This window comes from Homo sapiens, chromosome 12 (assembly GCF_000001405.40).
Source record: "Homo sapiens chromosome 12, GRCh38.p14 Primary Assembly".
NCBI classification, from domain to species: Eukaryota; Metazoa; Chordata; class Mammalia; order Primates; family Hominidae; genus Homo; species Homo sapiens.
In genome coordinates this window covers 94063549-94546909 of record NC_000012.12, presented here as the reverse complement: position 1 = coordinate 94546909, position 483361 = coordinate 94063549, and the positions used below count along the sequence as shown (strand labels likewise).

General features: G+C 41.5%; 2 protein-coding genes, 6 long non-coding RNA genes and 5 pseudogenes across 49 annotated transcripts, besides 36 other annotated features; 6 read left to right on the top strand and 7 right to left on the bottom strand.

Moving 5' to 3' along the window:
- Positions 1-7944: 7944 nt before the first annotated feature.
- LOC102724960 (uncharacterized) lies at positions 7945-74593 on the bottom strand. 2 transcript variants are annotated; one of them, XR_945224.3, is made up of 3 exons: positions 74475-74593; positions 73299-73393; positions 7945-8022 (listed from the first exon to the last, which is right to left on the bottom strand). It is a non-coding gene; the product is annotated as an uncharacterized LOC102724960 (long non-coding RNA). The 2 variants fall into 2 exon arrangements; XR_429176.3 differs by lacking the exon at positions 7945-8022 and adding an exon at positions 62682-62715.
- On the top strand, positions 24930-25572 carry NSA2P2 (NSA2 pseudogene 2; annotated as a pseudogene).
- Positions 24959-25542: an enhancer, noted in NCBI's record as "NANOG hESC enhancer chr12:94915144-94915727 (GRCh37/hg19 assembly coordinates)". NCBI's record gives its function as "activates a minimal SCP1, AML or CMV promoter by ChIP-STARR-seq in naive H9 embryonic stem cells {active_cell/tissue: H9 hESC(naive)}" and the evidence as "EXISTENCE:reporter gene assay evidence [ECO:0000049][PMID:30033119]".
- Positions 31150-31434, bottom strand: RN7SL483P (RNA, 7SL, cytoplasmic 483, pseudogene; annotated as a pseudogene).
- LNCHR1 (lncRNA induced by HCV, regulator of SREBF1) lies at positions 50468-55364 on the top strand. Its single transcript, NR_197582.1, has 2 exons — positions 50468-50505; positions 54983-55364. It is a non-coding gene; the product is annotated as a lncRNA induced by HCV, regulator of SREBF1 (long non-coding RNA).
- CEP83-DT (CEP83 divergent transcript) lies at positions 84340-86907 on the bottom strand. The gene has a single exon (NR_027035.1). It is a non-coding gene; the product is annotated as a CEP83 divergent transcript (long non-coding RNA).
- On the top strand, positions 86456-281248 carry CEP83 (centrosomal protein 83). Of its 36 annotated transcripts, none has more exons than XR_007063081.1 (20): positions 87043-87353; positions 134319-134592; positions 135063-135213; positions 143648-143740; positions 145929-146060; positions 167868-168119; positions 170893-171024; positions 176874-176988; positions 178709-178853; positions 178967-179116; positions 211246-211321; positions 213271-213428; positions 215081-215210; positions 233893-233996; positions 236803-236992; positions 237993-238127; positions 263945-264104; positions 264795-265075; positions 267011-267145; positions 268773-269153. XR_007063081.1 is itself a non-coding variant. In XM_047428926.1 (20 exons), the coding sequence occupies exons 7-19, from the start codon at positions 145703-145705 to the stop codon at positions 238095-238097; spliced, it is 1692 nt and encodes a 563-aa protein (XP_047284882.1). In that variant the 5' UTR covers positions 87043-87353; positions 111583-111635; positions 134319-134393; positions 135063-135213; positions 136231-136289; positions 143648-143740; positions 144576-145702; the 3' UTR covers positions 238098-238127; positions 240285-240517. The 36 variants fall into 36 exon arrangements, 28 of the variants coding, with proteins under 28 accessions (NP_001354968.1, NP_001354966.1, NP_001354969.1 ...); XR_007063083.1 differs by having other exon boundaries at positions 266961-267145; XR_007063080.1 differs by having other exon boundaries at positions 266707-267145.
- Positions 86577-86626: an enhancer, noted in NCBI's record as "active region_6785". NCBI's record gives its function as "activates an Ori minimal core promoter by ATAC-STARR-seq in GM12878 lymphoblastoid cells {active_cell/tissue: GM12878}" and the evidence as "EXISTENCE:reporter gene assay evidence [ECO:0000049][PMID:35858748]".
- Positions 90966-91115: a silencer, noted in NCBI's record as "fragment chr12:94849571-94849720 (GRCh37/hg19 assembly coordinates)". NCBI's record gives its function as "represses an EF-1alpha promoter that drives an FKBP-Casp9 reporter gene in an ReSE screen in K562 erythroleukemia cells {active_cell/tissue: K562}" and the evidence as "EXISTENCE:reporter gene assay evidence [ECO:0000049][PMID:32094911]".
- Positions 111357-111406: an enhancer, noted in NCBI's record as "active region_6784". NCBI's record gives its function as "activates an Ori minimal core promoter by ATAC-STARR-seq in GM12878 lymphoblastoid cells {active_cell/tissue: GM12878}" and the evidence as "EXISTENCE:reporter gene assay evidence [ECO:0000049][PMID:35858748]".
- Positions 117167-117216: an enhancer, noted in NCBI's record as "active region_6783". NCBI's record gives its function as "activates an Ori minimal core promoter by ATAC-STARR-seq in GM12878 lymphoblastoid cells {active_cell/tissue: GM12878}" and the evidence as "EXISTENCE:reporter gene assay evidence [ECO:0000049][PMID:35858748]".
- Positions 120349-120913: an enhancer, noted in NCBI's record as "NANOG-H3K27ac hESC enhancer chr12:94819773-94820337 (GRCh37/hg19 assembly coordinates)". NCBI's record gives its function as "activates a minimal SCP1, AML or CMV promoter by ChIP-STARR-seq in primed H9 embryonic stem cells {active_cell/tissue: H9 hESC(primed)}" and the evidence as "EXISTENCE:reporter gene assay evidence [ECO:0000049][PMID:30033119]".
- Positions 121760-123442, top strand: RBMS2P1 (RNA binding motif single stranded interacting protein 2 pseudogene 1; annotated as a pseudogene).
- On the bottom strand, positions 185384-185690 carry RN7SL330P (RNA, 7SL, cytoplasmic 330, pseudogene; annotated as a pseudogene).
- PLXNC1 (plexin C1) lies at positions 239235-398333 on the bottom strand. Of its 6 annotated transcripts, NM_005761.3 has the most exons (31): positions 396877-398333; positions 377617-377757; positions 365330-365464; positions 360437-360537; positions 337206-337320; positions 326747-326894; positions 322595-322682; positions 320203-320305; positions 319675-319761; positions 309107-309246; positions 306246-306425; positions 302885-302972; positions 298804-299007; positions 298498-298683; positions 295382-295484; positions 292022-292123; positions 291614-291717; positions 287535-287573; positions 287176-287300; positions 286070-286268; positions 281685-281831; positions 267261-267438; positions 264509-264612; positions 252370-252424; positions 249690-249721; positions 249487-249594; positions 248115-248278; positions 245853-246000; positions 243014-243154; positions 242859-242933; positions 239235-241729 (listed from the first exon to the last, which is right to left on the bottom strand). In NM_005761.3, exons 1-31 carry the CDS (start codon positions 397936-397938, stop codon positions 241625-241627), a joined length of 4707 nt encoding a protein of 1568 aa, NP_005752.1. In that variant the 5' UTR covers positions 397939-398333; the 3' UTR covers positions 239235-241624. The 6 variants fall into 6 exon arrangements, 5 of the variants coding, with proteins under 5 accessions (NP_005752.1, XP_006719249.1, XP_047284006.1 ...); XM_006719186.5 differs by lacking the exon at positions 287535-287573; XM_047428050.1 differs by lacking the exons at positions 239235-241729; positions 242859-242933; positions 243014-243154; positions 248115-248278 and having other exon boundaries at positions 245854-246000.
- Positions 240983-241082: a silencer, noted in NCBI's record as "silent region_4727". NCBI's record gives its function as "represses an Ori minimal core promoter by ATAC-STARR-seq in GM12878 lymphoblastoid cells {active_cell/tissue: GM12878}" and the evidence as "EXISTENCE:reporter gene assay evidence [ECO:0000049][PMID:35858748]".
- Positions 241697-242576: an enhancer, noted in NCBI's record as "OCT4-NANOG-H3K27ac-H3K4me1 hESC enhancer chr12:94698110-94698989 (GRCh37/hg19 assembly coordinates)". NCBI's record gives its function as "activates a minimal SCP1, AML or CMV promoter by ChIP-STARR-seq in naive H9 embryonic stem cells {active_cell/tissue: H9 hESC(naive)}" and the evidence as "EXISTENCE:reporter gene assay evidence [ECO:0000049][PMID:30033119]".
- Positions 281904-282667: an enhancer, noted in NCBI's record as "OCT4-NANOG-H3K27ac-H3K4me1 hESC enhancer chr12:94658019-94658782 (GRCh37/hg19 assembly coordinates)". NCBI's record gives its function as "activates a minimal SCP1, AML or CMV promoter by ChIP-STARR-seq in naive and primed H9 embryonic stem cells {active_cell/tissue: H9 hESC(naive and primed)}" and the evidence as "EXISTENCE:reporter gene assay evidence [ECO:0000049][PMID:30033119]".
- Positions 282668-283432: an enhancer, noted in NCBI's record as "OCT4-NANOG-H3K27ac-H3K4me1 hESC enhancer chr12:94657254-94658018 (GRCh37/hg19 assembly coordinates)". NCBI's record gives its function as "activates a minimal SCP1, AML or CMV promoter by ChIP-STARR-seq in primed H9 embryonic stem cells {active_cell/tissue: H9 hESC(primed)}" and the evidence as "EXISTENCE:reporter gene assay evidence [ECO:0000049][PMID:30033119]".
- Positions 283623-283702: a silencer, noted in NCBI's record as "silent region_4726". NCBI's record gives its function as "represses an Ori minimal core promoter by ATAC-STARR-seq in GM12878 lymphoblastoid cells {active_cell/tissue: GM12878}" and the evidence as "EXISTENCE:reporter gene assay evidence [ECO:0000049][PMID:35858748]".
- Positions 285223-285965: an enhancer, noted in NCBI's record as "OCT4-NANOG-H3K27ac hESC enhancer chr12:94654721-94655463 (GRCh37/hg19 assembly coordinates)". NCBI's record gives its function as "activates a minimal SCP1, AML or CMV promoter by ChIP-STARR-seq in naive and primed H9 embryonic stem cells {active_cell/tissue: H9 hESC(naive and primed)}" and the evidence as "EXISTENCE:reporter gene assay evidence [ECO:0000049][PMID:30033119]".
- Positions 298031-298231: a silencer, noted in NCBI's record as "peak1895 fragment used in MPRA reporter construct". NCBI's record gives its function as "represses an SCP1 promoter by STARR-seq MPRAs in K562 erythroleukemia cells {active_cell/tissue: K562}" and the evidence as "EXISTENCE:reporter gene assay evidence [ECO:0000049][PMID:32103011]".
- LOC124902987 (uncharacterized) lies at positions 309107-312435 on the top strand. Its single transcript, XR_007063410.1, has 2 exons — positions 309107-309826; positions 310124-312435. It is a non-coding gene; the product is annotated as an uncharacterized LOC124902987 (long non-coding RNA).
- Positions 316053-316332: an enhancer, noted in NCBI's record as "active region_6782". NCBI's record gives its function as "activates an Ori minimal core promoter by ATAC-STARR-seq in GM12878 lymphoblastoid cells {active_cell/tissue: GM12878}" and the evidence as "EXISTENCE:reporter gene assay evidence [ECO:0000049][PMID:35858748]".
- Positions 338202-338461: an enhancer, noted in NCBI's record as "active region_6781". NCBI's record gives its function as "activates an Ori minimal core promoter by ATAC-STARR-seq in GM12878 lymphoblastoid cells {active_cell/tissue: GM12878}" and the evidence as "EXISTENCE:reporter gene assay evidence [ECO:0000049][PMID:35858748]".
- Positions 339112-339181: an enhancer, noted in NCBI's record as "active region_6780". NCBI's record gives its function as "activates an Ori minimal core promoter by ATAC-STARR-seq in GM12878 lymphoblastoid cells {active_cell/tissue: GM12878}" and the evidence as "EXISTENCE:reporter gene assay evidence [ECO:0000049][PMID:35858748]".
- Positions 342132-342181: an enhancer, noted in NCBI's record as "active region_6779". NCBI's record gives its function as "activates an Ori minimal core promoter by ATAC-STARR-seq in GM12878 lymphoblastoid cells {active_cell/tissue: GM12878}" and the evidence as "EXISTENCE:reporter gene assay evidence [ECO:0000049][PMID:35858748]".
- Positions 359513-360013: an enhancer, noted in NCBI's record as "H3K4me1 hESC enhancer chr12:94580673-94581173 (GRCh37/hg19 assembly coordinates)". NCBI's record gives its function as "activates a minimal SCP1, AML or CMV promoter by ChIP-STARR-seq in naive H9 embryonic stem cells {active_cell/tissue: H9 hESC(naive)}" and the evidence as "EXISTENCE:reporter gene assay evidence [ECO:0000049][PMID:30033119]".
- Positions 361180-361681: an enhancer, noted in NCBI's record as "H3K4me1 hESC enhancer chr12:94579005-94579506 (GRCh37/hg19 assembly coordinates)". NCBI's record gives its function as "activates a minimal SCP1, AML or CMV promoter by ChIP-STARR-seq in naive and primed H9 embryonic stem cells {active_cell/tissue: H9 hESC(naive and primed)}" and the evidence as "EXISTENCE:reporter gene assay evidence [ECO:0000049][PMID:30033119]".
- Positions 370447-378905, top strand: PLXNC1-AS1 (PLXNC1 antisense RNA 1). Its single transcript, XR_007063411.1, has 2 exons — positions 370447-370529; positions 378559-378905. It is a non-coding gene; the product is annotated as a PLXNC1 antisense RNA 1 (long non-coding RNA).
- Positions 375190-375699: an enhancer, noted in NCBI's record as "H3K4me1 hESC enhancer chr12:94564987-94565496 (GRCh37/hg19 assembly coordinates)". NCBI's record gives its function as "activates a minimal SCP1, AML or CMV promoter by ChIP-STARR-seq in primed H9 embryonic stem cells {active_cell/tissue: H9 hESC(primed)}" and the evidence as "EXISTENCE:reporter gene assay evidence [ECO:0000049][PMID:30033119]".
- Positions 376827-377522: an enhancer, noted in NCBI's record as "OCT4-NANOG hESC enhancer chr12:94563164-94563859 (GRCh37/hg19 assembly coordinates)". NCBI's record gives its function as "activates a minimal SCP1, AML or CMV promoter by ChIP-STARR-seq in naive H9 embryonic stem cells {active_cell/tissue: H9 hESC(naive)}" and the evidence as "EXISTENCE:reporter gene assay evidence [ECO:0000049][PMID:30033119]".
- Positions 395807-395866: an enhancer, noted in NCBI's record as "active region_6778". NCBI's record gives its function as "activates an Ori minimal core promoter by ATAC-STARR-seq in GM12878 lymphoblastoid cells {active_cell/tissue: GM12878}" and the evidence as "EXISTENCE:reporter gene assay evidence [ECO:0000049][PMID:35858748]".
- Positions 396067-396226: a silencer, noted in NCBI's record as "silent region_4725". NCBI's record gives its function as "represses an Ori minimal core promoter by ATAC-STARR-seq in GM12878 lymphoblastoid cells {active_cell/tissue: GM12878}" and the evidence as "EXISTENCE:reporter gene assay evidence [ECO:0000049][PMID:35858748]".
- Positions 396707-396846: a silencer, noted in NCBI's record as "silent region_4724". NCBI's record gives its function as "represses an Ori minimal core promoter by ATAC-STARR-seq in GM12878 lymphoblastoid cells {active_cell/tissue: GM12878}" and the evidence as "EXISTENCE:reporter gene assay evidence [ECO:0000049][PMID:35858748]".
- Positions 397207-397306: an enhancer, noted in NCBI's record as "active region_6777". NCBI's record gives its function as "activates an Ori minimal core promoter by ATAC-STARR-seq in GM12878 lymphoblastoid cells {active_cell/tissue: GM12878}" and the evidence as "EXISTENCE:reporter gene assay evidence [ECO:0000049][PMID:35858748]".
- Positions 397507-397746: a silencer, noted in NCBI's record as "silent region_4723". NCBI's record gives its function as "represses an Ori minimal core promoter by ATAC-STARR-seq in GM12878 lymphoblastoid cells {active_cell/tissue: GM12878}" and the evidence as "EXISTENCE:reporter gene assay evidence [ECO:0000049][PMID:35858748]".
- Positions 397877-398106: a silencer, noted in NCBI's record as "silent region_4722". NCBI's record gives its function as "represses an Ori minimal core promoter by ATAC-STARR-seq in GM12878 lymphoblastoid cells {active_cell/tissue: GM12878}" and the evidence as "EXISTENCE:reporter gene assay evidence [ECO:0000049][PMID:35858748]".
- Positions 398177-398426: a silencer, noted in NCBI's record as "silent region_4721". NCBI's record gives its function as "represses an Ori minimal core promoter by ATAC-STARR-seq in GM12878 lymphoblastoid cells {active_cell/tissue: GM12878}" and the evidence as "EXISTENCE:reporter gene assay evidence [ECO:0000049][PMID:35858748]".
- Positions 398437-398566: a silencer, noted in NCBI's record as "silent region_4720". NCBI's record gives its function as "represses an Ori minimal core promoter by ATAC-STARR-seq in GM12878 lymphoblastoid cells {active_cell/tissue: GM12878}" and the evidence as "EXISTENCE:reporter gene assay evidence [ECO:0000049][PMID:35858748]".
- On the bottom strand, positions 404922-406974 carry RCOR2P1 (RCOR2 pseudogene 1; annotated as a pseudogene).
- Positions 412410-412459: a silencer, noted in NCBI's record as "silent region_4719". NCBI's record gives its function as "represses an Ori minimal core promoter by ATAC-STARR-seq in GM12878 lymphoblastoid cells {active_cell/tissue: GM12878}" and the evidence as "EXISTENCE:reporter gene assay evidence [ECO:0000049][PMID:35858748]".
- Positions 420440-445297, bottom strand: LOC124902986 (uncharacterized). The gene is made up of 2 exons (XR_007063409.1): positions 443294-445297; positions 420440-421046 (listed from the first exon to the last, which is right to left on the bottom strand). It is a non-coding gene; the product is annotated as an uncharacterized LOC124902986 (long non-coding RNA).
- Positions 437329-437608: an enhancer, noted in NCBI's record as "active region_6776". NCBI's record gives its function as "activates an Ori minimal core promoter by ATAC-STARR-seq in GM12878 lymphoblastoid cells {active_cell/tissue: GM12878}" and the evidence as "EXISTENCE:reporter gene assay evidence [ECO:0000049][PMID:35858748]".
- Positions 444575-444744: an enhancer, noted in NCBI's record as "active region_6775". NCBI's record gives its function as "activates an Ori minimal core promoter by ATAC-STARR-seq in GM12878 lymphoblastoid cells {active_cell/tissue: GM12878}" and the evidence as "EXISTENCE:reporter gene assay evidence [ECO:0000049][PMID:35858748]".
- Positions 445195-445254: an enhancer, noted in NCBI's record as "active region_6774". NCBI's record gives its function as "activates an Ori minimal core promoter by ATAC-STARR-seq in GM12878 lymphoblastoid cells {active_cell/tissue: GM12878}" and the evidence as "EXISTENCE:reporter gene assay evidence [ECO:0000049][PMID:35858748]".
- Positions 445311-445819: an enhancer, noted in NCBI's record as "H3K4me1 hESC enhancer chr12:94494867-94495375 (GRCh37/hg19 assembly coordinates)". NCBI's record gives its function as "activates a minimal SCP1, AML or CMV promoter by ChIP-STARR-seq in naive H9 embryonic stem cells {active_cell/tissue: H9 hESC(naive)}" and the evidence as "EXISTENCE:reporter gene assay evidence [ECO:0000049][PMID:30033119]".
- Positions 445820-446329: an enhancer, noted in NCBI's record as "H3K4me1 hESC enhancer chr12:94494357-94494866 (GRCh37/hg19 assembly coordinates)". NCBI's record gives its function as "activates a minimal SCP1, AML or CMV promoter by ChIP-STARR-seq in naive H9 embryonic stem cells {active_cell/tissue: H9 hESC(naive)}" and the evidence as "EXISTENCE:reporter gene assay evidence [ECO:0000049][PMID:30033119]".
- Positions 448103-448397: a silencer, noted in NCBI's record as "tiled region #9295; HepG2 Repressive non-DNase unmatched - State 23:Low". NCBI's record gives its function as "represses a minimal TATA promoter and a strong SV40 promoter by Sharpr-MPRA in HepG2 cells {active_cell/tissue: HepG2}" and the evidence as "EXISTENCE:reporter gene assay evidence [ECO:0000049][PMID:27701403]".

The window sequence follows — 483361 nt, the reverse complement described above, 5'->3', positions numbered from 1 at the left end:
TGGGAATGACGAATTCAGCCTCCACCACAAGTGCAAAGTCCCTGGGACCAGCTGTCCAGAGTCACCCAGTTCTTAATCACTAGACCTCTGGAGATAATGGTCCCCATCCTCACACTTCACCCTTCCCCAGACTGCCCCAAATGTAGCTCTTCTGATGACAGTATTCTCCAGGCTTTATGAAGTTTTACTAATTGTGGCTGGTTAGTTATTTCTGAAGAAATTGTTTCTAGTCCCGGTGTTGAAGGATAGCACTTGAGCAAACAGACAAAACACTTAATAAACATTCCAAGGCCATTGGCCTTTGGAGAAAGCTTGTCTTTTGGTCATATCACTTCTTCTAATGTGGCTTTTTTCCCCCTCAGAGAAGGGTGTTAGAGGACAGGGCATTTTCCCTCTAGACATTGTCAGCGGGACAGTTCCATGAGTGTATTGGCGGTTCCTGGTCATGTGCTGTGATCACCAAGGTTCAGCCATTTTTGTGTCTGGGGAACCGGCAGGTTCCTTCGGTATAACGCTCCCCATTGCTGAGGTTATAGCAACCTCTAGGGGTTGCCACGGGTTACTGTGCTGGCTACAGTGTCTTGGATCCCTTTAAAGTTGGAGTTCTCAGGGTTTCCTACAGGTGTTCCAGGGGAGCACGGAGGGTCTGATGGCTGGACTTTAGCGTCGCCTCCATCTGCTGCCCATGGTCTGCAACTTAGGGTGTCAGCTTGCCTAGACCCACCTAAGAATCACCCCCACTCTAACTGCACACACGCAACATACACACGTGCGCACACAGCCCCTGCTCTGAAGGGGGTGTGCATTTGCCTCACTCCTCTTGTTGAAGCCCCCCGAGTTCCCCTAGTTCTTCCCTATGTCCCCAACCTCCTCATTCGCTGAACACAAACAAGTGTGTTTGTGTTCACATGTGGCCCTGGAGAGCTGTTGCCAAGCGGCATTTACCATTTTCCTGAATCTCTTAGCAGGGGCGTTCCAGGCTCTAGTTTTTATGATTTATCTCAAAATCCAATCCAATCTCGTCACCCTCTGCTTACAGCCTGTGGCAATTTCCCATTTCCCCTTCTTGTGGCCTATAAGGCCCCTTTCCCGTCTCCCTGCCCTCTTCACCCTCGTCTCTCCTGACACACCATCCCCACCTGCTAGTCAGAATGAATTTCTTTTTGTACTTCAAAAGCTCTCTTCTTATTCTTGAAATGTTACAATTAATCCCATGTGGCCACAGCTCTGTGTACAGCATGGCAGTGTCTAATAATTAGTTATGAGTGTGTGGGTATCATCCAGTATTCAGCAGGGCAACTGTGATTTGCCCACTGCAAAGCTCCAAGTACCCACTTTGAAAGATACCAAAGAAGGTTAAGACACAGTTCCTACTTCCAGGGAATTTTACCTTCTAGTTGGGTAAGACATGAACACATGAAATGACTAGAAAACAAGGAAGTGTTAAAACAGAGGTTGCAAACTGGTGGACTATGAGCTGAAGCTAGGCCTTAAAAAATGTGTCTTGTTTCAAAATAACAATCTTAGCCAGCTCAGTTGTCATTTTCCAATTTTTAAAATTCTGGTAAAATACATATAACATTAAATTTACTATTTCAACCATTTTTAAGTGTGAAATTCAGTGGCACTAAGTACATTCATATTGGTGTGCAGCCATCCCCACCGTCTACCTCCAGAACTTTTTTCATAATTTTTTTTTTTTTTTAAGATGGAGTCTCACTCTGTCACCCAGGCTGGAGTGCAGTGGCGCGATCTCGGCTCACTGCAACCTCCGCCTCCCAGGTTCAAGCGATTCTCCTGTCTCAGCCTCCCAAGTAGCTGGGACTACAGGCACCTGCCACTGTGCCCAGATAATTTTTTGTATTTTTAGTGGACATGAGGTTTCACCATGTTGGCCAGGCTGGTCTCAAACTCCTGACCTCAGGTGATCTACCCACCTCGGCCTCCCAAAGTGCTGGGATTACAGGCGTGAGCCACTGCACCCAGCCTAGAACTTTTTTCATCTTGCGAATCTGAAACTTTGTACCCATTAATCACTAATTCCCCATTCTTGCCCCCCACCCACTTCCTGGCAACCACCATTTCACTGTCTCTGTGGTTTTGACTAAGTATTGCAGCTCATACGAATGGAATCGAACAGTAATTTATCCTTCTATTACTGACTTATTTCATTTAGCAGAATGTCCTGAGGATTCATCTGTGTTGCATATATCAGCATTTCCCTCCTCGTAAGGCTAAATAATATTCCATCATGTGATATATATATATGTGTGTCACATTTTGCTTATCTATTCATTTGTCAATGGACACTTGGGTTGCATCCGCATTTTAGCTCTCATGAATAATGCTGCTATGAATATGGGTGTACAAATATATCTTCAAGACTCTGCTTTCAGTTCTTTTGAGTATATACCCAGAAGTGGAATTGCTGGATCATATGCTAATTCTATTTTTAAATGTTTGAGGAACTGCCATACTGTTTTCTACAGCAGCTGCACCGTTTTCCATTCCCACCAACAGCGCTCCAATTTCTCTACATCCTCACCAACACTTATTTTCTATTTTGTTTTTGTTTGGTTTTGTTTTTTACTAGTAGCCGTTGTAATGGATGTGAGGTGGCCAACACAGTTAATTTTTAAAAAATTAGTTATCAATGTCTTAAAATCAAATTTCACTTTAAAAATGTATATTTTCAGTTTTTTTGAAAAATTGGAAAACTCTGGCTGGTCTGGCCTGTCCTTGTCCCTGGTAACAGTTGGCTAGAGCTAAGTAGCAACTGCCCCTTGGCACAGGGCAGGGCCTGCAATTTCCAGCTCAGCTCGCACCTCTCCTGTAGGTTCCTTAACACAAAAAATAAAAGCAGGTGCCTCTCACCCCAGCACTGCCACTTTTCCCCACTGAACGGTCAGGAAGAGAGGATTTTCCTTGTATTCATCCTTGATAAAATGTGGCAAAACTAAAAGCAGACAGGGAGATAGGGAGTGAATGTCATTTTTGTGATAGTGTATACTGATTATGTTTAATTGGTAGATTAGTCCATTCTCACACTGCTGTAAAGAAATACCTGAGACTGGGTAATTTATTTTTATTTTAAAAAGAGGTTTAACTGGATCATGGTTCTGCAGGCTGTACAGGAAGCATGACGGCATCAGCTCCTGGGAGGCCTCAGGGAACTTACAATCATGGCAGAAGATGAAGGGGGCGGAGTGAGGCATCTCATGGTGGGAGAAGGAGCAAGAGAGAGAGGTGGGTAAGTGCTAGCCAGTTCTCATGTAACTGGTTACACAACCAGTAAATAACCTGTTGAGAATAACCAATTCTCATGAGAACTCTATCACGAGAACAGCACCCAAGGGTTGGTACTAAACCCTTCGTGAAGGATCCACCCCTATAATCCAATCACCTCCCACCAGGCCCCACCTCCAACTCTGGGGATTACAATTGAACATGAGGTTTGGGTAGGGACACGGATCCAAACCATATCAATTGGCAAATACAGTTTCTTATAGTCAAGCACTTCACTCATGTTAGTTCTTCCTGGCCCCTATAGGCATTTGAGTTTGTGATCCTTGGGTTAAACTCTTGGCCACTAGGTATTCTGAGACAATGGCTGCTCTGGGAGCAGGCTGATCAAAGGCAGTTTGAGAAAGGAGGCAGATTTTCACCTCTGCCTTGAAGGATCATGTATTAGTTTGCTAGGGTTGCCATAAGGAACACCACAGACTAGCTGGCTTAAACAACAGAAATTGATTTTCTCACAATTCTGCAGGTTAGAAGTTTGAGATCAGTGTCGGCAGGTTGATTTCTTTGGAGGGCTCTCTCCTTGGCTTGTTGGGGGCCACCTTCTTGCTGTGGCCTCACATGGTCTTCGCCTGTACCTGTCTGCATCCTAATCTCCTGTTCTTACAAGGATACCAGTCATATTGAATTAGGGCTCACCTCTATGACCTCATTTTACCTTAATCACCTCTTTAAAGACTCTATCTCCAAACAGTATCATATTCCCAAGTACTGGAGGTTAGGACTTCAACATGTGAATTTTGGAAGGACACAATTCAGCCCATAACAGATAGATAGGACCAGGAAGGAGGAGAGAGAAGGTACAGTGGGCATGCATTTTGCTATCTTCTTAGCACCTGTATCCATTTCTTGTTGCTATTATAACAAATTGCCACAAATGTATTGGTTTTAACAACACAAATTCATTTTTTTCCAGTTCTGGAAGTTCTAAAATGAAGCACTGGCAGAGCTACAATCCTTCTGGAGGCTGCAGGAGGGATCTAGCGCTTTGCCTTTTCCAGTTTATAGAGGCTGCCCATGTTCCTTGGCTCATGGCCCCACATGATCTGACCTTCACATTCATCTTTATGTCTCCTCTGTCTCTGACTTTCTTCTGTCTTTTTGTTTTTTGAACAGAGACAGGGTCTCACCCTGTCATCCAGGCTGGAGTACAGTGGTGTGATTATAACCTACTGCAGCCTGGAACTGCTGGGCTCCAGCGATCCTCTTGCCTTGGCCTCCCAAAGCTCTGGGACTATAGGTGCACATCACCACGCCTGGCCTCCTGCCTCTTTTTTGTCAGGATCCTTGTGATTATATTAAGCCCACCCAGATAATCCAGGATCATCTGCCCATTTCAAGATTTTTTTTTTTTTTTTGAGACGGAGTTTCCCTCTTGTTACCCAGGCTGGAGTACAATGGCGTGATTTTGGCTCACTGTAACCTCCACTTCCTGGGTTCAAGTGATTCTCCTGCCTCAGCTTTCTGAGTAGCTGGGATTACAGGTGTGTAATTAGCCTGTAGGCACAAAATTACCCACCATGCCTGGCTAATTTTATATTTTTAGAAGAGATGGAGTTTCTCCACATTGGTCAGGTTGGTCTCAAGCTCCCAACCTCAGGTGATCTGCCTGCCTCAGCCTTCCAAAGTGCTGGGATTACAAGCATGAGCCAACACGCCCAGCCTCAAGATTCTTAATCAAGTTTGCAAAATCCCAGGGATTAGGACATGGACATCTTGGGCAGGGACAGGGAAGGGATTGTTCTTTTGACCACAGCACATCTTCCTTCTTCCCCACTCCAACCTTGAAGACCTAGTGGGCGCTGTCCCTCAGAGCCCCCCATGAGAGTGTTCACATGGCCCACACTGGCCAATGTGGCCCTTGGAGGGGTTTCCCTGGAGTGGCAAAGCAGTGCGATTTGAGTCAGGGACTGGCAGAGGTCCAGCCTCCTGTAAGGTTGAAGTTTTCATCTGCATTTGTGGAGATGGAAACTGAGGTGTAGCAAGAAGGAAATAGTTCTGGTGGCATTTTTATCATCGGTTCCAATTGTTCCCAAAGCCAGCAGTTTAGGGGTCAGTATATCCTCCAGTTGTTTTGGTTCAGTTGGGTTTCTGTCCCTGCAGATCAAAATCATCTTGACATATACAGCAGCTATTTTGAATGAAGCCTAGACAGTACGGGAGTGCGGAGACAGCAGAAGCAGAGATGAGTTATCTTGAACCTAATGAAGCTTGAGCTTCAGGGCTACTACCTTATGTGAGTCCCTCTAAGGCCCTAGATGGGAGTCGTGTTCATACACTTTGCAGAATTTTTAGAAGATATATTAGTTGCAATTATTAGGACCACAACTAGCCAGGTACAGTGGTGTGTACCTGTGGTCCCAGCTACTCAGGAGGCTGAGGTGGGAGGAATGCTTGAGCCCAGGAGTTTGAGAACAGCCTGGGCAACATAGTGATACCCCATTCCCCAAATATAAAATACAATAAAATAAAACAAAATATTAAGACCACATCAGCCTCCTTCCATTTCAATAGAGGGGACTCTATTAAATCTTCCCCATACCTAGCCCTGAAGTGAACATGTGCATTTAAAAAAACAGCTATGAAGAAATCAAGTCGAGGACATGTTTAATTTGTGTTAAATAGGATATATTTATAGTCATTTTGTTAAGTTTGCTAGTTGGTGGGGTATAGATATGGTTTTTAGAAAAGCTCTTTCTCGGCTGGACGCAGTGGCTCACGCCTGTAATCCCAGTGCTTTGGGAGGCCAAGACAGGTGGATTACCTGAGGTCAGGAGTTCGAGACCAGCCTGGCCAACATGGTGAAACCCCATCTCTACTAAAAATACAAAAAATGAGCCGGGTGTGGTGACAGGCACCTGTAATCCCAGGTACTCGGGAGGCTGAGGCAGGAGAATTGCTTGAACCCAGGAGGTGGAGGTTGTAGTGAAATGAGATTGTGCCACTGCACTCCAGCCTGGGCGACGGAGTGAAACTCCGTCTCAAAAAAAGAGAGAAAAGCTCTGCTCTTTCTGCACTGACCCATCCAGCCTCATAACAAGAAGGTGCAGGGCAAGAGGTCATATTGGAGTATGAATGTGCCCCACAGTGCTGGCCACCAGAAACACATGGGGAATGGATGAGAAACAAGTTGGAAATGAACGGGGCCAAAGGCCAGTCTGTTGAAAAATTCTTACAATCATCAAACTTGTAAAATGGACAGTTGGATTCTTTATTTCTGGTCAGAATTGAAATTCTTTCCTGTCTGGAATATACTAGATAAAGCTATCTAGACACATTATACATTTTTTTTTCATTTTTTGATGGAAATTGTACAAATTTAAATTTATTAGGATTTCTGTGGAACCTGATAATAAACCCACAGAATTAAAGCAAATAGTGAGTATGTTTTTGTGTAAAATTGCGTGATTCCTATATCCTAATGTATTGGACTATGTCTTAGCAAGACATTACCAATAACAGATTGTGAAGCTAAAATAAACTTTTCTAAACTATCAACCATGCTAGAAAACAGCCTGAAATCTCTTTCTATTCCCTTTATGGATAATGGTATTTCAAACTTCTTGTCACATGAAGAGACAGTCAAAGAGCATGCATCCAAAAAGGAATGAAAAAAGTCTGTAGAAGTGTGTCAGATAATTCATTAACACAAACTCATATTATTTTTCTATATTTTGTATTTTTCTGGTATTTGCGGGCTTTTAAGCTTTGTGATTTGTTTTAATTTTTTTTTTTTTTTTGAGACAGAGTCTTGCTCTGTCGCCCAGGCTGGAGTGCAGTGGTGCAATCTCGGCTCACTGCAAGCTCCGCCTCCCGGGTTCACGCCATTCTCCTGCTTCAGCCTCCCGAGTAGTTGGGACTACAGGTGCCCCCCACCATGCTCGGTTAATTTTTTTGTATTTTTAGTAGAGATGGGGTTTCACTGTGTTAGCCAGGATGGTCTCGATCTCCTGACCTCGTGATCCACCCGCCTCGGTCTCCCAAAGTGCTGGGATTACAGGCATGAGCCACCACGCCCGGCCTGTTATAATGTATTTTCTAATTCTATTCATTTTGATATTTAATTTTGTATTCATAATTTTTTTTTAAGAGTTGAGGTCTCACTGTGTCACACAGGCTACATGTAGTGGTACAATTATAGCTCACTGCAGCCTCAAGCTCCTGGGCTCAAATGACCCTCCCACCTCAGCCTCCCAAGTAGCTAGGACATGCTCCCACCTCAGCCTCCCAAGTAGCTAGGTGTGCACCACCATGCCTGCTTTATGTATTTATTTATTTTGTAGAGATGGTCTTGCTATGTTGCCCAGGCTGTTTTCCAACTCCTGATTCAAGGGATCCTCCCACCTAGGCCTCCCGAAGTGCTGAGATTACAAGCATGCGCCACTGGGCCTGGCCTGCAATTTTGCATTCATTGTCTTTAAAAGAGCACCCCATTATTCAGGCCCCACTAACTGGAATAGCTCCCATACGCAGGCTACAGTGAAGAGATGTAGGTGGCCAGCCTCCCTAGAACAGGGGCTGAGAGCCGAGGAATCATGGCAAGCAGGTAGAGAGGGAGACAGGTGGGGACACTGAGGATGGAGGATGTGAAAAGCTGAGTGTGGGAGGACAGGCTCGTTGAGGTTGATACTGCATGATGGGTTCCTGTCATGGAGAGTGACAGGAGAGAGGGGCTCCTTTTCTCTGGGAACAGATGTTTCCAGCTGCTTCAACCTTCTGCACCTGTAATGAGTGGAGAGATGATTAAAGACTAAAACAGGTGGTATGTTCCAGAATCCTGAAAAAGAGTCAAAAACATGTCACTCTCTGTAACTGAGATTTTTAAGAGCCAGCATCAAATGGATGAGGGTAATCACAGGTTGGGTGCCTCCCAGATCTCACAAGAGTCCTCAAGGAATAAGGTAGCCCCTCAATTCATCAAGAGTTGAGAGTGTATACTCAAACCCCATCCAGGAAGCACCAATTTAAATGTAACTAATAAAAAAATGCACTTTCCAATAATACAGCTAAAAGGATAATGACATATGATAAAGTATTTAAAAAGCAAATTTAAAAGTGGCAGTTCCACATGCATACATACATACACAGATGAATACATTAGACTAAAAAAACTATGAGGCAGAAAACATCTAATGATTTTTATGCAAGGACAAATGACACATAGGGAAAACATGTGTAACTCATAGCCAAAAAATAATTTTCCTAATGTATCAGCACTCCTATAAATTGATTTTTTAAACCCAAAATCTAATAGAAAATTAGGTAGTTCATAAGAAAGGAAATAGAAATGCCTCCTAGATATAGGTAAAAATATTAAATCTTTGAGTAAGAAAATGAAAAATAAAATTACTCTGCAATATCACTTTTTTTTTTTTTTTTTGAGACAAAGTCTTGCTGTGTCACCCAGGCTGGAGTACAGTGGCACAATCTCAGTTCACTACAACCTCTGCCTCCTGGGTTCAAGTAATTCTCCTGCCTCAGCCCCCTCAAGTACCTGGGATTACAGGTGCCTGTCACCACACCTGGCTCATTTTTTGTATTTTTAGTAGAGATGGAGTTTCACCATGTTGCCCAAGCTGGTCTCGAACTGCTGACCTCAGGTGATCCGCCCACCTCGGCCTCCCAAAGTGCTGGGATTACAGGCATGAGCCACCACGTCTGGCCGCAATATCACTTTTCAACTGGCAAAGATAAAAGAAAGTTTGATAAGGATGTATGGAAACAAAGTGTCTCATAAATTGTTGGTGGGGCTTGGCACGGTGGCTCAAGCCTGTAATCCAAAAGCTTTGAGAGGCTGAGGCAGGAGGATTGCCTGAGCCTAGGAGTTCAAGACCACCCTGGGCAACATAGTGAAACCCCCTCTCTACAAAAAATAAAAAATAAAAAAATAAAAATAATTAGCCAGGCATTGGGGTGCACAGCTGTAGTCCCAGCTACTCGGGAGGTTGAGGTAGGAGGATCCCTTGAGCCCAGGAGTTTGAGGCTGCAGTGAGCTATAATCACACTGCTGCACTCCAGCCTGGGTGACAGAGCGAGACCCTGCCTCAAAAATAAAAAATTTAAAAATCACTGGTAGTGGTAGAGATACAATTTCTGTGGAGAGCAATTTGTCAATTTCTATTCATATTATAAGTGCATATACCCTTTGATGCAGCAGTTTAACTTCTTAGAATGTATTTTATGGGTATGGTCACATATGAATGACATGACATGTATATACAAGATTGTTTCCAACACTCTGTAATAACAAAAGATGGGAGATAGCCTACATGTCCATCTAGAGTGGCCAAGTAAATAAATTACTAGATATCCATATATTGGAATATTACTCAGCCATAGAGAAGAATGGGGGAGCTTTGTTTAAATGGACATGAAATAATCTTCAAGATATACAAGTGAAAACAGCAATATATAGAAGATATATAAAGTACACTACGCTTTAAAAAGAACAGGTGGGGCTGGGCACGGTGGCTCATGCCTGTAATCCCAGCACTTTGGGAGGCCGAGGCAGGCAGATCACCTGAGGTCAGGAGTTCAAGACCAGCCTGGCCAACATGGCAAAATCCCCTGTGTACTAAAAATACAAAAATTAGCCAGGTGTGGTGGCGGGTGCCTATAATCCCAGCTGCTTGGGAGGCTGAGACAGGAGAATCACTTTAACCCAGGAGGCAGAGGCTGCAGTGAGCTGAGATTGTTGCACTGCCCTCCAGGCTGGGTGACAGAGCAAGACTCTGCCTCAAAAAAAAAAAAAAAAAAAAAAAAGATAGGAAGAATGTAGCTGTGTGTGTATCTTTCTGAATAAGCATGAAGTATCTGTAAGGATCTATCGGAAACTCATGACATCCACTGCCTCCAGAGAGAGGCTCTGGGTGTGAGGATGTAAGAAAGAGCCCAGTGTCTTCCTGGTACAGAGTGGATCACAGGAATCCTAATCAACTCAGCAAATGCTAGTTGAGGGCTGGCCTTGTGCCGAGCACAGTGGCAGGTGCCAGGGGTGCAGCAGTTAATAGAGCAGACAAGTGTCCTGCCCTCCTGGAACTTACACCCTAGAGAATGAAACAGGCAATAAACAAGTAAGATAGATGGACAAACAGTCCGCTACACAGAAAGAAAAAGAGGTGCAGTGCTTGAAGAAAGTTAAAAATGGCACATGGAAAGGGTAAATGGGGTTGGCGTATCTATTATTTACATGGGGTGGTGGCCAGGGAAAGTCTCGTGTCATCCAGATATCAGGGGTGCAAGTATCCAGGACACAGCAAGTGCAAAGAGCTGACATAGGTATGATTGAGGAAGAGTGAGGAAGCCAGTGCGGCTGAAGCAGGGAGAGGGAAAGGGACTGAGGCCGGCGCTGGAATGTGTCCCTGCATCAACTGTTCTCGGGCACAGTGCAGGCTGCCTGGGCCTGCTGGGGGTGGTGTGAACTGTAGAAGAGAAATGGGTTGGGACATCCAACATTCTCAGTGATGCCTGTCTCTTTTTAGCCAATGGGTGTAATGACTTCTCTCTGAAATAACTTTCTGGGACAAGGCAGCCCTTTGACAATTCTAGTACCACGTCCCAAACATAGCGCTTGTCCCCGTAGCACAAAAGCCATCCTCCTTTCTCTTAGAGAGCCTGTGTGTCTTGGAAGGAAACAGATGCAAACATCTCTTCTAATATTGGCTGTTCCTGAGCCTATATGTTCCAGAAGTGGTCACAGATCAAACAGCCTTCTGCCCTTCTGTTTGGAAAGACGGCTGGGCCCCCAGGGAACCCCGGCTTCCACCGGGGGTGCACTTTCTCTGTGTGACATGTGCTATGTCAACTTTCTAGTCACAGTGGGTCCTCGTTCTTTAAGACAACAAATCCCCAGGGGAAGCGGGTTGACTCCTGCATAATTGGACAGTTGGCTGTATCCAGAGAGGAGTGTTTACAGAGCACATCAAGAGCCAGCCTGGGGACCCACGTGTTTGCTCAGTATCCACACGGCAAACAGCAAGAGCCTCCCTTGAATGGAGGGGTCAGGAAGGGATTTTCCTCAAATCTAAGTAAGCCTCTGGGGTGACAGCTCATTCAAAAGGCCATGGTGTAGGAAAGAGTGTCCTGGAATATGGGTGCCAGACCTTTGTCGTCTGGAGTGGACACAAAGAGTCTTTGCTCTCCCAGTTTGCTTTCTAGCAACAGAATCGACCCGGGGATACTGAGGGGGACCTGGGCCTGTTTCAGGGTCTAAGTGTCTGGAACCAGAACCCAAGGCCAGCTGTCAAGCAGGGGGCGGAGAGAAGGAGGGTGGCCCACTAGCTGTGCTCATAACAGAGGCCCAAGGCTTTTACGCGCATGATTAGTGATGAGCCGGTTGCCTGGCAACCGCAGCCCCTTCCCCCTTCTATCCATACCCCTCAGGCGGCATGTAATGTCTGTGACATTTTTCTTTTCATAGCGGAGACAGGGAATCGCCCCCTTCATTAGCTGAAGATGGTGCCCACCCGCCCATCCCCCCTTAGTAGCTTATTGATCTGACTCCCGATTTGAAATCATCTCCTCAGAGCAGTTAATTATTCATCGCATAGAAGACTGATTGCTGTGCCAAGATGACCTCACAGACAGGAGTTCATGGAAGGGAAGGGTTTAGACCAAGACCTGGCACACAGGAAGAGAGGTATAAAAATGAGCTGTTAAAAGAATTACCAGTATCTCTTTCTTCTAGGAAATCCCAGTCCTAAGATCTACACTGGCCAGACTTCACTGTTTTCAAAGAGCTTCACTGTTTTCTCTCAGCTTCTCAGAATACTGCAGCCAGAGATCTCTTCCCCTCTGCCCCCTGTAGCCAACTGCCTCAGCTTACAGACAGTGAATCTGAGGCCCAGTGAATGAGGCAGTGACTTTGCCGAAGTCACATAGCTCATGACGCCAGGGCTAGAAATACAGACCTCCTGTTCCTCAGTCTCTTCCTACTACACCTCTAGCCCTCAAAATTTAGCATGCCTAACAATTCTACCAGGAGTCACTCAAAAATGCAGATCTAGGAGCCCCTCCATGGCGCCATATTGGCTTCCCAGAGCTGCTGAAACAAATAATTACAAACTTAGTGGCTTAAAACAACACGGATTAATCATCTACAGCTTTAGAGGTCAGAAGTCCTAAAGTGGGTCTTGCAGGGCTGGGAGTGAGGTGTTGGCAGCTCTGAGTTCCTCCTGGAGGCTCTGGGGGAGGATCTCTTCCTCGCCTTTTCCAGCGTTCAAGGCCACCTTCATCCTCAGTGCGTGGTGTTTCCCTCCAATCCCTTCTCCTCATCACATCTCCGCCTCTCCTGCCTCCCTCTTCCCTTTGTTAGGACCCCCATGATCCAGTGGGCCCACCGGGGTAATCGAGGATAATCCCCCCATCTTAAGATTCTTAATTTAGTCGCATCTGTTAGGCCCTTTTCCCATGCAAGGTCACATATTTGCAGGTTCTGGGAACCGGGACATGGACACCTTTGGGGGTTCATTATTTTGTTTCTCCTGCCACGCCTCTGAGGCAGGATTCTGACTCAACCTCCTGGGCTAAAACCTAGGAATATTCATCTGAAACAACTCTCCTTCCGATTGGGAGGCAGGGGCTCCTGGAGCCTGGAGGGAAAGGCTGCGCCACACCCGCTGCAGTTGGAGGTGTCTCTTCTCGAGAAAGTGACTAGCAGGGCAAGTCACTATCCCATTTTATAAGATAGGAAACTCAAGGGAATGGTGAATTTCTAGAGAACAGTGAGAACAGTGAATTTCTAGTCCAAGGTTCCACAGCTAGAGCTGAAATTAATTAATTAATTAATTTATTTATTGTACTTACTTATGTATTTATTTTGAGAGGGAGTCTGTCACCCAGGCTGGAGGGCAGTGGCACGATCATGGCTCACCACAACTTCTGCCTCCCAGGCTCAAGTGATCCTCCCACCTCAGCCTCCTGAGTCGCTGGGACTACAGGCAGGCACCACCACGCCCACCTAATTTTGTATTTTTTGTAGAGATGAGGTCTCACTGTGTTGTCCAGGCTGGTCTCAAACTCCTGGGCTCAAGCGATCCTCCTGCCTCAGCCTCCCAAAGTGCTGGGATTATAGTGTGAGCCACTGCATCTGGCCTGGAGCCAGAGTTTAGACCCAAATCCCCTATTTCCACACCCTCTGTTCTTTTTACTACAGCACAGTCACCACCTAAATTCTCCCTCTATTGTGTAAACACAGTATGGTGGGGACTGCCCCCCTCATCTCACAGACAAAGATACCGTGGCACAGAAGGGGTCCAGCCACCTGCCCAAGGCCTGCTGCCTGGCTTCTGGCCGAAGCGCCACTGACCCGGGAAGCCCTGGACAGATCAGGCATCTCCTTCACTTTCTCCCATGGAGATTTTATCCCTACTCATCTGCTGAGAAACACTTTTTAACACAGAATGAGATTGATGTGGTAGACTCATTTCAAATACACGGAGCAGAAACAAACTCGGAGCCTTTTGGTGGATTATCTGTGTGGAGCAGACTGATGGCAATTAGGGGTTTGGGGAGACGGCAGGTGGGGGTGACAGGCTCTTCTATCCCTGTCCCATGAGGAAACCTAACAAAGGAGACCCTCCTCGCCGGTGCGCAAGTGTGTGAGTCAGCGCCAGGGGGCAGAGTTTGTCCAGGAATGAGAATGCACACGCCACTGTGCTTTGGCTTAAGGGTGATGTTAAGAAGGACGAGATTCTGGTGTGCAGGGTCATTGCCTTTAGTACAACCTTAGCCAATAGGTTTCTAATTGGGCCATTTATCTGGAAATAAGTGTGACATAAGAGCCCTGGAGGGTGGGTTGAGAGCAGATGCAAAGTGACTAAAGAGCATGCCACGAATGCATTTTTATAGGGTCAATTGTCTCATAATCTTTGTGTTCTCTTTTGGTGTGAATTAAATTCTGACCACTACTTGGCAATTTGTCAGAAGGCAGTCAGCTTAAGTATTGAGAAACACTGAATAATATTTCAAGAGTTTTCTAGTACATGGCCTCTGCAGCTGGAAAACATTAAAAAAAAGTTCACTTGTTTTTTCTTTTTTTCTTTATTATTCTTATTTATTTATTTATTTATTTATTTATTTTTTTGAGGTGGAGTCTCGCTCTGTCGCCCAGGCTGGAGTGCAGTGGCACGATCTTGACTCACTGCAAGCTTCGCCTCCCGGGTTCACGCCATTCTCCTGCCTCAGCCTCCTGAGTAGCTGGGACTACAGGCGCCTGCCACCACGCCCAGCTAATTTTTTGTATTTTTAGTAGAACCGGGTTTCACCGTGTTAGCCAGGATGGTCTCGATCTCCTGACCTTGTGATCCACCTGCCTCGGCCTCCCAAAGTGCTGGGATTACAGGCGTGAGCCACTGCACCTGGCCTTATTTATTTATTTTTTTGAGAGGGAGTCTCACTCTGTTGCCCAGGCTGGGTGGAGTGCAGTGGCGCAAACTCGGCTCACTGCAACCTCTGCCTCCTGGGTTCAAACGATTCTCCTGCCTCAGCCTCCCCAGTAGCTGGGACTACAGGAGCACACCACCTCACCTTGCTCATTTTTGTATTTTTAGTAGAGACAGGGTTTTATCATGTTGGCCAGGCTTGTCTCCAACTCCTGACCTCAGGTGATCCACCCCCCTTGGCCTCCCAAAGTGCTGAGATTACAGGTGTGAGCCACTGTGCTCAGCCTTATTATTATTATTTTTGAGACAGGGTCTTGCTCTGTTGCCCAGGCAGGAGTGCAGTGGCACGATCATAACTCACTGCAGGCTCCCACCTCAGCCTCCCCAGTAACGAGGACTACAGGTGCACACCACCACACTTGGCTAATTTTTTTTCTTTTTTTTTTTTTTTTTGGTAGAGACAGGGTCTCACTATGTTTCCCAGGCTGGTCTTGAACTCCTTGGATCAAGCAACTTTCTGGCCCCAGCCTCCCAAGCATTGGGATTATAGGTGTGAGCCACTGCACCCAGCCAATTTATTTTCTATTTTATTTTTAATTTTTTGCAAATTAATGTGATTATGCACACACAGTAGCTGTAGAAGCTTCTCCTCACATCTGCCCCCATGCCGTCCCAGCCCCTGAGTGGGACAGTCCCCACAGAGGTGGAGGCAACAGAGCACACTGGGTACGTTGCTTGGGAATTAACCCCAACGACACACAATTCAACCATCTGCGAGGCAGCGACATTTGGACAGATTTGAATTATCAGTAGCCTGAGGATGCTCTCTTTTTTAGAACAATAACTACCATTCATGAGAACTCCTTAGGCACCAGACACTGGGGCTTCCCTTGTAGAATCTCATCTAGGCAATAAAACGATTCTGTAAAGTAGATGCTATTATTATTATCCATATTTTACAGTTGAGGAAACTGAAACTATGAGGGGCTAAGAAAGTTGTTCAAAATTACCCAGCTAGGTGAGCTGGGCATAGTGGCTCACACCTGTAATCCCAGCACTTTGAGAGGCTGAGGCAGGCAGATCACTTGAGGCCAGGAGTTCGAGATCAGCCTAGGCAACATGGTGAAACCCTGTCTCTACTAAAAATACAAAAATTAGCTGGGTATGGTGGTGCATACCTATAATCCCAGCTATTCGGGAGGCTGAGGCAGGAGAATCGCTTGAACCTGCGAGGCAGTGGTTGCAGTGAGCTGAGATCGAGCCACTACACTCCAGCCTGGGCAACAGAGTGAGACTCTCTCTCTCACACAACAACAACAGCAACAACAACATTTACCCAGCTAGGAAGTGGTTCAACCAGGCCTCAGACAGAGCCATCTGACCCCAAAGCCCAGGGACTTAGCTCCTGTTTTCCTAGAAGCCTAAGCAATCCTAGCCCAATGGAAAAAAACCTGCTCATAGATTCTGACACTTTACATTCTAATTTGAACATGGTGCTGATTTGGTGGGTGGCCTTAGAGAGGTGACTTCATATCTCGATTGAATCTTAAGATCTTAGGGTGAGACAAATGCTTCATAACTCAACTGGCCGGAGTACATATAATATGACTTCTATGTTGGGGACATTTGGATCATCAAGAGCCCACACTAGTATGTGGAGTCAGGGGCCATCGACAGCTCTGAGATCTATAGGAAGCTGGCACTGGGGTCAGAAGGAAGTTTCTATAAAATGGAAATGTAATGGGATGATGTGAGGTATGAGTAGAATTATTCTCTCAAGCTCCTGGTTGCTAAAAGGTACAAAGAATGTATCAGTCTGCCCACAGGCTCAGGTTTTGGAGCTGGGGACTTGGCAGAGGATGGTCACGTGTTGGGCAAAGAGAAGTAGGCATTGGAGAGATGTTGCACGAGGCCATCAGCTGGGGTCAGCTGGAAGAGGAAGGCCACATGTCCCAAGGGACCCCTGGGAGCTGCTTGGGCATTTAGTGCCAGGGCAAGTCTTGGGGACCACTTGCTAAGCCATGGAGACCAACAATTCTGCCATAGGCAATCACAAAAGAACATATTCAACTTTCTCTTTTCTTCCTTTTCCCCCAAAGCTACAGGGGAAAGCACAGGCAAGAATCGGGTGGGAGAGAAGTAGACCATGTCTCCACCCCGCCACTCCCAAATCTTTTAAAGCCATGAGTCTAGTCTGCACTAGAGGCGAGGAGGAAAGCTTTGAATCCAATATAAGAATGAAATTTTACATTGAACAGAGTTGAATCTTAATAACTGGAGAGAAACTGTTGTGATAACTAAAATGAAAAGTTGTAGAATCAGACTGGGATATATGTAGCTAATGGAGCCTGCTACCCAGTGGGAAAGAGAGGTTCCACAGAGCATAATTGATTGATTTTATTGGGGTAAAAAAATTACTTCATGTTTATCTTCCCAGAGAATTGACAATCTTTACTAAACCTGTTACTCAAAGGTGAATCAATAAATATATGTTCTGCCACGGGTGAAAGACTACAAGCCTGCCTTTTTACACTGCACAGTTAGTTCCTATGTGTGTGGGATGATCACATGGTTCTTTGGGACTTCAGTCTTGCAGAAGTGTCTTGGGTACCTCAGATAATGGTGGGGAAAGCCAAGAGTTTCTCTTTTCATCAAATTTGTAATTGTAGTTCGTTCTTCTGCTCCCACACAAGTATTGGGTTAGAATATTCATCTTAAGTGCCCTTCCTCTGCTCAGAGACTTCTGCCCCCTGAGACGTCTGGATCAATACCGACTCCCAACCTCTGACACCTCTCCTCACCCCCACTCTCCACCTCTACCTCGACCATGTCTGCCTGCCTGCCTGCCTGCCTTCCTTCCTTCCTTCCTTCCTTCCTTCCTTTTTTTTGAGATGAGGTCTCACTCTGTCACCCAGGCAGGAGTGCAGTGGTGTGATCTCAGCTCACTGCAACCTCTGCCTCCCAGGCTCAAGTGATCCTCCCACCTCAGCCTCCTGAGTAGCTGGGACCACAGGTGCATGCCACCACGCCCAGCCATGTTTTTGTATTTTTGGTGGAGATGGGGTTTCGTAGTGTTGCCCAGGCTAGTCTGGGACTCTTAGCTCAGGTGATCTGCCCGCCTCGGCCTCCCAAACTTCTGGGATTATAGGCGTGAGCCACCTCGCCTGGCCTCCCTCCTGAACTTTCAGCACTCAGCTTGAGCTCTGGGCTTCAGAAGGGCTATACAAACGAACTTAAATTGTAGTCATAATGGTGATAATCTCACCTCAACCCTGAGTTCCTGCCACTCCTTGACTATAGATTTAGGCAGTACAAGAACCCATAGATAGACACATCCATGGGACAAAGGCAGGAGTCCAGAACAGACCCAAGGATGAATCATAATTCACTCTGTGATGAAGATGATATCTCGAATTCATGAGAAAAGGCAAAGTATTCCATAAACAGTGCTTGAATAATTGGTTAACTACATGTGGAAAAACAGCCATTTAAATTCCCGTTTCTGATGAGGCTCAAAACACAATACCCCAAAATATGACACCTTGGCATACTGAGTATTTTTTAAGCTGAAGGAAATTGAAAAAAATCACAGTAGCAAGGTCTCTCTGACCTTCCCCCGCCCCCTCTCTCCTGAAGCAAGGCCACAGAAACTAGAACTCCCCTCAACCCTTTTTCCGTGAAGCAGGCCATAAAACCGAGAAAAGTCACTCTTTGACTTTCTCCCTCCCTTCTCCCCGAAGACCTTCATGTGGCAGGTGTCTTGCCCTATACCCAGAGGGAAGAAATGTCACAGTGGGGTGCCAAGAAGAATCTGAACAAATGGATCATGCTAAATTCTCCCCAGTTTTTTTGTGGGGAGCGGGGGAGCGGGTTATTTTGGATGGAGTTTCTCCTTGTTGCCCAGGCTGGAATGCAATGGCGCGATCTCGGCTCACTGCAACTGGGTGAACTCCGCCTCCTGGGTTCAAGCAATTCTCCTTCCTCAACCTCCCAAGTAGCTGGGATTACAGGCATGCACCACTATGCCTGGCTAATTTTTGTATTATTAGTAGAGACGGGGTTTCACCATGTTGACCAGGCTGGTCTTGAACACCTGACCTCAGGTAATCCACCCGCCTCGGCCTCCCAGAGTGCTGGGATTACAGGTGTGAGCCACTGTGCCTGGCCCTCCCCAGTTTTTTACCATTAGATTGTCCTCCAATCATACTTCTGCACGACTGTCCATACAAATACACAAATATTCCTAATTCTTCAGGTTTTTATTTCTGAAGGCTCCTGTGTTACATAACATTTATATTAAATAAATATGTTCTGCTGGCTGTGTATAGTGGCTCATGCCTGTAATCCCATCACTTTGGGAGGCTGAGATGGGAGGATCGCTTGAGCCCAGGAGTTCAAGACCATCCTGGATAAAATGGCAAAACTCTGTCTCTATAAAAAAAAAAAAAAATACAAAAATTTGGCCAAGCGTGGTGGCTCACGTGCTGTAATCCCAGCACTTTGAGAGGCCAAGGTGGGTGGATCACTTGAGGTCAGGAGTTTGAGACCAGCTTGGCCGGCATGTTGAAACTCTGTCTCTACTAAAAATACAAAAAAGGTAGCTGGGCGTGGTGGCTTGTGCCTATAATCCCAGCTACTTGGGAGGCTGAAGCAGGAAAATCACTTGAACCCAGGAGGTGGAGGTTGCAGTGAGCCAAGATTATACCACTGCACTTCAGCCTGGGCAACAGAGCAACACCTTGTCTCAAAAACAGAAACAAAAATTTGCTGGATGCGGTGGCACATACCTGTAGTCCCAGCTACTTGGGAGGCTGAGGTGGGAAGATTGCTTGAGCCCAGTAGGTGGAGGCTTCAGTGAGCCATGATCTCGTCACTGCACTTAAGCCTGGGTGACAGAGTGAGACCCTATCTCAAAAAAAAAAAAAAAAAAAAAAATTATGCTTCTCTCTTGTTAATGCATCTTTTGTTATGAGAGTGTCAGCCATGAACCTAGCAATGGGTGAGGAAAAGATACCACTTTTTCTCTCTTATGCTTCACATCCCTCAATTTCTGATGGATAAAAGAGAGGTATAAGAGATAAAAGAATGAAATATAAAAGAATGAAATCGTAAAAGAAAACTTAAGTACATATTTATCAGACCTTGGGGACTGGGAAAGAATTTTACAAATATAAAAACGATAAAGAAATCACATAGGAAAAAATGACAAATTTGAATATATCAAAATTTTAAATGTATACCAAAAACAACACAAATTCAATCAAAAGGTATGGTAGTAACAGGGTCCACTAATCCCCATTGCACCAGTGGACAGCAAGCCAACAGCCAGCGTGTGAGTGAGACCATCTTAGACCAACCTTTCCCCAGCCATGGCACTAGCTGACCCACGCACGTGAATGAGCCCAGCTGAGATCAGCCAAGCCTGATCCAAGTTATCAGATATGGCCTGCTGCTCCATTGACTTGTAAGCAATAGTAACTTTTTTGTTGTTGTTTAGAACACTAAGTTTTAAGGGGATTTGTTATGCAGAATTAGAAAAATGATACAAAAGAGAAATGACAAATTGGAGTAAATATGTGTAAGAAATAGGAACAATAAAGATGAAAATCTTTAATATGAAATGAAGTCTTGTAAATTAAAAGGAAAAACACCAACTGCCACAATGAAATGAATAAAAGACATAAGCAGTCAAGTCATTAAGGAAGAAAGACAAATAACTAATAAGTGAATGTAAAAGTATTAAAGCTCACACAAAAAAAAAGAGGTGCAATTTAAACATTAAATGACACTAAGATATTTTTTACTTATTAAATTAACAGTTTAAATTAGCAATTAAAAAATGTTCAGTAATGAAGGGCACTCTCTTATGTATGGGTGGAAGTCTAATTAACAAACCATTTCTGGAAAATAATTTAGCAAGACTTAGAAAATGGCTTTGGGGCAGATGCAGTTGGTTGGTGTGGAGTACTGAATCATTATTCTCAATTCCTTGTTGCTGCCTATATCCGTGCTGTTTTCATGATTTTGTAGTTCCTCCCACTAGAAGAAGAGTCTATTTTCTTGCATATTGATGTGGTGGTTGGCCTTGTGGCTGTTTTTGGCCAGTGGAAAGTTAACAAATGTGTGCTGCACACAGAGGTTTAAACATCCTCTGGTGTCAAGTTTGTTCTGTTGCATTTCTCCCTTTACCACAAAAAGAGCTTCCCCTATGTAGTCCTGCCCCTTCAACATGGGCTCTAGAGTGAAAACGTGGGTTTGGGAAGTTGGAATGGTGGTGGCAGAATTGCTCTTGAAACTTTCCTAATTCTCACATAAAAATAGCCGGAACAAGCTCATAGCAAAACCAAAAATCTGCAGACATTTCCAACCAAACCAAATGAGAAGGTATCCCTTTGAACCCTGAAAATAGAAGCAGGCAAGAATAAATAATTGATAGTCACAAGACCTGCATGGCATCCTCATCTGGGCAGGAGAAAGCAGAGGAGAGTAATGAGGCATTTAACAAACCTGAGAACAGGAAACCCCTAAAATATACTACAGGTATTCACTGGAAGGCTCAGCAGGCCAATTTTGGAAGAGTAGCTGAAACGGTTTTGCCTATTCCAATTTGCTGGTGAGAGCAGTGGGGAGCCCTTCAGTGAGGTCTGAAAGGTATGGAGAAGTCCGGCCCCTGTGAACTCTCAAAACCCACCAGGTAGGAATCTCTTTTAGGACAGGTTTGTTCCCTAAAGATACTACTGGGACTAGAATTAAAATTGAACAGAATAGGCATTACAGAGATGAAGGAAAGAAGGTAGACAAAAGTGATGAGAATCTCCAGGAAACCTTATAAAGCAAGCTGCTTTTTTTTTTTTTTTTGCACTACATGAAACACAGCAGAATAGGTAATTTTGTAAAGTTGTAACAGTTATTCTGAACAAAGCCTCAATCTAAAAGCTCAAGAAACCTAAATCCATATAAAAATAAGCAACAATAAAGTATTGCGGTCAAACCTCATGCAAAGTTATTGTAAGGAAAATGAGAATAGAGCAAAATAATATCCCTACAGGTAATGAAAGCAGATCAGAAAGATTTGCTTTAAAAAGAAAAATGCAACTATAATGCTCTATTTCAAAATAAGCTGGAAGACATTAAGAAAATGATACAAAACATGAAAGAACAACATAATCAGAATTAGGAAAACTCAGAAGTGAAGTGACAGAACTCAAGAAAAATATAAAAATAAAATAAATGAAGACTCAACTATAAGGGACCCAGTAAATAAACATAGGAGACAATGCCTTAAGAGAAACAGAAGGTAAAAGTAAGGAAAATATTTAAAAAATCAAAAAGAACCTAAGAGAGAGAGAAAGATTGAGGAACAATACAGCTATTGAATGAATATAGGCAAAGAACCAACATGTGGATAACAAAAGTGTCTGAATAAGAAAACCAAAGCAAGAAAATCAAATATTAAGTGTTATAATTCAAGAAAGAAATTTTAAATAAAATAGATTTGAAGGTACGTATTAAAAGAGACTATGGGCTGGGCGCGGTGGCTCACGCCTGGAATCCTAGCACTTTGGGAGGCCAAGGCAGGTGAATCTTCTGAGGTCAAGAGTTTGAGCCCACCTGGCCAACATGGTGAAACCCCATCTCTCCTAAAGATATGAAAATTAGCTGAGTGTGGTGGTGCATGCCTGTAATCTCAGCTACTTGGGAGGCTGAGGCAGGAGAATTGCTTGAACCTGGGAGGCAGAGGTTGCAGTGAGCCAAGATCATGCCACTGCACTCCAGCCTGGGCAACAGAGTGAGATTTTATCAAGAAAGAAAGAGAAAGAGAGAGAGAGAGAGAGAGAGAGAGAGAGAGGAAGGAAAGGAAGGAAGGAAGGAAGGAAGGAAAGAAGGAAAGAAAGAAAGAAGAAGGGAGGATGGAAGGGGACTTCCATATGAGAATAGTGAACCTGAATGACCAATACTAAGACATATTCTAGTAAAATTTCTGGATTTTAAAGAAAAAGGAAAAAAAATCTTTAAGTATCTAGGCAAAAACAACATGAGGTTATAAGGGAAGGAAGATTTTTATTAGACTTTTTGATTATTATTAGACTTTTGGTGTCAGAAGAAAATGGAATAGCACACTTAGGACTCTCAAGGAAAGACATATAACTCTTTAAGTATAAAGGGCACAGAGAAGCTGTTATGAACATGCAAAAACTCAGGGAATATTGTTCCTATGCGTACTTCCTGAGGAACCTGTTACAGAATAAGCTTTAGACAACCAAAGTGACTAGACAGTCTCTGGTATAAGGACTGATGGTAAGTATTAAATATATAGGTACTTGTAGATGAAGACTAAATGAGAGTAAAAAGGGAAAGAATAATATGTGATGATTATGTGCCTTGACAATGTAGATCGAGTATAACTTTAAAAAATGAGGCAAGAGTGGGAATAAGGTATGAAAAAGTTTAAAAAAATGTCAGTAGTCATAATTTGTAATGGTTATTGTAAGTATTGTTATTTTGAAACTCTTCTGTATATAATGTAGGATAAAGTAAATGAGCAGTTATGGAATATTCCATCACTTCTCCTGTTCTAAGAACCAGAACCAGGATTCTTGGTGTGGAAGAAGGAGTTGCAGAGACAATATAAAAGAAGTTAAGGGCCCAGGCATGGTGGCTCATGCCTGTAATTCTACCACTTTGGGAGGCTGAGGCGAGAGGATTATTTGAGCTCAGGAGTTCAAGACCAGCCAGGGCAACATAGCGAGACACTCTCTCTATAAGAAACACAAACAAAAAAAATGTTAAGGCATAGCACTGTAGACTTGAGTGTGAATTAGAAATATCGCTGTCAAGTCATGAAATGTTTTTTACCTTCAAAATATATTCTCTAGTTCTGTTTACTAAAATAGCCCCCATATATTGACAAGTCTACCAAGTAACATAGGGCATCCCTGGAGCCCAGCTTGTGATAAAGAAATTACACTTTTCACTAAAAGAAAACCAGAGCTTCTTGGATAAATGACTGATTCCAAACCTGTGGCAAAAAAAAGTACAAACTAGGCTGGGCATGGTGGCTCACGCTTGTAATCCCAGCACTTTGGGAGGCCAAGGCGGGAGGATCACTTAAGTCAGGAGTTCGAGACCCACCTTGCCAACATGGTGAAACCCTGTCTCTACTAAAAATATGAAAATTAGCTGGGCGTAGTGGTGCGCACCTGTAGTCCCAGCTACCCAGGAGGTTGAGGCAGGAGAATCGCTTGAACCCAGGAGGCAGAGGCTGCAGCGAGCTGAGATCATGCCATTACACTCCAGCTTGGGTGACAGAGTGAGACTCTGTCTCAAAAAAAAAAAAAAAAAGAAAAACCCAAAAAAACAAAAAACAAACCAAAAAAAGTACAAACTTAACCTAGAACATTTTGTAATACCAGATAGCAAGGACTCTATCAACTACTAGGGTCATTTCAAAATGACTCAGGCGTCAACTTGAAGAGATTCCTAGTGGCCACAAATCAGACAATTTTAGCTTCAATAAGGACAAGAATTGGAATGAACTGAAATACATCGAATATATTTACATTTCTGAATTCATAGTAATAAAAAATTGGTCTCCTTTGAAGGATAACAATTAATTCATTATTTCAAAAAATGGATAAATAAAGGAAAGGAATTGGGCGTTATCCTGACTTTCCTATATAAACTATACTACTGGGTAACCACTAGCAGATGACGGAGGCCAGGTGTGGTGGCTCACACCTGTAATCTTAATTATTTGGAAGGCTGAGGTGGGAGGATTGTTTGAGCTCAGAGTTCGAGACCAGCCTGAGCAGCATAGGGAGACCCCATCCCTATAAAAAAATAAAAATAACTGGATATAGTGGTGTGCACCTGTAGTCCCACCTACTTGGGAGGCCAAGAGGAGAGGATCACATGAGCCTATGAGTTTGAGGTTATAGTGAGCTATGATTGTGTTCCTGCACTCCAGCCTGGGCAACAGAGGGAGACACTGTCTCTCTCTCTCTCTTTTTTTTTTTTCTTTTTTCTTCTCTTTCTTTTTCTTTTTGAGACAGAGTCTTGTTCTGTCACCCAGGCTGGAGTGCAGTGTTGCTATCTGAGCTCACTGCAACCTCCACCTCTGGGGTTCAAGCGATTCTCCTGCCTCAGCCTCCCAAGTAGCTAGGATTACAGGTGTGAGCCACCATACCCAGCTGTTTTCTTTATTTATATTTTGTTTTAAAATAAAAAGTAAAAACAAAACCAATAATGCTTTCCTGTCCCGGCCTGTGCGGCGTGGGCTCGTGGGTCTCTGAGACCCAAAAATGGAGAGCGTTTTCGCACCCCAGGGACTGCTCCTGGCAGCTCTGTGGCTGTCACCATGCCACAGAACGAATATATTGAATTACACTGTAAACACTATGGATACCATTTGGATTACCATGAGAAAAAGGGAAAGAAGGAAAGTCGAGAGGCTCATGAATGTTCAAAGAAGGGAAAGAAAATGATTGGTCTGAAGGCTAAGCTTTACCATAAACAGCGCCATGCTGAGAAAATACAAATGAAAAGACTATCAAGATGCATGAAAAGAGAAACATCAAACAAAAGAATGATGAAAAGACTCCACAGGGAGCAGTACCTGCCTATCTGCTGGACAGAGAGGAACAATCTCGAGCTAAAGTACTTTCCAATAGGATTAAACAGAAACGAAAAGAGAAAGTGGGAAAATGGGAAGTCCCTCTGCCTAAAGTACGTGCCCAGGGAGAAACAGAAGTATTAAAAGTTATTCGAACAGGAAAGAGAAAGAAGAAGGCATGGAAGAGGATGGTTACTAAAGTCTGCTTTGTTGGAGATGGGTTTACAAGAAAACCACCTAAATATGAAAGATTCATCAGGCCAATGGGCTTGCATTTCAAGAAAGCCCATGTAACACATCCTGAAATGAAAGCCACCTTTTGCCTACGAATACTTGGTGTAAAGAAGAGCCCCTTGTCCCCACTGTATACAACTTTCGATGTTATTACCAAAGGTACTGTCATTGAAGTAAATATGAGCGAATTGGGCCTTGTGATGCAAGGAGGCAAAGTTATTTGGGGAAATTATGCCCAGGTTACTAACAATCCTGAAAATGATGCATGCATAAATGCAGTCTTACTGATTTGACAGCAATTTTATATATAATTATTGAGGACTACACACCAATTGGAAAAACTGCCATTGCTGTGATGTTTCTGAATACTACCAAACAGCCATACATGTCTGCAATGAAGAGATTTATTAAATTGTAAACATTTAAAAAGTAAATTAAAAAAAAAACCCAATAATGATCACACATAGAACAGACCTGAGCCCTCCCACAGACAAGGCTAGCCAAACCCAACATAGATCAGACAGGCTTCAATTAATCCAAACTGTGAACATGAAATAAATGCTTACTGTTTTTTACACCTAAGTTCTGGGATGGTTTGTTACACAGCACTGTTGTGGCTTTTGCTATCTAATACAGTTCCAATTCAACACCTATATCAAATCTTGTCTAATTTCACTATTGAATGTGGAAAAGACCAGATACTTGTTTACCTAGCCTACCCAACAGTTAATGATGACCACAAGACTCAGTACTTGGAAATAAGCCCTGAGGAGAATTCTCCTGTGGGGGGTTTCTGGTAAACATTTTCCTTCCTAAAGAGTGGTATGTAAAGAGCCTCTCTCACTGTCCTGGCTTCATATACCCCTGTCTTCCTGAATTTTGTGTGACAGTGTGATGCTGGGAGACATTTGCTGCCAAGAGGCAAATAAGTACCTGGATGAAAAGTCAACATTCTGAAGAAGTTGGAGCAAAAAAATAAAAAGTCTAATTTCTTGATTATATCTCCCTATCTTCCTTCATATTTCTTGGTTATGTAAGTAATAAATCCTAGTTGTTAGTTTTTCTATTACTTGCAGTTTACTTTTTTGTTGTTTTTTTGGTAGATCTCCTCTGTAATCAACCTAACTTTCTATTACTACCTAACTCAGACAGCTTAAAAATGTTCATAGTCTTTAATTCAGTAAGTAGTTCCATTGCTATCAATTTAGCACAAGAAAGTAATCCAAGATATGGTCAAAGAATATGTATCAAGGTATTATCTATAAGGAGAAAACTAGAAGATAATGTAAAAGTTCAATATAGAAGAATGATTAAATAAATATCGATAATATACATCCATTAACCTCTATCTTTTTGGAGAATACTTAAGGATATGGAAAATGCTCATGTGTAATAAAAAAATGCATAAAACTGTGTGAGTTATGTCAGAGAAAAATGGAAGAGTAAGGATCTCCAAAAATTCTCTCCACCATGAAAGCAACAAGAAGAAAGCTAGCACAATTGTCAGCATTGACCAGAGAATGTTGATTCAAGAAAAATAGCTGAATTTCAATAAAAGCAGTGAGTTTTGTGGCATTTTGATTTCCCTTATTCCCATCCTTTTCTTCCCAGTTCTGAAGTAGGGTTGAAAATCAACATCCCACAATCATGTTTGCATCTTTCCTTGTCTCGCCTGGCCTTTTCTCTTCTCCTTTCAACCCTGTGCTTGCACTTCCCAATTAAAGTATCAGTGCTGTAATCCTTGCCTCAGGCTCTGCTTTTATGAGCCCTCAGGCTAAGAAGAATGAATATACATTAAAAAACTTGAATAAAACCTTCTGATATCTACAGTAGTAATTGTGGAATTGAGTGTCCTTTATTTTTTTCTTTACTTTTTGGTATTAGCTGTGTTTTTGTCATGAACATGTTTTTCAGAATTAGTAAAAGAAACAAAACCCCAAAACAAAATACAAAAGCAACTGGGTTCAGCATGCCTCTTCCAAGAGAATTATTTTTACTTATCCAGAAATTAGGCAGTTACCTAAACAGTCTTTTGGGTTACTGATATGGCTTGGATGCTTGTCCCTTCCAGATCTTATGTTGAAATGTAATCCCCAGTGTTGAAAGTGGGGTCTGGTAGGAGGTATTGGATCATGGGGGCTGATCCCTCATGGATGGTTTGGTGCCATCCCCATGATAATGAGTGAGTTCTCTCTCTGGTAGTTGACATGAGAACTGATTGTTTAAAGAGCTTGGCATCTCCTATACCCCGCCACCGCTCTTGCTCCCTCTCTCACTATGTGATGTGCCTGCTCCTTCTTTGCCTTCTGCCATGAGTAAAAGCTCTTTGAGGCCTCACTGGAAGCTGAGCAGATGCTGGCACCATACTTCCTGTACATCCTGCAGAACTAAACCTCTTTTCTTCATAAATTGCCCAGCCTCAGGTATTTATAGTAACACAAGAACAGACTAATACAGATACTATCTTTTGGCACTTGCTAAGAATGTCATTCATTCATTTATTCATTCAAGAAAAATACTTATTGAGTGCCTACTGTATGCTAGGTATGGTTCTAGGAAACTAGGATCTATCAGTGGAACAAACAACATCCTTGTTCTCAGAGAGCTTACATTCTAATGGGGAGAATGTGACAATAACTGAGTGAATGGAAAAAAGAGTCAGTCTGTGATAAGTGCTTTAAAGCATAAATCTGGGTAAGGGATTGTGAACAATGGAGGGGTTATGAGGTGCTATGTTAGCTATGGAATGACTGCTCTAACAGTGACTTTTGAGTAGAGAACTAAATAAAGTAAAAGAGATAAGCATGCAAACTTCTAGGGGGAAAAATACTTCAGGCAGAAAGAACAGCCAATGAAAAGGCCTAAGGCAGGACAGTGCTAGGCATGTTTGAGCGGGAGTGTCCTTGACTTGTCTGGGGAATCGCAAGGTCAGTGTGGCTGCAGCAGAGTGGTATGGTAGGGGCAAAGAGTGGTGGAAGAGGAGGTTGAGGGGTGGCAGAGGTCCAAGGATGCAGGGCCTAAAAGGCCTTTGTGAGGACTTTGGATTTGACCCTGAGTGAGATGGAAAGCCATTACAGAATTTTTTGTTTTTAAATTTTGATAATATATATATAACTTTAAATTTACCTTTTTTTAAATTTTTTTTTTTGACAGAGTCTCACTCTGTCACCAGGCTGGAGTGCAGTGGCGCGATCTCGGCGGCTCACTGCAACCTCCGCCTCCCGGGTTCAAGCCATTCTCCTACCTCAACCTCTTGAGTAGCTGGGACTATAGGCATGTGCCACCACATCCAGCTAATTTTTGTATTTTTGGTAGAGACGGGGTTTCACCATGTTGGCCAGGATGCTCTCCATCTCTTGACCTTGTGATCCGCCCACCTCGGCCTCCCAAAGTGCTGGGATTACAGGCGTGAGCCACCGTGCCTGGCCAAATTTACCATTTTAATTATTTTAAGTATACGGTGTTCAGTTTAGTGCCATTAAGCACATTATTATGCAACTGTAACCACTATCCATCTCCAGAACTTTTTCGTCATCCCAAAATGAAGCTTTGTACCAATTCAACAGTAACTCCCATTCTCCCCTCCAGGCAGCCCCTGGTAAATACTATGTTACTTTCTGCCTCTATAAGTTTGACTATTCTAGGTATTTCATTTAAGTGGACTCATATACTATTTATCCTTTGATGTCTGGCTTATTTCACTTAGTTTTGAAGGTTAATGTCTTCAAGGTATCATCCATGAAGTAACATGTGTCAGACTTTTATCGGAGGACGTGAAGGTTAATTTAGAGTGTCGACTTGACTGGATTAAGGAATACCCAGAGAAGTGGCAAAACATTATTTTGGGGTGTGTCTTCGAGGATGTTTCTAGAGCAGATTGGCATGTGAGTCTCAGTGGACTAAGTCGGGAAGATCTGCCCTCCATGTGGGTGGGCACCATCCAACTGGCTGAGGGCCCAGATAGAACACGATCCTAGGAAAAGGGAATTTGTCTCTCATTCTCTCTCCTGGAGCTGGATACACTCTTCTCCTCCTGCCTTTGGACATCAGAATCCCAGACTCTCTGGTCTTAGGATATTCCAGCATGTATATCAGCAGCCATTCCAGGTTCACAGGGCTTCAGCCTTGGACTGACAATTACACCATTGTCTTCCCTAGTTCTAAGGCTTTCAGACTTGGACTGAGTCACACTGCTGGCATCCCAGGGCCTCCAGTTTGCAGACCGTCTATAGTGGAACTTAGCCTCTATAATAACATGAACCAATTCTCCTCGTAAGTCCCCTCTCATGTATCTACATCTATATATATCCCATTGCTCTGTCTCTCTGGAGAGCCCTAACTAATACAGAGGGTTTTGAGCTGATGAGTAATGAGACTTTACTCACACTTCAGAGGGATAACTCTGGCTGCTCTGTGGGAAGAGACTGGAGGCGACCACAAAGGTGAAAGCACAAAGACCAATTAAAAGTTCATGATTATAGTCCAGGTCAGAAATGAGAGTAGACTGGACTAGGGTGGTAATGGTGGCAGTGAAGAGACACATTTCAGAGTCAAGATATATTTTTAAGGCAACGCTGACCAAATTTGCTAATGGATTGGATGTCAGGTATGAGAAAGAGTACAGACGAGGTTGATTCAAAGAGTTTGGCCTGACAGCTGTTAGAGTGGCGTAGTAATTTACAGAAATGGCCAAGAATGGAAGCACAGTAGAGTTCAGTGGTGGGATGGGAGAGGGGTAAAAGCTCACTTCTGAACTGTCAAGCTTGGAATGATGATTAGTCATCCAGGTGGAGATATAGAATGGACAGTAGACCTGTGATTCTAGAATTTAAGGGAGAAGAGAGAGGTTATGGCTTGAGATACAAAACTGGATATCATCAACTCATAAAAGGTATTTCAAGCTCTGAATCTGGATGAGACTCCCCCCAGTACCTGACTGCAAATCTAGACAAAAAGAGCCTGAGAATGAAGCTCTAGGACCCTCTGGTGCTCAAAAGTCAGGAAGATAAAGAAGATCCAATAGAAGAGATTGAGGAGGAGGGAACAGTTCCTTAGGAGCAGAACTATGAAAGGGGGTGTCCCAGAGGCCCAGGACAGAGAATGTTTCAGGAAGAGAGATCACCAAGGAAGGTGAAGACTGGAGATGACCATGAGAATTGCAACGTGGGTGTCTCCTGGGACCTTGTCAACAGTGGTTTCTCATCACCATTCCACATCCCTGGGGAAGTCATTTCTGAGAGCTTATCTTCATTCTTTTTTTTTTTAAATAAATTAAAATTCGTTTCTTTTCTTTTCTTTTCTTTTCTTTTTTTTTTTTGTTTTGAGCTGGAGTCTTGCTCTGTCACCCAGGCTGGAATGCAGTGGTATGATCTCAGCTCACTGCAACCTCCGCCTCCTGGGTTCAAGCGATTCTTCTGCCTCAGCCTCCCGAGTAGCTGGGACTACAGGTGCACACCACCACACCTGGCTATTTTTTGTATTTTTAGTAGGGACAGAGTTTCACCATATTGGCCAGGCTGGTCTCAAACTCCTGACCTTGTGTTCCGCCCACCTCGGCCTCCCAAAGTGCTGGGATTACAGGCGTGAGCCACCGCGCCCGGCCAAAAAATTCTTTTCTTTTTTAGAGATGGGACGTGGCTATGTTACCCAGGCTATTCACAGGCGTGATCCCACTACTGATCAGTACAGGAGTTTTGATCTGCTCTGTTTCTGACTGGGGCTGGTTCACCCCTCCTTAGGCAACCTGCTGGTCTTCTGCTCCTGGGAGGTCACTATATCGATGCCAAAGTTAATGCAGACACCAGATCGGCACAGCGCACTACTGCCCAGAACTCCTGGGCTCAAGTGGTCCTCCTGCCTCAGCCTCCCAAGTAGCTGGGACAACAGGCACGCGCCACCACACCCAGCTTTTCTTCATTCTTCTAGAGGAGCTTTGGAGGGAGTTAAAGAGAGTGATAAAATGTAAGTACTATTTGTCCAATAAGTGCCATCTCCCAGGGTCCTCACAACCTCTTCCTGCTCTGAGTCATGTGAGTCCTTGCTGCTGAAGTCACTGGCTATGCTGATCCTTGAAGTCACTTAGCTTCTCTTTGCGCTTCTCACCACCCTTTGGATTACAGACACTCCAGCATTTTCAGAGCTTGTCCCTGTGGCCCCCATCCTGTTGTTTTGGGTTTATCTCCTTGCCTTGTCAAGTTTGACTTTGCACAAAAATTTTCCACTTACAATGCTCCTAGCTCTATCTTCTTGACCAGACTATTTGTATCCATTAAATTTTTTTTCCCTCTCTTCACTGCTGACCACATCTCTTCTCATCATATAAATGGTAGCTTTACATTAATCTCCATTTCTTGCCACCTGCTGCTGAACCGAAAATGTCTATTCATTATTCTGTGAAAATTTTGAGTGTTGGCTGTACAGAGCTCTGTTATCAATGCCTCACAGTATACCAATAATTATGACATGGCTATTGCCTTCATATTTCCTGCAAGGTAATTGGGAGAGAAAAAAACTAAAGATGTAAAATGAGAGGTAATAAAACTAGACAATAAATCATATTTTCCAAAAATTGCTGTCAAGTGATACTGGTACCAGATGGAGGAAGATGACGTTTGAGCTAGGACATTGAAAGATGAGATGGATTTAAATAGTAGAAAGGAAACGGGTAGGCAGTCCAGGAGTAGGAAAGATATGTAAAGCTTTGATGACAGGGAGGTACAAGGAAAGGTAGACTTGCTCCAGATAATGGAATATGAAGCACTAAGTGCCATGAATTTAATGGTGGGTGCTCAATAGTTTTTGAATAATGTAAAAGCAGTGTTGAAAAGAAGAGCTTGGAAGCTTTGGTTGATATGAAGAATTCGAAGACAAGGAGACTAGTAAAAGGACTGATGCAATAGTCCAGCTCTGACAAGGTGAGATCCTGAGCTTCAAACTGGTGTAGAACAAGAGCACCTGTTTCCTGAGAGTTCCAGCAATGGATTTCTCATTGGCCCAGTCTTGGTCATAATTCCACCCCTGAACAAATCTCCAATGGGCATGGATATGTGGTGATTTTGTTGGCTGGGCCCTGGATCTAGTGGTGGGGCCACCTCCACCTGAGCATGGTTAGAGAGGGAAAGGGGTGGCCCCAAAGGAAACTCAAGACAATGTTCCCAGAAGGAAGAATAGATGCTAGAAATGTTAAACCAGTCCTCCTCACTATCTTCCATTCATTCTTGGAGTGGCTAACCCGCCACTCCACTGAAACTGTTCTCACCAAGATCACCTCCTAGTTTACAAAACCACAAGACATTTTCAGGCCTTATCATAACCTGACTTCTCTGCCCATCTGACACTGTTCAACCCTGTAAATATTAGTATTTTTGCAAGATTCTATTTTCAGTTTTGTCTCTTCTTACTCTCCTCGTTTTCTCCTTTCCTGGCTTTCTCAAGAATTGAGGCACTTTCCCCTCTCATCTACCATGGACCTCTATTGTTGCACATCTTACTCTGTATTGTGATTATATATATGTGTATGTATCAGGGACCATTATGTATCTTTGTAGCTCCAGCTCCTGGCACTTATTGGGAGTAGACTTAATGACTAAATAGAAATGAGGTATGCTGGCAACAAGGGTGAATGAAGAGACAAAGATGATGTCATGATTTTGAACCTGGGATCCATGACCAGAAATAGAGAAGTCAGTTTCGGAGAAAAGAGAGTGAGTTTAACTTTAGATGTGTTATGTCAGGAATAGTTAGGACACCAAACAGAAAAGCCAAGTGGAGACAGTTATTGTGCTAGAAGCCTATTAGATTGTAAGTTTCATGGATGTAGAGACCTTGCCTATCTTGTCCTCGCTTTTAGAACATGGCATAAAGTAGGTGCTCAGTAAATGTTTGCTGAATTACTGAAATAAGCATACTCTGTTATCAACACATTTGCAGATCTGACACTATCTACCTGAGATGGCATCAGGTCCCAGGGATTGAGGGCTCAGTCCCGCAAGATCGCCCCCCACTTCAGATGCCAGTTGCAAGCCTCAGACTGTGACCTGTGCTTTAGACTGGGTGGCTATAAATTGGGGTTCCTACAGCCCCCTCCTAGGGTTCAATTGAATTGCTAGAGCTGCTCATAGAACTCAAGGAAATGCTTACTTACTAATATGGTTTGGCTGTGTCCCCCACCCAAATCTCATTTTGAATTGTCACTCCTATAATCCCCACGTGTGGTAGGAGGGACCTGGTACAAGGAAATTGAATCATGGGGGCAGGTCTTTCTCGTGCTGTTCTCATGATAGTGAATAAGTCTCATGAGATCTGATGGTTTGATAAAGGGGAGCTCTCCTGCACACACTCTCTTGCCTGCTGCCATGTAAGACGTGTCCTTGCTCCTCCTTCGTCTTCTGTCATGATTGTGAGGCCTCCCCAGCCATGTGGAACTCTGAGTCCATTAAACCTCTTTTTCTTTATAAATTACCCAGTCTTGGGTATGTCTTTATTAGCAGCGTGAGAACAGACAAATACACTTACATTTCTCAGTTTAGTATGAAGGATATTGCAAAGGGTACAGATGAACAGTCAAATGGAAGAGTTGCATAGGGGAAGTTATGGGGGAAGGGGCATGGAACTTCCATGCCCTCTCCAGGAACCTCCACATGCTTAACTATCTGGAAGCTCATCTGAAACCTGTCCTTTTGGGTTTTTATGGAGGCTTCATTACATAGGCATGATTGATTACATTATTGGCTATTGGTGATCAACCTCGACCTTCAGCCGCTTTCTGGAAGTCAGGATGTAAGGTTGAAAGTTCCAACCCTTTATTCATGTCTTGGTTTTTCTGGTGACCAGCCCTCATCCTGAAGCCATCTTCTTATGCAAAAGACACTGTTACCATTCTGGAGATTTCAAGGATTTTAGAAGCTGGATGAAGACCAAATAGATATTTCACAATATCACACAGATAAAGCCATGTGAGTGGCTGAGATTTCTAAGAGTGGGCACAGGGTCAGGTAGGCCTGACCCCAGAAGAAGTTTCCCACATTTAAGAGAAAGGATGGAGACAAGATGTGCCTGGGACGTTACAGGCAGCCACCTGTTCAACAAATAAGAAGGGAAGGCTTTCCATGGGCTTCTTATTTATTAGGAGAGAAACCTTCCTTAGAACCCCTGGTATCAGATTTCTCCAAATTCCATTGCCTGAAATTAGGTTACGTGCCCATGCTGGGCTGCAAGAGAGGTGGAGGAAGCAAATATATGGCATTTTCAAACTCTATAATGGGAGTTTGATTTTGACAGCAAGGAAGAAAAAAGAAGATACAGGATGGGTAAAAGATTTTTTCTGCCTCCCAGAGAGCAGTGAAATTTTAAATGAGGAGAAGGCCATACAGAGTTTTTAAAAATACCCACTTACTTTGGGGACATTCTTTCAGGTTCAAAAGGTTCTTCCAAATTATTTCTTCTGGCACATTAAACAATGTGCAAATGACCTGGGAGAAAATACATCTCCTCTCCCAGGCCCTCCTGTTTACATCATCTCATCCTCAGCATTGGGGTCTTAGTTTGAACCCATAAAGCAACACTCTGCTATTTATTTTTTCTCCTCCAGGTCAGGCAGAAGGTTGAATTTAAATAACTCCAGTTCAGAGTGCTGGCACACTATAGGGAAAGTTGACTTTGAGATTTGCCAGATGGGTCAAGCCTATTTGCAGCCTTAAAAAGGCCTGAAATCACAGCCCTGACACAGAGCTGCAGGAAGCAGAAAGTGACAAGCTTCCTCTCCAAAAACTGCATCAAGTAAAAGGTTATAACAAAAGAATTCATTTTCCTATTCCTTATCCTAGACTGCATTCGGGCCTAGACTCCAGTTCCTTGGGGGACACATCACAGTGGTGCCAGATGGGAGAGGAAAGGAGCCCATGATTTTTTTAATGCTATATTTATGAACTGAAGAAATATGTGATAATAGCTAGAAAAGGAAAAAGTACAGGCAGTAGGAAGTAACTGGGAAACTGCTGGCATGGCCAACAGGTATATGAAAAAATGCTCAGTATCACGAATCATCAGGCACATGCAGATTAAAACTATACTTTGCACCTGTTAGAATGGCTATTATCAAAAAAACAAAAGATAACAAGTGTTGGAGAAAGGGGAACCCTTGTACACTGTTGGTGGGAATGTAAATTAGTACAACCATTATGGAAAATAGTATGGAGATTCCTGAAAAAAATTAAAAATAGAACTACCATATGATTCCAGCAATCCCACTTTTGAGTACATATCCAAGGGAAGTGAAATCAATATGTCAAAGAGATATCTCCCATGTTCATTGAAGCACTATTCACGATAGTCACAATGTATGCAAACGACCTAAGTGTTCATCAGTGGATGAATGAATAAAGAGAAGGTGGCATGTATACACAGTGGAATAACATTCAGCTGTAAAGAAAAGAAGGAAATCTTGTCATTTGCAACAACATGAATAAACCTAGAGGACATTATGTTAAGTGAAATAAGCCAGGCATAGAAAGACAAATACTGCAAGATCTCAGTTATACGTAGAATCTGAAAAAAAGTTGAACTCATAGAAGCAGAGAGTAGAATGGTAGTTACAGGGGCTAGGGGATGGGGGGATTGGGTAGATGTTGGTCAAACAATAAAAACAAACAAAACAAACAACTGCTGCTATGGCTAAGGCTGTGGCGAAGCTACCGCAGACAGAACAGAAAAAGGCCTATGACAGAGACAGGGAAGGGAGAGGCCACAGCCAACAGGTGGCCTTTGCAATGTCAGGATGACAAGGGAGATGTTTGCAAAAAGCAGTGGCCTTATTGTGAAGCTCCTGTGGAGCTCTGACTCTGTGCCAAGTCCAAAATTCTTTAAGGGTATTAGTGTATTTGGTCGGTGGTCTTGCTGTTCTCACCTTACAGGTAAAGAGGCTAAAGCACAGGGAGGCAGAATCTTTTCCTTGGGTCTCTTAGTGACTGAATGGGGAAGCTGGGGTGTCACAAGGATTGACTGACTCTGCTTAGCACTCTTAGCTCTTAGCACTATTCTGCTCAGCCACTTCCAGCTCGGTGACTTATCACTTGGCAAAGACATCACTGGTCATGGGGCAGCTGACACTTCCATAGAGAAGTGAGCATCTCTTGGCCACTTTGTCTTCCCTGCTGATGGCTGTGGAAGGGCAGGAAACGCGAGCCCCTCCTTCTTCACGCCATGCACAGAGCAAGGGCTGGACATGGTCGATCTCAAATATGCATTGCTCACATCAGATTCATCCCTCATTTTTCTGTATTAGTTCGTTCTCATGTTGCTATAAAGAAATACCTGAAACTGGGTCATTTATAAAGAAAAGGGGTTTTATTGGCTCACGGTTCTGCAGGCTGTACAGGAAGGATAGCAGCTTCTGCTTTGGGGGAGGCCTCAGGAAGCTTTCAGTCATGGCAGAAGGCAAAGGAGCAGCAGGTGTCTTACATGGCAGGAGCACAGGCAAGAGAGAGAGAGGGGAGGTGCTACACACTTTTAAACAACCAGATTTCAGGCAAACTCACTCACTATCATGAGAACAGAATCAGCAGGGATGATGCTAATCTATTCATGAGAAACACAGCCCCATGATCCAATTCTCTCTCACCAGGCTCTACCTCCAACATTGGGGATTGCAATTTGATATGAGATTTGGGCGGGGACACAGATCCAAACTATATCACCTCATCAAGGAGTATTTGAGGCAGAAGTATTTCATTCACCTCTTACCTCAACCACATGAAAGTGACTTTATAAGGAGGAAACAGAAGCTCAGAAAGCCTAAGTCACTTGCCTAGATCTTGCAGCTAAGGGGCAGATCTGGAATTTGAACACGGAGCTGGCTGACTCCCAAGTTCGAGTTCTTTCTATTACATCACACTTCTTTTCAGTGATAACTTGGGGCTCTTTGAGACCATGTTGGGCCTGCTCCTTTCTGTACAGTTTTCTGCAACTGCAGGGACATCTAATGGACCCAAGGCAGAGTTTAATTTATGGGGGTGGAAGGGGAGGGAAACACTTTGCCTGTCATCATCAATGTCTCCAACAGGATTCTTAAAAAGGGGCCACTAAAAGTTTGGGGGGGGATATGGTTTGGATGTTTTGTCCCCTCCAAATCTCAAGTTGAAATGTGGGCCTCCAATGTTGGAGGTGGGCCTAGTGGGAGGTGTTTGGCTCACGGGGGCCGATCCCTCATGAGTGGCTTGGTGCTGTCCTTCAGTGAGTTCTCACTCTATGAGTTCATGCAAGATTCGGTTGTTTAAGGCCAGGCACGGTGGCTCACGCCTGTAATCCCAGCACTTTGGGAGGCCAAGGCGGATGGATCATGAGATCAGGAGTTCAAGACCAGCCTGGCCAACATGGTGAAACGCCATCTCTACTGAAAATACAAAAATTAGCTGGGCATGGTGGTGTGTGCCTGTAATCCCAGCTACCTGGGAGGCTGAGGTAGGAGAATTGCTTGAACCGGGACCCAGGAGGTGGAGGTTGTAGTGAGCCAAGATCATGCCACTGCACTCCAGCCTGGGCTACAGAGCGAGACTTCATCCCCCGCCCCAAAAAAAGAAAAGAAAATTAGCTGGGCGTGTTGGCGCATGCCTGTAATCCCAGCTACCTGTGAGGCTGAGGCAGGAGTATCACTGGAACCCGGTAGGCAAAGGCTGCAGTGAGCCAAGATCGCACTACTGCACTCCAGCCTGGGTGACAAAGCAAGACCCCATCCCAAAAAAAAAAAAAAAAAAAAAGATCTGATTGTTTAAAAAAGGCTGGCACCTGCTCCCTCACTCTCTTGCTCCCTCTCTTGCCATGTAATGCTCTGGTTTCCCTTCACCTTCCACCATGATTGTAAGCTTCCTGAGGCCCTCACCAGAAGCAGATGCTGGCACCATGCTCCTTATCCAGCCTGCAGAACTGTGAGCCAAATAAACCTCTTTCCTTTATAACTTACCCAGCCTCAGGAATTCCTTTATAGCAATGCAAACACACTAACACAGGGAGTAAATTAGGGCAGGGAATTTTTAAACTAATATATATATATTTTTTTAAATTGAGGTATAATGTATATATGCCAAAGAACATGAACTGTGCTAATTTTAAGTGTAGACCATGGTTAATTACCTGTGTGGACGCCTGTGTAGCCATCACTCACACTGAGATGGAGAACATTTCCTGCCTCTTCCCAGTCAAAACCCATTTCCTCCCCAGAGATAGCCACTATTCTGATTTTTATCATAATCAATTTGTTTGGCCTATTCTCGAATTTCATATAAATAGCTATGCTGCCTAATACTTCTTTTGCTCATTAGTGTTTAAACCAAATATACAGAATGGTGTAAAGTAAAAGATGAAACTCTTCGCCTAACCCTACCTTCCGAGTCTGTGTTCCTAGTGTCTAGCAATGGCATCCTTCTAGACTATTTCCTAATGTTCAGATACCATAGAAAACAGAAGGGGAGTCTTGCTTTGAGAGTCAACTTGTGGCTTTTTCCCTATGTTTTCTAGAGGAAGAGACTTACCAGCTACAATATGCATAGTTAGGAAATCATTAAGAGTTTCCCTCATAAAGGGTGGAGGAGGCAGCTTAGTTGTTCTGCAAGAAAAGGGGGATCATTCCCAGGGTGGTATGGGACACAGTGGTTCTTGGTCCATGAAGCAGAGATGAAGATTCCTGACACTCTCACTGCAGAGGACAGCTGATGCTGGAAACAGTAGCCCAGCTGGAGGCAGTATTTCTCAGCTCCTGCTTTGCACCTGAAAGGGGCTATGTTCTCAATAAATAGCCAAGGAGCTTAAGACAAGGGCATATCTTCTCCACTCTTTCTCCATCTGCAGGCTGAATGCAGAGGACTCAGAGGTCCTAGAGACCCTAAAGGAGGGCACAGTCACAGAATGGAAGCGTCCGGGCCCCTGGATCACCACGTAGAAGGTTGCATGCCAGGCAAATATCACCCTGAAAAACACAATCTATGAGGAAATGAACGCCCGAGAACCAGGTATGACACAGTCATATGCCCTCGAAGGTACCTAGGTGTGCACATGAGAAGATTGGAGAGCTAGACTGTCAGTACTTTGGGCTGTGGCCCAGATACGCATGAGGATCCTGTGTCTGAGCAAGACAAGTCTCTCCTATTTCTGGTGGCTGCTGGAGGCTTTGAGGGAGTGGCCTCCTGGGTCAGGCATGGCCTCTTCCTGCAGCCTCAATGTGCCACTGCAGACACTGCCGCTGTCTCCTACACACCTGAGCCACCAGGTGTCCAGTGAACAGTATCATGGTGCTCAGTGATACCGGTCCCCTGTCACCTATATTTCTACCATTCCTCCTTGTGAGAAGACAGGGAATGTAAAGCACTTTAGTTCAAAGGGCTGTAGGCATTTCAGCTGGAGCTTCCCCACCAGTTATAACGTGCACCTGGCGAGAGTGCAAAGAATCCACATTTTCTGTTTCAGAGAATGACTTTAGCTTTCTGGCCACTACTAAAGCCGGGGCTTAGCCTGACTCTCATTTTGAGCAGAATTACACCCAGCTTACTCCTCTGCAGTAGTCAATGGCCAAAGGTTGTGGGACTCTGCCCTCAAGACCCAAAAGCATTAGGGAGACTGCTGGATGTATCATGGGGGAGGACTGACGTTCTTGGAGAAGAGATAGCCTGGATTTCAGGCTTAGGACATCTTGAGCTTTTATCCTCTGAGGGTGGACCTGGAAAGTGCTTTAAACTTTTCAGATCTTGACACACAGTAATAAATACAACCTATATAGTGACTCAGTACATATATCTGGAATGTACTCTGATATTATCTATTCATCCCATTCCAAAATATATTTACTTATTTTCAATTCCACTTTCTAAAAGCTGGTCACAACCCATTCAGTTGATTCCATCACACTAGTGAATGGCAGTTTATACTTTGAGAGACTTGGACTAGGATATACTGGCCACCCAACCCCTACCCTAACTGTGCACGGAGCGGGACTAGACTGCAATGATTAGGAAGATGTCTCTGGAGCCAGAATGCTCAGATTTGAATTTTGCCTCTACCACTTACTAATTTTGTACCCTGAGCAAGTTCCTTAACCACTCTGTTCTTCAGGTTCCCATCTGTAAAATGGGGTTGTTTTCAAAACTACCTACCTCATGGAGTTGTTGTAAGAATTGATATATATATATATATGAAATTAAGGAACAGGGCCCGGCATCTAGTCAGTGCTACATAAGTGTTAGCTTTAATTATTAATGGATTATTTCCTCTTATTCTGAAAGGACAAATATTGTGGAGGAAGTTTTGAAGTCCCTGGTAGACCTAAGGATTCTGACTCTCTAAGCCCCTTGTTTTCTGGGCTTGGAGCTGTTTCTCAGGTGGAGGCAGTGTGACTCTCGCCCAAAGGTGTGCCATGACAGATGAGACTAAGTGGCTCTTAGATCTACTTGGTTTGTGGCTCAGTGGAAGGTGCTATGGCAAAAGTACAGAAATATGATTCTCTGATACTTTCTTCCATGAATTTGAAATTGGAAATTAGTTCTTCAAGATGGTCACTCCCCAGATATTATTCATGTATATTTGAGGCTCAACATGCATATGAACACTTCCGTGACAATTCTCTAATTCTCACTGGGAAATAAATTTTTCATAGTCTCCTTCCTCTTTACATCTCTCGTGGCACCTATTATTATTATTACTTAAAAGTAAGCTTTAAACATGTTTATATATCTGTCAGTTTTACTGAGGTACACTTTGTATATAATGAAACTCACCCTTTTTAGTGTATAGTTTAAGTTTTGACACATTCTGCTGTGTAATCACTACCACCACAGTCAAGTTACAAAATGTTATCATCACCCCCAAATAATTAATTCTCTTGTGCCCCTTTGTGGTCAATGCCTCCTATAACCCCCCACCCCAGGCAACCACCAGTCTCTTTTCTGTCTCTAAAGTTTTGCCTTTTCCAGAATGTCATATAAATTGAATCCTATAGTGTGCAGCCTTTTGGGTCTGACTTCTTTCACTTAATACACGAGATTCATCTGAGGGGTTGCATGTGTCAATAGTTCACTCCTTTTCGGTGCTGAGTAGTATAATAGTATTCCACTATGTGGACGCATCATAGTTTATGTATCCATTCATCTGTTGAAGGATATTTGGGTTCTTCGAGTTTTTTTTGAAGAGGATGAGTGGCCTATAGGTTTTTGCATAAATATAAAATTTCATTTCTCTTGGGTAACTCCTTGGGATAGAATTGCTGGGTCATATGGTAAGTGTATGTTTAACTTTATAAGGAACTATCAAACTATTCTCTAAAGTAGTGGTACCATTTTACATTCCCATTAGCAGTGTATGAGAGTTGCAGTTACTCTGCAACCTTGCCAGAATCCAATCCAGTTTCCTTCCCCCTCCCCTCTTCTCTCTCTCTCTCTCACTCTTTTTTTTTTTAACAATGATAATAGGTGTGTAGGAAGTAAACTTTCTGTTGAGGCATAATCTACACACAGAAAAGTGCACAGATTATAAGTATCAAGCTTGAGATTTTCAGCCAATACCCCATCTCAAAGGTAACCTTATTCTGGCTTCTCTCAACATAGACTAATTTTTGAACCTTACATAAATAAAATAATATACTGCATACTCCTTTCTGTGGCTTCTTTTGCTCAATATTATGGTTGAGTGATTCATCAATATTGTTGCATGTTGTTGCAGTTAGTTTTCTTGCTGTAGAATATTCCTTTATATGAATATACATCTATTCTATTCATGGTCATTTGGGTTGTTTCCAGGTTTTGTCTATTATGAATAATGCCTCTATGAACATTCTTGTTGCCATTTGGGAGATCCCCAAGGCTATCCTTAGGTTCAATAATTCACTAGAAGGACTCACAGAACTCAGAAAGAAAGCTGTTATATTCACGATGATGGTTTATTACAGTGAAAGAATACAGATTAAAATCAGCAGTGGGAAAAGGCACAGAGGACAGAGTCCAGGCAAGTTCCCAGGCATGAGCTTCCAGTCGTTCTCTTTCAGTGGAGTCCCGCAGACAGAGTTTACTTTTGTCGGCAATGATGAGTGGCAGATGCATGGAGTAACGCCAACCTAGCATGGAGGCTCCCCTAGCCTTGGTGTCCAGGGATTTTACTGGGGGTTGGTTACATGGAAATGGCAACAACCACGTGGCTGCTCTTAGTCTCTAGCTTCTCCAGAGGTTAAGCTGATGCCATGTGGCCCAATACTCTGGCTATAAGTGACATTGTTAACATAGGCTATTTGGTGTGACCCAAAGCCCCAGGTAAGGATGCTCTTATTCCAAGGGCTTAGAGGTTGCCTCCTAGAAACTGATCAAGGGCCAAACATTGCTTTGGACAAGATTAATCCTTTACTTGTATGTCTTTTGGTGAACATATGTAGCATTCCTGTTGGCAGCTCTACTCTTAGCATACCTAAGAGTGGAGTTACTGTGCCATAGGCTATGCATATGTTCAGATTTAGTAGTTAAGATCAGTTTTCCAAAGTGGCTCTATCAATTTACATTCTCAGCAGAGTGTCTGAGAGTTCCGGTTGCAACATATCTTCTCCAACCCTTGGTATTGTCAGATGTTTCATTTTGCTTATTTTATTCATTCTAGTGGGTGGGTAGTAAAATCTCACTGTGCTTTTAATTTGTATATCCCTCTTGAATAATGATGTTGAGCACATTTTCATGTGTTTATTAGTCACTTTGATGTCATCAACACTTATTATTATCAACTCCCTGTATTGTAATTTTATTCATTTCAACAGTCTTACTAAAGCCCTTGTAATGGTGAACACAGTGTAGTTCAGCACAACACACACACACACACACACACACACACACACACACACACACACAGAAGATATTATGTACATATTAATGTATTGATAGAGAAAGATCCTTAATGCAGAGAGAGTGTGTATAGTATGCTACCATTTATGTGAAATGTTTGTGGAAAAACTGAATGCACATACACACATATAGTCTTAAATATGCATAAACATTTTTCAGAAGGATCAACAGAACCTATAATCACTACTCACAGAGGAAGAAAACAAAGTGAATGGGGAATGGTGTGGGGAAGGAAAGAGTGATTTCTCACTGTACACCATTTAATATACTCTGATATGTGAGCAATGTAAATCTTTTTATCTAAAACTAAATCTTTTAGCCTTTTAAAACCATTCTGCAGAAATATTTAAGAAACAAACAAATATCACTTTGTCTACAAAATGATTTTATAGACCAGTTGGGAGGGATTGTTGAGGAGTTATGGACACAGACAAGAAAATAAGGAACTGCGGCCACCTGGATCACACCTGTAATCCCAGCAGTTTGGGAGGCCAAGGAGAGAAGATCGCTTGAGCCCAGCCTGAGCAAAATAAGGAAACCCTATCTCTACAAAAAAATACAAAAATTAGCTGGGCATGGTGGTGTGCACCTTCGGTCCCAGCTAGTTGGGAGGCTGAGGTGGGAGGATCATCTGAGCCCAGGAGGCTGAGGTTGCAGTGAGCTGAGATTATGCCACTGCACTCCAGCCTGGGCAACACAGTGAGACCCTGGAACTTTGAACTTGAGAGAGATTATTTAGGGTATCTGGCAGAAGAAATTTCTAAGCAGCAAAGCATTCAAGAGGTGACTTGGGTGCTGTTAAAGGCATTCAGTTTTATAAGGGAAGCAGAGCATAACAATTTGGAAAATTTGCAGCCTGACAATGGGATAGAAAAGAAAACCCCATTTTCTGAGAACTTCAAGCTGGCTGCAGAAATTTGCATAAGTAATGAGGAACTGAATATTAATCCCCAAGACAATGGGGAAAATGTCTCCAGGGCATGTCAGAGGTCTTCACGGCAGCCCCTCCCATCACAGGCCCAGAGGCCTAGGAGAAAATGGTTTCATGGACTGGCTCAGGCCCCATGCTGTGTGCAGTCTAGGGACTTGCTACCCTGCATCCCAGCCACTCCAGCCATGACCAAAAGGGGCCAAGGTACAGCTCAGGCTGTTGCTTCAGAGGGTGGAAGCCCCAAGCCTTGGCAGCTTCTACATGGTGTTGAACCTGCGGGTGCACACAAGAATTGAGGTTTGGGAACCTCCACCTAGATTTCAGAAGATGTATGGAAATGCCTAGATGCCCGTGCAAAAGTTTGCTGTGGGGTGGGGCCCTCATGGAGAACCTCTGCTAGGGCAGTACAGAAGGAAAATGTGGGGTCAGAGCCCCCACACAGAGTCCCTACTAGGGTACTACCTCATGGAGCTGTAAGAAGAGGGCCACCATCCTCCAGACCCCAGAATGGTAGATCCACTGACAGCTTGTACCATGTGCCTGGAAAAGCCACAGACACTCAATGACAGCCCATGGAAGCAGCCAGAAGAGGAGCTATAGCTTGCAAAGCCACAGGGGCAGAGCTGCCCACGACCATGGGAACCTACCTCTTGGATCAGCATGACCTGGATGTGAGACATGGAGTCAAAGGAGATCATTTTGGAGGTTTCAAATTTGACTGCCCTGCTGGATTTCAGACTTGCATGGGGACCGTAGCCCCTTTGTTTTGGCCAATTTCTCCCATTTGGAATGGTTGTATTTACCCAATGCCTGTACCCCCACTGTATCTAGGAAGTAACCAACTTGCTTTTGATTTTACAGGTTCATAGGCAGAAGGGACTTGCTTTGTCTCTTTTGCTTTGGACCATGGACTTTTGAGTTAATGCTGAAATGAGTTAAGACTTTGGAGGATGGTTGGGAAGGCATGATTGGTTTTGAAATGTGAGGACATGAGATTTGGCAAGGGCCAGGAATGGAATGATATGGTTTGGCTCTGTGTCCCCATCCAAATCTCATCTTGAATTGTACTCCCATAATTCCCACTTGTTGTGGGAGGGTCCTGGTGGAAGATAATTGAATCATAGGGGCAGTTTCTCCCATACTGTTCTTGTGGTAGTGAATAAGTCTCATGAGATCTGATGTTTGATAAGGGGAAACCCGTTTTGCTTGACTCTCATTCTCTCTCTTGCCTGCTGTGATGTAAGACATGTCTTTCGCCTTCAACCATGATTGTGAGATGTCCCCAGCCATGTGGAACTGTAAGTCCAATTAAACCTCTTTCTTTTGTAAATTGCCCAATCTTGGGTATGTCTTTATCAGCAGTGTGAAAATGGACTAATACAGTCATTCTTGCAAATTCCACTTCTAACACCAACTCCAAAGTTCAGGTGTCCCCAAGATCACCCTCACTCTGGCACCAAATGAAAGTGCAAGGATTCCCAAGAACACTCTCAGTTTCAATAATCACTAGAAAGACTCACAGAACTCACTGAAAGCTGCTACACTCACGGTTATGGGTTATTACAGTGATGTGTACAAATTAAAATAAACCAAAGGAAGAGGTGCAAGGGGCAGAGTTCAGGAGAGTTTCAAGCATGACACTTCTAAATGTCCTCTCCCATTGGAGTCAGAGCCAGCCATTGTGCCTCCCAGCAATAGTGTGTGGCAATACTCATGGAGTACTGCCAACCAGAGAAGTTTGGTGTCCAAAGTTTTTACTGGGGCATCACCACATAGACATAGTTGACTGCCCATGTGGATGACCTTAACCTCCAGCTTCTCTGGAGGTTGAGCTGATAGCATGTGCCCCAAAGCCCCTACCACAAATTATTGTAATCAGACTATCTGGCATGGCTCAAGGCCCCCAAGTAAACAAGGACACTTTCATCAGGCAAGACATCCCAAGGGCTTAGAGATTACCTCCTAGGGGCTGACAGCAAAGGCCATACCTTACTTTGAGTAAGGTTAATTCTTTCTTACACAATATGTTTATCTATCTATACATCTATCTAACTGTTGTGAACATCCTAATAGTTATATCTTTTTTTTTAAAGAAATAGTTCCTTTCCTTTCCTTCCTTTCCTTTCCTTTCCTTCCTTCTTTCTTTCCTCCCCTTTCCTTCCTTCTTTCTTTCCTCCCTCCCTCCCTTCCTTCCTTTCTTTTCTTTCTTTTTAAAATTTTTTCTTTTTTTTTTTTGCCAGGGTCTTGTTCTTTGCCCAGGCTGGAGTGCACTGGCCTGATCATGGCTCACTAAAGCCTCAACTCCCCAGACTCAATTGATCCTCTTGCCTCAGCCTCCTGAGTAGCTGGGACTACAGGGGTGCACCACCATACCCAACTAGCTTTTTGTATTTTTGTAAAGACAGGGTTTTGCCATGTTGCCCAGGCTGGTCTCAAACTCCTGGACTCAAGCAGCCCTCCTGCCTCAGCCTCCCAAAGTGCTGATTAAACAGGCATGTGTCATCATGCCAACCAGTTTTATTTTCTTTATAAGAAAATACATGTCCTTTATATGGACAAAATAAACAATATAGTAAAGTAAAACAAGGAGAGCAAAATCAGTCCAAATCCACTCACTAAGTGATACAATGATTAATACATTATTATATGTCCTTGTACACATCTTTCATTGCTGTTTATCCACATAATATATATAGAGTTTTATATAAATAAAATTGTTCTATTTATGTTGACGTATAACTGATTGTTGGACACTTAAGTTCTTTAAGTTGCTTTTATTAAACATTGACTAGACACAAAAATATTTATGAAGTAAAATGAAACACATTTACAACCAAAAACCTCTGAATTTATCACCAAATGTAAGGAAAAAAACCCAAAACATTATTAGTGCCAGGCGAGGTGTCAGAGCCCCGCCATTGGGAAGTAGTCAACTTACCGACAACAGTATAGGTTTGAAAAAGGAAAGTTTATTAGAAAGAAGGAATATTGCTAAAGGGTGCAGCGGGGCGCCTCAGTGGGAGGACTGGGTGTGAAATGGTGGATTTTCCTTAGGACCTTTTATGGACCTTAAGGTAAGAGCTTAAAGGTAATTTGGGCCATATTAGCTACATAGGTCATGATAAATTATTACATGTATAGACATTTGGGTGGCTTAACGTCAGCAAGGGTTGCACAATGAGTTTCGGCATGGAATTCCCAAGATGTATAAAAATTCTAGTTACTTAATAAAAGTTGAAAGAGGCCTGGAACCAGATGCCAACTTTAGATAGTAGGGAAGTTTTATTATTATTATTATTATTGTTATTGTTTGAGATGGAGTTTCCATCACCCAGGCTGGAGTGCAGTGGTACGATCTTGGCTCACTGCAACCTCCATCTCCCAGGTTGAAGCAATTCTCCCACCTCAGCCTCCTGAGAAGCTGGGATTACAGGTGCCCACCACTATGCCCAAATATAATTTTTGTATTTTTTGTAGGCGGGGGTTTTACCATGTTGGCCAGGCTGGTCTCGAACCCCTGACCTCAGGTGATCCGCATGCCTCGGCCTCCCAGAGTGCTGGGATTACAGGTGTGAACCATTGCACCCTGCTGGGAAGTTTAATTACTTTTAAATTTCCTAGATAACTTTTGCCTTTGGATGGCCTGTTTGATGGTCACCAGGTGTTCTTTGCTGCCTTCTAAATTCCTCAGATAAGGAGTTTTTGTCTCTGGGCCCTGTTCAATGGTCTCCAAGTCATTTTCACTTTCCTCACTCATTACCTTTAAAGTACCCTGTGTGCTTCTCTCCAACCCCATCCTCCTTTTCTTCTCTGAAAGGTAACAACTATCCTTAATTTAGGTTTATTGTTACTCTACTTTTAGCTTTATTGTGTTGGGGCTCAGAAAACAAAACATGTTGCATTAGACTTCAGACTGAGAGCACCTGGAGAGCAGTAATGCAGGGAAGGCCTTGCTCTGATCTTCCTTTATCCAAGGGAAGTTTCTCCAGAAGGAATGCAATCATTAACCAGAGAAGACTAGCTCACAGGAAAAGAGAAGAAAGTTCTGACACCATGCTGGAGAAACTCTTATCAGAGGCTACCACCTTCAGGGCTGCTACCTGAGAGACTTTATCTGCATAATAAGACAGTCTGGTTGGGCTCAGTGGCTCAGGCTGTAATCCCAGCACTTTGGGAAGCTGAGGCAGAAGGATCACTTGAGCCCAGGAGTTCGAGATCATCCTGGGTGTAAGGGAAATGGCTGCACTACAGTCAAGAGTGGGCCGAAGTAAACATCCAGTGCAGCATGGCACAGCCGGATTGGAGCGCAGGTGCACAATCCCGTGCATTATATAATCACAGTTATGTAACCATGTTATGGATGGACTCATCACCTGGTTCTGAGTCACTGTTATCTGTGACGTGCATAGATGTATCACTGACACTGTGAGAGCGTGCTTGATAAAGCTGGCTGCCTTGCAGGTGAACAGGAGGGAGCCAGGAAGTGGTGCCCACACTAGGGAGCATAGCTGCAGGCGTGGGGGCAGCAGGAGCCATGGAGCTGGCACTGAGAGGGACTGTGGCCAGAGCAGGCAGCTGAGACAAAGGCTGATGGAGAAGGCGAGAGAATAAAGCCATATTGCACTTGCCTACAGACCCCTGAGTGTTCTTTCAGCTACCTGCCACCTGTTCACTGACTCCCCTCAGACCCCAGCTTGAGCTGGAACCTGACACTGGGCAACATGAGGAGACTCCATCTCTAAAAAAAAATTTTAAATTAGTTGGGTGTTGAAAAATTAGCTGTAGTCCAAGGATCCCCTGAGCCTAGGAGTTCAAGGCTGCAGTGAGCTATGATCATGCCACTGTACTCCAGCCTGAAAATAGAGACACTGTCTCTAAAAAAACAAACAACAAAAAAGAATTTGTTGACAATGCATTTCCCCCTTACCCTCCCATAGCTTGTTATCACCATCCTTCAGGAGCTCCCAGCCCCCTATTCCTTTCCATATCATATAGAACTTTGGCCAGGTGTGGTGGCTCATACCTGTAATCCCAACACTTTGGGAGGCCAAGGCGGGCAGATCACAAAGTCAGGAGTTCGAGACCAGCCTGGCCAACATGGTGAAACCCCGTCTCTACTAAAAATACAAAAATTAGCCAGGCGTGGTGGCACACTCCTATAATCCCAGCTACTCGGGAGGCTAAGGCAGGAGAATTGCTTGAACCCAGAAGGTGGAGGTTGCAGTGAGCCAAGATCGTGCCATTGCACTCCAGCCTGGGCAACAGGGCAAGACTCCATCTCAAAAACAAACAAACAAAAATAAACTTTAGCCAGCTCAACTGGTCCTTCTCTAAGTTTCATATTTTGTGTGGCTCATGTGCATATAATAAATTTGTATGCCTTTTCTCCTGTTAATCTGTTTGTTGTCAGTTTATTCCAGAGACTCAAATTATCAAACCTTGGCCAGGCATGGTGGTTCATGCCTGTAATCCAAGCATTTTGTGGGGCTGAAATGGGCAGATCACTTGAGGTCAGGAGTTCAAGACCAGCCTGGCCAACATTGTGAAACCTCATATGTACAAAAAATACAAAAATTAGCCAGGCATGATGGTGCATGCCTGTAATCCCAGCAACTTGGGAGGCTGAGGTGGGAGGATCGCTTGAACCTGGGAAGCAGAGGTTGCAGTGAGCTATCGCACCCACTCCAGCCTGAGTGACAGAGCAAGACTCCATCTCAAAAATAAAAAATAAAAATTAATTATCAAATCTTTGGAGTGTGGAAGGAATGTTCCCTTTGCCCCTACCATCACATCTGTTTTCCCAAGCAATTAGTTTTATGTGCTTTTGGATTTTATACAAATGAAATTGTAGGGGAAGAGGAATCCTTTTTCCTCTACCCTCCTAACAGGCTGAGCCTGTGAATTAAAATAACGAAACACAGATTAGCAAGAGAAAAAAAGGTTTTGATTACACACTTAATGCACATTAGTTTAAATAAGAAATGAGACTCAAGGATGTGGTTAGATGATTGAGGCTTATTTATCATCTTAGGCTAAACAAAGGAAAAGGGGTTTGGGATTTCTGGGTCAGGGAGGCAAGCTTATGGGAAAGTGAGGGGATGAAATGTGTGATAAATAAAGGCTATCTTGTTTTGCAGATAAGAGTCATCCAGGTGATAAGGGTCATCTCTATGAATAGCTTTCTTCCTGGTAAGGAGACAAATTTTACAAATATAAATTTGCTTTATAAATATAAATTCCTTTCCAAAAGGGGAATTTTATACTGCATTTTTAGGTAGTAAGAGGGAGGTAAAGAGCTTTACTTGTATCTACTATTTCTCAGTTGTGTTTAGCTCAAGATAATCCAGTGGTAAAGAGGCGTATTTTGAGGTGGCATAGTCTGGCACCCTGCAGAACCATACTGTATATATTATTCTGCAACTTGCTTTTTCTCACAACACAATATTCCTGAGATCATCCATGTCATTGTGTGTAGCTATAATTTCTTCATTTTCACTGCTGTATTTATCTATTGTATTGTTGATGGACAATTAGGATTAGTTCTTCTTTCTTGGTCTTAACAAACAGTGTGGATATAAACACATGTACAAGAGTTTCTCTTGAGTCTATGCCCAGAAGTGGAACTGCTGAGTTATAAGACATTCACATCTTCAGCCTTAGTAGATAATGCCAAATTGTTTTCCCAAGTGATCCTTCCTGGCCGGGTGCAGTGGCTCATGCCTATAATTCTAGCTCTTTGGGAGGCCAAGGCAGGCAGATAGCTTGAGCTCAGGAGTTCAAGACCAGTCTTGGCAATGGTACCAGAAAGGGGTCCCGATCCAGACCCCAAGAGAGGGTTCTTGAATCTCACACAAGAAAGAATTTCAGGCAAGTCCATAGTACAAAGTGAAAGCGAGCTTATTAAGAAAGTAAAGGAATAAAAGAATGGCTATTGCATAGACACAGCAGCCCCAAGGGCTGCTGGTTGCTCAATTTTATGATTATTTCTTGATTATATGCTTAACAAGGGGTGGATTATTCATGAGTTTTCCCGGAAAGGGGTGGGCAATTCCTGGGACTGAGGGTTCCTCCACTCTTTAGACTATATAGGGTAACTTCCTGGCATTGCCATGGCATGTGTAAACTGTCATGGCACTGGTGGGAGTGTCTCTTAGCATGCTAATGCATTATAATTAGCATATAATGAGCAGTGAAGACGACCAGAGGTCACTCTCATTGCCATCTTGGTTTTGGTAGAATTTGGCCAGCTTCTTTATTGCAACCTGTTTTATCAGCAAGGTCTTTATGACCTGTATCTTGGGCTGACCTCCTATCTCATCCTGTGACTTAGAATTCCTAACCTTCTGGGAGTGCAGCCCAGTAGGTCTCAGCCTTATTTTACCCAGCCCCTATTCAAGATGGAGTTGCTGTGGTTTAAACGCCTCTGACAGCAAGATGGTGAAACCCTGTTTCTGCATAAAATACAAAAAATTAGTCAGGCATGGTGGTGTGCACCTGTAGTCTCAGCTACTTAGGGGGCTGAGGTGGGAGGGTTGCTTGAGCCCAGGAGGTGGAGGCTGCAGTGAGCCGAGATCATGCCACTATACTCCAGTCTGGGTGACAAAGTGAGAGCCTGTCTCAAAAAACCAAAAAACAGAAAAACGAAGTGGTCCTGCCAGTTTACAGTCCCACTAACAGTGTATGAGTGTTCCAATGACTACATTCCCACCAACACTTGATACTTTATATTTGTATCTTTGTGTACTACCAAGCTACTCAAAGTAAAATTTTAAACCTATAATAGGTTTTGCCAAATTGCTCCTCGTGTAACTGCCTGATGGGTTCTTCCTGCCTGCTGCAGGAACAAAATCGACCCCCTGAGACCATGGCATTGCAGTAAAGAAAGCGTTTGATTGATGTGAGGCTGGTTATGCTACATGGGAGATGGAGTTATAACTCAAATCAGTCTCCCTAAAGGTTCAGAGGTTAGGAGTCTTTCAAAGATAGTTTGGTGGGCACAGGGCTAGGGTAGGAGACATGCTGATTGGTTGGGGATGTCAACATGGGGTGTGGAAAATGGTCCTCATGCACTGATCTGCTTCTGGGTGGGGGCCACAGGACTGATTGAGTCACAAGTTCGGATGGGGCCATCCACTTGTCAGAAATGCAAAAAACTGAAAAGACATTTCAAAAGACCAATCTTAGGGTCTACAATAATGATGTTATCTGCAAGAGTAATTGGAAAAGTTGCAAATCGTATGACCTTCAGAGTAATGGCTAGTAATTATTTAGAATTCAGGCCCCTCTCGTCCTTCTAACTTGGTGACCTTTCATTAGTTTTACAAGGGCAGTTTAGTTTTGGGGAAGGGTTATTATTATTTAAACTGTAAACTAAATTTCTCCCAAAGAAAAATTTCCAGAAATGAGCAAAGACAGCCAGTCCGTGAGGCTAGAAGCAAGATGGAGTCAGCCATGTTAGATTTCTCTTATGTCATACTTTTGCAAAGGGGTTTTCACTCAAAAAGATCTTAACAATTTACACTCCCATCAGCCATATATGAAAAACTATGTCTTTACACCTTAGACAATACTGAAACTTTAATTTTTAAATATTTGCCAATTTTAATTTTAGTATTTGTCAAAAGATAAGGTGAAAAAGTTATCTAATTTTACTTTGCATTATTTGCCTACTACTAGAGAAATCGTATAGTTTTAATGTTTTCTTGGTGTTTGTATTTCTTCTTACGTAAAATGTCTTTTCATATAAAATGTCTTTTCACATAAAATTGTGGTACTTGTAGACCCAAGATTGGAGGCGTGAGAGTGGAGCATCAGGTAATGAAAGTTTTCATACAGAGTAAATAGGGATGGTTCTGTGCAGAAGAAGAAAAGAAAATTAACTCTGGAGATGTTATTTCAATTTTACTAAGTCTCTTTCACTCTAATTGAATGTGTCAGAGGTGTTTGAACCAGAGCAACTAACTCCATCTTGAATAGGGGCTGGGTAAAATGAGGATGAGACCTACTGGGCTGCATTCCCAGGAGGTTAGGCATTCTTTTTTTTTTTTTTTTTTTTGAGATGGAGTCTCGATCTGTCACCAGGTTGGAGTGCAGTGGCACGATCTTGGCTCACTGCAACCTCCACCTCCCAGGTTCAAGCGATTCTCCTGCCTTAGCCTCCCGGGTAGCTGGGATTACAGGCACATACCACTATGCCTGGCTAATTTTTGTATTTTTAGTAGAGATTGGTTTTCCACATGTTGGTCAGGCTGGTCTCGAACTCCTGACCTCATGGTCCACCTGCCTCGGCCTCCCAAAGTGTTAGGATTACAGGCATGAGACACTGCGCCCGGCCAAGGTTAGGCATTCTTAGTCACAGGATGAGATAGGGAGGTCAGCACAAGATATAGGTCATAAAGACCTTGCTGATAAAACAGGTTGTGGTAAAGAAGGCAGCCAAAACCCACCAAAACCAAGAGGATGACAAAAGTGACCTCTGGTCGTCTTCACTGCTCATTATATGCTAATTGTAATGCATTAGCATGCTAAAAGACACTCCTACCAGTGCCATGAGAGTTTACAGATGCCATGGCAATGTCAAGAAGTTACCCTACATAGTCTACAAAGGGGAGGAATCCTCAGTTCTGGGAATTGCCCATCCTTTTCCTGGAAAACTCATGAATAATCCACCCCTTGTTTAGTATATAATCAAGAAATAACTATAAGTATACTTAGTTAAGCAGCCCATGTTGCTGCTCTGCCTATGGAGTAGCCATTTTTTTAATTCCTTTACTTTCTTAATAGACTTGCTTTTGCTTTACTCTACGGACTCACCCTGAATTCTTTCTTGCATGAGGTCCAAGAACCCTCTCTTGGGGTCTGGGTTGGGACTCCTTTCTGGTAACAAAAGAAAACTATAGATATAATATTAGATTTTGACAGACTATCAAGTTAAATTTTGTTTTCACTGTATAAAACTTAGAAATCATATTGAACAGAATTAGAAAGTTGTTTAAAAACAGGATTTACATAATTGAATTTGATATAAGTACCTCTACAAATAACCATGCTGGGCTTGTCCATTTTCTCCAGTGATCTCAAAACAATATCCATATTATTTTTTATAGTTTATAATGAAAAAACTGAAACCACAGGAAGATAAATGATCTCAAAATAATATCCATATTATTTTTTATAGTTTATAATGAAAAAATTGAAAGCCCAGGAAGATAAATGATCTTTGTTAGATCACAACAAGTCAATATGAAGGTCAAGAGTAAAAGTAATTTTCAGTCTATCATTATGGCCCAAACTCTCCAAACCCCCTGCCAGGTTTTTACTTATTAGGAATTTAAGTGTTTCAAAAATGAAAGTCTTCAGCCAAAGAATTGTTAGTTAAAATACAAAACAAAAACATTAGCATTGGGAGTTTCTAAAGTGTTGAAAGCTAAGTGTTTTAACGCTAAAATCCTTGACATTTAAAAGGCTCAGGAGCCAAACCTACTGAAAGCCAACTAACATGTAAATTATAACAATTTATTTCTCTTAGGCCTTGGCATGCTTCCTTTTGGTGCCAGAAGTAGAGTGAGATATTTGAGATTCAAACTCTTTGTAAACTTTTATAAATTAGAACTATATTCTCTGTGGAAAAGTATCCTTGCATCATCTTTCCTCTTTCTTCCCCTAGGAACTGACTGGACTTCACAACCAATTTTGGGCTAGTGTGGAGAGATCAGCTGTGAGAAACATCCATTGATTTGCTCAGGCTGCCCTTTGTATCTTAATGCTTCAGGTTTTGTTATCCTGCGCCTTTCTTCTGTCTTCTTTCCTCATAAGTTTTTTAGATACAATTTTATTGCCAATAATTAAAGAGTGAGAATGAGCGGCAATGGGCTGGTATGGTTGCATTCAAACTCCAAAGTTCACATTTTGGAATATTGATTTTTGCTTGAGAACAACTTACCTAAAAACCATGGGAATTTGGCAGGGAGGGATGTGATGGGGCATATGTTGAGTTCTTTCAAGGAATTTAACTTTCATTTCTGAAGAAGTAAAAACTGTGGCATGGTGTTCTCTTTCTTTTGTCTTCCTTCCCCCAAAGTTAAAGAGTTTGCAGTTGTTTGAGAGCCCTTCCAATTGCATTCTTTCACAGCCGTCTCCTTTCATCCCCATCTCAAACTCAGTGTTTTGGGGGGATTCAGGCATCAGTCTACAGTTAGAACAAAACAACTAACATAGCTAGAAATCATCTTGAAAAGCTAAAAATAGTGTAGGAAAGAATAAATCTTTTCTCACCCATAGCTAGGTTCATAAATGAGGTCCCTATAACAAAACACAGATTGACAAGAGAGAAGCATACAAATTTACTTAATATAAGTTTTATGTGACACAGGAGCTTTCAGAAATGAAGACCCAAAGAAACAGGGATATGTGTGTATTTTTATGCTTAGGGTTGATGAAGAGCAGACAGTTCTGCAGAAGTATGATTGGACAAAAGGTTATGATAACTGCAGGAAACTTAGGAAGTCCTGTTTGTTCAGGTTCTTCTTTGTATCCTTGTGTCTTCAGAGATAAGGACATTCCTTTCTTCCAGGTTTGGGTGAGTGCCTCTGGAATGAAGGTCTTATAACCCGCTTCACGGAGGAAAGTTGAGGGGAAGGTAAAGTGACCTTCCTGCTTCTGAGATTTTCTGAAGGTACCATATGTTGGGGTGGTGTTTCCCGAACCCCATCGAAAGGAAGGTAGGTCAAAGCAATTTTGGAGTAAACCCACCCTGGAATGTAATTCCAGCACTGAATTTCTCACTTTTTCCCTTTTCCTTCATTCCTTCCTTCAAGGATTATTCATTGAGCACCTCCTATATACTCCTAAGTTTGGAAAATACAGCAATGAAAAAGACAAGTTTCCCTGACCCTGTGGAACTTACACTAGTAAAGATTTCTGATATTGATAAGTGCTATTAAGAAAATAAAAATGTGTAGTCCCAGTTACTTGGGAGGGTGAGGCGGGAGGATTGCTTGAGCCCAGGAGTTCAAGTCCAGCCTGGGCAATGCAGCGAAGCATTAAGACATGTCTCTAAGAAAAAAAAGAAAAGAAAAGAAAAATGATGTGATTAACTGAGAGCCCCAACAGGAGGCAACTTTAGATAAGGTAATCTCTAAGGAGATATTTGAGCTGAAACCTGAAGGAGGAAAAATAGCCGGCTAGGATAATAAGCTAAGAGAAGTTTAAGGTAGTTCATACTGCAAAATCTGAGTCAAAAAAAAAAAAAAAAAAAAAGCTTGACGTGTTTGAGGGAAAGAAAGGAGGACACTGTGGCTAATGCAGAATGATGGAGGGGGACAACTGTAGTATCCTGGAGCAAAAGGCATTAACTAGCTCATGCATAGCTTTTTACACTACAGTTAGAAGTTCAAATCATACTCTAAGAGCAATGGAAGCCATTGAAGCCTTTAACGCTAGCAAGATCTGATTTATGGTCTCAAAAGCTCATTCTGGCTGCTCTTTGGAGAATGGAAGCAGGAATATGGGTTAGAAAGTTCCTGGTTAGGAGTTGCTATGGTTTGAATGTGTCCTCCCAAAAACATGTGTTGAAAACTTAATCCCCAATGCAACAGTGTTAGGAGATGGGCCCAGTGAAATGTGATTAGGCCAGGAAGGTGGAGAGAATGGATTCATGCCATTTTCAAGGGAGAAGGTTCATTATAAAAGGGGGAACTTGACCCTCTTTTACTCTCTCTCTTGCCCTCTCTTTGCTCTTCTGTCATGGTATGACACAGCAAGAAGGCCCTTGCCAGATGTTTGCCTCTTGATCTTGGAATTCCCAGCCTCCAAAATTGTGAGCCAATACATTTCTGTTCATTATAAATTAACCAGTCTGTGGTATTCTGTTATAGCAGCACAAAATGGACTCAGACAGGAGTCCAGGAAAAGATGGTGGCCTTCATTAAAGTGGTGGCAATGGAGGTGAAATGAAGTAGACTTAAGATAGATTTTGTGGATAATTCTGAAATTACTTATTTATACATTAGCAGTCCTGGGACAGGGTAGTGGGGGTGTGAGGGGAAAATAAATCAAGGATGACTCTTAGGGATTTTGGCTTAAGCATCTGGGTTAGACAGTGCTGACATTTACTGAGATAGGTAAGATATACAGACAGGAACTGTTTTAGATTTATTACCTTTAAAATACCTATTAGATATCTAAGTGTCAGTGAACACTTGCATACCAGAATCTGAAATGCATGTGCAATATCTGGGAAGGAGATATCCATGTGGGGATTGTCAACATATAGAAAACATTTAAAGCCATAGGAAAGGAAGATATTAACTGGATAGAGAAGAGTGTAAGTTCTAGGCATTCTATCATTTACAGATCAGACAGAACCAAGAGAGTCAGAAAAGTGTTTGGCCAATAAAGCAGGAGAAAAATGCAGAAAAGTGGAGAATGTTTTAAGAAGTGATCAACTGTGTTGAAGGCTGAGAGGATGAGCACTTATCCTGTGACTTTGAGTAAACTGCTCCATCTATCTAAACTCAAGCTCCTCATCTGTAAAATGTGGATAAAAATAGTATAACACCGACAGTGTTGTTGGGTGTATTAAAAAACAATATATGTAATGTTCTATGCATCTGGCATGTAATAAGTGATAAATGGTAGCTATTAGTCTATTGCTGTTGAGTTCTGAATTCTATAAGAAGAAATATAAATATGTCAGGGGAAAAAGCACATACATATACTGGAAAAGTTCTGAATAACAGATATTCAATTTTATCACATCTTGCAAATCATTCTTTAATGTTCCTTTTAGTCTTTGTGTCTTTTTAGCTCTTCTGGAGTCAGGGCTTAAGATATGAGAATTCCTTCTTCTCTGGATAGTCAAAAGTTGCTATGACAACTGGCTGGAAATGAAAGTCCTCTGCTTTATTTATTTATCTGAGGGTGATGTGCTGCAGAAAGGGGGAAGTGAGACTGCCACAATGTGCCTCACAACCTTTAGAGAGAAGACATGTAAGGGCCACGTTTTCTCCCATCCTGTCAGAATCCTTAACTGTTTATATATAACTTACCCATTTCTTCTTTTTCTACAAAGTATTTGAGGTCATAAATATTAAGACACGTATAACTTGAGGCAGTTTAAAGAAAATAAATCAGATGATTAAATACTATTCGGAGAAGTAATGTATAACAGAAAAGTAATGTATAACAAAACAGAGTTATTAACACCATGTAAGAAATTTAACCCCAAGTATTTTGGAAGTAAAAAAACAAAAAACAAAAAACAAAGAAAAACATAATGGTTTCAGGAATTCTATGAAGTATGCTTAAAGGTCACAAACAGGTTAATTAGGAGAGAAACTTTTAAGCAGATATATATGTTGTTCCTGTGCAATAATAGCAGTGGTCAGCTGGGCGTGGTGGCTCACACCTGTAATCCCAGCACTTTTGGAGGCCAAAAGGAGGGCAGATCACCTGAGGTCGAGGGTTCGAGACCCGCCTGGCTAACATGGTGAAACCCTGTCTCTACTAAAAATACAAAAATTAGCTGGGCATGGTGGTAGGCACCTGTAATCCCAGCTACTTGGGAGGCTGAGGCAGGAGAATCACTTGAACCTGGGAGGTGGAGGTTGCGGTGAGCTGATATCGCACCTTGGCACTCCAGCCTGGGCAACAGAGTGAGACTCTGTCTCAAAATAAATAAATAAATAAGAAAAGAAAAGAAAAAAATAATAGTGGCCAACATTTGCATACCACTTTACAGTTTATGCTTTACAGAAGGTAGTATTACAACTATTTTTTTGGCCCCCAAACCGCACAGTAGGTTAACACAGAGAACTTGAATCATGAATCTTTTTTTTTCAAATACAGAAAACCTTTCTTTATTAGTAGCCAAAATATATAAGCATCTCTTGCATCTTTTATTTCCAAAACCCAATTCTTTCTGCTATACCAAGAGGCAACTTCCTTAATCGCAATTTTTGAAAAATCTTATGAAACATAACATTCACAAAAGTACATAAAATTTATATCTAAATTTTAAGGAATAACTGCAAAACTAACATCCACATAGCCACCACCAAAACCAAGAGATAGAACACTCCTAGAACTCTAGAAGGCTGGGCGTGGTGGCTCATGCCTGTAATCCCAGCAGTTTGTGAGGCTGAGGCGGGTGGATCAGGTAGGGCCAGGAGTTGGAGACCAGCCTGGTCAACATGGTGAAACCCTGTCTCTACTAAAAATACAGAAAGTAGCCAGGTGTGGTGGTGCACGCCTGCAATCCCAGCTACTTGGGAGGCTGTGGCACAAGAATCACATGAACCTGGGAGGCAGAGGTTGCAGAGAGCCAAGATCGTGCTGCTGCACTCCAGCCTGAGTGACAGAGCAAGACTCCGTCTCAAAAAAAAATAAAAAAATAAAAAACCACTCTGTCGCCCAGGCTGGAGTGCAGTGCTGCCATCTCTCGGCTCACTGCAAGCTCTGCCTCCTGGGTCCGGGTTCACGCTGTTCTCCTGTCTCAGCCTCCTAAGTAGCTGGGACTACAGGCGCCCGCCACCACGCCCGGCTAATTTTCTGTTTTTTTTAGTAGAGATGAGGCTTCACTGTGTTAGCCAGGATGGTCTTGATTTGCTGACCTCGTGATCCTCCCACCTCAGCCTCCCAAAGTGCTGGGATTACAGGTGTGAGCCACCGCACCCGGCCCCTTTTATGCTTTTAAAAATTATTGAGGACCCCAATGAAATTAGGTGTACATGGCCTATAACTAGCAGTATTTTCATTATTGGAAATTAAAACTGAGAATGAAAAAATATTAATTCACTTTAAAAATAACAATAATACATTTACTACATGTTAACCTAAATAATACTTTATGAATATTAACTATTTGCCAAAACAAACAAAAAAAATTATTGAGAGGAGTGATAGTCACTTTTTTTTCAAATTTCTTAAATGTCTGATTTAATAGAAGACAACTTGATTCTTACATCTGATTCTGCAGTCTGTTATGATGTTGTTTTGGCTTAATTATATGGAGAAAATCTGGCCCCACACAGATATGTAGTTGGAAAAGTGGGAGTATTTTAATAGCCTTTTCAGATAACTGTGGATATTCTTTGTACTATACCAGAATTCCACAAGTGCTAGTTTTTTTTTTTTTTTTTTGAGCTTCTTTTTTATTTATTATTATTATAGTTTAAGTTTTAGGGTACATGTGCACAATGTGCCGGTTAGTTACATATGTATATATGTGCCATGCTGGTGTGCTGCACCCATTAACTCGTCATTTAGCGTTAGGTATATCTCCTAATGCTATCCCTCCCCCCTCCCCCCACCCCACAACAGTCCCCAGAGTGTGATGTTCCCCTTCCTGTGTCCATGTGTTCTCATTGTTCAATTCCCATCCATAAGTGAGAACATGCGGTGTTCGGTTTTTTGTCCTTGTGATAGTTTACTAAGAATGATGATTTCCAATTTCATCCATGTCCCTACAAAGGACATGAACTCATCATTCTTTATGGCTGCATAGTATTCCATGGTGTATATGTGCCACATTTTCTTAATCCAGTCTATCATTGTTGGACATTTGGGTTGGTTCCAAGTCTTTGCTATTGTGAATAGTGCTGCAATAAACATACGTGTGCATGTGTCTTTATAGCAGCATGATTTATAGTCCTTTGGGTATATACCCAGTAATGGGATGGCTGGGTCAAATGGTATTTCTAGTTCTAGATCCCTGAGGAATCGCCACACTGACTTCCACAATGGTTGAACTAGTTTACAGTCCCACCAACAACGTAAAAGTGTTCCTATTTCTCCACATCCTCTCCAGCACCTGTTGTTTCCTGACTTTTTAATGATTGCCATTCTAACTGGTGTGAGATGGTATCTCACTGTGGTTTTGATTTGCATTTCTCTGATGGCCAGTGATGATGAGCATTTTTTTCATGTGTCTTTTGGCTGCATAAAGGTCTTCTTTTGAGAAGTGTCTGTTCATATTCTTTGCCCACTTTTTGATGGGGTTGTTTGTTTTTTTCTTGTAAATTTGTTTGAGTTCATTGTAGATTCTGGATATTAGCCCTTTGTCAGATAAGTAGGTTGCGAAAATTTTCTCCCATGTTGTAGGTTGCCTGTTCACTCTGATGGTAGTTTCTTTTGCTGTGCAGAAGCTCTTTAGTTTAATTAGATCCCATTTGTCAATTTTGGCTTTTGTTGCCATTGCTTTTGGTGTTTTAGACATGAAGTCCTTGCCCATGCCTATGTCCTGAATGGTAATGCCTAGGTTTTCTTCTAGGGTTTTTATGGTTTTAGGTCTAATATTTAAGTCTTTAATCCATCTTGAATTAATTTTTGTATAAGGTGTAAGGAAGGGATCCAGTTTCAGCTTTCTACATATGGCTAGCCAGTTTTACCAGCACCATTTATTAAATAGGGAATCCTTTCCCCATTGCTTGTTTTTCTCAGGTTTGTCAAAGATCAGATAGTCATAGATATGTGGCGTTATTTCTGAGGGCTCTGTTCTGTTCCATTGATCTATATGTCTGTTTTGGTACCAGTACCATGCTGTTTTGGTTACTGTAGCCTTGTAGTATAGTTTGAAGTCAGGTAGTGTGATGCCTCCAGCTTTGTTCTTTTGGCTTAGGATTGACTTGGCGATGCGGGCTCTTTTTTGGTTCCATATGAACTTTAAAGTAGTTTTTTCCAATTCTGTGAAGAAAGTCATTGGTAGCTTGATGGGGATGGCATTGAATCTATAAATTACCTTGGGCAGTATGGCCATTTTCACGATACTGATTCTTCCTACCCATGAGCATGGAATGTTCTTCCATTTGTTTGTATCCTCTTTTATTTCATTGAGCAGTGGTTTGTAGTTCTCCTTGAAGAGGTCCTTCACGTCCCTTGTAAGTTGGATTCCTAAGTATTTTATTCTCTTTGAAGCAATTGTGAATGAGAGTTCACTCATGATTTGGTTCTCTGTTTGTCTGTTATTGGTGTATAAGAATGCTTTGATTTTTGTACATTAGAAGAATCAAATAGATGCAATAAAAAATGATAAAGGGGATATCAACACCGATCCCACAGAAATACAAACTACCATCAGAGAATACTACAAACACCTCTACGCAAATAAATTAGAAAATCTAGAAGAAATGGATAAATTCCTCGACACATACACTCTCCCAAGACTAAACCAGGAAGAAGTTGAATCTCTGAATAGACCAATAACAGGAGCTGAAATTGTGGCAATAATCAATAGCTTACCAAGCAAAAAGAGTCCAGGACCAGATGGATTCACAGCCGAATTCTACCAGAGGTACATGGAGGAACTGGTACCATTCCTTCTGAAACTATTCCAATCAGTAGAAAAAGAGGGAATCTTCCCTAACTCATTTTATGAGGCCAGCATCATCCTGATACCAAAGCCTGGAAGAGACACAACCAAAAAAGAGAATTTTAGACCAATATCCTTGATGAACATCGATGCAAAAATCCTCAATAAAATACTGGCAAACCGAATCCAGCAGCACATCAAAAAGCTTATCCACCATGATCAAGTGGGCTTCATCCCTGGGATGCAAGGCTGGTTCAATATACACAAATCAATAAATGTAATCCAGCATATAAACAGAACCAAAAACAAAAACCACATGATTATCTCAATAGATGCAGAAAAGGCCTTTGACAAAATTCAACAACCTTCATGCTAAAAACTCTCAATAAATTAGGTATTGATGGGATGTATCTCAAAATAATAAGAGCTATCTATGACAAACCCACAGCCAATATCATACTGAATGGGCAAAAACTGGAAGCATTCCCTTTGAAAACTGGCACAAGACAGGGATGCCCTCTCTCACCACTCCTATTCAACATAGTGTTGGAAGTTCTGGCCAGGGCAATTAGGCAGGAGAAGGAAATAAAGAGTATTCAGTTAGGAAAAGAGGACGTCAAATTGTCCCTGTTTGTAGATGACATGATTGTATATCTAGAAAACCCCATTGTCTCAGCCCAAAATCTCCTTAAGCTGATAAGCAACTTCAGCAAAGTCTCAGGATACAAACAAGTGCTAGTTTTTAAAGGTTCGTTGCGGCCCATGACGCAGTTAGTGGTGGCTCATGCCAGTAATCTCAGCTACTTGGGAGGCTGAGGCAGGAGTTCGAGGCCAGCCTGGGCAACATAGCCAAGAAGCTGTCTCTACGAAAAAAATAATTTAAAAAATTAGCCTGGTCAGGTGGCATGTGCCTGTTAGTCCCAGTTACTCAGGAGGCTGAGGCAGGAGGATTGCTTGAGCCTAGGAATTTGAGGCTTCAGTGGGCCATGATCACGACGCCACTGCCCTCTAGCCTGGGTGACAGAATGATACCTTGTCTCAAAAATAAATAAAGCAATTTTAAAAAATTAAAAATAAAGGTTAGTTGTAATATGGAATCTGAAATGATAATACTATTACATTAAAATAAATTTGTCTAACTTGCCCTTTGAATGGCTTTGTCACTCATGTGTAATGTTATAACATGACATTCATTTGAAAAATACTGGTTCACTGAGTTATCCAGATACTCCAAATGTTGACACATTTCGTTACACTGTATCCAAAATCACATTCATTAATATCACTACCAATCTTAACACAAAAGTCTTTAAATGTTGAAAATTTCTAATTTTCATTTGAAAGCTTAGATTTTGTCACTGGCCAAAAAATTTTCTCAGTTGTTTTCCTTGCAGTGACTAGCTGACTTTATTTTTGAGAAAATGTCTTCCAAATACCCAAGTCTGAATAAACACTGTTTGCCAGCATTCTCTCAAATAAAGATGGTATTCAATAAAGTGACTAGTTCAACCACTGGCAATTACACAAGTGCTTTTCCTTGAGACAACCATTGTACTTAAGGTGTACAGCAGAAGCTTTATGTTCTTGAACTGTGGTCTCCAGACCAGCAGCATCAGCACCACCTAGGAACTTGTTAAGTATACAAATTGTTGGGTCCACTGTAGACCTACTAAATCAGAAACTGTAGGTGAGGCCAGTGGTCTGTGTTTTATGACCCTCCAGGTGGTTCTGATTCCATCTAAGTTTGAGAACCACCACTTCAAACTTAGAGCAATGGTTCTGTTTTGGTTGCAGATTAGAATCAGCTGGGAAGTTTATATTTTTTGTTTGTTTGTTTGTTTTGGAGACAGGGTCTCATTTTGTCACCGAGGCTGGAGTGCAGTGGCATGATCACAGCTCATTGCAGCCTCAACTTCCTAGGCTCAAATGATCCTCCCACCTCAGCCTCTGGGGTAGCTTGGACTATAGGTGTGTGCCACTATGCCTGGCTAATTTTTATTTTTATTTTTTTCTGTAGAGACACAGGTCTCACTGTGTTGTCCAGGCTGGTCTTGAACTCCTTGGTTCAAGTGATTCCACTACCCTGGCTTCCCAAAGTGCTGGGATTACAAGCATGAACCGCCCCCACCTGGCCACACCTGGGGAGTTTAGAATCTCTAATGCCTAATTATTCTTCACAATTAAGTCAGAATCTCTGAGGGTAGGATCCAGACATCAGGATTTTTAAAATTTCCCCTGATGATTCCAAAGTGCAGCCACTGCCTTAGGCTATCTTTCTGAAACAGTTCTCAACTATGTTTTTTTCTGGGACTGGACAGCTCTCTATTGAAAACGGAGCTCTCTGACAAGTTCCTGGAGTGCTAATAACTAGGCTGCTGCTGGGTAGAGACAGATGAATGTTTTCAGGATCATTTTCCCATCTTAAATAGTCAGAAAGTGCCAAATGGTGAACAAGAAGATGTCCTAGCAGAATTCAAGAATACTTCCCATTAGTTAACCCTCTTTTTTAGGAAAGTGGAAATCCTGGCAGGTCTGGTGAGGTCTTTCTGCTTTGATTACCACTGAAGCCTCCTTTTCAGCCAGCAGGGCTTGCTTTTCTACATAGCTTTTATTTCTCCAGATTGTCTTAAATTAGCAGTTCTCACCTTTACCAGACTCAACATTTCTATTTTAAAATAAATATTTTTATAACTCTTTATCATCCACAAATGAAATATACAGAGAGTGCAACCTGACTACATATATAAATTTAAAAAATCAATGTAATGCCCTGACTATATTATAAAGGATAAATGAGATTAATTTATAACAAAAATATATATGGTAGTATATAAATGCGTGGGAACGTTGACAGACATAATTGTCAGATATTGGAATATACATTTAATAATTTATTATAAAAATTTCAAACATATACTAGAGAGAGTAGTATAATGAACTACATGTTTCCACAATATCCAGCTTCAACGATTATCAATTATCAATAGCTAATCTTTTTCATTCTTACCAATGCTACCTAAAATGTGGTCCCTGGATCAGCAGCATTAGTGTTACCTGGAAGATGGTTAGAAATGCAAATTCATTGACCTTACTCCAGACCACTGAATCAGAATCTCTGAGGTAGGGTTCAGGAGTCTATGTTTTAACAATCTCTCCAGCTAATCTGTAGGTCCGCTAAGGTCTCAGAGCTACTGATCTAGATAACATTCCTACCTTCTCAGATTATTTGAAAGCAAATCCCAGATAGTACCCAGATATATTTTATCCATAAAGAATTACTTTAACTTTAAAAAATATAACCACATACTACTATGTCACCTAAGAAAAGCTTAAAACTATAATTATTTAATCTCATCAAATATATGGAATTTAAAATTTTTCTCAGATTTTCACAAATGTCTTTTTGCAGTTGATTTACTTGCATCAGTTCAAACAAGGTCTATATATTGCATTAGGTTGATATGCCTCTTAAATATCCCTCAATCTAGAATGATTCCTTTTTAAAAAAATTCCTGCCATTTATTTGTTGAAGAAGCATTTGTCACATTGTATCTCACATTCAGGATTTTGCTAATTGTGTCCCTGTGTGTCATTTTGTCATGTTCCTCTTTTTTCTGTATTTGCTGTAATCTGGTTGTTAGATCTAGAGGCTTGATCTATCAGGTTTGGCTTTTTTGGAAGGAATATTTCATAGATGAAGCTATGCCCATCCCATTATATCATAGCAGAAAGCATATCAATATCTGGGCTGTTTCTCTTTTTCAGTTAAGTTTAGTTAGTGGGTTTAAGTATTGAAAGCATAATCTAGCCTATATAAAAGTTTCCCATCAGCCCTTTATCTAATGGTCCTAGCAGCCACTGATGAGCATTGCCTAGGTCCATTTTTTTCATTAAGGGATGAAAAAATGATGATATTCTAATTTTTATCATTTCCTGATTTTATTACCTGAAATATAAAGAACTTTTTTTCATGTATTTGTATAGGAAATACAGTTTGTACAGAAAAGGCAGAGCAAATGCTCAATTTAATTCCTTTGTTAACTAGACTTCAAATAATGAATTTGAAACATCCTCTAAATGTTTACTTTTGAATGTCATGCACTATGGATTTTAATATATTTGATATTTTCAATTCACTTTAGTAATCATTATGATGCTTAAATTGTCTCACGTTTGACTAGATGGAGTTTCTTCAAGTTGGCTCCTGAGTTCTTCTGAAACAACCTTAACAGTGCGTGATGCCTTCTTACTTTTGGTTATGAAAGCTATTTCAAGCTCATCTTATACATTTCCCACACCAACCCTGGAGTCAACTATTTCTCAAAGGAGACTTGATTCCTTTTACTGGGAAATGGTTTTTAAGAGACCATAACCTGAGTGGTAGGGGAGATCATTGCTATAAGGCTATTATTCCTAGTCCTTTTCAGTGGAAAGAGCTATGAAATACATATTTTTTTTCTTTTTTCTTTTTCTGAGACAGAGTCTCACTCTGTTGCCCAGACTGGAGTGCAGTGGCGTGATCTCAGTTCACTGCAACCCCTGCCTTCCAGGTTCAAGCGATTCTCCTGACTCAGCCTCCTGAGTAGCTGGGATTACAGGTGCCTGCCACCACGCCCAGCTAATTTTTGTATTTTTAGTAGAGATGGGGTTTCACCATGTTGGCCAGGCTGGTCTCGAACTCCTGACCTCAAGTGATTCACCGGCCTTGGCCTCCTAGAGTGCTGGGATTATAGGCGTGAACCACCACACCTGACTGAAATAAATATTTTTAAAGAGAAAATTAAATCTTGAGAACATACTAATGCTTCCAATTTAAATATAAGACTATAGGAATTTTAGGTCTTTGATTTTATACTTGCATATCTTTCCTCTTACAGTAAAATTTTTGGTTCCTAATGATACTAACACAATCATTTATTTGCTTTACCCATATATACAATAAAAATATTTTCATAACAGTATCAGTATATTAATAAAAAGATAACTAAAATTCAAGATTTCTCTGTAGTTTTTTCCTTTTTTTTTTTTGAGACAGAGTCTCGCTCTGCCACCAGGCTGGAGTGCAGTGGAGCGATCTTGGCTCACCGCAACCTCCGCCTACCAGGTTCAAGCGATTCTTCTGCCTCAGCCTCCTGAGTAGCTGGGACTATGGGCGCACGCCACCATGCCCAGCTAATTTTTGTATTTTTAGTAGAGACAAGGTTTCACCATGTTGGCCAGGATGGTCTTGATCTCTTGACCTCATGATCCGCCCACCTCGGCCTTCCAAAGTGCTGGGATTACAGGCATGAGCCACCATGCCTGGCCTTCCCTTCCTTTCTTACATAAAAGTTACTGTATACCACTGTTCAGTACCTTGCTTTTAAAGTTTTTAACTTATGTCCTAGGATTGTTTAATAACAATATTTAGAGATATTACTCAGTCCTTCTTATAGTGGCATAGTACTCCACTGTGCAAATCTATTACAGTGTATTCAACCAAATTCTCTGCTGATAACATTTGGACTGAAAGATGTCTTATACTATTACAAATATTGCCATCATATCCTTGCATATTCATATTTTGTTATATTTTCTTTGGGTTAGATTCCTAGAAGATGCACTTTGGGTAAAAAGTAAATGAACTTTTTAATTTTGCTAGCTATTGCCAAATTCTTCCTATGGAAAATGTACAGTTTTGTATTTCTACCATCAATGTGTGAAAATTCTACATACTTGAAATTAGTAAGGCTGGATTTTAAAGAAGACAACATTCAAAGGAAAACTGTCATTTTTCTTTATATTTCCACTTTGAAATAGTTTAAGGAGGTATATTCATATACATACATGAGACAGGCACAAATATAGCTACAGGCATACTGTATTGGTGATTCAAATATCAGGACATTGTCATTGCCCGTGATTTAATTTTTCAAAATAGCAAAAACAATTGGTAAAGTTCAAATAACATGAACTTCATTTTACTCTTGATTTACATGGAATTTGCATTACTAAAAATTCGGTAGATATTAAAACTGTACAAAATCATTTTTGTTTATTTTTTTGAGACGGAGTGTCGCTCTGTCCGACAGGCTGGAGTGCAGTGGAGCGATCTCGGCTCACTGCAAGCTCCTCTTCCCAGGTTCCAGCAATTCTCTTGCCTCAGCCTCCCTAGTAGCTGGGACTACAGGCGTACACCACCACACCCAGCTAATTTTTGTATTTTTAGTAGAGATGGGGTTTCCCTACGTTGGCCAGGATGGTCTCAATCTCTTGACCTTGAGATCCGCCTGCCTTGGCCTCCCAAAGTGCGGCGATTACAGGTGTGAGCCACCACACCTGGCCTTTTGTTTGTATCTAAAATAGGTTTTAGACCTGGATAATTCCAGATAATGGTAAAAGTTTTTGTGTTTTGTTTTTAAAAAAACATATATGAGTATCTGCCTAGATATATGAAAATCATGAGGTATAGAGTACAATTCTTTGTTATGTGAGCGTTGCTGTGGCAGCTATAGGAGTGTACTGGTCAGCTCTTCGAGAACCTGCGGTAAACACTGTAGTTAGGGACAGCCACTTAACTGCCACACCTTGGAGTCATTGCAGGATTCATGCTGAGTACACGCTCTTCCTCTGGCTCTTCCTCCGCTGCTTTCAGCCAGTGACTGAGTCTGGTGAAGGCAGATCATTCCTGCCCAATGTGGGACTCCTCTAATGGGTTATCTTTGTTCTGATGACTCTCTGTAGGCTTGGTTATTTTCACAGAACTGCATTACAGCCTAAGGCTCTTCCTATTTTTTTTTTTTAACAGTCCAGAAGTCTTTTTTTAACACCTATTATGCCATGAATTTCTATTCTTCTTTTCTTCCTTTTCTCCATTCACAGGTGTCACTCTGGAGGCTCTTTCTGCCTACTCCCTCTTGCTTTTTATCCTTCACAGACATTTTCCCCAATAAATCTAATTCTGTCTTGGTGTCTGCTTCATGGAAGACTCAAACTGACAGCTACTACTGGGAGTGACCTCAGAAAGCAAATAGTAAGACAGGGTTTAGAGAGTCCATCACTTACCACCCAGCTGGTAAGGCCAACTCATTCTGAATGGAATTTGGGGCACAGATAGTACTTGACACAAGGTAGAAGTTCAATTGCTAAAGTTTTCACTGGTTGTGAGCTGGGAAAAAATCTCAGTGTAGGGAATATCCTTGCCTGTATAATGATTTGGGCATTTAAAAGATCTTAGTGAGCAGAGTGGTTATTACTAAGTTGTATTGATGCCCCACGGAGAGAGAATGAGAAACTTTGAAGGCTGTTTACAAACAGAGCCCAAGTGTGAGAATGAGAGGCCTCTCTTGGAGCTTATTCAAAACTGGACATAGTCATAGAGTTGATGGGTCCAGCGACAGATCATCATTACTTTAGGGGCAAAATAGGCAGATATTAAGAGATTAAGAGTGCTGCTTAACATGTACAAGCAGAAGGCAAGAATGGAGGGGCAGGAGGCTAAGGGAGGTCATTTCAATAAATGTCTTTGTTGTTCATCCTGAACTTAAGCAAATTTTCAGATCTAGAGCCCACTGACTGAGGAGGTAGCTAGGTCCCTAGGAGGACCCTGCAACATTGTGGCAAGTAGATATTTTAATGATTCCTCCTATCATTCTCCAAAAGGAGTTAGGGCATACACTTGGGTAGGGCATTTACACTGGGAAACGGGAGTGCCCAGTCATTTCAGAGGAGCTTTGGGCCTAGGGACTAAGTCGACTTTGGTAACTGGAGACCCAAAGTGTTATCATGGCTTCCCCTGTGTGTGGAAAATTATGAGAATAAGTAATAAAGTCTTAGCTAAAGTCTGCACACAGTGAATTCACTGGGTCTGAAGACCCATCTGCTAGGTATTTCTTTGTCCCTGAGTATATAATTACAACAGACATCATTGGCAGTGGAAGTACTGGGTCCTTGAGCTGTTAAAGAGCTATCATAATGAGAAGACCAACTGAAAGCCTTTGAAACTGTCCCCCACCCTAGCCAAGATAGAATATAAATGACATTGTGTCCCACAGGAGATTAGTACCACGTTTGTATCCTACAGAGTGAATGCAGGCTACCACAGCAAGTTTAAACAAGTAGTACTCTCAACTGAAACTATGCTGGACATGGTATAATTGCTAAGGCAGATTAATAAGGCCTCAGTCACATAGTTTGTAGACACTGATTTGATGGATGCATTATTTTATATTCCAATCAGAAATAAGGATAAGAAATAATTCACATTCATGTGGAGGAGACAATATTTATTTCCAGCTTTGTCCAAGGACCATGTTAACTCTTCTACTCTCTATTGTAATACAGTCAGAAGAGATCTGGACTGTCTGGACATCCAGTGTGTAACATCACATTGATATGTTATATCAACAATATTCAGACTGAGCATGATGAGCAAGATGTGGCTTGTATACTAGAGGTCTTGGTAAGACATGTATCCAGAGAGTGGGAGATACACTTTTAAGAAGATTCAAGAATTTGTGACTTCCGTAAAGTTTTTTCAAGGTCCAGTAGTCAGTGGCCTGTGGAGACATCCCCTCCAGGATAAAAGGCAAATTTCTGCATCTTGCATCTCCTACTATAATGAAGCCCAATGCCTGGTGGGCCTTTTTGGGTTCTGGAAGCAATGAATTCCATACCTAGGAATACTGCTTTGGTTCACATGTAGGCAACATGTAAGTCTGCCTACTGTGAGTGCAGAGATGAAGGCTACACATGAGCCCAAGAGCATGAATTCCTACTTACCAAGGCCAATATACCTACTTGTCTCTGAAGGTCTAATTTGCCAGCAACAGAGACCAACCCTGAGTCCCTGATATGGCATTATTACTTGAGAAGATAAACCAGCCACTTGGTGGCAAGTCAACAACACTGTGCCCTTTCCATTCTGGAGTGGCCAGCAGTTTATCCTTACAGGGATACATATTTATTCTGGGTATGGGTTTGCCTTTCTTGGCTTCAGAGCCACAGCCCATACCACTATCTAGAGGCTTAAAGAAGGCCTGATCCACAGGTATAGTATCCAACTCAACACAGGATCCAAACAGGGGATCCATTTCATAGTAAAGGTGGTATGAGTATGAACTAATGACTAAGGGATCTACTGGTTTTATCACATACTGCACCATCTGGAGCAGCCAGCCTGATAGAGCACTGGGCAACCTACTGAAGGTGCAGCTGGAGTGCCGATTTGGAGGCAATATTCTGCAAGAACAGAGTGCCACTTTTCAAGATCAGTATATATACTAAATCAGGGAGCTCTAAAGGCACTGTCCCTAATAGGAAGAATACATGGGTCCAGGAAAAAGGCAGAGGAAGAAGAAGTGGCCCTACTTACCATCCACCCAAACGACTCATCGGGGAACTTTGTGCTTTCTGTTCCTGCAACTCTGGGTTTTGAAGGTTTAGAAGTCCTGGTCCCCAAAGTGGGGTGAATTCTTGCCAGGAAATGCAAGGAAGGTCCCACTGAACTACAAGCTATGGCAACTGTTTGGGCATTTTGGACCCTTTGTGTCAAGGTGCCAGCAGGCAGGAAGAGGAATCCCCATCTTGGCAGGGGTAACTGACCTAGATCAACAGGAAGCAGAAGGGCTTCTTTTACACAATGGGCAGAGAAAAATATGTAGCCCCTAGGTGATCCACTTGGGAGTCTTTTGAGACTTACTTGTAACTGTGGAAGGACATGTACAACAATCACATGAGGTATGTGTAATTGCCAATAAATATATATTTCTCATCAGGAATGAGGATTTGGGTCACACCCAGGTTACACCACTAAGATCTGTGGAAGTGACTGCTGAAGGAGAGGAGAACTTGAAATTGGTATGGAAGAGGAAGATAAGTAGCAGTTGCAGCTTTGAAACCAACTGAGTGACAGGGATTATGGTTTGTCCCAATAACCCCCTTTGTCTAAGTTTTCCCTCAAGAAGTGAGGTCCAGAGGAATCAGAAAAGCTACTCCCAGAACATGAGAGGTTCAACAGAGAACCTGCTGGAAGGACTAGAAAGGAAAAATAGAGTTGAGGAAACCATGAAGAAGACAATATAGATGAAAATGCTTCTAAAGTTACAGAAATATCAGGAAATAATACTGATGAAGATGAAGCAGATGACAAAGATGAAGGAACCAAAAAGGAATCCTTTGACAAAATGCCTCCAGCATCCATTAAAAATGGCAGTGATTCACCTCCAAAACTCAAGATACAAAACAAAAATGCCAAGAAAATGCCTCCCAACCTGGCCTATTGAGAAGCAGCTAATGGCCAAGTAATCAAACTAGTACAGCATTTGCTAATGGCGATATGAAGATTTTCTAACAAAAAATACACAAGAGTTTGCCTGTAAGTCAGGTGAAGGGTTCCAGATCATCAACTAAAAATAAGGTTAGCTGTTATGCTAAACCTGTGACTGCAAATGAAATTGACAATGAAGTGGGACCCTCAGAGTCTAAACGAGAAAGAACAGGGGTGAATCTGTGATAAGATTATTGATGCTCTAGGCAAGGTGAAGCCACCTCTGTTAAGGTCTGGTGCTATCCCTCCTGACAACCATCAGCAAAATGGAAAAGATGCCATGAAGTTTCCCTAAGGTTTCCAAACGGTTTTTGAGGTCAAAAGAAGAAACAAATCTGCTATAATTCGATACAAAATGTGAACACTTACGCAGCCTGGGAAGTTAATTCATCTTGTTTTCCATGCAGGATCTCAACTCCCAAGCCTTATCTCCCCAAACTTCTCATTTTGTGTCCAACTTTAACCTGGATTAAAAAAAGATAAAAGAAAAAGATAAAGAAAACATCAAAATCATCACCTTGGCATGTCTTGACATGTTATGACTTATGTATATCATCTTGTTCTCCTGCTTTACAAGCAAAAGTATCTCAGTAAAGTATCATTTTTGTTTTGCTTTAAAGAGAAAGAGAGAGAGATGGAGAGAGAGAGAAAGAGAGAGAGAGAGAGAACCTGCTGTGAGGACTGTAGCTAGCTGACAGTCTTCTAGTATTATTCCTTGGAGATTCATCATGGCATTTATGATTTGGCCTTACCCTACCCAAACTTCCTCAATGGCTGAGCACAGCAGGGGTAATAGAGCCAGGCCACATCTGGTCAAATTGGAACCCCCTCAAATGGTCAGTCTTTGCTCTGTGGCTCCCTATTGGCCTGGCCAAGACATTCCTAGAGCTGTTATTATAATCTAAGGCTGTTCCTACTGAATCCACCTCCCTCTTCTCATGACATTGACATGGGTGTCAGATCTGCATCCCAGTCTCAAACTCTGCCTGCTAACTGCTTCCTCTTCCCTACAGCCATTTCCCCCAATCCATCTCTTCTATGTCTGTCTTGGTGTCTGCTTCTCTGTGGACCTGAACTGACCAAAGTCCCATTTACAGTAGGATGTCTAGCATCCCTGGCCTCTCCCACAAAGGCTGGCAGCACTGTCCTTCCAATCTTGAGGCAACTGATGACACCCTCCACTGATTTCTTTAATAAAATGTTTCTATTGAGAACCACTCACTCAGAGAATAAATCAAGATCACAAATTTTAGAGCTAGAAGAGGTCTTACAGATAAAGAAAAATTAAGGAACAGAGAAGTTTAATGACTTCCTCTATTTATTTTCTCCTTTCCTATAGTGCCGTCACCTTCTACTCATTCCCTAATCCAATTCTTGCACGTCAACTGGAACTGATAAGTTTTGAATAGTGAGTTGTAAGTATCAAAGAGGCTGCAAGCCTCAATTCAGAGAAAAATTTAGGAAATGATCACCTTCTGAAAGTGATGCTAGGAAAAAAAATCAGTATATGGTAGATAAAATTAGCCATCTGTATAAGTAACTCACCCTTGGACTTGGCTTTGAATTTATTACTTTTGTGATCAAGGTGCTTTCCAAGATTCCATCAAGTCACATGGATATAGTCTCAGGAAGACAATCTTCAAATGCGGAGGTACTGTGGAGTATAAGTAGTAGACAGTATTGTCTAAAAAAGATTCAAGAATTTTAGCTGTTTAGTTGTTTGATGAGTTTACAGCAGAGACCATTTTCACTTTAATTCAATAAATATTCATCTAATACATTTATTTACTGATTGCCTACTGTGTGCCAAGCATTATATTAAGCACAAGGCATACAATGGTAAACAGGACATGATCCTTCCCCTCAAAGAACTCATTAGTTGGAACATGTTATTTTTAATGGGGAGATATCACCCCTCAAGGGGGCAAAAAACCTTAGATATTACAATGGTCCTTGGCCCTCCAAAGAGCCACAGTACATAAACAGACATACAGTATATCTGTGATTTAAGATTTCATGGGGGTGGGAGGAGCAATGAGGAAAGTGGTGTCTAAAATGGCTGCTTAGGGGATCAATTATGAAAACAAGGCTAAGAAATACGGTCTAGAAGAAGAAAAAAGGAGAGAAAAAGAAAGAAGATGAAAGAGAAGGAAAGAAAATAAAAGTAGAATGATGAAAAAGAAAAAGGAAAGGAGGAAAGAAGAGATAATTAAAGGAGAAGGTATATGAAATTTTAAGACAAAAATAGGTTTGTCTACCACCAAGCCATATGACATATAGCTTTTTTTCCTTGACATTCTGAAATACAAGCTTATTCTTCTTACATTATTTCTGGCTCTGGCAACAAAGTATTAAAGGAAATGCAATACTGGAATGCCTACCGTTTATAAGAATTCCTTATCCTAAAGCATTCTGTTTCTTGCACAAATACTCCAAATGTCCGTACTTTTTTTCATTTAAAGCTTAAACTTACTTTGGGAGGCCGAGGCGGATGGATCATGAGGTCAAGTGATCGAGAGCAGCCTGGCCAACATGGTGAAACCTCATGTCTACTAAAAATACAAAAAAATTAGCTGGGTGTGGTGGTACGCACCTGTAATCCCAGCTACGGGGGGTGCTGAGGCAGGAGAATCGCTTGAACTCTGGAGGCAGAGGTTGTAGTGAGCCGAGATCACACCACTGCACTCCAGCCTGGGCAACAGAGCGAGACTCTGTCTCAAAAAAAAAACCAAAAAACCAAAAAACAAAAAAAAACACCCTGAAACTTGTTTGTATACATTGAAGTACAGTGAAATAAAAAATTAAAATTACACTTGTATGATAATTTCCTTATTGGGTTCCTAAAAACCCTATTATTCCATTTACCTGTAATACAAATTTTGTTAGCTTCACAATATTGAAGTCCTTAATTCATAGCAATTATTTATTTCATTTATCTGCCATAGTAGAGTAACCCATTTGTTATTGTTTGAGAGCTGATTAAATTTTTTTGCAGTTTGGATTTATCCCTAGGACCTTTCCCTTGCTCCGAGTATGAGTGCACCAACTTTCTGATTACTAGTCTGATTTCTTGGGTTATCTTGATATAAGGAAAAGAGTTCTCTTGCTAGCAAACATTAGTATTTCAGTGAATAGAAAAGTATTTCTATTAGCACTTTAAAATATGTTTTATGGTGGTATAATTAACAGAATAAAATACACATATCTTACTCAATTTGATGAATTTTGACAACTGTATATCCTGTGTAATTACCACTTGAAACAAAATATAATCTATCATCTTAGAAAGTTCCCTTGGACTCCTTTCAATCACTGTCCCCTATAACCACTTAGAAATTTCTAAAACTAGATGGTCTTTCTTGGATTTCATGCAAATAGAACAATACGGTTTGTATTCTGTTGTGCCTGGCTTCTTCTGTTTATCAAAATATTTGTGAGACTTACTCATGTTGTCAGGTATACCAGCAGTTTGTTCCTTTGTATTGCTGAGTTGTATTCCGTTGTAAGAATATATATCATTTTTAAATTGTATCTGTTTTCCTGTTGATATACATTTAGGTTATTAGTTTTTGGTTATTATGAATAAGGTTGCTCTAAACATTCTTTGTGTAAGTTTTCTTGTGAAGTTGCATTTTCGTGTCTCTTGGGTAACTAAGTGAAATTGATGAGCCATGAATAAGGTAGATGAAAGTACAATGAAAAGAAATTGCCAAGTACTTTTCCAAAGTATTTTACACTCACATCAGCAATGTGTAAGTTCCAGCTGTTTCACATCTTTGTTAATGTTTGGGCTACTACACTTTATTTCAGCACCTTGGAATGTCTGTGAAATGAAGTCCTCTGTAGATTTAATTTTCATTCCCTTGATGATCAAAGATATTAAGTACTTCCTCCATTTTTTTGTTGTGTTAAAATACACATAACATAAAAACCATTTTGTAGTGTACAGTTCCATCGTATTAAACACTGTACATTCATAAATGTGCAACCATCACCAGCATCTATCTCCAGAATTCTCTTTATCTTGTAAAACTGAAACTATACCCATTAAGCAGTAACTCCCCAGATCCCCCACCCCACCAGCCCCTGGCAAACACCATTCTACTGTCTCTGTACTTTTGACTCCTTTAAGTATCTCAGATAAGTGGAATAATATGGACCAGTACCATTCCATGGCCTGTTAGGAACTGGGCTGCAAAGCAGGGAGCAACAGGTGAGCAAGCAAAGCTTCATTTGTATTTACAGCCATTCCCCATCGCTCACATTACCGCCTGAGCGCTGCGTCCTGTCAGATCAGCGGCGGCATTAGATTCTCATAGGAGTGCGAACCCTGTTGTGAACTGTGCATGTGAGGGATCGAGGTTGTATGCTCCTTATGAGAATCATGATCTGTCACTGTCTTCCATCACCCCCAGATGGGACCATCTAGTTACAGGAAAACAAGCTCAGGGCTCCCACTGATTCTACATTATGGTGAGTTGTATAATTATTTCATATTACAGTGTCATAATAGAAATAAAATACACAAATGTAATGTGCCCGAATCATCCTGAAACCACCCCCCCACCCATCAATCTGTGGAAAAATTGTCTTCCACGAAACTGGTGCCAAAAAGGTTGGGGACCACTGTTCTATTGTATGTATATACTATATTGCTCATTCATTTATCTGTGGATGGAGACTTGTGATGTTTCCACATTTTAGCTATTGTGAATAATGCTGGTTGTGAACATGGGTGTGCAAATCTCTTTTTTTTCTAGCTCCATTTCTGAGTATGGAGAGACGTATTTTCAATTATTTTAGGTATATACCCATAAATGGAATTGCTAGATTATATAACTCTATTTTTAATTTTTTGAGGAGCCTCCATACTGTTTTCTGTAATGGCTCTACTATTTTAATTCCCATCAACAGTGCACAAGGATTCCAATTTTTCCACATCCTTGCTAATATTTTTTTTAAATAGTAGCCACCCTAATGAGTGTGAGGTGGTGTCTCATTATACTTTTGATTTGCATCCTAATGATTAGTTAAATTGGGCATTTTTTCATATGCTTATTGGCCATTTGTATATTTTCTTTGGAGAAATGTCTATTCGTGTCCCTTGCCATCTATTTACTTATTTAGAGATGGAGTCTTGCTCTGTCACCTAGGGTGGAGTGCAGTGGTGTGATCTTGGCTCACTGCAGCCTCTGCCTCCCAGGCTCAAGTGATCCTCCCATCTCAGCCTCCTGAGTAGCTGGGATTATAGGCAAGCACCACCATGCCTGGCTAATTTTTTGTATTTTTGGTAGAGATGGGGTTTTACCATATTGTCCAGGCTGGTCTTGAACTCTTGAGTTCAACTGATCTGCCCCCCTTGGTCTCCTAAAGTGCTGGGATTACAGGCATCAGCCACCATGCCCGGCCTCCTTTGCCCATTTTAAAATTGTATTCTTTGTTAGGAGTTCTCTATATATTCTGAATATCAATCACTTATCAGATATGACTTGAAAATATTTTCTCCTGTTCTGTGGCTTGCCTTTTTACTCTGTTGATAGTGTCATCTGATATACAAAATTTTAAAATTTTCATAAAGTGAAATTTGTCTATTTTTTCTTTTGTTGCCTAGGCCTTTGGTTTAATATCCAAGAAATCAATGTCAAATCCAATGCTATGAAGCTTTTGTTCTGTGTTTTCTTCTAAGAGTTTTATAGTTTTAAGTCTTATGTTTATGTCTTTTATCCATTTTGAGTTAATTTTTGTATATGGTGTTGGGTAAGGGTTCAACTTCATTCTGGGTCTGGTTTTCCCAGCACTATTTGTTGAAAAGACTGTCCTTTCCCCATTGAATGGTCTTGGCACCCTTATCAAAAACTATTTGATCATAAATGAGGGAGTTTATTTTTAGGCTCTCCATTCTATTTCATTGGTCTATGTCTGTCTTTACACCAATACTACACTGTTTTAATTACTATAGCTTTGTAGTAAGTTTTGAAATCAGTAAGTGTGAGTACTTGAGCCTTGTTCTTTTTTCAAGATTGTTTTGACTATTTCAGTTCCCTTGAGATTCCATATGAATTTTAGGATGATTTTTCCATTTCTGCAAAAATTGTCATTGGGATTTTAATAAGGATTGCATAATGTGTTGATTGTTTCATACAGTATTGACATTTTAATACTGCTCCAATCCATGAACATAGATGTGTTTCCATTTATTTATATCTTCTTTAATTTATTTTGCAATGTTTTGTAGCTTGCATGTGTAAGTCTTTCACCTCCTTGGTTAATTCCTAAGCATTTTATTCTTTTTGATGTTATCATACATCAAAATGATACTTTTGGAATTTTCTTTTCAGATTGTTGTTAGTGTATAAATAGTAAGAGCTGATTTTTGTGTGTTGACTTTGTATCCTGCTACTTTCTGAATTCATTCATTAGTTCTGTTTTGTGAAATCTTTAGGATTTTCTTCAAGATCTTATCATCTGTGACAGATATTCAGGAATTTTTAAATGTATTTATTAACCATTTGTATATCTTTCATGAAGGGAAAGTTCATGTCTTTGCTATTAGCTTAAATGAGTTATTGTTAATAACTATTTTTATTGTTAGCTTGTAGAAGTCCTTTGCCAGATACATATGTAGTGAATATTTCCCAGTCTGTAGCTTAATGGTAACTTTGAAGAGCAAGTATTTCAATAAACTCCAATCTTTCAATTTTTTTCTTTTTATGGTTAGTGTTTTTTATGTCTCATGCAATAAATATCTGCCTACTCCAAGGTTATTAAGAGATTCTTCTGTTTTCTTTTAGAAGTTTTATGGATCTTGGTTTTATGTTAGGCCTAGGAGGCATCTTGAATTTCTGGGTATGGAGATGAAAGGTTGAAGTTCTTTTTGTTTTCCCTAAATAGTTATACAGTTGTTTTAGTAATATTTATTAATCAATTTTTTTTCTTATTGAATTGCTTTGATGCCTTGGTCAAAAATGAAATGACTTTATATGTATAGATCTATTTTTAGACTTTAATCTGTTCTATTTAACTACTAGTTTATCCTTTGGAAATAACAGTCTTGATTACTATAACTTTATAAAAGGCTTGAAATCAGGTAGTATGTCTTCCAATTTTGTTCTTTTTAAAGATTATTTTGGCTATTCTAGATCCTTCATTTTTTCACATAAATTTTGGATTTTGTCCTAAAAAAAAAAGCCTGCTGGATTTTTTTTTGTGAGATAATTTTGTATTTTTATTTCAATAGTTTTTGGAAAAAGGTGGTTTTTGTTACATGGATAAGTTCTTTAGTGGTGATTTATTAGATTTTGGTGCAACCATCAACCTAGTAGTATACACTGTACTCAATGCATAGTTTTTTATTCCTTAACCTGCTGGAATTCTGATATGGAAAATCCACAAATCAATTTAGGAAGAATAGACAGGATAATATTACTGAGTGTTCCCATCCATGAATATAAAATATTTCTCTATTATTTAAGTCTTCTTTAATTATCTTCTATCCATGTTTTGTGTTTGCTCTTTTTTTTTTTTTGAGACAGGGTCTCACTCTGTCACCCAGGCTGGAGTGCAGTTGCACGATCTCAGCTCACTGCAGCCTTCACCTCCTGGGTTCAAGTGATTCTTGTGCCTCAGCCTCCAGAGTAGCTGGGATCACAGGTGCACACCACCACACTCGGTTAATTTTTGTATTTTTAGTAGAGACGGGGTTTTGCCATGTTGGCCAGGCTGTCTCAAACTCCTGACCTCAAGCAGTCCACCTGCCTCAGCCTCCCAAAGTGCTGGAATTATAGGCATGACCCACTGCACCCGGACTCATTTTATTGTTTTTCAATACAGAGATCTTGCACATCTTGTGTTAAGTTTATTCCAAGGTTTCAGATGTTTCTGGATACATTATAAATGGTATTGTTTACAATTCCACTTTCTATTGCTAGTATATAGAATTGATTTTTGCTATACTGAGCATGTATCTTATCACTTGTTAAATGAAGTTACTATTTCTTGTACTTTTTTTTTTTTTTTTTTAGACAGAGTTTTGCTCTTGCTGCCCAAGCTGTAGTGCAATGGCATGATCTCGGCTCACTGCAACCTCCACCTCCCGAGTTCAAGCGATTCTTTTGCCTCAGCCTCCCAAGTAGCTGGGATTACAGGCATGCACCACCACGCCCAGCTAATTTTCTGTAATTTTGGTAGAGACAGGGTTTCTCCATGTTGGTCAGGCTGGTCTCAAACTCCTGACCTCAGGTGATCTGCCCGCCTCGGCCTCCCAAAGTGCTGGGATTACAGGCGTGAGCCACCGCACCCCACACCTGGCCTCTCTTACCTTTTTTATATATTCCATAGGGTTTTGTATGCACACAATCATATTGTCTGTGAATATAATTTTACAATAGTCTCCCCTTACCTGCAGTTTCGGTTTCTGTGGTTTCAGTTACCTGTGGTCAACCTTGGTCCAAAAATACTAAATGGAAAATTCTAGAAATAATTCATGTTTTAAATTGCGGGCTGTCCTGAGTAGCATGATGAAATCTCATGCTACTCTGTTCCATCGTGCCTGGAATCATCTCTTTGTCTAGTATATCCATGCTGTATATGCTACCCACCTGTTAGTCACTTAGTAGCCAACTTGGTTATAAGATCATCATTATTATGATGCTGGTGTTCAAGGTCCATAGTAGCCTAAAACTATGTCACAATGCCTACCTCATTCACTTTACTTCCTCTTGTCATGTAGGTATTTTATCACCTCACATTATTGCAAGAATAGTACAGTATCTTGGGAGACCAGTCACATACCTTTTATTACAGCATATTGTTATAACTGTTCTATTTCATTATTGTTGTTAGTCTCTTACTGGGCCTAATTTATAAATTAAACTTTATCATAGGTATGTATACATAGAAAAAAAATAGAGTGTATATAGGGTTTGGCACAATCCATTGTTTCAGGTTTCCACTGGGGGTCTTGGAATGTATCCCCAGCAGATAAGGGGGAACAACTGTACTTATTCCTTCCCATTTTAAAAATTGAGATTTGATTCACATGCCATAAAATTCACTTTTAAGGCATATAATTTGGTGATTTTTAGCATATTCAGAAAGTTGTACAACCATCACCACTATTTTACTTCAGGATATCTTCATCATTCCAAATATAAACTCCATACTTACTAGCAGTCAATCTCCACTGTCCCAGTCCCCAGCCCCTATTAATCTATTTTCTTTCCCTATGGATTTGCCCATTATTGACATTTCATATAAATGGAATTATATAAAATGTGGCTTTCACTTAGCATATAATGTGTTTAAGGTTCATCAATTTGTAGCATGAATCAGTAGTTCATTCCTTTTAATGGCTGAATAGTATTCCATTGTATGGATACACCATAGTCTGTTCATTCATTCACCAGTTGATGGGCATTTGTGTTGTTTCTACTTTTGGTCATTATGAATAATGTTGCTATGAACGTTTGTGCACAAGTTTTTGAGTGAATGTATTTTCCAATTTACATAGGTATATATCTAAGAGTGAAATTGCTGGGTCATATGGTAAACTTATGTTTAACCTCTTGAGGAACTGCCAAACTATTCCCAAAGTAGTGGCAACATTTTTAATTCCCATCACCAGAGTATGAGGGTTCCAATTTCTCCATGTCCTAACACTTGTTCTTGTCCATTCGTTAAAAAAATTACAGCCATCCTAGTGAAGTGGTATCACCTGGTTTTGATGTGTATTTCCCTAATGACTAATTACATTGAGCATCTTTTCATGTGCTTATGGCCATTTGTATATCTTCTTTGATGTTTATTGAAATCCTTTGTCCATTTTTAAATTGGATTTTTATTGTTGAATTATGAGTTCTTTATATTCTGAACAGTGCACCCTTACCAGATATATGATTTTCAGAATATTTTCTCCCATTCTGTGGGTTGTCTGTTCACTTTCTTGATACTGTTCTTTGAAGCATTTTTTTTTTTTTTTGAGATGGAGTCTTGCTCTGTCACCCAGGCTGGAGGACAGTGGCACAATCTTGGCTCACTGCAACTTCTGCCTCCTGGGTTCAAGCAATTCTCCTGCCTCAGCCTCCCGAGTAGCTGGGATCACAGGTGCACGCCATTATACCTGGCTAATTTTTGTATTTTTAGTAGAGACGGGGTTTCGCCATGTTGACCAGGCTGGTCTTGAACTCCTGACTTCAGGTGATCCACCTGCCTTGACCTCCCAAAGTGCTGGGATTACAGGCATGAGCCATGGCGCCCAGCCTGAAGCATAAAGGTTTTGATTTTGATGTTTTAATTTTAATGCATTCATTTTTCCCTTGGTTGTGCTTTTTGTCACATCAAAGAAGCCACTGCCTAATTCAAGGTGATAAGGATTTAGTTATATTTTTTTCTAAGAGTTTTATAATTTTAGCTCTTGTGTTCGGATCTTTGGTTCATCTTAATAGTCATAAATGGTGTGAGGTAGAGTTCCAATTTAATTTTTTTCCTCATGTGGCTATCCAGTTTTACCAGTTCCATTTGTTGAAAAGACTACTCTTTCTCCAATTGAGTTGTATTGGTGTTTTGCTGAAAGTCATCTGACCATAAATATAAGGCTTTATTTCTGGACTCAATTATATTCCATTGATCTGTACTCCTATCTTTATAAGAGTATAGTACTATCTTGATTACTGTAGCTTCATAGCAAGTTCTGAAATCAGGATATCTGAGTCTTCCCAGTCTTTACGCTTTTTCTTATTGCTTTTTTGCATTGATTAGGGCCTCCAATTTCCTAAATAGAAGCGGTGAGAGCAGAAAATTCTTGTCTTACATTTGTTATTCCTGATCTTAGGAGAAAATGATTTAATATTTCACCATTAACTTTTTCAAATCATTGAGGAAATTCCCTTCTATTCCTAGGCTGCTTAGAGTTGGTTTTTTTTTTTTTTTCTAAAACATTAATGGGCTTTGAATTTTGTCAAATCCTTTTTCTGCATTTATTGAAACAATTTTTTTTCTCTTTTGTTCTGTTAATGTGATGAATTACACTGATTTTTCAATGTTAAGTTCACTCTCCTTGGTCATGGTATGTAATCCTCTATATTGCAAGTTCAATCTGCTAATACTTAAGAATTTATATATATATATATATTCATGAGGACTATCAGTCTATAATTTTCTTGCAAAATGTCAAATTTTGGTATCAGGAAAAATAATTTGGCATGATTATGCTTGCCTCATAAAATGAGTATAGAAGTATTTCTCCCTGCTCTGTTTCCTGAAATGGTGTAGGATTGGTACTTTGTCCCCCTTAAATGTCTGATAAAATTCACTGGTGCAGTCATCTGCCCGGAGTTTTCTTTGTGGCAAGTGTTTTGCTTATAAATTCAATTTTTTTAACAGACACTGAAACATTTAGATTTTCTTTTCCTTCTTTTGTGTCATTTTTGGTAATTTATTTATTTATTTTTTTAGGAATTTGTCCATTTTGCTTAAGTTACTGAATTTATTGGCATAAAGTTGTTCCAAGTATCCCTTTAATATCTATGTGATTTCATTAGCATTTTGGCTAATGAAAATTAAAACTTCTGTATACAAATGTAGATGACAAATAATAAATCAAAAGAAATGTGTAACATATAGCAGAAAAAGTATGTATGTGCATGTGTATATGTATGGCAGGAGCAAACAATCTACTGGCACAGAGGGAATTACAGTACAGTGTGACAAATACCATGACAGGCACACAGAGAACACATAGAATGGATACCCAGTCCAATTTGGGGAGTCAAAACTATGATGTCCAGGTGGTAGGTTAGCTTGTCCAACTATAGGTAAATGAATATAATCAAATTTATAGACACAAAAAAGCTGAGACTCAGATCCCCAGACATAGTTACTTCATCATGGTTACCTACTTGTGAAGGTCAAGAGTCAACTGGCTCCCTTTTCACTGGCACAGCTTTAATTAAAACATAAAACACAACTTTGTTTTTGTAAAATAATAAATTACAAAAAACACCAACCAGATAAAAAGTCCAAAAGACAAAATGTAAAACACTTGTATTTTGACTGACCTTCTTCCAGATATTTTTGTACACTTATATTAACATATGTACACACATATATTCACATTAGGACAGCACTGTACTTGCTAAACTACATTCTGCTTTTTTTTTCCTGAGGGGAAACTATATTTTTTGGACATACTTTAATGCAAATAAAGAACTTTCCATCAGTTTTTAATGGGTCAAGAGTATTCCATTGCATGTACCAATCATAATTTTCTTAACTAGTGTCCTAGTGATGGACACTTGTTTCTAGAAGCATTATTTTTAAAAAAGGTGGCAAATAGTATCCTTATGAATCCCTTATTTTCCTTAGGGTATATGCCTCGGAAATGAGACAGCTGTGGGGCAAAGGCTAATGCATATGTTAAATTTTGGTAAATAGGGTTGTACCAATTTCACCTTCACACCAAAAATGCCTGACAGTAATTGTATCCCACACCCCTATCAACAATGATAGACAAAAAACAACTGTTTGGAAGTGGGACAACTTTCCGTTTGTTAATTGAATATTTGTTTTTCTTGGCTTTTTGTATTTTTAATAGATGGGATTTCACCATGTTGGCCAGGGTCGTCTCGAACTCCTGACCTCAGGTGATCCACCTGCCTTGGCCTCCCAGCGTGCTGGGATTACAGGCGTGAGCCACCGCCATTTCCCGAATGATCTTTTTCCTACTGACCAATAATTTGTCATGTATAGTTTACTGGCTACCACAGAGATTTCTGGAGTTGTCTGGCTCCAGCGTTTAAAAGTAATGGTTTTGGGCAACTCTGTGAAATGGAGATAACAATTGCACCTACCTTACAGAAATGTTAGAGTTAAATAAGATAACCTGAAAAAGTACTCCAGTACTTGCCACACAAATGCTCAGCAAATGTGAGCTACTGTTATTATACTAAACACGCACACATACATGAGAATTTCTGGATTCTCTATTCTATCTCCCATGTCTCATCTATGTAATCCATCCAGCAACATTCCATTACCAACTCGCTGTCCTTTTTTTCCCTCCTCTTAAGAGACACGGTCCTTTCTAATGGCCCGTTTTCCCTCATTTCAACAACAACAAAATCACCTCTCAGTTGTCCAATAATAACTACAGCCTGAAAATCATAATCTTGGGGGTAAAAATAAGCTGTACTTCACAAAGCAGTGAGAATCAAAGCCCAACCAAGGCACTGAACAAACGCTGGGGATGGGAAGGTGTCTGTTTCTTCCAACACGTATTTTGAAAGGCTGACCGCCTACTTTGTTTCAGACTTTGGATGATCATGGAAGTTCTCAAAAGCTAGCAACTCCTCTTCCAACTATTGTTTACAGCCTTAAGACAAGTAGTTCCCCATGTGACCCCAGGTGGGCCCTGAACTTGGGATAACCAGGACAGGAGACTTGGAGCAGGAGGTGCGGGGGCGAGGAGGGCTCTCTCCCGGGCGATTGGTCCTAACCCGAGGTTCCCTCGTGGCAAGCTGAGCCGACTCCCCACTCGTGGGCTGATGCCCGAGGCAGACGCGGCAGGCAGGCGGCTTCGGGAGCGCATATCTGCACCCATGGGGACGATGGCAGGCTGGCGAAGGGAGAGAGGTGGCGGCAGGACTACCATTTGAGGCTCTCAAATGGTGTGGGGAAGAGGGAAGGAGAGGCGCGAAAAGGAGGAAAACCCCTGGAGACGCTGTGTCGGGCGGAGGCTAGGGAGACCGGCTTCGCGCTCCAACGACGCGCATCACTCAGACTCCAAGGCAAGTGCCCGGGGCTAGATTTTCCGTCCCCTGGGGCTCTGGGGATCTCTGAGTCCATCCCAGGGCCCTCCAGGAACGCCTTCGGGAGCGCAGCCCGGCCCCGCCGCTGCCGCTGTCACCCGTGGCCGCTCCCGCCTCGGTTCGTTTGTCTCCTCCCTCTAACGGCTCCGGCAGCAACCGGCGTCGGTGGCGTGGGTGACGTCGGCGTGGGGGGTGGGACTTCCTGCTTCGCGTGCCGCTGGGCCAAGGGACAGAGCCCGCTCCTCCAGGCTGGTGGGGCGGTGCGATGAGGCGGCTTCTGGGCCATACGTCAGCACGTGGGGTGGCGCCGCACCCCTGAGGATCCCGGTCCACGCGGAGGAGTGGGGCTTTTCACCGCCGCCGCCGCCGCCCTCGGACCTCTCCCGGGATACTTCACATTTCCCTAGGGACGGGAGCCCGAGGGGTCCGTTCGGCCCTCTTCCTCTCGCTGGGCCGACACCCCGCTGTAGGACCGTAACCCTTAGTCCCAATGCCTCCGTAAGCGGAGTTGAGTGGGTGCCTGTGGTTGGAGCTGTGGAGGTGTCCCCGGTGGCGAGCGCGGCCAGAACTGCGGTCACTTAAGTTTTCCGTGTGCGGGTTGCAAGGAGCGTGCGTGCGTCTGGTATGTAACCTCTCTTTCTGGGGACGGTGTCTTGTTTGTATTTTGGAATACTCATTTTGTCCCTCCACAAACTGCCCTTGAATCCTTTTTTTATTTTCCTGTTAAAGTAGTGGAAGCTCGTGCTAGAAAAGTAGGCAGAGAGACGCACGTGAAACTCTTCATGGAGCTTTTGGATGCACTCTGGCTTGGTGGTTGTGTAGCCAGTTTGGTAATTGGCCAGACGTTTAAGTACCTCCAGCTTAATTTACGATGAAAAAGCTATGCTACCATTTTCCTTGGCTTTGAAGACAATTTGAATGAACAGTGATGTCGACTGTCATTACTGAGATAAACACCTAAAATATGTTAGCATATGCTGGGTTTAAATACTTTGGTTAATCCTCAGTGTCCAACTTTTGACCATAATCAATGGGCATTTTGCTCTTAAGAATATCCACTGCTAAGTATTTGTAAAGCCTTTAGTTAGCTGAAATGAGGAAGCTCTTTCAAATCTTACAGATCTCTAGGATAAGGAAAGACTTGTCTGAATTTCGTGTATATGATATATACTTCATAATCTGTTCAGACTTTAAGCAGCTCTAAAACAGAGTGGGTTGTTAAAGCAGTGCTTCTGTTACCAAGCAACATGTCTGTAAACAAGTCTGACATTTAACTAAAACACAATTAAAGGTATCTATCCTACAGTTACCTGGATTTAGAATTTTCCATATTTATGAATTTAGCCTGTAAGTGGTTAGAATTAATACTCACCTTTTGTATTGAGGTTTGATTTCAAACTCAGTTTGTTCAGAATTGTTAGAATGCTTTATTTATTTATTTATGACTGAGTCTCACTCTGTCGCCCAGGCTGGAGTGCAGTAGCGCGATCTCGGCTCACTGCAACCTCCGCCTCCTGGGTTCAAGCGATTCTCCTGCCTCAGCCTCCCGAGTAGCTGGGATTACAGGTGCGTGCCACCATGCCCGGCTAATTTTTTTATTTTAGTAGAGATGGGGTTTCACCATGTTGGCCAGGCTGGTCTCAAACTCCCGACCTCAGGTGATCCGCCCACCTCGGCCTCCCAAAGTGCTGGGATTACAGGTGTGAGCCACCGCACCAGGCCAGAATGCTTTAAATTATAAGTGTCACACAGGACTCTCCTGAGAGTTGCAAATGGTTTTGAGTTGTCCTTTGGTTATTTAGGACAGAGTATGCTGGGTATTCCCCTTACTTTGAGTGTTTTCTTTCCAGATCAGATGAAGTGCGCGGACTGTATTTAGAACATTCTCAAATAATAGTGAAATACAATTTAGAATTCCATGCAGCACTGGGAGAATGAAACACTGATTATTCACAGGTAGTTTTTTTTTTTTTCTTTTTTTGAGACAGAGTTTCATTCTTGTCGCTCAGGCTGGAGTGCAGTGGTGGGATCTCAGCTCACTGCAACTTCCGCCTCCCAGTTTCAAGTGATTCTCTCCTCTCAGCCTCCCGAGTAGCTGGGGTTACAGGTGCATGCCACCATGCCCTGCTAATTTTTGTATTTTTAGTAGAGATGGGGTTTCACCATATTGCCCAGGCTGGTCACGAACTCCTGACTTCAGGCGATCTGCCCACCTTGACCTCCCAAAGTGCTGGGATTACAGGTGTGAGCCAGCGTGCCTGGCCTATTCACAGGTAGTTTTTAATCCTTGGTTTACCAGTCACCTCACTGTCTCCTCTTATTGAACCCTTAATGATAAAATTTTTATGGCAAGTTGTTAGTTTTTAGAGCACTTTTTGAATGATCTTTTCAATCAATAACCTTTCAAGTAAGCAAGTATGTGAGAAAATTTGAGACATGATGAGACTAAATGACTTCTTTGAAATCTATTAATAATGGGAATTGGAACTTGAAGTTTAATGTTCTTTATGTCAGATACCCTTATGTATTGCTAAAATCCATGGACTTAATTTTAGTTCTCTCCTCCTTTTTTCTATATGCTGATGTTGAAGTAATGAAATATTCAAAAGTTGGGCAAGATGGAGGAGACAAATCAAGAATGACTCGTATAATCCTTAGTAATCAGAAATCAGCATTATGTCATGGGATGTTCTAATTCAAGAAGCTTAGAGTGAAATCTTAACAGAAAGATTAGTGAATTTTAGTGAATTGTCAGAATTTCCCCACCCCCAGGTACTGTCTCTTTGCCTAAAAGTAGATGAGCTTGCTTTTAATTTTGTCATACATATTAGGTTCCATAAGTAAATTGCCCACATTGTTTAACCTATGTGCTTTTAGGGAATGTGTGTAAATCTGTGTAAAAAACTTCCTTTTAACCCAAGTTCATGTTTCTTGACTTAAGGTGAATTATTTGAAATCCTCTCACCTTGCCTTTTCAAGTGTATGTTCTTTATGGAAAAGGTGTCTCTGCCCAGATTGGTTTCTTCACTATCCCCTAAACCTGCTCTGTACTTTATCCTTTCCATATTAGTCTGCATATCTTTCTATCCCCCGTGACCTGATCTTATTCCCTTCTTTCTTAAAATCTAAATTGTACCTTTTCTATAAGGTTCAACTCCACCATGACCTCATACATACATACATAGGAATAGTATGTATTTGTGAGTTAAATTTATTTGATACTTATACTTTTTATTGTATTATTTTAGCTTTCTTGACTTCCTAACTAGATTGTAAGCTTATTAAGGGCAGGACTTCAGATCTCGATGAGCTGTATCCTTAGTCTTTTCCAAATACAAGTTGCTGAATAAATGTTTCTTAAAGATGACTGATATGATTAGGCTTTGTGTCCCCACCCAAATCTCACCTTGAATTATAATCCCCATAATCCCCATGTGTCAGGGAAGAGACCAGGTGGAGGGAATTGGATCATGGCGGCGGTTTCCCCCATACTGTTCCTCGTGACAGTGAGTTCTCATGAGATCTGGTGGTTTTATAAGTGTTTGGTAGTTCCTCCTGCATTCATTCTCCTTCCTGCTACCTTGTGAAGAAGGTGCCTTGCTTCCCCTTCACCTTCTGCCATGATTGTAAGTTTTCTGACGCCTCTCCAGCCATGTGGAACTGTGAATCAATTAAACCTCTTTCCTTTATAAATTACCCAATCTCAGGCAGTTCTTTATAGCAATATGAAAATGGACTAATACAATGACAGATAGGCATTTCTACTTTCCCCCACTTTTGTAAGTATCATGAAAGTAAGGTTGTTGAGAGAAGAGAGTAAGTGAAGGGGAAATGGCAACAGTAAACTATAAAAAAGATTGAAGAGTGGGAATTCACGGAATCAGAAATAAAGATTCTGTTCCTAGAAAGTGAGTATTTGAGAATTTCCCATGGCAATACCAGCAGTAAGGACTCTCAGGAATGCTGGCACTATTCTTCAGTGGGCTTGGGGAGTTTGGTCAATTTCCTGGTTCCTAGTAGAATATCAGTTTATTAATTATATTTTTTTCATCAGGACTGCCCTCTCTAGGTCATGGAGAGATCACTGACTGTCAAGTCTAGTACTATTTCTTTTTTCTTTTTTTTTTTTTTGAGATGGAGTTTTGCTCTGTCGCCCAGGCTGGAGCGTAGTGGTGCAATCTTTGTTCACTGCAACCTTGAACTCGTGGGTTCACGTGATTCTCCTGCCTCAGCCTCCCAAGTGGCTGGGGCTAACAGGTGCATGCCACCACACCTGGCTTTTTTTTTGTATTTTGAATAGAGACAGGGTTTCACCACATTGGCCAGGCTGGTCTCGGAACTCCTGGCCTCAAGTGATTCACCCACCTTGGCCTCCCAAAGTGCTGGGATTGTAGGTGTGAGCCAATGCGCCCGGCCTACTATTTCTTTTAACTGAGCTATAATCCAGGATGGAAGAAATTAAGGAAATGCCCAGTTATTTGCCTTCTGTATATTGTGACTTCAGATTGCTTTTGGATTAAAATTCAGAGTTAGTAGGAACCTAAACCTGGCCATTCCCTTTTGGAAAGCACCTATCTTCTGTCTCAAAATATGTCTATAAAATGTCCATGTAGTTTTTACAGTCTCACCAAAAATCCTGTATCTAATGCTTATAACAAAGAGTTACTTCAGTTGAAGATATAGAAAGTGAAGTTGAGTCTCAGAATGCTTTCATAAATATTCGTTTGATTCAGTTACTTCTTGAGTGAATTTGCCATTCTAGCTTCTGAGTTGTTGCCCAGTAACACAATTGCAGTATAATATAGCAACCCTTGAAAACAGTAGCATTGGACTATAGGGATTTTCCTGATGAAGTTGCATTGCCTATCTCTGATGTTCATATTCAGCCTCTCTCAAGTGTGATTGCATTTTGTTTTAAGGCAGCTATTTCAGATATTGTTAAACTTAAGGGGCATGCAATATATGCTCTTAAGGATATTTTTTAGAGTACTGATGAATTATAACTTCTTTCACATTGTTTTCCACATAGAGATGCATGATAATGTGTCCGGAATTGGTTCATTCTGGTGGGTTCTTGGTCTCGCTGACTTCAAGAATGAAGCTGCGGACCCTCGTGGTGAATGTTGCAGTTCTTAAAGATGGTGTGTCCGGAGTTTGTTCCTTCAGATGTTCAGATGTGTCCGGAGTTTCTTCCTTCTGGTGGGTTCATGGTCTTGCTGACTTCAGGAGTGAGGCTGCAGACTTTTGCAGTGAGTGCTACAGCTCTTAAAGGTGGCGCGTCCGGAGTTGTTCATTCCTCCCGGTGGGTTCGTGGTATTGCTGGCTTCAGGAGTGAAGCTGCAGACTTTCGCAGTGAGTGTTACAGCTCTTAAAGGTGGCGCGTCCGGCATTGTTCATTCCTCCCGGTGGGTTCGTGGTCTCGCTGGCTTCAGGAGTGAAGCTGCGGACCTTCGTGGTGAGTGTTACAGCTCATAAAGGCAGTGTGGACCCAAAGAGTGAGCAGCAGCAAGATTTATTGCGAAGAGCAAAAGAACAGAGCTTCCACGGCATGGAAGGGGACCCGTGTGGGTTGCTGCTGCTGGCTCAGGTGCCTAGCTCTTCTTCCCTTATTTGGCCCCACCCACATCCTGCTAATTGGTCCATTTTACAGAGAGCTGATTGGTCCATTTTACAGAGTGCTGATTGGTCCGTTTTTACAGAGTGCTGATTGGTGCGTTTACAAACCTTTAGTTAGACACAGAGCGCTGATTGGTGCATTTGCAATCCTTTAGCTAGACAGAAAAGTTCTCCAAGTCCACACCGGACCCAGAATCCCAGCTGGCTTCATGTCTCAATAAGTATGTATTGAATTATTTTTTGTGTGAAGGACACGTGAAAATACTGGTTCAATTAAAGATTATTCTGGGCAGAAAAAGTATTATGTAATAACAGACTTCTCTACAACTGATATAGCCAGCCAGAGCTGGAGTGGATGAAGTTGAAATGGTTCTTTATAACATTTTTGTATTACTTCTAGAGCTTCATAGAAAGCTGAGATCACTAAGCACAATTTAATAGGTACTCTAATTTTTTTTTTTTTTTTTGAGACATAGTCTTACTCTGTCAGCAGGCTAGAGTGCAGTGGTGTGATCTCAGCTCACTGCAACCTCTGCCTCCTGGGTTCAAGCGATTCTCCTGCCTTAGCCTCCCAAGTAGCTGGGACTACAGGCACATGCAACCATGCCCAGCTAATTTTTTGATTTTTAAGAGAGACGGAATTTCACTATGTTAGCCAGGATGGTCTTGATCTCCTGACCTTATGACCCACCTGCCTTGGCCTCCCAAAGTGCTGGGATTACAGGTGTGAGCCACTGCGCCCGGCCTAGGCACTGTAATTTTGTGGGAAGAGAATTGTGATTCAGGAGACCAAGGCTTGACTGGGTGAGTCACTTCACCTTTCATGGCCTATTTTCTCATTTGAAAACATAAATCTCTGAAAGTTTCCTTCAGAAATGGTATGCTTCCAATTTAAAGCAAATTTTATTTCTCTTATATATGGGTTTAATCAATATTTGAGTGCCTATTATGTGTCTCATGCTATGCTAGGCACTGGGGAGATTGTGAATAAGACATAGTGCTAAGTCTCAAGCACCTTATTCTCTGATGGGAGAAATGGACAAAGTAATTAGTAATTTGTAATAAAGCATGTTAAATGCTATAAGGATAGATAAGAATGTGTTTTGGGGCATGTAGGAAGAATACCTGGCCTAGAACTAGAAAGAATACACAAAAATTGAGGAATGTCTCTTTAGAATCTTGTAAGTGTAGTTGTAGGGTGTACAGAGCAGTATTCAACTTGGCCCGGAGGAAGTTAGTCAAAGAAAACTAGGAAAACAATTCTTGAAGTTGGAGAGAGAGAAGAGTCATCAACGTTAGTGGTAGTTGAAATACCAGGTATAGATGAGGTTCCTAGTGAGAGTTGTGTAGAATCAGAAGAGAGCTTGTGAACACCAGCATGTAATAGGAAGGGGGAGAAAGAAGGTAGGAAAACCAGAGTAGGGTAACGTTTTGGAAACCAAAGAAAGAATGCACATCACATTTAGTTTATTGATTAAATGGAAATTGTTGCTCAAGAAACATTGAGTGTGTAGTCCTATAAATGTAAACCTATCTAAATAAAGATGCCCTCTACAAAGATCTGAACTTGCAAATGGGGGTAGTTTAAGTCCTTGTTTAGCAGCGTAACAGAGGAAAGAGTATGTACTTTGGAGCCTGGATCCTGAGAGTGAAGGTTAGATTACTAGCTGCGTAACTTTTTGAACCAGTTACTTAATTTTTTGGTCCTTAATGTATGGATTAAAATAAGGTAAGCTGTAAACTTGACTTTTAGTGGGCATTGTTGATTTTTATCCTTGCCATTATTAATGACTCTTCTGAACTACATACCCTTCTTTTCCTTCCCCATCCCCCGTCATATTCTTTCATCCTTCAAGATCCACCAAAATTCCTGCCTTTTCTTTGATATCTTCCTCTATGGATGATATTACAAATTTTCTGTAATGGAATGAACATGTCCTGTGTCCCTTAGAATTAGCAACGTTATTCTTTTTTCTTTTTCTTTTTTAAAGCCTTAAGAAGGAAATTGTATTATCTCACATGTAAGAAGTCTGGAGATAGGTGGTTCTAAGATTGTCAATTAAGTGGCTTAGTGATAATCTTTAAGAACCTGGATTCTTTTTGCTTGGTCATCCTTTGAACTCAGCCTTGATTACTACAACTATCAACAAATTTTCCAAAGTTTGGAAGAGATAACTTCTTTCTTCTACCTAGCCCTTTTTAAACAGCTTTATTGAGATATATTTTACCTACCATAAAAACCACTCATTGTAAGTGTACAATTTAATGGTTTTTAGCAACTTTATAGAGTTGTGCGACTGTCATCACAAGGCAATTTCTGACATTTTATCAGTCTCCTAGATTCTCTCAAGCTTATTTGCATTTAAGGTAACTCCTTCCCACAGCCCCAGAGAACCACTGATCTACTTTCTATCACTATAAATTTGTCTTTTCTACATATTTCATATAAATGGAATCAATACAGTAGTCTTTTGCATCTGGCTTCTTTAACTTCATGCTTTTGAGGTTTATTTAATGTATGTATATCAATGTTTTGTTCTTTTTAATTGTTGCATAGTATTCGTGTGTATTTTCCATTCACCAGTTGAATAGTATTGGTGAATAGTATTTCCCATTTACTGGTAACCAGTGAATAGTATTTCCCATTCACTAGGTGATAGACATTGGATGGTTTCCAGTTTTTGGCTGTTATGAATAATGCTGCTATGAAGATTTGTCTGTAATTCCTTGTGTGAGCATATGTATTCATTTGTTTTGGGTAAATTCCTAGGAGTGGAATTGTTGAATTATATGGTAAGCTTATTTTTAACTTTTAAAGAAACTGTCAAAATGTTTTCCAAAGTAGCTGTACCAATTACATCCTACCAGCAATGTATGATGATTCCAGTTTCTCCACATCCTCACCAACAGTTGGTATTATCTTTTTAATTATAGCCATTCTAGTTAGTATCTAGTAGTATCCCATTGTAATTTTAATTTGCATTTCCCTGCACAGTAATGTTGGACACCTTTTTCTGTGGTTATTGGCCATTTGGTGGAATATCTGTTTAAGGCATTTGCCCATTTTTTAGCTGGGTTTTTTTTTTTTTTTTTTTGGTCTTACTGAGTTGTAAGAGTTCTTTATATATGCTGGATGAAAGTTTGTATTGTTTTTAATATCAGAGATAAGATTTGCAAATATTTCTCCCAGTTGGTGTCTTGGCTTTTCATATTTTTACTGTTGTCTTTTGAAGTGCAAAAGTTTTTAATGAAGTCATTTCTTTTGTGTGTGTGGCACGTACTTTCATGTTATGTATACGAACTTTTTGCCTAATCCAAGGTCCCAAAGATTTTTCTTTGAGCTCCCAAAGGTCTTCTTTGAGCTCTTTCCTTTAAATATAAGATTCATATTGAATTAACCGTGCATTTGATGTAAGAAGAGGATCTAAGTTCATTTTTTAAAAATGTGAATGCCAAATTATCCAGTACCATTTGTTAAAAAGACTGTTCTTTTCCCTTCAATTGTATTGGCATCTTTGTAAAATATCAGTTGACTATAATGTAAGAATTTATTCCAAGACTCATGTCTATAAACCTATCCTTACTCCAACACTATTCTGTCTTGATTACTGCAGTTTTATAGTAAGTTTCAAAATAAGTAGTGTAACATTTTCTTCTTTTTCAAAATTGGTTCTATGCTCTTTCCATTTCCATATACAATTTAGGATCAGCTTGTTAATTTCTACAAAAACACATCTGATGTTTGTAGGATTTGCATTGAATCTATCCATCAATATGGGAAGAATCACTAACTTAACCATCTTGAGTCTTCCAATCCATGAACATGTAATATCTCTCCATTTACTTAGATCTTTCATTTCTCTTAATAATGTTTTTTACTTTTCAGTGTACAAATCGTGCACTTATTTGGTTAAATTTATTCCTAAGACTGTTATAATTTTGATGCTCTTGGAAATGGAGTTTTCATGATTTGATTTCAAATTGTTCATTGTTAGCACAAAAAAATGCAATCGTCCAGGCTTGGTGGCTCACGCCTGTAATCCCAGCACTTTGGGATCCAAGGCAGGTGGATCACGAGGTCAGGAGATCGAGACCATCTTGGCTAACACGGTGAAACCCCGTCTCTACTAAAAATACAAAAAAGTTAGCTGGGAGTGGTGGCGGGCACCTGTAGTCCCAGCTACTCGGGAGGCTGAGGCAGGAGAATGGCGTGAACCCGGGAGGCGGAGCTTGCAGTGAGCTGAGATTGTGCCACTGCACTCCAGCCTAGAAGACAGAGCGAGAATCTGTCTAAAAAAAAATGCAACCAATTTTTGCATATTGTTTGTACATAGATGATCATGTCTCAAAACGATACTTTTTCTTTCCAATCTCAATGTTATTTATTTCTTCATTTTTGCTTTAATTCTTGGGTTAGACCCTCCAGTAAGATGTTGAAGAGAAGTGTTGAATGTGCATTGCATTACTCCCAGTCTTAGGGGGAAAACATGCAGATTTTTGCCATCAGGTATAATGTTAGCTGTAGATTTTCTATAGATGCCCTTTGAAGAAGGTTAAGGAAGCTCCCTTATGTTCCTAGTTTGTTGCAAGTTTTTAATCATGAGTGGGTGTTAGATTTTGTCATGTTTTTTCCTGCATCTGATGATATGGTTATATGATTTTTATTGTTAGTATGCTATATATTAATTGATTGTTGGAGATTAAACCCACCCTGTATTCCTGGGACAGATCACACTTGGTCATGCTGTAAAATCTTTTTTTTTTTTTTTTTTTTTTTTTTTTTATTGTTTGAGACAGACTCTTGCTCTGTGACCCAGGCTGAAGTGCAGTGGTGTGATTTTGGCTCACTGCAGCCTCAAACTCCTGGGCTCATGCGATTCTCCGGCTTCCGCCTCCCAAGTGGCTGGGGCTACAGGCTCATGCCACCACACCTGGCTATTTTTCTTTTTTTTTTTTTTTCGGTATTTTTTGTAGAGACAGGGTTTTGCCATGTTGCCTGGGCTGTTCTTGAACTCCTTGGCTCAAGCGATTTACCTGCGTGGCCTCCCAAAGTGCTGGGACTACAGGCTTAAGCCACCATGCCCAGTCCGTGCTGTATAATCTCTGTTATATGTTGTTGAATATGGTTTGTCTGATTATTATTAAGGAATTTTGGGTATATGTTCCTGAGGGATATTAGTCTGTTGGTTGCTCGTGATCTTGCTCTTACTGCTTTAAATGTTTGATAGCATTCATTAGTGCAGTTGTGGGGGCCTGGCCATTTCTTTGTGGGAATATTTAAAATTATTGGTTCAGTTTCTTCACTTCTTGTTATAGGTCTATTCAGATTTTCTCTTTCTTCTAGAGTTTTGGTAATTTGTATGTTCTAGGAAGTGTAGTCCATTTCATATAAATTATCTAATTTGTTGATACGAAGTTTGTATTAAGAAATCCTTTAATAATTTAAGGTTGGCAATAATTTTCCCTCTTTCATTCTTGATTTTGGTAATTTGTATCTCTTATTTTCTTGGTCAGTATAGTGAAGTTTTTTTTTTTTTTTCGATTTTGTTGATCTTTCCAAAGAACCAACCTTTTATTTCACTGATTATTTTTCATATCTATATTTTCTATTTCACTGATTTCCACACTACAAAATTATTATTTTTCTGCTTGTTTTGGGTTTAATATCCCCTCTGCTCCTTATTTTTCTAGTTTCCTAAGATGGAAGCTTAGATTATTGGTTTGAGACCTTTTTTCTTTTCTCATATAAATGTTTAAAACTATACATTTCCTTCTAAGCACTGCTTTAGTTGCATTCTGTACATTTTGGTTTGCTGTGTTTTGTTTTCATTCAATTCGAAATATATTTTAAAATTTTTCCTTGCAATTTCTTCTTTGATCAATGGGTTATTTAGAGGTATGTTTTAAAATTTACCAATAATTGAGGTGTTCCTAGATTTATTTTTGTTCGGATGACTAATTCCATTGTGATCAGATCACACATTTTTTATGAGTTCAATCTTTTAAATTTTATTGAGACTTGTCTTGTGCCCCAGTATGTGGTGTATCCTGGAAAATTTTCCTTGTGTTTGTAAAAAGGTTGTATATTCTGCAATCATTGGGTGGTATTTTCTGTCAGTTATGTCAAGTTTATTGATGAGGTTAGTCAAGACTTCTATATCCTTGCAGATTTTCTGTCTTTTTCTATCAGTCATTGCAGTCTTCAGCTGTTTCTGTTGAATTACCTATTTCTCTTTTTAATTATCTCTTTTTTTGCTTCATGTATTTTGGGGTTCTTTGGTTAGATGGACAGTTATTGTTATATCTTCCTGATATAGTGACCCTGTTTTCATTATGAAATGGCCTCCTTTGTCTGTAATATTTCTTATCTTAAAATCTATTTTTCTTGGTACTATAGCCACTCTAGTTTTTTTTGTGGTTACTGTTTCTATGGTGTATTTTTTTAAAAAAATCCTTTTAATTTTAACCTGTTTATGTCTTTGAATTGAAGATTTATCTCTTGTTGACAGCCTATAGTTAGGTTTTGTAATCCATTGTAATATAATCCCCCCTTTGAATAGAGTGTTTAGTTCATTCACATGTAATGTAATTGTTGATATTATTGGATTTACATCTGCATTTTTCATATTTGTTTTCTATTTGTCTCATTTGTTTTTTGCTTTTTCCTCTTTTCTTTACCATCTTTCTGTGTTAAATATTCTTTAGTGTATCTTTTTATTTCTGTTGATTTCTTTTGCTATATTGTTAGGGATTACAATATGCCTTTTAACTTAATTACAGTCTCCTTCAGAATAATACTAAATTCTGATAAATTATAGAAACTTTCCTCCAGTGTTATCTGTTTTTTCTCTTTTTGGTGCTATTATTATTATATATATTACAGCTGTATGTATTACAAACTCAGCGACACAGTACTATAATTATTCCTTTATGTAGTCTTATGTCTTTAAACGAGATGAAGTGAAAATAATTATATTTTTAGAGTCTTTAATATTTACTGATGTAATTACAGTTTCCAATGAGCTTCATTCTCCTGTAGAGTATTATTTTTCTTTTTTTTCCAGACAGGTTCTCCTGTTTTCCAGGCTGGAGTGCAATAGTGCGATCTTGGCTCACTGCAGCCACCGCTTACCCAGTTCAAGCAATCCTCCTGCCTCAGCCTCTCAAGTAGCTGGAACTACAGGCACGTGCCACCACACCTGGCTATTTTTTGTAGAGATGGGGTTTTGCCATGTTGCCCAGGCTGGTCTCGAACTTCTGGGCTCAAGTGAGCCACCCACCTTGGCCTCTCAAAGTGCTGGGATTACAGGCATGAGCCACTGTGCCCAGCCTAGATTAAACTTTATGGTGTGACTTCCTTTTATCCTGAGGGACTTCCATTGTTATTTCTCATAAGGCATGTCTCACAGCAGCGACTTGTCTTCGTCTTTGGTTATCTATCTGAAAATGTCTTTATTTCATCTTCATTTTTGAAGGGCAGTTTTGCTGAATATAGAATTTTTAGTGGTGAGTTTTTTGTGTTTCTTTAAAAAAATTTGTTTTTTCCATGTCATTTCTGATGAGAAATCAACGTTAATAATATTGTTGTTGCCCTGTATGTGAAGTCATTTTTCTCTCGCTCCTTTTTAAAGATTTCCTCTTTGTGTTTCAGCATTTGCAGGTTTCTTTGGATTTGTTGGGCTGTTTAGATGTGTCAATTAATGTTTTTCATTAAATTAGGGAAGTTTTTGGCGATTATTTCTTCAAAACTTCTTTTCTGCCTCTTTCTCTCTTTACTGACCTTCTAGAACTCCCACTGCATATTTCGTGTACAGTATGTCGTCACTTAACATTATTTTTTATTTTTCTTTTTCTTTGAGGTGGGGTCTTGCTCTCTTGCCAGGGTGGAGTGCAGTGGCATGATCTCAGCTTAGTGCAGCTTCCACCTCTCAGGTTCAAGCGATTCTCTTGCCTCAGCCTTCCAAGTAGCTGGGACTATAGGTGCGCACCACCACACCCGGCTAATTTTTGTAATTTTAGTAGAGATGGGGTTTCACCCTGTTGGCCAGGATGGTCTCGATCTCCTGACCTCATGATCTGCCTGCCTTGCCCTCCCAAAGTGCTGGGATTACAGGCATGAGCCACCACGCCCGGCCGTCACTTAACATTATTGATAGGTTCTTGGAAACTGACTTTAAGTGAAATGATGTATCATGAAACCAACTTTACCCTAGACTAATTGATAAAAACAATAGTTAAATTCCTATGGCATATCTCTGGTCAAAAAACATCATCAAACTTCTAAATAAAGACCCAAGACACTTCCAACATTAAACGTTGAAATAAATGTGAGCTATAATGTTTAAGAAAGATTAGTAAAAAAAACAAGTAAGATAGTTACTTACCTAATTTTTGGTGAACCAGTGAGTGACAATGGTCATAGTGGTGGTGGGTTAACCCAAGAAATAAATGTTTGCAAAGCAAAAAATATAAGGGACACCTCTTACTATCATGCAGTTCAAAAATAATCACAAATATGGCAGGCTTGATAAGAGTGCTTTTGTACTACATAGTATTGTCATGCATTTACATGATTATATACTTTATTTGAAATTTCATTTTACAATAATTTGTATTCATTCATTCATTCATTTTCCAGCCTGCTCTAGGGTTCAGGCTTTCTGGTGGCTAGAGCCTATCCTGGCACAGAACCAACCCTGGACAGGATGACATTCCATTGCGTGGTGCACTTAAATACACACCCATACTCATTCCTACTGGGACAATTTCAATCTCCCAGTGAATCTAATGTGCACATCTTTAGGATATGAGAAGAGGAAACTGGAGTACTTGGAAAATACAAACAAATGTTTACTTAATCTTTTTTGGTGAAGTGTCCATTTGAATGTTTTGCCCATTAAAAAAATTTTGATTGTTTATTTTCCTATCATTTAGTTTTGAGAGTTCTTTATTCTGGATGCAAGTGCTTTATAAGATTTATGATTTGCAGTTTTTCCCCTGAGTCTGGTATATCTTGTCATTTATGTAACAGTGGATTTTGAAGAGTAGTGGATTTTGAAGTTCTTCATTTTGATGAAATCCAGTTTGTCAGTTTTTTCTTTTATGGACTGTGCTTTTGGTGTTATATCTGAGAAGTCTTAACCCAAGATCAAAATGATTTTCTCCTGTATTTTTTTTTAGGAGGTTTATAGTTTAGGTTTTTAATTCAGGCCTCTGATTTATTTTGATCCTATTTTTGTATATGGCGTGGGGAGCAACTTGAAGTTCTTTGTGTGTGTGTGTGTGTGTGTATGGAAAAGGCAATTGTTCCAGGACCATTTGTTGAAAAGACTATCCTTTCTTCACTGAATTGACTGCATTTTTGTCAGAAATCAATTGACTGTTTCTATTTGACTCTATTTCTGGACAGTCTTTTTTGTTTAATGGATTTTTGTGACTGATTTAATACTACATAGTTTTCATTTCTATGGCACTTTAATAAGTGAAGTCAGGTAATGCAAGTCTTCTAACTTTGTTCTTTTTCAAAGTTTTTTTTTTGGCTCTTCTGGGTCCCTTGTGTTTCCATATGAATTTTAGAATCAGCTTGTTAATTTCTATGAAAACTTGGTATTTTGAATGACACTGCATTGAATTTGGGAGAAATTAACATCTTAACAATATTGAATTTTCTGATCCACAAATATGGCATTTCTTGCTATTGTAACCTGCTTTTTAAAAACAATTATAAAATAGATATAGAGTCTCACTATGTTGCCCAGGCTGATCTTGAACTCCTGGGGTGAAGTGAGCCTCCCACCTCGACCTCCCAAAATGCTGAGATTACGGGCATGAGCCACCACACCTGGCCATGACCTGCTTTTTTAATAGTCTCTTTTTCCATTGTAAACACCACTATTAAGTTAGTACCATGAGGATAAGAACTGATTCTATCCTCCATTCCTACCTGGAATTTAGGATGCACTCAGTAAACATTTACTGAATGACAAATAAAAGAAGATTCTTGAACATAAATGTTTGTGCATCTCTAATTAGTTTCTCAGGATTAATTCCTAAAATTAGAATTACTAAATGAAAAGATATATTCATTTTGAAAGCTTTTGCTTAGTAGACTGTCCTCCAGAATTTTTAACTTTTGAGGTAGAAATTTCTTTTCTTTTCTTTTCGGAGTTGGAGTTTTGTTCTTGTTGCCCAGGCTGGAGTACAATGGCCTGATCTCGGCTCACTGGAACCTCTGCATCCCACGTTCAAGTGATTATCCTCTCTCAGCCTCCTGAGTACTGGGATTACAGGTGCTTGCCACCATGCCTGGCTAATTTTTGTATCTTTAGTTGAGAAAGGGTTTCACCACGTTGGCCAGGCTGATCTTGAATTTCTGACCTCAGGTGATCTGCCCACCTCGGTCTCCCAAAGTACTGGAATTACGGGCGTGAGCCACCACGCCCGGCCTGAGGTAGAAATTTCTTGATAACTAACTATAACGCATGCATAATTGGTTAGCAAACAGTGTTCTTGGTGACATCCTTCCCCAAGGTTTCTCTGAAATTACATTACAAGCCTATGGGAGAGTAGGATTCACATCATAGAAATTTTGTGGATCACTTTACTGTCATTAACAGTTTACTGGAATTGGGAACTATGAAGATGAACAAAACAGTAGAAGATTATATGTAGTTTTTCCTTTGAGGAATTTATAGTTTCTTTGGAAAACGTAGTTTATATAGTTATAAAGCATCTGGAGGGGAAAAGTGCAGACATTATAGAATATAGAATAAATTAGGCCGGGCACAGTGGCTCATGCCTGTAATCCCAGCACTTTGCGAGGCCAAGGTGGGTGGATCACTTGAAGTCAGGAGTTCGAGACCAGCCTTGCCAACATGGTGAAACCCTATCTCTAAAAATACAAAAAATAGCCGGGCGTGGTGCATGCCTGTAATCCCAGCCACTCGGGAGGCTGAGGCAGGAGAATCACTTGAACCCGCGGGACGGAGGTTGCAGTGAGCTGAGATTGCGCCATTGTACTCTAGCCTGGGTGACAGGGTGAGGTTCTGTCTCAAAAAAATATATGTTTATATAGAATAAATATCCTGGGGCAAGCACAAGGAAGGCAGGAACCTATAAAGCACATGGACAAAAGCTACTCTTTCTGTTCACTTTTAGAGCAACTAAAACTCCGAAAATAGTTTTGTGATTTTGCAGACTGTAGGGTTTCAGGTTTGACTCTGTGATTTGTGGATTAATAGACAAGGTTTAAGAAGGTATTTTAATTTGGCATAACTGTATGAACAAAGTTGTGAAGGCAAAGAGAAATGTGTTTGAGGGTCTGTAAACTTAATTGACTCTAGCAAAGGGGTCCTGGGGGTCTGTAAACTTAATTGACTCTAGCAAAGGGGTCCTGTGGGGCAGCAAAATGTTTGAATTTGTATAGGGAGCTGGCTAATACGGGGCTGTGAGTTTAGCTGGGAAATTTAGATTTGAGTCAGGAAAGAATAAGGATTATCATAGGAGTTATAGTGACGAAGGCAATGTATGAGAAAGATTGTTTTGGTGATATTTGTAGGCTATGTAAGAATGAGAAAATACTAAAGTCTGGGACACTGTCTAGGAGGCTTCTGTTAAGTGTAAAATATTTAAGATTCGGCACTGGAGTGTGATGGCTCTAGAAATGGGGAAGAATGATTAAATTCAACAAACAGATGAAGAAGAATCAGTAGGATTAATTTGTTATAAATAGAGGATAGAGGATGGGTAGTGGTTAGGAAATGAGAGGAGGATAGTGGTAACTGACTTTTTTAAGGAGACAAGTAGAAAATTTGAACCTAATGAACTGAATTTTTGTTAAGTTGATGTAGCGGATAAAATGTGATAACTTTTCCTCACCTATTACTAGATTCATGACTGAGACCCCTATAACAAAAGACAGATTATCAAGAGGAAAGCATACACATTTATTTAATGAAACCTTTACTTTATATGAGTCTTCAGAAGTGAAGACTGAAAGAAACAGGGAAACCTTTCTTTCCGTGTTTTTTCTAAAAAAAAAATCATTATTTCAATAGTTTTGGGGGAACAGGTGGTGTTTGGTTACATGGATAACTTATTTAGTGGTGATTTCTGAGATTTTCCTGCACCCATCACTTGAGCAGTGTACACTGCACCCGGTGTGTAGTCTTTTAACCCTCACCCCCCTCCCTCCTTCCCCCCAGGTCCCCAGAGTCCATTATATCAGTCTTATGCCTTTGCATTCTCATAGCTTAGCTTCCACTTGTGAGAAGATACGGTGTTTGGTTTTCCATTCCTGAGTTACTTCAGTTAGAATAATGGCCTCCAATTCCATCTCGGTTGCTGTGAATAATGGCCTCCAATGCCATCTCAGTTGCTGTGAATGCCATTATTTCATTCCTTTTTATGGCTGAGTAGTATTGCATTATATATATATATACCTACCACATTTTCTTTATCTACTCATTGGTTGATGGGCATTTAGTCTGGTTCCATATTTTTGCAGTTGCAAATGTGCTGCTATAAACATGCATGTTCAAGTGTCTTTTTCATATAATGACTTCTTTTCCTCTGGGTAGATACCCAATAGTGAGATTGCTGGATCAAATGGTAGTTCTACTTTTAGTTTTTTTTTTTTTTTTTTTTTTTGAGACGGAGTCTCGCTCTGTCGCCCAGGCTGGAGTGCAGTGGTGCGATCTCGGCTCACTGCAAGCTCTGCCTCCTGGGTTCACACCATTCTCCTGCCTCAGCCTCCCGAGTAGCTGGGGCTACAGGTGCCCACCACCACACCCAGCTAATTTTTTGTATTTTTAGTAGAGACGGGGTTTTACCATGTTAGTCAAGATGGTCTTGATCTCCTGGCCTTGTGATCCACCCGCCTCGGCCTCCCAAAGTGCTGGGATTACAGGCGTGAGCCACAACGCCCAGCCTACTTTTCATTCGTTAAGGAATCTCCACACTGTTTTCTATAGTGGTTGTACTAGTTTACCTTCCCACCAGCAGTGTAAAAGTGTTCCCTTTTCACTACATCCTTGTCACCATCTATTATTTTTTGATTTTTAAATTATGGCCATTCTTGCAGGAGTAAGGTGGTAGTGCATTGTGGTTTTGATTTGCATTTCCCTGATAGTGATGTTGAACATTTTTTCATATGTCTGTTGGCCATTTGTATATCTTTTGAGAATTGTCTATTCATGTCCTTTCCCTAATTTTTGATGGGAATATTTGGTTTTTTTCTTGCAGATTTGTTTGAGTTCCTCGTAGATTCTGGATATTAGTCCTTTGTGGGATGCATAGTTTGTGAATATTTTCTCCCACTCTGTGGGTTGCCTGTTCACTCTGCTGATTATTTCTTTTGCTGTGCAGAAGCTTTTTAGTTTCATTAAGTCCCATCCATTTATTTCATTTTTGTTGCATTTGGTTCTTGGTCGTGAACTCTTTGCCTAAGCCAATGTCTAGAAGAGTTTTTCTGATATTATTTTCTAGAATTTTTATGGTTTCAGGTCTTAGATTTAAGTCTTTAATCCATCTTGAGTTGATTTTTGTGTAAGGTGAGAGTTGAGATTCCACTTTCATTCTTTTACATGTGGCTTGTCAATTGTCCCAGCACCATTTGTTGAATAGGTTGTCGTTTCTCTACTTTATGTTTTTGTTTGCTTTGTCAAATATCAGTTGGCTGTAAGTACTTGGCTTTGTTTCTGGGTTCTCTGTTCTGTTCCATTGATCTATGTGCCTGTTTTTATGCCAGTACCATGCTGTTTTGGTAACTATAGCCTTGGTATAGTTTGAAGTTGGGTAATGTGATACCTCCAGATCTGTTCTTTGTGCTTAGTATTGCTTTGCAGGCCCTTTTTTGGTTTCATATGAATTTTAGGATTTTTTTTCTAGATCTGTGAAGAACGATGGTGGTATTTTGATGGGAATTGCATTGAATTTGTAGATTGCTCTTGGCAGTATGGTCATTTTCACAATATTGATTCTACCCATCCATGCGCATGGGATATATTTCCATTTGTGTCATCTGTGATTTCTTTCAGCTTTTTTTTTTTGTAGTTTTCCTTGTAGAGGTCTTTTCGCCTCCTTGGTTAGGTATATTCCTAAGTATTTTATTTTATTTTTTGCAGCTATTGTAAAAGGGGTTGAGTTCTTGATTTGGTTCTCAGCTTGGTGGCTGTTGGTATACAGCAGAGCTACTCATCTGTGTACATCAATTTTGTATCCTAAAACTTTGCCGAATTCATTTACCAGTTATAGGAGCTTTTTGGATGAGTTTTTAGGGTTTTCTAGGTATATGATCATATCATCAGCAAACTGCAACACTTTGACTTCATCTTTACCACTTTGGATGCTCTTGATTTCTTTCTCTTGTCTGATTGTTCTGGCTAGGACTTCCAGTAGTGTGTTGAATAGAAGTGGTGAAAGTGGACATCCTTGTCTTGTTCTAGTTCTCAGGGGGAATGCTTTAAACTTTTCTCTGTTCAGTGTAATGTTGGCTGTGGGTTTGTCATAGAGGGCTTTTATTATCTTAAGGTATGTCCCTTCTATGCCGATGTTGCAGACGGTTTTAATCATAAAGGGATCTGAATTTTGTCATGCTTTTTCTGCGTCTGTTGAGATGATGTGGTTTTTGTTTTTAATTCTGTTTATATGGTGTATTACATTTATTGACTTCCATTTGTTAAGCCAACCCTGCATCCCTGGTATAAAACCCACTTGTTCATGGTGTATTTTCTTTTTGACATGCTGTTGGACTTGGTTAGCTAGTATTTTGTTGAGGATTTTTGCATCTATGTTCATCAGGGATATTGGTGTGTGGTTTTCTTTTTTTGTTATGTCCTTTCCTGGTTTTGCTATTAGGATAATACTGGCTTCATAGAATGATTTAGGGAGGATTCCCTCTTTTTCTGTGTTTTGGAATAGCTTCAGTAGGATTCATACCAATTCTTCTTTGAATGTCTGATAGAATTCAGCTGTGAATCCATCAGGTCCTGGACTTTTTTTTTTTTTGTTGGCATTTTTTTTGTTTATTACTGTTTCAATCTTGCTACTTGTTATTGACCTGTTCAGTTTGTTTCTATTTCTTCCTAGTTTAATCTAGGAGGGTTGTATCTTTTCAGGAATTTATCCATCTCCTCTAGGTTTTCTAGTTTGTGTGCATAAAGATGTTCATAGTAGCCATACAAAAGCACAATCTTTTGTATTTCTGTGGTATCACTTTTGATATCTCCTATTTTGTTTCTAATTGAGCTGTTTGGATCTACTCTCTTCTCTTGATAATCTCGCTAATGGTCTGTCGATTTTGTCTTTTCAAAGAGCCAGCTTTTTGTCTAATTTATCTTTTGTATTTTGTTGTTGTTCTTGTTGTTGTGTTTCAATTTCATTTAGTTCTGATCTTTGTTATTTCTTTTCTTCTGCTGGGTTTTGGTTTGGTCTGTTCTTGTTTCTCTAATTCTGTGAGTTGTGAGGTTAGATAATCTATTTGTGCTTTTTCAGAATTTTTGTTGTAGACAGTGATTGCTATGAACTTTCCTCTTAGCACCACTGTTTTTGCTGTATTGCAGAGGGTTGATAGGTTGTGTCACTGTTATCGTTCAGTTCAAAGAATTTTAAAATTTCCATCTTGATTTCATTGTTGACCCAGAGGTCATTCAGGAGCAGGTTTAAATTTCCATATATTTGTATAGTTTTGAAGCTTCCTTTGGAGTTAATTTCTAGTTTTATTCTGCTGTGATCTTAGAGAATATTTGATATAATTTTGATTTTCTTAAATTTATTGAGACTTGTTTTGTGGTCTATCTTGGAGAATGTTCCATGTGTTGATGAAAAGAATATATTCTGCAATTGTTGGGTAGAATGTTCTGTAAATATCTGTTAAGTCCATTTGTTTTAGGGTATAGTCTGTTGTTTCCTTGTTGACTTTCTGTCTTAATGACTTGTCTAGTGCTGTTAGTGGAGTATTGAAGTCTCTCACTGTTTTGTTGCCATGTATCTCATTTCTTAGGTCTAGTAGTAATTGTTTTATAAATTTCGGAGCTCCAGTGTTAGGTGCATATGTTTTTGGGATTGTGATATTTTCCTGTTGGACTAATCCTTTTATCATTATATAATGTCTATCTTTGCCTTTTTAAACTGATGTTGCTTTAAAGTTTGTTTTGTCTGATATAAGAATAGCTGTTCCTGCTCACGTTTGGTTTCCATTTGCGTGGAATATCTTTTTCCACCCCTTTACCTTATAAGTTTATATGAGTCCTTATGTATTAGGTGAGTCTCTTGAAGGCAGCAGATACTTGGTAGATTTTTATCCATTCTGCTGTTCTGCATCTTTTTTTTTTTTCTTTTTTTTAATTGGGACAGTCTCACTCAGTCACCCAGGCTAGAGTGCAATGACATGATCTCGGCTCACTGCAACCTCTGCTCCCTGGGTTCAAGCGATTCTCGTGCCTCTGCCTCCCGAGTAGCTGGGTTTACAGGCACCTGCCACCATGCCTGGGTAATTTTTTTGTATTTTTAGTAGAGATGGGCTTTTGCCGTGTTGGCCAGGCTGGTCTTGAACTCCTGACCTCAGGTGATCTGCCCACCTTGGCCTCCCAAAGTGCTGGGATTACAGGTGTGAGCCACTGTGCTGGCCTCTGTATCTTTTCAGTGGAACATTTAGGCAATTTACATTCAACATCAGTATTGAGATGTGAGATACTATTTTATTCATCATACTAGTTGCTGCCTAATTACCTTTTTTTGTTTGCATTGTGTTATTGTTCTGTAGGTCTTGTGAGATTTATGCTTTAAGAAAGGTTCTATTTTGATGTTTTGAGATTGTTTCAAGAGTCAGAACTCCTTTTAGCAGTTCTTGTAGTGCTGGCTTGGCAGTGGTGAATTCTCTGAGCATTCGTTTGTATGAAAAAGACTCTATTGCTCTTTCATTATAAAATTTAGTTTTGCTAGATATGGAATTATTGGCTGATAATTTTTTGTTTAAAGAGACTGAAGATAGGACCCAATTCCTTCTAGCTTGTAGGGTTTCTGCTGAGAAATCTGCTGTTAATCTGTTAGGTTTTCCTTTGTAGGTTACCTAATGCTTTTGCCTCACAGCTGTTAAGATTCTTTTCTTTGTCTTGACTTTAGATAACCTGATGACTGTGTGCCTAGGTGATCTTTTTGTGATGAATTTCCTGGGTGTTCTTTGAGCTTCTTGTATTTGTTTGTGTGTGTGTATGTGTTTTAGACCAAGTCTTGCCCTGTTGCCCAGGCTGGAGTGCAGTGGCACGATCTTGGCTCATTGCAGCCTCCACCTGCCAGGTTCAGGTGATTGTCCTGCCTCAGCCTCCTAGTAGCTGGGACTACAGGCCCACACCACCATGCCTAGGTAATTTTTTTTTTTTTTTAGTTTAGTTGGGGTTTCACCATTTTGGCCAGGCTGGTCTCAAACTCCTGACCTTGAGTGATCCTCCTGCCTTGGCCTCCCGAAGTGCTGGATTACAGGCATGAGCCACCACGCCTGGCCAAGCTGCTTGTATTTGGATGTCTAGATATCTATCAAAACCGGGGAAGTTTTCCTCAATTATTCCCTCAAATAGTTTCCTAAACTTTTGGATTTCTCTTCTTCCTTAGGGACAGCAATTATTCTTATGTTGGGTCTTTTAACGTCCCAAGTTTCTTGGAGGCTTTATTCATTTTCTAAAATAATTTTTTCTTCTCTTTTCTTTTCTTTTTCTTTCCTTCTTTCTTTTTTTTTTTTTTGAGATGGAGTCTCCCCCTGTTGCCCAGGCTGGAGTGCAATGGCGTGATCTTGGCTCACTGCAACCTCCTCCGGGTTCAAGTGATTCTCCTGCCTCAGCCTCCCGAGTAGCTGGGACTACAGGTGCACGCCACTGTGCCTGGCTAATTTTTGTATTTTTAGTGGAGATGGGATTTCACCATGTTAGCCAGGATGGTCTTGATCTCCTGACCTTGTGGTCCACCTGCCTCAGCCTCCTGAGGTGCTGGGATTATAAGCTGAGCCACTGCTCCCAGCCAAAATTATTTTTTCTTTGTCTTTGTCAGATTGGGTTAATTCGAGAGCCCTGTCTTTGGGCTCTAAAATTCTTCTACTTGTTCAGTTCTGTTGTTGGAACTTTTCAGTGCATTTTGCATTTCTCTAAGTGTGTATTTAATTTCCAGAAGTTGTGGTTGTCTTTTTTTTATGATGTATATTTCTCTGGAGACTTTTTCATCCATATCCTGTTTTTTATTTTTTTTTTTATTTGTTCAAGTTGTTTTTCACTTTTCTCTAGTGCCCCCTTGAGTAGCTTAATAATCAACCTTCCAAATTCTTTATCTGGCAATTCAGAGATTTGTTCTTGTTTTGGATCCATTGCTGGAGAGCTAGTGTGATCTTTTGGGGGTGTTATCAAACTTCGTTTTGCCATATTACCAGAATTACTTTCCTGGTTCCTTTTTATTTGTATGTTTCAGTGGAAAGATCTAGAACTGAAGGACTGCTGTTCAGATTTTTTTTTTTTGTCCCACAGGGTGATTCCTTGATGTGGAGTCACCCCCTTCCCCTAGGGATGGGGCTTCCTAGGAGCCAGACTGAGGTGATTGTTATTACCGTTCTGGGTCTAGCCACCCAGCAGGGTTACTGGGCTCCAGGCTGGTGCTGGCGAATGTCTGCAAGTTGTCTTGTGATATAATCTGTCTTCAGGTCTCCCAGCTGTGGATACCAGCACCTGCTGTAGTGGAGGTGGCAGGAGAGTGAATGCTGGTTAGGCTAGCGGTTGAAGTTGTCATGTGGACAGACTCAGGACCTCTGATTAGCCAGGGAGTTGCAGGCAGTTGAATTAGCTGCTGTTTTCTCCGTTGGAACAGAGTTGTTCTGTTAGGAGTTGCTGAAATGGCTTGAGTTGGTTGGCCTCCAGTCAGGAAGTGGCAATTTCAAGAGAGGAGCAGCTGCGGTAGTAGAAGGGGGATATAATCTTGCCCTGCATTGGCAGGATAAGTACTGGGGTTTCTCAGATGATGGACAGGCCCATAGAGCTCCCGAGAGTTCATGTCTTTTGTCTTTGGAGTTTTTTGGCTGTCTTGTGGCATTTGCAGCAGTAAACTGCTTTTTTCAAAGGGTCTGTCTCTCTGTTTTTTTGTGGACAGTCATGCAGAAGTATCGTTAGAGGACAAATGGGTATGCTCTAGCAGTAACAAACTGGGGGAAACTTAGTAAGTCCTGTTTGTTCAGATTCCTCTTTGTGTCTTCTCTCCTACAGGTATAGGGAGGACACCTCTGGATTGAGGATCTTATGACCTACTTTAGAGGAAGGTGAGATAAACCTTCTTGCTTCTGCTTTTTTCTCAAATGCCAAGGTGCCATATTTTGGGTAGTCTGTCTTAAATCCCATCTTTGAGCTTCTGTTATAGAGAGAACATGTAAGTAGAGGGGGATTCATAAGCAGAGAGAGGTTAGGAACTAGGGTGCAAATTTCAGTGTCATTCAGATAAAGTAATAGATGAAGCTTTGAGAGGTGCAGCTTGACTTTTCTTACAAGATGGGAATAAGGGACCAGAGAATAAGGAAGAGTATTTAATAATTTCAGTTCAAGTGAAGGGACTAGTATAATGCTTTATACAGGTTGAGGATCCCTAATCCCATAATCCAGAATGCTCTGAAATCTGAAACTTTTTGAACACCAACATGACACCGTGTGGAAAATTTCAAACCTGACCTCATGTGATGGGTTGCAGTCAAAATGCAGGCATACAACACGCAGTTTATTAAGCACCTTCAAGGGAAAAATAAAATTACCTTCAGGCTATGTGTATGTATAAGGTATATATGGAACATAAATGAATTTTATGTTTAGACTTGCGTCCCATCCCCAAGATACTCATTATGTACATGCAAATATTCTAAAATCTGAAAAAATTCAAAATCTGAAATCCTTCTGGTCCCAGGCATTTTACATAAGGGATATTCAACTTGTATTTACAGTTAGTAAAGTGCTTTTGCCTACCTAATATTGTGACATTTTTAAAAGTTTGATTTTTCAACCTTAACTTTTCAAATGTATTATTATACTTGTACACATTAACTCATTACTATGGTTTTGAGCTTTCCTATTTTCTAAACCGGTTTTCTTACGTCTCTGCTGTAAAAAATATTTTCTAAGATAATTTGTATAACTTGAAAAGTCTTACCACAAGGTGTCATTGTAACCTATAAAAAGAATTTCCATGTAAACATTTGCGTTATCATTTGTACAATTTTTACATTTTTTTGTGTATAAACATTTTTTTGTTTCATATCTCTTATTTTTTAGTTGTATCCTAATAGATTGTGTATCTCTTGTATTAAAGGAAAAAATAAAATAGCTCATGTTCTTGAGTTCTCATATTTTTGCACAAACATATGCTTTCCACCCACAAATTCTTTAAGAGTGTGTTGCTATAGAGATGATTTGTTTGAAGGAAAGAATGAGGAGGAGTAGCAGCAGGTGGACATTTAAGGAACAAAATCCTTATTTTATGTCTTTGTTCCCGACAGAGCCAGCTTTAGAGTTTGCCCCTCTGCTTATGAAATCCCTATGGAAAAAAGGTAGTTATTCTGAGTGTTTTACAGTGATGGTATTTGCAGTTTACTAAGATTCATTTGCCAAAGGTCAGTGTACAGGATTCCTCATTCTTATGTAGGATTAGTGCTTGAAGTAATTGTAATCTTTGAAACAACCTTTCTTTCACTTTAACTGGATTCCATTTTAGTGTTTATTCTTTGCTTTCCTATCTTGGTTTCCTGATAGGCCTTTTAACTAGTGACATTAAAATACTTTTTGCTGGGGGATGGGTATAGGTATCTAATTATTAACTCCTGCTCTTGCTGCCCCCAAATTAATTTTCTTTTCTTTTCTTTTTTTTTTTTGAGACAGGGTCTCACCTCGTCACCCAGGCTGGAGTGCAGTGGTGCGATCTTGGCTCACTGCAGCCTCGACCCTCCTGGGCTCAAGCGATCTTCCCACCTCAGCCACCTGAGTAGCTGGGACCATAGGCACATGCTACCACACCGGGCTAATTTTTGTATTTTTCTTAGAAACAGGCTTTCACCATGTTGCCCAGGCTGTTCTTGAACTCCTGAGCTCAAGGCATCTGCCTGCCTTGACCTCCTAAAGTGCTAGGATTATAGGTATGAGCCACTGCGCCTGGCTTCAAATTAATTTTCAAGATTATTGACTACCTGCTGCTACTGTCTTAGTTAAGGCCCTCATTATTACTTTCCTGGACCTTTGATCTCCTTTTCTTTTTCTCTTTCTTCTATTCTTCCTCCTCAAATCTATCCTCTGCAAATAAACGACTTATTTTTCTGAAATGTAAATGTGAGTCTACCCCGTAATGTCTTCTATCCATCTAAAAGTTTAAAATCTTTCACTGGCTCTCCAAGACCATGGAATAAATTCCAGTCTTCTGCATGTGGCCTTCTAGGCCCTACCTTACCTCCCCAGGGTGTTCTCCTCTCCTCTGCCCTCCACCACTAATGTTCTTCTCCTTAATCTCCATTATTTTGCACTTGATGTTTCTTCCTTGCATCCCTTTGTTAATTTTAGCTGCTGCTTTGTGAAGTTTTCCCTGGCAGCTTCACTAGCAGAATTAGGGTTCTCTCCCTTGTCCATTCATACTACTGGTAAATATGTTATAATATTTTATAATTTTTTTGAAGTTCCTCTCTTTTTAAATTGGCACATAGTTTACATATTTATGAGGTACATGTGTATTTGTTACATGCATAGAATGTGTAATGATCAAGTCAGGGTACTTGGGGTATTCATCACCTTGAGTATTTATCATTTATGTTGGGAACATTTAAAGTCCTCTCTTGTAGCTACTTTGAAATATATATGATTCAAATTAATTATTAACTGTACTCTGCTCTGCGACATTAGAACTTGTATTGTCTATCTAACTGGATATCTGTATTCATTAAGCAACCTCCCTTTATCCCACCTTCCCCCACACACATACTTCCTGGCCTTTGATATCATTTTATTCTCTACCTCCATGAGATCAACTTTTTTTAAGCTCCCACATGAGTACATGTGATATTTGTCTTTTTGTGCCTGGCTTATTTCACTTATTGTAATGATCTCCATCTTTATCCATATTGCTACAAATGACATGATTTCATTCTTTCTCATAGCTGAATAGTATTTCACCATGTATATATACCACATTTAAAAAAAACAGTTCAGGCCAGGGGTGGTGGCTGATGCCTGTAATCCCAGTACTTTGGGAGGCCGAGGTGGGCGGATCACGAGGCCAGGAGGTTGAGACTGTCCTGGCTAAAACGGTGAAACCCTGTCTCTACTAAAAATACAAAAAAAAAAAAAATTAGCTGGGCGTGGTGGTGGGTGCCTGTAGTCCCAGCTACTCAGGAGGCTGAGGCAGGAGAATGGTGTGAACCTGGGAGGCAGAGCTTGCAGTGAGCTGAGATCGCGCCACTGCACTCCAGCCTGGGCTACAGAGCGAGACTCCGTCTCAAAAAAAAAAAAAAGAAAAAGTTAATCCATTAATGGACACTTATGTCGATTCTGTATCTTTGCTATTGTGAATAGTGCTGCAATAACCTGAGTCCAGGTATCCCTTTGACATGCTGATATCTTTTCCTTTGAATAAATACCCCATTGTGGGATTACTAGATTGTATACTAGTTCTATTTTTAGTTTTTTGAGAAATCTTCGTGCTGTTTTTCATAGTAGCTGTACTAATTTACATTCCTACCAGCAGCATATAAGAGTTCCCTTTTTCTCCACATCCTTGCCAGCATCTGTTGTTATTTTTTTATAGTAGCCATTCTAATTGGGATAAGATGATATGTTGCTGTGGTTTTGATTTGCATTTCCCTGGTAATTAATGATGTTGAGAATTTTTTCATATACCCATTGGTCGTTTGTATGTATTCTTTTGAGAAATGTTTGTGGCCTTTACCCACTTTTTAATGAGGCTTTTTTTTTTTTACCGTTAAGTTTTGATTTTCTTGTATATTCTAGGTATTAGTCCCTTGTCAGGTGAATGGTTTGCAAATATTTTCTCCCATTCAGTGGGTTTTTTCTTCACTCTGTTGATTGTTTCCTTTGCTGTGTTGAAGCTTTTTAGTTTAATATAGTCCCACTTGTCTATTTTTGTTCTTGTTTTCTGTGCTTTTGAAGTGTTAGCCATACTATTTTTGCTGAGACCAATGTCCTGAAGTGTTTTCCCTATGTTTTCTTCTAGTAATTTTATAGTCTTGGGTCTTACGTTTGTATCTTTGATCCATCTTGAGTTGATTTTTGTATATGTGAGAGGTAGGGATCCAATTTAATTTTTCTGCATATGGATATTCAGTTTTCCCAGCACCATTTATTGAAGGGGACATTCTTTCCCAAATGTATGTCCTTAGTGCCTTTGTCAAAATTAGATGGCTATTTGTGGATTTCTTTCTGGGTGTAATAATGTTTCCTTTGTATATCTGGGTGCTCTTGTGTTGGGTGCATATATGTTTAGAATTGTTATCCTCTTGCTGAATTGATCCTCTTACTATTATATCATGACCTTTGTCTCTTTTTACTGTTTTTGACTTAAAGCCTGTTTTAACAGATATATGTATAGCTACTCCTACTCCTGCTCCCTTTTAGTTTCTGTTTGCATAGAATGTCTTTTTCCATCCCTTTACTTTCAGTCTATGTGTTGTTATAGGTGAAATGAATTTCGCTGTTTTTGGAATTCTCTTTTTGTCTTTGATTGTTGACAGTTTGACTATAACGTGCTTTGTGGAAGACCTTTCTGCACTGTATTTGGGAATCTCTGAGCCTCTTGTATCTGGATGTTTAAATCCCTTGCTAGACTTCGGAAGTTTTTATCTGTTATTTCATTAAGTAGGTTTTCTATGCATTTTATTTTCTCTTTGCCTTATGAGACTCTGAAAATGAGAATATTTAGTTGCCTTGTGGTGCCCATATGTCACAAAGGCTTTGCTCACTGTTTTTTATTCTTTACCTTTTGTCTGATTGGGTTATTTGAAAGACCTATCTTCAGGTTCTGAGATTCTTTCTTCTGCTTGATCTAGTCTGTTGTTGAAGCTTTCAAATGTATTTTGTATTTCACTCAGTGAAGTCTTCAGTTCCAGAATTTGATTCTTTTTTTTTAATGATACCTATCTTTTTCATAAATTTCTCATTCATATTCTAGGAATTGTTTTTCTGATTTCTTTATGTTATTTTTCAGTATTCTCTTGTATCTCACTGAGCTTCTTTAAAATCAATATTTTAAATTCTTTTTCCAGAATTTTGTGAATTTATTTTTGATTGGGATTTGTTGCTGGAGAATTATTATGTTCCTTTGGAGGTATGATATTTTCTTGCTGTGATGTTAGTAGCTGGGTGGGTGAGCCCAATCTCAGGTTCCTGGGAAGAGTCCTTAGTTGCCAATGGTGGCTGAGTTGTGTGATCTCCAGGCCTCTGGATTGTGTGCTCTGGCATGGGGGGTGGGTGAGGCCAGGTGGGCTTGTCTTTAGACTCCCCAGTGGTGCGTATAGGTGCTGGCTGTGTTAGGAAGGGGTGGGGTGATCCTTAGGCCCCCAGCACAATGTTCATGTTGTGAGAGGCAGTGTCTGTGCTGCAGCCCTACTGCTGGGGAGGGCAGAGTTGCTTTCAGTGATACCAGCTATATGCAGGCAAGTATTAGGAACATGCATTTCACTTGCATTTTAGCCCTGGTGGTGGCAGACCATACTTGGCTTGTGTTTCAGTCCTGGTGGTGCAGCCTGTGTTTCACTCACATTTTAGTCCTGGTGGTGGCAGCTCATGCTTGGCTTGTGCTTTAGCCTGGGCAGTGGAAGCTCATGCTTTGCTTATTCCTTAGTCCTGGTAGCACAGTGATGGCAGCTGTGGGTGAGGGACTCTGGGCACATGAAAATGAGTGGTGGCTCCACTGCTGGAAGCAGTGGCTGAGATTGGAGCCAGAGGCGTGCACTTTGGCCCCAGCATCAGGAACCAGGCATGGTGGTAGCTGTGGGCTGGGTATGTCAGTGGGACTCCAGGGATGTGAAGAGACAGGTGCTGTTAAGCCCAAGCACAAGGTGCAGTCTGTTGGGACTGAGTTCTCAAAATGGTGTCTTACTATAGCTGCAGGACTGGGATGGGGAGTGGAGAGGTTGGTGTGCCCCAGCGTGAGCTCCCTCTCTGGAGCAATGCTGTTGTGCACTCTTCATGCAGTTCCCTTTGTTAGTTTCAGGGCCTGTGAGGGTCCAGGGCCTCTACTGTGGCTAGGATTGCAAGTATCCATGGTGGGAATGTGGACCCCTGGGCATCTCTCATTTACCCTTTCCCCTGACTGGGAATTCTCTCCAGGCTCTTAGCTAATCTCGGATAAGCAGGCTGCCTCACTTCTCTCTCTTTCCTTGATTTAGGTGTTTCCTGTCACCTCTTTGTTGAATTCCTTAATGTTTTACAATTTAAAAACTTCCTGAATTTATGACTTTGTATAGGTAATATGTGCACATGGTAAAAAAATTTTAAGTCCAGAAAGTTTAAATAGTCCATTTTCTCTCATCCTTATTCAGTCAGCAATTGTTGGTTAACAAGTATATTCCACTGACCATCATAAACTCCTTGAGGACAAGGATTTTCTTTTATTTATTTCTGTATTCCTGTATCCAACAAAGTGTCTAGCATATTAAAGGTACTTAGAAAATATCCATGGAGTACTCTGAATATGGGCAGGCTCTTCTTTCCTCATGAGAAGTGTGCTTGACTTGATGGTCTGTATATTTTTTATATCTCTCAAAACCCTTTTACTGTAAGTAGACCATTCAGTAAATGTGGTATAGCAGTCACTTAATAAATATTGGTTGTTTAATCAGTTTTTTAAAGTATATGGTTTTAACATTAACCTGTGTGTCTTGAGGATGGCTTTTATTTATCTCCTTTTTCTGGCTGTGAAAAATTTTATACTTGCTTTGTGACAGATTCAAAATAATGAAGAGAATGTTTGTGTTAACTGCAGTAAAATATCAGTTAAACTCAGTTTTAAGTATCAATTTCTCTTTAACTTTTCAGATTACGGCATAAATCTCATAGAAGTAAAATTAAATCAGGATTTATTTAAAAAACAATTTTCAGGATATGCTGTTGCATCAGTAGATAATCTTTATTGTGTATTAGCAGCCATATTATGGGTAGCCTTTTCTATTTCAGAAGAAAGGTGGGACTGTGAGCAAAGAAGAATATACAACTCACACAGAGGTGCTAAGTGCTCATAAATCTTCTGGAAAGTCCCCATGTTATTGTAACAGACCTTACATTAAGAAATGTTAAAATGAATTTGGACAAGAATCATCTTTGCCTTTCAGATCACAACTTTCAGAGACTTTGGTAATTTACACTAAGCATTTGAGGTTGAGTCATTACTATGTCCTACTTTCTAGATTCTTTTGTGTGAATTAAGCTGTGCAGAGGCAGACAGTACAATCGTAAAAATAGAATAACATTTTAATTTAGAGTGCTTGGTGGTTGATTGCTAACCACTTGAATACATATCTTCTTCCTTTTCTCATTCCTTGCTCTCCCTTGTTTCTTTCTAAATCACAATTACAGAGCCTGGCACCTTACCAGGGCTTTGAAGGGTCTGCTCCCAGCTGCACTTCAGGTTCTGGCAGGGCGTCAAGTTGTGACTTTTTTTTTGTACGCAAGACATCCTGGATGGCTATCCAAAGGCTGTTTGGGTGACTAGTGCAGGATTATCTCTGGATTTTGAAGAAATTCATTTCTAATGTTTTGTTTATAAGTAAAGTAAATGCCTGGTGTAGGTCCTCCCTAGACTTTTAATGTTGTTTTTTAAAAAACATCATTCACTTTGAGGGCATGTAGTATTTAAAACATTGTTTTGAAATATTCAAAGGCATAGCATGTGCTTTTAATGGAATGTGTTTTGGAAGCTTTCCATGAGCATCAGCAGCTGTGCTTTTTTGAATATTTTGAATTACCATACTTTGGGGCAGACATTGTACTACTCACTGCTTAAAAAATACAGTGCCTATGCAAAATAAAATGTCATATGGAGGTCTGTAAAGCTGGGACTAGTCAAAAGAAGTGGTAGGAAGGACACGTGGATGTGATTATGTATTTGTAATGGTTGCAAAGAGAAGATGAAGAATTTGGAAAAAGGTTGTACTAGTCTTTTAAAAACTGCCTTTCACTGAGACTAGCCCAACAAGTGCTCACTGATTAACAGGCCAATCGAGATAATGTTTCACTTTTTTTCACTTATTGCTGTTTGAACTCTGTACTTTACTTTAAAAAATTTTCAATATGAATTTCTGTATTTAGTAAACTGCACAGTAGGAGACGTTTTATTGTGTATTTCAAGCATCTAATGTATGTGTAAGTGTCTTGCAGATAATTGATAGCTGTGTATTGACTGATTGAAATCAAAGAAGTCTAACCATGGTAGGAATTTAAAATTGTGTTAGAAATTTTGAGTTTGATAAACCTTTTTATAAGTAAATATAAATACAAGAGAAAGCCATTGTATTAGTTACTTGTGGCTGCTGTTACAAATTACCATATAATAGGTGTCTCAAAACAACAAAAAAATTATTCTTTCAACATTTTAGAGATTAGAAGTCAGAAATCAAGTTGTTGGCCAAGCCACGTTCCCTCTGAAGGCTCTGGGTTAGAATCTTTTCCTTGCCTTTTCCAGCTTTTTGTGGCTGTAGGTTTTCCTTGGCTTATGGCTACATCTTTCCAGTCTCTGTCTCCGTGGTCACATTGCCTCTTCCTCTTCAGTCTCAAACTCCCTCTCCTTCTCTCTTAGAAGGATACATGTGATTGTTTTGGATACATAATCCAGCATAAGCCTCTCCTCTTAAGATCCTTAATTTAATCACCCCACCCTTTTTTTAAAAGTATATAAGGTAATATTCATAGCATCCAGAGATTAGGAAATGACATATTTTGAGGGCTAGCATTCAGCCCACTATTGTTTGGAAGACTGTTTCTGAATTTGGAGGAGAAAAGTGAATCGAGGCTAAAGTAGCATTAGAATGGTGAGCACATTATTTGTTCATTTGTTATTTTTGAGCTCTTAATATGTGCCTGTGGTTTTTTAGGTGTTGGGATTATGAACATGAGTAAGACATGTTTCTTGTCATGGACAAAGTTACATTCCATGTGTTGTATATACTAAAATGCAAGATAAAACACAGAATAATGAACTATTTGGGAGGGTCTTTACTTCATGGAGGAAGTAATGCATTCCTGAGCTGGGTTTTGAAGGCTGAATAGGAATTCACTAGATCAGAATACAAAGAGATGGAAAAAGCCTTCTGAGCAAGGAAATTAGCATTTACAAAGCCATGGCGGTAGAAAACAGCAGTATGTGCTCAGGAAGCTAAATGGTAATTAGTGCAATGAGACAAATTTTAGATTTGTTTTCATTTCTTTTTTTTTTTTTTGAGACGGAGTTTCGCTCTGTCACCCAGGCTGGAGTGCAGTGGTGTGATCTTGGCTCACTGCAAGCTCCACCTCCCAGGTTCACACCATTCTCCTGCCTCAGCCTCCCGAGTAGCTGGGACTACAGGCGCCTGTCACCACGCCCAGCTAATTTTTTTTGTATTTTTAGTAGAGATGGGGTTTCACTGTGTTAGCCAGGATGGTCTCAAGCTCCTGACCTCGTGATCCGCCCACCTTGGCCTCCCAAAGTGCTGGGATTACAGGCGTGAGCCACCGCACTGGCCTGTTTTCATTTCTTATATACACATTAGCTATTAAAATCTCCCATTTTGCCAGCTACAGCATAAATATTCTTTGCTGTGATGGTTCTTAAAGCAAAAATCTTTTCATAGATTAAGACGGTCTGTGAACAGCCATTAAATACATGAAAAAGTGCTTCAGGAAAACGTAAATTAAAATCATAAGGAGATACCACTTTATGCCTCCTAGAAGGGCTACAATTAAAGGGACTCACAACATCACATTATTACCCACACGACAGATGGGTTTGGTTGCTTGGCAGGTATCATCAACTCAGTGCTCACAACCAAAGAGGATTTAGCATGAGGATTTTATTACTTGCAACAAGTAAGGAGAACATGGGGATAGTTCCTAAAGCAGGGGCCTGAGTCAGGTTTTATAAGTGTAGGATAACAAGGCATGATCTGATTGGATCTTGCAATGAGGTGGTACTGGAGGCATGATCTGACAGGATCCCTCCATGGGATGATGCCAGAGCTTGATCTGATTGGATCCTGGATCCTGCCATGCAATGTCTGCTTCTTAATTCAGTCCCCATTTCTTGGTCCAAGCACTTAGGTTCCTCCTGAGATTGCAGTCTTGGCTCATCTGAGCATGCTCAGGTTATGTGAGCTGAGGGTCCATGGCAGCTGAAAAATAACTCACAATTTATTACATAAAAGTTGAACCAGAGGCAGCCCCCCTTCATCTCTCTCCTCCTGCTCCTTTTCTCCTCCTTTCTCCTCCCCCTCCCTTTTTTCCTCCCTCCCTCTCCCCCTTTCCCTCGATCCCCTCCTCCCTCCCTCCCCGTCTTTCTTACCCCCTCCCTTTCTCTCTCTCTCTCTCTCTCACTCGTTCCCTAACATTAAAGAGAAAATGCTGCTATCCGTGACTTCCAGGCCCGGGATTTCTACTTTTGGCTACAATAGAAACAACAAGAAGCCATATGTGTCATTGGCTCAGCAGATGGCACCACCTAGCCCAAGCAACAGTACACCTAACAGCAGTAGTGGAAGCAATGGAAATGACCAGCTGAGCAAAACCAACCTATACATCCGAGGATTGCAACCAGGCACTACTGACCAAGATCTTGTCAAGCTGTGTCAGCCATATGGCAAGATTGTTTCCACTAAGGCCGTACTGGACAAGACCACAAACAAATGTAAAGGCTATGGCTTTGTAGATTTTGACAGCCCTTCAGCAGCACAGAAAGCTGTAACAGCACTGAAGGCCAGTGGTGTACAGGCACAGATGGTAAAGCAACAGGAACAGGACCCCACAAATTTATACATCTCAAACCTCCCACTGTCAATGGATGAGCAGGAACTGGAGGGGATGCTGAAGCCCTTTGGCCAGGTTATCTCCACCCGTATCCTTCGAGATACCAGTGGGACCAGCAGAGGTGTTGGCTTTGCAAGGATGGAGTCCACAGAGAAGTGTGAAGCCATCATCACCCACTTTAATGGAAAATATATTAAGACACCCCCTGGAGTACCAGCCCCATCCGATCCCTTGCTTTGCAAATTTGCTGATGGCGGGCCAAAGAAACGACAGAACCAAGGAATATTTGTGCAAAATGGACGGGCTTGGCCAAGGAATGGAGACATGGGCATCATGGCCTTGACCTATGACCCCACCACAGCTCTTCAGAATGGGTTTTACCCAGCCCCTTATAACATCACCCCCAACAGGATGCTTGCTCGGTCTGCACTCTCCCCATACCTTTCCTCTCCTGTGTCTTCGTATCAGAGAGTGACTCAGACATCTCCTCTACAAGTACCTAACCCATCCTGGATGCACCACCATTCATACCTCATGCAGCCTTCAGGTTCAGTTCTGACACCAGGGATGGACCATCCCATTTCTCTCCAGCCTGCCTCCATGATGGGACCCCTTACCCAGCAACTGGGCCATCTCTGCCTCAGCAGCACAGGCATGTATATGCTGACGGCTGCAGCTATGCAAGGAGCTTACATCTCCCAGTACACCCCTGTGCCTTCCTTCCAGTGTTTCAGTCGAGGAGAGCAGCGGCCAACAGAACCAAGTGGCAGTGGACACACCCTCAGAGCATGGGGTCTATTCTTTCCAGTTCAACAAGTAACAGTGGGATTCCCCTCCCCATCTTTACTGAGTAGAAATGAATTCTTGGAGATACTCATGCTCCCAAATTCCAGAGGGTTAACCAGGAATGGAGACCATCCGTCGGCCCTGCTAAGGACTAACACTTAGCCATCGTTTTTCACAGGCCTGGGCCTGGAAAAAGAAATCTCTATGTTCCTGCCCTTTACTGTTGCTGATGGAGCCTGGGGGAGCCATCACTTTTTTTGTGTGCTACATTCAAGGAGATCAAAAAAACTTTTTTTCTTTTGCAAAAAAAAAAAAAAAAAGTTGAACCAGATTGGTCTGGTGCAGCTACAAGGTATTGGGAAAAATGTGGCGCAAACAGAATTCTCAATATGTTGGCTGGACATGGTGGCTCACACCTGTAATCCCAGTACTTTGGGAGGCTGAGATGGGCGGATCACTTGATGTCGGGAATTCAAGACCAGCCTGACCAACATGGAGAAACCCCATCTCTACTAAAAATACAAAATCAGCCGGGTGTGCTGGCACATGCCTGTAATCCCAGCTACTTGGGAGGTGGAGGCAGGAGAATCACTTGAACCTAGGAGGCAGAGGCTGTGATGAACTGAGATTGCGCCATTGCACTCCAGCCTGGGCAACAAGAGTGAAACTCCATCTCAGAAAAAAAAAAAAATTCTCATATGTTTTTGGTTGGAATAGAAAATGGTACAACCACGTTGGAAAAAGATTTGGCAGTTTCTTACACAAAGTTAAATATAAACCTGCTCCATGACCCAGCAATTCCACTCTTAAATGTTTACCACCACCCACCCCCAAACTGAAAATGTGTCCACAGAAAGTCTTGTACAAGAATATTCATAGCAGCTATATTCATTGTAACCAGAAACAACCAAATGCGCATCAGCAGGAGAATGGATAAACAATATGTGTTATATTTAAATGATGAAATGCTATTTAGCCTTAAAAAGGAACAGACTACTGAGATACACAAAAACATAGGTGAATCTCACAGCTATTTGGGTGAAACAAGGCAAATACATGAGAGTACGTACTGTATGATTTCACTTTAATATGTTCTGGATCAGGTGGAGCTATGGTGAGAATAACCACAAAAGTGGTTGCCTCTTGTGGGTGGGGTGATGGGGAAGGAGTATGAAGGAACTTTCTGGAGTGATGGGACTGTTTTATATCTTGATGAAATTGAGGCTTTCTTGAATTCTTCCTTTTGTGAACTCATGAAATTGTGTGCATTCATGTGCTGCATATAACCACATACACAACAGTGGTACCATAAGATTATAATGGAGCTAAAAAATTTCTATTGCCTAGTGATTTGTGTTACAGTTGCTGTTGGAAATGGGTATTCAGTGTCGCGGAAATCAACACTATGATAAAGGATCTCCCAGCAAGGCTAATTTACTTTCTGCAGAAAGGGTGCCACTCACTAGCAGTCTTGCCATGAGAGCACATACAAACAAAGGAGACAGGGTCATTTATAATCTAATGCGTCCATGCTATGGCTGTGTCCAGTTTCCATTGGCTGGAACGGGACTTCACATTCTGTTCTTGTCCTGATTGGCTAGCAACTTAGAACCTCCCAAAAGAGGTAAAGGTAGGGGAGAACAAAGGAAAGGAGGAAGTAACTTGTGGAATGCTGAGAAAGGCCAAAACACCTCCAAATAAGGAAGAGAAACAGGCTATAACCTAATGCTTGCTTGGGCCTATATAGGCATGCCAGGGCAAATATCTAGGCCAAAAGGTGGGGGCTAAGCACACAAAGCATATTGGTTTCTTTATTATGGCTAGCAGATATTTAAGAATATTACCACAGGTCTTTGAGTAAATTTTGCTTCTAAGAGAGGCTACTATTTATTCTCAATTAGACTGGAAGGAAAGTCCCTTTGAAGAGGAACCTCTACTTCATTTTGTACAGTTGCCTCCAATATTTAGTACAGTAACATGTTGTACAGGTTTGTAGCCTACAAGCAATAGGCTATATACCATATATCTTAGGTGTATAATAGGCGATATCATCTAGGTTTGTGTAAGTACCGTACATTCTTTGATGTTCACACAACAATGAAATTACTTAACAATGAGTTTATCAGAGCATATCCTTGTTAAGTGATGCATGGAGATAATATTTGTGCATTTCATTATGTGTAAATTTTACTTAAAGGACTATAAACAAGCACATGAATAAAGGAGAAATAGTAGAATAAATTTTTAAAAAATGAATATTACATATCCATGTGGTAGCCTCACAACCATGAGGAGAATTAAGCCAACAGGATTTGTTGGAAGAAAAATGAAAAGGACTACAGTCCTTGACATGATGCTGAGCCCAATTTTTGAATTACTCTCCCTTCTAAGTCCCTTTTTAAAAAATTGTGAATTATAAGGTTGGTTGCAGTGGCTCATTCCTGTAATCCTAACATTTTAGCAGGTCAAGGTGGGAGGATGGCTTGAGTGTGGGAGTTCAAGCCAAGCCTGGGCAACATAGTGGGACCTTGTCTCTACAAAATAAAAATAAAAATTAAAATAAATAAAAAAAATTTAAAAAGCCAGGCCTAATGACATGTGCCTGTAGTACCAGCTACTTGGGAGACTGAGGTGACTTGAGCTTGGGAGATTGATGGTGCAGTAAGCTGTGATCATGCCATTGCACTCCAGCGTGGATGACAGAATGAGAATGTCTCAAAAAAAATTATGAATTATAATATACATATAGAAAAGTACACAACAATGTACAGCTGAGTGATTTACAAAGCAAGTTACAAAGCAAACCTCCATATATCCACAAAAATCAAGAAGTAGAACGTTACTAGCCTCATCAAGTAATATTTTCCTGACTTTAATGATAATATAGTTCCTTTCTTTATACATGCTTATACCTAAGCATGTATCCCCTATATACTATAGTGCTTGTATTTAATTTTTAAACTTTATATATTTGTAATAATCTATTTGTAATAATTTAGTGTATATTCTTTTATGTTTGGCTTCTTCTGGACAATATGTCTGTAATATTCACCCTATATATATAGAGTATCTATAGCAGGGGTGTCCAGTCTTTCGGCTTCCCTGGGCCACACTGGAAGAAGAATTATCTTGGGCCACACATAAAATACACTAACAGTAACGAAAGCTGATGAACTAAAAAACAAAACAAAACAAAAAAAACCATGCAAAACAAACTCTCATAAGGTTTTAAGAAAGTTTATGAATTTGTATTGGGCTGCGTTCAAAGCCATCATAGGCTGTATGTGGCCCATGGGCTACAGGTTGGACAAACTTGATCTATAGCTTATTTTTATTGCAGTATAGTGCTAGTTCCATTATACCACTATTCGTTTCTTCAACTGTTGATGGTCATTGGATTTGTTTCTAGGTTTCAGTTGTTAGGAATAATACTGCTATGAACAGTATCATATAAATCTTTTTGTGGACCTGTGTATACCACATTTCAAGTGGATATATGCCCAGGAGAGGAATTACTGAGTCATAGTATATGTATTTTTTTTTAACCTTAGTAGATAATGCTAGTTTTTTTCCCAAAGTGAATATGCCAGTTTACACTACAACCTTTGCTTCCTCTCCTCTCCAGACTTATCGTCAGTCTTTTTGGTTTTCTCATTGAGATTTAAATATTATGAATAATTTTTACAAATTAGTAATTGAAAAGACAATTCAATAGAAAAAATTGGGCAAAAGATGCAAATGGATATTTTATAAAAGAAGATATCTAAATGGCCAGTAAACAAAGAAAAGGTGCTCGGTCTCATTATTTATCTGGGAATCACCTTTTAGATTTTAGACGTGCTATTTTTCCTGCCTTGAGTTACTGAATATTTTTTCCTATATTGTGGCAACTTTGTGCTTCTGCTTTTCACATTTAGATCTTCAGTCCAACTAGAATTAATTTTAGTGTGTAATAAAAAGAAAGGCGCAAGTTTCTTTTTTTCTACAAGGTTATCTAGTTGTCCCAGTGGCCTTTATTGAAGACTCTCTTCTCCTTACGGTTCAGCAAAACCACCTTTGTTCTAAATTATCTTATATGGGTAGGTCAGTTTATGGGCTGTGTCCTGTTTTATTGGTCTCTTTGTCTATAATTAAGCCAATGGCATACTATACCATCTTAATTACTGTATATTTGTAGTAAGTACTGATATATAGTAAAGTCTTCTCATTTTTTTCTTTAAAATCATTTCCACTGTTGTTGGCCTGTCTTTTGTATTTCCACATAAATTTTTGAATCAGCATGTTAAGTTTCTCACACATAGAGACACACTCATTTGGATATTAATTGATATCACATCATCTGTAGATTGGGGAGAATTTGTCTCTTTAGAATGTTTTCTAATCCATACACCTAGTCCATATCTCTATTAGGTCTTTTTTAGTTTGTTTCAGTAGCTAGCCACAGTTTTCCTATAATAAATAGTTTGCACATCTTTTTACCTAGGTTTTTGATATTTTTTATATTATTAAGAATGTCTTTAAACATACATTGTTGTTAAAGAATATCACTATTGAAAAAAATAAAAAATATTTTGTTGCTGGCATATGGAATGCAATTAATTTTTGTATATTGCTCTATCTGCCAATCTTGCTAACTTGCTTTTTCTAATTATTTTTCTGTAAATTTGTTTAGATTTTCTACATACACAATCAGAACATGTGTATATAAAGATTTTTTTTTTTTAGTTTTTATACCTTCTATTCCTTTGTTTTGTTCTAGTTCTTCAATACAATATTGAATAAAAGTAGCAATAATGGACTTTCTTGTTTTGATCACACTCTCAGAAAAAGATGTTTTAAGATTTTAAAGTCAGGTGTGGTGTTTTAAAATACTCTTTTTATATACACCTTTGATGAGATTGATGCACTTTTAAGTTTCTAGTTTGCTAGGTTTATTTTTCTCTTTTTTTATTGAGGTGAAATTAATATAGCATAACATTAACTATTTTAAAGTATATAATTTAGTGGCATTTATTACATTCACAGCATTGCGTAACAACTACCATTATCTAGTTCCAAAACATTTTACCACATCAAAGAAAACCTTGTAACCATTAAGCAGTCAACTCCCATTTCCCCATTCCCTTAGTCCCTGGAAATCATCAGCCTACCTTCTATGTATTTATCTATTCTGGATATTTCATATAAATGGAATCATACACCAAGCACAGGAATGGTAGGTATTTTTTGTTAGTTCTGACAGTCCCTGAGCTGCTTATTTATTTTGTATGTCTATTTTCTGTCTATTGTTCAGCCGAGTAATTTCTGTAGTTGTATCTTCCCAGTGCATTAATTCTTTTCCTCTTCCTCTCTATTTCTGCTGATGAGCTCATCTAATATTTTTATTTTGGTCATTGTATTTTTTTCTTTTCTTTTTAAAGACAGAGTCTCAGTCTGTCACCCAGGCTGGAGTGCAGTGACACAATCTTGGCTCACTGCAGCCTCTGCCTCCCAGATTCAAGCAGTTCTCCTGCCTCAGCCTCCTGAGTAGCTGGACTACAGGCGCATGCCACATCACCTGGCTAATTTTTGTGTTTTTAGTAGAGACAGGGTTTCACCATGTTGGCCAGGCTGATCTCGAACTCCTGGCCTCAAGTAACCCACCTGCCTCAGCCTCCCAAAGTGCTAGGATTACAGGCATGAGCCACCAGGCTTAGCCGTATTTTTCAGTTTTAAAATTTCCACTTGGTTCTTCTTTTTACCTTCTTTTCTGAGACTTGTATTTCTTTGCTGTGACCCTCTTTTCATTTATTTCAAGCTTGTTTGTCATTGTTTGTTTAAGCATTTTTATCATCAGTGCTTTAAAGTCTTTGTCAGATAACCATAACATTCCTGTCATCATAGTGTTGGCTTGTTATCTTTTTTCATTCAGTTTGAAATCTTCATTCTTGATATGATCAGTGGATTTCTTTTTTTAATGTATGTATGTATGTATGTATGTATGTATTTTTGAGATGGAGTCTTCCTCTGTTGCCCAGGCGGGAGTGCTGTGGTGTGATCACAGCTCACTGCAACCCCTGCCTCCTGGGTTCAAGCGTTCTCCTGCCTCAGCCTCCTGAGTAGCTGAGATGACAGACGTGCACCACCACACCCTGCTAATTTTTGTATTTTTAGTAGAGATGGGGTTTTGCCATGTTGGCCAGGCTGGTCTCGAACTCCTGACCTCAGGTGATCCACCTGCCTCGGCCTCCCAAAGTGCTGGGATTACAGGTGTAAGCCACTGTGCCTGGCCGACCAGTGGTTCTCTATCGAAACTTGGACATTTGGGATATTATAATATTGTGGATTCTATCTAAACTTTTTGTTTTAGCTGGCTTTTTCTGACACTTTTCTGGTAGAGGAAAGAGGGCATACTACCTTGTTTTTGCCAGGTGGAGATGGAAGTACAAGGTTTTTTTGTTTGTGTTTTTGTTTTTTTTTAAGAGGTGGGAATCTTGCTTTGTTGCCTGGGCTAGAGTGTGGTGGCATAATCATAGCTCACTGCAGCCTTGAACTGGGCTTAAGCAATCCTCCTACCTTAGCCTCCCAAGTACCTGGGCATATAGGCACATGCCACCATGCCTAGCTAATGACTTTTTTTTGTTTGTTTTTGAGACAAGGTCTCACTGTGTTGCCCAGGCTGGTCTCGAACTCCTGGTCTCAACCAATCCTCCCACCTCACTTTCTGAGTGGCTGGGATTTGCAGTCACAAGCCATAGTGCCTAGCAAGTCGAGGTTTCTAAGATGGCCTCTGTTGACACCTTAGTTTTTTTTGGGAGGGGGGTTGCGGGAGGGGTCTTTGTTATTGCCAGGTAGCTGTAGTTCTGGCTCCCCATGTGATCTTCCCTGATACCCTGGAGAGGGTAGCCTCATTACTGTTGGTGGTTCTGCCTGTCATAAGTCTCCACTAGGCCTTCTGTGCCAGCATTTCAGTGGGGTGAGGGAGGTCCTCTTTGTTACTCTTGGTGGGGGGTGAAAGTTTAGGTTTTCCATGTGGTCTCCTCTGACATTGCAGGATCATTGAGCTTTATTACGGTTCAGGAAGCAATGGAAGTTTCTGTTTTCTGGTGAGCCTTCTTGTGCACCATCTTGGCCCAGTATTAGGGTATTTTATTACAGCCTAGCTTGGCTTCCACCTAATCTTTGCTTGTGTGGATGGGGGTGGAACTACAGTTTTTTTTTTTTTGTGTGTGTGTGTGTGTGTGTGTATGGTATTTGGATAGAGTAGATTGTAATTGTCTACATATTATCTTGCTAGGCTCCCTCTTTTTTGTTCCTTTGGCTAGAGAGTAGGCTTTTTTGTTCAAGACTTATTTGTCTGAATTAATTGGTGTTTCCTGGTTGCCAGTTTCTTCAGCTCTGTGTCTGAGATATATGAAAAAGAAAACCCAGGGAAATAAACTCACCACTGTATTTGTCCTTACATTCTCAGGTCCATAGCTAGTCAGCCTTCTAGTCTCCATTATTCAGAGTCTTACGTTTGTCATATACCTAAATCCAGGACTCTTAGTTATATTAATGAGTATAAAAGGAAAATGTATATCTGTTCCATCTTCCTCAAAGTAGAAACCTTTATTCCATAAGTTTTAAAATGGAGTATCAATTTTCATTTAGTACTACATATTTTCTAATTTCTATTTTGACCTTTTCTTTGATTCATAAGTTATTTAGAAATGTATTTCTTACTTTGTAAGCATATGTGGCTTTTCTGATTATTTTTTGTATTGAGTTTAGTTTAATAGCATTGTGGTCAGAGAAGGTATCTTGTATGATCTTGGTCTTTTAAAATGTTTGAAATTTTTTTTAAATACCTGGCATGTGGTCAACATTTATAAATGTTATGTGTATACTTGTGAGGAGTGTGTATTCTGTAGTTACAGGGTATAGTCTTCCATATGTCAGTTAGGTCAGCATGGTTAATTGTGTTGTTTAAATTATCTGTGTTCTTACTGATTATTTTTTTAAATCTTCTTGTCCCATTAGTTACCAAGAATAGTGGTGAAATTCTCCTCCTATCATTGTGAATTTGTCTATTTCTCCTTATAGTTTTGACAACTTCTGCCTTACTATTTAGTGGCCATAGTAAGTGCATGTAAATTTAAAATTGTCACATCTTTCTGGTGTATTTAACCTTTATCATTATTAATTTCTCTCTCCATTTTAAATAGTGGGGGTTTTTTGCCTTTTAAAATCTACTTTTATTATTTTTTCATTGAGAGCAATCAATAAGAAAATCTTGTTTTAAAAGAGAAGATCAAATTTTAGTGTTGTATCAGTGTACTTTTGATATGAGGACTCAATTTTAAGACAAACCTATAAACAATTTACTTTTCATTTTAGCCAATTTGTTCACAAATAAAATTTCTTTCATAAGATTCATCTCTCACAAACCTTTCATAATTTGCCCAGACCTTCTACAGCTTGCTCAGTCCTTTAGTTTTGTCTTATATTTCTCTTGTTTATACTGAAACAATCATTTTACCTTAGGACAAAAATTTACTTCCCTTTTTTTCTATCATTTCAACCACATAAGTTTTTTTATACAAAAATTACTGTCATTCTCTTTTCTTACCAAAAATACATTCTCATAGTTTTTTGTGTCTGTTTTTCACTTGTTCCTTTCTGCCTTGTTTTCATGTTTTTCCAAATTCATATTTTGAAATAATCTTTCAATAACTTCTGAATTAGACAAATTACTTTTTAAATAAAAACACATTTTTATGCCATTTAAAACACTTTTTTCACCAAAAACAAATTTTGTTTTTTTCTTGTACCCTTTGCATACAGAATTCTATGTATTAACTAGAATTTTAACTCTTAGCAATCTTAATTTTTAGTTAAATCTTAGTAATCTTAACTTTTAGTGAAAACCTAGGAAGTAAGCAATTTTGAGCTGTCACATATCAACATTTTATAAAGACACATTTTATAATCTTTAAAAATGTATTTTTTCCACAGAATAATTTTTAATGTGGAACCAAACATATTTATTAACCCCCAAATATTTTTTCTTCCTGTAAAGCTTTAGAAGTCAAGAGTAAATCTAAACTTACATTTAGGAATTAGTGTTTCCTTATTTTAACTTATTTGGATTGCTACTGCAATAAAACAAGTCACAAGAATTTTCTGGTTTCTCAGTGCATGGAAAAGTTATGTTTACAGTATACTGTAGTCTGTTAAGTTTACAATATAATTATGTCTTTAAAATGTAGATACCTTAATTGGAAAGTACTTTGTTGCTAAAAAATGCTATTGATCACCTGAGCCTTCAGTGAGTAATCATCTATTAGCAGGTGAAGGGTCTGGCCTTTCTGCTGATGGCTGCTAACTATTTAGATGGTTGCTGAAGGTTGGGATGGCTGTAGCAGTTTCTTAAAATGAGACAACAGTGAAGTTTGCCACATCAGTTGACTCTTCCTTTCATGAAAGATTTCTTTGGAGCATGAGATTCTATTTGATAGCATTTTACCCACAGTAGAGTAAAAATTGAATGCCAGTTTTATGATGCAATTCATTAATTCCTTGGCAAATGTGTACTTTTGGCAGGATAATTTTGTGGTAGCTGCTACAGATAGCGCATTCTGTATTTACAAAGATTGAATCCCAGTGCGTGTTAAATCTAAGAGTAAGGAGTATAGTGTTCTTGAGGGACTTTTCCCTCTGTATTAAAATATAATTTCAGAGGAAACCAAAACAACTGCAATTATAGTTTAAAGATTGTCTTAAGTAATACGTAGATATCACACTAATTTATCAGAGATGGTATAATTCAAGCAAGGCTGAATAATTTAATGGTCGGTTTGCATAGGACAAAGATTTTTTTTTGTTATAAGAAGTGATTTGTAATAACCCATGGCTAAGGAAGATTCTATCAGGAAAAAAATATGTATGTATGTGTGTGTGTGTGTGTGTGTGTGTGTGTGTGTGTGTGTGTATGTATTATGGGACTAGAGAAAGAAATTAAAGGAGACAACTATTTTAATTAAAATTTTTGTTCTTAGTTATAAGAACACTTTGAAACATCATTTTTTATTTCTAGATGAAATAAACAGTGACGTTTGTAATACTGAGTCAGTGCTTTTGGAGATAGGTGAGATTTAGTTTTCTTAACACAGTGTATAACACATAGGAGTTGATCAATATTTATGTGTTGACAAATTTCTCATGTGAATCTGTAGTCTGGGTGCAGCTTGCCTTGTGTCAAGTAAAAGACCCTTCAAAGCATTAATCATAGGCATAGTTACTTGCTGAAGGTCACCTTTTGAAGACCTTGATTCTCCCTAGCCAGTTACCAAGTTCCAAATAGCTTTTCCTCTGATTTGGGAGTATGGATTTTATACCAGGATCTATACTTGAAGCTTACTGTGGTAGCTTCAGGAAACATGACTCTGGTTTGTGAATTTAAGACTACCTAAACTGGGAAAGTCTGCTTCTAGTGGAGCTAGGTTAATACTTGAAGATGTGATTTTGATGGTCATAGAAGCATAGAAGCTGCATGGAGGTAAAGAAAATTGTTCAAGGTGTGATTCAGCTTTATATTTGCATTTTGTTTTATGAACAAATTAAAATCTGAGAATTGGGCTTTGTAATAAAAATGATAAGGAGAGGCTGAGCGTGGTGGCTCACGCCTGTAATCCCAGCACTTTGGGAGGCCGAGGCAGGCAGAATGCCTGATGTCAGGAGTTCGAGACCAGCTTAGCCAGCATGGTGAAACCCTGTCTCTACTAAAAATACAAAAAATTAGCCGAGCGTGGTGGCGGGCTCCTGTAGTCCCAGCTACTCGGGAGGCTGAGGCAGGAGAATGGCGTGAACCCGGGAGGCGGAGGTTGCAGTGAGTCGAGATAGCGCCACTGTACTCCAGCCTGGGCGAACGAGCGAGACTCCGTCTCAAAAAAAAAAAAAAATTAGCCGGGTATGGTGGCAGGCGCCTGTAATCCCAGCTATTCAGGAAGCTGAGGCAGGAGAATTGCTTGAACTTGGGAGTGGAGGTTGCAGTGAGCCGAGATCACACCATTGCACTCTAGCCTGGGCAACAGAGCAGACTCCTCTCAAAAAAAAAAAAAAAAGAAAAAAAAAAGAATAATAAAAGTGATAAAAATATGTAACATTAAAGGAGGCTTACGTTTACTGATCGCAAATTATGTAATTATGTTTATTTCTCTGTGCAGGTATAATTTGGCTTCCTGAGATTCTGCCTTAGCAAGAAAGGAGTGGGAAATACCCTTGGAAAGAAAACTAAAACAGTAAGAAAGCCAAAACTTATTTTTACATGGTTGTCAGCACATTTACCGATATGGACACTTTTCCCAATAATTTTCCTCCTGGTGGAGACAGTGGATTGACAGGTTCTCAGTCGGAGTTCCAGAAAATGTTAATTGATGAAAGGTTACGATGTGAGCATCATAAAGCTAATTATCAGACACTGAAGGCTGAACACACAAGGTAAATTACTTAAATCTAGAAGTGGGGTTTGGTTTTAAAAAGTTATTGGCATTATCTTGGCTGAATGTTTGCTATAGAATATAGTATAATTTTGTTATTTTGCAATGTATACATTTAAAACTTTTTTAATATAGTAAAATTTTTACTTTAAAATTACTTTGTTCCAAACTAAGTATGATATCAAGTGGGTTATGAATTTATAAGCCTTATTTTGAAAGTAGCAGGACGTATAAGATTAAATGTATCCAGATGGCTAAATGTGTTCCCCATCTCCCACCAAAGTAAAATTGCATTCCAAAACTACAGTGTTAATAATTAAATGAAACTCTGTAAATAAAAGATACTTGTGGGTTTAAAGGAATGTGTGATATTGGTCTTGTTTTTCTGTGGTGTTGATTGACTTTACATAAAGTAATGCAATTAGAAAGAAAGGATTTACTCAAAATTGAATTCTCTTTAAAAAAAACCAGGTTGCAGAATGAACATGTAAAGTTACAAAATGAACTCAAGCACCTGTTTAATGAAAAGCAAACTCAGCAGGAAAAACTTCAGCTCCTGCTTGAAGAACTAAGAGGAGAATTAGTAGAGAAAACTAAAGATTTAGAAGAAATGAAACTGCAGGTGAGAAAATATATTTGAGTTTTGAGTTAGTATAAAAGCAGTCAGATACGTAGTGGAAGTAAGTAGTTTTGGTGAATATGGCAATTTCTGTCTATATCCTTAATGATTACTTTGCTGTATCTCCAAGTGGTACAATTTAATCTTCTTTCATATATTTTAGAATGTTAGCTACCATGTAAGGGAGCCATGAAACTGTTATTTTATGTAAATTGGTATTATATTGCCTATTCTGATATAAATAATATTTAACCATTAAGAATAATTAGGGAAAAAGTGAGTTTGAATTGATAAAAATTCAGAATTAAAGAATTTTTTTAAAAGAGTTACTAGTATTTGTATATGCATTATAACTGAAAGCTAAAAAAGGACAGCTATTCTTAAAGAGCTTCTTAAAAGAGACTGTAAAAACAGTATGTGAACATAATTTATGTGTACATTGTAACACAAATGGGTTTGTAAAGCAAAAGATAGTTGTCTCCAAAGTGCTGAAGTACAGTTTCTTTAGATCATTTTCACGCTATTCATTTTTTCATTTGTCTGGAAAATTGAGCAAAGCCAGACTTTAAACTCCAGTCAAATTTCCTGTAAATTTCAGATTAGTAGGTTCTCACGAATAATATTTTCCCATATTTATTTAATCTCTGAAGAGCACCAGCTATTTATTTCTGCCTAACAATCTGATTGGTACAAATAATAAGGTATTATTAATATTAGAGTCAGAAGTTCATAGAGTAAGAAGGCATCTTTCAAGTCACCTAGTCTGGCATATCACCCAACTCTTAGATATCCTTTGACAGAAGCCTTGTAAGTTTGTCATTCAATAACTTTTTCAAATCTACCATTGCTGGGAACACCACTAAGCCTGGCTTGGAGCCTCCACTATGCTCACTGTTTCATTCCTAGGTATATTTAGGACATTTAAATATACAAATATAAACCTCAGAAATGTAAATCGAAGAGGGAAATGTAATTTAAGCCTGTAGAATCAATGCATTAATTTGTTTTGCAAAAATTTAGAGCCCTGTATGAGTGGAAGCTGTGAATGCTGAACCCAAGATATTTGAGAGATTCTTCAGGTATTGCAAATTTAATTATTCTGTTTCATGAGAGTGACATCTAAATGTGATTATTTGTACCAAGCACATCCAGAAAGTAAGTAAAGCACATCCAGAAGGCTGGAGTAGTTATATTAATTCAGATAAAAGAGACTTCCAGACAAAGAGTATCACTAAAGATAAAAAGGATGTTTATAATGAAAAAAAAGGGACAGTTCTTCCAGAAGATGATAACTTCAACAAGTAACTATGTCTCTATGCCTAGTTTTCTCATGTGGTAAAGCGGATAAAAGTTTCTGCTTAACAAGAGTTGTGAGGACTAATGAGATAACATCTACATTTTTACTGCCATACTTTCCACATAGTAAATATTCATAGATTATGACATGTTTATTTGAATTCAGGCTCCATGAAGGCAGGAACTTTTTTTCAGTGTGTCTTCAGTGTTTAGGATAATGCCTAGTAAACATCTATTTGTTGAATGAATGACGTGAAAAATTGAAATAAATGAATGAATTGGGATTGTTGTTCATATATTGCACTGTCTGTGTCAAACATACCTACAGCCTCAGCATCTTAGAGTTGGTAATCATCTAGTTTTTCTTTGAATCTATTATGGGTTGAGTTGTATCCCCAACCAGGATATGTTGAAGTCCTAACTCCTAGTACCTCAGAAGGTGACCTTATTTGGATGTAGGTTCATTACAGATGTAATTAGTTAAGCTGATGAGGTCATATTGGAGTATGATGAGCCTTTAACTCAATATTACTGGTGTCCTTAAAAAAAGAGGAGAAGAGAGATGGAGACAGATGGGGTAGAGAGGAGCACTATGTGATGGTGGAGGCAGAGATTTAAGTGCTCCAGAAGCTAGAAAGAGGCAAGGAAAGTTTCTTCCCTGCAGATTTTAGGGGGAGCAAGGCCTGTCAACACACCTTGATTTCAGACTAATAGCCTCCAAAACTGTGAAAGAACAAACTTCTGTTATTTAAAGCTGCGTCGTTTCTGGTATTTTATTATGGCAACCTAGGAAACGAATACACTGTCCAAAGCAGAATCCTTTTTAGAACATCTTTCAGACAGGACTCTCTTCATTTTCTGCTTCAGTGCTTTCAGTGCTAGAGAACCTGGTGAACTTTTTAAAGTGATCCAATTGTATTTATAGATTAAAGTATGTTAAACATTTTCTCTCTCCTATTAAAATGAAGTCATCTACCCTATAGCCTCCCTGTTGGTAACTTTGGATGTTCCTCCATGTGAAAACTTCCCAAATGTTTGCTCACAAATATAATTTATCTAGTAAGGCTTCTGTTTTTTAAGATAAACATATCTAGTAAGGCTTCTGTTTTTTAAGATAAACATATCTAGTTTCTGTGTGATATTTATTTGGCAAAAATAAGCTAAAGAAACATCATGTATACATATAAACACACATTTTGAAGCAATTTAGCTATTTGTTTAATGGATGCTTGCAATTTGCGCAAATTGTAAGTTTAGAAAAGTAAATTCAACAAAGATCAAGAAATATTTCAATGAAGGTTTATGAAAGATGATTATTTTTAAAATATACGTGCATTATCTAGTCTGCCTACAAAAATGCTTTTTCTAAGATTTAATGTCATCTCTTTGGCTTTTATAGGAAAAAGATATAAGAGATATTCATTTAAAGAACATTTCTGCATCAGTAGTGAATGGTAATGATAATAGTGCCTAGCTCATAGGATGACTGTAAGGATGAAATGAGACAGTGCATAGAAAGTGTTAGTTCAGGCTGAGCATGGTGGCTCCCACCTTGAGAACTTCAGGAGGCAGGAGGATCACTTGAGGCTAGGAGTTTGAAACCAGCCTGGGTAACGTAACTGGGTAACTCTGTCTCTAAAAAGTAAAGTAAAATAAGTTAGCCTGACATAGTGGCATGCACCTGTAGTCCCAGCTACTAGAGAGGCTGAGTCAGGAGACTTGTTTGAGCCTAGGAGTTTGAGGCTTCAGGGAGCCATGGTTACACCACCACACTTTACCCTGGGCAACAGCGCGAGACCCTGACTCAAAAAAAAGTATTAGTATGGTACTTTGATCTAGTAAGTGGTCAGTACATGTTGTTATTGTGTTACTATGTACCATGTTAGCAAAACCTTTTTAAATATGGGGATCATTTGATATATTCTAATAAAACGGAAATTACTTTACCAATGATTAATATACTCTTTTTGTGCTAATGAAAACTGTATAACCTAGTATACAGGTTCCCATTTTGTTTTGGCTGCTGGGAAGCTCAGATCAAAGTATAATACTCAGTTTCAGTCATTAATTTATTAAGAATTTTTGGCATAGCAGTATTTGCCGCCTTAAAGTATTCTTTGTAAAAGATTGGCCTATTTTAGATTATTAAATGGCAAGTACTGCAGTGTTAAAGATTTGTTTTTATAGATTTAAAATAGGTAATGACACCTAGACTGTTGTATGATAAAGCATTCTTATGTTTCTTTGGAGACAAGTAGTGGCAATATTCCATTAGAAGTCTAAGACACTGCTGGGTGCAGTGGCTCATGACTAATCCCAGATCTTTGGGAGGCCGAGTTGTGTGGATCACCTGAGGTCAGGAGTTCGAGACCAGCCTGGCCAACATGGTGAAACCCTGTCTCCATTGAAAATACAAATATTAGCTGGGTGTAGTGGTACATGCTTGTCTTCCCAGCTGCTCAGGAGGGTGAGGCATGAGAATTGTTTGAACCTGGAGGCGGAGGTTGCAGTGAGCCAAGATCGTGCCACTGCACCCCAGCCTGGGCGACAGAGCGAGACTCTTTCTCTCTCCAAAACAAACAAACAAACAAAAAGTAGCCTAAGAGAGAATATTTTTTCCTAAAATGGGATGGGAAAAATCCTCTAATTCAGTCGGTGTCTTGGTTTATGTGTGCTTTGGAGGTATAGGGGATAGGAGAGGGAGAGATGGGGAGAGACAGAGGAAGAGAGAATTTATTATGTGTGTATTTGTTTTTAATAAGATTCCTAGGAGGTAAGAAAAAGTTAGAGATGCTTTGTCAGAGACCTCAGATCAGAAGACCCCTAAACTGTTGTATGCTATTAGATTGCACAGGCCAGTGGTGAGGTGCACACCATTACAGGATTTAAAGCACTGTTGTTTCCAAGAGGCATCTGTGATGTAATTGAACATATAATGCTAGAAGCTGCATGGATATTGTGCAGCTACATCACTCTACAGGGTAGTGAGCACAGGTTATCTTTGTTCTTTGCAGTGCACTTTGTCTGGTTTTTTGGCTGCTGTTCTCTTTATTGCTGGTTTTAAGCAATTTGATTGACATACTTTGCAGTTTTTTTTATATCTGTAGTGCTTGGGGTTTATTGAGTTCCATAGGTCTATGGGTTTACAGTTTTTATCAAACTGAAAATTTTTGGAGATTACTTCTAAAAATATTTTCTTTCTCCTCTTTCACCTCCTTTGGAGACTCTTAATTACATTCTAATATTAGACCACTTAAAGTTCTGCCATAGCTTGCTGATGTTGTTTATTAATTTATTTTTAGTATTTTTTGTCTCTGTGCTTCATTTTGGTTAGTTTCTGTTGCCATGTTTTCAGATTGATTGATTTTTTCTTCTGCAGTATCTAACCTGCCATTAATTCCATGCAGTGTAATTTTCATCTCAGAAATTGTAGTTTTCGTCTCTGGAAGCTCAATTTTGTTTTTTTTTTTTTGTTTTGAGACAGAGTCTCTCTGTGTCGCCCAGGCTGGAGTGCAGTGGCGCGATCTTGGCTCACTGCAAGCTCCGCCTCCTGTGTTCATACCATTCTACTGCCTTAGCCTCCTGAGTAGCTGGGACTATAGGTGCCCGCCACCACGCCTGGTTAATTTTTAAATTTTTTATTGTTAGTAGACATGGGGTTTCACCATGTTAGCCAGGATGGTCTCAATCTCCTGAGCTCGTGATCTGCCTGCCTCGGCCTCCCAAAGTGCTGGGATTACAGGCGTGAGCCACCTTGCCCGGCCTTGGTCTTTTTATCTCTATCCAACATGTTCAGTCTTTTCTCTAGTTCTTTGAACATATGGAATTCAGTTACAATAACTGTACAATAAAGTTTTAATGACATCTGTGTCATTTCTGGGCCTGTTTTAAGTTTATCCCCCCTGCCCCCACCACACACACACACACTCACTCTCACTCTCTCTCTCTCTCTCATGCTTCTCTGCATGCCTGGTAAATTTTTATTGGATGTTAGATACTGTGAACTTTGTTTTTAAAATGCTGGATTTTTGTTGTTGTTGTTGTTGTTGTTGTTTTTGTTTTGTTTTGTTTTGTTTTTGAGACGGAGTTTTACTCTTGTTGCACAGGCTGGAGTGCAATGGAGTGATCTCAGCTCACTGCAATCTCCACCTCCCAATATTTTTATATTCTGATACATGTTCTTGAGCTTTATTTTGGGACACAGTTAAATTATTTGGAAACAGTTTTATCTTTCTGGGTCTTGCTTTTAAGATTTAAGTGGGAGCAGAGTAGTATTTAGTGTAGTGCTAATTATTTCCCACCACTGAGGCAAGACTCTTCTGAGTAGTATAACAATTTCTTTATGAAACAAAGGATTTTAATCTGTTTTTGGGGAACAGAAACTATTCTTAGGTCTTTGTGAGCTCTGCGTATTCATCCTTCTAATCCTTTCAGGTGTGTATTTGCCTAGCCTTAGGTAGTTTCCTTGCACACATGTGTTAATCAGTACTCTACTGAATGAGTCAAGACTTTTTGTAGGTCTTCATAGTTGTCTTTCTGTGCCCTCTTTTCTCTGCTACCCTGTCTTAGGACTCTAACCACCCCACTGTCCTTGGATGCTCAGTTTCATCTCCTCAACTCAGGGAGTCCCTCATGACTGCATAGGTATCCTTTCCGGTGCCAGGTCCTGAAAACTCTCAAAGCTTATCTTCTATGTTTTGTGTCTCTCAGGGATCTGCCTTTTGCTTTCTTATGTCTAGTGTCTTGCAAACTGTTTAATTTTTGTCTGTTCTTTTGTTTGTTTCAGGCAAGAGAGCGAATCTGGGCTCTTATTCTATCTTGGCTGAAAGTGGAAGGCTTTTTACTTTCAGTTTAACTTTTGGTTTTGGAAATCTCAAACATGTAATGCATTCCCATGTACCCATCATCCAGCATTAATAATTATTCATTCTGAGCCAGGCTTGTTTTATCTACTACTTTCTCCCACCCACTTCCACTTTTTTCCTCAATGTTTCTGGATTATTTTGAATCAAATAATATTCTTTCAACAAATAATTGAGTATATATCTCTATAACAAATCAGTGCAGTCTGTCTTAAAAGCATAATCACAATACCTTTGCCATATTTAAAATACTTATTCATTAATACCTTTTAATATCCCACCTTTGTTCAGATTTTCTTAATTTTCCCATGGTTTTGCTTGCCTAGTTTTGAAGTTAGATCATTTGAAACAGGAGCCATGTAAGCTTTACCTATTAATCTCTTCCTTTTAATTGCTACCTCATCTTAGTTTGGACTCTTGATGTTGTCACCCAGACTTGATACTTGATACCGTAAACCAGATTATGACATGAGCTTTCTGTCTGGTTTCTTTGGCTCCATTTACTGCCTCTTCTTCCCACAGCTACAGCTACTCTCCCACTAAAGCTTTTGATTCATCTTGCTTCTTCGTAAAATATAGATATGGTAGTGTCACTCTTAAGCTTAAAAACCTTCAATAAATAAGGTACAGAAAAATATATGTACAATATCCTTTTTGTATAGAAATCAAAAGTGATATACATGCTTGTGTATCTGTAGATTGTTTTAGGAAGGGTACATAAGTTATTGACAATGATTGCTTCAATAAAAGGAAATTGGATTACTGAAGTGAGAAGACTTTTTAGTCTTTTGTTTGAATTATTTTATTTATGTAATTGTATATATTCATTTTAAATAAAATAAATTTTTAAAGTAAATACTATTGAATACTGAATAAATAATAAGAGTCTAAACCTGGTATTCAGGAACCTTTCACTCTTTGGCTGCAACCTAATTTTCCTTTTGTTTCCAGCCAGAGTGCAGCCCTCCAAGGTGGCATTTGGAAATGTTACAGTGTTTAGATATTTCTACCAGTGTGCATATAGGGTCCCACAATTTTAAATTTTCTGTAGTACTTAATGTGGTCCCATTCAAAATGGCTTTAACTCACCTTTGAGAATCACTTTTCTCCCATACAGTCTCTGACACCCAGGCAAATTAAAATGTTACCTGGCTTGAGTTTGGGTTCTATAAGCTTTCTATATAAGGGTTCTATATAAGCTTTAGTTTTCCCATTCCTTTGACGTGTCATGCCTTCTATCCTAAATGTGTTTTCTCTTTTTTACCTGTCTGGTAAGCCTGTATTGCCTACTTTTATAGTTATTTGTGTGTATGAGTTATTTTTAACACCAGAGTTTGAAGTTTTTATGGGGAGATATGTGCTTCATGTGAGTTTTTGTGATCTTTATAAAGTTATTTAGATACCTTGTGTGCCTCAGCATAGCTATACTGTGGCATTGTTGTAGGAATTAAATAAAGTAATGCATATAATGTGCTTAGAACAGGATGGTATGTAGGTTACAGTGCATTGTACAATGCTTTATATATAGTAAGCTCTCCATTCAGTAAAATGTAATATTTTGAATACAATATTTGGACTCTTCATAAAAAAGGAAACTGAACATTATCATTTTTATAGAAATTAATATACATGCAAACTTTAGATTTTTTTTTTTTTTTTTTACAACTAGTATTTGTTCCTCCTTCATTCATGAAATAGTTGAGTGGTTCCTATGTGCCAGACATTGGTGGGAGGTATTGGGAATACAACGGTGAATAAAGACTGTGTTTTCCCACATGGGACTTACATAAATATTTAATTACTTATTAAAATACGAGTTCTATAAAAGAGTGTGACAAGGAGAAGCCTAAATTAGGTACAGTGTGAGAGTAAAAATGAGCCTTTTCTAATTGAAAATAAGTCTGAAAGGTTCTCTTTGGTATAACAAATTGTTACACCTTTATTTTGCCTGCTTTGGAAAATAACTAGACTATTAGCCATTGTATACAACATGATAGTCTTAGCTGCCAACATAGTTATTCCTAACAATAGCAATAATAATCAGTAATTGTCTTTACTTCATGTTAATGGAATTTTTGACATCTCCAAGAGCCTGAAATTGAGATTCTTAAAGTATTATTTCAAATGATGATTCTATTTGTATAGTGATCACTGTAAAAAAACTATATTGCAAAAACTTTCATGAATTCCATTGTCATAATTAGGAGAGAGGCTTTGAAATATGGAGAATTCTTGATTTTAATGTGATTTTATATTGTTTGCATTTCTCTACATATTAGATATTAACTCCACAAAAATTGGAATTGCTAAGAGCCCAAATACAACAAGAATTAGAAACTCCAATGAGAGAACGTTTTAGGAATCTAGATGAAGTAAGTAACTTATGTTGTTTACTATGCATTTATCCTCATGGGATCAAAGTCTTGATGAAAAGCATCATTCCCCTACCCCAAAACCCTGCAGTAGTTCCCCCTTTTACTCAGTCATTGCAGTGGCCTCTAAGGCTTCACAGGATTGAACTCCCATTACCTCTCTGATCTCCTTTCCTTTTTCCACATTGGCCTACTGATGTTTCTTTGGCATTCCAGAATTGGTGCGTTTCTTTATTTTTATTTTTAATTTTATTTCTTTTTTAATTTTTTTGCGACAGAGTCTGGCTCTGTTGCCCAGCCTGGAGTGCAGTGGCGTGATCTCGGCTCACTTCAACCTCCGCCTCTCGGGTTCAAGCGATTCTCTTGCTTCAGCCTCCCAAGTAGCTGGGATTACAGGCACGCACCACCGTACCTGGCTAATTTTTGTATTTTTAGTAGAAACGGGGTTTCACCATATTGGCCAGCTGGTTTTGAACTCCTGATCTCAAGTGATCTGCCCGCCTCGGCCTCCCAAAGTGTTGGGATTACAGGCCTGAGCCACCATGCCCAGCCTAATTGGCACATCTCTTTTGCCTTGAATACTCTCCCTCCAGATACGTCGTGGCAAACTTCATCTCTTGTAAGTCTGCTAAAATGTCACTTTCTCAATGGGGCCTACTTTGACTGCTCCCATCTACCTATTTAATACTGCAACCTGCCTTTCCCATTACTGCTTAGACCTTTAGACCCCCTTACCTTGCTCTGTTTTTTATTTTTTTTTCTGGTATACATACCTTCTACTGTGCTGTATAATTTGCTTATTTATTGTGTTTATTTTCTGTTTTACCACCTCTAGAATGGAAGTTGCATGAGAGGAGGAACCTTTACCTGTTTTGTTCATTGTTATATTCCAAGTTCCTAGAACAGATTTTGGTATACAGTAGGTGCTCAATTAATATTTGTTGAAAGAGAGAATGAGTTTCATGCCACTTCATAAAAGTAAAAATCTGTTACAGTTTTACTTCAGGTTGAGACTAGTCTCCTTTGGTGAAGTGTTGATATAATATGACTAAATGCTTAATAAAGGGGACAGGATAAGACTGCAGATAACAAGTATATTAGATACTTGGTAGACATTTTATATATGTTACCTTATTTAACAAATATACCTGGCCTTATACATACAAATGATTATTGTCCCCTTCAAAATGGGCCCCTTTGGAGAGCTGTAGTCTAGTGATGCGGTAATTGCCCAAAACAGTTGTAGAATCGTCTTTTATAATGGCTTACTGGCTTGATAATATGATCTTTCTAATACAGTCCTAATGGCAAGCCATTATGGTTTGGGAGTAGGTTTAATTTTTGTAAATAAACAAGATCAGACCCAAGATAAGTGACCAAGTTCAATAAAAACTTTTTTTTTTAAATCAAAGCAAAGTATATCTGCAGTAAAATAATGAAACCCATTTTCTTGGTTTACAAACTGGCTTAGAAATCTTTGAACTAAAGATTTATGGTGAGCTGGGTATTTTAGGAGACATGCTTTCCTTGTTATCGAATTTCCTGTTAGTGTCTCCTGTATCTTTCTGCTTTGTGGCCTGAGTTTCTTGTTGGGTATTCAGAATGCCAGCAGCTTTCATAGAGTACTGTTAGGAAGCAGGATGAGAACACTCCAGGGAATTGCATGTGTTCCTGGTTAGTCAGTAGAGATGATGCTGCACGTATTCTTCAGGTTGGTCTGTTGAGTTAAACTATCATTGTAATATTTAATTAGATGTTAAAATGCTGTACTAAATATTACAATAACCTTACATCTCTTTTGAATTTGTTTTACTTATACTAAATTATACATTTAAAAAATCTATATTTTGAAAGGTGTGCTACATTCTTACATGTTATTTTATTTAAGTCCAGAGATCAACACTTTCCTCATACTATACACTTTATCATAATGAGAACCAGTGAAGAAATAAGATTAATTGAATGGTAATTTACTTTTTGGATATCTTTTCAGGAATGTACTACTTCTGTATGTAGGATACTTGTTATGAAGACCTTTCCAAATTCATTTGTATTTCTGTTAAATTTATTTTTTACTTTTAGAGTGGCTATCATTATAATGTAATTTAAAATTATATTTGTAAAAGTGACTATTGGAGTGAGTACGAATTTTGTTTATAAATCTATGATAAATGCATTCTCCCTTTAGGAGGTAGAAAAGTATAGAGCTGTATATAATAAGCTTCGCTATGAACATACATTTCTCAAGTCAGAATTTGAACACCAGAAGGAAGAGTATGCACGTATTTTAGATGAAGGAAAAATAAAATATGAATCAGAGGTAAGTGATTGATTATACGAGTTTCTTTGTTATTGTTCTGGTCAACACAATTTTATAATTATATATTTTTAAAAATTTCAAATTAGAGTCGATTGTATAGTTTTATTCATTAATGGTGGAGTATTCATCATGATTTTCATCAGCTTCGTATCAACAGTTTTTTTGTGAAAGTTCTGTTTTGGGTGTAGATCTTTTAAATTCTATTTATCCTTTATTTTGTCCAGCCAATGGAGATAGACAACTTTGGGGAGTTTCATTGTACAAAGTCTTTTGTCTTATGTAGCCACAGAGATGGACTTCTCTCTGCAAATATAGTTAGTGTGATTCCTTACTTAGCATTGTTCTTTCTGCTTCTTGGAACCAAACCACATATGGGAAAGCACTAGCTGTCAGCCTGTGCACTTTGATATAAACAAGGGGTTTATACCTTAAAGTGTACCCATCAACTTCAAGAAATAGACTTTGTTTTTTTCTGCCATTTGCAACTGGAATGTTCTCTTTATGCTGCCTACAGCATACATTCCCACTTCATCTCCATTGCTTTTGGCAGCCTTTCTACTCGTTTTGTGGTTTGTCTCCTAGTTTTGCCCAAAATGGGGTTTCTGTTTTTCATTGGTCGTGTTGCTTTTGGAATATTTTTCAAATTGAAAGAGAGGAATACTAATTTTATCCTGCCATATTCATAAAAAATAGGTTGGTATCTATAGTTATGTGAAATATTCTGTTTACAAACATATCTACATTTTAAATTTATTGCATTGTCTTTATTTAGAATTAAGAGTTAAAATATACTTACCTTCCTTTACCAATTACTAAATATTTACAGTGTTCTAGGCATCTAATAAAAACTAAAACTGTTCTATTTGGATCGGACTGATTTATTCTTATTAGTGAGCAAAGTGCCATGAGTGTTTCATCTGTAAGAAGCTATATGAACCTTGGAACATTTGTGTCCATTGACAGTGTAGTACCAGAACACTATAAATATTTATAATAGTTTTTCACATTAAAAAAAACTCTTTATAGCTTTAAGGCTTTAAGTGCTTTATTCACATATTATCTCACTTCTATTACAATAGTCAGTGAGATGGGGCTAGACTGTCTTATTTTCTTTGATTGATTGATCAAGAGGAGGTCTTGCTCTGTGGCCCAGGCTGGAATGCAGTGGCGCAATAATAACTCACTATAACTTCAGCTCAAGTGATCCTCCTGCCTCAGGTACCCAAGTAGCTAGGACCACAGGCATGTACTACCTCACCTGGCTAATAAAACAAACAAATAAACAAAAAATACAAAAACTCTTGTAGAGATGGGGCCTTGCTATGTTGCCCCAGCTGATCTCGGACTACTGGCCTCAAGTGATCCTCCTGCCTCAGCCTCTCAAAGTGCTGGAATTAGAGGCATAGACTATCGTGCCCAGCCCTTATTTTCTTCATTTTAAATGAATAAACTAAGGCACAAGATAAGTGAATTTATTGGGGGAACCCACCCCCAATATTTCAATGTAGGTTCTTTCTATTTTCTGTAAGTGTTGGCCGGCTGAGAAATAAAGAGTACAAAGAGAGGAATTTTACAGCTCGGCCCCTGGGGGTGCCGTCACATATTGGTAGGACTGTGATGCCCACCTGAGCCTCAAAGCCAGCAAGATTTATTAAGGATTTCAAAAGGGGAGGGGGCATAAGAACAGGGAGTAGGTCACAAAAAGATCACATGCTTCAAAGGGCAAAAAGGAGAACAAAGATCAAAAGGCAAAGGGCAGAAACAAAGATCACAAGGCAAAGGGCAAAAGCAGAATTACTGATAAGGCTCTATGTTCAGTGGTGCATGTATTGTCTTGATAAACATCTTAAACAACAGAAAACAGAGTTCGAGAGCAGAGAACTGGTCTGACCCCAAATTTACCAGGGTGGGGTTTCCCAATCTTAATAAGCCTGAGGGTACTGCAGGAGACCAGGGTGTATTTCAGTCCTTATCTCAACCGCATAAGACAGACACTCCCAGAGCAGCCGTTTATAGACCTCCCCCCAGGAATGCATTCCTTCCCCAGGGTATTAATTATTAATATTCCTTGCCAGGAAAAGAATTTAGCGATATCTTCCTTATTGCATGTCTGTTTATAGGCTCTCTGCAAGAAGAAAAATATGGCTCTATTTTGTCTGACCCCGCAGGCAGTCAGACCTTATGGTTGTCTTCCCTTGTTCCCTGAAAATCGCTGTTATTCTATTCTTTTTCAAGGTGCACTGATTTCATATTGTTCAAACACACGTTTTACAATCAAATTTGTACAGTTAACACAGTTATAGTGGTCCTGAGGTGATGTACATCCTCAGCTTATGAAGATAACAGGATTAAGAGATTGAAGTAAGACAGGCATAAGAAATGATAAAAGTATTAATTTGGGAACTGATAAATGTCCATATTAAAATGAAATCTTCATAATTTATGTTCCTCTGCCATGACTCCAGCCGGTCCCTCCATTTGGGGTCCCTGACTTCCCACAACATGAATTGTTCAAAGTCTCAGAGAATGTCAGCAGCCAGGTTATAGTAGAACTCAGATATACCAACTCCCAGCCCACAGCCTGTTTTGTTTTAGTCAGTTCCCTTATTGTTTTTATTTAATGCCATTATATTATATTTGCATATGCCATAACATTTACAAAATGCCCATTCTCTCCAGCTTCGGCTTAAGAAGGAGTGGGGGAGACCATACATATGCTAAGTCCATGTTCAATGTTGTACTCCTACACTTTGCACAAAGAAGAATTTGTAATCTTCCACCCAGACCCTCAAACCCACAAACCAGTCCACCACTCGTATTCTATATGCCCTATACCTGAGTCTCGACAGTGTGTGGTCAACACAAAACCTGGACCTTACCCATTCGAAGGTGACCGGCAGTTTGAAGTTGCCACTCTGATTATGGGCCATCCAGCAACTGCAATTTTGTTAAATAGCTGGTAATATATACACTACATGTGGTATGAAGGGTTTTGAATCCATAATTATGATAGACTTAAAGGAATTGCATGTAAAAATTTGTGGAAAATAGGAATGATAAAGATTTCTAGCCTAAAACGAAGATTTAGTATATTGAAGAGAAAACCCTAAGGTTTCATATAGTGGTGCTTTATTTTGTACTTTCCTTTTAAAATCTAATGATGATACTTATCTGGTAAGGATTATTTGTATTCTCTAGTTTCTTAGTTTTGTTGTTTTTGAAATAGTGAAACCTGCATTCGAAATCTGATGACTAATCTATTTTTCACTTATGAAGGACTAAGTGATTCTCATTAAAATTTTTAAGGGGTTGGTATAGTCATTAATTTATCATTATTATTATTATTATTTTTGAGATGGAGTCTTGCTCTGTCGCCCAGGCTGGGGTGCAGTGATGCAATCTCGGCTTACTGCAGCCTCTGCCTCCCAGGTTCAAGTGATTCTCCTGCCTCAGTTTCCCGAGTAGCTGGGATTCAGGCAGGTGCCACCATGCCTGGCTAATTATTGTATTTTTAGTAGAGATGGGGTTTCACCATGTTGGCCAGGCTGGTCTCAAATTCCTGACCTCAAGTGATCCTCCCACCTCAACCTCTCAAAGTTCAGGGATTACAGGTGGTGAGCTACCACATCTGGCCATCATTAATTTTCATATGTGATGTTTTATGATAGTCTTAAGAATCTGAAGATAAACTGCAAGTTAAGAAGCCATAATTAGTAGAGGGTGGAAAAATAAGACTGAAGTTTCTTTCATTTTACTTCCCAATTGATTATGTAGGAGCAGTATTACTGAGTGTATAATTGTGGATTTACTTTTGTTCAATCACCTTCATACTTCATTTTCTATATACAAAAACAGTAAAACCTGGTGAGATGATTGTGGATCATGAAACAGCAAATAGTTTCAAATATACTTTATAGAAACAACAAATTTAGTTTGAAAACTTCAAAGTAGAGCTGAATCTTGTCATCTTCCAATTTTACAATTTAAACTAGTGTAAAAGGGATTCATGTAATAAAAATAATTGGATTTTCTTGTGTTAATTAGGACTTACACAGTACTTGCACATTTTTACTTACACAGATGAAAGTAACAATATTATTTAGTGTGTTGGTTCTTAGGGGAATACTTTAGGAAGATTTTTAAAGTTTTTCCTGAGAGGGACTCCAGGAATACACATGTCCCTGATGATATTATAAACTAAAAAGAATATATGAAATAATATGTGAAAGAACATATCTCATCTTACGAATAAATACAGTGTTGGCCAGGTGTGGTGCCTCATATTTGTAATCCCAGCACTTGGGGAGGCTGAGGCGGGTGGATCACGGGGTCAGGAGATCGAGACCATCCTGGCTAACACAGTGAAACCCCGTCTCTACTAAAAATACAAAAAATTAGCCTGGTGTGGTGGCACGCACCTGTAGTCCCAGCTACTCTGGAGGCTGAGGCAGGAGAATCGCTTGAACCCAGGAGGTGGAGGTTGCAGTGAGCCAAGATTGTGCCACCGCACTCCAGCCTGGGTGACAGAATGAGGCTCTGTCTCAAAAAAAAAAAAAAAAAAAAAAAAAAGTCATGCTTTTTCATGTGACTGTAAGAACATATTAAGTCTGGGACTTCATACAGGTGAAATGCTGAAGTTGCATATATAGTCATTATTCAAAAGTGGGACTATTTTGTTTTTATTATATTAGGACTCATATTTTCTGGAAATAGTAATGACAATACAGAGTTGTAGGCGCAGGTAATTATAATGGTAGACTGAGTGAAATAATCAATGGTAATTCAGTGGAGACAAAATACTAAGATCTCAGGAGAGAGGGAGGGACGAGGAGCACTACATCCTGTGAAAAACCATCAAAGTGACAGTCCATAATGACAGGTCACTGAGTTTCTTCCATCATGCTTCGCAAACTGGTTGTGCTCTTCCTTGGCTTTATGTGTCAGGTGAGGAGCCAAAGTTCCTATGGCAAAAAGAGAACTCCCCTGGTTCCCTGGAAATGCTGGGGTTTATTTCTTCTTTTTTTTTCTTGAGACAGAATCTCACTCTGTCCTCCAGGCTGGAGCGCAGCGGCGCCATCTTGGCTCACTGCAAGCTCTGCCTTCTGGGTTCATGCCATTCTCCTGCCTCAGCCTCCCGAGTAGCTGGGACTACAGGCACCCACCATGCCTGGCTAATTTTTTTGTGTTTTTAGTAGAGACGGGGTTTCACTGTGTTAGGCAGGATGGTCTTGATCTCCTGACCTCATGATCTGCCCACCTTGGCCTCCCACAGTGTTGGGATTACAGGCGTCCCGAGTCACCACACCCAGCCAAAATATGAACTTTAAGTATGTAAGTAATTTAAGTGATATTTTCTTCATGTAAGGAATGACAAAATATTTTTGTATAAAACATGCCATCATTAATTTAGGAAAAATAAATTATAGTACATAAAAGGGAAAAAGAGGAAACTCATCATAATAGTGATTATTTTTTTTTTTAATTTGTTACTTTTTCATATGTCTGATTTTTTTTTATTATACTTTAAGTTCTAGGGTACATGTGCACAACGTGTAGGTTTGATACATAGGTATACATGTGCCATGTCGGGTTGCTGCACCCATCAACTCATCATTTACATTAGGTATTTCTCCTAATGCTATCCCTCCCCCAGGCCCCCACCCCCTGACAGGCCCCAGTGTGTGATGTGTCTTTATAGTAGCATAATTTATAATCCTTTGGGTATGTACCCAATAATGGGATTGCTGGATCAAATGGTATTTCTAGTTCTAGATCCTTGAGGGATTGCCACACTGTCTTCCACAGTGGTTGAACTAATTTACACTCCCACCAACAGTGTAAAGCATTCCTATTTCTCTACATCCTCTCCAGCATCTGTTGTTTCCTGACTTTTTAATGATTGCTATTCTAACTGGCGTGAGATGGTATCTCATTGTGGTTTTGATTTGCATTTCTCTGATGACCAGTGATGATGAGCATTTTTACATGTGGCTGTTGTCTGCATAGATGTCTTCTTTTGAGAAGTGTCTGTTCATATCCTTTGCCCACTTTTTGATGGAGTTGTTTGTTTTTTTCTTGTAACTTTGAGTTCTTTGTAGATTCTGGATATTAGCCCTTTGTCAGATGAGTAGATTGTAAAAATTTTCTTCCATTCTGTAGGTTGCGTGTTCACTCTGATGGTAATTTCTTTTGCCATGCAGAAGCTCTTTAGTTAAATTAGATCCCATTTGTCAATTTTGGCTTTTGTTGCCATTGCTTTTGGTGTTTTAGTCATGAAGTCCTTGCCCATGCCTATGTCCTGAATGGTATTGCCTAGGTTTTCTTCTAGGGTTTTTATGGTTTTAGGTCTAACATTTAAGTCTTTAATCCATCTTGAATTAATTTTTTTACAAGGTGTAAGGAAGGGATCCAGTTTCAGCTTTCTACATATGGCTAGCCAGTTTTCCCAGCACCATTTATTAAATAGGGAATCCTTTCTCCATTGCTTGTTTTTATCAGGTGTATCAAATATCAGATGGTTGTAGATGTGTGGTATTATTTCTGAGGCCTCTGTTCTGTTCCATTGGTCTATATCTCTGTTTTGGTACCAGTACCAAAAGCTGTTTTAGTTGCTGTAGCCTTGTAGTATAGTTAGAAGTCAGGTAGCGTGATGCCTCCAGCTTTGTTCTTTTGGCTTAGGATTGTCTTGGCAATGCAGGCTCTTTTTTGGTTCCATATGAACTTTAAAGTAGTTTTTTCCAATTCTGTGAAGAAAGTCATTGGTAGCTTGATGGGGATGGCATTGAATCTAAATTACCTTGGGCAGTATGGCCATTTTCACGATATTGATTCTTCCTATCCATAAGCATGGAATGTTTTTCCATTTGTTTGTGTCCTCTTTTATTTCGTTGAGCAGTGGTTTGTAGTTCTCCTTGAAGAGGTCCTTCACATCCCTTGTAAGTTGGATTCCTAAGTATTTTATTCTCTTTGTAGCAATTGTGAATGGGAGTTCACTCATGATTTGGCTCTCTGTTTGTCCGTTAATGGTGTATAGGAATGCTTGTGATTTTTGCCCATTGATTTTGTATCCTGAGACTTTGCTGAAGTTGCTTATCAGCTTAAGGAGATTTGGGGCTGAGATGATGGAGTTTTCTAAATATACAATCATATCATCTGCAAACAGGGACAATTTGACTTCCTCATTTCCTAATTGAATACCCTTTATTTCTTTCTCTTGTCTGGTTGCCCTGGCCAGAACGTCCAACACTGTTGAATATGAGTGGTGAGAAAGGGCATCCTTGTCTTGTGCTGGTTTTTAAAGGAAATGCTTCCAGTTTTTGCCCATTCAGTATGATATTGGCTGTGGGTTTGTCATAAATAGCTTTTATTATTTTGAGATACGTTCCATCAATACCTAGTTTATTGAGAGCTTTTAGCATGAAGTTCTGTTGAATTTTGTCAAAGGTCTTTTCTGCATCTATTGAGATAATCATGTGGTTTTTGTCTTTGGTTCTGTTTATATGCTGGATTATGTTTATTGATTTGCATATGTTGAACCAGCCTTGCATCCCAGGGATGAAGCCCGCTTGATCATGGTGGATAAGCTTTTTGATGTGCTGCTGGATTTGGTTTGCCAGTATTTTATTGAGGATTTTCGCATCAATGTTCATCAGGGATATTGGTCTAAAATTCTCTTTTTTGTTGTGTCTCTTCCAGGCTTTGGTATCAGGATGATGCTGGCCTCATAAAATGAGTTAGGGAGGATTCCCTCTTTTTCTATTGATTGGAATAGTTTCAGAAGGAATGGTACCAGTTCCTCTTTGTACCTCTGGTAGAATTCAGCTGTGAATCCATCTGGTCCTGGACTTTTTTTGGTTGGTAGGCTATTAATTATTGCCTCAATTTCAGAACCTGTTATTGGTCTATTCAGAGATTCAACTTCTTCCTGGTTTAGTCTTGGGAGGGTGTATTTGTCCAGGAATTTATCCATTTCTCCTAGATTTTGCAGTTTATTTGCATAGAGCTGTCTATAGTATTCTCTGATGGTAGTTTGTATTTCTGTGGGATCGGTGGCGATATCCCCTTTATCATTTTTTATTGTATCTATTTGATTCTTTATTAGTCTTGCTAGCAGTTTATCAATTTTGTTGATCTTTTCAAAAAACCAGCTCCTGGATTCATTGATTTTTTTGAAGGGTTCTTTGTGTCTCTATCTCTTTCAATTCTGCTCTGATCTTAGTTATTTCTTGCCTTCTGCTAGCTTTTGAATGTGTTTGCTCTTGCTTCTCTAGTTCTTTTAATTGTGATGTTAGGGTGTCAATTTTAGATCTTTCCTGCTTTGTCTTGTGGGCATTTAGTGCTATAAATTTCCCTTTACACACTGCTGTAAATGTGTCCCAGAGATTCTGGTACATTGTGTCTTTCTTCTCATTGGTTTCAAAGAACATCTTTATTTCTGCCTTCATTTCGTTATTTACCCAGTAGTCATTCAGGAGCAAGTTGTTCAGTTTCCATGTAGTTGCGTGGTTTTGAGTGAGTTTGTTAATCATGAGGTCTAATTTTATTGCACTGTGGTCTGAGAGACAATTTGTTGTGATTTCTGTTCTTTTGCATTTGCTGAGGAGTGCTTTAGTTCAATTATATGGTCAATTTTAGAATAAGTGCAATGTGGTGCTGAGAAGAATGTATGTTCTGTTGATGTGGGGTGGACAGTTCTGTAGATGTCTATTAGGTCTGCTTGTTGCAGAGCTGAGTTCAAGTCCTGTATATCTTTGTTAACCTTCTGTCTCGTTGATCTGTCTAATATTGACAGTGGAGTGTTAAAGTCTCCCATCATTATTGTGTGGGAGTCTAAGTCTCTTTGTAGGTCTCTAAGGACTTACTTTATGAATCTGGGTGCTCCTATATTGGGTGCATATGTATTTAGGTTAGTTAGGTCTTCTTGTTGAATTGATCCCTTTGCCATTGATCCATTTACCATGGCCTTCTTTGTCTCCTTTGATCTTTGTTTTAAAGTTTGTTTTATCAGAGACTAGGATTTCAACCCCTGCTTTTTTTTTTTGCTTGATCTACCTTTGCTTGGTAGATCTTCCTCCTTCTGTTTATTTTGAGCCTATGTGCGTCTTTGCACGTGAGATGGGTCTCCTGAATACAGCACACTGATGGGTCTTGACTCTTTATCCAATTTGCCAGTCTGTGTCTTTTAATTGGTGCATTTAGCTCATTTACATTTAAGGTTAATATTGTTGTGTGTGAATTTGATCCTGTCATTACGATGTTCGCTGGTTATTTTGCCTGTTAATTGATGCAGTGTCTTCATAGCATCGATGGTCTTTACAATTTGGCCTGTTTTTGCAGTGGCTGATACCGGTTGTTTCTTTCCATGTTTAGTGCTTCCTTCAGGAGCTCTTGTAAGGGAGGCTTGGTGGTGACAAAAATCTCTGAGCATTTGCTTGTCTGTAAAGGATTTTATTTCTCCTTCACTTACGAAGCTTAGTTTGGCTGGATATGAAATTCTGGATGGAAAATTCTTTTCTATAAGAATGTTGAATATTGGCCCCCTCTCTCTTCTGGCTTGTAGGGTTTCTGCCGAGAGATCCGCTGTTAGTTTGATGGGCTTCCCTTTGTGGGTAACTCAACCTTTCTCTCTGCCTGCCCTTAACACTTTTTCCTTCATTTCAACCTTGGTGCATCTGAAAATTATGTGTCTTGGAGTTGCTCTTCTCGAGGAGTGTCTTTGTGGCATTCTCTGTATTTCCTGAATTTGAATGTTGGCCTGCCTTGCTAAGTTGGGGAAGTTCTTCTGGATAATATCCTGAAGAATGTTTTCCTGCTTGGTTCCATTCTCCCTGTCACTTTCAGATACACCAGTCAGACGTAGATTTGGTCTTTTCACATAGTCCCATATTTCTTAGAGGCTTTGTTCGTTTCTTTTTGCTCTTTTTTCTCTAACTTTGTCTTCTCGGTTTATTTCATTCATTTGATCTTCAATCACTGATGCCCTTTCTTCCACTTGATTGAATCAGCTATTGAAGCTTCTGCATGCATCACGAAGTTCTCGTGCCATGGTTTGCACTCCATCAGGTCATTGAAGGTCTTCTCTACACTGTTTATTCTAGTTAGCCATTCATCTAATCTTTTTTCAAGGTTCTTAGCTTCCTTGCGATGGGTTCGAACATCATCCCTTAGCTTGGAGAAGTTTGTTATTACTGACCTTCTGAAGCCTACTTCTGTCAACTTGTCAGAGTCATTCACTGTCCAGCTTTATTCCATTGCTGGCGAGGAGCTGCCATCCTTTGGAGGAGAAGAGGCGCTTTGATTTTTAGAGTTTTCAGCTTTTCTGCTCTGGTTTCTCCCCATCTTTTTGGTTTTATCTACCTTTGGTCTTTGATGTTGTTGACCTAAAGATGGGGTTTTGGTGTAGGTGACCTTTTTGTTGATCCTGCTGCTATTTCTTTCTGTTTGTTAGTTTTCCTCCTAACAGTCAGTTCCCTCAGCTGCAGGTCTGTTGGAGCTTGCGGGAGTTCCACTCCAGACCCTGTTTGCCTGGGTATCACCAGCAGACGTCACAGAACAGCAAATGTTGTTGCCTAATCCTTCCTCTGGAGGCTTCGTCCCAGAGGGTCAGCTTGCCTATGTGAGGTGTCTGTTGGCCCCTACTGAGAGGTGTCTCCCAGTTATGCTACACGGGTGCCAGGGACCCACTTGAGGAGGCAGTCTGTCCATTCTCAGAGCTCAAATGCTATGCTGGGAGAACCACTGCTCTCTTCAGAGCTGTCAGACAGGGATGTTTAAGTTTGCGGAAGTTGTCTGCTGCCTTTTGTTCAGCTATGCCCCACCCACAGAGGTGGTGTCTAGAGGCAGTAGGTCCTGTTGAGCTGCAGTGGGCTCCGCCCAGTTCGAGCTTCCTGGCCGTTTTGTTTACCTACTCAAGCCTCAGCAATGGGGGACACCCCTCCCCCTGCCAGGGTGCCGCCTCGCAGTTCGATCTCAGACTGCTGTGCTAGCAGTGAGCAAGGCTCCGTGGGCGTGGGACCCACCGAGCCAGGCATGGGAGAGAATCTCCTTGTTTGCTGGTTGCTAAGACCTTGGGAAAATGCAGTATTTGGGCAGGAGTGTCCTGTTTTTCCAGGTAGTCTGTTACAGCTTCCCTTGGCCAGGAAAGGGAAATACCCCGACCCCTTGCACTTCCCGGGTGAGGTGATGCCCCGCCCTGCTTCAGCTCACCCTCTGTGGGCTGCACTCACTGTCCACCAGTCCCAGTGAGATGAACCAGGTACCTCAGTTGGAAATGCAGAAATCACCCATCTTCTGCGTCCATCACACTGGGAGCTGCAGACCGGAGCTGTTCCTAGTTGGCCATCTTGGACCAACCGTCTCCTATTGTTTTCTTAAGTAATATAAAAAGTTAATGTAATAATTTAAAAACTAAGATCTGGGAACTTGAAACTTAATGTGCAAAATACTTACCATAATGCCTGACACATAGTAGATACTTAATTAATGGTATTAGTATCATTCATACCTCACAGTTATTATCATGGTACCAATTAACATAATAAATATACAGATACTTTTAAGTTGATTTCAGATTTGTAAATCAGAATTTACAGAAGTTGAAGAAGTGAAAGAAAGAAATAGAGACAGGAGACCCATTTACCTTTAATTTATTCAGTGAAACACTTTATATATAGTTTAAAGATTATTACATATTTATTTCATGGCATTTTCTTTCTTTCTTTTTTAAGACAAAGTCTTACTCTGTTCCCCAGGCTGGAGTGCAGTGGCGCGATCTTGGCTCACTGCAACCTCTGCCTCCTTGGTTTAAGCAATTCTCCTGCCTCAGCCTCCTGAATAGCTGGGAGTATAGGTGTGCATCACCACACCCAGCTAATTTTTCTATTTTTAGTAGAGGTGGGGTTTCGTCATGTGGGCTAGGCTGATCTTGAACTCCTGACCTCAAGTGATCTACCTACCTCAGACTCCCAAAGTACTGGGATTACAGGCATGAGCCACTGCACCCAGCCACATTTTTTTTCAATTTAGCAAAATCACTATACTCTTGTAAAGAAGCTTTTTACATGTTTGTTTTCCATTAATAATAACACACAGAATTAAAATGCAATTGTATTCAAAATGTAAAAAGTGAAATGTATTTTCATCAAAAGCACAAATTAAAGTCAGTGTAAAAAAAAGTTTCCAAATTATTTTCTCTTTTCACTACTTGTAATACTTTATTCTACTTAACTTTTCTTTTTTTAAAAAATAATTTCAAGTTTTATTTTAGATTCAGGGGTTACATGTGTAGATTTGTTACACAGGTGTATTGCATGATGCTGAGGCAGAACTTTGGGGTAATAAAGATTCCGTCACCTAGATACTGAGCATAGTGCCTAATAGGAAGTTTTTGAGCCCTTTCCCCCTCATCCTCTCCCCTCTCTGGTAGTCCCCAGTTCTATTGTTCCCATCTTTATGTCCATATGTAGTCAGTGTTTAGCTCCCACTTACAAGTGAGAACATGTGGTATTGGTATTTGGTTTTCTGTTCCTTTGTTAATTTGCTTTGGATGATAGTCTCCAGCTGTATCTGTGTTGCTGCAAAGGACAAGATTTCATTCATTTTTATGGCTGTATAGTATTCCGTGGTGTATATGTACCATATTTTCTTTATCCAGTTCACCATTGATGGGAACCCAGGTTGATTCCATGTTTTTGCTATTGTGAATAGTGCTGTGATGAACATATGAGTGTGTGTGTCAATTTAATAGAATGATTTACTCTCCTTTCAGTATATACCCAGTAATGGGATTGCTGGAATGGTAGTTCTATTTTTAGTTATTTGAGAAATCTCCAAACTGTTTTCCACAGTGGCTGAACTAATTTACGTAGCCATCAATAGTGTATAATGTTCCCTTTTTTCTGCAGCCTTGCTAGCATCTGTTATTTTTTTTTTCCTTTTAGTAATAGCTATTCTGACTGGTGTGAGATGGTATCTCATTGTGTTTTTTAATTTGCATTTCTCTGATGATTAGTGATGTTAAGCATTTTTTTCATGTTTGTTGGCTGCTTATATGTCTTCTTTTGAGAAGTGTCTGTTTATGTACTTTGCCTACTTTATTATGGGGTTGTTTTTTCCTTGTTGAGTTATGTAAATTCCTTATAGATTCTAGATATTAGAACTTTGTCAGATGCATAGTTTGCAGGTATTTTCTCCCATTCTGTGGGTTGTCTGTTTACTCTGTTGATAGTTTCTTTTGCCAAACCAAAGCTCATTAGTTTAATTAGGTCCCAGTTATCACTTTTTGTCTTTGTTGTAATTGCTTTAGAGCAGTGGTCCCCAAAGTCCCTGGTGCCATTTGACACTGGGGACTGGTTTCGTGGAAGACAATTACTCCATGAACCAAGGCTCTGGGAGGAATGGTTTCAGGATGAAATTGTTCCACCTTAGATCATCAGGCATTAGGGCATTAAATTCTCATAAGGAGCATGCAACCTAGATCCCTCAGATGTGCAGTTCGCAATAGGGTTCACACCACTATGAGAATCTAATGCTCCCACTGATCTGACAGGAGGTAGAGCTCAGGCAGTAATGGTCGCTCACCTGCTGCTCACTTCCTGCTGTGTGGCCCCATTCCTGACAGGCCATGGACTGGTAATGGTCCATGGCCTAGGGTTTGGGGACCCTTGCTTTAGAGGGTCATAAATTTAGTCATAAATTTTTTGCCAAGGCTAATGTCCAGAATGGTATTTCCTAATTTATCTTGAGTTATCTTTTGGGTGTGGTTAAAAGTAGAGATCCAGTTTCATTCCTTTGCATATGGCTAGCCAGTTTTCCCAACACCAGTTATTAAATAGGGAGTCCTTTCCCCATTGTTTGTTTTTGTCAACTTTGTTGAGCATCAGATTGTTGTAGATATGCAGCTTTATTTCTGGTTACTGTATTCTGTTCCATTTGGCTGTGTGTCTGTTTTTGTACCAGTATCTTTATATATACTTTTAAAAAATCATCTCAACAATGCTAGGAGTTAGATAATCATCTTCATTTTATAAATGAGAAGATAAAAACACTGAGAGACTGGCCCAAGGTTGCACAACTAGTATATGGTCAGGATTCAAATCTAAGTAGTCTGGGGATTTCTGCTTCTGGCTAGGATGGAATAGGGATGGAATTTACTTTAAGGCGTTTACTGAAAACTGGGACAAAAATAGGAAACCACAGTTTTCAGACATTGGAAAATAGGCAGCACAGGGCAGATCTGAGGGAAGGAAAACAAATGATAAGAGCTCTATGATTGCCCCATCTTAGGTTCTGGAGAGTTTCCAGGCCACTGTGCAGAGATAAAAAACCTAAATTGAGCTACATGATCTTTGAGCTGAGGAGTTGGAGTTCAGAATTTGAGAGGCCAAGGAAACTAGAATTTGAAAAGCAGAGTATTGCAGAGCTCCAGAGTTCTGCAGAGGGTAACTTTGCAGTATTGATTAGCGCATGTGTGGAGGAAACTATACAAGGCCAGAGAAAGAAAATTATTTAGGTGGGACAGTCTCTAGAGTTCACATGGGACTGGGAAAATTTATTTTTCCGTTAGACAGAGTGGAAAGATACTCTTAATGCATAGTACTTTGAGTAGAAATCTCAGAAGGATTTTGCCTCAGTAGCAGGGCCAAATTAGCCATAGACTAAAGGCTATTCTGGTTCTGGTTAACAAGAATAAAAGTAAGATTTGAAAAGATCAGACTGTTTCTAAGTACAGTAACGTGTAGCTTAATGACAGGGATATGTTCTGAGAAATGTGTCATTAGGCGATTTTGTCATGTGCAAACATCATGGACTATACATATATGCACCTAGATGGCACAGTATACTACATACCTATCCTATATGGTACAGCCTATTACTCCTAGGCTACAAACCTGTAAAGCATATCACTGTACTGAATACTGTAGGCATTGTAACATAATGGTTAATATTTGTGTACCTAAACATATCTAAACATAGAAAAGGTTTAAACAGTAAAAATACAATATTATACTCATGGGACCCCTGTCATATGTATGTGGACTGTTGTTGACTGAAACTTCATTATGTGGCTCATTACTATATCTTAGCTGCATTCCAGAATGAAGATTCAGAAATAAGTAAAGGAAAACAAAGAATCCAGCTCTGAAAAAAACATTAAATTCACAATGTCTGACATCCAATCAGAAATGACTGGGCAGCCCAGGTGGGTTCATTGGTGAACTCTATCAGCCATTTAAGGGAGAATTTATGTTAATTCTCTATAATCTCTTCCAGAAGACAGAATCAGAGGAAATGCCTCCTAACTCATTCTACAAGGCCAGCATTATCCTAATACCAAAACCAGACAAAGACATCTTCACCTGGGTAATAACAAGGGCTCCCATCCTCTGCCATGCTGTCACTAGAGACAGTATGAGGAGCTTGGACATCCACTCTCAACTGGCAGTAATGAGGTACCCTGCCCTCATCCTGCTCTGACATGACATCCTGGGTCATGTCAGAGGAGGCCTAGTACAGGGTCAGGACTTTAACCACTACCCAGCTGCGTGTTATCAATGGAGGCCACATCTGGCCCTGTGGTATCGATGGAGGTAACATGAGGAGCAATAATAAATTACTCCTACGCTTCCCATCCAGGGAGGTGTCAGTTGAGGCCTAATGGGGAACCAGAACTCCCACCCCTGTTCATTATGGGTATCATGAGAAGCCCTCCCACCTTGGGTATCAACAGAAGTAGAGTGGAGAATCGGGACTACTACCTCCTCGTGGTAGTAATGAGGTGGCAACACCACCCATCCCCTACCATAGCAATATCACAAAAAGCCAGCTAATACAAACTTTGTTTAAGATCTGGAGTCTCATAACTTAATTCCCCAAATGTCCAAGTTTCCATTGAAAATTGCTTGTCACACCACGAACTAGGAAGGTCTGAAACTGAATGTAAAACACACTAATAGATGCCAACACTGAGATGCAGAGGTGTTAGAATTATTTGACAAACATTTCAAAGCAGCCATGGTAAGAATGATTCAATGAGGAATTATAAACGTGGTTGAAACAAACAAACAAACAAAACCCAAAAGACTTAGCAAAGAAACAGAGAATAAAGAGAAGAAAATTGGAAATTTTAGAACTGAAAGAGTGACTAAGAAAGCCTGAGTTGCCAGGCTCAACTGCAGAATGGAAGGGATAGAGGAAAAAACTACTGAGCTTAAAGGTAGAACATTAGAAATTACCCAATCTGAACAGACTAGAGAAAATAGATTTAAAAAGCAAATAAACAGATTCTCAGTATCCTGTAGGACTATAACAAAAGATCTAAGATTTCTGTCCCTGAAAGGAGAAAAGAGGGCAGGGTGAGAAGGTAATGGAAGAAATAATGACTAAAAACTTTCCAAGTTTGGTAAAGGCACAAACATGTAGCTTCAAGAAGCTGAACACATTCACAGCAAGAGATACCATAGTCAGGTTTAAAAAAAAACTATAGGAAAATCTTGAAAGCAGCCCAAGAAATTATATCTTACCCATTGGGGAAAACAATTAGAAAACTAGCTCATTTCTCATCAGAAATCAGAGGCCAGAAGGAAGTGGCACATTATCAAGTGCTGAAAGATAAGGACTGTCAACTCATAATTCTATATCCAGCAAAAATATCCTTCAGGAATGTAGGGGAAATCAAGACATTCTCAAATGAAGGAAAATGAAGGAACTTTTTGCCAGTAGACCTATCCAAAAGAGAAGTTTGTCTAAATAGGAAGAAAACAGTAAAAAGAAGGAATCTCAAAGTATTAGGAAGGATAAATGTACATGGTAAACAGAACTGTGGGTATATGTAATAGACTTCCTTTTGCTTCATGAATTTTCTAAATTTTGTTTGGTGGTTGAAGTAAAAATTTTAACTCTGATGTGGTTCTAAATATATAGAGAAAATATTTTAGGTAATTATATTATAAATGAGCAAGGACAAAGGGATATAAAAGGAGGTGAAGTTTCTACATATCACTCAAACTGACAAAATGAATTCAGTAGACCATGATAAGTTACATAAATATAATAACTAGAACAACCACTAAGAAAGCTATACAAGGAGATACATTTAAAACATTATAGATAAAATGGAATCCTGAAATATGTTCATGTAACAGGCAAGAAAAAGAAAACAGAGAAACTAAGAGAAGAAACAGACCAAAATGGCTTAACGTATCAATCATAATAAATGTAAATGGTCTGAATACATGAATTAAAATACAGATATTTACAGTGTAGATTTTTAAAAATGACCTAACTGTACTGACAGTCCCCAGATTACAGTGTTTGAACTTGGATGATTTTTCAACTTAACAATGGGTTTATTGGGATGTAACTCCATTGTAAGTCAGGGTGCTCCTTATGACATATGGTTTCTACTGAATGCATGTCATTTTATACCATTGTAAAGTTGAAAAGTTGTAACTTGAACCATCATAAGTCAGGGTCCATATGCTGTGTTGCCGGCATAAACTGCATTTTTCACTTTTCATGAGTTTATTGGGATGTAATTGCATCATAAGTCAAGGGGTAACTGTATGATGTCTATAAGAAACTCCAAGTATAACAGTATAGGCAGTTTGTAAATAAAAGGATATACAAAGCTATATCATGGAATCATTAATTAAAAGCAGGAGCATCAGTATTAATATCAGATAGAGCAGACTTCAGGGCAAAGGAAAATAACAAAGAAAAATACCAGATTTATATAGAAAGAGATTATATAGTGACAAAAGAGGTCAACCCAGCAAGAAGACACAGGAATACTAAATGTATGTGCACCAGAGGTGCAAAATGTTTGAAGCAAAAATTGAAAGAACTAAAAGGTGAAATAGACAAATCTATAATTATAGTTGGTGACTTCATACCCCTCTCTCAACAAGTGATAGAACAATTAAAAATCAGCAAGGATAAATAAGAACGCAATAACACCATCAACCATCAGAACCTAAATAACATTTATAAAACATGCCACCCAAGGAGAACACCCAGACATGTTCTTTTGAAGTATTCGCTGAATGTATATAAATGCTCACTGAACATATACAAGATAGACCATATCCTGGGCTATGAAATAAACCTCAACAAACTTATACAACTTGAAATCATAATGAGTGAGTTTTCTGACCACAATAGAATCAAACTAGAAATTAATAACAGAAAATAACAGGGAAATCTTCAAACACTTGGAAATGAAATGACATACTTAAAAAAATTTATGGGTCAAGGTGGAAATTTCAAAGAAAAACATTTCAATGAGATTACATTTCAAAAAATACATTGGATGAAAATGAAAATGCAGCATATCAAAAATTTTAGGACACAGCTAAAGCAGTGCCAAGAAACATTTATAGCACTAAATACATGCATTAGAAATGAGGGAACAAGTCAGTAATGTAAGCTCCCACCTCAAGAACCTAGAAAAAGAGTATCAAAATAAAAGTAAAGCAAGCAGAAGGAGGGAAATAATAAACATAGCAGAAATTGAAAACAAAAATAATAGAGAAAATCAGTGAAACAAAGAGCTGGTTCTTTGAAAAGACAATAAAATTGACCAACTTTTAGCAAAACTAACAAAAAAGATGGAAGATAAAAATTTTACCTATCTCAGGAATGAAAGAGTATCACTCATGACCTTGCAGACATTAGAAGGGAAATCAGATAATCCTTTGAACAACTCTACTCTAATAAATTTGACAATGCAGATGAAATGAATCAATTTCTTAAAAGGCACAAACGACCACAACTCATTTAATGTGAAATTGGCAGTTTGTATAGACCTATTACTGTTAGGGAAATTCAATCTGTAATTTTAAAACTCCCAAAATGAATAGTTAACTAGAGAATTTTACCAGGTGTTTAAAGAAGTATCAGTACCAATTCTACATAATGTCTTCCCCAAAAAGGGAAGAGGAATGTTACCAATAGGGGAATCTTGGTTAAAGGATATACAGGATCCCGCTATATTAATCCTTATAATAATTCCTTGTGAACCTGCCATTATCTGAAAAAGTTTAATTTTAAAAGAAGTAACTGAAGAAAGAAAAGACATCTTATACAGAGGAACAGATAATGACGACAGACTTATTTTTACAAGTAATAAAAGCCAGAAGACAGTAAAGCAATATCTTTAAAATACCAAAAGAAAAAAGAAACCTAGGCAGTTTGATTCCAGAGCCTTTTCTCTTACCCATATCCCTATGTTATATCGTAAAGGTAATAACAACAAAGAAGGATGGAGTAATTAGGTAACACTACCTTTCCCTCTTGTGTGCCTTGGGGAATTGAAGTGCTATCATTTTTTGAAAAGGAAATCAGTCACTATTCCTAGTCCCTATTGTTTCTGTTTAGTTTCCTTTACTTCAATAACTTTTTAAAAAGTAATATTAGTTAACACATTGTCTTATCTGTCAAGTAAGTTTGTATTTAGAATAGAATAGAGTAAATGTAGAGGTAGCTGCAATACAGGCAGATTTAAATAAAGTTCATAAAAGAGAAATTTAAACAAAGCCCTTTGGAAATTTAGAGGAAAGATTGAGAGCACAAGAAATTGAGGACATCAAGGAAGATGACATGTAAGTCTGATTGAGAATGGCGGAAAAAGAAAGAGCTGAGGCTGTATCCAAGATCTGTGCCAAATGTCTGGGACACAAGTGGTGTTATGGCAGTGATTGAATGTAATAAGCTCTGCATCAGCAGAGGTTTTGTGTTTGCTTATCTGCTGGGTTGTATCCTTACTACCTAAAACAGTTTTGGGTACTTAGTAAGTACTCAGTAAATATTTGTTGCCTGAATAAATAAATGAATAGCAAAATTAGATGGCAGTTTTGTAAGAATGATTTGATATGTCTGGTTTAGGAGTTATAAACATGGAATCTAATTTTCAGTCATCAGCTAGCTGTCATCCAGTCTCATAGCTTCAACTATCACTTCAGCTATCACACAGATGCCTCCCAAAACGTGGAAAGAAAGCAATAATATGGGAAGTATGCAGGTCAAGAACATTGTGAACTGTGTGACCCTATGTGTAAAATGGGGACTACAAGAGAAATTATTGTTAATGTTGATTTTACATGTAGAGCACTTAGCTCAGTATTTGATCCATAGTAAGTACTCAGTAAAGGGCACCATTGTCTGAACTTGAGTTACACATTGACTCCTGACCTTAGATGAGCCATCACACCTCTAATATAGCACATTAAAACCATATCAGGTTACCTCATGTAAAAGGTAAACAGTATCTTAAAGATCAGCTAGCCCAAGTTCTTCATTTAAACTGAGGACAGAATACAGTGGATAAAAAAGTAATCCGGGACCAAACCAGGAAGTAATAGTTATTTGTAAAGCGTGGGAGGAAAAATAGGAGAGAAATACTAATTAGTTGGGCTTTTGAGGACTTAACTCTAAATGCCACAGCTGCCTTCAAGGATAAATTTTATTCTCTGCAAAATAATATTTGTCTGCTGGATAGCTCTACCTATATTTCTCATTGGCATTTAAATTCAGCATGTCCAAAAACAAACTGGAATCACTATGTGTTAAAACTAAAAAGGTTGTTAGAGTGCATGTAATTCAGTTTCCCATTTTACAGGTGTGGAGAACAGATCCTGCCCTGGGGTGGAGGTCTTAAACTTTTTAGATTCATTGATAGTGCTGTGATCAAACAGTTGTTTCTTGGACCACTTTTGCCTAAGGTTTTGGAGCATTTCTTTAGTTTTTTCTGTTTTTGTTTTTTGTTTTTTTTTTTTTTTTTTTGCAGGGCCGGGGAGCTTACAGTGAGTCTTTGATGTTCATCCTGGCTACAAACAACCTCTTGTCCTGTTTTGAGCAGTGGTTTTCAACTTCTTCTTAACAAACAAAAAACCCAGCTGAATCATTTACTTAAGTTGAATCATTTGAAGAAACCCCAGAAAGAGACTAAAAATAGAAGCGTATGGTTAATGCCAGAAATTTGGTGGGGGTGGTGGTAGGGGATAGATAGTTGGGGAGATCAGGAAAGGGAAAGAATGAGTTCTAGACCCTGATTGCTTGCCCCTGGTCTCCAGAGGTGAGGAGCTTCTGAAATGCCTCAGAGGTTAGGAAACAGTTTGAAACCCACTGATTTGGAGGCCCACGAAGTCCAGCAGTGATAATTGGCATGAATGACAAGACCACTGGTGTCTCTGCTCTGCAAGTTCCCCAGTGACTTTAACACCTGCCCTGGAGTAATGATTTTTCAATTCTTCTTGAATCTAAGAACTAAGAACTAGGCCATCATTACAATTAGGACTTTAATAAACTCTCAGCTATCATTTAAAAACTCTCATCAATCACATTTGCTTTTATGTACACAGACAGGCAGTTTTTGTGTGAATTAAGTTGCCCTGACATAGATAATTTTATTAGTATAGACTAGCTCAAGAATTACAGTCATGTGAGGAAAAGCTTTGGAGTAGTCAGAGTTTTGGTCATGAACCCCTATAATGTTATGATGAATTTTAAAATACTTGATGTATGTTTAGTACTTACAGTATTATAATTTTAAATTTTAGTCAGCAACTGATTAAGCCCTGTTCTAGACACCACGTGGAGATACAGGGAAAACAGGACACAGTCCTTGACCTCACATTTGAGTCCCACTAAGAACAAAAAGATAGTGATACTTAAAATTTTTTCCTTTGTACTTTGTTTCAGCACCTGAGCTTTGATTTTGTGCATTTTTTAATTTTACTGACTTGTAAAGCATGTTCATGACTGAAAATTTAATAATTTAACCTTGTATGCTTTCTTTAAAATTATTATTAGATTGCAAGACTGGAGGAAGATAAAGAAGAACTACGTAACCAGCTGCTTAATGTTGATCTCACAAAAGACAGCAAACGAGTGGAACAACTTGCTCGAGAAAAAGTCTATTTGTGTCAAAAATTAAAAGGTTTAGAGGCTGAAGTAGCGGAATTAAAGGCTGAAAAGGAGAATTCTGAGGCTCAGGTGGAAAATGCCCAAAGAATACAGGTGCGGCAGTTGGCTGAGATGCAGGCTACAGTCAGATCCCTGGAGGTAAGATTCTAATTACTTCCCAGTAGAGTATGGCATACTTTTTTAAAGTGCAGTTGACAAGCCTTTGATTTTTAGAGCATAAATGTATGCCCCCCAAGCTAATGCTGATGCATTTGTGTAATCCCAAGAGTATTTATTCTTTTAGTAAAGAAGAAAGCTATTGATTCATAAGCAATACGTATGCTACCACATTTACAAAGGGGTATTTATTCTTTGGGAGTCAAGTCACCTATCTGAAATGTCTTAACTCTTAAAATGCCACATAATAGAATATGCAAAATAAAAATATATGTATTTGAGTTTCTGAGCGTAAAGTCATCTCAAACCAGAAAGAATAATTTCTTTCAAGATAGTACATTCCTTACACTGGGATTTGAGGTCTTAAAGTCACAAATCCTGTTTGAACAGAAATACCATACTGATGTATCTTACGACAGCTTCTTGCCAGAGTAGTAAAATCCAACTGTAAAGGTATACATGCCTTTACAGAATTATTTCCCTGGGTTCATTAGAGAAAGATAAGTGTTGGCAGACCTGACTGGTACTCCTACGGGTATTGCCTTATGAAAATTCTTGGTTTCCATTTTATTCAGATACACTTATTCTTCTTAGTTCTTAGTGCCTAACTTGTAGCAAACATACCTGTTTAATTGTTTTTATTTATTTTGTATAGTTCAAAGTGTTTCTTTTTCCTTTGGAATAGTTATAAAATGATTTGGGTGGGGGGGACATTAGCGGGCATTTAATTTGTAGTTAAAATCAATATCCAAATCCAAGATGGTGATTTTTTTTTTCCCCAGCCAGTGGTACAGGAGTACAATGGTATGTTTTGAAGAGTAGAAGTTACTTTTTATTTTGTTACATGACGCTCTGTCAGTATTTACTGGTTTTCTGAATTAAAAGTTGTCAGTATCATTGTACCTTAAACATGAAGCAGTTCATTGTGAGACTATTTATGTTGCCATCCTTCCATCCTTAATGTATTTTACACAGTGACAGAATAAGTGAGATGATTGCAGTTGAATATAGCATACAGTCCTGATGTGAAACTTTCCATTGAGGTCCTTTAGAGTGATTATTTTCAGGGCAAGTTGAATGATGACAGAAGATTTATTTGTGACATTTTCAGAAGAGCCTATATTTAATTTTATTATTTGTCAGATGAAATGAAAATAAGCGTATGACAGCAAGCATTTCTTTCTTCTTTAACTTTCTTGGCTATCATTGTGCCCAGAGAGTATTATTTCATATATGAAGAAAATAGTTTTTTTCCCTAATTGTTTGTCGAATATAGTCCTTACCACATTTAAGCTAGATGTTCCCCAACTTAAGGTGGTTTGACTTACTATTTTTTGACTGTCCGATGGTGTGAAAGCCATATATGCATTTATGTACTTTGAATTTTGATCTTTTCCTGGGTTACTGATATGTGGTGTGATACTCTTAATGCTGGGTAGCTGCACTGAGCCACAGTTCCCAGTCAGTCATGTGGTCATGAGGGTAAATAACCTCTTTACAGAGTACTGTGTCGCCAAATGATTTTTTCCAACTGTAGGCTAATGCACGTGTGTTGAGGATGCTTAAGTTAGGCTAGTCTAAGTTATGGACTTAGGTATTTTCAATTTGTGATGGGTTTATCAGGATGTAACCCCATCATAAGTCGAACAGCATCTATATGTACGAAATGAGATGTTATAAAACTGAAATTTATCCTTTAAATGCCAAAATGTCTTCATTTTAATTATGTTGAGGTCAGGTGTGGTCGCTTATGCCTGTAATCCCAGCAGTTTGGGAGGCTGAGGTAGCTGGATCACCTGAGCTCAGGAGTTTGAGATGAGCCTGAACAACACGGGTGAAACCCTGTCTCTACAAAAAGTACAAAAATTAGCCAGGTGCCATGGTGTGCACCTGAAGTCCTAGCTACTCGGGAGGCTGAGGCAGGAGAATTGTTTGAGCTTGGGAGGCGGAGGTTGTGGTGAGCCAAGATCGTGCCATTGCACTGCAGCCTGGGAGACAGAGCAAGACCTTGTCTCAAAAAAAAAATATATATATATATATGTGTGTGTGTGTGTGTGTGTGTGTGTGTGTGTGTGTGTGTGTATATATGTATATATATTATGTTGAATAGACATGTTTTTTCAAAAAAGATTTTAGTTTCCCTCCCCTCATGAAAGAGTACTATCGATATTACCATCCAGAAACTTTTTTGACAACCTGCAGACTTCATTAACAATCTTAATTGTGTCATGAGATCAAGAGCCTCTTTGCTCGTACTTAAAAAGTCTGCAGATGAGCTGAGGATTTTGAAATCATATCTTTCCCTGTTTCTTTTTTTAAAATCATTGATTTTAGATTTTCAATTTTTACTTGTTACTATCAATGAGCCCTGTCTTCTAGTTTCTAATATGCTTTTTCTTATCTGTTATAGACTGGAAACTTCCAAAATGTTTGAAATAAGTCAGTGTTAAGAGTAAATAGACATCAAATGAATGCCTTAGGTACTTTCTGTCGTGAGAGAAGTGTATAAACTTTATTTTATTGATGGTCATTCATATGTTGTTTGTCTAGATGCCTTTGTTGCATATTTCCTGGAACACTATCTTTCGTTTGAATTCTGCCAATTAGTTTGAGAAAATTTTTGTTACATTGGTATATGTTAAGTTGAGGTTTTGAATAATTTTAGTATAATTATAAATGTATTTTAAATAGTGCTTATTTGATTTTGAAATACTTGAAAAATGATGAATTTTAAACTATTTTGTTTGTATGAAAGGCTGAAAAACAATCAGCTAATTTACGGGCAGAACGTTTGGAAAAAGAGCTACAATCAAGCAGTGAACAAAATACCTTTTTAATTAATAAATTGCATAAAGCTGAACGAGAAATAAATACATTGTCCAGTAAAGTAAGTTGTTTTATGTTTCTGTTTCATTCTTTAGAATGTTTGTTAGTATATAATGATAAATTTTATTTTTAATAATTGATTTCTTTATACTGAAATGTTTTATTATATCATTCTGCCTTCTAAGAAATAAATACATTGATCAGTAGAGTATGTTATCTTATGCCTCTATTTCATTCTTTAGAATGCTTGATACTGTACAGTGACAAATTTTGTGTTTAGTTCTCTGTATTGAAATATTTTTAATCCTTTATCATTCTACCTTCCAAATACATGCAGAATCTGATCAATTCTTATGACATCCACTGTGACTATTCCAGTCCAAGCCATGATTTTTCTAGGCTCCATTTCTGTGCTAGGTTGCTAACTGGTCTTTCTGCTTTCTACCCATTCAGAGCTCTGTATGATCTGGATCCTGCAGTCTTTTCACAGCCATGACCTGTATTTTTCCTCCTGTTCACTTTGCTCCCTTTGGCCTTCTCACTCTTTGAGCAAACTCACATCTTGCTCAGGGTTTCTGCACTTGTCTGAGTTTGGCTCAGTCTTCCCTCACGTATCCACATAACTTGCTTCTTCACCACCTAGATGTTGCCTAACCAGGGAGGCTTTCCTTGTCTTCACATTGTAAAACAGCATCTTCCTTCTTCCTCTGTCTTTCTCTCTGTCTTCCTTACCTGCTTCATAGCTCTTAATACTATCTGATATAGTTATTTGGTTTTTATTTTTTGGTCTCTCCTTTTCTTTCCCACCACCTTCCCCTCAACCCAATGTAAGCTCCAAGAGAGCAGGGACATTGTTTTCATCACTACTGCTTTTCCAGCTTCTAGAATGGTGCCGGCACATAGTAGGTACTCAAATATTTCTTCAATGAATAAATTAGTAGTAGCAGCATGATCTACATTTATATTCTCCTTAACAGACTGGATTCAAATTCTGATTTTTTCATTACTAAAAAAAGCTGTGTGACCTTGGGCAGTTCACTGTCTCTCTGAAACTTAAGTGCCTTTGTCTATGCAATGGGACTAATACCTACATTACAGAGTTGTGGCAAAAATTAAATGTAGCTGATGATGAAAATGATAATAGCAGTGATTATACACTGGTGATATCCTTAAATAAGAAAATATTGTAACATAAAGAATACAGAATTTTTAGTCCATTGACTAGTCTGTGTCTCACTGTCTCAATAACTATGTGTAACCTAAGGCAAGTTACCTAATATCATTAGGATCCAATTTCCTTATATCTGTAAGAACCCTTCCAGCCTACTAAGACTGTGTAAGAACTACTAGGAAATAATTTGATTGCCTCCTGATTAACTGTAAGTAGATTATATATTCAACAGATACACATTGAAAGCTTATAACTATAGAGTATACAAAAAAATAGATACAAAACACAAGTAAATTCAGGATATGGGGAGTTTCCATGCTTTTCTTCCAATTCCAGTATAAATTATTTTCAATTTTGTGAAATAATATTGAGTACGTAGTATTTGCAGCACATTGTTCTTGACCTGAGTAGCCAGACTACACTGCTGGAATAATTGGAACCACAGATGTCGCAATAGGACATGGGATGTGCTGGCTTCTGCTGTGGCTTCTCTCTTGGGGGGGCCACCAAGTATAATACTTTTCATGCAGTACATTTTACCTGAGCTCCCTAGCTCACCTGTGTGCTGACCCTGATTTTTCTTCTTTTTTTCCATATATATATACTCTTCCCTATTGCTCTTTCCTCTTAGAGTTAGAGCCTAGGTGATTTCTCCTACTCCGCTGAAGAAAGAACAGCAATCTAGTATAGTATTTATTTCTCTGTGCTTGTTTATTAATACACATTGCTAAGAGTTGCCTGTCTTTTTAAAGGCACACTTGCCTTATTTTGCATATAAATGGAGTATTAAATACCATCCTTCAACTTTAAACAAACCAAGTTTCATTTGAAGTCTTGTATGTAAAGATTCCATTGGAAGGGTAGATTTTAAAATAATATTTCAAACATGACTGCCACAGTTTTCTTTGCAACTTGAAGTTTTCATCAACATTTTGCAATTCTAGCAAATGGTTGTTTGCAGTGCAAAGGAACACCTGGGGTGTGTTTGTCTTAGTTACTCAAATTCATAAATGTTTGTCAGATTTTAGAACAAAGTTATGTCAGTGTGAGTATCAGTGTCTTGGATTAAAAGGTATTACCAAAGATGGCCTGAAAATGATGACCTTAAAGAGATTTCACATTCAGTGAGGTAAATTCTTCTAGTTCCCTCATAAGGTTTTTCATTTTCAGAATGCCAATAAAAGGTAGTTTTAAGAAAGCCACCCAACAGAGTTGTCCTTATTTACCTAAATTAATTGGGTAATTACATCTCAGAACTTTGAAAAAGATCAAGATTTAAGTACCATCTCTTTGGAATCTGTATCCAGAGCTTCTTAGGTAATACATATTGTCAATTATATTTCCATTTCTTGCTTATTTATGCTGTGCTCTTGTGTGTCTTTCTGTGAGTATGTGTACTTTAACAGATACTGACCCCCTGTAAAATGCCCAGTTTTGCCAGTTTTGACATTTATTAAAGTTTTGTTAGTAATATCTGAATACTTCCATTGTGTCAAAACATAAAGCAAATTCACAACATAAAGGCCAGAATCTATATGGCAAACATTCTGTGAAGAACAGGGTGACTTGGTCCAGTGGAGCTTTAGGAGACCATGAATTGCTTGAAATTTTATGCAACATTTTAACATGAGCATTTTATTTAAAAAAAAAATCCCTAATTTTCCTAGGATTTGGGACTTGATCACAAAGAAGATTAAGAACCAAGGATCTAGGGGCAGAAAGAAACTTTACTGTAACATTTGGAATTTGGTTCAGATTACTCATAGAAAAGTGCTATTATTTGTCATTACTGGGTAATACATTTTCATACGTTAAGTAAAATTCCTTTTAGTATATTTTTAGGAAATTAACAGTGTTCATATAAGTGATGCATCAGTGATGTTAGGATAATAGAAATAAGGCAATAAAGAAAAACTTTAGATCCATAAATGAGTACATTTGAATGCAGAGAGGACAGGTAAATTGCTTGAGCATATACCACTGGTTTAACAGCAAAAGTAGGCCTGAAGACAGACCTCACTTGTTGCTTGACTTCCTATTCGGTGTTCTTTCAGTTTCAATAATTGTAGTTTAGTTAAAAATGTCGTCTCATTTCAGTAAATTTCAGGGTGAAATGAATAAGAAATAAGTTTTTGTAGATCTTTTACCATGAGATGAATCAACTTCCTATGAAATAAGATGGCTCTAATTTTCCACCTCATGCAGCTATAGTATGTTTGTTAATGAAATGCTGTGTCATTCTTAACCTTTTACAGTTAGTATATAATAGCAGGTTATAATTACATTTGTCATAGTGATTGGATTTTCTTTGTAATCATATTTCTTCAAAATTTTAAAGTATTTATAATTTAAATTCTATCTGTCCATGAAATTATAATGTAGTAAAATCCAATCTACAGAAAGTTTAAGTATTAAAACAAATTATCAGCTGTTGTCATGTAAACATCATTTTATAAAACTTGCTTTTATAGAAAATAACTTCCAAAAGGAAATTAAAACCACAGGCCAGGTGTGGTGGCTTAACGCCTGTAATCCCAGCACTTTGGAAGGCCGAGGCGGATGGATCACGAGGTCAGGAGTTCAAGACCAGCCTGGCCAAGATGGTGAAACCCCATCTCTACTAAAAATACAAAATTTAGCCAGGTGTGGTGGTGCATGCCTGTAATCCTAGCTACTCAGGAGGCTGAGGCAGAGAATTTGCTTGAACCCAGGAGACAGAGGTTGCAGTAAGCTGAGATTAAGCCACTGTACTCCAGCCTGGGCGACAGAGCGAGACTCTGTCTCAGAAAATAAATAAATAAAAATGCAAAACTGATGTCAGCACAGGGTCACCATTTTATGTACGGTCATTTAAAAATCTACGAGTTAATTTGGAGGGATGTCTTATTGTAGTTACCAGTACATAAGGCAGTACTCACTTTTCTGTTTATTTCCTTTGGATGAGGATTTTGCATGAAACTATTCCTTGAAACGTTTTCAGGACCTTTTGTTGATGGAATATCTTCCAATAAGACACTTCTATTTCTTATCCTTGCCCTCTTTGGCTCTAGGACCTTTTTTTGATTTGTGTCTGACTCCCAACTCCAGTATTTATGGGGTTTTATTGGACTCTTAAGTAAATTGTCTTTTATTTTCCTGTTTCTGCCATCTCACATTTTCTGTATTTGATGTGTATGTATTTGTAGTTTCCTACTCTGATTCCATACTTTTATATATTTGGATAATATATCAGAAAATGGGTTAATCTAACCTTTGTGTTTGTATTGATTAAATCCTTATTATATGACTATATCTAATTTTAGAAGCTCCTTACCAAAGAGAAGGGCTATGGAAAATGAATTTATATGATTTATACTTGTTCCTGCCCCCAATCCCCTACCTAATACTTGTGCACATGCGCACACAGACACAGTCTATACACATTACACTATTTTGTCACCAGATTCAATTGATTCTTCCTTCCCCCCTCCGTTTATTCATTTCTTGCCTCTTAATTGATTTATTTACCTTCAGTTTCTTAAGCCAACAGATTCGCATTAGTTAATTGTGCCACCTTCAACAGCTAACCTGAAAAACAACCCTTTTGTATGGTATATAAAGTTTATTCCCTGCCATTCCTCCACAGATTTCACATCTTCCGGTGCTCTACATGTAATGCTTAGCTTGTTTTAAGAGCAGACCATGTGATGTTATACATATAATAACATTTTGTATGCTGTTCCTTCTACCTAGAATACCTTCTTTGTCCCCAGCACATTTTTTATTCTTAAATTTAATTTTAATTTTTTTTTAGAGACAAGGTCTCACTCTGTTGCCCAGGCTGGAATACATTGGCACAATCATAGCACTGCAGCCTCAAACCCCTAGACTCAAGTGATCCTCTTACCTCAGTCTCCCCAGTGGCTGGGACTAAGGGGCATGTCATGTCTGGCTAATTTTTAAATTTTTTTTTAGAGAAAGGATCTCACTATGTTGCCCAGGCTGGTCTCCAACACCAGGCCTCAAACACTTCCTTCTGCCACAGCCTCTTGAGTAGCTGGGATTTTAGGTGCAAGTTACTGTATCCAGCTGTGGACACTTTTTAAAAGGAAGGTTTCAGGCCAAGTGCAGTGGATTACAACTATAATCCTAGCACTTTAGGAGGCCAAAGCAGGTGGATTGCTTGAGGCCAGGAGTTTGAGACCAGCCTGGTCAACATAGCAAGACCCTATTGCTACAAAAAAATTGAAAAATTATCTGAGTGTGGTGGTGTGCACCTATAGTCCTGACAGCTACTTGGAATGCTGAGGAGAGAGGATCACTTGAGCCCAGGAGTTTGAAGTTGAAATGAGCTATGATCGTGCCACTGCACTCCAGCCTGGATGACATAGCAAGACCCTGTCTTTTAGAAATATTAACAAATTTTAAAAGTTTCAGGGTTTTTTCCCCTGCAGATTTTCCAATCATTGAGTAGTTGATTTTAGATACTTGTAATTAAGTCTTTAAGGCAAGATTAAGCCAAAGGACCATACACAGATATTCGTAAAGAAATGCCTCTGTTCTGTTAGGAAAGAACAGTATTTTCTTAATGTCTCCTTACTTGAAGTACTGTTGCAGGCACTGACACTTCTTTCTTCTTGGAAGATACTTAGACTCTACTTTACTACCAGAGCGTTTTCTTGTTTCCACTTATGTTTTGGGGTAAGTATTGAATGGCAAGAAAATGACCAATAGTAATTTCAGTTTTTAATTATCAACAGGTAAAAGAACTTAAACATTCAAACAAACTGGAAATAACAGACATCAAACTGGAGACAGCAAGAGCTAAGAGTGAGCTAGAAAGAGAAAGGAATAAGATTCAAAGTGAACTGGATGGTAATATGTGATTTCCCTTGCTGCTGCTGCTGCTGCTTATTTTCAGATATGAACTCAAATTATTAAAATAGTTGAATCTGAATTTTTATTTCCAAATTTTCAACTTAATTTAGTTTTAATTTTGGAGTACATATGAAATGTTTATTATATGTTGAGTGTTTTGTTCATTGTAAGATTTAATAACTTTAAAAAAATCAGTCTTATGTTTTTATCATAGTTATTGGATACATAAATGAATTTTGTAAATGGGATGCCATACTTCCTGATTTATAAATTTTAAATCTATTTATGGTGTAGTTATTAGTCCCAGGACATTTTAAGTCTGGAGAATGTGAGGAAGATAATTGGGTTCCAGGCTTAATTTTTTTCAATTAAAAAGATTTTTTTATGTAGACCTCAGGCCAGTTCATTGTAGCCTAGTGCAGAGTAGGCTTATTTATTTATTTTTTATTTTTATTTTTTATTTTTGAGATGGAGTCTCGCTCTGTCCCCCTGGCTGGAGTGCAGTGGCGTGATCTCGGCTCACTGGAAGCTCTGCCTCCCAGGTTCACGCCATTCTCCTGCCTCAGCCTCCCAAATAGCTGGGACTACAGGCGCCCACCACCAGGCTGGCTATTTTTTTGTATTTTTAAGTAGAGACAGCGTTTCACCGTGTTAGCCAGGATGGTCTTGATCTCCTGACCTCGTGATCTGCCTGCCTCGGCCTCCCAAAGTACTGGGATTACAGGCATGAGCCACGCCCAGCCGAGTAGGCTTATTTTTAAGTTCCAGTTTAATCTTGGAACATCTGTCTCATCAGATTTCCTCATTATTTATGTTGTTTCTAACTTGAAGTATTTAAATAAGCTTACCTTTGGCCTGTAGCTATGCTTGAGTTGATCTGTAGTTGAACTCATTTCAGACAGAGTTTATGATGAATGCCTTTCATGTTTTGAAATGGGGTCTCACCATGTTGCCCAGGCTAGCCTTGAACTCCTGGGCTCAAATGGTCCTCCTGCCTAAGCCTCCTCAGTAGCTGGGACTACAGGTGCTAACACCGTGTCTGGCTGCTATGAATGATTTTTTCCAATTGTTAATTTCTATTTATTGACTCATGGATTTCCATAGAGTTAAGAAGTAAATTTTTTTAGGAACTTAAAGAATGCTGCATTTTGTTTTCACTTTGAGTTAGATGTGAATTTGCTTTAGTTATTCCATCTGCAAAGTATTTGCCATTTCATTGCAAAGATTTCTGAATTCATTGTACAAACTTGAAAGTGTCCATGTTATTTATACTTCTGCTAGAGATCTAGCAATTCTGCTAGAATCAATAGGTTTTGAAGGGTTTTGTGATTTATTTCACTCTGCTATCAGCCAGCTTTTTCTATGAGGCTTAGGTCACAGAACCTCTTTAGAGGTGAAGTAAGTAAACCTCTGGTTATCATCCAGTTTGATCTCAACTCTCAATGTTCGAATGAGTAAATGTATACAGCTTTTATTAAAGTTTTTATATGTGTATGCACTAAATAAACAGTGACAGGAAAATTTGCTCTGAGTTTTAGCCTGTTTCATTCTTATTTTAAGAGTGTTTATTAATGATGTGAGTATTGTTGAGAATATATATTTGTAGAGACTTTCTACATTCATTTGTCTTACCAGCTTATGAATGCTTGCTGTTAAATGTGATTTTTCATCTTAATAACATTGAATATAGTACACTTTTCTCCTTGAAAAACACTAGGATTACAGTCAGACAATGAAATTCTCAAAGCAGCTGTTGAACATCACAAAGTGCTCTTAGTAGAAAAGGATCGTGAATTAATACGTAAAGTACAAGCTGCCAAAGAAGAAGGTTATCAAAAACTTGTGGTATTACAAGATGAAAAGTAAGTACTTAATTACCTTAGTTTGACTTAAATATCCTTGCAAATGAAAACATTTTGCTGTCATATCATCTTTATTATAGTTCTTGTAACATAATTATGATCTCTTGTTTTAGGTTAGAACTCGAGAACAGATTAGCAGATTTGGAGAAAATGAAAGTGGAACATGATGTCTGGAGGCAATCTGAAAAGGATCAGTATGAAGAGAAATTGCGGGCTTCACAGATGGCAGAAGAGATCACCAGGAAGGAGCTTCAGAGTGTTAGGTTATATATACATATATATTTAAAGTTTTTCATGTTGAAATAAGGTCAGAGTTAACAAAATGATGTACAACTAGTACAAAGAATTCCCATGTGCTCTTCACCCTGATCTCCCAAATACAAATACCTATGTAACCATATTATAATAATCAAGATTAAGAAATTAACATGAATATAATCAGGAAATCAGGCATTACTATTATAAAATCTATTAACTGTACTTAAATTTTACCAGTTGTCCCACTGATGTCTTTCTTCTGGTCTAAAACCCAATTCAGGATCACATGTTGCATTTAGTTACTTTTAATCTGGAACTTATGAACACTTTGACAAATACTTGTCAGTATTTTGTATATCCTCTCTCATTTTGGTTTTGTATTGCATTTTTCATGGTTAAATTCAGGTTAGGCATTTTTAGCAAAACATCAAAGTCATGTGTCCTCAGTGAATTTCCATGATTTGGCCCCTTAACTGGTGATTTTAACCTTGATCACTTGGTTAAGGTGGTATCTGCCACATTTTTCCCCTATAAAATTACTATTTTTTCCCTTTGTAATATATAATTATCTGTGGTTGCCCATATGATATTTCAAGTCTGTGTAAATATTCTCATATTTTGCCTTTATATAATCTTCCATTAATTTTAGTATCCATTGATAATTCTTATCTGAAACAGTTATAACTCTAGCATTTGCCAAATGGTGATCTTTCCATTTCTATGATCCTTCCTCATTTATTAGTTGGAATTCTCCTGAAAGTAAGTGCTTTCCCTTCTCCTCTAAATATATTTATATCATTATGGATTTATACATTCATATTTTTTCTATAGATTATAAGATTTTGTTATTTTTTTTGTTGCTTAACTTTTCTCAGATTTGGCTATTGGAAGATCTTTCAAGTTGAATCCCATGTCCTTTTGACATAATCCCACCATTTATTGTGACTTTTTTCTGTCATTACAGGATGTTCTGTGATTCTCTTTCACTTTCCCTGCCCCAGCCCTGGAATTAAACATTTATCTGAGGTGCTTTGATTCCTTTTTAATTGGAGAATGGCATTTAGAAACCAAAATCTCAACTCTAGGTATGCTTATTGGTACTAGAGAGTCATTGCTTCTAGGTCCTCCCAGTGAACTGAAAATTACACATTTACATCTATTTCTTTATTTTTTCTCTATATTAATAATCTTGAGTTTACATTGATATTTCCAGTTCTGTTCCAGCACCGTGGAGTTCATTCTGGTCTTCCTCTTTTCATACTTGCAATTCTTTTGACAGTGAGAAAACTGGCATTCATTATTCCTACCATATTTACTTATTTCCTCAGTCCTAAAATATAAAGTTGTTTTAGAATTGCTAACTCATCACTCAATGAAAAACAAACCTATTAACTTACATGTAATATTTGTGTATAGTTGTTTTTATCTTTAGCCTTAGAGTATATAGTCAAAATATTATTTTCCAAAGTTACTTAGGATTTTTCTCACCAAATTCTCCTTTAATGTGGTTTGTTATTCACTTATAAAGCAGGTTTATTCTTTCTATTCTATTCTGTTTTGAGTCCATACCTCATCCTTGTTTATTTATTTATTAATATGTTGGGCATTTGGAATGTCTACATGGTTCTAAAGGACAGAACTATAATACACCAAAAAAAAACAAAAACAAAAAAACAAAACCTTCAAAAAAATGCCACTTCCCACATCTCCTCTACCCTGTTCCCATTTCCCTCATCTTTTCTCATCTATCCTGCCCCATGTGAGATTAATCTCATTAGTTTCTGGTTTAGACTTCCTACATTTTTTGTTTGTTTGTTTTTGTTCCTCACAAATACCAGATGTCATTGTATTTTTCCTTCTTTCTTATCAGTGCACCCTGGAAACTGCTTCAGATTAGTTCATAGGGATTAGCCTCATTCTTTTTTATGGCTGCATAGCACTCCACTATGTGTATCTATCAGTGTTTAGTGAAATAGTCTCCTATGTTCATTTAATTTCCAATATTTTGTCTTTTTTTTTTTTTTTTTTTCAAACACAGTCTTGCTCTGTTGCCCAGGCTGGAGGGCAGTGGGGCGATCTTGGCTCACTGCAGCCTCCGCCTCTGCCTCTGGGATTCAAGTGATTCTCCTGCCTCCTGAGTAGCTGAGATTACAGGTGTATGTCACCACAACTGGCTAAATTTTGTATTTTTAGTAGGGGTGGGGTTTCACCATGTTGGCCAGGCTGCTGTCAAACTTCTGGCTTCGGGTGATCTGCCCACCTCGGCCTCCCAGAGTACTGGGATTATAGGTGTTGAGCCACTGCACCTGGCCTCCAGTATTTTGTGATTACAACTAATCAATAATGTTGTACATGTAAATATTTTCATTTTCTGGAGGTGTATCTTCAGGGTGAATTCCTGAAGTAAATAGGTGGGTCAAAAGGTAAATCATACGCAGTTTTGTTAGATATTGCCAAATTTCCATCCAAGAGAATTATATCACTTTGCATCTTAGTGTAGTTTAATTTGCATTTCTCATATTACAAATGAGATTGAACAATGTTCCATGTGTTTAAGGGCCATTTTTATATCATTTTTGTATGTATTGTTTGTTCTTGTCTTTCCCTATTATACTTGGTTTTTTTGGCCTTTTTTCCCTTGCTTAAAAATTTTTTTTAAATTACCTTACTTTTTAAGAGTTCTTTATATATTAGGATTATGCTGCAGATATTTTCTGCCAGTGTGTGTCAGCAGTCCTTTGATTTTGCTTCCGTTATTTTTTTGCCATGCAAAAATTTTTATTATGTAATCAAATTTAATCTGTTATTGCCTCTGGGTATTAAGTCAGAGTTAGTACTCTCTCCCTGAACTGAGGTTAAAGAGGAATTCACTTCTTTTTGCTTGTATGGTTTCATTTTTTACATTTAGTTCTCTGATCTATTTGAAGTGTATTCTTTTGTATGCTGTGAGGTATGGATTTGATCAGTTTTTTCTAAATGGCTAATTGATTGTCCCACACTTTTATTAAAAACCTGTCTTTGCCCCAGTGATTCATGATGATGCTTTTATTGTATTTTAAATTTCCATATATACTTGGGTATATTTCTGGACTTTCTATTCTGTTTCACTCATCTGGTTGTCTGTTCATGTGCCATTTTACATTAAAAAAATTTTTTTTGTTTTAATTTTTATTTAGAGACAGAGTCTTTCTTTGTTGCCCAGGCTGGAGTGAGCGATCATGGCTCACTGTAACACTGAACTCCTGAGCTCAAGCAATCCTCCTGCCTCAGCCTCCCAAGTAGTTGGAACTTTAGGCGCCTGTACCATTATTATGATACTTTAATTATAGAGGCTTTATAGTATGCTTTAATGTCTGGTTGTGGTACTCAGTCCTTATAGTTTTTCTCTCAGTATTTTCCTAGCTATAATTATATGTTTGTTTTTTCATATCAACTTGAATATTAATGTCTAGCTCCATTAAAAAGTTTGTTTGCAGTTTTATTGGGATTCCATTAATTTTTTTCCAATATTTGAAAATTGTTAAAATACATGTAAAAATAAAATCTACCATCTTAACTATTTTTAAGTGTACAATTCAGTGGTATTGAATACATTCATATTGTGGAACCATCATTACCATCTATCTCCAGAGTTCTTTTTAGCTTGTAAAACAAACTCTGTACCCATTAAACAATAACTCCCCTTTAGCCCATCCTCCCAAACCCTGGTAATCACCATTTCACTTTCTGTCTTTTAGGATTTTTGACTGCTCTACATACCTTTGTAAGTGGAATCAAACAGTATTTGTCTTTTTTTTTTGACTGGGTTATTTTACTTAGCATGATGTAATTACTTTTTTTTTTTTTTTTTTGAGACAGCGTCTCACTCTGTTGCCCAGGCTGGAGTGCAGTGGCATGATCTCAGCTCACTGCAACCTCTGTCTCCCAGGTTCAAGCCATTCTCCTGCCTTAGTCTCCCAAGTAGCTGGGATTAAAGGCGCCTGCTACCATACCTGGCTAATTTTTGTATTTTTGTAGAGATGCCGTTTCACCATGTTGGCCAGGCTGGTCTCGAACTCATGACCTCAGGTGATTTGCCCACCTCAGCCTCCCAAAGTGCTGAGATTACAAGCGTGAGCCACCGCACCTGCCCTAATGTTCATTACTTTCTAAGGCTTAATAATATTTCAGTTCTACATATATACTATATTTATCGATTTGTTTATGGACACCTGGATTTCTTCCACATTTTAGCTATTAATAATGCTGTTATGAACATGTGTGTACAAACATCTCCTTACGACCTTGGTTTCAGTTATTTTGGGTGTATATCCAGAAGAAGAATTACTGGCTTATATTGTAATTCTGTTTTTAATTTTTTGAGGAACTGCCATTCTATTTTCTTCAGTGGCTGCACCATTTTAAATTCCCACCAAAAATGCAAAAGACTTCTAATTTCTCCATATCTTCACCAGCACTTATTTCATGTTTTTAAAAAACTTAATTGACACACAATTGTACATGTTTACAGGGTACAGTGTGATATTTTGATTCACGTATACAATGTGTAATGATCAAATCAGGGTAATTAGCATATTCAATCACCTCAAACATTTCATATGTTCTTTGATTTGGGAACATTCAAAATCGTCTCTTCTAGCTCAAATATACAATAAATTAGTGCTAACTGTAGTCAGTCTGTAGTGCTGTAGAACACCAGAAATTATTCTTCCTATCCAATAGTAATTTTGTATTTGTTAACCAACCTCTGTCTTCCCTCCTCACTACCCTTCCAGCCTCTAGTAACCACTATTCTACTCTCTAGTTCTATGAAATAAACTTTTTAGCTTACACATGTGAGTGAGAACATGCAGTATATATCTTTGTGTGCCTGACTTATTTAATTAACAATTGTCCTCCATACTTGTCCATGTTGCCATGAATGACAGGATTTCATCCTTTTTTATGGCTGAATAGTATTCCATTGTTTATATATGCCACATTTTCTTTATCCATCCGTTGATGGGCACGTAGGTTGATTCCATATCTTGCTTACTGTGAATAGTTCTACAGTAAACATAGGAGTGCAGATATCACTTTGACATACTAATTTCCTTTGCTTTGGGTATATACCCAGTTGTGGAATTTCTGGGTCCTGTGGTAGTTCTGTTTCAGTTTTTTTTGAGACAGGGTCTCACTCTGTCACCTAGGCTGGAGTGCAGTGGTGTGATCTCGGCTCACTGTAACCTCTGCCTCCCAGGTTCAAGTGATTCTCTTGCCTCAGCCTCCTGAGCAGCTGGATTACAGGTGTGTGCCACCATGCCTGGCTAATTTATTGATTAATTGATTGACTGTTATTTTTAGTAGAGACGGGGTTTCACTGTGTTGGCCAGGCTGGTCTCCAACTCTTGACCTCAAGTGATCCACCTGCCTTGGCCTCCCAAAGTACTGAGATTATAAGCGTGAGCCACCGCACTTGGCCTGTTGTTAGTTTTTTTTGTAGAGCTTCCATACTATTTTTCTTAATGGCTATACTAATTTACATCCCCACTAACAGTGTATTAGAGTCCCTTTTCTCCTCATTCTTGACAACATTTGTTTTGTCTTTTTGACAGGCATTCTAGCTGGTGAGATGAAATCTCATTGTGGTTTGATTTGCATTTCCCTGATAAATAGTTATGTTGAACAATTTTTCATGAATGATCCATTCAGATCATTTGCCCATTTTTAAATGAAATTACTTGGGGCTTTTTGCAGTTGTTTGAGTTTCTTGTTTATTCTAAATTTTAATCCCTTGTCAGATAAATAGTTTGCAGGTGGGCCAGGTATGATGGTTCACACCTGTAATCCCAGCACTTTGAGAGGCCAAGGCGGGTGGATCACCTGAGGTCAGGAGTACAAGACCAGCCTGACCAACATGGTGAAACCCTGCCTCTACTAAAAATACAAAATTAGCTGGGCCTGGTAGTGTGCGCCAGTAATCCCAGCTACACTGGAGGCTGAGGCAGGAGAATTGCTTGAACTCAGGAGGCGGAGGTTGTGGTGAGCCGAGACCATGCCATTGCACCCCAGCCTGGGCAAAAAGAGCGAAACTCTGTCTCAAAAAAAAAAAAATTAGTTTGCAGGTATTAATATTTTCTCCCATTGTATAGGTTGTCTCTTCACTCTGTTGATTGTTTCCTTGTTGTGCAGAAACTTGGTTTGATACGATCTCATTTATCTATGTTTGCTTTTGTTGCCTGCGTTTTCTGTTGTTATAGTTGTTTCATTTATTTTGTTTTTGTATTTATATAAGGGATGGGATTTTGCTGTGTTGCCCAGGCTGGATTGCAGTGGGTATTCACAGGTGCAATGCTACTATTGTTCAGCGTAGAGTTTTGACCCACTCTATTTCTGACCTGGGTCAGGTCACCCCTCCTTAGGCATTCTGGTGGTCCTCTACTCTTGGGAGGTCATTATCCTGATGCGAAACTTAATGTGAATGCCCAATTGCAGTAGCGCACTACAGCATCTACAGCACAAAATTTCTGGACTCAGGTGATCCTCTTGCCTCAGCTTCCCAAGTAGCTGAGACTATAGGCACGTGCCACCATGCCCAACTTGTTGCCTGTGTTATTGAGGTCTCACCCGTAAAATCTTCCCCTAGGGCAATGTCCTGAAGTCTTTTCCTTGTGTTTTCCTGTAGTAGTTTCATAGTTTGGGGTCTCATACTTAAGTTTTTGATTTTTATATATGATGAGAGATGGATCTAGTTTTATTCTTCTGCATTTGGATATGCAGTTTTCCCATAATCATTTATTGAAGAGGCTGTCCTTTCCCCAATGTATTTTCTTGGTGCTTTTGTTGAAAATCAGTTATCTGTAAATATGTGGAATTATTTTTGACTTCTCTCTTCTGTTTCATTTGTGGGTGTATGTGTTTTTATGCCAGTACTATGGTGTTTTGGTTACTACAGCTTTGTAGCATATTTTGAAGTCAGATAGTGTGATAGATAGCTCCAACTTTGTTCTTTTTACACAGGATTGCTTTGACTCTTTGGAGTCTTGTGACTCCATGCAAATTTTAAGATTTTTTTTTTCAATTTCTGTGAAGAAATTCATTGGTAATATGGTAGAAATTGCATTGACTGTAGATCACTTTTGGTAGTATGGTCATGTTAACAATATTAATCTCCCAATCCATAAGCATGAGATTTCTTTTCATTTTTTGGTGTCTTCAATTTCTTTAATCAGTATTTTATAGTTTTCCTTTTAGAGATCTTTTACCTCCTTTGTTAAATTTATTCATAGGTATTTTAATTTTTATAATTATAATAAAGAAGATTTCTTTCTTTTCCAGTTAGTTTAAGTATGTAGAAATGCTACTGATTTTTGTATGTTGAGTTTTTTTATCCTGAAACTTTAATGAATTAAAAGTTCTAAGAGCTTTTTGGTGGGATCTTTAGGTTTTTCTATATATAAGATAATGTCATCTGCAAGTGGACAGTTTTGACTTTCTCCTTTTTTATTTTGAAGCCATTTATTTCTCTCTCATGCCTAATTGCTTTGGCTGAGATTTCCAGTGCTGTGTTGAATAAGATTGACAAGGGTGAACATCCTTGTATTGTTCTAGTTCTTAGGGGAAAAGCTTTCAATGTTTTTTTGTTCAGTATGATGTTAGTTGTGGTTTTGTCATATATGGTATTCATTGTATTGAGGTATGTTTCTTTTATACCTAATTTTTTTTAAAGTTTTTGTCATGAAGGAAAGCTGAATTTTTGTCAGACGCTTTTTCTGCATGTATTGAAATTATCGTTTTTTCTTCATTCAGTTGATACGATGTATCACATTTATTGATTTGCATATATTGAACCATCCTTGCATACCTGTGATAAATCTAACTTGATCATGGTGAATAATCTTTTTAACGTGTTGCTGGATTTGGTTTGCTGGTGTTTTTGTTGAGGGTTTTTGCATCTGTATTTATTAGGGATACTGGCCATAGTGCTCTTTTTTTTGTTGTGTCCCTGTCTGGTTTTGGTGTCAGGGTAATGCTGGCCTCGTAGAGTTTGGAAGAATCCTCTCCCTTTCAATTTTTTGGAATAGTTTGAGAAGAATTAGTATTAGTTCTTTTTTAAAAGTTTGGTAGAATTCAGCAGTGAAGCCATCTGGTCCTGGGCTTTTTTTCTTGGGAGACTTTTTATTGATGATGCAGTCTTGTTACTCATTATTGATCTGTTCAGGTTTTGTATTTCCTTCTGTTTGGTTCAGTCTTGATAGGTTTTGTGTGTTTAGCAATTTATCCATTTTCTCTAGGTTTTCCTATTTGTTGTCCTACAGTTGCTCATAATAGTCTCTAATGATCTTTAGTATTTCTGTGGCATCAGCTGTAATGTCTGCTTTTTCATTTTTGATTTTATTTATTTGGGTCTTCTCACTTTTAGTTAGTCTAGCTAATGTTTTGTCAATTTTGTTTTTTCAAAAAACCAACATTTTGTTTTGTTGATATTTTATAGTTTTTTAGTCTCCTTTTTGCCGAGACCAGCTCAGTTGGGGAGACCCTAACCCAGCGGCACTAGAGGGATTAGAGACACACACACAGAAATATAGAAGTGTGAAGTGGGAAATCCCCTGATTTCTCACAACCTTCAGAGCTGAGAGCCCTGAACAGAGATTTACCCACATATTTATTAACAGCAAACCAGTCATTAGCATTGTTTCTATAGATATTAAATTAACTAAAAGTATCCCTTAAGGGAAATGAAGGGATGGGCCAAATTAATTGCAGCAGGAACACACCCTTAAGACACAGATGCTCAGGCTTTTGTTTGTGGCTTAAGAATGCCTTTAAGCAGTTTTCTGCCCTGGGCGGGCCAGGTATTCCTTGTCCTCATTCCCATAAACTCACAACCTTCCAGCTTGGACTTTATGGCCATTATGGACATGTTACATTGCTGCAGAGATTTTATTTATGGCCAGTTTTGGGGCCAGTTTATGGCCAGACTTTGGGGGGTTGCTCCCAACATGTCTCCCTTCTTAGATTTGCAAAGAGATAAAAGCAAGGGCAGCTTTGTCATGGTGAGCTACTTCTTGCAGGAATCAGGCCAGTTTTTTGGAATTATAGCAGGAGAAGGCAATCCTGGCTGTAATGCTCCCATAGGTTGTATAACTGAATTGGTGGCTCTTAAGTCAGTGAACATTTTCCATTTTCCTGATTTTTTCTTAATTACGAAAATTGGAGAATTCCAAGAAGAAAATGTTGGAGCTATGTGCCCATTTTCTAATTGTTCAGCAACTAATTTCTCTAAAGCCTCCAGTTTCTCTTTACTTAGCAGCCATTGTTCTATCCAAATTGGGTATCTGTTAACCATTTGAAAGGTATAGGTTCTGGAGGCTTAACAATGGCTGCCATCAAAAATTTTTCCCTAATGTTTGGCGGGAACTTTGTTTTTTCCACTTGAAGTGGTTCTTTCAAACCTTGCAATTTTTTTTTCTAGTCCCGTACCAGGGACATACCTCATTTCATGCATTGTATATTGACTTTGAGGGCTATATAATTGTTCTGGAATTAGAACTTGTGCTCCCCATTGTTGTAATAAATCTCTTCCCCATCAGTTTATAGGTACAGAAGTTATAATTGCTTGAATAGTCCCAGGTTGTCCATCGGGCCCCTCACAATGCAAAATATAACTACTTTGATATACTTCAGTGACTTTACCAACTTCAACTATGTTAAATTGAGCAGGTTGAATTGGCCACGTGGATGGCCAGTACTGTAGAGAAATGATTGAAATGTCTGCTCCTGTATCTACCAAACCTTTACATTTCTTTCCTTCAATAGTTATTTCACAGGTAGGACATTTATCAGTAATTTGATTTACCCAGTAAGCTGCTTTGCCTTGTTTATTTGTGCTTCCAAATCCTCCTGTTCGTTTAATTTCACTTTTTCCCATTCCCACATACGGCACAATCAGGAGCTGTGCTATGTGCTTTCCTGGCTCTGCTTTCCAGGGAACAGAAGTAGATATAACAATTTGAATATACCCATTATAATCTGAATCAATGACTCCTGTATGTATTTGTACACCTTTTAAACTTACACTAGACCTTCCTAAAAGTAATCCTATAGTCCCTGCTGGCAAGGGTCCACAGACTCCTGTTGGGACCTTTTGCAGGGGTTCCCCAGGCAGAAGGCTCACAGCTTTTGTGCAGCATAAATCTACTGTGGAACTACTTGCTGTGGCAGGGGACAGACATTGTACAGGGGTGAGGGAATGGCCTGTGCTGGAAATGCCCCGGTTTAGAACAGGGCCCGAGACGGCTCCCTCATGGCATTTCCCGAAATCGGATTCCCTTCTTTATCAAACTTAGAGTGACACTGACTAGCCCAGTGTCTTCCTTTTTTACATTTTGGACATATTTCTGGCTCAACAGTTTTCTTTTTTCCCCTATCTGGTGGCCTGACTCGCTGATTTTTTCTACATTCTTTTTTAGTATGACCATGCTTCCCACAGTTAAAACAAGCTCCAGGAAATGGAGTATTTCCTTTATCCACTCTCAGTCCTGCCATTGCCTGTGCCAACAAGGTAGCTTTATGCAGATTACCTCCGATACCATCACAGGCCTTGATATAATCAACTAAATGTGTTTTCCCTCTGATAGGTCACAGAGCAGCCTGGCAATCGGGATTAGCATTGTGGAAAGCTAATAACTGCAACACTATATCCTGAGCAGCCAAATCTGCAATCATCTTTTTAAGAGACTCCTGTAACCGAGCTATAAAATCAACATATGGTTCCCTTGGTCCCTGTTTTATAGCACTAAAGGAAGGGTATTGTTCCCCACATTAAGTGATTTTTTTTCCCCAAGCTCTAATGTGCACACCTCTAAGTTGTTCTATGGCATCATCCTGCATGACCAGTTGTGCATCTAAACCAGCCCAGCCGCCAACCCCCAAAAGTTGGTCTGCAGTTATATTAATTTGAGGTTGGGCCTGGGCATTGCGAGCAGCCCAAATGGAAGCTTCATCTGCCCACCAAATTTTAAATTGTAAGAACTGAGCAGGAGTTAGACAAGCTCGAGTAAGAGCGTCCCAGTCAGTAGGAATCATCCGACTGGAAACAGTAACATTCCTTAACAGTCCCATTACAAAAGGAGAACCTGGTCCATATTGACTTATTGCTTGTTTTAGTTCTTTAAGTAATTTAAAAGGAAAAGGCTCAAATATAGCTGTAATATTTCCCTCTTGATCTGGGGGATGTATTCTAACAGGGAACTGCCAAGCCTCTAAATCACCCTCTTGTCTAGCTTGCCGAATTCCTGCCTAATAGAACTAAGAGCCATCGCTCGAGGCGCTGCTCGAACAGTCACTGGGGCAGCTATTTTTCACCCAGTGTCCTCTGGAAAAGAAAGATCTGGGGGGTCATTTTCCTCAAAAAATAATGAGGGGGTGCAGAAGGGTAGGGATGAACCTGTCCTTCCTTTGCCGCTTTAGCTTTAGCTGGCAAATAAACATGCTCTGTAACCTCTTCTGTTACTTCACTATACTCTTGTTCCTCCTTGTTATCAGTGTGAAAAAGTTCTAAGATGAAACGAACCAGACCCCATACCTATCCCATTGTTACCCTGATGCTTCAGAGCTCCCCTTCTTACTCACCACAGGGATTGCTTTAAGAGTACTCGGGTGTCCTCCAGCTAGTTTTCTGTTCCCAGCCGTCGCTCTGGCGACCCTTCGACCTGGATTCGAGCCCCCATGAATGGGCGCCACTTGCCGAGACAGGCTTGGTAGGGGAGACCCTAACCCAGCGGCACTAGAGGAATTAAAGACACACACGCAGAAATATAGAGGTGTGAAGTGGGAAATCAGGGGTCTCACAGCCTTCAGAGCTGAGAGCCCTGAACAGAGATTTACCCACATATTTATTAACAGCAAACCAGTCATTAGCATTGTTTCTATAGATATTAAATTAACTAAAAGTACCCCTTAAGGGAAACGAAAGGATGGGCCGAATTAATTGCAGCAGGAATACGCCCTTAAGACACAGATGCTCAGGCTTTTGTTTGTGGCTTAAGAATGCTTTTAAGCGGTTTTCCACCCTGGGCGGGCCAGGTGTTCCTTGCCCTCGTTCCTGTAAACCCACAACCTTCCAGCTTGGACATTATGGCCATTATGGACATGTTACATTGCTGCAGAGATTTTATTTATGGCCAGTTTTGGGGCCAGTTTATGGCCAGACTTTGGGGGGCTTGCTCCCAACATCTTTTTGTAAGTTTCTGTACTGATTTTTACGTTTTAGTTCTCTCTACTAACTTTGGGCTTTGTTTGTTCTTGTTTTTCTTTTCTTTTTTTTTGAGACGGAGTCTCGCTCTGTTGCCCAGGCTGGAGTGCAGTGGTGCGATCTGCTCACTGCAAGCTCTGCCTCCTGGGTTCACGCCATTCTCCCGCCTCAGCCTCCTGAGTAGCCAGGACTACAGGCACCTGCCACCATGCCTGGCTAATTTTTTGTATTTTTAGTAGAGATGGGGTTTCACGGTGTTAGCCAGGATAGTCTCGATCTCCTGACCTCGTGATCCACCCGCCTTGGCCTCCCAAAGTGCTGAGATTACAGGTGTGAGCCACTGTGCCCGGCCTGTTCTTGTTTTTCTAGTTCCCTGGGGAACATGATTATGTTGTTGATTTGAAGTTTCTGTACTTTTTTGATGTAGGCATTTATTGCTATAAACTTTCACTCTTAATTCTGCTTTTGTGGTATTCATTGCATAGGTTTTGGGTATGTTGCATTTTTATTTTTATTTATTTGTTTTTAAGAAATTTTTCTGTTTTTTTTTGTTTTGTGTTTTTGAGACGGAGTCTCACTCTGTAGCCAGGCTGGAGTGCAGTGGCACGATCTCAGCTAACTGCAACCTCCACCTCCCAGATTCAAGCAGTTCTCCTGCTTCAGCCTCCCGAGTAGCAAGGCGTGTGCCACCACGCCCATATAATTTTTATATTTTTAGTACAGACAGGGTTTCACCATGATGGCCAGGATGGTTTCGATCTCTTGACCTTGTGATCCTCCTGCCTCAGCCTGCTGAAGTGTTGGGATTACAGGTGTGAGCCACCACACCCGGCCTTCAGTTAATTTTTTAATTTCCTCCTTGACTCATTGGTCATTCAGGAGCATGTTATTTAATTTTCATGTATTTGTACACCTTTCAGAGTTCTTCTTGTTACTGATTTCTAGTTTTATACTGCTGTTGTCAGAAAATATACTTGATATATTGATTTTTAAAAATTTATTGAGACTTGTTTTGTGGCCTAACATATGGTCTGTCCTGTGGAATGCTCCATGTTCTGATAAAAAGAGTGAATATTCTGGCCAAGCATGGTGGCTCATACCTGTAATCCCAGCACTTTGGGAGACCAAGGTGGGCAGATCACTTGAGGTCAGGAGTTGGAGAGCAGCCTGGCCAAAATGGTGAAACCTTGTCCCTACTAAAAATACAGAAAAAAATTGATTGGGTTTGGTGGTGCGTGACAGTAATCCCCGCTACTCGAGAGGCTGAGGCACAAGAACCCAGGAGGCAGAGGTTACAGTGAGCCGAGATTGTGCCACTGCCCTCCAGCCTGGGTGCCAGAGCAAGACTCCATCTCAAAAAAAAAAAGAAGAAGAAGAATGAGTACTCTGCATTCTCCAGCTACTGGATGAAATGTTTTACAAGTGTCTGTGAAGTCCATTTGGTCTACAGTGTAGTTTAAATCTATGTTTCTTTCTAGGTGATCTCTCTAATGCAGAGAGTGGGGTATTGAAATCCTCTACTATTATTGCATTGGTGTCTATCTTTCCCCTTAGATAATAATTATATTTGCTTTAATATATCTTGGTTCTCTGGTGTTTGATGCATACATATTTACTATTGCTAATCCTCTTGCTGAATTGGGTTTTTTTTTCCATTATATAATGAACTTCCTTGTCTCTTTACAGCTTAAAAACTTTTTTTTTTTACAGTTCTTTTTACAGTGTGACAAACTTTTCACAGTTTTTGACTTAAAGTTTATTTTATCTGATATAAGTAAGTTGCTTCTGTTCATTTTTGGTTTCTCTTTGCATGGAGTGTTTTTTTTTTTTTCCCCCACTTCGTTTTCAGACTATGTATGTCTTTATGGGTGAAGTGAGTTGTGTTTAGGCAGCTTATATTTGGGCTTTGAGTTTTTATGCCTTTACCCAGTCTATATGTCTTAATTGGGGGATGTAATCTGTTTACATTCAAAGTTATTCTTGGTAGAGAAGGACTTAGTCCTGTCATTTTGTTAATTGTTTTCTGGTTGTACTGTAGATCTTCTGTTTCTTTCTTGCTCTCTTAATTGTTTATCTTTGTGGTTTGGTGGATTTCTGTAGTGACAAAGTTTGATTTCTTTCTCATTTGTATATCTATCTGCTCTACTAGTGAGTTTTATACTAGCATGTTTTCATGATGTTAGTCATTGTCTTTTCATTTTCAGTTGTAGGACTCCCTTAAGAATTTCTTGTTGAGTAGGTTTAGTGGTGATGAATTGTCTCAGTTTTTGCTTGTCTGAGAAAGACTTTGTTTCTTCTTCATTTCTGAAGATAGTTTTGCTGGGTATAGTATTTTGGAATGGAAGTTATTTTTCTTTCACTACTTTTGAGTATAACATTCTGTTCTCTTCTTGCCTGTAAGGTTTCTCTTGAGAAATCTGCTGTTTGTCTCACGGGGATTTTCTTATATATGACTTGATGCTTTTTTCTTGTTGTTTATAGAATTCTCTCTTTGATTTGATTTTTGATGTTTGAGTATAGTATGCCTTGGAGAGGACCTTTTTGGGTTGAATCAGTTTGGGGTCTTTGAGCTTTTTGGATTTGGATGTTCATCTCTCTCCTAAGACTTGGGAACTCTACAGTTATGATTTTGTTTACAACGTTTTTGATACCATTTCCCATCTCTTATTCTTCTGGAATTTTTATAATGTGAATATGTGTTCACTTAATGGTGTCACATAAGTCTCATAGGCTTTCTTCATCCCTTTTATTCTTTATTATTATTTGTCTGACTGGATTATTTTAAAAGACCTGTCTTAATGTTCAAAAATTCTTTTTCCTGCTTGATCTAGACTGTTCCTGAAATTCTTGATTGTATTTTTAATTTTGTTCATGGAATTCTTCAGCTCCAAGGATTCTGTTTGGTTCTTTTTTATGATATCTGTGTCTCTCAGATTTCTCATTCATATCATTTTTTCCTGATTTCGTTGAATTTTCTATCTGTATTCTCTTGTATCTTTCCAAGTTTCCTTAACATTGTTATTTTTAATTTCTTTTCAGGCATTTTTTAGATTTCTTTTTCGTTAGGGTCTATTACTGGAGTATTATTGGGTTCCATTTGAGGTGTCATGTTTTCTTTTTCATGTTTCTTTTTTTTTTTTTTTTGAGACAAAGTCTCACACTGTCACCCAGGTTGGAGTGCAGTGGCACAATCTTGGCTCACTGCAACCTCTGCCTCCCAGGTTTAAGCGATTTTCCTGCCACAGCCTCCCAAGTAGCTGGGATTGCAGGCACCCACCACCAAGCCCAGGTAATTTTTTGTATTTTTAGTAGAGACGGGGTTTCAGTATGTTGGCCAGGCTGTTCTCAAACTCCTGACCTCGTGATCTGCCTGCCTTGGCCTCCCAAAGTGCTGGAATTACAGGCGTGAACCACCACGCCCAACTTTTTTCATGTTTCTTGTGTCCCTATGTTATGGGTGCATCTGGTAGAATAGTTGTCTCTTTCTATTTTATGGAGTAGCTTTTGTAAAGAAGGACTTTTTCCTGTATATTTGTCCTGCAGTATTGTTTGGGTAGTTGCTTTGGCTTTGTTTCTATATTAGTACAGTAATGTAGTCTCCATATGATCTTTGGCTGTAATTCGTGTCAGCAGTGTCTGCAAGTACCTCAGTGGTCTCTGCTGTGAGTTTTTGTAGAATGAATCTCATGTCTTTGGTGTTGATAGGGGCCTCTAGGTGGAACAGTTCTCAGGCCTTGGGTGTTGGGTGCTCATTGGGTATGGTGGCTTTGCCAGTTGTGGGGTGGAATTGCCAGTGGTGGCTGTTGCCATATGGGCCCATCATTGGTCCCTACAGGTATGTGGGGTGCATTTCTGCTTCACCAGTTATGGGAATGGGATTGCTGGCAGTGGCTGGCAGCTAGTTCTTAAACCCTAGGGACTGCATGCACCAGTGCCCTTGGTCTTGGAGGTGGCCTCCCTGCTGTGCTAGATTGCTTGTTCCTTTAGGTCTACTATATCAGCTCAGGTTCTGGAGTTTTGGCTTTACTGCTCTGTGTAGCTGAGGTTGTGGTGTTGGACCCTTTTATTTGATTGTGGCATGATTACAGTGGGACCCTTCAGATATGGAAATACCAGGTCTGTTGAACCCCATGGCAGCATGTATTTCAGCATTGGCTCGGTTCTCAAAATGGTGCCATGCTGTAGCAGCTTGGGTCACAGGGAGTGGGGGGACCCAGTGTGTGTTCCTTCTCTGGAGCAATGTAACCATGTGGACTCCAAGCAGCTCCCTGTACCGGATTCAGGGCCTGTTAGGACTCTAGGGCTCTTCTGTAGCTAGGTTTACACATGTCCACAGTGGTATTAGGGATTGCTAAGGAACTCCTACCTACCATTTCTCACACAATGGGGAGTCTCTCTTGGTTCTGAGCCAATCCTGGCTGGGTGCTTTGCTTTCTTCTCTATGCTGCCATCTCAAGTCTCCATGATTAAGTGGATTTTTTTTTTCTCTTTCATGTGAATTCTGTTGTTCTCCCTTAGAAACTCTTACCTGAAGTGCAGTTATTTACTTGTTATTTTGGGCCTTTGTGGAAGAGTGTTGGTCCTCTAGTCAGTCATCTTAATGATGTCTTCCTCATGTTTTTTTGATAGTAACCATCCTGATAGGTGTGAGGTAGTAAGTATCTCATTGTAGTTTTGATTTGCATCTTTCTAATGATTAGTGATGTCGAGCATCTTTTAATATGCATCTTTTTTGAAAAACAGCTAGTCAAGTTTTTTGTCCATTTAAAAATTTTATTTTTTATTCTTGTTTAGTTTTTCTCTGTATATTCTGGATATTAATGCCTTATCAGATACATGATTTGCAAATATTTTCTCCTATTCTGTAGGGTTTTACTCTGTTGATAAGTATCTTTTGTTGCAGAAAAATTTATTTTCATGGAGTTCATTTTGTCTGTTTTTTTTTGTTGTTGTTGTTATTGCCCTATGCCTTTCGTGTCATATCCAAGAAATCATTATCAAATCAAATTCCATGAAGCCTTTCCCCCATCTTCTAAGAGTTTATAGTTTTAGGTTGCACATTTAGTCCTTTGATCTATTTTAAATTAATTTTCCTATATAAAGAGAGGTCCAAGTTCATTCTTTTATATGTATGTATCCAGTTTTCCCAACACTGTTTGTTGACAACATTGCCCTTTCTTCATTGAATGACCTTGGTACTCTTGTCAAAAATCATTTGACCGTATATGGGAGGGTTTATTTACTCATTCTGTATTCTATTCCAGTTGCTTATATGTTGGTCTTTATGTCAGTGTCACACTATTTTGATTATTATAACTTTGCAATAAATTTTGAAATAAGGAAGTATGAGTTCTCTAGTTTTGTTCTTCAGGATTATTTCATCTACTTGGGTTGCCTTGAGATTCCATACGAATTTTAGGATAGATTTTTCTATTTCTGTGCAAAATATTGGGATTTTGATAGCAATTGCATTGATTCTGTAGATTATTTTTGGTAGTATTGACATCTCAACAATATTGAATCTTTCAATTTATGAACATGGGATGTGTTTCCATTTATTTATATCTTCTTTAATTTCTGTTAGCAGCGTCTTTTAGTTTTCTAAGTATTTCACCTCCTTGGTTCAGTTAATTTTTATGTATTCTTTTTGATGCTATTGTAAATGGAATTATTTTCTTCATTTTCCTTTTCATAGTATTCATTGTTAGTGTATAGAGATGCAGCTAATTTTTGTTTGTTGGCTTTGTATTCAGCTACTTTGCTGAATTCATTGTCTTTCTCTTGCCTAATAGCTCTGGCTAGAACTTCCAGTTTCATGTCAAATGGAAGTGGCAAAAGTGGGAGTACTTGGTTTATTCCTGATCTTAAAGGAAAACATTTCAGTCTCTCACCATTGCTTATGATACTCACTGTGGCTTTTTCATATATGGCTTTATTATGTTGAGGTAGTGTCCTTCTATTCCGAGTTTGTTAGTTTGTTTTATCATGAAAGGGTGTTGAATTTTGTCAAATGCTTTTTCTGCATCAGTTGAGATGATCATGCATTTTTTTCTTCATTCTTTTAATATGGTGTATTATTAGGTTGGTGCAAAAGTAATTGTGGTTTTGGACCATGAATTTTAAATCAGTGTAACTAGGCTCAAACACATCTTTATTAATCAAAATAGGAACCATTACAGTCAACACATTTTTGCCAATGAGAAATAAGTTTATTCTTGTAGTATAAAAATCCATGCTTCGGGATTCTACAAACTTTTTTTCTTTTTTTTTTTTTTTTTGAGACAGAGTCTTGCTCTTGTCACCCAGGCTGGAGTGCAGTGGCGCAATCTTGGCTCACTGCAAGTTCCACCTCCTGGGTTCAGCGATTCTCCTGCCTCAGCCTCCCGAGTAGCTGGGATTATAGGCACCCACCACCACACCTAGCTAATTTTTGTATTTTTAGTAGAGACGGTGTTTCACTATGTTGGCCAGGCTGGTCTTGAACTCCTGATCTCAGGTGATCCACCCACCTCGGCCTCCCAAAGTGCTGGGATTACAAGTGTGAGCCACCACACCTGGTGGGATTAGACAAACACTTAGCATTTTCTGCATCCTGCTCGTTGTGGAAGCATTTTCCCTGCAAAAAGTTGTTGAGATGCTTAAAGAAGTCATAGTCAGTTGGCAAGAGGTCAGGTGACTATGGCAGATGAGGCAAAACTTTGTAGTGCAGTTCGTTCCACTTTTGACGCATTGGTTGTGTGGCATACAGTTGGACATTGTCGTAGAGAAGAATTGGACCCTTTCTGTTGATCAGTGCCGGCTGCGGGCATTGCAGTTTTCAATGCATCTCATCGATTTGCTGAGCATACTTATCAAATGTAATGGTTTCCCTGGGATTCAGAAAGCTGTAGTAGATCAGACCGGCAGCAGACCACCAAACAGTGACCATGAGCCTTTTTGGCACAAGTTTGGCTTCGGGAAGTGCTCTGGAGCTTCTTCTCCATCCAGCCACTGAGGTGGTCATTGCCGGTAGTCGTATGAAATCCACTTTTTGTCGCATGTCACAATCTGCTTGAGAAATAGTTTGTTGTTGCATAGAATAAGAGAAGACTACACTTCAAAATGACGATATTTTAAATTTTCACTCAGTTCATGAGACACCCACTTATCTAGCTTTTTCACCTTTCCGAATTGCTTCAAATGCCAAATGACCATAAAATGGTTGACATTGAGTTCTTTGGCAGCTTCTTGTGTAGTTGTAGAGGATCAGCTCCAATGATTGCTCTCAACTGGTCATTGTCAACTTCTGACGGCTGGCCACTATGCTCCTCCTTTTGAAAAGTAGACCTCTTTTTTTTAAATTTTTTTTCTGTTTCAATGCTTATTTCCCCTTTGTTATTTTTTGTTCTATACGTGTGCTTTCTTTCTTTCTTGGTCAAGTCAGCCACTGCTTTGTGTATATATATATATTTTTTTTGTGGTAAAATATACATAAAATTTACCATTTTAACTATTTTAAAACATACAGTTCAGTACATTCATTTAAATTAGGATTTTGGTTTATTTATTAGATCGACTGGTTTCCCATTTTCTAACTCATTAATTTCTGCTTTTATCTTCTGGTTCTTTGCCCTTAAAAAGTTTCTATAGTTTTATTGTTATCATTTAATGTACCTAAAATAAAATTCATCCATTTTGTATACAGTTGTACAATCCTCACCATAATAAAAATATGGAATAGTTTCATCACCCCAAAAGTTTCTTTATGTCTCTTTATAGTTGACCTCCTTTCCTGAGTCCCAACATTAGGCAACCCGTGACTTATCCATGCTCTGAGTGTATCAGTAGCCCATGTCTTTTTATTGCTGATTAGTATTCATTGTATAAACGTAATATGATTTATTTATTCTTTTGTTGGACAAATGTTGGGTTGTTTTTAGTTGGGGGCTATTATGAATAATGCTGCTGTGAACATTCATTTACAAGTCTTTGTGTGGAAATATGTTTTTATTTCTCCTTGTTAAATACCTAGAAATGGGATTACTAAGTCATATGTTAAGTATATATTTAATTTTATAACATACAGAAATACTGTTTTCCAATGTGGAAACACTTGAGAAGTTTTTTCATTCCAACTAGCAATATATGAGGATTTTGTTTGTTTTACATCCCTACTGACACTTGTTATTTTCAGTCTTAATAATAATTCTAATTGGATATGTTGTAACATGTCACCTGTGGTCTTAATTTTATTGTCTCTGTGACTAGTGGTGGTTAGCATCTTTTTGTGTGCTTATAAGCTACTTTTGTGAAGTTTCTGTTCAAATATTTTGGCCACTTTTTACATTCAGAAGTTATCTTATTGATTTATAATAGTTATTTATGTGTTACGCATAAAAGCTCTTTCTTAGATACATATTTTACAGATATTTTCTCCTTATCTATGACTTTCCTTTTCATTTACTTGTGTGTGTATGTGTGTGTGTGTGTATGTGTGTGTGTGTGTGTGTATGTGTATATATATATATATATATTTGTTTATTTTTTGATACAGGATCTTGCTCTGTTGCCCAGGCTGGAGTGCCGTGGTGCCATCTCAGCTCACTGCAACCTCTGCCTCTTGGGCTCAAGCGATCCTCCCACCTCAGCCTCCTGAGTAGCTGGGACTACAGGTGCATGGCACCGTGCCTGGCTAAGTTTTATATTTTTAGCAGAGACAAGGTTTCTCCATGTTTCCCAGACTGGTCTTGAACTCCTGAGTGGTGTTTTTTCCTGTGTTTTCACACCACAACACAGAAAACTTCTGTGACCAAATGTATGGATTTCTACCCATCAACAAGCAAGCATTCAGTTCTGCAGTGGACAGCAGTCTGACATCTTCTAATCTAATTTGATTCTACTGCTCTCTATATGGAGATAGCATCAGATCCTGCGGGTTGAAGGCTTGGTCCCACAAGATTGCCACCATTTCAGACACCAGTCTCACTTTCAGGACTCTGGAACTTCTGATCGACCAGGTTTTTAAGTTGGGGTTTCCATAACCTTCTCTTTCAGCTAAATTTACTAGAGTGGTTCACAAGCTTAAGGAAACACTTTATGTTTCCCAGGTTATTGAAGAGGATTTTTTTTTTTTTTTTGAGACGGCGTCTCGCTCTGTCACCCAGGCTGGAGTGCAATGGTGTGATCTCAGCTCACTGCGGATACAAATAAACAGCTAGATGAAGAAATAATAGGCCAGGTGCGGTGGCCCACGCCTATAATCCCAGCATTTTGGGAAGCTGAGGTGGGTGGATCACCTGAGGTCAGGAGTTTGAGACCAGCCTGACCAACATAGTGAAACCCCGTCTCTACTAAAAATACAAAAAAAATTAGTTGGGCGTGGTGGCAGGTGCCTGTAATCCCAGCTACTCGGGAGGCTGAGGCAGGAGACTTGCTTGAACCTGGGAGGCAGAGGTTGCAGTGAGCCGAGATTGGCCATTGCACTCCAGCCTGGGCAGCAGAGCAAGACCCCGTCTCAAAAAAACAATAAGAAAGAGAAATAATAGGGTGAGATCTCAAGGGTCCAGAGCTCAGGAGCTTCTGTTCCTGTGAAGTTGGAGTGTGCCATTCTCCTAGCACATGGGTGAGTTCTTGTTTACCTTCATGTAATCCTCCATGAGTTCAGCTGTCTGGAGGCTTGCGGTACCCTGTCCTCTTGAGTCTTTTTTGGAGACTTCATTGGATAAACATGATTGAAGAATGGACAATCGTATGGAAATCTTATTGGACAAAAAGGGCATGATCTAATACTAATAGACTGTGCAGAGAATTGTAACAAGTCCTGTGCATTTAGATTCTTCTTGGCCCCTCTGTGTAGCATTATTTCCTCCTGGATAAGGAAGGGGCAGGACCCCTTCAGAAATGCGGGTCTTATGACCTGCTGTCGGGTAAGGTAATTCAGAGGATTTTTTTATGACCAGTTCCAAGACAGAAAGATGGGGGAAGATTGGAGTATATTTTTAGTGTGTGTGGCCTGCCTTGGAGAGAAAAAGGCGCAGGTAAAAGGAGGACAGAAGGTCAGAGAGAGATTCTGTTTTCTGAGGCCCAGAGCACCCCAGTATTATAACCAAAGACTGTCTTTCGCCTTTATCACTCTGAAGCTGTTCTGAAGCTGCCTCCCGAGCCATAAACAAAGGGCCTAATACGGTAACAAAGATACATGTATTGTTTTAGTCACTTAGGAAATGTGGACAAGGGCTATGGAAGTTACGAGCCAGGAACCATGAATGTAAACCCATATGTATATGTAAACCAATATATATACATCATAATACTACACCACTTTATCAATTTTTTTCTTGTTTGTATTTTTTGTGTTCTCTTCAAGAAGTCTTTGCCTAATTCTGTGTTAAAAAGATATTTGTTTTCTTCTAAAAGATTAATATTTGGTTTTTACCTTTAGGTTTTAAGGTCTAATTCATCTTAACTTTTATGTGGTGTAAGGTAATGGCACACATATGCTTTTTATTTTCATGTAGGTATCCAGTTGTTCCAGCACCATTTTTTGAAGACTATCTTTTCCCTCACTGAATTACAGGTGTGAGTCTATTTCTGGACTCTATTCTATTTTACTGATCTTGTCTTTACACCAGTATCATACCATTTTGATTACTGTAGCTTTATAGTAAGTTTGGTTCAGGTAGTGCACGTCCTCTACCTGGTTCTTTTTTGTCTAAATTCTTTTGGCTTTTCTAGGTCCTTTGCCTTTCAAATATTAATTTTTTAATCAGTTTTTTATCTTTTTAAATTCTTGTTAAAATTTTAATTGGGATTGTATTGGATTTTTAGGTCAATTTGAGGAGAATTGTTACCTTAACAATATTGAGTCTTCCAATCCATGAATATCATACATCTCTCCATTTATTTAGGTTTCATTTCTTTCATCAGTGTGTTGCAGTTTTCATTGTATATATCATGTTCATCTTTGATTCAATTTTATTTCTAAATATGGTATAAATGGAGTTCATTTGACTTCTTAATTGTTCGTTGCATATAGAAATATAGTTTACTTTTATGTATTGATCTTGAATCCTGTGACTTTACTAAAGTCACATATTTTCTAATAGCTGCTTTGTTGATTTCTTAGAGTTTTCTAAGGTCATGTTGTATACCTTGGGCTTTCTTTTAGTTTACTTTGTTCATTTGGTTGTTTTTGAGTTGAGAATTTAATTTTACTACAGTTTATTCTTTCATTCTTATTGGTAAGAGTATTTAGTGCTAATAATTTTCTTCTCATCACTGCTTTACGTGTATCCCATAAATTATATAGTGTTTTAATTATTATTTTTAAAGAAATTCACTAATTTTAATTTGCATTTTTCTTTCTGCCAAAGAGTTGTTTAACAGAAGATGTAGTAGTTTGCTAAGTCTGCCATAATAAAATACCACAGACTGGGTGATCAAACAACAGGAATTAATTTTCTTACAGTTTTGGAGACTAGAAGTCATAGATTAAGGTATTGCCTGGCTTGGTTTCTCCTAAGACCTCTCTTCTTGACTTGCAGGTAGCCACCTTCTTCCCACTTTGTCCTCACATGGCCTTTTCTCTGTGCCTTTGCATCCCCTCTTGTCTATCCTTTTTGTAAGGACACTAGTCATATTGGATTAGGGCCCACCCATATGACTTTAACCTTAATTGTCTCTTTAAAGGCCCTATCTCGAAATGTAGTCATATCTTGAAGGAACATGTTTCAGTCTATAACAGAAGGTTTTTTAATTTCCAGGTAGGAGAACCTTTTTAAAAAGTTAATTTCGGCTGGGCGCGGTGGCTCACGCCTGTAATCCCAGCACTTTGGGAGGCCGAGGCGGGTGGATCATGAGGTCAGGAGATCGAGACCATCCTGGCTAACAAGGTGAAACCCCGTCTCTACTAAAAAAAAATACAAAAAATTAGCCGGGCGCGGTGGCGGGCGCCTGTAGTCCCAGCTACTCGGGAGGCTGAGGCAGGAGAATGGCGTGAACCCGGGAAGCGGAGCTTGCAGTGAGCCGAGATTGCGCCACTGCAGTCCGCAGTCCGGCCTGGGCGACAGAGCGAGACTCCGTCTCAAAAAAAAAAAAAAAAAAAAAAAAAAAAAAGTTAATTTCTAGCTTTATTGCATTGTGATCACAATATTGTTTGTACTCTTTCTGCTTTGTGGAACACTCTGATGTTTCTTTGTAACCTAATCTATCAAGGGTAGGACTAGGGTAAAGCAATTGAGGCACCCAGGGTGCAAAAAATTTAAGGCGACAGTCTCACGGTGCTGACCCTGCACTTGCAGGAGTCTTAGAATGGGTGTCTTCTTAAGTTCGCATTCTGGACATGTCACATGCCCAGCGACTATAGAACTATAGTCACTTAGTCCCATAGTATATGTCAGTTATTGTGTTACGTAAACACATGGAGTCTTATAAGAGTATGAAGTTCTATATATATATATATATATGAAGTTCTATATATATATACATACACACACAGACATACATACACACATATGTGTCTGTACACATAGGATCTGCCTTGTTAACTGCGATGTTTAGGTCTTCTGTATACTTGCTTATTTTTTGTCCACTTGATTTGTCTTGTACAAAGAATGATATATTAAAGTCTCCTATTATTACTGTGTTTCTGTATGTGACTCTTTGTATATCTTGTAGTTTTTGTTTCATAAAGGTGAGTTTCATGGTATTTGGTACAGAATATAAATATTCATAGCAGTTCTATTTTAAGTGTGAATTGTAGCGTTTAGCATTAAAAATTGCTTTTTTTGTCTTTTTTTTTTGCTTGACTTGTCTGATACCATCACCACTTCTGTTTTCATATAGTTTCCATTTGCCTGGTATACTTTTATCCTCTTATTTTTAAATTTTCTGAATCGTTTTGCTTTTTAAATGTGTGTTTTATATGTAGCGTTTAGTTGGGTCTTGTTTTGTGGGCCAAATTTTAATAAATTAAACATTTTATTTTAATGGGCGAATTAAGTACATTCACATGCAGTGAGCCCTTGCCTGCAAAGATGTGCAGGCGGGAATGGGAGAGATCACTTGCTGGGATTTGGTATTTTTTCCTTCATTTTACTTAGTTACTTTGAGGTTTTGGGCATTTTCTGTCTGCCAGTTATGCTAAGGGTATGGTTTTGTGTGGCTTTATTTGTTCTCTTTGCTTTTTCTGTATTGTTTTTGCAGAATATATGGATAACACAGAGCTAGACATCTGCTGTTATCCTCAACACTTGGAAATGCTTTATGTCTGCTTTTCAAATTCTAATATCTTAGTGACGTCTCTAATTATATAAAGTTTGAGTGGCTTTTAAAAATCATGTTCATTAAGTGGTAGGCTATGTTTTGAGACAGAGTTCTTGATCTGCATTACTTAGGAAAGAATTACTTCAGGCAGAGGTATACTTATTACTTACTTAGGTTTTATAACTTTATTTAAATTGTTAGTGGCTGTGATTCTAAAAGCATGAATCTGTAATAGATTTTAAGAACCAATCTTGTCTGTCCTTTTGCTTTTAGATGGGTACATTTTTTAGGACATATTCAAGACAGGTCGTTTTTAAATCTCTCTTTGACAGTCTCCAGAAAGTAGGGGTAGACCCTCCCCAGGCATCCTACTCTAATGTTTTATCCTATGATAATCCCACAGTTTGGCCAGTTAGAATCTTTTCTGTTAGAATTTAAGCCTGTTTCTCCTGCTTTGGGTTTCTGTTGCCATAGTGATAAAATGTTCAGCATTCTGTCATTACTTGAACACAATAATGAACTTGACCCTTAGGTTTTGTTTTGTTTTGTTTTTTAGTTTTTTGCTATATAAAACAGCTTTCATTCCTTTAGCTTTTCTTAAATGTGAATAATTTTCTATTCTGTTAGTCACATTGATAATTTTTCTTTGATTCCTCTGGAGTTTCACTTACAATGTGTAAATGACCTCAACTTATTTTAAAATAAAGACATAGTAACCAACATAAAATCTAGCAGGATTAAATTCACACGATTTGCATGGCTTTTTTTTTTTAATGTTCAACAATTGTGGTATTTTTTCCTTGACAGTTATGATTTACTGATTTATAAGTCCAGCTACATCAACCAGGTCTATTTTGATCATTCATTAAAATGGTCATAATTGCAGCACCTCCTATTTAGATAACCCGTGACAGATTGGAGACTTATCTGTGAAGCAAAAGGTCTTACTAAGGAAATGGAAAGTATAAATCATGCAAAGCAGAAATATCCATTTATTTACAAATAATATATATCTGTGATAAGTAGATATTAATCTATTACATATTAATCACTGCTTTGACAGATCCTTTATTAATTATATACCAGTCTTTTCTTTTGATGAAAGTGTTTTTTTTTTACCACTAGCTTATCATAGTGCCAAGAGTAATAAAAATTATTTTTATAAAAGTACTGTATTTCAAAAGGCTGCTCCGCTGCACATTTATTCAATTTGCAAATTAAAACCATGTAAAAATTAAAGGAGTTTAAATATAATAGAATATGTAGTCAACTTTTGGTTATGACAGCAACGCAACTCCAACTAATGCAAGCAAACAAAAGGGACTTTCTTGGTTTACACAATTGTGGGAAAGATAAGGGTTTTGCTGGTTTCAGGGACACCTGGATCTAGGAACTCAAATGCAATTAGATAATAGTGACTTTTCTCCTCCTTTTCTTTTATTCCTCCTCTCTTATTTTCTCTCTCCTCTCTTATTATCTCTCTCGTTTGTCTGCTGTCCTATCTCTGTGATGCTGGGAACATATGTTGAAGCCAAGAGGACAAAGTTCTTGTTAGCAAACTCAAGTTTAAAAAGTCTAGAGTCGAGGCTGGGCGTGGTGGCTCACGCCTGTGATCCCAGCACTTTGGGAGGCCGAGGCGGGTGGAACACCTGAGGTCAGGCATTTGAGACCAGCCTGGCCAACTTGGTTAAACCCCATCTCTACTGAAAATACAAAAATTAGTGGGGTGTGGTGGCAGCCACCTATAGTCCCAGCTACTCAGGAGGCTGAGGCAGGAGAATTGCGTGAACCTGGGAGGCGGAGGTTACAGTGAGCCAAGATTGTGCCACTGCACTCCAGCCTGGGTGACAGAGTGAGACTCTGTCTTAAAAAAAAAAAAAAAAAATCTAGAGACAAGTTTGGGTCTAGTTCACATGCTCATCCCTGGACCTACCACTGCGACCGTGGTATCAGGCACTCTGGCTCAGCCAAGGTTATATGCCCATGTCTCTGTGTGGAGTGGGTGAAGGAGGAGGAAGTAAATGATATGCAGTTTGATATAATAGCAAATAACCAAGGGGAATAGCAATAACCAAGGGAAAGGGAAGCTGAACATTTATGATATCCTGTAGTCAATACCCCCTTAATTTATTTTTTGCATGGCTTAAAGCCAGGGCTCTTATTTCCCATTTGGGGCTTTCTGTTTTTTTCTTGAGCTTTTAATGAACGTTTACATTTCATCAGTTTGGATTTCTTTGCTGCCAGTGTTGGATATTTGCTTTTTTAAAAACAAACCAAAAAACTATCATTTAATATATCCACCTTTCTACTTAGACTCCATCTTGAAAAGAATTATATTGGCCCATTGGACACATTTTCTCCCAAGAATTTAAACTGTGAAGTAAGGGATGAAAGGATATGTGTCAATGTTTGAAGGACCAGGCAGGGCTGTGGCATGTCTTTGCCTGTGATTCCTATCAATTATTGTATCCTGGTTTCAGTTTTCTAGTTCTCTTTTGAGTGGGTTCTTATATTCTTTCAGGAAAGTTTATTTTTGCTAATAATGGCCAGTGTCAATTTCCAGTGCTCACAAGCAAGAACCATGCTTTCAGAAGGTTGGTATAAGAAGGCTACTGCCATTCTCATGAGACTTGTAGGACTCTTTGACAGTAGAGAAATCACAGTAGAAAAATACAACTTCTATTGTTTGCCCTGTATGTTGCTTCCCTTTGATAGCAGGGACTCACATTAAATGAAGCCAAGAAGTTACATTAGAGCCTTTGCTGCCCAATATGATATTACTAGTCACAGATGACTGTTGAAACCTAAATTTAAATTAGAATTTTAAAAAATTAAAATTCAGTTTCTTCAGTCACATGAAGTACATTTCAAGTGTGCACTAGCAACATGTTGCTAGTGACTATCATATTGGAAGGCACAGATTGTAGAATATTTCCACCATCAAAGAAAGTTCTATCAGACAACACTGTTGGAGTATAAACTCAAGGGTAGGCATTCTGTCCTTGTTATTTTCTGATGTATCCACAACACTTAGAATGGGCTTAGCATGTATAGGTACTCAATAAATATTTGTTGAATGTCGAAATAGCATATATTGGGAGGCCAAGGCGGGCAGATTACCTGAGGTCGGGAGTTCAAGACCAGCCTGCCCAACATGGAGAAACTCCGTCTCTACTAAAAATACAAAAAATTAGCCGGGCGTGGTGGTGGATGCCTGTAATCCCAGCTACTTGAGAGGCTGAGGCAGGAGAATCACTTGAACCCAGGAGGCGGAGGTTGCGGTGAGCTGAGATCACACCATTGCACTCCAGCCTGGGCAACAAGAGTGAAACTCCATCTCTAAAAAAAGAAAAAAAAAAAAAGAAATAGTATATATCAGTATATCAGCTGCCTGCCACAGAAGACCTAGACCATGATCCTTACGGTTGACTTCCCTATACTTTGAAGGGAACTTGAAATAGTTCCATCTTAATGTTATTCCAAAGTTTCCATTTAAACTTATTTATAGCTACATTTTCTGTTGTAACTTGGCCCTCCAGTTCACCTACTATTTCTGCCTTCATAATTACTTCAAAAGTATAAAGTACTTGATCTCATAGTTAACTTTTCCCCCAACTTACTCATCCTTCACCCTCTGATTTCTCCCTATCACCTACTCATTAAAACTTTTAACAGTTTCCACTGTAGCCTCTGGAATCCCTATTCTGATACCAATAACTTTTTTTGCAATCTCAACATTTTTTTAATGCCTCTCCCCCTGCTGAAAACTGCTTTCTTCCTCTCATGGCATATAACCTGGAATGCCTTTTAAGTAGAAATTACTTTTCCTTCCTCTCTCCTGCAACAAGAGACCAAGAAGAGAAATGAGCATTTGTAAGCCCCGTTTGTGCTTCCAGTTCATTGTTTGAGTATGGTTAAAGTGATTTTTTTCTTTGATATTTGTGGCATCCAGTTTTATACCTGTCTTTTATCTCTTGCAGTTAATGACCTACAGTGTATTCCTTAACAGTCGCTGAGGACTTTGATATCTGGCTCAACTTTTTTCTGTTTTCTGTTTCTCTTACCATCATTCTTGGTGACTATGTATTCATATTGTTGAACTACCCAACACCTTAGCCTTACAGTTTATTCTATCTGCACTCTGGCATTCTTTTATCTTTATTCTACTTTAGCATCTTGTACACCTAGACGCTTCTTGGACCTTGTCGTCACCTAGAACTGATCACTTCAAAGACATAAATATCTTTTCTTTCTCTTATCCATGCTCCTGTCACTGAAGATACTGAAATTAGCAGTCTTTGGACTTCTCTTTTTCTTCCAGCCTATTAACCTGGCTCCCTTGCTTCCTTTTCAGCTTGGAAACTGTTCGATGTTCTTACTTGTACATAAGCTAAGGATATGAATTTTCTCAACTTCTTGCCATCTTATAATTCCGGTACCTTCATCCATTCTCTCCTCCCTTTCTATTTTGAAAATGTCCTTTTCCCCTTTACTTCTTAAGTGAACAGTGCTTTTAATCCCATCTCTCTACTTCCTCTATACTCTTCGTCACCTGTATCTTTAATTTCTCTATCTCGGACTCTTATTTTTCCTTCAAGATCTAGTTCAAATTGCATCTCTTTTATGTAGCCTTAACTTATCCTCTAATGAAAGTTAATTGCAGTTTTTTCTGTTCCTTGTACGTCTGTTATAAGGTATATTTTCTTTTGACTTACTGTGACACACCTTGAGTATTCAAAACCTAATAAAAAGAGATACTGTACTTTACTCCTAAATTTACAGCACTGTCTTTTGAAACTATCTGCCTTTTTGAACTTTAATACCATTAGTCTTATTCCTATCTTATTTATCTTAAGATTCATTATCCCATAGAATCCTAAATGTAATGATCTTAAATCATGGACTAATTTTCTCCAAAAAAAAATGAGTTTTAGATTCTAACCCAGTACTGCTTCAACAAAATGACCTGAAGGAAGGTCTTGTTGTATATCATCTTCTATAGTCTACCACAATGGTGCTCTTACTTAGTTCATATTTTCATTTAGTTGTTTTCCCCATCCTTTCATATTTTAATGAATTTTCAGATACTCTACCATTGGTTTCTTTGGCTTCAGCTTTTGTATGTAGGGCACTATTGTTTCTCTTCATGTCTGTGTAACCTATATAGAAAGCATTAGGCCATAACTTTCTTAACTGGGTCATGTTTCTTGTTAATTTACCAATTGTATCCAGATTCTCAACTGGAGCTAGGATATACTTAGGGCCTAAGTTTTCTAACTGTGGACCTGAGCTGGGACCCACAGTGTTCTCTGTTCCATTTTCATCTTCATGATTTTGTGGAAAGAAACCTTTATAAGTCAGTAACCTAAAAGCCCCAAGTTAGCCACCCTGCTACCTGAGAGGCTGAGGCAGGAGGATTGCTTAAGCCAAAGAGTTTGAGCCCAGCCTAGGCAATATAGTGAGACCACATCTCTTATTTAAAAAAAAAAAAAGAAGGCACCCAGTTGATAACATTCATAAACATTTAATGGAGGAAGTGCACAGAAAGTTTGAATGAGTAATCATGTAGCTAGAATTATGAAATAAGAATGTGACTGGTACTGACGGTGGAGCAAAAGGAAAAGGACTGGCCCTCTTTAGATTTATCGTTTCTGGCATTTGTATGTAAACGTCTCAGGAAGCAATGGGTCATATCTTCAGGTTTTTTATGTTATATTATCCAATCATCTCACACATTTAAACAGCTAATCCATGATTTGGGTTGGTTCGTTCAGTCTGCCAACAAATGTTTATTGAGTCCTTATTGTGTTTAAAGCACAGACCTAGGGTCTTGAGAGTGTTGTCTAGATAAACACATTCTACTTGGGCAGATAAGACATGCTAATAATACCAAGCTATAAATAGGTGCCAAGTGAATTATATTTGAGATAGGCGTTTGAAGAGTTTTGAAAGGGAGGAGGCTGAAGGGCCTATCCTGCCAAACCTAATTAGTGTAATGTCTTCCTCATGAGGTTACTCATTTGGTCACTAGAGCTGCTCTGCTTTTTAAGGCTCTGGCTGTAGATGTATTATTCCCTTTGAAGAGTCTGCAAATGTGTAAGTATTCATTCATCTCAGGGATGAAAAGCTCCATAAGATATTTTATAGAATACAGGATGGTGTGTTGTATTAGTTTTCTTTTAAATCTGTAGCCTTGTTAGAAGGAAAATGAAGTAGCGTGTGTCTGAAAGAATTTTGCAAATTGTAAAATACTATATGGATGTAAGTTGGCCTCTCCTAAACTAGACTACTTTCTGATACCTTAGCAACACATTCTATAATTTTCCATGAAAGGCCACTTTTTCAGGCTGTTGTTTATGTATATCAAAATCCTACCTGTCAGGTTTTTATCCATGTAGCGTTCCCCAGTACCCCTGGACAGACTTGATTTCTTATCCTCTCTATGCCCCTAGTTTGTAGATTTTCCTATCACAATAGCAGTAATTTGTTTTACATTTTTGTTATACGTGAACACAACCTAGTTTCTTGAAGTCTCAATCTTTGGTTGTGTTTGTGCTCTGGTGTCAAACAGGCATTCAATAAAATGACTCTTTAATTCAGTGAAATAAATGAATCATGGATTCTTAATAATGCCTTTTGTTGGGTTGTGATTTTTAGGTTAAAACTTCAGCAACAAATTGTGACTATTGAAAATGCAGAGAAGGAAAAAAATGAAAATTCTGACCTAAAACAGGTATGATTTTAGCGAAGATTTTCCTTTTATTTTTTCAAGTGCTTCTTTAAATTTATGTTTTGCAAATTTTAAAAAAATTTTGCCATCAGTATTTTTAGAATCTAACCACAATTGGTAACATATTGTTGGAGGTGATATGTAAAGATAAAATGTTTTAAAATGTTTAAACTTCTATACTTTAATAAGCTTCTTTGGCTAACTGCTATTATTCTTAAGATATATATATTTATTTATTAAATGCTGTGGCCCATGATAATTTTTAATTACAGTTATAAGGACAGTATTTTAATATTCAGAATTTTAAAAACTCAATAGAAATATCATCCAGGTTTTAAGTTACTTGTGTGATTGACTTGTAACTTTATATCATGAGGTATTTTTTGCTATATCCCTATGAAATCCAAGATTTGTATTTATGGAAGGAAATTTGTGTTTATAATTAAAGTTATTTGGGTTCAGGAAAGATTTGTATAAAGTTGGGTAAAACATGGAAGAGTGATCTTTTCTGAATTCTATTTTCTTTTTTGTTGTTGTTTTTTTCCCTATAAATTATGAAGTAGGATTCCATTTTTAGAATTCATGCTCATATGCGAGTTGGTACTGCTTTTCATGTGCAGTTATGGTTTCTAAGTCTTAACTAGATGGACATAACGTTTGATACTCAGAAGTTATTTAGTATCATTGGCATTTGGGCTTTCTGTCATGCTATGCATATGGAGAGGTATTAAGCTCTTTGAAGGTTGCTTATTCAAGCAGCTGTAATACAGATTTAATATTTGCCACTCCAGTTAAAAATAAAGAGTGAATAGTTCTACATGGATAAATTTATTCTAAAATAGAAATCTGAGACATACCGTTTAGTTTTATTCTGCTAAAAATTGCTCTGTGGACCTTCAGAATCCTATCTGAATTGTTTTGTTACCATTAGGAAGTAATGAGATTATTACCCATTTATTTTGTTTATTATATAAGAATCTTGTTTCTTTTTACCCTTGAATCTCATAATAGGTTCTTTTGATCCCTGTCTCTTGACTGTCTTTGCTTTGAAATGTCTTCAGAAAATGGCTAAGAGAGATAAAAGGAAGTGAAAGGAAAATAAGGACTTTTATTGTTTACTAATTGGTAAAATAGCTTGTGGGGGAGGTATGTGTAACTGTCCCAAATAAAGAGATTTGGATATAATTTAGAAGAGTGTGAATCTTTCTAGCCTGTTAATCTGTAACTAGACTTCTTATGAGAAAAAGTACTCCCAGATAAAGGTAAATTGGGATGGAAAAAAAAGCTGTGAGTGACATTATGTAGTTTGGTAAATGGCTGTAGAGGCCAAGGAATCTATAGCATTTATTAGATTTCCCAGAGCATCTTTCTTCTGCCCAGCACTGGACATACAGAAGGTTTGGAAACCTTTTAAAAACAATGTGAGGAGTGATCCTTCCCACATTTACACTGAACAATTTTGATTGCTCGGAGAGTAGAACTTCTGGAAGGTTGCTGATCTCAGGGTATGTGGGAAGAGGAGGATGGATTTTTTTTTTTAGCTGCTTTCCCAGCTGACTTGCTTTTAAAATCAGTTTTTTTTCCTAGGAGGTGAGGAGAAGGCTAGAGTGGTAGGAGACTCACTCTAATCACTGGATTCCCTTTTCTCATCTCACTGCTAATCCCCCTGATAACCCTTCTCTCCATTCCCAATACCTCTCCTGGCCTGCATATTTTGGAAAGAAGAGGGAGGGGACTCAGTGACTGAGGAATATAGTTCTTGATAGTCTCTGATTATAATAAGAAATGCTCCTGGGTGCTGCTATTTGTTATTTCCTTTAGGGGTCATCTCCAAGGACACACCAGCTTGAGGGAGCATTTGCAAAGGGAGATGCTTAGTATCTTCTGCTTCTCTCATACCTTACCGCATTTATTTAGTGGGCTTTAATTTATCTTCTTTCTTCTCTTTTAAGCAAATCAGTAGTTTGCAGATCCAAGTGACTTCACTTGCACAGTCAGAGAATGACTTGCTGAATTCAAACCAAATGCTGAAGGAAATGGTGGAGAGATTAAAACAAGAATGCCGAAATTTTAGAAGCCAAGCTGAAAAAGCGCAACTAGAAGCTGAAAAGTAGAGTTTGCTCTTTATGTACAAACTATTTTTTCTTTTTTCTATATAACATGTACTTATTTTAGTAATGATTCCAATGTTGATTATATTTTAGAAACTAGTTACAAATACACTTTAATAGTGTACAATGGTCTACTGAGGTAATAATGTACTTTATGTTTTTATAGAATGAACTATACTGACTCTTGAATTGTTTTTAAAAAAATTAAGACATTAAAATTCTGACAGTATAGTATTCTGAAAAACCTCAAAGAAAACTTTTTTTATTCATTGATTAAACCAAAACATTTCTTCAAAAATCTATTCTTCTGAATGCCAGAGAACAGAATGGGTTTTTTGTTTTGTTTTTGATGTGCAAAACTTAATTCCTTGAATTAGAACTATCTTGGATTTTCTTTGAAAAGCTAATTTATTTGTTTTTTTTTTTTTTTTTTTTGGTCTTAAAATTTGTTACTAGTAGACAGTATGGAGTAAAACTGGTAGGGATAAAATGATTGTGGTGATGTTCAAGATCTTATATCCTCTGGAAAAATTTGTTTAGATGTGGTAGAACACTGTACTATTTTGTATTTGCTTTGTCTTTATAACATGTTGGCCTTGTAAGTAAGTTTTTATTTTAATCTACAAAACATTATTCTTTTCAAATTTCTTCTTCTGAAGGCCACCATGCCACATAAAACTGTATTTCTTCAGTTTTTCTATTATTACATATTCAAAGGTTTGTCCATGCTTTTTTATATGGGGTTGAATTTCAAGAAAAGGAAGTAAGCAAGATAAATGTCCATAGCATGTGACATTTCAGTTGATCCAACTTATTTTTCTTTTATTTTGTAAAAAACAGAAACATGTGCTTGGATTTCTCAAGTGTTTGATTGAAATGAGCTTAATAATTCTAATGACAGTATAGCTAGCAAATTTAAGTAATTAATCATTGGTTTCTAAATAATATTCATAGAATTTCATAGAAGAAAATAGCTGAACTAAGGGTCAATGGAATGTGATTTTAGTTCCAGCTAAGATACTTAAAATCTTGTATGACCTTAGGCAAGTAATCTAACTTCTCAGGGTTTGTTATTTTCATTAGTACTGCCTATAGTAAGAATACTAAAAAAATCATATAAAGTATGCAGAATAGCTTTAAAAATATAAGTTGTTATGATGTTATTTTAAGATATCATTTATATGCATTTTACTCTAGTCAGAAGACATACTGCATTAAGATTTGATACCAGGCTTGATTTTCTTAAACCAAATTTATGAGGACAGATATTTGTAGTTTGATGGTTATTATACTTCACATCTGGTTATCAAGTGTTTGTCTTGCCATTAACTAGATGTGAGCCCTTAAGTTCGTTAACTGCTCTAATCCTCAGTTTCCTCATTTATAAAATGGACAGAAGTATAAAGGTGACAGAAATACCTAACTCAGGATTTTTGTAAAGAACACATAGTTTTCTAAGTCCAGTGCCTTATTCATAGGAAGTGCTCAGTAATGGTGGGATTTCCAAACAAGTGGCCATACAGGAGGGCCTGCAGTTGGATAATTAAGAATGTGGTCAGACAGGTAGTGAGTTTGCTTATACTTGTGATAATATCTATTTAATCCTAAGAACTTATTTAACTTCCATGTTTTACATACATTCTTCTGACAGGACATTGGAAGAGAAACAGATACAGTGGTTGGAAGAAAAGCATAAGCTTCATGAGCGTATCACAGACAGAGAAGAAAAGTACAATCAAGCTAAGGAGAAACTGCAGCGAGCTGCAATTGCCCAGAAAAAGGCAAGTGGTTCTTATTAAAGTGATCTCTGGCCAGGCATGGTGGCTCACACCTGTAATCCCAGCACTTTGGGAGGCGGAGGCAGGTGGATCACGAGGTCAGGAGATCATTGAGACCATCCTGGCTAACACAGTGAAACCCCATCTCTACTGAAAAAATACAAAAAAATTAGCCAGGCATAGTGGCGGGCGCCTGTAGCCCCAGCTACTCGGGAGGCTGAGACAGGAGAATGGCATGAACCCGGGAGGCAGAGCTTATAGTGAGCCGAGATCGTGCCACTGCACTCCAGCCTGGGTGACAGAGCAAGACTCTGTCGCAAAAAAAAAAAAAAAAAAAAAAAAAAAGGAAAAAAGGTGATTTCTATGGAGTAAAATATAATTAAATCTTTTTTTTTTTTTTTTTTTTTTTTTTTCTGAGAGTCTGACTCCCATCACCCAGGTTGGATTGCAGTGGTGCAATCTTGGCTCACTGCAACCTCCATCCCCTGGGTTCAAGCGATTCTCATACCTCAGCCTTTCGAGTAGCTGGAATTATAGGCACATGCCACCACACCCGACTAATTTTTGTATTTTTAGTAGAGACAGGGTTTCCCATGTTTGCCAGACTGGTCTCAAACTCCTGACCTCAAGTGATCCTCCCACCTCAGCCTCCCAAAGTGCTGGGATTAAGAGGTGTGAGCTACCGCGTCCATCCTAATAAACTCTTATAGGAGAATAAAGTATATAGTTGAATCTGAGATTTTAGTGATATGTTTAATTTGATATATAAGCATGACATTTTGCTGTCAACCTTGCAGAAATAAATTGGGAAAATCCAAACTGTCCAGCAGGTTTGTTTCTAAATTTTGTATGTAAGTCAGTTGTTTTGAGCTGACATGCATTTTTCCATACAGAAGGTGTTTTTCAGAGTGATAGTTTCCAGGCCATCCCATGGAAGTCATATTTAACACATTCTCCAGTTAAATTATAGTGTGATTAAGCTTGTTTCATTTATACCTAATATCTGTTTTATTGCTTTTGTGGTTAAAAGGCTTTTTTGTTTCCAATTCAGAAATACAAGAGCAAGTATTTCTTTGCTCCAGCAGGAGGAAATGGGACTCCCTTGGTTTCTGAAACTGCCACAGGAGTTCCCACAGCATTGTGATCCTTTTTAAGTTTTACCTTTGCAGGCATACTTTTCTCCAGAACCTAACTTTGTTTTCTTGGAAACAATCCAGGGCATCATGGAAATAATGTATCTAGATGGATCTTCTAAATCAGTGACTTACAACTTTTTTCTATTTCAGCAAACCCAAGAATAATATAACAGGTCCCATTAGTAACCATGACTTATGGTGGTGATTAAGGGAGGGGAAGGACATGGTAATCTTTTCAACAGGATTAGAGGAAGAGGAGGGACATGATAAAGTGTGTGTGTGTGTGTGTGCGTGTTATATGTAAAGTCCCACAAATGATTTGAGTTGTCTTCATTTGATAAATTCCCCTAATAGTAGCATTTGTTGTGGAGAGGAGAGAAGATCTGAGGTGAGAGGAAAATGCTTCTAGGTGCAGGAACCATTATCTTAATATCTGTTTATTGGAAAGGTTAACTGTTTATATTTGGATAAGAGAAAATAACTGTAGATCGTTCAGTTATTCTGAATTTGAAAACCACACAGCAGTTCCTAGACCCCTTTTTATGTAATTGGATATCACTGCCAAATGTTGCTGATGGTTGGAGTGACAACATGAGTAGTCTAAAAGTCATTCCTTCTCTACTTTCTTGGTCTCTGAATATTACTTTTATCTTCTCATAATGCTAGAAGTAGTATTATTGGAAAAACAGCATTTATTATATAGGGATCCCAGTGTTTTATACCCAAATATGCACACTTGTTTGTTTTTCTGTATATGTCACTTTTCTTCCTTTCTGTCGATGTAGGTACTGAAAAGTGTATGAATATTAATGGGATTTCAGAGGATTGTTTTATGACCTATGAACTCAGAAATCCTACTGATTTTTGTTTGCACTGTGTTTGAAGCCTAGAAACATCTGAAGCCGTGTTACAGCAAGAAATTTTAAGAGCTAAATTTTGAGGCTTTAGGAATAAGTATCTTACAGATCAAATTCTAATTATTAAGGTTAGTTTGGGTTGAATTCTTTTGAAGCAAAAGTGACACCCAGTGGTGAGATTATCAGCTAATCATAAGTATACCAGAAGGAGTGGAGGAGGTTATATTTTTAAAAATCTACAAAATATAGCCAGACCCCATCTCTATAAAACATGAAAAAACTGTGCATGGTGGCACATGCTTGTAGTCCCAGCTACTTGGAAGGCTGAGGTGGGAGGATTGCTTGAGCCCAGGAGTTCAAGATTGCAAAGAGCTGTGATGGCACCACTGCCCTCCAGCCTGGATGACACAGCAAGACCCTATCTCAAAAAAAAATAATAATTAAACAAAAAAACCCCAAAACACTACAAAGTAACATTTCATTAGTATTGTGACAGGATGAATTTTTTTTTCTACTGAAATGTCTACCAGATGATGAGTGTGAAGATAGTAGATAGTCATTTTACTTTTTAAAATGTGATCTATGGATTGTGATTTAAGTCATAGTGAAATTGTTAAGGTCAATTCAGTGAATGATTATGACCTAGAATTGTCCTACTATGTGGGACACTGCCCTAGGAGCTTACAAGTTTACATCAATTAAAATAGAAAAACATCATGTGTAACTTAGAAATACAATTAAAAAGTATATAAGTATGTATAATTTTAGGACTGGAAGGGATCTTAGCATTCAAATAGCTTTTACAAGTTAGCAACCTAAAGTAGGAGGTACCCAAGATTACTTAACTAGTAAGAATCAAAAGTTGACTAAAATCTACATGTTTCTGTTCTCAGTCTGGTGCTCTTTCCACTGCGCTGTTAGGCTTTAATTTCCTACTTTCCTTGATTCCAAATACTTTACAACTTTTCGCTTAATATAGCTATGGTCCATATGAGTCGTTTCTTATGTCAGAATAATCACTGTAAATTAATTTAACTCATACCCTTTTCCCATTCAAGTTAAAGATAATGCTTCTATTTGACCATTTTGGCTATCAGATTACATAAATATAATTCATAAGAGTGCAACAGACTTCTTAGATTCTTTAATGCCAAAAGTCATAGCATTTTTTGCCGTAAGATGTAACAAAAGTCACAAATTATGAACCCAGTGCAGAAATAATCCTTTGGAGTTGCTTTCCTGTGAAAAGTTCTTTTTTCCCTGAGGCTGGGTAAGATGGCTCGCTGCCGTCTGTGTTTACTCAGAGCTCCAAGCTCCTGAGCACAGAGATTGTCATTTCTGCTGTTTTTAAGTAGTCTTTGGTGTAAATGATGTTTTGTTGTGTTGATTTGTTTGGAAAAGCTTGAACAGGATCTTGAGTTGGGATGCCCTTCTGTGACTGATACATACAGAGAGAGTGTATTCCCCCCACCCCCATTGAAGAGAGATCTCTTGAAGTGAACACAGTGAGTTGGGTTTTTTTCTTTTTTCTTGAGGAACCTGAAATGACAACTTGTTAATTTTATTCTAAGGTATACGTCTCTGAAATAATTCTTGGTCAGATACTATTATGAATGTTTTCAAAAAAGAGATGAATCATAGTCTTGAAGTTGCAAAATATCTGATTGAATATGTTGTGTGGCCTAGATTACACTATACACTGGGGAGAAATAGAAGCCATGATTACTCCTTGGCTTTGATAACTATATAATCTTGCTGGAGAAATAAGATAACATGCAAGAAACACCTAAATAATCCCACTAGTCACTCCTGGGTGATTTATGTGGACTCTAAAGTTTGAGAACCACTGTGCTAGACAGACAAAAGTCTGAAGACAAGGAGACCAGTTAGGAAGCTGTTATAGTAAACTTAAAGTGAGGTAAGAAGTCTAGAATTGGGGCTTGGAATATAGGAATGAAGGTAAAGCGTGACTGCCAGAGGTATTCCAAAGGAAAAAATAATTGCAGAATATATTGGTAAATAAGAAAGAAAACTATGAAGTATTTTAGCTGTGAGAAGATGTAAGTGGAGTTATGATAATGGATTGAAGAATGTCAGTTGAGTAGAAAGATAAAAAACACATGTCAGATAGGAAATGATGGCAGTGCATCCATGTAGACATGACGTAGACTCTTAAGTAAAGATATTATATAGGTAACTAGAAATAATAGAATGTGAAGTACAGAGATGAATAATTCAAATTAGAGAAATATAATTAGAAACTCAGGATTTTGCAGATCACTGAAGAATACTAAGTTTACTTAGAACGAGGAGCTAGGTGTGGTGGTGAACAGAGGTAGAAGCTATATTGTGATGTTATGGGAACCAAAGGTAAAGAAAGTTATCAAAGATAAATGGTCATTAACATGATCATTGAAAAAAAGTTAATTGGATTTGACTAGAGGGTGGTAAAAGGGGAATCCCAGCCTTAATTCTTATATCTATATTGTTTTAATTGTTCTATTAGTCCTTTGTGTCATATTGTTTATAACACTAAGGCATCGATTTGACTATCCTGTGATTGTGTTGGACCACTCAAGTAAAAATTAGAATCATTCCTTTCCACTAATTTTACCTCTGGACTTTGCATTTCTTTCAGTAGAAGTTATTCTTCCAGTCACTTAGGCTTCAAACCTGTGATTCATCCTGAGGTCTGCCTTATCTCCAAATTTAGTCAGGCACTATATTAGTTTCCTAGGGCTGCTATGACAAATTACCACAAACCTTGTGGCTTAAAACAACAAAAGCTTATTCTCTCACAGTTCTGGAGCCTAGAAATCTACAGTCAGAGTGCCAGCAGGAGCATCCTTCTTCAAAAGGCTCTGGAGGAGGATCTTTTTTCATGCCCCTTGTGTAGCTTCTGGTAGTTGCTGGTAATCCTTGGAGTTCTTGGGTTTTAGACAGGCACATCACTCTGGTCTCTGCCTTGTCTTTACATGATGGTCTCCCTGTGTATCTGTAGCTCTGTGTCCAGATTTCACTCCTGTTATGTAAGGACACCAGTCATAGTGGATTTAGGGCCCACTCGAATCCAATCTAACTTCATCTTAACTTGATTACATTTGTAGACCCTATTTCCAAATAAGGTTACTCTAGGGTGTTTTCCAATACCAGCAATCATTTCTTTGTTCTCTGGATACCAACCAGGTGTCCAAAAATTCAATTCTGAAACTATCTACCTGGAGTTAGAGTCAGATCCCACAAGTTAAACGGCTCAGTCCCACAAGACTGCCCCAACTGCAGACACCAGTTGCAAGTCTGAGTCACCTATATTCTGACTGACTAACTTAGGGGTTCCCATGACCCCCTCCTCCAGTTTGATAATTTGCTAGAATGGCTCACAAAATTCAGGAAAACACTATATTTACCAGTTTATTGTAAAGGATAAAAGTCAGGAATAGCCAAATGGGAGAAATGCATTGGGCAAGGTGTTGGGGGTCGGGGATTGTGGTGCAGAGCCTCCATGCCCTCTCTGTGTGAGCCACCCTCCCAGCAAGTCAATGTGGTCACCAGCCCGGAAGCTCTCAAAATCTCATTGTTGAAGAGTTTCCAGCCCCCTCCCCTTCTTACGGGTCAGGGGAGTGAACCTGAAAGCATTCACCATCTAATCACTTGGTCTTTCTGGTGACCAGCCCCCATCCTTAGGCTATCTAGGGACCTCAACTCTAAGTTACCTCATTAACATCAACTCAGGTATGATTGAAGGGGACTTGCTAAGAATTATACAAAAACCACTCCTATCACTTATACAATTCCATAGGTCTTAGCAGCTTTGTACCAGGATCTGGGTACAAAGACCAAATATATTTCTTCTTATACCACAGTCACATTCTGGGTGCCCATGAATTTTTGGGAGACATTATTCAACCTAAAATAAGAACTCATAAAGCCTATGAATTCTTCCTTTATGATGCCTCTCAAATTTTCCCCCACCCCATATTTCTTTTCATTCCTATTACTAACATCCTTGGTCAGACTGTCTTCCCTACGAGGTTTATCTGTATTCATTTATCCAATTTACTCAACATATCTGTTAAGCATCTATTATGTATCAGGTACTTACTCATTCACTGGAATACAGAAGTAAACAAAGACCCTGCACCATGGAGTTTACATTGTAGTTTGTTAGGAGACATAGAATAAAGAAAGAAATACTATCAGGTGGAGGTGAGTACTAAGAGGAAAATTGACAGGAGTAGGCTGGGTGCGGTGACTCACGCCTGTAATCCCAGCACTTTGGGAGGCCAAGGCGGACAGATCACCTGAGGTCAGGAGTTTGAGACCAGCCTGGCCAACATGGGGAAACCCCATCTCTACTAAAACTACAAAAATTAGCCGGGCATGGTGGCGGGTGCCTGTAATCCCAGCTAGTCAGGGGGCTAAGGCAGGGAGAATTGCTTGAACCCTGGAGGCAGAGGTTGCAGTGAGCGGAGATGGTGGCAGCACATTCCAGCCTGGGCAGCACAGCAAGACTCCATCTCAAAAAAAAAAAAGGGAGAGAAAATTGACAGGAGTAGGGGGTGCTGTTTTATGTAGGTGGTCAGGCAAGGCTTCTCTGGTAAGGTAACATTTGAGCAGAGACTGAAGGAAAGGAGGGAGGATGCCATGTTGTTATATGTAAGGTAAGGGTGTTCCAGAGGGAATAGCAAGTACAAGAGAGGCAGGAATCTGCTTGGTATGTTGAGGGAACACAGGAGGCCCAGGGAGCTAGAATAGAAAGAGGTATAGTAGGAGGCCAAATTTATGCCATGACTTCAGCTTTTATTCTCAGTTAAGGTAGGAACACACTGGAGGTTTTTGAATTGAGAAGTGATATCTGAATTACATTTTTGAAGAATCTCTGGCTGTTGTGTAGAGGGGCAGAATAGGAGTCAGGGAAACCATGTTTTAGTTGTCCAGGTTACAGATCAGCACTAAAAAAGATGAGTTTAGAACTAAAAAAATACAATAACAATAATTAACTCAATGGATAGATTTAATAGCAAACAACATCACCATCATCAAGAGATGAGCACAAATCAGTGACAGAGACAGAAGATGTACAGTGAGGAAAATAGAAATGCCAAGAGTTGGTTTTAAAAAGATTACGAAATTGATAAAGCCTTGGCAAGACTGATTGTCCTCAGACTCCCCACAAAGTAGATGAGATGAGATTAGAGCCACAAATGAACAATGTAGTGAATGAAAAAAGGGATATCTATCTATAGATATTAACTATCTGCATATAGATATTAAAACAAAAGGAATAGTATAAAAACTATTATGCTAATTAATCATGCAATTTAGAATAAATGAATACATTTCTTTAAGAACATCTTAAACCTAATACAAGAAGAATTAGGTCATTTGGATAGTCCTGTATCTATTAATGAAATGAAATCTTTAGTTAAAAACCTTCCACAAAGAAATGCCTCATTTGGCTTCACTGGTAAATTATTCCAAATACTTAAGGAAGAATTAATACTAATCTTAACGCAAACTCTTCCAGATGATAGAAAAGGAGGAAACACATCTCCACTTATGAGATTAGAACCTGATAGAATCAATATAAGAAAAATTGCATTATAAACATGTAAAAATCTTAAATATTAGCAAACTGAATTTAGTGATATAGAAAAATGATAATATAGCATGAGCATTTAGGTTTTATTCTGGGAATATAGGTGGCTTAACATGCAAAATTGTTCAGTGTAATTCAACACCCTAACAGAACAAAGAAGGAAAACTATTGTGATCTCTAGTGTGAAACATAATTTGACAACATTCAGTACCCATTCATGATAAAAACTTTTGCCAAACTGGGAACAGAAGGGAATTTTCAATCTTATAAATGGTATCTATAAAAATTCTGCAGCTAACATCATACTTACTGATTAAAAATATTGACTGCTTCCCCTTACTTACCCAAGGTCAGGAACAGATGTCTACTATCACCATTTTGTTTAATATTTTATCGGAGGTTCTAGTTAGTGTAATAAGGCAAGAAAAAGAAATGGAGGGGGAGGCTGGTCAAGATGGCCAACTAGAAGCAGCTGGTGTGTGCCACTTTCATGGAGAGAAATAGAAGGAGTAAGTAAATACAGCACCTTCAACTGAAGCATCCAGGTACACGCATTGGGATTCATCAAGAAAACAACTTGACCCAGAAAGAATGGAGAAGAGCAATCAGGACAGTCATCCACTTGGGAGTGACACAGAGCCAGAGGAGCCTCCTCTTCCCAGGGAAGTGGTGAGTGAGTGAGTGACCCCAGCGACCCACGCTTCTCCCTTGGATCTTTGCAACCCACAGGTCAGGAGATCCCCTTGTGAGCCCACTCCACCAGGGTCTGCAGCCTGTTACACAGAATTATGTGGAGTCTCAGCAATGCAGCCGCTCAGATACACGTAGAGCCCTGGGAGCTTTAGATACCCAGGTTTCCCATCAAAAGCAACTGCAACTCCAGCCAAGCAGGACGTTAGACCCCTGTACATACCCCTAGGAAAGAGGCTGTATACAGGGGATAGAGCAGTGACAGTCTGCAGGCCCCACTACCATGGCACCTTGCAGGATAAGACCCACTGGCTTGGAACTCTAGCCAGCCACTGGTAGCAGTGTTACACCTCTCTGAGATGGAGCTCCCAGAGGGAGGGGTGGGCTGCCATCTTTGCTGTTTTGTAGCCTTAGCTATTGCCTTCATTGCAGCCACCCTATGGAAAAGCATCCAGACTGCTTTTTTATGCAGGTCCCAGACCCTGCTTTTCAATGGGTGGGGGACCTCCCGACCAGGGTCACTAGTCACCCTTGTTGGTGTTTTCCAGCTGGCAGTGGTTCCAAGCCACCCTGGGACAGAGTTCCCAGGGGGAGGGATGGGGCTGTCATCTTTGATGTTTCACATTCTTAGCCATTGTTGCCTTTGGGCTCTAGGGAGTCTGAGTTGGTTAGGGACTGGAGTGATCCCCTGGTACAGAGCAGCAGCTCTAAGGAGAAGTGGTCAGGCTGCTTCCTCATGTGGCTCCTGGATCTCATTTCTCCTCACTGGGTGGGATCTCCCGACTGAGGTCTACAACCATACCCCAACCAGTGTTTTCTGGCCAGCAGCAGTTTCAAACCTCCCTGGAATGGCTCTCCCAGAGAGAGGGGCAGGGTGCCAGCTTTGCTGTTTTGCAGCCTTATCTCTTTGCCTTTGGGATTTGGAGAGTCTGAAGCAACTGTTCTCGAGGTACCCCCTCACAGCACAACTGCTCTATGAAAAAGTGGCCAGACTGCTTTTTTACTTGAATCCCTAATCCCATTCCTCCTCAGTGGACAGGACCTTTTGACCAGGGTTTCCAGCCACCTGCACCAGTGTTTTTTGGCTAGCAACAGTTTCAAACCTCCCTGGAACAGAGCTCCCAAAGAGAGGGGTGGACCACCACTTCTGCTGTTTAGCAGCCTTAGCTGTTGTCTTCAGGCTTTAGAGAGTCTGAGGTGATTAGCGGCTGGAGTGGACCCCTAGCAAAGCATGGCTACCCTATGGAAAAAGCTAGACGGCTTTTGTATGTGGGTCCCTGATCCTGTTACTCCTCACTAGGTAGGATCTCCCAACCGAGGTCTCTAGCCACCTCCTGTTAGTGTGTTCTGCCAGCAACAGGTCCGTGCCTCCCTGGGACAGAGTTCCCAGAGAGAAGGCAGTCCTCCATCTTTGCTGTTTCACAGACTTCCTTGTTGATATCTTCAGGTACTGGAAAATTTAAGATGAAAAGGGATTGGAGCGGACCCCCAGCATACTGTAGCAGCCCTATGGAAAAGTGGCCAGACTGTTATTTGGGTCCTTGATTCTATATCTCCTCACTGAGCACGTCCTCCCAACCTGAATCTCCAGCCATCCCCACCAGGGCCATCCAGCCAGTAGCAGCTCTGTTACTGTCTGGGACAGAGCTCCTAGTGGGAGGGATGGGTTGCCATCTTTGCTGTCTTGTAGCCCTCACTCTTACTGTCTCCAGGTTCTGGAGAGTCTGTGGGGACCAGGGGCTGGTACGGATGCCCAACACAAAGCACCTACCTCAGAAAAGTGGCCAGACTGTTCTCTATGCAAGTCCCAGTCCTCACTTCTCCTCCCTGGGCAGGGTCACCCAACCTGGAACTGTAGCACAACTACCCTGAGCTTGCCTGACCACTTCAATCAGAGGCAGCCCAGCAGTTAAAGGAACACCCCCACGCAGAGATGGAACCATCAGACAGAAGGAATCAACGGAAGAACTCTAGCAACACAGATGGTCGGAGTGTCAAATGGCCACTAGTTCTCCAACAAGGGTTCTTAACCAGGCTGAGTTGGCTGAAGTGACACAAATAGAATTCAGAATATGAATAGGCATGAAGATAATCAAGATTCAGGAGAATGGCAAAACCCAATCCAAGGAATCTAAGAATCACAATAAAACGATACAGGCACTGACAGATGAAATAGCCAGTATAAAAAAGAACCTAACTGATCTGATAGAGCTGAAAAACACAAGAATGTCACAATGCAATCACAAGTATTAACAGCAGAAGAGAGAGACCAAGCTGAATAATTTCAGAACTTGAATACTGGCTCTTTGGAGTAAGACAGTCAGACAAAAATAAAAAAGAAGAATAGAAAAGAATGAACAAAACCTCCAAGAAATATGAGATTATGTAAAGAGACCAAATCTACAAATCACTGGCATCCCTGAAAGGGTTGGGGAGAAAGCAAACAACTTAGGAAACATATTTCAGGATATTGTCCAAGAAAACTTCCTCAGCCTCACTAGAGAGACCAACAGGAACTATAGAGAACAAAATTCTACACAGGAAGATAATCCCCAAGACACATAATCATCAGATTTTCCAAGGTCAAAATGAAAGAATATTAAAGGCACTTGGAGAAAAAGGGCAGGTCACCTACAAAGGAAACCCCCTCAGGATAACAGCTGACTTCTCAGCAGGAGCCCTTCAAGCCAGGAGAGACTGGGGACCTATAGTCAACATTCTTAAAAAAATCTTCAACCAAGAATTTCATATCCAGCCAAACTAACCTTCCTCGACAAAGGAGAAATAAGATCCTTTTTAGATAAGCAAATACTGAGGGAGTTTTAGATAAGCAAATGCTTGTTAAATGGAGACCCATCTCACAAGAGATCTTGACAGGAACACTAAATATAGAAAGATGGTTACCATGATTCTGCTGAGAGAGAGCATTAAAAAAAAAAGATGGTTACCAGCCAATACAGAAACACACTTAAGTACACAGATGAGCCACACTATAAAGCAACCACACAAGCCAGCCTAATAACCAGCTAACAACACAATGACAGGATCAAATCCACACATATTAATACTGACCTTGAATATAAATGGGCTAAGTGCCCCCATTTAAAAGGCACAGAGTGGCAAGCTGGATAAAAAAGCAAGACCCAGTGATATGCTGTCTTCAAGAGACCCATCTTATATGCAATGACACCCATAGGCTCAAAATAAATGGATGGAGGAACATCTGCCAAGCAAATGGAAATCAGAAAAATGCCAGGGTTGCAATCCTAGTTTCAGACAAAACATTTTAAACCAACAAAAATCAAAAAAGACACGGGTTTACATAATGGTAAAGGGTTCAATTCAATAAGAAGACGTAACTATCCTAAATATATATGCACCCAACATAGGAGCACCCGGATTCATAAAGCAAGTTCTTAGAGACCTACAAAGAGATTTATACTCCCACACAATAACAGTGGGAGACTTCCACATTCCACTGACAGTATTAAATCCTTGAGGAAGAAAGTTAACAAAGATATTCAGGACGTGAACTTAACATTGGACCAGATAGATCTGATAGACCTCTACAGAACTCTACATCCAAAAACAACAGGAATATACATTCTTCTCATTGCTGCATGGCACATACTCTGAAATTGACCACACAATCAGACATAAAACAATCCTCAGCAAATGCAAAAGAACTGAAATACCAAACACACAGCACAATAAAAATTGAAATCAAGACTAAAAATATAATTGCTCAAAACCATTTACATGGAAGTTAACCTGCTCCTGAATGACTTTTGAGTAAAGAATGAAATTAAGGCAGAAATCGAGAAGTTATTTGAAACTAAGAGAAAAAAGATACAACATACCAGAATCTCTGGGACACAGCTAAGGCAATGTTATGAGGGAAATTTATAGCACCAAATGCCCACATCAAACAGTTAAAAAAGATATCAGCAACCTAGCAGCACAACTAAAACAATGAGAGGACCAAGAGAAAACCAACCCAAAGCTAGCATTAGAGCTGAACAGAAGGAGATCAAAACATGAACAGCCATTCAAAAGATTAACTAATACGGGAGTTGCGTTTTTGAAAAAATTGTTAGGCCACTAGTTAGCCTAATGAAGAAAAATGAGAAGATCCAAATAAACACAATTAGAAATGACAGAGGGGATGTTACCACTGACCCCACAGAAATACAAACAACCGTCACAGACAACTATAAACACCTTTCTGCATACAAACTAACAAAGCTAGAAGAGACAGATAAATTTCTGGACACATACACCTTCCCAAGATAGAACCAGGAAGAAGTTGATTTCCTGTACAGACCAATAATGAGTTCTGAAATTGAGGCAGTAGTAAATACCTGCCAACCAAAAAAAGCCCAGGGCCAGATGGATTCACAGCCACATGCTACCAAATGTTCAAAGAAGAGCTGGTACTGCTTCTCCTGAAACTGTTAACAAAAAATAGAGGAGCAGGAAATCCTTCCCAAATCATTCTGTGAAGCCAGCATTGTCCTGATAACAAAACCTGGCAGAGACACAACAATGAAAACTTTAGGCCAATATCTTTGACGAATATTGATGCAGAAATCCTTAACAAAATGCTTACAAACCGAATCCAGTAGCACATCAAAAACCTAATCTACCATGATTATGTAGGTTTTATCTTTGGGATGCAAGGTTGATTCAACATGTGCAAATCAATAAATGTGATTCATCACATAAACAGGACTAAAGACAAAAACCACATGGTTATCTCAATAGATGTAGAAAAGGCTTTTGATAAAATTCACCATCCCTTTCTATTAAAAACTCAATAAACTAAGTATTGAAGGAACATACTACAAAATGTGAGAGCCATCTGTGACAAACCCACAGCTAACATCATACTGAATGGGCAAAATATGGAAGCATTCTCTTTGAAAACCAGCACAAGACAATTATACCCTCTCTCACCACTCCCATTCAACATAGTATTAAAAGTCCTGGCCAGAGTAGTTAGGCAAGAGAAAGAAAGAAATAAAGGGCATCCAAGTAGGAGGAGAGGAAGTGAAACTATTCATGTTTGCAGTCGACATGGTTTTATGTTTAGGAAACCCCCATAGTCTCAATCCAAAAAGCTCCTTCAGCTGATAACTTTAGCAAAGTTTCAAGATACAAACTCAATGTACAAAAATCACTAGCATTCCTGTACACCAACAGCCAAGCTGAGAGCCAAATCAGGAATGCAATCCCATTCACAATTGCACAAAATAAAATACCTAGGAATACAGCTAAATGTGGGTGAATGATCTCTACAATGATAATTATAAAACACTGCTTAGACAAATCAGAGATGATACAAATAAATGGCAAAACTTTCCATGCTCATGGATAGGAAGAATCAATATCATTAAAATGGCCATACTGTCAAAAGCAATTTATTGATTCAGTGCTATTTCTATCACACTACCAATGGCATTCTTCATGGAACTAGAAAAAAACTTTTAAAATTCATGTGGAACCAAAAAAGAGTCCAAATAGCCACAGCAATCCTATGCCAAACAACAACAACAAAAAACGTGGAGTCATCATGCTACCTGACTTAAAACTATACTATAGAGCAACAATAACCAAAACAGCATGATATTGATACAAAAACAAACACATAAATCAATGGAACAGAATAGAGTAACCAGAATTAAGGCCTCACAGCTACAATCATCTGATCTTCAACAAAGCTGACAAAAACAAGCAATGGGAAAAAGGACACCCCATTCATTAAATGGTGCTGGGATAAACAGCTAGCCATATGCAGAAGATTGAAACTAGACCTCTTCCTTACACCATATGCAAAAGTCAACTCAAGAAGGATTAAAGACTTAAATGTAAAATCCAAAACTATAAAAACACTGGAGGACAACCTAGGCAATACCATTCAGGACATAGGAACTGGCAAAGATTTCATGATGAAGATGCCAAAAGCAATCACGACAAAAGCAAAAGTTGATAAATGGGTTCTAATTAAACTTAAGAGCTTCTGCACAGCAAAAGAAACTGTCAACAGAGTAGACAGATAACCTACAGAATGGGAGAAGATATTTAGAAGCTATGCATCTGCATCTGACAAAGGTCTATCTAGCATCTATAAAGAACTTAAATTTACAGGATAAAAACAACCCCATCAAAAGTGGGCAAAGGAAATGAACAGATCATTTTCAAAAGACATACATGTGACCAACAAGCATATGAAATAAAGCTCAATGTCACTGATCATTAGAGAAATGCAAATCAAAACCACAATGAGATACCATCTTACACCAGTCAGAATGGCTATTAAAAAATAAAAAAATAGCAGATTCTGGCGAGGTTGTGGAGAAAAGGGAATACTTTGATACACTGTTGGTGGGAGTGTAAATTAGTTCAACCATTGTGGAAAGCAGTGTGGTAATTCCTCAAAGAGCTAGAAACAACTACCATTGGACCCAGCAATCCCATTACTGGGTAAATATACTCAAAGGAATATAAATCTTTCTGCCATAAAGACACATGCATATGTTCATTGCAACACTATTCACAATAGCAAAGACATGGAATCAACCTAAATGCCCATCAATGGAAGATTGGATAAAGAAAATGCGGTATATATACACCATGGAATACTATATAGCCATAAAAAAGAATGAGATAATGTCCTTTGCCAGGTACATGGATGGAGCAAGAGGCCATTATCCTTAGCAAACTAACACAAAAAAGGAAAACCGAATACTGCATGTTTTCATTGTCATAAGTGGGAGCTAAATGATGAGAACACATGGACACAAAGGGGAGCAACAGATACTGGGGCCTACTTGAGACTGGAGCATGGGAGGAAGGAGAGGATCAGAAAAAATAACTTGGGTACTAGGCTTAGTACCTGGGTGATGAAATAATCTATTTACCTATAAAACAAACCTGCACATGTACCTCTGAGCCTAAAAAAAGTTTTAAGAATAAAGAAATGGACATAAAGAGTAGACAGGAATTTAAAATTATTCACAGATGTCACTGTGCATGCATAAAAGTCAAACCTATCAAACTATTAAAATTAATATGAATTTTTAAAATTTCTAAGTACGAAGTCAAGTAACAAATACTAGTTATTTTTCTTTACACACACAATTAGAAAATATTTAAATGCCATTTACAATAGCATAAAAATACCTAAAATACCTAGGAACAAATCTAGTGAAAGATGTTTATGACTTCTACACTGAAATACAAATACTGCTAAGAAAAATGGAAAAATGCCTAAAGGGAAAACTGTACCATGTTCATGACTTGGAAGATTCAATATTAAGGTGTCAGTTCTTCCCAAATTTATCCATAAGTTGAATGCAGTTCTAATCAAAATCTCAGCAGGTTTCTTTGTAGAAATTAGAAAGTAGATTCTAAAATTCATCTGAAAGTACAAAGGACTAGAATACCCAAAGCAATCTTGAAGAACAATAAAACTAGAGGACTTAAAACTACCAGGTATCAACACTAAATATAAGCTACAGTAATTCAGTGTGGTATTGGCATAAGGATAAACAGGCAAATGGAACAGTATAGAGTCCAGAAATAGGTTTACACTAAAGGTACCACTGCATTTCGATAAAGGATGTTCCTTCAAATAGTAGTGAGTCAATAGATTAAACTCAGCCTAACCTCACAACATAGATAAAAATGAACCATACACCTAAGTGTGATAGGTAAAAAAAAAAAATAAAGCTTCTAGATGAAAACTTGGGAGAAAATTTTAGGATCTTGGGATAATAAAGATAAGCAGGATGCAAAAAGTTCCTACTATAAAATACATGATTGATGTAATTGATTTTATTTAAATTAAAATCTTTTTATTAAGGGATACTCTTAAGCAAAAGAAAATGACACCACAGGCTGGAGAAGGTCAATCTGCAATACATATATATCTGACATACGATTCATATCTTGAATATATAAAGAACTACAAATCAGTAGGAATCAGGTTACTCAAAAGTTTTAATGGACAAAAGACTAGGATGGACACGTCACAAAGAAGGGATATCCAGATGACTAACATGCATAAAAAAAGATGCTCAATACCTTTAGCTATCAGGAAAATGTAAATTAAAACTACAGTGAGATACTGTATTTCACCAAAACAGGATGCAAAAGCTAAAAGACCGACCATACCAAGTACTGGCAAAAATGTAGAACAGCTAGAACTCTCACATATTGCTGGTGGAAATGTAATTGGTAAAACTGCTTTAGAAAACTGGCAGTATCTACTAAAGCTAAAACATGTATACACTATGACCCATTCATAGGTATATACTGAAGAGAATGAGGTACTTAATCTGCGAAAAACATGTTTAGGAATGTTCGTAAAATATTTATGATATCCCCAGACTGGAAAGAATTTAAATTTTCATTAACAGGAAAATGTATAAAATGTGGTATATTTGTACAATGAATGACAACATTGCAATGAAAAAGAAGTACTGTGACAATACATAACCATGGCTTAGTCATATAGATAAAATGTTGAGAAAAAAGTCCAGATACAAAAGAGCATAAATTTATGATTTCTTTCATATGAATGGGTGGATGGATAGACAGATGGACTCCTTAACTGCCTATAAATTCATAAATAAATACTTATGGTGATAAAAACCAGAAGAGTGGTTCCTTTGCCAGGGTAGACAGGAGCATAAGGAAGCCTTCTGAGATGTTGGAGGATGTGGGACAATCAAAGCATGAGAATGAATGCTCGTAGCAGAGTTATTTGTAATAGTCCCAACTGGAAATAATGCAGATAACCCTTAACGGTGTACTGAGTGAATATACTAGGTTATGCAATAATCGTAAGTGGAATATAATATGTGGGAATGAATGAAGTATATCTGTAAGTAACATAAATCTCACTAACAATGTTGAGTGAAATAAAGTCATTAATAAAAGACTACATACTATGATTGTATGTATATGAGGTTCAAAAATAGGCAAAAGTAAACTATAGTTTTGGAAGTAAATTAGTTGGTTACCCTTTCAGAGGATGACAGGGCTAGTGATTGGAAGGGGGAAAGGTAGGGGCCCTTCTGGCATGGCAGTGCTCTTGACCTACAAGGAAATCATGCCAGCATTTGTTTTGTGGTTTTTCTTTGAGCTTTACGTTTCTATTCTATGCATTTTGCTGTAAGATTATACTTCAGTTAAAAAAGAGTTAGAAAATACCTAAAAGGTTTGTAGCGACTAAATGAGTTTTAACATTTTAGGTGTTTTTCTATTAAAAAACAAAAGGCCTGTGTATAAAAACTGAAAAAAAATACTACTTTTTTCCATACACTCCTTTTGCATTTTACCTGGACTTTTCCGTATTGTTTAATGAAACCATACAAGATTTACTTAGGAATTTCTCCCTTTGTATATTGTAAAGTTTAAATTTTTTCCTTTTAAGATTTAGAAAGGCAACTTTTAAACAGATGCATCCATATTTATCTTAGCTTTCTGATCCTTCAGTTTTATTAATTTGGTAGTACTTTATAACTTACAAACGTGCTTGTAATTTTGAATTTTACTTCAGTTCTTTTCTTTTCCTTTTTTGAGACAGAGTCTTGCTTTTTTGCCAGGCTGGAGTGCAGTGGTGCAATCTCGGCTCACTGCAACCTCCGCCTCCCAGGTTCAAGTGATTCTCCTGCCTCAGCCTCCTGAGTAGCTGGAACTACAGGCACCCGCCACCACGCCCAGCTAATTTTTATATTTTTAGTAGAGATGGGGTTTTACCATGTTGGTCAGGATGGTCTCAATCTCTTGACCTTGTGATCTGTCCGCCTCGGCCTCCCAAAGTGCTGGGATTATAGGCGTGAGCCACTGTGCCTGGCTCCCCACCCTTTTTTTTTTTTTTTTTTTTTAATGGGTTCTTGATCTGTTGTCCAGGGTGGAGTGGCACAGTCATAGCTAACTGTAGCCTTGAACTCCTAGGCTTAATCCATCCTCCTGCCTCAGCCTCCCAAAGCACTGGGATTACAGGCATGAGCCACTGTACCTGGCTCAGTTCTCTTAAACACATGCTATCTTCTGGAACAATGGAGAGCTCATTATTTCTTACCAGATGTACAGGCAGACTCAGTAGTAAAATTTGACTCCTTCCCTTTGTAGATTTTTTTTTTGCAGCAATTATTGATAACAGTTTTTTTGTTTGGCATTCATAATTAATTGTCACATTGAGAATATTAGATAGATTTGTGGTTTATTATCTTTGCAATTTTCAGTAAGAGCCATGTCTACTAACCTTTGTTTCTAGTATTCACTGAAAACATTCATATCTAAACACAGTTTTTGGTGAGTAAAATATTTTCTATATAGTTTTGTTCAAATAAGAGATTATGTATTAACATACTTGTTCATATTTCTCTTTTTAGAGAAAATCTCTTCATGAAAACAAATTGAAAAGACTACAAGAGAAAGTAGAAGTCTTGGAGGCAAAGAAAGAAGAATTGGAAACAGAAAATCAGGTCTTAAATAGGTAATGTGTTTGTATGTGTATCTTCCCCATGTGGTTATTTTGATGTCATAGAACTTTGTCTCTAAGTATAACGTACCTTCTTTTCTTTTAAAATATACATTTTAAAGATTTCTAAAACAGCTTGATAACTCCTAATGTACTATCCTTTTTTTACCCCCTAACTGAATGTTTCTTTAAACCAAAAGGTCTCTGTCACATACCAGGTGTTTGCCTTATGATTGGGACTAACAGAAAATGTCACTGGCTTTGGTAGCAAGGAGTGGTGTTAGTTGTTGCTGCTGTACAAGACAGTTGTAGCTATTGCATAGTTCTGAAAATTGTGCCTACAACTTTGAATCAAAGGTCAGTTTTGGTTTCCTGGTGTGGAGATTTTATTGAGCTGTAGTTTCGGGTTTTGCAGTCACATTCAAGCACATCTGATAATCAGGATCATCAGCATTTTTAAAGCAGAGATTTGTCATATTAAGTTGTTGGTAGTGGCATTATATGACACATTTGATTCAAGTTAAGAAAAATCTTTTTAATTTAGTGAATTAGTGGTAGCCTTCAGCGCCTTGGCTATTCAAGTATAGATTTTTCTGTAATGGAAACTGCCTATAATATCATGCAGTGACGTTTTATGATGTGCACTGGTGTTCTTGGGTGCAATTATTACCAACAGGTGAACAATTGTTTTTTAAAGAACATTCTAGAAGTTTCTAGACTGTAGAATTAGTGCCAGCCTTACAATACTCTATTCCAAAGTAGGAGGCCGCCTTTAGTTTATTAATTTGGTAGTAATTTGTAAATTACAAACATGCTTGTAATTTTGAATTTTGTTTCAATTCTTTTTTTTTTTAAACATGGGGTCTTCGTCTATGGTTCAGGGTGGAGTGCAGTGGCACGATCATAGCTAACTGTAGCCTCGAACCCCTAGGCTTAATCTATTCTCCTGCCTCAGCCTCCCAAAGCACTGGGATTACAAGCATGAGCCACCATTCCTGGCTCAGTCCTTCTAAAACAGAATTCAACTTACTTCCTCTTCCATAAACATTAATATTGAAATGTTAGCAATTCAAGATTGGCCAGTTGTGGTGCAGATCATCTAGAATTTTGAGTGATTTTGAAATTATATTTGATTACTGGATGTCGTGTCCAAAAAGATGATGATCTGTGAAGGCCTGGAAAGTTAGCCTTTTTCTCCATGTCATTTTTTCCTAAAGTTGTGTAGCTTCACCTTTGTGATTACCTTTTATAATAGGAAAAACCAGTGTTTTTCCTATTCTCACACAGTCAACACAACATTTCTGACACCAGATGTTTGGGGTTTTTTCCTATACATGGAGTAATCAGTTTTCCAGTGGACACGAGCTAGGTGTCCTGTAATTCAGGTCTGATCCTGTCTACCTGGATTTAGCATCAGATCCCACAGGTAGAGGGCTCAGTCCCACAAGACTGCCCCCCACTTCAGAATGCAGCCATAAGCCCCAAGTTGTAACCCGTGCTTCTGACTGGCTAAAAATGGCCATAAATTGGGGTTCCCATGACCTGCTCATCATGTTCAGTTAATTTGCTAGAGCAGCTTACAGAACTCAGGGAAACTTATGTTAACCAGCTTACTAGAAAGGATATTACAAAATATATAGATGAGCAGTCAGATGAAAGAGATACATAGGAAAAGTTATGAGGAAGGGGGTGTGGAGTTTCCATGCCCTCTCTGGGCATGCCTCCCTGCAGACACCTGCACATGTTCAGCAACCCAGAAGCTCTCTGACCCCATGCTTTTGGGTTTTTATGGAGGCTTCATTACATAGGCATGATTGATTACATCATTGGCCATTGGTGATCAACTCAACCTTTAGTCCTTTACCTTCCCAGATGTCATGGGGTGGGGTTGGAGAGTGGGGCTGAAAGTTCCAACCCTCTAATCATGCCTCAGTCTTTCTGGTGACCTGCCCCATCCTGAAGCTATTCAGGGGCCCCCAGCCACCAGTTATCTTATTAATATACAAAAGATACTCTTATCACTTCAGAGTTTCCCAGAGTTTTAGGAGCTGTGTGCCAGGAACCAAGGGCAAAGACCAAATATATATTTCTTACTAAAATATTACACTGACATTTTGAAAATTAGATTGAACTATGAAAATCTCTATATTTGACCATATTTCACCTATTTAAAAATGGCAATTTTGTAAGCTTCAATCCAGCATTTTCTTTACACTTGACCCTTGACAACATGGGCTTGAACTGCATGGGTCTACTTATATACAGATTTTTATTCGGGCAAACATGGATAGAAAATATAGTATTCACAGGATGTGAAACCCACCAGTTCAGAGAACCAACTTTTCCATTATGAGGGTTCTGCAGGGCTGACTGCAGGACTTGTATGCACAGGCTTTGATATATGAGGGATGTCCTGGAACTAATCCCATGTGTATACTGAGGGATGAACTGTATTTTTATTTGATTCTTTCTGTAAGATAAGGCACTCTTTTGGTTTAGAGTCTCCCTTTAGTTTCAGGATTCATGAATGGGGGTGAGTAGGAGGGTAGGAGTGAGTACCAAAGTATCAAAAGATTTTAGATCTTTAATTAGCAAATAAAACTTTATAATGAGTTGATAGTCTGCAATGCTAATGATTGCTAATGATTAAGATGTTATGTCATGTTTCTGTTTATCTTTCTAGGTAAACAGATTTTTTATCTATATATTATATATAGATCTCATAATTTAGAAATTCCAGTTTAAAATTATATTCTGTGAATCATACTGTGCTTCAATAGGGTATAACCATGTTAAAGAAACATTTCTTTTTCTTTTTAAGACAAAATGTTCCTTTTGAAGACTATACAAGGCTTCAAAAAAGACTAAAAGATATACAGAGAAGACATAATGAATTTCGAAGTCTAATTTTGGTTCCTAACATGCCTCCAACAGCATCTATCAATCCTGTTAGCTTTCAGTCATCAGCCATGGTTCCAAGCATGGAACTACCATTTCCTCCTCATATGCAGGTATGAGCATTTATTTTAGGGGGAAAAAAAAAGTCGTACATTTTTGTAGGTTTTTATGTTTAAATATGGTGATAAAACTCAAATTATAACTTTGGTCAGTGCTCAAAATTCACCACAAAAATGGCATAAACATTTAAAACTACTTTTAACTTCTTCCCTTTCATTTAGCATAGAAATTTGCTGAATTCAGTTTGAATCATGATCCTTTAGTGTTGGTGCTGAGAGTGAAATCTCTTACTGGACGATAGAAAAGAGGAAACTTGATTGAGTCATTGAGTAACCTAGAGTTTGTAGCTTATTCATAATGTTAATAGTAATTACTACTGAGAATTTACTAACGCAGTGAACTGTGCATGTTCCGTGCAATGTCTAATACTAACGAAAAATGCTTTGAGGGCAGATATTACTATTCCTAATTCATAGATAAGGAAACTGATTCAGAGTGAAGTGACTTGCATAAGGTCATAGCTAATAAGTGACAAAGTTTCAAACCTAAACCTGTTGAATCCAAAACCCGGGCTCTTTCTATTGTATCAAGCCCCTGAGGTATTGAAGGAATCAGATTGATTCTTTTTCAGAAGATGGGAGTATTAATAAGTAATTATGTTTTATAACATAAGCACAGAAGATTTTAATCACTGAATTGAATCTCAGGCCAAGTGCTTTGTTTATAATAAACTGCTGTTAAACACCAGTGTTGTTGGAAAGTTACCATGTAAGTATACCTGGGCCCTGCATTAGTATTTTCTAATTCACTCCCTGGTGAATTTTATACCTAGAGAAGAACAGACTACGGGTTTTGCTTAAGGCTAGAGCCTGAGGCAGGAGAGAAGCAAAACTAGATGGTAGTTTAGCCCATGCTACTGTTTTTAGACTGCTACAGTGGTCAGCATTTCCTTGCCAGATGTTATAGGCATATATAAAAGAGGCAGTCCAAGGTTGCTACCTAACAGTTTTTCTAATAGTTTCTTTTGCTATGCTTTCTCTACATCATTTTAAGGAGGAACAACATCAAAGGGAACTCTCTCTACTTCGCAAAAGACTAGAAGAACTGGAAACAACACAAAGAAAACAACTAGAGGAACTTGGATCTTCCGGAGAATGATGTTCTTGGAGAACAGGCAGATCAAAAGAGGTGAAGTTGGTGACTCAGTAAAACTTGACATTTTAACCTGTGGCATTTAGATACTTTTTACTGTTTGCCAAAACACTTGAATGTGCCTCAAGAAAAGGTACCTACTACATGCTGTATTGTATGACTGTCAGGATTTTAAGATTATACAAGTGAAGCATTAAAAGAGAAATTCTCAGAGATATTTAGAATATTTGACAATGGTTTGAGAATGTAAAACAAAAAGGAACTAGTTAGAGTCAAGTTTTAAAATTTTTACTTTGTTGAATTTTTTTTTTTGGCATTTTGAGTGAAATATAACTATCATTAATTCTCTCTTCATCTTTGAGATGCTTGGCCATAACAGGGTCCATACACATCTTCTGGTTTACTATATACAAAAACTGTAGTTGAAAAAAGATGACAATTTAAAAGTCAGCCTAAAGAATGTAAAGGTATCTATATACAAAAGGCTACCTTTTCTAAAATCTGTGTGCACATAATTAAAGAGCTTAATTTTTTTTTAATCGTGTGTTTAATTTTACATCAACCATATAGCATATATTTAGCAATATGACAGTCTACTGATTTTGGCTTTGTTAGAATAGAGAATAAGTGCAAATAATTAAATCCTATGGCTGTATTAACAAGGGGGCCATTGATTATAAAACTTGAACTCAGGTCCTTTTATAAACATTGTTGGTATTTAACTTTACTTCCCATTACTGTGGATCTAACCAAATAATTATGTGTTTTGTGTCCCTAAGTATGCTCTCATTTTTTTTGGTCTACACCCATTGGAAGCCTTTTTAATGTGACATCTTTTAGAGGAATTCTGCTGGAATAATTTCATGTTAACGAGGCTAAAGCTCAAGTCTCCCAAATTAAGTGGAATGTTCATTATCCCAAGGTGTTCATAGTCAAAAGTCCCAGTTGATAGTGAAGAAGGCCAGGACTGTAATTGAGCAGTCCTTAGCACCATTTAGCAAACTAGGTTTACTTACTACATAATATAGCTGCTTATTCACAGCATATACAGTGACACCTTATCTCTGAAAAATAATTTCCACGGAGCCACTTAGAATAAAAAAACTATTATAACTAGAAAATTGAAAAAAAAAAAAGACAGTCCACAGTTACATCAAAATGTTTATTTTTTGGATATAGACATTTAAAACATTCATCTCCAAGAACAGCTTCAATCAGGTATACAATAAGAAATAGACTTTAAATCCTAATACAGAAAAGGTAACAGAATTTTTTTGAATGCTGCTGTAGACACTAGTGTTAGAAAAAAAAGTTTATAAATGGTTTTGCACCAAAAAAATATGCAAAGAAACTTGAAAATAGAAATTGTTTGCCATTTGTTGCTCTGGTTGCTGTTTAATATAGACCCAGTGACTGATTGTCTTCAGCACACATCTAATTTGGCCATTTACTGCATTTGGCTAATGTGATCCAAAATGTGATCTAGATAGTGCTTTTCACTGGAGGATTGACAAACACGCTACATACATTAGTGAATCTTCATACCACCTCAGTGAGGTAGCTTAGAAATATTATACAGAAATTGAGGCACAAAGAGGTAAGTGACTTGCCCAAAGTTCCCAACAGCACAGTCCCTGGAAGAGGAGGTAACTCTCCACACAGGACTCATGTGCCAGAAAGCTGGACAGGGACACCCTCATGTAGCATTTAGTAAATACTTAGATAAAGCTGTAGCTGATCCTTTGAGTTTTCAGTACCCTAAAGTAGTAGGGGAAGTCTTTTGGGCAACTCTCCTACCCTTGGCTCTCAACTTTCCTACTGTTGTTCTCTTATGAACTCCTTCACCTCTTTGAAGACTGTAGCAGCCTTCAATGGGGACCAGACCTCTCACCTTTATTCTGATCTGTCATCTATTTGGTAGTTTTGTTTGTTTGAGGTGTGTCCGTTGGACAGACAATGGTCAAAAGCAACAGGATTGGGAAGGTGCCTATCAGGGTAGTAACTGCTTATTTTCTCTGATCAGTTTGTTGAGGTGTCACCTCTCTCATGCTTTTCCAGATAATACAGAAGCAAAAAGGAATTGCCTTTAAGACAAATTCATATTTAAATCCTAATGCTCCATACAGTGTTGGTAAATGATTTCAAGGAATATGTGATCAATGTTATTTGACTTGAAAAAATTTTCTTTCCTAGATGGGGGATTTGGAGCACCAAGGGTAAAAGGTGCCTGCCACAAGAAAAGCTCAAGAGTTGCCAATTATGCTGTTTACTTCTTCTGGTTTAATAGAAGGAAAACACAGTGGTATTAAAACTGGTCATGAGCAGCAAAAATTCAGGAATTAAAAAATCAGCACTAAAAAGACTACAGTATAACTGGATAGAGAATTCTTTAAAAAGAAAGGCATGAATAAAATGGGTATTTTAAATTCTTTCTCCTGCGAGGAATACTTTCAAAAAGTACATAGTAAGACTAAGATACCAAGTTGTATACTAATATTTTTCAGGCCTTGGGCCTCAAATATATATATTTATATATAATACTCCAGTGTGAACAGCAATTCGATAAAATGTAAAATGTATCTTTTTTTTTTTAAATCACACACAAGTATTCATAACCACAGGGTTCACCAGAAATCTAAAGCAAGGAGACACTCACTCATATAGAAATGGAGTTACTCTTCCACAGATCGTTCTGATCAAAGGTTTTGGAACAGAAATGAATTAATGATTTTTTTGTATAATATCCAACATGTCCACTATCAAATACATTTAGTATGAAAAAACAGATGAAGAAAAGGAACATACATTAGGACAAAGTATCTGGTTAAAATGCTGTTCATTTAAATAAAGCCCACTCTCCTTACTTTAGAGCTCCTTGGTGAAATGGAGGTGAGTTTGATGGAGTGCAGTTGATGACCACTGAAAAACACGAGCCCTTTCAACAATGTTGCAACACTGTTAGTTTTTGGTTTAAACACACACACACACTCACAAATGCTAAGTGTACACTACCAAATTCTGCGGTCAGCTTTTCCAAGAACTACTGGGGAAAGTTTCAATGCTGCAAATCCTCGAGGTTGCCCTAACACCCCCACCTTGTTTCCAAATGACTCATTTCACATTTTGTTTTGAGCACTGGCAGTATCCCTTTACAATGCAGAGGTGCAGTGTAGCACAAGTGCTACATAGCTGTAGTTTTCAAACAAAACCACTTATATCATTGTGCTTAAGTGGAGACTGTAGTTACAATACTGACATTCGCTTACTGGCCTTGTATTCTCTGTAAACAAGGAGGCTGTTTGCAACAACCACTTCAACTCTATTTACAGAAGGGTTCCCACGGTATACACACAGGCACAAGGGTTGGTATGCTTTCTAAAAGCTGTGCATGTGCCTTGGTCTCTTAAAAAGACAGTGCCCAAAGTGGAACCTATGTGCAAACAACAAATTAACGACACAGAGTAGCTCAAGCAGCCATTTTGCTCCCAAGTCGTCTGAAGAACTTTGCCAGATTAAGCCAGGCCCCAGAGTGCTTACATCCACTTGCATTTCTTCTTTTCATCAAATAAGACTTTTACATGCAAGAGTTGTTTCTGAGCTTCTTCCAGCCCTCGTTCTCTTTCTAGTTTATTTAGAATCTGTTGACAATTAGAACAGTTATTTTAGATATTGTGGTTTTAGCGTTACAATTCTGTTTTTTGCATACCTGATGCTGTGAGTGGTAAAATCTGTATGAAACAGATGCCAACATTTTCTTCCATCATTTACATACTCACTTTGCAAGTTGTTTTGCTAAGTCCTTATCACAGGATCAACAATACCTTGGCTTAAAATAGAAGCTCGCAAGAAATACCAACTATTTGCTTACAAATATGGGGCCAGGCTTCCTAGGCCCTGCTTTATGCATTATGTCACAGCCATTCCAAGCACAGCAAGCATTCCTGGGCAGCCAACATGCAGGCAAGTATTTCTCCTTAAATGCAGCAGGCAGGGACATCCTGGTCAGAGACAGATCCTTCCCTTCCCTCCCATCTGGGCAGTGTAGTCCCTCCTCGTGCTTCCCTTCTCTCCCCTGACCCCTGGAACGAGGGATGCTTATCATGTTTAAGAACTCATTGCCTCTACCCTACCTTAGAGCTTCACTTCATCTTCAAGTAGCAAATGGAATTGGTGAGCTATTCTCACCATTGACATGGATAGCCTGTCCCAGCATGATTGGGGGGGAATCAGGGAAGGGGGAGTTAACATTTGTTTGGAAACAAAGCATCTGATGAATGTGTCTGTTTGAATTTCCAAAGAAAAAAACCCAGATTAAGGAGAATTAATCATAAAGGAGAATGGTTTATTGAAATAGTCGCTTAAGTTAGAAATATGTCATAATTTCATATAACGATTGAATACAGAATCTAGGCAATTTAACAAGCTTAGCTTTCATTTTTAGCAAATTACAATCAAGCATAAGCTGACCCCATTTAATAGGGCCACTACTTACTCATCAAAGTTAACTTGAGTCAGGGTGGCTGTAGGCCCCATGAACTCAAATGTAAATTCAGGCTGGTCCAAATGTGGGCAGCATGATAAAACTGTAAGGGGGGCAGCCATGTACAGGGTCTGGCTCAGTGCCAGGATCCCCCATCTCAGACAGGCTTCCTGGCTTCCCTTTCTGGCCTTTTGGGATGCCAGAGCTGTTCTGAAACTGACAGAATGCTATAACCACATCCTTGTGCCTGATTCAAAGGTTAAAAACAATGTTATTTAAAATCTTACCTCATCAAAATATTTTACGATGTATTTGTAAATTTCTGTCAAGGCCACTTCTTCATTAAATTCATTTTCATGTTTCTAAAAGAAAGACTTGTTGAGAGATTCTGAAATGACGTAAAGTAACCAAATATAAGCTTATTTCTGCTTTCTAATGATACCTTAGATTCCTGAGTTAAAAATTCTTCCATTTCTGAGGATGACAATGGAGGCAAATCCCTGATTGCTTTGTAATAAGATTTTACTTCTTCTTTGTAGGTTGGGATATCCTTGGCATAGAGAAGCTTATTAGTTGGTGCTTCCTGGGGAAAAAAAAAAAAAAAAAGCAACCATCACCAAAAGAGTAAAAAAAAAAAAAAAAAAAGATGGAGGAATTTATAATATTCCAATGTAGCTGAACCCCCACCACCAACCAGTTTTACCTCTTGCTAACAAGGCTTCATGCAGTAGGCCTTAAATGTTGTTGACTGAATGACTGACTGCTATCTAGATAGTTCTGGTGAGTCACTGTTATTTTCAGGCAGATTAAATGCTAATATATTCTGCCTTCCTCTCATAAAAGAACTAAAATTATTATTTTTGCATGATTTTGAGTTACTGTAACAATGGAACTTATTTCAATCATAGTTCATTACTAATGGTTGTAAAAAGCCTGAATTAAAACATTTGCTCTCATCCTCACCCACCAGTGAATTTGGCATTTACAAAAGACTTGATTGTAGGTCTGATTGAGCCCTTTATATAACCATGAAACTGGTAAGTAATTGGCAGAGGCAGATTTTCCAGCTTGTCCCTTTTATTTCATTAGATTATAGACATCATCCAGTTTCTTCAGGGAAGCACATGGTCATTAGTATTGGTGGCTCTGATGTGTGATTTTGCAGAGGTTCTCTGGCAATTTGAATGATTCTACGTAATTATAACAGTGATATTTAAAAATTAAATATGATTTTATTTTTAAAAATCATTATTTTTCACAAAACTTTAAAAAATTCTACTCAGGGAAGATAGGTAAGTTAATGATAGGGCTAATGTCCCAGCCCATGAGGCTGAATCAATGGCTTGATGAATCATTCTGAAGGATGCCTAGAGACTGAGATATTATTGAGATTTTCTCATTTGTCAAATTTAAGTGGAACCCAGAAATCATGCTATCATTCATTCATTCAATAAACATTATTAAGCACTGGAGCAGGCATTGAGAGTACAATGATAAAGACTAGTGGCTGCCCTTGAGAAGCTTACAATCTAGTTGCAAAGACAGATTTATGAAGTGCTTACTATGATACAAATAATTAGCAGCAGTAGTTGACAGAAAGAGTTGGACAAATCAGAAATCATAATTCTGCTACTTTGTGTGGTTTCAGGCAAGACTTGTAACCTCCCAGAACATCAATTTTCTCATCTATAAAATGAGGGTAATAATAACTACCTTATTTGGTACTTGTGAGGATTAAGTGAAGTGTGTCAAGAACATAATTCATAAACAACTGTTTTTAGTGTGAACAAACATTTAAGTGCCTTTCAGTGTGCTGCATGCTAAGATGAACTTTATTAGTCAAATGAAGAAAGTGCTGTAGGAAATATATTGGGGAAAGTTCACAAAGTAGGCATATGTAGACTGATCTGAGTCTCCTACAGTTTCTGGTCCTCATTAGGAAATCATATTTGTCGAATGAATAAAATGTTTATGATGAATGAATGGGTAGGATTTTACTAGACAGAGGGACTGTGAGACAGGAAAGATGAGCAAAGGGGTGTGAGAACAAGTTCATGGTGTGAACTTGGGAAAAGTAAAAGCTGTAGCACAGTGGGTATGTGGGGCGTGCAAGAAAATAACGAGGCCAGCAAAGAGGGCTGAAGCCCATCAGGAAGCACTATGTGGCACTGTGAAGACTTTAGCTGGTAGGTAATGGGAAATAGTTGCAATTTTTAAGAAGCAGACTGACATCATCAGATTTATGTTTTAGAAAGATTACCTGAGAGACAGTGAAAAGGAAAAGTTTAGAAGGAAAGGTGGACAGCAGGGGCAAGGACACCAATTAGGAAGCAGTTATCCCAGTAGGGACGGGATGAAGGGATAAGGCTAAGTGATAAGGCTAAGGAAGGAGGAGGGAGCGACAGACATTTGAGACAGAAGTAAGTGGTAACCAATAATTTGGGGATAGAGGTTGGAAGGAAGAGGAGTCAAAGATAACGTTGAGGATTCTACCTTGAGAGACTAGGCAATGCTAGGGAAGACAAAAGTAAAAACAGGTTTGTTTTGCAGAAATACTGCTGATAAAGAGTTTAGATTATGACTGGGAGTCTGAGGCACCTGTGGAACATCAGTCTCCATTCATTCCAGGTACTCTTAAAGTCCTGCCCAAGAACTCCTCCTCAGTGTTCAAAGATCCATTAGGCACAGATATTGCTCAGTTTAGTATATTTTGGAGCGCTCAAATAAGACCAAAACATCTCTTTCGAAGTTTGCTCTGATTTTTGTCTTTCTTTGAGTTCTTGGGACTATTGATCAGCAAAGAAAACCATAGGAAAACAGTACTCATGCTTTGATTAGAAACTGACAAACTGGTATTGTTAGAAATCTTGAGCAAGATTTTGTGTCCCATAAGCAATGTGTTATATTCAAATAGGCATTTTATGTATATTCAAATAGAATTGATTTAGGCAAATTTCAATGGTTGCATATTTTGGGTTAATAGTTTATCAGTGTCCATAGAATATTTTTCTAGGAAACAAAACGCATACTTTGTGATAAAGTTTTTCACAGGCAGAATTCTGCAGTTGGGTGGGGCTAATTATTTTGTTTTTCACTTTAAAAAAATTAGATTAAAAATAATGAGACAGATTTTAAATAACAGCAAATTGACAGTGGCCCTTGCTATCTCTTTTTAGCTGGTGTAGTTTAGACCAATTGTTTATTATTTGAATGCTTATCAGAAAGACAAGTATGTCAAACTCATAAGACTGCATACAAGAAATACTCAAGCTGGGCCTTACCTTCCCTAGTTGCTGCTCTGTGAGAGAAAATGCATCCATGAATGCCTGGGCAATCACTGACAAACAGCCGTCTATATGTGGTGTCTTCTTAATGTCAAAGACAAACTGAGGGTTCTTCAGGATGTTTACCCAGAAGCGAAGAGGAAGGCTGTTCAAAGAGAGAATAATCTCTTTTCAAATAGGGCCATTCATGAAGCCAATGGTCTGTTTATCACAGTTTGTAAACGGGTGTTTTTGTCCTTGTTATTGAAGTATACAACTCTGCTTAGCCAAACATACCAAGCAACAGACAGAAGCGTCACTTGGAGAGAAGAAGAAAGGGTTAACTGGCAGAGCTACTGTAAAAGAAGGATAGAGGAGGGTAAGTTTGAAAGTGGCCATGGGCAAGAATTTTCTCCAGATAGCTCTTGATTATAATCTCTCTCACCTGGATTATTTCCCATCTCCTGACAGTTTGTTCTCACATAACTATCAGCAGTCCTCTCAACACAGAATCAGACCATGTCTCTCCTCTGCTCCAACCCTCTGAGGCTCTCCATCTCCCTCTGGATAACACCCTGCATGACCTGGCCCTCCTATCCCACTGCTCCTCACCGCGCTCATTCCAACTCTCCTGTTCTCCTTGCTATTTTTCATATGGGCCAAGCAAGCACGTGCCTCACAACTTGTGCTCTTGGCGTCTGTCTGCCTGAAACTTTCTTGCCTCAGGTAGTCTCATGGTTTATGCCCTCTCCTCTTTCAAGACTTGGTTCAAGTGTCACCATCTCTGTGAGGCCTTCTCAGATCACCTAGTCCTGACACATACTAGCCTCCTTTCCTACTTTCTCCACTGCACTCATCATCTGCTAATGTGCTACTGTTTGCATATTGCATTTAGTGTCTGTCCCCAACTATTAGAATGGGACCTGGACTTTCATCTGTTTTGTTACTATATCTCCAGCAACTAACTGCTTGGCCCATAGTAGGTACTCAAATACCCGAACATGAACTTGGGACTGGTTCAAAGTCCTTCCATTATCTCCTTTTCAACTCTGGCCTAGCTCATTACCTCCCCCATATGCTGCTAGGTCTCCCAACAGCTCTACTGTCCTGGCTGCTGCCCCTGCTCAGATGCCATAATCTTCAAGGTGGAATGGTGGCCCTCAGCTCCCAGTCTTGATGTGGGAGTGGCAGGGACTGGAGATAAGAGGCTAGAACAGGCCAGGGGCAGTGGCTCACACCTGTAATCTCACTACTTTGGTAGGCTGAAGCAGGAGGATGGCTTGAGTCCAGGAGTTTGAGACCAGCCTGGGCAGTGTAGTGAGACCTCATCTCACAAAAAGTTTTAAAAGTTAGCTGAGTGCGGTGGCATGCTCGTGTAATTCCAGCTACTTGGGAAGCTGAGGTGGGAGAATTGCTTGAGCCCAGTAGGCAGAGGTTGCAGTGAACCGAGATCCCACCACTGCACTGCAGCCTGGGCAACAAGAGTGAGACCCTGTCTCAAAAAAAAAGAGGCTAGAACACAGGAAGAGAAGGGAGCAAGCCAGCGTAGAGAATTGGGATAGGCCTGGATTAAATGGGAGATTAGACCTAGAGGAACTTCAGCTTTTGATACTCATTTAAAGTGACCTGGCTGCCCTCAGTGCCTGGAAAGCCTTGAGCTTGCACTGAGAAGTTCTACTTCATCATAACTCTGAGTCTTATCCAGCCCATGCACACAGCATTTCAAAGAGAGCTCATGAGCTACATTTCTTTACTGAGGAGGCAAAATTTGGATGCCTTGCCTGTCCTTAAGGTAAAATATTAAAATATAAAACAAAACACAAACTTTTGGCTAATTCTCATAGTATCTGAGTACTGCACTTGATAAATTTCTGTACAGAATCAGAGTATAGACAGCTTGGAGACTGCAAAGTAACCGATTAGGAACAAAAAATGGTTTATCATAAAATTTTCTCTAATGCAAAAATGATATAAAACCACAAATGTTAATTTCTCATTCTTTACTGGTCAACTTAAATTTCTTTTAACATTCTAGACAAAGTATCATGCACCAAAGATAACAGTTTATCTTCAAGAACAGGATTCTTGGCATAGGAATGGTTTCCTTTATTGTTTAAAAATAGTAACAGAATAAGAAACTACTTTGACATGATAGCTTACCAAGCCCAAAGATTCTGATATAGAGATAAATGAATCCTTCTATAACTATCTATGTCTTTCTTTTAGTTAATATTCTGTCCCAGATTCTTGAAAACAGTCACTAATCACCTACATTCCCACCTGTTTGTTTTCCAAATATGTACGACGTCAGGATCTGTGATTTTTTTGTTTTCAGCCTGGGCGTCCAAAAAGTCAAAAAAGTATTTTATAGCAAATGGAGCTCTGCTGTTGGGTAAACTCCAAATGCTTCTAAAAAGTTTTTCAAGCACAGAATGAATTGCCACCTGAAAGATAGACAACATCAGATTTGGGAGATTAAAAACTGTGGTAGTGGTTTTGAAAACATAATAGCAAAAGCAAATCCACATTCAGAGAAAATAATGTTCAAAACAGGGAAAAACAAACTGAAGAGAAAAATGTAAAATTGTCAAATGTGGCCAGTGCTCACAGTATAGGTCAAAAGTCTTGAAAATCCATGCCCAGGTTTAGATTTGGTTCATAAGCTTCTTGCTGATAACATTGTTTAGTCAACTGGGAGGATATCAGAAATCTCTAGCAGTTGAAATGTCAGTTGTAGGGCTGTTTACATAAACCAGGAAGCCATGGATATTTGGCTTTTATTAGTTATGTTCAGCCTGGAAAAGCTCAAGTGATGCTGCTCTGTTCCCAGAATTTTTCCTGTTGCATATATTTCTATCATAAAGTTTTATTGTGTACTTTCCAAAGCATTTGAGTATTTCACAAAAGCCAAATAGGCTGGGCTCTATGGGACAGCTGAGAAAATCAAGAGGCTTGGGCTGTCCTCTGCCCACTAAACAAATCTCCTAAGCTCTAAGCAGATTCTTTGTTATAATCTGAAGAAGCATGCCCATCAAGTTCCTGGGGCCAAGTGTAGATCATAGCATTTATAGTGCTCATCATTCCAGAGGGGGAGGAAAAAAAAGATCACCACAGACTTCTGTTAATTCCACTAAAAGCCAGATAAAGTAAAATTTGCTCTCGGTTTGGTATTCCACCGGCTTTCACATCTGACACTTTTATGTGTGAGCAGAATTCTTAATTTTAAAATGAAAAACAAAAATTAAGATTTACTAGGTTTATAGTCATTGACCCTTCCCATCCCCTTCATTTTATTCGCAATTCAAAAAGGGAGTTTTATTGCTCATCTATAATAACAAGTAAACCAAAAGGAATAATTATGCTGTCAACCTAAAAAATAACAATAATAGTGAAATGGTGGAGAAAGAGACTGGGAACAATATTAAATCCCTGACTGAAGATACTACAGTACAAATCTGTAAAGTGCTGTTATCTTTGTAGTGTATAAAAAGAAGAGGAACTGGGTAGGAAGTGTTTACAATTTAAACTTTCATTTTGCTTTGCTAGAAGGCACAAGGGATTTGTAACATTTTCACACTTCAGTGGAAATTAAGTCAAACATATCATACACCCCCTAGGTAGCCATAAAGTGCTCCCAGAACAGTAAGTGTACCTTGGTCGACAGCAGCTTTGTCAGATACATTTCTTTTACTTTGAACTTGTGCTTCCCTCGATGTCTCTTTCCTTGCACATCTTGGAATGCTTCCGAATCTGGTAAAATCTGAAGGGAAGACAGCAGAAGCGTTACCCAAGGAGACCACTCTTGCTACAGAAGGCATGCAGTTCAGTGGTGAGCACAAGAAAGCCTGAACTCACCAAATGGCAGTGGTCATCCGAGTACTCCACATCTGAATGCCAGAGAAAGAGGGAGAGAAAGCAGTCCATTAAAAAAAGCAACCATGGGCTAATCGGCCTTCTCTTAAAAGGCCCCATTTGTGCTGTATACTGAAGTTACTTGAGCTTTTTGACTTGAGCTCTCCATAGCTACATTTTTCCCCCTGCTGCATCTTAAGATCTTAAGAACAGCGTGAAGATGGGACGGGTGAGGGATTGGAGGAGGAAGTAGATTCCCTAGTGATCTCTGATCTCTTGCTGGTAGGAGAGGCTCAAGCCTCATTCATTTAACAAATGTACCTAGAACACCTCCTATGTGCCAGGGACTACTGGGCATATAGCAATGAATAAGACCCAGTTCCCACCCTGATGGAATTTGCATTCTGGCCAATGAGAGACATCAAACTTCTAGGTACACAATTATTATAACTGTGATAAAGGTTATGAAGGAGAATTATATGCTAAAGAATTAACAAGAGACCAAATCTAGTCCAGGAGTTTTTGAGGAAGGGATGCTTGAGCTGAATCTAATGAAGAGATAGAGTCAGCTAGGCAAATTGCAGGAAGGTCCAAAGGTAGGAAGGAGCTGACCCTTTCTAGGATCTCAAAGGACAATGAGGTGGTGCTCACAGAGCAAGTCAAGAGTAGCGCAGAGTGAGGAAATGTGGCTGTAAAGGGTAAGGGAGTGGTAAATGGAGGGAAGAGAGGAAGTAAGGCATTTGGTTTGTTTGTTTTAAAGTTGAGAGAGGCTCAGTGGCTCACATCTGTAATCCCAGCACTTTGGGAAGCCAAGGCAGGAGGACTGCCTGAGTCCAGATTTCAAGACCAGCCTGGACAATGTAGCGAGACCTCATTTCTACAAAAAATTTTAAAGAGTATCTGAGCATGGTAGCACACTCCTGTAATCCCAGCTACTTGGGAGGCTGAGGTGGGAGGATCATTTGAGCCCAGCAGGTTGAGGCTTCAGTGAGCCATGATTGTACCACTGCACTACAGCCTGGGTGACAGCGAGACACTGTCTTAAAAATAAAGATGAGAGAGACGAGCACATCTTGAAATGCTAATGGAAAATGGGGAGTAGATGGAGAGGAAAAGAAAGTACAGGTGAGAAAAGAGATTACTGGTGGTGTAAGGATACCAAGAAGGTTGGAAAGGATGGTGGACCCAAAGCACAGGTGAGAGACTGGCCTTGAATGGAAGAAGGTCAGCCTACAAGCATCAAGGAAGAAGGCAGGTGCAGGTAGGTTGGTAGGTTTGCTACTGGCTGTTGAAGGACTTCTGATTAGTTTTCTCTGTAAAGAGTGCAGGGTGAAGTCATCTGCTGAGAGGAGAGCTGTGTGGGTCAAAGCTTTGAGGAGAGAAGGCAGACATTATGGACAACACAGAGTTGAATTGCCCAGAGGAACCCAATGAGAGCAGGCTGTGTGGAGGGCCCTGGTCAAGTTGGGTACCATGAACTTATAGTGACCCACTGTGTGCCATTATGTGCCTTTCTTCTGTGGCTCCCTAGCTGTAGGGTCAGGAAAGGATAATCGTTGGGTTCATCCAGCGTTGGGATTTTGACAGAGGGGCTGATGATAGGACAGAGGTACAGGAGGTTTAGAGTATTAGCAGGGTGTAAGACGGTGGCTCTCAGTTGCAGTGAATGGAAACTAGCAGCAGTGTTGACTGACTGGAGGGCCCACGAAGAGATCCAAACCTAAGATTCTACTATTCAATCCCCAAATAATAGGCTCTTCAAAAGGCCCAATCTTTGAAACCTAAAAACCATGCTCTTCCACTTTTCAACACAAAGACACCATCCCCCTTAAGCTGGAATGATCTCTGCAAGATGGCTTCACCACAGCCCCATATAGTGATGGAAGGTGGGTTTCCCCAAAGGAGTCCTACCCAATTATCCTGTCTGTATAATCAAGAACCCCACATTCCCTGTTTGCACTGGCCAGATGCTCCCTGCTCCTTCTAATAGTGAATCCAGAAGTCAGGAAGCCCTACCTCTGGCTGTGTGTGTGAAAGGAGCCTGTTTGGGAGGAGCTCAGAACCTTTCCAAGGGCTGAGAGCTGATTGTCTTGACTGGGGTATAATTTCTCTGGAGACAAACCTGGAACAGGAATTTCCTGCCCCAGGGCTATCAGGGAAGCAGAAGATCACTTTAGAGACCAGCCTATTGACTTTCCCATAAAAGTTCCCCCTTTAGTTTGTCTCTCTCCAATTTCTGGGAATTTTGCAAGTGCTATCACAGGAGACTTGGACCTTCTAAGTGGATTATCTTGTTTGTTCAGCGCTTGCTTCGGGGCTCTGTGATGATTGTCTGTACTCTTCCCTCTCAGTTTGCCAGGGGGATCTCCTCTGTTAGGCCCCATCCTTCTAAAGGGTTGAAAAAAAGCTATGAGATTCTGCCCTGAGTTTAGGGCTATAAAGAGGCAGCCACTTCCTCAGTGCTGGGCAGTCCAGGCCAACCACCATCTATAGTTTCCTTTCCTTCTTGCAGGGATCACATTCTTAGGACTGCAAAGAGATCAAAATGACTTTTCTCAACTTTCAGAGAATTACATAGCAACAACTCAATCTCACCTTTGTGACAATACAGCTGAGAGAGGCAAAAAGCAATACTTTATGAAGCTGGGTGAGAACAAAAGGTTAACAATATTATATTGGTTACCTGAAGTAAAATTTGCTATCTTCTTAAAGACTTTTATAGTGGATCCATTTGATATCTGAAACCAAAGATAAAAGATATATGAGTGTTCAAAATTTAATGGATTTCTCAACTTCACCCAGGAATTAGATGGCTGGATGGATCTTACATGCTGTCACTTATTAAATCAAATATTTATCAAGAATTACTATGTTCTGGGCACTGTGCTGGAGGCTGGGACTAAATGACAAGCAAGGCAGTGTCTCTGTCCTCAAGGGGCTCATGGTCCTGTGGAGGAGGCTGATGAGGCCATGGGAGGCAGTGGGGTAGTACGCAGAAGGTGGAGGCCAGGACCCTGTGGGACAGATGGGAGGTGGGAAGCCCTGGAAGAGGGGAAGACTGAGCTGTGTTAGGACATTCCCCCCAATTCGCAGAGGTCAGGCAAGACCTAGGCCAGTTTCATTTTTTGAGGTTAAAAAATTGTTACTTGCTATGGACTGAATGTTTGTGTCTCCTCCAGATTCCTATGTTTAAATCCTAATCCCAGTGTGATGGTATTAGGAGGTAGGGCCTTTGGGAGGTGACTAAGTCATGAGGTTGGAGCCCTCATGATGGGAATAGTGCCCTTATAAGAAGAGACACCAGGGCTGGGCGTGGTGCCTCACTCCTGCGATCCCAGCACTTTGGGAGGAAGAAGAGGAGGATCCTTGAGTCCAGGAGTTTTGAGACCAGCCTGGGCAACATAGGGAGATCCCTCTGTATAAAAAAAATTTTTTTAATTATCTGGGCGCATTGGTGCACACCTGTAGTCCCAGCTACCTGGGAGGCTGAGGTGAGAGGATCACTTGAGCCCAGACATCCAAGGCTGCAGTGAGCCCTGACTGTGCCACTCTACTCCAGCCTGGGCGACAGAGTGAGACCTTGTCTCTAAACAGAGGAGGAAAAGGAAGAGACAGCAGAGCTTGCTGGTCCCCTCTGCTTTCCACTACACAAGGATACAAGAAGACGGCTCTCAGCAAACCAGGAGGAGGGTCCTCACCGAGCTACTAGTACTTTGCCCAGACAGTGAACTTCCAGTCTCTGGAACTATAAGGAACAAATGTTTAAGCCACCCAGTCAATGGTATTCTGTTATAGCAGCCCGAACTGACTATGACACTACTCTATTAAGAAATGCTGAAATGGGTTTTCAGAAATTGTGGTATATAAAGTTGGTATCTACCCTATGACAGAGCCATTTCACATGTAGGTCCTTAGTCCACAGAAATAAGTATAAATCCTGATAGGGAGCGATTTGTAATTGTCCCATACTGGAAACAACTCAAACATCCATCATCAGAATGAATAATTTGGGGCATATTTATACAACAGTTTATAAAACAATGAAAATGAGCAAACTACTGTTACACGCCACATGGGTAAATCTTACAATCATAATGTTGAGCAGAAGAAGCTCGACAGAAAAGAAAGTATACTGACTGATTCCATTTACATAGAGCTTGAAAAAAGAAAAAGCCCAAACAGTCAAAACTATCATGTTAGATATTTGGAGAAGAGAGCAGCGGTAGTGATTAGGAAAGGCCAGGAGAGGGCTTCTATTTTTTGACATGGGTGGTAGTTTCAGGATATGCTCACTTGATGATAATTCATCCAGCAGTACGCTTATAATTTATTTGTTTTTCTGTAGGTATATACAGGTTGAGCATCCCTAATCCGAAAATTCAAAATGCTCCAAAATCTGAAACGTTGTGGGTGCTAACGTGGTGCCACAAGTGGAAAATTCGGCACCTGAACTCATGATAGCATGAGTGACAGTCAAAACCCAATAAAAACTTTGATTTGTGCACAAATTATATAAAATTACCTTCAGGCTCTGTGTACAAGGTGTATATGAAACATAAATAAATTCTGTGTTTAAACATGGGTCCTGTCACTAAAATATTTCATTATGTGTATGCAAATATTCTAGAATCCAAGCAAATTCCAAAATCTGAAATACTTGTGGTTCCAAGCATTTTGGATAAGGGATATTCAACCTGTGACATTTTTTCAAAAGCTTGTAAAATCACAAAATTTGCATATACTTTTTAATAAAAGCTTTGAAATGTAAGCATAATGTGGGACATGCTTAACTTTTGCTAATATTAAGTGTGCAGCTCAATGACTATTCACATTAAATATATACTGGCATAACCACCACCTTTATCAAGATATAAAATATTGCAAGGTCCTGAAAAGTGCTCCCATTGTCCCTTCCGAGACAATGACCACCCCATCTTCATCCAGAGGTAATTACTTTTCTGTCTTCCATCACCATTTATGAATTTTGCCTGTTCTTGGGTATCATATAAATAGAATCATACAGTATGTACTGTGTCTAGATTTTGAGGGTCAGTATAAGGTCTGTGACATGTATTCATGTTGCAACTACAAGTAGTTCATTATTACTATGTGTTAGTTCATGTAGTATGAATATACTACCAAAAATTGCCATACAATAAAAGGAAAGAATTACCGATACATGCTACAGCATGGATGAACTGCAAAAACACGCGAAGAAGCCAGTCACAAAAGACCACATATTGTATGGTCCTATTGATATGAAGTGTCTATAAAGATGGGAGCAGTAGACATGAGGGACTCCAAAAGCGGGGATGGGTCTGGGGCAAGGGCTGAAAAAGTTCCTGTTGGGTACTACGTTCACTGGGTGATGGGATCAATAGAAGCCCACACCTCAGCATCATGCAGTATACCCTTGTAGCAAACCTGCACATGTACCCACGAATCTAAAAAGAATATACGAAATGTCCAAAATGGGCAAATTTATATAGACAGATCGTAGATTACTAGTTGGCTAAAGCAGGGCTGGGGGAAATAAGGAGTGACTGTTAATGAATTCAAGGTTTCTTCGGGAGGGATGAAAATGTTCTAAAATTAGATTGTGGCAATGGTTGCTCAATTCTATAAGTATACCTAAAACCACTGTATTGTATACTTTAAACGAATTAGCTTTATGGTAATATGAATTATATTTTGGCTGGACACAGTGGTTCATGACTGTAATCCCAGCTCTTTGGGAAGCCAAGGCAGTAGGATTGCTTGATCCTAGGAGTTCAAGACCAGCCCGGAGAACTCAGATCCCCATCTCTCCTCAAAACAAACAAACAAACAAAAAAGCGCTGAGCATTGTGGCACACGCCTGTAGTCCCAGCTGAGGCAGGAGGATGGCTTGAGCGTGGGAGGTCAAGGGTGCAGTGAGCCACGATTGTGCCACTGCACTCCAGCCTGGGCAACAGAGCAAGACCCTGTCTCAAAAATTATGCTTCAATAGAACTGATAAGAATTGCCACAGATTTTAAATGTATACATTTGACAAAGGCAGGCCTCTGTATATATTGCCTCTTTTGGAGTTAAAATCAAGCGTTCTCACCTAAGACCTTTTGGTACCATGGAAACCAGGGTCAAGTGGCCCTACAGTGCCCCTCCCCCACACCCTGATGGGCACTCGCAAATCCCCAAGCAAGGAAGTGCCCTTCGGGCAAAGGGGGACAAAGATGCCAAGATGCTGGGGGCAGGCCTGGCTCTGTGGGAGGAGGGGCTCATTCACAAAATTACAAGACAAACGGGTGGCAAGAAGGAGGCAGGTCAGAGATCCACAAATCTCCTTCATTCTGGAACTGTTTCTGGAGGACTGACCCTGTCACTTCTGAACCTTATCAGCTAAGTGACTTTTCCCTCCATTCTGAAGCTCCAAAGCTATTCTCAATTCTAATATTAATTTGGACCTTGCCTTCCCAGTTTGGAAAGAGTGGAAACCTAGAATTTCTCTTCTGGCCTGCTGCACATTGGTTATCAGAATGTACTAGCCCACCTAGCAAGCACCAAAGGATTAAAACCTAATCTCCTTCAGGTTACACCCACAGGGAGGAACACAGAGCAAGAGCCAGCCCTCAAGAGGTCCTCAAACACAGCTGTCCAGCCAGCCGCTAAGTTTAGGCCAGAGGCCTCCAACTGCTGGTGTGCATGATATCTTGGTGGTGGGGTGGGGGCAGCACTGGGCAGGGGCCGGCTGGGGCCATCAGGCCTCTGCAAAGTGACTCCAGCAGGGATTCTTAACTCTTACTGAGCTCTTCGACTCTGCTCCTATTAACGAGCATCCTCTCCTTTTCCCCTTGAGCTATTCATTGTTTGCTGGCTGATTTTTCAATTCTCCTCCATATTTGATGCAATTAAACTAAATGCTCTGTGCAGGCACCCCCTTAGCAATACTCAGACACCGAGTTTATGAGAAGCTTTGAACATAGTTACAAAATTCCTCCCCACGAAGAGCTGGATATGCTCTGTTTCTAAGCCAATAAATATCTTTTTATAAAAGGAAGCTGATGATTCATTCTGGGTAATTGTCAAAGAATGAATCCCAAATGTCTCCCATTGAGTGTTGAGCCAGTACTTCACTACTGTCAGACGCTTTGTTTTGCCAAAAGCGAGCACCCTTACTCTATAATCACAAATACCTCGGATGGGCCTTCTGATAAGGAACGCTGCCAAAAGTTCAAATGTCTCCTCAAGAGCTGGCAACAGCCCGCTGCTAGTGCTGTGCTCAGGCATTAAGATAGCATAGACACAGCTTGTACCAAGGAAATTTTACTCTGAAATTATCTCCCAAGAGCAAGTGTAGAAACATTTTATTAGTGGATGAGTTGTGTGTGTGTGTGAGCGCGTATGTGTGAGTGCATTTCTAACTTTCACAGCTGCTCTAGAGCTGGAACATTTCCCCCATGTGACACTTTAACACGATTATAAAGACAGAAAAATAGTTTATTTACAGATGTTTGTGGGGGAAAGGTTTCCGTTTTCTTTTTAGCACAAGTCAGCTGCTGCTGAGGTAAGGACAGAAATGCCTTTTTGAAAAGTGCCCTGGAATGCAGAGTGTTAAAAAGATGCCATTTGTTCCATCTGAGGAGCTCCAAATGCTCTTCTAAGAGTGACTCATTAATCGTCCCCTAGTCCTGTGAGGCAGGGAGCGTCCTCTGGGCCCCTACTTTAGGGATGAAAACCAAATTAAGTCAAAGAAAGATTAATGTCACTAGATGGATCTGCAGCAGGATTGTTTCTCCAGCCCAGAGCAGAACTGGTACGCACGGCAATTTCAAATTAAATTCCTTCCAGTCTCACAGGGTTCTAGGATTCGATGTGACAACAAGCGATTCCCCTCCAATCATCAATGGAGGGGAATTGGGGCCACCCCACGTTAGAAGTGGCAGAGATGACTGTAGACTTTCCCATCATTAGAATGAGAAGTTGTAATCACTCAGGGAGAAAAAGACCCATATCAACAACTTTAAGTCATTTCCAAAATAAACAGGAGCTACACATCCTCCAAACCACTTGCAAGTGAAGGTAAGATTTCTTTATAAGATACCATGTTTATGGCACAGCTTAGAATTCCATGAAAAGAGATTTTCTAGAAATGTAAGGTTGAACTTATGTTTAACCTTATGAAACTACCACTTTTGTAGGTAAAAATGGTCACCTATTGACAATTTCATATGGCTCCACCTAAGAGAAATGCTGGCATTGTAGCTATAAATTTTATGAAAAATTATGAATATGTTCTGAATATTGTGATAATTTAAAGAAAAAAATCTGAAAACATGAGAATCAAATCACTACACAGAAACTCTGATTGAAATCTCTCATTCCTGAAATCACCTTTTCTGCTGAAACAATATTACGTGAAAACAGAATTCTATTCCACATGCTGTCCCAGCAGCCACGTGCCAATATTGCTCTCCCTCCGTCAGTATCGTCTTCTCCCTCAGCTCTTCTCACTGATGCCCCAAGGCTGGAAACTGATGAAAACAAAATCTTGTTTCTCAGGGCTTGAGGGATAACCTTGCTGAGTCCTTCAGCACAGGGGTTCACCAGTGCATTGGAAGGGGCCGTCAGAACATCCTCCACAGGCTGGTCAAATCACACAGAAGGTTCTGGACATCCAGGGGAGGGCTTACAGGATGCTGGAAACCAGAGAAAATGCCACAGGGCTCCTGCTTCTCTCTTGTTTACTTGAAATTAACCTCCAGGCCACTAGCCAGCTCCTTCTGCGGCCTATTAGTGATAGCCCTGAGACTGTCTTCCTCCTGAGGGAGTTGGGCCACCAAGAATGTGTGGGAAACTGCGAAGACCTGAACACTTAAGACTCAAGAGTGATCCTGTTGGGTTGGAGTTGTCAGAGCCCAGATGCCTGAGAGAGGCCCCCTTTGGATGAAGGTAACTGTCATCTTCACGGACTGCTGGCCAAAAAGAGGGTTAAAGTAGAAGTAGGGAAGCATTTTGATAAACTCACAGACACGAGATTCACCCTGGGATTTTAAGAGAAGTTACCCTTTATGAATTTGACATCAGAGAATGTAACTACCAGGATTTCTCCTCAATCAGGCCCAGCTCTCTAGCCAGGCTGCCTCGGAGGTTAGGAGCATGGGCTGAAAGCCTGGATCTGGGGGAAGGTATCCCTCAGGCCCTGCGCAGAGCCACAGTCTCTAGAGTGGTTATTTCGCCTGCTTTCAAGCCTTGAGGCATCAGTGAAGGAACTCTGTGACTCTGGCCAAGTTTCTTAGCCTCCCTGGGCCTCAGAATGGGGCTGATAGTATTCACCTCATGGAGCGGTAAAGAAGACGGAAAGAGCTGCTGTTGGTCAAAGCCCTAGAACAGTACCCAGTACACAAGAAGCATTATACGTGTTTGTTAAATGAATATCTAAAGACATTCACACTGCAACAGACCTTTAGCGATTGTCCAGTCCCTTTTAGTGTCACAGATGATGGACTTGACCAGAAGCATTGCTGACCTTACTTAACAGACCCTTTGGGGCATTCCTATGAGCTTTAAATATCTTTTGAATTACAAATTTGTTAGCAGTGACCACTTCTGCATTAGTACACATCTGTTAATGAAAGCGGTTAAACAACATTTCTGCCTCTCAAAACCTTGCAGCTCAGAACTCGAAGTGTAATCTTTAGAGAAAATTTCCTGCCCAACACCTGTCCTGCACACTCGCCACTACTCCATAGCAGGGTGCGGGTGCAATAACTCGGCCCAGCCAAAGGTCACAGCAGGGTGCGAGTGAGAGGAAGAAGGCTGGACTCCAGAGAAACCACCCTGCCACAGTCCTAGGGGACGAGTGTGCCCCACTCCCTGAACATGCAGGTGCACATGCCCCAGACCCTGTTGGCACCAGAGCAAAGCACAGTCCCCTTCATAGTCAACGCACACAGAATGACATCCAGTTAAGGAAGCGCACCGGGAGGGTTTAATTATAGGGGAGAAAGACTCCTCTGGCTTCATGTGTAAAGACACGCTTAACCCTTTGTCTGCACAGGACAGAATGACACTGGAACAGAAATGCACCCTCCTCTGTGTTCATCAGATGGAAAATGGGAGTAAGGAAAGCACCTGCCTCCCAGGGTTTTTGTGGACATTAATTGAACTAATGCATGTGAGCAGTGCCAGGCACTGGCTGCCATGGTTATTGTCATGGAAAGCAATTCCCCGGTGCTGGGGGTTGCCAAGGGTGTCAGCCAGTAGGTGACAGGGCCCTGCCAGCAATGTGGGGCTCTGGGGGCTGCATCTAGTCCATGAGATGCTATATTTTTGTCATGCCCTCAAATCCCCTCTAGAAACCTGTTCTTCAAATGTGCTGAGAGTAAATCATTCAGACGAGACCAGCTACACTCTGTTTGCCCTAAGGACAGACAAGGAAAGAAGAAACAGGCTGGCTCTCCAACAGCAGGGACTTTGTTTAGATAGTAGGAGGAACTGGCCGTCACTACAGATTAACTTTAAAACCTAACTAATGTGGACTAATTGGAGGGAGGTGAGTCTGATTCACTTAAAACTCTGAATTAGACCCTATTTTTAAATGAATTTTTTTTTTTTTTTTTTTTTTTTTTGCTTTTAAGCACATACAGTGACTCAAACTAGGGTGCTTTAGTAAATGAATAAGAGTGATAATTAGCATCTTGTCTCTTTGGAGGGAAATGCTAGTGCTCAAGAGAAAATTTTTTCTTTAACAAAAGGGTAAAAGCAAACTTCAGCCCAGCCCTGTCAAATTACTCCCAAATGTTGAGTCTGCGGAGGCGCTGCTTAATCAAATATAGATGTAGGTGGCTGAGGGTGGTGGGGGATGATTTTCTCCAAGCAGCCTTTAAAAAACAGGGCTTTTGAGATGGTCCAGGCATAGAGAACATGGAGCCCAATGACCTCCCGTTTCCTTCAGGCTCTCTGGTTTATTTGCCTTATGGCTTAGCTTTTTAAACATAAGGAGAATCCTTTAAGCCTTCATGTCCTAGGCTTGTCATTTATTACCACCATGCAGCAACACTGGGGTATGAGGCCAATAAATCATTTGGACGGGAAGTGACTACAGGCCGGATTAATTTCATTATCATCCTTAAGCAGATAGGTGTCTAGCACGGCCGATGTCTGCAGTGAAGACTGATGTTCTATCTCTCCCGACAGGCCTTCACCTTGCCTTGCAGACAGCTGTGGTGGTTCTTCATTCTCCCTGCTGGAGAGACTTGCCCTGCCTCCTCCTATTAATGGCAGTGGGTAGCCCCATCCCCTGCCTCTGCGGCCCACCCCATGCCCCACAGTGGCCAAGGGATGCTGAGAAGCCTGGCAGGGGAGGCACAGCTGAGCAAGACAAGAACTCCAGTCAACAGCACCAGAGGAGGGCCTTGGAGTCTGTGTCCCCTCCTAACTCATCAAGACAAGCCTGCCACCCAGACACAGGGAGAGGTGCTGGCTTGCAGGTCTAGAACCCTGAACTGATGCCATGATAAGCACTTCCACCCAGCAGGGCAGCATCTCTGACTCCGATCTCCTCCTGGCCATTACCTTCCCTCTGGGGCCGTGTTTTTCCAAATACAGCCAAAGATGCCCCTTATTCCTGAGCCCAAGAATGCACACTTTTAGAAAACTCCCTGGGGATTTTTACAAACTCCAAAAGCTAAGAACGACTGCTCTTGGCAAGATGATTCCAGGGTTGGCAAGTCTGAGCTATAGGAGAGTGAGCACGGGGCAAGTTGCTAGCCTGCAGCTTTCTCTGCTAGACTCCCTACAGCAATGCCACAGGGGCAGCACCTCAGTCATCACCCAACGCAACCACTTTCAAACTGGGTGACCCACTCAGCCAAAAAGCCCAAGGATGGGTGTTCTCTGTCCCTGGCCATTGTCTAAGAAGCTCTGCTCGGGAACAGTCTCACTTCTTCCTGGGCAAGGGGAGAATCTGGCAGAGTCCTAGGTCCTTCCTGGTGCAGACCTGTCACCCTGGGACTGTACAGCCATGAAAAACAGGGGGTCCCTACCCTCCCGGTGTGCTGGGAAGCTGCTCCTCCTCCTGTCTTCTCTAGGAAAGCACCTGCCTCCAGGCATCTGCACAGTCATCCCCAACTGATATCTTTGACCCCACCCTCATCTTACTATCCCTCCCATCCACGTGACTTGTGGTGTCCTCCTCCTGAGCATCTGATTCCATTTGTGTGTCTCTGTGTCTGTCCAGAGCCACTGCATTATTGCTGGACAGCACCAATCCTCACCAGAAATCCACAGCTTCTAATGGGGCTATTTCCAGGTTTGCACCCCTTCTATCTACATCTCACACACAGCCCCACTCATTTTCTGAAATACTAACCTCCCTGCTTCAGGACCTCCCATGGCTTCCCACTGTTCTTGGGATAAGACTCAGAACTCCTGAAGAGGCTGCCCCCATCTGTGTGATCTGCATCTTCCCTGCTTGCCTCCCTACCCCTACATCTTGTAAGAGGCCACAGCATGGACTGGTTCAGCCACAGACCCTACAGCCAACTATCCAGGTCCGAATCTGGCCCTGCCACTGACTAGCTGTTACCAGACCTCCCAGAGCCTCATCGTACCCATCTATAAAGTGGGGTTAATAATAGTACCTATCTCGTAGGACTGCTATAGGATAGAATGGGGCGAAATACTGAAATCGCCATTGCAAAACTATAACAGTGAAAGACATCTGAAAGGTGAACAGTGAAAAACATCTGAAACAAACCTTTCAGATGCCTTTCACTGTTATAAGACGGTGAAGCAGATGTGTTAGAAGACAGTGAAGAGATCTGACCTAACCAACTCCATCTTGCTTCTAACCTCCAAGCTGCTCTTGCTCATTTCTGGATGTAGACTGAACTAACTTTGGGAGGAACTTACAGTTTAAAACAAAGACAACAACAGCCCTTTCCCAAAACCACCTTCTTGCCTGGGGACTAGATTGCCTTCATAGGACTAACAAATTAGCCACAAGATTGGGATTGTGGTTTAGGAATCATGCAGCTGGAGGCTACAAGATTCTGACTCTCCCCAAATTGCTCCTGGGGATAAAATCACTATTGTAAAACCTAAGACCAGTGCTTGAGATATTTTGCAAACCCTGCTTTTTTTTTTTTTTTTTTTTTCCCCTGACATGGAGTCTTGCTCTGTCGCACAGGCTGGAGTGCCATGGCACCATCTCAGCTCACTGCAACCTCCGCCTCCCGGGTTCAAGCAATTCTCCTGCCTCAGCCTCCCAAGTAGCTGGGATTACAGATGTGCACCACCATGCCCGGCTAATTTTTTTGTATTTTTAGAGACAGCGTTTTACCGTGTTGGCCAGGCTGGTGTTGGACTCCTGACCTCAGGTGATCCACCCACCTCAGCCTCCCGAAGTGCTGGGATTACAGGCGTGAGCCACCACGCCTGGCCCAGACCCTGCTCTTGATGGATCAGCTGGTACCACCCAGATTAATAAACTGGCTCATCTGATCTTGTGGCCCCCACCCCAGGAACTGACTCAGTGCAAGAAGACAGCTTTGACTTCCTATGATTTCATCTCTGACCTGACCAATCAGCACTCCTGGCTCACTGGCTTCCCCCAACCCACCAAGTTGTCCTTAAAAACTCTCATCCCTGAACGCTCAGGGAGACTGATTTGAGTAATAATAAAACTCCCGTCTCCCGTACAGCCAAATTACTTTATCTCAATTCCTGTCTTGATAAATCAGCTCTGTCTAGGCAATGGGGAAGGTGAACCTGTTGGGCAGTTACATTACAGGGACATGCTGGAAATAGTACCTGGTGTGGTGTAAGTACTTCATAAGCACTGACTATAATCAGCTGTCACTGCCCTCCTTCCCCCTCTCCATTGCCCCTCTCAAGTTTTGACTAGTCTAACACGCATGCTCTCCCTTCCCTGCTGGATGTGCCTGCACCCTAGCCCAGTCTGGCTAAATTCTCATTGTTTAGCTCTCAGTTCAGTCATAACCTCCTCCAGGAAGCCTCTTGGATTCTCCAAGCCACACAGCACTACTACACGCAAGGTGTTGACTCTACTTGTCTCTCCGTCCTTTTTTGCACTCCTTCCCCAGGGCTGCAGGCTCTGTGAGGGCAGGGACCTGGTCTTTGCTCCTCTCCCATGCAGCCCCAGCTCTTATCAGAGTGGATATTCAACAAAGATTCAGATAATACTGCTAAACAAGTGAACCCCAGTATCCCAGTGTGTTCAGGAACCTTCACTGCCTCCTCTGTCTTGTTATGTGCAGGTTTCTCTGGCACTCAGATCTCTGAGAAGTCACGTGCACCCCTCACCGCCCTCGGCACTCACCCAGTATGTGGGTTAAGAGGCCAAAGGAAGTATCGCTCAATATTGCAAACAAACAGGAAATTTAGAACTTCTTCAGGAAGCAAGGACCTACACAAAAGGTTACAAGGTCTACTGTGAATGTTGTGGAGGGAGGCGAGGCTTGGGACTTCCCGGGCTTTGTTTAGCATCAGCACGCTTGTCACCCAGTGAAGGCTAAAGGATAACTCTTCTCTGGCTTTCCTAGACTTTTTTCCTGGGTTCTTTTCTGCTGAACCTCAGGGTGGAGAGAGTTCAGGAGATAGAAAATCATAGCCTTCTGAGAAGGGAATACGTGACAAGTACACTGTGAGAGCCCTTCATGGGCTTGTCTGCACAAGCAACGAAAGAAAACTTCAGCCCCAGACACGATCGATCTGCAAGTCATTCCAGGAAATGGGTGGGAGTCCTGGATGTTTTAAAAGAATGTCCATGGGACTAGGATTGGGGATGAGGAAGGAGACACGGGGTCAAGTCTTGCTCTTACCTCATAGTGGCCAATGGTGTTTAGCTTGGTGATTCCATCTTCAAGAATCACGGAGGAACTGTCGATGTCCAGAAGTTCTTTCTGTCGTGTGCCCATTTGAAGCTCTGAAAAAGAGCATTTTGTTCCTTTTTAGAGAGTTTTAAAATGCCACCACTTTACTTTCACAAATTTATGGATAACTAAAACTTGAATAAAGTGGTAAATCTTTGTTTGAAGGTGTAGAGATGCATCAGCCAGACTGGTAGCCTGAATTCTGAGTTCTGTTTTACTTTGTTTGTTTGTTTAGGGCTCTGATGTTTCAAACCACTTCTTCCCTGATAAGCCTGGAAGTAAAGCCACTGAAGACAAAATAATGCATTCTATGAGGGACGACTAAGCTCTTCAACAAAAATTCCAGAAGCAAATTTGTATATGCTCACACTTGTGTGCCCATGTTCACAAAGAGAGGCATGATATGAACCATCTCTGTAGGCTCCTGTTCGGGGTGGAGGGGGAGGCATCAGTGTGCGAAGGTCCCAGCACCACAGTGGGCAGACTCTCTGGCCAAGGCTGCTAACCTATGCCTAGGTGAGCATGTGGTGCACAAATGTGATTTTTCTTTTTTTGGAACCTGCATGGTGTTTAATTATTATTTTAGTGTCAACTCAGTGCCAACATTTAAAGATTAAAAGATTGCACATAGGCTGGACATAGGAGCTCAGACCTATAATCCCAATACTTTGGGAGGCGGAGGCAGGGGGATTACTTGAGGCTAGGAGTTCAAGACCAGCCTGGGCAACATAGTGAGACTTGTCTCTATAAAATTTTTTTTAAAAGTTTTTAAGTTGCATATAAAAAACTGGATATCTGATTTCTTTAAAAAAAGAAAATCGAACAGTCTAGTAATACAATCTGTAGTCCACATGGCAACCACTGAAGCAAATGGCACTGTCCCCTTGGATGGCGAGTCCTTTCCCATTAAGTCAAGCTCCACTGCTTTCTGTAGTCCCAGGCGGCTGACACCCCTTATGTATTTTCTGCCCCTTTGGGCATCTGCGTTTTTGAGTCTCTGCTGTAAGAGCTCCAAGCATAGCTGCTTCTGGTGTTGGATTTCTTTTTTTTGGTTTTGTTTTTGTTTTTTTTGGAGACAGGGTCTCCCTCCATTGCCCAGGCTGGAGTACAGTGGCGCAATCTGGGCTCACTGCAACCTCTGCCTCCCGGGTTCAAGCAGTTCTTCTGCCTCAGCCTCCCAAGTAGCTGGGACCACAGGTGTGCACCACCATGCCTGGCTAATTTTTGTATTTGTAGTAGAGACAGAGTTTCACCATGTTGGCCAGGCTGGTCTCAAACTCCTGACTTCAGGTGATCCACCAGCCTTGGCCTCTCAAAGTGCTGGGATTACAGGCGTGAGCCACCACGTCCAGCCTGGTGTTGGATTTCAGTACAGTTGATGGCTGGTTTCTGGAGGTAGTCTGGGAAATCAGCAGGCACACAGAAGCCTGACATAGCTGATAGGCTGTGTCCCCAGGCCCCCTCCTTGCTCTGCTCCTTGCCTTCCTACTTTAGGAGGCAAGGGACACCCAAACTCAGGAAAAGAGTAAGGATGCTACTACCTACTCATCAGCGGCAGGACCAAGACTGTCGGGCGGGGTATGCCCATGTCCTTTGTAGTGACAGCCACATATTTGCAAGATGTATGCTCAGAGCAAGGAAGCTGGGGGTCTGGGGTCAGGGTCATGGTGTCCTGGCTGGGGCTCCCCCTTTGATCCTGTATCTAACCAAATGAGCTAAAATGGTCCTCAAGTGACTCAACGGTCACCCAAGGAAGGAAGCAGAAGAGGGGTGCCTTAGCAGCCCTGCTTTCTTTAAAGCCACATCACCAAGTTGCCCCACATTTGCATGGTCTCAAACTTCCAAGACCCTGCCTCAAGGCTTTATCAATGGCCTTTTAGCAGGGGGCTGGACTGGGAGGGCCGAGTGGGAGGATTTTAATTGCCTGCTTAGTCAAGGCCTATAACTGTACATCAAGGGGAAGTGAACCTCGTTACACTGTCTGTCACCACCATGATTCTATTCTTCATTTCTGTCCCATTATCTGCTATAAAATCCCACGACAGTCTCCTGGGAGGACTGCACGGAGCTCAACTTTAAAATGTTGATGAACATTTGAGGGAAGTGGGGCCCTGTTAGCTTGCTCACGCATATGCTCTCCTTTGCAGTATACCAGTAGAGCCCGAAAATGAATTCATAGCAGATGCTGCTGCACACTGAGGGAGGACGGAGCATATACTTAATACAGGATGTGATTAGCAGAGGAAGATGACCTTTCTAGCAGGCTAGAGTTAACACCCAGAGTCTGAGCCACCCAGTAATGACACGCTCAGTATCACAACAAACAAATCAAATGCCAATGTGAAATGCAACACACGCAGAGGGCACTGTGTTGACACCTTTCTGTATTTCATGATGCAAGGTGATTCCGTGCAGTCTCAGGGCCTGCAATCTCATCAATCTGATTTACAGACGTAATATTTAAAGACAACAACAACAAACGCCATCTTTGAAGGACCGTGCTTCCTTCGAAGAATCAGGATGCCCATGAGAGACCAAAGCAGTCTCTTGGCCCCTAGACATGCCCTCCAGGAACAACCTGGCTGTGTAAGTGTCACTGAATGGAAGCTGGTGGGGGCAGGGAGGGGGGACAGGGAGGGAGGGCAGGCAGGGAGGGACACTCATCAGGGCCTGGGACCACATAGCTCCCGCACCGCCTTACCAAGACCAATTTCATTAAGCTGAAGTCCATAAGGAGAGCCATTTTTGCTTAAGAATGCTTGGAAAATCTTTTCTTTGGCTTGGCCAATGGTGTCACAGTCGAGAACATTGACTGAAATATTCCGACAGACATCTGCACTCTCGTTTTCCGGGATTTTTTCAAAGACGACGTTTAATGCCTGCAAGAGTACAAACAGGTTTCCAAGTCTATTAGATAATTGCAATCTGAAAGGCATTTCATAAAAGACACAAACCTTAGCAAGTCCCACTAATACCTCTGACAGCACATTAGCAAACACTGTATTGCATTAGACTACTTTCATCTTTTCTCCATAATCCATTCTTTTCAGGGATAATGGAAGGGAAAACAGAAAGTTAAAACTCTCATTATAGAGCAAGCATTGAATAAATATATCTGAGAGTAAAATATACATATACACATAAATAGTCTAAAAATGGTAATTTGGTGATTTCTAATTTCTCCTCAAAAGAAAAAGAAAAAAAAGAATTGGAAGGGTTCCACAGTAGATGAGGCAGACTGGTGATTATCTTTTTTATTAATAGGACCACAGAGTCCCAGAAGTGCAGTTCTAGGTGACAGGGAAGGTTACGAGGTCCCCATATTGACCATGCCAGAGGTCACTTTTTTTTTTGAGATGGAGTCTTGCTCTGTCACCCAGGCTGGAGTTCAATGGTGCTATCTTGGCTCACTGCAACCTCCGCCTCCTGGGTTCAAGCAATTCTCCTGCCTCAGCCTCCCAAGTAGCTGGGATTACAGGCACATGCCACCATGCCTGGCTAATTTTTGTATTTTTTTAGTAGAGACGGGGTTTCACCATGTTGGCCAGGCTGGTCTCAAAGTCCTGACCTTGTGATCTGCCCACCTCAGCCTCCCAAAGTGCTAGGATTACAGGCGTGAGCCACTGTGCCCGGCCCAAAGAGGTCACTTTTTTAATATGCAGCATTAATTACAGGAACATTCATCTACCCCTCCGCTTTCAACATCCTCAGTCAGATGGTTTCCCCAGCCCTCATTAAAGCACTGAGATCCCCACCCCATACTATGATTCTTGCATTAATTACTTTACATTTCAGCACCATTACTTAACATTTTGTCAGTGAACATTCTCCTAGTGCAGCAAAACTTCAGAATCAGACTAATGGGGGAAGTAAGGCCTTTGTGCACGTGTGAAAACACAGAACTAGGGAATATTTCAAAACAAACTGAAAAGCAATTCCAAGTTTACTTTGTCTAAGAACAAATAGATCTAAAACAACAAAGTTTTACCTGATACGTACCCTCACGGGAATTGATTCAGGGAAGAGCCAAGAGTATTTTGCAAATAGCATAACATAGCAGTTTAGATTCTAATGCACCTTGGTAATCACAAAGTCAGAAAGGCTTGGGTATGGTGTGAAATGCACAATTATTTAATGTTTTGAGCCTGGCTTAACGAGGGAATGTAAAATGATCAAGTAATGGGAATTTTGTTTTGTTTTTTTTGGTTTTAAGGAGCGGAGAGTCTAACAGGCAAGAAGGAAGGGAGAAGACAGAAGGAAGATGCTCGCCCATACAGAGACAGAGGGAGGGGGGGCTCCAAAGCCGAAAGAGGAGGTCCCCAAGTACTGTGGACACTAGCCAGGTATATATGCAGAGGCTGCAGGAGGCAATGTCTGATTTGCCTAGGGCTCAGGGGAGAGATGAAAACACAAATCATATGGAAGATGGGAACCCTCAGGCCTACCTCAACTTAAAAATGGGTGTAATAACAGTACCGGCCTTCTAGCATTGTTAGGGAGATTAAATGTGATCATGCATTCAAGGGCTTAGCACGGGGCCAGGCTGCTGGGAAAGGCTTGATGATAGTATCGGCAATAAAACCTGTACAATTACTATTGTTGGCATTAGTATCCACTCATTTGCAAACAGATTCAGCCCACATTGGACAGCTAGGACGCCCACTCCATGCTCAGTATCTCTGAATAAGGAGGAGGCTGCCAGCAATGAACCCAGTGGAAGCCAGTAGACTCCTGGCTTTCATCCCAGTCCACCGCAAGCCAGCTGGGTGACCTCTGAACCCATCCCTAACCAGCTGTGTAACCTCTGTGTATGTCGCTTTCTCATCTGCAAAGAGGGCATAACAACAGTAACCGCACAGTTCTTAGAACAGCATCTGGCATGTGAGCCCGTGACTTATGGACCACTGACGTGGATGTGGGGCTTCTGAAATTTCGGGAGGTTCTCAGGGGTGTTTCTTGTCTTTAATGCTGCTATGATCTGAATATTGATGTCCCCCTAACTCCAGGTATTGAAATCCTAACCCCCAAGGTGATGGTACTTGGAGGTGGGGCCTTTGGAGGGGATTAGATCATGAGGGCAGAGTCCTCATAAATGGGATTAGTGCCCTTATAAAAGAGGCCTCAGAGAGCTGCCCTGCCCTTTCCACCATGTGAGGACCCAGCAGGAAGGCGCCATCATGAGAAAGGGGGCTCTCACAGGACACCAACTCTTGATCTTGGACTTCTCATCCTCCAGAACTGTGAGAAATAAGTTTCTATTATTTATAAGCCACCCAGTTTATGGTGTTTATAAAGAGCTGAGACAAACACCACTAAATCTTGCCCTTATAATCCTGTTGATAATTACGCAAGAGTAAATTTTGTTCTGGTCTCAACCAAATGATTAAAACTCCGAATCAGTGGAATCTGAACTCTGAGGTAAGCCGGTGATCTCCGTCTGGCCTGTACGAGTTTCCCTCCTACAACAGAGTCACTCCCTTGCCTGCTCTCAGAGAACCTTTATGTTCTGGGCCAGCCACCGACTAGGAAGGGGTTCAAAGGCCTGTCTGCTCACAAACAAGAAACAAAAAATACCAGACAGGAGAGAAGGCAGGGAGCTGGTGGGCAGAGTGCCTAGAAGGAACCAACATGTGAAGCCTCACACCCGAGCCCTCTCCTCACCTCCCTTTTCTAGAAATGTTTCCTGGATTATTATTCCCATCCCTGTTGTAGAGTGAGGGAACTGAGGCACAGAGGGGCTGAGTAACTTGCTCCAGGAACAGCTCACCAGTGGCAGAACCAGGAATTGAAGCCAGATTTGCCTAACTGCACAATTGGTGCCACAAACCCCTCGGCTATGCCATCCCCGCTTTACCACCCGCCCTCCCTCCCTCCTTCTGGTTCCACCTATAGCCCAGGAGCCCTCCTGACCCTCCAGAAACCCTGGCTTAGCTCAGGCTGTAAGCAATGTCCTAAGCTAAATTCCCCACACCAGTGGGAGGGGTGGGTGTGAAGGGGTCAATGCTGGTGCCACCACCTACGATCTTGTTGGGGTCTTGCCTTATTTCTCTGCAAGGTGATCTTCTCATGGTGGCGGGTAATTGCAGTTAAGCTACTTCAGTTTCTAAAGGGAAAGATGAATGGGAGGCACCTTTTAATCGGAGCTTCAGCAATCTCAGCTTGTTTAATAGTTTTATAAATATTTGTGAAACAGCATTCTATTACTACCTAAAGGCACTATTGTCTTTAACAAAAACACTTTTTTATGGGCAATAAATGTTCTTTTTAAAAACATAACCAAAAGAAAAAACACCCTTAACTGGATGTAAAATAATGTAAATCTGCCACTGCCTCCACAGCTGGATGGGTGGAAAAGAGGTAAAATGGCATTTTACAGAGTCCACAGGGAATTCTGAGAGTAAATTCAGACATAAATTGATATGTGTTCATTTTTCATGCTGCTAACACTTAGTGCTCAAACAGCAGTTTCTTTTTTTTTTTTTTTTTTTTTTTTTTTGAGACGGAGTCTCGCTCTGTCGCCCAGGCTGGAGTGCAGTGGCGGGATCTCGGCTCACTGCAAGCTCCGCCTCCCGGGTTCACGCCATTCTCCTGCCTCAGCCTCCCAAGTAGCTGGGACTACAGGCGCCCGCCACTACGCCCGGCTAATTTTTTGTATTTTTTTAGTAGAGACGGGGTTTCACCGTTTTAGCCGGGATGGTCTCGATCTCCTGACCTCGTGATCCGCCCGCCTCGGCCTCCCAAAGTGCTGGGATTACAGGCGTGAGCCACCGCGCCCGGCCAAACAGCAGTTTCTTAAGGCGTAAGTACAGTCAAGGCCCTTGGGGTCAGCCTCTTAACACCTCCACCCCCAGGCTGGGAAAGTGCACGCGGGCCTCTGCTCTGTGATGGGGAGCAGATGCCTGTGCCATGTCAGACAGCGTGACATCACAGCGTCTGCCCTCAGCCACTGTACCCCATCGGGGGAGACACCTCGATGGAAGCGCCATCTCTCCGGCTCCCACACTCCCACCAAAGCCCATTTAACCAGCATGTTCTCCTGCCCTATTTAGTATTAGGGCTGGGATGTCAGAGAGATGTTATGACATAGTCCTTGTTCTCAGATAATTCATGATAAATTTCAGAGACAAAAGCATCATCTGTGGGACAACAGTCACCCATCAGTGACTATCACCCTCAGCAAGTGTCCACAGAGGATTCTGAGTAGGGAGGACAGTGGGGGTCAGGGCCCTGAGTTCCAGGCCCAGCACCGGGCCACCTGGACCCTCCCATTCTCTGCTGCTCACCAGCTGAGGGAATGTAGGGAAGTCGTCTAACTTCGCTGAGCCTTAAAATCCTCACTGTTCCTATCTCAAAGGAGTGACAGGATCACTAAATAATGACACATAATAATAGCAAATTAAGGAGTGCTTTATAGGTGCCAGACACTGTTTTAAATGACGTGTGTGTATTTGTATATGTAAATCTCAGAAACAACCCTGTGAGGTAGATTCTTTTACTCATCCCCTTGTGGCAGATGAGAAACTGAGGCACAGAGAGGTTAAATAAATGGCACAAGGTCAGCCAGCAAGAAGATGGTAGAACCGGGTACTCAAGCTCCGTGTTCTTAAACACTCGGTGATCCTGCCTTTGGAAGTACAAGAATGTTTTGTAAAGTAAGCATGGTCCAAATCGATGGGATGGCATAATACCCAGAAAATACCCATGAAAGGCTAAAGAGCTGTGAAATGTACACTGGTCCCTTCCCCAGAAATCTGCCCTCTGTTTAGAGGGACTGCCCTGCCTCTTCCTATTTCCTTGGCAGGAAAGTGTCAGTAAGCTGCGGTGGCAGATCTGGTTTGTCGTCCAACCAGCAGCCATCCCTCCTCTGCTAACAAAGGCCAGGTCTGCACAGCAGTGGGTCCAGCCTGGGTTGGGAGGCATGATCAGCAGCAACTCCCTTCTCTTTCACCAGGGACTGGTCATGTAACCCAGCTCTGGCCAACACATAAAACCAAGGGTTTTCTTTCTTTCTTTTTTAATAGACAGGGTCTCACTCTGTTGCCCAGGCTGAAGTGCAGTGATCATGGCTTACTGCAGCCTCGACCTCCCAGGCTCAGGCAATCCTCCCACCTCAGCCTCCCACATAGCAGAGACTACAGGTGCACACTGCCATGCTTGGCTAAATTTTTTTTTTTTTTTTTTTTTTTTTTTTTTTTAGAGACAGGGTCTTGCTGTGTTGCCCAGGCTAGTCTTGAACTCCTGAGCTCAAGTGATCCTCCCACCTTGGCTTCCCAAAGTGCTGGGATTACAGGTGTGAGCCACCACACCCTGTTGGAAGTCTTCTATCCAAACAAAAGGGGGAGTAGCGCTTGGAGCGGTGGCAGCCATCTTGTGACTAGGATGGCAGGGCCAGGAGGTACTGGGAGATGGTGACGCAGAGCTCTGACACCACGGAATGTAGGGACCGGCTTGGAGCTCCTTCCCTCCAGACTTTCTGCTCTAAGAGGCAAGTCATGCTCTTACTATTTCAGGCATCCTTAGTTCAATTTTCTCTTACTTATAGCTGCATGTGCCAAACTGCCAGAGCTCATTTTGTGGATGCTGAGGTAGATTCGTCTATTGATGACCATTTACTTTGCACCTATTGTGTGCAGGGCACTGTAGGTGATACAAATCAGAACCTGTACTCATCCTGCTTGGGAAGTACTAGCAGACTAGTAGAAGAACTGTGGGGCATATACAACACATTCTAATGCCAGGTAGAATGTGGGAGGTACAGACGGAGCATTTTAGGGATTTAGAGAGGTACCTCTTTTAGGTCGGCAGGGGGTTTTCAAACAGAGAAATCAAGGAAGGCTGCATGGAGGAGGCAGCATTTGAATTGGGTCGCAAAGAGCTGTAGTTCATGAGGGAGGCCCCTAGACCATGGAGACACTTGGCTTCCAGTCTCTAATTAGACTGGTGAGCAGGAAGCTTCAATCACTCACTCAGGCTATCAGGTCAGGAAGTCTACAGAAAAAAATCCCACCTTCTTTGGGTGGAAGTATGGGTGGAGGACTTGTAGCCCAGGCCTGCCTCCCAAAACCACCTCCTGCCACCTGAAAGAGAGTCCCTGTACTATTCATAGGAAAAAAATATGGTAAAGAAAAGAATATGGTTCTAGATTTGTAATAATAAGGACCAGCATTTATTGAGTGCTTATCACGTACTGGGAATGCAATTATAGGTTCATTCAATCCTCACAACTGCTCTATGAAGTAGGTGCCATTATTAGCCTCATTTAATGGATGAGGAAACCGAGACCAGAGAGATTTAGAAGCATGTCCAAAATCATGGAGCCGGTGGGAGTCATAACTAGGACGTGTCCTGACTCTGGGCTGCGAAGCGAAGAGGCCAGCCAAGGTGATGAGCCTCCCAAGGGCAGTTCCCCTCTGCTTGAAGGCCTCAATGAATGCCCTCCCAGGAGACAGGCTGGACATAGGCGATCTGGTAGAGGAGGCTTGACCTCCTCACCCCAGCTTGATATTGAACCCCACAGAACCCACTGAATCTGGAGCACCCTGTGCCTCCGGTGCCACCCAAGGACATTTTTACAGAGCTTCTGTTCACCCAGAATAAAGGTGACATTTCCCAGCCTCTGCTGCTGCCAGGTGTGGCCAGTATGCTCCAGATTCAGTGGGCTCAAATGATCCTCCCACCTTGGCCTCCAAAGTGCTGGGATTACAGGTGTGAGCCACCATGCCCAGTGGGAAGTCTTCGATCCGAACAAAAGGGAGAGTAGTGCTTGGAGCGGTGGCAGCCATCTTGTGACTAGGATGGCAGGGCCAGGAGGCACTGGGAGATGGTGACCCAGAGCTGGCCTCTTGGCTTCGCAGCTCAGAGTCAGGACATGTTCTGGTTATGACTAAGTCCTGGCCGATGACATTAAGTGGATATGTTATGTGGCACTTCCTTAAAAGATGGCTGGTGACCATCTGCCCTCCTTTCTACAGCCCTGCTTACATCCTGCTGGCTGGGATGGGGAATGAGGCTGGGGTGAGCAGACACTTAGAATATGAGGACAAGAGAGGAGCAGCTGCTCTACCAGCCCTGCACTGCCCACCCAGAATGCCACCAGGGAGAGAACTCAGCTTCTCTGTTGCTGAAGCCACAGACATCTTGGGTCTCTGTTCTGTACAACTGAACTGCATCCTGATTGATTTGGGAATGATGCCTATTACCAAGGAGGGTTATGAGAAAGAAAAGACTATTGGAAAATGTATGGTCCAGAAGGCCCGGGAAGAGGGCCAGGCTGGAAAGGCCTGGCCCCTTTGTAGCATGTCAGCCATCAGCCTCTCACAGGTTATCACGGTCGTCTCCTGTTCACATCTGCCCAATGGGATACTGTCTGCCACAGGTTGTAAACACCCCATCACAGCGGTCATATGTAACATTTTTAACAAGAACATAAGCACACAGGCACCCAAGAAATGCTTTTCATGATGATGGAATCAGCTAATCAACTCCCCCACATCCCACATCATCAATAAATAACCAACCAAAAAGAATACTGACGGGACACTTTCTGCTTAGTGAAGCTTACAGGAGACAAGAGAAAAGCACACCTCAGACAAGGAAAACTGAATCAAAAAAGAATGAGCACCTACTTCACACCAGGAAAGATGGCTAGACGTGGTACATGTATTATTTTCTGACCTCACCACAAATATGCGAGGGCAGGTTTTGGTCATTGCCTGTTTACAGAAGAGGAAACAGGTTTTGAGAGGTTGAGAGACTTGCCCAGAGTAAAGTGGCTGAGCCCAGATTCAAACCCAAGACTATCAGACTCCAAACCCCACCTCTTCTGCACACGGCCTGGGAACATGTAACTGCATTCCCCTTTCACTACCGGTTTTACCCATCGTCCCGTCACATGATTTGGTGGTTTTGGGTATTGAGGAGGCAGAGAGGATAAGGCTGCAGGGGGCTGGCAGGATGAATCAAGGGCAGGGGAACAGGTCTTTTCCCACATGGGAAGATGATCTGGCTACCTCACTGTCTCCTCAACCATATTCTTGGCTAATAAAAGCAGGAACGTTGCTGCCTCCTTTCTGTGATACCTTATAATGCCTAGAAAGTAACTGTAAGATAATTTATTACAAACTGGCAACTTTATCATAAAAGGCCTTGGAGCAATAATTGCTTTCATTAAATAAAACCTATAAAATATATTTCTAATTTTATTTCAGGGCCGAATGAAAGTCAAGAGAAAAGCCTAGTTCTTATACCAACCTGAATTAAAGAGAGAAGAAACAAGAAAGAAAATTCAGTTTCAGAAGTTCCGTAGAAGCAGCATGAGGCCAGTTAGAAGTGCAAGTCTGAGGGAAACTTCTGATCTAAGCTTCTTTCCAAGCCAGAGTCAGCAGCCCTGGGACATTCTGCCTGACGTTCCCCTTTGAGCTGCGCTTGCCCATCCAGCCTCCCCTCTTCACTCTGCTCCCCTTTTCCTTTCCCCACAAAGATCCATAAATCACAGCTTCCTGGATCAAGGGATCTGCTACTCTAACAGAAGAGTAAGGGGTGGAGGACAGGGTAACGAGAGCCTTTTTCCATTTAAAAAAAAAAAAAAGTAATGGAGATAATTTTCTCAAATTTAGGTTTCTCTCACCAATTTTTCTATACTTGCTAGCATTTGCTAACGTTTTGTCCATCCTAGAATCAAGTATGAAGAGCTGTCTGATTTAGCCCAAGATAACTGATTTTAGTATTCACAGTATTTGCGGGTGCAGGGTTGGGGGTGGGGGTGGGTGTTGTGTGTTGGCAAAGAGCCCCATGAGTTTCAGACTTGTAAATAGTGGCAAGGCATTTCCATTGCTGTGTCCCAGAAGGGGAGGAAAGAGGCCAACCTGTTTGTGGGTTTGTGGGAGGGAGGATTCTGGTTCCTATTCTCTACTATGTCAAGCTCTAGATTAAAGGCCAACAAACTTTCTGCAAAGGGCCAGAAAGTATTTAAGACTTAAAACTCATATGATCTCTGTGACAACTACTCCACTCTGCACTGTAGCAGGAAAGCAGCTATAGACAATAAGGAAATGAACAGGTGTTCCAATAGAACTTTATAAAAATAGGCAGAGGGGCCACATTTGGCCCACAGGCTGTTGTTTGCTGGTCCCTGCTCTAGATAACAGTACCTTCAAATGGAATGCTAACTTTGACAATAGCAACAAGACAAATCTGGAAAATGCTTTCTATCTCCGCCATGACTTGTGATAAAATTTACCATTCTCTGAGGGGTACAAATATAAATAATGATCCTAACAATAACATAATAGAGTCACATTTGAGCTATAAAGAAAAAAAGTAAATACTTTTATATTTAGATAACTAAATTATTTTCTAATTCCAAGATTACAGGCATGAGAAGAAAGTGTATGAAGAGGAAAGTCATTTAAAGCACCCATTACATGTTAATTTTTCATTTTCCATGACTTGCCATCAACGAGGGAATGACTTACCTAAAATGATTGTAAAAAGTGGTTTCACTCTTTGATCAGGAAGCTCAGAACACTAACTATGAAGTTAGTAATGGTTTCAGTACTATTGCAAGTCATAATGGAAATGATTTGCACTATGGTAGAGAGAAAAATAAAAAGCTCAAGAATTGTTAATTAACTTCACTGTTTCTCCACAAATGGTAGGAGTATTAAAAACAAGATTGCTGAAGTGCAAACATCAGGATTTAATGAACAATGGAATGTAATTGAAGTAACAGAGAATGACTTAATCGGGACAGTGGGTTGTTTAATTACGGGGCTAATGGATCTTCTGCAAGGACAAACTAAATGGAACAGAAGCAGCCAGCACTGGTAGGCAGAGCACTGTTAAAGGAAGTATACTAGTAAGAAACTCCTGGTGGAGACACCTAGGGCTCTGTTGTATATGAGATATTTTATTAAACGTAATTGTCCCAAAATGGTAACTGCTAGAGAAAGAGACAGACTGGGGTAGGCTGGCATAAACCTTCAATAAATCAAATTGGAGGCATTAATATTTCTGCAGGCATGTACTTGTGCTTTTTCAAGAATTTCTAATAATCTTGAAAACTTTCTTATAGATAGGAGAATGAAGGCAATAATATTTTTGTCGGAACAGTTTTCCAGGGTGCCAAGATGCTCTCTCTCAGATACAGCAGATTGGCAAGCTCGTTTTCTAAGAGTTCAAAAAACCATTTCACACTTAACTTTGATTACAAGTCAACCTTCTCTTGCTAATTCAGCACGCTTGCTACGAGTTATTGGTTTTTCTCATCTCTTCCTGAAAGTGAAGCAAATGTCCCTTCTCCCATGTGAAATCCTCAAACTTTCACTAACTCCTCCAAAGTTCCACTCTTGACAAAACGTAAGCTGAGTGAGTCTGAGATACTCCATCAACAAAATCAAACATGTTCAAAATTTTGCAAAGGGGAAAAAAACCCAGCAGAGCAATAGGTCTTATTATCGGCCGGATGCAGTTGCTCACACCTGTAATCCCAGCACTTCGGGAGGACAAGGCAGGTGGATCACTTGAGGCCAGGAGTTCAAGACCAGGCTAGCCAACACGGCGAAAACCCGTTTCTACTAAAAATACAAGCATTAGCCTGGCATGATGGCAGGTGCCTATAATCCCAGGTATTTGGGAGGCTGAGGCAGGAGAATCGCTTGAACCCCAGAGGCGGAGGTTGCAGTGAGCCAAGACTGCGCCACTGCACTCCAGCCTGCACTAGAGTGGTATTCCTTAAATTAAAAAAAAAAAAAAAAAAAAAAAAGGTCTTATTCTCTTCCAGCTGTCTGATCTGAATTCCTAGATATTAAGGAAAGACTAAAGTCCTGTGTGTGCACAGCCCTACCCCTGGTGCTGACATTAGGGAGGATGCAGATATCAGGGCATTCTGTCTCACTGTTGCCTCATTAAACACCAGCCTGGAATGCTTGATAGAGAAGGATGGTTTCTTATGGTCCTGGAGGAAGTATGGCTCTAGGGGACTTTGCTTGGATTTTTGGCAAGACAGAGGAATTTTCTTCTCAATATGCAAGAAGAGAACATTACTTCCCAGGGCCTCTTTGTTAGTGTCATGATTTCATGTATAAGAAATTGGCAAGATGCCTTTATGTTCTAGAAAATCCCCCACACCTCAGGGAGAACACATCCTCATCTGAGAGGTGTGAAAGCTAACTTTTAGATTGCTATATGAGGTGCTGTGCTTCTGAGCATTTAGCTGAACACGAGTGTGGGGGCCTTTTTTCCAAACGTGTCCCTGCCTTGGCACCAGGTTCTGTCATTTCAAGTGGTTCGTGAGGATGCTCTTGATTTCCGACTTTCCTTTCCTTGAAAGAATCTGCCCCCAACCTCCCACCTCCCCAGCACACAAGGACACACAGAATCAGTTTGTTCACCGCACCTTGGTTTTCAATTACATAAACCACCTCAGGCAAATTTGGGAAATCAAGTCCTAAAATGGCTGGGTGTACATGCTTGGGAGGGGTAGGTGGGGGAAGTGAAAAAGAAGGGGAGGAGGGAAGGGAGGAAGAAAGAAAATTAGAAATATGGTGGTTCAGGCTGGGGGAAATGCCTGAAAGGAAATGAAAAACTTAAATTTTTTATATTGACCTTCTGCTAACAGTTTGTCACACAAGCATAGAACGGATCATGTGCCTTCTCTGCAGCTTCTCGTACAACTGCCAACCATGAAAGGGGGGCTGGGCCAGGCCCCATAAGAGGCACTAACAATCATTTTTAAAGGCAAGGCCCCTAAAAACAAGTGGCCCATTCCTTTTCAAGGCTCAAATCTTATGTACCGGCAAATCTGAATTTGAAAAGGAAGATTTATGTGGATTTCTGAAATCATGATTTTCCATTACCCTTTTCCCCAGGGGCTATAAAGAAAAAAAAATTTCAAGAGTCGACATGAATTCCTTCAGCATCAAGTAACATTATGATGATGAGTCGAGTGTTAACAAATCAGAAACACATGGTCTTAATTGACTGTGAAATAAATAATGTTTCGAAATGAAAGGGAGAAAACACGTTCAGATGTAAAGCATTAAAAAGGCTTCAAAACCTCAAAAGTTGCCTCAGACATCTGACCTCTTCCTGATTCCAACCCATCTTCTCCTTTCCTGTCTTTCCTGTTTGGGTCCGGTGTTGTCTCATGACTGAAATGCTGGAGGATTCCCGACTATAATCATTTGCAAATATTTCTCTTTGGAGACCTTTGGGGCTTCTAAAACGTCTTAAAGTAAAGGCATGAACATCTTCTAGGTTAGGAATAACAAGCCCAGGATCAGCGAAAGGTGAGTCAACAGGCCCTGTGCAAAGTTTGTCTCTTGTTCTCCAAGATACCCAGTGGTGTCCAGGCTGAACACACATCAGAGATATCTGGAAGGTTTACAAAATACATCCACGCCTGGGCTCCCTCCCCAGAGATTCTGATTCAGTCAGTCCCGAGGGAAAGCCCGGGCACTGGTATATTTGCACCTGCATTTTAAACAAGGGTTCAATGAGATCTGGATCAAATGGAATAAAGTTTTAGGTAGCACTCACATGCCTGGCAATGTTCTAAGTGCTTTTTATAATACTGACTCTTAATCCTCAAAACACCTCATGAGATGGGTAGGAACCATGACCATCATTTCCATTTCACATGTGAGGAGAATGAGGCATAGAGAGGTTTAGAAACTTGCCCAACATTACACAGCTAACCAGTGGCAGAGGCAGGATTCCAAAATGTCTGGCCCCAGAGTCCATGCTGTTAACCACTCTACCAACAGTTGTTAAGCAGCACCCGCAGCATCAGGAAGCTGGTTAGGGAAGTGAATTCTCAGGCCACAGCCTGGATTTACTGCATCGGAAACTCCAGCATGCTGCCTAGCGACTGGTGTTTAGTGAGCTTTCTGGGCGATTCTGCTAGATGCTCAAGTTTGAGAACCAATGCAGCCCACTCTCCGGCCTCTCAGATGTGGATGGGTGTATTGATACAATTCAGAACGCTGAGAAGTGTTGACTTTCAGCTCAGCTTCCCGCTCTCGGATGGCAGCTGTGCATGGTGCCATCTTTGATGGAGAAGTGAGCCGCATCTGGCAGTGGCAGAAAACTTGAAACAGCTGACCTACGGACTATTCTCCCACCAGAGGACATAACCATAACACGCTCCACGGCAAAGTGGTGCCTTCTCCAATTAGGGAATGAATTCTTCCCAGATGACACTGCAGTCCCCACCATCCAGAGCAAAGCCACAGAAGACTCAGCTCTCTTAATGAGCAATTCCCAAACCCCACTGTAATCTTTTCCTCCTCCACTAACGAGATCGTGAAGAAGCCCAGAATCTTCATAAAGCTAAAGATCAAACCAAAACACAGCAATCTCTTCTCCAAGTCTCTACTAACAGAAAAGCATAGAAAATTCCTAATTCTAAAGTTACCTTCCCTGCTTGGCTCCCTCTCTGAAATTCCCAAATGTGCCCCAAACTGGGCTTTCTTTCTTTCTTTAGGAAGAGCATGGGGTGGGTGCGGTGGGGATGAATTAGAAAGAAGTTCTCAAGCGGGTGAAACCCTCCAGCAGCTAGGCAATCATCTTCCTGTAGTGATTTACAGCGTTCCTCTAAAAATATCTATGAGATCACAGTACATTAAGTGCATGACACCAAACATTTGTAACTAATCCATGAAAATAAAGGGCGTCACGTTGCATGGGGAACGTGGTGGAATTTGTCTTGTGTTATCATTCTAAAATAAGACGGCCTCAATTTGATTGAAATATATCTTCACACATTGTCTTCCCAGAGCAGAGCCATTTGAGAAATTCTGATTGCAATTATAAGTGCTGAATAGGGAGTACTTTGCATTTCCTTTGACGACACTGAAAGTTATAAGCAATCCTGATATTAAAATCTTTGGAAATTGATGAGTACCCCAGGCATCATTACAATATTTTCTCCCCCAATCTCAGTAATTAAAATCTATTATGTGAACACGTGTTAACAGTTTTATCAACTACTGTTTTTAATTAACTAAACACACAGGGCCTCCCGCAGTAGAGATGATACCGTTTCATTGTAAATGACCCACCTCACCCTCTAATTCCCCGCCAGATTTATTTGGGAGTCTGGCTGGGAGCTTTATTGAAAACATACCACAGTACTGAATTCCGGAACCTGCCACAACAGCCAGTCTTCATTAAGTGTGTACAGGGCTTTGCAAGTGATTACATCCACGGGACCCTTGTTAATTTTCTGGTTCAGAGTCGTCACCAGCAAATAGAAGGGCTCTCCGACAGTCTCCTTGGAAAAGACACAAAAGTGACAGTTAGCTTTCTGTGGAATCCACTGTACTTTCCAAAGAATTAAAGTTTCTGTTTACAGCAGTAAGGCAGGAGACAGGGTTTTCTAACACTCAACATGAAACGCCCAAGAAAATACACGTTGCTCCACTTGGGATTGGATGCAAAACTCAGAAAACCGCCTCCTCTCTCCATCGCGAATGCACATCTGCACACGCGCACGCGTGCACATTCACAGCGACGTGCAGTACCCACAGTATACCTTGTTATTTTATGTTTAAACTTACATATGGCAGACTAATGCTCATCAGTGGGTTAATGCCTAGGAACAGTTAGATGTGGAGAGTGTACCTTTGTTTACATTCGTATTTAATCACCCTTTAGCAAGCCAGAAATAAACGACATTTAAAAAAATGCACAAGTATCCTTAGTAACAAGGATAAATGTAAGAACATTTTATACATTTGCCAAATACAATGTTTTTTGGTGTTAACAGCACTTCTCGAAGGAAGCAGCCTGCCGTTCAACAGTTTGCAGCCTTATCTCCTCTCCATGGGCCAGGCCAGGCCCGGCCCGGGCAGTTCCCAGACACACACTGCACAGTCCCACCTGGACATGTTTTCCGGTGCTGGGCCAGAGGGACTCCATCTTCTTCCCTGAACCAGAGCCAATTCCATTTCCTCTAAGGTTTTTCTCCAAACACTCGGCCCATCCCGATTGGCTCTTTCTACAAATTTAAGCCACATGCATTTTTCCTGGCTGGGGGTGGGGCTGCCTCCCCTGCTGTGATGGAAATGGCTCACATTCGCAGACACGGATGTCTGCATTCCAAAGGACTCTGAGCACCTCAAGTGGGAGGCGGTGTGTTCTGTTTCCACGGCATCCTCCCAAGGCACTTAGCCCTGGGTCAGCTGTAGAGTATTTGCTAAATAACGAACCTTCCGTAATCAATGGACATTAGGCCTCTGTGGTGGAGGAAGAACCGTGGCTGGGAAGTCAAAGTGCCTTAGTGATGACGAAAGGCCAGCCACGTGGCTGGGGCTCGAAGCGCCAGTTAAGAGTCAAGCTTGACAAGCGATACGTCCAGCTGGGAAAGGAGGATTCCACTGGGTCTCACCTGCTTTCCCTTGCGCAGGCAAGTTACCTAAGACATCTTAAGTCTCTCAGCATCCCACCCCAACCCTGTCCCTTCCTTTATACTTGCTGCAGGAATATCTGCCCTCCCCAGTCCCCGGGCTTCCTCTTGCCACCTCCTGCCACCCTGCAGCTTCTATCCCTGCTGTGATACCTCCTTGAGTCTCCTCTTCAGTGCAGGGCAGAAGTGGAAGTTCAGAAATTTCCAAGGTAGGGAGGGCAGCAGGACTAGTGCATGACATTTAATTCTCATGAGAAACTTCCTTTATTTAGTGGTTTACAACCTCACCCTTCTCTTCTCTTTCCCTCCACCGCCCACCTCCCCCACCCCAAGTAATGCCCTGACCACAAAACTTAGAACCTCTTTTCCTCCAGCACAGATCAGAAGGGAGGCTGAGAACCCTTGGATAGGGGCTGTGTACTCCCGCAGGGGTTGGAGTCAGGGGGCCAGGTGGGCTCTCGGGGGCTGTGTGAAGGGACAGGTCTTGACTCAGGAGGCCTGTGGTCAGGAATTCTCCAGAACTTTCTGGAGAGTAGCTAGACTGAGCTAAGTAACATCTGGCCCTACACTCTGCCCATGCTCCTGGGTCTAACCCTGGCTAATCACCAGAATCCCTTGCGGGCTCTTGTTAAGCATTCAGATGCCTGAGCTCCACTCTAGACCTACAGAGCTGCCATCTCTCTGAAGAATGAGGCCTGGGTATCTGTAGTTTTCATTACCTTCCCGGGGCCGGGGGCGGGGAGGCGGTGGGGGAGGAGGATTCTGATGTGTGGCTGATTTGGGGAATCACAGGGCCATGAGGTTTCTCTGTCACCACTAAACACAACTTTTAGGCGAGCCACAGCCGCTGCGTACGTGATTCCCCTCCCCCAGGGGCCAGGCTTCGACACTTTAACAGACCAGGGCAGATTCCATCTTTTCAGGGCACAGGGCGGTGGCTAAGAGCTCTCGGACCCTGGTGCTGTCCCACAGTAGCAGTGAGATCTGGGGAGAGTCACAGCTCTTCTGTGTTCCAGTTCCCCCATATACAAAATGGTCATGAAGACACTTAGCTCACAGGACCCTTAAGGGGATGAAATGAGAAAAGATAGGTAAAGCTCTTAGCATGCTGTCTGGCACATTCAATAAATGGTATTATTATTTTACCCACAAATCCTTGGTGTCTTGGAAGGGAAAGTTACCTGGCGGTCACGGAGCTACTGTCACCCACTAAACGTCTGTGGGGTAGGACAGGAGGACTAGGGCTGTCGGTGTCCCAGACCCCCTTGAGCACCTGGTGGAGGGACATCAGACCCCTGCACCAGCGGGAATTATTCCACTGAAAGTGAAAGTATCGCCGACTGGCTGGATGCCACTTCCTCCTGGCGAGCCGAGCCGCCCCCTCACCACTCAGAGTGCTCGAGACGCTCTTGAATCAGCACTGTGAAGTCTTGACCCAGAATGCTTTGCTCAAGGAGGCTGTTTGGGCTCGCAGCCCAGATTTTCTGAACATCTCACCCCTCTAATGCCCAAGAGCAGCCCTTGAAAGCTCAGAGTTAAGAATCACAAGATCCAGTAGAAAGAGCTGGAAAGGGATTTAAAGGCAACGCCCACACACGCCTGTCATTTGGTGGATTGAAAACAGATGCCCAGATGGAAAAAGCCATGCCCAGGGACACACAGCTGACCGGGGCTGAGATGGTTCCAGAGCCCAGACCTGCTGCTTCTAACCAAGACCCCTAGTGTGGTGCTCTCTCTACTATCCCAGGGACTTGTGAAAATCATGGATTACTGGGCTCCACTTCCGGAGCTTCTGATCCAGTGAGACTGTGGTGGGGCAGGAGTTGGCCTTTGAAGACCAAGACCAGGGAACTGGGTGAGAGTCCTGGTGCCTCCATCTAGCAGCTGTTGTGGCTAAAGCAAAGACAGTGGGAAACAAAAAAATATTCGTCCCAGAAATAACTGGCTCAACATCTCCCCAAAGCCTCCGATGATTTATACCAAGTAAACAGAAAAGAAGGCAGATTTCATTAATCTTAATAAATGGGTATTGCCTTAGGGAGAGGGAGGGGTTGGTGAGAAATTAAAAAAAAAATTGTTGTGCATCTACTTGTAAGATTGCATTAAACATTAAACTAAGCACAGTCTATTTAAAGCACTGCTGTTGGATCTAAACTTAAGTAGCACTGTTAAAACCTGTGGCATAGCAGTGTATCTTATTCAAAGTTTAATTAGATTTCGGAACTAGCTACAAATACACAATTATGCAGTTTTGCTGAAATCTGGATGGCTGGTAAAATTAAAGGATAAGAATCTTCTGTACCAGGGGCCTCAGAGGGCTGGGTGAAGATCGAGTTCAACAGGACACCCTTATTTTCACATTAATATTTTATAATCGTAACGGCCAACATTTATGGAGGCTTCCTTAGGGCTAAGCAATTGCCTATGTTTTCTCATCTGTACTTCAAAATAGTCCTAAAATCTTCTTCCAATTCTCTAGTTTATAAAACCAAGTAAGTGGTGAAGTCTAGATTCAGATCAAGTAGCAGACTTTAGGGCCCACCCTCTTCTCCACTGGAATCTATAGAAAGTTTGCATTTGAAAAGATTTTAAAGTTCAATTAGTGACAACCACATGCACACAGTAACTCCAACAAAGCAAACTCCAGGGGGAGGCAGCTCTTTGGAGAGCTGCTTTAATGCGGAATGACTGGTAGGAATTGACTGCAATTAGCTTACAGCATATTGGTAGGCAACGGGTATTTCTACAATGCTTCAGAGGGCCTGAAACAGTTTGTTCTCTGGTGTTTGAAATATTCCCTTTTCTCAGTACATTTTCTTAAATGGGCTGACTGGGCTCTGGGTGTGAATTGACGTGAGAAGGTAAACTCACCTGAAAAGTCTCACCTGACGAAATTCTAAATGAATTACATTTGCATAGGCCAGTTGCAGCAAAAACAATGTTTACTTTCCCTCTCTCTGTTCTGGGTCAGGACCAAGACGAAACATGGTTAAGTGCTGACACCATCGAGCATTCAGGATTTATCCTGGCAAAGGCATCAGAGTCCGCTAAAAATAACTGCCTATTGTCTTACCTCTGACATTGCTGAGGGATGTGACACTTACCCGGAGAAATCCAGAAAGGCAGACGGACATCCAGTTTGTGAGGAGTTTTTCGACGACGGACTCCGTGCGTCTCAGCATGAGTTTCGGCTGCATGTTACTACACTGTTCCATCAAGTCCCTGGTCAGCACCTCTAGGATGCTGGTCAGGTAGACCAGCTTGGTTTGCAGTGCAATGGTTAGGAAGGAGGCAAACAGACACCTGTTGAAAAAGAGAGCTGGGTGAACCATTGGCTGCAGGCCTAGCTGGACACCCATGGGAGTTTCCATGGAAGCTCACTGGCAGGGCAGGGAGCTGGCCTGTTGGGTTGGGAGCTTTTTTTTTTTTTTTTTTAATGTTTAGATTCTAACCACTTCTATCTCTAGAACATTTTCTGTGTTTTCAGCATTTAAACTAGAGTGGTAACAAGATGTGAGTCTTCCAAAGTTTCGGGATGTTTTAAAAATAAAAATTAACACTTCTGCTTTTTTTATTAAGAATTTATGGGCCGGGCATGGTGGTTCACGCCTATAATCCCAGCACTTTAGGAGTCTAAAGCAGGCAGATCACCTGAGGTCAGGAGTTTGAGACCAGCCTGGGCAATATAGCAAGACCCCATCTCTACTACAACAACAACAAAACATTAGCTGGGTGTGGTGGCATGCACCTGTAGTTCCAGCTACTTGGGGAGGCTGAGGCAGGAGGGTAGCTTGAGCCCAGGAGGATGAGGCTGCAGTGACCTATGATCACACACTTCAGCCTGGGCCACAGAGTGAGACTCCAACAACAACAACAAAAAAATTGTGTTGGGGTGGTATGATCTAAAATGGAGAGAAGGCTGCATAAACTCCCAATCAAATAGCCTTTGGAAAAGTGCATGTTCTCAAGATACCAAGTTCAGATAGTGGTTTGGAAATAAAATATGGGACTCAGGTTTGATTTCTCTCTCTTTTTTTTTTTTTTTGTAGAGACAAGGTTTTGCTGTGTTGGTCAGGCTGGTCTTGAACTCCTGGCCTCAAGTGATTGCCTGCCTTGGCCTCCCAAAATGCTGGGATTACAGCCATGAGCCACCATGCCCGGCCTGATTTTTTCTTAAAGGCTTTTAAAACATCAAAGAATGGACTAATACCTGTCCTTCACAGAAAAGTTCTTCTGCTTTTCAAGGGTGTGGATGACAGTAACAAGAAAGCTTTTATTACAGATTAGGGCATCCAAAGCTGTGAGACTTTCATTCTTGTCGTTGGCGTCTCTGTTCTGATAAAAAGAAAAAAATATATAGTATAATACAAAATCATATATAAGTTTAAAGTTAGAAAGTAGACCCACAATGGGTTTTCCAAGACAATGAATTATTCAATATTGAATTCATGATCCAAAAAAAACCCACAATAAAAATTCAAAGTAATAATAATAGAGATGATAGTGATGATGATAACACTATGAACATCAGGCAGTCACTGGGCTAAAAATGAAAACGTAGAGACTTACATGCATATCTTCAGTGAAGATGTGGGTGAAGCCACCTGACTGAGAGGAAGGAGACACTTTTATTATTCATAACATCCAAAGGAAATGAAGAGTGTATTTTTGTTATAATACCCAAGTCCGTTTTAATAAAGTAGAGACACTATTTGCTAATCTGAAGCGCCCCTGGGTTTATGGTGGCTGCGTATTCTCTAATACATAATAAATAATTATTCAGCTTTCAAGAAACGCCACTGAATTCCGAAAGCCTCTAAGAATAATAATTATCATGGCATTAGTTCCAGGTTTGGTAGATGAAGGTATCATCCCACGTTTTAGAAGAAGTGATTTAAGAGTTAAAGAAGGGGTCATTGATGAAGATTATGCAAATATCAGACCCCTCTTCAAGCAATTTACCTTCTAAAGATAAAGACTAAATTACGTTGTTAAGTTTTACAAGTCTTACCTAAGTAGCATCTACTGTTTCAATACACAATGATATTGAAAGACAGGGGGTAGTTAAAAGCATAGAATCTGGACCAAACTACTTGGGTTCCAGTCCTGGTTTTAATCACATACTGGTCACATGACGTGGGATGTGTTACCTAACCTCTCTGTGTCTGACTTGCCTCATCTCTGAAATGGGGACAGTAATGGTTCCCACCTCAGAGGTTTAGTGTGAAAATAAAATGGGTGCAGAGTAAGTGCCCTGTGTCAGTTATCATTACTGGTTTTATTCCTAATTTATAGCAAACTAGACCACAATGCTATCACCCCACTGGTTTCTAAATGCTAGGTAGCTCTGGAATATAAAAAGGGTTTATAGTGTATCATCAATCTTATTAAAAATCAATGGTTAAACTTTAAAAGTATGTTAAGCAATACTTTAAGTCCACAGAATGAGACTCTAAACTCAAAACATTCAAGTTTTTCTTCTTTTTTGATAATAATAGAAACTTTGAGCTAATTTTATATCTTGTGAAGTAAATTTCTTCTGTAGAGAATTTTGCTTCATAGTTTCAAATCTGCAAGCCCAAGCAAAAGACCTGAAACTATTTTGGCCATATCCTCCCCTAGTAAAAAGCAAAAAAGCCCCAAAAAAACAAACCAAAAAAACCCCCAGACCCTAGGTTTGCATTTTCTGGTTCTTAATATTTTTCTGCTGAACCAACTTCATGTAAATAGACAGGAGAAACAGGTTGATTCTTAATCGTAAATACGGAAGTGCCGCCCTGGTTCTCTCTGTGTGTTTTTTTGTTTGTTTTGTTTTTTTGAGACGGAGTCTTGCTCTGTCGCCCGGGCAGGAGTGCAGTGGCGCGATCTCGGCTCACGGCAACCTCTGCCTCCCGGGTTCAAGCAATTCTTTATTTTTTTTTGAGACGGAATCTCCCTCTGTCGCCCAGGCTGGAGTGCAGTGGCGTGATCTCGGCTCACTGCAACCTCCGCCTCCCAGGTTCAAGCAATTCTTTTTATTTATTTATTATTTTTTTTGAGACAGAGTCTCGCTCTGTCGCCCAGGCTGGAGTGCAGTGTGGCGCTATCTCGGCTCACTGCAAGCTCCGCCTCCCAGGTTCACACCATTCTCCTGCCTCAGCCTCCCGAGTAGCTGGGACTACAGGCGCCCGCCACCATGCCTGGCTAATTTTTTTGTATTTTTAGTAGAGACGGGGTTTCACTGTGTTAGCCAGGATGGTCTTGATCTCGGGTTCAAGCAATTCTCTGCCTCAGCCTCCCGAGTAGCTGGGATTACAGGTGCACGCCACCATGCCTGGCTAATTGTGTATTTTTAGTACAGACGGGGTTTCACCATGTTGGCCAGGCTGGTCCCTAACTCCTGACCTCAAGTGATCCACCCGCCTCGGCCTCCCAAAGTGCTGGGATTACAGGCTTGAGCCACCGCGCCTGGACCCGTGGCTCTCTGAGTTTTAAGGCTGCTTCCTCCTTTCATTCAAATTTCCCTTTTCTTCAGCTTAGATCCTCTGCCTACCCTTATTTCTTCTCCTACTTTATGCAAAGCAAAGAAGAGTCAATAAAATAAAAAGCAAGGCTTTAAAAGCCAAAACCGACAGGCAGAGCAAAGAACCCTGGCCTCCTTTGAGAACCTACAATCTCCTCTGGATTTTGCCTGTTGCTTTTTTGTAGGTGCTGAACACCCAAATCCTACCCCCACAGCCCCCAACCTCCAGGCCTAGAGGATTCGGCTTCTGATCAATCCATAAAGAGCCTAATTAATACCAGGACTTATCTGCAGCCTGGAATGCATTTAAGTGGCATTGTCTTCTTACGATCTGTTTCCCTGTTCTATCTTTTCTTAATTATTATAAAATCAGTTTTGACTTAGGTCTTCTTGAAAGGGTTCTGACAAATTTATGCATGTTTTTTCCTGGGTTCTCTCCTTTAAACAACTTCTGACTTCAATTTTTATGACTTTCCCAGTTGTTTTTCAAGATTATACACAACACTGAGTTAAATCAGTTTGCCTCCTTTGCAACTATCTCTCTTCTCCTAAAATAAGGTAGCATTGTTCCTGGGATCTTTTTTTTTTTTTTTTTTTTGGAAACACTCAACTTGCAACAGTGTTCCTTTACATTCATTACTCTATCTTGTTCTTGATTACCAAATTTAGAAGATAAGAACATTTCTTTTTTCAGGCCACAGATTATTCAGCACTCAAGGGCAATCATTAACTGTAAAAGCCCACACAGCATTCATGTTGATAGTCAAAAATCTCCGTTATTTTATTGCTTTTAAATTCTTAATGGGGATCTCAGATAGCTCAGAAATAGGACTCGTGATGCAACCTTTGCAGAAGCCCCACACAGTCATCCTGATTCGGGGAATCGAATTCCTTTCCCCAGGCGGTGTTCTGCCATAGAAATGGATGAGGTGGCAAATGGTAGATCTCGGTGCCTCGGTACTCTTGGAGGATAAGTTAAAGGAAACAAACTTCACCAGCACAAAAAGCTGAAGTCTTATTTACAGCCTTCTTGATTTATAACACTAAGGCTTGGACCAAAAAATATGGCAGGTGTTTTATGGAGGCATTCCAACCTCCAGACCCCGCATTACATATCATGGTGTCCTCTTCTAAATTATAGAGAAACTGGAAATTGCTTACTGCATGTGTCTGGGTTTCTGAACTCTAGGCTTCTGGCCAATTGTTCCGGAGAAGCTTCTGGTAAGGTGATACAAACTCTCCTTTGGCCTGGAGAGATTTCAGCCGTTGCTTAGAAGTCTAGATTGAAATGTGATCATTGGTATTGATGTGTTTAAGAGGTTGGGCCTCTATGTGGTCATCATACCGCAAAAAAGAAGGGCAATATGGCAGAGCTGGGGTATCAGGACATGGCAGTGATGATACGCAGGATGAGTGTACCTCGCCAAAGACTTGGGAGGGTAAATGGAGAAGGCTGAGTGAGTGGGTGAGAAAATGGAGGCGTGAGAACATAGGTAAGACCAGCAACCCAAAAGGTTAAGTAGACGACTCCTCAGAGCCCTAGAACAAATGAATTAATCAGTTCGTGCATCTACGTCTACTAAATGAGGACAATACAAACTGACCAGCTAAAGAAAAACTACCAAAGAGAACCATAAGAACTCTACATGGCTAAAAATGCCTGTTTTCAACTCCAATTCCATCCATGTCTACTTTCCTCCCTTTTGACCAGTAGTATTTTTCCTTTCCAATTGAGAAGTAATAGTGAATAATCTAGTCACTGCAATGTAAGTCATGCAGATAAACACAACAAATTGGCTAGCTCACAATTTATTGATTTTTAAATAAACTAGCTCACTTCCCAGCTACACATTCAGTTCTACATTGAGAGTAAAAGAAAGCAAAAATCATCACTCTGAGCTTCTGTCCCTCCTAGGTTTTTGTTACTGGGCAAAGAATAATCACCAGTGACCCATCACTGTTTTATACCCTAATCAATGCAATTAATAATTACCCTCCTCCCTGCTCTGCTCAAACTTAAGCCATTATTTTTGTACCAAGCACATTATAGCTGCCTTGGAAGCAAACACTCGTTTTGACAACAGCAACAAGCACCTTCATTATTATTCAAGACTCAACCTTCGGAATATGATCAATGCTCTTTTACCTCAGGGAAGAAAGTTCTCAGAGCAAAATGTTTGTAGTCAAGGAAGGGAACAGTTCCAAAACTATCAACCACATCCAATTTATCCATCTGCAGCTCAGCAAAGCCTGCAAAACAGAATCCCAAGAGCAATATTTTAACTCAACAAACAATGGATAGGATCTTCTGCTGTTTTGTCTAACACAGAGTATGACCTTGGTTTTCATTAAAGAAGAAACAATAGATAATGACTTGGTTGGCTGCAGAGAAGAGCTGAAATAAAACACAAAGCCAGGCCCAGGCCCTGCCCTTCCGTTGCCTTCTATTATACAAACAGTTCTCATTACTGTGGCCATCTCTATGTAAGGGTAAAAAAATAAAAGTATAAATATAAAAGGCTTGTTTTTCTACAAACACAATTTTGGAGCCTACCGTCACGTATCTCTTTCCGGAGCTCGCTTTCCAGCAATTCTAGTTGTTGACTCTGTTTGCGACTCAGCTCCTTCGATTTGTGCCTGGTCACCCCCACGGCCGCTAAGAGACAGAGATGCTGCATCAGAGGGACATGGTAACTCAAAAACCAAAAATGAAAACAAATAGCAATCTTTACAGTTCTTAAAAACAAAAACAAAAACAAAACAGATAGGGACAGAGAGCAGGAGCTAGAATGAAACTAGAAAATAGCATTAAAAAGCTGGATCTTATAAGAAAATTTCCCAGTGAGGGGTCACTCTGAAGAGGAAGATGCCAAAATGCAGCAGAAAAAAACCAAAACCTTACTCATTTTACAAGTGAAAGCTAAATCAAATAACCTTCACTTGTAACCAAAGATCCCAGTTGGCTGAAACGTAATGAAACAAGCCAAGTTTCTTCCCCACAGCTGCAGCCACTTGCATTGTTCCATTGTTTTTGAATGTTTGTAAGCATCCCTGGAGAAATAAAGTTGTGCTGCAAACGTAGAAAGGAACCGCAGATCCACAGTTGGCTACATGGGCCAAACCTGCATAGAGCTAATGGGGTGACATGATGAGCGAGCCACAAGGAACTCCCATACCTCCATATTGCTTCTAACTGTGCTGCAGAGGCCATAAACCAACCCAGTTTGGTGCTTGGGTTCATGTCCTTGCTCTGCCATTTACTAGCTATGTGACCTGGGTTAAGTTCCTCAGCATCTCTGTGCCTGGCTGCCTTCTCTGTAAGAGTGCCTATCTCACTGTGATGCTGGGAGGATTATAAGAAGTAACTCACAAAAAGCATTAAGAATGTATTGTTTAAAAAAGTATAGGTATTCAACAATCAACCACTGTTATTCTAGGAAGCTTCTCCTCCTTATAGAAATTACAGCCAGGTGCGGGGGCTTACGTCTGTAATTCCAGCTCTTTGAGAGGCTGAGGTGGGAGCATGCCTTGAGGCTAGGGGTTTGAGATCAGCCTGGGCAACAGAGAAAGATATTTTTCTGTCTCTACAAAAAAATAGAAAATTAGATGGGTGCGATGGTGCATGCCTGGAGTCCCAGCTACTTGGGAGGCCGAGGTGGGAGGACCACTTGAGCCCAGGAGGTCAAGGCTGCAGTGAGCCGTGATCGTGCCACTGCACTCAGCCTGGGCAAAAAAGTGAGACCCTTTCTCAAAAAAAAAAAAGAAATTACATAATAGACGGGCTCTGCTACCAATAATGCTGGAGGAAACAAATATGGCTCTTCACTGGACTACTTCATAAAGTCAACAGTCTTAATAACATGCATTGTGCATGTCTAAGAAAGGGTGGAGTATGATGTAGTGATTCCCAAACTTACTTGACCATGGAACCCCTTTTTCCAGGACAGTCACTTGGGACCACTGTTCCTCAGGCCTCAGTTTGAGCAACACTGGCTCATGCACGCAAAGGCTCATTTTTTTCTAGCTCCAGAGACTTGCACAGTTATCAGCAACATAACAGGTGCTCAATGAACATAAGGTAAATAGATGCAGGGATGAATGAGTGAATAAATGAGTGTATAGAAGGAGACACTGGCAACTGCCTGTACTAGCTGTCAAATTTCAGAAAGTCAATACCTATGTTAAATCAGGAAATACAAAGTGCTTTTTTTTTTTTTTTTTTTTTTTTTTTCTGAGACGGAGTCTTGTTCTGTGGCCAGGCGGGAGTGCAGTGGCACGATCTCGGCTCACTGCAACCTCCAGCTCCCGGGTTCAAATGATTTTCCTGCCTCAGCCTCCTGAGTAGCTGGGATTACAGGCACGTGCCACCACACTCAGCTAATTTTTGTATTTTTAGTAGAGACAGGGTTTCACCATGTTGGTCAGGATGGTCTCGATCTGCTGACCTCGTGATCCACCCGCCTCAGCCTCCCAAAGTGCTGGGATTACAGGCATGAGCCACCGGGCCCAGCCAAAGTGCTATTTGTTGGTGGATAAGAGTTCCTTTTTCAAAGAAGGATGAGAGAAAATAGACTTCAAATGACAAGCAGCTCAGAACCAGAGTCACAAACGAAATGGCTACAGATATCAGGTACATAGATGAGTTAAATGGCCTAGGTGGAGACAATATGGAGTGGTGGCGACTGTGGTCAAAACCTAGGGAGCACATTCCCTCTCTCTAGGGCGTAGCTGCTACTCAGCTCTAATAAACTGATGCTATGGAAATTTGGGATCCAATGATCCAAATCTTTCACATTTTCAAGAGACGTTTCCAAATGTGAATCACTAATTTTTAAATGTTATAAGCTACTTAATAGTTTTAGACAATGCTACACGGCAAAACAAAATATATTGGTGGACCAGATTTGGCCAATGAGCAACCACCATGGGCTCACTGTGTGTGGATGGGCCCGGGACCACTTTAAGAGATGACATAGATCACACTTCTATTAAAAAAAATCATTTACTTTTTAGACACAGGGCCTCATTCTGTTGTCCAGGCTGGCATGCAGTGGCACGATCATAACTCACTGTAACCTCAAACTCCTGGACTTATGCCGTCCTCCCTCCTTGGCCTCCCAAAGTGTTGGAACTACAGGTGTGTGCCACTGTGCCCAGGCATGACCACACTTCTAAAGTGTGGTTCTGCCCAGAAAATCAAGACTGAAATGAGGCTGGGGTGATGGGTGGTGGGGGGTGGTCAAGATGAAATAACCAAGTCCTGGGAGCCCAAAATCCCAGAGAAGTTCTTGGGGAATTACATAAATGAACATTTGTCACCACAATTTGAAGGAATGGAGAAGCAAAGTAGATTATATCCCTCAAATCCCAAGATACCATCTGTGTAATCCAGCCTTCTATTAATGAAGCATCCTTTAAAAAAAAATTTTGTTTTTTGTTTGTTTGTTTTTGAGATGGAGTCTTGCTCTGTCACCCAGGCTGGAGTGCAGTGGTGTGATCTCGGCTCACTGCAACCTCCGCCTCCCGGGTTCAAGCAATTCTTCCTACCTCAGTCTCCTGAGTAGCTGGGATTACAGGCACCTGCCATCACGCCCGGCTAATTTTTGTATTTTTAGTAGAGACGGGGTTTTGCCATGTTGGCCAGGCTGGTCTTGAACTCCTGACCTCAAGGCGATCCGCCCGCCTCAGTGTCCCAAAGTGCTGGGATTATAGGCATCAGCCACCACGCCTGGCCAAAAGAAATGTTTAGAAAGCCCTCAGCGTGTACCTATTATTCGTTTCTCAAAGTTTTGATTTGGGCTTTCACCCATTTATACTTAATTGAAGCAAACAGCCCCTGAAAGCTGAAAGTCTGCCTGCCCGGCGAGAGGCCCCAGGGAATAATTTCTCTGACAAAATTAAACAGGGCACTTACCAAAAATGACAATCACTAGCAAGACAGGGAGCACAATCAGAAAATACCATGTGGAAGGAACTGACTCCTGCTCGACGTAGAGCTCCAGGTTTCCCAGCTTGACCTGATGGGACAAAGAATGTCATTAGACCCAATTGAGTTGGGGACTGTATTTATTTACATAATTTCCCCCCTAAAATGGCTTCACAATACAAAAAGAAGCAGTGAGCTGGGTAGGATATCTGAGTTCAACTCTCATTTCTGTGGCAGATTAGCTATGTGTCCTTGGGCAAATCCAGAATATTCACTGTGCCTCAGTTTCCTGAAATGTCAGTTGACACATGCTGGACTAGACCCTCAGAGTCTTAATTTTGGCCCTCTTTGCTCTGGGGGTTTTAAGTTGCAGGAGTGAGGGCAATAAAGAGGCAGTAGTAACCTGTAGGCAAGAAGCCCCTGCCTGCCCTTTATTCTAAGGAAGAAACTCAATTTTTATCATTTTTACAGGCAGGCTTATTTTGTTTTTGTTTTAGAGACAAAGTCTTGCTCTGTTGCCCAGGTTGGAGTGCAGTGGTGTGATCATAGCCCACTGTAGCCTTGAACTCATCATGGGCTCAAGTGATCCTCCCACCTCAGCCTCCCAAGTAGCTGGGGCTACGGTACACACCACCACACCTGGCTAATTTTTAAATTTTTTGTAGAGACGGGGTCTCACTATGTTGCCCAGTCTGGTCTCGAACTCCTGAACTCAAGCGATCCTCCCACCTCAGCCTCTCAAACTGCTGGGATTACAGGTGTGAGCCACTGTACCTGGCATCCTATTTTGAATAAAACATTCTGTGGCAAAAACCAGATTGGCAGTGCTGATCAGATCATCCCTGAGGGATTTTTCCAGTTTTAGCATTTTTTTGGGTTATATTTTGTGAAACTTGTCAAGGGAAAAACTCTACATGAAGCTTAATTATTTCACTGATGTACATACAAGTATTAAGGCGTGTTTCCATCCTTGGACTCATGCTGCCCCCGTGGAGGCATCTGAGCACAGTAGCTGGAGGATGGATTTGGACCCGGATAGCTGAAGCTCTCCATACCAGCTCTGCCACCTGCTCTGTTTCTCAGCTATGGAACCCTGAATTAGGTATGCACATCCAGTCCTCTTTTTCCTCATCTCTGAAATGGGATGTTGGGAGTGCCTCTTGGTAGGCTGTCCTGACTAAATTCATGACGTCATCTGAATAAGTCAGCTCATGGCGCCCTCCTCAAAACTCTCCCATGCCTTCTGCAGCCCACAAGCCAAGCCCTTGCCATGGTCCACAAGGTTCTAATCATCTCCTGTTGTCTCCATGAACTCTCTAACCTCAGAAGCCTCTGCTCTGCTCCCTCCACTCCAGTCACACTGGCCTCCTTGCTGCTCTTCAAACATGCCAGGCAGCCTCCTGCCTCAGGACCTCTGCTCCCTCTGCTCCCTCTGCCTAGAACGTTCTACCCCAGATAGCCCATGGCTTGTTCCCACTCCTCCTTATACAGATGTCACTTTCACAAGCAGGCCTCTTCTGCCCACCGTTGCAAAACCTGCAGCATGGCCCCCCTACCTGCTCCTGTTCCCACCCCCCCACCCCCCCACACTGGTGCTTTTTTTCTCCATAGCAACTGCCACCAAGTAACACAATTTTTATTTATATTCTTCACGCTGTGTCTCTTTAGGGAACCTCCATAAAGGCAGATGTTTTTGTCTGTTTTATTCTCTGTCTGTCCCCATCACAGCGTAGGCTCTCAGGAGCTATGTCATGAATGATGAAGAATGTTAGCATTTGCTCTTCTCAACTAACAGGAAAGGTGGGAACACTGGTGAGTTGAGTTGTTGTTCCTTATTTTTTTTTGAGACAGGGTCTTACTGTGTTGCCCAGACTTCTAGAGGCTCAAGTGATCCTCCTGCTTTGGCTTCCCAAAGTGCTGGCATTATAGGCTTGAGTTGTCTCTCCCAGCCTAGTTGTTATTCCTGACTTAAAACTTACTATTGGCTGGGCGCGGTAGCTCACACCTGTAATGCCAGCACTTTGGGAGGCCGAGGCAGGCAGATCACTTGAGGCAAGGAGTTTGGGACCAGCCAGCCCAACACAGTGAAACTCCGTCTCTACTAAAAATAGAAAAAACTAGCCAGGTGTGGTGGTGCGCACCTGTAATCCCAGCTACTTGGGTGACTGAGGCATGAGAATTGCTTAAAACTGGGAAGCGGAGGTTGCTGTAAGCCAAGATCGTGCCACTGTACTCCTGCCTGGGTAACAAAGTGAGACTCTGTCTAAAAAAACAAATAAAACTTATTATTAACCCCATTTATCATACAGATGGACTAAGAGAGGCTCAGGAAACTCAAGTGATTTACCTAAGGCCACAGAGCTATTAACTGGTGCCAGTGGGACATGAACACATTTTTGTTGTTGCCTTCCAGTCTGAAGTTCTTTTGCATTGTCTTTTATCCAATTATTTATGATGATAGATCAAGAAGAATTTATATAGGCTGTACAGAGCCTCATACGGCATGAATACTATAAAGGGTGACTTCTAATGTGTTTCCCTTCTCAGTGGTCTCACATCTTTATTATGGGATATAAATATAGCAGTGATCCGTCCCCCAAACATATCTGGGAAAAGATTAATCGCAGAAAGTATGACTTCATGGTGAAGGAAGCAGCCCATGACCCAGAGATTATCTGGTCTCCATCTGATTCTAATGCTACCCAGAGTGTGCTGAAGAGGCCCTTGTTTGTTTTGGGTTTCTGCTAAGACATGTCACCTCCGCATTTGAGAAAAGAGTGACAGCTCATTTGTCAATGGGTCTAGAGATTTTGCTTGCCGATCCTACTGTATAAATGTGTGGCTAGAACAAAAGCTATCAAGACTCATTAGGATTATAGACAATGGTGTGTCCAACGCTTTGACGTTCGAACAGGCACAGGGATGGATTCAGCCAGCTATTTTGGAGCTATTTTGCTTGGGCTCGCAGTACCAGCTTTGTTTATCTTCTATTTAAAGTGAGGATCTGAAGATCCATGAAAGATTCCATTCTGGCCTCTGGTTTAGCCAAGGAATTATCACAAAAATCAGGTAAAGACAGCAGGTGGGACTGCCAGGTCACTTACCCGAACTTTCTTAGAAGAGTTGGCAATGGTGCTTGCAGTCTTGATGCCTTTAATTTTGCAAAGGATGGTGGTAAGATCTTGATTTCTAGTAATATTTTCAAAACTGCAATTTAATTGCCCATTTTCCCCATGGAAGAGAGTAATTTCAATGTCTTTTTTGGAAATGTTGAAGTTGTCATTTTCTTTCTGTAAAGAACAAAATGAAGATGGAGAAATCAGAGCACATGTAGAAACTCACGAGCATAAACACACCTTTCCAGTCAAGGGGTCGGGGTGACATCCCACCCAGAAAGAAAAGAAACATACTTGAATTTTCACTTCCAGTTCTGTGTCCACCTCGGATTCCACCCGATACCCCGTGAATCTGGGGTCCTCCCGATACTGCAGGGTTCCACAATCCAAGTAGGTGTCTTGTACTCTCAGCTTCACAGTGACATTCGTGCGCACTTTTGAACTCTTTAAACTGGGGGCTAAAAACCCGCAGTAAGTCGCCACACAATATTCAGAGACCTGGACAAAAAGAAAAGAATGTTTTAGTAACTTTGTTAACGAATCCCAGCTGTGATCTCTAAGAGCTAAGTGACCTGAGCAACTTAACTTCTTGGTGCTTCTGTTTTCTCATGTGTAATATGGAGACAGCAAAACTACCTCCCTCACAGGATTGACTTCACCCTACATTACATTAAATGAGGGCTACGTTAACTGAGATTATACATGCTTAGATCAGGGCCCGGCACACAGTAAGCACTCAAAACATGCTAGTTAATATTATGATTAATATCATGAGTGACAATGAAAGCAGCTGGAAGGTTATGCCATGGGAAAAGAGACTAGGCTGAAAGCAGTAGGCTAGGGAAAGGGGAAGATTCTGACCCAAGGGGCTTAGGTGTCCTTGGGGTCAGCCTGTCTGAGCCCTGGGAAACCACGAGAAAAGAAAAGTGTCCAACTCTCAGCAAGGGCCAGCTCCTGAAGCGCTTGTTGCAGCTGAATCACCCTTTGTTGGGGGAACCTCCTGCAGGGCCTTAGCAGAAGTCACTAGACACAAGGAGGACAAGGGTTTTCAGGCATAACAGAAAACAGGAGAAAACAAAAGTAAAAGGAACAATGCATCTCCCATGAAATGAAGAGCATGAAAACTGAAAACAATGCAAAAAAGGTGGCCTGATTTACAGGATTAAAAAAAAACAACAACACATAAATAGGCTGGGCGTAGTGGCTCACGCCTGTAATCCCAGCGCTGTGGGAAACGGAGGGAGGAGGGTTACGTGAGCCCGGGAGTTGGAGATCAGCCTGGGTAACACAGTGAGACCCTGTCTCTCTCTATATATATAAAAAATAAAATTTAAAAAGTTAGTAAATACATAACATAAATATATTGTCCTGTTTAGGTGTACAGAAGGACAGGCAGAGGAGGCTGGTGGGTTAGGGGAGGATGGCAAACATTCTACAGAAAAGCAATTATAACTCATAAAAAGAAATTTATCAGGTGGGAAAAACTATTTTTCCCCCACCCCCGCCACCCCCTGATACTAGAGCATAAAAAAGACAATAGGAAGAGGCAATTGGTGGGAAAATATGATGTAAAGAGCTGAGATTTGGACAAGCACAACCTTCCTTTCCCTTCACATCTTTCCAAACTATAGCCCTGAATCTCCTGCTCACATTTCTGTCCTCAGGATGAAAACCACTGTCTCTACTGCCTCAGCAGCCTTAACTCCTAGCAGGCTGGCTTTTTACTGAAGATGCCTTCTAGAAGGATTGCAGGTGAGAGGATCACCCAACCCTATTATCCTCAAGACTCTACAGTTCCATACTCGTGACAAACTCGCGCCATGCGATTTACTCTTTTTCACTGGTTTCTGAGCACCTTCTCGGCCACCTTCACGGCCCATCCTACTGTCTGTCATTCCTTAAAATGAAGCTTTGCCACCAGTCCTAGGTGCTCTTTTCTTCCTCCTCTGTGCTCTCACTCCCATGATGTCACCCCCACTCTCCCTTCAACGATACTGCTATAAAGACAAGCTGGTCATCTCTAGCTTCACGATGCCCCAGCACTTGAGACCTGCTCTGCTAACCACAGCCCAAAGGGAGCTACTGTCAGCCCAGAGAGACTGTGGACGTCTCAGACACACCTGCACTGGCATGAGCATCCTCACTGGGCTCCCAGCCTTTCTTCAGTTCCTGCCTCTCCAAACTCAGCTGTGCACCATTGCCAAAATAATAACCGCCCTGCAGGAGGTTCCCCAACAAAGAGTGATTCAGCGGCAACAAGCACTTCAGGAGCTGGCCCCTGCTGGGGGTTGGACACTCTCTTCTTTTCTCGTGGTTTCCCAGGACTCAAGACAGGACACCGAAGCCTTTTGGGTCAGAATCCTCCCCTTTCCCTAGTCTACTGCTTTCTGCATAGTCTCTTTTCCCATTGGTAACCTTCTGACTGCTTTCATTGTCACTAATTGTCTCGGTCCAGTGTGAGTCCAGTGTACCTAGACCTATGTCACTTCCTGCTCAGAGATCTTCAGTGGCTCCCTGCTGCCTACAGAATTAAGGGCAAAGTTTTCAGTCTGACGCTGCTTTTTGTGGCCCCAGCTCAGTTTTACAGCTATCGCTCTTGGTCATTCCAGACCCACCCTCTAGGTTCCCACTAAGCAGGATTGAGTGATGTTCCCAGCACGGGCCTGCGAGGACTCTGTCCTCTGTACCTGAACTCACCTCCCTGCTTCCACCCACCCCACTCCATACTGCAGGCGTACTTAATCCCATGCATGTTTAATTTCTCTTTAATGTGAAAAGAAATGGTGTCTTCTTGGACTCACAGGGTTTCTGAACAGTTAGGGAACCAGAGGACCTAGAACCTGATGATACTCTGTGCTGTCAACTTTTTTAATTTTTATTTTATAGAGATGGGGGTCTCACTATGTTGCCTAGGCTGGTCTCGAACTCCTGGCCTCAAGCAGTCTTCCCGCCTTGGCCTCCCAAAGTGCTGGGATTATAATCGTGAGCCACCACACCCAGCCTCAACTTTCAATCCCAATGTAGATTTGCTGCCTGCCTCCATGAAGGCAATATGACTATCTCACTTATCTTTTGTCCCTGCACCCAGCAAAATGTTTTGCCTGCAGTAGGTGCTCAAAAAATTCAACTTGATTTGGGAACAGCAAGTAGGAGGGAGAGCAAGTCCGTGACAAACTCAGGTAATGCCTCTGCTCAGAGGGTCAAACTATACGAGCCATTCAACTGGAGGTGTTCACACCATGGAGATGAGGCCTGGAGTCAGATACAGTGTGAGGCTTGGAAGTGGCTCTGAACTGTGTCAGCAGGTGAATGTGTGCACCACAAGGCTGTAAGGACGGCCTATCAGGCGGCCCCCGGAATTTGGGTCTGAACCCACACTGCTCCTGAGGAGGGAGTGTGTCAGCCTTGGCAGGAAGTGGTCAGGCAGGGCCCCAGAGAGGCAGCCACCTCACATATCTCATCAAGGAGAGGGAAAAAGGGGAAGAAAGAATGGGGAAGGATATTTAGAAGTGTGTGCAAGTACACTTGGAGGCCTGACTTGTATGTGAAATCCCTCATCTCCCCTCTTGGCATCAGAAGCTTCCATCTAGAGCAGCCGTGTCCAGCCTTTTGAATGTGAGGACTTTTTTGCTTATCTGTGGTGGTGGATATCACGGAAATTATGCACAAACCATTTTTTAGCTCATTAGCTATCGTTAGTGTTGGTGTATCTTATGTGTGGCCCAAGACAATTCTTCTTCCAATGTGGCCACAGGAAGCCAAAAGGTTGACACCCCTGCTCTAGAGGATCCCCATCTGGAGGCACCAGTGGGAGAATCGGGCAAAGGTGGAAACCAGACCCCTCCTACCATTTCTCCTGTGGGGAGACGAAAGGTAAGAGAAGGTGACATCAGATGGTAGGGAACAAATTGGGTCGAAGAGAAGGAGAAGCACATGACAAGATTTCTGGGACCTTGGCAAGTCATCTAACCTCTGTGAACCCAACTCTCTCTGTGCAATGGGAACAATACCACCTACTCTTCACAGAAATGCAATTCTTTATATCACACCTTAACCATTCACGGAGCATTTTCACACATATTCATAAGCATTGCCTCATTAGGGTGACTTGCCACAAATCACATAAAAAGAAAATGTCAGGTCTTATCGTACCAAGTTCATTTCTCTTTCCTCATTGCTGCAACTAGAAATACTCAGCTACAAGGATAAGGTCTTATTATTTCCATTCTAGCATGGATAGAATATATGATAGCATAGGTAAAAGTTTATAACACCAAAGTCACAGAAACAAAAAATACCCCCAACATAGCATAGTGTGATGAAAATAGAACCATCCTTGAAAACAACTATTATTACAAAGCAGCTGGAGACTTACATTTATGTTTCCTTTTAATTCATGTGAAATGATTAAGTTGTCAATTACATCAAAATTTCTGCCCATCATGGTTATATTTTGACCACCACTGCAAGGAATAAAAGCAACAATAAGGGTTTCATAGCTAACACACAGGCATTTTGCATTTATGAACAAAGCTATCAATTTATTCATGTTTAATATTAAACCCAATTATGTTTGAGAGCAAATTAATGAATTTTAATTTCAAATACAGGACAATTTTGGGAATCTTTTCAGGATACCAGCCACAAATTCATGGGTTTCAAGATGCATAAATATAAAAATTCAGGTCAGATCCTATTTTAATTCTAGGAAAATGCCCAGATTCTTTGATGGAATTTGAATTTTGTTTGTGTCATATCGCCACATATAATCAGATCAGGAGCTGTACCTTGAAAAGGTTTCACTAAACAGAATTTTGTTTGATTACTGTTTAATCTATATAAAGAGACTTCAATCTAAGAATTTTCAAAATCAAACTCCTAACCTACCAATGGTATGTTATTTAGAGAGACAGGAAACACTTTGGGCAAGGTAGAATTACAGATGACATGCAAAGTGTAAATTCCTATTTGGTACGCCGTATAAATAACAGCTGCATTCCATCTCTCTAAAACCAGGCCAAATAACTTCACGTTTCTCAGTGCATATAAGCAAAGCGGTCACTGGGTGTGAAAGAAACAGCTGTCCACAGCTCTGTCTGCCCTTGCACCCCTGTTCACGTAGGTCACCAGACACTCATTCTAGGGGACAAGAGCCTGGGTACGTCAGGTCCAACAGCCAGCTGAGCCCCTGATGACAAGACCAGGAGGTGGGCCTGAGCAACCCAATTTGTGTAGGGCAGAGAGAAGACACTGATCTCTGAATCCTCCAGCCACAATGGGGAAGGGCTGAGTTGGCCTCATGCCAGTCTGTAGCCATTACCAGAAAACCGAGCCAAGCGTGATCTCCCGATGGCCAGCATTTAGAGCCACATTCTTGCTCAAGGCACAGTGACCAAGGAGCAGCCAAGACACACAGGCTCAGAATGTCGCAGGTGACAGAACAGTAGGGAGCCTCTTACTTTATAGCAAAGCAGGATACTGCTGTGGCTCAGAGCCCAACCTCCTAGTACCAGCTGTCTGGGAGGCTGGGGTGAGTTGTTTGAACCCTTTTCCTCCCCCAGTTCCCTCATTTGCAAAAGGGACAAGCCATAGCAGATCTCATAAATTTGTTGTGAGGATTAACCTAGTCAATAGATGAACACACCAGGCACATGGGGCATGCCACATCAATGTCTCCTTTTATATGGAGAATGGAATTGGTCCTAGAGTGGGGGATGTCATGCTAGAGCCTTGGTTTTGAAATTTCAGTTCTCCTTATCTTACTATTATGGACTGAACTGTGTCCCCAAAAAATGTGTCCCCATAAAATGTATGTTGAAGCCCTAACTCCCAGTGCCTCAGAATGGGACTGTATTTAGAGACGTGGGTGGTTAAAGAGGTAAGGAAGGTTAAACGAAGTCATTGGGGTGGGCCCTAATCCAACATGACCGATGTCCTTATAAAAAGGGGAGATTATCCCAGCTACTAGAGAGGCTGAGGCAGGAGAATCACTTGAATCTGGGAGGCGGAGGTTGCAGTGAGCCAAGATTGCGCCACTGCACTCCAGCCTGGGTGACAGAGTGAGACTGTCACAAAAAAAAAAAAAAAAAAAAAAAAAATTGGGGAGATTAGGACAGAGATACAGAGGGAAGACCACGTGAAGACATAGAGAGAAGATGACCATCTACAAGCCAAGGTGTAAGGGCCTCAGGAGAAACCAATCTTACCAACACCATGATTTCAGCCTCCAGAACCGGGGAGAAAGAAATTTCTGTTGTTTAAGCCACAAACGCTGTGGCACTTTATGTCCACCCTAGCAAACTAATATAGCCACCTCTCACTTGATCTTAAATAAGAATATTAAAAGTGATTTTTTTCTTCTCTACTTTTTTTCCTCTTTCTCTTCCCCTCCTTTTCTTCTTCTTCTTCTTCTTTTTTTTTTTTAACAAAGCTTTTTGTCTGTAGGTTTACCTAGAGAGTACTTTGAAAATTAGCTTCGTACTGTGTCAGGCAAAGAAAATATCGTTAGGATTTTAGTCCTAAAGAGATTTAGGAATAAAAATATTATGAAAGTGAATTTAAATTCAACTAGGAGGAATCTTTATTACAGCATTCTTCACAATAACCAAGATAGGGACTCAACCTAAGTGTCCATCAACAGATTAGAGGATAAAGAAAATGTGGTACCTATACACAATGGAGTATTATTCAGCATACAAAAAAGAATGAGATCCTGTCATTTGCAACAACACAGATGGAACTGCAGGACATTATGTTAAGTGAAATAAGCCAGGCACAGAAAGACAAATATTGCAGGTTCTCACCCATATGTGGGAGCTGAGAAAGTTGGTCTAATGGAGATAGAGAGTAGAATTATGGGTATCAGAGGCTGGGAAGGGTGGTGTGGCGGGGCCAGAGAGGGATAAAGAGGGTTTGGTTAATGGCTACAAAAATACAATGAGATAGAATAAGATCTAGTGTTCAGTAGCATAGTAGGGTGTCTATAACTCACAATAATTTATTGCATATTTAAAAATAGCTAGAAGAGTGGAATTGGAATGTTCCTAACAGAAAGAAATGATAAGTGCTTGAGGTGATGGATACTCCAATTACCCTGATTTGATGATTACATATTCACTGTATGATCATAGAAAAAACATCACGTGTCCCATAAACATGTACAAGTATTATGTACCCATGAAAATGCAAAAAATACATAATAGTAATAAATTTAAAAATTCAACTAGGGAGATAAATGTTTTTCTTAACATATTGGATTTATCTGGGAGAGTTTATTTTGGGGTTTCCATCTCCCCCTTAGGGAACATCTTGAAAAGGTTGATTCTGCTTTTCATTTTGATAGCTCCCAATATTTCCCCCAAAGAATTCAAAACAGCTTAAAGTATCTAAAGTCTATAAAATGAAAGAGGTAAGAAAGAAGCCTTTTATCACAAGCAGGAGGGACACATAGTAAAGAGTGTCATATATCTATATCAAAAACCTAGGCAAACATTTCAGCTGTGAGTTTCTCAGCAGCCATGGTGAAGGGAAAAAGGTGTGCTCATAGCATTCACGATGAGCATGGGAAGCAAATGTCTTGTCAGGTATGCATTTTTCTAGGAGTAAATCCTAAGGAGAACTCGGTGAGAGGAATTTGGAATGACCACTGTTTCTGAATTTACTTGAATAAAATCAATGATCTTTGGGCATATGACCTTTAACCACAATGAGAAAAAGATTATGAATCTAGAAAGTACCTGATCCAGGTGGTAGCAGGAAATATAAGGGAACAATGTGGCAGAGCAATGTAGGATAAGGATCCCACAGAAGAGCAGTTCCCACCATCAAACTGGATACACACATCCTTCATTTCTTTCCGGCTTGATGGAAGAGAGAATTTCATGTGGGTGTCATTTAGCACATGGCTAACCTGTATCCTAGAAAAGAGTAGAAAAAGAACTCTCACATGACACAGACACTTAGCACAGTTGATTACCCAAGGTGACAGCAAATGAATTTCACTTGAACTACAACACTTCATGAAGGAGCAGAACAGCTGCAGGCAACTACTGACTCATGAGGGGCCAGTGACCCAAGTTGGTATTATTAGGGGTTGGGTTCCTCTTTCTTTAGTACATTTTTATCTTTCTTATTTGCATTGCCCTTAGAAGTGGGAAAGGAAGGAGGTGTAACCATTGCCCTGAAGAAGTACTAATAGAAAGCAGAACATGAACTGGGGGTTACATTATGTTAAGAATTGTGGATAATTCTGTTGAGTATCATAATGGCACTATGGCTTATCTGTTAGAGAGGTACTGAAGTATTTAGCAGTGAAGGATATGGTGTTTGGTTCTTATCATGCCCCCCCAAAAATCCCAGATAAGATAGATGAAGCAAGATTGGCAAAATGTTGATAGGCTTTGAAACCGGGAATGGCTACAGAGAGGTTCATTACACTCATCTCTCTTGTATTATGTTTGAGTTTCCATAATAAAAAGCTTAAGAAAAAAAGCCCTAGTCAAGCACTGAGAGGGTAAAACACAGCACCAGACAGAGATGGAAATTCTGCTGTTCAAAGGGGGCCTAAACCAAGAGCCCAGGCATCTCAGAATCAATCAGCATTGGGGCCAACATGCTCCCTAAGGAGTATCCAGGCTGGGACTTAGCTGGGGCTGTCCAGGGTGCTCCTGATGTCCAACAGCTGATGCTTGGCGCCCTTTCAGAGTCAGAGCGAAGCTTTCTCCGACATTCCCGCTGTCACCTGCAGCTTCCTCTGTGTGTCTACAATGATCCTCTAAAGCACAAATCATTAAGCCTGGGTTGTGTCTGAATAATGCTCAGTATAACCGTGCTACATGAGAATCTGTTATTACTACTTAAAGGCCATGTGCATGATGATTAACTTTAATGCTATCACTAACCCTTTAGGATAAGGCAAATTCAAAAACATCTGAGTCAGTTTGTACTTACGCCACCTCAGACGCACATTTTCAGGTTTATATTCAGAGCAAAGCTCTAGGAAATTTATCATAAAGTGGTTGAACATTAAAATTCAAACTTGTTTATAAATTTCAGAAGAAGAGAGGTGAAAATGTAGGTCATTCCACTACTAGTATTTTTCTCTTTAAAATAATTACCCATTTTAAAAGTACCATATTAAAAGAGCTTGGGATTACAGCCTGGGCTCAGGTATAGGATTAACTGAGTATTATGTTGACTGCTTGTGAACTTGGCTTCACCACACAGATGTGGTTACTGAAATGCGACATGCAGAAAGGTCTCCTAGTCATTTAATTTAATAACTGCAGTATCTCAAGACACATTCGGAATTAAAATGAGAACATAAAGAGTCAGAAACAGGGTAATGCTCCGAAAAACTACTTATTTTCCATGAAGTTGATTGCCTTTCAGTGAATACACAGGTGTCTAACTTCACAGATTTCGCTACATAAAATGAAAGATTTTTGCAATAAGGTATTTAGCCAGGATAAACAGCACAAAAAAACCTATGTTGCATAGATACAGCCTCTAATGTGTGCTTGATAATTCTGGCAAATAGCAGAACACAGGCAAGCCACCAATGAGCAGCTTTTCTCATCAAGATCACAGATATTCCAAATTTACTGCTATGAGGGGAAGGGCATGGCAGTGATGTGCAGAAAATGAATTAAAGAAGAAAATTCAGTAAATAAGCATAGCAGATTAGAATGCTGTACAAATCTGTTTTAGTAGTTAAAAATCAAAACATCACGCTTCAGCAGATTGTCTTAAATGCATTTCCATGATGAAAATAAGCTTAGTATTATACTCTATGTAGACTGTAACATCTTTTACTTCAAATTAGCCCAAACTTATATGAGTTAACAAGCAGAAAACTCAAATAATCTGTTGTGTTATTTAATAACTGCAGTTATCACATCACTTTTTTTTTTTCGAAGGGGGAGTAACCATTTGCACAAGGACATCGGTAGAAATTGAAAAGTCTTTCTCCAAGTTTCACCGATGTGATGAGTTTGGGAAAGAAGTGACAGAAATAATAATGTTCAAGAGATACATTGACCAGATATTTATGTTGGGGTGTTCTTTTTTACTACCATTATATGTAGTAGTAATTTAATTTTTGGAGGCTGAAACCAAACCAGTAAAGAGAAGGCTACAAAGAATAAAATGTCCACATAAAATGGATCCAAGAGGTTTTGTTTTTTCAACTTTGGGTGGCACACTGGAAGAGCTGCTCCAAAAAATTCCTCATCAAATTTCAAGGTACTCAACTATTTTTCCAAGTGCATCACCTAAAGAATGATGTTTGCTACTCCATATACTTGATTTTGTTACTGAAAATGAATCAAGACCCCAAACAGGCAACATCCTGAAATGACTATATACTGAGATTTTTGGGGAATAACACAGAACAGATTCTCTCACAATGAACTTCAGATCTGTTGTGAAAATTATTTTACGTGTTGGAATTATATTATGTCAAATACTCTGACTAATTGGCCTGCTTTGGGGCATGGCAATAATTTGACTATATTAAGGTTATAATCACACTGATATTCCTTTGGCACAGGTTTGAGCGTTACGTTACCGAGGATAAATTATTAGTATTTCGACTCACACATCCTTATCACAGGTACTGGTTCCTTTCAGGATCATTGTGATGTTCGATGCCCGGGTAAAGTTTGCTCCCGTTACTATCACGTTGCTTTTCCCTAATGTCGATACTTTCTGTGGCTCAATGGACTTAATGTAGAAGACCTATTGGAAAGAAAAGATTAAAACAGGAGATCAAAGCTAAGAAATGGCATCGCTCCAAAAAAATCTGTTTATACGCTGCAGTTCGAAGAAATCACTGGGAAATTACAACATTTTGCGAACACAAGCAGACAGTGTTTAATGAAATCAATGAATTCAAGGAAGAGGGCTGCAGATTCATGTCTCTCAACATGTGACAGCATGAGGTCAAACCAATTAGTCTTTGTCTCACAAGACAGTTGAAAATACAGTTGAAAAGTCTGATATTCTGTCTGAAGAGTGAGGTATCACTAGAGTTTTGAAAATGTTTACTGCCTTACAGCCTCTGGAGGCTCACAATGTAAGCAAAATCAAGGAAAAGAAAGAGAGTCCATTGACCGTAGGCCAATGACAGACTCATCGTTAAGTTGAAATAAATGTCATTCCAGATAAATTCAGTTCCCAAGAAAGCAGTCATATTTTTGTTACAGTGAGGCTATTTGAATCCAGGAGGATACTGCAGGGGGAAAAACCTCAAGAAATCAACCTGTTCAGTCACCTACTATCAAGTAGTTGGATGTCTAAACCACTGTGGCCAACCAAGGTTTGTAGATACCACAACCTCCTTCTTGCTACCCAGTTTCAATAGACTTTATCAGGCCTAAGGTCAAGAACATGTCCCTTGGAGTCCCTTGCTACCTAGCTTCATACCATATAGGTGAATGCCACCTTACTTCTCCATTTGTGATATCTAATCAAATTCTCCCTTTAAAAAAAAAGCCCTTTATTTGATAGCAAGAATCATTTTCCCTTTTCAAGATAAAACAATCCTGAGTTCTTTCACTTTTATGTTACAGATGCTACTGTCTATCATTCTGATAATTTCACTGTTCTTTTGTAGACCATTTTCAGCAAGTCTGTATTCTTCTATAATACGGTGACCAAAACAGGACATAAGATTCTAAGATTCTACCCAATATAAAGTCCAGCAGAACTTCAGCAAGAGTGAACATCATACTCACACTCTTTTTTCCCCTATATCCTCTACCATCGCAGAATATACTCAGTCTTGATATTTGAAAATGACCCCAAAGTCCAGAGATGCTTAATCACATGACGTTTGGTGAAATTCTAAATGCTGAGTGCATCCACTTGGAGGACCGAGTCCAGGAAGAAGCCCCTGAGCCACTGGGAGAACTCCGTGATGTCCAACACCTGCCTAACACCTGCTTCTTGAAGCAATTGAGTATCCTCTGCTCCTTTGTACATGGAACACTCATTGGGGTGGCATTGCTGGGCTACAGGGGCTGCCCATCCTGCTCAAACAGACATTTTCTCATTCTGCTCCCCAGCACACACAGGTGCTACACGGCACAGTCGTCCCCATCACTCATCAGCGCTTTGGACTGGTTTTGCAGATTGAGGTAAATTCATTGTTAATGTCATCACAGCAATGATGTAACATGACACAGAATTGATTTTGGTAGCAGAATTTATTTTAATCACTTTGTGAAGGACGTTAGCCCTGTATTAATAGAATCACTAAGGGCCTGAAAGGGTCACTTTAATTATTCTGTTATACTTGACTGCATTTTATGGGGGAAATTATCTGCTAGAGTGGTACTTGGAATGGGGGGATTAGCAAAGCCTTCAAGATAAATCTCTTGCAAATGTCAAGTGTGTGTTATATAGCAAAAGGCTTACTCTTCGCTCTTACGTGGTGACAGCTAAGAGAACAAGTGTTTATTGAGCACCTACAGGGTCCTTAGGCCAGATATTGTGGGGGACACATGATCTATGTGTGCACTAGATCAGGAGTTGGCAAACTATAGTCTGTGGGCCAGATCCTGCCCGCTACCTGCTTTTGTATGGGCCATGACAAAATGTCAAAAGAAGAATAATATTTCATGACATATAAAAACACATGAAATTCAAATTTCAGCACCCATAAATATTCGTCTGGGTAGTGTCTCTGGCTGCTGTTGCACTGCAGCAGTCGAGTGGAGTAGCTGCAGCAGAGACCATACGGCCCGCAAAGCCTAAAATATTTACTGTCTTGGCTCTTTGTAGAAAACATTTGCCGACCTCTGCTCTAGAGGAGTCCACTGTCTTCTTAGGGGAGCAAGATAGAATTTTTTTTCTTTTTTTATGTAAACCTCATTGCAGACTCACGTTTACATCCAAGTCAACTATGATTCCCAGGTTTCTTTTCTTTCTAGATAGTCCTTCCTGCTTCTTATATTTATACTGTTGATGTCTGCTCAAGCAAAATTTTCAAACATGCCAAGTAAATGCTTCTTCTCCATTCTCTGCAGAGGATAAAGAGAGCCTTACAACTAATGTAAAAAAGATTTTTTAAGGAAGTTATATTTTGCTCCTTAAATGGCTCTACGAACACCATCAGAGGACTTGCCACATCATCTTATTAACTTTTTATTTCCCTGAGTGGAGACCGCCTTGCTACTTCAAAAACATTTTAAACCCCTATTGTTTAGAGAGGGTTCTCTTGGCCATCTAGGATGGAATCCAGCCCTGGCCTGTCTTGTGAAAGTGGGTGCTTCAGTCTGCTTTTAAACAGACTCAGATTAGTTGTCTTTTGTTTGCTGGTGGAACCTCTTCTAATCTTAATAAATGGGTTAAAGAGCTACCAAGAGGACCCTCCTAAATAAATAGTGCAGGTATAAAACAACATTTTTAAAACAAAATGTAGAGTCAGCTCCATGGCTGCCCTGTATGGTTGCAACAATTCTTAGAAATACATTCTTTCTTTTTACCAATAAAGATTTTGAAAAATCCAGTACAGACAAAAGAGCAAAGAATCATTTCCCCATAAAGGTTCTACACATTCAATATTTTAGATCAATTTTTGTATTTTCATCAAGAGTTAATTCATAAAACCTGGCATATAGTAGCCAGCCCTATAAGCTTATGCATTTTAGAGGGAGTTAATTGTAAAACATAATTGAGCTCAATACAAAGAGACAAATTCTTAGAGCCCTATCGTGGGATTCCTCCCTCACTCTATGTCCAAGGATTTCTATGTATTCAAATCAAAATACCGTTGACTATAACCGTCACAGCCCTATGTTGTCCAGCAATTAACCTCAGAATAGTGTGCTTCCTGTAGGTTACGTTTTAAAGACTTCAGGGTTATTTTTAAATGGCTGCACAATTTGAACTTATTTAATAAACTACTATGAGCTCTGGCTTTCAGTCCCTGTTTTGTATAAGAAAGCACATTAGAAGCTGGTTAATTAGGAGATTTATAGAATACCCGATCCTTTTTATTTTTTATTTTTAACTAAGTCATTATAGGATATTGGAAATAGCACAACCACTAAGAAATAGTTATCTTTCAAAAGGTCTAAGAGGATTACTTCTGACAGTAAGAGTACCTTTTGTGAAGTCTGACGTCAACACAATTCAAATTACCATGACATTAATGGAGAAAATACTGCTATGATTGAAAAGAATATTGGAAAGAGGTGCATTAGGAGGGCTCAGTTTATTAAGGCCAAATTGTACTCTATTAATCTGTTAAAAAAAAATCTGAATATAGCAAACTCTCTGTAGGCCTGGACCTGAATCAACACTCAGTAAAACATCTCTCGGATTTTCACTCATGAAATTAGTTCAAACAGGACTAGATAAAAAGTCACATGGATTCAAAACCAGCTGGAAATCTGAAACCGAAGGACATTAGATAGATGAAAGGTAGCACAACTAATTAAAGGAAAGAGTCCTGTAGGGCCCTACAGGAGTGAGTATTCGGTTCAGGATTATTTAACATCTTTATTAATGACTGAGAAGAGGATAGAACTAATATATTAATGAAATGTATAAATTGGTAAGAGTGGTAACCAGCCGTGGAAATGGGAAAGAGTAAAAGGAGGTGAGATATGGAAAGAAAATAGCAAAATACAGGTCCACTCAAGAAAAATTAGAGTGTGAAATGGAACAAAATGGTTATCCATTTGATGCTTAGCCCCTGGGACAAATGCCTTTTCACGGGGGCCCCTCGGTACAGGCTCCAGGGAACTTGAGATGTGATTTCAGTTGGCCCTGGAAATGCCAATAGTGAGCAGTGCCTCTGGACACAGAGCTTGAGACTTCCAGATAGAAGGTGACAGACCAATGCCCTGTGCGAAGAGATCAAGACTCACTTCTCTGAGCTGCAGACTCTAAAAGGAGGCTGACTTGGCTGCCAAGCCCACCCTCCGAACAACCTGCTATTCCTCTTGGCATTTGAGCCTTCTGAGTGTGGCTCCCCAGACCTGGACTGGGTGACCAAAACTCCAGGGCCAGGGAGGGCAGCTCTTCCCAGCCAGTGGAGGGCCCTGATTCTAATTTAAACCCAGCCCCTCAAAGTCCACCCTTTGGCCAAGATTCGACTCATGCATGAGATTCTTGCTGCTCCCCTCTCCCCAGGGCCTCAGTTGCCTCACTAAGCCTATTCTGCTCTCCCTGTCTTGGAGCAGATGCCCAGCCGTGTCTGGGTCTGACTCCTTCCCTCGGACCACACCCTGCCCCACCCCTTTCTCCCATGTCTTTGAGGTTAATACACTCCTCCCACATCCTGGCCAGGTTGGAGGTCTTGCTCCCACCCTACATGTGTGGCATGGATCGGGGGCAGGCTTTGACAGTCTAATGCCAAGAGAAGCCAATATTAGAGTCCTTTCCAGACTGACTTTTATTAATATCATCAGTAGTATGGTTTAACCAATGTTTATATTCAATTTAGGGCATACAATGTAGGGTAATGGTTAAAACTCTGTTGAGTCAGATTGCCTGGATTCATATTTCTTACCTACCATTTGCTCTCTCTGAGCTAAAATTTCCTTATCTATAAAATGGGGAAAATAGGTCCATTGTGAGGCTTAGATACTCTGAGCTCAGGGCATGGCACAGGCTCAGCGAATCTTAGCTACCACTGTTCATTTGAGTACATTCTGGCATTCTCTCTTGTATCTTTTTCTCTTGTGCACATGCAACTGCTTCATGAAAATGAATCTTATTTCCTCCAAAATATTATAAGTTCTACCATGTAAGCTCCATGCAGTCACACACTTTGCCTGCCTGTCTAGCACATAGTAGTTGCTCAGCAAACAAATTTTGAATGAATGAATAAATGAATGATTGTAAGTTAATTCTACAGTACCCGGCTCTATGCTAGGCCCATAGAAGCTACTCAGCAAGGTATATGTGAAATTTAATTTCACTCTTGAAGGCAAGGTCCCCAAAAGCATTCATCTGGATTGCCTGTGAGAGATCAAAAATGCATATTCAAAAGTGATGGAGGGGCCGGGTGCGGTGGCTCATGCCTGTAATCCCAGCACTTTGGGAGGCTGAAGCAGGCAGATCACTTGAGGTCAGGAGTTCGAGACCATCCTGGCCAACATGGTGAAACCCTGTCTCTACTAAAAATTGGAAAAAATTAGCTGGGCATGGTGGCGGGTGCCTGTAATCCCAGCTACTTGGGAGGCCAAGGCAGGAGAATCACTTGAACTGGGGAGGCAGAGGTTGCAGTGAGCCGAGATTGTGCCACTGCACTCCACCCTGGGCAACAAGAGTGAAACTCCATCTCGGAGGGGGGAAGAAGTGATGGAGGAAGAGAAGAGGAGGTGCAAGGAAGAGAAAGAACCATTTGAATGTAAATTGCCAGGGGATATGACTTTGTATGCTTTATTTCTGCCCTATAGTGATAAGCATATTGAGGGTAATAACAAATATTAGAATGACATCATATCATAAATCTTCACAATCTCTCCTTGAATGCACAAAAGAGAGGGGAACTATCTCTGGTCTCAGTGAGTGAAGGCACCAGATATGAGAATGTTAAGAAATGGAAGGAGAAGTGGTCAGGGCAGGGTAAAAGGGCCAACGGTCCCTGACAAGGTTTCAACTACTAGATATGTGGAAAGAAACAGACAGACGGTCAGACACTGGCCTTTATAGCTTGAAATACTCCTCCTCCAAGGTCATACATAGATTTTTGAGCTCATTTCTCTATTGTGGTCACACTTTTCTGTAACTCAGCCCCCTTGGCAGATGACGCTATACGTTTCAGGGTCAGGATACAGGAGTAGGTCTTGGGGTCATGAAACAGTGTGAGGGCTACTGGCCTAGTAGGGACTGAACCAGGACCCTACCTCATAAGTACCAGATCCTTGGATTAGCAAACTCATACACTAAAAAAATAAAATAAGATACCTTGAATGGCATTCCATTGCCACTGAAGAATAAAGCGAGCACTCACAGGACTGGTATGTGAGGCCCTATATATGCAGGCTCCAGGGTCATTTCAACCTTGTGTCTCATAATTTCCTGCATCCTCTGTGCCTACTTAGGGTTTCCTCTAGCGTGTGTCCTGGAATCTTCTGGCTCCTACCCCTACACTGTGCATATGCTGGTTCCTCTGCTTCAAATACCCGCATTCATGTGTCTGGATGCTTCTCGTCCTCAAAGGTGGGCTGAAATGCCATCTCCAGCAATCAATCCATCCATCAATCAAAGACTTAACCAACCACACTGATTAAGTGTTTTCAACTTCAAGGCACTGGGTTTAAGCAAACAGGAAGGACTAAGACAAAGCCCCGGGCACAGAGAGGCTCTCTGTGTACTTTCTTGTACCTTCATATTAATATTTTTAAAATCTTGTATTTTTACTCATGTACTCATGGATAAGATTCTTGAGACTGATGGCCAGAGATGTGCCTGATTCATCTGAATCCTCCTCATGGAATCTGTGGAGGTCGGTATACTTGCATCTAATAGGTGTGCAATAAATGCCTCTAGAAAGAATCAACTCAAGTTCAGGATCCTAGACGCCTAGGACAGTACCTGCTCCATTCCTAGTGCCTAGCACACAGGAAGTACTCAGTACATATGTGGTGTGGGCAGATGCATTGAAGCAAAGCTGTGAGTGACTTCTCTGGTAGAAACAGAATCACAAAGACATTGGGTGCTTTGTTCAAGGCCAACATGAAGGCCCAAAGTGGAAACCAGAATGTTACACATTCCACCTGATAATGAAAGACAGCAGTGTTTGACAGAGCACGAGAAATCCCTCCTGTGACAAATAACACTCCATTCCCTATCAAACAAAAGAGAGATTCTGCTCTGAGTCACATATTTAAAGAAAACATGTCAGTATCAACAAAATGTCTTTCTCCACACTTAGAGGGGTAATCCACAGAGAAGCACTAAAAACAGATCTGGGCTTTTGTTTATTTTCAGCCTTCTTCTTCTCTTGTGGTGACCCCAGTCCTTTTAACCACACAGTTCAAAGGGTGCAGAGAGATACACTGCAGGAAACCAGGAGGTAGTGACTTTATGATATTTATCTTTAAAATTAAAGAAGTTTAAAAAGCCGCTGCCTGGACCACGACTCAGCGATAAAAAGGAATGAATTATTGATACATAAAAGAACTTGGAAGAATTTCCAGAGAATTATGTTGAGTTAAAAGAGCCAGTCCCCCAAAGGGTACATCTGGATGATTCCGTTTATATAAAATTATTGAAATGATAAAATTATAGAAATGGAGCTGAGGTCAGTGGTTGCCAGGCATCAGAGATGGAGAATGGGAGGGAGGAGGGAAATGGATGCGACTGTGAAAGGGCAACCTGGGGAGCCTTGTGATGATAGAGCTGTTCTGTGTCTTGACTGCTGTCAACGTCAATATCCTGACTGTGATGTTTTGCTATAGTTTTGCAGGATAGTACTATTGAAGGAAACTGGGTAAAAGATATTAAGTATTATTGTCTCACAAGTACATGTGAATCTACAATTATCTCAAAATTAAAAGTTTATTATTTTCTAAAACAATCTTGAAAAAGAAGAACAAAGTTGAAGAATTCACATTTCCTGATTTCAAAATTTACTTTACAAAGCTACAGTAATCAAACAGTGCGTTACTGCCATAAAGACAGGCATAGACCAATAGAATAGAAAAGAACACCCAGAAATACACTCTCACAAATATGGTGAAATGATTTTCAACGAGGGTGCCAAGACCATTCAATGGGGGAAAGGACATTTTTTTCAACAAATGATGTTGGGAAAACTGGATATCCACATGCAAAAGAATGAAGTTAGACCCATTTCTTATGCCATATATAAAAATGAACTGAGAATGAATCAGAGGCCAAAATATAAGTGCTACAGACCTTTACAAATAAATGCAGAAAGAAAGTTTCATGACATTGAATTTGGCAATGATTTATTGGATCTGACACCAAAAGCATGGGCAATAAAAGAAAAAATAAATGAACTGGACTTCATCAAAATTAAAAACTCTGTGTATTACAGGACACAGTCAACGGAATGAAAAGGAAACCTATGGAATGGTAGAAAATATTTGCAAATGATATATCTGATAGGGGGTTGATACCCAGAATACATAAAGAACTCCTACAACTCAACAACAACAAAAATAACCCAATTTTAAAAATGGGCAAAGGACTTGATTAGACATTTCTCCAGAGAAGATATACAAATGGCCAGCAAGCATACACAAAGATGCTCAACATCATTAATCATCAAGGAAATGCAAATCAAAACCACAATGAGATACCACCTGACCCATATTAGGATGGCTACTATCAAACAAAATCGAAAATAACAAGTATTGGTGAGGATGGGGTGAAACTGGAACCCTTGTGCACTGTTGGTGGGAATGCAAAATGGTATCGTTGCTATGGAAAACGGTACAATGGTTCTTCAAAAAACCAAAAAGAGAATTACAATACAATCCAGTAATTCTGCTTCTGGGCATATACCGAAAAGAACTGAGAGCAGGGTCTCGAAGAAATAGCAGCACACCCACGTTCCTAGTAGCATTATTCATCATAGCTAAAATGTGGAAGCGACCCAAGCGTTAATCCATGGATGAATGGATAAACAAAATATGGTATATACATACACTGGAATATTAGTCAACCTTAGAAAAGAAGGGAATTCTGACCCATGCGACCACACAGATGAACCTTGAGGACATCATGCTAAGTGAAAGACGCCAGCACAAATAGACAAATTCAATTACATGAGGTACCTAGAGTAGTCAAATTCATAGAGACAAAAAATTAGAATGGCGGTTTCCAAGGGCTGGGGGGAAGGAGAGATGAAGAGTTATTATTTAACGAGCATAGAGTTTCAGTTTTGCAAGATGAAAAGAGTTCTGGAGATAGGTTGTGCAATGATGTGAATGTACTTACCTCAACTAACTGTACACTTAAAAGCAATAAAAATGGTAAATTTTGTTTGTGTATTTTATCAAAACGAAAAAACAAACAAACAAACCCTGGAACAACAACAAAGTTTAATTAAAAAGAAAAAGCCACAAAGCCACTGTCTTCCTGATCCAAGTCCTTGTCGCTGTGTCTTAGTTTTCCAAACCAATGGGATGAGAAAAGGAGCCCATTACTTAACAAGACCTCAGAGACTGCTAAAGTCTGGAGATACCTGAGCATCAAGCTTTTCTAATGCCTTTAATTAACTTCATATCCATTTGATTCATATTCCCTCTGCCTGGTTGTTAATTCACCTGAAGTTACTATAAACTTTTCAGTAATGATTCAAAATATGCTACTTATTTACCTTTGCACTTGACCTTAGGTAAGCAGCAAGTGGAGAAGTCAAAACCACAGATTAGAGAAATGGAAAATGGAGCCCTTTTCTCCCCAGAGCTGTCATTTTTAATTTGTCTATTTCTGCTAGACTCCAAGGTTAGCGAGGGCAGGACTTATCCTCTTTTTGTGTTTTACCACATATAGATGCTCAATGAACTTTTGTTGACTGAGTGAAGTTGTAAGCACAGCCACATGTGTTCCGCCCAGAAATGTTTACGTTGACATGTCCCCTCTTTTCAAACATGACTGACGTGGGGGCTTATGTAATTTACTATGAAGAAAATAACGGGCATTTCCAAGGAAAGTTCATGGATTAATAACTGCTTGTGAGAAGGCGAGAGAAATACACATTCTATAACAATTCTGGTTTAGCAGTGTTCACTACTGGTTAGACGTCCCTACAAAGTTGAAAAAAAACAACGGAATCGAGGTTAGTTTGCACACTTTGCACAGACCCCCATCCACACACATAACCCCCAGAAACGCAATTATATAAAGTGCAAGTTGAAATCCCTCAGATGGAATGCTAAACTTCCTTCCAGCTCTTCACCAGTGAGCCGCAAAGTCACCTTTACAATTTTATTTCGACCAGAGCAACATCATTTTTCATAATTACAGAGTTTTAATTTATTTTATGTGAGTGTCCAGCCATTGATGTATTGCGCTAATTAAGTGAAACTTGGTTAAAAAACCAAAGACACAAAAGGGAATTTTGGTAGAAAGTAAAATAGAGAATTTTTTTAAGGAACCCAAAGTAGTATGAGTTGTGGTCATGGTCATTCAAAGACAGGTTTTCCCCTCAACCACACAAAAATAGGGTCTGACCTGTAAAGCCTGGTTGGTTCTGTTCCCCTTGTTCTCCTTGGGTCTTCCTCCTCCTGATGTCTTCTCGACAGCCACTGGACACTGTTCCTGGAATGGAGAACATCCCTTCAACATCCAGATGGGTGGTAAATTCAAAGTGTGCAACAAACATAAAAGAGAAGGTAGGACCAGGCAGTCACAAACATTTATTTTTGGTTAAACCTTTTTTTTTTGAGACGGAGTCTCACTCTGTCACCCAGGCTGGGAGTGCAGTGGCGCGATCTCGGCTCACTGCAACCTCCGCCTCCCGGGTTCAAGTGATTCTCCTGCCTCAGCCTCCCGAGTAGCTGGGATTACAGGCATGCGCCACCACACCCCACTAACTTTGTATTTTTAGTAGAGGCAGGGTTTTGCCATGTTGGTCAGGCTGGTCTCGAACTCCTGACCTCAATTGATCCACCCGCCTCGACCTCCCAAAATGCTGGGATTGCAGGCGTGAGCCACCATGCCCGGCGGTTAAGACTTACAATACCAAAAATGTCACTTTACCTGGTTTCTCTCATAATCAGAAGGGTCGCAAGCTGTGAAGGGGTGGATACACCTTCTTGCACTTTTACACCACGCGCAGCCAGTTTCTACGCATGCTGGGCATCTAGCAACACAGAAAACTGACTTAATTCCTGCGTTTTAGGACAATGTTCACATCCTAGAATTTCCCTCTGTGATGTGGCATGCAAGCATTTAAAAGAAGGCAAAAAAAAAAAAAAATCCCTGGACAGACATTCCTGTGAGGCTTTGTGCCCTGCTCTTGGAAGCCCTCAGGTTGATGGGCCGGAATGGCACCTGCAGGGGTGTTGCCATGGAAACCTGAAGCTGGGTCACCTGCTGGTCTGTAGATAATAGGAACCCAATGAATCTGTTTCTGAATCCAGTTCTGCTATTTGTCTACCCTCAGGTAAGTCCCTCTGGAGATGGATCTCTCTCTCTCCCCGCCTCTACCCACTCTGCCTTCCAAAATCAGGAAGCCCTCACTCACTCCAGCAGTCACACTGCCAACTGCCTGGAAGATGTGAGACAGAAAGTGTTAGCTGGCAAGCAGAGGCAACGAGGTGCCTGTGTTTGCTTTATAATCAAATTAAGGAAGAATTGTGTTTCTACTAATCAAATCACCTATCATGATTGGGTAAACTGTGGAGGACTTGAAAAGCACTTATGAGAAGGAATGTTAAAAAGGGAAATCAGGGTTGATCTGGAAACAGGGCCAAGGGAGGCCAGAGGAAGCCTTAGCTCTAGCAAGGGGTGCTAGCACAGGGCCGGGGGACCCAGTTTGTTTTATACCTTCTCCAAGAAATGAGGAAACATTCTGAGATTCTGATCTACAGAAACTGCAGTTTCCGTGGAAGGAGAGGACACACTGGCTTTTGCGTGGATCCGGCCACCTAAGTGAGCTAGACACGGGTTTGTGATTTGCTCGCTTCTTCTACCCCCAGGGTGTGATTACTGTACTAAGTGCTTTCCTAACAGGAAGCAGTTACCTATGGAAAGGGCGCTCACCCTCCCTGGGGGACCTAGGTCTGAGGTCTGGTTCTTAATTACCAAGTTGTGGGACCTGGGGCTAGTCGGTTCCTTTCATCTGGCCTTAAAGTGGGCATCGGGGGAGCTACGTTCTTTCAACTGTCTTTGAGCTATATAATTCTATTTAATTCACACCCTTTTTTCCTATTTTCATGAACTTCTGAGGCTTTCTGTAGCAATTTTTGTATTTTTTTCTCCTTAAATCCATTCTGTTTCTTAGCAATAATTGAACTGGGCCTTGTGTCATCTTTTTCAAAGTGCCTCAGTGGAAGAGATGAGGCCCAGGGGCTCCTGTTCTAATCATTCAAGAGCAGCCTCCTAGCTCAGCTTCAAGTTCAAATTCATTTTCCCCATAGAAACCATGGTTCCCAGGCCAGGACAAAAGAAACTCCCATTTGGTGCTCACATAACTGGTCAATCAAACTATGCAGTGATCTACAGCACTGCTACTCATGCAGCCTCCCAAGGTGCCCTGCAGGCCTCCATCCCAACTTCCAATTGGCAAGTCAGGCATCTGAGAAACATATTTCCTCTGTCCTCTTGCTGCTTTAGAAGCAAGGAGTGAGGTTTGGCACTAACTCAGGGGCCTATGTAGCTCAAAGAGGCCAAAGATGGTGAAAAGGGGGGCAGCAGGAACATGTTCTTTTGGTGAAAGGGACTTCACCTTGTCCTTCTCAAGTAAGACTTTTTACCCCTACACTCAAGGCTTCTCGTTCCGCCCAAATTCCCGAAGCCATTCCAATCAGAAGAGAACCTAGCAGCGCTCCTTCTTTTTGTTGAGACAATCTCACTCTGTCACTCAGACTGGAATGCGGGGCGCCATCCCGGCTCACTGCAACCTCCATCTCCTAGGCTCAGGTGATCCTCCCACCTCAGCCTCCCAAGTAGCTGGGACTACAGGCACATACCACCATGCTTGGCTAACTTTTGTGTTTTTTTGTAGCGATGGCGTCTCACTATATTGCCCAGGCTGGTCTCAAACTCTCCTGGGCTCAAGCGATCTGCCCACCTCAGCCTCCTAAAGTGCTGGGATTCCAGATGTGAGCCACCACACCTGGCTTGTCCCTTCTTCTTTACTTACTTCAAGGCTGCCTCTCGGTCCTGGGAAGACATATTTCCCTGTGGGTATGAACACTTAAGCACAGGGGATTTCTCTCCCTCGCAGCGCCAGCTTACTAGTCAGGGCTAGAATGTGCGAGCGGAGCTTATTAGCTCGGTGGCTCTCCTATCTCCCATTACACCATGCTTCAAAAGGCATTTTGGAAAGTTCTGTCTCACAAAAGAGTTCTTTAGGAAATCGAGGAGTCAAACAAATAAGTAAATTAAGATCAACGAGAGAATATTCAAATTTCAAATAAAATCTTACTCTTTTAATGATGAGCAGTTGGTAAAGTTGAATCTGTCTGATAAATTCCAAGAACCGAAGGAGAACATCACGTTGACAACTGAAACATCTGGAGGGAAGGGGGGAAAATGTCATTTACGGTGGAGTCCTGCTATAGTCAAGCATAGCTGTAAATGCAAAAAAAGATAAATATTTTTGCTTCCTCTGCATAGTGGGCAGGAGCGTGCCAGCTGTTTGCTAACATTTCAATCAGTATGTGGTTCCTTCCCCATAGGCCATTCGCATCAGGCAGCCGAAGTGCACAGCTCAAGCCTCCAAACAGACTGAACCCACCTCGAGTTCCAAGCCTCCCATGAATAATCACTAGGAAGAAGCCATTTTACAGCTCATTTACATCTCATACTCTCCTAGGGATCACTATCTCAGCTTTTAATTGGCCAAGGCATAAGAACAAAACAAGTCACCGAGCAAGAAGTGCCTAGAACATGAAAACCGGAGCATTAGAAATCCTGCACCTTCAGAAAAATCCACGCTGCAAATATTTACCTAACATACTCTAAAGTGTAGTTTCCATGGGCTGGGTTCCACGATCTTCTTGGGGTCAACTGTCACCAAATCTGTGATAAAGGTTTTCTTATTTGCCTTTGAAAACCTACTCATTGGTTAGAAAACCCCAAAAGAACAAAATAACAAGGATTTCAAAACTACTAAATCAGCATTAGAGAAATGTAGTATTTCCTGTATCTCTTTAAACATATATGCTCTATCCAAGGTAGTGATTCCCAAACCCAGTTCTCTATCAGAATCACCTGAGAAATTTACAAAGCTATAGATCCCAGGGCCATGCCCCTAAATATTCTGATTTAGCAAGCCTGGGGTGGACCCAGGAACCTGTGGTTGCATTGCTCCCCATGGAACAATTGTATAGAGCCCAGGTTTGGGGCCACAACACAGAATAGCACCTTTCAAATCCCCTTCTGTCCACGGACCAGTGCTAATAACAAGGTATTAATATCTTTTTCCTTTGGTGAATTAATAGGAATAGGAGGTGGTACTATTTATTTGTTTGTTTATTTATTTATTTTAGTTGAGACGGGGTTTCACCATGTTGGCTAGGCTGGTCTTGAACTCCTGACCTCAAGTGATCTGCCCGCCTCAGCCTCCCAAAGTGCTGGGATTACAGGCGTGTGCCACCATGCCTGGCCGAGAGGGTGCTTTTTAAATCTAAGTCTTGACAAAATAAGAAGCTGGCTTGACTCCGTTGGCAACCCTAATTTTCTCATTGAAATTTTATTAGTGTGTGGTTCCCAAAGTCTAAAAACCCTTACTTTAAGGTCCTTCTCCACAGCAATAACACTCCCTCTGAAAGTCAGAATTCCACATAAAATTCGGTTCACGTACAGAGGGTGTGTGTGAAATGATCATCTTCTGTTCTCAAGACAAAGAGGCTTGGAGGGCTGGCATGACCTCTCTGCAAAAGCCTCTGAACAGACACTTGATACATGTGAGTAGAATGAACACAGGGACAGTCAGCTCAGAGGGACTCCCAGTGAAAATACACTCCAGTGGAATCTATAAGTGTCCGGTGATGAAGACTGCAAAAGTCATACTTTTTTTCAAGCACCAAATAGGCACAAAACTCTATTTGGAAATATCACAAGGAAATGAATATTCATGATTTCTTCTAGGAAAGCATTTACAGTTATTCTGGAAGAGGTAAAATAATTTAGGTGATGACAGCACAGTCAAGGAAACAACCATATGAGTGGTTTCAGTTCCCTCTGGTAACCTGGGTGCCAAGATAGGGGTGTGCATGGAGGACCAAAGGGGTGTTAGAATGGCTGAGAAAGTCAGAGCAGAATCTGGCAAGGGCATGTGGAAGAGGTGACTTTTCTCCAATGTTTCAAAGCAGAAAGGGAGACAGGATTTTGTGAAAGGGGGAAGCCATTCTAGGTTTAAAGAAGGCCATGGATAAAGGCTTGGCAATGGTCACCGGCTGGCTGAGTACAAGAGGCTGGGAAGCAAATTTGTTTGCCCGTTCAGAATATGTAAGATATTCAGAAAACGGCAGGTGAAGGGTTGGGTGCAACGGATGGAGGCGCTAAAAGCAACCAACTAGCTTTACAAGGTGATCTCAAATACTTTAGAGGCATATTTTATAGGTGAGCAAGGTCTGCGTTTTAATGAACAAAATTAACCAGAAATGCATCACAAAGGCTGCACAGTGTGGACAAAGTAAAGTGGAAAATTGAGGTGATTTTCCAAGCAATCAGACCCAAACAGCCACCACCCAGTGGCTGAGAGCATTTTTAAGCTCACTTCTCTGGCCTGGTGCATTAAATTGCCTTTTGAAGGATTTAGGATCAATTGGGTGCTATGGTCAGAATATTTATGTCTCCCCTAAATTCATAAGTTGGAATCTAATACCCAATGTGATAGTATTAAGCCACGGGGCCTTTGTGAAGTGATTAAATCATGAGGGCTGCACCCTCATGAATGTGATTAGTGTCCTTATAGAAGAGGCTTAAGAGAGCTCCCCTGCCCCTTCTGTATGTGAGAATACAGCAACAAGGCACCATCTGCGAAGTCAGAGGCCAAGCCATTACCAGACACTGAATCTGCTGGAGCCTTGACCTTGGACTCCCCAGTCACCAGGGCTGTAAGCAATACATTTCTATTGTTTATAAATTATCCAGTCTAAGGTATTTTGTTATAGCAGCCAGAATGGACTAAGATATTGGGTAACTCCAGCTCTCACCATAAAACCCACTCAGCTCCATTAATGATCATCACTCAGTCCTGGAGACCTACTCCATGAACTCAACTCTACTTCTAGTCTTTCTCATTCGAAGAGACTCAGGAGTCCTCAGTCTGCCCACCGTACCTACTGACCATCTATTGAATCCACTTCTCTCCATCCCCCTTGGCTTCTCCTCCAGCTCTCACTTTCCCTCTCACCTGGACCCTCCAGTAGCTTTCCGCTTTCACTTTCTCTCTCACTTGGACCCCTCCAAGTGATCTGTTGGAACTCAGTCTTTCAGTCTTTCCCTTCTTTGGTCCATTCTCCACCTTCAAGCCATTCATTCATTCAAGAAACATTTATTGATTGTGAATGCCTACGTTGTGCCAGATACTGTTCTAAGCACAGCAGTGAAGATGTCTTCTCCAAGTCCCTGCCTCCATGGGGCTTACATTCCAGCAGGAAAGACAGACAATGCACAATGGAACCTTTCTGTAATAAAAATCTGATTGTGCTGCCAGCCTCCGGCTTAAACCTTTCAGTGTTTCATCACAGCTCGCAGGATTCACGGTTCACAAGGCCCTTCATGGTCCCCTGGCTGCCTCCTTTGGTATCTATCTTCCCTCCGTCTCCCCTTTCCACCTTCCCCTACCCCATGTGCCTTGGCCATGTAGAAGCTCTTCTGGTTCTTCAAATAAAGCTTTTTGTCTCCTGGCCATCATGCAGGTTGGTCTCTGTCTGAAATACCCATCCCCATCGTCTTTGTCTGGCTCAACTCTACCCTCACCTTGTCTGGACATCACTTCCTCCAGGAAGCTTTCCTTACCCCTTCCCCCTCCACCATGTCTGGTAAGGTACATTTTTCATGTGCTTCTCATGGTACTCTATGTTCCCTGTATTTACACACTGCATTGTAATGAGCTACTTACTTCTCTCTATCCCAGTGTACAGTCTTTTTTTTAGGGGCAAGGGGGAGTCACTGTATCCCTAGTACCTAGCATAGTGCCTCACATATAGTAGATGTTCAGTAAATACTTCCTGGATGGATGTATGAATGCAATGAACTCAAACTGATGGAACATTGGTTGTTAAAATTTCTCATCTCACCCAGGGCATTTCTTGCTTTTCAGATCTCTGAATTATCTAAACCATTTGGGTAGTCGGCCCAGTGCTATCTGGCTTTTCTGCACTCTCCTATCCAACTTGCCCTTCTCTTGTCATTGTCCAGGCATATCTGATAGTGGGGTCTTGGAGTAAATGAATGAGGTAAACCAGAGGTGAGGAGGACCCAGAGCAAAAGTGGGAACCAGGGGGTAGTGAGGGAGTGAGTCTACAGAGGGGGAACTATTCATATTCCTTGGGCAAACTAAACTCAGGAGGTTCCCTTGTTTTTTTGATTTTATAACAAAAATAACCCAGAAGAATCCACATACCTTTGTAGGTTGCTCTGGTTGGGATGCTACAGGTGCAGGTCCGGTTGGGCTGACTTTTATTCTGGCAGAGCTCCCTGCTAGAGTCCACATTCTTCACCATGCACTTTGAGTGTCTTGGAGAGAAGCTTCCCACCATAGTCACTGTAGTCTGTGCGGGGAAGATATGGGGAAAAAATGATGATTTTTGCCTCATTTCCATCCATCATAGAGCCTCATATGATCTCACCCTTTGACCTGCCACAGGAGGGAGAATTTCTCAGAAGAGCTGATGTAAAGAATAGATGTTTCTGGGTGACAGAGCAAGACACTGCCTCCATAAATAAATAAATAAATAAATAAATAAATAAATAAATAAATAAAAATATAAAAGAATAGATGTTTTGTTGGCTATTTGGTTTGCTCTTCTGTAAAGAGCATATTCTTATTCTTTGACCATTTTTCTGCTTTGTGTGTATATTTTTCTTATCAATTTTCAAGAGCTCTCTGTATGGTGTAGATATTAATCTTTATCTGTCATATTTCTGACACATATTTTTCTCCTAATCTATTGTTTGTCTTGTAACTTTTGCTTGTGGCATCTTTTACCCTTACACAATGTGCTTTTGAGTAATCAAATACAGGGTTTCTTGTCTCGGCTATAAAGTGCTTCCCAAACTCTAGCTTATGGACAAATATAAAATTGTTCCAACATCTTTATTGCTTTATTTTTTAAGCTTATATCTTTAATCCATCTGGAATTTATTTTTATATACAGTGTGAGATAAGGGTCCAACTTTATCCAGATGGTTAATCAATTATGTCACAGCCATTTATTAAACAAAAACAAACCTCCTTTTCCCACTGAACTGAAATATCATTTTGTCCTATATTAAATTTCCATTTATCTGGAATCTATTTCTGAACTCTGCTCTGCTCTAATAATCTATTGATCTACTTCTATTCCAATGCCATTAAGTTTTTACTCCTGTAATTTTAAATATATTTAGCATCTGATAAGGCAAATCTCTCCTGCTTTATCTCTATTTTCATAATTTTCTTACCATTTCCTGAGCATTATTCATCTATATTCATTTTATCCAAAGGGGTTGAGGGGACTGAGTCTAAATGAAATTGTATTAAATATATGCCTTAATGTTAGAAAAATTTCTGTCTTTATGATATTAATTATTCCCATCCAAACACATGACTTTTTTCATCTGTTTCTCTTTGATCTGGGGTTCATTTAAGACAGCGTGCCTTGATGATCCTAGGTGTGAAGATACATTTGTCAACTATTCCTTATTGCTAATATTGTTAGATAATGATTAAAGAAGGTGGCCTGTGAAATGTGCTTTAGAATTAGTTAAGGTTTTGCTTGTGGTCAAACATATGATCAAAATTGGGTGGAGGGAGTGTTTTTGTGTGTGTATGTTTGTATGTGTACAGGGATACATCTGTGTGCCTGTACGTGTGTGTGTGTGTGTGTATAGTAGGGACACAAAAAGACAATCTTGAAATGTCCCCAAAGTAACTTTTTCCCAAGGAAATGGTCCAAAGGAACAAGGCAGCCAGGTGTCCTGTTCAGAAGGGAAATTATAGGAATTAACATGCCAACAGTGGACTCCTTTTGCATCAGGCGCATGATGGGATCTGATGGGAATGAGCGCTAAGTAAAAGGAACCTGGGAGTGCAGGAAGTGGTAACCTTATCACCCCCTATGAAGAGCCATAGTCTAGACAACCTGGCAGCTCTCTGTCTTCTGTTATACTTCTCACTTCCTCCCAGACTTAGGCACTGCCACCTAAGACTCTGCTGTCTCCCTGGTTCTTTGATAAGCTTGCTAAGTCTAATCTAGTCCCCGGAGGTCACCCCTATCTTCCCATTTTCAAAAAGTTCTGGCCATATTATCATGCTGGAAGAAGGCAAGTTCTTTCAGTCCACTTCACCTGGACTGGAGTTCAATTATCTTTAGGGAATTCTGAGCACAGTGAAAGATCCCAAACCATTCCCACTAACTCATCTTCAACAAATGCCTGAACTCTCATTCATGCTCAATCTTCAACGCAGCATTTATATCCGCACCACACATCTTATCTTGTATACATATATGTCTTAAATTGAATTCACACTCAAACGTTATAACAAGAGTATCAGAATTTTTAAAAATCACATTTTCACCAACTCTTTTAAAGTTTCCACATTTCCTTCTAGTTCTCACATATGTAGCTTTTACATAACTATAATTATTCCATTTATTTATTCCATAAATGTTCATCAAGCTTGCAACATGTGCCAAGTGCTGCACAATGTACTGAATATACCAGTGAACCAAACAGCTATGGTCCTTGCCCTCAAAGAGCTTATAGACTAGTAGAAGTATAGAACATTCCACCAGAATAAAACTGGAAGGTCACATGGTATCAAGGAATCATCAAGAAATGACTGAGCTAAGATGGTACAATGAAAAGGGAAAGAACGAGGCAGTCAAGGTACCCCTTAGAAGTGGCATGGGGCAGGACTGGAAGTGGGGGATGTGGATATGGAGGATGCTGGTGAGCAAATGGGATGGATGGAGGTACCATACATGGAGATGGGGCATACTGATGGAGAGGCAGATGGGTAGAAGATTCAAGACTTCAGCTTTAGGTGTATGTAGTTCAAGATACTTGTGTGATACTCAAGCAAATGTGTCAAGTTGGGTATGGGCCTGGAGCTCAGAGGATCAATCTGGGGTGGGGATAAAGGAGACATGAACATACAGATGATTTATAAAGCCATGGAAGTGAATAAGATTGTCTACAGACGAAATGTAGAGTAAGAAGAGAGGAAGAGCCAAAACTGGGCCTTAAATGGCTCCAATATTTAGAGACAGGGAGGGAAGGGACCAGCAAGGCCCAGCAAGGGAATTGAGGCCTGGCCACAGAGAAGGAGGAGAGCATGGAGTGGGCGTGCCATGGAAAGCAATGGAAAAGACAGTTTCAAGAATGCTGGCTAACAGCCAAGTTAGATGAGGACCTTACAGTGTCCGCTGGAATGGCTGCATGGAGTTCACTAGTGACCTTAGCAAGAACAGGTTCAGGGGAACACTGGGGCAGAAACCAGGTTGGAGTGGACCTGAAAAGAGGAGACAGCATGTTTTTTTCAGGTGCAGTGGAAGGAGAGAGGAGCCAGTGAGGTGAAGGTATTTTTGCGTAACTTGGGGTCCAGGCGAGTACAGTTAAAAAGCTGAAGCTTCGTCCTAAGAAACCCAGTATAGGACTCCTTACCAGGCTGATGGCTTTTTCGTGAATCAAGCTGGATAAAGAGGGAGTGAAGACTTAAAGGGCAGGTGGGATGCAGAGGGAGCTGGGGTGTCAATTAGCCCGCAACATTCACAAGGCCAAAGAATTGCTTGCTGCACAACACTCTTATCAGATCGACATATCTTATTTTACTGAATCATTCGTTATTGCTAAACAGTTTCATTATTTCCAGGTTTCTAATTCTATAAATGCTACGGCAAGAGCATCTTCATGCCTAGGGATTTTCTTCTTTCAAGTTATTTCCTCAGGATTCTAAGGCTGAAATTAATGCTTCAAACGGAATGAATATATTTATGACTTTTGAAACATGCTGCCAAATTGCTTTCCAAAAAGGTTGTGCTAATTGGCATCACCAACACTGGGTGTTAGCATAGCTTATTATCGCTTTAATTTGTATTTATTTGAAAACTAGTGAGGTTGAACATATTTCCATATTTATATCTACTTTCTGAATCTCCTCTTGTGAGAATATATGTGTTTTGGCCCACTTACTTTTTGGTGTATTGATGTTTTTCTTTTTAATTTTTCTTAGTGTTATTACATTATGATGAATATTTTGTTAGTGGCAAATATTTTCCTGAAGTGTGTGCTTTAGTTAACTCTTTTTTTTTTTTGAGACACAGTTTTGCTCTTGTCAGCCAGGCTAGAGCGCAATGGCACGATCTTGGTTCACTGCAACCTTCACCTCCCAGATTTAAGCGATTCTCCTGCCTCAGCCTCCCGAGTAGCTGGGATTACAGACACCTGCCACCACGCCTGGCTAATTTTTTTGTATTTGTAGTAGAGACAGTGTTTCACCAGGTTGGCCAGGCTGGTCTCAAACTCCTGACCTTCAGGTGATCTGCCCGCCTCAGTCCCCAAACTGCTGGGATTACAGGCATGAGCCACCATGCCTGGCCAAGTTAACTCTTATTTTTTGTAAAAGGAAATCATGTATATGAATATTTTTCTTTTGTTATTACATACTATATTGCTTCAGAGGTAAAATAAATGATCATACTTTCAAATTATGTTCAACTTCATTTTCTGTTGGTTCTTCTGTGACTTTGCTTTACATATCAATTTCTTAATTAGTCTAAATTTTATTTTTATATTTAATGTAAAATATGAAATTACGTTTCCATAGTATAAGCCAGTTATCTCACACATTTTATGAAATAATTTTTGTTTCCTCTTATTTTATGATATCTGTTCTTTAAAATTTTTACATCTATTTCTGAGCTTTCCACTATATTCTATGAATCTATATTCCTATTTTTAAACCAGAATCATGGATTAAATTATTTTTGATATCTATCTATCTATCTATCTATCTATCTATCTATCATCTATGTTTGCAATCTAATGGGAGTGGTCTTGCCTAAATTGACTTCTTTTTTTTTTCCAAAATATGTTTTGGATATTCTTGATCAGCTCATGATATTCCAGATGAATTTTATATTAATTTTAAATAAACACTAACTCAAAAATCATTGGAATTACATGAAATCAAGAAAAATAGGTGAGGAAGAAGTGACATTTTTATGATATCTTCTCACCAAGAAATGTAGAACATGCCTGAATATGTTCAAGATGTTTTCCATATATTCTAAGAAAATACTTGGTGTATTTTTGTTTTTATTTTTCTTTATGCTTATGTTTTTAATTAATAAGGTTTTGCTATGATAAATTATAAATAGCCTTAAGGCTGGGCACGGTGGCTCACGCCTGTAATCCCAGCACTTTGGGAGGCCGAGGCGGGCAGATCACCTGAGTTCAGGAGTTCAAGACCAGCCTGGCCAACATGGTGAAACTCCGTCTCTACTTAAAATATAAAAAATTAGCCAGGCTTGGTGGTGGGCACCTGTAATCCCAGCTACTCGGGAGGCTGAGGCAGGAGAATCGCTTGAACCCGGGAGGCAGAGGTTGCAGTGAACCATGATCGCGCCACAGCACTCCAGCCTGGGCAACAAGAGTGAAACTTTGTCTCAAAAAAAAAAAATAGCCTTAATACACCACTGCTCTGCTATCTAACTACTATTACAAAGAACGGCTTAAGCTAAGTTGTTCAAAGCAAAATTACTATTTTTGGTAGCTGACTCCAACACATATCTCTTAGTAAAAATGGTTTTAATGCAGGATATGTACCTTGCTCTTTAAGTTTATGGCTGAGTAGTTCTGTTGTTTTTATGAATAGGACTTTTTATTCATGAAGTTAAAAGTTTGTTTTATTTAACATGTAGTAAGGTTATTGATATTTAAATATTTATTGAACATTCAGCACTTCATTTAACGTTAATTCATTTGAATAATTTTTAAAGCTAACATATTTAGATTCTGCAGATATGCAGCCACTTAAGATGAGTAAGTAATGTTTTTTATATTTAATTCAAATAATAATTTGTATTACTTGTTTCTTGAATTACTGCAGTGGACAGGGCTTTACAAATAATGTCAACAGTATTAGCGATGGTGGAATTCCTTGTTTTAGTTCTGATTTGTAAAAGAATGTTTCTAGGATGGGCATGGTCACTTATGCCTATAATGCCAGCACTTTGAGAGGCTGAGGTGGGAGGATCACTTGAGCCCAGGGGTTTGAGACCAGCCTGGGCAACATAGGGAGACCTTATCTCTATAAAAAATTTTTAAAAATTAGCTGGGTGTGGTGGTTCACACCTGTAGTCCCAGCTACTTGGGAGGCTGAGGTGGGAGGATCCTTTGAGCCCAGGGGTTCGAGGCTGCAGTAAATTATGATCACGTCTCTGCACTCCAGCCTAGATGACAGAGGGAGACCCTGTCAAAAAAAAAAAAAAAGTTTCTAGTGTCTCTCCTCTAGGAACCATATTGTTTAAGGAATACTTTTATTCCAATTAGCCGGGCGTGGTGGCATGTGCCTGTAATCCTAGCTATTTGGGAGGCTGAGGCAGGAGAATCGCTTGAACCTGGGAGGTGGAGGTTGCAGTGAGCCTAGAACGTGCCACTGCACTCCAGCCTGGGTGACAGAGCAAGACTCCATCTCAAAAAAAAAAAAAAAATGTAGAAAGCGGAAACTGGATCCCTTCCTTACACCTGATACAAAAAATTAATTCAAGATGGATTAAAGACTTAAATGTTAGACCTAAAACCATAAAAACCCTAGAAGAAAACCTAGGCAATACCATTCAGGACATAGGCATGGGCAAAGACTTCATGTCTAAAACACCAAAAGCAATGGCAACAAAAGCCAAAACAGACAAATGGGATCTAATTAAACTAAAGAGCTTCTGCACGGCAAAAGAAACTACCATCAGAGTGAACAGGCAACCTACAGAACGGGAGAAAATTTTTGCAATCTACCCAGCTGACAAAGGGCTAATATCCAGAATCTACAAAGAACTCAAACACATTTACAAGAAAAAGCAAACGACCCCATCAAAAAGTAGGCAAAGGATATGAACAGGCACTTCTCAAAAGAAGACATTTATGCAGCCAACAGACATAAGCAAAAATGCTCATCATCACTGGTCATTAAAGAAATGCAAATCAAAACCACAATGAGATACCATCTCACACCAGTTAGAATGGCGATCATTAAAAAGTCAGGAAAAAACAGATGCTGAAGAGGATGTGGAGAAACAGGAACACTTTTACACTGTTGGTGGGAGTGTAAACTAGTTCAACCATTGTGGAAGACAGTGTGGCAATCCCTCAAGGATCTAGAACTAGAAATATCATTTGACCCAGCAAATCCCATTACTGGATATATACCCAAAGGATTATAAATCATGCTACTATAAAGACACATGCACATGTAAGTATATTGCAGCACTATTCACCATAGCAAAGACTTGGAACCAACCCAAATGTCCATCCATGATAGACTGGATTAAGGAAATGTGGCACGTAGGCCGGGCACGGTGGCTCACGCCTGTAATCCCAGCACTTTGGGAGGCCAAGGCGGGCAGATCACGAGGTCAGGAGATTGAGACCATCTTGGCCAACACGGTGAAACCCCATCTCTACTAAAAATACAAAAAATTAGCCGGGTGTAGTGGTGGGCGCCTGTAGTCCCAGCTACTTGGGAGGCTGAGGCAGGAGAATGGCATGAACCTGGGAGGCGGAGCTTGCAGTGAGCCAAGATCGTGCCACTGCACTCCAGCCTGGGCGACAGAGCGAGACTCCATCTCAAAAAAAAAAAAAAAGAAAAGAAAAGAAAAGAAAATGTGGCACCTATACACCATGGAATACTATGCAGCCATAAAAAAGATGAGTTCATGTCCTTTGCAGGGACATGGATGAAACTGGAAACCATCATTCTCAGCAAACTATCACAAAGACAGAAAACCAAACACCACATGTTCTCACTCACAGGTGGGAACTGAACAATGAGATCACTTGGTCACAGGGCGGGGAACATCACACACCGGGGCCTGCCGGGGGGTGGGGGGCTGGGGGAGGGATAACATTAGGAGAAATACCTAATGTAAATGACGAGCTGATGGGTGCAGCAAACCAACATGGCACATGTATACCTATGTAACAAAACTGCACGTTGTGCACATGTACCCTAGAACTTAAAGTATAATAAATAATAACAATAATAATTTTATTTCTGTGTCTTTTCTATTTTTTTTTTTTTTTTTTTTTTTTTGAGACGGAGTCTCGCTCTGTCGCCCAGGCTGGAGAGCAGTGGCGGGATCTCGGCTCACTGCAAGCTCCGCCTCCCGGGTTCACGCCATTCTCCTGCCTCAGCCTCCCAAGTAGCTGGGACTACAGGCGCCCGCCACCACGCCCGGCTAATTTTTTGTATTTTTAGTAGAGACGGGGTTTCACCGTTTTAGCCGGGGTGGTCTCGATCTCCTGACCTCGTGATCCGCCCGCCTCGGCCTCCCAACGTGCTGGGATTACAGGCGTGAGCCACCGCGCCCGGCCGTCTTTTCTATTTTTATTACATATCTCTGCTTTCCTTCTCCACCACATCAGTCATTCCACCAGGGGAGCCCATGTTTACAACCTTGTTTGAATTCTTCTATATTTTTGCCCATGCTCAAATAATCATATAGAGACATATATACATAAACATATACAGGGGCATTTTTTGATCAATATAAGATCATGCTAGGAACACTTTTATGCATCTTGCTGTTTTTACTCAACAAAACCTCACAGAAATCCCTCCAGGACAACTGGAATTGCTCTGATTATTTCTTTTTAATGCTGATCCCATAGTGAGTATGAGGATGTACTATCTTTTAATTGTTTTGTGGAAAGAAATAAAGCTTCTGTGAACAGAGGTTCTTATTATATGGAGGTTTTTCTCTGCCTACAAAGTGACTAGAATGTTACTAGGCATATGATAGGCAGGTAGCAAATAGCCTTTGAATAGAGCTAATAGGTGGAACTGAACACAACCCTAGACTGCCGTCTCCATAGGTCAGGGTCAGGTTTATTTAAACAAAGACCTGAGATTTTCAGGTAAGCCAAAGGTGGCAATAGGGTAGGAAATATTTTGAAATAATGTGATCAAGAGATAGAATCAGATGGCTTATCAACACTATTAAAATAATTAGTCCGAAGTTGGTTTCAAAGGATAGCTTTAGTCAAATTACGAACTTCTTATCTTCTTTGAGAGTGGTGGTGAGCTGGAGAGAGTGAGGCAGTGGCTGTGTGGGAAGTCTCTGGGAAGATTAGGGTAAACCACAGTGGGACTTAGGGCGAGGAAGAAAACACCAGTGGTCGTTTGGGTGGTAAGCAGTTTTGAAATGTACCAGACCAGATATAAACAGTGATTAATTTGTAATAGTGAGCCCCTAGCTAGGTACGGAAGTTGTATAAGCAGCACTTTTAATTTAATGAACAAGCTACTTCCTCCCACTACATTTAGCTGAAGTATTATCCTTAAATTTTTATAAATAACATAAGAAAAAAAATCTTCCAGAATTTTAACCACTTATCAGAGTCCTGGGTATATTCAAGGATTATGGTATTCTACTTTCTACTATTCTCTATTAGCGCCAAATTTGGCTATTTTTCAGACTGATGAGAGAAATTAGAATTTGGATATACCTATGTTTAGATGCCTAAGAATCTTTTCCACCAAATCTATTCACTCTGATTCAGGACTGGTAGAAGTTTGTATGAAAGTTATTATTATTATTTTTTTTCTCCAGGAAGACAACAGAAAGTGACAACAGCCAAATAACTTTAAATCTGTTCGTTCTGATCAGTTACAACTTAGAAGCTTGATTATTTTATTATTTATCACTCATTAAATACTTTGGCTCTCCTTTATTAAATGTTAAATCATCGTAAGTGGTAAAGTTCTTGCTATTTCTCTGAAATGGCAAAGTGTAAGGGAAAAGAGAAAGTGGCCCATTTCCTTGTTAATATGGCATTCAAACAGAACACAGTGAGCTCAACAGACAGGTCAGCTGGCTGCTGTACAGTTATTCATAACAGAGGACTCTGTACAATTATTCATAACACAAGAGCCGTCATTAGGGAGAAAATGCCTCCTTATAGCACCACTGAGACTGCAAGGCAGGAATTCCCTTTTTCCGTAGGGCACGGTTGGCGTGTGCATTTGAAAATGCTTAAATATGCTCCTTGCTCCCTTCTCTCATCCAATGACAGGACTGATGTGTTGTCAAGAGTGGTGCTGCCATAGCAAGGGTCCACTGGCTTTCCAAAGGACCTCACTTGCAATGGTCACTGCCCATGTTGGTCTTCTCTCCATCGCTACCAAGACTGTTGGAAGCTATGTTCATAAGATGGTTACTGGGGAAGCCTCAACACATTAGGATAAGGGACCATTACACTAAACAAAATTCTGCAATTAAGCCACCTTTAAGGTATCTCGTTGACCATGAATCTGAACCTCTTTTTTCTTTATTTTCAAAAGCAATATGTATTTCTACAACATTAGAAGTCCAACTTTTCTTCCAGTTCAACCATTGAGGGTCATCTTCAGCTCCACAAGACGACAAACTCCATGAGAGCAGGCCCATGATGTGACTTGGTTACCGCTGTATCCCCAGCACCTTGCAGAGTGGATGGCATCTGGTGGGCACTCAATATTCGTTAATGAGTGCTAAATGAATGGAGTGCTATCACTAAGCATGTTTGATTGCTAATGGATATTTTACACACAGAAGAAATTTAGCATCCGCTGTGCAAAATGAGACAATACAACGAGGACAAATTAAAATCTTTCCTCTTACCTTTTCTTTACTGCTTCGAATTATCTGAATTTTAGGGCACTTTTTTGCTCCAGACGAAATATCCAGCCAGTTTTCTAAGTTCTCTGAATGTACACAATCTCCTTGAAAAGTGCACCTAAAAAAACGAGGCAACAAAACAGCGACCCCATACGTGTGTTAGTTAAAACAGCGACCCCATACGTGCATTAGTTAAAACTTTCTTATACTTGGCTTCAGTACAAAATGCCAGACCTTGTACAGTGGATTATTGATTTGAGCGAGAATAGGAACATGATGCTAAAACCATGAAAAGCAACAAGAAAACAGCAGAGCATTTTTTTCCATCATGTCTAGGAGCAAAGAACAAATGTAGACAACATGGTGAACTTCGACTCCTGAGCCATCTCTCAAGATGACATCGCCAAATATATCTGAAACACATCCTCCCATGGATTCTGAAATAGGGAGCTCCCTTTTAGAAATGCCTAGCAAAGAACAGCTCAAGGAAGAGTTCACATATTGTATAAATTTTAGGTTTGCTATTCATTCTCAGAATATCAACCTATTGTGTAACTTGATTTTGTTTAAAAATAATAACAAAGTTACTATTTTGTGCTTTGCAGTATGATAATTAAATAGAAAAATTTCAAGGGCAGAGTCTGCCTAAGAATTTGATAAGACATTCCATAACCATCTGCTACATACCATTTATTTAGACAGATACCAAATTATATCAAAAGATATAGGTGAAACATTTTTCCAGGGCCATTTTCCCAAGTCAGCCAGCTCAGAGGCTGACCCAGATAAGTCTTAAGCTGTGGCCAGGGCCAACTACTTTGATAAAGAGATGCTCAGAAGCTGAGTGGTGAGATCACTGGCTTGCTTGATGTGTCAGTCACTCTAGGTCACACTAACTTGGGAACCCTTGCCTCACCAGACGGGGCACCAACCTGGCAAGAAGAACAAATACCAACAGCACGTTATCGCCAAAGGGTGTTGGACTCCACAGATATTCCATTGAATAGCATCAAGGAAAGAACGAAATATTTCTAGTACTACACCTCCTCAAGGCTGAAGATTAAAATGCAGGGGTGGTAAACCAGTGATGGTGAATTTTTAAAAGAAACTGAAAACACATGAATCATGAGATTGAAAAGCAACCAAATGATGACCACATTCAGCTACGGGGAGTCCCGGAGGGGATCCGAGCGGAATGAGGAATGGATGGGCCCAAACAGTGTATTTGGCTTCCTAAAGGTTTTATTTTTTCTCCTTTCTCTACTCTCTCTCTCTTTCAATTCTTAAGAATTTAGGCCTCATGGCTTCATCTTTGAGCTCTGTGTTAATTTGAATATGGCAAAAATAGAACAGGAAGTCAGTGAGTTTCACTAAACGTCATCCCCAAGCACAATACCTTTAGCATGTCACCGGCTTCTGACATTTGGGGAACCCTGCTCCCAATAAGCACATCTGTGTTCCACCTCCCACTACATCTGTGTCAGTTTCTTCTCCAACATTATAACCATGGGGATTTTCATCGGCAATTCTCCAAAGCCATAAATTTATCTGACCCTTGATGGCTAGCTCATCCGTCAAAGACATTAAGTTCAAATTAAACCGCCTGTCAATGTCAGAGAGAGTTTGCAACGGAGAGACAAGCACTGCTGGATTGAAAAACAGAATGACGAAGCTGGTTCTTTCGGTTGTATCTGAAATAGATCATGACTGTCAAAAACTCCCTGCCTCTCATGGGCACTCCGGTTTGTGTAAGGCACTTCCTCTGCCTATAAGAAAAAAAAAAATAAGCCAATTCCGAAGAGACTGGAGTACAAATATTTTTGTTGGCTCTTAATGCTGCCTGGGAGTCAAAGCCTAAGGCTGCCAAAAAAACAAGTGTAAAATATTTCATACAAATAGTGCTACAATTTGCCAATTTGTAGGCAGAAAACAGTAGTGCCACTGAGTTATCACTCCCTTTTCTGAACTCCTATAGCATTTCTTGTCAGAAGTACATATTTCGGTATTTAATCATATGCTGCCTCGAATTACAACTTAACTATTTCATAAGTCTATCTCAGTTCTCCCCAAGTAAGCTCTAAGCTCCTCAAAGAAGGGAGAAGGTCTTTAATATTTCTTTAGCAAATCCCTCAGTGTCTGGCAGCATGATATGCAAATACTAGGGTTTCAATAAATATTTTTGAATGAAAGGATGAAATATGAAATCTCTATAGGTCTTTTCTGTTGCTGATTTTTCTTTCTAGAGTTTTAATTCATGTCTGACTCCTCCTCATGCCAAAGAGACTATTTTTAAAACAAGCAAAAAGTTTAAATCTGGGGACAAATTGGGGGTGAGGTTTCCATTTTACTTTTTGAAAAAAAAAGGGAAAAGAAAGTATAAAATGAACCTTTCATTTTTTATTCTGCATAAGGCAAAAACAAAATCTAACCATGTTAAGCAACTAAACATAAATTCCTTGTTTTTATATATATATAAAAAAACAACCCACCACCTCTGAACTCCTATTCTTTGCCTCTCACCAGTACAAATAAAAAATGAAAAAATAAAAAGCAAACCATGACACCAAGTATGTATAACCAGATGGCCAGCCAACAACAGTATCTTATTACTTCTCAAATACTGCAGATTATAAAATCTTCATGACAGCATATTACTCATACATTTACATTTCTTACAGAGCAGATCTTATAGCTCCCATATTTTAGTAAACAAAGCTAGTTACTCTGAAATAATTCCTTTTGAAAGCTATCACTCTAATTCCTGCGTATCAACAAGAGCAACGGTCAAGTGCATAAACACTTGAGCCACTGCCCTAATTAAATTAAAATCTCATTGTCACACAGGACTCTTAGTGAGGCTGATTCTTCAGTGATGCACTCTCAGATAGGCTGATATCTTAATGGCTTCATTTCAATTTCTTCAGGCCAAGAATAGGAGGAAAATTGGATTTGGATAAGAATGGACATATTCTAGGGAAACTGGTAGAGATATATTTGCTTTCTTGACTTACTATTACTTTTGCTCCATCCTCTACTGAGGATCTATCCCAAAGTCCTCAGACTCCCAGTCAGTATTTTATTTTTCTAGTCCTTATTTCCACTTAGAGCTAATACTTTCATGATAAAGCCTGCAGGCAGACACAAGCCTATTTGCAAATTAGAATACAGAACCTGCCCAAATGCAAAGAAAAGATTGCCTGAAGGAAAAAAAAAAAAATCCCCCAAACCAAAAAGTTAATTTAAAAAGACTTCCCTTATGTGAAAAACACTGTATGTAGAAACAATTCAGTCAATGAAACTATTTAAGAAAGCTGTTCTTGTTAGTTTGCTATAAAATCTGCTGTAGAGCTTAATGTATTCGAGATAATACTAGAGTTTGATATTGGCATTCAACTATATAAGTATGTAACCGCCCCCTCCCTCACCCCCAACAGATTTAAAAAAAAAAAAAGTTCCAAACCTACTCCGGCCCCAAGTCATAAACAGGAAGGTCCCAGACACTTGTTTCTAAGTTCACTGTTTGAAAACTTAGAAAGTCTTTATATACAGTGGGTTTGCTTCCTGGGTTCATAGAAATATGTGTAACCCATAATATCCCTGAATAATTACCCCACCACAGACTGGCATGGAGGAAACATTACTGTGTGCCAGGCACTGATGGGAGTGTTTGCAGTTAGTTCTCACAACAACCTCACTCTTTACGGATGAAACAGAAGCTCAGAGAAGTACAGTAACATATCAAGGCCACATAGCTGCCAAGTGGCAGAAGTCTGATTTCAGAGCCCACAAACTTGGCCCCCTGGCTTCATGCCTTCCTATAGATCCTAACCACCACTTAATAGAGGACATTCATAGTTCCTCCTGGCTTCCTGGGACCTCAACCAGTGGTTGCAGGGTGGAGCTGGGCCAGGATGAGGACACAGGGATGGGGACCCCAGAAACAGAGAAGACAGAAGGTAAGGCAGAGACTGTAGGATGAAGCGGTTAGCAAGGATTTGGGGGAGAACACAGAAGTGGGCATTCTGAGAGGCCTCTAATTTTCCTCTATCACTAGCTGTGAATACAACACAACCACACAACTAGCAAGAGGTTAAAATTTCAGGCGGCCCTGGACTTAGAAATCCATTCTACTCCCAAAAAGGTTTTCTTGCAAACCATCTGTTTCTAATATAAAATGCATTTTTCCCCCATAGAAATAATGTTATAAACAGTGATTAGGTTTCCAGGTTAGCCCACAAAACCTACTTATCCATAATGTAACTTTACTACTATATATTTGCAATAAACAATAGCAGAAAACAATGAGATTGCAGCCATTTGCATTATATAGCAGTTTTCTTCTTTACTTATTTGTGTTTCTGCTCAGCTGGTAGTGTGGGAACAGCGCCCAGCTGGATCGACTTTTAAATTTATTATTACAGTATTGTATTTATACAGCATTTCTATTTTTTTAATGGGCATGGCTTAAATTATTAATTGTTTTCATGCCAACATAAAGAACAGGGAGGCCCACCTCTGAAAAGGAGCTGAAGTTTCCAAGCAGGTGAAATACCCATGGGCCGGGCTGGGGGACCTTGAGAAGCCAACTCTGTTAGGCTAGAATCTTGCAGTAAAAATTTACCACTTACTCAACCTTGAAATAGAAACTCTGAACTCAGAAATGTAACTTCTACTTCCTGCCACTCAAATTTCATCAGCATCCTCTAATCTAATTGTTCACCAAGAGCAGACAGTCCCTGAAGGAATCTGATAACTACATATCAGGTAAGTGGCTTGAATGTGGGGGTTAGTGTGAACTGTTCCAAAGATTCTACACTGATATAATATCAGAAAACTTTTAACAAGGAAACAATCCAGCTTCTCTCTCTCCCAGGAAACAAGAGACTGCATCCATGCTGGGGGAGGGCTTTGCTATAAGAGCAACCCAAGGTCTTTTGCTAAGTGATTTGAAACAGATGTCTGCATTTTTAGGGAAGGCACAGAGCCCAGTGGAGGGGCGAGGTGGTCTCCAGAATCGGGGGACTTTCTTTACAATTGCCAGTCCATGAGATGAGGAAACCAAAGTCTACTGAATGGACGAGAATAGGAAGTCTGTGACAAACTAAACTTCAAATGAAAGGCCTCCAGACTCTTTAAGAGGGGAATGCCAAAACATAAGACCAAAATAACTTGCTGGGAAAGCTCAAAAATTGGATCTTCATCACTGAAGCTGAAAGTCAGTCTACATGATAAAATTATGCTAATAACAGAGACAATTAAAAGATTTTTTTTAAGCAAAAACATCTAACATGCCAGGCGATGTCTTTTCACATGATTTGATTCATTTATTATTCACAACAAACCTCTAAGTAGCTGCAATAATTGTCCCTGCTTCACAGATGTGGGAAACTGAGGCATAGCTGGTTCCATATTGCTTTCCTAAGGTCACAGGGATAGTAAGCAGAGGAGCTGACCTACTAAGTCAGGCAGTGTAGCCTCAAAGCCTGTGGTCTCATCAGCTACCTATATTGCCTCTCAGAATAGCTAATAGTGACTGAGCCCATCTGTCTTAGTCTGTTTTGTGTTGCTATAATAGAATACCACAGACTGGGTAATTTATAAAGACAAGAAATTTATTTTTTACAGTTCTGGAGGCTGGAGAGTCCAAGGTCGAGGGGCCTGCATCTGGCGAGGGCCTTATTGCTGAATCATCCCATGGCAGGAGGTGGAAGAGCAAGAGAGAGCGAGGGCATGCGCATGTGAACAAGAGAAAGAGACTGAATTTGCAGCCTGAAGCCCTTCTATGATTGGCATTAATCCATTCACAAAGGCAGAGCCCTCATGACCTAAACACCTCTCACTAGGTCCCACCTTTCAACAGAGTTGCATTGGGGATTAAATTCCCAACACACGCTTTTTAGGTGACATTTTCAAACCATCGCACCTTCCTAGTGCCCATAGGCCAGGCACTGTTTCTGGGGACTTCTGGGAATTAACACAGTAATCCTCACAACCAGCCCATGAAGTAGGTGTTATTGTTACCACCTCCATGTCAGAGGTTGAGAAACGGAGGTGCAGAGAGGTTAGTTAGCATGGTGTCTGGCACTGGCATCTATCTCTTACTACTACACCTAATTGCTCAAAAATTTTGAAGGCTTCCAGGGCAGCGACATCACAAATGCCAGCATAATAGCAAGTAGATTCTTCCAAGACATGAACATATAGGAAAATACAAGTTTTACTCAATTTCTCAGCATTTTTCAAACTGTGTTCCTGGATTTGTTTTGGTGTTAATATTAAAGTAGGGTTCTATTGCCAAGAAGCTTGGGAAACACTAGTTAAATAAAATTAAACAAGTCTCTCTGCTGCAGGACTTCTCAGAGCCTTGTAGATGCCACTGTGCTTTGTAACTTTCTGAGACAAGAATGAATGATGTACCATCTTCCAGCTTTTTTGTTGAAGGATGTTCTGAGGGATGAGAAATTCTAGTCACACATGTTGGGAACCACTACCTGGTCTGGTTTAATGAGCAATAATCCTCACGGCGGATCAAATTACAAAACTTTGTGCCTACTTTGGCTAGTTTGGGTAACTCTTGTACCCAAACGAATTCTAAGCATCCTCTACAACCCATGCTTACCCCCCACCTCTCACCTGGGTTCCTGCAGCAGCCAAATGAGGTCTCCCGCTTCCCACTTCCTGTTCCTCTCATCAACCTCCACATCAACATCTGGGTTACTCTTACGCACAGAGCTGATGATGTTACTCCCTGCTTAAAAATCTCTCATGACACCCTTTCTCCCATACCAGACTCTCCTGTCTACATGCCTTTCAGCACCTCAGTCTGCAATACATGTTTCCATGCCCATCTCTGACCCCAACACTGTGATCTGGCCCCTGCCTTCCTCTTCAAACTCATCCCCAGGTAAGTTTGGTTGATGAGTCTATCTCTCTAGACTGCAAGCTCCTAAAAACACCCATCCCTGGTATCTATTCCATAGTGCCTCGTGGAGAGCAGGCATTTGATAAACACATACAGGGCAAACAGGCCAGGCCCTCCCGAGCGTGTGCCATCCTCACTGCCCTGAACGTGCCTGGGCCTGCAACACTTGGTGAAATCACATTCCTTGTTCAAGGGCTATTTCAGTGTCTTCCTCTATGATGTTTGCTCAGACTCCAGGCAAAGCAGTCACTCCCTCCTCTGTGTCTCCATGACATTTACACATGCTCCTACTCTACACAGCATACTGCATTAGTTGCTGATTGCCTGCCTGTCTCTCCAGCTACACTGTAAATCCCCCAAAGGGAAAGGCCCACCTTATTCACCTTTGCACCCTCAGGGCCTAAGACCATACCTGGCATTCATTCTACAAATATTAACTGAGAGCCCATCAGATGCCAAACACTCCACTAGGAACTGCAGACACTTCCATGGATAAGCCAGTTAAGTTCCTTCTCTTATTGAGCTTACAGTCCAGAGAAGCACATAGACAAAAACCAAATAAACAGACAATCATTTAAAATAATTTCAAATTGAGGTACGTCTTCTGCAGAAACCAAAGATATAGTAGAAAGGAACCCACTTTAGACAGGCTAGTGAAGAAAGATGGCATTTCAGCTAAGCATTCAAGGGTGAGAACCATGTAGTCGGGTCAAGAGTAGTAGGAAGAGGCCAGTGCTAGTGGCTTATGCCTGTAATCCCAGCACTTTGGGAGGCCAGATCACTTGAGGCCAGGAGCTCAAGACCATCCTGGCCAACCTGGTGAAACCCTGTCTCTAATAAAAATACAAAAAATTAGCTGGGCGAGGTGGTGCATTCCTGTAATCCCAGCTACTCGGGAAGCTGAGGCACGAGAATTGCTTGAACTGGAGGCAGAGCCTGCAGTGAGTCGAGATCATGCCACTGCACTCCAGCCTGGGTGACAGAGCAAGACTCTGTCTCAAAAAAAAAAAAAAAAAAAAAAAAAAAAAAAAAAAAAAGTAGTGGGAAGAGCAGTCCAGGCAGAAGGAACAGCATGTGCAAAGTATCTGAGTGCACTTAAAGCATGGTCTCTGCAAGGAACTGATGAAATAGACCAGCTTGGCTAGAACTTAGTGAAGGAAGGAGGATAGTGGTTGTGCCATTTGCAAGCTGGTGACCTCAAGCAAGACATGTGCCCTCTCTGTGTTTCAGGCTCTCCATCTGCAGAAATGCAAATAATAGTTTTCACCTGATGAAGTTGGGAGAAAAATGTACATCTGTTCTAAGAGTTTACAATTATGCCTCAATAAATATTCATTATTATTATTATATTATATGGGAAAATGGAACAGAAAATTTAGGCAAAAAAATGGATGACATAAGCCAAAGACAAAATGGTAGTGATGAGAAAGGGATTTGGGCAATGAGGTTGACCAGATGCCCTTTGGCATTGCTCACACACCAGCTCAATGCCCAACATGCCTTTTCTATGTAAGGAGGCAGACACAATTCGAGGCTTCTTGGGGGATTCTTAATCACAGCTCTGTTTCCTCCTAAATATTAAAGGGTTCTTTGGAGTCCTTTCATACCTTGAGTACCAGCTATTAGAGCATTTTACACAGTGTATTGAAATTATTCCCACACTCACCTGTGAACTTCATCAGAGTAGACCCTCATTCATCTTTGTTTCCCCCAGGGCCTAGTACAGGACTTGGCCCATGGCTGGGATTCAACAAAAGGTAGCTGAATTGGATTAACAAGGAAATTTTAAAATGGCTAAATTCTTGTCTGTGTTTCAGTGATACCAGCAGAAGTCATTTCATTGATTTTTGTTCACTAGGTTGGCCTGTTCACTGGCGTGGTGGAAAAACAGCCTTTGTCTTGAAACTTTGAGCTATTTAGCACATAAAAAACACATTTGCAGACTGAAACACTCACACAAAATGGGTTTGTGGCCTTTGCTCCATGTGGTTCTTTTGTGGGCAATGAGTGTACTAAAAGTTGGTGTTTATTTCCAAATGCAAACCATGAACTAAATAATTTAGGGGAGCCATTTAAAAAAACAGCAGCATGGAAATAAAAATGGGAAAATGACACCTCTTGAGTCAGAAGGGTCTGGGTTCAAAGCTGCTCTCCCATATACTCCCTGTGTAACTGGGGGCCACATTCCTTAGCCTCTGTGGGCCTCAGTTTCTCCACCACTAAACAGGTGGCAATGATATTAAAACCCGATCCTCCTGAAAGCAATATCAAATCCCACATTTGGCCTATCAGAAACAGTGCACCCTCCATATAGCAGAATAAAAGCATCAAAATGTTTAAAAAGCAAAAAACAAAAGACTGGCAGGAAGGCTTCGAATGAAGACCTGAACATTGTGTTTGGATATGGAGGAGATGCTGGGAACAGGACAAATATTAGGTCACAGAGACAAGTGAAAACATTTGAGGAATATTTAAAGGCCAATCAATACATTCTTATGAAAGTGCATGCTGCCTGAGATAAGGTCATTTCAAAAAAATCTATTCCATTACAACATATATTTACTAAAAGGGATGTTCTTAATGGTGCTTGTTGGAAGTCAGAGAGCATCCATTAGAGATGGTGCAGGTAAGTAGCACGGAGGCTGAGGTCCGAGAACGTCAGTTACTAGCTCCACTAAACAAAAAACAAACCTGGCTGGGCATGGTGGCTCACGCCTGTAATCCCAGCAGTTTGGGAGGCCAAGGTAGGGGGATCACGAGGTCAAGAGATAGAGACCATACTGGCCAACATGGTGAAACCCCATCTCTACTAAAAATACAAAAATTAGGCGAGCATGGTGGCACGCGCCTGTAGTCAGTCCCAGCTTCTCAGGAGGCTGAGGCAGAAGAATCATTTGGACCTGGGAGGTGGAGGTTGCAGTGAGCCGAGATTGTGCCATTGCACTCCAGCCTGACAACAGAATGAGACTCCATCTAAAAAAACCAACCAACCAAACAAACAAACAAACAAAAAAGCCTGGCTTCTGAGCATGGCGAGCACTTTCCCAGTGCCAACTGTCTGGGACACCAAGGGTGGAGAGGTGCCCCTTAGCACTGCTATCCCCTTTGCCTTCTGCTTTGAAATACATAGAACTCATAGCTCCTCTCACAGCTGAAAAAGGAGGTAGAGAACCCACAGGACACAGGTTGACCCCCAGACCCCTTCTGGTGTTGGAAAGCCCCCCAAATCCCTTCCAGCATTCACAGTAACCCAGATGCATGGACTCAGCCCACACAACGGTAATTCAGTAATTCCCTGAGGCCCAAAGGACATATTCCTCTTTGCTCCCCACCGCTTCCACCCCACAGACAGTTGTCCTACTTGCTTCTACACAATTAGTCGGCACAATGGGGTCCTCACACGAGAAGGAGGGGCCATCCCCAATTCCATTATCATTATTGCTGTCATTAGAGCCTCACTGGACCATAAAGAAGTGTCACCGCACAGACGTCAAGCTTGAGATCTGCACAAGGACACATCCCGGATTGGAAGGAAAGGAGGAAGGCTCTTCTGTCTCAAATTGTCGGCCATTCCACTCAATAGTGCAATAGCCCATGAAGGCGGATAGCCCCAAAACTGAGTGGGTCCCTTTGGGTCTTGGCTCAGATGCCCCTTCTCACTGAGGCCTTCCAGGGCTCCCGTTTAAATTTAGCGCCCCCTGCCTCCAACTAGCGCTCCCCATTTCCTTTTTCTGCTTTATTTTCCTTCACAGCCCTGTTTACTCTGTGACATGTTCTCTCTTTCCTCATTTATTTTCACACTGTCCATCTTCCCTCATGTTGTGCGTTAAAGAGTGTTCCCCCAAATTCGTGCCCATCAGAACCTCAGAACGTGACCTTATGTAGAAATAGGGTCTTTGTAGATGTAAAGAGTTAAGGACGTCGAGATGAAATCATCCTGGATTTAGGGTGTCCCAGTGAATGGGAATTTTCTAGGAGAAAGGAGAGGGAGATTTGGACACACAGAAGAAGGTCATGTGAAGACCAAGGCAGAGATGGTTATCCTACCCCAAGCCAAGAAACACCAGGAGTCACCCGGAGCTGGGAGAGGTGAGGAAGGATTTGCCCCTATAGCCTCCAGAGGGAGCCCGGCTCTGCTGACACCTTGATTTCAGACTTCTGGCCTCCAGAACTGGGAGACGATAAATTTGTGTTGGTAGTAATTTGTTATGGCAGCCTTGGGAAACTAAAACACCTCACTAGAGGGAACTCCATGAGGGCAGGGATTTTTTTTTCAATTTTTATTTTCATTTTAAGTTCCAGGGTACATGTGCAGGATGTGTAGGTTTGTTACATAGGCAAATGTGTGCCAGGGTGGTTTGCTGCACCTATCAACTCATCAACTAGGTATTAAGCTCAGCTTGCATTAGCTGAGCCTATGTGTGTTGTCCCCTCCCTGTGTCCATGTGTTCTCATTGTTCACCTCCCACCTATAAGTGAGAACATGCGGTATTTGGTTTTCTGTTCCTGCGTTAGTTTGCTGAGGATAATGGCTTCCAGCTCCATCCACATCCCCAAAAGGACATGATCTCATTCCTTTTCATGGCTGCTCATTCCTTTTCATTCCATGGCACATATGTACCACATTTTCTTTATCCAGTCTATCATGGATGGGCATTTGGGTTGATTCCATGTCTTTGCTAATGTGAATAGTGCTGCAATGAACATACGTGTGGAGGGATTTTGACCTGTGTTACTCACTGCTAGTGCTTAGAATCCCAGTGCTTAGGACAGTGACTGACACATATCAGGTACTCAGTAAATACCTGTTAAATGAATGCATGGTTGCCTAAGCTTTCAAGATGGAGGGTTTTCTCTGACTCAGGTGGGCCCTGAGTGCCGTGTCTTTCTTATACATAGCAGTTATCACAAATGCTCCATTAGGGCCATTTGCTCCAGGCTCTCCCCTCTCCACCCACTGCCATGAGGGATAATGTCCCTTGCCTGTGTCTCTTTGTTTTGCTCTAATGGCTTAGGAGCTAGAGCTAAGCCCAGAGTTGAATCCATTACTTGTACAACCAGTAGTAGGCAGAATAATGGCCCCCAAAGATGTCCAGGTCCTAATCCCTGGAATGTGTGACTGTGTCACCTTACATGGTGTCTCAGTCCATTTTGTGTTGCTATTACAGAATACTACTAACTGGGAAATTTATAAAGAAAATAAATTTATTTTTTACAGTTCTAGAGACTGGGCAGTCCAGGGTCAAGGGGCCTGCATCTGGTGAGGGCCTTCTTGCTGCATCATTCCATGGTGGAAGGGCAAGAAAGCACGAGGGAGAGAGAGACAGAGAGAGAGAGAGAGAGAGAGAAAGGGGCCTAATGTATCATTTTATCAGGAACCTACTCCTGTGATAAGTAACCCACTCCTGCAATAACTAACCCACTCCTGTGATAATGTCATTAATCCATTCATGAGGACAGAGTCCTCATGACCTAATCACGTCCGAAAGGTTCCACCTCTCAAAACTGTTGCACTGGGGATTAAGTGTCCAATACATGAACTTTGGGGGATACATTCAAACCATAGGACATGGCAAAGGGGACTCTGCAGATGTGAGTAAGTGGAGGATCTTAAAATGGGCAGATTATTTTGGATTATCTGGGTGGGCCCAATGTAATCTGATGATGCCACACTGTTGGTTTTGAAGATGCAGGAAGGGACCATGAGCCAAGGAATGCTGGCTGCTTCCAAAAGCTGGAAAAGGCAAAGAAGGGCCTCCAGAAGGAGCACAGCCCTGTCAATGCTTTGGTTTCAGCCCAGTGAAACCCACTGCAGGCTTGTGACCTCCAGAACTGTAAGATCACAAGTGCATGTTGTTTTAAGCTGCCAAGTTTGTGGGAATTTGTTTCTGCAGCTGTGGGAAACTATACATAAGCTAAGGCTGTTCTCTAAGAAGTGGGGATTGTAATAGTGCTTTCTTCATGGGGTACCAGGAGGACTAAATGGAACATGGCACAGAACGTGCAAGGTAGTGTCTAATGTATGATAAGCATATTCTTCTCTACCCATGCACACTGTCTCCTGGCCAGGCCTGGACTCGAGGCAGGCTCCCTGTGGAAGGGGCACTGCAGCCGCCTTCTGAATGAGGAACAGTCACATCCATCTGGACTTTTCTACTGCAAAGCCTTCTGTGACCCTGTGTTAGTCCATTTTTTGCATAGCTATGAAGAAATACCTGAGACTGGATAATTTATAAAGAAAAGGGGTTTAATTGGCTCATGATTTTACAGGCTGTACAGGAAGCATGGGTAGTGTCTGCTCCTGGTGAGGGGCTCAGGAAGCTTCCAATCATGCTGGAAGCGAAGGGAGAACAGGTGTGTCACACGGCTAGGGTGGGAGCAAGACTGTGAGGGGGCAGGTGCCACACTCTCTTAAACAACCAGATCTCCTGTGAACTCAGAGTGAGAACTCGCTCACTATTGCCAAGGACAGCACCAAGCCATTCATGAGGGATCCGTTCCCATGACCCGACCCCTCCCAGCAGGCCCACCTCCAGTACTGGAGGTCACATTTCAACACGAGATTTGGAGGAGACAAAACATCTAAGCCCTATCGGGCCCTCTCTGCTGTATGTAGCTCACCTCTCATGATGACAGAACAGACTAACTCAGGCTACTGAAGAATATGGCCATAAATTACTGTGCACCATGGATTATACTGGTCAAGTTTCAGGGCAATCACAGTCCTGGTGGGAAGGATCCCAGCAGGTTAATGATAGGCCTGGGGGGCTTGAGGAAGGAGTGTCACTTGGAGAAGAACCCTCAAGACAGGAGAGCAAGATAAAAAAAGGAGCTGGGACGTGTCCACAAGCAACTCATGTAATTCTTTTCATTTGTTACTCTGGGGTGTTGGGGACAAATATGTTTAGCATTCAGATGGCAGTTTTCTCTCATGTGTTAAAAATACCCTTCTGTTATTCCCAACCCTTCAGAAAGTCTGATAGGAAGACTGACCACAGGGCCCTGCTGTTAGACCGAGCGAGAAATGATCTCTTTCACGATCTCATGCGTGGAACAGCCTAACTGCAGCTGAAGACCTAAAAACAGCCACCAGGGGCTGCTTGAAGGTCTTCCAACTGTCAACATGGAAGAAACATGTAGAAAAATATGGAGTGAATGTGAAATTTGTACAGATAATTGAAGGACGCATACAGATACCTTATAAGCAGCATGCCTGGGGGCCTTGCCTCCACCTGTGTGTACCCAGTGCAGGGTGGAGCACGAAGTGTTGGGAGGGTGAATGCAAGTGTGCTCTTTCCTGTAGGGCCCATTTTCTGAAGAGGACCCAGCCCTGATTCCATCATGGCACTAAAACCAGAGCAAGTGGGGCCCCATGGATGCACTGGGAGACGTACTACCTCTCCCAGTGGGGAGGTACATGAATTCGGAGAATAGCCACCAAGTAACTGACTCAGGACGAGATGTGACATAAACTCTCTCTTTACAAAACACACCAGAGGAAAGTGACCCAGGAAGGGTGGGGTGGGAGGCCGGGAGAGACTTGGATTAACGTGGTTCATCTTCCACACTGCCAGTGGGATAATCTTTTTAAAACACAAATATGGCGCTGGAAGGCCTCTGCTTAAAACCCTGTCATGAGTTCCCAGCACCCGCTAGTAAGGTCCACCCTGAGAGCCCACCCAGCATCTCCACCCACTTCCTTCCTTCTACAGCCAGTGCATAGAACTCCATCTGCCAGTCTCTCCACAGACCTCTCACTGCGCTGATTCTTCTGCCTGAAATGCCTCCCGACCACTCTTCCCCTGGTGAAGGTCTACCCAGGCTTCAAGGCCAATTTTAAGGCCACCTCCTCGTTGAAGCCTTTCCCAACCTCAGGGACAAGTAATGACTGCCTCCTTGGGCTTCCACCAAATGACAGTTGACACAACTTCGTTGCCTACCAGGAGCCAGGCACTGGGCCTACAATGATGTACGTTATGGAATTTAATTCTCTCAGCAAACCTCTGAGGCAGGTACTATTACTATTATTATTGAGACAAGGTCTCGTTCTGTCACCAAGGCTGGAGTGCAGTGGTACAATCACGGCTCACTGAAGCCTCAACCTCCTATGTTCAAATGATCCTTCCACCTCAGCCTCCAGAGTAGCTGGGACCACAGGCATGCGCCACCACACCCAGCTAATTTTTGTATTTTTTGTAGAGACAGGGTTTCACCATGTTGCCCAGGCTGGTCTTGAACTCCTGGGCTCAAGTGATTCACCCAACTCGGCCTCCCAAAGTGCCTGTAATCCCAGGATTATGTGCCTGTAATCCCAGCACTTTTTTGCAATACCTGGCCAATTATAAATGCCACTTTATAGAAGAGGAGAAGTGGCAGAGATAAGAAACTGGCAGGTCACACAAAGCCCAGATTCTATCCAAAGCAAAATGCATTTGGGACCTGATATCGTTTGGATCTGTGTCTCCACCCAAATCTCATGTTCAATTGTAATCCTCAGTGTTGGAGGTGGGGCCTGGTGAAAGGTGATTGGATCATGGGGGTGGGTCCTTCATGAATGGTTTAGCACCATTTCCTCAGTGCTGTTTTCGTGATGGTGAGTTCTCTTGAGATCTGGTTGTTTAAAAGTGTGTGGCACCTCCCCAACCCCCCTTTCCTCCTGTTCCAGCCATGTAAGACGTGCCCTGCTTTCCCTTCACCTTCTGCCATGATTGTAAGTTTCCTGAGGCCTCCCCAGAAGCTGAGCAGATGCCAGTATCGTGCTTCCTGTACAGCCAGCAGAACCATGAGCCAACTAACCTCTTTTCTTTATAAATTACCCAGTCTCAGGTATTTCATTATAGCAGTGCAAAAACAGACAAACACAGGACCTTTCCTCTGTCCTCATAGGCTGTCCTGCCCATGTTGCCAGTGTGGAAGTCCACCCCCCGCGTTTCCCATGCAGCCCAAACAGGCCACTCCTTCTACACTCCCTACTCAGTAACCGACACCTCTGTCCATCTGGTCACCCCAGCCAGATGCCTGCACTCCTTCCGCTGTAATCTCAACACCAGCTTCAATGCAATAACTCACCCCACTGCACACTCTGAGACTCAGCGCTGGTGTCTCTCAGAAGCCCTCCCACATTTGACTCAGGTGCCCATCTTTTGGGGTCTAACCTGGTGCCTAGCCCAGTGCCTGGGACACAGGAAGAATCAAGTGTACATGTGGGTATCACTTGTTTGTTTTCTTCATGAAGACTGAGATCAAAGGAGAAAGGATACATCTTCCAGAAAAACAGTGGCCACCTTGAGATTTTATTTTTCATTTTATGGCCCTATTTTTAGTGTGTCAGACTCAAAGGGGAATCTAATTAATCACTAAGCCCTGTCAATTCTATCTTCTAAATAGCTCTCTAATCCACCCACTTCCTTCCCTCACCACTACTATCATTCTAATTCAGTCCCTGGTCTCTTACTGGTTTACAGCCACCTGCTAACTGATCTGCCAGCTCTTCTCAGTCCCCTCCGGTCCACCTTGCACCCCAGAGTTCTCGTTCTAAAACACTCACCTGATCTGGTCGCACTTTTAATTAAAGCCCTGCAATGGCTCCCCAAGGTCCTTCCAACAAAATTCAAATTCTTTAATGTGAAGCTCGTCCACACTGAGCTTCAGGCCAAGCTCTCCTGGCCTTTGTACAGCCTGGTCCCTACACCAGCTTCCCCTGCCTCATCTTTACCTAGCTGATATCCCCCTACCCTTCAGGTTCAGATTAGATATCCCTTCCTCCAGGAAGCCTTCCTTGACCTGTTAAGTTTGGGTTAGATAATTTTATGTGCCCCCATGAAACCCTAAACTTCCCCCATGCTAGCTCTTATGACACTCTATTCATTTATCTCCTTTACTTATTGATAAGAGTGGATTATTGCTCCCAATTCTTCAATCCATCCTGTACTAGAATGACACACCCACACTACATTTTTGCCAGGTCACTTTGCAGAATCTTCCACTAGAGTAGGTGGAATATATTTCCCTACTCCATGGATATTGGGCTTGGCCATGCAGCTTGCTTTATCAATGGAATATTAGTCAGCATGATGTCAGCCAGGGCTTAGAACATGTTGTCTAGTTTAGCTTGGTCTCTCATGCTACTTCTATGTGCCTTAAGAAGAGCATGTACAGAATGAGAAACATGGGAAACAGACCTGAACTCAACCTTCAGCTTGACATTGACCCCACCCTTCTTCCCATAGCTGACAGGCTGACCCATGAGCATGAAAAACAAATGTAAATAAATGTTTGCTCTTTTAGACCACTAAGGATTTGGGGGTTGTTTGTTATACAGCATTACTAGATCAGAAACCTAACTGATACACATTATATCCCCCATTAGATTGCAAGCTCTATAGAGACAAGAAAGAACTGTATCCTGAGCACTGAGCATAGGACTTAGCACATTGTTGTGCTTAAAAAATATTTGTGATTGGATGTAGGATTGAATGAATGAATGTTGGCCATTGATAAGTCTGCCTTCCCAGCTAGCATGCGAGTTCCTTAAAGCCAAGAATGGCATCCGATTTCTCTCAATACTACCTAGCTATCTCATGCCCCAGATTAGGCTCTCACTAGGTGTTCAATAAATATTTGTTGAAATTAAATAATTTTGGATTTTATGGGCTGGCTTGGGAATCAATCCTTAATTTATGACATTGTTTCTATGGGAAAATGCATTCTGCATGCCAAACAAACTTGCAAATGAACTTTTGGAACCTCACCCATTCATTGGTTCGGGATTGCCAGTTTTGTGGAAATCCATAACTGAACACATGTGCTATGCTTTGCAATATGGGAGAAACTGAGAAACTGCTTCCAAACCCAAGATATTCAGCCTGCAAAAATTCACTTTCCACCCACACAGACAAATTCAGCACAGGTTGGATCTGAGGTTCCAACAATAAAATACTAGACTTTTTAGAGCTCATTGTTTATCTAATTGCTTTTTATCTACTTATACTAGATGCCTATTCCCTTTTTTTTTTTGAGATGGAGTTTCACTCTGTCACCCAGGCTGGATCTTGGCTCACTGCAACCTCCGTCTCCTGGGTTCAAGTGATTCTACTGCCTCAGCCTCCCGTGTTGCTGGGATTACAGGCATGCACCACCACACCTGGCTAATTTTTGTATTTTTAGTAGAGACAGGGTTTCACCATGTTGGCCAGGCTGGTGTTGAACTCTTGATCTCAGGTGATCCACCTACCTCAGCCTCCCAAAGTGCTGGGATTACAGGCGTGAGCCACCATGCCCAGTCTGGATGCCTATTCTTAACATCTGATCAAAAGGAAGTGAAGATAGTTTTCTTGCCTCTCCCCACCATTCCACTTTCTAGACATGTATGCAAGAAAACTCAACCTTCTCAACAGAGAAAATAAATTATTTTTCTAAATAAATCCATGACATTTAAAATAAACACAGTGGGATGCTCTACCATTATAAGAAAACATCCCCCTTTAGAATTCCTAATTTTGAATGGTACTGGGAGCTTCATATGAGTCACAGATATGAGACTTAGTTTCATTTCATTGTAGGCCAGAACCCAGGCTGTCTGAAACCAAGTGGTTTCTGACATGGCTGTGAAGGGCCATCGCTCCATGACTTCAGAATGTCTTATAAGATTTAAGGCACAAGTCTTAACCTGCTATTGGCAGAGTCGACCAATCACTCAGCCTATCTCATTCATTTAACTTATGTTTTTCTGAGCACATTTCAATAAAGAGAGGTAGAGAAGTAAGGTCATTCCTAATAGTGATGGGCCATGAAGAAAATAAAACAGTAATGTCACTGTGAGTAAGGGGAGGCTACTGAAGACTGGGTAGGCAGGTGCAGAGAGATGTGTGCTCTAGGACCAGACCGTCAAGAAAGAGTCTGCCATAGAAAGATGTGGGGAAGAATGTACTAGACTGAGGAAACAGCACATGCAAAGGCCCTGGGGCAGGAACATGCTTAGCATAGTCTTAAATCAGGATGTCTGGGGTTAAGTAAACAAAGGAGAGAATGGCATGAGAGGTCAGAGAAGTGGTGAAAGGCCAGATCACGGAAAGCCTGGTATGCAGGCCCTGGCAGCAAGGGAGTCAGACTGAGTTCTAAGATGGAAAGCCAGGGGAGGGTATTAAGCTGGGGAGTGACATAATCTGATTTGGATTTTAAATGAATCACTCTTCTTGGAGCGCACTGGGATAGGGGTGAGGGAGCAAGAGCAGAAGCAGGCTTTTGGCCAGGTGTGGTGGCCCACGTCTCTAATTCTAACACTTTGGGAGGCCCAGGAAGGAGGATTGCTTGAGCCCAGGAGTTCAAGACCAGCCTGGGCAACATGGTGAAACCCCGTCTCTACAAAATACAAAAAAAACCTGGGCATGGTGGTGCACACCTGTGGTCCCCACTACTTGGGAGACTGCAGTGGAAGGATCACCTGAGCCTGGGGAGGTCTAGGCTTTAGTGAGCTGTAATTGCACCACTGCACTCCAGCCTGGGTGACAGGATGAGACCCTGTCTCAAAACAAACAAAAGACTATAACTCACAGCCAGTTATCAACAGAAGCCCCCATGTCTTCAACCTCTTCTCTGATTGTTCCTTTCCCCTTCTCAATATTACTGAAACCAGCTCTCCTTCGAGGCCACAGCTTCCCCAGGCCCCTCTCAAGGCCTGGCTGCTTCCTCTCCCTCATCTAGCTGTCCTATTTGTGTCTTGCAGCCTCTTCTGGAAGATCCTTCTTCTCTCTTTCCAACACTTCCTCCCCAGCTTCAAAGCCCATGCTGTCAGCTCAAACCACCCCAGGTCCCTCCTCATTGTGATCATTACAGACCACCCCAGCCCTGGCCACTTCCCTTCGTTCCTTGAATATGTAGCTCCTCACTCTCTTGGTGACTGCGATTTCCACACAGATGATGGAGCCATTTAGTACTCTGGTAACCACCTCAGTTCCTTGACACCTCTCTGCCAATGATCTTGACAATCATATGGCAGACCCTGTCATTGCCAATAACTCCATCCCTCCATGACCTCAATATCAAGCCCCCACAGTCCAATAATTCCCCTTTCCAATTCTCTAGTTCCAACAATTTTTTTTTTTTTTGAGACAGGGTCTCACTTTGTCATCCAAGCTGGAAAGTAGAGGTGTGATCTCAGCTCACTGCAACTTCTACCTCTGGGACTCAAGCAAGCCTCCCACCTTAACCTCCCGAGTAGCTGGGACCAGAAGCACATACCACCACACTCAGCTAATGTTCATATTTTTTGTAGAGATGGGGTCTTTGCCATGTTGCCCAGGCTGGTCTCAAACTCTTGGGCTCAAGTGATCCACCCACTTTGGCCTCCCAAAAAGCTGGGAATATAGGTGTGAGTCACCGCGCCTGCCCCTAACAATCTTTAAACTCAACTTGAACTTCCAACACAGACCCTGCCACCTTTTCACATCCCTACCCCTATCAGGTCCTTATTTCCCTCCTTAGAGCCCAAGTGCCATCATTATATGAATCAACATCCATATCGATATCATCATCCATTCCTTACATGCTCCCTCAGCTCCCTGGCCACTCTCTCCTTTCTTGATGTATTTTCCGGCAAAGCCCCCAAACTGGCTAAAGCTAACTTTTTCTGAGTCTACAGCTATACCACCAAAGCTGAACGCAGCTTGAGAAAGACAAAACCATGCTTACAGCTCTCACTTCAAACACAGGACCATCAACCTCAAGTGGGCCCTAATGCTTCCTGGCAACCGCTCGATATTTCCCTATTCTATTCTCCCTCCTAGTCTTCCAGTCCACTCCTTCTCTCTCTTTTCTCCTCAAACCTCCAGTGCTTCCTCCCTCACCTCATTCTCAATGGCCGTAGGCCACTGAAAATAATGTGAGCAATAGGAGAAGACACCACACAGGCCTCTGCCACCTCCCCATGCTTGGGCCCAGAGTCCCTACCTTCCCTCCTACCACTGAGGGTGAGGGGCCAGTGCTCCTGTCTGAGGCTGGCCTCCCTACTGGCACACCAAGTCATATTTTCTTCCACCTGCTGAAAGACTGAACACTCCACAACCCTTCTCTCTCCTGTATCATCCATTTCTCCTTCTCTTCTGGAATTTTCCCAACAGTGCAGACATGCACTGTTATTTCATGCATCTTAAAAAGACAAAACTGGCTGGGCGTGGTGGCTCACGGCTGTAATCCTGGCAATTTGGGAGGCTGAGGCAGGCGGATCACCTGAGGTCAGGAGTTCGAGACCAACCTGGCCAACATGGTGAAACCCCATCTCTACTAAAAATACAAAAATTAGTCGGGCATGGTGGCACGTACCGGTAATCCCAGCTACTCGGGAGGCTGCGGCAGGAGAATCGGCTTGAACCTGGGAGGTGGAGGTTGCAGTGAGCCAAGATCATGCCACTGCACCCCAGCCTGGGAGACAAAGCCAGAGTCCATCTCAAAAAAAAAAAAAAAAAGGACAAAAAGACAAAATTCTTTGGACTCTACTTTCGCTTTCAGTGTCTGCTTCATTTTTTTCAGCTGCCTTTCTCAGTAAAGCTTCTCTAAGCTGTCCCTTCTTAAGGTCTTATTTTCCCATTGTCTCTTGTGGATTTAGCGCCACTCCTAACCATGGCATTCCCAGCAGTCACCCATTGTCACCTGCTAAGTGCAAAGGATCCATTCTTTTCTTCTCCTGCTTGACCTCTCAGCTGAATCTGACCCAGTGGATCACTTCCTCCTCCTTTCTTTCCTTGGCTTCCAGGAGACCACCCTCTCCAGTTTTTCCTCTTCCCCTTCTGACTGCTCCCTCCTTATTTCTTGTTCTGTTTCCCCTCCTTCTCCCCAACCCCTAAACACCACAGCCCCTCAAGGCCCAGTTCTCAAACTTCTCTCCTCAATCAACACTCACTCCTTCGTCTGGTCTTAAGGCTTCTCTAAGTACCATCTAAAATACTACCAACTCCCAAATTCATATCACCAGCTTGGAGATCTCCCAAAAGCTCCAGAGCTGAGCTTGTTAATACGTTAGCCGCTAGCTCCATGTGGCTATTTAATCACCACCATCATCGCCACCATTATCGAATTGACTCCTGTACACAGCTCTACAAATACAGACAGGGATGCTACATAAATGAATGGATCTAAAAGATTATGGCAAGACTGCTCACTGAGTGTGCAACAAACAAATCCCGTTCGTGATCAGTGAATTATTCATGAGCATTTTTCTGGCCCTTGCTTCGTTTGTCTGCCAGTGACTCTGACGGAAACAGCCCGGTAAGGAAGCGTAGCAAATGGCAGGGGCAATTATTCCTCTTGCTGCAGCTCGGATTGCGCCTTCCCCCGTGAACTCTTAATTAATTCCATCCCCGTATTTTTGATTTGTTTCCTAAACCTCTTGCTTGTATTGCATTTCCCCCTCTCCCTTCATTTCTCTTGGCTGTCTCCCCCTTCAGTCACCAATTCTCTTCCTCCTGCTCTTTTCTAAACCCAAACTGTCCCCTGGTTCAGCCTTCAGCATCTCTCCACCTGCTCTGCTCTTTCTTATCCTTTTCACCTTTAAAAACTGAAAGCACCAAACTGACAGACACTGTTATGGGTTTTTTTTTCTCTCTCTCTCTCTCTCTTTCCTGCCTGAGCTGCAGCGAAGGCTCTCTCCTCCTTTGCTTCTCCAGCAAGAGCCCCAGTACTGGGTTGCCATGGCGACGGCGAATCCAACCAGGCCGGGCCCAGCGACGCTAGGAAACTGCCATGGCGGGGAAGCCGCTCCGAGTCGCCCCTGAGCCTAGATGGGTCGTGAGCATCGTCATTCCAGACCAGGCTGGGCAGATTCTGCCCGGAGACTGAGATTGTACATCAGGCCCACAGCTGCGCGGCGCATTAGGAGACGGCGCCATCAATAACGAGGCTTCTGCGGAGCGAACAGAATACATGACATACATGATGGGGATTCAGCTGAAAAATTTTCAGACATCTCTATTCTTTTATCTTCTCGGAGGGGGGGCCCTTTTGCCTCTCTCTTGAGTCTTGGCGAACTCTGGAGAAAGTAAAAGCCAAACCTGCCTGCTCTCTCCCGTTCTCCTGAAGGCTGCACACCTGCCCCTCCCGCCCCGAGACTGGGGAGCTCCCGGGTCCAGTGATTGCATAGCACGGACGCCGCTGGAAACACCTTCGAGAATTCATTAGGATTGCACAACAAGATTTTAGTCGAGGAAGAGATCAGTTCCCTCAGGTCACTGGAATGGATCGTTAAAGTAGGGCAACAAGTGTTCTGCCGCATGACACTTTTTCAAAAATGCGAGTTGGTGAGAAAGAATTCAGGAGATACCTTTGTAGCGAATGGCACCAACCGCAGTGAGGGTCTGTGGCTGTTAAACACTCCGAACAGGATTTATGTTTATTGCAGTTTGCAACACGAATTCTCCTCACCTAAAAGGAAAGAGGACAATGGTTCAGATGGAATTATAAGCAACAGCAGGAAAACTACAACACCTTATCTAATGAAGGGCCAAAAAGAGCCTATTTATCAACTTGAACTCAACACCTCCATACTGGCACTGGGCAGTGGGTCTCAAGATCTAGGACATGAAGTCATTGTATCACAATCACCTGGGGAGCTTTTGACAGTGCGTATTCCCAGGCCTCTGCCGCAGAGACTCTCGCTAAGTCTGGGGGCAGAGCCTAGGAAGTTGTATTTTTTCATTTAAAAGATTTTTTTCTTAAAGACACAGGGTCTCACTACGTTGCCCAGGCTGGTTTTGAACTTCTGGGCTCAAAGCACTCCTCCCAAAAGTGCTGAGGTTGCAGGCGTGCACCACTGTGTCTGGCCAGGAATCTGTATTTTAAGAGCTCTCTCTCAGGTGAGTCTGACACCCAGTTGGGTTTCCGATCTGCTAATGATGATTTCCATACGGATCATGGAATCAGGTTGCCTGGTTTTCATACAGAGACAGTCCATATGTGGCCAATGGCATTTTGGAAATGAGTATTAGGGAATAACAAAGGCTCTGCCCCAGGAGTGTCAGCAGGAGTTTGGCACTCAATGTGGAAACGAGGAGGACCAGGGACGAGGCCCTCCCACACCCCTGCCAGGGGCAGCGCCGTCACCTCAGCTCCTGGCTTGTTTTGCTCACACCCCTCCAGTGGAGTTGAAAATAAAAGAAACAGGGGGAGTAGTCAAATCATTTCCCCATCCCTAGAGCTGCCTCTTGCCATTGTCAGGAAACAGCAGCCCACAAAGAGGGCACCCCAGCTGGGCAGACCCAGACATCTAGGCAGCCAGTCAGAGCCTGCAAGTAGGGCGGTGAGAGGCAGGGAGTAACTGAGCATCACACAGAGCACTTTCTGCAGGCAAAACCACACAGCAGGTAGTAAGGGAACTTGTGGAACTCATTATGCCAGGAAGTTGTACATGCTAGATAGTATAAATAACTTCTTTAGCAGGTTAGAGAAATAAGGAGTTCTAGAAGGGACCTCTCTATTTTTCTCTATTTTGTGAGGAAAACAAGGACTATCCTGAGCTGGATCCTTCAGTTCCAAGTTGACTTCATGGAGGATAACCACGCCCTTCCATTTCATAGTCCCCAACACTGCTGACAGATGCAGCTGGCAGCCCGTGATCCTGAGCCGGAATTAACCAGAATAGAGGTATTTCCTTGTAGTTCACAAATGCCTCTGTAACACTGATGGATTTTAATAAGTGTCATGCAATCTCTCTAACCTTGTTTCCTCATCTGTAAAATGGATCACGACTTCATGGGGTTATTATGAACTATTGTCTGACAGGTACTAAATGTTCAATAAGTATTGGTTACTGCTATTATGCAAGAAAAGGGCTCCATGATCCAGCAAACATAAAACCTCAGACTGAAAAAGCAAAACGGGTTTCCTTAGCACAGGGCTTCTCGGAGCCTTTGACTATGCTGAGCCTCACAGTATTCCAGGAGGGGTATAGTAAGTAACAGCTGGTTCTGGGACCACTTTTGCTCAGAGCATTCTGTGGAATATGGGTCTCCAGAACATTCTCTGAGAACTATTACTCAGTCTATTTAAACACACAAATATAACTCTGTATAAGAGGGAGGACACTGGCTGGCCGTGGTGGCTCACACCTGTAATCCCAGCACTTTGGGAGGCTGAGGTGGACAGATCACTTCAGGCCTGGAGTTGGAGACCAGTCTGGCCAACTCTGTCTCTACTAAAAATACAAAATTTAGCTGGGCATAGTGGTGGGCGTCTGTAATCCCAGCTAGTCAGGAGGCTGAGGCAGGAGAATCTCTTGAACTCAGGAGGTGGAGGTTGCAGTGAGCCAAGATCACACCACTGCACTCCAGCCTGGGCGACAGTGAGACTCTGTTTCAAAAAAAAATGAGAGAGGGCCAGGCGAGGTGGCTCACGCCTATAATCCCAGCACTTTGGGAGGCTGAGGTGGGTGGATCACCTGAGGTCAGGAGTTTGAGACCAGCCTGACCAGTATGGTGAAACCCCGTCTCTATTAAAAAAAAAAAAATACAAAAATTAGCCGGGCATGGTAGCGTGTGACTGTAGTCCCAGCTACTAGGGAGGCTGAGACAGGAGAACTGCTTGAACCTGTGGAGGCGGAGGTTGCAGTGAGCTGAGATTGCGCCACTGCACTCCAGGCTGGGTGACAGAGCAAGACTCCATAAAAAAAAAAAAGAGAGAGAGAGAGAGGACACTAAAAATACTACATTAGACCTGCCCTCTAATTTAATAACAGACCGTAGTGACTATTCCATATCAATGCCTACATCTCCATATGATTATTTTTAGCGGCCCCGTATCATACCATTTTATGGATATCCCATAGCTTATTAGTTTGGCTGTTCTTATCTCCCCAAGAGCCTTCCTTGGACTTTGTCTCTTTAGGCGTTATATTTGCTCAGCCAGAGTTCAAACAGTAGGATCTCTAGCAGTAATCCTCAGTGAAGAATGCAGGGCTAACCAGCTTTGATGCCCAGTCAAAAACTCTTCCCAGGACTTCAGGCTTTGAATGATCAGAGGCTAGAACTTTTTGCTTTCTAGAAAGTGGGAACCCATCAACTACTGGTGGCTTTTCATAATGGTTCCCAGCCTGGGGTCCTGAGTTCTGGGGTTCCATTACTATCCATGAAGGAAGTAATGGGGGCTTATGAGCTATTTGCAATATTTCAGACAGCTGAATGGAAAAACACGCATGGATTAAGGAAGATATCAAGTTTCTTTGCTTTGGGTTGGAATTTTATCAGCTCCATGTGGGAACACAGTCAGTACTCTGACCGGCAGTTTTGAGACGCCCTTGATAAATAAACCCTGGGAATGGGAACTGTTACTTAATATGTGCAGTTTGTTGGGTAGACAAAAGTCTTTCAAAGATGGGATCCCCAGGGAAGAAACATAATACAAAGTGTCTGCATGGTGAAGCAAATTGGCATAGGAGATTCTATATGGTGAAGGACTGGTTTACAAGCTCTGTGGGAAGATGTGGCCATCTCAGTGTGGTCATTTTGATATAACTGACTTTTCAATGTGCAAAGAACAGTATCGTCTTTATAAGAATACCAGAAACTACAAATTGCTTGCACATCTTATCTGTGACTCAAAAAGCACATGTAGATTGCTGTCATTGCTATTTTCCTTAGAATGACTGAAAGGAAAAGAATGGAAAACCAGGGTTGGGCTGAGAGTATCTGTTACATCCATTATATAATTATGTAAGTCTCAATTATCTTCTTTGCACTTTCCATGTTCAAACGGTCATAGGTCAAAACCACTGAGCCAGGGAATGTCCAGTTTTCACAAATTTTGGATTTAATATCATTTATCAGAGGCTTTAGAATCAGGGTTGAGTTTTTGTCACAGCCCTGCAAAGGCTAACCTATAGATAGATAGATAGATGATAGATAGATAGATAGATAGATAGATAGATAGATAGATAGATAGATACAGATATTCTTGAACAAGTTATTTAACCTCTCCAAGTCTTAGATTCTTCACATAAAATAAATTAATAACACATTTATTTTTATTAAATTAATAACACATTTCTTTTTCTTCTTCTTTCTTTTTTTTTTCTTTTTTGAGACAGAGTCTCACTCTGTTGCCCAGGCTGGGGTGCAGTGGTGTGATGTCAGCTCACTGCAAACTCCACCTCCTGGTTTCAAGCGATTCTTGTTCTTCAGCCTCCCAAGTAGCTGGGATTACAGGCATGCACCACCACGCCCAGCTAATTGTTTGTATTTTTAGTGGAGATGGGGTTTCATCATGTTGCCCAGGCTGGTCTTGAACGTCTGAACTCAGGTGATCCCTGCCTTGGCTTCCCAGAGTGCTAGGATTATAGGTGTGAGCCACCATGCCCAGCCTTTTTTTTTTTTTTTTTTTTTTTTTTGAGACAGGGTCTTGCTCCATCACCCAGGCTAGGGTACAGTGGTTTGATCATGGCTCACTGCAGCCTTAAACTCCTGGCCTCAAGTGATCCTCCTGCCTCAGCCTCCCAAAGTGCTGGGGTGACAGGCATGAGCCACTATGCCCGGTCAGTAACACATTTCATTAACACTGTTTTCTACACTTGTGTGTATGTATATGTACACAATTCTATGCACCTAGACAGAGATCATGCAAAGAATAGTGACTAATGCATAGTAGAGACTCATTAACAATTAGTTTCTTTTCCCCTTCCCTTGGTGACAGCACTTGGTAAAGATGAAGAAAATATAAAAATATATTACTTTTATTTCAGTAAGCAGAAGCAAAAGAAAAGCCAAAACAGCAAGATAAATGAAGAGGGGGAGGGGGAGTACCATATATTTCCTGGTTCATGAATGTGTATGAGACTGTGGCCTGATATTAACCCCAAATTCCAAAGCCAGTCCCATTGGGTATATTCATAAATGCATCTAACCGTTCAGTGCCCACACAATAAATGTGTAAATTCAGTTACCTTGCTGATTATGCGCCCATTTCCAAGCACACCCTCCTCTGAAAAACTTGGCACTGGAAATATAGCCAATAATAAAATTGTCTAAATAGATAATATTTCTTGCTTACTTACTGACAGTCAGTAAGGTTTTTAATTCCGTGCCTGTGAACCACTGCGGGTCTCCTCAAAGCCTGGGGCACTGCTTAAACTCTGTAGTTCAAAGTAAAAGCTTTGCTACTAGATAATGACATCAATTAAACCATTTTTATTCATAAATCAGAAGCAATAACTAGTATTTCTACCTACCTCTTTCCCAGCTGTTAGATAAATGTAGATATTCTTCACAGGATCAGGAACGAGTTTGTAGAAAACAGGTGTCTCTTCTTTAATTTCATAGATAACCTCTGGACAATTTGAAGTCAAATTCTCACCAAGAATAACCTATTTTTTTTTTTCAAAAAGAGAAACATGATTTCTATTTAATACTTTTTTTTTTTTTTGAGACGGAATCTCGCTCTGTCGCCAGGCTGGAATGCATTGGCATGATCTTGGCTCACTGCAACCTCCGCCTCCCAGGTTCAAGCAATTCCACTGCCTCAGCCTCCCAAGTAGCTGGGACTATAGATGCACCACACCCAGCTAATTTTTTTTAGTAGAGATGGGGTTTCACTACGTTGGCCAGGATGGTTTTGATCTCCTGACCTCGTGATCCACCCGCCTCAGCCTCCCAAAGTGCTGGGGTAACAGGTGTGAGCCACCACTTCCGGCCTCTATTCAACACTTTGAATAGCAGGGTGGCAAAAATTGTAGCTTAATCATAAAGCTACATCCTTTTTCACTCACTACAAATACTGCCTAAGGTACCATGCTCCTTAATCATCCTCCCACATCTCAGTCCTCAACAAGGCTGGTAATAACAAGCATAATATTTCTTCTTTTGTAAAGGCAAAGTTACCAAAAATGAACAAACAAAAAAAGCCGCTCTTCAGGGCTGGGGTAGTATCCTCATATGTGGAAGCTGGCTGACCACAATTTCTGACCATGTCTGGCCCTATAGGAAGCCACAAGTGACAGCTTCATTAGTGCTGTCTCAAGAGAGACTGGAAATTAAAGGAAGTAGCTCCCACATGTATTTGCACAGGATACTCTGATCATCATACAGTTAGAAGTGACCCAGATTAACTTGGCAGATACAGACAAGTAGGTTTGTGTTCACATATAAAATATACGCAAGTGTGACTCAGTACTCAGTGGTTTTGAAATTGGACACACCTGAGCTTCATCCATCTTCAGTCAACAAACATCTACCCAACACCCATTATGTACCCAGCACTGTTCTGGGTGTTTGAAAAATGGCAGTGAACAAAATGGGGAAGGGAGAGCTCCTGACCTCATAGAACTTACATTCCTGTGTGTGTATGGTGGGGTGAGTAACAGCAGACTATTAATAAGAAAAAAGTAAATTATAAAATATAGTGGGGTCAGGGGTTAAGAGAATATATGTTCAGGGTAGGTGTCACTGAAAAGGTGATATTTATTTAGACTTGCAGGAGATGAGTTATTTTCATACTTGAATGAAACATGTTCTTAAAAGCAGCCCTGTCAGTGCAAAGAAACTAAAATGGGAGGAGGCCAGGGTGGCTTCAGTGGAGAGAGGTAGAGGAGTGAACAGTAAGATAGTAAGATAACAGGGGAATGATAATCAAGGGTCTTGTGGGCCTGTGTAAACAGCCTGCCTTTTACTGTAGATGAGAGAGAGGAGGCCATGGCAGGGCTTTGGGTCAAGGAGCAAGAGGAGATGGTAAGAAGGCAGGGTTTGAAGTGTGGGTATGAAGAGCCATCGGGAGACTCGAATCCTATAGTGCTAGAGAAGTATAATGGTGGCTTAAGCTTGAGTTTGCATCCTGCCTCCATCCTTTAAGTAGCTGCACTACTTTGAACTGGTAACTTAATCTCCCTAGGCCTCAATTTCCTCATCTCTAAAATGGGGCTAATAGTGCCTTCCTTATTACAGTTTTGTAAGGATCAAATAAGAACTATGAAAGATGCTTAGCACATAATCAATAGTCAATAGATAATAATCTGTTACTAGATTGCAAGCTCCTTTTGCGCAGGGACCATGTCATTTTTTTTTTTTTTTTTTTTTGAGATGGAGTCTTACTCAGTCGCCCAGACTGGAGTGCAGTGGTGCGATCTTGGCTCACTGCAACCTCTGCTTCCCAGGTTCAAGCCATTCTCTTGCCTCAGCCTCCTGAATAGCTGGGACTACAGACATGCGCCACCACACCCAGCTAATTTTTGTATTTTTAGTAGAGACGGGGTTTCACCATGTTGGCCAGGCTGGTCTTGAACTCCTGACCTGAGGTGATCCGCTCGCCTCTGCCTCCCAAAGTGGTGGGATTACAGGCGTGAGCCACCGTGCCTGGCCTGGGACCATGTCTTAATCACCTTTGTACCTAACCTTTAATCTTCTTTGTACCTAACACAATTTGTACCCACTACTTTGAAAAGTGAAGGTGTTCAACATTTTGTCAGTTTGAACACATCCAGATAGATTATCTGTATTCATATCTCTACCACTGTAGACATCAGCCACATTGGGCGCATGGTTTCAAAAGAAAAATTTGGCACCTGAGATTCTTTTTGGACAAAGTCTACTTCACACATCTACTAATCAATAATATGCCTGTTCCCACATATCCTGATGGCAGTTAGGGATTTGCTGTTTAGCCAAAGGCTTCTTATCAATTTTGCACAGAGCAACTTCCCGCATTCACTTCTCCTTTCCAGGACCTGGGCCCGAGTCTAGCTTTGCCCTGCGATCAGTGACTTCCTTCCATCATCTGCTTGGGCCAAGCCCAGGTGGATTTGGTGCAAATAGTGGCTCACTTGAAGCCCTTGGACTGCTCATCAAATTCAGCAGCAGCTTTGTAAAAGTCAATCTCACTAACCAAACATATGAAATATGACTTCTTAAAAGCTCTTTTTAAAACAGAAGCAGTTAGGTCCTAAGGGAGGTGGGAAAGGTGTGTGTCTCAAGTCATTTTAAAACGACTTTATAGCTGCACTATCAAATATGACAGCCGCTAGCCACATAATGGCTATTTAAATTTAATTAAAAATTTACATTTAATTAAAAACACTAGCAACATTTCAAGTGTTCACTAGCTACCTAAGGTGACTGGCTACCATACTGGAGAGTACAGATGTAGAACATTTCTATCACTACAGAAAGTTCTCTTGGCCAACACTGCTCTACAGAATCCTGTAAGTGGAGCCAAGGGACAGGCACTGACCAAGGTATGGGCTTGCCAGGATTTGCCGTCTCTAATTCATTAGCTGTATTAATCAGCTCAGATTCAGTTGATCTGGTTCTGGAAAGCAGTTGTATAGGGAAAGAGAAACAGGAAGCCAGTTTTTGTTTTTTTTAAACAAACACTGATAGAAATATTATCAAGGAAGGGTCAAGAGAAGAGAAGCTGCTGCCCTGGTATCTCTTCAGGAATTCATCATGGCAAAAGCATCATTGGGCAGCACCACCCATAATGTATTCTTGCCAATAAAGTTGAAACTGAATCTAGTCAAGTCTTTAGCACTAACTTCCATTTAGCACTAGGAAGCAGGAGTAGAGGAACAAGCTAAATGACACCACAAGGAAGCAAAAAGCCAAACACATGATAAGAGACATTCTATAGGGCAAAATACCTGGTTTTTTCAGTTAAGTCAGTGGCAGGGAATAAAAGTAAGGGAGGAGACTGCTCTAGATAATAGAACAACCAAATTTGGTTTGAGGACTTTGTGCAGATACCAATTTGAACAAAACCATTTAAAATACCTTTTTGAATCAATTGGGAATACTTAGTTACACAGACTGGATAGTAAGTGATCCTAAAGAATGACTGATAATTTTATTAGCTGTGATCATGGCATTATGGTTACTATTATTTAAGAAAACAACTGTAGGTTTTGAGAGATGCATAACGAAATATGTTGAGGTGAAACGACATCATGTCTGTGGGGTTTGCTTTAAAATAACAAAGTAAAAACATACTTTACACCACCACTCATCCATTTTACGTAAATTAGGAGCTGCACTGCAGTTTTTATTGGGGGCTTATTTTATTTACTCTTGGAGCATCATTGATACAGATGGTCAGCAAGATCTAGTTGGGTGCAACATTGATTTATTTACTTGGTACCTTGGAAATGAAGCATCAATATTCTCTCTAGAACTCTGAATTGTGGCAAGGAAGCTTTTCCTTTCCTTTCTCCTCTCCTCTCCTCTCCCTTCCTTTCTCCTTTCCTTTCCTTCCTTACCTCTCTCTCTTTCTTTTTCTTTCTCTCTCTTTCTTTCTTTCTCCCTCTCTCTCTCTTTCTTTCTTTGTTTTTCTTTCTTTCTTTTTTTACAAGTTATCAAAAAGTTCTGTGGCCCAGGATTTACCAATCAGTTTCCTGAAAAAGCTACTTAGCGTGGCTTGCACTGAAGCTTGTCCTGATAGCCATAGATGCTGGGTTTAAATTAGTATGTTTCCTCAGTGGTGGAAGCCAGACCTCTCTAGAAGGTAATTTGGCATCATCTATCAAAATTACAAAGGACATACCCTTGGACCCTGCAGCCCCTCATATATATATACATATATATATATATATATATATGTATATATATACACACACATATATATATACGTATATATATATACATATATATACGTATATATATATATACATATATATATACACACACACACATATATATACACACACACACATATATACACACACACATATATATATACACATATATATATACACACACACACACACACACACACATATATATGAAATGACATATATTCATTGTAGCATTGTATGTTATAAAGAAAAGATTAAAACAACTTAAATCTCCAGCAATAGGGAACTGGTTAAGTAAACTATAGTACAAACAAGGAAATACTATTTAGCTATAAAAATAATTAGAAAGCTCTTTGTGTTATATTTAAAGTTATATGAAATATGTACATATATCTATAAATATAGACATATTTACATATACAGGTATTTTTACATATATAACATATATGTTTACTGTGTTTTATGTTTCAACAAAAGGGAGGAAGAATATCTTCACTCTTTTGCCTGTAGACAGATATAAACTATCTCTGGAAAGATACCCATGAAACTACTATCATTGGTTGCCTTGGAAGTCAAGACCAGGTGCCTTTCACGGAATATTTTCTTGGTTCTTTTGAGTTTTAAACAATATCATTGTATTACCTTAAAAATAAATATATAACATTTAAATTTAAAAATCCTTGAGGGTGAGTGAGTCAAATTGTTTTTCTTTTTGCTAGATTATGCAAACAATGCTCTCCATAATCCTGAGGACAGGACAAGAGGAAGTTTTAGTTTTCACCACAAAGGTCCCAAATGTGCTACACAGAGGGGTGAGGGATTTCTGCTTCCGTGGCCCCTGGAGTCTCATCTCTCTCAGATGACTAAAGGACAGGTCAGTGTTCATATCATCTCTCACCTAGCCCGAGCCCCAGCCCACAGGCACTAATGGAACACTTGGACTTTCTAATTGCAAACTTCAGGAGAATATCAACACACAGACAAAAGCCAGCAAGACTGGAGCAAGGGAAACGTTCCTTCCTCAGCTCAGTTTAGGTGGGCAGCCTCGGAAAAAGAACATGATCAGTGAAGCAATGCAGGAAGTAACAATGAGTCACAAAAACCCAAAACGGGTTGAATTTTGCATAAGAGAAATCTCATCCAATTCACACACACAATCCTTGGGCACGATGTGGATTTTTATCTTCCAGGATACGACCTTAATATAGATCTAATCTGAAGTCAATCTGAACCTTCTCCATGTGTATGCTTGTATACTCCTTTATCTTTCAAGTCTCCAACATCACCTCCTCTGAGAAGCCTTCCCTGATCACTTCTCCGCTGAACACCTCTGTCACTCTCTACCCATCACTGTATTTTCTTCATAGCACTATCTGAAGTGTCTTTATCGCTGATTAATCCATTTACTTGTTTTCTGTCTTTTTCTTCCCACCAGCAGAGCAAGGGCATTGTCTGTTTTGTTCACCTTTGTATATTCAGCACCCAGAACAGTGCCTGGCACATACAAGGTGCCCAGTAGATATTTATTAAATGAAAAACGACGCTATTAGCATTCAAGATTTTATAGGGCTCTTCAGCTTTTTCCAGCTGAAGCCTGTGTAGAAAACAAATTTTCTCTGATGGAGAATTTCAGTTCGTGTCAACATATTGTTTCTGTTGATGTCTTCCTGAAGCCTCATGGTAGACTATTAACGAGCCTTGGGATTTTTGTTGCATATAAAACTCCCAACTACACTGCTGAAATTAACTGAGTGGAGATTTCAACACCATACAATTGTAAGACAGGTTCAAGATCACCCACAGGAAGGATATCATGGTGAGGAAAATGAGGGGGGAGAAAAATTAAACAAAAAACTATTTTTTTTTCTTTACGATTACCATGAGATGGAAAAGCCACGGGTGTTCAAAAAGCTATAATATTTTATGCCAAATTTAATTTCCTATGCCTCACTCTGTGGGGCTAACCAGTTGAAGGGCAAACAAGCCAACCCTTTCATTTATTATTATTTTTTTCCATAAGCAGTTTCTGAGAAATGCTGGGAAGGAGACTTAAACCACACATACACACACACAAGCTCACACACACATATGCACGTGCATGCCTGCATACATATACACACACGTGCATGCCTGTGCATGCGTGCACACACACACACATGCACACACAGGAGAAAGCAAGGTAAGTATTTAATGTGCCTCAGTAGTTAGGAGTAACAAAGATGAAATATAAAGATCAAGGCAAATTTCTCTTTTGTTTCCAATCTACTTATTGCAGTGTAGGTAGTAAGAGAAGCATACAGTCTGAACCACAGGTTCTAGATTTGTGGATTATATGGGACTAAAAGTTTCAAACTGGGGAGTCCCTGCAAACTCATAAATTGCAATTAATGAGGTGGGGAGAACTTGAAGCAGGCTTCACATGACATCCTAAACAGCCAACCAATGAACCCACTTCCAAGTTTTGACACTTCCTCCTGTTTTAACTTTTTGGTCTGTTAGCTCAGTCATCCCCACCACCACCACCACTTCCGGTCCCAGGTCCTGTTCTAGGTTCCCCAAGTTCTCCTATTCCTTATTTGAACATCTTCTGGGTATATAGTACAGCTTGCCTTTACAAAAGATTTTTTTCTCTGACATTCATTCAAAAACTTCAATAACCAGAGTCAAGGCAGACTCTTTAGGCAGTACAGAGTTTTTGCTTCTGTTTGAATTCAGACAGAACTTTTTGGAACCGGTTTAATTTTGCTGTGATTTGAATAAACGAAATCCCTGAGTGGCGCCGTGTGCAGTGGCTCATGCCTGTAATCCCAGCTCTTTGGAAGGCCGAGGTGGGAGGATCTCTTGAGCCTAGGAGTTTGAGACCAGCCTGGGCAACATGGCAAAACCCTGTCCATACAAAAAAATTAGCCAGGTGTGGGGGCACAGGTCTGTAGTCCCAGCTACTCAAGAGGCTGAGGTGGGAGGATCGCTTAAGCCTGGGAGACAGAGGTTGTAGTGAGCCGAGACTGCACCACTGCACTCCAGCCTGGGCAACAGAGCCAGACCTTGGCTCAAAAAAGAAAAAAAAATAAACAAAAGAAAGCCATTAAGTGGGAGTAGAGGGCCACATAGGTAACCAGTCTGAGCCCAAGCACATAGGAAATACCTCAAGACTGGATATGGGGACAGGATAGAGCTATGTGATATAGCTTCCTGTATCCTGAACCCTACTGCAGTCCCTGGGAGGTCGGGGAGACACTAGTCTTTACTGCTGACACCATTCAAAACAGCAACTTGAATACAGAATTCCTACCTTTCCTACAAAGGAGCCCACTGGGGTAAAGCTGGGGCCCCAAAGGAGATTCAGAGACCCCCGTGGACTACGCGCAGCTCAGAGAGGAGCGGGCTCTGCACTCAGCTGGGTTGCCAGGAAGCCATCCCCAAATAGGAACAAACTAAACCACAGGGTTCTCGGCCCCTTCTTATGAAACCTCAAACATCTGCATCTTGGTATCAACCCTTATACCCCAGTATTAGAAAGAAATATAACAAAAACCAGCTCTCAAACTCTACTAAGCTCTGTAAGAGTTAATGCAGTTTAGTTGGGGGATAGAAGCTCGGGCTCTGGGACAGATTATTTTGGTTCAGAGCACCTTGAAAAAGATACCTAACCTCTCGAGGCCTCAGGTTTTTTCATTTATAAAGTGGGGATGGTGAGAGTATTGACTGGTAAGGATTAAACCAGTTAACCCGTGCAGATGCTGGTTCTAATGCCCAGCACACAGGAAGAGCTCAGAAATGTTAGCGATTATTCTTCCTTGCCCATTGCCTTCTTATCTTTTATGCTTACACGAAGGTTAATGGGCATGCATAAAGTTACAAATTTCAAATTTCATGCATATTCTGTTATTACTTACTTTACCACCTGGAAAAGCTCAAAATATGCAATTCTGCCTTTGAAATAAGGACAATTTTCTATGGGCAACAGAGTCAGCTCAAAGGAATCCAAACCACATGATAGGCTGTACTATAATCTGGAGAAAGACTCGGTGTGTGTTTACAGAAATGCATACATTGTGCAACACGTGCAGTGTGAATTCCCCAAAGCTGAGTTCAGTGTGACCATACTTTTCAGCTGATCTCAGTGGAGATGCTGACGACTGAAAAAAACCCGGCATGCAATCATGTTCCGAAAAGAAGCAGGATGGGGAAATAACTGCGGGGGTGACTAGACATAACTCACCTCACGACCATGGGACGGTACACCGATAAAATAAAAGAGCAGATTAGATGCTCTCAAAGGACCCTTTGAGCTCTAAATTCCTTCTATTTCCCCAAAATCTTATAAAGGGACTTAGGTCTATAGGCAAGAGAAGGAGGACAGTAAAGGTACTGGCATACTGTAGCCTTTAGTTTCTTCACAGATTATCAGTGAAATCTTACCTTTGGAGGTAATGCCGTCTTCCTTGGAAAATGCATGTCTTTAAAGATACTTTAAAAGTGATCCAGTATCTTAGCTTAAGTTCAAAATAATGTACCCAAATAATAGAATATGATATAGTTATTTAAAAATACTTTTTACAAAGGGTTTGCAATAACATTTTAATGTAAGCATTTTCCCTCACTAACTGAAGAAAAGGATGCAAAACCTGACCTCAACTACATAAATAGAGAATCCAAAATGCTGACAGCAGTTGCTTCTGCATGACATGATTAGGGGTAATTTTTTCTTTGTTGTCCTCTCACCCCCGACGACTCTGCAACTTTTTACATGAGCATATATTACCTTTACAATAAGGAAAAATTATTTAAATAACATGAGGCTTAAAATTGCACCAAATTATATTAAAACTCACAGGATTTGCAGAGATTTAAGAAGTCAGGTTTTTACTGGTGGTGGTAAAAAACAGCAGTTGGGCCCCAATTGCTGTTTCCTGACTCTCATTCAACAAGGTATACACAACAGTGCCTGGCACATGTCAAAATGCCGTCAACTCATGATCACTCAGAAACTGATGAGTCAGGCTGTGGCTGATCCAAGCCCTCTTTCTTCTCCTCCTCCTACTGTCTGCGTTGGGTTGAGTTTTGTTTTTTGCCGCTCATTAGTTCCCCCACGCTGTGGCTTAAGGAGCCAAGCTTGTGTCTATCAGTGTTCATCCTTTCTAACAGTTCTGGTGACAAGCCTTGGCAAGGGAGAAGCTGAAAGCTTCTGAATAAAGGGATTTGAGGATTATCGGTAGTTTCCAAATCATCCACACGATCCTGGGTCTTCAGGATTCTGGGTAAATTCAGGGGCTACATCCAAGAATCTGTACACAGGATACAGGGGAGAGGCTTGGGCATTACTGAGCTGCCCTAGGGAGCCTGGTGGGGCAAGTCAGCTCAAGTTCATCCCTCACACCCTTCTCCTGAGTGAGAGAACTTCTCTCTTATTGGGGGCTTGGGGGGTGGGTGTTAATTCCCAAGAAGTTACCACGCCAGTGAGGTATTTCCTCAGTCAGATGGTCCGCCTTATTCTCAAGCTGGGACTCTTTCCTGAGCCTCTAGGAAGGCTGACTCACCCCAGGAGCATGTGTCCCCAGCCACGGCATGGAACCCTATCTGCATGTCTCCCATGTGCCCCCGGAATCCTCAGAGAGTAGTACCAATGTGTGCGGCAGAGGTTGCAAAGTCAGTGCAGCATAGGGGATCTTAGTGCAGTCTCTGAAGTCATTCCAGGTTCAAATCCCTGCTCTGCCCCTGTGTGACCTTGAACAACAATCATCCCATTTCTCTGGGCCTCGATTCCCTCATCTGTAAAATGGGAATAGTAGGCCTGCCCCATTGTGTCATGGAGAGGACTGAATTCGGTAGAAGATATAGAGTCCCTTGGCATCTAGGAAGCACTGTGTAAATGTTAGCAGTCACAAAACAAACAACAAAAAGCTGCCTTTGTTATTCAAACCTTGAAAAAAACAACGAGGCCACACAGGTGGCTTCTGAATGGGTACCCCATACAGATCCTGAGGAGAGCGAGACTTCGGTCGGCTGCGGCCTCCTCAGCAGCATGAAGCTGCAGCTTGGTCCACTCCCTGGTTGCCACAACATCGCTAAAAGCTGGCCAGCGGCATGCAGGCTGCTGGGTGAACACACAGGACAGGCAAAACCAGGCCATCCCATGGGGAACTATTTATAGACGAGTGTTCCTTCACCTCCAATTCACCATGTAGCGGTTTGGTTGGCTCGGCTTTGGGGAAACAGTGTTCTTGTCAAAACACTCATCAAAAACATCCCAAATCTGAAGAGATAATTGGTGAGGAGGCCCAGAAAGGCTTGATGGAAACTCCCGCCAGGCAAATGGGTCCAATAAGCCTGACCAGGTTGGTGGAGCTACAGACGTCACCCAGTGACTTGTGTAGAATGATGGATGGGTATTTACCCTTCCCCAGGAAATAAAGCTAACACAACAGGAAAGATGATCAATGTATATTTTAAAAGAATGTGTATACAAACAAACTCCCTCCCATATGTTACTGGGTTTCCTCCAAAGAAAACAGATTAAATCAAATGCCTACCAGGCACTCAGCACTGTATTAGGCTGTGGGAATTCATGGCCCCCTTCTCATGAGGCTTAAAATCAAGTTGGGAAGGCAAGACAGACACCAGTGAAAAGGTGAGGTCTCCAGGCAAGACATTTGGAATGAGCCACAAGAATGACATAGATCATGAGTATTTCAGGAAATGAGAGGAGAGCAAGGTCACTCCAGGCCTAGATGTCATCAAAGAGGAGGTGGGGTTTGAGCTGAGCCACAGCATAGACACATAAGGTGCCGTAAATAAGAGAAAAAAGAAAAAAGCATTTCAGGCTGGAGGTACAGTGTGAGCAAGTGTGGAAACAGGATCATATTTGGAAACAGGATCAAACAGGAGCAAGTAAATAGGTTTGGCTTGGGGATGGGGATGGTGGGGAATACGTGTGCAGAAGACAGAATTAGAGACTTTCAGAAGAGGAAAGCGTTTTTCTGGGTTGTCTAGTAGAACTGTATTTTACTGGTAAGGAAATGAAGGCTCAGAGAGGTTAAGCAATTCACCTAAAGTCACACAGCGAGTTATCTGTGGGAGATCAGTTGAGGGAAACAGATCTACCATTACTCGATTAAAAATCTGAGCTGAGAGTAAATGGATGGCTGCAGAGAAGCCAAGGAATCTCAGTCTTTAGTCATAGAAATGGTGCAGTTCCTGACCAGGAATGTTGTTGGAGACCACAGAAGGTCTTCAATAAATGCTTGCTGATGACATTGATAAGATGAACGCTAGATAACTTCAGACAAGTCATTTGGTATCTCTGATTTTATTTTCTCCTCCTCCCCTCTTCCCCTCTCCTAAGTGAATAAAAACCTGCACTTGACCGGGGTGTGTCCACACAGTGGAGAAGAAATAGTCCTCTGAGATAAAAGTCAAGAGGAGTCTCAAAGGATTTTAGATCTCTAACCTCTCTGTGGTGTGTGTGGGTACAAAGGGCAAAAAACAAACCCCCTCTGTGGGTGGTAAGTGGGCTGGAGGGAAAGAACACCTGTTTTTTCTTCTTTTCAAGCCCTATAATCTCTCATCTCTTTCAAGTTGTGAGAAATCAGGTGCTTTGTACATTTCCATGATAAAGGAGCTAGAACTAAAAGGTTACATGTCTTGGGAAGGTGAGTCAGGGTTGGGGTAGGGACCAGACCTCCATTTACCTCACCCAGCTGGCTTATGAGTAAGGAAGGAAAAACATCTTGGTGCACTCCTGGGCAGCAAGGTAGCTGATACTTCATTACATGGCTACGGGGCATTCTTACATACAGAATTCCAGATTTTCTTCCAGGCCATTTCTGGGGGTCTTTAAGGAGTTCATGAAGTTCTTGGTTTGGTCTCATGTATAACCCAGAAGCATTAAAAAAATGTTTTTTTAAAGTACAAAATATCACCATTAAAATAGACATTTGAAGAAGGCACAGAAAACCAACCTTAAGTAACTGGCCATCTCCAGTCCCCAAGAATAAAACAGTCCTGTTCATTACCACGGTGCCATAAACGGATGTCAGGTCGGAATGGATCAAGGTAGATGATGCGATTGGTTGGACTCTTTCAGGTTGATCCCCTTCTTTCTGAACATGCACACAAACGCACAAAAAAATAATAATAATTTTTAACAACAATAGTTCTCATTATACTGATGAAATGTCACTCATGCCCTCCTAGGCAGGATCTCACTTCTGGGCCCCACATATATTCTCTTAGACTAGATTCCCCGGGAGCAACCTTTCATTACCTTGCAAAATCACCATACCTGCCCAACCAAAGAAAACCCCTGTTTACTATGTATGAACAGGTATTGAGTGCCAAAGCGAGCTGGCCATCTATCTAACACCCCTCAGCTGATATAAGAAGCTGAATTCCACTTTAGTGCCAAGAGACAGCCCACCGCTGAATTGGGAGGCAGACTATCTTATACTTGGCTGTTTTCAAAATCCTGCCGCCAATTCATTTTAGCTAGGCGTTGGCTTCTGTGAGGTTAAACACAAACATTTCCCAAGATGTGACACGGACGATCCTGTTGGGTGTGATGGCAGAAAGGAGGGATTCTAGATTTACCAAAAGGGACCACAGGAAGCCTAAAGACAGGGTAGCTAGTTGAGGGGGTGAAAAGGTAAAGATACAGTTGTGGACGATGGGTAGGATCGAGCCACAGAGCTAAGGAGGAACCAAGTTGAAGGGCTGGCCCTGGTGCTGATGCTTTTAAAGGGGAAAACAAAAAGTCTAACTCCCAACCTGAAGGCATTTAAATTGTCTGAGGCTCTGAGCACATGTAATCACACGCTTGGTCCTGATCATTAAATAAAGCCCCTCTTTAAACCCAGAGCAGAGAGAGTGTCGACCAAAATGTCTTTTTCTTTTTTGTTTAAAAGGAATGAAGTGCTTCGTGCTGCATCCTGCCTTCAACGACAGGAAACTGAGTTTGTTACACAAATCTCTGGAAGATATGGAGCTAGGAAGAGCCGTTGCCGTCTGCAGCTACTGAACACAGTGTGATAGCACACTTTATCTGCCAGAGCTCAGTTCCCAACTGTACTAAGGTTTTTAAAGGCACATTGAAGTTGCAGCCAGCAAACTTCAGTAAGCAACACAGCAACTCCTAAAATCGCCCTATTTGGGGAGGGGGAGGCTAAGACTTATTAACTTCATTATATTATCGCCAACAGTGTTTATGTCTTTCAATTTATGTCTTATTAAATATTCATTATTTTTAAACCCACCAAGTTTCATTAACATCTAAACTAAATGGATTATGGGACTAAATTGATTTCTGAAGCCTTTAAAGTGCCATCTATATTTCTTTGTTGAGGTTGCGCTGCAAGGACAAGATAAGCTAGCCAGGATTTGTCCAATGCCCTGATCACTTTTCAAGGAAAAGATGTCATAACCTAAGAGAAGGCAATGTTTTTGCATAAAATATTCTATAGTGAACTCGGTTTAAGAAGATTTAGGGAAAGCTCATTAGAGTTTCTTTTTCCCTTGTTGAAAGATACTTTTCATGCAATATGGGAAGATGAGGAGCTGTCCTGTGAAAATTGAAGTTAAGGAAAAAAATTCTCTGTGGGTCTAAGGTTGGAACAATAGATCACTGTTTAGATAAGGAAGCCTCATGACTATGAGCAGAAAAAGAAAAGTCGGATGACCTTTAGGATTAAAAAAATAAGTAAAACCATGCCACACATCTTGCTTTAAAATAAATCCAGAATTGTTCAAACGTAAGATCAGCTGACCATGCCTGTTATTTTTATTAAATATTTGAACACTGCAGAGAGGCTAACGCGGAGAATAGGGCATCGTCTCTGCCTGGGTATCCAGAATGTTCTAATACCACTATCTCTGGCTAGAGGACTCCATTCCCTTCATCTCACAACACAGAAAAAGTAATGGATGTGGACTGTAGATTATCCACAAGGACCAGGTGGGACAGTGTACAGCCAGGTCTGGTATACAGTAGGTGCTTAATACTGTACCTGTTCTAATTCACCAAGAACCATGGGTAGCCTTTCCTGAGGTGGGATGAGAGATCCTGTTTGCAAAAGACTGGATCCAAGAAAACAGAGGCAGCTCAAAAGCTAAAACGGAACAAGGAAAAATCCGTCCCAAATTACCATCTCACCTTTCCCGGTGTCCTTCTCTGATTTCTGGCTGTCCTCAACAATTGTAGTTTTTTTTTCAAAGTAAGTCCGGGATCAGTAGTATAGGTAACTGAGGCGAGAGGATCGCTTGAGGCCAAGAGTTGGAGACCAGCCTGGGCAACATAGCAAGACCCCCATCTCTACAGAGATAAAAAATCAGCCAGATGTGTGGCACACACCTGTTGTCCCACCTATTTAGGAGGCTGAGACAGGTGGATCACTTGAGTCCAGGAGTTCCAGGTTACAGTGAGCTATGATTGAGCCACTGCACTCCAGCCTGGACAACAAAGTGAGACCTTACCTTAAAAAAAAAAAAGTAGCATGGGTAAGTGGTGCAGCCATTAAATCAACATTCTCAAACTTGAGAGAACACCCAGCACTCGTTTACATTTGAGCTTGGTTCTCACTCACTGTGTGACCTGGGCAATTAATTTAATGCTGTTAGGGGTTAGCTTTCTAGTATCTAATAAGGCTGATGTGTCTGATTGGCAGGGTGGTTACAAAAAAGAGATGATGATAGTAATAATAATAATAATAATAATAATAATAATAATAATAATAATACCAGCTAACATGTACTAATACTTACTGTGTGCTACCTGAAGTATTTTATCATCTTACCTAATGAAGGCAGTATAGCATAGAGAGCCAGCCAGACCACCTAAGTTTGACTCCTGGCTCTGTCACTTTCTAGCTAAGTAATTTTGTAAATGTGATTTAATCTCTCTGTGACTCAGTTTTCTCCTCCATATGATGGAAATGATGATAAGAGCACAGACTTTTTATGCCACAGACTTTTTATGAGGACTGGGTGAGTTTGTGCGTAAGCCTCAGTAAAGCTTAGAACAGGTTTGGCACATAGCAACACATAACCCATGCTTGCTATCATTACTTCATTTAAAAACACAAGTTACTGCCACACCCATGGCAGTTATTTTCTCTTTGCCAAGAAGAACCCTAATTTTGTTCAGACAGCAATGAACCCAAGCCTGGTGGAAGCTATCGTTGGGCCAAGCCAAATGGCAGCTCCATTCCCTATTGCCAGACACTGGCTTTCCTAACCCTTAGAGCTGAGGGTGGTCATGTGGCCCAGTCCTGGGCAGGGAGATGTGAGAAGTCCACTGGAAGGATTTCTGGGAATAAGTTTCCTCATTGATAACAGAAGCCTCTTGAGGAGAACCCGTTTGCCCTCTTCCCTCACTTCCTCCTCTGGAATACAGTTGTGTGATCTCATCATGCATAGACTCGTGGCAACCGTTCTGTTTCCATGAGATTCAAGATGAAGGATACAAAGCAACATGCTAAGATTGGTGCAGGGGAAAGAAAAGAGATTCTATGTTCCTGGAGACACCACTGAGCCGCAGACCTTCAACTTTTAAACATTTTACTAAGTTAACAATAGTTGTCATGGTTTAAGCCACTGTTGGTTGCGTTTTCTGCTACTTGGAACCAAAAGGAAGTCACTGTTTAAGAAATGACAATCACAACTTGTTGGAGCGGACACTAAACTGCAGTTCTTCCCCAGCTGCAGGGACCAGGACGTGGACAAATGCTTGTTCCTCTCACCAGCCTGGAGGACCCTGGCCACAGTCAGGATTTTGCAGCCTATTACAACAGCGAGCCTGGAAGAAAACAGGAGAGGAGGCTTGGACCTCATGAAAACTCTAGGGGCTGCTCTGGCTGAATGGAAATGGATTCTTTTGTGCTGGAAACACACAGAAATGGACAGGTCCCTGTGAATGGGAAAAGGAACCCTTTGAATGGCTTTCTTATGCTTATTGCAGCAAATGAAAACAAAAGAAAGACAGGCTCCGGAGAAACGTCCTCACAAAAGTGAGGTTAATACCCAGGGAGCCAGGCAGAAGAAGGGGGAAACAGTGCAGTCAGCCCCCTGTGTCCAGAGATTATTCTTTCTCTCTTTTTTTCGGGCCTATTTTCTATCTTGCCCTTCTCTCCCCTTAGGGCATAATCGCTAATGTTGCTCTCAGCCTATTCTGTCTAGTTTATTATGTGTAATTTATTTCTGAATCCCAGCCTCTGCTTGTTCGTCTGTGTGTAACAAGGTTAATGCCTTGTAATGATGCTTTTGCCAGTTCTGCCTTTCATGACAAAATCCGATCTTGATTTCGCTCTAAACCTTGTCTCCCCTTTGGGCTTTCTTGGTTCCCTCAGAGTTGTCACTCTGCTTCTCCTTCCTGCCGTGTCTAAGCATAACGTCACGCCTACACGTTTGCCGGCTCTAAGAGGGAAACTTTTCTCAGTTGGAGGAGAAAGCTACCTTGGCTCAAGCGATGTTTGGGCTGAAAGAGAGAAAGAGCTTTGGGCCTGATATAGCAAACTGGGACCAAAGCTCCTGAGGTGTGTGTGTGTTTGTGTGTGTACGTGTGTGTGTGTGTGTGTGTGTGTGTGTGTGTGTGTGTGTGTGTGCAGGGAGTCATGGGCATATCATGAGGAAAACAATTAGACTTCTTTGCAGCTGCTTCATATGATTTTTCATGGACAATAAATACTCTCCCATTGTGCCCTGCACAACTGCAGGGGGTGCCAGTCATGCATTCCAGGGTGTGAAAGGCACCCTCTAGAGCTGAGCCACAGCTTGGCCCTGCCCCTACCATGTGAAAGATGGCCCGGCTCATCGAGGCAGGGTGCTCACAGCCATGCTCCAGCTTTTGCGGCATCATCGGGAGGGAATGGGCACAAAACTGGGGCCTCCAATGTTGAGCACCAAGCAAGAGTCAAGTGTTTTACCCCCAAGGTGCTAAAAGGATTCCTGTATGTTGATTTTACCTTACCAGGTGGGAGGAAATACCAACTGGGTACCTATCAATTTCTTGTACATGACAAAATGCCTTTCTTGGGCAGTTAATTTTATATTCTGTTCCCTTTGGGATCCCTTTGTTTTGAAGCAGTTTCATCATTTTCTGTTACTTCCCAAGGGGCCCACTTGCCATTAGGAAACCCCTGAAGGAGCCCTGCACCCAAGTTCTGGCCCCTGCTCTGTGCCTTATAGACTGCTTGATTCCAGCAAGTTAAGTCTCCTGAACCTCAGTGACTGTATCTGTAAAATGGACCTAATAATACCACATGCCCTGCCTCTCAGTGTTGTTGTGAGGTCCAGATGAAATCATGTGTTTGAAAATAATTAGATTACTTTTATTCAGCTAAGGAGATGGAAAGGACAACTATTTGCCCAAGTCGGACAGTGATTTTATTAGCTAGGAAGGCTCGGGTTGCTTTTCTCCATTCTAGTGTATACAGTGTTGACCGGGATCTGACTAAGTTATGGCAGCTCTCTGATCGTCTGAAGGAAGAATTTACACTGGGGACTCAAATGACCAAAAGGAGAGGTTCAAAGTGTGCTTAGGGACACAGCTGGGCAGCCTCTAGACCAGAAAACATCACTGGTGTGCAGCACAGCCGTGGGAAGCATGCAAGGTGGTGAAGCTTGTATTTCACCTCCTTCTACCCTCTCCCCTCCCTCGACGGGCCCCAGTGTTCCCAGCCACCCAGGCCAACCCACCAGCAAAGTCCCACTCTCCAAGATTCATCCTTCCTTCTTCCCGCTTTATGTCCCTTCCCCACCCCCACAACCTCCTTCTCCTCCCTATGGCTAATTTCAGTCAATTACTTATAAAAAGACGACCTGACTCAAATAATTTACAAAAGTATATGAATGGCAGATAGCGTGAAACTGCATTTTCCTAGATTCTTTTTTTTATTATTATTATTTTGAGACAGAGTCTCACTGTGTCGCCCAGGCTGGAGTGTAGTGGCACGATCTCGGCTCACGGCAACCTCTGACTCCCGGGTTCAAGCGATTCTCCTGCCTCAGCCTCCGGAGTAGCTACAGGTGCCTGCCACCATGCCTGGCTAATTATTGTATTTTTAGTAGAGATGGGGTTTCACTATGTTGGCTAGGCTGGTCTTGAACTCCTGACCTCATGATCCGCCCACCTTAGCTTCCCAAAGTGCTGGCATTACAGGTGTGAGCCACCGCACCTGGCCCTAGGTTCTCAGAATTGAAAGAGACTCAGTCCACCAGTGCTTGTCCAGGAGGAAACAACTGGCATTCTACATGGGATGGCTCCTCATTATGGGAGCTGTCCTGTGTGATGCGGGACTTCTAGCATTCCTGACTCCTGTCCACAAAGCAGTGCCCTCTATTATGTTGACTACTGTGAAAGTCTCTCCCCAACATTTCTCAACATCCCCTAAGTAAATGTCATTATCCCCTGTTAAGAACCACTGAAATCTGTGACATGGTTTCAGAGGTGCTGACAAATGGTTATCTAGACTTTTCTTCCCTCTGGTCCTGCTACCCATCATGGTCAACAGCACCACTAATCACCCTCAACTCTTCTCTTTCTGTCACTCCCCACATCCAATACATTAAAAATCTCAGTCGAATTTCCCAATAATCTCAAATTCACCTTCTCTATCTCTACAGGCTCTATTCAGCCCAAGTGCCCATTCATTCCCCTCCCGATCTAGTGCAAGAGTCTCTTGGTGTCTCCCTTTTAACTTTCAATTTATTCTCTGTCCAGTAGCCAAAGTGATCTTTTAAAACATGAAACAGGTCCTGTTACTCCCTTGACTAAAATTCTCCAATGGCTTCCCATCACAATGCTGAGAATTGAATCCATATGCCTCCCCAGACTCTCCCTGAGCTGATCCCTGATGACGTCTTCACACCCATTCCTTGCCATTCTTCTCCTCCTGCACTCTGCTTCTGCTCCCCAAGTCCAGTCACTTTCTTTCAGACTCTGGACACATTACCATCTTTCTGCCTCAGGGCCTTTGCACTTGCTACTTCTTCTAGCCCCACCCCCCTTCACTCCCTTGTAGGCTGGCTCTTTTCAATCTGTCAGGTTTCAAGTTGAATGTCACCTACTCGTGGACACATGACCATAGCTCTTCCCGTTCCTACCTCAGTTTTTATTCTGAATCACAGCACTCCATTTATTTCCTTCAAAATACTTATTATAACTATTGTTTTTAAAAACTTACTGTCTCCCAGTAGACTCCATCTTTATAAGACTGACTATCTCCAATAGTATTGTATTCTACACTTCGAATGCAGCATCCACCTCAGCATCTGGCATGGAGTAGGTTGTCAATAAATGCTTATCAAAGGGATAAATAAATACATGGGTCAATGTTTGAATACTTTCAGTCAATATCTCATCAGGCAATTATGATACATTGATAAGTAGGCCTAATCATTACTGAGTTCTTTAATTGAGCCAAGATTCGTCCCTTGTAAATACTGGGCCTTGGTTCTGCCTTGGGGAGCAATAGAAAACCACCCCAGACCTCCCATTACCATGTAAACTGGCCTTCTCTGAATTTCACATCCATAGCTCATTGATAGCTTGTAAGAGACAATTTCTAAGTCTCTCGCCATCTCAGTCCATGAACAGTCAACAGATTCAGTGTACTTAAAATGTGCTTCTAAGAAGTAAACACAGTACTTTAGGTGTGCTCTGACCAAAGCAAATAATAATAGGATTGTCCTTTCCCATGATTCAAATGCATATTTTTAAGAACATGCCCTATCATTGTGTCCTTTCAAATAAAAGTAGCTGATGGTAGCATGGAAGAATAGAAAGAACAAGTGATTTAGAGTAAAAAATATGTGGTTTCAAGTTCAAACTCTATTACTTATGAGCTGTAAGTGTTTAGACAGTCATTTATCCTTTCTGAGCTTTCTCTACCCACCCATCCACTCATCCACCCACCCATCCACTCATCCACCTATTATTTATGGAGCACTTGCTGTTGACCAAGTACTTGATCTGTAAAATACAGATGGGAACAAACTCCCTATTGTCAAAATAAACCAGTCAAATGAGTTTTGAAATAAAATGCTAAACTTTGCATTTCATGTCATTGGTTTCTGAAACACTTGGTAACTGAAATGAATGGTTAGAGTGGGGCTCCACTGATATCCACAGTTCATGAACAGAATTCAGGGAATCCATGAAACTGGATGAAAAAAAAAAATCTTTATTCCAGGGAGCTCTAACTGGAACTTAGCATTTCCTTTAATCATGGATTCAGGCCACAGCAGTATTTACTGAACCTGTGACTTTGTCACCAAAAGAAATCAGATATTTTCATATTATTTGATAGTTGTTGCAGATATCTCAAAGTATCATTTATGCTCATCTCTACTTTGAAATTATGGTAGTTACTGCCTCTATATCTTGCTATTGAATGTGTTAAGATACATTACTATACCTTTAATTGAAAAAACATTTTGATAGATCGATATATTAATATATTACATCTATTTTGCAATCCAATGTTTTCATTTCATGCATTAAAAAACATTATTCTGTCAGGGGGTCTACAGGCTGCATTAGAGGTCTACAGCACAAGAGCTCTGCAGGGTTATGAAGAAACATATTGCTAAGTGCGGGGGCTGACACTAGGTTACACCTACAGCCACCAGCTGCTCTAGGCTATTCCCCCCTCTATTGCCTCAGAGAAGCAAGGCTTTGCACTCGGAATCCAATTTTTAAAAGGGGTCAATGATAGAGAAAGGAGCCTCAGGAGAAGACCAAGGGGCGATGATCAGGAACAGCTGGTGTGTTAGGTAACACGCTTCCTCAGTCAGGTTGCGGGGAGACAGGGGATGACAAGGAATCCTGGCTAATTGGGAAGGGAGTCAAAAGGAAATACACTTCCCTGTTGCTGCCCAGCTTTTACTTTTCCTCAAAACAGAGCCCCAGTGTCAACTCCTCTTGGACGCACTCATCTCACCATGCTATAATCACTATCTTCTCCACCAGATGAAGAGTACCTTTTTTCCAGTTCTAGAAACACTTACTGAGGGCTCACTCACCATGTGTTAGCCAACCTGATAGATGCCTGGGAAAGAAAGATGAGCCAGACCTGGCTACTCCCCTCAGTGCACATATAGCCCAAACAGGGATGTGTGGGGCCTGACACAGGGCCTGGCACACTCTAAGGTTTATAGAGTGGATCCCCAACTCCTAACTTCATTGCCAACTCCCTACTTAGCAACTCTTCCTGTCTTCCTGTATGTCCCAAGGCATCTAAAAATCAACAAAAATTAAACTCATCCTCTAATTGGTCCTCCACGTCTTAAAAACCTATTTCACTTCACCCCTCCTCTCCATCCTCATTGCTGCAACCTCAGTTCAGCTCTTCAACGTCCCTCAGTTGAATGATTGCAATAAACAAAATCCATCTGTTTCTCTCCATATTTGTCACCACTGCTCGTGGCCAAGGTGACATTATTTCTTGTCTGGACTACTGCAAGAGCCTCCTGCAGGTTTTCCTTCTTCCGCTGTGGCCAATCTCTCATCCATTCCCCACAGGGCAGCCGTTATTTAGGAATTCAAATCCAATCATTTCACTTCCCTTCAAAGGCTCTCCTGTGCTCGGAGAAGAAAATCTAATCTCCTTCCCATTGCCAAGGAGGCCTGCAGGCTGGGCCTGCTGCTTCCTTCTCCAGCCTCCTCCCCTCATACTCTCTCCTCTACCTCCCTAGCCTCAACCACACTAGCATTTTGCTCTCCACAACCACCAAGACCAGGATGTTCCATCTTTGAGTTCTTGCACATGCCCTCCAGTCTGCCAGCACTGCTCTTCCCAGATCTGCAAGGGAAACCTGCAACCGGCCTTTCTTATCTTCCTGGTGTCAATTCGGCCTCCTTAAAGAGAACTTACCCCAACACCTGCAACCCCCAAATGCCTCTGCTACATTACCTGTTTAGTGAAGTGCCTCCGTTTCTTCATCTTTAAAATGGTAGTAATAATACAGCCCATTTTGTAAAGTTGCAGTGAGGATTAGATGAGTTAATATTGGTAAAGTGCTTAGAATAATGATATACAGTAGGTGAGCTGTAAATTTTAGCTATCATCTTAATGTAAAAGTAACTATTAATTTGCCAAATGTTTATTGTCTACCCTATTTACCATGATATAAATGTCTCCACACATTGCTTGGCACATAATAGGAGCTCAAGAAAGTATTCGAACAAATGATAGTCCTTCTAATAAGGTGCTTTGCCTCCAACCTTATTGCAGCCACTTTATCTTCTGAGTAATCTTTCTAGAACACATTCAGATTGTGTCTGTTTATAATCCCGCTGTTTTACTCCATCAACCTTAGCCATGGTTTTCACACCCTGCTCTAGAAGTTCCTTGGAGATGCCTCAGGGACAGGCCCGGATGGGGTGTGGCAAGTTGTAGGGCTCCGGAAACTCCCAACCCCTGCTTCCTCCCATGTTCCCAGCGCTTGGTAATTGGTCTTACAAAAAGAACCAAGTCAATGATAATTTTTCTCAAGAGACAGGGTCGTGTTACGTTGTTCAGGCTGGATTTTAACTCCCGGGCTCAAGCGATCTCCCTGTCTCAGACTCCCAAGCAGTTGGACTACAAATATGTGCCACTACACCTGGCTAAGATTTTTATTTTTATTTTTGTAGAGATGGGGTCTTGCTACGTTGCCCAGGCTAGTCTTAAAACTCCTGGGCTCAAGTGATCCACCCGTCTTGGCCACCCAAGGTGCTGGGATTATGGGCATGCGCCATCTGCTCCCTGCCTAATGATAATTTTCTAACCTTTTTCTCATAGGGAGCTTCCGATTGATAATTTATTTTAAAGGCAAGGTTTGGAAAGTCTAGAGGACCAACCATCAGGATAAAATCCAACCACCTTTGCCCGTCTCATTAAGCCCTTCACCATCTGGACCTGCACACTCGTTTCTGGACATTCCGCAGCCTGGTGAGCTGCTTGTGGCTCCCAGGCTTACTCAACTTCCTGCTTGTGCACAAGCTGTGCCTTCTCTCTAGAACTCCCTTCTCTGCCTTCTCCACTCAGCTTCAAGATGCAGCTCAAGCATTACCTCTCTGAAGCCTCCCAGATCCTCCCAGGCTGAGAGTAGTGCCTCTTTTTGGGACTTCCACGGCAGCTTTTGGTCACGTCTCTCTTGCCATGAGCATCAGACTGTATGGGAAAGGTTTGTTTTACTCTCATTCTTTCTATAATAGCAGGAGTCAACAAACCACCACCTGTGGGCCAAATCTGGCTTGTTGCCTGTTTTTCAAACGGCCCATGAGCTAAGAATAGCTTTTGCATTTTAAAATGGTTGAAAAGAATCAAAAAAAGAATAACTCATGACAAGTGAAAATTACAGGGAATTCACATTTCGGTGTCCATAACATTTTAATGGAACACAGCCCTACCTGCTCATTTATGTATTGTCCATGGCTGTGTTCACACTACAGCAGCAGAATTGAGCAGTTGTGATAGAGACTGTATGCAGCCTGCAAAGCCGAAAATATTGATGATCTGGCCCTTTACAGAAAGAGTTTGCTGACCCCTGCATAACAGCATTGACCAGGGTGGTGGGATGGAAATAGGGCCACATCCCCCTAGTAACTTCTCTAAGGAAAGCACTATGTGTAGCTATTGAACAGACAATCCAACCAACATGAAAATCAGCTACTGAAACTGAAAAATGAATGTCACAGTTCTATTTGTTTTTGTGATCATGTAAAAATTAGCATTTCATCAAGATAGAAAATTAAAACTAAGAAAAATGATAAGCACATTTCATAAAAAACATAATAAGAAAACCTACCATTCCATGGCCCCACTTTGATGAACAGGTTAGACCCATGCTGGCCACACACTGTTCCCAAGTCGACTTTGGGGTTTCCCAGTCTTCATCATCTGTGTGCCAATGCATGTTTGGGGAAGGGAGTGGTCATCAAAAAACTTTAAGGGAGGCAGATTTGACACTACTGTATGCTACTGTAATCAAGATGTTGGTCTTGGTGTGGCTCTTCCGCCATCCTGTTCTAAGGGAATCCACCTGCAGCACCTGCTGGGGACAATTGCATGTTTGATCCTCTTCTAGTCGGACCAGGGGCCAGCACCTGCCCCAAGGGTTACAAATCCCTACACTGAACTCGGGCTCATCATCTGGTGGGAAAGATGAACTGGACTCAACTCTATCTCTCTCCTGGCAACTTGGACTAAATAATACAGAAAGTCATTGCCAGTTAGTAGCCAAAGCCGAAGGTGACAGGCTGTTAAGATGTACAGTGGGAGGCAAGTGTGCTGGCTTATGCCTATAATCTTAGCACTTCGGAAGGACTGCTTTAGCTCAGGAGATTGAGACCAGCATGGGCAACATAGCAAGACCTCATCTTTACCAAAAATAAAAATAAAAAAAATCAGCCTGGCATGGTGGTGTGTGCCTGTAGTCCCAGCTACTTGGGAAGCTGAGGTGGGAGGATCACTTGAACCCAAGAGTTTGAGGCCGCAATAAGCTATGATCATGCCACTGCACTCCAGTCTAGGTGACAGGGTGAGACTCTGTTTAAAAAAAAAAAAAAAAAAGAAAGAAAGTTTCCAGTGTCTCTCCTCCAGGAACCATATTGTTTAAGAAATGATTTTATTCCAATTAGCTGGGCGTGATAGCACCCGCCTGTGGTCCCAGCTACTCAGGAGGCTGAGGCAGGAGAATCGCTTGAATCCAGGAGGAGGTAGTTGCAGTGAGCCGAGATTGTGCCACTGCACTCTAGCCTGGGCAACAGAATGAGACCCTGTTTCAAGAAAAAAAAAAAAAAAGATAGACAGTGGGGATCAAGGCAGGCCTGAGGCATACTCAGGTGGGAGGGAGTAGATGTTTGAGGAAGCAGAGGAGGTTATTTGGTAGGAGGATGGTGCAAAGCAGCCAGGCTAAGTCATGTTAACAGGGAGACTAAGGAAGGAGCATCCATCATTTGCTGATGCTGACTGAGCTCCTTTAAGCTGCCTTGAATGTGGAACCACCTTCCAACTGCATATCAAGGAGCCCGTCCTAACACTATTAGTAGTAATGATGGTGATGATAGTAAACACAGACATAACATTTACTATGAGTTAAGTAGTTAGTAGTATTCATTCTATACTTATTAACTCGTGAATCCAGACAATAATCCTATGAAACCAAGAGGATCACTATTTATAGATAAGAAACTGAGGCACAGAAAGGTTGAATAATTTGTCTACAGTCCCACAACTGGTAACTGGTAGCTTTGGTCCCAATTGACCTGGTTCCAGTGACTGTGCACATAACCATAACACAGCATTGCTTTTATTCCTAGATTACCATGTAATTCCATGTGTTTCTGTCCACAATATCCCTCATCCCTTTATCTGACCTTACTCAAGTAGATCTTTATTCCATGCAACCAACTGTACATGACTAGGATAGAAATTGGTAACAGGACTGATGTTGTAAAGAATGGACCCTTGGAGAGAATGTCTGGTGTGCGGAATTGGTTCTGGCGTACAGCACAATAGACGACTCTAGACATCCCCCCACATCTGGGAGTGAAATACAAATAAACTGTTATATGCAAGAGTGAAGGAGCTAATTAAACTATGGCTTACAGGTTTTTGAGACTCAGACTCTAAGCCCAAAAATGGCAAGTCTTTAAAGGGCTTTCTAGGTACTGCCTTTGATCAGTGAGGAGGGAATAAGGAATATCAGGTGGTAAAATGTGTTGGTTACTTTTTATGGCCCTAAGTAAAATGCAAGGGGAAAAAAAATGCGACAAGTTCCTATCCTAGGTGCCTCAGTTGGAACACAAGGAAAATTGTTTTATCTTACAATAGTGGTTCTTAAACCTAAGCATGACTTCAAATCACGTTGAGAGCTTGCTAAAATACAGATTGCCAGTCCCACCCCAACCTCCAGAGCTTCTGATTTAGTAAGTCTGGTGTAGGGTCCAAGAATGTGCATTTCTAGCAAGTTCCCAGGTGATATTCATGCTGCTGGGCCACAGTCCACACTTTAAGGACCACTGCCTACAGCATAAAGCCCTTTCCTCTCATAGTTGAAAGGCAATCAAAAATTACACCATAGAAGTTCCAACCATGCTAGGTTTCCATGGTCAAAAGTAACTCTCAGATTGGCAACACCAGAAGCCTGGTATTCCAATGAATGGAAGTACCTGGGAAGAGGTGAAGGAGTAAAGGACACCATGTAACCTAAAACTAAGGAAGGAAGGGGCCCTGACACATCAGGCATTAAGAAAAAGACAATGATTAAGGGAGTATGAGGTGACCAGACTCCCAGAAAGTGTTGCTGCTGAGTAGAGAAAACATTTCCAACATGATTCTCTACGATCCTTCATTTATTCATTCAACAAATATTTCTGAAGTCCCAACTACATACTGGGTACTATGCTAGGTATGGGGGGTTCAACAGAGAACACCCTTTGAGATGATGTATAGATCAGAACACCAACACTGTCTAGAAGTTCACAGTTAAGAAACTACAATCCTGCCAGAGTCAGAACTTCAGGTGGTCACCAATGCAAACCTAGAAACTCAGCTCATAACTAAGGATTCTCTGCTATCCTATGCCTGTGTCCACAAAAAGCTGGTCTTAGCATAGCAGTTGCAAGGGCTTAGCTTGCTCCATACAGGTTAGGGTTGACATCAGGACCTAATGTCCATGCTGACAGACTGTCCATGGCAGTGGACATGTACACATTATTGCATGTAGTAATTATTTAACCCTTCGTGCTTTGGTTTCTTTATTTATAAGTGGGGAATCCCATTTCCTTGACAGCAATATTCTCTGGATTCATGAGTTAATGTGTATAGAATAAGCACTACTTGACCCATAGAAAATGCCGTGTGCTTTGGATGTCTTTACTATCATCACCATCATGATTATTAATAGTAATAGGGTAGGGCTCCTTAATATAGACTTGTAAGGTGGCTAAAAGCTCAGGTCGTAGAGCTGGACCACCCAGGTTCTAAATCCTCTGCTATTTTCCAGCTATGGAACCTAACAGAAGCTCTCTGGGCCTTAATTTTCTCATCTCTAATCATCATGATAACTACAGTCCTTGCCCCATATGGTGAATGAGAATCAACAGAAAATAAGGCATGTAAATTGCTTCACACAAAACCTGGCCATAATAACTATTCAGTAGATAGTAGCTATGATTGCTTTCCCCTCTTTCTAAGTGGGTGCTGTCATGGCAATTGTCCTTTTTGAATCCATTTTTGCATATAATATGTGTATATGAGGGTAAAATCACCATCTAGTCTATAGACTGCAAAATGGCTTGACAAAATCATAACAGAAGCTGGAAGAGAAATAAACATCACAAGAAGACTGCGGATTTTGAGGTCAATAGGCTGCATCGCCAAGTGGAACTGGGATGTCACTTCTCCACACATGTTCCTTGGGTTGCTCTCTGTTGGGCAGCATGTGAGCATTCTGTGGTTGTCTGCATGACAGTTAAATTATGTCAGGCTTTAGAATTATGTAGGCGTGGAAGAAGGCGGTATGTCCCCCTACAAAGGGTAGAATGAACTAGAGAACAAACTAGAATGATCTAGAGTCCTGTGGACCAATACTGCAGGAAAACGTACTACCCTCAATGTCTACCGAGGGGTGGCTGCCATGTTTAAACCACGAGTGACCCCAGAACCCAACAATGGTGGCCAAACAAGTCTGGAGCAATCAGACTCCACAAACTCGAACACAAACACTTTCTGTGTATCACGTTGGTGTGCCAGGGGTAGTGAGAGTTCAGAAAGGTAGGAAGTCAAATTGATTAACTTGTGCATAATTAAAAACATTCATTTTTATACTAATCCAAGCACAGGTGTGTTATAAAAAAGAATGAAAAAAAGGAAAGAGACCACATGAAGTTCTAAAACACAAGCCAAGATTAGAGGCATGTACTGCCTTCTGAGGTTACCCTCTAGCCTCAACCCCACATCCTAGGGGAGGTTGTTTGCTGCCAATTTAATTAGGGGACCTTCAAGGGAAAGTTCGAGAAACCCTGGGGTGGTGGGAAGAGTAGAGATGTAGACATTGGAAGACCTGGATTTAAGGTGGAGGGCTTTGGCACTTAACTATCTTGAGCAAGCTGCTTAACGGATCTTTAGCCTCCTCATCTGGAAAATGAAATCATCCCCATAGAATCAACCTCAGACTTGATGCGGGGCTCAAAAGAAATAATACATGTGGAAGTGCTGTACAAATATCACAGAAGATTATTAGAGAGAGGGTCTACAGAAATCGGTTGCCTTAGCACATTTGAGAGCTGCAGTTAACCTGCTACAGTTATGAAAGTGGATTCAAAGTTGGTGGCAAGGCAGAAAAAGTAATGGTCCAGTGTGTAAACAGCTGAGTACACACTCATTACACAAGCATCTCGTAAATCACTGCTTAGCAGAAGCTGAAGGAGAGGAGGATCAGTGACAAGAGATAAGAGAACCAGAAAGTGGGAAAATACAACCCAGTCAGTCCTGTCACTTTTCTACCTATGGCTGATTGAAGACGGAAAATAAGAGCCAGCTAGGAGGAGAGGGAGAAAGAAGGCAAGCAAATCCAGCCGCTTGTGCCTTGCAGCCTGTGGATTACTGTTAAAATTACTGTGTCTGCTCTAAAGGAATTGCTGTTGGAATCTATTGAGGTTCCCTCTAGAGTGTTTCAAGTCCTGCTCCTGTTTTAGGCACCTATAATTCAGCATGCCTTTTCAAAAACACATTCAAGACCTGAAAATAAAATGCAGAACAAATGCAATCAAATGACATCATTCTTCTGAGTGACAGCCAGGGGCACACTGATCCCATGACCCCATTACACAAGGTTGCAATCTGCTATCGTCCTTTCAGTGGCAAAATCAGTGGCACCCAGCACAGAGCATTGCTTACACTAGCAGGCATCAAACAAATATTTGTTGAATTGAGTATCTTCTCTACCTATTTAATAGGTTAGAAAATTGTCAGCTTTTTCATCAAAACTACCACCCTTTTTCATTCAAACTCCTCTTGAAATTCAATTCCATTAAGGCTTTTCAATGCATACTAGCAGCAAGGAATTTACTTAAATGAAAAAAAAATGCAAAGCTCCAAGCTCCCACCTGTGCAGCCATGACATGCTATTGTTTGAACCAGAGTATATTATTTAACTTGGCTGACAAGCTCAGGGGGTACAGACCCTGTCTTTCAGAACACACAGCTCTGAGCACACTGGGAGTTCTTGATAAATAGCAGCAAGAAATGCTGTGGAGGGACCCATTTTAATTATTTATTTTTCCAGTTCCAGATTTTTGGCAGCATGTGTTTATCCTTTGCTTGATTTCCAAGGGGCAGCTCTCTCGCAGAAGCTCCGCGACTTCCTCTGCCACTGCCCCTCCCCATCCCGGCACAAGCAGGAACACCTGATTGAGCCAAAACGTGGATTTTGAGTGCATTCAAGATGCTGGCTGGGTTTGGAAGGGAACTGAGTCTTCCAGGACCCAATAGGTAGAGAGACGCAGTCAAGAGAAATGTTTTGGCTCCACACATCGACACAGCTGTCAGATGGCAAAGCTTGGACTTTCACCCTCATTACCTGCTGTGGGCCTCTGAGCTGGCTTGTCATTAACCCCAGAGACTAAGTGTGTCTAAAGCTTGACACAAAGTAATATTTCGGGGGTACTTTCAAGTCTTTCAACAGAGAAGTAGGAAACGATAATTTTACCAAACTTAAACCGTTAGATTATAAAGATCTAATAAAGACAGGAATCAAATATTACATTATATGTGTACGGCAACAGCAAGTCATTTAGGAGGCAAATATGTGTTTTTACATATTTTTAAAAATTATACCAGTAACAAAATGAAGGCCTTAATGTGTGTGTCCCAGCACACAGCTTGACAGGCAAAGAAGCAGCAGCAAGTGACCGTTCTAAGAAGCCTTGCAAAAGACCTCCTGGTTTTTTTCTCCCTGGCTCATAGGGCTAATATTTGGTAAGATGTGCTTTGCAGAGAAAGAAGGGGGTGGGGGAAGCTGTCTTTCTATACACATATTAATATACCTGGGAGCCAACGTGCCCCTGTATCAACACATTTTCCAAGCAGTGACTTCTCCCCTTCCTCTCTGATTCATTTTGTACCAAAACAATGGCAACACCTGTAGCCGTTAATTTCTGCGCTTTGATTTTTGTCCAGTTATAAAGGAGGCTCCCAGCAGGCTCCCCTCTCAGGAGCCATATGTGGAGTTGATGTGCCAGCCGCCTTGGAAGGGAAACGGCCTCCGGAGAAGTGCACAATGGCTCCATAATCCCCATCAACTGGACCCTCTTGAACTGCCTCTTTATTTTCCAGTCAAAGAAATGCCAATCTCAAGATAAAAGCTGTGGCTGCCCTGGGAGCCCAGGGGAAACCTGTATCGCTTGCCTGGTTCAGCCCCAGGGTGGTGACTCTGAGTCCCGCCATCTAGTCTCGCAATCTGGAGCCCAGAAACTGCCTGTAGCACCCCCAACACTTTCCCTTGCACTCCCCTCTAGGATGAGGCTTTTACCACAAGGCCACCTCCCGCCCAGCCTCTCCCGGCGGCTGGCGACCACAGCGCACCCTGAGCAGAGCCACGGCACCGCCCCCTCGCACCGGCTCACGCCAGGGGTTCGGTTCCAGCGCAAGCCTCTGTTGCAGGCTGGCATTTCTCCACGCTGAGCGGGCTAGCAACTCTTCAGACCACAGCACTTGCGTTGCCGGTGGGGGGCGGAGACAGGGGGCCACAAAGGCTGGGGTGTGGCAGGGAGCCCTTTAGGTTCAATGGCTTCTCTGCCGAGGGCACTGTGTTGCTAACTGTTGACCAAGAGGGTCAGACCCACACGCCTGCTGGGACTACACGGAAGGGGCACAGAGAAGTCTGGAGAAGCGAATGGGAAAGAGGGGCTGCGCGAGGAGACTCAGCCCCAAACAAGCGTCCCCGTTTGGACAGGGAAGGATGGCAATGGGATGCAGCCACTAGAGTTTTGAGTCTAACTCCAACCCTCCCCGCCCCCCTTTTTACACTCTCCCTTTGGGGACCTCAGGCCGTGCTCCAGGTCTCGGGGACCGTCCGAGAGGAGCCTTCGGACGGCCGCCCGCGGTGTGAACCTGAGACCTGGTAAATGTCACCCGGCTGTACCCCCGCCCCGCCGCTCGCCCCCAGCTCGTTCTGCCTCGGCGGCGGCGGCGGCTCCCCGGCAGCAGCGCTCTCCGCGGCGCCCCGGGGGCAGGACTTACGCAGTGGCTCTCGGCCGTCTTGAAGTCCCAGCTGACCCTCTTGGCGCGCGCCTGGATCTCACTCATTCTGAAGAGGCAGAGCGCCGTGGTGGTGGGGGAGCGCCGCTCCTGGCCCTCTCCAGCGGCCGCGCTGAACACTCCCGCCCAGACGTCCAGGGCCTCCACTAGGCTGGAGGAGAGGAGCAGGCGGCGGCCGTCGGGGTGGCCGTGGCCGCAGTCGAGGGATGCCTGGCCCTGGAACAGCACCTCGGTGCTCTGCGCGATGCGCGCCATGCTGGGCCAGCCGGTGGCAGCGCCGCTCGTGTAGTTGTAGGGGTAGTAGGGGAAGTAGATGCTGCCGTTCCAGAGAAAGGCGTCCACGAAGTGCAGGCTGCCCGCGCCCTCGCACAGCTTGAGGCGCCCCAGCTCCTGCGTGGCCAGGCTGCGCCCCTCCGTGTCCTTGAGCGCGATGGCCGTGTCGTGGTCGGATGCCGCGGGGTTGCAGCGGCTCGCCGTCTCCGGCTCAGGCAGCACGTAGGTGGCGGCCACCGCCAGGTACCAGCGGTTGTTCCGGCCCGCGCGGTACACCACGCCGGCCGTCGAGCCCTGCGGGTGGCACGACACCACCTCGGTGCCGTTGCGCAGGGAGTTGCGGCTCAGGTTGCCCAGGGGCCGCACCTCGCAGGCGCCCCGGTCGAAGGTCCAGCCGGTGAGCAGCAGCCCCCCGAGGCCGGCCGCCCCCTCGCGGTAGGGCAGCAGCAGCTTGCTGAAGCTGCTCCCGGGCCGGGGCCGCGCGGGGGGCGCCAGCGAGACCGGCTCTGTGCAGTTGCCCGCTTGGTCCCGGTACAGGCGCGAGAGGCTGTGCTCCAGGCTGTAGTCCAGCTGGTCCAGGCAGCTGCCGCTCGCCACAAACACGCCGTCCTCCTGGCTCGCCGCGATGGCTCCGATGGCTTGCTCCGACCGCCACACGGGCTCGTCCGCGCCCCGGCCGGGAGCCGCCAGTGCCAGCAGATAGGCGAGCAGGGGCAGTGGCGCTGCGGGGCGCGGGGGGCGCGGCGGCGCCTTCCTCCGGGAGACCTCCATGGGGCTGGGGGGGCCGCCCCCGGGCAGGGCGCGCGGCGGCGACGGCGGCTCAGGCGCGCGGCAACGGAGACGCGGGCGGCGGCGGCGGCGGTTCCTGCGCGCGCTCGGGCTCCCGCGGCCGCCCCATCCCCGCAGCTCGCCCAGGAAGGAGAGCGGGGAGGGCGGCGCGCGGCAGGCTCGCTCCGGCAGCCTGTGCAGCGGCGGTGGCGGCAGCAAGCCCTGCGCGCTCCGGCACCGTTTCCTCCTCGCCCTCCTTCGCCGGAGAGTTCCTGTGTGCAGCGCTGGCGCTCGCGGGGAGGCGCGGAGGGGAAGGGAGGGGACGGGCGGAGAGGAGCGAGGCGGGCGGGGAGGGCTGGAGAGGTTGGGTGCGCTTGTGCGTTTCACTTTCCCATTGTGAAAGTGGGATGCAACTGGCCCCCTTCCTCATCCTCTCTTCCTCCTCCGCCCTCCGCCTCCTGCCCGCCCGCCCGCCCTCCCTCCACGCCCATCTCCCCTCCCCTCTTGATTCGGTGAGATAGGGAGGAGGGAGGTCTCGTAATTTGGGTTACTGTGTAGGTGGCCTCTTTCATCTATTCATAACAAAGCTCAGCCGCCCGCCGCGGCCGCCGCGGCCGCCACCATCGCCCCCTTGGCTCGCCTGGGGCTCCCGGGGCGCGCTAACGGCGCACGGAGCGGGCTCCCGCGCCCGTCCGCCCGCGGTGCTGCTCCAACGCCCGGTTTTGTTTACGACAGCAGCCGGGTCGGGGATACGCCAGGCGCGCGGAGCGAGGATCCAGGGTGCGAAGGGGTTGCAGCTGAGGCCCCGGGCTCGGGCCACAGGGCTGCTGCGAGAGCGGCTGACAGGTGTGGAGCGGCGAGAGGGAGGCCCCGGGGAGGCGCGCGGGAGACATGGCCGAGCCGGAGACTCCGGGGACCAAGGCGCCCCTGTGACAGGGTGTGGGTTTCCCCGGGTCGGATGAGTGAGGTGGCAGAAAGGCAGGCGCCACACTCTCGTTCTGGACAATCCCCAGGGCCGGAGCGCCCATATTTGCAAAGGTTCTCTAATCTCCCTTGGCAACAGAGTCCCAGGCTCTCAAGCCTAGCACTTGGAAAGTTCTGCTCACCATCTAACCTAATGAGCGGGGCTAACATTTACTGAGCACTTACTACGTGCCGGGTGCGCTTGTGAACTCACCACATGGGTTAAGACTCATAATTCTCATAACAGCCCTATTAATTAGTGACTGTTATTGTCATCCCTACTTAGTAGTCCAGGAGAATGGTTATAGAAAGGTTGTGGAACGTGCTGGCATTCTACTGCTGGTAGATATCAGAGCCGAGATTCGAATCCATATCTAGCCCCAGGGCCTCTTACATACCTGGCTCTAGTTAAGTGCCACCTGTGGCCATTGCCATAATCCCCCAGAGATCATTCTCTGTAGTGAGACTGAAAAGTTCCTCAAGTTAAATGCACCAACCAGCCCCCGCCCTGCTTTCTACTATTAGACCCAAGTCCCCGTATTTCCCTCGAGGCTCTCCATCTGTCTCATCATTACCCACTTTTATCCTTTGGACCCCCTGAGGTCTCACCACCTCACCCAGAGGGTGAATAACAGCTGGGTTGCCCCCACAGCCGCCAAGAATTTCTGAAGCACAGGGAATCATTGCCCACTGGGGAATAGGTTCATGATTTCTCGGAATGGGGCTTCCCAGAGGATGCACAAATGCCTCCCAGCTTCCCGGGGCAGCTGCGGGCACCATCAGCACCCTTACAGTCTGGCAGATGAGCCAGGGGGTGCATAGGAGTGGAGGGTGCTGAGGACCTCTATGGATCGTTGGGAAATGATCTCTGTTCCTTCCCAGGCTATTTCCAGACCCCAGGCCCCAGGGAGGGCAATTGGCTGCTATCCCCTTTCTTCCTTCCCTCCAAGTTCCCCAGCTCGAGATGCTGTTTTGGGAAGGGAAAGGAATGAGGTGGCTTTTGTCCCATGCTGAGTCCTGCCGAAGGTTGCAGGTTTCAAACTTCTCCAACAGTGCTTCAAGTTCTCCCCAGTGCTGAGGGATATGGCAGGAGTTCTGGAAGGCTTAAGGAAAGAAGGGTGAGGTGGAGGGAGAAGAAGAGAAGTGTGAGTTTCTGCTCTAGATGTGAAGTTCAAGGATCCTATCATTTCAGCAGTGGCTCTCATACACTAAAGTCAGAGTGGTCATCTTTTCATTCATAAGCCTTTCATTTGCAATTGGATAACATTATCTTTGCCTGGCAGGAGGCAGAAAATGCCTTCCCACGAGATATGAGGTTGCCCTTTGTGCTGTGATGATGGTGTTGGAGTGTCCATAAGGAGAGGGGAGGAAGAAGGGGAAAGGCCTAAAGTACCCAGTTGGTGTTAATCGGGACATCTCAGGCAAGACAAGTCAGATGTTTCACCTGCTCCAAAATATCTGGCCTTGCTCCCCCACTCCCTGCCCTCCTGGAATGCTTTCAGAATTTTTGCACCTCTGGAAGTGGGAAGATCAATATTTTAAAAACCTCATCCGAAGCTCAGAGACCCCCTCCACAGCATAGTAGGGGATTTATGCGCTGGTGTTTTGACAGTTTTCCCTGTGACTGATGCAGAACTCAGTGACCTTCACTGGCTCCGTGAACCAGCGGTGGCAGTGTCGCTATGTGCTGAGAAGCAACAGTTCAATTCCATTCCAGAGATAGTTTTACTTCACTGGTAACCAAGTCATTTCTCTAAGTCCCGTAGAGTTGGTACAATCAGTCACAGACCATCTTGGGAGCTATTTGGATTAAACATACTCTGTGGTGCGGCATTTTGATCACTACTCAGTTCATTGCTGCTTCATTTTGAAAAAGAAACAACATCTTAAAAATACTACCCACAAGAAGTATAAATGGCTTTGATGGCTACAGTTCCCTGCCATTCTACTGGGACCATAAGCCCCACTCTTAAGAGTGGGCTTCTTTTGCCTCCCATTTAATTGTATGCAGACTCCTACGGTGAAAGAAATCAGAATCTGTGCTAACTTTTTGGCATGAAAAACGTAGGCGACGAGGAAGCATATAAATGCATTCTTTGCTGATTCTACCCCCATTTTGTACAAACATGTTTGCCCCTTCCCAATTTTCTTGTGTACTAAAGCTCCACCTTCAGGACACAAGTTCACATTTGAAAAGTGTGGGAAATACGAACAACTGAAATAAATATTTAGGCATGCGGGTTCTGTATCTCTTTGATCACTTTCTCTTGGACACCACCGTCTGGCCCAGGGGTGCAAGTCCCTTTGGTGACAAAGCTTCCCTCTCCAACTGGCCGAGCCCATCTTGTTGGGTGTCACTTATAGCACATTTCGGAACTCCTTGTAACACAACTGGCTGAAACCCAAAAAAAAAAAAAAAAAAAAGAAGATGGTGCAGATTTATCCTCCAGACAGAGGCCTGCTACCACGGAAACAGGCAGTTCAGACCGATTCTGAGCAGTTTTATTTGCAGCGTTCACTAGATGGGAAAGTCTTCATAATGAGAAAATATCAAGTCCCTCAGGCACCGAAGGCAATCTGGGTTAACCAGGCCATCCACAATCAGACTCATTTCTGGTGGACAGGACTTTATAGATTCAGTGGTTTCCTGCTGGGGCCCAGGACATTAAGAACTGTTCAGTAGGCAATTGGTCACAGTCACAAGATGGCTATCATTGGTGCTTCAGTTTTCTTTCTGATTTTCTTTCTTTTTTTTTTTTTTTTTCATCTGACAGTGGTCTGTAGCATGACTTGGCTGGCAGAGATTGAAAGCAACTGAGAATATTTGTTCTGGTGGTCAGTGAATTCTCTCTAAGCCTCATCTACATAGCTACAACCCCCTGTGCAGAATTTGGAAATACCACCCAGTGGGTGGAATAGTACCTGTATTGTCCTCTTAGGTTTTAAGCAGACCACTTCTTCCTCCACAGTTTTGCTGATATCTATGTGGTCTTCCACATCGAGGCCCTTATCAAAGCTCCCAGGCCCTTTTGGTGGCTGACAGGAAAAAGAAATGAGCCAGTCTTCTTTCTAGTCTGCTGATGAGTAGATGGTTGAAAAAAGATTAGAGGAAGAGCTGTTTAATAAGTTCGCATTGGTGCTGAGAGATGAGTTGGACACAGTTCAATCAACATGAAAAGTCTCTCTGACATGGCACAGTTAAGACGTGGCTGAAGGAACTCAGTGCCTCATCCTCTCTGCCCACCCAACATGGCCCCAGACGATTGCTGGGCATTCTTATGCTTGGTGATAGTGCCCCCATGCCATGGTTTAAAGTGAGGAAGGCTTGTGGTGTTCCTTCAGTAGGTGGGACTTGGGGGTCACTCCCAACATTACAGTTGTCATCTTTTTCTTTGTCATGATTTAATAGCTCATGGTCATTCGCCAGCAGAGTGCAAATGTACACTGGAGGGTGGAGTGGAACGTACAAGAAAATGACTCTTTACTCAAAGTCCAATGACTGTCTTTAAGCTAAATAAGAGCATTCACTCTGCTTTAGGGAGGGATGAGCTATTGCCTAAAAAGACATAACATAGCATAGCATAGCATAGCATAGCATAGCATAGCATAGCATAGCATAGCATAGCATAGCATAGCATAGCATAGCATGCCATAGCATAATATAATGTCAGATATGTTTAAGAGACTGCGAAGTCTAGGACATCACCTTAGCATTCTAGCACCACACTTCTCAGAGAGTATGTTTAGTGTCATGAAGTTTCTCTCGAGCCTTTTCTCCAAAACATTCACCAAAACCATCAGTGGTTAAGAATCTGAGACAATTACTGGTTGAAAGCAAAGTATGGTAAATCATCAACCATCACAGTGTTTTTCTAGACCGGCTGGAGTTCACCCTGCATGAAGTATGCGAACTCATCAGTTAATTACTTCTTCAGATTTGGGGAATCTCTGTAACTTGAGCAGTCTCTTGAAAATCAAGCTTTTCTCTGATATTCACAGGATTCCAGTCTGTCTCTCCTTGTATTTTCCTTGCTGTTCTTCGGAAATAGGAAGCCAAAAGGGCATCAAGGACTAGACACAAAACGCTGATTCCTCTTTAATACAACGTTGTTTCCCGTGTCTTTGCCCTCCCATCACAGCTCTGAGACTCGCTGTCAGCATAATCCTAGGCTCTGAATCCTCTGATAACTGGCAGCTTGGCATAAACCCATTCTAAGAGAAGAGCTGCCAGAAACCAGGCCTTCTTATTAATAATAACTCCAACTCTTGAAATGAATAGCAGAAGATAAGATAAACACGCAGATAACTTCACAGCCACTTGTACTTCCGCTTCCTTGAGATTCTGGTGGGGAGATGCTCTGAGCTGACAATAAAGTTGCTGGACTTCGCAGTGAGCCCTCTAGTGCTCTCCACCAAGCTGGTGTGGCTTCTCATTCTTATGTCCTTGCCACTCCCTAGAAAATAGCCCCACCAAGGTCGGGAGGAAGCAACCAATATCAGCTCTGAGCATGGGCTCTTGCGGTCGGGCAGTTTGGCGTATGGCCCCAGGGTGGGGGCAGCCCCACTCATCACCCATCCTGGGGAAGCCCTGGGAATATGGCAGTCCAAACAGCATCTCTCAGGCACTCATCCCCACGCACAGAATCCCAAATGCAAAGTTCATGGAAGACCGAGTGTTTGCCTCGCTCTCCTGCCCCTATTTTTTTTTTTTTTACAAAGCCTTCATTGAAGTATGACTGTCATACAAAAATCCATACCTATTTATTATATACAACATGTTGTGCTTGGAGATAAGTCTACACCCTTGAAACCATCACCGCAATCTCTTTCACCCCTTCCCTAGTCCTTCCTATTTAGTTCTTCTTCCCCGTCTGTGTTGAATAGTCTCTTCTTCTCCCTGCAGACCATTTCCCCACTGCTCCCCCTTTTGCTTGAGACCCAGAAGTTTGACATTTATGGACATCACCCTTGCCTTTTGGCTTCTCGTTGGATTCAGCCAATGGGAAGCCCCAGCCAGAGATCTAGGGGTGGACAGCTAGGGTGAAGTTTGAATATTTATTCTCCCAGCTCCCTCTCTGCTGATCTATGCATTGGCCATGGCTGTGTCCCTCTACAAGGCCACAGCTCCTGTGGGCTGTCCTCTCTCACAGCTACACTGTAGCCACAGCCTTTCGTGGACCCAGTAACCACTCCCTCACCCTCCTCCTCAGGCCTGTGGGATTCCATGGTTGTCGCTGTGGCTAGCCTCTGCTGGTCTCCCTTCATCCTGGCATGGCTCGGCCATGGTCCCTCAATTAATGTATCTGTTTGCATGTGTCACCTGTTTCCTGCCAGAATCATAACTAACAAACCAATCTACCTCCAAACATGGATCTAGAGGTGACCCCAAATGATGTTTAAACCTGTACATTCACTTTGTCCACTGATGGAAAGCAGAAAGGCTGCTAGTCAAAATGGAACTCCTTTGTTTCCAAATGGTTGGTTCCCCTGAATCTGGCAATGGAAAAAAAGCTACATTTTTATTCCCTTTGCACAGGCTTTCCTACACTAAATTCAACCCGGTGATACAGACAGATGGAAACCTGGCTGGGCAGGATTTTTTTTTTTTTCAGTTAAAACATAAAACTAAAAGAATCTTAAAAGTAAATCAGAACTACTGGGGACTAAGGGTTCAGAAGGTGGTGGGGGCAGAGGGTGGTTATGATCTCTAAAATTCTGCTGAACGTTTGAAATATATTTTCAAACAAGATACAAAACCAAGCATGCCGCTTTTTCCTTTTAAGACATTTCTCCTTAAGTCTGAACTCCAGCTGTCCCTTCAATAAAGTTGAGAAATTCCATTGATATTCATTATTACCAAAGCAGGATTATTAAGAGATTGCTATACTTCCTCATCTCCAGACCTCACCCTATGTCGCCCCCTACTAATAATGAAGAGATAACTTGGATGTTTTTGGTTCCTTTATACTCAAGGAAACCTATGTAGTAGAGACAGGAACCCTCTAAAGATGCTACTTTTTTTTTTAGAAGGTTTTTCTTTTTTAACTTTTAAAACATGTTGAAAAGTAAATCCATGTCTGCATAAGTTCCCAACCCACATTTCTCCAAGCTTCTGGAAGGTGGGCCTGGTGGGCACCCTCAGCTCCTTAGTGTTTCCCAGCTGGCCCCTGAAGACAGAACTTCCCTTCCAGCCTCTGCTGCTGTAAGGCCCCTCTGCCACCTCCCCCTGCAGCCTCCCTTCCCACCTCACCCAAGACTGATTGCTAAAAGAAGGGAAGAGGAATGAGAACAGCCAGCACACCCAACTGTCCTGTCCCACCCCCACGCTAAGGTCCCTACCCCCGACACACAAAGGGCAGGGCCCAGAGACCAAGCCCCAGCCAACTAGGAGGCAGCCATTCCAGTCCCAGCAAGGAAGCGAAAGTGCCCTCAGTCCAGCTCAAAGGCCCCTGAGCCCGGGCCATGGCCCCAAGAGACAGGCCCAGCTGCCAGGAACACATGCAGAACCCACAGGTCCAGGCTGGGCTGTCGGCAGCTCTGGGTCTTGGAAAGACCTGGCAAGAGCCCTAGCCCCTTCCGTCCTCAGTGACACCAGAGATGCCTGGGGATGGCCAGCAAAGAGGTCCTGGAGCCTGTGGTTGGTGGAGGACCTCAGGATTCAGAGTGAGGGCACTGGGGGCTCCAATCAGGGTGGGTAGGGGCGGAGGGCCAGGACAGGCAGCCAGAGCGGGGAGGATGAGAGGTGGTGGGCGCTGGTTGGGGGCCAACCAGGGCTGGAGGAAGCGGCCCTGCTGCACTGTGGGTGGCTGTCAGAGCAGAGTGGGAGCCGTGGGCAAAGGTGGCCTCAGCAGCAGGGGGCACCTAGGGCAGGGAGGTGGGAGGTGGAACGGGGGTGGTGCAGGGGGGCACCGATCGGGACACAGACATGGAGATCGATGTAATCTGGACCTCATGATCTTCTTCTTGGGCTGGGGCTAGCAAGGGAGCCCCTCTCCTAGCCTCCTCCACGGGGACTGTGGCTCCACGGGCCCCATCCTGCTCAGCCTCCCATTCCTGCAGCACCTCCTCCAGATTGAAGCAGTGCCAATAGCTCACAAAGAAGGTCTTCACCTGGGTCAGAGTCTTGTTCCCAATCACCTCTGCAATAGCCCCAAAGTCTGCCATACCTCCGGATGGCTTAGGCAGCCAAAAGCTGCTCCTCTGTGGTCCAGCAGGAGTTGAACTTAGTGTTGGCCTCCAGAGCGCGGAGTGGATCAATGGCGCCCTCCAGGGCTTGGCGCAGGCTGCTGTTCCTCTGCTTTATGCTCTGTACCTCTCTCTTCGGGTGTCCAGCATCGGGCTCTCCTTCACTCAGGCCTCCTCGACTCTCTTCGAACTCATCACTGTCTTCTTTGTCCTTGCAGCCCCTCAGCCGCCGGGCCTGTCTGTCCGTCATGCTAGTTCGGCTGTGGGTTTTCTTCCAAGAGTAGTGATATTTCACCAGGCTGGAAATCAACTTGTCGGGCAGCGTCTGTTGGATCCACACTTGTCGTGGAAGCCAAAGGCCTGTTCCAACAGCACCTTGTCCTCTACTGTCCACTCCTCAGGGAATGGGGTGAAGTTGGCCAGGTCAGCCAGCGACTTCTCCACATGGTGCTTATTCCAGAGCATGCCCAGCGTCTGCTCAATGTTGTAGCCATGCTTCTCCGTGGCCATCACAATATACTTGTCAAGTTTGGCATCTGACACACAGTGGTTGGGTGACCACACCAGCACCCCCTTCAGCTTCTTGTTGCTGTAGCGTGCGAGGCTCTCAGGCTTGCACTCCGGAATTATGGCCTGGTAATTGGTTCCAACGCGGACCATGCTGTCGTGCGAGTGCTCCTCCTCGCTGCTGTCATCCTCAGAGTGGGGCTATCTGCGGTTGGGCACCGTCTTGGCCCGGCTGTGGGACACGCGCTCTCCATCACGGAGGGCATTACCCCGCTCAGCTGCCCCAGGGGGCACGGAAGCCTTTGGAGAGTGACGGTGGTTGCCGCACTCGCCCGGCCCTGCCTGGAGAGTGCAGTGCCCGGCCCGGCCTTGAGAGGTCCCAACGTGCTATCTTCCATCTTGCCCCTGCCCACAAGATGCTACTTTTTTAGAGGGTACTTTATTTTTACCCTGCTATGACTTCTGTACTTTAATCATCTGAACCAGTCAATTTGAAACCTGATTCCCCTCATTTATTGGACATTCTTAATGGTGATTAAATATTTACGCTGTCGGAGGCCTTTTTTTCCCACCGTGAAAGCAGCAAATTTGGAACTTTCAGGAGCTTTAATTGTGAGGACAGGCACACTTATAGTTATAGCCAAATGGTCGAAGATGCATTTCTCATTCTCTTTGATTTGGTGGGAGGAGGAGGAGGCATGGGGATAATGGCGAAAGGACAGCTGTGTAATCCTAGGGGCACGATCCTGGCAAACTGGATTTCTTGCTGACTGAGGACTGGACACAGAACTGTTCTGGGGCCAATTAGAAATAAGCAGAATTGCCCTAAGTCAAGGGCCATTTGTCGTTGTCCTGTAGGACCGTTGGAAGCCCACCCACATGGGTCCCAGAACTCATGGACCTGGGCTCCCACGTATCTCATTCCCAGCCATGAGGGAGGTAAGGTTTGCCTTGCCAGCACTCACAGTCCCTTACGTGCCCAACTGATCCTACCTCGACGGTGGCAATGGTGTTACCCCCAGCCACCCTGGCCCACTGAGCAGTCCGGTGTAATGATTAAGAGCTTGGGCCTCAGTGTGGGCCACCCTGAGAGGCTTAGGTTTGCACAAGGGCACCCAGCCAAGGAGGAAAGAGGAATTAAAACCCAGCCTGTCTTCTGTTTACCAAACCTTGCACCCTGGCTTGGGGCTGGGTGTTCCCAAAGGAAGTGGCACCTTTTTCTTTGTACAAAGACACTGTAGGCCAGCAGTGATCCCAGTCAGGCCTAGGTTCCAGACCCAGTCCCACCACTCAATAACTACGTAGGCTTGGGCTCTCTGACCCTCAGCATCCTCATCGTGGGTTGGAAAAATTGCATCCATCACATGGGATTTTCATGCGTATTAAATGAGATAATATGTGTAAAGCATTTAGCACAATGCCTGGCACACAGGAAGTCGCTCCATAAATAAAAAACGTTATTATTATGATTACCATTATTATTATCAGGACTCTAGTGCTGTGTTAGGAGCACTATTAGTATTAGGAGTTTGCTAGGACTGCCATAACAAAGTATCACAGACTGGGTGGCAGTGTATTTCCTCACAGATCTGGATGCTGGAAGTCCAAGATCAAGGTTTTGGCAGGGTTGGTTTCTTCTGAGGCCTCTCTCCTTGGCTTGTAGATGGTCATCTTCTCTTGGTATCTTCACATGATCCTTCCTCTGTACATATCTGTGTCCAAATTTCCTCTTATAAGAACACCAGTCAGATTAGATTAGTGTCCACCCTAATGACTTCATTTTACTTCTTTAAAGACCCTACCTCTAAATATAGTTACATCCGAAGCTACTGGGGGATAGGACTTCAACGTATGAATTGGGGAGACGGTGACAATTCAGCCTGTAACACACCTATTTTCCATCTCAAACCCTATCCTTAGGAAAACATTTTAACTGGCATTTCTTGGGCACATGTTTCCGCTCAGTACTGAGCCGATTTACTTCTGTTTCTTCATTTAGTTTTTCCAATAACCTCAAAAGTATTATCACATCATTTTGCAGATAAGCAAACTAAAGTGCAGAGAGCTTAATGACAAGCCAAGGTCCCACAGTACGGTAAGGGCCTTGAACCCCTTCTTCTGGCCAAGTCCATGGCTTCTACATCAGGTTTGCTGATGGATTCTCACCATATGATATTAGTGGCTGATAACACTTAATCTGTTACCCTCCCTGGTTGTTCTGTTGCAGTGGTGGCTGGTGGCCAGCCAGCCACAGCAGAGCAAACACTCTGTTCTCATAGTCTCTTCCTCCATAAAGGTTTTCCTCACTTCCCATTGCTGTGTTCTCACTGGATGTCTCTGCCTTTTCATTTCTCACCTGTTGCACTATCCTGCCAACCCCCTTATGTTCACAATTCATTTACCTACCTCTTGGTCCTACTGGCTTGAGTTTCATGAAGGTTAAGAGGGGATGCCACTAGTGTTAAGAGTGGATGTGGGTGTTAGGTACATCAGAACCAGCAGGAACAGGGGAATGGCAACATCTGCAATCAAGTCTACATTTGTAATTGGTGGATGAGCGGCTCAGAGTCATCTCGGGATATCAAGAAGATACATGCCCAGGTGTGGTGGCTCACGCCTGTAATCCCAGCACTTTGGGAGGCCAAGGTGGGCAGATCACCTGAGGTCAGGAGTTCCAGACCAGCCTGGCCAACATTGTGAAACCCCATCTCTACTAAAAATACAAAAATTAGTCAGGCGTGGTGGTGGGCGCCTGTAATCCCAGCTACTCGGGAGGCTGAGGCAGGAGAATTGCTTGAACCTGGGAAGCAGAGGTTGCAGTGAGCTGAGATCATACCACCGCACTCCAGCCTGGGTGACAGAGTGAGACTGTCTTAAAAAAAAAAAAAAAGAAGAAGAAGAAGATACACAGATCTGTGATTTCCAAATGGCATAAAGAATAGGTCAGAAAAGTAACAACAGGAGGAGGGAGTGGAAGGGTTTTCAAGAAATGCAAGAAAGCCAGGGAGAGCAGCAGATTCAGTGGCAGGTACTTACAAAGAGGTGAGAAAGTGATCAGGAAAACAAGTTGGTATAAATGTTACAAGCAAATAGAACATATGAAGCAGGATGGCAGATGGCAAAGCTGCCCCTGTGCTTGGGAGTAGTCCTTTTAAGCAAGGGAAGAATCTTTATTAAATATTAAATTTTGGGGTATACTGCTTTAAGAAATTTACCATCGAAAAAACCAGACTTTGAGAATAGGCAAGCATTACTAAAGCTTTATTACTAAATGCTATTTGCTGCCCATTGAATGTGTACCCCATGAATGCTGTGAACTATAAGGATGTGTGTGGATGTGTGTGTGAAATTTGATTAAGGGTCATAGATACAGTACAAAGCAAAGAATGCTAATGGCAGTAGTATTATTAATCTTTTTAGGTAGCAGTATTATTTATCTTTTAAGGTACAAGTCCTATCTTTTCAGCTAGACCTTCAGCCTCTGTGAACAGGCTATGTGTTGTTAACAGTATTAGGATTATGAGATCATTTGATTGCGAATGAAAGGGTATTCAAAAAACATTGCTGGTTGTATGTGAATGAGAGTGACAAAACTAAAACCCAAAAGACAAAATATGATTAATGGAACCACATTTTACCTAGTTGAGGAGAGACTCACAGAAGTGGCACTCAAGGGCCTGTAGGAGGGGTGCAGTTAGCATGAAGGCATGAAAAGAGGGGCCTCGGCTGGGCACGGTGGCTCACGCCTGTAATCCCAGCACGTTGGGAGGCCAAGGCAGGTAGATCACTTGAGATCAGAAGTTCAAGACCAGCCTGGCCAACATGGTGAAACCCCCGTCTCTACTAAAAATACAAAAATTAGCTGGGCATGGTGGCACGCACCTGTAGTCCCAGCTACTCAGGAGGCTGAGGCAGGAGAATTGCTTGAACCCAGGATGTGGAGGTTGTAGTGAGCTGAGATTATGCCACTGCACTCCAGCCTGGGCGACAGAGCGAGAGAGTGAGACTCCATCTCAGAAAAAAATAAAGAGGGACCTCAAAGAAATAGGTAGTGACTGTGAGCACTTTTCTCTGGTTTTGTTGTTAAATAGACTGTGTAGATGAAACAAAACAGGCCATGGTAACAGGCTGGTGGGAAAGGGCCTTCCTGCTGTATGGAGGGTTCTGTGGCCTCAGCACACAAAGTCCAAAGATGTTGCCCATAAACTGGCCCCAGATCCTACCAGCCCAGATAACTCTTTCAGCTTCATACTTGTCCAGCACTTAAAACTTGTGCTCATCTTTGGACTCTTACCATCATTATTGTTAAAAAACAACAAGTATTTATTAGGGGACTTTCATACGTAGGGCCTTATGCTAAGAGCTAGGAATATCCTTGGTACTGTCTCCTGTTGTTAGCAGTGGGATTTTCATGCTTCTTTAAATGAGTCAGGCTCTTTCAAGCCCCTGTGTCCTTGCATTTGCTGTACATTTCACCTAAAACACCCTTTCCATCTTCTCAGCTTTGTGAGCTCTCACTTATCCACTAAGGTCCAGTGTAAAAGCTACTTTCTCCTGGGAGTCTTCCTTGAAATTGTACTAGAGTGCCTCTACTAAACTATAAACTCCCATTTAAAAAATAAAGAAAACTAGAAACTAAGTGCTGTCTCATCTTTGTGCCCCCAGGAACTAGGCCTTGTATACAGTAAGTACCCATTCATTTATTACAAAATAGTGAAGTGTGTCTCCTTCATGCCAGGCTCTGTTCTAGCAGTGTAACTAAACTTACCTGTTGAATTTGTTTAACGGGGCCAATTCCTCCCTTTGGTTATGAATTCCCTGCTCTGAACTTGAAGAGCACTTTATCTGTAGGTTGATAGCATTAAAATCTGGTGAGTCACATCATACACTATGCATTGGTTGTGTTTATAGCTCTTTCACTTAATATAATTTCTTTGAGATCAGAGATGGTGTCTTAAATTCAGTTTATCTCCATATTCCCTTTATTCCTCAAACTTTCTGTTCATTAACTTACTCCATCTTTTAACAGATACTTCCTGAGAATCTACCATGTGCTAGGCATGTGTTGCAGGCTGGGGTTATGGCAATGAGCAAGATCAGTGGTGTTATTTTTGTGCAGATTACTGGGCCTTACACGGAGTCAGTGTTCAATAAATGTCAGTTGAAGTGTAATGTAAAGGCTCTATACTCCTTAGGGGCAAGGGTCATTCTTTGAGGTACCCACAGCCCCACATACAATGACATAACTTGGCATCTCCACAGTGCATATTTACCAATTCATGAATTGACTATCTCTGCAGAGACAGAGAATATAAAAGGAGAAAAACAACTCCTTGCCACAAAAAATATTATTGATAACATGGAGGAGCATCCACTGAACATAGCTTTTAAATTATTTGTTAATTTACAGCACCTTTCAAACTTTGTTTGAACATGGCTTTATACTGAAAAGGGGAGAGTCTTATACTGTAATTATGTAAGGCAAGCTTATAATAATTATAATAATTATCAACCGAGTGCCAATAATACTTTAAGAACTCCACTGAGCATAAAGATCGCACTAGTGCCTAACAGGTATTTAAAATTAAGCTCTCTAAAATTGCAAAGGCACATATTTAGTGTTTTCTATTTTTTGGTAAGTAAAGATTCTGACAAATAATTACCCTCTTTTTCCTGGTAGAAACTTCTGTTTACACGGAAAATTTTCTCTAAGATGGATTTCTTCCAGTGAGAATTTGAGCAATTTATTTTCTTTAACATATCTTGAATGATATTTTCTCTTCTGTTTGAAAAATATGACAACATGCCAGATCTCGGAGCTTCTCCAGAGTAGAGGACACACCCATCAATAGACAAGCAAGTTTTCATGGGTATGTCATTCTAAGCATAGAAAAAGGCAGACTTTGAAGCGCGCTAGGATTCCCCCTAGTGGATGTAAAAGGTACTTGATTTAAGAAAAAAAAAAATCCACACCTGAGGGGAGTTGGTGGGTACTGTGGTTTACAAGGATTCATTCCTCCCTAGCATCTGTTTCTGAAAGTTGGAAGTATGTCACCAATTAATAAAGGTTTGATTAGCACTCCTCTTTCTATCTGGCATCCATAGTAATTAAGGTGTCTGCCTGCAGGCTTGCAAATGCAGCATGAAATTACAGTCAGCCCTAGAACAGAGAAATAAAATGAACACTCTTTAAAACAACACCATCTAATTTCCATAAGACACTCCCCAAATCAAATCCTCATCTGTGACTGTTTTGGTTTAAACGGATATGGTGCCTTTATCCAAATCATGAAAAAGTTTGGCTCTTTTTAGAGACTCTATTATTATCTATGTCAGTGGTGGCCAGCTACTTAAAAAATGTGCTTTTGTGTATTGCCCAAATTAGATTCCTGAGTGTTGGTCTTTGTCATGTCTTTTACAAATCCCCATTACTTATCATGTGTAGTGTCTATGAATTCATTCCATACACACTTGTTGATTATAGGCACAAGGCTAGATACTAGATGGGGGGGATGAAGGACACAGATAAGGATAAGACAAAGATCTTGGCCTCTGAAAAACTGTTAATCTACTCTGACATACCAACTTTCTGTCTCCTTTACTGGCTCCACTTTCTCCTCCTACCTTTTAAAGTGTTGATGTGTAGGTGACCTGATAACTATTTTTATCTGCCCAGAAAGTTTTACCATCCCTGTTCTTCTCATAAAGAGGCTGTACCCTCCTTCCAACAATATGGGGGCATATGACATGGGTCTGGCCAACCCAAGTGCTCCTTAGGTTTGGTCTAAGCATGGGTCATGTGATTCTAGCAAAGTCAACCAGAGTTCTTTCCAGGAATTGTTATAGGGATGGTGGGAGAAAAGAGATTTTTTATGGGGGTGGCTAATCTGGGGCTAGCAGTGACTTTGCTCTCTGCCTAGCAGAAAAGTCCAGTATGAAGTAGGAGAGAGAGCTAGATAGAGAAAGAGATAGAGATAGTGATGAGAGAGAGAGAGAGAGATATGAGAGAGAGAGAGAGAGATATGAGAGAGAGAGAGAGAGAGAGAGAGACAGATAGAGACACAGAGAGAGAGAGAGACTGACTGTTGAGGCTCTCTAGAACTGAGTCCTCAGCTCACTCTTGGTCCTTTGACATCAATCCCTTCTTCTGTCTTTGGCATCCTCTCATTCCTGTAGTATTCTCCCTGGTCAGTATCACCAATGCACACCACGGGCTTCCATCATTACTTACCTGCTGATGACTCTAAAAAATCTACACAAAAGTGATCTCTTGATCTCTGAACTTTAGGCCCTGAATTTTAGATCTACATGTCTAAATGCCTACTGGTCATTTCCCTTGTACATTCCATACATACTTCAAGTCAAGTCAATTTTCTTCCATACCTTTTCTCCACATGTTCCTAGTCTCCTTCGGTGGCACCACTGCCCATCCAGGTTTTCAAACCAGAAGGTGGAAGTCATCCTAGATACTTCCCTCACCTTCTATATTTAATCAACCAGCAAGCCTGCTGATCTGAATCATGGGCTTGATTTCTTGTTATAAGATTTCTTATTTCCTACCAACTACCATCAGAGAATACTATAAACACCTCTATACAAAAAAAAAACTAGAAAATCTAGAAGAAATGGATAAATTCCTGGACACCTACACCCTCCCAAGACTAAACCAGGAAGAAGTTGAATCTCTGAATAGACCAATAACAGGTTCTGAAATTGAGGCAATAATTAATAGTCTACCAACCAAAAAAAGTCCAGGACCAGACAGATTCACAGCCGAATTGTACCAGAGGTACAAAGAGGAGCTGGTACCATTCCTTCTGAAACTATTCCAATCAATAGAAAAAGAGGGAATCCTCCCTAACTCATTTTATGAGGCCAACATCATCCTGATACCAAAGCCTGGTAAAGACACAACAAAAAAAGAGAATTTTAGACCAATATCCCTGATGAACATTGATGCAAAAATCCTCAATAAAATACTGGCAAACTGAATCCAGCAGCACACCAAAAAGCTTATCCACCACGATCAAGTTGGCTTCATCCCTGGGATGCAAGGCTGGTTCAACATATGCAAATCAATAAATGTAACCCGTCATATAAGCAGAACCAAAGACAAAAACCACATGATTATCTCAACAGATGCAGAAAAGGCCTTCGATAAATTCAACTGCCCTTCATGCTAAAAACTCTCAATAAACTAGGTATTGATGGGACGTATCTCAAAATAATAAGAGCTATTTATGACAAACCCACAGCCAATATAATACAGAATGGGCAAAAACTGGAAGCATTCCCTTTGAAAACTGGCACAAGACAGAGATGCCCTCTCTCACCACTCCTATTCAACATAGTGTTGGAAATTCTGGCCAGGGCAATCAGGCAAGAGAAAGAAATAAAGGGTATTCAATTAGGAAAGGAGGAAGTCAAATTGTTCCTGTTTGCAGATGACATGATTGTATATTTAGAAAACCCCATAATCTCAGCCCCAAATCTTCTTAAGCTGATAAGCAATTTCAGCAGTCTCAGGATACAAAATCAATGTGCAAAAATCACAAGCATTCCTATACACCAATAACAGACAAACAGAGAGCCAAATCATGAGTGAACTCCCATTCACAATTGCTTCAAAGAGAATAAAATACCTAGGAATCTGACTTACAAGGGATGTGAAGGACCTCTTCAAGGAGAACTACAAACCACTGCTCAACGAGATAAAAGAGGACACAAACAAATGGAAGAACATTCCATGCTCATGGATAGGAAGAATCAATATTGTGAAAATGGCCATACTGCCCAAGGTAATTTATAGATTCAATGCCATCCCCATCAAGCTACCAATGACTTTCTTCACAGAATTGGAAAAAAATACTTTAAAGTTCATATGGAACCAAAAAAGAGCCCGCATTGCCAAGACAATCCTAAGCCAAAAGAAGAAAGCTGGAGGCATCACACTACTATACTACTTCAAACTATACTACAAGGCTACAGTAACCAAAACAGCATGGTACTGGTACCAAAACAGAGATATAGACCAATGGAACAGATTAGAGCCCCCAGAAATAATAGCACACATCTATAACCATCTGATCTTAGACAAACCTGACAAAAACAAGAAATGGGGAAAGGATTCCCTATTTAATAAATGGTGCTGGGAAAACTGACTAGCCATATGTAGAAAGCTGAAACTGGATCCCTTCCTTACATCTTATACAAAAATTAATTCAAGATGGATTAAAGACTTATATGTTAGACCTAAAACCATAAAAACCATAGAAGAAAACCTAGGCAATACCATTCAGGACATAGGCATGGGCAAGGACTTCATGAATAAAACACCAAAAGCAATGGCAACAAAAGCCAAATAGACAAATGGGATCTAATTAAACTAAAGAGCTTCTGCACAGCAAAAGAAACTACCATCAGAGTGAACAGGCAACCTACAGAATGGGAGAATATTTTTGCAATCTACCCATCTGACAAAGTGCTAATATCCAGAATCTACAAAGAACTTAAACAAATTTACAAGAAAAAATCCCATCAAACAACCCCATCAAAAATTGGGCAAAGGATATGAACAGACACTTCACAAAAGAAGACATTTATGCAGCCAACAGACACAAGAAAGAAATGCTCATCATCACTGGCCATCACAGAAATGCAAATCAAAACCACAATGAGATACCATCTCACAACAGTTAGAATGGTGACCATTAAAAAGTCAGGAAACAACAGGTGCTGGAGAGGATGTGGAGAAACAGGAATGCTTTTACACTGTTGGTGGGACTGTAAACTAGTTTAACCATTGTGGAAGACAGTGTGGCGATCCCTCAAGGATCTAGAACTAGAAATACCATTTGACCCAGCATCCCATTACTAGGCATATACCCAAAGGATTATAAATCATGCTGCTATAAAGACACATGCACACATATGTATATTGCGGCACTATTCACAATAGCAAAGACTTGGAACCAACCCAAATGTCCATCAATGATAGACTGGATTAAGAAAATGTGGGACATATACATCATGGAATATTATGCAGCCATAAAAAGGATGAGTTCATGGACATGGATGAAGCCATAAAAAAGGATGAGTTGTAGGGACATGGATGAAGCTGGAAACCATCATTCTCAGCAAACTATCACAAGGACAGAAAACCAAACATTGTATGTTCTCACTCATAGGTGGGAATTGAACAATGAGAACACTTGGACACAGGGTGGGGAACATCACACACCGGGGCCTGTCGTGGGGTTGGGGAGGGAGGAGGGATAGCATTAGGAGATATACCTAATGTAAATGACGAGTTAACGGGTGCAGCACACCAACATGGCACATGTATACATATGTAACAAACCTACATGTTGTGCACATGTACCCTAGAACTTAAAGTATAATTAAAAAAAAAAGATTTCTTATTTCCCAGATCCTCCCTCCTCTCTCTTTCCTACTCCTTAGCTTGCCCTCTCATCATTTCATCACTAGGCTATTTTAGGTGAGACTGGTGGTCCTGGTCCCAGGTTCATTGCCCACCTCCTCCAACCCAGCCTTTGCATTGCCCTTTCATTGTCTTCCGATATGGAAAGCTGATGGGATTACTTCCTGTTAAAAATCCTTCAATGACTCCCCATTGTTTCCCAATTGTTTTATACCATGGCTTCATTGGGCCCCACTCTTCTTGGCAATACCTTCCTACACCAAACAAGGGCACTGGCTGCCAGAGGTGACCAGCCTAGGAGCTCCCTCTGTCAGGTTCCACCCAGCAGTCCCAAGGGCTGAGAGGGCAGGGTAGTATCTCAACACTCTATGGAACACTTATTGGGAAGCCCTGACTTAGAGGATACAGCTTATATTTCTTAGCTTGATATATAAGGTCCCTGCCTGACCATTTTTGCAATATTGTGTCTTCCATTCCTTCATGTGCACATGTGACTGGGCTCTGGGCTGAGCTAGATGAAGAGTAGCTCCTTGGGGCCAGCTAATCTGAACTCTGGGGATCTATTGGCACAGGCTGATAAGCCTGCAGATGATTGTTGCTGTTTTGGTCTGTCTAAAGGAAGAGGTTGATGCTAGCCTTCTATGGAAAGACACAAAGGAAAGTAGATGAAATTAGTATGCTTACTATTCCTCAGACATTCCTTAATAGAGAGCAGGGGTAGTCAGCAGCTAGAAGGTATACGCTGACCAAAAGTTGATGACATTCAGGGCATTTATCTTGGGGTCCCATTCCATGAATGGAGCTAGACCCATTCACCTTCGGGTCTAGTGGCAGAGTGAAACACAGAGTCAGAGAGAAGGGCTTTCTTACTCTCCTTGCATCAAAGGGAGGATAGAGAGAATCAGGGAAGAAGCTACATTCTCAAAGATATTCCCCTGGGGACTCCCCAAAATGACTGGAGAGATTGAAGGAGGAAGAGGTTGAGTCCTAGAGTTATACAAGTTAGGGATAATCAGGCAGAAAAACTCAGGGGGTATTAGTTGTGACCCCATTGATACCCACTGGGGAGACCTGTGCAAAATAGTTTTCAGAAGCTGTATACATCGGTTGTGATGTGTTTAGCTATAAGGGGAAAAAACCCCTAATTACTTAGAACATAGGCAAGTAGAGGTTAATCTTTTCTTGCACAAGAAGGAGCCCAGTTGCTAGTACTGGTTGCTATTCAGTGTTACTATTAAAGAGCCCCTCCAGGCTTTTAATATCTTTCTCCTGTCACAAGATAACTGCCACAACTGTAAACATTGTATTTGTTTTCAAAACGAGGGGAAGGCTACTTTCTCCTAGCAAGACTCTGTCTTTTTTTTTTGCCCAAACAGAAATCCCTGAGCAGACTTCCCCCTTAGACGTCATTGACCAGAATGTGGTCACATGCCCACACTATACCAATGTCTGGTGAAGAGAAAAAGAATGACCATAATTGGCTCATGATTGGCTCATAAGCCCAAGTCTGGAGGAGGAACTTACCTTCCTTAAGATTATCCCAGATACACAACTAGGTTCTCTTAGCAGGGAAGAAATGAGTGTCCGGTACGTAAAGAATGCTTGTGTATTGTTACATCCTAAAAGAGTCACAGTTCTCTGATGCTGGAATTCTCCCCGTCCCTCTTGCCATTGCCTAAATCCAACCCATGCTTTGGGTTCCCACTCCAGCATCTTCTCTGACTCTCATTTTCATTCTCCAGAAATGACCAGCCCTTTCTGGGTGTCACCGACATACCTAGTCCATATGCCTACACTTGCTCTTGTTACACTCCATCGCGATATGTATTTGTCTAGTGTCCCTGTGACCTCAGAACTCCTTGAAGGAAGTTCATATTATATTCATCTTTGTCTCTAATATCTAGTATGATGCCTGGTACATAGTGTTCAGCATTTGTAGAAGAAATGTTGCGTAATAAAATCCAAATAGACGTAAGAAATCCAATATAGAAAATCATCATGTTAGCACTGACATCTTCAACCATGAAGGACCACTGGGTATGTACCATAGACAGTGATTCAGTTCAGCCACACCTATTTATGGGGGATCTATTGTCTGCCAAGCACCAGGGGCAACACAAGAGAAGGAGAACACAGTTTCTGTGGGAAGACCGTATGCAGAGCAAAGATAACTAACAAACAAAAATAGCATCTGATAAGTGTCTCATTAGAGCTACAGGAGAGCGTGGCGGTGGGGAGACAGAGGACACTGGGACAGTGGTAGAATGGTAATTAAAATCCACAGGTAATTCCAAGCCTTAATTTAATCAACACTTTCAACCTCCACCGGTCCACAACTTCTTAGTGATGTAGGAAAATTGTCAGATTTGAATGTCATTTCCTCGGGGAGCCCTGCCTATCTGTTGGTGCACCTGTGACCCAGTAGTAAAAGAACCACATGGTAAACAGCCAAAGAGGAAACCAGGGAGAAAAGGGGACCTTGATAATTCACAGCTTAGATAGTCAGCTCTTGAATAGCTGAAAGCTGATGCAGTTTTAACCAGCGATTTGAAGATCAAACGATTCCATATTTTACAATTGTACTGCATTTGAGGTTTTTGATAAGATGTGTTATTGGAAAAGAGGTAACTAAAACTGTATGAAAGGCACAGTGAAATGCACTAAATGGATCATTTTCGAGCCCTTCACTGCATGGAAACTGTGCTTGCAGTGGGTCAATACTGAGAGTCTCCTAAGGCATACTTAACATGGCAGCGGGGGGCATGAACCCCTTTGACAGTGTGGTGAAATCTATGGACTTTCCTCAGAATGTTTTAAAATGCATAAAAATATAATAAATAGAATTACAAAAGCTGTAAACTATGTTGAAATACAGCTACAAAATAATTTTTAAAATATGGCATGGTAAAGTGTTATTTAATAACAGTTTAAATAACAAAAACTAGTAACATCTCTAATACTTAATCATTATCTGAAGTAACAATAAGTATAAATCAAGATAGCTGCAACAACTGTCATGCGATTTGAAAGATGTGTGATTTCTCTTGGTGACAAAAAGTCACAGGTGCTACTGATACTATTCTAGTTTGTTGCCTATATTTGTAATTGCAGGGAATGTTAAATTTCAGTTAGAGGTAAGAGAAAATAAAGATGTCATTTTATTTTGCCATCCAAGTTCACAGACCAGGTTAGAAACTGCTGTTATGAGGTCCCTCTACCACATGGCAACCATGTTGAGAACTAGGGCCCCTACGTGTTTTCTTGACATTGATGCACACAGCTCTGGGAGGTCATGTCCCACCTATTCAAGCAATTAAATCACAATTTATATCATGCATCTTTAAAAAAATGTGTTCTTATATAGATAGGTTCAACAACAAGAAGAGAGAAAGGGTCCTATCAGGCTGCTGGTTGGAAAAGACCTTTATTGAATTCATTGCCATGAACTCTCCTTAGCACTTAGTTCTCTAAGACTGGCATTATTGTGTTGTCTGCTGAGTTAGTAGCTTGCTGGATCCTTTACATCCTCTTGTGATGTTCTTGCCCCATAAGATGTGGGCAGTTCAGATATAGGAAATGGTTCAGGAAGAGGAAATTCAAACTCTCCGCCTAGAGAAGCTGTTTGCTCTTTGCATGAAAGTGCTCTTTGAAAATGGCTGAGGGATAAAGACAGGGCTCTCTGGAAGGGGAATTTTGTGCCCACTAAAATATAAATAAGGAAGTCATCTTTTTTTTTTTCTCACAAATGCAAACTTGAAATCAATTCACTGGGCCAGTTGCATAGGTATAAGAGGTACAGTTCCCTTTTCCTGTTTATTTTAGTACTTACCTAAATGAGAAGGGTGAAGGAGTTGTGGGAAGTGTCTTAACACTGCGTGGAAGGGCAGATCACTACTTTATTGTTGCGAAAATGATGTTCCTTTTTAACTTAGAAATTAGCGCATCAGGCCACAATTCTCCTTCAACAATCACCATTTCGCTGATTAAGTGTGTCTTCAAAGATTAGCTTTCATACCTGTAAATTAAAAGGAAAAAAGGTAAAATTCATTCGACAATAGAACAATCTACATCTAAACAGTAGGTCGTCATTAGTGAAAAAACCGGGGGATTTGGAAAAAACAAAACAGAACAATTCTAAGACCAAATTTATGAGGGCAACACATTATAAAATATGGAGCTATCACATCTTCATATTAAAAAGGCTTTTGACCACTTACATATTTATTTAAAAAAAAAAAAAAGTAAGTCTAAGAAAACACCTTCTGGGTAGCTGTCTCCTTGACTCTAGATCATACTTTTTCCCAATCACTTGCATTTGTATTTTGATTATAAGACAAGCAGAGCCTATATCCTATTCTATTACAGCTATTTGTGTGGTTTTTTTCCTTGACTTTGAATTTTTGGAGCTGGCATCTCCAGAGTCATGCCAGGCAATTAGCAGGTTCTTAATAAACCTTTGCTGAATCGAAGGGAATTCGGAGAAGTATTGCTGATGAGGGAGGATACAGAAAGGGATTTTTCTATAAAGCCTGACCAGCAGTGTTAAAAAAGTTTTCCACCAATAACATTAATAATGGATTTTTTAAAAGAAACAAGCTTTTACAATTTGCAAAGTACACGGAAGAAGTCTACTAAAGAGGCTCTCAATGAGCAGTGTAAAGGTCAGAAATAAACAAAATTAAGTCTGCCAGAAGTCTGAAAATTGTCACTGTGCTATTATTGATGAAATTACTAATTCCAATAATAATCGTGGCCATTATTGCATAGTGACTTGTGCAGTTTCTTCATCTGTGAAATAGGGACATGAATAGACCCTCCATCCTTGGGTGGTTATGAGGATTAAATGAGTTAATGCACATAACACACTTCCAGTAGCACCTGGCACATGAGAAGTGTTAGTTATGCCAGGTGTGGTGCTGAGTGCTTCTCGTACTTTACTAGTGGAAATAACAAAGAAGCCAGGATGAAGCGAAACCTTAGGAGCTGGGAAAAAGGAGAAGGGTCGAAACTTATGTTCTAGAGTTTTCATGTCTTAGTCTTTGTATGATTGTTGCTGCTGCCTGGCGCAACCTTCCGCAGGCTGGCTCCCTCTCATCCTGCAGGTCTCAGCTTAAAAGCCCAGCTCAGACATGCTTTCCCTCACTCACAGTCGAAAGTTGCGTCCCCTATATTATTCCCTCTTTCCACACAGTGTTTCTCTTTAGAACACTTAACACTGTGTGTAATTGCATAGGAATAGTTTATCTAGCTAGTGAATTCTCCAACACTAGCCTGTTCACTCCACGAAGGCTAGTTGTGTTTACTGATTATCCTCGATTCCTAGCAAATTGCCTGGCACATACCAAATGCTTAATGAATGAAATGAAACTGTACCTGTTGTAAAAAATGAATGAATAAAAGTATACCTGTTGTAAACAAATGGAATAAATGAATGTATCAGGGTTCCCATTATACCCAAGGTCACTTCCAGGCAGCATGGCATCCTCTTGCTCTACAAGATACTTCTCTTTTGAAAACACATCAGCACTTAGAAAAGTGACCCTACTCCAAACTTTGTAATTTAACACTGGATCCTCTGATAGCTTCTTCCAGGATCCTAAAGTTTGTGTGTCCCATCTCCAGAGAATGTTCAGCCACTCCTACATCACTATATACTTCCTGATTTTCATCAGGCTTACAGAGACAGGGGTGAGAAAGTAGGGTAAAGTTACTCTGATAGTAGCTGAGATATGAAAGTGGAGGAAGGGAAACTATAGAATTTGAGAATTCACTGCCCTTTTACTAAGAAACACTTCTTTTTTTTTTTGAAACTTCTAGGGTGGCAGGAAGTGCATGCCCAAACCTCAGAGTCTGGGGCAATCAACAGTACCCTAACCTCCCTGAACAGGTTCAGACACCCAGGGCTGGGTATAGGAATAGCCCAGATGTTTTTAAAGTTAAGACCTGAAGTGGAGAAAAGGAAAAAATGAAGAAAGAGCTCCAGCTCCACAGGGGATGTCCTGGGATTAGTAGGGACAACACAAACAGAGCTCAGGGAAGGAAGACAGAGAGAAAGGGGAGGGGAAGTTTTTTGTTTTCAAAGTGTAATGTAGAAAAAAAAATAGCTCTGGCTGGGCGTGGTGGCTCATGCCTGTAATCCCAGCACTTTGGGAGGCCGAGGCGGGTGGATCACTTGAGGTCAGAAGTTCGAGACCAGCCTGGCCAACATGGTGAAATCACATCTCTACTAAAAATATAAAAATTAGCCAGGTGTGGAGGTAGGTGTCTGTAATCCCAGCTACTCCTGAGGCTGAGGCATGAGAATCGCTTGAACCCGGGAGGTGGAGGATGCAGTGAGCCGAGATCGCGCCACTGCACTCCAGCCTGGGCGACAGAGTGAGACTCCACCTCCAAAAAAAAAAAAAAAACTCAAAAAAAACAAAAAACAAAAAACAAAAAACAAAAAAACCCCACAAAACTCCTCACCTTAAACTGACCAAGAAGAAGCCAGACTACTACTTCCACTTTTATGTTGTGGCTGGCAGACCACAAGGAGCCTGCTCTGGAGAGGGCGGAGAGGGAAAGCCCAGCTGCTGCTCACTCAGCCCCTTTTTGACAGAAGACTTGTCCCCAGATCAGGGATGACCAGGGAAGAGATCAGTGGACAGGGTAAATCCACAGCCATTTGATGTAGGGACATTTTAATTTGGGAAATCAAATGCAGGAAAGATATTACCTTACTGTTCATTTCAAGCATCTCACACACACCATTAAATGCCCCAAACCAGGCTACTATTGAACCTTAACCACATACAAATGACATATTTACCCAAATACCCCAACATGCTAACAATCCTTTCTGGGTTGCATGTAGCCCAAACTGCCCCTGTGTGTGAATTACAAAAGGCACACTCCCACCCCTTCTTCAAGACACTTGGCTTACTTCTGTTGGAAAATTGTTGTCATGGGCTGATTTATTAGAATAAGACACATGACTATCATCTGCCAGAAAACTATCATAATAAATATACAAACTAACTGTGTTTACTATCAATGATGGTCCTTTAGATGTGGTGCCCTTGTGCAGAAGTCAGTTTGAAATAGAGAAGTTTGAAATAGTTGTATCAAGGCCATCAAAAGCTTAACTTCCTTGTCCCAGTATCCTTATTAATGCTTTGCAAAATCATGATCCTTAATGCATTTCTCGTCTTGCTATGGTCAACTTGTGATACACTGAATGAATAAAATAGAGCGAACAGAAATGAAGGATCTGTTTGTCAGATCGGTTAAACCAGGAAGTTTCAAAAGAAAGGATTGTTAGCATGTTAGAGTATTTGGGTAAATACGTAATTTGTATGTGGTTAAGGTTCAATAGTAGCCTAGTTTGGGGCATTTAATGGTGTGTGTGAGATGCTTGAAATGAACAGTAAGGTAATATCTTTCCTGCATTTGATTTCCCAAATTAAAACGTCCCTACATCGAATGGCTGTGGATTTACCCTGAGCATCAGCTCTGAGGTTGGGAATAGACGACCTGTGTACTTCTGCCTCCTGATCATGCCTGGGGCGTTCTAATCTCATGGTCTAAAGGTCTCAAAACAGGTAAAACAGAAATGAATGTTCTCAAATTCGTGGGGGTATCTCACCAGTTATTTTGGAAATAAATATAGCTGCATGCAGACAAGCTTCCATTTGTCCAGAAGTACCTAACTAAGTGGAAGCTGCCCACACTATTACACTGGAGTTAAAGTATTCTGAGCTCCACCCACTCTCTACCCATTTTTAGCATAGTGTGATGGAGGCAAGCAGACCACGAGAACCCAGTGGAAATGTCACCAAGTGACCAGATCGCAGGCCTGTTTGCAGGTGGTGTCTGACTGCTGGTCACCAGATCCCTCCCACCATAAATACAAAAGTTCCTTGTCAAAATTCTTTCACACAAGTTCTTATGCTTTAAACTCACAAAAGTAGGACAGGGCTCCTATCTCTCCATTTTACAGAATGGGAAACAGGCTCAGAGAGGCCAGTGTGTAGGAAAGTCAGGAACCAGAATATGGGTCTCTTGATTCTTTGGTCCAACATTCCATGAGTCTCAGTTTTTAGCACTGAGATCATGTGGGGGAACTTTGAAAAATGTGGATGCCCAGGCTCAATCCCAGCTCCTCAAGAGATAGAACCTGGAATGTGTATTTTTCTTTCTTTCTTTTTTTTTTTGAGATGGAGTCTCACTCTTGTCGCCCAGGCTGGAGTGCAGTGGCGTGATCTTGATTCATTGCAACCTCCACTTCCCAGGTTCAAGCAATTCTCCTACCTTAGCCTCCCAAGTAGCTGAGATTACAGGTGCCCACCACCACAACTGGCTAGTTTTTGTATTTTTAGTAGAGACGGGGTTTCACCATGTTGGCCAGGCTGGTCTGTAACTCCTAACCTCAAGTGATCACCTGCCTGGGCCTCCCAAAGTGCTGGGATTACAGGCGTGAGCCACCGCACCCAGCCTGGAATGTGTATTTTCTTTAAAGTGCCATGAGGGCTAGGCGTGGTGGCTCATGCCTATGAGACCAGCACTTTGGGAGGCTGAGGCAGGAGGATCACTTGAGCCCAGGAGTTCGACACCAGCCTGGGCAAGATGATGAAACCCTGTCTCCACCAAGGAAAAAAAAAAAAAAAAAAAGGGTGGGCATGGTGGTCCACGCCTGTAGTCCCAGCTACTCAAGAGGCTGAGGTGGGAGGACTGCTTGAACCCAGGAGGTGGAAGTTGCAGTGAACCACTGCACTCCAGGCTGGGCGACAGAGTGAGACCCTGTCTCAAAATTAATTAATTTAATTACATTAAAATAAAGTGCCATGAATTCAGATATACAGCCAAAATTTGGACCCCTTAGTCTGACACGTGCTTAATTGGAGGATCCAGAAAAATAATAAATAAATAAATAAATAAATCGGAGGATCCAGAAAAATAATAAATAATTGGAGGATCCAGAAAAATAATAAAATAAAAAAATCAGAGGATCCAGAAAAATAATAAAATTAAAAAAATCTGACATGCTTAATCAGAGGATCCAGAAAAATGATATGAAAACAAATTTAACTGAAGCATAAGGAAAAAAAAGCTTGGCTTGTTCAGTTTAGAACATCCATTAGAGTAATACCATGGTGTTGTATATTGTATTAAATAAGAAGACACCTCTGAATTGTGCAAAGAGCAGAGATCCTATGAGAAGGAAATTCGTTGATAAGATCCCTACAAATACAGTTAGAATGCAAGAACGATCAGGATGGCCCATTAGAGCTCTGGAAGACAGATACTGCTTAAATTCCCTAACACATTCCAGCTTCCACAATGCTAGGAAATAATATGCTGTGCACTGTGTACAAAATGACTCCCTGCAGGCCTGAAAGAAAAGAGCCTTGTTGGAGACATGGCCAGTCTATTGGGGGTGATTATGGTCTGCTCTCTTCTTCTGTCATGTTTCTTCTCTAATCAGGGCTGACTCAAATATTCCAAGAGAAGTTAGGAGTCAGAACACCTGGTGCTGGTCCCAGCTCTATCATTATCTGCAATGTGATTCTCTTAGCTAAGCTGACTTTGGTTTTCTAATTTTTAAAATGAGAAGCCTAATTGTTGTTCCGGTCACTTTACATGCAGGATGCATTGTGATGATGTATCCATACACATATACAAGCAGAGTATAGCACATTATTATGATTACTTTGAATAGCACCATTGGATGTATTAGTTCCAAATGGGGCATGTGCATTCTATGACTCCCATGTGCCATTAAAGACCCTATTTTCTGGTAGCCTGACACTTTATCCATCTCTAATGGGGAAACATTTGGGAAGCATTGGTTTCCTTCTTTTGAACCACCCAAGCCAGAATATTCCAGAGAGTTGAAGAAAGGAGAGGGATCTAAGGTCAAAACAAGATATTGGAGGCCAGATGTGGTGGTTCATGCCTGTAATCTTAGCACTTTGGGAGGTCGGAGGTGGGCAGCTCACTTGAGCCTAGGAGTTTGAGACCAGCCTGGGCAACATAGTGAGATCCCCACAAATCATAAAAAAATTAGCCGGGCATGATGGTGCATGCCTGTGGTCCCAGCTACTTGGGAGGCTGGGCTGGGAGGATCACTTGAACCTGGGAGGTCGAGGCTGCAATAAGCTGTGATCATACCACTGCATTCCAGCCTGGGTGCCATAGTGAGACCCTGTCTCAAAAAGAAAAAAAAAAAAACACCGTAAAGAGTGTAATTGGATTGTTTGTAACTCAAAGAATAAATGATTGAGGGGATGGATACCCCCTTCTGCATGATGTGCTTATTTCCCATTGCATGCCTGTATCAAAACATCTTATGTACCCCACAAATATATACACCTACTATGTACCCACAACAATTAAAATTGTAAAATTTAAAAAATAATAAAATAAATAAATAATAATTTAACACCCCCTTAAAAAAATATTAGCTTGGCATAGTGGCATGCACTTATAGTCCTAGCTACTCAGGTGGCTGAGGTGGGAAGATCACCTGAGCTCAGCAGGCTGCGGCTGCAATGAACTATGATCATGCCACTGTACTCCAGCCTGGTTGACGGAATGAGACCAGGAAGGAAGGAAAGGAAGGAAGGGAGGGAGGGAGGGAGGGAGGAAAAAGGAAGAAAGAAAAAGAGGGGGCTGGCCATAGAACGGACTATTTGAGAATTAAGAGAAGGTCCTGAGAGAATAGGGAGAAAAGCCAGGCTCTAGGCCTGTGCTGTCCACTACAGTAACCATTAGTCTCATGTGGCTATTTAATGTAAATAAATTAAAATGAAATGCAATTTGAAATTCATCTCCTGCTTCCTACCAGTCACATTTTGAATGCTCACTGGCTGCCTGTGACTAGTGGCTACCATGGTTGCCGGTGCTAGAAAGCTGTTTTGGGCAGCACTGCTCCAGGCCTTATTAAGGGTGGACAGGCTGATTTTTTCCCACAATGTATCCAGATTTCAGTCTGTTCTCAGTGTTCTAATGCCAGTGCACCTGGAGGCTGGGCCAGCTAGGCTGTTTCACTCTTCTTCCCAGCCTGCCACTTCTCCCAGCCCCAACCCCTCTCTCTGATTCAGTAGGAGGTGAACCAAGAGGCAGTGGTGGGAGTCCCTCTCTGTGTAAAGCTGGACTATGGGAGCCCTGGACAGGACTTTCTGGTGGCACTTAGGTTAGTGAGGACCTTCCCCGGACCTTGGGAATAGCCAGGGTCAAATGGAAAATATTTCAAAACCAAATTAAGACCATTGAGAGCTTCCCTTCACATATCAGCTCTCTAAGGATGCCAGCCAACCTCTGCCAGCTACTGTCACATCTGTGAGCCTTGCAGGTCCTGCCCATTAGGGCTGGGTGGGAAGAGAATCACCAGAGAATCAAAGGCCAGAAATGGGCAGGGCCCTGGCGCCTGGAGTCCCACCCCTTCTTGGGAATTGACATGGGTCACTTTGGTCATGCACTACACGTAGGTTCTTTTTGGAGGGTAACAGCAGGCAGTAGAGAACATGAGGGATGAGGGTTATCTCTTCCCCTAAACCTCATGTCCTCATTGAACAAAAGGTAAGGTTCAAGCCAAATTCTGCCATGCTTCTAGTTGTAAGCATAAATTCTTTTTAAAAAATTTTATTTTATTTATATATTTTACTTTTTTAGAGGCAGGGTCTTGCTCTGTTGCCCAGCTTGAAGTGCAGTGGTGCAATCACGGCTCACTGCAGCCTTGACCTTCTGGGCTCAAGCGATCCTCCCATCTCAGCCTATTGAGTAGCTGGGACTACAGGCATGTGCTACCAGCACACCTGGCTAATTTATTTATTTATTTTTAATAGAGACGAGGGCTCACCATCTTGTCTAGGCTGGTCTCGAACTCCTGGGTTCTGGTGACCTTCCTGCCTTGGCCTGCCAAAGTGCTTGGGATTACAGGTGTGAGCCATAGTGCCCGGCCTAGAGAGAAATTCTTTAGCCACACAGGCAACAAGCAGTTTTGTAGGTCTGATGAAGTTCCAGCTCTCTGTCCTTTGCTGTGCTCTGATCCACCTGGATAAAAGATCGCAAACCTTCTGAGGCAGGATTCTCTGTCCCTTAGCAGGCATCATGCAATTAAAAATTCCCTAAGCCAACGGCCAGAAAGTGATGAGTGCTAATTAAGAAATCATCAGTTGTTGATTGAAAAGTACTGCCTCTGGAGTTGGCCCTCTCTGATATAATGCTAGCTGACCTCGCTGACCTCCTTGAATGTGAATTCCTGATAGTGTGTTAACTGACCACCAGGCAGATGCATCGTTATCATCCTGATTTTGCAAAAGTACTTAAAAGTAAATTTCAAAAGTATAGTATGCCTCTGTTGTACTAGGAATACTTAAGCAGAGCGAATTCAAGAAACTTAAAATCACAAAAAGAACTGAACAGATTCTACCTGTTCTGAACCCTGAATGGATTCTCCTGGTTCCCATTACTAGCCTGTGTTCCCTCAAACATGGTGTGTGTGTGTGTGTGTGTGTGTGTGTGTGTGTGTAACTCACAGACCCTTGGTGATCTTCTGAAAGCCTCCATCAGTTTCCTCTGGCCCTTATTCTTCTGGTCCAAAGTTCAAGACTTTGCTTCTTACTAAAGGATATCTTTCTTTCTTTTTCTTTTCTTTTCTTTTTTTTTTTTTTTTTGAGATGGAGTCTTGCTCTGTCACCCAGGCTGGAGTGCAGTGGTGCAATCTTGGCTCACTGCAACCTCCGCCTCACAGGTTCAAGTGATTCTCCTGCCTCAGCCTCCAGAGTAACTGGGACTACAGGCACGTGCCACCACACCTGGCTAATGTTTGTATTTTCAGTAAAGACAGGTTTTCGCCATATTGGCCAGGCTGGTCTCCAACTCCTGACCTCAAGTGATCCACCTGCTTCAGTCTCCCAAAGTGCTGGGATTACAGGCGTGAGCCACTGTGCCCGGCCCTGAGGGTATCTTTCAAAATCTCATCTTGTCCCTACTTTTTGGAAGATTGATTTTTGTGGACTGAATCTGAAATGATTCTAATTATTTGTTCTCCTTAAGACTCGTATTAAACAATCATCATATGATTTTTGCTTAGTTTAATCTTTATTTAAACATGATTGTGTGTTATTTTCTTAATTTAACTTCAAATTCCAAATACATTAGGGATAGGAAGCTCTTTGAAGAGCAAGAACATTTTCTTATTTTTTATATTTCTAGTGCCCTATGCAGTGCCTGGCACTTATTTGCCTTAAATAAATGGTGTTGGGTAAAGGAATACAACTGATGTAATAATTTCAAGGTGCAGAGTTAAAGTTTATTCCAGTGGTAGTTCATAGAATGGAAGACCATTACTCATATAATAGGCCACCTTTGTATAACCCTTATTGTATACCGGGCTCTAGTCTAGCACTTTATATATGTTCACTAATTTCATCTTTACAACAATCCTATTCAATAGATACTGTCATCCTGGTATTACAGATGAGGAAATTACGGTGCAGAGAAGTCAAATGACTTGCCCATGATCATCACACAGCCAGGAAATGAGAAAACTAGGATTCAAATTCAAATACTCTGGCTCCAATTCATGTGTCTGTTGTCTCTCTACTCTACTATTCTTCATGATCTACTAATTAGGGAGAAAATGGAATTTTTCCCCCTATCTCACATCCTACACAAAAATAACATATTAGATGATTTCATATGATCTTCTGCCAATCAAATAGCTAAAAGGCAATAAATAATCAACATGGGAATTACCAGTGAATTTGGGCCAGCATTGAGGCACATAAACCATGGGAATTAGTGAGGGAAGACAGAAGTTGTCTTCATCTCCTGGAGGTATGTACATGTTTATGAGTGTGCGTGTACGTGTATGGGTGAGGAGGGATTGCGAGGGAAGAGAGAAGAAAGAGAAGGTGGAGAAAGGGCAGAGAAATCTTAGAAAAGGAGGAACTCCCTTTCTAGCCTTTGTCTCTGAGGCAGCCCCAGTCACAGGAGTGCAGGGGTAGGTCCTAGTATCAGATAATAGCCACTCCTGTGGCTTATGGTCACCTGATTATTGCCACTCAGAGATGTAGACCCGGTTTTCCAGATCTTTAATTTTTAAAGAGAACAAGAAACCTGCATTTTTATGTGAAATTTCCTGATTTTAAAAACAAAACACCTCTCCCTACTGAAGGCCAAGTCTATCAGCTTGAAGACTCAGATCTTAGACTTCAGGAGGTTCCAGGATTCAGAACTGTAAAGACTTATTTATGATCCAGAATTAAATGGAAATGTCTACATCTGAGTTACGGCAATGAACCGTCTGATTTTTGTGGCCCCTCCCCAGGAGCTGAGTTGGATTTGTTGCAGAATTCCTACTCGTATTTTCCAAATATCATGCACGTAGGCCCCACATCACAGTTTCTTCCTGCGTTTGCCTACCATGCATATCATGATTCACTGAATGCTTTTCTCTTTATTGGCTCTATATTAATTCCCTTTTAAAAACTTAGGCCAACATAGCCTATAATAAAATCATAGGTTTCATGTGCTAGACAGATTTTACTCTAAGTGCATTAAAATAAATAGACAGCTAGTAGAATAAATATTGCTCATTTTGTCTACCACTTAAAATCGTCCTCTGATAATATGCTTTTCATCATTGGAAAGCATTGCCATTCTGAAAAAGACTCTTCAGTCAAGGCTAAGATGGAACGTTAGAGAAGGGGAAAGAGACATTGATTGTGCTAGGCTGGGAGAGGAGGAGCAGGAGGATCCCTGAGAGAGACAAATTTTATTCCACTCGATAAGAAATATGGGAACTTTATAGCTTTACTGTTAAGGATGCACTGGGATTTTATGAAAGAACTCCCCCGCCCCCATCACTGGTTTAGAAAAATCTCTGCCTATCTCCCATATTTTATTTGCCTGTTATCTCCCTACTACTAAAAACAATTTGCATGAAAACCATCAGACTCTTAGCTCACAGGAGTCCTTGGGCTCCTGCTGTTTTCTTGCTTGCTCAGGCTGGTGCTTTGTCTGTGGTTTAATCACAAACTCCTGCTTTGGGTACCGTTAGGAACCAGCAAGTAGTGGAGCCAAGTTTCAGACACGTGGGGACGTGGCATTTCCATCTAGAATCCTTGAAGGCTGATTCCCAGGAGAGAATCCTTGGAAATGTACCCTCAGGAGGGCTGGAAATGAAGTGACTGTAAGCATGCAGGGAGGTGGGGACTGAATTTTATAAAGTAAGTGGTACAAGGGGCTTTCTACTCTAGGGTGGTAGAGCGGGGAGTTTTGTGTCACTGCCAGGAAAGAGTCCTTGTTCCAAGCATCTTGCTTTGGGCAGAAATGACAAATGGACATTCACCAAGGTTCAGTCCTTGGTACTCTTGGTGGGTGACACTTCAAGACGCTGCTAGATAACACTTACCCTGGAGAGAATTTGTTTTCTAGGAGTGATGATGAATATTCTTTCTTCCTTTTTTTTTTTTTTTTTTTGAGGCAAGGTCTTGCTCTGTCACCCAGGTTAGAGTGCAGTGTCATGACCATGACTCACTACATCCTTGACCTCCTGGGCTTAAGCGAGCCTTCTTCCTCAGGCTCCTGTAGGTGGAATTACAGGTGTGCACCACTACGATCAGCTGATTTTTAAATTTTTTGTAGAGATGGGGTCCCATTATATTGCCCAGGCTGGTCTCAAACTCCTGGGCTCAAGCGATCCTCCTGTCTTGACTTCCCAAAGTACTGGGATTATAGGCATGAGCCGCCATGTTTGGCCTATCTTGCTTTTTAAAGTAAAATTTAAAAAAAAAACTATAAAAACAATTTTTCAGGACAGAGACCACGTTTATGTTCTGCCCATCATTAAATTGCTAGTGATGCCTCGTGTTTAATAAGTGCTTGAATTTTAGTTCAATTAAATCAACTCACTTAAATTATTTATTAAGTTAGCACATTTTGGGAGAAATGGAGTAGTATAAAAAGGAGATAAAAACCAGCAATAGTGCCACTAATAGATAGCCTGTTAATATTTTGCTGAATTTGCTTCTAGTCTTTTTATTTGCATATACATTTTTCCAAATACAATTTAGATCATGCTTTATGATGAATTTTGTATTCTGTCTTGAAAATTAATGTTCCACCAAGAGACATTTCCAAGATCATTAGTCTGAAGAAACATTACCTTTAATGATCATATGACACTCCAATATTGTGTGTACCATTGTTTATTTAATCATTCTCATATTGAGTGGTCAGAATGTTTTCAAGTTTTCAACTGGGACCCGGAACAATAGAGGCTCATTGCATGCATTGTGCTTTTCTTTTCTTTTCTTTTTTCCCCGAGACAGAGTTTCGCTCTGTCACCCAGGCTGCAGTGCAGTGGTGCAACCTCAGCTCACTGCAAGCTCCGCCTCCTGGGTTCACGCTATTCTCCTGCCTCAGCCTCCTAAGTAGCTGGAACTACAGGCACCCACGGTGGCAGGCTCTGTGTTTGACACCAGGGCACAGAGACAGAGGAAAGTTCTAAGTTAGTGAAACGGGAGAGTTCCCTGATCCCCTTTGCAGGACATGCGACAGAGGTCACCTGTTTGGTCGCTGCTGCTCGAACCCCTGACAGGTCAGGTGCAGGAACCAGAGTGAGTGCTTTCGGGTTCCCGCCCCATGGCAGCATCTAGGGGTGGGTGTCTGCGACTCCCAAAGCCCAAGTGGGCACGTGTTACACTGTGCTCTTTCAGCCTTGCCATTCACAGACAGCTTATGTATTTACCAGCTCAGTGGGCCTTCTGCCTTTTCACAAGGGCAGTGGGCCAGTGTGACAGCTTTCTGTATATATCCAGAGCTCTTGCCCAGCGTCCTGAAAGAATCAAGTCACACACGGACTTGAAGGATGAATGCGGGGTTTTATTGAGTGGTGGAGGTGGCTCTTAGTGGGATGGATGGGGAGCTGGAAGGGGGATGGAATGGGAAGATAGCCTTCCCTTGGAGTTTTGGAGGTCTAGCGGCCAAACTCCTCTTTGACCGCCCCCAGCTGGACTCCTCTTGGCGTTCAGATGCTCCTTCTCTTTTCTCTTTCTCTGCTGTGCTGTTGTGCTGTTTGTCCACTTGTCCCCTCATCTCCTCATTTCCTCTTCTGCTCATATGCTTCTGGAGCCTGGGGTTCAGGGTTTATACAGGTATAGGATAGGTGGATCTGGCAGGCCAAAAGGCAACTTTTTGGGTGTGAAAACAGAAATGCCTGTTCCCACTTAGGGCTGTGAGTCTCCAGGCTTGAGGGCGGGGCCTTTGCCTGGGAACCATCCTCTTCTACCCAGTATTTCCCTGTCTCCTGTTCATATCATTAGCAGCAATAGTTGAAAGGCAATAGTAGAGGAGCCCGGGAGGGTAGGACCCATCAGAAGCTGGGAGGAGAGCCAAGACCACCGTCCTCAGACTCTATGGGAGGGGGCAGTAACAGGAAGAAAAAAGTGGGCAAGTGTCAAAGGGGCTGGAGAAGCCCTGAATCCTGTTAGCAAACTGTGCTCTGGCCCCAGGTCTTCTTCCAGTTTCTCTAACATAGGCCACACCCACTCCTGCTGCAGAGACTTCGCACATGCAGTTTCTGCTGCCTGGATCCCATTCACTGATTTTAGGTTCCTTGTCTTTGAGCTCTTTAGCTCAATCTTCATATCCCCTTACTGACTTCCCTAACTCAGCTACTTCCCTCTATTAGACACTCTCAAAATTGCTGCTCTTCTTTGTAAAACATTTTATATTTATCTCAATAATCCTTGATTACTGCCCACCTCTGTCAATGGAAGCTTCACAAACAATGAAAAATATGTTAAATGAATGAATGAATGAATGAATGAATGAAAGCAGGGGACTTAAAGATCTTTGTTTTCTTTGTAAAGGTATGATAGATGCAAACATAGAAAGATACAGAAAAAAAAAGAGCAGGTAGAGGAGGCTCAGCACAGCTTCCCTTCCAGCTCTTGCCTGTGCCCAAGGAAAAGCATCTTTTGGCAGGCATTTGGCTCCAGAGCAAGGCTGGCAGGGCCAGGAGGCAAGACGATGAACTTGGTTTCATCAGGAGGCCCAGCACTCCTCCTCTGACACTGAGCAACAGTTAAAAGGCAGGAAGGTAATGGGCTCCTCCTTTTGCCTCCCTGCCAGTTTCCTAGTATTGAGGGAGAAGCAGGGATAAGGAGTCTTTGGAAGAGTCTCCATCCATGAAAGGCAGGCAGAAAGCAGTGAGAGGGAAAAGAAGGGAGATCTGTTAGAGCTACAGATGAAATGACTGAGAATCCAGGGGCTTGTCTGGTGGTGATACTGTCAGCCATGGAAGAATCCATTTCTAATAGCTGCTTCTTATACATTATTCATGAAAACGGGAAGACAGAGCCGATAACATCAGAATGATGCCACTGTCCAGCAAATCTAATGACTGTAGCTTGAGGGCATTTTAACTAGCATGTAAAAATATTTTTGCCACTTTGAGGTCCAGAGGGTTAGAAAGCTAACTCAACTTGAAGGGCTGGTGAGTTTCATTTGGAAAAAGGTGTGGCCTTCCACCAGCAACATCTGTTTTGTTGTGGTGTCTGGGCCATTCCTACCTTCTCATTTCTTAGTTTCTAATGGAAGAATTATTGCTGCTTTAGTTAAATAGCCCTAGGTTTTCAAATCAGTCTCTATTTTCCTACTTGTCATTCAAAAGACAGGGACAAGCAATAGGACTCTGTGAAGAGCTTTGCTGGATTTCAATACAAATTATTAGCTTCTAATCTCTCCAAGCCTAAGGGACAAGTGCTTTTTAAACAGTGAGAGAATTCTGCTGCTGCTAAAATCTGATGTTTTCCCCCAATTTCTGATTCATTACAACTGCAAGATTCATTCCATCTTAAAAACCCCTTCAACTTGCTGTCAAAAAGCCAGGAGGTTAGTCTGTTGAAAGGGAAGAGAGGAAAATTAAGAGTGGAGGCCATTCTCATTGTCCCGGGGTACAGGTGGGAAGAGGGAGGTGGCAGCTCACGTCCGTTCTTAATTTGCTATTTTATTTCACAATTTGTTTATTGTGAAATTCTTAATTTATTATTTTCTGACCTTCATGTAGAATGTTCTGGGTTCCTGAACATCAGTTGATGCATTTCAGTCAACTGCATTCATTCATCCATTTCACTAACAGTTATCAAGCGTGTGTGACGAGTCTAGGGCAGCAGTCCCCAACCTTTTTTGGCACCAGGGACTGGTTTTGTGGAAGACAGTTTTTCCACAAATGGGAGGGAGTCGGGAGGGATGATTTGGGGATCAGGGATTAGATTCTCATAAGGAGCGCATAACCTAGATCCCTCGCATCAGCAGTTCACAATAGGGTTCGGGCTTTTGTGAGAATCTAATGCTGCAGCTGAGCTGACAGGAGGCGGAGCTCAGGCAGTAATGCTTGCTCACCTGCACTCACCGCCTGCTGGTGGCCCAGATCCTAATAGGCCACAAACTGGTACCAGTTCGTGGCTTGGGGGTTGGGGACCCCTGGTCTAGGGCACTTGTAAACTGTTTGCAGAGTAAAACATGAATCCAGCTTCGGTGCCTGCCTTCATGCAACTTATAATCTCTGCAGACAGATGAATGAATGATTGAGTAACATCATAAAACAGTGTTATTCCCGGTGTACTTGGAGAGGAAATAATGGTGAGGAACGGCGGGCGTGGAGTTCAGATGATCAGGTTTTATTTAAATCATTATGTATTTTATTTTCAATTGTATTATATAAACATAACTATCCCTTCCAACCTGTAATTCCACAGACACTGCTCAGGAGACTGATAAAGTTGATTTAAAGGAAATAATAATAGACCTAGTGGTATTAGGATGTAGAAAAATCACCAACTTGGTAAATAATAGTAATAATGATTATAACAGCCAACGCTTATAAAGTGCTTAGTATGGGCCAAGTACAATTTATAAGTGTTTTTTGTATTTTTGTATAATCTTTATAACCACCATGCAGTACAATTGTCATCCCTATTTTGCCAATAAGGAAACTGAGCAGCGAACTTATGTAACTTGCCTAAGGTCACACAGGTACTGGATTTGAATCCAGACAGCTGGCATCTGCGTGCGTGCTTAGAGAAACCAAGGTGTGGGACCCCCAGGAGATAAGGAGCAAACCAGCCTTGGGAGGTGAGAGTCAGAGACAGTTCAAGGCAGAGGAGGTGTTTAAAGTAGTTCATGAAGGATGAGTACTGTGGACCAATGGACAGGGGGCAAGGGTATGTTAGGTGGGAGGGCTGGGCCACAACAGGTGCACGGCTTGTTTGGGGTTGAGAGTGGTGGGCTGGGAGTGGCAGGGTGGTGTGGCAAAGGGCATGTGACGTGGGAAATGAAACAGGGTTCATACCACTGAAGTCCTCATGTGTCTGGCTGGACTTTATCCTCTGAGATACTGACTAAATTTTCACTCTGGAAAGAGACTCTGATGGCCGTGGAGGGGGCTGGCCATGTGGGGGACTGGCCACGTGGGGGCTGGATGACTCAGAGAGGCCTGGGAGGGGCGCTTTTACTCAGTTGCTCAGGAGATGGAAACTTCATGAGTCAGAAGGAACATCTGCCCCCATGATCGCTCTCCATTGAGTGGAAGCAGTTATGAGATTGGTGAGATTGTCTGGTGGGGCCAGGGGAACACAACCTTACCCCTCCCTTCTCCCTCCTCCTCCACGCTGCAAAGCTCTGGTCTCATAAAGGGACCCATGCTGCCTGCCTCAAGCTGAGGCCCCTCTCCAGTCCTAGTTCCAGATACCCAGGAGACCTTCCTTACCCTCTCACTACACTGGCTGCTCTCTTTCCTAATCCTCATGGATGAGGATGGGGGTCGGGGGTGGGGGGCAGTGGGCAGCCTGGCATCCTCCCTGAGGCTGCCTGGGTGTGGATCTGCAGATACAATCTCTATCCTCCCAGGTCTCAGGACCTGGGGGCTTGGGGAGGGTGGAAGCCCAGTTTTCAGCCTGAGTACTTACTAGCTTATTCATCAACCCAGCTGTATCAATAACAAATCAGTTACTATATTTCAGTCCCCATCTAGTACCAGGTCTGGTGTGATGAAGACTAAAAGGAAGGCATGCAACTGATTCACAACAATAGCCATTCCTTACCACAACCTCATGCATTATTATTGTCCCCATTTGGATAGGAGGAACAGGCTCAAAGGGCTTAAGCAACCTGCGGGAGGTCACAGTTAGTGAATGCCAAAACCAGGAATCAAGCACATGGCTTCTCTCACTTAAAAAAAAAACAAAAACAAAAACAAAAAAACAAAAAACCCCCATATTTCAGGTAACTAAGCTGGTCTTTAAAAGTCCCTCATATACTAGTATAATTTAACTGTTAGAAATCAGAAAGTTTAAGGAAATATTCTGTCTGCATAGTTTTGGATGTGCAACTAAAGTCTTACAAATAAAATAATCATGAATGATGAAATGATAATTATCCGAGAAAGGCAGCTGCCTATTTGGATAGACTTACACATTTTATAGAACTCAGTGTTAACACTGGCCAATTTTTTCCCTCTTGGTTCTTCTCTGAATTTCAATGAATTTTTCATCAGCATATTAATTAGTGCAAATCTTGGATTGCACTTTGTAATTAAGATCTTATGTGTTCCTCTAGATCTTACGTTTGAGTTAAATGTTAATTTTTCAAAGAGAAAAATTAGGAATTTGACAACTGCCTTCCTTCCTGGCAATAGAATATACATGCTGCCTGTCAAAAAAGATGGAATGCCTGAGTTTCTAAGATAGGGAGTGATAGATTATTCATCATGAAATTGCAAACTCATTTGCCCCATATCACAATCAATTGCTGACAGCAGTTTTTCTGGAAACCCATTTGTGAAACGCATTTGGGAGTCTAGTCACCGAATGTTAACTCGGATTCCTTGACTTGCCATTAGTCTTTGTAACTTTTCCTTAGTCCATGTCCTGATTTGCTCTAATTTCTATCAATTTTAAAGTCACCAGAAGAAAGTTATGTAGTATAAGTTCATTTTCCCATAGTAATAATAAAGTTCTTACCACATGCTCTTGAGAGGCAATTCTCCACGGATCGCTCTTACTTCTGCACATCTTATGAGCAGGAGCACTGACTTTTTGTTGTGGGTTATCTTTTCAAAGATGCTTATTAGCAAACAGCCTTAGAAGACAGAGATAGTATCTTCTCCTGGAGCAAAGAGCAGGCATGCTGACTGCCCATTATAAAAGATTTGGGTTCTCTAAGCTCAGGGTTCCCCTCCTGTAATGCAGCCCACTGTATGTGCCGGTGATGCCTTTGTGTCACTCCATAGGAACTGAGCTCAGGGAACTAGCACAAATACTGATGCTACTGCTATAGCTGTTGCTGTGAGTAATAAAGTCCTTTGCTTCTGACCAGGGGTCTCACGTCACCCACCAGCTTCTATGAAATGTGGCAGGCTAACTTGCGAGCTTGCAAGTAGGATAAAAATTCCAGAGCTTTCACAGTCCTTGACACATGCCAGGCACTGTTGTGTGTGTGTGTGTCCTTATAGCAACTGTATGAGGTATTATTCATCCTCATTTTACAGATGAGGAAACTGAGGCACAGAGACATTATTCAAATAGGTGGCAAAGCTAAGATTTGAACCAGGCAGCGTGATTCTGTTGTCTGTGCTCTGCTTCATTTCTTCTCTCTTGAGCACATGATCCCAGAGCTTGCCTTAGCTACTAAATTGCAATTTAATAATGGAGTGCTGCCCCATACCTCTTAGAACAAATTGATCAGATATTGGTGTTAATGATGCTCCTTCAAAAGTTCCAAGAAGTTTCTGTGCATTCACCTTGCAAATATTTATAGAGCAAGAAACACCCTGGTTGTTGCCTGTGGTGTAGTCTATGCTTTTGGTGCCTAAGAGGGGATTGGCCTGGGAGTAGCCAGCAGGTATTCTTGTTCCTTCTTGTAGCTTCCACTATCCATTTAGGATAGTCCTCCCCTGCCCTACTCCACTCTCAGGGATCAACTACTCCTTATCTTCTGCTTTCTAATACCACTATTAATAATAACAGTAAATAACAACGATACCACCATCATTCAGCAAATATGTATCATGTGCCTAGTTTGTACCTGGTGTTATTACAGGCACTTGGGATGTACCAGTCAATTCAACTAAGACCTTGCTGCATCTAGCTGGGGAGACAAGCAATGAGTGAATAGACAAATATATAATACCAGGTATGGTTCCATGAAGAAAATCAAAGCAGTCAGGGGATAAGGGGTGATTGGGGGGCTACTTTAGATAGAATGGCAGGTGAGGCTCTCTAAAAGAGGGGACATTTGAGCCAAGACTTTAGTGCATGATCGAGATTTGCCGAGTGCCAACTATTTGCACTGTTGCAGGGCTTAGGGATACTTCAGTGAGCAAAAGAAAAGCATTCTAATTAGGCACGGCAGACAATAGAAAGCACATAAATAAAACCCTGAGCATGGCCACAGTGGGAAGTGCAAGAAAGCAGGGAAGAGGGCAAGAAGCCCTTGGGGATGGGGCAAGGGTGGTTCAAATTGAAACTGAGGAGATCAAGGAAGGTCTCACTGAGGAGGTGACACTGAGCAAAGTCCTGAAGGAAGGGAGGGAATGACCCACAAGGCCAACTAGGATAAGAGTGTTGCTGGTAGAGGAATGTGTTTGGTGAATAGCATTGAGGTCAGGGTGGCTGGAGCAGAGGGAACCAAGGGAAAGGTAAGTGTCAGGCCAGATTGTGCATGACCACATGGTCCTAGTTAAGGACTTCGGCTTCCACTTTGGGTGAGATGGAAGGCGACCAGGGGGTTCTAAACAGAGACATGTCATTATCTGACTTATAAAATAGTAACCATAATCCTCTTGGTAGCTGTCATTTGTTAATGCTACTATGTGCCGGTCACTTGAATGTCATCTCAGGGAATCCTCTATAAGGTGTTCTTAGGGAGGCATTACTATTATTTCCATGGCACATACTATGATGTGAATATTTGTCTCCTCCAAGCTTATGTTGAAACTGAATCCCCAGCATGGCAGTATTGAGAGGTGGAGCCTTGAGGTGATTGGGTCATGAGGGCTTGGGCTTCATGAATGGATTAATTTATATATGGGTTAATGGATTAATGGGTTATCCAGGGAGTGGGACGGTGGCTTTATAAGAAGAGGAAGAGGGACCTGAGCTAGCATGCTCAGCCCCCTGGCCCTGTGCTGCTGTGCACCATCTTGGAACTCTGCAGAGAGCTCCCAGCAGCAAGGACGCCCTCAGCAAATGTGGCCCCTCGACCTTGGACTTCTCAGCCTTCATAACTGTAAGAATAAATTCCTTCTATTTATAAATCACCCAGTTTCAGGTATTCTGTTATAAGCAACAGAAAATGGACTAAGACAGTACAGATGAGCTAACTGAGGCAAAGAATAATTGAGGACATTTCCCCAAAGTTGCACCATTTCTCCACACTGGATTCTTATCCCCTAACCCCATTTGGGCCCTCAACACAGCTCAGTGATCCTTTGGCCCGTTGACCGCCATCCTCCCCATGCCTCCATCCCCACAGAGAAACCCCATCCCCACCCCAGCTTCTTCTTGGCCTCGTGGTCCAGCCCTACACTTGTAAACATCGGTGCACCGCTGGTCTTCAGCACCTAGGCTCCCCTTCCTTCTCTGAGAGCCTCACCCTCCCTACCTATCCCCTCCACTTCTGCCACAATCTGGGTTCAGCAGGCACCACATGGCTGCCCGGCTCAGCCATGTTTTTCAGTCACGTGTGTAGGTTTGCACCAATGCAATGGGAGAGGAAGGGCTGTGTGAATCTCTAATTCCTGCCCTATTTTTTTCCTTTTTTCACAGCCACATTGCTAAAGAACAATCCCCACTTCCTTGCCTTCTGTACATTCCCAGGCTGCAGTCTGGCTCCCTCCTTCCTCATCCTACTGAAAGGAGCCCTGCTGAGCCCACCATTGATCTGCTGGTGACTAGGTGTCAGGCATGTGCACAGACTTTTTCCATTTGAACTGCTCCAAGGCTGGCTGACGGCCACCCCCTCGGACTTCTGTCCACCCAACACCCAGTCAACCATTCTGGTGGCTCTTTCTCAGTCTCTTAGGTCCCCCAGCGCCCACAATTGGTACTTTTTTTCTGAGGCAGAGTCTCACTATGTCACTCAGGCTGGAGTGCAGTGGCACGATCTTGGCTCACCGCAACCTTCACTTCCTGGGTTCAAGTGATTCTCCTGCCTCAGCCTCCCAAGTAGCTGGGATTACAGGCACGTGCCACCATGCCCAGCTAATTTTTGTATATTTAGTAGAGACAGGGTTTCACCATGTTTGCCAGGCTTGTCTCTAACTCCTGACCTCACATGATTGCCTGCCTGGGCCTCCCAAAGTGCTGGGATTACAGGCGTGAGCCACCGCACCTGGCCAAAACTGGTACATTTGAAGTTCTGTTCCTGACCATCTTCCTATTCTGCCAGCATCATCCCATTACTTCATGGACTCATGTACACTTAACGTTGTATTTTTAGCACCAATGTACCTCCTACATTTTAGTCTTTCTAACTGTCTATGTGACATTCCACTTGGATACCCCACAGATGTCTGGACTCTCATGACCCAATCTGAGTCAATCCTCCCCGAACTCACCTCCCCACGGTGATTCCAGCTCATCCTCTGCCCTCCTTCCTTTCCACCACCCCTGTCTGATTACTCAGTTCCGTAGTTTCCATCTGCCTCAAAGAGTGCCACACCCGCTCCCTGTTCTCATTGCCAGTGCCTTGCTTGATTTTATCAGCCACTCCTGCCTGGACTACTACAGTGACCTACTTACAAGTCTTCTTATTTCTTGCTTGGTGGTTATCACAAAGATCACTTTGGAAGCTTCTTGAAAGTGCAGATTCTCAGGCTCTACCCCCAGAGAGTCTGATTTGGTAAGACCAAGGTACAATCCAGGCATGTGGGTTTTTAATAAGCTCACCGCTGGAATCATCCAGTGCAGATGGTCCCCAGACCACTCTGTAAAAACCACATGACTTGTCCTCTTCTTATTCCAGTCCATTAACTACATGATTAATTACTAAAGCTATTACTACCTAACATTTTTGGAACACTTATTATATCCCAAGGCTGTGTTGAACTTTCTATATGCCTATGGGCCACTAACATAACAACTCTATGTTTTAACTATAATTATGATTCCATTTTACCTTTGGGAAAACTGAGGCACAGAGAGCTAAGTTAACTAGCCCAAGGGCACATTCTCTCTGATCCAAAGCCAAGTTCTCGTGAGTACATCTTACCGTCTCCTTTGCTCCCCATGGTCCAGCTATGCCGAATGTCTTTAGTTCTCTGAATGACTTTAGTTCTCTGCTTCTTTATGGCTCTGAGCATTTGTCATGTGGTTCCCCTCTTTGAAATGACCATCTGTATCAGTTTCCTATGACTTCATAACACATTGCAAACATAACAGCTTAAAACACCCATTTATTAGTTCATAGTTCTGGAGGTCAGAAGCCTGAATGCAGCATGACTGGGTCCTCTCTTCAGGGTCCTACAGAGATAAAATCAAGGTGTCAGCTGGGACTAAGTCTCATACAGCTTGGGGATCCCTTCCAAACTCCCTGCTTATTGGCAGAGTTCAGTGCTCTTGCAGTGGTAGGATTGAAGGCTGGTTTCTCTGCTGGCTGTCAGGCAGGGGTCGTTCTGAGCTCCTAGAGTCAGCCTGCATTCCTTGCCACGTGGCCCCTTTCATCTGTAAAGCCAGCAAAGAAAATCTTGCCAATGATGAGTTCTTGCCGCTTGTCAAATCTCTTCTGCCAGGACAATCCAGTCCCTTTCAAAGGTTCACCTGGCTAGGTTAGGCCTACCCAGGATCATCTCCAGATCTTAAGATCAATTAATTTGGGAACTTTAATTACATCTGCAAATTCTCTTCACAGAAGCACCTAAATTGTTTGATTGAATAACTGGGCAAAGGTGTGTGTACACTGCGAGGGGGATGGGCTGAGAATCTTCAGGGGTCATCTTAGAATTCTGCCTAATCTTCAAAACTCAGCTCAAGGGTGACTTTCTTGATGTCTCTAGGCCGAGCTAGGTCCACCCCCTCTACCCCACAGCATCAAATACACACTCTTCTACTGGTCCATTTCCCCCCAGCTGGGCTGTGAGATTCTTGAGATCAGAAACCAAGCGTTGGTCATCTTTGTGTGCCCAGCTCCCGGAATAGCACCCGACTCTATATTTGCTGCCTGAGAGCTCAGGATGTGCTCAAGCAAGCCCTCCAGACGAGAAGGGCATTTTCATTAGAATTGCATGCATCGCAGGTACAGGGCTGTTGACGGGACAGCAAGTGCTTCCGGAAGGTCCCAGGAAACTTCATCGGCACCCTACGCTCCAAAGTCTTTTAGCCGAGAACCATGGGCAGGCCAGCACGCCTTCTGAAAAGCCCAGTGAAACCAGCATCGCCGTGACGGTGAGGCGGATGGGCCACTAGGTGTCACTCAAGATTCAATAAAGAGAATCGCGGATGCTTCGAAAGCCGTTTCCGCCCTTCTAGGGAAGGGAGCTGGTTAGACGATCCCCACCCATTGTTTTTTGGTTCACGCTCCAAGCCTTCCGCGCCTCTTCATTTCCCTTCGCGGACAAGTCTGGGTCTAAAATAGGATCACAGAATTCGAAGCTATAAGGCTGGGGGCCACCCGACCGGCTAATTCAGCCTCCCGATTTTGTGGACCAGCAACCAGAGCCGGGAGCTTGCGCAGGGCGGGCAGCAGAGCCCCGCTTCAGCCCCCACGGGGTCCGCGTGCTCCTGCCTACCCTCGAGCAGCAGTGAGGAGGCGTGGGCGGGTCCCGGCTCTCGGCCTGGGTGTCCAGGGTGTCCAGGGTGTCCTGGGTCGTCCCGGGGGCTGCACCGCGAGGTGTCCCTCAGGACCACTTCCAGATGCCCAGGCCGCATTCAGCTGATTCAGCGCCCGTGCTCCAGAACCCAAGACAAGGAAGGTGAAAAAGAAGGTCCCGTGGATCTGTTAGGACCTGACCTTTCTTCAGATCGTCTCAAACAATCTCTTCTTTCTTTGGATTTTAGGGCTGGGGAGTGAGGACGCACCTGGCTTCCTGACAGCATCTGCAATTGACTACAGTCCTTTCACTTATGCCAGGGGGAGGTTCGGGGCTGAAGGGATGGGGTCGCAAAATGCTCGTGCAAAGCACCTTCTTGGCAGGAGTTTGGTTTTTCTGCCCCCACCCTCCTACTTTCCCCGTGGAAGAAGTGGATGTCCTCGCGCGAGGTTCGAACAGGCTGCAAGACCAAGGCACCGCGCGTGCGGACTGATCTTCCTCACCCCCGGCAGAGGGCGCCCTTCTCCCGCTCCAGCGCCCCGCCGGGCGAGCCCCTCCAGCCGCGCCCTGAGCCCTGCCTCGTCCAGGCCGGGTCTCCAGCGCCAGGTGCCTGCAGCCCTACACTGGGAGAATTACAAAGCTACTTCTGTCTGACATTGGGCACAGCCTTTGAATGTCCCGTTCCTTTTGCTCCTAGCTGACTTACTGCTCATTTTTATTTTCCTAAGTGAATATTGAAACTTATTTGCATTTTATGGAGCTCCTGGTAACAGAGGGATCTTACCTGGCAGGGTGAGAATCCCGCTAAGGAAGTTGGCTCAGGACGGAGGTTCTCGCCAGGGCTCACCCACAAAGGGAATAATCCTATCTATGAGACAAATAATTTCCTTTAAAGCTTGCAAAGGGGGGCGGACGCGGTCGCTCTTGCCTGTAATCCCAACACTTTGGGAGGCTGAGGCCGGCGGATCACTTCAGGTCAGGAATTCGAGAGCAGCCTGGCCAACATGGTGAAACCCGGTCTCTACCAAAAATACAAAAATTAGCTGGGCGTGGTGGCTCGTGCCTGTAATCCCAGCTACTCGGAGGCTGAGACAGGAGAATCACTTGAACCTGGGAAGCAGAGCTTGCAGTGAGCCAAGATCGTGCCACTGCACTCCAGCCTGGGCCACAGAGCCAGACTCTGTCTCAAAAAACAAACAAACAAACAAACAAACAAACGGGTTTTCCTGTGTCAAGCTTAACCGATTCTATTTATCTCTTTCCTCTTCATGAAAAGGTTGATTTATTCATTTCTCAACCGATATTTTACTGAGTACCTTCTGTGTGCCAGGTACCAGGGTGAAAAAGGCAGAGTTGATTCCTGGTTTGGGTGGAGCCGATGGTCTAATAAGGGAAGATATATTGAATAAACACGTTAATTGGTCATACCTAAGATAAACGCTACACAGGAAAAACAGAGACTTCTGGAGGAGGCTGCAACAGGGAACCAGCTGAAGTCCTCAGCTGAATCTCAGGCATCCTTTCCCTCCTAGAAGCTCTCTTCTCACTTCCTGCTGCTGCAAACTGATAAAAATAATAGCCTCCCAGAAGCGGATGGTGAGTCAGTGCATTCAAGGCTGCACATCCCCAGGTGAGGTAACAAGAGTCAGGGTCTGGCTGAAATCTCCTCTCCCCGTTCGCACTCCTGGGCTGAGTGCCACTCGGCAAGGCGTGAGCCATTTTGCATGATGAAGTCCACATTACAGATTTCTTCTGACACCTGATGACTAACAAGGTCTGAAAACAACAAGACACCTCTAGGCGCTGCATCCTCCTCCTCCTCTTCAGTGTTTATGGAACACCTCCTAGGTATTGGGTGGGTGTTTTGTGCCAAGGATGCAAGCAAAACATTAGAGACAAAAGGAGGAATAGAATATGCCAAAGGCCAAGGAGGGTATGAACTAGTGGTTCCCAGAGTTTGAGCTTTTATGAGCAGCTAAAAGTGAGAGCTTTATTAACTAGGATCAGACATTGATAATTAGGTCAAAGGATAAAAGAGGTTCAGCCTAACAGTGGCCTAAACAAGACAGAAAATAAAAGTTTATCTCTATCATGAGAGTCCACAGTCCAGAGTCTCACTGAGTAAGGGAAAGGTGAGGGTGAGCGCTTTGCTGCCCTTCCTGTGATATTCTCAAAGGAAAGACGGGGGAGAAAGAGGAGACTCACACAATCCATTCTCCACCCCGCAGCTGCAGCCTGCGTACTCTTTGAAATATGTCATTCAGATCGTTATCCTGCTTCTCATCTTCCTGTGGCTTTCCATAACTGGCCAGAAGCCCTCCCACAACCCCCACCGCCCTGCCTGCCTCCACCACCTGCTCCTCGCTCATCGCACTCTGGCTGTAGCGCCTGCCTTCTTTCTGCAACTTGCACACGCCAAGCTCTTCCTAAAGCTATGCCTATGCATGCACAATGTCCTCTGGTTGGAAGGCCCTTTCTGCAGCTCCTTCTATGGCTTGTGCATCTCCACCTTAGGCCTTAGTTCAAGTATCTATCACCTCCTCAGAGCACCCTTCCCTCAAGCCCTGGTGGGCAGTGGCTCTGCCACCTACATAGCCTCATAGTCACTCCCTCTCTCATGTTCCTGATTATGTCTTTTTCTTTTAAGAGACAAGGTCCACTCTGTCATCTAGGTTAGAGTGCAGTGCATGATCATAGCTCAGTGCAGCCTTGAACTCCCTGGCTCAAACGATCCTCACACCTCAGCCTCCTGAGTAGCTAGGACTACAGGTGTGTGCTACCACGCCTGGCTAATTTTTAAATTTTTTGTAGAAATGGAGTCTCACTGTGTTGCCCAGGTTGGTCTCTAACTCCAGTCCTTAAGCGATCCTCTGACCTCAGCCTCCCAAAGTTTTGGAATTACAGGCATGAGCCACTGTGTCAGGTCCCTGATTGTGTCCTTGATAGGATTTACCACAATCTGAAGCCATCTCGTTTGTTTGCTTGCTGGCTCTTTGTAAGTGTATGACCTCCTTGAGTAAAGGAACCTTGTCTGTCACGCTCACTTCTCTAGCCCCAGTGACCAAAAAGATGTCTGGGAACGGTGTCACACATGCTCTGCAAATTTGTGACAGATGAACTGAATAGGAAAGAAGGATAAATTCTTTCCAACTCTGTCAAAGATGCTGTTCCATGCTCTAACTGAAGTCAGAAGGTCTGAAGTCTGAGGTTTGTTGAAGGCTTTCACTGACTTAGATAAATCTAGTATGGTAGTAAAGTTGGCGTGTTCCACAACAGATAAGCCATAAGCTGAGACATTTATATCAACTCTTGTGTCCCAGCTCCATCCCCAACACACCAGGAGCTCCAGTATTTAAAATATGCTTTTCCTAAGAGTGAGAGGTTTGAGATTTCACATGCCTGAGTCATCTTCATGGCAGACCTGACTGGGGCTCGTTTGCATTATGTGGAAATGATCTTTGGGGGTGTGAGGCTGTTGATGAAAGAAAGCCTTTAGCATCTGTGTCTTTTTCGTAAGGCTGGAGCACCCACTGGCTTTGTTCCATATTGAACAGACATTTAGAGACATCCTTTTTTATTTTTTTATTTTTATTTTTGTTTTTTGAGATGGAGTCTTGCTCTGTCATCCAGGCTGGAGTGCAGTGGCACGATCTTGGCTCACTGTGACCTCCGCCTCCTGGGTTCAAGCGATTCTCCTGCCTCAGCCTCCTGAGTAGCTGGGATTGCAGGCGCCTACCACCACGCCTGGCTAATTTTTTTTATTTTTAGTAGAGACAGGGTTTCACCATGTTGGCCAGGCTAGTCTCGAAAGTTTGACCTCAAGTGATCGGCCCACCTCGGCCTCCCAAAGTGTTGGGATTACAGGCATGAGCCACCGTGCCCGGCAGGAGACATCCCTTAATAAACCTGGTTTGACCGAAGAGTTATCTCTGGAGAGGCTTTTTTTTTTTTTTTTTTTTTTTTTCCCTGACAGCATTCTTTTGTGATCACAGAAAACCTCCGAGGCTATTCAGGAAAGAGGGGCCAGCTGACTTGCTGGCGCTGGGAGAAATTAACCCCCATCATCAAAAAGACTTTCTATTGCATATTGTAAAATTTAAAAACTCTCGGGGAATACTGTGACCCTGTCTTTAAAACATGCATCTAAACAACCCAAATGTCAATTGATATGAATGAATAAACAAAATATGGTATATACATACAATGAAATATTATTTAACCTTAAAAAGGAATGAAACGTAGATAGATGCTATAACATGATGGAGTTTGCAGACATTACGCTGAGTGAAACAGGCCATATGCAAAAGGACAAATACTCCACGTATGTGAGATACTGACAATGGTCAAATTCATGGAGACAGAACGTAGAATGGTGGTTAGCAGGGTGGAGGAGAGAGGAATGGGGAGTTATTGTTTAATAATAATATGAGGTATGAGGTTTCAGCTGGGGGTGATGAAAGGGTCCCGGAGTAGATAGAGGCAATGATTGCTCCAAGTGCCTCATAGGAGTGGAATCATACACTATTTGTCTTTTTGTGATTGGCTTATTTCACTTAGCATGATGTCCTCAAAGGTTTATCTGTATTGTAGCATGCTTTAGGATTTGCTTCCTTTTTAAGGCTGTCTAATATTCTTGTATGTATACTTCACATTTTATTTTTTCTATTCATCCATCTGTGGGCACCTGGGTTGCTTCCACATTTTGGTTACTGTAAATAAAGTTGCGATGAGCTTCACGTCCGTGCTTTCAGTTTTTTGGGGGTATGTACTCAGAAGCAGAATTGCTTGATCATATGGTAATTCTATTTTTAGTTTTGTGTGGAAATTCCATACCATTTTCCACAGTGGTTGAATCATTTTACATTCCTACCAGCAGTGCTCAAGGGTCCCAATTTCTCTGGGGTCCTCATCCTTGCCCACACTTGTTATTTTCTGTTTTTTTTTTTTTTGTTTTTTTTTTGTTTTTTTAATAGTAGCCATCCTAGTGTATATGAAATGGTATCTCCTTGTAGTTTTGGTTTGCATTTCTCTAATGATTAGTGATGTTGTGCATCTTGTCATGCACTCACTGGCCATTTGTATATCCTCTTTGAAGAAATGTCTTTTCCAGTAAAATGGTAAATTTTATGTTATATACATGTTACAACAATAAAAACAATCTGAATCTCTTTTTAAATTTTTTTCCACTTTGTCTACTGTTACTGCACCAGTTTTCAGAAATCATACTTGAATTTCTTTTTAATGTATGCTATCAGTTTTACTTGAGAGTACAAGTTGGTTTCAATCTCAGCAAAAGGTGCATGCATGTGTGTGTGTGTTAGAGTATAGGAGGATCTAGGTTATAACTGTGTATAAAAAGAACAGGTAAAACCGAGGTGTTAAAAACTGAGGTGGAGAGGAAGGCACCCAGCTGCTGGGCTGTTCTCCTTATTTCCTCCACATGTGGATTTTGGAGAAAATTGCAAAAGTCCTATTTCAAAAAATTCAAAGTCCAAGGTACAGGGCACCTAACATTAGTACATTTTAAGTGTTAAACTTTAGGTAAAGGTGAATATGATGGTTAATATTAGGTGTCAGCTTGATTGGATTGAAGGATGCCTAGATGGCTGGTAAAGTGTTGTTTCTGGGTGTGTCTGTGAGGGTGTTGCCAGAGGAGATTAACAGTTGAGTCAGTGGACTGGGAGAGGAAGACCCATCCTCAACGTGGGCGTGCACCATCCGATCACCTGCCAGCATGGCTAGAACAAAGTAGGCAGAAGAAGATGGGATAAGCTGGCTTGCTGGGTCTTCTAGCTTTCATCATTCTCCAGTGCTGAATGCTTCCTGCCCTTGGACATCAGACTCCAGGTTCCTCAGCATTTGGGCTCTTGGACTTATACCAGTGGTTTGCCGGGGCCTTCGACCACAGACTGAAGGCTGCACTGTCAGCTTCCCTGCTTTTGAGGCTTTTGGACTTGGACTGACCCACTACTGGCTTCTTTCTTCCCCTGCTTGTAGATGATCTATCGTGGGACTTCGCCTTGTGATTGTGTGAGCCAATTCTCCCTAATAAACTCCCTTTCATATATACACATATCCTATTAGTTCTGTCCCTCTGGAGAACCCTGACTAATACAGTGGGTGTACAAGCATTTGCCACCTGTATGATTATAAAAGTGAAATTCATTCATTCATTTCAAAAATATTTATGAGCACATGCTGTGTCAGGCACTGGGAACAAAAATGAATTAAGCATCACCTCTCACACTCCAAAAGCAGGACTGGTTACATAATTTGTAGGGCTCAGTGCAAACGGAAAATGTGATGCATGTTAGAGAATCATTAAGAATTTCAAGGCAACAGCAGCAGAGAATTAAACCAACCACAAGGGCCTTCTAAGTGTGGCGGTGGGGTTTGTGGGGCTTATAAAACTGCACAGGTCTCAGGCCTGTGAAGCCAGCCCTGCTCCAGTGGTCAGATGGGTGGCAAAAATGCTGGAATCAGTCTGTTGACAGCCTTGGGAGAGGAGCCCTGGACAGTGGGGCTCACAAGCCTTGTCCAAGGGCTTCTCATTGCCACAAGTACATTGCATCTCCCTTTGATTTAAGTAGATCTCTTTTACCTTTGAACATACATTGAACACCTGTCTATGGCAGTTCAGTAAATGTTCTTGTTGCCAATATCCTCGTACAATCAGATTATAATCTTGTATTATTCAATATTTGAAGTCCCATGTCTACTCACCCTCATTCTTCTCCCCAGTAGCATGCCAGGGAATTAGTAGGTGCTCAACATAAGTTGACTGTTGAACAACATGGGCTTGAACTTACAAATTGTTAAGTTGTTAACAAACCCATGTTATTCAAGGGTCAACTGTATATTGGTGGGTCCACTTGTACATGGATTTTCGTCTGCCTCTGCCACACCTGAGACAGCAAGACCAACCCTTCCTCTTCCTCCTCCCGCTCAGCCTGCTCAACATGAGGACAATAAAGTTGAAGACCTTTATGATGATCCAATTCCACTTAATGAATAGTAAATGCATTTTCTCTTCCTTCTGATTTTCTTAATAACATATTCTTTCTCTAGCTTACTTTGTTATAAGAATATAGTATATTGTACTGATATGGTTTGGCTCTGTGTTCCTACCCAAATCTTATCTCAAATTGTAATCCCCACATGTTGAGGGAGGGATCTGGTGGGAAGTGATTGGATCATGGGGGGCGGTTTCTCCCATGCTGTTCTCATGACAGTGAGTGAGTCCTTATGAAATCTGATGGTTTAAAAGTGTTTGGTGGCTCTCCCTCACTTTCTCACTCTGGTTCCCCCTCACTTTCTCTCTCTCTCTCTCTCTCTCTCTCTCCTGCTGCCACGTAAGAGATGCCTTGCTTCCCTTTCCCCTTCCATCATGACTGTAAGTTTCCTGAGGCCTCCCCAGCCATGTGGAACTGTGAGTCAATTAAATCTCTTTAGTTGATAAATTATCCAGTCTCAGGTAGTTCTTCATAGCAGTGTGAAAATGGACTAATACAAATACAAATACAAAATATGTGCTAATTAACTTTTCATGTTATTGAAAAGGCTTCTGGTCAAGAGTAAGCTATTATTAGTAGTTACGTCTTTAGGGGTCAAAAGTTACATGCAGACTATTGACTGCATAGATAGTCAGGGCCCCTAACCCTCACATTGATCAAGGGTCAGCTATATACTTATTAAAAGCTTTAATATTTCATTCTGAATAAAATATGGGTAGGATAAGGATGATGATGGAAGCTGATTTACTACTAGGAGAAATATAATTATGAGAACTACGATTTACCTACTATTACTGGGCACTGAGTTAGGTGCTTCATAGAAATGTTCTAACTTAATTCTTACAAAAAGCTTATAAAATAGGTAGTTTTGTCTTCATTTTGGAGATGAGAAATTGAGGTTCAGTGAGACTGAGGAACTTGCTTAAGTTCACATAAGTTGTCAGTGATGGAACAGGGATTCAAACCTAACTCCAAAACCTTGGGAATTTCTAAGCTGGTAGGCCCTGTCTTCCTGTCCCCAGCTGCAGACCTCTATGCTTTCTAAAATTTGATGAACAGAAATTGTTCTGAACAGTGAAAAGCACAAGTTTTCCATCTTGATGCCATATTTGGAAATGAGTGTTATAATTTCTGAACATAGAATAGAAAATTTCAGGAAGATAGTATTTCAGTGTGCATAATAACAGTACCTACTCTAACTCTAATTTGATTACAATTTATTGAGCAACTACTAAGTGTAGGACACTGCTACATACTGTGGGAGATACAGGATGAACAGACAGAGAAATGGCCCTCAAAGAGAAGAGTAAGACAAGCACACAAATGGATAGAGCAGAACAGGAAATTGTGCGTCCACATCACGACACCCAGAGAAAGTATGTTTGCCTAGAAAGATCAGGGTAAGCTTCCTGAAGAAGATGGCATTAAGGGTTGGCCTTGAACGATGGCAAGATTCTGGTAGAAGTGGCTGGGGGCTGTTCATGCAGGAGCAAGGAGAGGCAGCATGGTGCCTCTCATTTGGAGAGAGGGAAGAGCAAGCCACACTTAGGAAGGTAAATCAGGTCTACTTCATGGCAGGCCTGGGACGACTGAGGCACTTGTACTCAATTCAATAAGGAGAGCCTTTGACAAGTTTTAACTGAAGAAAAACACGATAAAAGCTGGGCACTAGGAGATGGAAGCTGGCAGCTGTGGGAGGGAAGACAGAAAGTCAAAGCTGAGAAGGAAGACGTGAGGTCAATTCAGGTGAGAGACAGTGATGACTTGAACTTGGGTGGGCTGAAGGGATGTTTTATAGACCTATGAAAAGATGTTTTTCCATTAAAACAAAAGAAAACCCTGTGAAGCAGAGATCACATATATGCAAAATACTCTTCTGTTCGATGGAGTTTTTGGAAGCGAGTCAATTTCAAGATACCATCGCTATTATTCAGCCTGAGGATATTTGCCTACAATTCTTGTTGGCTCCTGTGGGATCTGGCTCTCCTTGACTCCTGGCAGCAGCCTCGGCTGTCAGGAAAATAGCCATTGCACAACAAGGCGGAACCCACCGTGTGTTAAACCTCTGCAGTTATGTGGCTTCCTCTGGAACATTCCACCCTGCTTCGGCAACCAGACAGTTCAAAATGCGCAAGTATTTTAAGTAAGAGATCATTTACACGGGGTAGAAGATCAGATTAACCCAACTTGCAAATCAAGTCTCCTTTAGAAATCGTTGACTCTTCCGTCACCCAAGGCCACCAGGGCAAGGGCCAACATCCTAAGACCTGGAGGTCTTGGGAGAAGATGCTTTAAAGGCAGGGCCCTTTCCTTGTCTTCCTGTGATGCTTCTTATAACTGGAAGTATGTCATTCATTACAGCAGACATCACAGTGATGATGCACAGGGGTTTGGGAGCCAAGGAGGAGATAAGACAGAGAAAAATATGACCTGTTGGTATAGCCAAAAGTAACTAAAATGGGCCAGGCGGCTCACGCCTGTAATCCCAGCACTTTGGGAGGCCAAGGTGGGTGGATCACTTGAGAGCAGGAGTTTGAGAACAGCCTGGCCAACATGGTGAAGTCCCATCTCTACTAAAAATACAAAAATTAGCAGGGCATGGTGGCGTGTGCCTGTAGTCCCAGCTACTCGGGAGGCTGAGGCAGGAGAATCACTTGAACCCAGAAGACAGAGGTTGCAGTGAGCTGAGAATGCACAACTGCACTCTAGCCTGGGTGACAGAGTGAGACTCCATCTCAAAACAAAACAAAAGTAACTACAATGTTTATTTGTTTGTGAGATGTCAGCAGATTGGAAAACACCACACCAAGCAGGAAGCCATGGTGGAGCACAAGATGCTGTAATTCTCATCCTGCCTGATCCACTAATGCATTTGGGAGCTATGGAGACTACAGAGCAGTGTCTGCAGTGAAGGGAAGCTGAGTGGGCCATCTATTACCTCCAAGAACAGAAAATGCAGTAAATTCAGAAGAAGCAATACTTCACGATGTCAACCTGTACATAAGGCTGCATAATGCTTTCAGAGAAAGGACATAGAAAAACAGCTGTTGGGCACTGGCTGGTGGAGACCGGCAGAAGTGATTTGTATCAATAGGTGCTGATGTGTTCCAGCTATTCAGCCAAGAGTGACAAAACTAGTCCGGTTCTTGGTGCAAAAAAGGAGATCTGGGGCAGCTGAATGGTGAAGTGGGTGTGGGTGATTCAGAAGTCTGGGATGGCTTTTCTTTCTTAGTGTGTCCACCAGGGCTTCCAAGCCAGCTCCAGACTTAGAGCATCCTTTCTTTTTGTCTTTAGCAGTCTGTGGGAGGGAAGCTGTGGGAGGGGCTGTGGGCTGTAGTCCACATGATCCCTACAGGAACCCTCCTGGCCCTCCACCCCAGGAAGATTATGGGAGGAGCAATTCCAGCTCTTCTTTCTAGTCTTCCTTGGGAAAATGGGGAGAGGGCATGAAGTCCCCCTCCTCAACACTTTCTGCCTGCCCCCAATGGCACCCATCCCCCTCCCCTCCACTCAGCTGAGAGTGCCTGCCCCACCATTGCTTGCTCTGTGACCAGGGTGCAACTTCAAATCAAGGGGAACGAGAAGATACTCCCTTTGGTCTTGGATCCAGGACAAGTCTTAAAACCAGCCTTCAGGGCAAGAATGCCATTCGTGCGATCTTTGATCCTCCTGGATGATTTCTCCATTGGTTTGGAATCCAAAGAAGAGAAAAAGTAGGATTCACCAACACCTTCAAATCCCCAAGGCTGTGGAGAAATCCTGGAAGCCAAGCCTGAATGACAGTAACACTTTCCTTGTTTTCCTTGCCTGTTGCCTATTAAAGAACAAGCTCAGAATTTATCACTGAGAGCACACCTATTGTTGCCCCAAACAGAGGTCTATAGCGTAGCAGGTTGGGAAGTCTTGAAAGGTATGAATAATACTTTCTAGAGAAGTGGTCAGGAGCTTCCTCCCCAAATACTCCAGCATTCTGTTCCTGTGGTAGATGCGGGGATGCACACCCAGGTCCCCTTATTAGACTAGTGCACCACCACACAGCTACTGGGAGTGCTGGCTGCTGCCTGATCTCAGGCACGCTCTTTCTGGAGAATCGTCCTCCGCCAGTGGGAACCTCCTCAGCCAGAGATGCTTGGGAGAACCCCTCACCCTCAGGGGTGGTCTGCACCAGTGACTGGCAGGCACAGGGTTATAAAGGCCTGGTCCCCTTGCCTTGAGGTCGGACAATTCCTTGGTGCCGGTCACGCTCCAGAGCTCCCTGTGGGATGGGGCTGAGGCTAGACTTCAGCTGAACTCACATCTCTATCTTCTTCCTCTGTCTCACCTGCTTCCCTAACTCCTTTACATACTTCTCCTGAAATCCGTTCACACGAGAATACCAATTTCATAGGCTCTGTTCCTAGGGAACCATCTCTGAGATGATACCCAAATAGGAAATTCTTTTCCTAATCACGATCCTTGGAGAATGTGGGAACTGACTGATCACTCTTTGCAACTGCCTCATAATTTGAAGACTTTTTAAGTGCCTACTCCATGAACCACTATTTATGGTTTGATTTTTAACATTGGCACTGCCCAGGATATGGGGGTCTAGATCTGAACTCATTCAGCAGGAACGGGACCATGAAAAGATTCTCTCTCAGTGCATCACTGCTACCATTAACCAGAACAAAGATGTGTGATTTCACCATCTCAAAGTCCTTTCTTATTTGTATATGATTTACTAGCATAACTCCATGGGAGAAAGTTGTATTTTTTTTTTTTAAATGAGGAAACTTAAAGTAAATACAGCTTAAGTGGGTTTCTTAAGTTCCTGGAGCAAGCTAAAGACAGGACTGGAGTAGCAAAGACTAGAAAGAGAGTTTCTGACCTTCAGTCTTAGGCTCATTCCATGACCTCCATCCTTGCCGCAACGTATGCCCTTCTTGTATGGACCAAGATACTTTATGATGCTGTGTCAGTGGTGGACTGTGTTTGGCTGATAACAAGAGAAACCGCAGATGGTGGTTTGAGCAATCAATGCTTCATTCCTTCACAACCCAAGAGGTCTGGGAGGGAAGCAGCCTGGGGTTGGCAGGCAGCTTCACAGTCATCAGAGTCTTAGATTCCTTTAGACTTTCTGTCCCTCCATCTGGGCTATGTCCTTTATTTTCTTTGTCCAATATAGTTGCTGGAGCCCAGGCCACCACACGTGAGTTCTAGATTGTGGGATGGAGGAAGGAAAGAAGAGAGGCCTCTTTTCTCTCTGTAAAGAGACTTCCCATAAGTCTCACTCCACACTTCTGTTCGCATTTCACTGGCCAGACACATGGCCACACCTAGAGCCTAGTGAAGTTTAAGCCTCAGAGCCATTCAGTTGCTGGAGTCCCTTCCAAATGTTTATGCCTGGTTTTGTATTCTTAATTTTAAATTATTTTCAATGATTTTCAGGAACAATTTGTGGAGCCATTATGGTGTGCAACTCACCCTCTTGGACATAGAAAAGAGCTAAAAGTAGGGAACTAGAGATTTATTGTGCCAGTTTTGTTTTAGGGGCATTAAACCAGAGAATGCATGATGTATCATAATAGTTTTGTAGAAAGCATGGAGGTGGTCTTTAAATACAGTCATGCACCACATAACGATGTTTTGGTCAATGATGGACTGCCTATGCTATGGTGGTCCCATAAGATTATAAAACTATATTTTTGCTGTACCTTTCTGTGATTAGATATGTTCAGATGCACAAATACTTACCATTGTGTTATAGTTGCCTGCAGTGTTCAGTAAAGTAACATGCTGTACAGGTTAGCAGCCTAGGAGCAAGAGGTGATGCCTTACAGCCAGCCTAAGTGTGTAGTAGCTGTACCATCTAGATTTGTGTGAGTACACTCTATGAGGTTTGCACATGAGGAAATCGCCTAACAATGCATTTTTTTCACAATGTATCCTGTTGTTAAGCCATGTAGGACTGTAGTTATTTCTTATATCAGTCCTGGAACAGGATAGAGTCACATTTTAAATACCATACTTTGTTGAATTGAAGACATCGTTGATAATAGATATATCATTATTTTATGTATCAGTAAGAAAAGGAAAACACTGCCAAATACATGATGACTTTCCATAGGCTATAAAATTCATTCTAAATTAAAAGATGTTAAAATGACAAAAGGGCACATTATAATATCAGTGATATATGGTGGTAACCATTCAATGAATACATTTCTGTAGGGACATAAAATAATATACTATAGAATGTAAGCTCTCTGGTGACATAAGAACATGGATAGAATTTAAAGAATGTTCATTTGAGTTGTTAGCTAACTGGGTAAGGATATATAGTACCATAGAAGAAAAAATCCCTGAGAATCTCATACATAGTTCTGTGATCAAACTGTCTGAAGTAGCTTTCTGGAGTCTGAGTTGATATGATTTCACCAGCTATGCTTCCTGAGTCCAGTGGATACATATGAGGCCCCTGTGAGACACAGGTTGGTGAGGGGCCCTGGAGCATTGTACTGGGTGATATTGTGATTTTCCCCCTAATTTGGGTGAAATCTTAGGTCACATAACCTATTTCTCTAAAAACAATGTCTGTTGCATCTCACAAGATTTTGAGAAAATCAAATAAATTAGTCGCTTTTTAAAAAGCATGCTAGAGAGGCAAGTGGGAAGGAAAATCAACTGCTCATATACAAAATAATAACACAACAACAGTGAACATCAATGAGTGCTTTCTCTGTGTCAAGTGTGCTTTAAAGGTGACGGCATGTACTGTTGGTAGCCAACAAATAGCTATTCTTCTTTTTTTTTTTTAAATTTAATATTATTATACCTCAAGTTTTAGGGTACACGTGCACAACTTGCAGGTTTGTTACATGTGTATACATGTGCCATGTTGGTGTGCTGCACCCATTAACTCATCATTTAGCATTAGGTATATCTCCTAATGCTATCCCTCCCCTCTCCCCCCACCCCACAACAGTCCCCAGTGTGTGATGTTCCCCTTCCTGTGTCCATGTGTTCTCATTGTTCAATTCCCACCTATGAGTGAGAACATGCGGTGTTTGGTTTTTTGTCCTTGCGATAGTTTGCTGAGAATGATGGTTTCCAGCTTCATCCATGTCCCTACAAAGGACATGAACTCATCATTTTTTATGGCTGCATAGTATTCCATGGTGTATATGTGCCACATTTTCTTAATCCAGTCTATCGTTGTTGGACATTTGGGTTGGTTCCAAGTCTTTGCTAACAAATAGCTATTCTTTGCTTCCTTCTTCCTGGCTAGCAGAGCCTGCTTCCCAAAGAAAGGAGCTAAATTTCAGATAGTCATTGTCCTATCTTTCTGTTCATCTGGAGTAGTAGTTCTCCAAGTGTAAAGATACCTAGGGGTCCCTGAGACACTTTCATAAGTTTTCAAGGTCAAAGTTATTTTCAAAATTTTATATATTCAGTGGGGAATATCTATATCTAATGAAATATACATATATAATTATTTCAAGATATTATTTGCCTTTTTTACTGCATAGTCATTTGCACTGATGTTGGAAAAGCGATGGCGGGAAAAACTGCTGGTGGCTCAGCACAAATCCTGACACCAAACTGTAGTCACTGTATTCCTCACAACCACAGAATACAAGAAAGCATTTTACTGAGATGCCCTTGGTGCAGTAAAAGTTAATTTTGTTACATCTCAACCCTTGATTTGGAAAGTACACATAAAGCATTTCTTTCTTTCTTTCTGTTTTTTTTTTTTTGAGATGGAGTCTCACTCTGTCACCCAGGCTGGAGTGTAGTGGTGCGATCTTGGCTCACTGTGACCTCCACCTCCCAGGTTCAGGCGATTCTCCTGCATCAGCCTCCCAAGTAGCTGGGACTACAGGTGTGCACCACCATGCCCAGCTAATTTTTGTATTTTTAGTAGAGACAGGGTTTCACCATGTTGGCCAGGATGGTCTCGATCTCCTGACCTTATGATCCGCCCACCTCGGCCTCCCAAAGTGCTGGGATTACAGGCGTGAGCCACCACGCCTGGCCCACATAAAGCATTTCTCCTGCATAGGCTATGATGGTTGTCTTGCAGAAAAGCACTTATGCGATTGTTTGAGTTGCCAGCTAAATTAGCTGTTTGGTTTTTTTTCACAGAACATTATTTTTGCTTGAAATAAAAACTGACAGACAAATTATAGTTATTCAAGTTTGGGTATTTGATAGAAATGGTCTCAGAAAATGAAATGAGTTTTTCCAGTGAAGGAAAACAATATGACAATATGAGTTAATCGTGTCAAGGAAGATAATATTTGATGCCAATGATAAAATTCAAGCTTTCAAAGGAAATTAGAATGAAATTGGTGGTGATATTTTGGAAGGTGATATTTTTATATTATATATTGAAATGTGTCAACATCTGGAAGGTCTGCACAACTCATTAAAACAATATTTTCCAAATGACCAGTGCATAATGTTACAAAATTTGAAAAAGTAATTGAGTATGAAACATTCATTGATGTTTTCAGATTTCATATGGCAATTTACCTTTTTTTTTTTTTTTTTTTTTTTTTTGGAGAGGGAGTTTCCCTCTTGTTGCCCAGGCTGGAGTGCAATGGCACAATCTCAGCTCACCACAACATCCGCCTCCTGGTTCCAAGCAATTCTCCTGCCTCAGCCTCCTGAGTAGCTGGGATTACAGCCATGTGCCACCACACCCAGCTAATTTTGTATTTTTAGTAGAGATGGGGTTTCTCCATGTTGGTCAGGCTAGTCTCAAACTCCTGACCTCAGGTAATCTGCCCACCTTGGCCTCCCAAAGTGCTGGGATTACAGGTGTGAGCCACCGTGCCCAGCTGGCAATTTTCCTTTAAGAAACTACAACTTGTCAAGTTTTGGTATAATCTACAGCAGAATCTTCACCATGATCTGAAAAGGCTGTTAATATACTCTTCCCTTTCCAATTACTCATCTGTGTGTAGTGGAACAAAAAACTAGAGAAACAGAACCAATTCTATATATATAGTCATCTCTTGGTATCTGTGTGGGATTGGTTCCAGGATCTCCCTTGGATACCAAAATCTGCAGTTGCTCAAGTCCCTGATATAAAATGGCATAGTATTTGCCATCTTCCCTATGCACATCCTCCTGTATACTTTAAATCATCTTTGGATTACTTATAATACCTAATACAATGTAAATGCTACATAAATAGTTGTTTTATTTAGGGAATAAGGACAGGAAACAAAAGTCTATACATGTTCAGTACAGATGCATTTTTTTCTCAAATATTTTTGATCTGTGGTTGGTTGAATCCATGGATGCAGAATCCATGGACATAGACGGCCAGCTGTATATATATACGTGCATATATGAAGAGATTTAGTATAGGAATTGGCTCATGCAGTTATGGAGGCCAAGGAGTCCCATGATCTGCAAGTTAGAGAACCAGGGAAGTTGGTGGTGTAATTCAGCCCAAAGCTGAAGACCTGAGAATGAAGGGCAATGGTGCCAGTCCCTGATGTGGTTTGGCTGTGTCCCCACCCAAATCTCATGTTGAATTGTAATTCCCAGTGTTGGAGGAAGGGCCTGGTGTGAGGTGATTGAATGATGGAGGCACACTCTCCACTTGCTGTTCTCAAGATAGTGAGTGAATTCTCACGCAATCTGGTTGTTTAAAAGTGTGTAGCACCTCCCGCTTTGCTCTCTTCCTCCTTCTCTGGCCGTGTAAGACGTGCCTGCTTCCCTTTCCCCTTCTGCCATGATTGTAAGTTTTCTGAGGCTTCCCCAGCTATGCTTCCTGTATAGCTTGTGGAACTGTCAGTCAATTAAGCCTCCTTTCTTTATAAATTACCCCGTCTTAGGTCTTTATAGCAAGATGAGAATGGACTAATAAAGTTTCAGTCCAAATCTGAAAGCCCAAGAACCAGAAGGGCCAATGTCTTAGGGCAGAAGATGGATGTCTCAGCCCAATCAGGAGAGTGGATTTACCTTTCCTCCCCAATTTGTTCTGCTGGATCATGCCCACCCACGTTGGGGAGGGCCATCTGCTTTATTCAGTTCACCAATGCAAATGTTAGTCCCTTCTGGAAACACCCTCACAGACACACACAGAATCGTATTTTACCAGTTATCTGGGCATCCGTAAGCCCAGGCAAGTTTGACATATAAAATTAACCATCTCAGCATCTCAGAGGTCATACTGGGTCAGGGTGGACCCTAAACCCAATGACTAACGTCTTTTTTTTTTTTTTGAGACAAAGTCTCACTCTTGTCCCCCAGGCTGGAGTGCAATGGTGCAATCTCAGCTCACTGCAACATCCACCTCCTGGGTTCAAGCAATTCTCCTGCCTCAGCCTCCCAAGTAGCTGGGATTACAGGCGCTTGCTACCATGCCTGGCTAATTTTTGTATTTTTAGTAGAGACAGGGTTTCACCATGTTGGCTAGGCTCGTATCGAACTCCTGACCTCAGGTGATCCACCTGCCTCAACCTCCCATCGTGCTGGGATTACAGGCATGAGCCACTGCACCTGGCCAACTGATGTCTTTATAAGAGACAGAGAGTAGGATACAGAAACGTGGAGCCACAAGGAAGAAGACTATGTGAAGATAAAGGCAGAGATTGGAGTGATGCAACTACAAATTGAGGAATGCCAAAGGTGGCTAGGAGCCAGCAGAAACCAGGGGGAGACAAAGTAGGGTCCTCCCTGAGAGACTTGGAAGGGAGCATGGCCTTGCTGACCCCTTGATTTCAGAATTCTAGCCCTCAGAACTGTGAGAGAATGAATTTCCATCGTTTTAAGTTAACTGGTTTGTAGTACTTGGTTATGGAAGCCCCAGGAAATGAATAGAGGGTTCAACAGATAATCTTCATGGTAATTAAGGTTAGGAAAATAAGTTTCCTGAGAATCTAAAACAAGAGAAAAAAACACTTCCTGCCCTTGAGTCCAAGCCTAAAATGCTTTCACAAAGTAAAATAAGCAGCTATTTTCTATGCCTAATTTGGAAAGAATGAGAAGTTCCAGGAAGCTTTCCAGTGGGAAGCTGGTTCTCGTCCCTGTTAGCTATTGGGCATCTTCACAATCTAGGCCTGTAGTTTTCTCAAATGTTATATAAGGTGGTTGGACCAGATGAGCTATAAGATGCCATTTAGTTCTAAGCCTACATTGCTCTTATTGGCCTATTTATAGTGAGGGGAAAATTTTCTGGATAGAAGAGAAAGGTTTAGTGTTTGAATGGCTTGCAAAATACTATGGATTTTCTTCTTTAGAACTATTTGTGAACAGGATCAATCTGATAGCTGCAGACTGATAAATCAACTATATGCTCTGTAATACTTCTTTAAAACAGGGGTAGTCAAATTCAAATGCCTCTGGGAACCAGACAGTAACTTAAGTGAGTCCAGCAGACTGGCTGTAATAAAACAGGAAGTAGTAGGGACTATGGCAAAGATTATGTGTTGGGCTGTTTTGGCATCGATATAAAGAAATACCTGAGATTGGGTAATTGATAAAGAAAAGAGGTTTAATTGACTTATGGTTCTGCAGACTGTACAGGAAGTATGGTGCTGGCATCTGCACAGCTTCTGGGGTGGCCTCAGGTGGCTTTCAATCATGGCAGAGGGCAAAGTGGGAGCAGACACATCACATAGCAAGAGCAAAAGAGGGAGTGATAGGGAGGTGCCACACACTTGCATAACCAGATCTCACAAGAACTCACTATTGTGAGGACAGCACCAAGCCATGAGGGATGTGCCCCCATGACCCAAACACTCAAACACCTACCACCAGGCCCCACCTCCAACGTGGGCCCCACCTCCAACATGAGATTTGGACGGGACATCTAAACTATATCAGATTACATGTGATAAAATAGGGAGTGGTGGAGACTGTGGCAAACTCGAATGCTCTTATGGCTTTACTTGGAAGTGATCATTGCTCAGCTTTGGTCAGTTCCTGCCAAACAGCAGTGGGGGTGTATTAGCCCATTTTCACACTCCTATAAAGAAATTCCTGAGACTGGTAATTTATAAAAGAAAAACGTTTCATTGACTCACAGTTCCACATGGCAGGGGAGGCCTCAGGAAACTTACAATCATGGCAGAAAGTGAAGGGGAAGCAGGCAGCTTCTTCACATGGCGGCAGGAGGGAGAAGTGCAAGTGCAGGAAAAAACTGCCACTTTAAAAACCATCAGATCTCACGAGAACTCACTCACTACCATGAGAACAGCATGGCGGAAGCCGCCCCCTTCATCCAAGCACCTCCCTCCCTCAACACATGGGGATTCCAGTTTGAGATGAGATTTGGGTAGTGACACAGAGCCAAACCATATCAGTGGGCTTAGGATGCCTAATCCTGAGATTTTTAAAGGGAAGCCAAAATTTTAATGTGAAGTCTCCCAATGTGAAACATCTTAGTAACTGGATTAAATTCTAAAAATAACATCACTGGAGAAACAAAACACTTCTATTGACTCATTGTGGTCCCTCAAGTTACCAGTTTGTAACTTTTGCCTCAAGCCTTTGAATGCGATATTTACAAATACTAATAAACAGCTTAATGAAATGTACAAACATTTTAACGTTCCTTGTTTGCTCATGTATAAAAAACAGTTTTTGAGATGTCCTAAAAACACATGATATTATTCCCATTTTGTGGCTAAGAAACTCAAAGCGAAACAGGTTTCCATTACATAAAGACCTGCAAGCAGAACTTAGATTTAGAGCTTAGATTTCCTGGAATACCCAATATTCCTTCTCTCAAATCCTTTTTGCCATTCATGTTAATGAGAAGGGACAAGGCAAGAGCTATTTGCACTGACACATCCACAGGCACATGGACCTGGGTACTGGACGCAGACCAAAGATGTAAATATTATCTTAAGAGAAATGGTAGGCTGTCTGAGTCTTGTTATGTAGTGGAAAGGAAAATGATTGGGACGTTTGGTGTTGGTTCAAATGATCTTGTAATTATAGGATATGGTTGAAATTATAAGGCCCAAAATATAGAAGTAGAAAAGGCAATGTGAAAGAGTAGTTGGAAAACTACCAGAAAAGCAAAAGGGAAGATATCAGAAAGTGATTCCAGAGGCAGTGTGTATGGTTAGTACTCCTTACCGATGGGGTTAGCTATCCTTCCATCGACATGCTTAGTAACTGCTGTTTAATTGCTATTCTGTCCCAGGCAGTAAGTAAGCAACAAAGAGACAATAGCAAGCAAGTAGACATAGTTCTTTTTCTTCTAGAGTTGCTGTCTAGAGGGAAGACAGACAAGTAAATTAGCTGTAAGTATAGACTTGATGTCCAAGCCCAAAAGAATAATTAATACCTGTGTCCCCTAACCAGCCATGTATTTGACCAAGTGCCATCTGATTTGCCTTGTCACAGTTTGTTTCTCAGTGGAAACATGAGCAGTGTGCATCTTAATCCTCTGCTTAGAAACAGAAATCTGAATGTGAGGAAGACATGGGGCTAAGAGTGGCCTCTTAAAAATTAGCATTAACATAACTGGCAAAGAACTAAGAAGACCTGGGTTCCCATCTTGTCTCTGCCATTTTACAGCTGTAGGAGCTTTGGCAGGCTGCTTGCCTCTCTGAACGTCAGCTCCTTTTCTATAAGTAAGAGTTTCAGCCCATCTTCAGGACTGTTATGATGAATATTATGTTTGTGACAGTGGTTATTGGCATTACGTGTAACACTGAGAAAAGCAAGCTTTCTCTACTCCCAAAGTGAGTTCGAAATAAAGGAAAAAATTGGGTTTTTTTTGTGACAAAGCATTGTGACCTGGAGATTTCTCTACAAGTGGTAGCTTTACTTTTATGATTTCAGTGCCTCTAACACATATTAAAATTATGTTTTGTACACAAAGAGTGAACCCTAATGTAAACTATGGACTGTAAATAATAATAATGTATTGGTTCATCAGTTTTAATAAATGTACCACATTTGGACATGCAAGAGTTAATAACAGGGGAAATTTTGGTGTGTGGGGGGGGGTGGGGTGCATGGAAAAGAGGAATATGGGACTCTGTTCTTTCTGCTTAATTTTTCTGTATACCTAAAACTACTCAAAAATATAGTCTATTAATTAATAGACTATAAAAAATAAAAAAAAAATTTCACTAGTGTTAGCAAACTCTGTTAAATTTATAATCTGCAAAAAAGTATGTTTAGTTAAATAAATTGAACTTGTTTACCTTGTTAGTCAGCTAAGAGCCTCTTTTGTTCAGATAGAACAGAAGTGAGCTTTGGCCCAGCCATCTCTAAACAGTTATAAATTAGCAATCAGTGGAGTCAGGGGCTGGATGAGAGAGGTTTCTGATACTTGGCAACAGATGGTACTGCCTTTTGTGACCTGACGTGGAAATAGAACAGGTGTCAGTTTCCCCCCCAACATCAGAGTTTCATTGTAACTTCACCTAGCCTAGTAAGGACGGTCAGTGTTTGAGAACTTGTTTTTCTCCTGAAGTCTTGTTCCTATCTTCAAAATATGCATGTTACGTAAAACAAAGCAATGTTTTCCTTTACTTTGAACTCACTTTGGGAATAGAGAAGCCTTGCTTTTCTCATATAGGGTAAAGGGAGATGAAGAGGGAAAGTTGTTCTTAGTGTTTCCCTCAGGATATAAACTTGGTTACAATGTTTTTGGCTTTTTGTTTTTTTTTGGTTACAATATTGTTGGAGTGTTTTTTCAATGCTTTCAGCTGCTGAGATGAGTTAATAAAAAAGAGATTACTGTGTAATGCCAAATCTCAATTGCCTGAAACTAACTTCCTTTTGAGCCAAGGCATAGGCAAAGTGAAGATTAAACTGTACAGTTTTGGGTAGGGATCAAAATAAAGTTCGGTATCACCAGAAGAAGCAGGAATGTAAAATCTGTGAGTCCCTAAGAAATCATCAGAAAAGGCTCCCCCATTAAACTTTATAAATTGCGCAATGTAGAGAGAGAGCAACAAAAGGAGACCCTCTTTCTCTCTCCACCCGTATTTTATTTTCAATGTCTCCTTATTGATCTCACTTCCCTTTCCTACCCATCCTCCCACACTTCATGTGCCAGGGCAGCTTGTTCAGAGCAAAGCCAGCTGAAAGCTATCTCCTGGTGGTGTCTTCAGTTAAAAGGAATATTTTGGTCTAGCACACTTATTGCATGACAAGATCAGGGACTCTAGCAGACTACTCCATTACCTGAAAGCACGCCACCCAAATCCTCCTCTGGGGCCTCTGACTCTCCCTCTCTCTTACACAGTTGATTCTCATTATGTGTAGTAGTTGCATTTTATAAAGTTACTGCCAACACTAATTAGCGAATATGGGATCATTGCACCTAGAGGAAATACAGGGTTATTTCCGGTGAGGCTCTGTTCACAACATTTTCATCAACAGATCGGCACATAATCCTATTTTATGCATATTTCTGTCTAGAGATACCTTATTTACCATATACTCTTGATTCATTAGCATTAAACTCCCAACCAATGGCACTAACTCATGCCTGAAAGAAGCTTATTGAATGCCCATATTTTCTCCATAAGGCACAGCTTTTTGGGCTTAGGAACACTAGACAGCACTTCGGCATTTTGCTTCAGGCAATTTTAAACAGCGAAATCACCAACGAAATGCACAAACGTGAAAAATGTGACGCTAAATATTCTGCGAAAAGGACACATTTATAGTATGAGAGTTGAAACAGGAAGGCAGAGCATTGCCTTGTTTAACCTCAGCTGGGGACAAGTGTATCAGGAGGATCCAGTTTTTTGACACTCTGAACAGGTGCCCATCCAGGAATGACCATGAAAGCACCGTGATTATTGATTTTAGGGTCACAAATGCATTTTAGTGAGTAGGCAAATTTGCAAATACAAAATCTGTGAACAAAGAAGATAGACTCTACTTTAATCCTTTCTTTCCCCACCCACCCCATTCCTCTTCATCAGCAACATTTCAACAATCTCAAGTGTTTGTTAAAACACAAAAACAGCAAAACACTATCTCCCTTTACCTCCTGCTCCCCTCCAATTACTGTCTTATCTCTGTGTCTCCTTAGACAGCATTCTTGCCAGAGGACATCATGCCTCCACCTTGAACTCCTCACTGTCCCCGGGTGGTCTCACCCATTCCCATGGTTTCAAATAGACGAACTATGGGCCAATGACTCAAATCTCAAGTCTTCATCTTGAACTCAAGGCTCATATCTAGCTGCTAACTGCGCATGTCCACTTGAAGGTCCCCACAGGCCTTCAATGTGTCCACATCAAGGTGTCAAAAGCTGAGCTCATTACCTGCCTCTCAAACTTCTGCTTCCTGGATTTCCTGAATTAGTGAGTGGTACCACCTTTCATCCAAGTTAGAAACCTGGAAATGAGATTTTTTTCCTCCCTTTCTCACCTGATCACAGAGTCTGCAGGTCTGCCATTCTAACATCTGTCCATGCCTAATCATTCCCCACTGCCAGTACCTTGACTCTGTCTTCTTTTATCTTTCACCAGAATTATTGCAATAGTTTTCCAGCTTGTCTTTCTGACTTTGATCTTGTCTTTCAACTACTCTCCTGAGAGTGATCTTTCTAAAGCTCAAATCTTATTGTGAAATTGCCCTGCTTAAAGCCTTTCAACAGCTCCTCATTGTCCTCAAGCTAAAATACAAACTCGTTATCATGGTTCTCCATCTTTGTGATCTGTGATCTGAATGGCATTTAGAACTCCTGCTGAATCTCTCACCTCCCGTTTCAGGCCTGGCCCCACCCCTTGGGTTCATCTTGACTGCAGTTTCCTGAAAACACTGCTTGCTCTTGCCCTCAAAACTTCGGAAGAGCTGGTTTCCTCTAAAACTCTCCACATCCTTATCATCCATCTGCAAACCTACTCAGCCAATTTAGATGTTGCTTCCTCCAGGAAGTCCTCCCTGATGTCCCCTATCCCAGATCAGATTTTCTCCTATGTATCTCTTCACCATGCCCTACCTACTCTTATTGCAGCATGTGTCTTGCTGTCTTGTGCTAGGAATCTACCATCTCTCTTTCCACCATTATGCTGAACACTCCTTATGTGTAGGGAACAGATTTTGTTTATCTTTAGGCCCCAGTTCCTAGAAAAGTTCCTGGTATATAATTGACAGTCAATAAATATTGGCTGAGTGAATACGTGCCTGTATCTGGCTCCTATTTTGGACTTCTTTCTCTTGAAGCTCCTTTAAAAACAAAACTACATAAAACAATAAAAGGACATTAAAAATTACTGTCTTTCTGCCAGGCACGGTGGATCACACCTGTAATCTCAGAACTTTGGGAGGCCAAGGCAGGAGGATCAGTTGAGGCCATGAATTCAAGACCAGCCTGGGTAATATGGTGAGACCCTGTCTGTACAAAGAATAAAAAAATTACCTGGGTGTGGTGGATTGTGTCTTAGTCCCAGCTACTCAGGAGGCTGAAGTGGGAGGATTGCTTGAGCCCAGGAGTTTGAGGCTGCAGTGGGCTATGATTGCGTGACTGCACCCCATCCTGCCTGGGTGACAGAGTGAGAACCTGTCTCAACAACAACAACAAAAATACTGTTCTTCATGAAAAGTATTCTAAGTCGGTGGCTTCCTTCACCTAGCCTCATGTCTTTTTCCAAAATAAAAATAACCCTGCTGGGAATGTTAATAGCTAACTTACCGAGCACTTGACTGTGTGCCAGGCACTTTACTATGCCCTTTGCATGTATAAATCATTTAATCTTCATGACAACCCTACAACTAGGTGTTACCCTTGTCCCTGTTTTACAGGTGAAGAAGCTGAAGAACAGAGTAATTTGCCTAAGGTCATAAGTCTCATACATGGTAGAATGTCCATTAATACTATCAATCCAACCAACACTACATAGATAGAAAACAATGTTTTATTCTTGTGAGAGCTTAAGAACCTGAAATTGTCCAACTGCTCAGAAATTGACTGGCTAGCTGTATTTGGACAGGGGAACTTGTATATTTCTGGGTCCTTTAGGTATTATGATGATTCTAATTCCTTTTCTCTTTCTCTTTGTGAATTCTTACAATAAGGGGCTGAGTTCCTGGGAAGTGGACCCAATAGTGCCAGGAATCTGATAGCATGTTCAGAACCAGCGTGTGCAAACATCCCCCAGAGGCCAGCTGGCTGAGAAATTCTGCTGCCACTGCTCTCTTGCTAATTTATTTTCCATTCACCTTGATCCCTTGTCCTGTAGAAATGTATTTGGGCACAACTAAAAGCCTCTTTCTTCTCACATCTTATTATATTTTTTCCACTTTGTGCCCCACCTGTTTTGACTCAGAGCTGCATGAGGAACCTGGGATTCTCAGGAGATGAGAATCCCAGGTTCCTCTATGGATGAGTGTAATAGTAGCTGTAGTAGTAGTAGGTGTAATAGTGTAATAGTAGGTGCCGTTTATTGAACACTTACTGTGTGCCAGCCACAAGAATTCCTTATAATTATTGAATTTAGTCCTATTGAAGTAGGTATGAGTATCCATTTTAGAGGTGAGGAACCCAAGCCTCAGATGGCTGAAGCGAGCTGCACCACATCTGTATTAGTTCCCCTTGCTGCTGTAACAAATAACACAAATTTAGTGGCTCATAACAATGCAAATTTATTCTTATGATTCTGGAGGTCAGAAGTTCAAAATCAGTCTCAATGGGCTAAAGTCAAGCCTGTGCAGGACTGTTCTTTCTGAAGGATCTAAAGGAGGATGTTTCCTCTCCCTTTTTCAGCTTCTAGAGGCCACTGCATTTTTTGTATTCCTTCCTCACACCATTCCAACCTCCACTTCCATCATCACATCTTCTCTAACTCTGACTCCCCTGCCTCTCTTCGAAGGACCCTTGTGATTATATCTGGGCCATCCAGATAATCTAGGATAATCTCCTCAACTCAAGATCTTTAATGTAATTACATCTGCAAAGTCTCTTTTTCTGTGTAAAGTAATCTATTTATAGGTTCCAAAGGATTGAGACGTGAAGCTCTTTGGGGGACTATTATTCAGCCTACCATACCATAAAGCAGAACTAACATTCCACTAGAAAGCCTACAGCCTTCAAAAGTGATTTTTCTTTAGTGAAGCCCTCTAAACGTATTAAATTCTATTAAATACAAGTCCCAGGTTTGGAAGGGGCCATGTGTTTTGCCTCTATATCTTCTGCAGCTAGAACAGGAATTCTTAGCACTGGCTATATGTTAGAATCACCTGGAGAACTTTTAAAACCTACTTAAGCTAGGATCTACATAAGATCAATTAAAATCAGAATCACTGGAGGTGGGGCTTGAACACTTGGCAGGTTAGAGCATGTCTCCAGGTAGTTCTAATAGGCAGCTAGCTTTGAGACCCATCATGCCAGAGAGAACTGCTGGCAAACGCTTACAACATGCCATGTTCTGGGTCCAAGGAGGAAAAGCTTGGCTATAAAGATGAATGGCAAGAAAATAAACTGGGAAAGCCATTTGTCCCTGGTTTAGTATCCTTGCTTGTGCCATTTCCTAGTTGCATGAGCTAGAGCAAGTTACTTGATTTCTCTGGTCTTTTTTCCATTACTAATAGCTCCCAAAAGTTGTGCAATGACTAACTGAGATCATGAATGAAGAGCCCTTAGCTGAGTGCTGTTAGGTCCCAATAGAGGGCAGTGCAGCCTTTTTTGCATCCCGCCCCCACCCAGCCTTCGGAACAGAGGTTCCTAATAATAGAATTCTCTTGGCTTTAATTTTCCAGCTCAGAGAAGATTAAATTTGCCTCCTTCTTGGTTATGTCTGACTTTCACTTCCTTCTTGGTGTTTTTCTCCACATCTCCCATCTGGGGGTCCTTCCGCACCTTTTAATCATGCTGAGTCTAGGGGGCAGCTGGAAAGACTTCTGATCTTCCAGGCTGCTTTCAGAAGGTCCCAGAATTCCCAGGATGTTACTAGGGTTTCTTGATTGATGTCAAGCAATTAAGCTGTAAACTGCAAAGGGTGACTTTCCTCCCTTAGAAGGAAATCGCTCATGGTATGTGGTTGGGGATGGAGAGCTGAGTTTTCCTTTGGGCTGATACAGTGAGAAGTCTAAAACATGGATGTGGTGGAGAAATGTTTTTAATGGAAAGAGTTCCCAGGGTTGGAAGGAAATGGAAGGAAGCGGCCAAGCTACTTCCTAGTACTGATTTGCTAATGTTGATAGTGCTTGGTGCTTCTTCTAATTCTTTGCTGCCCTCCTTTGCTTCTCCTAGTTCTTGAAGGTATTAGGAAGGGCAAAAGAGATGGAGATGATTCAGCAATTGGAACCGAGCACATTTGGCCCAGCAGGCTGTGCCTCTGACTGTGGGGCCAGGTTAATAGCATTAATGAAAAGCGTTCCCAATTGAGCGAGGGAGCAGGGCTCTGGCAAGGCCACTTTCCATTAGGGACTGCCAAAGCTGATGTCACTGGGAACTTTTCATTTTTCTCTCTCCCTCTAACTTTTTTTAGATGCAGAATGATGGAATAATTCTACTGTCTTGTTTTGCCAAACTTGTTTCTCATCATTCAGGTATATCTGTTTTTCACAAAGTCTATTGTATTACCCAATTCAGTTTTTAAAGATTATTTCTATGTCCCAGCCCACTGCCAACGAGTCAGCAGGCATTTAGCAGACACCCGCTTTGGCTGGGTAGTGAGGTGGAATAACGAAGGGTGCCCAGGCTTGGCGCCTGACGCACAATCATATTGGGAATGTCAGATTCATACGCACAGAATAACGTGGGTAGATGACTGTTAGGAGCGCCCTGAGCAGCGGGAGGTCAGTGAGAACTCTGGTCAGGAAAGACAGCGTGGAGGAGGGGAGCTTTGAGGGAGGGCATTTCAGATGGGGAGACAACATTGGTGGGGGTGGGCAGAGTGAGTCCGGGGGAGTTAGGAAAACAAAAGTAATAATGGCAAAAATAAGAATGTTAACTAGCTGTCCATGCAGGTACCTTGGGCCCCAGATATATAGATCACCTCAGCACAAGCACATGCTCCACACTTTTCTCAAGGTTTCTGTGTCTCCCAGGTGAGGGAGTGTTGCTTTTCTAAAATCACCCCGGGCTCCAGGCTCAGGCTTTTGCACGCCGCATCTCTGTTCCAACTCATTCTAGGGGCCAGAGAAATGTCTGATGATCATGGCATCCAAGTATGGCCTCTTTGCCGATAGCACTTGGTTCTCTCTCTCTCTCTCTCTCTCTGTCTCTCTCTCTCTCTCTCTCAAGATCCTTGGGAGAAATCTCTGGTCATTTCACAATAGACCACAGGATCAGAGAAGAAAAGGAGTCGTGTTTTTTAAGAAACAAATCTCCAAGTGCTGCTGGTCGTTCTTGGAAATCCCCTGCCCTCTTCCTCTGCCACATGCTCAATTTATTCCAAATGGTTCTGGAGCATCTATGTATCTATAAAGCTTACTGTACTTTTAAATGGATGGAGAAATGCCCAGCTGAAAACTTCGGGAGTGGATGACCAGCTGGTGGGCCTATTATCTGGGCTAAAGAGATTGCAGGCTGAGGATATGGAAACCCCCACTGCCCATCTGGCTTGTGGAAGCATCTGAGTCCTGCTGAGTCAATGTGCCGTAAGAACTTCAGGTCCTGCTTCAACCAGAACAGGCTGTCCCCTGGGCGCTCACCCAGATTGTTACGGCAGGTACAATTGCTGATTTGGCCCTAGTGATGGGTTGGCTGTGGGAGAGGAGCCTGGGTCAGAAATGCTGGCATTGAAAAGCAGTGAGTCCTCAGCTTCGTGGCATTTAGTAAAGTACCAAGAAAAGCCAAGACTGGGTGTTCTGGGGGCATAGGAGACAGGTGGAAAGAACATTAGAAATTTATCTTTAGACAAAAGACTCTACATTAAAAATGTCCCTTCAGAAGGGACGTGTGTAACAATTTATATTGCCTATTTAAAATTCTGTCAAGTGGCCTTACCCAGCTATTTTTAATGGAACACAATGTGCCACCCATTGGGAATATTCAAACATGATGGATAAGGCCAGTCATTTATATTATAGGTTGGCACCTATGTGAATGCCAAGAATCTATGGGCACTTAAATAATTATCCTTTATCTTCTTTTTTTTATCCCATCAAACTTAGTTCCTGGACCAGCAGCTCCAAACTTTATTATGCTTAATAATCACTTGGCTGGTTGGGAGGTGGGGAGGGAGAGACTTGGGCTGAGGTAGGACCCAGAATTCAGTATTTCATTAAGCAACCTTAGGTGATTCTGATGAGGGAAGTCCACGAACCACACTTTGGGACACAGTGGAAGGCGAGTGGGATTATGGCTTATGCATTTGAATTTAATAAATATTGTAATTCATGACCTATGACACCTTAATTCCCATGCTTTCTCTAATTTGATCCTCCTAATAACTCCATGAGGTACAGGGTCAGATGCTGTTATTTGTATTTTGTAGTCAAAGACTCTAAAGTTCAGAGAGGTAGTGATCTGTGATTGACAGCTAGTAGAGACCCAGGTGTTCAGGCTCCTCGTGCAGTGCTCTGGCAGCCCCTCCTGCCCCTCTTTCAAGCCCCACGTGGTCTACTGTGTGATGTGCTCAACATTTCTTCCCATTTCATTGTTTATGTGCTAAATTATGGGAGGGGGAGAGGAAAAGTTTCCCTATTCTAGTGTTCTAGAACTAAATCTTAGCTAGAGTGAGAGGGTGCTTAATAAATGTTAAAAGGTCTAGTCAGTTTAGTCTGGGGAAAAAGATGTATTAAGCCAGGTGAGAAGAGGGGCTCTGGATCACAAGGCTCCTACTTGAAAGGGGGCAATACCAAATAAAATCACTTAAGCCAGGAGCAGTGGCTCACACCTGCAATCCCCTCACTTTGGGAGGCCGAGGCGGGAGAATCGCTTGAGGCCAGGAGTTTGAGACCAGCCTGGGCAAAATAGTGAGACCCTCTCTCTGCAAAAAATACACAAAAATTAGCCAGGTGTGTGCCTGTAGTCCCAGCTACTCGGGAGGCTGAGGTGGGAGAATTGCTTGAGCCTGGGAGGTCAAAGCTACAGTGAGCCATGATCGAGGCTACAGTGAGCCATGATCACACCACTGTACTTCAGCCTGGGCAACAGAGTGAGACCCTGTCTCAGAAAAAAGAAAAAGTAATTGAAAGAACTGCCGCCCACACACCCACAGTCACACACAAGACCATACCCCAACTCAGGAACTGTCAGACTCTTAGAAAAGAGTCTAATGGTCGAAGAAAACTTTTCTCAAATGAGACCAAGCATAATTAAAATGTTGGAAAGTGACATGCTATTCCCAAGAATGATCAATTGACCAGAAGCTGTCTAGAAATTGAGAAAAGAGCCATCAGGAAAGGAACACAGAACTGGGAACAGAGGACCATGTTCTAATTCCAGCTGTGCTCATCAATAATAACAGCTGCCACTATTGAACAATCCCTATGCAGCAGGTGCCACGATCCTCACAATAACAAATCTATCAAACATCAGTAGGTCCATTTTGCAGGTGGACAATTGAGGCCCAGAGAGGCTAAGGGGCTTGGCTTGGGCCACCCTGCAAATGAGTACCAGACTCAGGCTTGGTAGCTCCCAAACCCAAGCCCTGACATTGTGAACCCTATGAGGGTTTGACGATCAGCAGGAAATAAGATTATTGACATGAACCTGCCACACAAACCACGGAGTATTGGGCTCAGCTCCAAACCTGGTAGCAATCTTTGACTCCTGTCTTCCTCTCACACTCCACATGCAATCCTTCAGCAAATCCTGTTGACTTTAGCTTCACAGTATGTCCCTAATCCAACCCAGTCTCCACCTATGCTTTCACCCTCATCCACTCCTCCCTCATCCCTGGCCTGGATAAGTGCTGTAGCCCCCTACAGGGTCCTGGCCCCCACCTTTAGCACCATGGTCTACTCTCCACACTGTGACCAGAGTGAATCTGTTAAAATATAGGTCAGCTCTTGTCACCACTCTGTTCAAAACCCCACAATAGCAAAAAGTCAAATGCCTCAGCTGGGTGCAGTGGCTCATGCCTGTAATCCCAGCACTTTGGGAGGCCAAGGCGGGCGGATCACCTGAGGTCAGGAGTTAGAGACCAGCCTGGCCAACATGGTAAAACCCCATCTCTAGTAAAAATACAAAAATTAGCCAGGTGTGGCGGTGAGTGCCTGTAATCCCAGCTACTTGGGAGGCTGAGGCAGGAGAATCACTTGAACCTGGGAGGAAGAGGTTGCAGTGAGCTGAGATGGTGCCATTGCACTCCAGCCTGGGTGAGAGAGCAAGACTCCGTCTCGAAAAAAAAAAAAAAAAAAAAAAGTCAAGCACCTCTAGTGGCCTGTGATGCCCTTGTGCACCTATAACTGCACCCTCCTTCCTTCCTTGATCTCATCGTCTCCTGATTGGCTCTGCTCGAGCCTTCTGATGCCCCAGGTACACTCCCACCTTAGGACCTTTGCACTTATTACACCTGCTATTCAGAACACTCCCTCTCTGCCACACCAAACCCACATGGCTCCCTCCCTCCCTCCTCCAGGCCTTTGCTCAAACATCTCCTTAGGGAGGCCTTTCTCAATCACTTGATTTACAACTACGCCCCCCAACACTCCCTACTCTTCCCATTTTATTTGTCAATATTTGACATATATAGACATATGTCTGATATAGAACTATATGTCTATATCTGCATATATATCTGTTTTAAAAAATTTACGGTAAAATGTGCATAACAAAATTTAGCATTTTAGTTTTTTTTTATTGTTCTAGGGTACATGCGCACAACATGCAGGTTTGATACATAGGTATACATGTGCCATGTTGGTTTGCTGCACCCATCAACTCATCATTTACATGAGGTATTTCTCCTAATGCTATCCATCTCCCAGCCCCCCACCCCCCAACAGGCCCCAGTGTGTGATGTTCCCCTCCCTTTGTCCAAGTGATCTCATTGTTCAGTTCCCAACTATGAGTGAGAACATGCAGTGTTTGGTTTTCTGTCCTTGTGATAGTTTGCTGAGAGTGATGATTTCCAGCTTCATCCATGTCCCTGAAAAGGACATGAACTCATCCTTTTTATGGCTGCATAGTATTCCATAGTGTATATGTGCCACATATTCTTAATCCAGTCTATCACTGATGGACATTTGGGTTGGTTCCAAGTCTTTGCTATTGTGAATAGTGCCGCAATAAACATACGTGTGCATGTGTCTTTATAGCAGCATGATTTATAATCCTTTGGGTATATACTCAGCAATGGGATTGCTAGGTCAAATGGTATTTCTAGTTCTAGATCCTTGAGGAATCGCCACACTGTCTTCCACAATGGTTGAACTAATTTACACGCCCACCAACAGTGTAAAAGTGTTCCTATTTCTCCACATCCTCTCCAGTATCTGTTGTTTCCTGACTTTTTAATGATTGCCATTCTAACTGGCATGAGATGATATCTCATTGTGGTTTTGATTTGCATTTCTCTGATGGCCAGTGATGATGAGCATTTTTTCATGTGTCTGTTGGCTGCATAGATGTCTTCTTTTGAGAAGTGTCTGTTCATATCCTTTGCCCACATTTTGATGGGGTTGTTTGTTTTTTTCTTGTAAATTTGGTTGAGTTCTTTGAAGATTCTGAATATTAGCCCTTTGTCAGATGGGTAGATTGCAAAAATTTTCTCCCATTCTGTAGGTTGTCTGTTCACTCTGATGGTAGTTTCTTTTGCCATGCAGAAGCTTTTTAGTTTAATTAGATCCCATTTGTCTATTTTGGCTTTTGTTACCATTGCTTTTGTTGTTTTAGTCATGAAGTCCTTGCCCATGCCTATGGCCTGAATGGTACTGCCAAGTTTTCTTCTAGGGTTTTTATGGTTTTAGGTCTAACATTTAAGTCTTTAATCCATCTTGAATTAATTTTTGTGTAAGGTGTAAGGAAGGGATCCAGTTTCAGCTTTCTATGTATGGCTAGCCAGTTTTCCTGGCACCATTTATTAAATAGGGAATCATTTCCTCATTTCTTGTTTTTGTCAGGTTTGTCAAAGAACAGATGGTTGTAGATGTGTGGTGGTATTTCTGAGGCCTCTGTTCTGTTCCATTGGTCTACCTCTCTGTTTTGGTACCAGTACCATGCTGTTTTGGTTACTGTAGCCTTGTAGTATAGTTTGAAGTCAGGAGCATGATGCCTCCAGCTTAATTCTTTTTGCTTCGGATTGTCTTGGCAATGCGGGCTCTTTTTTGGTTCCATATGGACTTTAGTTTTTTCCAATTCTGTGAAGAAAGTCATTGGTAGCTTGATGGGGTTGGCATTGAATCTATAAATTACCTTGAGCAGTATGGTCATTTTCATGATATTGATTCTTCCTATCCATGAGCATGGAATGTTCTTCCATTTGTCTGTGTCCTCTTTTATTTCGCTGAGCAGTGGTTTGTAGTTCTCCTTGAAGAGGTCCTTCACATTCCTTGTAATTTGGATTCCTAAGTATTTTATTGTCTTTGTAGCAATTGTGAGTGGGAGTTCACTCATGGTTTGGCTCTCTATTTGTATGTTATTGGTGTATAGCAATGCTTGTGATTTTTGCAAATTGATTTTGTATCCCGAGACTTTGCTGAAGTTGCTTATCAGCTTAAGGAGATTTGGGGCTGAGATTATGGGGTTTTCTAAATATACAATCATGTCATCTGCAAACAGGGACAATTTGACTTCCTCCTTTCCTAATTGAATACCCTTTATTTCTTTCTCCTGCCTGATTGCCCTGGCCAGAACTTCCAACACTATGTTGAATAGGAGTGGTGAGAGAGGGCATCCTTGTCTTTTGCAGATTTTCAAAGGGAATACTTCCAGTTTTTGCCCATTCCGTATGATATTGGCTGTGGGTTTGTCATAAATAGCTCTTATTATTTTGAGATACATTCCATCAATACCTAGTTTATTGAGAGTTTTTAACATGAAGGGCTGTTGAATTTTGTCAAAGGCCTTTTCTGCATCTATTGAAATAATCATGTGGTTTTTGTCTTTGGTTCTGTTTATGTGATGGATTACGTTTATTGATTTGCATATGTTGAACCAGCCTTGCATCCCAGGGATGAAGCCAACTTGATCATGGTGGATAAGCTTTTTGATGTGCTGCTGGATTCGGTTTGCTGGTGTTTTACTGAGGATTTTTGCCTTGATGTTCATCAGGGATATTGGTCTAAAATTCTCTTTTTTTCTTGTGTCTCTGCCAGGCTTTGGTATCAGGATGACGTTGGCCTCATAAAATGAGTTAGGGAGGATTCCCTCTTTTGCTATTGATTGGAATAGTTTCAGAAGGAATGGTACCAGCTCCTCTTTGTGCCTCTGGTACAATTCGGCTGTGAATCCATCTGATCCTGGACTTTTTTTTGGTTGCTAGGCTATTAATTATTGCCTCAATTTCAGAGCCTATTATTGGTCTATTCAGAGACTCAGCTTCTTCCTGGTTTAGCATTGGGAGGGTGTGTGTGTCCAGGAATTTATCCATTTCTCTAGATTTTTTAGTTTATTTGCATAGAAGTGTTTATAGTATTCTCTGATGGTAGTTTGTATTCTGTGGGATCGGTGGTCATATCCCCTTTATCATTTTTTATTGTGTCTGATTCTTCTTTCTTTTCTTCTTTATTAGTCTTGCTAGGGGTCTATCAATTGTGTTGATCTTTTCAAAAAACCGCTCCTAAATTCATTGATTTTTTGAAGGGCTTTTTGTGTCTCTCTTTCAGTTCTGCTCTGATCTTAGTTATTTCTTGCCTTCTGCTAACTTTTGAATTTGTTTGCTTTTGCTTCTCTAGTTCTTTTAATTGTGATGTTAGGGTGTTGATTTTAAATCTTTCCTGCTTTCTCTTGTGGGCATTTAGTGCTATAAATTTCCCTGTATACACTGTTTTAAATGTTTCCCAGAGATTCTGGTACCTTGTGTCTTTGTTCTTACTGGTTTCAAAGAACATCTTTATTTCTGCCTTCATTTCATTACTTACCCAGTAGTCATTCAGGAGCAAGTTGTTCAGTTTCCATGTAGTTGTGCGGTTTTGAGTGAGTTTCTTAATCCTGAGTTCTAATTTGATTGCACTGTGGTCTGAGAGACAGTTTGTTGTGATTTCTTTTACATTTGCTGAAGAGTGCTTTGCTTCAAATTATGTGGTCAATTTTAGAATTAGTGCAATGTGGTGCTGAGAAGAATGTATATTCTGTTGATTTGGGGTGGAGAGTTCTGTTGATGTCTATTAGGTCTGTCTGTTGCAGAGCTGAGTTCAGGTCCTGGATATCCTTGTTAAGCTTCTGTCTCATTGATCTGTCTAATATTGACAGTGGGGTGTTAAAGTCTCCCATTATTATTGTGTGGCAGTCTAAGTCTCTTTGTAGGTCTCTAAGGACTTACTTTATGAATATGGGTGCTCCTGTATTGGGTGCATATATATTTAGGATAGTTAGCTCTTCCTGTTGAATTGATCCCTTTACCATTATATAATGGCCTTCTTTGTCTCTTATGATCTTTGTTGGCTTAAAGTCTGTTTTATCAGAGACTAGGATGGAACCCCCGCTTTTTTTGTGTTCCATTTGCTTGGTAAATCTTCCTCCATCCCTTTATTTTGAGCCTATGTGCATCTTTGCAACATGAGATGGGTCTCCTGAATACAGCACACTGATGGGTCTTGATTCTTTATCCAATTTGCCAGTCTGTGTCTTTTAATTGGGGCATTTAGCCTATTTACATTTAAGGTTAATATCATTATGTGTGAATTTGATCCTGTCATTATGATGTTCGCTGGTTATTTCACCCACTAATTGATGCAGTTTCTTCATAGCATTGATGGTCTTTACAATTTGGTATGTTTTTGCAGTGGCTGGTACCAGTTGTTTCTTCCCATGTTTAGTGCTTCCTTCAGGAACCCTTATAAGGCAGGCCTGGTGGTGACAAAATCTCTCAGCATTTGCTTGTCTGAAAGGATTTTATTTCTCCTTCACTTAAGAAGCTTAGTTTGGCTGGATATGAAATTCTGGGTTGAAAATTCTTTTCTTTAAGAATATTGAATATTGGCCCCCACTCTCTTCTGGCTTGTAGGGTTTCTGCCGAGAGATCCGTTGTTAGTCTGATGGGCTTCTCTTTGTGGGTAACTCGACATTTCTCTCTGGCTGCCCTTAACACTTTTTCCTTCACTTCAACCTTGGTGAATCTCACAATTATGTGTCTTGGGGTTGCTTTTCTCAAAGAGTATCTTTGAGGTGTTCTCTGTATTTCCTGAATTTGAATGTTGGCCTGCCTTGCTATGTTGGGGAAGTTCTCCTGGATAATATCCTGCAGAGTGTTTTCCAACTTGGTTCCATTCTCCCCATCACTTTTAGGTACACCAATCAAACGTAAATTTGGTCTTTTCACATAGTCCCATATTTCTTGGAGGCTTTGTTTGTTTCTTTTTACTTTTTTTCTCTAACCTTGTTTTCCTGCTTTATTTCATTAATTTGATCTTCAATCACTGATACCCTTTCTTCCACTTGATCAAATCGGCTATTGAAGCTTGTGTATGCATCACAAAGTTCTCGTGCTATGGTTTTCAGCTCCAACCAGTGATTTAAGGTCTTCTTTACACTGTTTATTCTAGTTAGGCATTTTAAGTTAAAGTTAAGCCCTAATCTTTTTCAACGTTTTTAGCTTCCTTGCAATGGGTTAGAACATGCTCCTTTAGCTTGGAGACGTTTGTTATTACCGACCTTCTGAAGCCTACTTCTGTCAACTCATCAAAGTCATTGTCCATCCATCTTTGTTCCATTGTTGGCAAGGAGCTGCGATCATTTGGAGGAGAAGAGGCACTCTGGTTTTTAGAATTTTCAGCTTTTCTGTTCCGGTTTCTTCCCATCTTTGTGGTTTTATCTACCTTTGTTCTTTGATATTGGTGACCTACAGATGGGGTTTTGGTGTAGATGACCTTTTTGTTGATGTTGATGCTATTCCTTTCAGTTTGTTAGTTTTCCTTCTAACAGTCAGGTCCCTCAGCTGCAGGTCTGTTGGAGTTTGTGGGAGTTCCACTCCAGACCCTGTTTGCCTGGGTATCACCAGCGGAGGCTGCAGAACAGCAAATATTGCTGCCTGATTCTTCCTCTGGAAGCTTTGTCCCAGAGTGGCACCCACCTGTATGAGGTGTCTGTTGGCCCCTACTGGGAGGTGTCTCCCAGTCAGGCTACACAGGGGTCAGGGACCCACTTGAGGAGGCAGTCTGTCCGTTATTGGAGCTCAAGCGCCATGCTGGGAGAACCACTGCTCTCTTCAGAGCTGTCAGACAGGGACATTTAAGTCTGCAGAAGTTGTCTGCTGCCTTTTGTTTAGCTATGCCCTGTCCACAGAAGTGGAGTCTAGAGGCAGTAGGCCTTGTTAAGCTGCGGTGGGCTCTGCCCAGTTTCAGCTTCTGGGCCGCTCTGTTTACCTACTCAAGTCTCAGCAATGGCAGACGCCCCTCCCCCAGCCAGGCTGCCATCTTGCAGATTGATCTCAGACTGCTAGCAGTGAGCAAGGCTCCATGGGTGTGGGAGTTACCAAGCCAGGCACGGAAGAGAGTCACCTTGTCTGCCAGTTGCTAAAACCTTGGGAAAAGCACAGTATTGGGGCAGGAGTGTCCCGTTTTTCCAGGTAGTCTGTCACGGCTTCTCTTGGCTAGGAAAGGGAAATCCCCCGACCCTTTGCACTTCCCTGGTGAAGTGATGCCCTGCCCTGCTTTGGCTCGCCCTCCGTGGGCTGCACCCACTGTCCAACCAGTCCCATTGAGATGAACCAGGTACCTGAGTTGGACATGCAGAAATCACCCGTCTTCTGCATTGATTACGCTGGCAGCTACAGACCGGAGCTGTTCCTATTCGGGCATCTTGGACCACCCCCCATTTTAGCCATTTTTTAAATTTTATGTTTTAATTTTTGCAGGTACATAATAGGTATGTGTACTTATGCGGTACATGAGATATTTTGATACAGGCATACAATACATATTAATTACATCAGGGTAAATGGGGTATCCATGACCTCAAACATTTATCATTTCTTTGTGTTATAAATATTCAAATTATACTATTTTGTTATTTTTAAATGTATAATGAATTATTGTTGACTGTATTCACACTGTTGTGCTATCAAATACTAGATCTTATTCATTCTATCAAACTATGTTCCTGTACCCATTAACCATTCCCATTTCCCCCTGCCACCCCTACTGCCATATCCAGCCTCTGGTAACCAATATTCTACTTTCTGTCTTCATAAGTTCAATTGTATTAATTTTTAGCTTCCACAAATGAATGAGAATATGTGAAGTTTGTCTTTCAGTGCCTGGCTTCATTTCACTGAACATAATGACCTCCAGTTCCATCCATGTTGTTGCAAATGACACGATCTCATTCTTTTTGTGGCTGAATAGTACTCCATTGTATGTAGGTACTGCATTTCATTTATCCATTTGTCTGTTGATGGATGCTTAGGTTCCTTCCAAATCTTGGCTATGTGAATAATGCTGCATTAAACATGGGAGTGCAGATATCTCTTTGACACACTGATTTCATTTCCTTTGGCTAAATATCCAGTAGTGGAATTGCCAGAAGACAAAGTTACCTTTACT

What these genes read in the sequence shown, in the direction of transcription:
- CEP83 (XM_047428923.1), top strand. Translation starts at nt 134,420, where the DNA reads ATGGTTGTCAGCACATTTACCGATATGGACACTTTTCCCAATAATTTT. An exon ending in TAAATACATTGTCCAGTAAA is followed by an intron (nt 171,025 to 176,873) that starts GTAAGTTGTTTT and finishes AATTATCAACAG; the next exon opens with GTAAAAGAACTTAAACATTC. An exon ending in CTGCAATTGCCCAGAAAAAG is followed by an intron (nt 215,211 to 233,892) that starts GCAAGTGGTTCT and finishes TTCTCTTTTTAG; the next exon opens with AGAAAATCTCTTCATGAAAA.
- PLXNC1 (NM_005761.3), bottom strand. Translation starts at nt 397,938, where the DNA reads ATGGAGGTCTCCCGGAGGAAGGCGCCGCCGCGCCCCCCGCGCCCCGCA. An exon ending in AACCAGAGCAACCTACAAAG is followed by an intron (nt 322,683 to 326,746) that starts GTATGTGGATTC and finishes CCTTCCCTCCAG; the next exon opens with ATGTTTCAGTTGTCAACGTG. An exon ending in GCTTAATGAAATTGGTCTTG is followed by an intron (nt 264,613 to 267,260) that starts GTAAGGCGGTGC and finishes GCTCTTTTTCAG; the next exon opens with AGCTTCAAATGGGCACACGA.